The sequence below is a fragment of the Phalacrocorax aristotelis genome, chromosome 1, assembly GCF_949628215.1.
Source record: "Phalacrocorax aristotelis chromosome 1, bGulAri2.1, whole genome shotgun sequence".
NCBI classification, from domain to species: domain Eukaryota; kingdom Metazoa; phylum Chordata; class Aves; order Suliformes; family Phalacrocoracidae; genus Phalacrocorax; species Phalacrocorax aristotelis.
This window is the reverse complement of record NC_134276.1, coordinates 38133013-38709728: the sequence shown is the minus strand read 5'-3', so window position 1 is coordinate 38709728 and position 576716 is coordinate 38133013. Positions and strand designations below refer to the sequence as shown.

At 38.4% G+C, this 576716-nt stretch overlaps 2 protein-coding genes across 3 annotated transcripts; one reads left to right on the top strand and one right to left on the bottom strand.

Annotated features, from left to right (window-relative positions):
• Positions 1 to 18985: 18985 nt before the first annotated feature.
• TDRD3 (tudor domain containing 3) lies at positions 18986 to 139294 on the bottom strand. Its single transcript, XM_075088058.1, has 14 exons — positions 139046 to 139294; positions 89084 to 89168; positions 86023 to 86088; positions 76266 to 76426; positions 74001 to 74142; positions 66921 to 66992; positions 66236 to 66385; positions 65413 to 65553; positions 61524 to 61680; positions 61035 to 61160; positions 47506 to 48344; positions 45446 to 45571; positions 29319 to 29455; positions 18986 to 19226 (listed from the first exon to the last, which is right to left on the bottom strand). The coding sequence occupies exons 1-13, from the start codon at positions 139084 to 139086 to the stop codon at positions 29336 to 29338; spliced, it is 2226 nt and encodes a 741-aa protein (XP_074944159.1). The 5' UTR covers positions 139087 to 139294; the 3' UTR covers positions 18986 to 19226; positions 29319 to 29335.
• Positions 139295 to 223356: 84062 nt separating this feature from the next.
• On the top strand, positions 223357 to 465614 carry DIAPH3 (diaphanous related formin 3). 2 transcript variants are annotated; one of them, XM_075088048.1, is made up of 28 exons: positions 223357 to 223620; positions 233765 to 233797; positions 246911 to 247084; positions 251460 to 251564; positions 258232 to 258362; positions 262939 to 263013; positions 263100 to 263169; positions 263547 to 263683; positions 264148 to 264253; positions 277266 to 277376; positions 277785 to 277903; positions 278054 to 278170; positions 279397 to 279515; positions 279650 to 279714; positions 280299 to 280403; positions 282716 to 283057; positions 283824 to 283938; positions 327283 to 327378; positions 328297 to 328391; positions 332434 to 332535; positions 351990 to 352229; positions 357508 to 357637; positions 370953 to 371077; positions 379516 to 379680; positions 385621 to 385756; positions 402445 to 402540; positions 402972 to 403031; positions 463360 to 465614. In XM_075088048.1, the coding sequence occupies exons 1-28, from the start codon at positions 223480 to 223482 to the stop codon at positions 463617 to 463619; spliced, it is 3570 nt and encodes a 1189-aa protein (XP_074944149.1). In that variant the 5' UTR covers positions 223357 to 223479; the 3' UTR covers positions 463620 to 465614. The 2 variants fall into 2 exon arrangements, with proteins under 2 accessions (XP_074944149.1, XP_074944141.1); XM_075088040.1 differs by lacking the exons at positions 233765 to 233797; positions 379516 to 379680; positions 385621 to 385756; ... (1 more) ...; positions 402972 to 403031; positions 463360 to 465614 and having other exon boundaries at positions 370953 to 371541.
• Positions 465615 to 576716: the final 111102 nt, after the last annotated feature.

Here is a 576716-nt window from a genome sequence, read left to right as displayed (position 1 = left end):
TCCCCTGACTCAGCTTGAAGCCATTTCCTCTCATCCTATCACCAGTTACTTGGGAGAAGAGACCAACACCCACCTCGCTACAACCTCCTTTCAGGTAGTTGTAGAGAGCAATAAGGTCTCCCCTCAGCCTCCTCTTCTCCAGATTAAGCAACCACAGTTCCCTCAACCACTTCTTATAAGACTTGCTCTCCAGACCCTCCACCAGCTTTGTTGTCCTTCTCTGGACACGATCCAGCAACTCAACATCCTTCTTGTACTGAGGGGCCCAGAACTGAACACAGTATTCAAGGTGTGAACTCACCAGTGGCAAGTACAGGGACATGATCACTGCCCTGCTCCTGCTGGCCACACTATTCCTGATACAAGCCAGGATGCTGTTGGCCTTCTTGGCCACCTGAGCACACTGCCGGTTCATGTTCAGCAGGCTGTCAACCAACACACCCAGGCCCTTTTCCACCAGGCAGCTCTCCAGCCACTCCTTCCCAAGCCTGTATCTTTGCATGGGGTTGTTGTGACCAAAGTGCAGGACCCAGCACTTGGCCTTGTTGAACCCCATACAATTGACCTCAGCTCAACCTGTCCAGGTCCCTCTGTAGAGCCTTCCTATCCTCGTGCAGATCAACACCCACCCAATTTAGTGTCATCTGCAAACTTACGGAGGGTGCACTTGGTCCCCTGATCCAGATCATTGGTAAAGATATTAAACAGAACTGTCCCAAAACTGAACCCTGGGTAACACTGCTAGTGACTGACCACTAACTGGATTTAGCTCCCTTCACCATAACTCTGTGCTCAGACATCCAGTCAGTTTTTTTACCCAGTAAAAAGTAGAACTGTCTAAGCCATGAGCCCCCAGCTTCTCTAGGAGAATGATGTGGGAGACAGTGTCCAAAGGCATTACCAAAGTCCAGGCAGAAAACATCCACAGCCTTTTTCTCACCTGGTCATAGAAGGAGATCAGGTTGGCCAGGCAGGACCTGCCTTTCATGAAGCCATGCTGGCTGGGCCTGATCCCTTGGTTCCCTTGCACATGCTTGGTGAGCTCACTCAAGATGAACCACTCCATAACCTTCCCCGGTACTGAGGTCAGGCTGACTGGCCTGTAGTTCCCTGGATCCTCCTTTCAGCCCTTCCTGTAGATGGGTACCACATCGGCAAGCCTCCAGTCACCTGGGACCTCTTCTGTTAACCAGGACTGCTGGCAAATGACGGAGGGTGGCTTGGCAAGCTCCTCCACCAGCTCCCTCAGCACTCTTGGGTGGATCCCATCCACCCCCATAGACCTGTGAGTGTCCATGTGGAGCAGCAGGTCATAAACTGCTTCCTCTTGCAGTATGGGTGGTTTATTCTGCACTCCATCCCTGCCTTCCAGCTCAGGGGGCTGAATACCCTGGGGATAACTGGTCTGACTGTTAAAGCCTGAAGCAAAGAGGGCATTAAGTACCTCAGCTGCCTTCTCATCCTTGTGGCAATGTTCCCCTCTGCATCCAACAGAGGACGGAGATTCTCGTTGTCTCCCTTTTTGTTGTTAATGTTTTGTGAAAACATTTTTTGTTGTCCCTTACAACAGTGGCCAGATTGAGTCCTAGCTGGGCTTTGGCCTTTCTAATTTTCTCTCTGCATGACCTAACAAGATTCCTGTACTCTTCTTGAGTTGACCAGAGTAAAATTTTTCCTCATGGTATTGATCAAAAGCTGACAAAAGCAATTATACACTTTCAGGTTTACTTTTGTCAATAACATCTGAAACACTGATGTCCCCATGTGATGGAAACACCTGGCCACAGCTCACTTCACATGCTTTTCAAGGTTTCATCATATGAATGGGTCCTGTTCTGTTTCTCCACCTTGATCCATTTAAAAGATTATTTAGTAGTGGAAAAGAAACCTAACATCCCACAATTGGGTTTAGAGTTCACCAACTGTCACTTTTGACAGAACCAAAATAATTCTCTAAGTCCAAAAAGGCTGCTCTCTGAAGTTTTATTTGCGTACAGATGCCCACGCACAAATTGCCTGCCTCAATGCCTCTCAGCCTGCCTCAGGGTTTTATCTACCAGGCCTCTGTCCACAGCCATAAGTTGTTGCTCTCACAGAGCCCCAAGATTAAGATGTTCCTGAAGAAACACCCACCTGGAGTTCATCAACTGTAGAGCCTAAATTCCTCCTGCTACGCTGGGCGGTGTCACCTAGCAGGCTCACCACTCCTCTCCTGGTTTCTGAGGTACGAACAAAAGCATAATCAGGTTATGGCAGAAGTCGCTTCTAAACTTCCAGATCTCCTTACCAAAGGTAAACCAAATTATGGATCCTTCCTTTTCTGCCATGAATCTTGCCCTGCCCGGTGAGAAGATATCTCTGAATTCATTTCCAGCAACAACATGGGAAAGAGATAGTTCAGCTTAGCTGTGGGGAAAAAAGCAGATGAGAAGGTCTCAATGTGCTGGTCTGCTGCCTTGGTACACACACTTTCAGCTGAATTCCTACCAGTGCTGCTGTGACTTCTAGGGGCAGCATCCGGTTGTTACAGTCTCATTTTCAGACTCCCCCTTGGGAACACCTAGAAGAATTGTTCTAGGGTCACTTGTTTTGCTGCCTCTTGAGAAAAAATTCATTTCTGGTTTCAGCCATAGGGTTCAGGAACTTTCAGTCTCCTTAACCACTCCCGTAGGGCTAAAATCTGAAACAACCACATCTCCTGCTTAATCATCTCCAGCCTTCATAAAGGCTTCTTATCTTAATTCAAACCAAACTAGAATAGTTATATAGTCTTAAGCATCTCATGCTTCTCATTAGTTAATGATGTATCCCCAGATGGATAGTCCATTCTAGGGCTAGTTATAGATATCACAGCAGGAAGATTTTAAATTATCCACTGCCGTGAACACTCCCCTATCTATTGCATATTCCTGTGTCCTTGCACCCACTTAAGGTCTCTCTTTCTCAGGAGTAGTTAGGCAGAACAAGAACTGCTGTTGTAATTGTTATATAGGTCAAGAGCTGCTACTATTCCTGTCACCAGACACTCATTATTCACTAGTCTTTGGTCATTTCGATTGTGTTTTACTCTGCATAAACTGGTTCTATTTCCTGTTAACCACCTCAATAAGAAAAGTTCCAAGACACTGGTTTTTCCACAGAAACAAAAAAAAGGAAAAAACAAAAGAAAAAACCCCAACATTTCTACCAATTTCACCTTAACTAAAAATAGCTCTTCTTCCACAAAAATCACAGAATGACACAATTGTTGTGGTTGGAAGGCACCTCTGGAAGTCATCTGGCCCAACAACCCTACTCCAGCAGGGCCACTTAGAGCTGGTTGCCCAGGACAGTGTCCAGGCAGCTTTTGAATATCTCCAAGGATGGAAACTCAGCAACTTCCCTAGACAACCTGTGTCAGTGCTTGGTGACCCTCACGGTAAAAAAGTGTTCCCTGACATTCAGAGGGAGCCTCCTGTGTTTCAGTTTTTGTCCATTGCTTTTTGTCTTGTCACTGAGTACCACTGAAAAGAGTCTGGCTCTGTCCTCTCTGCACCCTCTCTTCAGGTGTTTATATTCATTGAGAAGATCCCCCTGAGCCTTCTCTTCTCCATGCCAAACAGTTCCATCTCTCTCAGCCTTTCCTCATATGTGAGATGATCCAGTCACTTCATCAGCTTCTTGGCCCTTAGCTGGACTCTCTCCAGTATGTCTATGTCTCTCTTGTACTGGGGAGCCCAGAACAGCACTCCAGGAGTTCAGCAGGGCTGAACATAGGGGAAGGATCACTTCCCTTCACCTGCTGGCAGTGCTTTGCCTAATGCAGCCCTGGATACCATCAGCCTTCTTTGCAGCACATTCTTCTGCTTCAAATGACAAAACGATGCACTTCAGATCCCCCTTTTCCACTGACAGCCTCCTTTATCTCAAGAATTATTTTATCTAAAGCTTCCCTCACCTAACATGGAGAACTCTGAAACCTCTAACTGAAAAGAATTAATGAAGTTAATTTTCTTCACCGTAGCTGGTATAGTGTGTTTTGGATTTGCTATGCTAATAGTGTTGATGGCACACTGATGATTTAGTTGTTCTTAAGTAGGCGCTAAGTACTGCCTATACTAGTCAAGGACTTTTTCAGCTTCCCATGCTCTGCTGTGTGCACGAGAAGCTGGGAGGGGGCACAGCCGGGACAGCTGACCCCAACTGACCAAAGGCATATCCCATACCATATGACGTCATGCTCAGTATATAAAGGTGGGTGAAGAAGGGCGGGGGGGGGGGGGGGAAGGGGGAGATGTTCAGAGTGATGGCATTTCTCTTCCCAAGTCACTGTTACGTGTGATGGAGCCCTGCTTTCCTGGAGATGGCTGAACACCCGCCTGCCCATGGGAAGGAGTGAATGAATTCCTTGTGCTTTGCTTCTACACGCAGCTTTTGCTTTACCTATTAAACTGACTTTATCTCAATCCATGAGTTTTCTCACTTTTACTCTTCTGATTCTCTCCCCCGTCCCACCGTGAAGGGAGTGAGCGGCAGTTGTGTGGGGCTCAGTTGCTGACTGGGGCTAAAGCACGACAGAGTGAATGCAAGCATTAGCCATAATAAGAATTGTGCTAAATGGGACAAAGGAAATGAAATCATGTATGTTTGTGGTACGTTAAGCAGCAGAGTAAGCAAAATGCATCTGTACATCTCGATTTTCTGTTCTAACTGAAGAACTCTATATACTGTGTTCCCCAGATTAACAAGTATTGCCATGTTGTCGCGGAATAAGATATTTTACATGGGTTTGCTCTAGCAGCTATTTAGGATTTACTAATATTTTTGAGAGAGATCACAAAATTAGGTTATATAGTTCTTAACACTTAAGCATCAGCCCATTTAATAGAGTGATTCAATGGAATTTCTTACAATCAAAATATAGAGGCTTAGTTAAAGATTCAAGAATGGCAAGGATCACCTGAAACTTACAGCAGGGTTGTACACACGGATGGTGTTTAAATCAAATCACACACACAGATAGACCGACAAACAGCTCTAAATCAAATTGCACACATGCACACAGACAGGCAGACAAAACAGGTGAAATCGAATTGCCGGCACACACACACAGAGGTTCACCTGCGATTAAGATTTCTCTTTTCATTAATTTCATGAATTACTTTTATGAACTAGCATTCATCACGGGACAGTTGGTGAACCTTGTGAAATCAGGCCATTGAGCCTTCATGAAACTGTCCACAGACGATCCTTCAGTCCTTGTGAAATCTACCCTGAGAGGCGTCCCAGCCCAGGGGGAGATACTGGGTAACAGCCTGCTGTGATCTCGGAGAGCTCAAAAGGGCTCACTTTTGGATTGCTATTTATAGGATCTCGAGAAGATTGGCTTTGGTCAGTATTTCCCATTCTGGCCACATTTTGTGCTGAGTCATTCTGGTACGCAATTCACCAGGTGTAGCCAGGGGGTGTGTGGTGCCCAAGTCACTGCACTTATGACCAAGATAACAGCACAACAGGGCTTAACCCTGATATCTCAGGGTGGCCTGGGGGGGCTACACCACCACACGCATATAGATTTATACACCTACTAGTTGCCTTGCTCTCAAGATGGTTGCGTTTCTGAAAAGAAGCCAGATTATCTGGTAGGGTAGAACCCTGGTGAGAAAGAGAGGAGCTGAGGCTGAGCTCCATCTCATGGCAGTGGAGCTGCTACAGCCACTTCGCAGAGCAGAATACTATGCTTAGAGCTGAAAAACGTACACTGCTAGAGGTACTAATTAAATGTCTGGAAACTCACAGAGATTTGTGATAGTCACATTAATACAATCAACTTAGCAAACCTTCTCTTAGGATTATTCAATTCCATTTGCGTGACTTGGTTCTAACTCAAAAATTTATTAAATTCTCTCCCTTTGAATGCACACACAAAAAAAGGCAAATTACATAGAAGGTAAGGTTTTCCCTGCAATATAAAACAAAATTTGAACAGAGAAACAACTTTTAGATTAAAACAAGAGAGACAAGGGGAAAAGCAGTCCTTTGCTGTTGAACTTCACTCTATTTTATAAACCAATAAAAATACAGATTAATAGATTCCTTGTGCAATAAAAATGGAAATAAGACAGATATATTTCCTCCTTGCAACCCATTTAACCAGAAAATTCTGCACTGTTCTGTGAGAAGTACCTTCTCTCTGAGGACAGAAAGAGAAGGAATGTAGAGAAAGGCAAAATTTTGTGTAACAGAAAACCACCAATTTATCCAAACTGTATATGGTTCCTGGAACTAATAATACCAAAGAAAGATAAACATACTCTTGGAGTAAGAGGTACCGCTCTATTACTAGAAAAGACAGTAATCTTAAATACAGGATTGATAAAGCAACTAGCAATTACATTGGACTACAATTCATTTATATCACTTCACAATATAATCAGTGTTTAAAAAGAAAATGTCCTATGAAAATACATAATGACCACCCAGACTGAGACTGTTAATAGTAACAGTAAACAATAATAAAAAATAAGGCGGTATTACACACCTCAGCTGGACATAAAGACATTCCATCATGAGTATTTATTCACCATTTTGTCCATTATTGCCTGCAACTACAGTCTTGCCTTTCACATTAGGGTACATCACTTTAAGAGGTTAAACCATGCTGGAAAGTCAATTAGCCTCCACAGCTTCATCTTAGCTTTCAGGCTAACAACAGGCCTAGTGACATTGGACATGGGGAGGGGGAAACAGAAAAGTCACAGAAAAATCTTGTAAGGCCCGCCTTGTGGACATTCTGCTCCACAACAGAAACGGCCAGGAAATACATGGTCTCCAACCGCCTACCTGCGAGCTCCCATGGTAAGGTCTGTACCAGCAGCAGAAGTCACAAACCACTATACGCTTCTAGTGTCCCTGGCTGGACAGTCAATGCAAACCACATTGCTACAGCTTCTTCCACCTGGAAGTTCACAGAACTCCGTTTTAAAAGATGGAGAACTTCACTCAGTCAATATCAGGTTATGACAGATTTATCTGTGAAAACCCAAGCTCTTCTCCCAAAACTTATATGCCCTACAATTAATCACATCCATGTGGATGCTTTGAAGATTGTTTTTTTGTTGTCAGGAAGATCTAAAGTACTGGCTTGCACTCTTATATTTCCCTCCCTGGGATGGGAGGCAGGGAGGAAGAGGGGATGGCCCCCCAGGTAGCCACACAGTCATGCTCTGCAGCCTGGCAATTCCAACTCACCTTTGCAAACAAACCGTTGAATTTGCTTCCTAAATGCAGGTCTGTTATTCAACAGCAATCTGCTTATTAATGACAAGGGATACAAAATTTCCATGAAAGCAAAACATTGAAATCAAAACCAATTAAAGACAACTACTGTATTTTAAGTGATGCAGTGAGGACAATGACCATGTTTAGATAAATCATAGACTGCAAGGATTTGGGAGGGGCTTTCTAATACAGCAACAGACACAAGCCTACTAAGGTCACAGATTACATTTATTAATGAAGACAAACAGAACTGAAATAGGAAATAAATCCAGCTGGGTTTTCTTCATGTTTTTGTACCTTCCATTTCAAAGAAGTCTGCTCGAGAAGTCAGATGCTTTTACAGAAAACCATTACAGAAACATAGCATCTAAAGTAAAAAGGAAATTGCAGTTGTCGGACATGTTCCTCTCCATTGTTATAAGCAGCATCTGCTTGAGATTCTCCCTAATGAACAAGCTGTATTCTTAAATTGCTGCACAATCTGAAAAACTTTGATTTAGACATTTTTCATTCAGAACTGGCGGAATTCAGTTTCTCAAAGCAATTACCAGAGAATTACAAAACTCTGTTAAGAGGTGCTAAAAATACAAGTAAACAACATAAGCACTTTGAAGAACACACATCAGAGACACAAGCTTAGATATTCTTAATGTGGGTATCACTGATGAATTAAGATCCATTTTTTACTGACTCCAGAAAGTCCATTAATTCCCCTTCCCTCGAAGATGGAAAAGTGAAGCATACCTTGTTAAGGAGATTGAGGCAAAAACTATGTATTTGCCTGAATAGAAGTGTTTTCTGTCCAAACAAAGATGATTACCACCTTCTGTTACCCTACAACATGCGCTATCCTAAGCGCTCACATTAATATGATTCAGCTGTCAAGGGCAAAGGGATTTTTCACATTACATGCCAGTTCAATGGTATTCATTATGCAGCATTCAAGTGCTCTATGACAAGGAATTTTAGGTCTGGATCCCTCAAAGGGATCCAGGATTACAATGATTTTGGGGGTTATGAAATCTTCCAATGTAATAGGAAATGATTAAACATTTATAAAAGGGAGCTCTGCTGAAGAAGCCTCCAAATAATGAAACCTTAACCATGTCAGGAAAATAATTCATGCAACCCTAAAAGACACTGCAGTTAGCTTAACTCAGCTGTTTCAGGGGTGTTAAGAGGAACAGGCAGGATTCCTTTCCAGTTCCTGGTAACCATACTCTTTGGCAGTAGGCAATGCATACATAAACATGTATGTTTGGCCTTCTTAGCTATTTATAATTATTCTAGTCTTTAATACACGCTGGCAGAGAATGGTTATTGAGAACTAGATTGAGCAACATTTTCTCAATTTCCCATGTATCTCAGGGGAAAAATGAAGGAATTTTGTATATTTAGATTAAGCACTTAATTAAATATTTAAAAATAAATTGTCAGAGAGTGCTTCTCCTCACATGAACAGCAACTTTGAATATTATTTTGTAAGTAAAATATTGGAGAAAAATATTTTTGTATAAGTTTATTTAGTGAATCTGTCTGCATCCATAAACCGTGACACCTTTTCACACTACAAACAGAAAGCTCATTTCAAATGCTGTATTAGAACATATATTTTAAGAACCAGAAAAGCAAGGAGGAGCCAACAAAAGGACAATGCAGGAAATTATTTATTTATTTATTTATTAGGAAAAAAGTTATCCACTTGTTACTGCATCACTGAAAAGTGAGCTCTGAGCTAATCCAGCTCAACATACAAATTCCATGAGCTTCCTGTCCTTCAAGCTGGCCTCTCAGGATGAGAAGTACAAAAGCTAGTTAGATTTCCTTTCAAAATTAAGCCCTATTTTACTATAAAAGTAAGAAAAATCTAATTAGTGTTTCTATATATCCTGGACAGACTTAAGTTTCTGCTACTTTTAACAGATTTAAGCCTGAAATTTAGGGATATCAGCATGCAGAGAAATCTTATTCACTTGAAAGAAAAAATCACATAAACCACACTGAGTATCAGAATTACTATAACAAAGAAACAGAGAAGGTACAATTCACAACAAACGTATCAAACCACAGCACAAGTAGTGTTAAAACTGATGCTAGAACTCACAACAATTAAATATTATTTTTGAAAGCAACCATTTTTATTCTCATGTAGAGAAGTGATGATCTTAATATATTTGCAGAGTTTTAAAACCAGTTTTGACACAGATGCTTATTTGCAATTGTGACATTCTTTTTTAGTGTGTTTTGATATTGCACCATATAGCCTTCCAGTATAGTGATGTTTCCTGCACTATAAAAAAGTGTCTTTAGTACACTGCCACAGTGTTCCAGGCATCCAAAACTCTGTTCTGTTTGTAGAGGTTTAGAACGTTTTTCTAGTGCAAAAGTTAAATCTTCAGCTCTAGTTAGAAGAAATGCAGTTCTGCACAGTTTTAAAAGAGCACTTAAACCCGTTAATGCAAATCTGGATTCCTGTAAAATGACTGAGAAAAATGCAGAAATGGGCAAAGGTAATGTACAGAAGTAGGGTAGTAAATCAAGAATACATGGAGCAAAGACAGATGAATGACATTTCAGGTCCGGCTGCTCTAGATTTACCATTAACTGCTATAATAAAAGTAGCAGCACTTTCTCTATTTTCTCTCTCAATTAGAAAATGAGTGAAACACAGCCAGCACTCGCTCCTACTTGTTGCCAGGTTATACCCTAATTGCAATGGAAAATCTTAAGAATTACCAGGTAAAAGGCTTATTGACTGCAATAGGCTCTTTTGACGGCAGGATTGTTTGCCTGTGTAGAAGAGCAAGAAAAATGTCATACCAGGTTAGTACAATCCATACTATGAAACACAGTGTGGGTGGGACAAGAGAGCTAGGAGGAGGTCAGCTATTTTTAGACTGCTGTTACCATATAGCCAAACCCATGCAGGGTTAAATATGGGCAGAATTTTCACTGGAAAAAAAGTTGCATGGATTACTCCATTTACACAGTAAGGAGGAAATTACTTTCATTCACAGTTTCTATATTGCAGAGTAGCACAGACACTTGTCTTTCCATGGGGCAGAGGCTGTCACACCCACCGTCTGGTGGCAGGGTATCTTCTAGCGCTTCCTGAAGCTGGTGAGCCAGCCCATGTCAAACATTGCCCAACCAGCCCTCAAGAGCAGGTCCTTACACTGCTCGTATGACAGAGCATATGGACACATGACACAGGACATGAATAAAAATCATTCTGCTTTGGCTATGCTGGTACAGCCATAGTGTTTATACTATTGTAACCTGTTTCCACAAGGGAGGGTGAATGACCCTTTAAATGATCATACCTTTGCAACAGGAGCATTTCTACCAGTATGATTAGCTTGGGAAGGAAAAAGTATATCCTTACCTGATCTAGTTATTATGCAGAGATCATATTTCAATGTGTTCTAGGCCCAGGTTTACCTATGCTACGATACTTATGATGAACGATGTTCTATAAATAGCTCTTCTTTGAAAAGGTAAGCACTGCTAGGCTCCGAGGCATGCACTTCTCTAACAATGTAAATATTAAATGACAGGCCTTAGATGAATGAACAATGATCTTAATCAACCATGCTCAGTGAACCACAGCATTATAATTTGATCTTGTTCATTACATATTACTTGGCATTAGATAAATTGGAAGTACTTCTTGATTTTGCCAAGCACAGCTGAGGTCTCTCCTCCACAATTCCTTCAGTTAATCACATATAGGTGTTGACTGTAATATCATATTTTAGGTTATTTATCTTACAGCATATCACAGCTCATAATAAATGAACTCAGAGTGTAAATCTCCATGCAAAGGAAAGTTTTAAATATGCTAACAGTTTTCATATTCAGTACATTCAACTAAGCAGCCAGAGAAGCTGGACGAAAAAAGGCTCAGTAAATGTAGACTCTTAAAATTTAGGCTTGCATAAATCCTCAGGTGATGCTTTAATGCTGCAATCCACAGGCAAATACAGAGGAAGAAACATACTTCAAGTGATGTGGTAATCTAACAGAACGCTGGATAGTCTGATCTTTCAGATTACTCTGTGACCAGCACAGCGTATTCCAAGTTTTATGGGATAAACAGATACATGTTACAGCTCCTGCTAGTAACCGCTAGCAATAAAACATACCCATTGAGAGCAAGTCCTGGAGGAAAAGAGCACTTATGTTTCATTAAATGAGCACTTCAGGATATGCCTACCCTTATGATTTGCACAGTTCCAACTTTCATTGGAGGCAGTTTGGAGACCATGTCAGGAGCTCCCTGTTCCTCAGGTCCTGCTGCTGGGAACAGGCACATTAGTCCAGCTTCTCTGTTGCCAAGTTGATGCTTGTCAGACTTTGTTAATCTTGTGCTCAAGGCTAGCCCTGCTCCTGACGTTGTCCAAGACACTCATTTCTATTTCACATTGGAAACACAAGTAGCTAGCATAGAGATTTTACTCTGACAGCATTAGACTACTTTGCTTCTGGGTCCTACTATATCACATAACATATCGCTGTCAGCAGATGACTTCCTTGCCCTACTTCAAAGAATTCCAAACAGCACACTTAAGATTAAAAAAGTTGCTTCATACTGGTAATATCAACAACATAATAAGCAACCTCTTCTTCCTCACGCTCAGTTACTACTGTCTGAGTTTCTATCAGGTGTGCTCAACTCCTCACCTGTCTTTACATTCAGGGTGAAGTTTAACAACCAGTCAGGCCAACACCTTGTCAAGAATCATCAGCAGGTTGACACAAAACTCCAGTGTCTGCTAGCAAAGCATGTTTTTGTTCTGTTGAGCGACAGTAACCTGGCATAGAAGGAGTATGAGTCAAACTGGTTTAGAAACATATTAGAGGAAATTCACAGTAGCAGCATTAGATCAGCTAGGCTTAGAGATTGTACGATCCAAGTCATTCTTTCTATCACAATTATATCCTTAACTTTGCTTTCTTTAAACTATTTTTTAAAATTTGTTTTGGATCTTCGTAATATTTTACAAGGAGATGAGACATCATAAGATGGAAAAAAATGCACAGAAATTGTAATAATAAATATCACATGGTACGCTGTAGTAACAGGTACACCCTGCTATATAGTCTTACTGCAAATTTCATTTGTCTTCTGAAGCACAGATCACCGCTGGCTGTCGAGCCCCAGGTTGAACAATTACTTCTTGTTATTACCAACTAAGTTTTGTCCTACCAATCTTCCTTTGTGATCTATGGTGTGTAAGGAGATAGAAGATGATTCAAGGACCAGAGCAGTCACTGAGTGCTGATATGCTATGTCTTTGCAGAAGACCAACAAACCTACTGGCCTGGAGGCCAGTAACAACAGGAGTACCGTAGGGGTCTACCTTGGGATCTGTCCTGTTTAACATCTTCATCAGTGACCTGAAAGAGGCAATGAAGTGGTTGCTCATAAAGTTTGACACCAAACTGGAGGTGGGCTGGAAGAGGAACAAAGTGCTATGCTTGAAGACAGGGCTACCACTCAGATGGACCTAGACAGGCTGGAGGAATGGTCTGACAGGAATCTCACCAAATGAAGGACAAATAAAAACTCCAACACTTGGGAAGGAAGAACCCTTGCAGTGCTACAGGCTGGGGACTGACTGGCTGGGGAGCAGCTCTGTGGAAAAAGACCTGTGCGTATTGGTAGGCAGCAAGCTGAACATGAGCCAGTAGTACGCTCTGTCAGCAGGGAAGGCCAACAGTATCCTGGGCGATAACAGGAGCGCAGACAGTAGAGGAAGGGAAATTATCATCCTCCTTTACTCAGGACTCATTAGACCACACCTAGAATATCACATAAAGTTTGGATTTGTCAATACAAGGAAGACATCAATAAATGGGAATGAGTTCAGTGGACAGCTACTGCAATGGTCACGAGCCAGAGCGCTTCCCTGTGAGAAGTCAAGCAAATGGGGCTTGTTCAGCCTGGAAAAGAGACATCTGCAGGGGGACCTACCATCGGCCTTCTCACAGGGAGATTTATCAAGACAGAGCCAGGCTCTTCACAGCGGCACATGGCACGAAGACAAAAGAAAACAAGCACACATTGAAATACAACAGGTTCAGCCTGTACGTAAGGAAAGAATTTTTTCCCCATGAGGACAGTCAAACATTGGAGCAGGTTGCACAGAAAGGTTATGCATCTGCATCTCCGAACATTTTCAAGACCTGACTGGATAAAGCCATGAGCAATCTTATTTGATCTCATAGCTGCCCCTGTTTTGTTTGTAGGTTGGCCTAGAGATACACTTCCTGAGGTCCCTTCTAACCTACACTGTTCTGTAATAGTACAAAGTCTTTTTCACTGACCGCAAGAAGAAAGGCACATGAAACTACAAGTTTAAAGAATTCATCGATTCAATGAAGGCATATACAGTTGAACAGAAATTACTGCACACAATATAAGCATGAAGGACCACGTGAGTCATAGAATCTCCTGCGATAGCATGCTACGGCACTGCAAATGCTTATTGAAGAGGATTCGCAGAGTATTGTTCTTCCATGCCCTCACTCAGCACAGCTTAGAAATTGCCTACAAATACCTCAAGGGTCAGATGAGAGCTCTTTAAACTGAAGGTCAATGGTGACACAAGCACAAGTGTGTGTTACTGAATACGTTTAGGCTGTAATTAGAAGATTTTTAGCCTTCAGAGGAATTAAATTCTGGAACAATTTGGTAACAGCAGTAATTGCAAATAACAAAGCCAAGTGCTTTCAAGAGCTAAGGAACTTTATCAAAGGGGTAAGTTTATCAATGTCCACAAAAAATTAACAAAGTCCTCATATGCAGAGGACTCATATGCTTAATTTCTTCAAAATGGAAGATTTTTTTTTTTAATGTACACATTTGATCGCCCCCGCTCATAGAATCATAGATTTCAATTTTGAAGAAAGCTATTTTACTGATTCAAGTAGCACATGGAACAGCACTTTCTATATGGTATTCTAGTCCCCTAGTACAAAAAACACTGTTTCATTTGTGGCATATCAAGATGATAGAGCATCCCTTATTTATTATGCTTTTTACTTTTATTATCATTGTAAACAAACCAAGTTCCTTTGCTAAACAGCTACAGAATCATAATCAGCACAAAATAACTAGTTAATTGAGACTTAAATCTGTGCAGTCATGTAAGACTACAGCTGTTTTAGCAGAGGCAAAGCCATTTCTCTAATGGCTAACAAAATATACTTGGGGTAAGACCATTTTGACTGTAAAAAAATATATTTTATGTTCTTTAACCTTTGCAGTTTAGAAATATACGGTGTAAAATCAAAGCAAAGCATTCAAGATCCCATGACATACTAAACTGCCTGAAAATGACATTAATATCTTCTGCACAATACTTACCTATGCATCCATTTTAAGAGAGATTATTCAAGTTGCATGAAATATTACAAGGCACCATAATATGATTGCAGACATCTTCCTTAGAAGTAGCTGCAGAATTTTTTTCAGACCATCTGTGGTGCTCTGTTGCTATTATATACCTAATCATTTGCCTTCCCATAGTTCCTATTTATTTGAACACATGTAAGATTTATTTGTAATATATACTAGATTGTGGTCTCATTCATACCACCAGTTTCCAAAATATAATTAGGTCCATCAACCTCCCATGTGTTTGTAGGGAAACTGACTTTTTATGGTCTCTCAATCTTGTGGGAAAATTAGGTATTGATGTAATTTCTGTCTTCACGTCTTAATTGTTTTGGAATCATTCTCAAAATTCCAAAATGAAATTCTAATTTAAAGCCAGAACAGGCCAACATAAGCAACTGACATGAAATGGATATTGGGTGAGGGGGTGGGGAAGAAAGAAAGAGGAAGAAGATAAAAGAAGAAAGTAATTAGAAGTTTTTACCATTGCTTTGAAGGATACCACTAATACACAAAGCTTTTCATATGCATATCATACTATTAGAAGGTCAGTGCCTACATGTTTGGAATACCTTCTGTAGTTCAGCTGCTGCTCTCCTGCAATAGGTTGCTCTAAGATATTTCAGAAAGAAAAAAATCAAGATAATGCCTCAATAATTGTATAGCAAGTAGAAAGCTAAACTGAGTAGATAAATTGCGCAATTAGCCATTCCTGAGGCTTATACAGTTCTCAAGAAAGTTAGAAGATTTTACTGCAGTTGGATCAAGTCACATGATGAAAGGACTGGGATTCTCCTTCAAGAAAGCATCTATAGACAATCAGAATGATTGAGTGGTACGTTCCTGTGTACGCACAAAGGCACTGGAGATTTTTCTGTAAGAAGTCCCCTGAACTATAACGCTAGAGAGGGACTGTCTACCCTACGCTGCCACATTCCTTCAGCTACCTGGGTAACCTGAGACCAACCTTCATTAACTAGTTTGGCTATTGGGAGTTCTCTTGCAAAAGTCTCTTCAGATTTACCTCACGCTAAATCCTCATGTTCCATTAAGCTTTTACTCATTCTGTATCTAACACCAAGTGCACCTTACTGATAAGATTTGTCCTTCCTGTAATATCCTGTAATATTTTTCCTCCTTTTGCCACCCAGTGGAAATATGTGTTGTTAAAACTGCCTTGGAAAGCCACATTCCCAACAACTTTCATCTGCATAAGGCTCAAGTCATTACACAGAGATTCTGCAGAGACAATTCCAGCAGCGTTTCTTGGAAGAGCGACCTTGACAAGATCCTCAAAATGCTTTGTACAGTTGTTGCCAAAGACTTAATGAGAAAGTACCTGTTAGTGACAAAATAAAAAGCTATATTAGTATATGTATAAAAAATATATGACTATCAGCAGATGTTAGTCCATGGCAGAATTTTAAACGAAAACATGACAACTTCAATCAGATTTTGTTATAAAACTCTCAAAACATGTAAGATAAAACCAGAACTTTTCTACTCTTTGTTTCAAAATTATTTTATATCTCAACGATATAAAAATTATATAAAAATAAAGATAAAAATAAAATATATAAAAATAAATATATAAAAATATTTAAAAAATAAAATACAATTTAATTCAATGGTAGTATTACCAACTTGGCACATAATTTTTAGAATAATTTAAATCAGATATTCTAACTTCGTCTCAATTTCCTTTAGGTAAAAATGTTCTATACAAGTCTGTGGCAAGGAAAACATCTCATTAGAATTGCATTCCTAACATTCAAGACAGAAATTCTCATAAGCTCTATCTATAACCCTAGTAAAGGACAGCCACGGACCAGGGACCTACCGGTTCACAGGTCAAGAGGCACAGATTGGGTCATGTCCAGCTTGCAAAGGGCAAAGTTTCTTTGTGGCAGGTTTATCTTAGAAACAGCTAGTCAGGAACATTCCAAAATAGAGTCAGAAATCAAGCTAGTAAATACATAGTGTGGATGATCAGGATCTAGTGCTCCTTATCAGCTTTTTTTGTTTAACTACACAGATGTGGCCCCACAAAGCTCAGGAGCTTGCTTTTCCTGTTGCTTTTGACAAATTAGAAGTTAACTTTTACATCAGTTTTGAAGATCCACCTAGTCATGATAACTTTTTCTGAACATAAAAGCTAAGTAAATTCATGCTGCTCTTCTGTATGTAGACTTTACTACATTATGACTGACAAATTATTATATTTGTGGTTTTGATGGATTATGCAAATCAAGAAAATAATTTATATACATACCTAATCATCATGTTGTTTCCAGATATAGGAATCAATGAGCATGAATATATGAATTCTTGCTTTTCAGAACAGGTTGATGTGAATAGTTTTTATCGACTCAAATCACTGGTTCTTCAGATCCTAAACAGGCAGAGCTTTCAAAAGAAGTTATTTCAGTCAAAACCAAATCAGAAAAGAATCATAAAACACCCAAAGACAACGTATATTTTCAAGGAGACTCTCCAGCTGTTTGCTTACTCTGGCTTTCCAGTTCCCCAGCACTAGTGAAAAGACCAGAATGTGGTCTTTACTGTTTTACAAACAAAACCAACATTCTCAAATATATTTCATTTGCCTACAGACAGCTGCACATACATGTGGTTATTTCAGAATGCCACAACCACTACAGAGGAATGCTACATTGTATTTCTACAGTCTTCAAATTTTCATAAGTAGGCTTTATTTTTTACAGTTCACTAAATCAGGCTGCAGTTTTCTGAATTTTATGATTTAGTTCACAGCAAGAATGAAAGCTCAAAAGAACATAAAAGTTATTTTAATTTCAGAAATTGCTTTGGTACACTGATTGTAGGGCTCTCATTTAATGCACACTCTATTCATAAAGAAAAATCAAAACTGCTTTTTAAAATTATACTATAGCTGCATCGCTTTATGAAGCTGAATAGCTGCTATCAGTGGTCTTAGTGATAATTCTGGAAGTAAAGCATCCAACATCCAATGTATGAGATCTACAATTTATTTATTTGCTGGTACAATTTAGCAGAACTGACCAGAATGATTCATAGTATTTGGAAAGTGGTTTCTAGCTTAAATATAACAAACTTCATAAAATCTGTTGTGTGTCAGTTGATCGTGGAGAACTTCAACATTGTACAGCTCATGTTTTAAGCTTCCAAATTTCTTTAGAGTTATTAGTGAGTTGCATTATAATTCTCAAGAAGCTGCTTAGGATCCATTAAGGCAGCAAAACATTTGGTTCCTTAATATTCTGCAAATATTTATGTGCTTGGTAAGTTCTGACTGCATTTGGACAGTAATCCACATTACGTGCTGCAAATACATTCAATTACATCATCAATATAAAACTTCTTTTCATCCAAATAAACCAGGTTCTATCCAAATAGAGTTTTGTATGAGCACTCAGAGAGAAATTCAGTAGAATTACTTGTACAACTTGTACCATCAATACATAACTCAGGTAAAATTCTGTCTTTACAGAACTACCTCAAAATGTATGTGCTATTTCCATCTTAATTAAATGATCAGAATAAAGCTTAGAAGGGATTTGCATGGTACACAGACCTTGAGCGCTTCTCAGCTAAAGAAATAGTGAAATTTCAACTATTTGTCATAGTCACATAAGATTCAAAGACACAGCTTAGAATGAAAAGTAGTTTGACATAAGATTCCTTCAAGCGTCAATGATAGTTGAAAAAATTCTATTAATATGAAGCAATAAAAGCAGAGTTTAAAGCTACAAGAAAGTTAGAACCTACTATTCAACAGGTTGCACATGTGTGCATGTATACACATATTTACGTTTAAAATACTCATACGCAACTTCCGGTACTTTTTGTTGAAACTACTTTCCTGTACCTTCTAGAAATATTTCTATTTCTGTAATATAAATATTCCTAAAAAGAAAATATTTACCTAAAATTATTTAGAAAATTTCTATTGAAACTGATGATTTTCTTTCTCCCCTTCAACCTTTTAGTCACAGATCATGAAAAACATAGTAGGCAAATTTGTAATTTGGCCTTCAGCAACTTTGGAAAATAAACACAGAAAACACAGCCAAAACCTATTCAGAATTTCACTGTACAATAATTAGCTGAAAATTTTAAACATGTTTCACTAACGTTAGCCTAAAATCTAAGTTTAAGGCCCAATCCTGTCTGCTTTTGAGAAAATATAAGTTTTACTTTTACTTTACTAGAAACAATATTAGAAACAAAATCAATTCAAAATGAATAAAAATCATGATACATTAGTATTATGTTAACTAACAATGGAGGCTCAGTAAAAAGAATACAAGGCAAAGAATAAAATAGTGCACTGTGGTTTTATTGATGGCAGCAATGACAATTTGCCTCTTTCATATGTAAAAAGTATTCAGCTTCATATAACTAAGAACTTTAAAAAAGTCTCTTGTGGTGTCAGGTCCAAATTCCTTCTGCTCACATGAGCTCTCTTTGTTCCATCCTGTCGCTTGGAAAAGCCAGAATTTCTTCGAGAAGTCTTCAGCAAGTTGGAGCTGCCAGTGAATTTCCTCCCACCCCGAGAAGGTTTCTAAATGAAAAAAATAGAATACAATAGATAAACATAAAAGCTCTCTGCTCTTTGTGCAACATACGCTCTACAGTTATTTCATGTTCCTCCTCCAAAAGAGTGGATATCTGGTTTTCAGTACTTACAGAGATATAAGTCTTTAAAAGAATAAATCAGAAGGTTGCCCTTCAATGCAATAAATATGATTGGTATAATACAAGGAAAGAACACCTTCTGGCAATGACTTCTCACAAAAATGCAGTTTCTCCATCGGTAAGGACTTCAATAGAGATTTTATAGCAAGTGTGACAAGGTGTAATTACTTCTGTCATGGAGCAAACGAAGACCCAAGAAACAGATAATGACCAGGCACTCATAGGTTGACACTCTTAGGTTTTTTGAAGCTCCTCCAAAAGTTGCGATCCTTCAAAACACTCATTTCTGATTACTTGTTCCCCTTCCTTTTCATACTATCATGACATTCTATACAGGAAGTGTAAGCTCAAGATGTATTCTTATTATTGTTAGATTCTAATTCTTGTATCTTGATTCTCTAGGAGGAATATCTTATTTTACAGACCTGTTAAAGCTAGCATTTGACACATACCCTAAACAACCTAGAGTGGGTTCAAGGGCTCTCACTGCAGTGCTCTGATAAAATTCTGAGTTAGTGTTCTCTACCTCACACTACTGGATATTAATAAACGATCATTTCTAGGTTAACTGCAACCACAGTGAAGTACTGACTACCTCATACTTCTTTACTTCACCTTAACATGACTACTCTATCACTCTGTCTTCATAATAAACACCATGTCAAGACTTCCTGAAAGTCTGCAGCCATTGTTCTTAATACCCGAAGTGTAGAACAGCGTGGCAAGAAGCTCCTCAGAAGAACAGAATCTCAGAATGGTTTGGGTTGGAAGGGACCTTTAAAGGTCATCTAGTCCAAACCCTACAAAGACCAGGGACAGGACCAGGGACATCAGCTAGATCAGGTTGCTCAGAGCACCGTCCAAACTGACCTCGAACATTTCTCGGGACGGGGCACCTACCACCTCTCTGGGCAACCTATGCCAGTGTTTTACCACCCTCATTGCAAAAACTTTCTTCCTTATATCCAGCCTAAATCTCCCCTCTTTTATTTTGAAACCATTACCCCTTGTCCTATCGCAACAGGCCTTACTAAAAAGTCTGTCACCATCTTTCTTACAAGCCCCCTTTAAGTACTGAAAGGCCGCAATAAGGTCCTTCTGGAACCACCTCTTCTCCAGGCTAAGCAACCCCATGGATCCAAATTCTACTTTTAAAAAAACAACTCAGGATTTTAAAAAACTTAAGCCTCCCCATACTTAAGACCTCATTATACTGTAGACATAGATTATGATCTGTCAATACTAATTCCAGATTCACCAGGGCTACTTCAAAACCTAAATGAGTTTGCTGAAAACTAATCCAGGAAGCAGTATAGCTCCATTTCTGCATTATTGCACCAGCCCTAATAAGTCTTCCCTGTCAAGTGATGTAACGTTAACATGAATCTAACCCCTTTATTTAGAGATGTCTGACAGAAAACAATAGTATTTGAAGTGGGGCAGTGGAATGGCTGTAACTGTTTGGTTTTTTTTATGGTCGATAGGTTTTGATACCGAGTCTGGTATTCATTTAAATCAGGATCCTGTTAGAAACTTCAAAGCAAAGTATAACAAAACCTGCAAGGAACAGCCACCTGTGCCTTGGAAATGTTGTTCCTTACTTGCCAACAATTCATTCACTCTTCTTGAGATACAGGAGTTACTATCACTCCCTCTGGATGTCTGTTTTCCCCTTTCTCCCAGCTGACCAAAGCCAAACACAGTTTTCCAGATTTATACTGTAGAATTAGAGAACTAACAAAAACATTACCTAAAGCTACCAAAAAAATCCCTTCTTTTGACTGCTATCTACACTGAGCAAATTTCATTCGGCTCATCACAGACACTCCTCTGAGCCAACTGAGCTGGTTTAGAATTCAGCTCAGTGCATATGCCAGAAATATTTCTGCATAAATTATCTCATGACATGTTTATTGATAGTGATTGATACACTTACTTAACACAGAAAATTGAATGATATGGGCAAACCCAGAATAATTATCACCTTGGCAGAAGTGAGGAATACATTTTGCTTTTATATTGCCAGTACTCCCCAAAATGAAAAAGGCATTTTAGCATATGATCAAAAAAGTGAAATCATATGTTATTGCACGTCAGAAATATCAGAAGCTGCAGAGATCAGCAGCTTTTATTAAGCTAACTGAAGGCGGAGGACTGGAGCAAGGAAAGGAACTAAAGTGAGCTCAGTAAAAATAAACTGGCTACTAGAGGGAAAAAAAACCCATCAGATTTAAGACAAAGACACTTTATACATGTATACCAAATAGCATGCGACTTGATAAAGCTTTCTTTATTCATGATAGACTTTTAATCAACACTTGCAAGCTACGGATTTACGAGATCCACAAGTAAAATTAAAGCAGTACAGCATACTTGACTTGTTCAGTAAAAAAATTATAACTGGTTTCTCTGACTGGTCTTTTTAGATTTCTGAATGCACATATCAGGTGTATGTTCTGAGGATGATATACAATCCCTTAATTTCTGCTAATTAAAAAAGCATAAGTGCAAGTATATCCTCATGATTCACAGTATGGTAAATACTCCTAGGTCTTGTACCTCCTCATTCAATGGTGAGCGCACGGATTTTAGATTTTACTGTTGCAAATTGTCCTTTCCATGCTAAGCAAACAATAGAAAAAATATTTATTCAAATAAATGGCTCACGAAAAGTAGAATACAGGACCTTGGACAGAGACAGACAGTACTGCGTTCAGCAGGGACTGCAGCCACTTATTTCAGAGAAGAAGCTGGTCCAATATACATGAACGAGAGAAACATGCTGCTCCTTTCAGGTGAAAAAAGTATCAAGTGAAAGCCTGTTCGGATGACATGAGTCCTGTGCTGGTTTTGGCTGAGAAAGAGTTAATTCTTGTCACTAGCGCCTGTAGCAGTCAGGGACCTTTCCAGCTTCCTGCGCTCTGCCACGTGGGCAAGAGGCCGGGAGGGGCGGGGCCACAGCCAAGTCAGCTGACCCCGACTGGCCAATGGGATGCTCATTCCATACCATGTGACACCGTGACCAGTACATTAATAGAGGTGGTTGGCACATGGGGGGGCAGCTGCAGGTCAGGGACTGGCAGTGTCGGGTCAGCAAGTGGTGAGCAGCTGCGTCACATGCGGTTGGCTCTGGCTATTCATTCCCCCTCCCCCTCCCCAAGTTTCCCACCTCTCTCATTGTTTTCCTTTTCACTGCATTATTGTTGCTACTGTTGTTGTTATTGTTTTATTTTAATTATTAAACTGTTCTTATCTCAACACACAAGATTTACCCTTCTGATTCTCTCCCCCATCCTGCCGGTGGGGGAGCAAGCTGGCTGTGTGGGCTGAGCTGCTGGCTAAACCACAACAGCCTCTTTTGGAATGTAACGTGGGGCTCAGAGGGTTTGAGATAATAACAGCTGCTGGTCACAGCACCATGCTCTTGTTTTTGCAGTAAGTGTTAAAGATTGGTGTTGGTTTGTTTAGGCTGCTGCGTTCGGTCATGTTTTGCCTAAGAGATTTGTTACGCAAACACTGGTTTTCAGCTTTATCTGGTATTTGGTGTTTTTGCTGGAATTGTTACTGTACTTTGGGTACCACCTCACTGAGGCAATTAGCAATTATACCTCCTCCTCTGAGAGATTTTACATGGAGGAAATACAGAATAGTATCTTTGCAACTTTGTTCTATGATGTCTCCACCTTTACTGCAACAACCTTTTTGTACCTTGAACATCCTTGGGTAGTTAAGATATACTTACTGTTAGTTTTTGGGCATGTTGTTTTGGTTTTGGCTAAGGTTAGAAAGCAATTTAAGAATATCATCCAGAGATCTGCCCCGAGGCTTGACAGTTACGAGTGGCAGGGCACATGGGATAGCATGGGCAAAAACCTAGGGCAGTGGGCACCCCCAGTGTTTTGGAGCCTCACCCCTGAACAAGTGCAGAATCCTGAAAAACTGGTAGAATATTTGGAGAAAGTATGTTGTTACCCTGGGAACTCCAGAGAGACACAGGTAACTGCAACGTGCTGCGGCCTGGCCCATGCTTACCGAGCCCTGCTCAACAGTATTCAGTGCTCCCAAGGGGAAGAGAATGTCTCTGGATTGAAAGGCAAAGTGACAGGCACTGTGGCTACTCAAACCCCCATGACAAGTACTGGAGCTGGCTCAGAGTATCAACCCATACCAGTATCAGTTGCCCCCGTACACAAGAAGAAATATTGGAAGCACACGTCAACTCGTTTAGAACGGGATGATGAAAAAGCAGGGCCATCACGAGGAAAGGAGGAAGAAGTCATAAATGAAATAGAGACCACCCGATCCCTGTCCTTGAGTGAGTTGTGAGATATGCGAAAAGATTTTGGCTGTGGTCTAGGGGAGCAAATTGCCACCTGGCTGCCCCAATGCTGGGATAATGGGGCCAGTAGCCTGGAATTCGAGGCAAAAGAAGCCAAACAACTGGGTTCCCTTTCTGGGGTAGGGGGCATTGACAAAGCAATTGGAAAAAGAACACAAGCCCTCAGCCTCTGGAGGTGACTCTTGCCCGGAGTGAAGGAAAGGTATCCCTTTAAAGAAGATGTTACATATTGCCTAGGAAAATGGACAACTATGGAGAAAGGTATCCAGTGCCTAAGGGAATTAGCTGTGCTTGAGGTGATTTATGGTGACCTGGACGATCAATGGTCATCCAAAGATCCAGGTGAAGCTGAGTGCACACAACTCATGTGGCGGAAGTTTGTGTGGAGCGCACCATCCTTGTATGCAAACTCATTGGCAGTAATGTCCTGGAGAGAGGACGAGGAGCTAACAGTGGCAGAGGTGACTGATAAACTCCAGGAGTACAAAGCAAATATCTCTTCCTCACTTATCTCTGCTGTGGAGAAACTATGCCAAGAAGTCCAGCAACTCAAGGAAGGTATGTCCTGCTCCCTACCTCTACAGAGTAGTGTCTCAGCTATTAGGAATAAGGGTCCTTTTGCACAAAGGAGAGGATATATACCATGGGCCACTGTATGATTCTACCTGCATGACCATGGAGAGGACATGATGAGGTAGGATGGGAAGCCTACTTCGACCCTAGAGGTGTGGGTATGTGAGCTGCAAGGAAGAACAATCACTCAGGGAGCTTCTTCCAGGAAAGTTGCTGCTCCAGTTTCCAGGGAGCCAATACCCAGACAGAGGAGAAGTGTTGATTTTATTTCTGAGCTTAATAGAGAGACTCTTGACTCAGATTTACAGGAAATGAGTTGCAAATGCCATGACTGGGACTAGAGGGGCCCTGCCTCCAGCCAAGTGGAGGAAAGGGGTAACCGGGTTTACTGGACTGTGTGGATCCGATGGCCTGGCACGTCCGACCCACAGGAGTATAAAGCTTTAGTGGACACCGGCGCACAGTGCACCTTAATGCCATCAAACTATATAGGGGCAGAACCCATCAGCTTTGCTGGAGTGACAGGGGGATCCCAAGAGCTAACTGTATTGGAGGCCGAAGTGAGCCTAACCGGGAGTGAGTGGCAAAAGCACCCCATTGTGACTGGCCCTGAGACTCCGTGCATCCTTGGCACAGACTACCTCAGGAGAGGGTATTTCAAGGACCCAGAAGGGTACAGGTGGGCTTCTGGTGTAGCTGCCTTGGAGACGGAGGAAACTGAACAGCTGTCTACCTTGCCTGGCCTCTCCAAGGACCCTTCTGTTGTGGGGTTGCCAAAGGTCAAAGAACAACAGGTGCCGATCACCACCACAACAGTGCATCGGCAGCACTATCGCACCAACAGAGACTCTCTGATCCCCATCCCTGAGCTCATTTGTCGACTGGAGAGCCAAGGAGTCATCAGTAAGACCCACTCACCCTTTAACAGTCCCATATGGCCAGTGCGGAAATCTAACGGAGAGTGAAGACTAACAGTTGACTATCGTGGCCTGAATGAAGTCACTCCACCATTGAGTGCTGCTGTGCCAGACATGCTAGAACTTCAATACGATCTGGAGTCCAAGGCGGCCAAACGGTGTGCCACAATTGATATCGCTAATGCATTCTTCTCAATCCCTCTGGCAGCAGAGTGCAGGCCACAGTTTGCTTTCACATGGAGGGGCGTCCAGTACACCTGGAATCGACTGCCCCAGGGGTGGAAACACAGTCCTACCATTTGCCATGGACTGATCCATAGTGCACTGGAACACAGTGGAGCTCCGGAACACCTTCAATACATTGATGACATCATCGTGTGGGGCAACACAGCAGAACAAGTTTCTGAGAAAGAAAATATTCCAAATCCTTCTGAAAGCTGGTTTTGCCATAAAACAAAGTAAGGTCAAGGGACCCGCCCAAGAGATCCAGTTCTTAGGAATCAAATGGCAATTGATGTCAGATCCCCATGGATGTGATCAACAAAATAGCAGCCATGTCTCCACCAACTAGCAAAAAGGAAACACAAGCTTTCTTGGGTGTTGTGGGTTTTTGGAGAATGCATGTTCCAGATTACAGTCTGATCAAAAGCCCTCTCTATCGAGTGGTCCGGAAAAAGAATGATTTCAAATGGGGCCCTGAGCAGCAACAAGCCTTTGAACAGATTAAACAGGAAAGAGTTCACGCAGTAGCCCTTGGGCCAGTCCAGGCAGGACAAGATGTAAAAAATGTGCTCTACGCCGCAGCTGGAGAGAATGGCCCTACCTGGAGCCTCTGGCAGAAAGCGCATGGGGAGACCCGAGGTTGACCCCTAGGGTTTTGGAGTCGGGGATACAGAGGGTCCGAAGCCCGCTATACTCCAACTGAAAAAGAGATATTGGCAGCATGTGAAGGGGTTCGAGCTGCTTCAGAAGTGGTTGGTACTGAGGCACAGCTGCTCCTGGCACCCCGACTGCCAGTGCTGGGCTGGATGTTCAAAGGAAACGTCACCATGCAACTGATGCTACGTGGAGTAAATGGGTTGCACTGACCACCCAGCAGGCTTGAATAGGAAACCCCAGTCGCCCAGGAATCTTGGAAGTGATTATGGACTGGCCAGAAGGCAAAGACTTTGGATTATCACCAGAGGAGGAGGTGACACATGCTGAAGAAGCCCAACTCTATAACAAACTGTCAGAAGATGAAAAGCTATATGCCTTGTTCACTGATGGGTCCTGTCGCCTTGTGGGAAAGCACCGGAGATGGAAGGCTGCTGTATGGAGTCCTACATGACAAGTCACAGAAACTGCTGAAGGAGAAGGTGAATTGAGCCAGTGTGGAGAAGTAGAGGCCATCCAGCTGGCCTTAGACATTGCTGAACGCGAAAAGTGGCCAGTGCTCTATCTCTATACTGACTCCTGGATGGTGGCAAATGCCCTGTGGGCTGGCTGCAGCAGTTGAAGCAAAGCAACTGGCAGCGCAGAGGCAAACCCATCTGGGCCACCGCACTGTGGCAAGATATTGCTGCCCGGGTAGCAAACCTGGTAGTAAAGGTACGGCATGCGGTTGCTCACGTCCCCAAGAGTCGGGCCACTGAAGAACATCGAAACAACCAGCCGGTAGATCAGGCCGCCAAGATTGAAGTGGCTGAGGTGGATCTGGGCTGGCAGCATAAGGGTGAACTATTTCTAGCTCGGTGGGCCCATGACACCTCAGGCCATCAAGGGAGAGATGCAACATACAGGTGGGCTTGTGATCGAGGGGTGGACTTGACCATGGATGTTATTGCGCAGGCTATCCGTGAACGTGAAACATGCACTGCAATCAAGCAAGCAAAGTGGGTAAAGCCTCTGTGGTATGGGGGACGATGGCTGAAATATAAATATGGGGAGGCCTGGCAAATTGACTATGTCACACTCCCACAGACCCGCCAAGGCAAGCGCCATGTGCTTACAATGGTAGAAACAACGACTGGCTGGCTGGAAACATACCCTGTCCCCCACGCCACTGCCCGGAACACTATCCTGGGTCTTGAAAAGCAAGTCCAGTGGTGACACGGCACCCCAGAGAGAATTGAGTCAGACAACGGGATTCATTTCTGCAACAACCTCATAGACACCTGGACCAAAGAGCATGGCATTGCGTGGGTGTATCACATCCCCTATCACGCACCAGCCTCTGGGAAAATTGAATGGTACAATGGACTGTTAAAAACTACACTGAGAGCAATGGGGGGTGGGACATTCAGGCACTGGGATACACATTTAGCAAAAGGCACCTCATTAGTCAACACAAGGGGATCTGCCAATCGAGCTGTCCCTGCTCAGTCAGAAATCCTACATACTGTGGAAGGGGACAGAGTTCCTGTAGTGCGTGCAAACAATATGCTGGGGGAAACAGTCTGGGTTATTCCTGCTTCAGGCAGAGGCAAACCCACTCGTGGGATTGCTTTTGCTTGAGGACCTGGGTGCACTTGGTGGGTGATGCGGGAGGATGGAGGAGCCCGGTGTGTACCTCAGGGGGATTTGATTTTGGGCGAAAACAGCCAATGAACTGAATGGCACAATGCGAACTGCTGTATAATATTGTATGTCATCTCTTCTGTGGTTGCTATATGCCATATCATTAATATCATAGTACAAATTTTCCAATCCATGGAAGATGAACTTTGATGAAACAAGCAAAGTGCAGCAGTGATGGAACAATGACTGACTTGGTACGCAGCAACCCAACGCCACACACACCATCTCTCCTGCCATGAAAGACTGATACAACGGATGGAGCCCAGAGTCATGAACTGGGTGAACTCAATGGACATTTTAATGGACAATTTACAGGGAAGGCCCATAAACTAAGGGAATGATGTCTGTGTATTATATCAAAGGATGGGAAGGGGAGGGGTGGTGGTTGGTGAGGTGTATTGGATGGTATGGGACCTGGCATGGTGTAAATGGTATGGAATAAGGAGTGAAGAATGTGCTGGTTTTGGCTGAGAAAAAGTTAATTCTCTTCACTGTAGCGCCTGTAGCAGTCAGGGACCTTTCCAGCTTCTCGCGCTCTGCCACGTGGGCAAGAGGCCGGGAGGGGCCAATGGGATGCTCGCTCCATACCACGTGACACCATGACCAGTACATTAATAGAGGCAGTTGGCGCATGGGGGGGCAGCTGCAGGTCAGGGACTGGCAGCGTTGGGTCAGCAAGTGGTGAGCGGCTGCGTCACGTGCTGTTGGTTTCGGTTGTTCATTCCCCCTTTCCCCCACCCCGGGCTTCGCCCCTCTCATTGTTTTCCTTTTCACTGCATTATTTTGTTGTTGTTATTGTTTTATTTTAATTATTAAACTGTTCTTATCTCAACGCACAAGATTTACCCTTCTGATTCTCTCCCCCACCGGCAGGATGGGGGAGAGAGTGAGCAGCTGTGTGGGGCTGAGTTGCTGGCTAAACCACAAGTCCTTACATGAGGCAAAGTTAAAAATCTATTTCCCAGTGTTTTTATTGCCTTCCCTCTTCCCACAGATGTATTAAGTCTCTTCCTACAGCCACAAAATCCAGAGAAACAGATATATCCAACTTTCATCACAAATATACCGATATCCCTACAAAAATTAGAAACAATATGCCAAACATATCTTCCATGTAGGTGATCAGAAGAAGTGGTTTCTAAACTAAAAAGACACGCCATAAAACTTGCACTTAAATGATAAGATACTGATCTAGTATCAATAGTTCTCCATAGCTGTAGCAATCAGTGGTCTGTGTTTGCTCCTTATAAACGTATTACCACTGTTAAACAAACTAGGTCATACACGTGCTATTGCTTAGTACTTTTTTCTTTTTTAAATGAGAAATAAGGTTTTTCTAGGGGTTTTGTCGATTTGCTTGTAAAATGGTGATTACTATAATTTATTTGCTCAAAATATTAATCCTCTGCAACCCAATGCTGAGGGTTTTCATAGAATCAGCTCCCAGCAAAGTTGCAGAAAGTTCTTTCATGAGCTTCATAAAGACTGAAGAACACTGAAGTGTAGAACAACCCAGATGTACTCTTCTTGAAATCTAAACCCATAAATGAAATGTCAATATCATATTTACCTTGTATTTCTTATTTATCAGTTCCTAGCTCTTGGGGGTTGATAAAATTGTTGAGTAGGTCGTGTGGACCGTCTTGGCTGACCATCACCTCCTCTGCGGAATTCTAGAGTTTGCTCATATGTTTCTTCTTCCTCCTCCTGCAGGTAAATAGCATTGATTTAAATGGAAGAGTAGGTAAATGCATTATACATGAGTAGGCATGTGCACACATTCATACATATAACACAGACACATACATACATGTCGAATTCACGCACACATAGCAACTGCTGCTTCTGTGCTGATGACCACTTAATAAAGTGAGATAATGAGAGTGTTTTTTTCAAACCTAGGAAAGCTAACAAAAACAAGATGAAGAATCCCAAAACTCAATCCCCAGGGCAGCAGCAGCAGTTATTAAATACTTGCAGGGAAAAAAGCATATATACTAAAGCAAATTATTTTCCAAGAGTGATACAGGCAACAAACTCAAGAAGCACGATAACCTTGATAACCTGCCAGAGCAAGAGAAATATCAGCTTTTGGGACTTTAGAAATGTGTGTGGAATGTAATAAAAGAATTAGGAAATGGAAATGCAAGGAACAGCATCTGGCAATATGCATACTACAAACAGATTTGAAATAGTAGATAAAAGTCTGTGACGCAGTAATCATGAAAAAAGCCTACAAGTATAGCGGACTGCAATTTGGATATGAATTTGCTATGTGCAGCAGTACTACATATAACCTCTGAATAATGAAAGCAGAGATAATTACATATTTGCAATATTGCATTCACTCCTTGGCTTCTCAGTACCAGAAAGCTATTGATAAAGTATATGTTATTCAGAAGGAAAAAAAATTAAGAAAAAAAAATCAACTGACTGGATAATTATTTATAAAGGAAGATTAAAATAGCTACATATTTACTTTGGTCAAGAAATACTGAAAGGAAGCACATTCATCTGATGGAATATTTGAAAGTGGTGCACATTAAAGATAAAAGAAGAATTTCAACAGCATTAGAGTTGATAACAAAGAAGTAGAAGAAAAAATCATAGGCTGAAAAAATTAAAAATGTTTCTGAACACGAGTATGATTGTCAAATGGTGTCTCAGGGAAACAGTTACAATTTTGTTTCTTTAATATCCTAACACTACACTGTAGCAGACACCAGGTCTAGAGGGCACATGCTGTAAGAAATCCACTTTGTTATCAACTCTAATGCTTTGCCAAAAGAGTAAAGATAGATGCAATTGCAGGTTTTCTTACAATTCTTTGCCAAAGCTTCTATCTAACATAAAAGAGCTCACTCTTCAAGAATAAACTGGTGAGCTTTCATTCGCTCAATATTTGGAATTCTCCAAAAAAGGAAAATTAAATGGCATATATGCATGACTGAAAATTCAGCAATGCATACTGGTGTTTTCAAGAGACTCTAGCAAATTAAACAAGAATCTTTTCTTTGTAACCTTGGTAGTCTTTGCTCAAAAAGAACAGAAATTAGATAGTTAGTGCATCGCATCCCACGTGCAATAGCCAACTTCTTTCCGAGGTTATGTATATTGGAGTGAATTTTTAGAGCAGCAAATCTTCATCAAATCTCAAAGTTAATGTTGTTGATCCTTTGAATTCAGTAAAATTAAAACTAGGATTTGTCTCCACACACTTCTGCTTTGATGTAGTTGTCTTTACACATAGCATTAAAAGCTTCAGATACATGCATTCCAATTCAAATATTTTTATTACAATAGGCAAGAGTAAAATGTGAAATCACATTCACTTTCTTCAGGCTCTGAATGAAGCAAAAGCGAGCAATGCAGCGAATGACAAGAACAACAAATGAGCAGCAGAACACCTTGGAACCGTTCCGTCGTTGTTCTCTGTGCACAGTGTCTCCCCACACAGAGTTACTGATCACCTTGTTGAAGCCTGCCAACTAAACATCTGATGACAACTTGTCATTTGTTGCTTGGTTCTTATCTATTCACATTAGATCCTAATTGGATCTAACATTCCCCAAAATAACAATTTGCCCAGCCATATCTTTATTAAAGATTGTTTCTTGTTTTACAAGTAATCGCATTTCTTTTCTACCATCATTTGCTGATCACTGACACTCAATCCACCACTGCTGTTCTTTCATCCTTTTTCTACTGCCACTTTATTTTATTTCCTCCTTAAAGATGAACCCAGAAAAAAATCCTTTTTTCAATTTACTTTAAAATCTCTCCACCCTATGCTCAAAAATGCCATCCCTCTTCTGGAAAAACATCAACCCTTTGGAGGCAAAACTTAATATCTCTAACGTTCACTTCCTTTTTTTTTTTTTCTCCATTCTTCAACCTAAAAACTTCAGCTGCCTGCATTTCTTCCATTAGAACTCTGCAGTCAATTAGGTCACACATCTCACCACCAACTCTATTGTTCCAATCTTTCTTGCTGTTTGCTTTCAATTTATCAGTTGCTTGTGAGTCATTCTAAATTATTCCATTCCCTACCTCCTTATCCATGTAAGATCTAGATTACATTTTATAAACCAGAGGTGGCCTCAAATCTCTCCTAGAGCATTTTCATTCTCATTCTATTACCAATTGGGGTTTCATGTTAGTGCACTGCTCAAAAAACTTCATATATCTTACTATCTCCATCCTTCAGCTTATTAGTCATTATTTATCTAATATTCCAGTATCCAGGACTGAGTTTTCTAGTGCCTGCACAATGCCTACCGAGGGCTATGTCCCCTGTGATTGTATGATACCACCAAGCACAACTGCAAAAGACAGCAAAATATAGCAGATCCATAGGAAAAAGCAAAGACAACGCAAACAATGAAATGCACAAAGAAATTATTGCAGTAATAGGTTAGAATGACATGAGGGGGTGGAGGATATCAGCATTCTTTAGGTATTTAAAACAGGATGGTGAATAGGGGAACATAAGTCATTGGGATTTTCAGCTTCTATTCAAAATGTTGCCATAAAAATCTGCTGTTACTTTTGATATTTTTGTTCCATCTCATAAGACAGACAAGTATAAAACAGGAATACGTGCACAGGCAGTACTTTTATTTTGGACCCATATATTCTGAAGAGCTTGTACCACCACCATACTTCTACCAGCTGAGCTTAGGGAATCAGCAAGCAACTTCAGTCCAGCCAAGTGACTACAAGCATGCTTTTACATTAAAAATTCAATGGATTTCAAAGCTGCAGAATAAATTTATAAATTCAGCATTTAAAATATTTTAGCAACCAATTTACTCTTAAAATTAACAATATTAGAGCAAAGTAAATTTATATTTCATTAAAGGCTTCCTCAATGAATTTCAATTGCAAGACTTCTTTCAGTGCATTCAAAAGAACTGTTCAGAAACTTTTGGGTTTTTTACAGTCCTTGAAGTGAATACTTACTGTATAACTTCTAAGAACAATGAATAGGTAGGTGACAGTAAAGAGCAGGACAGAAGTTATGCAATACACAAAAGCTGTGCTGAATGTTCTGCTCACATATATTTAGGATGCAGTTGCAAGTCACAGCTGAGCAGCTCCAAGTTTGCCACCTACAAACTAGTTACCTCTGTCTATTCCTGCTTATGAACAGAAAATTCTACTCTATTCACTGGGCCCGACCGCTAAGGCTTTTCAATTATAGCTCTCTGTGGGCTATTAAGGGATGAGCACCAGAGCCTGTGCAAGGAGGCAATGAAGGAGCAGCATGGGGCCAGGAACCATGGGACGAAGAAGAGACACACGGCAAAGAAAGCGGAAGACATTTTCCATTTCAGTAATGTCAAATGACTGTTTCAGTTTAAGCCGTATTTTTAACTTCACCCACACACTTGATGCATGGAAAATTTGCTGGACTCAGTACAAAGAACAAGCACTGGCTTCTGTGCAAAATGACCTTTTCTTTCATGTGCATTTCAACTCCCATTTCCCAGTCCAGATTTAATGCCTCTTTGCAGTGCCTGCTAATGCAGGCAACAGCTGTCTCCCGCTGTTAACACACCAAGAGATCTCGTTTTGCTGGTTAAATTCCTTTCTTACAACTTGCTTCTTTTGCCTAATCATCCAGTGTGATCTCCTTGAGTACTTTAATCTTTAACACTTACCCATGCTTGTATCAATTGAAAATAGGTTGTAAGATTTTCCAGATGTATCAAAGAAAACAAACAGAAAACCCAACCACACTACTGCCATACTGAAAGATTCACAAGCTTCCTAGAAAAAGCTAAATATAAATATTTGAATTACAATATGTTATACATCCTATATTTGTAAGGGAAAAAAAATCATTGGCTGAAGTGTCTACTCTATTCCCTTAATTTTTTACTTTATCTGAATACTTACATGGATTCTTAGAACTCCAAAATAACTAAGAATGCAAACAGGATTTTGTGAAAAAATAGGTTTTGTCACTTAATAAAAGCAAAAGTTTAAGTTATACGATCTTAGAGAGGCTTTACGGCATAATTTCAAAAATTTCAATTGAGTGAGGTGTGAGAATTCAAAATAAAACAGACATTACCACTAGTGTCGATTTTTCAAGGATCTTAACTAAGTACTGACTTTGTGACAAGGGCATTTTTGAAGTGTCTATTACAGAATAATTCAACACATTTGCTTTTGATCAATTTTCTTTGCAGGTTAGGCTTGTTACTTAAAATATCAGTTCCTCTCACAGAGTAATCATCTCACAGGGCAACCCTTGTGAGTCTGCAGATGCTCACTATTTTTTTTCCACAGTACACAACCGTATTAGACTGGGCCTGTGACCATACATATGTCTCAGTTAAATTGTGAGTGAGAAGGACAAGTGGGATTCAAGGTTTTACTGCTAGACCTGCACAGAGCTGACCCCTCGCTGCTGTCAGATAATGAATATGAACTCCTAGCCCTATTAATGTGCCTTTAAAGGAGTCAGGGTAGCATTACATTTTTAGAAAAAACATGCTTTTTGTATGATCATACATATCACGTAAGACATTGCAGTAACGTATCACTGCTGTCTAAAAGCACACATGATAAGGATATGGCTGTGTTTAAAACAAAAATGTTTCTTTTTGAAGAAGGTATAATGCAGTAATTACCTGAAAAGTTTTTATTTTTAATTAACCTTTTAATATATCATTTAGAGTGTTAATGATAAGATACATAATTATTGTTGTTACTTAACTCTTACCTGGATCCTCTGAAGTGCATCCTCACAATACAGTTAGATCTTTTATAACTAAACAAAGGAATCTACCACTTGACACCCTTAAATTTACAACCTAATTCTGACATGGAGGCTGTAGTGCCATAGACGGTTGCACCAATGTAATGTATTGCTACTGCTGAAACTGTTTTCCTTTCTCTTCTCCTGCACCTTTTTTATCACTCTTCTCTCCACTTTTCCTGGCCCTTTCTTGCTCAGGTGTACAGTTGCCAGCTTTAACTAACGCAGGTTCAAAAGGCAGGATGGTCAGGATTAGGGAGGAAGAACTGCTTCTTTCTCTCAGAGCTGACAGGTAGGTGGTCATCAGCTCAGTCCATGAAATCATATTCCTAGTCACTCTTAAATTCTTTTCCCATTAAAATAATCTTATGGAATGTGCAATTAGTCTGCCTGTATTCAAATGTTATGGGCGTGCAAAACAGATTTCACCATTAGAAGCAATTAATTAAGAAAAAGAAAGTATCTGAGGAGGATAATGACTTATGGGCTGAAGTGGAACTTACGCCTTCTTAGACTGTGCGCATGTTTATGTGCACGCATGTCAGAGAGAATGGTCCCAAAGTTACTGTTTAAACACAAAGACTTAAACCAACACCTACTCAGGACTTTTTGCATTTTTAAGTTAACTCCCACCATCACCCATAGCCATCTAATGCAGAATAATTTTTATACTATAGAGTTCATTGGTTCTATGTTTTATGGTTTTACGTCTCTTAGTACACAATGCCTGCTCCAATTTTTTAAAACTTAAACAGTATAACAGTTTTTTAAAATTAAAATAATTACAATGGATTGTTAGCAAATTTAGAACTTAAAAATAGACTGTCCGATTTCTAATTAACTTTAAAATCATTCTAAAGACCAAAACCATTAACTTCTAATAAAACTGGTAACTTTACAAGGGACTTGTGACAATAAAGTGAGAGAAAGCCAAAGACAATTTGAAAATAATATTTCTTCAGTCTTGAATCATGAATGAAAGGGAGAAAAATGACAAGACATATGAAAGGCGATACTCATTTTCTAACTCACAAACCAGAAAAATTACATTCAAGCTACATTCATTCTTTCATCCTTCCCCATTGTCTCTATCTCTGTCTTTCTCCTTATACCTATTTCTAGGTATCCAGATATATTTTACTGAGGTGACAAAGAAAGAGCTAAAATAAGCACTTTATCTTCTGTTTTGCGTGAGAAAGTTTTTGCTATTTAGACAATTCTTAGAAAAGCATCTAGAAAACCTATAGAGCACCAAGAATACATCTTTAAATCATTCAAATAAATACAAAACAAAAACCCCAAAATATAAAGAGTATGTTTACACATGCTTTTTCAAATTTTTGTCTCTCACATTGATAAAGTACTGTTCTAGTGTTGACTTCTGGATACAACCATCAAGCTGGTGAACTACAGGATATTTAATCAATAGACACCAGGATCAACAGTAATGTATGGAAACACTTGCATCGTTCTAAAACAATAACAAAAACCCAGGAAGAAAGTGAAGGGATCACACACACGGGAAATGTTTGGCCTTACTGTCTAAATGGATTTTTATAAAAGCAATAGACCTGAATTGGTAAGAATCTGTCATGTCTGCTCAAAAAGAAAATATTTTAATTTTCAAGTAAATTTTATCAAGAACTTTTAATGCAATCTGATTTTAAATTTCTTCTAATAGCACATGCCTGAAGAAATAGGACTTTGGCCACTTCCAGTAAGGAAGCTCAACTCCATCAGCCACAGGGACTACATACAACTTCAAAGATATTTCTTACCGACTGCATTGATACACTGGTCTTACTCTGTGTCTGTAAAGGATATGCAGGATAAACAATGGTGAAGGACTTATAGAGTATACACCTTCTTCTACTTGGAAGTCACAACCCCATAAGCATCTAGCTACATATGGGACATTACAAGCATTAGATAATTAGTACAGGTGACATACATGTGTATAAATGAGTATACACTACATGTACAGTACTCCATATGTAACTCTGATTTGATTTACATCAAAACCATCAATAGCTATGCTGAAGAATTTAGCTCTAGCTTCACTACAGTAAAATATTATTATACTATAAGACAGTGGTGCCAGAAATAGCAATGTTAAATGTATTACGGAACCTACCGAGAGATTTACCGCAAAATCATAACATTAATTGTCCTTAAAGGGATATAACTGACTTGCTGTATAGTACTGTATGGTTTACTAAAAAGCTCCTGACACTTTGAACTGCAACTACACAATTACTGTCTGTTGCCGTTCTATATGCAGCCAGAATAATTCCTACCCATTTGTATAACATTTTAACCTACTATACTAGTGTCATCTTTCTCTCTTCTACTGTTTCTCAAATTGTATGAGATTTTGATGCACTGAACAAGTAAAACACTACATTCTACTTTCTAGCTCTGTACAAACCCTTTTATGCAACAGACAAATTCAGTTAATGGTTTCCCTAATGCAGGTGTAGACAAATTTCAAAGTTACTACCAATTCATTAAAATAACCTTGCTGTAATGTCATTAAAAAACCCCAAAAAACCCACAAAAAAACCTCAAAAAAAACCAAAACAAAAAACCAACCACAACCACCAAAACATACACAAAACATTTGTTTACCTTATTTACACTGAGAAAAAGGAACTGATCCTTATGAGGGTGTGTCTTTGTCTCCACTAAACACACATGGGCCACAAATAAGTATGTTCAAAACTATGGTACATAAAGCTAGGTGGCATGGAGCTACGCCACATCATCTGTTGCTTCTTCATTTTCAAAATAAAAATTTCAAGATTACCATTCCCTGAGCAGTCTTTTTTTTATATAATGAGAAATAAATTAATGAAAATCTTTTCTGTTGACTTCCACTATCCAAACATAAGAAGTAAAATAATTTTACATCTTCTTGGCCAGTTTTTGTACAACTCTACAATTAATTCTTCAGGGCCAGCAATTTATCAACTAAAGGCTTATTACACATTAATTTAAGATACTGAATTTATAATAAATGATTCAGTAATCCTGAAAAAAATGGATATATACTATTAACATTTTTAAATTAGATTTATCTAATTTTTCCTCTGCTGAAAATAAGAGTTGCAACAAAAGCCACCAAATTTCAAACACAGCTAATTTTTAAATTATTCTGTTAAGACAATATACATCCTGAATTTTGAGTGAAGCAATCAACATTAGATACCAAGTGACAGAAAATTTGTAGATTCTTCAGAAGAAAAATCAAGAAATGGAAAATAGAATCACAGAATCATAGAATCATTAAGGTTGGAAAAGACCCTTAAGATCATCGAGACCAACTGGTAACCTATCATGCCAAGCCCACCACTAAACCATATCCTCAAGCACCACGTCTACCCTTCTTTTAAATACCTCCAGTGATGGCGACACTACCACCTCTCTGGGCAGCTTGTTCCAATGTTTGACAACCCTTTCGGTGAAGAAGTTTTTCCTAATATCCAACCTAAACTTCCCCTGGCACAGCTTGAAACCATTTCCTCTCCTTCTATCACTAGTGACCTGGGAGAAGAGACCAACACCCACCTCACAACCTCCTTTCAGGGAGTTGTAGAGAGCGATAAGGTCTCCCCTCAGCCTCCTCTTCTCCACACCAAACAACCCCAATTCCCTCAGCTCCTCCTCATAAGGCTTGTTCTCTACACCCTTCACCAACTTTGTTGCCCTTCTCTGGACACGATAGACGGATGGACAAGGGAAAGAACTGCATACTTAAACTTGAGACCACTAAAAGCAACACAACAGTTAACTTGGAACCAGACTGTTCTTCGTATTTCATTGCTTTTCTTCAACTCTGAAAACAAAGCACTCTGTTTTGTAAATAGACTACATTCCAATTACACTTCAATAAAAGTAGGATAATGTAAGCCTGGGGCATGATTATCCCATAGACATTCTGCTAGCTTATCTCTTCCCCTTAAGGGTATTATGCAGGTTATTCATACTTGCAGTAATTCCCTGTGGCACATATTAAAATAAACGTGCAACTCATCTTGTGGGGTTTGTGCTTGAAACAAACATACTCTCCTGCAAGTTGTCATTGTGTTCTCAACACAGCAAAAAAATAATGAATTTTAAAAGTTCTTTAGAAATACATATTAAAGCCATTCACACCATATCCCTTCTATTAGTGGAAGCTTCTTTGTGTTGAATAGTATCAAACTATAAATATTTAAAGGTTTATTTTCAATAATTTCTAAAAGAAAGGAAATACACTGAAGCTATATGAATAACACACAACCAGCAGACACGTTGAATTCTCTCAATTCATCAAGAAGAAAGCCACAAACTGGAAGTGGAAATGTTTTCAACAAAACACATACATTTAACAAAAAGAAATCAGTAACAGTAACCCCTTACGTGCCATAAGGAGTAATACTACTATAAGGAGTAGCTGTGCCAGTTTTTGGAAAAGAGCCGTAAATTAACAGTCTACATCCCTCTAACCACATACAACTGTCAGCCCTTCCCTTTCCCCAGCATTTTGGTTTTGAATAAATAAACTACTCATACAGTTTTTTTTAGAAAATCAAGTTGATGAAGACCTCTGGAAAAGTCTAGTTTATGCTAGTAATACAGGCACAGTCTTAAACATATAATGATAAAGAATACTTGCATAGACTGGGGGAAAAAAAATCAGCATTCAGTTTCTTTGCACTAAGTGCACTTGTAAGCAAAACCACACGCTGCCGTACGGGGGAAAAAGTATTTGCTGGTTTGCTGGACTTATTTTAGTATACAATCAGAAAATTCTGCCAACAAAACTTTCAGAAAGAAAACACTAAGAGATACTAGGAGAAATTACCTAATGCTTTGCTGTTAGGGGATGAAACCGTATCAAAACCTAAAAGGGAAGCAGTGAGTTTTGATGACATTTTAGGTGAAACAGTGCTGTGTGCACGCACTCACCGATGGCAAAATTTGGCATGCAAATCTCCAATGTCAAACACACATGTGCATATTCAGTAAAAAAATGCCTATTTTTTTGTTCAGTTGGTTGTTCACAAGTAAAATCACAAATTTAGGAAGTGAAACATGGCAAATGCATTTAAGTAAGTACAGAGAAAAATTTTAAACAAATATAGCCCAACAGCTAGTTAAAAGTTAAAAAAATATAACAAACCAAAACTCCTTACAGGTGGCACAGGGACACAGCTATTTAAAAAAGGTCTTAAAAGTGAAACTGGCCCATGAACTCAGAATAGCTCCCTAAAAAAACAGAAAAGGGTATCTTCATTTGAAAGTCAGGACCTCTACATTACATGTATGCTGTATGTTTACATTTTAAAATGTGCTGAATTGCACCCACTTTTTAATTATTAACCACTATTTTAAAAAAAAAATAGACCATGTGATCTGGAATCATACACACATACCCTGTTACAAATCAGGTTTGTCAAAGCTTCTCTTCTGTGAAAGCAAGCCAACAGTATTGCCTCTTCCCTAGAAAGGAAGCGGTCAGGAATACTATGCCAATCTATTGGAATACGAATCTATTAAATGTGGACAAACTCACAACACTATAATGTGAAGGAGAGAGGAAATCAGAAGAGAGAAAAGGTGATGGAAGGAACAGTCCAGACATTTTTACACATCAAACTTCTTTTACATACTCAACATGTTCAACCTCAACACACGCAATACAGAGAAATCCAAGCATAAAATCCTTGAGAAGCCTCACAACGATAATCCAAAGAACTTTCACCACATGACTACAGGATCAAACACAATACTTAAAACAGATTAAGCTACGCTATCTCAAAACAAAACTGCAAGTCACTTTAAAGGGAAGTGTTGAGTGAGGAACAGACTCAAAATAAACAACCTGAGGAGCCCATATGCAGTCTCCAAATAATCATCATCGCATGCAATTACATTTAATAACAAGGGTAAGGAGAAGAACAGTATAATGCTCCAAGTACCCTGCTTTAACTGTCACAACTTTTTTTAATAACTACCAACTCCAAGAAGAATGTGTCCTTAATCTGATTTGTACAGCTGGCAATAATTTGCAATGGTATTTCATAGTCTGATGAATATGAAATGCTCAACTGAAAGACTCAAGCGTATTTTGCAATGCCTAATGATACAGACAAAAAATTGAAAGCCATTGTTTTACATCCACTTAGTATAAATTAGCTCCTCTCAACTGAAATTCGCCTGCTTTTACTTTATTAAAAAGTAGAATGCAGCTCTTAAACCACCTTTAAATGTCAGTTATTACATTTGACCTAAGGGCCAGTAACTTTCAGAGTATCAGTTAAGTTCTGATCATATGTCTATGTTCCAATATGGAAATAAATAAATTACATAAAGAATTATCCTGAGAGAACCTGAAAGTTAATTCTGAGTAAAGGCAAAAGATGTGATGGAATTTAAGGCAACATTTCCAGTAAGTAAAAAAGTCTTTTGTAAGAAACTTAAAAAGTTTAGGATAGACCATGGAAGTAATTTTTCAGCCTGACAGGACAGAGGCAACTGAAATCACCACATATTGGTGCACATCCCAGCAAAATAACTCCCTAAATCTAATGTATTTTAATAAATCAGAAATATGGCATTTTGTGGAAACTAAAATCACACTAGTAAGTTTTTAAATTAAAATGAATTAATAAATACGCACCACCACTTAGGAAGAAGGGTAGTCCAAAATACTCAGCCTTCATTTAATTCATTTAGTCAATGAGTAATTATGAACTGTAAAATTATTCTAGAAATTTTTCCTAACAGTATAGAAGCCAAAGAACTAAAGACATCGAATTCTTGTCTGATTCAACTATTTAGGGACATTTTTTTCTACAGTAATCTTAGAACCAGTTAAATAGACTGTACAATTCTTTTAAAGAGCCTTCTTTTTAGTATAGGCAATGAGGACAGAAGCTAGGTAAGAGATCCAACCAAGACACATTTACCTACTTTAGCTACTTCACTATTCAATGGGAAAGACTTCCTGCCTGACACACAGCACAAAAAGATCACAGCGTGAAGCCAAGGCTGTCCAGGCTGATGAGCCAGAAAGAAGTAGCACCCAATCCTTCAAGCAAGTATTTGCCTGCTGTAAATCAAGACACTGAAATGGGTTCAAAACCTCCATAAAACACATAGGCAAAAATCTTCTCCAGCTTAAGAGGCAGCTGTAAGCCTTTCCAGTTAGCGGTTTTCAGTGTTCCTCTTTACATTGCTGCAGAGATGTTCAAACACCTTCAGAAAACTCAGTTTACTTCTTTACTTACCTGAAACGGAACAAGTATAAGAAAGCCCTGAATTATAGTTTAATTTAAGATAATTCAACACCTGTAGAAGCAATTAGAGCTTTGTGAGGTACAAGACACAACACCACCAAATCTGAGTTCTCAGATGTCTGCTGGCATGAATTAACCATCATCCAAGACCCTTCGCTATCTCCTTTCCTCAACTCATTTACTGCAAGAATGAGTTGAGGAAGGAAAGCTGCAAAGTGGATTTTCATTCTCCACAGAACGGAATAGATAATTGAAGAACCAGGTTTACATTCACCTTAATAATACTTTTTGCCTTTAGACAGAAATACAGTGCAAGATACAAGAAGAAGGAACTAAGCTGAACAGCTGACTTAATTTCATAATTAGTATTTTTAAGTGAGTTACTGTAAGCAAAAAGTTAATATAAATTCTAGCTTGCTTTGAGAGCAGTCAGAATAAGGCCATAACATATATAAGGTGGGAAAATGACAATCTTTATTCCCATCATATCATCACAGAAAACAAAAGAAAGAAGGGAAATCATAATGTAAATGGCAGAACAAGGCCTACCACATGACTAAGGAAATGCAGAATGGAAAAGAAAAACAAGGACTTGGCTCCAGGGAAAAATGTCACAAGTACTTAGGATACACATTTCTATAATTTATTAAGGAACGAAAATCCTACAACTGAGAGAATAAAATTAAGACTTAAAGTTTAAATTATTATTTTTTTATTATTATTATTATTATTTTTTCTCCACAGAAACTATTACGCGAGCCAGGAAGGCCCTTAGTGCTCCATGCTTTCAGTTGTTAGAATAATCTTACATATTTTACAAGGGAAAAACCCAAGCAGTTCTTATTTCTGCAATGGTTTTTCAGTGAATGTTTTTATGGGGATTATAGTATTTTCGTTAAGCGACCCCTGCTACATTGATGGAAATAGAAGGATACAGTATTGTAGTGTTACATACAAGATGCTTAGAATAACTCTAAAACAGTGGAATCCAAATGTAATATTATTATTATTAAAAATATTTATGAATCGCAGACCTAAGTCATATTTTGCAAGTAATAAGGAAAAACCCAGTTATAGTATTCTTACATATATTTACATGGGTATTGTACATGATGATTGAAAAAATTCCCCACTACCTTTTTTATTTGCCTTATCTACAACACAGCTTTATCTTCTATATTCTGGCCATCAGAAAGATAAATAGCAGCATGCTAGGTGTCAGAGGGACTGAAAACTTACAAGGACTCAGGGCAAACAGGGTGAGGGACAGTATACAATCAGTTATCAAGGAGTGTCAAGATCATCCATTAACGCTTTATCCACTGAAGTGGAAAGCACAATGTATCCTGAGAATATCACGCAAAAGAAAGAACAAACACAAAACAAAACCCACAAAACTTATTCTAATGCAGTGCAGTTCAGTATTAGAGAGTCAGCAGAAATAGAGAGTAGAATGATAACCGGGGCGGGGGGGGGCGCAGGGAGAGAAGAAGAAATTATAACTACTAACAATGTAAATAATTTTCATTATATAATTATCAAAAACAATAAAAAAAGGTTGCCAAAAGTAGACCAGAAGCTTAGGTGCTTCAACAACAGGTCTTGTCATCAAAATCAGGTCACTGATGTTTTTGCTGTTTTTTCAAGTGATCAGGTGAGCTACTTTTTGCTTTCTTCCCACCCCCCACTCCCCCCCCAGTGCTGTCCTGTCACCAGTTTATTTTTGTTGGAAAAAAATTTGAATTTAACATAAGTGTTAAATTTAAAAAAGTGTGCTGGAGAAAATGGTAAAGATTAAACAATTCTAACACATAGACCAAATTTATGGCTTTAAGTTAATTCACTAAATCTTTTCCTAATATCAATCAGCTCTTTAAAAAATGAGTCTGAAAAACTGGCAATACGCGGACATCAGAACTCACATACAGTATATTTCTATATTAGTAACAAATCTTCATTCAGACAACTAAGAAAGACTTAGCTATCTGGAAGTTACCCGGAAGGACTGAAATAAAACTCAGCATAACACTTCTAATAAAACAAGTTCATTGTTACTGGTAACATCGATCAGTGAAAGACAAGTATATTAATGAAGTCAGTTTAAAATCTGTTTTGTTCTCTTATAAAGAGGAGATATCACAAAGTTACTTAAATCTTATGACAAAGAATTAAGCAGCACGAGAACTTCATTTTGCACTAGGTTTTATATGTTAACGTGAACACTATATGTTAATGTGAACACTGAGACAAAGCAAAGTGACCAGCAGTGTTCAGCTTAAAAGACAAATCTGAGTATCAGAGCATGACTCCAATAGCTCATTAAGAACTGCAAATAGATAACGAGGACTAGAGTCAGCATGATGCTGCTTCAGCAGCAGAATCCCCTCTCCATACATTCTCCCACCATCTGGTGTCAGCTTTAACAAACTACGATATCAGACAAATGAAACGGGGGGGGGGAGTTGCCTCAGGTTGGGAGTTGCTTGGTGGGGTGGGGGATTTGGTTCAGGGTGGCAACTCACTACTAGATGAACTTAGTCTTAACATGTTTAACACCACTGTTCGTATACAATGAGAGCTAACTTTCAGAGGGTTAGAGTAAATTAGAGTAAAATAAAAGCCACCGCTCAAGATTGTAATCTAAAGTGTGAAGAAAAGGCTGATTAACCCAGAAAAATGGTCAAAATAAGTACAATCATACAGTATGAAACAAGCACCTTCAACACATCAGCTGTGAAGAGCTTTAGATATCTTTTTAAGTACAAAAAGGCCATCCCAGAGGCCCTAAGAGCATCTGAGAGCTACAGCAAGAACACAAGTTAAAAGACCACTGGCAGGAAACAGTAGTTGACTGTTCAGCCTCTGTAGCAGTAGTAATATGGCTATATGACCCAAAGGTAAAAAGCTGAAAATAAGCAGAGTCAACTAATCAGTAAGGAATCAATATACAAATATGAATACTTTTTGTGCAGCTTTTTACAGCAAGAGTAAACAGCAAAGAATTGTGCACTCCCACTGTTTTTTAAAATCAAAATGTACCTCTTTTTCCATTCACAAATAAAGCCTTTTGAAATTTCCAACTTCCATAAGGCTAATACATGCTAAACCTCATAAAACAGATTTTGAGGCATACATCTCCACCACAACATTTGGCAAAGAAGAAATCATTGAAACAAGAATAAAATGATGATACCAAATCAAGTTATACAGATGTCTATTTTTAGCCATATAATCACAGGTAGTAAACACCTTCAGAATATATATTTTAAAAGACTGTTTCCTAACCTTTACAGAACAACATACAACGTACATGAAATAAAACAGAAAACTGTGTTTAATAGAGTAAGCAACAAATTTTAGAGAGAAAAATATGCATAAAGCTGTTTGGCTGACAGGTCCATTATTCATTTTCAAACAACACAATTGATATTTACTACACAGGAAAAATACCACACAATAATACACTTCTATGAATTTTCATATAGACAACTAAAAGTTGAGACTTTGTTCGTGTATTCACTTAACTATTTTTCTACACATGCAATTAGCACTCTCTGCACGATTAGGCATTAATTTCTGAAGGGTTACATATTTTGTACAGACTATGGAGCTTGTATTTTTTTAATACAATTTGTTATAACATACCCACGTGTCTGCATGAACAGGCCTGATGTTGCTGAGAAGCACCTCTTCGTAATTTCCATAATCACAGAATTTAACAACAGCAGTTGTCCCAGAAGAATGGAGAGCTTCAACTTCTGCCCGGTAGAACTTAAAAGAGAAATTTTCAAAGGTCATAAAATACTACCTGAAATACCACAAACAGCTTAACAACTACCTTTTCATATATACATATGTGTGTGTGCACGCGTGTGTGTATTTAGTCTTAGTCAGTACTATATTTTGAATAAGATTTGTACCAGATATTAAACCAGATGTATTCAACCTCCACGTGGTAGACTGTAAGGACATGGTAGAATGTATTCAGAATACTCATTGAGAAAATATGCAGCTTATGAAATTAGACTGAACATTTAAAAGACTTGGTTTTATTTCTCTGAAAACAGAACAAATTCATCACTAACACACACACTTTTGTATACAGAGAAGTGTTACTGTAAGACTCTTTCTTAAAAAACCATGTATCATTAAGTGCTTATCAGCCATATACACTGTACATACTAATTGGTACCAATTTTAGCACATAATAAAATATGATAAAAATATGATAAAACCGTCCCTTCAAAAAGTCCTTTTTCTAAACACAAAACTTGCTTTTGTTGTCATTTATGCAAACACAGATCGGCTTTCTTGAAGATATTCCATCACTTTTATCTTATTGAACACAAAGAAATCACTGCCTCCTAACACTGTTAAGCTCCGTACTGTATTTTATCATCACATTTCAAAATTGTCCTAGATGTAAGCAGCAGCACTTATTATAACTACCAAAAAGCCAATAAACCTCAGTAAAATCCATTCTAATGTGATCAGTACTTTTCAGGTAACAATCTGGGATTACCTCATATCTACTTATTTTGCAAGTTTCATACTTCCCAGAATTTCAAATACAAATATGCTTCTCAAAATAGGAAACCATTCCAGAATAAGCCATTATATTTCACAATAATCCATCCAAGCTGCATATATTCCTGTTTCAGAGAGTCAGCTCACTATATGTTGCCAGTGCCAAAAATTTTGCAAGCCTCATCTGTTTTAGTCATACAAACAAAAGAGAGAAAAATAAAGTCATGCTGATGAGCTAACACTATCTACGTTCTGTAAAGAAAGACAAAAAAAGGAAAAAAACCTTAAATAAGTAACATGAAATAAGCAACCAAAAAAAGAGAAGAGGGTGGGAATAAAACCTATTCAAAGAACAATAATATTTAAGGTAGCTCTCAGATTATCGGAAAGGGTCAAAAACTGAAGAAACTACCCAAGACGAGTGCAGAGAACTCCTGAACAGATAATAACAAATCAAAGAAAATAGCCTAAAACTTTTCTAGCAAAGGAGAAGATGAAAGTGTCTTGCCACAAGGGTAATCTTATAAGTAAGAAGAAGAGCTGAAGAGGAAGTATTTAAACTTTTAGGGATCAGTAAAACAAAACTATCATGCAGCTTAATTAATTTGTTCCACAAACTCTTCAGCTAGTAGCTAGTGATAATAAAAAAAATAAGCCTTTTGCCGTTTCTCTTCTGTGATGACTGAAATAAAAGAGTTTTTTAAACAGCACTGTTCTTGCAGACTCTGGACTTCCCTTGTGCTAGTAAAGGTTGCATGCTGACTTATTCTAGAAGAAGGCATTACACCTCTACCATTACAGACTAATCTAGATAGCGCAGCATCCTATTTCTTGTTCCTTGCAAAAGAATATGGGCACCTAGATCCATGTTCATGCCTTCAAATTTTCAGCACTTAAGTCAAATGCTTCGGTTAGGAGCTTAGTCATCCTACAACCCCACCTAAACGACAGAAACGATCACCTTCAAGATGACTTAATTTAAGCACTTGAAGTTTCACGCAATGAATACAAGTGACATAAATAAAAAAAACAAAATAGCAAAAGAAACTAGACAAGAAGCACCCTACACACCTATGAACAAATCCTTGTATCTGTGCTAGTGTGCTAAATCTTCCACATGCACGTAAGAATACGTTAAAGGTACAGTCTAAGATACTTCTCATTTGGCAAGGGCATACCTTGTTGTCTTCCCAGTACAGAGCAAAACATTCATCCCCTGGTCTCCAACTTTTTCCATATTCCATGTGAAACGATGGTTCTAATATTTTCTCTGGTTTGATGGGACCAGATCTCCTTTTGGGACCAGTGTTGTAATACAACATTTTATCATCAAAAGATGGGATCGTAGTGGGTCCTGATGATTTGATAGGTCCTACTCGTCTTCCTTTCTGATGATGGTCAGTATCTCCATTTGGTACAGCATTAAAATTATCAGTTCTACCAGGATTTTGGTAATCATTACTAACACTAAAATGTTGCTCACTTTTTACCAAAAAGGCTTCACTACTAATTGTTCGTGCCTTCCTATCACAAAAATTTTCAGAACTGTGTATTTGGTTTTCCCTCTTCCCACGTTTCTGGTTATTGTTGTCTGTAGTATCTTGAGCAGCAGAGGTCTCCTTGAATTCTGTGAAAGACACCCCTTTTCCTACTCTGTTTTGCATATTGTTATCCCTTTTTTTGAAAGTAATATCACTCTGGTGAGTAGCTATGGGATAACCCAAATCCTTTGGCCTATCATTTCTAGGATAATGTCTGTCACTTTTATTTTTTTCATCTGTCCAATGTTCTAAAGAGTTGTGCCTTTCCGGACCTCTGTTTCTTGGTAACCCACCACTTTCCAAAGCCTGCCTTGAATTCTGAATATCCCTTTGAAAACGAGGGGGTTTCTCATTCCTTGGTTGTCTCATGTCACTGCGAGAAATGTGTCTTGAATGATTCTCTTTGATGCCATTCTGTTCTGCATTCATAACTTTGTGCTGTACTTGATGTGGTGGCTGAAATTGCAATTTTGGTTCTACAAAGAAAAAGATTATTTTAATTATTAACATATTTCACACAAACATATATTAGAAATAGCGTTTGAGACCCTAACTGATGAAGCAACAGGTACATTTAGAAAAGTATACAGTATCTACCTTTGTGATACAAAAATGGAACTGTAATTCCTAGTTATGGGAAAACATACACTACTCTGGGCTGTACTTAGAACCAAACCACCTACCAGTATGAGAAAAGCTGGGCATAAATTTCCAGGAGATTACTTATTTCTCCCTATGGACAAGAAAAACTCACTTGAATAATAGCCATTTAAGACAGAAAATTAGAATTCCAACATGGAGAAAGGAAGAGGGAGAAAAATAAGGAGGAAAAAAGGAATACTTTTATTCTGAATTGAAACTTTCTGTAAAAATAACTTGTCAACATAAAAGGCAAGATGGAAGCCAAAAAATGAACACAGCTGACAAACCGTAGATAACAGGAATAGTAACAAAACCCAGAACTCTGGACACACTGATCAATGAGCTGTAACAGGAACCACTCAAGCATTACCTTCAAGAGATTCAACCAGAACTCCAACTGATGAGAAGAAAAACAAGATTATTGTGGATCTCATAGAAAGAGCAAACCTGCTATGGGATGCTGGGAAGGAGAAGAATTGTTGGGATCTGTGAAACTTTTTAGGGAATTCACCTTTGGTTTTTTTTTAGGCAAACATGGAATTTTTAATGGGATGTTTAGGTGAAGAGCCAAAGGAGAGGAAAGATGGAGATGAATCCAGGAGGAATAAGCATGAAAAAATAAAGAAGGAATGAGATTAAACAGGGCTGTTGCAAGTAAGCAGGCTCCTGGTCAATACACTTGCCAGGCCAGCTCCTGCAAGAGATCATTGTAGCCTGCCTCATGTCCTTATTAAATTCTGTTTCTAAAAGTCTTCCGTGTGATGAAGTTCTTTATTGTGTGTGTGAGGGGACATGTTTTTAAACCTGCTAGCAAACTTGAGACAGGATAAACTGGTAAGTGGGACAAGAAAGACCTGGCAGCTGAATACTGGCAAGACCATTGGTCTGAAGGCCATCTAACAGAGAGGAGAGGTCTGGGGCTCAGATACTCGGCAGACCTATGTATGTACGCTCATGTAACCCTCCTGCAAAATTCTGGCTGTACTAGCCAGCAAGCTGGACAAGAGGTGTCTGAGGTGAGTACCAGAGGTCAAGGGTCTAGAGGGCCAGGAGAGACCCATGTGAGTGTGTGCACTGGGAGGCTGGGTATGAGATCTGCTAGGAGACTTGGAACCTGATTGAAAAGGAAAGCATAAACTCATTAGTGTGATTCACATTTATACGAGCAATTTTGTGTCATGTGGGTGCCTGCAAAGGTGCCATTCTCCCTGCCCATGTCCATCCATGGCAGTTGGCCACGTGTGTGCTGTGTGCATGAGGCTGCTGTGGGTACACACACCTGGTGGGACTATGCGCTCAGGCTCTCTGCTGCCTGGCCCGAGTACACTCCTATAGGAAAGAAAAACTAAGAACTTCAGTTTACATGTTACCATGACAGACAGTGAATGCTAATCCCTGACAAAAAATGCATCGATTTTCATAATTAATTGCTACATGGTAAGAGTTAAAATTAAAAATGTAAATTTTAGCCTAAAAATATACTTTCAACTATCACATTATTAATCATAGCTCACAGAATTTTTATCAATTTAATTGACTAAACTGGCTAATAAGACTCTAGTTTTATTTTTACATGCACTTGATTTACCCTAACTTTTAGAAGTCAAGAGGTTTCACTAAAATGACTTAGAGGTTTGGGGTTTTTTGTCTGTTTTCTTTTTTGAAGTGACATAAGCATACATGAGGCTTAGCGTGTTCATAATCTTGATAACAATACATCTTATTGCAAAATTTATGACTTGGAAACCAATAATGTTTTTAATGCATTCATATGTAAATATATATTACTCAGAAAGAACCAAGAGTTTAATAAATATTCATTTTCTTTTTAAAAATTAATGACTTTTTAAATCTTGTAGCATTTAATTTTTATTTTTAGATGAAATCCTTCAAGTTTAAAAGTACCTCTATCTCTTCCTTCACAGACAGAACATGAAAATACTGGTTTTCTTCATTTTGTATCTGTAACTTCTCTGTAAGTATCTTTATTACACTTTCCCACCTCTGTATAATACAGACCAACCTTCTACACTTCCTATGGTCTAGAAAGATTTATCTTCCTAATTAATTAACAGTCTTCCTTCATGACATTCTTAATTTATACCTCTCCTCCTCTGGTAGTAAAATCCTTGGGCTTCCACTCTTTCTATTCCCAACCTGAACCCTCACATCTCTTCCTCATGTTAACTACACATGAAGTGATTAAACTGTTTTTTGACCTGTGAACAGTTACTGCCTTGTATAGACCGTTAAAGATGTGCATAGAATTCTGAGATACTTCATTATAAATAATCTTGTTTAATATTTTGTAACATGAAATTCATTAAACAAAGTCACTCACACAAGCAAAAGTAGTTCCAACGGTAAAAGTAGAAATGGGCTAAAGTCTAGATTGAGCATGTTAATATTTCACTAGTTGGCAGGATTTCAGGATTGACTTCAAATTTGAATGCTGCTTCTCAAGGGCTGTCCTTTGACCTTTTTCTAAATGAAGACATTTTCTGAGCCAAGACAGGGAGTCACCTCAGACAGTGTCTAGTATATACAAGGACTCTGTACAACTGCAAGATTTATCCCCTGTGAATCCAGAGCAGTTATAAAACTTTAGTCAAAGCCTTGAGGGAAAACTGAAACATATTCTCCATAGAAGAATTGAAAAAGTTTACTGAAATTTCTATTCAATTTCATAGCAATATAATAAGTAATTTTAGCTACTGCCTAGGTGCCTTAATGAAAACAGCTAGTTTTACTAGACAACAAAAAATCTGGATATAATAGATCTCCGAGCAACCTACTTCTGTCACACAGCTGCAGAAATCATCTCTTCCTACCCTTCTTCCATCTCTTTGACCTGCTTTCCACTAAAAAGTTACAAGCATTCTCACGTGAGATAGTATTTGCTGTCTTTAGAAAGGCACTATTAATCTTCAACATCTAGAAAGAAATAATTCAGAAGTCAAATGCTATTTATCTACTTATCAGAAATTACCTGTAAAACAGGACTTCAAAAAGTTTCATTTAGAGTTATAACCCACTGTCCCACAAAGAAGCTTGGAGATTTAAAACAAAGGTGACAGCTAAGAAAAAAAATAGCAACACATTTAAACATTGGCATGAATAGCTCCACCCAGAACTAAACACTTAGGAAGATCTCCTTTTTTAGAAGGAACAGAAGTTTTAGCAGTACGTTAATAACAAGGCCATCTGTTGCAGATCTATTTAACAACACCAAATTTCTAATATATCAGTTGCAAAAGCATGATGATGTGCAAAAGCAGGACTGGATGATCAAATAAATTATTTCTATACCCAACATAATATGATCATAATACAAAAGCAACAAGATGACTATAAAGAGTGTTAGAACTTTAAGTTACAGAATGATTTTTAAATAGTATGGGAAAATTAATTTACTACTAAATGTTAGGCAACATGGAAAGAGACTACAGAATTTCCAAATAGTGAACATAAGCATCTTTTTTCTAGGTCTATTTATTGTGACATGCAAAAGCTGCTCACAAAACACCTGACATTTTTCTACTCTAACCTTAGGAGGTGTAAAATTTAGTAAACTGATGTCTTCTGCAAAGATGCACTTATTATGCTAAAAGCTTCCCAGGGGACTACATCATGTGCAACAGCCTTGAATAAGCAGGACACCTTAACCAATTGTTTAACAACCAAGCACAACCCATTCACAAATGGAAACTACCAAATAACAGTAAATGTTACTTTGTCAACAGTAGTCAACAAAAAAAACTAGAAGATGAGAATATTATAGGGTCTTCATGAATTCATGCTGTCTGGCCTGATCACCAAAAAACTGACGGGAATCTAAAGCTTCTTTAATAGAAAAAGTTAAGCGATGAGGGATATTATTCACAGATTGTCTATTGCAGCTGCTGTTACTCTTGCTTCTACTTTTTCTTGCTCCGCCTCCAACAATTAGCTAATGTTCCTGAAAAAGTAATAGTTCCTACAGGGCAGTAACAAACAAATATTACTTTGGCATTTAACAAGAAGATTTGGGACGCTGTTCTGTCAAACAGCGAGAGGCATCAGCCCAGTCATCATCATTGTAACTCGACATTTGGGAACATGGTCTGGAAAAAACTCCGTTCCAAAATTAATGACAAGGCTTTTGTTTTCTGCTGGGTAATTTTAAGATGATGACTTGAGTTTCTCAGTTTGAAACCATCACTCAGTTATTGTACTCATTTTAGTTTTTATATGTGATGACCCAAGATGACTGTACAGAACCAATCTTATTCCCTTGCTTACAAGAAACCAGCAGGACCTGCTGCAGCTGGAAATCCCAGCCAACGCAATTTAAAAAGCACTGCTCCATGCACAATGGAATTTATGTAGTACGGTTTCCTGTAGCGCTCTCCCATGGATTTCATCATGTTTAATAATGTGGTTAAACTCAAAAACAGCGGCCCTTGCCACATAGGTGGCAATGATTTGGGTTTCTTCTTCCAACTTGGACTATATTTTTATGTAACTTTATGAAAGCATGTCTTTGAGACAGCTACACCCAGGGCATGTTCTATCTCACATTGGCCAAAAGATTAAAAAATTAGAAGGAAATTAATAATATATTTGCACCCACTACATGTCATGGAGTGAAATTCCAGTTACTCAACAGCTTTGTCAAGTTACATAAATATTAATATCATTCCTTCTAAAATGTAGTAACGCTGGGGAACTGGAACCTGAGCTCATGTGTCTGCTGAAACAAAATAAATACAAGCTGAGGAGGATGATGACATTAATAAAGAAGTGGCAACCCTCCCCCCAAAAAAAGACATTCTGCCATTGCATTCACTACAAACTTGAATTTACAGGAATAAAGGACTGAAACAAAAATTGATAATTTTTTATTACTCTCTAAATGTTTGAAATTTACTAGATTTTTCTCTCATATTTAAAGAGAAGGTACTGACAAAATAAAAGTACAAAAGTCTCCTAACATATGTCACCAATGCTAACATAATGCTACAACAAAAATAAGTTTGATTTTCTTGATATTTACAATTAACACTGACTGAAATTCAATTTTTAGAAGTAAAGCTACATAATAAACACGACTATTTCATAATTCAGATTCCTTACTGTCAATAGTGCACTGTGTTTGCTGAAAACAAGGCTACTAAATGGTAAATTCCAAAGGTTACAGATTCCTTTTAACTCTAAAAGGTCAAACTCTCTACCTCCCAAGTTCCCTCACCCCCAGATATTCAAATAAATTGTGTGACAAAGAACAAGGTCAAGGAAGGCCTAGGAAAACAAGTAAATTTTTAATTATATTCTATTACATTACCAACTTATTTCAAACCTTTAACTTCTTTTGGGTATACACAAATCATAATAGACTAAAACAAGAAAAAGACTGTTGAAATTAAACCAGACGTACTAGACCCAAATTGTCCAAACAATATATTACCATATAAAAACAAAACAAAAAACCCCACACACACCACACATCCTGATTTACCTCAAGCATAAACAACTAAGCAGGAGAAGGAGAGAAATTCACATCTAAAAGAACAGTAATGCCCTGTTTCTTTGGACGTGGGTCCCGAAGAGTCTGGGTGCATGTCCTTCTGTTTGCCATAAACGCTTCCTCTCTACTAAAGTTCTATTTCTTCTGAGGGATATTTAGGTGAAGAGTTAATGAGACAGTAAAAAAACCTCTGCCAAAGGCAATTCTTTGCAAACCCATCTACACAGTGCACCCCTTTTGTTACTTATCAGCTGCAGACAGCACTGGCGGTGGAGAACATAAGGGTAACTGCAGCTCAACTAGGTGGGATGCTCAAGATGCAGAGCAAGTGGATATGAGAGACCACATTATATTGATGTTATACAGCACATTTGAACCACTGCAAGAGTATGGTCTGTATTTATGGGATGTATATTTGAGGAAGAAAACTGATAAATGAGTTTGTTGAGGAGAGAAAGTAGACCGGATAAAAAGTCTTTGATGAGAGGCTAGAAAAGGTCAACCCACACAGCTAACACAGCTGATAGATAAAACACAGCAAGAAACAGAGACTACAGCCTATTACTTTCTCCCTTCTCCTGAAGTGGCCCTATTAACAGACTACACAGACATGCTACCTCTCACTTGCTTTTTCTGTGATCCCATTAATGCTGTAGTTTGTTGAACAGGAGGTTCATTTTAACAGGAAGAGCATGAAGTGCCCTCCCCAAGAACAGACTGTCTCTTGGGAGGACTGAAGAGGTAATTCTGCACAATCTGAAACAGAAAGGTTTTGGCCTGCTACGTCCTGGGTCAATGCTCTAACCAAAATAATTATGCTTCTAGCCCATTTAATAACAAATAAATATATAAATCTTTAAAAAGTTGATCTTTGCTTGAGTCTTTCGAACACATGTCTGCCAAAAGCTTTTGTGGCTTTGGATCCTGAGCAGATGGAAGCACCAGCCTGTTCTCAGTCCCTACGAACCAAAGAGAAAATATCTAAAATATGCCTGGTTCTCAGCATTTTGTCCATTATTCCTTAAACTGATAGTCACAGCTCTTGGCATTGTTTTGTTCTCCCTGATAATCCTTGTGTTTACTTATTTAAGCTGGCAAAGTTGGATTAATTGTTCCTCATAACAAAACAAAAATAAGGAGATTAATGGAAAAAAACTTATGAGTTCGGTAGCAGAAATAAGCCAAGTGTAAGCAAAGGCAGCTAATTGTCTACTATTTTTGTTATCTCTCACAGTCAGCAGGCTTCTCTCCAACCAAAACTCAATCTACTTAATTTCAACATAGAAATATTTTCGTAGGTGTCACCAACCATTCACAGTTAAAAACAAATAAATCTGCAGTATAAAACTATAGGTTTATTTCTTTGCATTTCATTTAAATAAAGTATGTTTACTATATGTTATGTTTTACAGTTAAAGAACTAGCAGATCATGGAGTCAGGTATTCAATACTTTTGACAGCTCTAATTACTTACAACAATTTTTCATTAACTCTGTGTTGTGGTTTAGCCGGCAACTCAGCCCCACACAGCGCTCGCTCACTGCCCCACTGGTGGGACAGGGGAGAGAATCAGAAGGGTAAAGCTCGTGGGTTGAGATAAGAACAGTTTAATAATTACAGTAACACAACAACAAAAATGCAATGGAAAGGAAAACAACAAGAGGAAAATCCGGGGCTGGGAGGGGGGGAAGGGGAATGAACTACCAAAACAAACCACACGTGACGCAGCCACTCACCACCCACAGACCCGACACCGCCAGTCCCTGAGCCACAAACTGCCCCCCCTGCACCAGCTGCCCCATTAATGTACTGGTCACGGTGTCACATGGTATGGAATGAACATCCCATTGGCCAGTCGGGGTCAGCTGACTTGGCTGTGGCCCCGCCCCTCCCAGCCTCCTGCCCACGTGGCAGAGCATGGGAAGCTGGAAAGGTCCCTGACTGCTACAGGTGCTACAGTGAAGAGAATTAACCCCCTTCTCAGCCAAAACCAGCACACTCTGAAAAAAGCAGATGACACGTACAAAAACCTCACAAGACGCCACTTACAGGGCAAAAGACAAACACCTTACTTATAACTAATTTGTACTTCTTTAAAAAAAAAAAAAAAAGAAAACGCTTAATGTGCCGTCTTAACTCTAAAAGGGAACAGAAGTACCTCCTAAACCAAATGCAAAGGTGTTTAAATTTGTAACTATTTTTCTATTTGGTCTAAATCCAACTATGAAAAGGTACCAAATCAAAGATAACAAATTAAACACCTGATCTGCAGTTTCTGTTCACAAACGGAACCACCTAGGTCTGGTTACTAGGTGGTTACATGTTACTACTAGGTTACAGAAGTGAATTTAGAAAACCTGAACAGTACTGAGGTCTCAGGTACAATTAGAAACACTAGATAAGAAAAGCAAGCAGGGATGTACAGAGAAAAGCAAATCAATCTTCTGTGTGCTTGAAAAGAAACAATTCTTCTTTTCAGACACTTCCTCCCCAGATCACATAGGCAGTTTTTGAAGAAAATGTGGCAAGGCACAGAATTAAAAAATACCTTCCTCAGTTCAGCAACAGTGCCTTTTGGTTTCGCTTCCACATAGACTCTCAGTCATTTAGAAGAAATTACAACCTGTCTGAAGAGTATAGAAGTCTAATGCTTGTGATAATGATAAATATGGCCATTTCAGGTAATCACGTGCCTCTGATCATATGCATTAGTGTAACAGTAAGGGTGTGCTCATTTATTCAAAACCACTATCCTGATACAAAGGCCATCTCTCTGAATATCGGGGCGGGGGGGGGAACCAAACCACAAAATGAACCAACCAACTAAAAATAAACCCACAAACCACCCTGGATTTTGAGAGACCATATGGGACAGCAAGGGGCCACAAAAACTGCACAGCAATCAATCTTCTTTTATATTGAGTGGAAGCTGTACTATGCTACGTATAAATGCAGAAAAACCTGCCTGCCTGGGCCCTCCTTAGCACAGTTAATATGCAGAAAAATCAATGAAGAGACCTTATTCTTTGCTATATAACATCACATATTAGAGTTGCTTCTAGCAGTTTCCCTGATGTGTCTTTCATTTCTGACCACTACTTTTTTAGTACTAAGAGGACTACATGTCTCTACTGCTAATAACTGACAGGATCGAATGAAATGAAAAAGGTGCTAGTAATATATATCCTGTTTTCTGCAAACACTCGGATGCAGACTTCATGACAAGAGAGTTCACAATGGTAAGTATAATCACTGCAGATGCATCATCACCCTACAAACACTGTTAATGCATCATCTCAGTCTGCATAGAACTTAAGACAACTAATCATTAAGAATTTAAGTGAGATTTTCAACCACAGAGGCGTAAAAATGGTAGAAAAATAACACTTTCAACAAATGAATTTTTAAGATGTGTTTGAATTCATCAGACTGCATGGCTCTCTCAAACTTGGCAAAGAAAAAAAACCCATTTTTAACAGACAAAAAGCCTGCAATTCAGCATATGCCTATGTATTTCTTGAAAAAATCCTTTTGAAGTAGACTCTGCAAGATAATCATAAAACCTGTCACAGGAACAGAGGCACAATCCTGTGGGCTAGGCACGTTCAGTAGGGAAAATAAAAACTTAGAAAATGCAACTGAGCAACCACTGTAAAGCCCAGTGACTTCCAAATTACAAAGTACAAGAACATGTATTATTATTTCTTCAGAAGGAAAAAAGGCAGAAATAGTTTAAAAAGAGGGGTTTTTTCCAAAAAATAAATCAGAACACTTACTGAACTCTTCAAAGATACTAACAAGTTTCTTTTCCAGAAAAGCACGACTCAGGAATCAGTACATCAGATTGCATATTGCTCATTCAGAGAATGCCAAAAAAATCCAACATAGTGTTAAAACACACAAAACAAACCCCCATGTGTCATGTTAGGAAATATGCCAGAGCTTTTGGCAACTGAAGGAGTACAAAGCCTTTGCAAAGTTTTCACAGAATTATGTTTTTCTTCTTATGACGTTTATGGGATCTTTCTATTTTTATTTAAAAGGGAAAAAATACACAAAAACAAAGACTATCTTTAAAGCACAATATTGAAGATTATAAACAGAAGTATGTATGCTAATATAACAATTTTTTTTACTCACATAACACTATGCTTTATTACACTGCAGTATGTTGGCTACATACATGTACCAAACCCAAAGGATCATAACCCCCCCCTAGCAAACACTACCAATCAGCAATATCATTTTAAAAAAAGCAATTCACACATTTCACAATTCTTAGTGTTATTATTACTACCTACCTACTTTAAAATTGCTGGTAATAAGAAAGGCATATCTCTCACAGGGATTATTTATATTATTTTTCCTTTAAATATCTTTCAGTCACTTTTGGTAGCTTTCTCTAATCTCTCAATTTAAGCACAAAACTTATCCAAAGAAAAATCAATGTTTGTAGTGTGAGAGAACACTACAACTGTTTTAATTTCTTTTCACTGTAAAAATCTGACTCATCTTTGGTAAACAAAATGAGTTGCCAAAAGGTATCTCTCAAGCATAACTCCCTACACATACTTTTGAAAATGTGATTATATTCATTACCTGAACAGTTTACAAAATTGTATCAGCGAATGCAGAATGCTTGTGCATTTGAAAAGTATTTTCTTTAAATATTTTAGGTTTCTGACAAAACCACAGAAGACTCCTGATATAAATGTTTGATCTACAACTCACTTTATTTCATAAAGAAAGCTACAAACTTGTGGCTACTCACCATGAACAACATACATAAGAAAAGGCACTCTAACTTTTTTGTTCACTTTCTACAACCTGTTTTAGTAAGACCTAGACCTAACTAAAATATAAAACAATATTTGGCTATTCAAAACCACTTGTTTTGCAAGCCAAAAAAGACACTGTTGCAATGAAATTCAACTGAGGTACAGCAACAAAAGAGTATTTGCTATCAAATGAACTATAGGCTATTACATTTATAATCAAATGCCTTTCCATTCATAGTTAAAACTTGGCATGTTATAAAAATGTTTACTGAACTAAAACGGCTCACGGTACATCTAATTCTACCAGCAGCAGCAAGAGACCCCTGGGTTTGTTAGCAGGGTCACTAACTCCTGAGCTCATCTGTTGAGGCAAGTTTTCTATGACAAAACGTGTGTCTTTTCTCTTGGCTGCTGCTGCTTCCTCTTTTTTGGATAAAGGCATCCTCTGTACAGCTCCAAGAACTGTATTTCTAGACTGCTGTGTTTCTTTCCGCCTGGATATGGTCATTTTTAGTTGCTACAGGCTGCAAAAAATATTCGAAGACATTAATGGAAAATGCTATGCTGCTTATGCAAGTAGCAACTGTAAATTTGCAGTTTCAAACATCCAAAAGAGCTAACAAAAATAACTCTTGGAAAAAAACTATGCCATCCATTTAATGGAAAGCAGAGATAGTCCTAATAATTCTCACAGAAAACTGGGATTTTGATGTACTGACAGAGTATACCTGACTTTATGTTTTCGTTTTTAATTATGAGACTCTAATAATGAGTTTCTAATAATGACTCTCAAACACAACTGACCCTAAATTCACTATTTTGCTATAGCAAAAAAAAATTACAAATATTTACACATTTTTAATACATATAAACTACAAACAAAAATAATACATTCAACAAAAGACCTCTCACTCAACTAACTAGAGTGATGGGGATGATGTTCTTTTATTTCAGATGCAGGTGCCTACTGACATTACTGCCTTTCCCAACAGGGCAACCTGTTCACTTTCATATCCTACAAGGTTTTTTGTTGGTTTGTTGTTTTTTTTTAAATCCCAAATCCAGTGAAAATGTAAAAGCAAGTTTCCGTTTTTAACAGTTGACAAAGACTATTTTGGAACTTAAGTTAAAGAGATAATTGCATACAAATGCAGTCACTCCTTAAATATGCTCACCCCTTAGAAAACTCCAAAATATCAAACAGTTCATATAAACTAGTATGACCTTTTTTTCACACTTTATGAAAAGTATCATTTTATAGGGAGAAAAAAATTACAACTCCATCACAAAACCTTCATGTTAAATAATGGAAGAAGATATTTTCATTTCATGTTGGCTACTGAAACAACTCCAAGGCCATACCCAAAAGAAAAATGATCTCCATTTATTACTCAGCTTACCATGAGTTTTACTTTAATATTACAGCAGCCTCTAGAGACCTCAGGATGTATGAAGTTTCCTCTTTTTTCTTTTAATGCATCTGTCTGTCAAAGTTTCCAAAGTACTGAATGATTTAGACCTAACAGACATCCTGATACATACACTATATTCTTGCATGGCTTCTTAAGAAAGAAAAGTAACTAAAAGGACATTAAAGAAAAGTTCCAGATCTTTTGCATTAAGTATGAAGGAATATTTGGCTTCCCTCTTTCTAAAATCCTACCTTTTCCTCAGTCCTTACAGTTATTAAAGCAGGAAAACCAGGAGAAAATAGCTGTTTAATATTTTACAGCAGCCAAAAAGACTTTTTTTTCCCCTTCCAGATAGAGGGAATAAAAAAAAAAATTAAGATTACCACAATTACTAAACTCCTAATTGATCAGTGCACAAAACATGGTGTTTATAAACTGAGGAAGGAGGACCGTGGTTATGGCTTTTTTCTTTACATACTTCTGAACAACACAGAAGTCCATTAAAGTTGTGAAAGCCTTTTTCAGATTAGGTTACTAAACTGGGATTTAGGTAACCTTATTTCAAAATTACTGACTTCTAGACATCTGAGCCTGAAATAAACACCCTAAGCTCTTCTATAATCAAGACAGAAGTACAAATGACCACAGTGTGATTTATTTGATCTTTTCCCGAAGGAGTGGAATAGCTCTCCAGCGCTCCTTAGTTTTTTTTATGACTGACCGCGGAGGAAGTTCTAGGAACCACCTTTTAGATGACAAAGTTAGGAGGAAGAATTCCACCAACACTGTCCAATATTGGTTCCAGATACATTGATCTCAATAACTTACCCTCTACTGTTAGAGTACCCATTTTGGATTCCAAGAAATCAAACAGTGTGCTTGGTGCAGACGGTCTGGCATTTCCTAGCTCTTCTTCATCTTCAGGTCTTATTCGGCCTCGGCCCTTCCCTTTACCTGTAAACATCAGAAGTTATTTGTGAGTAGGGAATGTGTAAAAAAATGTACACAATTTTTTAAAATTTGATTTATAAAATGTTTGTATTTTCTATCTTTAGAAATTCTATCACGGACAAAGTAGATACCAGTATTTTCCATTTAAAGACATTCAAGTCTGTGACTTCAAATTCAAAAATTTTGACAATTGAATACAAAGCGCAGAGGCCTTTTCTACGTATTTGTTTTCAGGTTTGCAATGCATTCTAACTTGAAGGAAAAAACCATGCATATATGCCCTTCTATAACTACATTAGTAATCCACCACACACAAATTCCTTTGCTCATAAACACTGTTTTAAAGCATTTCTTTGCAGCTTTTACCTCGAGGTGGTGGTCCCTGAATGGGTTTCTGTTTACTGTTGTTCAGAAGGAAATTTAATGCCGCCTCTAGGCTGTTACTGTTATCCATAAGTGCCTGTCTTGCTGCTTCTTTGCTGAAACCCATCTCCGTTATGTGTTTTAGAGCCTTTTCATCAACCTGAAATAGAAGGCACACACAGAACTAATCATAAGATACAACAGAGACTCTATAAAACCACCAGATTTGAGTTTAATTTTTCATTAATTTTTAATGAAACACTATTTCGTATTTCATTGATGATAAATATTTCAGTTTTAGATAAAATCTTCACATATGATCTCTCATAGGTCTAAAAAATTGGCTAGTAGATTTTTTAAATATTATGATGATTATTTTTAATTCATTAGCTTTCAGTTCTAATATTATGTGGTTTCAAGCACAAATTCCCCTAGTCTACCTCCTCCTTCGCTGTACACTGGAATAGTATGGTAGACTGTAATATTCTTTCTTTGAGATGAAAACTGAAGGAACTTCTCAAAGTATAAAAACTAGCCATTTATTCCAGTTTGAACCCTTTCACAACTTCTACAGACAACAGAAAACCCAGTTATACACTTCTTAGAACACAGAGAAAAGATAATTGCTAAGAGTTCTGTGGAAGAAAGCAAAAAAATACAATGTACATCCACAGAAATACGGGCTTTCTTATTCTCAGCTATATAGAGCAGGATGACAAAAAGGAAAAGCAGGAATCACAGAGCATTAATTACAGAAAATAACCTTGTGTCTGCACTGTGCTTTAAAGCACTCAAGTGAGAACTGCCTCTTCCAGTGCGGACATCGCTACATGCACTAAACATGAAATGGGACTAGGCCCTCTGTCCTTCCTCATCGCGTACCCAACAAAATGATGCCTGTTATCCATCTTCTGCAACAGCTGTAACCACTTACATTCTTAACTAGGGTCCCATGAACATAACGTTTTGCCTACAGGTTCCAAAATAGCCATACTGTGACCCTCCAAAAAAATCCAACAAACCCAGCGGAATCTAATCTCTAAGATACACAACCCCTTCTTTTTCCCACTGCTTAAAAGAACTTCTATTCATTATAAATGAACTTTTATTGCTAGAATGACTTAAAGTACAACTGTGTGTGAGTTGTATGACAAATCACATTTAACCCTTCCTCCCCTCTGTTTTCCACAGTCTTATAATGTTATTTCTGCACTCATAATTTCTCCTGATGTTTTAATACATTCACTTTTTGTCTTAATTCCAGCTACACACTGTCCTCTGGGACAACAGATACGAGCAGGTCTCCTTTTGGGAGTAGAGTCACAAAACCGGTGTTTGTGGCTGCTATCTCAATACAGAGAGAGATATCTCAATACAGTAACCCAGAAGATAATAACTAAAATAATCTTCGTAACTATGCTTAGCTATGCAAAAGTCACTATAACGGGCAAGACATGACTTTGCAGCACTTGGCTACAACTCCCACATGCTAAGCAATGTTAACTCCAATGCGTTCAAGTAGCCTTCTTCATTCTCAAACCCAACAACACTCTTAATTTAACTGTCCAAAGAGTAAAGTAAAGGAACAGCAATTTCAAAGGTCTCTGAAGACCAATGGGGCAGAAACACGACCTCAGTGTCTACAGGGAATCATCATCCCATTTGAGTCTGACTTCAAGTTGCCTAAATGAAGTCTTAATTTTAATGACAGAATATACTAGTTCCTCCTCGGGGCCATTCTCCTAGATTCTTCTGCATGGCAACAAGGGTCCTACAGACAAAGTATTTCCTTGGCAAATCTGTTCAATCTTCTCCCCTTTGCAGGGAAGTAGTTGGTTTGGATGAGAACTTGTAGCTGTTACTGCCTCATTACCTCCTTTCAATGGTGGCAATTCTGTGCACAACAGTTACAAAGACCAGTAGGAAATCAAGACTCATACATACAGTACCTGTACTCTCATCTATAGAAAGAAAACTTTGGATAGGTCACAATTTGAGACCCAAGAGAACTGCAATCTCCCAGATACAAAGACTGCTTGAGAAAGGAAGTAGGATCTTAAGTATCTTTGGATATCAAAAACTCTCCCTTCAACTTCATTTACACAGCACAAATCTTGCTTCTCCTACATAAAACTGGAAAGTCAAAGGAAACTGTAAGACATATCCTACAAGGACTATTAAGACAGAAGGATGACTGAACTCTGCAATCTATTGTCTGTCTATGAATAAACAGGAAAAATTACTTTGATTCTTGTCTTGTAGGTAAAGACACAGTGCTTCAGGTTTCTCAGAAGGTGACGCACCAGACAGATTAAAAATCTTTAACATTTTCCAAATATTACAAGTCAACAATACACATGGAAGTCAACAATCAAACCTGCTTGATGTCACCATTCTAAAAAGACAGAACAAATTCATTATGTGTTGCTTTAAGATCTAAAAACCATTACTTATATGCTTAGAAGGCTTTCTATATAGGCTTAGTGGGTTTATATTTTCTTCTAAGCAGCATCTAGATATGCTAAATGACATAATACTACGTTTTGGTAAGTTGGAAATACTGCCATTTTACAGTACAATGTAAGACAAATTTCTCGTAGTTCATAGAAAAAACAGAAAACACAATACTTTAAACATTTACCCAATTTAAATGTTGACTTTTTTTGTTGTTGTTGTTGGGGTTTTTGTCTGTCTGTTAGGGGGTTTTCTAAAGTCTATTTAGGTTGAGAAACAGTGGTCAAGAATGACAAGGTGTACCAGCGGTGCTATGCTGGGCAGAGGGATAACTAAATGACCTCTTGAGATCCTTTCAGCCTGTGTTTCTACAATTTTATATTGACATTTCTGAGCACAGTGATGAAAGGCAGCACTACTGGAGGCCCTCCTTGATGCAAGATGACAACACATGCTATGCAAACAAAATTTTAGCAGGCAGTTGCTGTTCCTAAATGTCTTTTCTTCTCATTGTTAAACCTTTGATACAAGTAAATAAGGGGGAAAATATTCAACAATAAGTGATATTTATAATCAATATTTTAATACTAGTTTACTGAGTTGCTACATTGTTGCAATGCCTCTTCCAGTCTTCTTTCACTGCTTAAATAAGAATCATTGTTATTGCATACTTGGAAGTTACTCTCCGGAGTTGTTCTTGATAACAAATAATTCCTTCATCATAAACTTTTAGACTAGTGAAGTAATCAAACCAGAAACTTCAATGACTGCTCATCTTATACCCACTTAATTCAATGCAGTGATCCCAGAGAACACTTCTCAGAAAGTATAAAGTCATGAAATACATCGGAAAGTGATATTTTGGATGAAGGGGCACAGTTCAGATTCTCCAATGGTAGCCACCTTACTCAAAAGGAAACATTACTTGGGAATGTCATGCTTACATGGTCACATGTCACAACAAAAGTATTTCTACTTTTTTATTTTAAATATCAGAATACCACTTAGTTTTCTCAATGTCAAAGAAATGGTTTAAAACAGATTCTTAAAATAATTATTAAATCAGAAGAAAAGCTTTATTAAAAGATTATTTGATGTGTTGAAATTGAAGGATGAAAGTCTTCCTTCTAAATCCTTATTCTAAAATGAATTAAATATTAACATGCAAAACTGTAAGCTTATTTAAACAGAAAATAAAACTTTACTGTCATGTCCTACACCACATATAGTACTACTATTCTTTTGTGAGGAGTTCGTTTTAAATTTTACTGGATAAGATGATAAACTTTTTTTTTTTTTTTTACAAAAATTACATTAAAATTCCTATCTCAGTAAGGTACAAAAGCACCCCAAGTATTCTAATTAGACTTTTAATTACATTTGTTTTTTGTTTTTTAATAGTAAATGTTTAAGGTTCCATTTAAGTCTGCCACCTTACCAGTTCTCGGTAGACACCTTCATTCTTTCCCTCAGGTTTTGTTATCTTCTCTTTCTGGAACAGCTCCCTGTTTCGATTCCCTCCAGCGCTCACACTGAGATTACTTCTGCTACTACCACCACCTCCTCCAAACGTCTTGGTCTTTAGATAAGCACAAAAAATACATTTCAGTAAACAGAATTTATGAAAATAAGCCTTAATATTTAGCTGGTAGAAAAAGTGCAATAAGTTTAATGCAGCTGTATTTTTTATGATTATGCTTTGCATCAACAAATAAAAGCACTAATTTACACACACACAAAAAAGATTAATAAATTAAAGTAGGTATTTTTTCCCCTATGCCCAAATGAGGCTGTAAAAAGGGTATATAATTCTAGTTTTTATGACTTTCCAAGCAAATTTGAAAAATAAACTAAAAGGAAAATCAAGGGAGGACGTAAAAACCTGACATGTTAGAACTAAACTTCCTAGCTATACTTTCACACTGAATGCAGGGAATCATGGGTTTCTGAGAATTGAAAAAGCAGATGAAGGTTGATAACCTGTACTTACTAAATCTCATTAGCTAAATTGTAAAAAACACGTTTTTTAATAGTGGCGTCAAATCAAAATCATATCTACAATTAAAAAAATGATAAATTAATTAGCTTTATTAAAATAAGAACATGCCAATCAACCCAAAAGGGCTATTTTTGATTCATTCATACATGAGTAGAATTATAAGCAGCCAAACACCAGAAAGCATTTGTAATTAGAAATACTTAAAATAACAACAAAAGATCAATCACAGTAAGTAAAATGCCTCAAACACAAGCATACTAACCTCCTTGCTCTTTGCTACTTCTGCAATAGCAGCCGTTCTCTGCTTTTCAAATTCATCATTTTCCACAACAGTTTTTACAGTATTTGTCATTTGCAGAGTCTTTCTGCGATCAAGCTCTCTGCTGTCCACTTGCACGTGAGATGCACATTTCTGAAAACGCAAAAGCAACTTTTAATTAACTCTTCTGCCTACTCTCATTTGAGAAAAAAAAGTATTAATCCATTAGAGTAGCATAACTTTAGATAAAGAATATGATCGCAAAAATGTACACCTACGACATCTAGATGTCTTTGCTGAAAGCACGCTCCTCTGGTCCACTAGAGAGGTCAAAAAGAATGACTTTTACATTTTAAGCTTAGTTCATGATGTAGCTAATGTGATTCTTGTAAATACCTTTGACGTTTAAGAAGGGACTATGTTAGCGCCTATACAAGATCTAACCAGAAGAATCAAAGGCTACATGTACTAAATAAAATTTTAAGTTTGAATTGAGAGGAAAAAGATTAAATATAAATTGGCACAAAGTGACAGGATCAATGCAATGATTTTATAACAGGCACATTTTTCAGATTGAAGCCATCATGATCTAAGGTGTTTTTCATAGCCTTTATTTAACTGGAACCAGTTCCCCTAGATGTCACGATACCTTTTTTTTTTAAAAAATGAAATGACAAAGACACTATACCTGCCCAAAAGGTACAAAAGGGGGAGGGCCACCTTCCGTTCCAATATTACTCCTGTTGTGTTTTGCTAAACTCTGTAAAAGAAAATTATTGATTAATAAATTTCAAACAGAAAACAGATTATATGATAAATGTCTCTATTCAGAAAGTATATGAAACTTGCATAAAAAATAATGAGATACTTAAAATCCTGGGGCACGTAACTTAAGGAGAAAGTTGGATGAAAGGCATGGAGACAAAAAGATGAAAATTTGCAAAATCACGAAGGCAACACATACAGCAAATACAGAAAATTCAGTTATATAACAAAATCTACACTAACAGAACAAAGCAGCACACAAATAGGCAGCAGATGTTTCTTTACATAGCACCAAGCAAATTTGCTGCCACTAGAGGTTTTAAAGGCATACAGTTTCAGCATGTTTAAAAAGGGATTGGACCAATTCAGCCTAGAGAAGGTATGGTTCAGGTGGTCAGGTACCAATCTACACAAATACCTGAAAGGAGACTAAAGATGATGGGGTCAGGCTGTTTTCAGTGGAGCCCAGTGACAGGACAAGAGCCAATGGGCACAAACTGAAACACAGGAGATTCCCTCTGAACATCAGCTAAGACTACAATTTCTCTGTCAGAGCTAAAACTAAACTTAATGAAAAATGAGTGCGGCATTACGAGGCGGTGGGAGCTGCTCTGGTGTGGGGCACATGTGCCTGTCCGGGGGATGCATGGGTGTCTGCAGTGGGCCGGTTCAGGCAGCTGATTGTGCTGCGAACTTGTCTCTTATCGGTGTTTTTCTGGTTTTTGGTAGGGTTTGCATTTAACATGGATCAACTTCCTAATCTGTGTTACAAAAACATGAGGGCTACTGCAGGGGAAGGACGAACAGCCTCAAGTTGTGCCAGGGGAGGTTTAGATTGCATATTTGGAAATACTTCTTCACCAAAAGTGTTGTGAAGTATTGGAACAGGCTGCCCAGGGAAGTGGTTGAATCACCATCCCTGGAGGTATTTAAAAGATGCACAGATGGAGCACTGAGAGACATGGTTTAGTGGTGGACTTGGCAGTGTTAGGTTTACGGTTGCACTCAATCATCTTGAAGGTCTTTTCCAACCTAAATGACTATGACTCTATCAGAGAACACTTTTTTGTTAAACCATGAGGGTGACTGAGTACTGGCACAGATTGCCCTGGCAGGCTGCAGAGTCTCCATCCTTGGAGATATTCAAAAACTGCCTGGACGTTGTCCTGGGCAACCAGCTCTAGGTGGCCCTCTTGAGCTGGGTGGTTGGACCAGAGGCCTCCTCCAACCTCAACCATGAACCCATTCATAAGCAAATACTGAAAGGATTAGTCAGGATCGTATCCCTTGATAAGACATAATACAGCAATTCTGGATGCCAAGGCTGTATAAGAGTTGAAGCTGTGTGCTCTCCTTAAAAACCATGTCCTTTTGCCACTGTTGGAAACAAAATACTGTGCCCCTAGGAAATTTCCCCTATGGCCTTATGAAAAGTATGGTATATATGCTGAATTGATCAGCACATCTTTGGATTGCAAAGACCATAACAATAAGCATAACAATTACTGATATGTAATATCTATAGAAGTGCTCTTAACTCTTAGCCACAATCAGGCCTTCAGTGCCCTAGGCCTGAAAGCAAAGCATTCTCAAAGAATACAAATTACCAGCCACCAACAACAGTAAAAAGATGAATTTGTATAACATTGGACACTTTTCCTCTTTCTTTACAATTTGTGACAACAGCAGCAAACTGCAAGAGAATGAAATTCACTGGAATCGACATTTGGTTATGTGTTCATTATCATGTATTACAGAAATATCTGGTTTCAGAAGTGGAAAGAGGTAGAACAGGTTCTTAATGCAGCTAAAATGCTTCAAAACTGGATTCCCTATAATGCATCTATTTTATCATCTTCATTTATTGCCCCTTTTTCCTCCACTGGGATAATCATGGAAGATTACATACATCATTTACTATTCCCCATTGGCAAAGAAACTTTTAATACTTAAGGCTATATATGGCATTTACCTACGTATTTATTATTCTGATGTAGAATTGATTTAATTCCGTCATGTGAAAACTGTAGTATAAATGTGAAGATGCTTTAAGCCATTATATTATTAGACAATTTCTCAAAATATGTAAGAGATTAATTTGGCTAACTAATAGCCAAACCAAAACTTTCGGTCCACTTCTTTCAAGTTAACTACATTTATTCAGGAACCAAAGACGATTTTCTAAATCATTTATGGTTAGTAATTCCTTCCAAGGGTGAAAAAAATTAAAAATCCTTTTCCTCATGTCTTGGAGCAAAACACACTGATAAAGTATTCAATAAATTATTCAAAACAAAGCACTTAGAAGTGCAGAAATCATAAAATTCTTCTGCTTTAGTTTCAATCAGTTCACTTAAAGTGTTGCCTTAGAATTACCAACTAAACAAGGGCTGATCACTGTAGCACGCTCATACCTTCCCGTATTTATTACTGAAACAGCGGAGTAAAACAGTCATTTCATGGCCAAACCGCTTCACTTCCCCAGGGTAGGCGCTCTAGGTCCAATAAACCCTATGCCTTTTTTTTGTTCTTGTTTTCTAGAAAAATGTAGGCAATTCTGGAATGAACTCCAGCACTGAATCAAATTATAATAAAAATATTTATATGATAGCCTAAGAGCTCCAGCATTTGATCATAGTTAATTCCTCATGTCCTATAAACAGGAATAACATGCTTAAGGTTACTCTTTTGGTTTTTTTTCCTTTCCCAAATCAGAATCAAGAAAACACATACAAGAAAAAGACTGTTCCAAACTACTGCTTAAACATGTAATTTAGCAAACTGCAAAAAAGCACTTAAAAATCAACCGCATGTTTACTAACATTTAGCTACATGGATTTTGAATCATAATGATTTATTGCATAAAATTATTACACAGAATGAAAGAACTCTGCCTAATAGTAAATAACAGCCTTGGTACTTTCTTCTCAGCGTTGTCAGCTGAGAAGTGACAACAACTGCTTTGGAAGTGAAATTTTACTTTGCACCAAATAAAAATTAAATTAAATTACAATAAAAATTAAATTACAATTAAATTTGCTTGTAGCACAGCAGTAACTATCATTTGCAATAAACTTTGTTATAAATATATTTAGTATGCTGCTTTTACACTTTCTGCTGTATTTTAGTGCGACACGTAAAAACTTTTTCCTAGGAAATCTCTTCAGAAAAAAAGGTTTACCTGGACAGGCTGGATCAATGGGCCAAGATCAATTGTATGAGGTTCAACAAGGCCAGGTTCCAGGTCCTGCACTTTGGTCACAACAACCCCATGCAACGATACAGGCTTGGGGAAGAGCGACTGGAGAGCTGCCCGGTGGGGAAGGACCTGGGGGTGCTGGTTGACAGCTGTCTGAACATGAGCCAGCAGTGTGCCCAGGTGGCCAAGAAGGCCAACAACATCCTGGCTTGTATCAGGAATAGTGTGGGCATCAGGAGTAGGGAAGTGATCGTGCCCCTGTACTCAGCACTGGTGAGGCCGCACCTTCAATACTGTGCTCAGTTTAGGGCCCCTCACTACAAGAAAGACATCGAGTTACTGGAGCATGTCCAGAGAAGGGTAATGAAGCTGGTGAAGAGTCTGGAGAGCAGGTCTTCTGAGGAGCATCTGAGGGAACTGGGGTTGTTTAGTGTGGAGAAGAGGAGACTGAGGGGAGACCTTATCGCTCCCTACAACTCCCTGAAAGGAGGTTGTAATGAGGTGGGTGTTGGTCTCTCTTCCCAAGTAACAAGTGATAGGAGGAAATGGATTCAAGTTGGGTCAGGGGAGGTTTAGATTGGATATTAGGAAGAATTTCTTTACTGAAAGAATGGTCAGGCATTGCAACAGGCTGCCCAGAGAGGTGGCGGAGTCGCCGTCCCTGGAGGTGTTTGAAAGACATGTAGATGTAGCACTTCAGGGCAATGTTTAGGAGACATGGTGATGTTGGGTTGACGGTTGGGCTTGATGATCCTAGAGGTCTTTTCCAGCCTTATATGAGTCTATGATTCTAATACTATACTGATATATTAGATATTATATACTATTATACCCTCACACTTCTTTCTAATATGAATTTTGAAGTATACATAAAACTACTCCCTTTTCCCATAGGTAACTTCAATATTTAGCCTCACCTTCACCAAAATAGAAGAATCATTAAATATACTAGAGAACTTTACTTTTAGATAACCCATAATTTGACAGATTCTATGTTTTAAAAATATAAGGGCCTGCCAAACAGTCTCACCAATCATCTCAGCAAAATTTGCTTCAGCCTTCACTTATATATTATTTGACATTTTGATTAATAGCAATACTAATTGCTCTTCCTTCATAAGAAGGGTACCAGCAGTATCTCACCGAAACTGATCACCACTGGTTGAAACACCAGTCACCACCAGAACACTAGGAACACTATGAAGCAAATAATTATTTGGAACTGTATTCTCCCCTAAAGCAGTTCATCACATATTACCTTATATTTCCAAATAGTCTAGAAAACAAGATCACACAGTAACAGCCTCATCTACTCCTTAATTTTTTACTTCCTGTCACTTAACGGTGACACTGAAAAAATTTGAAATTTCTAGGCAAGAATTACCTTATGATAAACCAAATGCTACAAGGAATACCACATTTATTCCACACGCAGTATGATAATACTGCATTCATCCCACATACACTGTATTTGTATCATGAGTCTTTCATTATTAAAACTTGACTCCTCCTGAAAGCAAATCTCAAACATTGCTCTGAATGGAACAAAACGTTAATGCAACTACACAACTAGAAGCTGACAGGTAGGTGCAAGGGCAATAATTTAAGACTGGACAAACAACTTCAATTCTAAAATTTTGTTATATTATTTGACTTAATAGCACTAACTTTTTTAGTAAGAATAAAAAACTTGGTTCATCATCTACACAAGAAGGCAAATTAACAGTTCTCAGACACTGTAGTGGAGAGAAAAAAAACTGGCTTCAAAACAAGTAATTTGAAATAATCACACAAATACAAGTTTTCTCTCTTTTTATGCAAACACAGTTCAGCATTTCATTTAAGCTCCAGTGGCAAGATTAGACAAGGAGTGGCAATGTCCTCGCTCAAATATCTTTAAGAGTTGATAATCTTGCTTATTTGTCAACCATTCTATTCTGTAAAGCTTTCTGAACCGGACAAACGTTGAGTTCATGAGGGAACTGCTATTAAAGTAGCATCTGACTTCTACAGACTTGTCTGAGCCCCATCTGTCTAGCTGTCACTCCAGATACCGTACGGGAACTATGATTTCCAGTGGTCATGGTTCACCTGTCCAAACTGATTTCTTGTCACCCACAGCTTTTCCGACACGGCCACATTCATGCTGGGAACCTGATCACATGCTGTGAGCTGATCAAAGAGAAAAAGAACACGATACTCTGGCAAATTGCAAGATGGACCCAGACAATTGAGGGGCTAGCGATAGGCAATAGATAACTTTCTGTACTTTCCCTTACCAGAGTAAATCAGTGAAAACGTAGTTGCCTCTCTCTTAAACGTATTGCATAAAGCCAACAGAACAGGCTAAGAACAAACACTGGAAGTTGTTGTACTAAGCAGCACCCCAATGGTTATTAAATGGTTTGCCTTCTTGTACACAGAAGGTGTTCTGAGTTATTTTTTGATACTGACTTCAAAAACAAATGGATTTTTATTAAGCAACATTTATTTCTTGAAGCCCAGATAGAAAAAACATGAAAACAGACTGTCCAGAATATCACCAGTAAAGCTAACGAATTTTATTGACCCTTCTATTACCAACAAGATGGCATTCTTAAGAACGCTTTACTTCTATGCGCGTCTTCCATTCCCAATCTTAAAATTTAGCGTTTTTTAGCTGGAGAGAGAGCTCACAAGACTTCATACTAAATATGAATAAAAACAATAAAAAGGGTTGTTTAAACCATTGGCCCAGAGCTTTCTTTTTAATCAAACAGGCAACTTCATTTAACTACAGGAACGTTTTTTTTTTAAAAAAAAAAGCCAAACAGAAACACCACACAACCACCACAACTACTTTCAATTATAAAAGCACAAAAAGGATGCTAGACAGAACCTACTAGAGTGGACACTATGTAACTCAAACGTTCAAATACATTTTGGCCCAGTTTGCTCAAATCTATAAAATGCAAACCAGCACTGAAGAAGGCTAGCTGTAACAAAAACAGCTGTGCCAAACTTGGCATCAGCAACAATAAAAGAAGCTGTTTACACAGACATTACAATCATGATCACAGGCAGCTGCTCCGTTTCAGAGACATGGCTGTGAAAATATAGAGGGGGGTGTGTGTAGTAGTAGTGAAGCTGATCAAGTACTTGGGACTGTTTGCAGCTGGGTCACAACTTTCTGGCCCTAGTAAATTCTACTCATTTGTGAGGAAATGAAAAAGCCTTCCTGCACCAAATTTTGTTCTATTGCGACAGGAACCAAGCTAAAATGGAGTAAAGGGGCTTACATTTATGGCCTGTTGAAAGATTTTAAAACCTCCAATTTGTCTTTCTAATCACTTATTTACCTAAAGCACTAATGAAATCTGCAATACAGAATTCCTATTTAAGGTTACCAACTGCAATGCTTTCTGTACACTTGCTACTTTTTTTTTCCCCCCTCGTAAGTACAGTCTGCAGACGGTAATTGTAAAAAGCATTACCCTATAATACTGTGGTACGAAACATGCTGTTTAGGAATGCAACCACCCAGGACTGCACTAAATACATTTAATATGCTTAATTAATGTTTTCAGTTCTTGCAGACTATGAAAGGAATACGTTTTCCACGCAAGGTTCACTTTTAATTTCTTCATTTGCAACACAATACATAAGACCTATTTTACATATATTTGGCTTCATCCCTAAAAATTTTGGGACAGTGAAGTTCTAAAGACTTATCATATGAAAGTTCACAGTCAACACATGAAGCTTGACGTTATCAAATGTAATATGCATCCTGTAAGACAAGCATTTCCAGTGGTGTTACCTCACCCTTTGTAATTCCCACTTTTCTATAAGATGCTCCACTTCACCTCCGAGGACTGCTGTGTTACTGTCATCCAACAACAAGAATCCATTTCTCACTTCAACAATTCCTGAAAGCTTAATTTTTGTTCCAGGTGGAGTATTCAGGCTAGAAGTAGAAACAAAGCCAAATATGTCAAATACGTTCATTAATATCATGCAACCAAACATATATAAAATTCTACTCTTCTTATACTTCTACCATTTTCATACATCATAGTAAAAAAATTAGCATAAAAAACCTTTGCAATATTTCCTTCAGTATGCACAGCAACTTCCAATAGCTTTATTGGAATACTTCCCATTCATTACACAAAAATGCCATACTGTAAATTAGATTCTAACAGAGATGAATGTTTGCAAATTGTCTGTTTGGTTAAAATCCAATTTAACAATACCAAACTAAGGATGTGATTTGTTTAGACTAACAGAAGATGTCTCAAAGTCAGTTGTCTAAGTTCCTCATCCTAGGATGCATTTATAGTTAATAAATAAAGGATCTCCAGATGGTTAATCATCTCATTTGTTTTAGACATTTAACTTAGGAAAAAAAAAAGAGCTGTTAGAAAAGCAGCTTTCTATACATTACTAAAAGCCAGGACTGTACCCGAATAAATACAAAAAACAGCATCTTGTAGTGCGCTAATTCTCTCATTATGTGGTCATTTAAAAATATATGTATGTTCTCCATGGTCAGCTCCCACGAGGAGGTACCTCACCTTCTTTTCATGTGAACCTACCCTATGAAAAAAATCAGCACATGCATAAAAGAATCACACATCTCCAACCCATAATAGAAAGATATGACAAGAAGCACAATGTGGAAACTATGATTTTTTTCTTGTGAGAAACACGACATAGTCAGATATAACCTTTCAACTGAGCAACAATAACCTCTTTGAAATATGCTAATACTATCATTGCAATCACAGGACTGTACCACACAGTCACAATGAAGTCAGCCAATTTCAACACTAGTGGCCTTAACCTTAGCAATATTAATGATTTTTTGGTATTGTCCTGATAAAAATCAAAGAAAAATGAATTCAGAAAAAACAGACAGGAAAGAAATATGGTAAAAAATGAAAATTACACAAAGGGGTGCGTGTGTGTGTGTGTAAATGGAAACCCCATTCATGAAGAACTAATTTAAAAGAAAACTCCTATTTTTATTTATTTCAAGAAACACTATGTACTCAAACAGCATATTATTCCAGGTTAATAGTCCAACTTCAAACCTGAAACAATCACATACAAGACAAATTAAATTTTCATACAGTGTTACTTGAAAGGAAGAGCTCACATCATTACCAGAGTGATGAATTCTATGACATTTTTGAGATTTTACCTAAAGGCTTTCAAGTTATGTCATCTACTGGGCATTCTTTTAGTATTTTGTGATCTATAATCTACTTACACAGCAGCCTGTTTGCCTTCCACTTCTACTCTCTTTATTCATGTTGGAATATGATATTCCAAGTTCTGCTGGCTCAAGTTAAAATTAAAATATCTTTAAGTGTTTTGCCTTTCAAGACAGCATTACTCTAAACTGCAAGCTGGCTCCTTTACAGTTTAACAGTAAAAGATGACACTTAAAAATGAAGTAAATAACTATATTTAACAGTTGCAGGTAGCAGAGAAAGAGAGAGGAAGAAGATTTTTTTTTAAATCCAAGTAATCTGAACTAGAATGAATAGCAAAGCACACCATGACTTCAGATAATTTTCAGCATCTTCATAACCAAATACACAAAAAATCCCCATGTTTAACAGTAATTAGCTCTCTTACCCTTCATTTTTAACTTAAGAAATATTTACTAATTCAAGTTAAAGCCTTCCCTGTGGTAAAGCATCACTAATCGCATTAAATTAGGTATGTCAGGCCTGGGACATTCCTGCTACCAAAGTCAGGCAAAAGATCTGCTATACTAAAAAACTGGCAATTTGGCTCAAGTTTGCACACACCCAAAATGCTGCATGTCGTGTTGACTCCGCCTCAGCAATGGCTGCAAAAATTCACTTTCTTCCATTACACACTTCAGCATAAATGGTATTGTAAATTACATTCATATACACCTTTGCATGCCAAATACCTTAAATTTTCCTTTATATACAAAATTTGAGAAGAAAACGTATTTTGTCAAGCCATTTTTCTAGATATTACTGAGGACACTTCCATTATTTTAAGGATATTTAACCATCAAAGCAAAACTTAGCAAATAAAGTTGTTCACCTTATTTTTGACATGCTACTGTATTCTATAGCTGTGCAGCTTGTATGTCCATCAGTCATCTGTAAACGCAACATTCTGGGAGCAGCCTGAGATTCTTCATTATCCTTTGGTGCAGCAACGTTACGTATTTTCTGTATTTGCAGAACACATGGCCCTTCCAGCTATATGTGCAAAACAGAAAAGACAAAACTGTTAACACTACGAAGCAAACATACTAACATCTAGACACACTAAAAGATGCCCCCAGGCAAAGGAAAGTGTAATTTGATCAGGCGGCCATGTTCAATTTCTGTCACTCATGTACTGTACATCCTAAAGCATGATAAAAATGGCTTTTTCAAAGAAACAGTTGTGACACTTCATAGATCTCTGCGATATGATTATGGAAAAGTAGTGAATGAAATGAGTCGGGGGGGGACAAACAAACAAAACCACAAATATTGTCACTTCCAACGCATTATGGAGTCCCAGTAAGAATTTCCATGCCATACCGCACGGTCTCATTGACAAAGCGTTCTAAAGAAACAACCAACCAGCTTTGAAGACTATCTGGTTGTATCAAGAGTACATTTCAAGTACAACTACCCTGTAAACACTAACTAGAAACACAGCTTCTTCAAACAGAGGTACAATCAGAATATAGCATCCTAAAGAGACATCAGTAGCTGTTGGTTATCTAAAAATGCAGCATATCCTCCTATAAACACCACAGTTTATGTTAAGAAAAAAAAAAAAAAAGAAAACAAAAAACACCACAGAAAACCCAAACGCAAACCAACCAGCTAAACCACTTCATTACATTTTGGTTGTAGCTGGCGTACACAGTCATTCTGATCCCTCTGAGAAATGAAAGTGAATAATCTGTTGCCACTCAACTGATCTCTAGCACCTAAGACACAGCAGAGAAGATGAAAATGTGCACATTTCATCAGCTTCTTCCCTTGGAGAAACAGTACGGGTAGCCCAGAAGAACACAAAATGAGAGCAGATAACGAGGAGATTAATATAAAGAAAACAGAAAAGACTAAATAAAAGCATAGAAGCAGTGAAACCAGATAAATTAGAAAATGAGGATACAGGACCTTTATTTAAGATGAGAATAAAAGAGAACGCAAAATACTTTGGAATACCATAAAAGCATGAAACTATGGAGAGGAAGAGGAAAGCAGTCACTAAAAGGAGCAAAAGCAGCACCCTACAGAGTCCACTTCTTAAATGATTTTGTGATCTTGACACAACAGCCAGTAATACAAACAAAATTTTCTATGTAATTTTCCTATTCTTGACACTTTAAAATAAATTCAAAAAATTGAAGGTACCTGCATCATTTATGACTTCAAATTGCACCATGGAAAATACAGTATTTGAGATTGAGGATTTCTCAAAAGCTGAAGAAGTTAGGTTTATTTGGAATCTACTGAAACTTAAAAGCTTTCATATCTTTTTTTTTTTTTTTTTGGTATTGAATGTTTGAAGAAAAGGGGATAAATAAGAACAACAGTATTTTTAGTAAATGCTGACCGAACCTTATTTCTTTCAATAACAATTAAAAGACTAATTCTGTTTCTCATATGAATAGAAATTTTTTCCCTTTATTTCAACAGAAGCAAAACTGGATAATCTAATGATAGTATGAAAACGAGTTCCCCTCCTCTATCATTTAACTACGGCAAAGCAGCCACAAATAAAAAAAAAACTTTTCTAAATTTTTTATACGTACTGATTCTTTCTACGGTAGTGAATGAAGCACAGTGCCGCACTTATGGGTTGCTTCAACAAAACTCTACGCTTGTCATAAATTAATGCTAACAGGTTTTGACATTGTATAATGTTTTCAAAATAAAGATGAAGAAACACTAGGCAACTGAAAAGTATTTCTAGGTACTTGCTTTTGGTTTTAAAGAATAGTTTGGTAGATCCCTTAGAAAATCTGGAGCGCAAAGAAATGAGGGCAAGGCTAACTATGAATACACATGCCAATACGTTCAGGGTTTAGTGGCTACAGTGTCAGCCATACACTACAATAAAGCAAAGCTGCACATTTGTTGAGCTTGGACAACAGCGCCTGCTTCTTTAACAAAGAAAGTTACATGACACTTCAGAAAACAGGTGCGAAAGAGGAATGGAAGTGTGTTGTTTTCTCAAATATATAGCACATTAACACCACAATTATTTTTATGGACTTAATCAGGACCTTAGAGCATCCACATCTATCAGTCCAGGTCAGCTCATTTTCCCCCTCATCACATACAACATGCACATGGTGACAGGAGAAAAGAAAGTCAGTCTTCTTGTAGAACAAGGACAAACATCACTGGATTCTAGGTGAATCCAGAAGATATATGCCAGTACTCCTGTGGACTTTTCTAAAGCGTCATTGTGAGAACCAAGACAGGAAAAAATATCATAATAAATAAACAAAAATCAAATCAGTTATGGTCGACAGGTCCATTTACACATTTAATCAAAGAGACGGCCAAGCTGAAACCTTTTCAGCACTCAAGTGCTAAATATCGTATACAAAAAGGTAAGACAATTTTTGTTTATCCAACAAAAATTTCTAGTAAATTATCAAGTATCCTAAGTAGTAAGGCTGGTTATATCCCAACTATTAAGGTTGCTAGTCACTTTCCATTGTAAAAAATGCAGCTTTCAGTTCCCTTGCTAACACTTTGAACACTTCATACACTAACACTGAATATATCAGACAATTTCAACACCATCTAGGGCTCCCCCAGGAAGGGGAAGAAAGAGGAGACATTTCAAGACACCAGCTAGATCAGTTAAGTTATTTCTAAAAATGGACAACATGTTTGGCTTGTGATTACAGCAAGTTATTTCTTTCAACACTCCTACAACCTCTACCCTTTAGAAAATGTATAGCAATTTGACAAAACTGTAATAATATCTGTAATGAAAGGATATGTGTTTTGTAAAGATTAATGGCTTTGTAAAGGTTTGTACATTTTGCAGTGTTTTGTAAAGATTAATGGCTATTCAGCATAAATTAAATACACAGATACAGAAACACTAACAAACAGCCCATAATGAAGACAGTAGCGAAGTCCAGAACACTGACTGATGGGCCACCATAGTGTAACTCAATGGCCCATCAAGTCTAACCTTTCCATAAATCTCATGGAAAACCCAAACTTATTACAAGATGGACATGAAGGGCCACAGAGTTGACCAAAGAACTGGAAACATCCCTCTCCTATACGGAAAGGCTGAGAGAACCAGGACTGTTCAGCCTGAAGAATGACAATGAGCACAGTGAAACAAAGGAAGCTCCGTCTGAACACGATGAAACACTTTTTTACTGTGAGGGTGATTGAGCACTAGAACAGGCTGCCCAGGGAAGCTGTAGAGCTTCCATCTTAGAAGATACTGAAAAACTGTCTGGACATGGTCCTGGGCACCCAGCTCTAGACGGGCCCTGCCTGAGCAGGGAAGTTGGACCAAATGACCTCATCAGGTCCCTTCCAATCTCAACCACTCTGTGATCCTGTGACTGTTCTTGTATACAATCCCATATCATTATTTAGGTAATGCCTTCATTCTTAAGTTCCAAATAGTAGCACAGCTATAGCTTGCTCTTTACAGAGTACTTACAAACTCAACAAGCAACTGCACACATGGTAAGGCTGGAATGCTATGAAAAACATAGCATTCAGATTACTTTAATTAAAAAAAAAAAAAACCCAACTAAAATAAGCAAGAAGAACAATAAAGAAATGGCATTTTATGTGCCGTAGTAGTAAAACCGGCTTTCAGTGATCAGAGTCTAAAGGATGGAAATAAGGGTACAGAACATCGGCTAAATGAGTTGGAGAATGAAGAGTAGCTTCATCCATCGTTAATCCCACAATTAATGTTCTGCCTACTTTTTCAAGGTGAAAAATATAATAATAATATCTTATACTACATAATGCCATTATAATATTCATACTGTAGGTTTTACATTAATATATGGGAAAACCACTGGGTAATTAGAATCTGAAATTTGAAACAGCAGAGGGTGCATAAGATGAATAACTCGAACTGGAAGTTTAATAAAAAGTCATTAAGACATGCCACATCCCACTCCTTCCTCTTTATCCACAAAACCTATCAGTGCTAATTCAAGAACACGCATTACTCTTGGAAATGAAAAAACAAGTGAAAAAACCCAAAGTAAACAAGTATCCACACTATTGTATCATAGAATATACTCTGGTCTTTCTGGACATAGTTTAAATTAATTAAAACATCATCCATTCATGTGTAGTTACCTTATAGGCTTCTTCAATATGAAGAAACAAATCTAAGTACTTACAACATGTCACGTTCAGAAAAAAAAATCTGACATAGTACCTACACGCACTGACTGGAGGGGACTGACTGATCAACAGTTGGAAATACTACCTCTATTTACCACAGATCAGTAGCCTTTCCAGCAAATCCTGAAAGTCAGTAAAACTCTTTTGTATCAGTGCTTGTGCCTGCCTCAATGCCTGCCAATTAAGACATTACTCCTAACACAGAGGGATTAAACCACTACTGCCATCCTTAGAATGAGAGGAGATGCTCCAGTTCAAGCTAGGGTGACAAAATTGCTAGAACCATACTTGCCAATGTCATCAAGGTAGAAAATAATGTTCTAATAAATCAACCTCTTCAGAACCTTATGTTACTGACACAAAATTTCAAATAATGCCCAATAGCTGGCTAATAATCTCCAACAAGTTTTGCAATATGGCAACTAGAACATATTCTAGTCTTTTCAAGACTGATATTGCACTATCTTCCTAGAGGCATTGCTTTGGCACACTTAAACCGGTCTGAAATCAATAAGTAGTCAGCCTCTCACAAAGGTTTAGCTTACTACATCTAACTTCATATATTCTTCCTCAAAAGCATGGAAGTACGCATGCCTTTTTAAGAGCTCCTGAAATAGGCAGTAGGAGCTAAGAACACAATCAAAACACTAATCAAGGCAAAGAGCTCAAGGCCCACAGCTTACCTAAGGCTGACAAACAGCTATTTTCTAAAAAGACTATGACTCAGTTCGATCTGTCAGCATTACTGCACGTGTAGTCTTGTCAAAATCATCTCCACTGAAAAACAACCAAGCAAACAACTAAAAGTATATAGGATAATTTTTGACACATGCAGTTTCAAACACAGTTATATCAGGAGACCTGATGTATGTAGCAATTGCTCTCAATGGAAGGTAAAGACGAGCACCTCAAGAATGGAGGGTTTGTTTGTTTTTTTTTTAATGCAGATCAGTTGTAACTAGAACCGCAAATGTGACCCTTCTTAAAAAAAAAAAAAAAGCCTGTAGGTAACCAAAATCCACAATCAAAAGACACTTGTCGTGGTTTAGCGGCAGCTCAGCCCCACACAGCCGCTCGCTCACTCCCCCACCGGTAGATGGGGGAGAGAATCAGAAGGGTAACGCTCGTGGGTTGGGATAAGAACAGTTTAATAATTAAAATTAAAAGAAACAACAGTAGAAATGCAATGTAAAGGAGAACAACGAGAGGCACAAAGCCCCGGGGGAGGGGGAAGGGAGGGGAGAGGGGGAACAAACCGCCGAAACAAACCGCACGCGCCGCAGCCGCTCGCCGCCCGCCGACCCGACGCCGCGCCACCTCCGCGCTGCCACTGCCCCCCCTCAATATACTGGTCACGGTGTCACATGGTATGGAATGAACCTGCCATTGGCCAGTCGGGGTCAGCCGCCCCCACCATGGCCCTGCCCCTCCCAGCCCCGCCCCCCACCACGCGGCAGAGCGTGGGAAGCTGGAAAGGTAGCCGACCCCCACAGTGAGGAGAATTAACCCCTTCTCAGCCAAAACCAGCACAACACTAAAAGGCAACAAAGCACAATTAGTTTTATTAAAGTAATGAGACACAAATTGGGAAGCGTATCACAAACCTTAAACAGGAATTAGAATTGCTGGCAACTTATGTTTGAACTGCTTACCATCGATCTGTGGGTACTCAGAAAGCAACTCTCTCTGAGCTGCGGAGTGAAATCCTTCCCGAATGCTTCTTCTGGAATGAATGTTTCCATTGTAATGGAACATAAACACTCAAAAGAAAACCAGTTATGCCTTAAACATAACATCAATACTATATTGTATGTGATAACTTTATAGTCTTGTTTGCATTTTTATTCCATTAAAAATACTTAATGCGTATTTATGGTATATAGTCATCTAGATGGAAACGGGAAGGTTCAGCGTTTTCAAATCCTGTGCAAATGTGGCCATCTTGTGGTTAATGCTGGTAATATTTTTTTTTAATTCAGGCAAAACAGATATGAGTGAATAAAATATTTCTGTGTATTAATGACTGAAGCTGATAACCACCTATAATGGTCAAATCTCCATGTGTTTTCACACTAGGACTCTATGCCAGCTTTTATGCAAATATTTGCCTATTATACAAATACTACAAAATGAAGTTATTTTCTATGCAAGGTGGAAATATATGTTCTCAAGATACAGATAAATAATACTGATCCTAATCTTGAATGAGAGGAGCAATAGCATCATATAATTTCTACTGTTTCCTGAAGCATTTCTGAACCACAAACGACTTTTCTACTGAGAAATTATATTAAGAAATCACTCCTGTCCCAACTGTATCCTTTACTTGCATAAAGCAAATACTTTCCTTTATAAACAAATAGTTCTGTGGTATAAAATATTTTTATATATTGCAAGATAAATAGCAGCACTTATTAAGTAGTCAGATTTGCTTTATGTTACTCAAACAAGGAAACACTACAGTTAAGAAAGCAAAGATTCAGTACACTATCTAATAATCCGGGTTAAAAACTGCAAATAGGAGTCATTCTCAAACACAGACTTTTTCTGTGCAATCATTACTTCTTTTCAAAACCTGGAGGATTATCATCCTCCAGCAAACAGTTTGCAGGTGTTTGTTTTGGTTTCAGGTTTTGGTTGGTTTTAGGTTTTTTGTTTGTTTCCTTGGTTGGTTTAGATTTTTTTGTTTGTTCTGTTTTTTGGTTTGTTGGGTTTTTTGATGATTTTCGAAGATTTATGATCCAAACAAAGACAGCTGATTAAAGTAAGACCAAACTAAGTTTTACTAGAATTTCACACATAAATAAAACCTGACTCCTTAACAATACTGAAAGAAGTATGTCAATCCCTAAGATTTCACAAATACCATTTGTTAAACAAACATCTGTCTTTGTTGAAGACCATTAGAGGCCATGGTTTTTTTCTGTCCTGCCTGTTTCCTCCAGCTTCCCAAAAATCCTGCTGATGTTGTCAGGAGTCATTACCCAAGACAAAAAATACACAACTTTTCTCTATATTTTCATTCTTTAACCATTAAAAATCGAAGAAGCCTGTAAGCACTGATGTCTGATGTCTCTCAACTACCTGACAATGTGGGAAATGGGAATACTGTGAATGAAACAAACTTTCAGAAAGAAAGTTTGGACTCGACTGAATTCCTGTAGCATTCAATCCTATTATCCGGTCCTCCACCTCCATCAAGTGTAATACAACCCCATGCAGAAGTTCATCAACCACATTCATTCAGTAACAGTCCCCTTTTTTTTTTTCTATTTAGAATTCTACATATATACTATTTTCTACTGCTAGTAACAAAAATGACAACCCTTAGAAGGACACACAGTAACAGAAAGTAGAATATACACTGAGAGGAGAGCAGCAAGTTTAATAGGGATCCTTGAAAATTAAACTAGAACTAGATTTTTGTCTCCTTTTCCACCTTTTCATTTTTTGAGATGTTTAGTTTTACAAAGTATAGATGTATTTGTGTGTGTACAGGTGCAGAAGGTTTTTCCTATGAAAGGGTAGCTGTCATCTCACAGGTATTTTAAAGCATTTACCACCACAGCTTTCAAGCACAAGCCCCTCGTTTTGGCGCAGAGGTTTTGTATTTTGAGGAAACAAATGGCACAATTGCGCCTTCTCTTGTTTGACCTGAGAAACATGAACAACCAAAGTGGTGATGTGAGCAGCTAAACTAGAAGCAAACACTTTAAAGCATGTAGATGCTCATTTATAATGTCCATCAAAGCTTTGAGGAAATTAATGACACTTTTACCTTTAATTGACCACTTGGACTACATAATGACAACAGAAATTTATAAAACATTCTATCGAAAGGAAACGGACAAGTTACTAGATATATTCTCAAGTCATGAATGAAAACCGAACAACTACCTCTAAAGAAATCCTACCAAAATGCAACAAAACTCTGAAAAAAACAGTAAAATTAAAGTCACTTAGAACTGAAATAATTTTTCAACAGCAAAACTAAAATAGGGCAAGCATTACCACACATATAACCTTAATACTCAAGAGAATTACATTTGACCAGATGCATTTGGACCTTGTGAATGTCAGATGATCTAAAATGAAAAATCTAGTAATACTCCAATTAAGCAACTGAGAAATGAACAGCGCAAAAAACAGGTGCCATAAAAAGCAATTATTTTGCTTGTTTTCCATATTTCAAAAAGAGGATACTGAAGAGGAAGAATATTAAAATCATAGATGTAAGAAACAGCTAAATCAAATGCTTTTAGGTGGTAAAAATTTATTTAAGCACTGAAGTATCCTGAGCAGCATGTTATCCAGAAACCTAAACACGTAAATGATCAGATTTTAAGAAATACCTGCAAAACTCATAGCTCCATATAATGAGAAATAAAGTTGTTAAAACTTTTCCCAGAAAGTTAGTTTAATAAGTAATATGTTGCATGTGCACACTGATGCCTGGCAAAAAGCTATGATCCTCTAAGACACTATCTCTCAAGCGGGCTTTTCATATTTGACAATAACGTTCCTGCTGTTGTAGAAGCCAGCATTTACAGCAGTCACCACTCCATTTAGACAACAGGATTAACAGAAAAAGCAAATCTGAACAGCTCTTAACAGCCTCTCACATCAATATTGCTTTCTGAAAACAAACCCGCCTTGATTTATCACTATCTGAATTTCAACAGTAATGAAATGTTTCCCAAGAATTTTCACGTCAGTGATATACACTGTCAATATTTGGAAGTTAGGGGTAAAGATTTGAACTGAGAACTACTAGGCTTATATTATAAATTCCTTCATTTATCCACTCTCTTAACTGAATATAGGGAAGAAAACAGGAAGGGTGTACTGAAGGGGCCAAACTTAATTTTTATCTAAACATACAACATATGTTAAAATCCAGCACACCCAAGTTTCGAGTAAAATACTAGTCTGTAGCATAAAAAGTGTTACACCACCTGGTTTATCCACGTAACCTGTAAGATACACAGCCATAGGCTAATTACATAATGTGTATAGTTATAATCACATATATCGGTAAGAGAAGTAATGCAGCATCAGCAATATATCACTATGTATCACATTCATACAGCTGCTTTGCTTTATTCCTAACCTGCTTTGTTTGCTTCACAAGAATAAAGGAGGAGGGAAAAAAAAAAAACAACTTCTGATACCATGTCAAGACCAAGCCGGTTAAATGAACTTGCTAGGATTGCTCATATTTATTGAAGAATTTCAAAGTTGAGAAATAATAAAAAGTTCTCTCTTTATGAAGCTTAGTGGGCAAACGAATCTATTAACATATTTTATCCCATAATATTCTCATTATTGGGGTTTTTTGTATATGAAGTAATGACAAAACCAGACTAATGCACCATAGAAGGCTGTCATCACACAGAAACCACGGAAGACAGAAAAAGTCAAGTGAAAACATTGTCTACCTTTTCCACCTTTCCACCATTGATGTCACTAGGGAGGAATTTCTTCCCAATCGTTCTTAAATCTGTCTGGAATTAATACAGAAAACAAGAGAATGTTAACCTAAAATATCCTGTTTCAAAAAAAAATTATCATGATAAAATAGGAAGAAGGAGGGTATTTCTTCCATAATGCCAACTATTTATAAACTACGGAAAAACCATCCCTCTTAACTACATATGATGGAAAAAAAATCGGCTGTAAGAGTTTACAAAAGAAATCCTTCTGTTTTTTAAATGATACTCTTGCTTTAACCACATTTAAAAAAAAAACCAGCATTTTTAGTTTATGTGTTTTTACATGCACGTATCCTTCATAAAACATAGGGATGATTTTTGCAGTTATACCTAGAGTAAAAGCTTACATCGTATTTCCATTAAATGCTTTTTAACTTAAATGTGTGATTACTCCTATTGAAAGTGAGGTGGACAGCTGCATGACATTTTTCAGCAACTGTGCAACATGGACACTAACACCATTAAACTAAAGAATTAATATGATCAAAGGAACAAATCTCCACAAAAGCACTCTCATCACCTAACACTGTTTGGACAAGCACATCAATCAGGGTGACGTGTGACAAAAGGATGCACTGAATTACTAAAAAGGAGCAGCATGCAAAAATAGGAAAAACGAATATAAACTAATTAAACTTTACACATTAAGTTTTTAATGATTTTACACGTTAAGAAAAAACAATGAAGCATAGCAGTGCAGCCTAAAACACCTATGTTTTCTAAACTGCATTGCTTGAAATAAGCCTGTTGTTTTAAATAGAAAATGCTGGTGCAGATTAATGTACTGAAGCTGAAAACCCTCCTTACTACTATGATCATAAACACTTCCAAAAGAAAGGCTAAATGTAATTACTACTAGAACTTGTACACTAACTTGCCATTAATATATGCCAATGGACTACTGTTCCGGCATCCTAATCCAGGACTGAACAGCACTATGTTTTAGTATCTAAAATATTGTCAACAAGTGGTTTGTTCTGTTTTTCAGCGAGAAACGTTGGCACCCTACTAATTGTAGGGATGCTTTTTTTAGTGTATTTACTCTGAGTATCTAGTGTGGAGAGATGCTTAACCCACTTTCTGTTGCACAAGACAGCCATAGGTAGTGGTAAGAAAGCACACTGGGTTTTCAATCTGAGCCCACCTGAGGGAACTGACCTGTCAGTTACGTGTCTCTGAATAGCACACAGGCTCCTACAAACTGTTCCTCCATGTTCCATATCCATATAATTGACAAGTCCCCAGCAAGGTGCTTTGCAGCCACAGGAGCAGGAAGGGAACACAACTTCTACAAACTCTTTGCAAGATCTTATACAAACCAAGAACATTTGAAGGACTGAAGGAACATTTATGTCTATTTCATACTTACTTAAGCAATTCACACGCAAAAAAAAAAGTTGGTTGACTTATTGGTTTCTTCTGCCTGAAACATATGTCTAGCAGTCAAGGAAAGAACTTGTGAATTTTTAAGACGTAGAATCTAAATTCACTGTTATCCTGTCATTCAAGCCACACTGTTATCCCTACCTACCCAACAGGCACCTTAACCTTCTGGACATCAGAACTGACTTAATGACATAAATATCGATAGCAATTAAAACTGGCTTTGGAGTACTTGCGTAACAGTTCTTGCTTATTTTATTATTATCAAACAAATGGGAAATACAACACATACATGAACAAATAACCATATTAGTACTCATTCCAGCATATAATTAATTACATGGGCAATACCCAGCAACTTGGAAGTATTTTGTTTTTGTTTTTTTTATAAAGCAGTAATGCATTCTCATATAGAGGCCTGCTACTATAGCCCAGAAATCAAACGCTTGCCCTCTGAATGTTTTGTATTACATTGCTCACATTTCTGCATTATAATTTTGCTTTACTTTTTTCTAAATTCATTACATGAATCGGTGCATCCATACATATGAGTGATTGAACACATGCTTCAAAGAATAAATGAAAGGAGCAGAGGAGATACTCTCTTCAGAGTATCATCTTAAACCGACAGCAGTTGAATTTCCAGGATGGACATAATAATCCCTAACAAGTCTCATTCATAATTTCATTACGAAATAATACTTTTCTCTTAAGCGCTCTACTACACTATTTTTCCCCTTGGAACTACATATAGTTACTACAAAGGCCAAAGCTTACATAAATCCATATACAGTGGATACAAGCTTTAAAGCTTCTGAGTATGGATGACTGATAAATTTTAAACAAAAAAAAAAAGTAAAATTCTTAAAACTCTCCCCCATGACTTTGATCAAGTAAGTTAAAAATAAGTAACACATACATGGATTAAGTAGCTGCCCTCTCTTCATTGTTACTGAAAGGAAGCAGACTTACTGATGTTTACCAACAATGCATATACTGGAATTCTGAAAATCAGAAATTCACATACACTCTTTTCCGAAGTCCTTAGAAGTATTAAGGTTTATTGCTTCCAAGCTGTTTGTCTACCTTGTATATTGTTGCATTTATTTGTTGGCAAGAATAACAACTATTAATCCAGATTTCTACAGTAAATCGAAAAACCTGTTTGTAGTTACATAAATATGTACATATCACAGGAAAATTCACACTACTTTGAATATGCTTTAAGGAGTATCATGTCCAGGAGTCGAACTAAGCAAGGGTCTTTTATACATCCCAACAACTAATATTTTGAACTGCAATTTCATACCCATAGCAGTACACAGCACTTCCAATTTTATTACTGCTTGTACTTTAAATTTAGATTTACATTTTGTAATCATAAAAATATTTTCCTACAGCAAATTATATTCATTTTTCTCCTCCAGGTTTCACTGTTTGGAATAGGTGTTATTTCCAAATAAAATTCACAACTCATAACCACAAGGAGAGAGATAGGTACTCTGTACGTAAATCACACGGACAACAGTACACTTAATTAGCTACACAAACCTACACTTGCGCCATTACATATAACATTTTTAGCATGATCTGTCAGAAAAAAGTTTTCACAATCGTAACTTACATTAATGGCAACTAGGATAATGTCATTTGTATTAACTTTTTCAGAAGAACTTATACAAGCTTCAATTCCTTCATCTGAAAGATACCTGTTAAAGAAAAAAAATAATATTAGAATATCACATGATGTATCTATTAGGCAAACATTTTTTCTGTATATAAGATCATTGCCTTCAGTTTGTATCTTTTGTGCTGGTGAAGCACAGATTTAAAACCACTGCGAAAATTACTTCATGTAATCAATTCCCTTACACTGAGATGAGATTGAGTATGAGATTTTCTTCCACAATTTCTAAACAAAACAAACCCCCCCCCCCCAAAAAAAAGCCAACCAAACAAACAGAAACCAACCAAAAAGCAGCACTAGCACCCTACTTACAAAGTAACAACAGCCATCATCCTGGTCATATCAAACAGGGTAACACTACGCTCCTCATGCCCACCCCCCAAAAAAATTATAGGAACTTGGTTTTAAGATCAGCCATTTGGGCTTTACTTGATGTAAGTGGCAAACTTTCACTCATGCACCAGCAAGGAAAAAACAAAGCAAAACAAATAAAAAACCCACCCCACACACAACACAAAACCACAACAACATCTGTTTCTAAAGAGCAAGGCTGTATGGTTAGACCCTCAAGGGCTGGAGCACAACACTGCCATCCTATAAAATGTATTCTTGCTTGCCTGGGCTACAAAGAAACGGATAAAGATGGAAATGCATTACAGTGTATCAGTAGTCAAATACAATGAAAAGTTTAAATAAGAATACAAGAATCTCCTTCACAATCACGTTTGGAAAATGCATTTGTGACCCTCGTGGTGGTAGCCCAGGATCAGTATCTTTCTGCAAAAATTCTGTGAGCACACAATACATTTGTTCACCTGAAAACTAAGTCAGTTTCAAATGATTCAGCTGATCAGTTCAAAAGGGCTGACTTACTCTAACCTCCAAAAACACTTTAAAAAAAAAAAAAGAATTTTAACTTGAGTGGTCAGAAATTGTGACAGTTGTTATTCATTTTGCCTAATATTTCCTATACAAAGCCCCACTTTTCATTTTTATGTAGCCAGCAATCTGCCTTCTCCGCAATGCTCTTCATTTTAAATACATCACAGTAATCATTAAATAATTGATATTTGCTAATACTCAGTCTAAAACACAGTACTTGGCCAAGTAACATTTAAATAACTACCCACCAAGAAATCACCATCCCCCAAAGAATAAAAGAATGGTTTAAGAAAGCAAGCTTAATATACATTAAGAAATATTGAAAATAAATATTCCTGAGTGCTTTAAGAAATTCTTTTTAAAGAAAGTAACATCCACAGTGTAACACAGAAAACAATGCAAAACATTTGAAGTACACTTGATAGGCCTTTTTGATTCTAGCCCCAGTAACATTAACATCACCCTCTCCAGCCCTGCCAGTGTTCCCAGACTAATTAATGATCCCATCTGTGCTCTAACCCAGACACTTGATGGGATCTGAATGTTCAAGTCGGACATTGACATCTAGCAAATCCTGGGGGACCAGACCACCACCACCAAAAAAAAAAAAAAAAAGAAACAAACCAACCCAAAACCCAGATTCACTGAAAGGGGTAAAAACATATATAAAAGCACAAGAAGAAACAATCTGATTTTTTAATATAAATGGCAGACGCTTGAGAAGAATAAGGTGGCAAGATTTGGTGCCTTGCACGGGAACACAGGATTTCCCAGCTCAGCAACTCTGAGCTCGAGTACTATAACCTGTGAAGATTCAGATAACTGCTATGCATTAGCAGATCTCGTTAGCTGGAGTCAGAAGGTGAAGTAGAACAGCATTCCCACTCTTGCAAGAGGAAGCTAGAGCGGATACATGCTACAGGCACTATCCTACTCCCGAGGCTTCAACTGTGGTTTAATTACAGCAACAGACTTCCTAGAAAGAGCAGTATCATATCATAAACTCTACAAGTTTACTTCCTGTCATCTTCAGCGTAAAAATGAACATAAATTCTACACCAGGGGTTAGGGGGAATAGAAAATCCATAAGCTGAGTTTTAGACTGCTGGGCAAGTCGTGGAAATGTTCCTCCTCTTCTGCTCCTAGTGTAAATGAAGTCATTCTTCAATTCTACTGAAGCTAGCAGGTAACTCTCTTACAGAGTTACCTAGCCTACTATTTAGATATAAGTACTACCCTTCTCCAACAAGAGAGAATGAATAAATAAGAATCTAACCTAGAGTTAAATTTCCTCTGTATAGGACAAGATTAATTCTGCTATCTCAAAATTCACTGCTGAGTCATGTTTTACTTTCTAATTTCAAAGTGAGGACTGAACCCCAGCTGTCAAAATCCTACTCTGCTTCAGTCAAAATTTTCAGTTTATAACTTCATATATATAAATTTATATATACAAATTTTCAGTTTAGTCTGTCTCATTACTTTGGAGGTTTTTTTGAAACAGAAGGATAAAGAGAAACCCACTGGAAAAGACTATTCATTTTTGACTTGCTATAATTTAAGCAACAGCATTTAGCAGAAACACTGCCCACCTGACTGAAATCTGCCAAAGTTAACAGAGGCACCCATCATAAAATGCCACTGGGGACATCTGTTAGTTTAAGTGAACACTAAAGCTTTTCAGCAAAAGACTTATTAACACAGTTACTAAAATAGTCTTCAAAAGAGCAAAATACATCAACATCAAAGCAGGGGGGAATATTTATAGTTTGGGGTTGGTTCGTTTGTTTTTTATAGATACTTATTACATGAAAGCATAAGTTACTTAAATGCATAAGATCAAGATCAAAATTACTTTAAAGAAAAAAGATCAAATTGACAACTATGTCAGCAAAATTATGCTGAAGGAGTTCAACAGGAGAAACAACCAACAAAAAACACAAAATTGGCAGAACTCTCCAGTAATGCGTCAGGCGTTGCTCCTGTGCAACAGGATGTCAAGGCGCAGATTCCATCAGAAATAGTCAGGAATTGGTCGAGGAACAAACCACAATGAAGAAACACTGTACACCAGAATTAGCCAAAGCACAGGCTGCTTCTTCAGTAGGAGCTTGGAACTAGTGTACATCTAGTCAGTCTTTTCCATTACACCCTTGTAACTCTCTTATACAGACTACTTTATACAGCAACGAGAGCTCCAAATACATGTTTAGAGTTTCTTTACAACCTTACAGAAAGTTCTTACTTAAAATAACTTTATTTTCTCCTCATTGTCTCTATAGTCTCCTATAAGAACTACCTAAGTTTTAGTTTTTAATGTTTCCTACTACAGGCCTACAAATTATTTAAGGAAAAAAGAAAAAAAAACAGTATTTTTTGGAAATTTTTGTTTTAAAATAGATGTATTTATACAGAAAAACATACACCTATATCTCTCAAGTATGACAAGGGAGTGACAACAGGTAAAATTAACTCTTCAGCTGCCATAATTCTTTCCCCACAACATACAGATTATTAAGTCTGAAATTATTTTTCCCTCTAAGGGAAACAGAGACCCCTCTTCTATCTGCTTTTAATAAGGGCATGTGATATGCTGAAGGTACGACCTTTACAGCATAAGGCCACTCAACCGTTTTATTCTCCGCATTAGATGAAGGAAAAAAAAATCTGACCCTGAACAAAACCAGACAGCAAAAACCTCTCTTGGAGTCAAAGAGAGCAGCCCTGCAGCTCTGTGTCTCTGCTATGTTAATTCAAGTGCTTCACAACATCTCCATTACCCGTTCCGCCCAGTTTGCAAAATATCATGACCGATCACAACCTTAGATAATGAAAGCTGAACTACTATTGATCCTATAGCATTAATCCAACACATTTCCTGTTGCCAAGGGGTAGGAAGCAATCCTGAACCACCCATCAACCCGACCGCACTGCTGGAAGCAGCTCACAAGCTCCCAATCCCCAAGAGGTACCTGGCAGTGCTGTACAGGCAGTGCCCTCATCAATTCTTGCTCTCCATACCTCCCATCCCAAGCTGTCCCCACCTTTTCTTTAAAAGGCGTGGGGACATGGGGAATAACCTGGCACAGAAATGCTGCTGCTACAATCAACAAACTTCCGTTTGTCCTCCCTGTAAACGAACATTACAAGATTTATGCACTTTTGCTTAAGGTGGAGGAGCAAATAAATGAATGGTGAAATAAATGGGTGACAAGCATAGAGTAAGAAGCAGCCAAGCTCCACAAAGCTCTCTAAGAAGTCAAAGGCTAGCCAGTAGCTGACCACTGACATCTTACTCTGACAGCAATGAGTCAAATCATTTCCTCTACGATGCAAATAGTACTACCCCGGAAGATGAACTTGCAAGCACCTTTGGTTTCAAAAAAAAAAAAAAAAAAGGCACCAAAACACAACAAACCAAACAAAAAAACCCCCTACTCACTAGACTTCTTTCTTGCACGTTTTAAAACAATCTCAGAAGTTAAAAAATGAAGTAGTGCAGACAATTCAGTTGATTTCAAAAGAATTACAGCAAGTAATGCTGCATGAATCACACAGGGATTTCGTGGCTTTGGAACATTAATACAAATTAAAAAAAAAAGAAATAAAATCAGTTTACAACCAAATGGGCACAAAGCTGCCGCAAATGGTTGAGATGGTTATTTGTGGAGCATTCTCTTGAGAGAGGAGACCAAAAGAGAGAGGAAAATAAATGCTTTTACCGCAATTCTTCCACATTACGCTTGCTGAAACCTGAGGGATGTCTCACCTATTCCTCCCCCCCAGCTCTGCTCATCTGAGACATGTAGCAGTACAATCCTCTTAGCAACAGCTTTTGTCAGAAGAACATCTCCTAGGAAGTACCTAGAGTCTTACCTCACCTTCAAATGAAACATTAAAACAAAGCTATTAGTAACAAATCAGCATTTTCTATGTGAACCATTTATCTATAAATCCAAATCTGCAATTTTTCTGTCAAAATGTTCTCAATAAGCTTCTATGAAAAACAGAGTTCAGTAATTCTTCCTTTGTAATACACAGAAAAACATTATATCAGTGACAGGCAAAGCTCTTTTCCCATTGCTCCTTCATATCAAGTATGATATCAATTTAATAACCCACTTTTGCACATTATGGGTGTGCACATTCTCCTTTTCAGTATTTCCCATTGCTAAGGGCTATAACTCTGCAGTACCAATCTCACCTGCACCTCCACTTACCTCATTTTATCTTCCACTTTACTTCATCAAGAACAGATTACACCTGACATGGCCTAAATAGACAGATTTCTGTACTGCTACACTATTACCACATATGTCTGAACCACTGAAGAAATCAGTGGTATCACAGAGCAGACAAGCAAAAATGCATCTTCCCATAATGCAGGATCAAATACTTGATCTGCAGAAAAATATGCACCTGTATGTACACGCACACACTTTAAAAGGCTTAAAATAAGAGCTTTATTCTAGAATTAAATCCACCAGGTAAAAAACTTTCCTAATAATATTCATTTTCACAAGCAGCTTTCCCAAAAAGCATGTTTCTCTATTTGTCATTAGCAGTTCACGCACAAACACAAATCTTCAACTATCAGTCCTCCTTCTACCCTATATTACATTTTTTCTAGAAATCCTCTGCGATTTTCTCCTACCTCTACAATTAATGTTTTGTTAAGAAGCTTTCTTTAAGGAAAGATGCATATAAAGGAAATAAATTATTAATAAAGAAGCTCTATAAAATGTACATATTTCAGATTCACAGCTCTTGACAGAATCACTGTGATATTAGCAGAAAACACAAGCTGTGCTAACAGTGCTTCTGGTAATTCAGTGCCAGCCACATGAAACAATGTTGGAGTCTTACACTACATCTTATATAGCTATTTTCAACCTGTGTATGCAGAAATAAGAAGGTTCTTTCCATGGCTTTGCTAAGCATGCAGATTTATACAGTTATGCCATATAAAAGATAACTTTTTAATGGAAAAAAAAATTCAGAGCTTTCAAATTTCTCCTACTCAGTAAAACCACAAAAGAGAACAATTTTAACAATAAAGCAAAGTGCAACTTCAAAGAACGCACTAGTTCAAGACCACCACTGGGTGCCAGTATTGTTCCATAACAGAAGAACCTCATCTCCTATATTAGCTATTTCAAAAATTTGGGAGTTCTCTTAATAGCTTCTCAAAATGTTCTGCTGAATTCCAGTTGTATAAAGGAATTGCACTGCAATGTAACAAATTTTATTGAGGTGCTATTATTAAAGCTATTAAAAACAAAACAAAAAAACACCACAACACATTTTAAAACATTATAATGCAAAATATGAAAATCAGATTTTAAAGAAGGCTTCTTCATACCCTACAACCTGCATAACAATACTGGGAAGGCAACTGACAATGTTCTTCCCTTCAACTTCTGAGCTTTTTATTTAATGAATAATGCAGTATTATACAAACTACCACACAAAATAAAATGGAACTTATAGGGGAAAAGAATAGAGAAGGTTTTAGAAAGATTCAAAAGCCTGCCAAAACTGGGGGCAATTGTTCCTTTATCCACAACGGAAACAATGTCCGTAAGGTATGACAAATGTAAATTAACAGTAAAATTGCCAAGAACATCACTGAATATTCTCATACCCAGAAAAGTGAAGTTTTTCCTAATGTCTAATCTCATTGCACTGCCTTCTATCACCTCTTGTTTTCTGCACATTTATGGAGAAAAGACCATGCCTTTCCTTCTTGCAATCACATTTCAAGACTTACAACAGCTTGTACATCTTGCTCTGTATCTTGTGCATCTGGTATATCTTCCTCTATATCTTGTACTTATACCGATGATTATTGCTATCCAAGTGTATTTTAATTCTTCTATCAATTCTCCAATTTGTTAACATCAGTTTGAACTCTGACCCTTAGGACTTTAACAACTTCATATTCCTAAGGAGCTTTATTGTGTGCGTAAGCTTAGTACTTCATGCTCCATCATGCAGGCGTTTAATGCCAGTATCAAATAAAACCTGACCTAGAAGACACCTTCATGCAGCCTCAGATTTTGACAGGGAAGCATCTGTAGCCATTCCTTCTAGTATGGTCAAACCAGTTTCATAATTGCCTTAACAGGATCTTAATCTAAACTGTTCCCTCATTTCACTCTTTAAAGATGTAAAACCAAAAAGTTAAAACAACAGAATCTACTGTATTATATCATTACTAAAAACTCACCAAGTTTTAAGTGGAATTATGCTAGCAAAACCCTATTTGCACCATCCAGAAAGCACACAGAATTACAAAATCCTGGTTGCAACTAGGGGAGAATTTAGATGAATAGACACCAAGGCACTTCAGCCTATCTTTAAAATATTACTGACACGCCTAAAACTGTTGCACAGCCACTACAGCACCTCCATTGTCCCGGCAGTTCAACTTGCATCCCAGCCCCGGAAATACAGCATTTCCTTAAGTGCAGTCTCCAACCCAGGTCAAGCTGAAACCCCAGAAAGGAATTAATAAAATATGTATTCCTAAACTCAAGTTCTCACACATTTAGCTGACAAAATTTAAGGCCTATACCTCTCTCAGATATTGATGACACTTGACTTTCAATAAAAATACCAGCTAAGAGAGCCAGTATTTTTTTAGGACAAAGCAAAAGGCCTTTTTCTTAATGTTACGTAGTAAAGGCAGGATGTCTCATTCCTGCCCCACCACTTTTTTTAAAAGCAAACACAAGTTAATTATCTGGCAGTAAAAACTATTTTTTCAGTGAAATCATGACCTAAAGAAAGCACCACAAATGCTCAGAGCCAAGAAAAAGGAAAAAAAAAAAAAAAAAAAAAAAAAGAATCAAGTGCAGTGCTTTAAACAAAACCAATGCATGATCTTCTTCCTAGGTTACTTCTGCCGGAAACTTTCAGGAGAAATGGGATAAAGAAGCATTACAGTCGTAATCATACGTGATACCAAACACTACAAAAATTACTTCATTGTACAAGCAATACTAGTCCAGCACCTGACAGTGCAAGCACCCACCATGCTGCTCCTTCAGGAGCCTCCCGCTCCCACCCAGCCTCTCGGATCTTGCTGCAGAGACCATCCCCTCCCCTTGTACCAACACGTGGGAAGTGAAGGCTCTGGACCTAACTGCTCTCCCTAGCTAACAGGATTTTTCCCCTCTCTTACAACAATACAGGAGAATAAGAAAGCTGCCTTATACCTGGGGTCGGGAGGTCCCGCAACAGGACTTGGTGGTAAGGAAGCTTCTGCTGGGGGTCACCAAAGGCAGAGGGCACCCCAGCACTCCCTGCAATACTTAACTGCTTCAAAGTCTGTATTTATACATCATGGTTTTTCAGTCACCTTTACTAACCCAGCTTCTCATCCACTTCCAAAAGACAAGGACTATTTTTATACAAAAGCTTGAGTAATGAGCAATAGTTCTAGAATTATTCTTTAATCCATGTGACATGCAAACAGAAGCATTAAGCTATTATTAGGTTAGCCTGACAGTCCATCATTCTCTCACACCTCCCTAGACCCACACACCACTCTTCTGTTTTTAATTATTGGTACTTGTATTTTTTTTCCCCCCTCCAGCCTCCCTGAAATTACCCTGTTCCAAAAATTAAGTATCAAAAGCAAGTTTTCAGCATACTCTTTATCAAGTTCTTACACAGAGAACATGGATTTTAAGACATCTTAACACTTGTGTTAGTGGGGTGTTCACAGTACCACCTCCCCCAGTGTGATATGTAGAGCGACGTATGCTTTTTGCAAGTCTATTTTCTTCTACAAAATTCCTATTGCTGGGAATGCGATTTTATTTTTTTTAAACACAAAAAAGTTTAAAACTACATTATGAGACTGGCAGCACAAGCTTCACAAGCATTTCACAACAGAAAAATTAGGAAAAACTCTGCTTCAACCAGACATAAAACTTAATAACATCTTTACAGCCACATTACCCATCTCCAATAACACGACCATCAAAAACCTCAGACTCTATGCTTGCTCTTTTCCCAAATGTAATATATTTCACTCACCAAATGCTTTTTCTAAACTGTGCACACAAACTAAAAACTAGAATCGACTTTCTTTTATAATCTCAGTTCCCAACAGAAGAACATAAAATAATCACTTGTAAAACCCTGAACAAGAGTCGGAAATCCTAGAAATTACAGCATGTCTCAACACACAGTTCTACAAGAGGCTGGTTTCAGGACACCCACTGTTCTTCTCCAAGCAAGCAACTGGGAAAGTGAGAAATGCACATGGAGGAGCCTCACTTGAATAAACAAGAAATTACTAAGCAGGGTACTCTCTGAAAGGGCTGTGCAGCTGTTGAATTTACTTCCTTATGCTTTCAAAAAGCTCAGATTAGATGGCCTTCACTGAATGCTGTAATGCTCATCTCTTTTCACCGGCATCTGTAAACAGGGTAAGAAATCCCTGAAGGACAGGATAAAAGCTACAAATTAAGTTGTCAGATATGCATGTGGTAGGTTTTAATAAATTGTACAGCTGCACTTTTAAGGTATTATTTGTGATACACTTTTAAACTGCATTAACAGCACTGTCAGTATTTGCAAAGGTAACTTACCCTCAAGGATTATACAAATAAAAGTAAACAGCTGTTTTATTTTCAGCTTTAAAACAATTGCAGAAGTTACTGATAAATACTTTGACAGGTAGCTTACATTTAAAAATTATCTAACCAACTATAAATTCTTCATATTAAAGATGTCAAAATCTGAAGCACTTGTTAGGAAGTAGGGAATTAAGCGGATTGAAAGGATGAAAGAGAACAGAATTTTCACCAAATAAAAGACTGCAATCACCAGCTGCTTAGCATCAGTCTGGAACGAACTTTTGCCCATCTCACCCATGACTGTATTTCCACTTCTTCGGTCCTCAAAGAATACAGGAGACACAGAGCGTAACTTTCTCTACTGGAAGTAACCAACCAAGTTCCATAACCCCAGAGATAATTATCAATCACATCGAAATGCAGGCACAGAAATCACTTATTTCACCACCATGTATGTTAGACTAGGCGTGTCTGAGCCAAACTGAGAACCCGATTCTCCTTCAGTGGCTGCACACTATCTTTTTATTGCGAAGATCGAAAGTGTATATAGCTCCTGCTTCACTACGTAGATAGTTACATACAGAATCTTATAGATAAAGAAAATGAGTTGCTATCAAGTTCCAGAAAACAGCGAAAAGCTCAGGAAAAATAAGACACTTAAACTATAAAAAACAAAAACTTAAACTGTGAGGAATTATTATTTCATGGTAAAAAAAAAAAAAATTGTTTCATGTTTTTGTGACTTCCCAGAGAACTTTATTCCAAGGTCATTATTACTGATGGCTTAGAAAAATGGTAAAGGGGTAGTGAATTTTATATTTAAAACCCCCAAATTAATAGACATTCTTCAAAAGGAAAAAAGGTAGGTTAATTATACCAAACAAACAAAAAAGAAGTCAAAAGAAAGACTGACCAAAAATATTCTGGAGGATTAATTTGATAAAAGCTAGTAATGAAGAAATTTCAAAGCAGGTGCAAGAAACCTGACAGATGACAAGGCTGATAAATGACTGAGATGCAAATGGATTGATAAAGAAAGAAACAGCTAGACTAAGTTTTTTTTAAATTTATTTCTAAACTAAATCTCTACAGAGATTTGGAAGGTTTCCAAACTAAAATTATTGTTGAAATACGTATCTAAGCAAGTTTCTCAAACTGATATTAAAACATAAAAGGTCTTAGAATAAATACAACAATGACACTAAAACCCACCAGGATAAGCAAGTATTCACCCAAGTGCTCTACAAAAGCTGAAACACAGAATTGCTGACATGCTTGAAATCAACACCTGTACCAGAAGAATGGAAAAGAGAGCATCACACAGTATTTTTAAAAGGAGCAATCACAAGAAATCGTAGGAGTTATATAGACCCTTCTGAGCAAACTCATATAAACCAGAATAGAGACTAGAATTCTTAGGCTCATGAGAACCGTGTGAGCTTTTGGGTGAAGACAATACTTCTGGCAGATAGAAGACATCCCACACACAGCTATTAGACTTCTCTGAAACATGAAGAAAATGAGTGGAGGGGGAGGCAGCAGGGAGGAAAGGGTGGAAAGACTGTTGTTTGGTAAGATTCTTCACCAAAGGTTCTTAATGAAACTGAATTGTTGAGGCACAAGAAGAAAGAAGAACCCTTTCTCACATACTAAAACATGGGAAAGGAAGAGTATGAATATAACCACCCCTCTTCCAGAGGATTACTTAAGAGTGGACACATTCTGTTGGTCTGCATTGCACTCCAAAATCTTAAGACAAAGGACTAGATAACAAGGTGGCAAATGGTGATGATCATACATAATTCTGAATGACACCAAAATCTAAAGCTCACCGCCCTCTGTGACCATGGCAGAAGATGTCAGGTGAATTCCATTAATGTGTTAATAAACACAAAGTACTGAACAAAGAGAAGCAAGCAAGGGGAACCCAACATGCACAGTACTGAGCTTTAACTTAGGTATCATTCATGAAAAAAAATGCAGTCATGTGGTTATTTTCCGGACAGTAACACATGGCTCAGTAGCAATCCAAAACACAAAAGAATACTAGGACCTGTTTTTGAAACAACATGAGACACAATATTATAAAACCATGCACAGGGCATTTGCCACAATCCATAACTCACTACAGAGATAGAGCACTGGCCACTTTTCCCGTTCAGCAATGTCTAAGGCCAGCTGGATGGCCTTTACCTCTCCAAACTGGCTCGATTCACCTTCTCCTTCAGCAGTTTCTGCGACTTGTCATGTAGGACTCCATACAGCAGCCTTCCATCTCCGGTGCTTTCCCATAAGGCAACGGGACCCATCAGTGAACAGGGCACACTGCTTTGCATCTTCTGACAGTTTGTTATAGAGTTGGGCTTCTTCAGCATGTGTCACCTCCTCCTCTGGTGATAATCCCAAGTCTTTGCCTTCTGGCCAGTCCATAATCACTTCCAAGATTCCTGGGCGACTGGGGTTTCCTATTCAAGCCTGCTGGGTGGTCAGTGCAACCCATTTACTCCACGTAGCATCAGTTGCATGGTGACGTTTCCTTTGAACATCCAGCCCAGCACTGGCAGTCGGGGTGCCAGGAGCAACTGTGCCTCAGTACCAACCACTTCTGAAGCAGCTCGAACCCCTTCACATGCTGCCAATATCTCTTTTTCAGTTGGAGTATAGCGGGCTTCGGACCCTCTGTATCCCCGACTCCAAAACCCTAGGGGTCAACCTCAGGTCTCCCCATGCGCTTTCTGCCAGAGGCTCCAGGTAGGGCCATTCTCCCTGGCTGCAGTGTAGAGCACATTTTTTATATCTTGTCCTGCATGGACTGGCCCACGAGCTACTGCGTGAACTCTTTCCTGTTTAATCTGTTCAAAGGCTTGTTGCTGCTCAGGGCCCCATTTGAAATCATTCTTTTTCTGGACCACTCGACAGAGAGGGCTTTTGATCAGACTGTAATCTGGAACATGCATTCTCCAAAAACCCACAACACCCAAGAAAGCTTGTGTTTCCTTTTTGCTAGTTGGTGGAGACATGGCTGCTATTTTGTTGATCACATCCATGGGGATCTGACATCAATTGCCATTTGATTCCTAAGAACTGGATCTCTTGGGCGGGTCCCTTGACCTTACTTTGTTTTATGGCAAAACCAGCTTTCAGAAGGATTTGGAATATTTTCTTTCTCAGAAACTTGTTCTGCTGTGTTGCCCCACACGATGATGTCATCAATGTATTGAAGGTGTTCCGGAGCTCCACTGTGTTCCAGTGCACTATGGATCAGTCCATGGCAAATGGTAGGACTGTGTTTCCACCCCTGGGGCAGTCGATTCCAGGTGTACTGGGCGCCCCTCCATGTGAAAGCAAACTGTGGCCTGCACTCTGCTGCCAGAGGGATTGAGAAGAATGCATTAGCGATATCAGTTGTGGCACACCGTTTGGCCGCCTTGGACTCCAGATCGTATTGAAGTTCTAGCATGTCTGGCACAGCAGCACTCAATGGTGGAGTGACTTCATTCAGGCCACGATAGTCAACTGTTAGTCTTCACTCTCCATTAGATTTCTGCACTGGCCATATGGGACTGTTAAAGGGTGAGTGGGTCTTACTGATGACTCCTTGGCTCTCCAGTCGACAAATGAGCTCAGGGATGGGGATCAGAGAGTCTCTGTTGGTGCGATAGTGCCGCCGATGCACTGTTGTGGTGGTGATCGGCACCTGTTGTTCTTTGACCTTTGGCAACCCCACAACAGAAGGGTCCTTGGAGAGGCCAGGCAAGGTAGACAGCTGTTCAGTTTCCTCCGTCTCCAAGGCAGCTACACCAGAAGCCCACCTGTACCCTTCTGGGTCCTTGAAATACCCTCTCCTGAGGTAGTCTGTGCCAAGGATGCACGGAGCCTCTGGGCCAGTCACAATGGGGTGCTTTTGCCACTGACTCCCGGTTAGGCTCACTTCGGCCTCCAATGCAGTTAGCTCTTGGGATCCCCCTGTCACTCCAGCAATGCTGATGGGTTCTGCCCCTATATAGTTTGATGGCATTAAGGTGCACTGTGCGCTGGTGTCCACTAAAGCTTTATACTCCTGTGGGTCGGACATGCCAGGCCATCGGATCCACACAGTCCAGTAAACCCGGTTATCCTTTTCCTCCACCTGGCTGGAGGCAGGGCATCTCTACTCCCGATCATAGTATTCGCTACTCACTTCTTGTAAATGCAAATCAAAAGCCCCTCTATTATGCTTAGAAATAAAATCAGTGCTTCTGCTCCTCTGTCTGGGGACCTGCTCCCTGGAAACTGGAGCAGCAGCTTTCCTGGAGGAACCCCCCTGATTGACTCTTTTTCCTTGCCAACTCCCATACCCATGCCTCTAGGGTCAAGGTAGGTTTTCCATCCCACTTCCTTTTGTCCTCTCTGTGGTCACACAGATAAAACCACAGGGTGTCCTGTGGTGTGTATCCATTATATCTTTTCTCTTAAGCAAAGGGACGCTTACTTCTAATGGCTGAGATACTGATCCATAAAGGTGGGGAATAGGACATATCCTTTTTGAATTGCTAGACCTCCCAGGACAGTTTTTCCACAGCTGAGAGCAGGCCTATAGGGAGAAAGAGAGACTTTTTTCATATTGCTGGAGTTGGCCAGCCAATTCATCCACCATTTGTCCCTCTCCATCTTTCCAGGTCATTATTGCCAATGAGTATACATGGGACGATCCTGTGCTCCATACAAACTTCCACCACATGGGTTTCGTGCACATGACTTCATCTGGATCTTTGGATAACTGCTTGTTGTTCAGGACATCATAAATCACCTCCAGCATGTTTCCAGAACATGATTCCCTCAGGTACTGGAACCCTCTCTCCATGGTGGTCCACTTCCCTGGTGACATATAACATCCTCCTTTAAGGGATACATTTTGTTCACGCTTGATAGAAATTGCCTCCAGAGGCTGAGGGCTTGTGCCCCTTTCCCAATTGCTTTGTCAATGTCCCCTTCCCTAGAAAGGGATCCCAGTTGGCTTCCTTCCCCTCTAATTCAAGGCTACTGGCCCTGTTATCCCAGCACTGGAACAGCCAGGTGACAATGTGCTTGCCCTGGATGATGACTTGAAAACTTTTCACATGTCTCCCAGCTCACTCAGGGTTAGGGATTGAGTGGTTACCACCTCGTTTATGGGTTCTGCCTCTTCCTCCTCCTGTTCTGGTTCATCTTATCCCTTACTAAACAAATCAATTTTCTTGTGTATTTCTTCTTGTGCATAGGGGTGACTGATACCAGCACGGGTTAATTCTCTGGTTCAGCTGCAGTGCCTGTCACAGGGGTTGGAGTAGCCGCAGTGCCTGCCACTTTGTCATCCGATCCAGAGACCTTCTGTTCCCCTTGAGGGTTCTGAGTAGTGTTGTACAGGGTTCAGTACGCATGGGCCAGGCCCCAGCGTGTTGCAGTGATTTGTGTCTCTCCGGAGTTGCCAGGGTAACAACGTACTTTTTCCAGATACTTTACTAGTTTTTTGGATTCTGCACTTGGTCAGATCTCTGGATGACATTTTTTAATTGCTTATTAACCTTAGACAAAACTGAAACAATATTCCTAATAAATACCAATAAATGTATCTTAACTACCCAAGGATGATCAAGATACTGAAAAATTATTGTTGTAAAAGATGAAACCTCACAGAAGGTAGCAGAAGTGCCATTCTGTATTTCCTCCATAAAAAAACCCCTCTCAGATCAAGTAGTATTACTGTCTCCATGAGGTGGGACCCAAAGTTCAGTAACGGCTTCAATACAAAGCCCAAATGCCAGACTAAGCTCAAAGGCAGTGTTTTATTAACCAGTCTCCCAGGCAAGACATCACTAATCACTGCAGAGCACAGCAAACTGCAAAAAACCCACATGTAGAGCAACAAAAAGGGTATGGTGCAGATGAGATAGACTGATATCGAGAACAGGTGAATCAATATTGTGACTGGCAACTGTTAACAGATATAAATTCCTTAATATGCTCTAGTTATTCTGTTATTATCTCAAACCCTCCATGCCCCAGACTGGGCACCAAAAAGGACTTTGTGGCTTAAACCCAGATGGCAACTAAGCACTACACAGCTGCTTGCTCGCTCCCGCCCAGTGGGATGGGGGAAAGAATCAGAAGGGTAAAAGTAAGGAAACTCATGTATTGAAATAAGATTAGTTTAATAATTAAATAATAAACAATAATAATAATAGGAATAATAATAATAAAGAATATACAGAGCAAGTGATGCATGATGCAATTGCTCACCACTCACCTACTGACGCCCAGCCAGTCCCTGCTCCCTCACCAACTCCTCACAGAATATATACTAAGCATGACATCATGCGCTATGGAATATACCTTTGGCCGGTTTGGGTCAGCCATCCCCTCCCAGCTTCATGCTGGCACAGCATAGGAAGCTGAAAAGTCCTTGACTAGTGTAAGCACTGCTCAGCAACAACTAAAACATCAGTGTGCTGTCAACATTATTCTCATCCTAAATGCAAAACACAGCACTGTACCAGCTACTAGGAAGAAAATTAACTCTACCCCAGCCAAAACCAGAACAAAAATCAAATCAGAATTACTAAGCAACAGTGCTGCTGTATATAACTTTCAGTTATAAAAGCTGAAAATTACAATTTGTTTAAATTTTCATGCAGACTTCCACCACAGGTCACAGAGCAGCACAGAAACAGGGCCCCTAGAGTGGTTGCAGAACCTCCATCCTGGGCCTTCAAGACAGAGCTATGCAAAGCTACAGCTGACCTGACCTAGAGTCCTTTCTTGGAGCAAAAGCTTGAATTAAGATGACTGTCAGAGTTGTCTCGTTTCTGTTATTTCAAGAACTCAATCCAATTTCCACCTGTACCTGAACATTACATTTTAATATGCAAACACATTGGCTTAGTTTTAAATACCCTGAAATTATGCTGCCTTCAGTTAAGGCATTTTACTCATCTTTCCATGTTAGTTTTATATAGATATATGCATATTTACTTTTATTTCCATGGTTTTAAATTTAAGTGGAATTACAGCAGAATTTCACAGATTTTCTTGTCAGCCCTGTAGGTTGGTGTTTTGTTTGTTTGTTTTCTTTCATACCTTGGAGCAAAAGCTATTTAGCTTCTATAAATTGATTTGGTAACACTTTAGCAAAAACTTAATTAACATACACATTTTACATTTAAGTACAAGAGAAAATTGAAGTCTAAAGTTTTACTAGTTGCTGATACTGGTAAAGATACCAAATCCCAGGTCAGAATACATCTAGTAATTCTGCGTGGTAAATTTTCCATCTTACTGAGGGCGTGAAGGAGTGCTCTACTTGGTACTGCTTCCTCAGCATAGGTTCAAGGCATAACCCTTCAAAAACTATAAAAAAAATCATACCATAATGTCCTAATTTACTAACATCTATAAGACATACAGCAAACAGTTGGTATGTTTGTGGCCTCTGTGTAGCCAAGCTGATTACATGACAGATTACAGAGCTCAGCTTTCTATAAAAAGCCAGACAAGAATTAACTGAGATCAGCTCTGAGCATATACAACACAACTAATGAAGTGGTAATTTACTGTACAGGAACTTAGTATGTATTTTCATCAACTAATGACTTGGGAAGGAGTTGAGAATCAATAACACCTCCAATACCGAAACAGATCTGTAAGAAACTATCTCATGTAGGCAACTGAGTCTTTGTGTTACTGATATTGATTTGGTGCCCCCCCCCAAATCAGTCACAACTACAAGTTCTAAGTGTTACACAACCACTTTTAAGAATCTGAATGTAGTTTTGCAATTTAATATTTAGAAATTTTTATTGGCTGGATCTTTTAACATCACTTTGCTCAATGCCTGGCAGGAACACAGCAATTCATTCTAGTCTAGCGACACCAGTTATACAAAGTTAAGATAGAACCACCACTTAAGTTCACTAAATGACAGCAGTCTACAGTTTGGTGACACAGAGCACCCCTAAAATCACCATCTTTCATGGCTCTAATTGGATGTAAGCACTGAAAACTATGACCAGACACAAACCCTTCACCCACAGAAACCATTCTCTTAGTCAAGACAGGCACAAAAGAAAAGCAGGATTAGAACTAGGATGCAGAGGAAGATGATAGTAAGGCTACTGAATAATGATGTATTACCAGCAGTAACCTGATGACATAAAAATGACATAAAAAAGACTTGATTGGGTGTAAAATAGCATGAATTTTAAGTCATTATCTTGCTGTCAAATTTTAGGTTGCATCTTCATAAGCACTTATTTGTCAATATGTACTTCCAGAACCCCCTTGGTAAGTTAATTTTTTAACCAATTTAGTACTGTTTCTGTTTTTCTCCTGATGTTATTACCTTCTAGATGCATGTAATTTATAACTATGTTTTTCTAGCATATAAAATGAAGGTAAATACAGCAATTATAGTGTTTATGCTAAATTATTATTGCAAGGTACAAAGTGAGGCTGTGATGCTTCTGGCATTCCACTGCATGGAAAAGGCAAGCCTACCATCAGACAACATTTAAATACTTGAAACATGAAGCATAGCAGCAAAAAGTAAATTCCATTAACCATACCAAAAATCAGACAAAAGAAACACAGCTCCAACACAAATACAAACATGAGTTAATCATCAATATTTTTTTTCTCCTAAAATATTTGTTATTGCTGAAGAATTGCTTTTAGAAATACTTCCCAATGACCAAAAATCAACATTTCTATTTCAGTCTTCTAAACCTCAGAGCTAATACTGGGAAAGCAACTGAGTTTATCATCAACACTGGATAAAAACTTCTGCAAAACAGTATTATATGATTTGAGATTTCACCCTACCAGTGACATGACAAAGGCAAGTATCTCTGTAAATGCTCTCCTTTCTAGCCTGCCTCTCTTGGTTTTGTTCATTTTGTCTTCAGATAGTGACATTACAAGTAGAGACCTTTATTTGTCGATATTTTTAATTAACGCACGAGAATTATGTTTCCTCATTTATCTAAAATAACTGAAGCTGTGAGATAAGCATACATAGCACTTTTAATGGGAGAAGGGGTCATTTCTGTCTCTTTCCCTTGCCTATCTTCCTCCTCCCCATGGATCTAAACAGTTCATACCCTCAAACTGAAGGACTGCAGAAAAAAAGTAAGGCTATCTCATGTAATAATATGCAAGAAGGCATGTAAGATAACAGGGCTTTACGACTGAGATATGACAAGACAGCTTTCAAATGGGCAGTTCAAAATATTCTCAGAGAAAAGGAAAGATCCACAATATAAATACATTTCCTTGAAACTACACCATTCTCCATGTTACTGCAGCATTACTACACCTGCATATATGGGATTTATGTGCTGGCCTATAAATCATATAGTAATTTATCTAGTCAATTCTGTTTTTATTTTCAGTATACACATTAATCCTACACGAAAATAAATTTACCCAAATATACTTTGCAGAGGTAGGTGCAGAAGTCGGTGTAGAAGTCAGGTGTACGTTTCTTGACCACACATTACTGCCCTTAAAGCATTACAGACAGCTATGAGAGGAGAGCATAGTTTTTAAATATTTGAAGACTGGAATTTCCTAGGCTTCTCTTTTTAAACTAAACTACCCCAACCCTTTTAGCCTTTCCCTAAAAGGTCATGTTGTTTTCTAGTTTTCTACTTAGACTTCTTTTTCTCTTCCCTTCTCCCCACCTGCACACCTTTCACACAGCACTGTACCCAAACCGACACTAACTCCAACTCATGCCTTACCACACTGCCCAAAGTGAAAGAATGTTTTCAGGTATCTTACAAACACCATACTTAATAAACAACCACAACAGTTGCTTTCTACATGCCATTCAACAGCATCATACTCTGCATGGTGTATAATAAAATAGAAAAAACCCTCAAAATATTTTTCTGCAGAACTGCTTCTTATGAACCCTGTGATATGCAGGTGACTAATCCTACCTACACCCACAAAATACCCTGCATCGAACCTACTGAAATATGTTGCCTTTGTTTCCCTTCCATTCTGCACCCTTTTCAAAGTTCATTTTAAATTGAAAAGACTTGCTGCTGAAGTGTTTGCAACCCTTCAGGTTAGAATTGTCTCATACAATAAGTAATCCCCCATCTTACAAGCAACTGTGTCTGCTGTATATAAACTCCATTTTCTCTTAAGTACCTAAAAAACCCCAAAAGATTCATTAAAGAGCCAAGACAGTACTGCTTTTTTGTTGTCAAAACTTGTCATATCTTATTTCTTAAATTTCTGTTTGTTGTCATCCTATTATGTTTGTTTATAAAAACACGGAGAAATTATTAAACTGTTTATATAACACAAGGTTAGCCTCAGTGTTTTAAGATACTCATTTTTACCGGGGGGGGGGAGAATCTAAAGGAGCAGTAACAATGGCTAACGCCCATGAATCTTTCCTACCAGTGTTTTTCTGCTGTCACATTTACAAGAGTGTGAAGTATGAATCATTCCATTTTACATATAGCAAAAAGCAGGCATTTTGGAGGCAATCTTGTTACCCAACTATAGGCAACAATTTTAACTTAATCCTGGATGGAGATAATCTAGATGAACAGATCAAAGACATAACATGAGAAAGAAGGAGTACTTCATGCAGTAAGACCCCTACCTTAACCTGTTCCTTGTGCTACTTCTTTATTATAGGGGGAGACAAAGAATTATCTTCAGAAAAAGAAAAGCCTATTTCTCACACCCCTAATTAAAGTGAGTTTAGAAAAAGAAAATAAAAAAGCCACAACACATCTACCAACTTTTCTCTCAGAAGATTTGTGTTACTGGTCAGATTTTGGAGAACACCTGGTCACGTAAACTTTCCCTCTGTGCTAACTGCTGGACCATTACACTATATTAAGTGCTAGAATTCAAGTATGGCACCAGAAATGTACATGATGTCAGCTTACAGTATGCCTTGTGGTGTCTACAGTCCTCGCATGACATCCTGGACCACAGGTCACAACATCTTTCACTTACATGTTCCTAGTTGCCACTCAAGTCATATGTTAGATGACAATGAACAGGCATGAACTGTAACTTGTTCCTGCACATGACACTATTTCAGCAACAGACACCTTACTGATACTTCCATATTCAATGACTCAGTCATGTGGAATCTTAAGGTGAAAAGAGGATTTACTTTCTACAAGGGTAGTTTCTCACAGGCGTTGCTTCACAGTGGGAAAGCCTCTCAGCAACAACTGCTAAAGGCATTAATTGCATAGTTTGCATGCAAGCTATCTAATAGAGGCAGTGTATTCCTAAAAATAGGCCAGATTTGTTCCCCAGAGACAGCGCGCGCTCATTTGAGATGGGTTACAAAGGTTAACCTACACATGATTTCGCATCAGAACTTGGATGCAGGCTATTCTTGTTGTGGGATGGCAGCCAAGTAGTTGCTGGCAGCATCTTACAGCAAAATTTTTTGCTACGACGAAATCAGGTGGCTGTGACAATACAATAGAGAAAAATGAATATGTATTTCCTGTGGGGGGGAGTGGGAAAGGAAACTATGCCTATCTGTAGTAGTGCAATTCAGGGCAAAGATTATCTGGAACCTCTGAGTGGCAATCCCAATCCTTTCTGTAGAGATACTGCATGCTTTGCCATCAGAAGAGCAGCCTGCAGTTCGTTCAAGCAGCTACAACCACCTTTAGCTACAAAAGGTAAATCCGTTGCCTTCCTTCATTTAACAAAGCAATGTATTTCTGCTACAAAATACCTTAGCTTGTTAAAAACATTTTTGTAAGCTTGTTAGGCAATTCCGCGCACTTCCCCAATCCCAGTCCCTACAAACTCCCAGGATGTGACTGTTTCTTCCCAGGACAAGGCTGTTTCTTACTGGAAGTACAAGGGCTTGACAACCTTCTTAATATGTATCTGTCAAGCTTTTTATCAAGAAGTATAAATATGCTGGTTCTACCTGCCCTCTTACAGCTCATGAAGAAAAATGCTCACTTGTCAGCCCAAGCTGGGTTAGAGCAAAGGGCTATTCCTATTCTCACCCTACTAAACCAGGAAGGGAATACACTAAAAGCAATCTAGTTTTCAACATACTGCAACAGCTTTGCATTGCTGGAGTTACGCACCTGTATGCTGATGTTTATCATAGAATCATTAAGGTTGGAAAAGACCTCTAGGATCATCAAGTCCAACCGTCAACCCAACACCACCATGTCTCCTAAACCCTGCCCTGAAGTGCCACATCTACACGTCTTTCAACTACCTCCAGGGATGGCGACTCCACCACCTCTCTGGGCAGCCTGTTCCAATGTCTGACCACTCTTTCAGTAAAGAAATTCTTCCTAATATCCAATCTAAACCTCCCCTGGTGCAGCTTGAATCCATTTCCTCTCATTCTATCACTAGTGACCTGGAAGAAGAGACCAACACCCACCTTACAACCTCCTTTCAGGGAGTTGTAGGGAGTGATAACGTCTCCCCTCAGCCTCCTCTACTCCAGATTAAACAACCCCAGTTCCCTCAGCCGCTCCTCATAAGACCTGCTCTCCAGTCCCTTCACTGGCTTTCATTGCCCTTCTCTTCTGCTAAGTCCAAGATCACACCATGCCTCGATAAAACATTTCAGAACACAATTTCCCAATTTTATACAGAGATGCAGCATTCATGAAGGCTTATCAGATTCCTAAAGCCAAGACACACTAAGCATAGGAGTACTCAACCTACAGAGGAAAACTTCCCAGACAAAACTAAGCTCCTGCACCACAGAAGGAATTAAAAAAAAAAAAAAAAAAAAAATCAATAAGCAGAACTCCCAGACACCAAGAAAAACCTTTTTCATAAATCAAATAACACACCTCAAAGTCTCAGGCACAAACCTCAAGGAAAGAGTGCCCCTGCTCCCACCTTCCCCCCTCCCCCCCGGTCTACTAGGTGCTAAATTCTGTTTTTTCTGCCCCAAGAGATCTGAAATATAACAGTTTAGCTTCTGATCCAGAAAAACCCTGTATCAACATTGATCTGCATTTTCCTTACATTGTGCTCATTGTTAAAAACCAAAAGGATTCTGAGCCCAACGAGTTCTTCACTTTTTCCAAATGTATTACCTCTTCCTACAAACCTTGCTTCCTTTATCCTTGGCCCATGAGCTACAGTAACACCACCACTGTAGATTACAAAAAAAAGAAAAAAAACAAACCCACAAAACACTTTCAAAGACTCCACTTGGAAGTGATGCATATCTTGTAGCATTTGTTTTTACACAGACCACCTGTTTCCAAAAAAAGATTCTCACATTACTTCTAAAGGTATCTTACCTTTATCCTCCTGTAACATTGTTTTTCTGTGTGCATTAGCTGCAGACTACAAATCACCAATGAAACAAGAGTTAATGGCAACTGCAAATAAATTAAGTCACAATGAGCAATTAAATTAAGCAGTTAGTAGGTTCCTTCATAATTTGCAAAAATGTCTTTGGGTCAACAGCAACACACTGATCCCGGAATTGGAAGCCGACAGTACAAACAGCTGATCCCCTCCGATATTTACAGGTTACTGTAACTGCTGCTAAAGAAACTTCGTTCCTTTCTACAGTTCATCTCTCTTGATGAGAAAACACATCTATGATGGCTACCATTATTACATATTAAAGAGTAAAGTGAAAAAAAATATCTGGATAACAAAATATGATTACAGAGCATTTAAAAAGTAAAAATTGTACAGGACGAAGAAAAACACAGAGCTCCTTTCTGCCTAGGGCTTACAATGGGATAAATCCAAAACCAGGAGAAACAATTAGGTAGCAAAAGGCCTTTACTGTTATTGACAGCCAGGAAGAAGAGTTTTCAATGACAGTACGTAAGAAAGAGTCACCTCTTTACGGAAGGATGTACTGTATACAACAAACCTGCTGTCTCAAAATGCAGAGACTGTAAAACCTTAGATATTTCTTAGCAAGAAAATAAAACTTTTTTTTGAAATTTAATTAAAGTCAACTCTTCACTTAAGTTCCTCTGGAAAAATCCTGGGGTATGGGGAAGAGACAAATGGGTGTCCCAGCACCAGAGCAGCTTTCAGAAGCCCCGAACAACTACATTTCTCAGACTGTAATGCTTCTCTGATATTGTAAAACCACTAACTATAACTTTCAGCTTCACATCCAGTGCTCAATATGAAGTCCAAATTCATTTTTATACAACTACAGCTGAGATAATTCAGAGCACTGGTTGAAAACTACTACAGAATTGACAAAAATAGACTGTTACTCACTGTTGTGAACCTGCTTCCACCCACCACAACCCCAGTTCAGGTAACAACCTTAAGTTTTGGAATTGCTGTTTTATGTTTCCCCATATAGAGGTTAAAATAGGAACTACACCAACAAAGTATTTGCCACATTATAACACAGACAACTTAAAATTTCTCAGGATTTATTAATTTAAGGTTTTGTAGCATCATTAAAATTTTCTGAGGTAGTCACAACCATAGCATACCTTTCCTTTACAAACTCTGACAGTGTAAACACATCCAGAAGGTTTACCAGTACAAATATGCCTGTTTAATTAGAAGTGAAACTTTCACTTTCAGTTTATATTGTCTTCTATAAGTCTCTAATAGGAGAGAAAAAAAATACCAAAATCTAAGCAGTGAAAATGAACTGCAATACACTAACACAAGTATTTATTTAATTTATAATTAAATATTCCTACATATCTGCTCCTATATTACCAGTATAACATCACTCGTAACAACTCACGGCAGAGCAAGCCTCAAAAAAGTTGGCAGCAAGCTGTCATACTTTAATTGTAACAGGGCACATTGCATGGTTCTTACAGATGAGAAAAGCCTATGTTTGCAAAAAGAAGTTATGTTTTCCTTCTATAAGTAGCTTTAGTTTTCAAAGTTTTCCACTTCAGAAAGACATTCATTTACCAGCTAATGGTAATGAAGAAATCACAAAAATTTTCAGTTCAGACTGAAGATTTTACTTTCATCAGGAATCTTGAAATCTTCATGTGGTCAATTTAAAGTGCTCTCCATTAAGGTACCAAGTAGTACTACCTGAGACACCAACAGCTTCCAGCTCAGACGCATAACAGGCTCCCCTAAGCAGTGCGTCCTACCTGCCAGCCCTTAGTCTCCACGAGCATTAGGCACCTGCCTGTCCAGGTACCGTAACGGAGCCCCCACACCTACAGGACTTGGCACTCGGCTCATACGGGCACGCTGCCCTCTTCGCTTACCATGAAAAAGCCTCTGCCGCAGCTGCCATCCAAAAAAGAGCAGTAACAACGTTTCTCTGCCCCACAAGAGCAATAAAAGGAAAACTGAATTTGAGGTAGGAAGCATCCAGAGACAAAAAGTGGATATTTTGATGAGCAAATTTGGAGCCTTTTTAATCAACAACTAACTAAGTATTTGAAGCAACACGGTTGTCACACCTCATGTTCAGAAATACTGCAAAGATCAGACAAACACACAAAAACACGTTCCTTCCTCTGTTATCTTCATCCAAGTCCTCCAAGGAAAAGGCACAAGAAAAAGCACATTTACTTTATATACAGTGATTTATTACATCTGTTGCTGTAATTAAAAACATAATTAAAAAGCAAAAACAATTAATATTGTCTATCATGGCAAAAAAAAATAATCAATGGACTGTATTACACATCCATCTTAACTATGGCTAAACCCAGAAAACAAATACGCCTTTAAAAATGGCTCAGGTGAAAAAGGAACATTTTACGAACAACCACTGACCCTCTGAACTGGGCCTCCAGAACCAAAATGTGAAGGAAACGGCAGTAACTAATCCAAACATCCAAATCCTCAAAGGCACGCAGTGCAGAGCCTCAAAGACATGCAGTGATGGCCAACTTACACTTAAGAAATATATATATATCTCCACAGCTAGGAATGAGAAGAAACAATCTGCAACTGAACTAGTGCCATCTGAACAGTTCTGCACTGAGGGTCACTGAATCTCATCAGAGGATAAGCTGGGTATTTAAATCTGAACGAGTCTCTCTCTGCTCCATTTGTAATCACCACAGCAATTTATCTCTCTTATCTTGGACACCTAACTTAGAAAGAGATGAATGGCTTTCTGAAGGTAATTATTTCTGTAAATTTAATGGAGACTTAAGAGTAACTAGCTCAACACAGGCATCTACATTTCAGACAACTAAATTCGGACAGAGAAAAAAAACTTGTGTCTACCGTTGGAGCACAACTCCTAGACTATACATTCTTGACAACAGGCATCAACACAAGAGCTATACTGTCCAAAGCATAGGCTAAGATTTACCCAATATTTGCACGCAACTGCAAGATAGCCTTTCTATATGTCAGAAAACAACATAAAACCCCAACAAAATAGGCAGAATCATAACACTAGGGAAAAGAAAACTCTCTCCTCAGAAATAACAATTAAAAATATGTATATACGTAACCAAAATCTTCTGAGAAGCCAAAAAAATCCCCTAGTTTCCTGAATATTGCAGAAAAAGTCCTTCTCAGGAGGCACTATGCTTGTTCTTCCTACACTTTTCTCTAATAGGAAGACAGAAACAGCTACTACACAGTCAGTCTGGTAGAGGGCTCGCCCAAAGAGTTAACAAATCATTTTATCATCCTCTGATGATGACTGCACTTGTTGACTCACAAAAATTATATAGATTGATCCGGATGATTTCATGGAAACTGCCACTTCAAACACTGTTACTTTTCAACCTACAGCACCGATGGCTGCTGCAATAGATTTCGTAAGAGTGCCAAAGGGAGACAGCATAAGTTGGGATGGCTGAATGATGTCCCTTCTGGAAATCACTGCCTCCAAGCACACACAGCAGCGCAATTCTCACAGCCAACAGCACAGCTATAGCCATTAACTGCTTGCGTAGTCCAGTCTGGAATATTTTACCATCAGAAAGCAAGACATGACAAACGAATAATGAATGTAATTGTAATACCCCTGAACACCTGCTAATGCAGGTATCTATTTTCAGAAAAAAATTGCTATTATTCTTTCATTGAAGGGACACCAAACTAAATTTCTACTTTGTGCACCTCAAATTTACCACAGGTGGTATGCAGCCAGTTAAAAGTAGCAATAATGCAAAAATCCTAAATTCTCTACTCTGTTTCATCCTATGAGCATCAGGGGGAAAAAAAAAAAAAACTTCCATCTTGCAGTGCCTCTCACCATTTTCTCCAGTTGATTTTATAACCGTACCTTCACACGTACATAAAAAAAAATTCAGAAACAGAAGAATAAAGCTCTCAGTAACTTACCCAATGGGTTATATTGAATATCTACAGGTTGCTTTCAAAACCTATGTATTACTACACAAAAATTAGAGACATGCTAAGATTCCAAAGACAATACCAGAAGAAATAGAAAATACAAACATTAAAGGTCAACTGAAGTTTCATAAACAGTCTTTTTATGTGTATTTACACACACCATTTCAGGCACAGGCAATACCATAATACACAGTCATTCTTATTTTAGAATCACAGAAGGGTTTGGGTTGGAAGGGACCTTTAAAGATCATCTAGTCCAAACTCCCTACAGTGAGCAGGGACATCTTCAACTAGATCAGGTTGCTCAGAGCCCTGTCCAATCTGACTCGAATGTATCTACCACCTCTCTGGGTAACCTGTCCCAGTGTTGCCCCACCCTCATCGTAACAAATTTCTTCCTTACATCCAGTCTAAATCTACCCTCCTTTAGTTCAAAACCATTACCCCTTGTCCTGTCACAACAGGCCTTGCTAAAGTGGTTGCCCCCATCTTTCCTATAAGTCCCCTTTAAATACTGAAAGACTGCAATAAGGTCTCCCCCCAGCTTTCTCTTCTCCAGGCTGAACAACACCAATTCCCCCAGCCTGTCCTCGTAGGAGAGGTGCTCCAGCCCTCGGATCATTTCTGTGCCCTCCTCTGGACCCGCCTCAACAGGTCCATGTCCTTCCTGTGCTGAGGGCTCCAGAGCTGGATGCAGCACTCCAGGTGGGGTCTCACCAGAGCAGAGTAGAGGGGCAGAATCACCTCCCTTGACCTGCTGGCCATGCTGCTTCTGATGCAGCCCAGGATATGGCCGGTTTTCTGGGCTGCGAGTGCACCTTGTCATCTCATGTCCAGCTTTTCATCCACCAGTACCCCCATGTCCTTCTCCACATGGCTGCTCTCAATTCCTTCATCCCCCAGCCTGTACTGATATCAGGGGGTTGCCCTGGCCCAGGTGCAGGACCTTGCACTTGGCCTGATGAATCTCAAGACATTCTCAGAGGCCCACCTCTCCAGCTTGTCTAGGCCTCCCTGGATGACATCCCATCCCTCAGGCATGTCAACTGCACTGCTCAGCATGGTGTTGCCTGCAAACTCGCTGAGGGTGCACTAGATCCTGCTGTCTATGTCACTAACGAAGATACTAAAGGGTATGGCCCCAGGATGGACCCCTGAGGGATGCATCTCATATGTTCAGGTTCCTCAGGTGGTCATGAACCTGATCTTGCCTTTGCTCCCCCAGCCCCCATCTTGCAGTCCATCCACTGGAGAGGTACGGGAAGGAAGGCTGCCAGTGAAGTCTAAGGCAAAAAAGTTAAGTACCTCAGCCCTCTCCTCATCTGTTGTTACCAGTTTGCCAGTCTTGCTCACCAGGGGGGGTAACACTTTATTTGACCTTCCTTTTCTGGCTGATGTACCTGTAGAAGCTCTTATTATTCTTTGCATCCCTTGCCAATTTCAACTCCAGCTGCGTTTGGGCCTTCCTGACCAAGTCCTTACACAACCAGGCAACATCACTATACTCTTCCGAGGATACCTGTCCCTGCTTCCTCTGCCTGTGCATTTCCTTCTTGCTCTTTAGTTTGACCAGCAGGTCTCGACTCATGCGTGCCAATATCTCGCCTTCCTTTCCTGATTTCTTACACATGGGGATTGAGAGCTTTTGCACTTTACATGAAGTGTCCTTAAAGACCTGACAGCTCTGTTCTGCTCCTTTGTCCCTGAGGGCAATTTCCCAGGATGTCCTATGGAAGTTTGCTTTCCTAAAATTCAGGGTCCTGACTTCACTCTTTGCCTGACCCATATCCCCCAAGACTATGAACTCCACCAGTGCATGATCACTGCAACCCAGGCTGCATCCAATCTTGCATCACCAATTAGCTCACTTGTGTTGGTGACCATCAGGTCCAGAATCACATCCCTTCTGGTAGTGCTGTCTATTATCTGGCTTAAGAAGTTACCCTCAATGCATTCCAGGACTCTCCTGGATTGCCTACAGCTCACCATGCTACTTTTCTAGCAGATGTCGGAGTGGGTGAAGTCGCCCAGCACACTAAGAGCCTGCAAGCATGATGCCTCCTGTAGCTGGAGGCGGCTTCATCCACAGGCTCCCTTCGATCAGGCAGCCTGTAGAAGACACCAACCACAAGGTTCCCTTTGTTACCTTGGTCTCTAATTCTTACCCATAAACTTTCAAGCTGCTTGTGGTTATTCTTCAGAGACAGCTCTTCACACTCTATCCAATTCTTGATGTAGAGGGCAATGCCTCCACCCCTCTTCCCTCTCCTGTCCCTTCTGAACAGCCTGTAGCCACCAACAGCCACGATCCAGTCATGCGATTCGTCCCACAAAGTTTCAGTAATTGGCAACTAGGTTGTCACTTTCTACAGCACAGCAGCTTCCAGCTCCTCTTGTTTATTGCCCATGCTGCATAACATTTGTGTAGAGGCACTTCAGCTGGGCTGTCATCTTGTCACCTTCTTAGAGGAACACACCTTCTCCCTGTTCCTCTGAGGTCTTTCACCAGTGTCCCTCTCTTGGCTCCTATTACCTCAGGAGCCCGTGGCTCATTTCCTTAAGATTTCAAGTGTGCTGCAGTGTAGCCAGTACATCACAGAGCAACAGGCTGAGGGCCATCACTAGCACCCCAGCCCTCTAACCTTGATGTGTTGTCCTTCACCTTGTCTCAGGCAAGCCCGATATTAACCCCCTCCCCCTTCAAGGCTAGTTTCAATCTCTGTCAATGAGCCCTGCAAGCTCACGAGCAAAGACCCCCTTTCCCCTCTGAGAAATGGGAATCCCATGACACTCCAGCAAGCCTGGTGCTGTGTCGACCATCCCATTATCAAAAAAAAACAAAACTGTGGTGATGACACCAGCCACAGAGCCATGCGTTAGACTGGGTGCATCTGTTCCTTCCAGTGTCGCTGCTCACAACTGGAAGAAGAAAAGAAAAATTAGCCTGTGCTCCAGAGTCCCTTACTAGCCATCCCAAGGCCCTGAAGTCACTTTTGATTGCCCTTGGACTACGTGTGGCAGCTTCATCACCTCCCACGTGGAAGAGCAGTAATGGGTAATAGTCTGAGGGCTGTACCGGGCTAGGAACTTTCCTAGTGACGTCCTTAACCCAGGCCTTGAGGAGGTAGAAGACTTCCCTGAGAGGAGGTTCTGTCCAGCATATTGCACCCTCTGTTCCCCTCAGAAGGGAGTCGCCTACAACTATAACTCGTCTTCTCTTCCTCATGGAGGTGTCTTTGATACACCGGTGTAGGCCTTTCCAACCTTGGTGATACCTCTGGTGTAGATGGACTGTCATCCACATCATCCATTGACTGGTCTTCTACATCCACAGCCTCATACCTGTTGTACAGAGACACCTGGGAAGGCAAGGTGGGCAAGAAGGTGTTCGTCTGCTGCCTTCAGCGGGGCCTTGCCTCCATTCACTCCTTCCCTTTAAGCTACTGCCTTCAGCCTGGCACGGGGAGGATACAGGATCCCCTTTCTGACCTTGGCAACACCTTTTCAATAGCAATAATTTGCAGTCCACACTAAATACAAAATTACACCACGCTTAACTTTTTTTTTTGTTATTGTTGTTAGCATATCATCTTTCGAGAATCCAAGTGAACAATATGACATAATTAAACCTGCCTTCACAGGCTTCTGTAAGGTGTGATGACATTATGTTCCTTTCACCATATGGAATTAAGCAGTTAGATTTTAATGAAAAGCAACAAAAAGACAATCATTAACTTTTCGTGCCCCGCTCGAAACAACCATATTTCTTTTTGTCTGCATAGTTAGCATTTTCATACAAGTTTAGAGGTGTGCACTGAATGTGATAGTCATAAGCTCCGCACTTCTGAAAATCCTCACTCCAGCTTTGCTCATCACTCTGGTTCCGTCCCGAGCCAGAATTCCTACCATTTTACTTCTCAGCCTTCTGTATCTGATGCAAAGCAGCCTTCTCTTAATCACTGTCCAAAAATAAGGACATCTTCAGTGAAGAGTTACAGAAAGACTCAACAACATCTGCAGGGAAGCAGGTAAAGACTACTTGGTAAGTATGCTCAGACAATGCAACTTGGCATCTGGCTTTCCATTCTTCTATTCTGGCAACATGTATTTTATTAATGTTATGATGTCCGATATACATGCTACAGAACTTCCTCATGACCTTAAAGGTTCAGAAATATTTCTGACACACCAGAGCTCTTTAATTCACACTGAACACAGGAAAATATTTTTATATAATTAAGAGATTAACTAAAAGGCATTTCCCTCTCCCCGCTCCATATTTCACTGACAAGCTCTAAATGCTTGCCTAAACAACAAAGTAAGGGCTTCTGTCTTGCTGTACACTCAGACTCACTTATCCCTTTATGGCCAACTATCTATATTGTCTTTACAGATTTACAGATCTAACTAATATCTGCTCAAAAATAAAATAATAGTAAAAAAAAAAAAATGTTCCTCATGAGATCATTTTCACATCCCTCTCCACAAACGTGACTGTCCCCATCTCTTTGGCATTACTGATAACTCCTTGAAAGATCAAGAGTCACTGCCTGCACTTGGCAAGACTATTACGCTATTTACTACTGAGAAGTTAAGAGAAGTTAATGGTTTGACCACTGAAAGAAAATATTGCTTTCAGGAAGGCTGGTCAAATAGACATATGACTCACAGTGCTGATCTCATGAAGTTGCTCTGCCCATATAAATTTGATCAGAGAACTCCCTTTTTACTCACAAACTCTTTCCTGAACGAGGTGTCATCTCCTTCTTCCACAGCCATCGCAAACCCTTTACTCTGCATTTTACCTAACCTCACGCAGGTAATCATACCCCCATATCTCCTCTGAAGTTTGACTGATGGATAGATACAATTCCTGATCTCCAGGCTAACAACTGTAATCACAAACTTCAGTGCGAAGTCTCACCTCACAATAAACTGTATAGTAACATGCACATCACAAAGTATTCTTAATATGAATTAAATTGATGCTTTTGGCTCTTAAGTCTGAAAATTTTAATGGGTCTGAATTAACTGAACTCCAGCCCCATGTTCTAGAGGCAACATGACGACATATCATTAAAACTTATACAACATTAAGTACAAGTGTATTCACAGCTCCACCTCTGATTACTAGTGAGGTAAGATGGCGTAATCTGTGAGCAAGCCATGGGGTGTAGGGGGTGTTGTACAAGGACTAAGACTTGAGGTGTTTGGCTCCAGCCATCAGCAGCATTTACACACTGCAGCTTCCCCTTAACCAAAAAAATCTCTTTAAACTGCTCATATAACTGAAAACTGCAAGCTTTGGTGCACAGAAATGCAAAGGACCCAGACAAAAAAGGGTGACAGAAGTAAAATATAAGGATGAAAAACCAAGCTAGGAAAAAAAGTGACAAAACAAGTAAACTTGTCTCTAGCTTTTTTTTTAATATCATGTCAACCGAGACCACTCAGTTTTCTGCAGTCTAATGTTCTATCAGCAGTATTCAGAAAGGATATCCAGAAAGAATGGAGCAACATGAAGTTTGTCTTTGTCATAAACAGGCAACCAGTATGATAGCCATTTTGTCAGATAACTTGCTACTTTTTTAAAATGCTTTTCTCCTCTTATTTTGTTTTTCCTCTTCTTGCTTCAGAGTTATTTGACTGGAGTTAATACGTTAGCAAATGTGGAAACACAGTTACAGGAGACCCATATTCTTGTTATCTATTCAGTATATTGTAGATTAATTGAAACTTAGAATTACCTGCAATTCTGTCATCCTTCATCAACACTCACCCCACCCCACCCAGCTACTTCAGGTTCTGCTTACCTTACAAGTTTCACAGTTAAATTCCAGTCTACTTCCATCTGAGGTACTAAAAGGTAAACACGTTAGTACACACCTGCCCTCAATCTCTGTCAGGTAAGGGAGGAGGTGGTAGCATGCAAAAGGATAAATAGAGAAGTTAAATTCACAACTTCTGCTTTCTGATTCCCAGGAGGATGAGAACAACATGACTATCTTAGAATTAGGACAAGTCATGGTGCCTCATCATAGAGTAAAAAAGGGGGAAAACTTAATATTTGAGAGCGACTCTTAGGACCATCAGCTCCCTCATTTTGAAGACATTGCCTCAAATCAAGATAAGGTGCACTGAAGCTTCCATCTTCTACGAAGAGAACCTACTTCAAAAATAACTTTCTTATGCTTTGCTGCATAATTGTCTGCCAATAACCATATACGCCCTATAAACTAAATTGTAAGAGAAGAATAACTCTCACAGCCATTATTTTGGACAAATTCTGATAAAATCCTTTCTGTACCTGTTGAAATATTCTCACAAGCCTCTCATGAAATGGTTACTTCTAGCCTGTCTTGAATGATGAGTTTAGATTCTGCTTCTAAAAATATGAAGGGATTAAAAACACTTTACAGCAGCTGCACATTTTCCTACCAAAGAATAACTGCAGTGGATAATTGTACAATGAATAACATTGTTGACAAAAATTAGAATTCAAATCATAGTACTGTGTGAACATTAGCATCTCTGTACAGTTTCAGTGCTAGGTATCTGAGCCTTTGTCAATTCCTTCTGTTGAAGTTGTTCCAAATGTTAAAATACACAAAGTGTGGGGGAACCAAACAAAAAAAAAAAAACCACCAGACTGACTCAACTAAGCCTAAGGGGTAATTTGCCTGAGATGCTGAGGCAACTCTACAGGAAGCTTGATTATTTATAAAACGTGGAATGGCACCAAAGATGAAAGACTATTCCACGACAGTGTATGCTACTGATTCACACACAAAGCACTCTCCCACAGGAGGCAGAATACATGGTTCAAATCCCCAGAGCCTGAGCTGGTATCCATTTCACCTGTGCTGAACCAGTCTAGCTGCTGAACTAACAAGCACAAGGAAGACGCTTTTGCCAAATTTCACTTCCCTCCTTTTGTATTCAAGATTTGGAAAAAGCAGACACTTCCCAGATTAAACAGATAAACCATTTCACATGAAGTCTAGTTTCTTCATTTTTGTTTTAGCAAACAAATCCAAAAGTTTTAAAAATGCAGTTGGATTCAATTACTCTTAGAAAACAATGATCATATATATTATGCAGTCTGTCCAGCAGCCCTGTCACACCAATGAATTCTAATCACGCAGTCCAATTTCAGCCAAATCTGACAGAGAAACAGAGGTCTCAAAGATGCTGAGTTCCCCTAAGTTTCAGAGGAATCAGCTGCTGGGTAGAAGCAAGACATACAAATTAGCAGTTGCATTGTGGAAAAGGGAAACAGAACTTGGCTGTCATCCATTTCGAGCAGCAGCAATCAACTGGTCAATTGAAGCACTCGCCCAGCTCCAAATCAGCCATAACACAAGCTGGTGCTTGCCAAACCGAGAGGGACATGAGAGGAAGCCAAATGCGTTCTGGGGTAGGACAGAGCACAAGGAAACGAAGGCACAACAGTACAAAGGCATTAGAGAGCACCAGGGGCACTGCAGCAGGCGGGCACGGGAGTCAAAGGGGAAAGTTTACAATAACAGGTTTAGTTTTAGGAGTGGAGGGCACAAGCCTGAACACGACCACACTTTTCAGATTTCCATAGCTCTCAAAAGCTTATTTTCAGCTTGTTTTTCATTTCATCAATAGAGTCAAGTAATCATACAATGCTATGACCCAAAACTAGACTACCTATTTTTTTTAGCGCAAGTTGCTTTAAGTTTGTGCCCTAATACTCTGATTAAGAAACAATGAAATCAAGCAATGTGTGTCACAACATTTAGTTAGTAATATTAAGCTAAACAGTACAGAGCAAAATATACATCTGCATTCTGCAGAAGAATATAATTCACAGTATATGATGGGGTCAGGACTCCAATAGATGCAGGCAGACAAGCAAGAACCAGCTGAGATAAGACACCTCAAGAAATAACCACCTCTCAGCTGAGTAGTAATTGATGACACTCTTCATCTGCCAAGTAGTAGAACAGGTATACAATCTTCACAAAGCATTATAAAGCTAAACCAAAGGCCATGCTCTTGCAATTTTGAAACTTGCATGTAATTTATCATGCATTGTATTCAGCTTAATAAGCTGTTAATTTTTGGGGGGAGGTAGGGAGTTGAATAACATTACATCTGCGTTACGTCAAATTTTCTCAGTCATTTGGTACTTTCCTCTATAATGACAGAGATTGAATGATATGTGTCTGCAAGGTATCTGCCTTCATCTTCCTCTTTCTCCTTGTCCTCATCAGATTCACTTCCTTTGCTAAACTCTCCCTCCTTTCAGTATCCTCTGTCTTCTGTTTGCCCTTCTTTATTTGACAGTAACAAAGCGGATCAAACACACAGAACACCTTTCTTTTGAAGATTAACTACACAGAGTAGGCTTCTTCACCATGAAAACGACCAAAGAAGGGATTTAACATATCTATGTTGTTGCAAGTGACGTTAAAAAGATAAAAAGGATTGGTTATTCACTGTCTCTAAATTAGCAAGTGGGAAATACAGCTAACTTAGGAAAAGGGCACTTCATAGAGCATGTAAAGCTGTTACTCACTATTCTGTGGCTGCTAAAATTTTACATAGCTTCAAAAAACAACTGTGCAGTTTCATGTACAAGAAATTCATCAAAAGTCTTAATAGAAAGGAAATGTCCAGCTGAGGAAATTGCTGAAAAAGCAACAGTTAATAGCTGGGGGAACATCCTAAGACATCAGCTCAGCATATTTGTCACACTCTCAGGCTTCTCTACAGACATCAGTTATTGGACTTGATTAGAGACACAGTACTGGGACAGAAACTTTGATTGACACAGCAAAGGACAGCAAAAGATCATCCACTGTAGAGACTGAGCACAGAAAGATGTGCATGGGGAACAGAACAATTTACATTTCTTGGATACGTAGCAAAGATAACTCAAAATACCACTTCCACATAATATGAAGAGATCTTTCACCTTTTGTGTTAGTCTCCTGTTCATAAATTTGAGAAATCGGAAATCTAAATAGCTGCCAGACCAAAAAAGGCATTCTAGTAATGGTTCACAGTAAGTACTTACTTTCCATATATCACATTTTCTATAATCAAGTAGTATATTAGTTTGTGCTAGCATAAGCATGCCAAAATTATATTAACTTAAACACTTTACAGTTTAAAAGAGATGCACAAATTTTCATCAAGAGAACTATAACAGAAATTATCTTCATTTGTTCTTTTGGGGAGGGAGGGTGCAGGACATGACATGCTAGTAAAAAATGAACTATGTAAGCAGCACCACCATAGCAGTTGCTTGGCCAAAAGGAACATCACGGAGCTCAAAGATAAGCACCAAGCTACGCGCCTTGCAACTGTTCAGGTCAGGAAGTGGCTGGACAAAAAGAAGCTCTGTGGGTTCATGGTGAAGAACAATTTGAACAGAAACCAGTGCGCCCGTACAGCAGTACAGATTAACGACATACGGGCCGCATTACCAAGACTGTAGCCAGCAAATCTAGAGACATGATTATTCCCCTCTTCCCAGCGCAAAGCCACGTCTAAAATACATTGTCCAGTTTCAGGGGTCCCCATTACAAGAGAAGGCCCACAAACTGAAGACAGGCCACTAAGATGTTTTGGGGGCTGGAGCCCATGTCATGGGAGAAGAAGCCGAGAGTGCCATTTGGTTGGTCAAGTTTGTTCAGCCTGAAGAAGAGCAGACCAAAGCAAGAACTCATTCCCCTGTCCCCAACCCCACCATCTGAAGGTGGTTTAAGGAGATAAAGCCAGTTCTGAGAGGTGTGGAGTGAAACGATGAAGTGCAAGAGATACAAGGTGAGACATGGAAAATCTCTACTGAACATGAGGGAGAGAAAAGTTTTCCCAAAGAGTGGCTAAGCACTGGAGGAGGCCACCTTGGAGATATTCAAAACTCAACTAAGACAAGGCCTTCAGCAAGCTGATCTAACTTTGGAGTTAGGCGTGCTTTGAGCAAGGGCTGGGACTAGGATGGCCTCTCCAGAAGTCGCCCAAGTGAACTTTTTTTAAACAATATTTTGCGTTTAAACAAAGCAAAACCTGGCATCTTTAGAAGAATTAGCTCTCAAAAATGCTTTCTCAAAGGAACGTTTTCTGCATTTTTTCCAGTAAGGATACTTAACAGTTGGCTTATTGAGACTGGAATACATAACATATAATATTCATACATATAAATAACAAAAGGCTATATCTTTAGTAGATCAAGTATAAATTTGATCATCTTTAATCACCTTATTTAGTTTATCAACTGTACTCATGAAGACAACTATTAATATTTCTCAATTCAAGCTGTTAAATCTCACTTTATTACCACACAGAAACATCACTGAACCATAAAACTAAAAAATGAAACTTGGAAACATTATTAATTGGTATTTTGTTAATAAAGCATGTCTTCCATATCAGTGTCAAAGACCTGGACTACTACTGCTTCAAGACATTTCCTATTAATTTCAGAAATACGAGAAGCTTAACATCCCCAGTGTCCGCTGACTCACAAAGCAAGATGCTAAGCAAATGCCTTCAGTTTTATTTGAAATATTTAAACCAGAATTTTATCACCAACAAAAAGTCCCCAATAACAACTGCTGTAATGGGTACTGTTCTTACAGAATTGGTTCTAGTGCCCTAACTAAAAAAAAAGTAACTTTTGAAGACACCCCACACGCATCCCTCGCTCCTACATATCAGAATTGACAAAACCAAACAATCAAAAAAAGAAGTTACAACCTGCTTAAAAGACAAGGATGAAAGATGAGTACTCATCACTGAAACAAAGAATATGTTATAACCAAAAATGCCAAGCAGAAAATTATTTTTTACAGCTGTAGTCATCGATGCTTAAAATACACACATCTCTACTACTATTATTGCATAATTTTTAACTCATCATAGCAAATTTTTCTGCTTAGGGAGAAATTATTTTAAAAACTGCAGAAGTGGCAGGTTTCTTTTTATTCTACTTTATGCTACAAATAGCCATTTCTACAGACCTTTAAAACTAGATTTATAACATATTTACAAAAAAAAGCACTCAAAGTAAGAAGCGTAAAGGCACGCACACTCGTGCAATGTAAAAGAACACACACTAAAATGTGTTTACGATTAATTTTAAAAGCTCTACAGCTACAGAGATTCATGTATTTCTAAAACTAAAAAATACTACCACATCTGTTGAAAAGCTTCCAAAAAGTATTTCCAAGTTGCAGTTCACCAGCTGCACATGAGCTGCAGAAGTCTCATTCAACTACTGACCCACAGACAGGTATAGCTCTGTAAAAAATAGGAAGGTGATCAGCCAAACTACTGCAAAACCACGTTAAGTATCCGTAAGCGCAGTCTGAACATGCAACCAGGAGCATACTTTTCCTGATAGTATTTTTTTATTAAAATACTTGTAGCTACAGCAGCAAAGTTTTACTAGAGCAAACACTTTTCAAAGTTTGTAAGAATTAAAAGACCAGTTTCCACAAGAGAAAACCTTCCTTGCACTTCACTGCTACTGCTACAAAAAAAGCACAAAAGAAACTCAAGACACCAAGTTATGTTCACTTCCCTATGGTTTACTTAAACATTCTTTGAAATAACAGGTAAAAATCAAGTGTCCAAGGAGTTCCTTCACTAATAGGCTTCATTTTCATATTCTTTGGTTTAATTAATATTTTCAATTTAGTATTTTTGCATTGCAGGCTCAGGAGGAGGAAGGATTTAAATTAAGTGCTCTAACACTCAAGAGACTCATCTAACCTCCCAGCCAGCCGATGTGTAACAGGAGAGCAAAACACGGTCTTTATTCTCCCTTTTTTTTGAATGATGCTCTAACTCAAGCTTTCACTTCCTTTCCTTCCTAAGTCAGTCACAAAAACATTTCATCTAAAAGAAAATTAATTTTTTCTGGTCAGCCAATAACTGGGGGGGGTGAGGTAGGAGGGTGGCCAAAGGAGGGGAGAAGTCAGTTATTACTGTTAGTGCATGATTAAAATTATGTTATTAATTTAAGAATGAAACAACAATGGAACACAGTAATTATTCTGCACAGAAAACAAACAAAAAATTACCAACTCAAACCTAAAGAAGAAACTGGAAAACATGTAAGAGTGGAATTCTGCAGTTATAAAGCACTAAGCTCATCTCTCTAGTGCTATAGCATGAAAAAAATATGATCACAGCTAGAATATAATAGCAATTATTGTTCTAGACTAAATTAAGCTTTTTCCATTTCTTCATGCTGTTATCATATGGCAACATGGTTAGGTCAGGAAATGAAATGTAAACTAAGAAAACAGAAGAGACAGTTAGAAATTACATGATTAGAAATAAGTTTCCTCTTCCCTTCTCTTCCCCATTTCCAGATTTAGAGAAAATGACATGGTGGTAAACCCTTAGCTGCATTGTCCAAGGAAATCTTCTTTCCATCTCAAAAACCATGCAATAGAGAATATTTTTGCCTAAGTGTCCAAGATCATAATGAGCATCCATCATTAATTTCTGTAACAGGTATCTATCAAAGTTGAAAATTTGGTGGATTAACAGAACTCAACACCTCAAGCATATAAAACACTCCAAGTTCTTGTTTCCTCATTTGCTCATTCCACAGGGATGGTCTCCAATTTAGCCAAGCCTTCAAAAGGAAATTCTGAAATGTATGCAAGAAAAGTTTCAGGCCAATTTGACAGTAAGAGACTTCATCAGCCATTAAAACAAAACAAAAAAATTAAAAGGTGTTACATACTTTATTTAATGACACAAAAATTATTTGAAATCATTATATACTATATGTTAAAAAACTATTTTAACTCTTAAACAAACCCAAGCTGGTTTAGCTTAAAAAATTAAGTGTGCACACTGATGTATCCACTTCTTTCATTCTCTGATTTTCATAGTTACAAACAAATTTTATATTATTTTGTATCAAAAATAGATAAAACATTTGAGACAGCACTCAAGTGAAAAGTTACAGGGGAACTGGGCAACTACTTGCCACAAGGCAGAACTCCAAGATGTTTCTTAGACTAGCTGAACGGCAACTCTCAAGTCTATCTATAATTACACATGTATTACACAGATGTATGTGTATGTTCCATCTGAATTAAAAAACACAACCCTGAAAAAGTTTTTAAAACCACAACTCATGACTCTGCTCATTATACAATCTGTTTTGAAAGATAAGCTGCTTGATGGATCATATTTTTTACATAAGGATCCTCTCAGCATTCCTGAGCAGCTCATTGCTTCAACACAAAATATGCCTCATTCAGGAATCACTACTCTGCAGTCAGAACCATACCCTTGAAAATCACCCACCTTCTCTTCAGCTCCTTTGCTGACTATATTCCCCCTCATGCTCTCCTCCAACTAACAGTTAAACGAAAACCTCAGCACTTACAAGTACTTTCAACTATAAAACAGAAAGCGTTCCTAGAAGGTGAAAAATATAATGCTTCATTAGTGTTATCAGTCGAAGTAGTAATCCAGAATTCAACATCTCTGCTTCGTGTTTAAACTGACTTGGACACAGGATCACAGTTTAACAAATAAAACAAGTACGTACTTGGAACCTCCTAGTAAACTTAACTGCCCTGATACCTTTTAAAGCCTCTCCCACTCCCACTGTACGATGACCCTAACAGTAATTACGGTAACATCAAACAAAAGAAAGAAGAGTAAATGTTCTTCCATAATAAATGGTAATATTTATTTCTAGCATTCTATCAAGCAATACTACATAACAAGATGATCTAGATGTTGAAAGTTGTATTTTCCCCATTCAGTGTACTGCCATCAATATCAGAGCTAAATAAATTATTTCATATCATCATAAAATGGGAAAATAATGTTATTAATGCACATGGTAAGGGTCCTGGATAGCATACACTTTTAACCCATGTTTTAATGGTATATCCTGATTTACATCTATGTAAGTATTTAAATACTGAGATAACACACCGTATTTTACAACAGTAAAAGAATGTAACAGAGTGAAACTTCAGCAGATTAAAAAAAATGATAACATGAGTCCCTACAGCTACTTAATAGAAGAGATTTAGTGATAAGTGCACACACTGTTATCTGGCAGTAATAGCTGCGATGCAAAAATGTCAAACTTTTCCAGGTAACACAGAGATGTGCCCAAGATAACCTCACTAACTCCAAACCTTGTTAAGATAAGCTTTCAGCAAGCGGAACTGCTGTAATAGAGCAGATGCTAGAAACAGCCCCCGCAGTCAGGAAAGCACTGGACAAGCGCTCCTCCTTGCTTTTCTTCGAGAAGATTTGCTACTCCATGATTCGTAACAGGCCACAGCAATTCAACATACAAAAGACACAGCGATGAGGAGGGTTTTCCTTCTTCATCTAATGAAATTCTTTTTTTTTTTTTTTTTCCTCAGATACAAGCTGTGAATACTGTTTCTCACTCACATTTCCCCAGGAAAACGTTGGCAGCCACCCTGAAGCGTTAAACTGAACACAAATATTCTAAGGCTGGGGCTGTGCCAAAGACAGAGCTGCCACACCACTGAGAGTATCTTGAAGCTGTCTAAACACACATGGCTTTTCCTCCTCTGGCTTTCTTCAACAGCTCTTTCGCAGACATGACACAGCACAAGAAGCTCCTAGCTGTTCCTGAAGCACTAGGAGACAAACAACAGAAAAGAAACAGCCAGTCTTGACCACGCTCCCCAGACAGCATGCTCTGTCAAAGAAGAGATTTCAGCAGTCTGTTCTCTGAGTCTTCACTTGCTGTCAGCTAACACCATCACTCCCACTTCTAATACCTATGCTACACTTCTCAAAGCAAGGGGTACAAAACGATGCCAATCCAAGAATGCCCATCATGCTTCCATTCATCGCTAGTCTTATTTAAACCAGTAACTTTTTTCCTTAAATGCGCAAAGCAGACCTCTCGAAGGTTGTACATCAGTCCTAGAGTTGTCCAGCCTTCCTAGATTCTGACACCTTATAACTATGCATTGCATTAAGTACGTAAAGCGTGTGATTAGAAACATTCACATACCGTTCATCCCCCAGAGAGCCCTTCCTTCTTTCTGTCAGCTGTATTAGAAATGTTGTTATTGGAATTAAATATCCTCATTTTGCTCTAAAGAAGTAAAAAATGTACTACTCCTAAAAGCAATTAACAAAACGCACAGCTTGGAGAATCAGTCTTAAATTTATTGTAATTATATTATGACCATCACAAAATAAGCAATCTGTTAAAACTTATATAGGATATAGGATCCAATACAGCATAAGATATTTAAGATCCAATGTTTCTAAGCATAATTCTATCCAAGCTAAGCTTCAGGACAGCTTCACACTTCTACATACTCCTACATGTCTTATGTACATTAAGTTGTATTCTATCCAGCAGTAACACTTATGTAAAATATGCACATATACAAACATACTGAATACCAGTTCGTTATCAGCATAAATGACAATAGCACCTCACTCCAAAATCACCAGCTTGCTGCTCAGGGATTCAGGGTCTGGGGAGTGTGAGCACACAGAGACTGAAGAGATAAAAAGCCCATGTGACTCAAGAGTCACATAACATGATTTCAGAATGCAAAGTCTTTGCAAAGGGCTTTCTCCTGAGACCTGGTTCATCTATATCCAAATGCCTCAAATTTCTGCTTTCTAGAAGGTACAGGCTTTCTGACTAATAATTTAAATCTCCAGGAACACACACATGTAAGATACACCTGCTTTTACTTTTGCTCAAACTATAAGAGATAATGACCATCAGGAAAATGTAGAATTCCTAAACACAGCGCTGCTTTTAACAACTCACTCTTCCATTGGGAAGTTCATTTGGGTTTGTTGGAAAAGGCAAATAATAATCAAGCATGCTGCTATTCCATCCTGCCCATGTCCTTTTCTCAAATACCTACCAAAATCACCTTTTTACGTCCTCTGCTTACGGTATACTTAGAAGCAAAATTTGTGGGAGGGAAGAGGTAAATCAGCCCAAAGTGCTCAATCACAATCATGTAACAAGCTCCACCCATTCACCTTGTTTAGGTGATGATCAGTTCACCAACAGAAAAATTGATAGAAATTATTATGAAACTCAGCAGACACCTCCATCTCAGAGATAATATGCACTGTTCAATACAAAATTGGTCAGAGGACACAGGGTCAAAAAGAGGCAGGAAGGAAACTATTACGTCACTGAGTCAGACACATTAAGTGACACTTGTCCTAATAAGAATTTGCCTAAAAAAGACAGCAAAGCCTATGAATTATAAGGCTAAGGAAATAATTTCTGAAACAAGACTAAACACATTCAAAATCTCCTAAGATGCCAAAAAGGAGAATAGCTATGGAAAGCCTACACACTCCTACAGAACTTACTGATTGGAAAGAATCAACCTGAGACACACTATATCACGAAAAGTAAAGCCACTGAAAAGGTGGGTGTTAAAAAAAAGGTAACAATTTAAAGGACTTTCAGCTTTAGATATGTTGCAAACAGACTAAGCTTTTTTCCTTCTCTCTTTCTTTTTTTTTTTCCTTTGTTGAGTAAAGGGTTCAGAGTAACAACAGCTTCACTCCAAGTTGCAACAATTCTATAAATCAAGGACCTCTTATGCTAGTGCTTCAGCTTCCTAGCAGATTATTCAGAGAAACCAGCAGGTGAAGTCTGTGTCCCCAAAGATGATGCATAAATCAATCTGAGATCTGGCATAACAAGATGAGAGACAGTCTCTCCCAGCAGCTAATGAAAACCTGGAGGCTGAGTTGCAGTAAGGCAGAGGAAATCACAGCTGAGACTGAGTGCATAGGGGACTGTCACACTTGCTGTCTTTTCTCTCTGTCCTGTTTCCAACAGTCCTGTTCTTTCCCTCCAAATTCCCACTCCGTCTTCCCCCACCTCCAATCAAGAGGAGAAAATCCTTTCTGCAGCAGAACTACAGCATGAAGACACTTACCTACAACTTAAAAATAGGAACATAAATGGTGCTTTTACTTATGCAGTCTCGGTCTATCTAGCAGAGTTCCCTTTTTACAAGGGTGGCCAGAGGCAGATGATTCAGGTAAAGAATGTAAAACACTGCAAATACGTAGAAATATCTGGAATAATTCTTAGCTTTCAGCCATTATAGAGCTGGTACTCCAACTCCACTGTAAAGGTCAGTATTCAGTGCATCTATCCCTACCTGACTTTGTCTAATTACAATTCTCACCCACTTACATTTTTCTGCTCCACAATATCATGTGGCAATTAAGTTCCACAATTTAATTACACATTGCTTGAAAAGCTACTTTAGTTTTCATCAGGTAGCAGGTTTAATTCACTGGGTGGTCTAATTCTTGTCTTAAAAAAATAGCTATTCTTTATTTTTAATCATCATTTCTGTATGATCTATGGATTTTATAGACCTCCATCACCTCTCCTCTTATTGTTTTGTTTTCCAGACTAAAGATCTATATCTTCCCAGCACAGAGGATCTTCCACACCCCTCATCCACTTTTTCAAGGTCTATGAAACCTTTGCAGTGCCAGGGTAATTACATCAATGCACACTGATAATGACATGGACACACCACTGATATACATAATGACCTAACAATTATTATATTCTTTGTGACCAATTCCCAACACCTTCCAACCACTGCCTTTTCCTGAGTAAGTCACATTAGCGAATTTAGAGCTCAATACTGTGTAGACAGGGTTGCATTATTTTCCCCTGCATGAGCATCATTTGGCATTCACCAAAACTGAACTACATTTGTATGTGGGAGCACTGGGCAATGGTACCGTAAGATTTTGATGCAACTACCCAATCAGTTGAGACTTTACCAACACTCATGTATCAACAAACTCTATGGTGCCACAACACTATCATTCCTTAAGACTATTTTTTAATACGATGAACCCCTAGACCCCAACAGAAATCTACTAGTAATGTTTTTCCATCATGAAACAATCACCGATTTATCTACTTTCTCGTCTTTTAACCAACTGTACTAATCCACAGGATTATGCTTCATCCTTGGCAAATAAGGATTTGGTTGCAGACTTTGGCCAAATACTCTACCCATTTTTAAACCAGCCTGCTACTAGCTTTGGTAACTGCTCTCTAATTCTAGTGTTGCTGCATTCAGTGAGCAATAATCTTGCAGGATTTGGTAAGAGTTCTACCTCTGTCTTATGTACTACCTGCAGATTACATAAACCTCACAAAGTTCTCTCCCTTCAGTTTTCTTTTTTGCAGATTGAGGGTTTCAAACACTTTAGTCCCCTATTCCTTCCATCTCCTTATTTTACCTATCCTTCTTTGCACCTTTTTGACTATTAATTATAGCCCTAAATCAGTTTCTTGAAAATTTTGGGATGATTCCATATGATACCAGTAATTTGTTACCACCCAGCATCTTTTTTTTTTTTTTTAAATTTAAAAGCAGTACCTGTATTAGTTTCTTGGGATTGTTTCCCTTAATGGAAGGTAAAACATTGGACCTTTTCTGCTCCTCCAGAGTGAAAATGACACAAAGAATTCAGGTTCTAACTACCCGCTACCCATTATTTGTGATCCATCAAAAATGCAAAATGACCAGACCACCTGGTAAGGGAAACACCTGACCAATCAAAAGATACGATGTGGCATTTTGTTCTGCACTGGCACTTTGAGATTTCACGGTACCAACCAAACTTCACAAAGTGACGTACGTCACAAAAAGGAATGTCAAGAACCCCAAAACAGATGCATCTGTCCTGTGAATCACTGTGTTATCCCTGTGTCTAAGGAACATCTTGTATCCAGCCTGGGCTTGCTCCATATGCAGGGACCAATTTCAGCTGAGCTTTCCAAAGATGTTTCCGTGGAACAGCTGAAGAACATGCAGGAAAAGCAGACCATCTTGCAGGATCCCGGAACTGACTACTTGCCAAATTCCTGCTGCACTCTTAGAAAGAGGTGTTAGATTCACCCCTGTGAGCACTTCCCTGCATTTGCAGGCATGCGCCTGCTTTTGCTTTAGAACTTGGATCACATCACATGATTAGTCCTACAAGAAAACAAGTTTGAAGAGACCAAGCTTAAATCTAATGTTATCCAGCATGCAGTGCATTGCTTGCTGAAAGAGCTAAAATTCAGTTTTAAAGTTTGGTATATACTAATGATATAGTTTTCACTTACAAAGTACATAAAACCAAAATTACATTGATATAAGGGTCTTCTCATGAATTGCTAAGGAGTATTCTTTGTTTCCAAACAACCAGTACAATTCCAGTTCCTCTTCATCTCTGGGAATAGCTTCATAGTCGTAACACTGTTTACATAATCTTCAAAATATGTGAAGCTTTACAAGACTGTATATTTTTGCTGTAGACTTACTAATTTTTATGGCACCACACACTGCAATAAAAAAAATTGCACTACTTAACAAGGAACTCACATGTACATTTAGCTGCATTAAGAAATTCTTTATTCATGCAGTGTGCATGTCTTGCTTTCCCACATTCAGAGATCAGTCACCACACCCAAGATCTGTGGGACCACAGGCTAAACCCACTGCAGCACACGACATATCATTCATTTTTAACAATGTATAGGCATTTCTATGTAATAAATTCCCAAGTTCTATAAAGATCCAGGATGCTGAAGAGGTCCTGGCTTGTTATATTCCCTTGTGAAATGCTACCTGGAAGACTTACAAAACAAACAAAAAATTCTGTTGCAAGCCAGTAAGAAATGTTCCACAATTCATTGCTTACATAAGGAGGATGTATCCTGCAGTCCTTCTGATTTCACTCTGAGTACGAAAATTGGATTCAATAACTCAGGTTCCATTAAGGTCTGTATTTTAATGGGAACACTGGAAAATTGGTTCCAAAAGTCACGAACGTAACTGTAACAATACAAAAAGGTAAATCCCTCTGCTCCTTAGCCTCCCTGCTCATAAGAGTCTGGTAATTAAATAAAAAGTTACCATAGGCCTTCCATTCCAAGACAATACCTTTTTCACTGCAACGTAATACAAAAGCACCTTATCTCATCTCTAAAGTGAGAGCCAATATCGCATTCCAAGGTACAGTGCAGTGCGCATTGAAAAGAACTAGCCTCAAAAAATGCATACTTTTAAAAACACCTGTGAGGACTTCTCTTCAGAAAAACTACAATTCTGCATACAAACTACAGGGGGTTTTACTGATTTTCATGAAAAAACAACACTGAAAAAAAAAGAATATTAAAAGAAAGAGATTCTTCACTTTAGCTACCACTGTTACATTTACTAGGTAGGGCAACTTCATCTTTCAAAAGCTGATAAAAACAAAATTGATATACTGAAACAAGCTTAAAAGGCAAACATTACAAATTTCCAGGTAATTTTATAACAGATGGCTCTCTTACAATACCTAGTTGGAAAAAAAATATACGTGTTACTACTATATTAACTATACCATTACTGCTTTACTTGAAAAATAACTTTGTATTCAGAATCAAAAAAAAAAACTAATTGCAAAAATTCACATAAACTAGTATCTACACTAACTCTTCTTACCTTTAAAGATTTAAGAAACTTACAGTAAAATCCAATCAGTACAGGCAGTATCTTACAAAGTAGCAGATTTGCAACTATGGGAGAACAGCACTTTCGTACTTGGCTTGAAATGCCAAGTGGTGCTTCTGCAGTTTAAGTGGGGACAGATTTTAATGCAGAAACTCAGCTTCATTTTTGTACTAGAAAACATACCATTTTGACAAGAGGTGACAGCAACAGCAGCAACCAATTTGGTACAGAACATGATTTAACAACCAGTGTAGTCAAACGTAGTCAGAAATATACTACATTAAATACCACTGAAGGCTTACTCATACGTGTGTTAAATAACTTTAAGATCTACTAACAATATGAGAAAAGTCATAAGAGCAGCAGCAAAACAATAAAAAAACCCTAGACATCTATGCTTTTAAAAGTGCATGAACACTTAACTAAACAAGATTTCTGAAACATTATTTCTTTTTCCACTCTGCCTCACATTCCTCAAAAGTATATGCACTTGCTCCCCCTCTTTCCTCTTTCACACCACCCTTCCCAACACAACTAGGTCAAGGCATAATTCCAGTGGACCTGACCATTAGCCCACTACTTGCCTGATGATCTTTCAGTCTCTGGCTCTGCCTCACACCCTGCAGTATTGCAAGAATAACAAGTTTATAGCCGTTCAAGAGTATATGCCCCCAAGGAGAGAGTCAAACACTGCGGAATAACAGATCATTTCAGAGGCGCCTTGTATTTGTACTGCCAAAATCTGAAAGCCACTTACCAATGGCACTCATTCAACTGACTAAGTAGTAAAACAACTAAGAATTGAACACTGTAATAAAATTTTGAAAAGGCAATAGAAAGCAAGAAAAGAAAACTATAAACACCACTTTTATGGAAAGCTTTCTCCTTTTCAGAAAGGTGTAAGTGTGGAAGAGGAGGGGTGTGAGTTTCGAGTTACAGTCAAAACTTGCCTTTAAATATGCTCACGTTATGAAAATTATCATAGTTATGATTCTTTCAATTCACTGATAACCAGAATCACAGGATCGTGCACTCTAGAATCACTCAGAACAGCATTTCTGAGACATATCGTATGCTTATCTAGAAGCAGACCTAAAGACACTGATTTTCTCAATTTGGTTGGCATTATCACAAAGGAACGCTGTAAAAGCTAGGCAAACATGGTTTAACCAGATGATCAAAAGAGGTTTTTATCCCACTGCATTTAGCATTGGTGCAGCCTCACCTGGAGCACTGTGTGCAGTTCTGGGCCCCACAATTTCAGAAGGATGTTAAAGGCATTCGAATGTGTCCAGAGGAGGGCTGGAAGGCATGTCCTGTGAGGAGTGGCCAAGGACTTTGGGTTTGTGTAGTTTGGAGAAAAGGAGGCTGAGGGGTGACCTCATTGCTCTCCACAGCTTCCTGAGGAGGGGAAGGGGAGAGGGAGGCACTGATCTCTTCTCCCTGGTATCCAGTGACAGGACATGTGGGAATGGTTCAGAGCTGCACCAGGGGAGGTTCAGACTGGACATCAGGAAGCATTTCTTTACTGAGAGGGTGGTCAAACACTGGAACAGGCTTCCTAGCGAGGTGGTCGATGCCCCAAGCCTGTTGGTGTGTAAGAGGCATTTGGATAATGACCTTAATAACATGCTTTAGCTCTTGGTCAGCCCTGAACTGGTCTTGCAGTTGGACTGGATGGCTGTTGTAGGTCCCTTTCAACTGGAATGGTCTATTCTACTATAAACCATATGATATCTGACATATTACAACTCAGCTGTACATGAGATCACAATCCACGAGAACCAGTAAGTTAAACAGCAGAATATAAATATCCCCAAAATGCCACTGGAAATAAAAACTTCTAGTAATTTGAGCAGTTTTTCTCAAAGTAAGTTGTGTTTTGGTAGTTAGCACTGAGCTGTTGTTTTGGTGAAAGACTTGTAAGTAGTTAAGGAAAAAAGACTAAGTGTTGACTAATAATCAAATTACTTTGATCAATTAAAAAAAAAAAATCAACTGCCAGACAACAGTGAAAAGAACACCTCTAAGCTAGCAAACGAGACGTGGAGTTTGCACTAGGTATTTGAAAAGCACAACTCGCTGAAACACGTTGCTCCAAAACAGACACGGTGCACCCAACGATCCGGAGGGCTGAGCAGGAAACACGAATCCCTGGGTTCAAGCCTCACGTGTGTATTTACCCTACTTTTATCTCCACTTTTCCCATCTTATCTTCCTTGTTGAAAGGGAGCGCAGCGTACTTAAACACAATAAAACTCTTGGCAGGCTCCGGGCCTCCTTGCGGAGACCCGCTGGCGGCAGGCCCCGGGGGAGGAAAGGCAGGCCGGCACGCTGCAGCCCGGCCTCCCCCGGGCCCCGCCGCCGCTCAGGCCCGCCGGCCCCCGGGGACGGAGGCTCACGGCACCCCCTTCCCACGGACACGCCGACCGGCCCCAGCCCGGAGCTCGGTGTGTCGGGGTGTCCCTCACCACTGCACACGCAAAAAGAGGAGAACCCCCAAACGCCGCGCCGCTGCTCGGGGTGACCCGCAGAGCCGCGCCTGTCCCCGGGAGCGGCGGTCGGGCCCCGGCGGCAGAGCAGGCCGCGGTGCGGCCCGGGACGCCCCCACTTACCAGCCCGACTGGGAGAGCGCCGCCCTCGTCCTGTCGGCCATGGCGCCTCCCGTCGCCGCTCGCCCACGGAACGCCGGGCCGGGCCGGGCCGGGCCGGGGCGGCGCCGCCAGGCACTGCGGGAGTCCCGGCGCTGGGAGGAGGGAAGTGCGGCCCGTCCGTTCCCCCGCCCCTCAGCCCTCTCCGGGCGCTGGGCCCGGCCGGCTCGCCGGCGGGGGGAGGGAGGGGAGCGGAGGGAAGGAAGGGGCGGAGGCAGCGCAGGGAGAGACGAACAAAGCCCGCGACCGGCTGCTACGGGCATGAGGGAGGCGGTGGGGGCGGGGGTCCCGCTACCGGGCGGGAAGTCACCGCCGCCATGGTGGAGAAGGGAAGGAGTGAGGACGGGGGAGGAGGCACCGCCGTGGGGCTGCGAGGCGGGAGAGTGGGGGTACTGCCTTCCTTCCCGCTCGCCTGCCTCAGGCCAGTCCGCCAGGCCTTAGCCTCGCGCAACCCTCCGAGGGGCCTCCGCCGCCCGGGAGCGCTGGTGGTGGCCGGCGGGCCGCCTCCTGGTAGTAGCCGGAAGAGCTTATTTTAAACGTATTTCATCTATAAATAATATTGTTGCTAATAACACCGTGTGGGAAAAGAGTCTCTTCGATGCCCACAGAGCTAGTGTTGGGGACGAGAAGGGCTTTAGCACTTAAGGGTGACAAGACGTAAAAGGCTGTTCCTGTGTTTCTTTAATTTTATGTGGGTTTTTTTTTATATCTTGCCCGAGAATGCTGGGCACTGACATGAATATTCCCGTTTGTGATCTGGCTTTTTAATGGGAATTACCCTTCAAAAGAATGGTGCTATTTCATTATTGCTGTTGTAGCTGCCCGGTTACCGCCGGCGCCATTAGCGGGCAGGGCGGGAGTGCTGCCCTCGCCTTCCCTCCGTGCTCCAGTGGTCGGAGAAGCTGCCAGAAGATGAACGTGAGCGGGTCAGGAGTTAAGAAAATGCCTGTCTGAGCCGTGGCACTCGGGGTTTCTGCCTGCAGGTGAGGGCAGCTGCCTTCCTGGAGACACGGACGAGTTGCTGTTAGTCACGTCCAGCTACTTCTGTAACCAATTGGTGCCAAATGTTAATTATTTTTTACTGCGCTAAGGTTTCAAAACCTAGCTACTCGGTCTGTTTTATCTGTTAAAGATGCACTTTTTCTTTGTGGGGCATTCTCATACTTCGGATGTTTCAGGTTTTGTGCAGCATCTTCAAAACAGCTTCTTGTTTTTCTTTTATTTTGATCTGCTTGAAAATCTGTCTTTGCTATACTGAGTGGAAATCGCTCAGAAGTTTTACAAATGACAAGCTGTGGCTTCTGCTGTGCTGGTCAGCGCTATTCACTTTGTTGTTTTGTTGGTGTTTTTTTTTTTAATATGGCCTGTTCATTCACTGTATTCTCTTTTGTTTCATATGGATTATAAATTCTAGGACAAAAGTGTTAAGTTTTGTCACCAGGGTGCATGGTGTCCTGCACGGCTGCCGTTTTTAAAGAAGTTACACTTCTTTTAAAAAATAATAATTATAAAAAGCTTGACACAGAAGAAGGAAACAAAACCTACATTGTTCAGATTAATCCGAGACATCTTTTACATTGCACATATAACAACCCTTGAAGCTCCTCTGATATGGAGTCTTAACAGAACATACTCTAGCTCTAAAATTGCAAATTTCCACTTGAAAATAGAAGACGCGTGTATGTGATCTCTGCCAGCAAAATCTCAAAGCAATGAGTATTGCACTCAGGGAAGTTTTAATCCTTGTGCTGGTTGTTTAAAAAAAAAAAAAATTTAGCGGAGGGACCGTTATTAACTGGGAAAGTGCAACAAGGGATTTTTGATGGAAGCTCATAGAGAGCAATCACCAGAGCCACCTACACAGAGTGTAGTAAACTGAGCCAGCCCAGCCAGCCGTATAGTTCATGGATTGAATAACCATATCGCTGTGTGAATTTTCAAAGGTTCTACAGTCCCGTATCATTACAAGACTCTGGGTGAATAAGCATTTCCGAAGGAATAATGTCAAGGAGAACTAACATAAGAGCCCTGAAATACACCTACTGTATATCTGTACCAAAGAAGCTCTTAAATTAGTGCTGAGGAATACTGTAAAGTTAAGCAGAAGAGCCATGCTGAAATGTTAGTAGCCAAGTCAAACCCGTGTTGCACACTTAACAACCGAAGCAGCTGCTCGACATGGAAAAGCACCAGCAGACAGGTGGAAGTGTAGTGCCAGTTCAGACACTTACTATGCAAAAGAAGTGGGAATAAAAGCACCTTACATTTGGAGTCTGACCTGGCTGCACGTTAGATTATTGAGAAAAGGTTGTAAACATTATTGTAACTCAAAAAGAGGTGCCCATAGGGCCAATTAGTAAGGGACAGAGTATGACCTAGGAGAAGATAATGAGAATTACGGAGCTATGCATTACTTCATGTTAGTTTAAGACATGGAAGCCTTTGCTTACTTAAATCTTCATAGAAATCACCAGGCAATTATACAAGCAATTTACACTAGCATATGGCTAGCTGTTGCACCTCATGGCACCAAACACCATCTATAATGAAAATGTAGTACCCAGTGCTGTCCTTCTTAAAGGTCTGCAGGCATCTGCTCTAACAAATTCATTATATGCATGCTGATATACATATCTATATATATACACACATCCTTTTGTACATGAGAAGTCCCCATTAGCGCATGTTTCTCTGCTCACAGAGGGCACTGCCCGATCTTTGCTGTTTCTATCGGCTGTTAGCAATGAGGTAAATAATTAGCTCCAGTGTAAAACAGAAGGTGATACAATGCCTGCCAGGCAGTGAGAAACCTGCAAATTGGAGGGATAAGGCCCTCTGTACCAAGTGTTCATGATAAAGCATTCTTAGAGCAGATCTCTATATCCATTGCCTTTAGAATAAACAACATTGCCTAAACTAATGAGCATCAGAGTACCTGGAGCTATAGAGGGACCGAGCCAAGACTCCAACACACCTGTGAGGAGCTCTGTGCCTCCATCGTTTTCTCTGAAAAATATATGTTACTCAAGGAGAATCAGTGCATCACTGTTCACAAAACCCATGTGGTCTCCTATCCGATATATGTTTGATATACTTCATGGAAGTTGAAAGGCTCATTCCAATTTCTCTTTCCAGGCATGTGTTTCAAATTGCTTGCTATGCAAAAGTATGGGGCGAAAAAACAAGGTCTGTGAGGAACAACTACAACTGCTAAGTTTCATATGTAGCTTCAGGATAGTTTGTGATACAAAATCACTTTCTGCAATACCTTTGAAAGATGTCGGTACCGGTCAAAAGAAAGAAAACTTTGTCATTGTGATGGTTTGCACAAATGCACCCCCACATGTGACTGGTTGACAGGCCTATTTAAAAATGCTCCATGTGTAAATCAGCTATGTTAAATTTTAAGAAATGCCTCAACCAGTTGTTCTCCAAATGAAACATAGAAGTGTCATGGAACAATGAGAGCTGGCTAGTTCTCGAGGGACAGCAAGCCGGGAGCAGAGTGTGGTAACATGGGAGGCAGGAGCAGTAAACTCAGCAAAAAGAGCCACGATGTCGAACAGCAAGTCCTGGTCAGGATCAGGGCCAGAGACAGTGGCCAGGGTCAGACCAGCCTGATGATCACCCAGCATGGCCACCAGGATGAGACAGGTCCGAGCGCAGCCAAGAAGCCAGGTCTGAGTCCAGGTCAGGATGGAGGAGGTACAAGCCCAAGCACAGATGTAGGTGTGACACGGCTGAGGTGTAGCCCAGGTGGGGGCTGCGGGTACAGACACTGCTTAAAAGTAACCCCTGGGAAAGAAGAGTCAGGGCCTCATTTTTACCTGCTTTGCAACCGCTCTTACTGCCAGTGAAGATGACCTTGGACTTGGCCAGCTAAACTCCTTGTCTCAGCCATCTAATCTCCTGGAAGGGATGTGCTCTGGGTCCTGAGAACAAGGCAGTTCTGCTGCTGTATTAATGTGTAAACAGGTCTGATGAGCAACATACTCATTTATCCACAATTTGTCCCTGAAGATGGGTTTCTCTGTGTTTTAAGCTGAAACAGGCTTAAAAAGTAACAGCATTCTGAATCACCTAAAAACAAGGCATGAGACTTAACAGCTTACACCGGTGCATCTTTTACAAGGGATTTCAGCTTTCAAGGAAAACTGGAGAATTATCTGTATTGATCTTCTCCTTCAAAGAAAAAAATATATCTAGTACTTTATATCTTCAAAGTGCTTTACATGAAGCTATTTAAGTTTTAGTAAGATCTTAAAAGACTACCATGTTTCACTAAGTTTTAGATCTATTAAATTTACCTTTTAGATACTACATATGTTCAAAGTATGACATGGCTATTTAAAAAGGCAGAGGGGGTAAACAGGGCAAGATTGCTTTAATATGTCATCTCAGGCACACTGACTGCAAGTATGCAACAGTGTCCAAAAATGTAATGTAAGACCAAAGTAAGTAATAAGGACCCCTCATCTGTGCTGCGCCCTGCTTCTAAGCCACATTTAATTATGCAGTACCACTTGTTTTTTCTATTACATTCAGATTATTAAAGGTTGGACTAGATGATCCCTGAGGTCCCTTCCAACCTTTGATTCTGTGATTCTGTGAAAGTTAAAAGTATTACTATTACTACTATTTAATTCTGTATGACCATCACTTTGCTTGCATATCCTGTATTTATCTGCCTTATTTATTAGAAACATAAGAGCCTATGAGCAGAAATTGTATATAGGTACCAACTAGCTCTTGTTGTTTATTTTAGCAAAGAATAACCAGATCCTGTGATTTCTTAACAAAATCCACAACGTGTACCCATGTCTTCCAGTGACTGAGGGAGGCAGCGCCTCCTCTGGAGTACCAGGTAATGATAGGCATGTAAAGATATGCCTAAAATGCAGCTCTTCTTGACGGCTGCCCGTGTGAAATGGGACATCTTAATTTATGACAAAGAGGTTATTTCCACAATGCTCTGTTATTTTAAGTACCTAAAATGTTTTGTCTTTTTTTACACTTCCATTAGGGCACTGGTGAGGCAGAGAATGGACAGAACTAGTGCACAGGGCAAGACAGCAAAAGCTGGACAGCCAGTGTTTTGCAGGAGCCGTACAGGTTCCCACCCATGCCTTGATTTCATCCTGGTTGCCTTGATCTCCTGCCAGCTCCAGCTCCAGTCACCTTGGTTCAGCAGCGGGCTGACAGGACTGAGGAGCTGAAACTGTTGACTACACCTGCCTGAAATGGGCAAGAGCAGAAACCTGTAACGCTCGTTGTGAGTTATGGCATCATCCACCCCAACCTGCTGTGCTGAAACCAACAACAGCATGATGGAGACCCTGAACACCGGCTTTGATGGGAGGCCCCCACAAGGACAAGAATGCTGTTTTGGTCTCAGTTTTTATATCATGTCTTATAGAATATGCTTTCTTCATTACATTATCTGAGGATAACAGGTCCTCTCACTGAATGCAAGAGCAGATGATTTCTGCCCTGGATCTGTAGCCCAGGGTATTCAGGCACTAAAGGTAAAGGGCCTTCACTTCTGGTCACTGTTTTTCCAGGAGTGTGCTGGGGTTCCAACAAGGGCGTCTATCTCTGTGTCCTGTAATGGGCCAGATCCTGATATGATTTGGCTGCAGTCAGAAGGATTAGCTTTACTGCATGTAGTCTTGCTGCACTGCAACCAAAATATGCAGGGCTGCATGTGAATGTTTCCTCTGTTTCATCTGAAGTGGGAGGACAGTAGTCAGCACTTAGTCTTTCTCCTTATCCTTCTTCTATCATGAACTTCCCTAAACTGTAGACAAAGAGCAAGGAGGACTGGTTACTACAAGTGTTTCACACTGGGGAGGTGTTTGCTAGTGGTGAGAGACCAAGCCTGACCTGTTGTGTCTCAATCAGGAATCAAGCAGCTGTCATCTGTTACAGCATCTGGAGAAGGAATTGACTTTTCACAGAGTAAAGAGAAGGGAAAATTACAGAAGTAATGAATTCTTAATGAGGGGAAAGAAAGAAGCTTGAGATAAACAGGAGGCACATTTTGAAGCCTGGAAATTGTTAAGAACTATGAAGTCTTGGACATAATTCCACCATCCGTAGCCACAGACTGTGTAGTTAAGGTGATGTTGCAAGGAAAGATAACTTCCCCTAAGGCCAACACTAACATTTTTCTCAGGCTGCTCTAACTGATTTTGTCATCTGACTGCCCACTTCTGGAACCTTTCAGTTTGACCACACTCCCCACTTTCTCCTGCAAATCACAAAATGCGTGGCAGGCCATGGTGAGCTTGAAGGTATAGTTCACGCTGGCATTATATGAGTCTCAAAGACAGTACTGCTGCCATCAAAAGACAATTACCAAGGCACTGTGGTTGTCAGGATAGAGGTGTTTATCTATGGCATGATGATGCTATTGCCAGGTCTGTGTGGCTGCTTGTCAAAAGGTGGACAGCTCAGATCTGAAAGCGTGAATGAACCACTGCAATGATTACTAGAGTACAATGGATCACAAACTAAAGCAGAGTGTAATCTATAATTATGATGCTGGTGAGCCCCCTTGAGGGCCAGCAGAAGGGCTTGTGTTTGTTAGTGATTCTGGCACAGCTCAACCTACTGGTCCTCTGGACACTGAGTTGGTAAATAGCCAGGGAGCAGAGGATCAAATGGCATATGGCTTTGCAGACTTTCACCAGGCTGCAGTAAACATGCCAGCCCTGAACAGCTGTGCCTCATCTCTAACAAGATTACTTTTAAGAGACTGATACCTTCTGGACTGGATGGAAATCTGGAAATAAGCATGCTGCTGTCAGGGCTCTGAGTACACCAAGAGGCTCTGCATCCTCTTCCGCCCTCTTTGGGGTTTGGCTGCTTGTGCTCCAGTCCAGCTCTGATTTGGAGCAGCTGTAGCCTTGGATCAGGCTGCTGGGGAAAGAGCTGTATGAGAAGGAGCTATGGGAAGCCTCATGGGGACCTCCTGCCCTTTGCTTGGGAACTGTGTTGAAGCTCAGGCATCCATCCTCAAGACTTGTGCCTGGCTGTGTGCCTTCCTGATCCTGACCCCTGAATTGACTTGCTGGCTTGACCTTGCAGCTGCTTCATCACTGCAGACATGTCTAGTAATCTTGAATATTGGCATCGTATGTGCTCAAGTACTGCAGGATTGTGCCCGCCTGGGTGGGATCATTGCCCTACTGCTGTTGCCCTCAGCTCCTGGCTTCCTTCCCTTGTGGGGCAGCCCATGCTTGCTGCTTCCTGAGAGCTACGAACATGGTCTGTTCCGTTGAGAAGTTAGTGTCCCACTAGTAGTTGATGTCCGAAATCGATACACATGATGGACCTGAACAAAACTCAGTAACAGTGGAGGCACTGCTGAAGGCCAACTGCCAACTGCTATCCATACTGTCACTCAATGTACAAGACAACAACAGTGCCCTTACAAAGAAGGATGGTAGGCAGGGAATACCTGGTGCTCTCTGCAGTCTTTGGCTTCCCTCATGATTCTCTTGCCTTTAAAGTTGAATTTGTTGTAGTTTGTCCCAATGAAATTAAGGTTGATACTAATGGACACTGCTGGGCAGAACTGCTCATGACAGGCTGCAATGTGAAATCGTGGCATATATATGGGGTAGACAAGTTAGGGAGACATCTTGGAGGGTCTTGCTATACGTGCTAAAGGCCTTGTGGCCTTTGTGTGCCGGAGGGTGTCTCACACAGTGTCAGGTAGCTCTCAGGGTGGCATAAAATACCTGCAGTTTGGGCATGGAAGCAACACCTTAAGTTGCCTGTCCAGCCCCACTGATACACAGATACACAGAATTGCATAGGTTGGAAAAGACCTTTAAGATCATCAAGTCCAACCATAAACCTGACACTGCCAGTTCACCAGTAAACCATGTCCCTAAGCACCACATGCAAACTTCTTTTAAATACCTCCAGGGATGGTGACTCAACCACTTCCCTGGGCAGTCTGGTCCAATCCCTGACAACCATTTCAGTGAAGTAATATTTCCTAATATCCATCTAAACCTCCCCCGACCCAACTTGAGGCCATTTCCTCCTATCACTTGTTACTTGGGAAGAGAGACCAACACCCACCTCACTACAACCTCCTTTCAGGGAGTTGTAGGGAGCGATAAGGTCTCCCCTCAGTCTCCTCCAGACTAAACAACCCCAGTTCCCTCAGCTGCTCCTCAGAAGACTTGTGCTCCAGACCCTTCAACAGCTTCATTGCTTTTCTTTGGATGTGCTCCAGCACCTCAATGTCTTTCTTGTACTGAGGAGCCCAAAACTGAGCACAGTGTTCAATGTGTGGCCTCACCAGTGCCGAGTACAGGGGCACGATCACTTCCCTCTCCTGATGGCCACACTATTCCTGATACAAGCCAGGATGCTGATGGCCTTCTTGGCCACCTGGGCATGCTGCTGGCTCATGTTCAGCTGGCTGTCAACCAACGCCTCCAGGTCCTTCCCCACCAGGCATCTTTCCAGCCATTCTTCCCCAAGCCTGTAGCATTGTATAAGGTTCTTGTGACCAAAGTGCAGGACCCCAAACTTGGCCTTGTTGAATCTCATTCAGATGATCTTGGCCCATCAATCCAGCCTGCCCAGATCCATCTGCAGACCTTTCCTTCCCTCAAGCAGATCAACACTCCCGTCCAGCTTGGTGTCATCTGCAGACTTGCTGAGGGTGCACGTGATCACCTCGTCCAGATCACTGATAAAGATCCTAAACAAGACTGGCCTAATACTGAGCCCTGGGGAACTCTACTTGTGACAAGCCACCAACTAGATTTAACTCCATTCACCACCACTCTTTGTGCCCAGGCACCAGCCTGTTTTCTACCCAGGAAAAAGTACACCTGTCGAAGCCATGAACAGCCAGTTCCTGCAGGAGAATGCTGTGGGGAACAGTGTCAAAGGCTTTACTCAAGTCTAGGTAGACAACATCCACAGCCTTTCCCTCATCCACTGAGTGGGTCCCTTGTCATAGAAGTAGATCAGGCTAGTTAAGCTGGACCTGCCTTTCCTAAACCCATGCTGACTGGGCCTGATCACTTGGTTGTCCTGTATGTGCCACATGATGGCACTCAAGATGATCTGCTCCATAACTTTCCCTGGCACCGAGGCCAGATGGACAAGCCTAAAGTATGCCAGATCCTCCTTGCAGCCTTTCTTGTAGATGAGTGTCACGTTTGCTAACCTCCACTCAACTGGGGCCTCCCTGGTTAGCCAGGACTGCTGGTAAATGGTTGAAAGTGGGTTTGTGGGCACTTCCACCAGCTTCCTCAGTACCCTTGAGTGGATCCCATCTGGCCCCCTAGACCTGTGTGTGTCTAGGTGTTGTAGCAGGTCACTAACCATTTCCCCATTGAATATGGGGGCTCCATTCTTCTCCCCTTCCCTGTCTTCCCCCTCAGGGGGCTGGGTACCCAGAGAACAACTGGTCTTACTATTAAAGACTGAGGCAAAGAAGGCATTAAGTACCTCAGCCTTTTCCTTATCCTTTGTTGCTGTGTTTCCTCCCACATCTAATAAAGGCTGGAGATTCTCCTTAGCCCTCCTTTTGCTGCTAATGGATTTATAGAAGTATTTTTTATTGTCTTCTACAGGAACAGCCAGATTAAATTCTAGTTGGGCTTTAGCCCTTCTAATTTTCTCCCTGCATAACCTCCCTGTACCTTTATCGTCCTCCTGAGTTGCCTGCCCCTTCTTCCAAAGGTCATAAACTCTCTTTTACCCTGAGTTCCAGCCAAAGCTCTCTGTTCAGCCACACCAGTCTTCCCTGCTGGCTTGTCTGTTGGCACATGGGAATGGCCTGTTCTTGTGCCTTTTAGTCTTCCTCATTGAAGAATGTCCAGCCTTCCTGGACTCCTTTGCCCTTCAGGGCTGCTTCCCAGGGGATTCTGTCGATCAGTCTCCTAAACAGGGCAAAGTCTGCCCTCCAGAAGTCCAAGGTAGCACTTCTTCTGACCCCCCTCCTTACTTCTCCAAGAATCAAAAATTCTCTGATTTCATGATTGCTTTGCCCAAGACAGCCTCCAACCATCATACCACCTGCAAGTCCTTCTCTGTTCATGAACAACAGGTCAAGCAGGGCACCATCCCTAGTTGGTTTCTCACCAGCTGTGTCAGGAAGTTATGTTCCACACACTCCAGGAACCTCCTAGACTGTTTCCTCTCTGCTGTGTTGTATTTCCAGCAGACATCCTGTAGATTGAAGTCCCCCACAAGGACAAGGGTTAGCGATTATGAGGCTTCTCCCAGCTGCTTATAGAATAATTCATCTGCCTCTTCATCCTGGTAGGGTGGTGTGTAACAGACTCCCCCCATGATATTTGACTTGTTGGCCTTCCCCGATTCTTACCCATTAAACACTCAACCCTGTTGTCACCATCATTAAGCTCTAGACAATCCAAACATTCCCTAACATACTGTCACGACCCACTGTTGGGCTGCACAATTTGGCAGAAGTTGAGCCCCCTTGCTTTCTAACCAACCTCAGATAATTCTGGGCGGCTAGGGGCGGCTGGGCTTAACTTCTGAGTGATGTTTAATTGGATGTGTTTTCGTGACCAGGTTTCTTGTATTCTCGGGAACAGAATTAAGACTCAAAACGGACTCAAGCGCCAAGTCACTTTATTTGGCCGCCAACAAGTACACAAGAGAAAAGGAGAGAAAGAGGAAAAAAGGAGAAAGAGACAGAAAGAGAGTTACAACAGCTACCACCACGGATCTGCGGCGTCCCGTCAGTCCGATGTGTCTTCAGTCCGGTGGGGGAACGTTCCAACTGGTCTCCGCTGGTTCCGCCATTTGTAGCATTGTCCCGCTGCACAGTCAATGAGCCGGTTTGCATGGCCGCACCTCCCACTCGGCAGTGGGGCGCATGCGCAGTATCGTCACTAGAGGGTGTTTGACAGTTCCAGGGGGTTCTGGGGGTCCAAGACCCCCTCCCATATGTTGTAAGATGACCCTGGGGCCAGGCGCATGTGCAGGGGACTGGGCCTATGTGCTCAGAGACAAGAAGATATAGATATATGTTCCTGTTGGGTAGAACTTCCTCAGTTGCCGTCATGGTGAAGCCTTGGTAGTCAAGCCATTCTGCCAACAATGTTGAGGCAGGTTTCTAGTCCCTTACACATACAGAGCTACCCCACCGCCTCTCCTGCCTTGCCTACCCCTTCTGAAGACTGTGTAGCCATCCATTGCAGCACTTCAGTTGTGCGAGTCATCCCACCATGTTTCAGTAATGCAACTATGTCAGTTTTCCTGCTTTACAATGGCTTCCAGCTCCTCTTGTTTATTGCCCATGCTGCATAACATTTGTGTAGAGGCACTTCAGCTGGGCTGTCATCTTGTCACCTTCTTAGAGGAACACACCTTCTCCCTGTTCCTCTGAGGTCTTTCACCAGTGTCCCTCTCTTGGCTCCTATTACCTCAGGAGCCCCTGGCTCATCTCCGTACAACTTCAGCTGTGCTCCAGTGAATGCAACACATCTCAGAGACACAGGCTGAGGGCCCTCGCTAGCACCCTGTCCCTCTAACCTTGATGTGTTGTCCTTCACCTTGTCTCAGGCAAGCCCGATATTAACCCCCTCCCCCTTCAAGGCTAGTTTCAATCTCTGTCAATGAGCCCTGCAAGCTCACGAGCAAAGACCCCCTTTCCCCTCTGAGAAATGGGAATCCCATGACACTCCAGCAAGCCTGGTGCTGTGTCGACCATCCCATTATCAAAAAGCTCAAAACTGTGGTGATGACACCAGCCACAGAGCCATGCGTTAGACTGGGTGCATCTGTTCCTTCCAGTGTCGCTGCTCACAACTGGAAGAAGAAAAGAAAAATTAACCTGTGCTCCAGAGTCCCTTACTAGCCATCCCAAGGCCCTGAAGTCACTTTTGATTGCCCTTGGACTACGTGTGGCAGCTTCATCACCTCCCACGTGGAAGAGCAGTAATGGGTAATAGTCTGAGGGCTGTACCGGGCTAGGAACTTTCCTAGTGACGTCCTTAACCCGGGCCCCGTGGAGGCAGACCTCCCTGAGAGGAGGTTCTGTCCAGCATATTGGACCCTCTGTTCCCCTCAGAAGGGAGTCGCCTACAACTATAACCTCTAGGCTAAGGCAGCAACACCCAATACACTGCAGATCTTGGGTGTAGATCTACTATAGATCTCAGGGTTGATCTACCCAAGCCTGTAGATCAACCCATCAGAGCAATGCAGGCATAGACACCATCATCATGCATAGCATACATACAGAATATGGCCTTAACTATAAACATAGATTAGATATGAGAACACAGCTGCACAAAAAAACCCCAGTGACTACCTATTTTGCAGCAATATGCATAGCTGTGTAGTAACTCTTTATATTGGTTTTGCTATTATTACTATTAAAACCACAGAGTTTTATTTTTGTATATCCACAATGCCAGAAGACATCATCTCTATATGAGCAGTTTGGGGCATAAATGATCCAGCAATCCGTGTCAGCGCTTGACTTAATTGCAAGGTGGGAGAAAAAGGCCAAATAAATAAATACTATTTTCTCATGGAAATCTAAAAAGATTATTTTCAGATCATGAAGATTCACTCCGTGGTTTTCTTCAAGTGCTGTTGCATGTTTGTGCTTAAGGAAAAGCAAGTTATTGGAAATCTATGCCAGGCCCCAGCTAAGCAGTTGACTTTCTATCCATGACTGAATACACACTAAGCAGACACGAATGTTTCTGTATTATTTCCTGGCAGTTAAAATATAGTGTGTCATGCATCTTTCCTATTCAGATGTGGAAGCTTTTGCCTACCACTGCTTTTCCCCTGTAGTCTGCAGGGCCAAACCAGTGCAGTTTAGAAAAATAACTACATTTCTTAGGAATGTTCAAGAATCATCAAAATCAACACTTCTAACAATCGAATGGAATAACTGGGCATGCTATTTGCTGACCTTCATCTATGAATGATTCAGTTCCTTTCTCTTCTGATTCTGCTTTTATTTATGTACCTTTTCTGTCTCTGTTGATTTTAGTTATTATTCTGTCCAGTGCTCCTTGTTTCCTGCCTGTTAGGAAAACACAAGAAACCAAAAGAATGTGAAAGAACCAGCAGATCTTCATACTAGGTTTTTAATCTTCTTTCAAGAGAAAATTGGGCCCTATATTCTGAGTAAGTGCAGAATTATGAAGGGGATTATAGAATTATAGAATCATCCTTACAGCGGCCTTACATCTTTTAAGTTTTTGAAAGAACAATATTCTTTTTCCAGCTATATGTTTCAGCTAACTTATAGGTTAAATTCTGCCATTCTCAAAGATGAAAGATGAAAAGAAACAGAAATGCTAGATCCCTGATCAACTTCTCGTTATTTACAAGTACACACTTTGAACTTCCCAGGCTTGGATATTTATCCTGAGTGCCTGAGATATTTCAAATGGAGTCCATAAAACAACAGGGCATAAAAGCAAAGGGAAGAGCTTCAGAGACTGGGAACCTGCATAGTCCCAAATCCACAAGTGGGGTCCTCTTGCCACAGTTGTTTTAAAAGCTGTAACTCCCTTAATTCAGTACAAAAGCATAGGCTCACTTTTTCCACAGCCTACAAAAAAAATCCTGATTCAGTTCAGAAGCAAATACACGCGCTAATTCAGCAACTGCTCTATGCAGAATCCGACAGTTGACAGCCTGGGGGACACAAATACACTCCAGAAAACACAGTGCTGTCTGTCAAATTAGTGAACCGTTGAGAACTGGCACTCACCACGAAAAATGAGCGGAAGGGGAAAAAAGAGAGAAATGAGAGATCAGAAGAAAAAGTTCTAGTGAAAGACAATATAAAAATTGAGAGAATAAAGAAATGTTGGCAACATCTGGGCCAAAGCCTAGAGCAACAGTTCAGGCTACCTGTGTCAGACCAGTAAAATAAGATGCAATGAATTAAAATAATTTCTTGTCATGAAATGATAATACATCAAGTAATGCTCCTAGTAAGCAAACCAAAGTAAACACAAAAGATAAGTATACAGAGAGGTCATTAAAGACTCCCTTTTTTCTTCTTGTAGAAATTGCCTTTTGGCGCGGAGGGTGAATACAGATTTTATAAGTTTATATTTTTCCCTTTTCTGGCCACAAAATCAGAAATGATCAGTACTATGTTCCACCCTCTATAAAATTCTCTGAGGCACTCCTTTAATTACGTTTACATATGCTTATGCTTGTGGGGCTACTGTGTGAACCAGGCGTCTGGCTGAAAAAAAGGGAAGTTGGAGAGAAGAGGTGCCGAGGTTTTGACTTCAGAGTGGATCTCTTTTCATATCTGATTCACATCACAGTCCTGCACCACTTGTGTTGACATAGGGGTAGAAATTAATTAAGTCAGCACTGATGCTGGAGACAATATATCATCAGATCATTACCTCTCTGGAAATAAACAAACCCATTATTTGTGGAGCAGCGTAGCTGCAAATTAGAGGTGTGAGGAGAACACGTAACTGAGGGGCATATGAAAGGCAAATGTGAGAGGGACAGGAAATGTGTATGGGGGAAAAGCATGTGGAAAAAAACAGAGGAATGGGGAAAAGAGGGGTATCATGTGGTAGCAATACCTTGACCAACTAACTGACCAGTTTTATAGAGCCTAATTAAAACTCTCAAGTTTTGCTGGGTTTGTCTATTTTCTGATTTTTTGCAGTTACTGCTGTAAGTCCCAGGTTTACATGAGCAGATACACAGGCGCAGGCTAACACACTTTCACAGTTTCCCGGCACACAGTTGTTTCCCATCAAAGCACAAAAAGCAATGCAGCAGAGCAGAATCCACCCGCAGTTTGTTATCTGTTTCAGTGCTCGCAACCACGTTCGCTTAGCCCTATAAACAGGGTGGCCTGCTGTTAACAAATATTGCCTGAAGCAAAACAGTAAACAATCTAAAAGAACCTTTTATACCTATTTTACATGTTTATTTCCAAACATTTCCTAACAGCTCCAGTTAACACATTAAGGTGCACAATCCTTACTGGCTGCACAAATCAGTCTTTGACGCTGACGCCAGCAGTATTACCATGGTTACATTATTAGAGTAGCTTAACCTGGCAGGTGGCTTAGCAAAATGCCTAGTGCCAAAACAATCCTAGTACACAATCTATACTTTTCCATCAAATTAGTATATCGCATGCTTTGTTGTCCAGATTGTGGTAGCATGGGTTTTTTTATTTGTTGTTTTTTTTTTTTCCTAGGTAAAAATGCTATTCTTGTAATTTTACCACTTTTCAACTGCAGAATTCCTAAAAAAACCAGTTTCCTCTACTCACATTTTTGTAGATCTAAAAGTCTTAGTTAAGATAATGACCAAAAAATAAAAAAAAGCCTCCCATGAACCACAAAAAGCCTATGTAAGGTTTATATATATATATATATAAGGTGCATATATATAAGGTGTGTATATATATATATATAATTGCATTTAAGGCTGGACTTCTGGACTTTAAATCTGGAAAGATCCCATACCAGCTGGTGGCCGGCAAGCTTTTACTTTTTTGGGGAAGATTCTTTGGAAGATGCAAAGCTCTGTATTATTGTTTATTAACTAATGGTTTCACAGCTAATATCCTGAAGCTTTGCAGATAGATTCAGCTGTAAACAGTTGTAGTTGACGATACCAGAATTACTCCGGCGTGGAATGAGAATATTTGGCTACCAGGTATCCAGACCACGTCATGCACATACAAGTGACAATGTTCCATAGGACTTAAAGCAACTTGCCTTCGTGAGAGGGCAAAGAATTGGAGGAATGTAGAAATAAATGTGAAAACGTAATGGACAGATCAAACTCTGGCATTTGAGCAAGGTACTACTAGCAGTTTTTTTGGATGGAAGCTACCAGTCATTACAAATCACAAACTAATACAAAGCCTTAATACCTCGGTATTATTTTAGTTTTAATTCTAAAGATATTAAGACTGCTATATGTACATCCAAACCCCCTTTTCGTGCCCTGCTGTTTAGTGGAGGTACAATGCTAAAGAGCAAAGAGGGAATTTTCAGTCTTAACACTTTCACACTGCTTGCCAAGATGCATTTTCTGATATGACAGTGTAGTAGCCTAAGTATAAATACTTAAGGTATAAAAACACCCTGGAGCATGTAGAAGTTTCATAGATGTTTTGTAGATTCATTCATACCATTGCCCTATATATTTTCTGTTTCACCTCTGAAAATACCGATGTGTTGTGTTTCTCAGCTTATGTGCATCTCTCCTTTCTCATGCTGATTTCACTGCAGCATGGGTGAAGCTCCAGTCCTCCAGGCTTTTTACCGTAGCACTCAAGTTTAGAGACTCTGAAGCCTTGCGTAGAAGTGACTCAAATAATAACTTTTTGCAATGGAGGAGAAAGCTGAAAAGCCTTCAATATTTAAATAGAAACATAAGTTTCAAGTGTAGTATAAAGGCTTCAGATCTCTTAACCTTGTTCACCAATTAACATATCTGCCACAGCTGGGTTTTGATCCATATTTTCAGAGAACAGTACTGCTGCTGATACAGCATTTCCAGTTCAGTCACAGGAATACTGAAGTGGTTTTCAGAAAATAATTTTAAAAGTACGCAGTTGACAGGATGTTTCTTCAGGGAACCATTGATCGTATTCTCAAATTGCAACAGAAACAGAGATAGTCTTCATTTTAATTTCAATATCAGGAATGCCTTAAGTGACGATCACAGCTAACCCATTTTAATGACAACCCCGAACATTTAGAAACTCTATCTATTCAATATACTTCTGTGCAGAGAAACAAGAACAGATGGATACTTCCTTAACACCTGCTGCTGTGGGAGTCTTTTGAAACACTTGCAAGTAAGAAATTATTACTGCTATAAAATGTCTCTCAGTTTTATTTGTTTAGAGGATTTCTATAGAACACGCATACAATTTATTTTAGGTTTCTCAAGTTAGGTTGCGCTTTTGGAAAGCTGAGGAAGTATCACTTACTGAAGGAAAGCTTATTTCTATGCCTCATAAAAAAGGGTTTAGGATATTAAGTTGAAGATTTACTGCAATCTGTTGTGTAAGGAGGCTGAGGGATGCACATGGTATGCTACTGCAGAAGTAATGGAGCAGCTCCAGGGATGAAGAGCCCAGTCCTGCAAAGCAGGAGGAGTCCCCGTGAAGAAGAGAGGGCTTTCTAGAGGAAATCACGGAAAATGAAGCCTAATGCTTTTCTGACTAGGAACATCACAGAAAGATGAAGTGCAGGGATTTTAGCTCATAATTATATTAACAGCTTTCCTTGGTGATTTAAATGTTTCTCTGCTTTCATGTGTCGCCAAAAGGAGAGAAACAAGTCATTTCCTAGGTTTGGAATGCTCTTCTCTGTTCTTTTCTGAAGTTATATGCATCGGGTTTGTTTGGTTTTTGTTTGCTTTATAGAATTTCATATGCAGTACATTCAAGATGTAAAAGATAAGTTCAAAGGATCTGAAGGAGAAATGTTATTAGGGATTTAAATCCACCTAGATTATTTAATTATGCTTAGTGGTCAGAAATTGCCCCAAAAAATCTAGGTATTTGCGATAGGAGATACAGGCCTAGTTACTTTAAATATCAAAAGAAGACACCCTAACTTATGTCCAAAACAAGAAGAAGATATTTTCCTCCTGCTGTCTTTTGGCATGGGTGTTGCAAAAATGAATGCAGGTGACTAGAAATGTGGAAAATGGAGAGCGTGGTAGTGTCTGACACAGAAGTAAGGTGTTCCTTCCAGTCCAGGCAGCCATTGTGGATTAACCATGTAGCACATCACTCTGGTTCTACTTTATAGATCTACAGAGTTAAAAACTGAAATAACTATGCAGACAATTTACTCTGAGTGTTTGCATAATAGAGGTCACAATACCTCACCCCGTAATTCCTGACCTACAATTTCTGAGTGGGCTGGAGGATTTCCAGGCTTCACATAGTCATAAATTCATTCATTCTCAAGGTAAGTTGTTTTGATAGTAAATTGCCATCATGCTAAAATGCTGTACATTATTTTAGCTTGAATTGATATGTTTGTCTTCCAACTACAGAACTTTTATATGTTGTCTTATTGATTCCACAGTTCTCTGTTCTAAGTCTCATCCTAGTGTACATACTGATAGACTATGATCGAATATGTTGGCTAAACTTATTAAATGAAACTCATTAACTTATAATCTGGCTTTAAGGTATGATTTCAAACTTTACTGTATTAAAAAAGATTCAGAAGAATGCTACAAGTATTTGCTGTATATTTTTTAAGACTAGACAGAAGAAAATAACGTTATTTCTTACTCATCTCTGCACTAATGCCGTATATAAGCATACTAATACAGCTTTCAGTTTCCTTGTTAGTTTACCTAAGGATCACAGCAATTAATTCAGACACTTTAGGTATTAGGTTTCCCTGCCAATTTACATGCATCTAAGATAAATCTTGTAATTTGTTTTGGTTCCCCTGTCTCCTGAACACAAAGATTAGTTTGCTATGTGTCTAGGACTTCAATTCCAAGGTCTGAACACTATACGGTGTTTAATGTACAAGTTTAGATAAACTGTTTATCTACTCTGGGTGATTAGGACCTGAAGTACATGACTTACGAGGGAAAGCTTAAAAGAACTGAGTTTGTTTAGCCTTGGGAAGGCTGGGGGGAGTTGTTTTCTACAAATGCCTTTTGGGGGGTGTAGGGAAGATGAAGCCAGACTCTCCTTGAGGATGCACAGTGAAAGCGTGAGATGCAGTGAGCACAAAATGCTACAAAGGAAATTCTGATAAAATATTAAGGAAAAAAAATCACTTTTATTGAGGGTAGGCAGCCACAAGTTGCCCAGGGAGGCTGAGGAATCTCCATCTTTAGAAATACTCAGAACTCAGCTGGATGGCCTGAGCAACCTGACAGACCTCCTCTGAAAGGTGAACTGGTCCAGGTTCTTTCCAGAGAGAGGTTCCTTCCAGTCTAAATGACCCTGACTCTATGACTGATTCATTAGCTCTGCTGGGCTTATTCAGTGGTGGAACTGAAGTGATGCTGTAATTGAGGCTCGAAATACAGACCTTTCTCCGTAGACCTTACATGATACCTGAGAGTAGGAACAGGGATTTTCATCTGGGTGCTGATTCATACAGACAAAAGGTTATTCTGGGGACAAGAGCTGAATGTCCATCTCATCCATCCATCATACTTCTCTAGGGCCTCCTTGTCTCTCCTGTATGAACTGAACTACTTCACTTTACAGCACAGCCTGGTATGGTAAACTAGCATCAGTTTCAGTTCCTCACAATAGACTGGTTTTAGTTCCTTCTACCAGACCATGCTGTAAATTCCAGCAATGTAGTAGTAGCTGCTGCATAAAACGACGACTTCTTCCCACAGCAGGTGGAAGGCAGGTGGTTGAGAGGAATGGGTATACGGGCAAAACCAGTTTCTGAATCAAGAGCCTTCTTTTTGGTTTCATTGCCACTAAAAAAAGGTATGAAAAGTTATGTTCTTGACACAACTACAAGATGTGCCAAAGCTAAATGTTATTGAGCTTGCTTATCAGACATGATAAGCAATGTGATGTATATAATGCAGTTAACAACTTAATTTGTACCTGTTGTGTTCAAGATAATCATCCTATTACCTTTACTTAACATTCTTTTACACCCAGTTAAACTAATCCAGTGAAATACACGTACATAAGAATTAGGCCTTTGATATGATCAGTAAATTAAATTGACTCCAGGAAGAAAAAAGATAAGAAAATGCCTGTCCTTACAAGAAAGGTCACAAACAAAGACTGGCAAGAGTGCACACTTAAAAATTCCAGGGTATAAGGAAATAATGACCAGAGGGATAAGGAACCTGCCTATTCTGTAAATTTCTGTCTTCCTGACAGAAATCTTTTTACTTCACCATCTACTGTATTCCAGATTAAGGTCACTTTCTGGTTAAATATTCTGACTTGATATACCTAAAATGCTGTGCTTTTATTGCAGGTAAACCAACCACACTGTATTGCAGCAAGAAGTCAGAAATAAACATGTTAATGGATTAAACTAAAGCTACATCAGCCAGTGTGTTGTAAATCTACACGTCTTCCTCCCCATTGTCCTCTCCAGTCTGAGGCTCACACCAAAGTCACGTCCCTATATTGACAAGAGAAAGACTTCAGAAGTCAATACTTAAAATATTGGGAAAAACAGGAGATGAAATCATGTAGGTATGAGTCCTGTGAGTTACTCAGCTAAGGCTGTGGATATGGAAGAAGTGTGTTGCACTGGGTGACAGCCTGGGAAGCAGTTGTTTTCCATAATGTACCTTTTGCCTTAAAGAGCAAATCTCCTACTAATTACTCCAAGATCAAATAGAATTGAGGAGACGGATGTGGAAAACTAATCTCAGAGCTTTTTATGCCTTCTCTTTCCAAAAGTAAGAGTTTTAGCTTAGCTTTCAAAAAGTTCAGCCTATAACATCATCTGCTCACACAGCCAGGAAGATAATAAGTGGTGTGGATACGTCCTGGAAAGGGTATGGTTAAGTCAAAGTCAGGCAACTCAACTGCAAAAACAAACATTTTTGGCAGAGGAAGAAATATCCACTAACCTTAAAGACTGTCAGCAGTGACTAGAGTGAGGTCTGTCAGGTTAATTCCTTTGAAATGTATCTGCTTCAAAAGTAAAACAAACAAAAAACTCTTTCTTCCACTTTTTGAGTGGGTGTGTGATTCAGCTGCCAGCATCCAGCTTGAGCAAAAGACGACATAAACTTACTTAAACTCTGTCTTTTCAAATGTTTGTGTAGACTCTCTCAGGTGTTTCAGACTGCAAGCTTGTTTTTCTTTAACTGTGTAGAATAATTTGTTTTTCAGTCTTGGCAGATGATCACGCCCAACGAGCGTTATCGGGAACCTTCTTTTGCTACCACACCTCACCCACACCTTCTAACAGTCGTGTTCGGTGACTCACTCGCCCTATCGCTACACAATTTCTCCCTTTCTCCTGAGAGCGGGAAACAGCAGTAGTTTCATTTTTGGTTATTCATCAGAGAGGCGTTCGCAAGTCTATTGCTACTTGCCTGGTTCATCTCCATTTTCTTAATCAAAAGCTAAGAGTTTTGTTCGTACAATGTATAATAGTGTGTGGGCTTGCCTTTCAACTGTATTTGATTAAAAAAAATGTATTTTCAAGTAGTTATATCCAAAATTATGCAGCCATAACAAGATTTGTAACTGCAGTACAACTAAAGGTGTGAAACCTGTATGTGTGCGTGCGTATACTTGTCCCTGTCTTCTCAAACATTTTACATATTTAATGTAAAACTTTGAACTGTTATTTTTATATCTACACAAAGCTCTGGAGTAATTACTGTGAAGTAAAAGAAAAAAAAAAAGGAGATGCAAATGTTATAAATCTTGCTTTATGTTTGGGGTCTGCACCAAACATAATTTGCCAAAAAGCTACATCTTGTGTTTACATAGTGTTTATCAGCTTTCACTATTTATAACAGATGGAACTAGAGCATTGTGAATGTTTCTATTAAACAGTAAATGACACTGCAACATAAACACAATATTGCAGAAGTTTGGTCTTGCAAATTAAATTCTACAACCTGGCAGATAGCTTACAAATTTAAGATCATCTTATCTTCCATTCTGTAGAATATAACTATAGCAGATACCCATTGCCACGTGCTCTGTGGGGGCAACATTATTGCTGCATACTCTGCAACACAGGAAAGCGAGGATAATATGGATAATTCTGCAAGGGCCATTGCGTGGATTTTGTAAGGCACTATCACTTATGAAAAGAAATGAATGGTCAAGCAACAAAGAAGCAACAAAGATAATCTCTCCTGTCAGGTAAAGAAACCTCAGCCTGATTTTCTTAGGCACTTTTGCACCGTCATGTTTCTGGTTAAAATAATTTTCCAAAATGATTTTTTTTTTAAGTCAGAAGACAAAATAACAGTGTATTCACAAACATCCCACATTTCTGGCAGATACATCCTCTGCCAATGAACAATGTACACGTCCAAACCTCTGACTTTAGCCACCTTCAAAGGCCGTGAATAATTGTTTGCTTGTGGGCATTGATGCACATCTTTCATCTGGTAATCATCTCCTTACCCAATTTCCAACACCTTCACCTTTTTTTTCTCACAGGCTGAGGTGTCTTTCCTCTTGGGTCTCCACAGTACCCATCCTTGTTACAGGTGCACTCAAGACTAGAGGTAGACCCTCACTTGTCTATAATTTCTGTCTCCATTTATTAAAAAAAAATGCCAAACTTCATGTGTGTGAATGAAACCATAGTACCATAGTATAAGAAGTGCCAACTACTAGTGAGTTGATGTGTTCAACTCCCCCCACCCTCATTAGTTTATAACCTTTTTGACAACTAGAACCACACAGATGGCCACAAAATGGCACTATCACCTTGTAGCTCCACTCACATAAGTTACATGAGTTTCCATCTCCAAACTCTTACAGAAGTACTAACTTGAGATCCTGTTCCCTGTAGTGTCCAGGCCTTTAATTACTGGGTTTACATAGGATTATGCTTTATCTTCTCTGGCCCATGTGCGTAGAATGGTGACCCACATGGACCAGATGGTATCAGGTGCAGGTGTCAAGGTTTTGGTAGCCAGGAGATGCAGGGGTGGCCTCACCTTCATGAAGACATATTTAAGAAGGCCAGAAAATGCCAGACAGGCAGAGGAGGAAGGTACAAAAGAGAGAAACAGTCCTGCAGACACAAAGGTACGAGAAGAAGGAGTGAGAGGAGGTGCTTCAGGTGCTGGAATAGAGATTCTCCTGCAGCCCCTGGAGGAAACCACAGTGGAGCAGGCTCCTGACAGGAACTGCGGCCCCTGGAGAGCCCACAGAAAAGCAGGTTTACCCTGAAGGACTGCAGCCTGTGGAAGGACCCATGCTGGAGTAGGGGCAAGTGTGAGGAGGAAGGAGCAGTATAGAGAAGCTGTTATGGATGGACCCCAACCTCCATTGTTCCTGCACCACTCAGGGATGGGGGCAGGAGGTAGAGGAGCTGAGAATGAAGGAATGATGTAGAGCGTGGGAAAAAAGGGTGTAAGGGTGGGGGGAAGGTGGTTTAGGTTTTGTCTTTTTTTCTTATCAACCTACTCTATTTTAATTGTCAATTTTAATTAATTTTCCCCAAGGCAAGTCTGGTTTGCCTATGACACCTATTGCTGAGCAATCTCCTTGTCCTCATCTTGACCCATTAGTTTTTTCATCTTATTTTTTCCTCCTCTCCCACTGAGGAGGGGCAGTGAGAGAGCAGCTGAGTGGGAGTTTGACTGTTAGCCATGCCTAACCCACCATACCAGTGTATCATCTCTGTATCATCTCTAATTTTATCTCTATCAAATGAGTCCATTCAAAAAGTCACAATTATAAAAAATATGTGCATGCAACCTAGCTAAGCCCATCAAAGATTTCACTTGCCATTTTGTGGGTAAAGCTGGACGCTCCAGCAGAAGACACATCTATAAGCTGTATAATTTTTTAATTTCCCAAAGGTTACCCTCAGTAGTTTTCCTCATTTCTCTTATTTCATTACAGGGCTGGGGTCGAAATGAATCCCATTATCCTGAATAGCTTTTGAAAAATAGTTCTTGTTCTTCATACATGTTCAATCTGTAAGACGTAAGCATAAGGTAGCATTTATCAAGATGTGAATACATAACCACAATGACATTAATACCTTGCCCACGAGTCCCTGAAACACGGCAGAAGCTTCGCACTCTTCAAGCAGAGCTAAAGCAGTCTTCTGTAGCTTTCTGCAGCTCAGGTTCCCTGTGATTATCTCCTCCAATCGAGCATGATTGCATACACAGCTTCACCTGGCATTCTGACAATTCAAGGCATCAGATAGTGATAAACAGTGCTCTTGGACTCGCGAATCAATATGTAAAAGATAATATGGTTGAACTGTGGAGCTAATATAAGCTGTGTCACTATAAGATAACACAAGGAATACCGCAAGTAGTATTAGATATTTCAGCAACATCTAGCTTAAGTATCTTTAAACCTTCCAAAAATATTTACAGTATCTGGAAATGATTCTAATGGATCTGAGGCGCATGCAGCATTCAGTCAAGTGGATTGCTTGTGCAGAGGTTATGAACATACCTGATCCATAAACCTCAGATTCCTAACTGACCTTATATGTGACCTGTGTTTTGCCTAGTGACACCTAACCATTTGAACTATCAAATCTATAAAGCAGTTTAATATATTTTTAATTTTATCTTGAGTGAATAATCTTTTATCCAGTTTCAGAATAGCCTTAAACAAATCTGGCAGCTGAAAATCTGCCAAGATGTTTTTATTAGAACAGTTGGGGTTTATACTTTTGAAATTGCCTGTGGCTGTTTATAAGATTTTTTTGAAAAGCAGTTCCTCTGTATCTATGATAGTGGCTCATGCACTGATATCAGCCAAAGCCAAAAAGTTCAACACAATGCTATAATGAAGTTAGTTTGTAGCTGAGCTTCTTCACAAAGGTTCTGATTTTTGGATTAGAGCACTTCCCATATCTTTATATTTCAGGTGTAAGATTTCATTTTTGCCTGTAAGAGTCTTTTCTTTCTGAAACTTGGCATGACATAGCTATGATATTGTTATTAATCTGCATCGTACACACTCAGGTCTCCATCTTTTTCATCGCCCCAAGTACTGTAAAAACAGAGGGGAGGTAAATATTTCAACTGAAAAGCTTAAATTAAATGCTTGTTCACAATCTATTATGCAGGAAGCTGAATGGCTTGTAACTGTTTCATTTTTAACTGATACAGGAACACAGATTTTCAGAAGCTAATGGGGTTAGCAAGGCCAGCTATTTCATTCAAGACAAACAAGGAAACAGTTAAATTTTTGATTGTTTTGCTAGTCGAAGACAGCAATGGAAACTTAGAATAGAATATTTCAGTTGGAAGGGACCTGCAACAGCCATCTAGTCCAAGTGCCTGACCAATTCAGGGCTGACCAAGAGCTAAAGCATGTTATTAAGGGCATTGTCCAAATGCCTCCTACACACCAACAGGCTTGGGGCATCGACCACCTCGCTAGGAAGCCTGTTCCAGTGTTTGACCACCCTCTCAGTAAAGAAATGCTTCCTGATGTCCAGTCTGAACCTCCCCTGGTGCAGCTCTGAACCATTCCCACATGTCCTGTCACTGGATACCAGGGAGAAGAGATCAGCACCTCCCTCTCCCCTTCCCCTCCTCAGGAAGCTGTGGAGAGCAATGAGGTCACCCCTCAGCCTCCTTTTCTCCAAACTACACAAACCCAGAGTCCTGGGCCACTCCTCACAGGACTTGTGTTCAAAGTTTAAATTAAGTGGTAAAACATGACCCAAGTTGAAATTACTATGTATGCTTGTGTGTATACCAGAAGGAAAACACAGGAGACAGCAAGAGAATTAATTTTTGTATATGTCAGAGAGCAACCCAAACCAGAGAAGTCAGAGTAAAATGTTATCAGGTGAAAGATGTGTCTCCTGTTTCTTATTTTCCACCATATTCAGGAAAACAGGATTTCATGTACATTTTCTAAAATAAACAAGATTACAGCAAAGACATACCTGATTGCAAAACCAATTTCAGAGGAAAATAAAACAATCTGTAAAGTCTCAAACTGCTTAACTTCTCAAGCTATACCTATACAGAATTGTGTATCTTGCTATTCTTATTATAGACCCACAAGAAAAAAAAAAAGAATAGTTTCCAAAAAGTTAGTGTGTTACAAACTGAAGGGAAAAATACGGACGTTTGTGAGGCAGTGAGGGATTCTTTCACATTTCATTTAAAGCCAAAACATGGTTTGTAACTTAAAAGTAAATTGATCTATACTTAAATGTTATATTTTTCTTATGGAGTTCTTATGGAGGCAAAACAGCAATGCTGATCTGCCATAAGGAAACCATTTTGCCATGCAGAAATGGAATATTTTTCATTTAGTATTACCTTGGTTATTCTATGATATAGCTATTCCTTCGTACACGATTACTATTTAGTTGTTAAAATTACTCCTTTCGGAGGCTATGGACTAGAGTAACTTTTCAAAGTTCACTTCCCTTCTTATTTCGCTTCTTATCAAGTGAACATGTTAAGAAAGAAAAAACACCAACTACGCAAGCTCCTAATGATAAAGCATGAAGTGCACCGGGCACTCTTCTAGAACACTGGGGGGACGCCTTGGTCCTTGCTTTTAAGGTTGTTGGTATTTTTACTCAAAGATGGTCTAATGTAAAGTGCACAGGTTTCAGAAGCCTGGTCTGGAAATCAGAGGTCTGTTCCCTCATGGGTGATTGCCTTAACCGCAAACCTTTACTTAGGCTGTGCTTGTCTGTTCTTCCACATGGTCCTTGTATGCCTAGCTATATAGTGATGCGTTAGTCATGGCTTGACCATGTCTGAAAATTGGGGTATATTTAGGGGATTTGGGTTAAGTCAAAGGAGTACCTGCCTATGTGGGGATTGCAATGGAGTATGACGTGACAGGTAGGAACCCGCCACCAACAAATTAAAGTCCCTAAAGGATTAGACCAAGGTGGAATGGATTGCTGTGGGGGATATAGCTGAGTTTTGGCCTGATTTAAAAAGGATTTAGCTAGACTGGATTCCTTCTGATCATGTCATTGTCCTTCACATGTACCTGTTGACGTAGGCAGCCGCTGCCCTCTTCCCACAGTTCAAATCTTTTGATGATTTGTTGTACAATAACAGCAGCCAAAAAGCAAGAGTGCCCCAAAAATCCAGGTGATGAGCTGTGTGGCTTAGAGGTGATGCTGAGGCAAATTAACACTCCCAGAGTACAGCTGACCCATCCTTTTAGAAAGACTTTTCCTATGGAGCATGGCAGTGCAGCAGCCACAGCGAACAGTTGCGATACAGGAAAATAGTACTGAGACATCATCGTTCAAATGTCAGCAAGACAAATGTCACCTGGTTTGGCATCTGGAGGCCACATTGCTCTGGATATGCTGTAGCAATATTTCTGTGCTTCCCCTGGTATCAGAAGAACAGCTCTCACCTTTCCCTCAGGAAAAAATTTACCACTGCGACTCCCAAGACGCCAGCTCCCAGGCGTGCTGAGACTGAGAAAATCCATGTCTCTTTACTTCTGCTTTACCAGCTTTGACCATCAGAGGTTTCCTTTTGCATCAATAGTGAAAGCTAGGAACCACATTTAGGTCTTCTGAGGCCTATTTGGAGCCGCCCACCTCCTCCCTGTACTGGCAGCACAGGCATCTTGCATGCCTCACATCACTCTGCTCTAAGTAAAGGCTGGGCCTCTGCTTTTCAAACACCACGAAGATGTAAAAGAAACAGTCTAAATCTGGCCTTAGGTTTCTTGGTCTGTGAAACAGAGACTTCTGCATCACAGCACTGCTTTGGAATATGACACTCCCACTCAAATTGCTGTGCACTTTTGTAAGATGCTTCAACTCAGAATTAACGGTGTCCAGCAAGCAAAAATTTGGCTTCTTTCCTATTGTACAGTAAACCACTAAAAGCTTTATTTCAGAGACCAAAACTAAAATAGAATTTGATTTCAGATGCAAGATTTTAATGAAAATAAACCCCAGGGATATTCTTTCGGAAGATAGACAAATTTCAAGGAATGCAAAGTACAAACATTCTGATCATGTGATTATATAAAATATTTCATTTCGCAATAAAACTAAGCAAAATATTAAATTTTTAATGCAACTATACCATAGGATATGCAAATTAACACTTACAAGTCTACATTTTCCAACAATAGATGGCACTAGTAATTCCTGCATTCACTACAGCATTGAGTGATGTTATAGTGTTTTAACGTATGCAAAACTAATCATAACTGCCTAAGTAATATATGATGATCAACTCTGCTCTAAAACATTTATATAGATCTTTTTCTCATAGCAAAACAGACAGCTATGATAGCAGGAGCAACATCTCAAAAATATTTTACTACTTACAATGATTTAGCTGAACTGGGAAGTAGGAAAATATTCCACACTCAGTTACATTGGTGTAAATCACAATGTTCAATGCCAAAGAATAAGAAGAGGATTCTGTTTATTAGCACCCATAAAGCCTGTTCTGTACTTACACAGGAGCAGTAGGATAATATTTAGCTTTCATTTAAAAATTAGCAAAGTAATTTTAGACATAGCTCTGCCCTAGAAAAATGCAAAAATAACTCTTAGATGGACACAAAGCTTGCTGATGTTTTTGGTGCAACAGGATCATGCCTGCTCCTTCTGCAGAGAGGAACAACATCCTTTAGAGAACCCACTTTCAAGAGCTAGTTAGCGTGAGGAGTACTGCAAAAACACCACACTGTCCGAGAACGCTGCTATAGCAGATGAGGGATCTGGACCATGACATGCACACCTTAACACAGCCCTAGGTTAGACAACCAGGCTGTTATTTAGCAACGACTGAAGCCTATTAATCTTTGTATAAGATGATATATACACTACCTTCCGTATGTTCTTCGGCAAGGTGAAGGTAGGATTGAAATCAGATGGCTAGCAGCTGGTGAGAGAAGACTAGGCACAAGACTTATAGGCCTGAAGTAGCGAACAGAGCACAGAGGATGATTTACTTATGGCATATAAGGATTCATGTATTAGCAAAGCAGTTTTCTTGTGTCTCTGGTTTCCACAATGGAACAACTCTTTATTAGCATGTGGGTTGTTGAAGTGTCTTTGGCAGACCAAAAGAAGAGGAGGAGGGGGACAGGAATGTGGACTTCACATCAAAGTGGATATTCAGGCTGTTATAACAGAGGTGTAAGAAGAATATGGGGATGACTGACCTCTGTCTAAACTAGAATAGCCCACTCCACAGTCTGCTTGCCATCAAATGCCTTCCTTAGTATAGAGCAGCATCAGCTTAGATCGCAGTCATTTGGGGGCATTATAACAAAAACTGTTTTTGAAGTCTTTAGGCGATAAAAAACACGGCTTCAGAAATGGGAAAAGGTGTGAGGTAGCAGCATCTGCTTTGGCATTTGTGGTAACTACAGTTTCAAGTTACTTTTGCCATTATCACCCCAGTCACCCATTATCAAAACACGCTGTTGTGCATCACTACTTAATATTGGTTGAATCTCAGTGACAGACCCTGGGAGGGAAGTGCAGTCATGTGAGTCAGGACCTCTGAAATACAGTCCTCCTCCTCCAAGTAATATGGAGAGTTCACTGCATTTACTGTGGCAAATATCCAAACTTCACGCAGGATTGAACTTTAGATGAAGTCGGCATGTTTGTAACAGCCAGGCTTAATCAGTCCATTGTTTGGAAAAATCAGCTCTAAACAGACCTTAGAAATAACCATTCAATTTCTCGTTTAATATCTTCATTCTTAATTGGCTTGTTGCGTTCTTTATATGCATTGAAATCCTAGTACGCTAGCTCCTGTGGGAAAATAGTAGTCAGCAATTTGAAGTTGTTAGCTGCCCTGAACATAGGGGATCTGATTCTCATTTATGTTACAGTCGCTTTATATTGCTCAGGCAGTAAATTGCATTTACACCCAGTAAATGAGCAACCGGAGTAGTGTAAAGTAACTTTAGTATGAATAAGAATTAGGCCCAAAGCCTTCCTAAGTTTTTATAGCAACTCTGTTGTTCATCTCAATTGGTGAGATAGGGATTGATTGACAAACAAATAGCAACATGGTATTACCTAGTTTGGAAGGGAAATTGAGCCAGGGATTAGAAAACCCCAATTCAGTGAAGGAAATCAGACTGGCTATTAAAAGTCTGAAGTTCACCGAAACACTAAGGCCAGATGGTTTCAGCATACATTTTTACAATCAGCTAAGTATAAAAGATTAAATAGCACCCCTGCTAGTTAAAGTATTTCAAAATTATTTACAGATGGGAATTAATGTTAACAAGTCGTGTAGCTAACTCCCTACATACTGTCAAAAATTTACCGCCCTCGAGTTTAGTCCCAGCCAACGCACCAGAAAGTTTCACCTTTTGGAAATGGAAATAGATTTTCCTTGTTTTACCATGTACAACTAACCATTTCAATTTCACATCTAAAAGCCTTAAACAAAAGTAGGATAATAAGGGAGAGAGCTAATACCAGAAATGTCCTCAACGTGAAGGTTATTTTAATTGTAAATTCCCATGGCTGGAAGATTTACTCATAAAACATAACATACAGTAGAAGTGTAATATAGAGAGGAATGATATTAAAGATGTATGCAAGAGTGGTTCAGGGGAATACAGATCTCTCTCCCTAGGTGAGTGGCTCAAAGCCATCTTAGGTCAAAACACAGATTTCACCATTTGTTGATTGTTCATTTACTTTGATTAAATGAGTTGGGTCAATCCATTTAGTTCCCATGAGGCAGTCACCCACGTGACAGAGTACTGATGGGCCACCTAGCTGCGTGTGTGGGCAAAAGACTGAGACTACTCTGGTCTTTTTATCTGAATATATTTATCGATCTTTTGCCAGGATGTAATTGCGTAGATCTAACCTGATCAGGATTTTATAATAAACGATAATGAAATCAGAAAATTCCCCCACTGTGGACTTCTAGTTAGCTTAGCCAACTCAGTTGCTAGAGCCATGATCTTGCAAGGATATTTTCTTGCCTATGGGTCCTAAAGGTATATTGTTACAGACTTTTTCCATTGCCTGCATGCAAAGGAAGAAAAAATACAATGCATTCAGTAGCTATTAATTGAGGACTGGATAATATTCCTGACCCTGAAAAGAACGATCAATTTGGGGTGGGAGGTGGCAGAAGATTAACCTTTTTTTTTTTTCAGACAGTCAATGAAAATAAGAAACTTGACTAACCAGTCAGTAATTTGGGTGTTCTGTCACACAAAGAAAAGGTGAGATAATTAATTTTACAATCGTATTTAGAGTGGGCTGGATATCTGATGAGTTAAATGAGCAGGCTTGGGTGAGATGCTTCTTGACACAGATCCTAACTCAGATCCAGGCTATAAGCAAGTGGTGATATTTCAAGACTCTTCTTTCTTTTTGTTTCCATGGTACAGGAAAAATATTCACCCCAGTCCTGGGCTGCTCTCCAGATACTCCAATAGAGCAGTGGCGTAACTCAGTGCAAGGGGGGTTTGAGGTGGAACAGAGTCACGGTAACTGCCTTAGCCCAATTTTCCCCACATGGCCCATAGAAGAGATGGGTTTGAAGAAGACAGGATTTGCCAACAGCATTTGGATATAAGGCATATTGAATACGTCACATCCTCTCATCCACTACGTTTGACTCTAACAACCAAATCCCTTTATTTCACCCTGGGAAGCTAAGTCAGTAAACTACAGCTTCTAAGTAGAGTAAACACTATCTTTTCTCCCATTTCAGTGTTCCAGCTGCTCTTTAGCTACTGCTGCTTATTTGGCTCAAATAACAGAGGCCTAGAAACCCAAATTTTTACTTAAGTTTGAGCTATAGACATGCAAATAAGTAAAACTGCTTGGCGCACACGCATTGCCTCAAAATGCCACATTGACATGATTAATTTTCCTCAGATTTAACAACAACAAAGTTACCATCAGTTTGAGAGCCTGTTTGAGGGTTCTGGGTTTATTTTGTTTGGTGGTTTGTTTGGGTTTTTTTTGTCTGTTTTGATAAAATCTTCATTTCAAATCAAGTTTTTGGAGTACTAAAGGTAGATCTCCTAATGGGGTCCATTTTGCAACAACCAGTATGGAGCTGTAGCTTCTACAACTACCTTCTAAATTGCTACAGTGCATTTATTGGAAGAAATCAACTACAGTTGTCAGAGTGAATTCTAGCAAGTGGCAAAGGGCATCTACAAAACCAATTGTGTTGAAATGTCATCAGGTGCAACAGGAGAATGCAGGAATGTGACACATTTATTCTTGTAATCACAGAAGCATTTAAATGTAAATACAAAGTGTGTGTGTATAAACTTATACCTGATTATATATATGTATAGAAAAAATTTTCACTAACTTTGCCTGGTTTTATTCAGAAAAATATTGAACAAGTCTTAAGGTCAGGACAGACAGCAATGCCTTAGTAGGCATTCAGCATTTTTCCTGCTGTCACTCACAAGGGGGTTATTACTTCTGTGAATGTATCAGCCCTGCCATTCCCAAGTCTGCAGCTAAAGACTGCTGTGAACCTGCTGCCCAACAGAGGGACTTGGTTTTGCATTTGGACGTGTGGCCTGTGCAGATTTTTCTTCCATATACGAATTTAAAATTAAGCTTTTGCCTCGCTAAGTGGCATAGGTAAAGTAGACTGGAATCTGAATGAACAGGTCTAGATTTCTCTCCTCTCCACAGATAAAAATCTTACTAATCATTGCACTCCCTTGACTGATTCATTTCTCTTAGGTACAACTATCTTATCGTTTGATCTCTGTTCTCTCTTCCATTAAACAGCAAACAATGTAAATATACTCCTTGATCAAGGTCTTTTCAATTGTTCATCTTACAAATAGGGATAATCAAAAATGAATGAGACCTAGAATAAATTTCTGCTATTAGTCATATATAATTACAGCCAGACAAATGCTACTTTTTTTTTTTAAGATTGCATTCTGGATCTGAGCTAGCAAGGCAGGTTAATGTAGCACTCCCAACTTTCTGCTTTTCCTTTGTTTCAGCTTGACTTTAATTACAATTCTTTGGTATTTAATAGCAACTGACCTAAGCACTTCTATATTGAAACAAACTACTATCAGATACATCATTTTAATAGTCTGGATTTAGAGGAAGGTGAAGGCAGATCAAGCATCTGCAAAGATCATTAAATGATTGACCTTTAGGCTAGACGAGAGACAACAAACAGAAATCCTCAGTTGTACAGAGAAACAGGTTATTAAAGTGCATCTTCACAAAAGGTAAGAGGTTTCCTTCTGGTCATTTCTTGAACAACCCTCTCCTGACTTTTCCTTCATTTGGTTATTCTCCTTGGCTTTTCAAACCCACCTTCAACCTACTCACACCTCCAATTTTTAAATAAGTCTGATGTGCTCTGATACCAGACAGCTGTGGATTTTATTTCTTTTAGCACCAGCAGTGCCTAAAGTAAAAAAAAAAAAAAAGGGAAAAGAAAAAGAAAAGCGAAGCACCATTGCTGAAGGAAAGTGATGTTACTTTTGGAAGGAACGCTTCAGCATGAGAACTGATGGCAGCTATGCTCAGCAATAGGTTTCTACCATTCCCATGACTTACGCATGGGCTGCTAAATGACCGAAGGCAGAACTGCGGGAGGTGCCAGTAAGTGCTGAGCAGCACTGTTGTACCAATTATCGGTCCAAATTAACAAAGCTTGGCTAACAGCTGATTCAGTTGTGTTAGTAATAAGGAGAGTACTGAAAAGCCTGGGGGCAATTCTCTAAAACCCAGTTTATAATCCAAAACGTGAGCTGTAATTCGTGATAGCAGCAGCACGCACGGAGCCGGCAATCAACTGGCACTAACTGCAAGGAATCGCGCGTGTGCAACCCCTTGCAATCAATAAATAAAGGCACATTACTCAGAGATATCCACCAACAATAATGTCATTAATACTTACTGCCTATGTTAATGATAAAAAACGCTGGCTATTTAGGAAAAATCTGCTTCCACTTTTAGGTTTTCAGTGCACTTTAGTTTAAATATCTGAACTGCACGTGGCACTGAAACCCATCAGAATCTGATGCATCTTCTGAGACCTGGTTAATCAGAATCTTACTTTGCATAAAACCAAAGTAAACTGGTAAGTAGCTGTTCAGGAAAATAAAACATTCAGTGTATGTTGCTTCCTGAGTCATGGAGAGGAGGAAGAGGGGAGGAAAAGGCATTAATATTCCTGACTGCTGGAGCAGTGACGTTGAGGACTGTGAGTGCTCAGGAGCAAATTCTGTTCACAGGAATATTCAGGGTCCACAGAAGTAGAAGAACGAAGCCACCACAGCAGTAACTTTTCAAAACTAAGACATGAGAGTTGTGGTGTGAACTCAGTCTTGATTCTGCACCATGGCAAATCAAGTACTGTCACCCCACCAGCCCCCTACATATTGTCTGTTTCCCATGAGAGGGAATTTCCCCCAAAGCCATCTGTATTAACTACTTCTGTCTGCTGATCTCTTCATTTTCACTGGAAACTTTTTCTTTTCTCAACAGATGGAGGTTTCCTTCCTCTCAGTTCCTTTCTTTGTGAACATTTTCATTAGGATGAGAAATAATTGGTACACAAATTCTATAGCTGATATTACTTTCACTCTTGACATGCTGAAACAAATACAGTTTGAAAGAACAAATTAGCTGTACAGTTTTCCTTACTGCATATTAAAAGAAATTTAGGCAGCAAATAGAAAGATTTAACAAACACATTAAGACTGAAAGACCATTAGCTATTAAACTAAAACCGAGATAACAGAATAATCAAATAAAAAATACTGTTGCAAATAAAATCAGCAGGTTGATGGTGGTTTGATTTAGACTATCAAATTAATCCAACTAGGAATCAAACCCAGTTGCAAGACTGGGACAAGAAAAAATTGCTTTTTTATAGTCCTGTATTGTGAAAGAAATTGTTGTTGTATGGCAGTCCAATACAACTCTTTTGTTCCCATTTTCCCCACAGTAACAGTGATTTTATTCTAACAGTGATTCAACTGTCGCGACTGCTTTCACAGAGTTATGCATAGGCTGTATGTTCTAAAGGAAGTACAGAGACCAAATAGGCTTCCTTAGCTACAGTTTCACTGCTGTTTTTCCTTTTCCTTAAATGTCATAATTGTTCTAGTAGCTATTCTGTTGCTGTTCTTATTACCTTCCCAATTGCACATAACAACCTAAAAACTAAGCAACAGAAATGAAACAGAAGAGTGTTTACTGCAACAGGTTCTACACACAATAGTTCCTCAAAAAAAAAACACTTCTGTAACTTTGGCAACACTTACTAACATAAAAGACCAATTTGTGAACTCATTTTAAGGTTTCGGGAACTATTATCAGAACTGTTTTTTCACAAGCACATAAATTCATTCTTTGCGCTTTCACGCGCTGGCAGAACAAGAAAGCGGTATTCCTTAACACGAAGCAGGGACAAAAGAAATAGAGGGATACGCTTTCACTTCATGGTCTTGAGATCTTTGATTTATGCGGGTGCTGCATAGAACAGCTGATACAGTAGCTTGCTTAAATTTTTTGACACCTGTATGCATCTAATAGAAAGCCGCAGATTTGTCTAGCTGGCATAGCCACGTCAGTCAGTTCTCACCTCCTCTTGCAGAGGGTCCAGTGTCCAAGAGGAGGGAGAGACACTTATCTGTTTTAGTTAACAGGCTACGTATCCATCTTATGTGTGCCTCTGATCACCTCTGGAAGTGATTCTTTTGTATGCAGTCCTTGATAAAAGCACTGGGCTTCTTAAATATCGCATTAAATATCTCAACATTAACTCTGGGCTGTATGCCCTCATACAGTTAACATAATCCAGTCATTTCCCAGGCGATAGGCTTTAGGGCTGAGATCACTGTGAGGTCACTAAGCCACACAGGAACCACCCTTGGAAAAAATGCACTCTTCCATCTGCCAGTGAGGTAAGCTCCAAAAACGTTACAGATAAATTCTCTGTTATCTGGGGTATAACAAGGCAAACTAATGTCGATCCTCCAAAACATGACCAGTAGGGAACACAGTGCCGGGATCCTGAAGAAGCGCCGCAGGGGTCAGCCAGTGTTCGGCATGAGATGGAGCTGAGAACAGAACGGATTCAGCCTCCTTGATCCACTCTCCAGCACCCTCCGATCAACCATTTCTGGCACGCAGCCCCAGATCCAAGCTGGCTCCGTCTGCTCCCGAAGTGCTGCTGAGGAAGTGAATAAACCTCCCAGAATTCACGGCCCTCGGAGGAATAATGCGAAGCCGTGAGGGTAGCGCTGCGGTGCTCAGCGGGGTGCTGGGACCGAGCCAGAGCAAATGAGCCCAGCTGATTCTGCTGAGGGACAGTTAATTGCCCCTGAAACATGCACCCCAGGACTCACGGTTCACTGTAAGGAACAGGCTCAGGCTTGTAGGAGTCATTAATTGATCAATCAGCTGTGGAGAAGTAGCTAAAACTGCTTCTGACTTACTACTACTGACCCTGGAAGCAGTGCAGTTGTGATCATGCAGCGCTGTGCCTGACCCAGTCTGCTCTGCGGATCTGACCGAGACCTGCACAGAGCCAGTTACCATGCCTCCCTCTCCCTGTCAGGGTAACCCACCAGCTGGATAATCAGCCATAATAATCAAGGGTTAAGTATATCGGTTGCACGCAAACCCCAGGCAGAAGACGTGGCATAAGTCTTTCTACCTTCTCTTAATAAATAAGCCATATTTGAATCATTCTTTAAAAATGACTAATGACCTTGTGAACAGCCTACACTCACGCACATTCATCTTTTTACCAGCAGATGCCAGGTCATATATTCTTGCATGAAGGGGAATTAGGGAAATGCGTCGTAAGATCTTATCAACGGGTATTTTTATGATCTGCTCAGTAATTTTTAATCTAAGCAGAAATTGCTTCTACACCTTCTTACACTAAATTCTATTTAACATCAGATAATTCCACTTAAATGTAAGGTATTTCTATAACAGACATCTTTTTCCCCATTCCTCGTGATCTCTCTAGCGCTTGCATTTACTGCAACTGCTGGTAGCAAGTTTAATAGAAATGCTGGCAGCAGTTTTTCAACAGAAAGATACGTGCCTGCAAGATACCTCTTCCCCATTTCCTTCCTGTTTTTTTCTTATTTAAGAGGATGGGAATTTAGTAGCTTCCTCCATGCCTTGCAGTTCCTTCTCTAGACCACCTGCTGGACCGCCATTACGTTCTGACATTTGTTTCTGACAAATCTTCCTTAAAAATTGTGGCTATGGTTCTCTTAGATGGGAGTTGTTCCATATTTGCAGTCTCACTGATGTCAAATGTAATTAATTTTGTATTATGATCAGAAACATGGAATAGATTTGATTTTGCAGAAAGTTGACATTTCAGCCAAGAGAGATGTCTGTTATACTGATTTATCTGATTAGGGCAAAATACTGTGAAACGTTTTTCCATTATAGTACTCATCTGCAGGAGACACATTCCTTATTTATGCCTGAACAGAGGGAAAATGCCTTGACCTAGGAATGAAGAAACTTGATTGTCCCCCCTTCACCTTGCTATGTTATAGGTCTGTGTATCTTGGGAAGCGTATTGTGTAGCAAGACCTCAGACTTCCCTTTGAAAGCTGGCAACTATCACTCCCCAATTTATCATAAAGTGGCACAGCACACTAACTCCTAGATAGCATTTTGGCAGAGCTGGACAAAATCCCTTTCTCTTTTATGGCAAACTGGAGCTTCACCTGCTCAGGCAGGGTCCTCCTGGAACGAATGTAGCAAACAGGAATTTGGATATTCACTGGGAGGGCTGAGGAGAATTCAAACTCTGCTGATGGCCTGTGAAAATGGACCCTGTGGTCACAAAATAGTGGGGTTTTCCCCTCCAGTTTTTCTTTTAGAAAATGTGGTGTTTAATTTATATATCTTTTGGTATATGACTTCTAATTAAAAAAGTTTTTCTGTCAGCGATGGCATCACATGCTAAGCACAGACACTTTTCTGTCATTGGGGGATGTACTTCTGGATCTCATAAAATCTCTCACTTTTATCACTTTGTTACAATTTCAGACTCTAGATAAGTCTTATCACATAGCAGCAATATTGGAAGTTGAGGAACATATGTAGTGCATTAGTATTTAAATAACAAAGCAAAGATTGTGAATGTCTGTCTTCCTTTTATGCCACCTTCCTTTCAAAGATTATTTTATTTTGTTACAACACTCCCATGAGTTTCCATGGGATCACACAAATATTGCAAAAAAAAAAAATGGTCTTTCATTATTTCCCATTTTGTTTTGGTCAGTTTGGTCAGTTGGGATCAGGTGTCCCAGCTGTGTCCCCTCCCAACCTCTTGCCCTCCCTCAGCCTACTGGCCTCTGGGGGAATGGGGAGGAGGTGAGAGGCAGGAGACAAGAGGCAGCCTTGATTCTGTGGGAGCTGCTCAGCAATAGCCAATGCACTGGTGTGTTATCAACTCTGGTTTAGGCACCGATTCAAAGCACAGCGCCATATGGGCTGCTATGGAGAAAGTTGATTCCATCCCACCCAGACCACTACAGTGAACTTTTTTCTGACCTCTGAGACATGAAATCTCTTTCAGTACTTCCCAAAAGATCTGATGTTTCCTTCCCTCTGTTACAAGTTTACTAAGGCTGTCAAACATTAAATGCACCTGGATTTTCTTATTCACTGTGCTGTGAGGTGTAAATTACTTCACTTTAAAAAGAATGGCATATATTTTAAGCAATTTCATCTAAAGACAAAGATTTAAAATTTTTCCCCAAGCCAGGATTGTTTGCAAAGATCATAAAAGAATAGTTTGGCTCTAGAGCTCTTCATGCATTTTAGGAATTCAGTTTTTACAATTCCCTGTCAAAGATAACCATTAAAAACTATAACATATTAAAATAGAAAACTGCAGAGACAAATTTCTTTGATATGGCAAATAGTTCTTGGCAGTGAAAGAAAGAAGCTGTGATGTGAGCAGTTCTCTTATTTTGCTTGTTATAATAAATGCCATCCTACAGATGGAATTCAAGCAGTAATTCCAAAAATATTAAATGATCTACTTTAAAAAATGAGTCAAGTGAGTCCTCCCTTTTTAAAGGCCGTGAAAAAGAAATAGTTTTTTTTTCCAGACTTGCCAGTACAGAAGGGGATAAGCGGGAAGTACAATTGATCTCATCTAAAATCTTAGAGTCAAGAGAATTTATTATGGCATAAGGCAGAAAGTGAGAGATGCTTATAAATGAGATCCAACTGTCTCTCCAGATGCATTTTGCTGAAATACTATTCAGAATGAACCTTTAAAACCTGAATTTGGAAAGCATAAGCCATGCTAAAATAAATCTAAGCTGATATATTCATTTGTAACAAAATGAATGTGACACATCATGGCTACGACGATATGTAATTTCACCCTGAGAACTCAGTTTTCAGAGGTGATTTAATTTTCTTTAAAACATTATTGAAAACTACAAGACACAGATTAGAATAAATATCCTTGTGTCATACGAATATTAATTTTGACAATGTTCACCCTACAACTGAAATACAATAGGCAAATCCACTATTTGCTAAGTCATCTATGATGGAAGGGGTTGATATATAATTATTTAAATGCTCAGTAGGATTATCACTCTAATGTTTAAAGACTGTGAGCAGGAGAGAGGATAAAGGGTAGGAAAATCAGATGATTTATACATGCTGCGTTAAATATTTTTTCAGGCGTTAACACAATACAGAAGAAGGACACTAACTCAACCTGCTGCTCTCTGTAAAGTTTGTGCATAAGGTATAAGGCATGGCAAAGTTAAACTGCAGTGAGAGATGTGTCCATGGAACGGAGCTGTTTGATAAACGCTGTTGCAGTATTTGTCTTAAACAGTCCCCAAACTGTGCCTGTTTAAGTCAGTGGGAATTTCTTATTGCATCTACAGGCAATGAGTAAGGCCTAGATTCTTTACATTTGCTTTTACAATCTGCTTGACATTCCCAAATGCGGTGCTGTCCTCCCTACAATTGTGTGTGTATGCAAATGCACACAGACACACACGCTATTAAGACCTAGATGTGGGATTGAATTCTCTGCCTTCACACTCGAATGTCTACCAGAATGAGTTACTCCGCACCTTTCATATCACGGGGATGTATAGTCTTCATTAACTAAGCTGCATTAAAATCACAGCTCCAATATTTTAATATAGCAAAGCGTTTAATCCTGTGCCAACTTTAAGCATGTAAGTAGTCCTGTTGAGTTAACGGTGCTCCTCACATGATTGAACTTAAGCATGTACTTAATTGCTTGATTTGGGGCCAGAGCGCTGACAGCGCTGCAGGAGGGAGCCGCGGGTGGGGGAACGCACTCTGCTAAGCCAGGCACCGTTCAAGTTGTAATGGCTTAGTTCAAAACTCTTTTTTTCTGACAGGCCGAAACTTTGAAGAAGGCAAAAGTTTTTGCAGTTGTTTGAAAGGATCATCGTGGCTCAAAATTCGAGACATTAGGGGGAGCGACATGGTAGTATGGACTGGATATAAACCAGAAAAAATAGGATCAGAAAGAACAAGAAGATTATGAGATATAGCAAAATGTCAAAACTAATAAGAGGAGATTTCAGCTACCCAGACACACAGGAACAGGGACACAATGAGAGAAATAAATCAAGCAACAGGCATGTACTATATCCTCAATGTATTAAAAGGTGGCAAGAAAGACGAAAGTTCTGACTTTCAACAGTGCAGCTGTTAGGAGATAGAGGTGGAGGACTCACTAATGACCATAATCCAGTTGGATTCATTACTGCAGACTGAACCAGCAAGAGGAATAAAAAACCCTGAAGGACTTTGAACGTAGAAGAATGGGGAAGTGCTGGAGAGGATCTAGTGGGTTAAGCGTCTAATGGGAGGAGTGGGAGGAGGAAAGGACATAGAGGAAATGGAAACTGTTCAGAAAGCAATTACTACATATCCAAGGGTGATGCGTATTATCCAACAATATGTACACTAGGAGGAGGAAAAGACCATAGCAAATAAACACAGAATTGAAAAAGATATTGAGAGATAAATAAAAAAGATATAAGCAGCATAAAATTTCAGGCACAGAGGGAGAACAGAAAAAGTATACAATTAATTTAAGATAAAAGAAAGCAAAGATACAAAAGGTGCAAACAGATAATGAAATGAAAATGGTAGAATATGATATAAATAGACTAATACAAGAGTATATCCCTAGCATAGATAAGAAAAACTCTGCGAAGAAAGCAGCAGGTTTTCAGGGTGAAACCAAGGCATCATGATACTATGACTTTGTTCAAGCCCCATTCCTCATGGCTGATTTTACTAATGCTGCAAGGTTTAAAAGAAAAAAGTAATGGGCAACACTTGTTTTTAGACAAAGTTTTCTTAATTTACAACATACTGGGAAAAGACAATTCTGCTTTCCCCATCTCGCAGCCCAGCTGACATCAAGACAGGTAAGTTGTGTGTTTTCCCACAGGCTTCCACCTTTCCCAGAGTGACCCAGGTGAATAAAAAGTAACTATATATCATCCTTAGAAGTAACTACATATCATTCTTAGCTGACATTTTACTGCCTTCCTTCCACTGGTGGAACTGTTCTATCAACTTACAGCCTTCATCGCTCCTAAAATTCACATTGTTGGCTTCTATTAATGAGCTTTCAAATAACTTGACAGAAATCCTGGGATTAAGATGACTCTAGAGGCTTGTTCTTGCCCTGTGGTGCCATCACCATAGCAAAGCCATATTATTTAAGTGATTTAGCACTTCAGCTTTCAAATGCCTTTTATTTTGTCCAGGAGGCAACTTAGGCTGCATGTATGTGAATATATAATTTATCCTGGGAACATTTTTTGACACTGAGACTTGGTGCAGAAGGGCCCACCTCCATGCTGTTAAACTCTTTGTCCCTCAAAAACAGGACAGCTGCATGCAAACTCTTCACTGTAAACATTCCCACAGCTTCTGAACTGTGCCTGGGAATTTTTGGAGATGACAGTTAGTTTTCCTGGGCCAAAAACATTCCAAGAAACATGCTGAAAAGTGATAAATATCTTCAGTTAAGTTGCCACACCAGGGAGTGTTCCTCAGTATTACTCGAGACTGTTGACATGGGCCCTTGTGAAGAACTTCCTTCTAAAGACACTTCTCTTTCTGTCTTTCCACTAACATGGAGGAAATCTATGGAGACCTTCCTCTCCAAGCCAGTCTTTGGCTTCTTCCCTTCTCCACCCCAAGCTAACAATCTAAGCTCATAATACCAAAATAAGGCAAGGCAGGATGGTTCAGGCCAGAGAACTTGTAACTTCTTGGAAGTATGACAGCTTACAGCGTTAGGATCTACACTCTTTCACATCTACTTGGTTGAGTCTTATAGGACTTTATTAACTCACTGCCTAGGAGAAGAGCAATTGGTTTTTGAGCTGCCCAAAGCGATGTTCCTAGAACCAATCCTTCCTCTGTAAACATGTTTTCTCCATAGAAACATACTTCTGCCCCGAAACTACAGTTGTAATTTAAAAACAAAGGGAAGAAGCATCAAAACCATAGACAAACACCAGCAAAATCACACGACCCCTGTATTAATCAGTGAAGTCAACAACAGAAAATCTTTGGCTAAGAGCAGAAGGCTACATCTCCTAATTTACTCCTACATTTGAACCACAGTAATAAACTGTGTAGGACAGTGTTGTTACTTTAATGACTTCTGTTTAGCTGTCTCATTTTATTGAGCAGGTTTTCTCCAAGTTCTTTCGTTCAAGATTCTGTACTGTTTTGGAAAGCAAAATACAACATAGCCAAAGCCATAGCAACAACAATGTTAAATGACAGGTGGCAATAGGAGCAAGGTTGTATAATTTGAGAAACTGTTCCACTCAATCAAATGTTGCATCTGGAAACAACAGATAGGAGGGCAGGTACTTGCTTAGCACCATTCGTAATGGAAGTACAACTGCAGCGCCAGTTCTGTTTGAGATGGTGCAGCACACAGTGGGATACAGAAAAATAATAGTCAGAGATGCTGCTTAAAGCCACAAGAGAAATTACGGATTGGTTTAACAAACAAAGACACAAAAAGCCCTTGATATTCATGAGATTCAGTAAGCACTGATAAACTTCTTCTGATGCTTAAACCTTAATAACATAGAGTGTTTTTTATTCTGACTGTAGTATATGTGCACAGTCATATGGAACAGAGCTAGTGGAAACATCCACTGGGGAAAAGATGAGAACCATATACACGAGATAATATAATGTACCACTTCCCCTGTACAGTATAGTGCGATTAATTCCCTCATGAAAGCTTCTGAAATGAGAAAAATATATAAAATAAGTATAAAATATTTGGATGTATTTTATTAGCTTTGTTTACTATTTGTCACGCTGGCCAAAATTGCAACAACAGAATTCCTGTGCTCGGACATCTCCAAGTTCACCCTGTTCTTTCAGAAAAATAAGCATTTGTCTCAGATTGGAGTTTTCTTTAAGACAAAACAAAGCCTGAAAATAAATCAAATCTCTTCATTTTAAATTGCAATGTTAAGAAGAAATTCAAAGTTGTACTTTGTTGATGGTTATACTAATTGTCTTTGTTCATTTCCTTACAACATGTTCACTGCAGGATAACACATCAGCGCTATCTAATGTACAGACAAGGTGTTGCCCTTTTACTACTTTAACCTGAAAAAATATAGGTTTAATAGTATAACTTAAATCTATTGATTTCACTTAATCAGGACAAAATACTCTTGACTAAAGATATCTCTGTCCCTTCTGATGTGAGGCTATAAACCAACGTATGTATACGCAGTCCTTTATAATTCCAGTCAGTCACACACATACTGTATATATAAACGTGTCTTGATTTTATTTGCTGTTCTTTCAAGTTCTGCATCAGTGAGATTCTTCGATAACAGAAGTAAAGCACTTAAAGCCTTCTGCTCCCCTCTGCACCTTTCAGCAATAAATAAATAAGACCCCAGTCCTGAAGGTAAGACTAAACCCTCGCTAGGAGACCTTCTAATTTCAGTAGTGTTTCACATAGATCAAGTCAAAGGATAAAGGCTTAAATCACTAATTGCAAGAACTTGACCATTTTATTTGCATAACTCTCTTCTTTCTACAAAGTATGCTGAATTTCAGGACATGGGAAACCAGGACATTTGGCATAAACTTTTCATTTGAGGTTTTCTTAAACAGTGGAACATATTTTTTAAAAACAGCTGAACATAGCTCTGTTCTTCAGAACAAAGTTAAAGGCTTTTGAAAAAAAATACTTTGCTAAAACTGTAATTAAAAAAAAATCTTTTCCTGAAAGCTTTTTTAGGTGAACTAAATTATACTGGACATATATAAATAAAAAAGAAAAGAGTAAAGAAGAACATGAACATATATTACTAGTGTAATTCATCAAAAACAGTTGACACTTCAATCTAATCCAGAAAATGAAAACACAGAACTTTATAGAGTTATAGGAAGTAAGCAATTTAAACGTACCATGGCACAAGGTCATCTAACAATGAAGCCAGGAAGATGTTCTCTTTTTATTCGCTCTCCTTCACTCCTTTAATCCTTCTGAATCTATCAAGTACAGATTAATATAAATCTTTTTAACAGCCAGAGGTGATCTTCAAATCAGATAATTAATAGTAGTGGTCCAAGTGTTCTGTAACAGGTCCATCTTTCCATTTTAATATAAAATGAAAGGGCACTTTATATAACTAAGCTATCATTCTGGGAAAGGTTTCTTTTTACATTAGAAAGTAATATATGTCTTAACTAATTAGTTCATTATTTTAAAATTTAATTTTTGGTAAAACTCACTGAGATAGTTCATCTTGCTTAAAATGGTGCCAATGTGGAAAAAAAACAATTCTCAGAATACACTTGCTGCTGCTCATTCAAAACACTCACTTGCCGAATCATTTCCCAAGTAGTCAGAGCTAAATGTATGAGGCAGAGGAAATACACTCAATTTGTTTTGAAAGTAAACCTCCAAGACCATTTCATAAGCAAAAATCATATTCATGTCATACAGATACTGTGGTTAAGTTTATGATTCCAATTAGGCCTGGAGAGCTTTCAATACTCTAGAAAAAATTATTTCACTAATCTATATGTAAATACTTCAGTAAAACCACTGAACAGTGATCAAGTTCAGTATTAATATCACAAATTAAAGATGGCATCTGAAAACATACCGTCTAGAAGAATGATCAGAGTTCATGCAGAAGAATAATCTGATTTCAGCAGCCTATAAGCACCATGGAAATAACTGCGGTGTTGTATTCATTAAATTTCAGTGTTATATATAAGGAAAACACTAAATATTGAAATACAGCTAGTGGTCTGGTGGCAGCAGGGTGGGTAGTAGACAATCACCGCCTGGAAATGGTAGCCTGAAGAAACTTGTGGTAGGACTAGCAGATGTATGTTGTGCAGTTCAAATTGACAATTAAAGAGACTATATGTGCTTGGATTTCTGTTAACAAGAAAAAAAACCCAACAGCCCAAATAACCCCCTCTGTTTCTAATTATTTGGCTATCTTACTGAATGTGTGTTAATTTAAGTAGGTGTAACAGCACATTTGCTTGCCCCAGTGGAGTGTGGGAAGAATTAGCCAGATATCCCGTTGAAGTCCTGTCAAGAGGCAAAAATTGTTGTATTGGAGGAAGACACAACCATCCCCGTACTTTCTGAAGTGTTCAGGGTTTTTGTAGCTCCAGGACACAAGAACTATCACTTGTTTACACCACTGCCTGCCTCTGTGTAGACCAGCATCGCTCTGCCCCTGCACGCAGCTTTCGCACAGCAGCACAGAATGAAGCCAGCTGGAATGAGAAAGTGCACGGTAAAAGCTCATGACTGTTCTTGCTCCTGCTTCTCTCCCTTGGCTTCACTGTCTTACACTGAGCCTTTTGGATGTTCAACACAGATTTAGACAGTATAATTTTTAAAGGCACTCACTCAATTGACACATAAGTTAGCTACGAGACATATGGGGCAGGATTTAGGTCCAGACCATAGATACCTAAATACAGGTGACTACTTATGCACTAGATACACAAGGTCTCATTTCAATCAGCAAAGGTTAATTTGGTGCCCACACAGAGCTGCTTAATTTCATTTTGGATGGAAGCCCTAATGTCTCAAAGACATCAGCCAAAGGTTAGCAGATGTAATACAGAAAGAACTTAATGGAGTTCCTCAGTTGCAAATGGTATCAGGAATGGCAACTGGTATTGGAGCAGTACCCTACAGTGTCTCAGAGGACACTGTATGCCTACACGTAAGCAAATTAATCAATCCAGTCAGTGATGGCTGATCTATTTAACTCATCCTGTTGCAGGCACCTAAGCTTGACAACTTCCCTTGTACCTGCCCCTACTGCAAAATAATTAGAATATATTTTTCATGCTGTCTTATGTGCAGCTAGCATGGGAGTATTACTCCCTCTTCCACTCTCTGATGATTTCCAGCAGATGAACATTGTTTAAAACCTCCTCAGCTTAAAATGAAGTTAATTCTGGTAACAGGTCCATAGTAATGTCACATTTCCCTGCCGCTCATAAACCTTGTCACTGTACAACCTATTACCTAAAGTCTACTGCAGAAATAGTGTAAACACAAAAAGAAATGGCTCGTCACCCACAGTTCATGATTGCTGGACCTTCTTGGAGCAGGAAGCACCTGAATTCAATAAGTGTACTGCCCAAATGAGGTAGTTTTCACATGGGGACCTAGAAGGGAAAGGAGGATGCTCCACTGTTCAGTGCAAACTAATTCTAAAATGGTTTTAAATAGCAAGGTACTGAGAGCCAGGGACACTCTCCCCAAGAGCTGAGCTGCCACGTCTCTCACTGCTGTGTCAGTGTGGAGGAAGGCATGCAGGGAAGAGCTCTGGGCAGCTCTGCCATCTGGGTGGTCACAGGAGACCTCAACGAGCAGCAGGCAGCAGACAGAGGCCAGGACGTATCTCTGCAGCGAAGATGAAGGACCAAAAATTAACAGAAAAAAGTGAGTGGTGGAAAAACATTTCACGTCACTTTTCTTAGCTTAAATTAATGAATAAGATATTTCTTTAACTGCTGTTGTCCCTAGGCATTAGATATCTGCTCATTTTTGGTATGATCCATGAGACCCAGGAGGAAGAGAAGGCCATCATAGCCTTCTGACCCACTTTAAAAAAGGGTTATTCTGCATGCTGTGAACGACATGGAATTTGGCATGAAGGTAAGCTCAGAGGGAAGTAGGAAAATGGATACTGCAAATAGCAAAGCCAGGGGGGAAAGTAATATAAGAGCCAATAAATATATGTGTAGAAAGGTATGAAAGTCCCTGAATGTGCAGAAAGGAAACCTAAACTTGATGCCTAGTCTAGTATAGTCAAGTGTCAGATATCATGATCATTAAGAGAACCCTAAGAGCCTGGAGGTCAGCAGGAACCAATTTACCTTGCTTAAATACTAACAGCATAGACGACCCCGTTTGGAGGAGGACCAATCAGCAGCAATCTCTTCTGTTTTCTCCCCGTTTCCCATGTGGCAAAGGAAAGGTAACAAAACGGAGCTCAGAAGGTAAAACCATTTTCACCCACGGATACAAGGAGACAGGAAGAGGTACAAGGAGGCTACCCATGTAGTCATCCTGTGGTGTGGGAGAAGAGGCCTCTGTTCTCCTATAATTCGTGTCTGATAAACACAGACAGGAAAGATGGCAGCCAGAGAGCACACAAAAAATATTTACCACAAAGTACAAATTCTATTTGCAATTGTATTGTAACTGCTTTCAGCTGACTTCAGTCTTTTCCAGCTGGAACTCACACAAACAATACATTACAGTACAATGTATTTTACAGATGTCATCTAGAACTGGAAATTGTGGCACCTACCCACGGCCAGTATGCAAGGCTCTCTCGCATGTGTTACAGGGATGACCGTTTTTCTTCATGAAAACCAGTTGACCTCAGTATGTTACAACAGGCTCTGAAACTGCAAGTTTTTAATACTTTACATAATCGCTCATGTTTGCCTGTGATTCCAGATCTTCATTTTGAACTCACTATTTTATAACAGCACAAAGGGAATTTAACTTGTCAAGTGGCTGGTAAAGCTGAAAATGAAATATCATAAGAAAAAATGCCTGGGGTAGACCTTTCTGACCCAAACTTCTCATTTGCCAGCAGAACAATTTGTCTCACCAGTCACTGTACGGGCTCCATCAATTGTACAGCTGATGTTTTTTCTGGACTTGCATCCAACAACCCCAGCATATCGATCAAGATGGTCTTAAAACCTCTGTCCTTTGACGCTAAATCCAAAAGTTCCCTTTTCATGTGCACTCAAGAAATAGACATTGATAACCTCAGAACGTAACAATATGATGGATTTTATCTTGAAGGACCTAGAATAATTAAATGCAACTGACTTGTTTCGGAAAGGTTTCCTTCAGCTCTGCCTCAAGGATGTGACATATCTGCTGTTTTTTCCTCAGTTTTCGATTTCTTTTGCTTTGTCAGGGAAAGCAATGCCATTATATATCACACAAAATAGTGATGCAGTGAGGAGTGATGAGTGACAGAATCCAGCAGAGGAAAAGAGTTCAAATAAAAATGTTTCAAATCTTAAGCCATACAGCATTTTGTCAATAATGTAAAAACTTTAAGACTTGGCAGATACCATTAACCAAGATTTGCTTTCCTAAAAGACTAGAAAGAAATTTTCTTTCCTCAGAAAAGCAGGAGCAGTCAACAAAAAAACTTATCACCATTAAGAATGCAAATAAAGGGTAAATGTATCCAATGACATTACTGAAGGAAACTTCTGAAAGTCAAATTCTGGAAATGAAAAACCCAAAATTCATACTGTTGTCCATTGCCCATTTTTTACAGTCATTTCATCTTGCCTTATGAGTCTGTATTATTATGCGGCTTCTACCATCGCTGTATCCAACAAGTCTCGTTGCAGTGGACACAAGTTGTCATGGAAAGCATTTTTCCAAGGAAAGAAAGAATTTCTTAGGTGGATAAGGGGGCTTTGGGGGCTTGAAGGGAGAGGAGCAGCTCAGGGCACGGCTGTGGGAAAGGCAGGACCGGGCCGTGGCCATAGCTGAAGAGCTGAGGAGGGATGGAGAGAACAGGCAGGGGGAGCAGCTCACAGAGCAAGGTAAGGTTTGCTGAGAGCAGCTGGTGAGGAAAAACTGGCAAGTCCAGGATGCTAGCAGCTAGCCTTGGCAGCACCAGGCAAGCATGGCTCGCAAGTGCCTGGCAGCACGAGGCACAGTGAGCAGAAAGGCATTAGTGAACGCAAACAACATGTGCCACTACATCGGCTCATTCTGAAGCAGTGCTGCCCAGTAATCCCTAATAATTTCAAACTGTGAATGCAAATGATTGCAGGAGGGGGAGCATTTTACCCCCTCTCACCCCCAGGGAAAAAGACTACAAATTGTTATTGTTGTTCTTTAGGAATTAATTACGGCTGCCCTGTTTTTCTTATCTCCCTCAAATAGGAATATTATTTCTTAAGTCATTTGATTCATGTTTGTGCTTGTCAAGTCCAAGCAGATGCCAAAGCTAGTAAAAAGTCTGAATAACAAGTAGAATATACGCAATATCAGTCTCTAAAAGCTAGACCCCCTTCCTTCATAATAATTGCTCCATTCATGATCTCATTTTGATATGCAATAACAGCTGAATAAGCAAAACTAACTGAACTAAAATTTGATCCTGCAGATACCACTACATCACAACTACATTGTTTTGCAAAGGAAGGATTATTTTAAAGAAAAATGCGAAGACTTACCAGATACAAAACCCCAGTGTCCATACTAAGTAAATGCTATCTGTAAATACAAAGTAAATATTTTCACAAAACAGAAGAGATCCATTTCACCATTGGCATGTAGCAGCCTCTGTAAATCCTAGGTAAATTAAGATCATAAAATCAATTAAATTATATTACTACTAATCTCCCAATTCCCATAGTTATTTCTGATATTCCAATTTCTAACTGTGAGCCACACTGAAATGATATATGGGTGGCACACACACTTAGTTCTTTTGGTTGAATAGTGGTATTTGAAGGCAGGTCTTTTTTGTCACTGGAACATGGAAAATCTATGGAGACCAAAGATAAAGAGGATGAGACCAAAGCTAAGGAGATGGAGCCCCCAGATAACTGAATGAGGGGACAAAAGCAGTGTTAGTATTATGCTGATAATAGAGCTCAACCAGATGTTCACTGACCTTTTCTGCCTTTTCAAAGCAGTGAAGCTTGCCTAAGCGAGACGCTCCTGTACCTTGAGGACTCTGAATCAAATTGCTGCTGGCAAATGTTGTGTACTTGATTTTTTTTCCCCTGAGAATGACAAATTTAGTAGTTACTTGTTTTTATTTCTAGTCTGCATTTCATGTTTGGTTAGGTTTCTTATAACTACCTTCCATCTACTACAGCACTCTGCATGTGCAGTGAGCTCTCCCTGACCAGGAGGCAAATGAAGTATCTCCTACTATAGTAGGAGACACTGGAATTCAGAGACACTATCATGACTCGAGCTCAAGAAGTGGGCCTGTGAGAACCTCATGAGGTTCAACAAAGCCAAGTGCAAGGTCCTGCACCTGGGCCAGGGCAGTCCCCTGATATCAATACAGGCTGGGGGATGAAGGAATTGAGAGCAGCCCTGTGGAAAAGGACTTGGGGGTACTGGTGGACAAAAAGCTGGACATGAGCCAACAATGTGCACTTACAGCCCAGAAGGCCCACCGCATCCTGGGCTGCATCAAAAGCAGCGTGGCCAGCAGGTCAAGGGAGGTGATTCTGCCCCTCTGCTCCGCTCTGGTGAGACCCCACCTGGAGTGCTGTGCCCAGCTCTGGAGCCCTCAGCACAGGAAGGACATGGACCTGTTGGAGCAGGTCCAGAGGAGAGACACAAAAATTACCAGAGTGATGGAACGCCTCTCCTGTGAAGAAAGGCTGAGAGAGTTGGGGTTGTTCAGCCTGGAGAAAAGGTGGCTCCAGGGAGACCTTGTTGTATCTTATATGCAATACTCAAAGGGGGCATGTAGGAAAGATGGGGACAGACTTTTTAGTAGGGGCTGTACTGATAGGACAAGGGGTAAAGGTTTTAAATGAAAAGAGGGAAGATTTAGAGTATACAAAAGGAAGAATTTTTTTACAATGATGGTGGTGAAGCACTGGCACAGGTTGCCCAGAGAGGCTGTGGATGCCCTATCCCTGGAAAGATTTAAGGTCAGGCTGGACGGGGCTCTGAGCAACCTGATCTAGTTGAAGATGTCCCTGCTCACTGCAGGGGGCTTGGACTAGATGATCTTTAAAGGTCCCTTCCAACCCAAACCATTCTATGATACTGTGACTTGAGTCATGCTGTTGTCCTGACGGAAAGCACTGAGTTGTCCTTGAAGAGAACGTCTCAAAATTACAAGGAACATCTGTGGGGTTTTTTATTTTTATCAAGGCACATACAAAAAATAATCTAGTTAGAGTACAGTGTTCACAGAGCTCTGTGTGGGGAACAGCACTATTGAAAGAACAGGCTAATTCTACAGTGTGTCAATACTTACCTGTTGATACGTGCTGTGACATGCCACACATCTTCTTTTTACTGAACATCTCGACTGACAAAATATCTTTCTTTGCGTGGAAGCCGGGCATGGAAGCAGGGAGCCCTCCACAGAAGCTTTGTTCTCCGCTCATTTCCCTCACCTGCGTGGTCATGTTCAGCCTATTTTGTTTCATCAGTTTTTCAATGTGTCCTGCTTCCACCCCTTCAAAGCAGGAACGTTCTTCTCTCAAAGCAAGAGCTTTTACAGTGCATATACTTCCATTGTTCTGATTCCTCCTCTTGCTCTCCTTTGCCTGCCCGGAGTTTGTTTTCCATTTTGTTCCTTATATCCACCACTGAGTTTGTGTGTTGCCCCTTCATTCCTTCCTCCCCCGTCAGTAGCAGTGTCTATTTTTACACTGCACAATGCCTCTGACAATTTATGCCGCAATTCTTCAGCAGCTCCATGCTCCCTTATTATTTATATCATCTTTGAAACAAATATCTGAAGGCATCAAGATATTAAACACTTGGGGGAGAATGAACAAAAGTAAGAACTAGATAGGTTGGAAGGCATGAATGAAAGTCATTAACCACTTCCCTCCTATACAGGCGGTCACAGGATATGTATTTTAAAGAAATGCATCATCCTTTTCCTTTCAGTGTTCACATTTCCTCTCAGCTCAGGGATGCTGTCACCCGTTGTCTGCAACCTCTTTGAATTTGTCAGATGAATCTGCTGATGAATCTGCTGTACCTGCTACTCAACAGAGGTGCGTCCACATCTGGAATATTGAGTCCTGTTCTGGGATCCCCAGTGCAAAATATGGATTTCCTGGAGCGAGTCCAGAGAAGGGCCACAAATATGATTACGGGACTGAGCATCTTTCATATGAGGAGATGCTGGGAGAAGTGGGACTGTTCAGCCCAGAGAAGAGAAGGATCACAGGGTTCTTATCAATGTATATAAATATTTGGTGGGAGGAAATGAAGAAGAGACAGATTCTCCTCGGCAGCAAGCAGAACAAGAGGCAGTGGGCACAGGCTGAAACACATGAAATTCCATCTGAACACAAGACAACACTTTTTTTACTGAGAGGGTGATCAAACACTGGCACGGGTGGCCCAGGGGTTGTGAGGTCTCCATCTGTGGAGGTGTTTACACTGTGACTGGACATGGACCTCGGCAAACTGCTGTAGCTGCCCCTGCCCTGAGCTCTGGGTTAGACTAGATGATCTCCAGGTCATGATTTTGTGACCCTCTGAATCAGTCAAGATCCTTGTGTTACAGACTGACATACAGGAGAACTGACATTGTATTAAATTAGACATTTTACAAACTTACGGAAAAGTTTATCTGAAATTCAATATTGCGTATTTTTTTTTACATACAGGAAATTGTAACTGACATGAACAGAAATGTAACTTTTGTGGGTAAAGGTCCATGACAGGTAAAAACAACTAAACTTATGGTGAGAACCCTTTTCCTATGTAGGTGTCAATTTTTTTCCAGATATCCAAAATCCTTTTTTTTTTTAATTGGCTATTATCAAGTAGAAGCAATTTATCTCTTTTGTGAGTTTAGGCAAATAATCTATTCAGAATTAACATGCAGCTTCTATCCCCAAGCATATTCTGTAGGAAATTATTTTAAAATAAGATTCAAATCTTTATAATTAAGAAGGGCAAATATATTAATAAGGATAAAGAGATACATTTCTAATCTCCAAGTTATGCAAATTACTCTGTGATTTTTGTCAGTTACTTCAGAACCAGCAGAACAATAGAGTTTTTACACATGCATGACAATCCTCCTCATTTATGTGCCTGAGACATTGCAACTGGGTATTTATTCTTACAGGGCGAACTTTAATGGCATTGAGACTATAAGTGCACAACTTTTATTTAAATACATTCACACTTTAAAAATGCAATGTTTATAAATATTTTTCTTTACAAATACCCTTTACACAGCTCTCAGATCTCAGCCTCTTATTGTGTGAATTATTTGCTAGGTATGTAATTACAGGTGATTAAGGGGACAACTTTGCTTCAGACAAAATTTTGTGTTTCCTTTTCACCTTTGCTTTTTTTGTCCACATGCCAAATACTGGGCTAGGCAAATATCAAATAGGTTTGAGCCCTGGTGTTAACAGACATGTCAGATATGTTTTATGCCTAGAAGAGAGGTATAGAAATTCAAACACTTTGTTGTTGCCTCTCTTCCTTTTCACTCAGCTAACATAACAGGGAAGAACCACTGTATAATACCAGGATTGGGCTAATCATTGCTATTGCACACTGTGCATACAGCACGCCGAGGTTCTGTGTGCTCAGCTGAGGGATTAGACAGAGTATGCCTCGATAATAGAGTGCAGTAGCACAGGGAGATTCCCAAGCTAGCTCATAACAAGATGAGGGCAAGTAACTTGTTAATACAACTGCAGTGCTTCAAATAAGCAGCTCCTCTATAGTAGAGAGGGGAGCTCTACACGCTCCGTTTCCCTGTTTTTCCTCTCAGAGTAAATTCCATCACCTCTCATACCACCTACATGATGCTTCTCACGCCATGAGGCATGTCCTGGAAAACACTTCACAGGTAGAAGAGATAGGGGAGGGGTGCTTTGCCAGGGAGCTGTGGGTGGCAGAACAAAGGTTTCTGTAGGGCTGCGGCCAGGGGAATGGAGCGGCAGTGGGGAGGGCTAAGGTGTGCAAGCAGGTGATGCAGATGAAATGCACGGGTGCTAGGAATCCTTTTAGCCTTTCTGGAGAATAGTTAGATGTGAAACTGTCACAGCGGTGAACCATGGGCTGCTCTGCGTATCTCCCTACCTTCAACCACTATCTTCTCAGCACCACTATAGCCCATCCTTGTCGTTTGTCTTTTGGGTTCCTTCACTGTGATGCTTTTACAGGCTCCCCAATAACATGTCCTCCTCAGAAGTACTCTCTATTTCCAAAAATAAGGGAGCACATTTCCTATGCTGGTACTTCCTATACTTACCAAAACCCCATGTCAATAAGCTCACATCCATTTCTGTATTTGATGCCCAAAATTCCTTCAGTTTTAATAACTCTCCATTTTACTTACTTACACAAAACCACATCTATGTACTAGAACAGCTGACTAATTTACACTATTATAGGGAAACATGATGGCTCTTCAAATATAACTGATCTTGTGTGAAGACAGAGAGAAATATGAGAAAACTTGATCCCGGGAGGACTCCCAAATTCGTAGACTGCATTCTGTCAGGAATATCATTTTCCTGTAGTCAGAGTCACAAACCTTCATTACAGTCATGGCTAATAGGCAATATTTCTTCACACTCAAGGAGTATGCTGTTCTGCTTGTTAAGGTGTGGGGTGCAAGGGACGGTGGAAAGACAGAAAGAATCCCAAGTAAAGGAATATTTTCCATTCTTTGTCACAGAACTTTGGAGAAACTAAAGACAGATATTGAAAAAAAAGGTCTCACACAAGAAACAATTTGCTCTTAGTCATGTATTGCCCTTTAGTTTAAATCTCAGGCAGTAAATGAAGGAATTAATTAGGTAGTTGTACAGAAAAATGAAGGCAGGTTTGAAACAAAGACACTGTTAATGACACTTGTGTTAACGCTTCTGGTATTAGTGCCAGTGTCCCAAGTTTCAGGATAGACTAGCAAACTCAGTAGGTCATCAAGGCATGTACTTCTGCGTATGGCACACTAAACGCGTATAGTTCAATTGATGACACAGGCAGATGCTGCTTGGTTAAACAGAGTTAATGCAGCATGCTACAGAAAACACAAATGATTGTCTTAAAGTGAGACATTTTAATTTATCACGTACTTATTCACCTGAAAGCCCTTCAGGGTGGAATCTGTGACTGTTCTGCATATGGATATAGATGAGATCACAAGGCCCCAGCTCTATAAAATGTTCACATAAATAACAGTAATGATCTGAATAGGCCCACTGAAAGATACAAGCATTTTTAATGAGCAAAACCTCACTTTTATAAGTAAATAAATACTTGATCTACAAATAACGTGACTATGTGCTTATATCAAATGATGAGAATGATCTGTCAAATGAGAAGCATTTGACAGATATCTGAAAGCTCAGCTTTCCTTTTTTCCATAGGTTTTCTGGAGAACAGAGAAGTTATTTACTTAAAATAAATCACTTTAGTCAGTAATTTCCAGTAAAACAATGAAAACTATACTTTCATGCATAACCACATATCTAGACTGCCATATTCACCAGACCTTGGCTAACTAGCTGACAGAACTTACAAAAGCTACTGGGATTTCGAGCAGGCTTGCTTCTTAGCTCCCTTTTGCAGATCTGTTTCGGTCCATGCAGTTAACAAATTTCAAAATGTAAGCAGAGCTGCCACTTGAAACCAGAAGTTTTTCTACGTATCTGAGAGAAAAAGAGAGATTTGCAGTTGTTGAATGAGTCTTTACAGGAGACACAGAAACCACAGCACCACTTGCAGAACCATAAAGCTACATGTAATATCCTACCATAAAGCAACATGTGATATCGTCTGCAAACTTACAAAACACTTAAATTCAAAAGTCAGTAAATGAAAAAATCAAGTATTTGTTACTTAAATAAGAGAGGAAGGCAGAACGTATTGTACATGACAAAATATTCCAAAGTATTTTTTGTACCAAGATATTTTGAGATAGATGATTTCAGGAGAATATATTAAAAAATAAGTAAATTTTAAAATAAATCATTTAAATTCTTTAAATTTTTAATCGACTTTTTTTCAGATCTCTAAGTTGGAGGAATTTTACAGTTGAGTAAGCCTCAGGGTAAAAAAGAAAGAAAGAAAAAAGAAATCTATCAACTGTGCAGACACATCAGGTCCGTGCAGTACACCAGACCTATTAGTGACTACAGAAGAAATCACCTCTACGCAAGAGTGGCTTTTACCTTGGGGAGAAGGATCCATCTCCACCAAAACATTAAAACCTTCTGTAAAATCTTTGAGGCTTATTTCCTTGCTGCACTAAGATCAGTGAACACATATGCCAGAAGCAAGACCCACATCAGAACCGGGCGCACCATGTACACTAAGACCAGAAATGCATACCGGAAGAAGAAATATGTTGCCCTGGCAAAGCAGCCCTCATTTGCCTTTGCTTTTAACCAGTGGCATGAATAAAAAGGACTAGAGCGGCTGCTGCCTCCATTATTAACCTTTCCCCACTCTTTTTGCAGAAAGTGTCAAGAAAAAAAGGTTAACCTGGTATTAATCAAGTAGTGAGTGAGTACTGTGTTCAAAGTAGACTGAGCTTTCCCCTTTTGTTTCACAGAGGCTAATAAGACAACACTGACTGGTAACTGCTTTTGCCTAATTCTGACTGCATAAAGCAAAGTAGCAAAGGTGAAGATTTTTACGTCCTTCAAGACATCAGTGTATGTGGACATACTTTACTTATTTTCTCCAAATCCCCATTGATCTCATATCATTACCTCAAAAAGTCAATAGGCCATTACTACTGAGAACAAACAGCAATTGTACCTCAATACAATTAATCTTGTGTCTTAAATTGTCTTGGAAATAATGGCTAAGTTGATCATTAAAAAGGAAGTGGGATGGTCAGAATTGTAATGGCATCATTAATTAGTATCAATATCTGGTATTAAATCTTAATAAAATAATCATACTGCTCTTAAGTGGCTAATAATTTTGTCAATACTCAGCTAAAAGAGATTAACCATGGGGCATATCCCAGCACAATTTTACTTGAAATATTTTCCTCCTGAAGTCTGTATTGCTGGTTGTCTAACAAAATACATTAAACTTGGTGTCTGTTATACTCACTGCATACTATTTACTCACTGCATAATTATGAAGAGTAACAAGGAGGCATCACTTTACAGACAATAGCTACTTAACGCCTGTGTTACTACTGCAAGAGAAGCATCATTATGCCCTCTTCTCTCAGAGGAAAAAGTTATGGATAGTCACTTGGTGACAGAAGTAGAGACCATGTATATTTCTGTGCTGTAGGTATGGTGGGTTAGCTGTGGCTAACAGCCAGGCTCCCACCCAGCCGCTCACTCATCTCCATCCTCAGCTGGACGGGGAGAAAATGGGATAAAGAAGCTTCTGGGTCAAGGTGAGGACAGGGAGATCACTCACCAATTGCTGTCACAGGCAAAACAGACTCAATCTGGGGAAAAATAGTTTAATTTAGTGACAATTAAAATAGATGGTAAGTAACAAAGGCAAAAACTAAAAACACTTGCCCCTCACCCAACCCCACCTTTTGCCAAGGTGCTACAACACTCCTCCATTCCCAGCTCTTCTACCTCCTCCTTCATCAGCAGTGCAAGGGGATGGGGAATAGGGGTTGGGGTCAGTCCATAACAGTTTCTCTCTACTGTTCCTTCCTCCTCACACCTTCCCCCTGCTCCATTTCAGTCTCCTCCACAGGCTGCAGGGGAATCTCTGCTCTTGTGCCTGGGGCACCTCCTCCCCTCCTTCTCTCATCTTGGTGCCTGCAGGGCTGTTTCTCTCACATTTTTACCTCACTCGTTCCTGTCTGTGTAGTCTTTTGCCCTTTTTCAAATACCTTTTCCCCAAGACACTACCACCTTGGCCGAGGGGCTCAGCCGTGCCCTGCGGTGGGTGGGTTGGAGCCGGCTGGAACCGGCTGTGTCTGGCACAGGGCAGCCCCGGCCGCTCCTCACAGAGGCCACCCCTGCAGCCCCCACTGCCGGCGCCTGGCCACCTGCCCCTGGTACAGAATGAGACCAGCATCTGTGCCAAGTGCCTCTGCTCAAGCAGAAAGGGAGAGGATCAGTCTCCCGACTCCCCTTCCCTGCTGTGATCCGTGGTATCCAATGTACAGATATGAGAAAAACAGAAGAGAGAATGAAAATGCGAAGCCTGTCCCAGCTAGATCCAGAACCTGCTGCTCAAAATACCCTTCTCAGAGGGTCATCCTCTTTTTCTTGAACACCACAACTTCAGGGAGGATTGAATTTACTTTCCTGTTTCAAAACTTCTAGCTAAACTGGGATAGAAACACAACTTTGGTTCACACAAATCGAGGAGCAGCTGCTGCCCTGTGCTGATCCCAGAGGTCCACATGTGTCAAGAGTCAATCTGGAACCACATACAGACCAAACGTGTTCTATCCTGGGGAGAGCAGCCCCAGCTCTTCTGCTGGTGAGGATGTCCCTGCCTCCACTAAGAGCTATGGTGTAGACCAATACTTCTCCCTGTGTGTATGCCCTTTTCAAGTGTGATGCTTTGCCAGGGCTGGTGCTAGCCTGTCTGCTACCACATTTATTGCAGGAGAAAATTAAGACTTAGAAAGTTTTCCCTAGTTGTATAAAGTTCTGGTGGAGATAGACCCCAGTATCCCAAAGGTACTGGTAATGTATAGGTATCTTCTGATGAAGACCACCTTACCAAAAATTCCACGGTGTCATGTTCTCCTGCTGAATATGAAACACTTTTATACCTGGGATTACAGGGAATAGTTTTCCGATTGGTGTGGCTCAGGTCCTCCTTCAGGTTCTTCCTCCTTAAGTAATTCTCCACATTTAGCATTTCCCCATCTCCATTCTGCCCCACACCTGATGCTCACCAACTACTCTATTAGTGAACTGCTGTTAATTAATTTTAAAGAAAGAAAAACTGCAAAATCCAGTTCAGAATTAGGAGATTTGCAATAACTGCGTATGCTTATTACCTATGGAAATATAAATGCCCGAAAAAGATAAAATGCTCATCTTAATAATGAAAAAAAAATGTGAAAGAACATGAATTTAAAATTCCAGTACTTATTAACTACAGAATGCAAGTGGGTAATCAAAATTTACGTGAAATAATTAGAGATATTAAGTATTCTTGAAACTCTCAAAATACATTTTAAGAGTGAAAAGTTCATACTTCCCCATACAATATTATTGTGAAAAATTGATTTCAATATTAAAATCCTATCAGTGCAATGCATATGTCATTTTTGTTGCTGTAATATAGCTTTTTACAATGATCAATTCCCAATTATTAGCCTGAAAAGCATCTCCATAGACAGAAATAGAGATGAATATCTCATTACTATACAGCCAACACCAAGTACTTTCATCATTTTTTCCTTTTTCTTTCAAAGAAGGAAATTAAACCTCTGCTTATAAGATTTAGTGGTCCTTCACAAAACAAAGCCATTATAATGAGTGGCACATGATCAGAAAAAGTGTATTCTGAATGTCTGAGCAGTTAATAAGCTGTTGGACTTTGAGATATTAAAACAATAAATTTAAGATACAAATTCATGAACAAGAAATGTTGTAAAGTGTGTAGGCAAGTGCTCTATAGGATTCCATTTATTTGCTTCATGACAATGAGTCCCTGTATGTTATAGTTCAAATCAAAATCCATAATGAAGACAGAGAGAAAGAAGGTGTGGGAGCAGGGCACTACTTTAGAGGACAGGCTGTAAGAAGGACCAGATTAAATGAGGAAGAAGAAAAAATGGGATTAAGGTGTCAGGCTTCACCTTGGGTCATTTTCCTTGTATGTCTCCCCTCATCCTATCGACTTGTATTTAGCTGTTGGGATAAGGATTCATCTTTGAACTGTATATAAAATCCACCAATTATTTTTATGGCTTATTCTTTATTCTCTTTATTCTGTAAAAAGCATATACACAGAGAAGGATTAGTCAATCGTATTGCTTACATTATAAAAATCAGCTACCTGGCGTTGTGTTTTTCTAATTCATTATTATCAGAGTCACAGATTACCATGGTATCATACTTAGAAAGGCACTACACATAAATATTAAACCAAAAAAAGTCCTGAAGAAAATGTCATCAAAAGCTTTACAAAAAGAGGTATGGGTGGATATGGGCAGTTTGTTGCATTAAAAGTTTGTTGCTAATGAAACAATGTGAACAAAACCAGTGGGGTTCTAAAACACAAGCTGCCCACCAATTTTCAAAACTGTGTGGACTTCACAGTAAAAGAAATAAGTCTTTGGAGGAATTAAAGAATGATAATGACCTGAATTTGCAAGTGTTACTCAGAAGATATCCCTAGATGAGATGAGAGCATAAGAGAAAACACAAAGGTGCTTGTCTGAAAACATTTGAAGTAAATAATGAGTAGAGGTATCATTAAGGATTAGAAGGAAACTCGGAGGGAGTATAACCGAGGTGATAGATAAGAAGATGCAATAACAATTTAAATACATTTTTCTGGGGGGAAAAAAAAAAAATAGTCCAATTTCAGACTCTTTCTCTTTTATGCAGCTACATCCTTAATGCCAGAAAAATTCTTCCCACAACACAGCAAGGGGAAGGAGGCTCAAAGATCTGTATTGACCATGTGAATTTACCACTGCTTTAAAACTCGGGCTAGGAGAAAGATTAATGAATTGGTGACAACCGCCCCTCAGCAATGAAGATAGCAGTACTCAATTGCATAACACTGCCTCAGAAAAGGGCTTCAAATGTTTTTCTTCATCTATGGGAGTACAATTGCAGACTACAAACAGTCCTTACTCTCTAATAAATAAAGCATCAAACAGACCACAATGAAAAATAAATGGGCCAATTGCTGTGTGAGGTCAAAAAACCTGCTTTACCCTTTGACTTTAATAGTATTGCACTGAGTGCAAATTAGGATTAGTATTTGAATAATTCTGTACCAGACAGTCAATTTGTATGATGAAAATAGAACTTGCCTACTCAATACTCTATTTACAATTGCAAATGAAGGACGAGATTGATAAATCATCCAATTTCTGCCAACTTCTACACAAATAAGTTACCTATAGGCCAGAATTAATTTGTTGCAATGACATTGCAAGGACAGGTGTTCTAAGGAAGAATTGTGCTAACCCCTCCACAAAGAGATGATGGCAGTCATCTATTTGTCCTCTTTGGGTTTAGAACTGATGTCTTTAGCAACTTTTTTTGACATGAAAAGGTGATGGCAGGCCAGAGGAGGAGCTTCTGAACCAGCAATTTTACAGTGACCTGCATACTGAATGGGGAAGAGCAGTAGGTGCATTCCCAGTATTACTGCGGGTTCAAAGACTGTGAAAATGGAATTTAGTGAACAAATTTGCATCCCCACACAAGCTCACATGATAGGCTGTTGTGGGGAATAGGTGGATATAGAATTCCTACCTGCATTCTTCAGGCTTTTCGCGTGGGAAGTATGGCCCAAAGAATCACTTGTCTTTTCTAGACTTTTCTGCCTTAAAGGTTTGATGAAGTATGAAAAACTACAAAATCTCTCTGCATGAAGAGGAAAAGCAAAACATAATAAGAAGTTACAGAAGTTTTTCCTTAGCTACTGCCAAGTACCAAATTAGTTTCTGTTCATTTGAAGACTCACTTTGTATTAACTTTTCTTCTGACATTACAGGAAACAGAACTTGCCTGAGGCTTCATCCTTTAAAGACTATTTCTGAGATGTTTTGCCTGTAATTGTTAGTTGTCACGAGGTCGCCTTGTTCTTGGATCACAGTTTGTGAAGAGAGAAATCTGAACAAACATATTATTTTTAAAACCATGATGATACACGATAGCAAAATGTCATTCATGTTCCATTTCTGTGTAGTGATCTTTTCTCTGCATACATGAGATATATACATAATGGTATGCTTAAAGGGAAAAATATGTATTTGAAAGCAAAAAGAAACAAACCCTGTTCAACAGTTTAAAATGCAAAACAAAGCTTCTTTACCCAGAAAAGAAATCCGTATCAGTTGCTATGATTCTCCTCGCCTCCAGATTGTGATGGAAAAATGAGGCAATTAAAACAAAAACAGGAAGGTTTTTTAAGCCTGCTTAGAGCACTGAGACTGAAGGGCACTAGAGTGGTAAGACTGACCAATTAATCCCAATTCTGCTCCTTACTGGACACACTGGCAAGTCAGTGCGGACCTGTACACATAGCTCTTAACTGAACTTATGACCAGGTAATGAAATTGTTGACCCCGAATGCAGCTTCTTCTAAATGCCGCTGAGGAGCAACTGTTAGTAACCATGAATAGTAATTCTAGAAAACCGTATTTCACACTGTGAAAAAAACTAAGTATGAGATTTACTTTGCACCTGTCACAGCCTTAAAGTGAGAAGGAAGCAATACTAAAATAAGTACTCATGTTCCTTCTATATTCAATGGAGAGAAGTGTGAGCTTCAAAATACCTCCAAAGGGAAATTTCAGGCACCTGATTTTGATGTCTAAAACTAAGTGCTTAGGAGCATCTCCTCACTATGGGTGGATTACATCATTATTGATGGTAGGTCATTGTAACTCGTTTTGCAGATTCTGAGAGATGCAAGAAGAGGAAGGCTGGCTTGCTTTCATTCCTTTTTCTGCAGGAGGACATCCCAAGGCAAACTGACTCATATGCAACCTACCATCCTTCTATGAGCGTTTTCTCCAGAAACACGTTCTCTGGTCGGCACCTATGAAACTGTATGAAACAACATGAATACAAACACACCCAATGGCTGTAGTTGCAGACACACTCTTGAACGAAACCTCTACCTTCTTCCCACTGGAACAACCAGCTAACGATGGTGCAGGTACCAGATGAGCCATGTCACTCTCTGGGCTTCAAACGGCAGCAAACTCACAGCTGCGTTGTTGACTGTTTCTTCAGGTAATTAGGGAACAATACTCATTAGTTTCTGAGTAGCGTCAGAGATTCCTCATTTAGAAGATGGGTGTAATATTATGGTCTCTTATCTGATGTAACGGATTAAATATTTAGCTATGGCTTCAGCTATCCTGCACAATTAAGACCAATACCTGAAAGTAATTCTTTTATGACAGCTATTAGGCCAGTGAAGATTATTAAATATATGATTTGTTTCTATAAAAAATAGAACTCTACGAGTGGAAAAAACAGCGCTAAGTCTTGTATTTTTTATCTTATTTAAGGTATCTGGGAAAGCACATTTGAAAATGCTAGGACTTGTGCAATATCATGTAACTTTTCAAATTACAAGTTATGAATTCATACTGCAAGGTTAAACATTTTTTGTAGCTTTTCAGTCTGACAGTACAAAGTGCTAGTTATACATGACATAATGAAGTCATACAGGACAGAAATGAATTATTCATGAGACTGGTCATACTTATTCTGAAAAATTTTGCATTTATTATTTTTCACATATTATTCTACATAACTGGAAAGAAAAACTGGGAACAAAACGGGTGGGAGATCTTCACAGACAAATAACCCAAACCAGCCGTACTTCTCTAACTGTCACTGTTTCTCAAATTCGTGCGGCTCAATCTCACTCTGTCAAATTCAAGTCTAATAATTTGCTCTTGTTTGGGATGGATATAACGACAAAGTAGTCTCTTAGCACGTTTGACATGGATATAATAGCAAAGTAAACTCTTAGCGAGCTGCAAGAACTTGAAAAAAGGGACACAAGAGATCTTTTTCTCAGAGCTACTGTATTCTACAATATAACGCACGTACTGAATCTAACCACACTTGAATCTTATCATGACACTTTCTTCCCCCTCAAAATGATACCTTAATTAGGTGTGTCTCTATCTTTAAATTATTATAGATGAAAAAGAATGTGAAATAAATTATTGCCAAATTACTTTGCTTGGTGAAACTTGGTGTTTTTAAGGTAAGCAAACAATAATTTTCTCTTTTTCATATCATATCATCATTTATTAAATCTACTTATTTCGCTATTGATAGTAAATTTTTGATTATATTGATAAATATTGATTGTTTTTTCCAAGAGGTGACTCTTCAGAGATTTCTGTGCATGTATTCTTGCTCTATTCCTGAAGACATTCAATTTATGAGACAAAAAAATAGAGAACTCTTTTATGAATTCAATTATAACAATGGAGGAAAGAATGAGCAAAGCAGAATGTTAGAGTAGAAAAATCTCTTTGCAATGAGCAAGGCACTACAAGTATACCTGATGCACTTGAAAGTATGGTTTTTGTTCTCTGTGATGAACAAAAATGCATAAGGCAATTCACTCCTTTAGAGGTCTGAATTTTGTCTGCTTTGATGTGAATACTGAGACAACTGTCTGGACTGCTGTTCCTGATAAGAAATAAAGTGACGCAGGAGAAGGCATTTGAACAGTATAGGGATAGCCATACTTGTAATGATTAAACACAGTTTCATGCAGAGTAATTTCAAAAGCAAAATAGTTACAAAGGGAACAAAATGTACTTTTACAGGAGCTTTATCCGACATGATAACACTATTCCTAATGTTAATAACATATGCTAGTTTCATAGCCTCTTCTTTGTTTACACAATCTACTATCTCTGCCACAGTCATAATAATTGCAAAACTGAGTATCACATATTTCTGCATTCATATCCTTTTCCTTTCTCTTCTTAATTTTTAAATGTTTTGCTGTTAACTGTGTTTACTCTTATCTTCCGAAGAGAAGGATCACGGATGGGTAGAAAGCAAGAGCAGGAAGGTGAACCTTAGCAGACTGAGTGGGAGGTATGAAAAGACAACTTCCCAGGACCCAAAAAGGCTAAGACATCATTCTAAGAAATAGTTTCAACGTGGGCTTGTTTCAAAGTTTTCTGAACGCTTTTGCTATTTCATCTCACAGAATCACATACCAGTGATCTGCAGGGTAAGAGGAAAAACTCCATGCAACAGTACAGGCAGGGCTAGAAAAGAGTTTTGCTGAAGAGGACCAGCGACAAAGCTATCTTGATGGCCCATAAGTTCTACACGAGTCAGCAATGTACCCTGTTGTGACAAAGGTTAACCATGTACCAGGCTGCATTAGCAAAAGCTTAGCCAGCAGGTCAAGAAAGTCGATTATTTCCCTTTATTCAGCACTATGGAGGCTGCATTTGAAATACAGTGATCAGGTCAGGGCTCCCGAAGACAAGAGATGTTGTCAAACTGGAGAAAGTACAGCGGAGAGCCACTCAGACGGTTAGGGGGCTGGAGCACAGGACAGAGGAATAGAGGCTGAGAGGAGCTGGACTTGTTCAACCAGCAGAAGAGAAGGCTATTGGGGGATCTACTATATTTCTTTCACTTTATTCTTATTCGTTACTTAAAGAGGGGTTATAGAGAAGACAGAGCCAGTTTCTTAGACCTGCATGGCAAAAAAAGGCAAGAGATAACTGTCACTGTCTTCAACAAAATAAACTCCAATTGGACATATGGAAAAAATTATTTCCAAAGAGGAGTTGAGAATTGGACCAGGCTGCCCAAAGGGGTAGTGTCATCTCCACCATGGAAACATTCAGCACCCCACTGAGGAAGGCCCTGAACAGCGTCAACGACCACTGAAGTAAGCCCTACTTTCAGGGTACGCTTCAGAGTTCTTTCCCAACCTGAATTATGCTATGAACTCTGAGGAAATCCATTTTCCTACTTATGCACAGAGCAATTTCAATGCCAAAATTCTGCAGTCATTTTTATGCAGCATAGACCAGATGAATAAAGTGGTCCATTCCTAGTCTCTTGCCCAGCCATTCATTCCCATCTTTGTATTAACTCCTCACTTGTGCCAACACAAAAGCTTGTGCTTCCAGGTGGTAAACTAGGCAGAGAAACCCGTCCAAGTTAAAAATGGAATATTTATTTTGCCTGCCCCTCTGCCATCGCCTCCCTTTGTCCAGCACAACTGTTTGTGTGAGCACAGCAGCAGCAGAAGTCATCTGGGGAAGGCTGAAATGCCTCTTTTGGCAGCTTCAGGAGTTTAAAATGATGGTTAAACTACGACATAAATTTCTCTAGCTTATCCACAGCCGATGTCCTTCAGCTCTCTTGTAATAAACTGTTTCTATGGGTATAGTCTCTCCTTGTGGTTTCTGCTCAGTTAGCTCACCTCACCTGGTGAGCTGTGGCCTCTGTGGCATGTTACATCTGCTGTGTGATATTAACCATGTCACAACCATGTCAAACAATTTTTTAGCCCTCATTTTTCTGAATTCCTTACTTACAGGGAACTAAGGGCCTCATGTGCCCTAAAGGGGCTCTAGCTTTAACTACAGCATATTGACAAGATTCCAACCTACTGAAAGTGATTTAAGCTGGATGGTTATTTTCTTTAAGTGGAGGAACCTAAAAGCACTAGCCACTGAAAATATTGCACTTAATCACTGTGGTTGATGTCTCCAAAAGCATAATACCTTTGTAACTTTAAAGGACAGTATGAGAAAAAAATTGTTAGTTTTGGCAAGTACCAATGGTAATACAAAAACATAATGTTAAGAGTTGTTGCAAGCGGCTGCCACGTCCAGCAGCTCCAGGCCTGGGGATTCCTCCCTCCCAGCTGCTGGAGCCCAGCCTGGTGCCCAGGGACCTGGGGTCTCTGCCCAGGCTGAGGCTGATGCTTTCTCCTTTGCAGGTTCAACCAGCCGCGAAGCTGAGCACATATCCTAGAGACACACAGACACATACACACAGACATACACATAGACACACACACACACACAGAGGGTACATGACCAGTCATGCCAACAGCCCCAGAGAAGGCGCTGCCGCCAGCAGCAGCCACATTGAGGACTCACACCAGACACAGGCACAGCCAGTCATATCCACTCCTCCTCTTGGGCTGGCAGAGGCAGAAGGTCACCAGTGCAGCGCACACACCACACTCTCCAGGTTCACAGGCACACGCACACTCACTGGTCCCCCAGGCACCAGCATGGTCCCTCTGCCTGCCCAACACCCCTGCCTGGATCCCAGCCCCCCTTACCCACCCCACGGGTCCCCAGTTCACCGGCTGGTCCAGCTGGGCGCTCGTTGCACACACGCAGCACTCACACACTCATCCCGCAGGCACCCCACACTCGCAGCTCCCCCTGAGTACCAGCACAGACCCTCTGCCCGCCTTATTACCCCCACCTGGACCCAGGGTCTCCTGCTCATGGACTGGCCCAGTTTGGAGTTTGCCACCGAATCCACACGCACATCCCACGCACAATCAGTTTGGGGAAGTTACAGCATTTAGGACTGGAGTTTTTGCTCAGCCATAGCTTCAGTGTGCGGCTGCTGAGAAGTCATTTGAACTACTCTAGTCCTCAGTTCCTTTTTCCCCGAGACAGTGGTGAGCCTGCCTGCTTCACAGTGCTGTTCTAAAGATCAGCGCACTCAAGTTTTGAGGTGGTCAGACATTCAAGTCGTAAGGCCTAAGAAAAAAAAAAGAGACTACCTTGATGAAGATACTGAATAAAATTCCCTTCAAAGTAAAAGGAAGGAACAGGGAAGATTAAAAAAGGTGCCTTGCCTAAGAGGTTCAAAGCACAAAAGAGGAGGAGGGAATCCCTTTTACCCAGCCTCAGTGAGGTGCCCACATTAGCAGACTATCACAGAGGTAAAAGAGAATCAGCCTACATAATGTTCAGAAAGCAATTTATGTTACGTGTCATTACTTGTTAGAGGCACTTCTTTCACCACATCTGTGGCAAGAAGGCTTCCCTGGTCCAGGCACAGGCTGACTCTCTGTTAGGGCTAGACTTAACACACGTACCGACCTCTCATCTGCCACTGGGCACTCACCAAAAAGCAACGCACAGCTGGGGAGGACAGCCACAGCACATTTCAGTTGTTCCCTTACCTAGACAGATGCAAACAATATTAAAATGAACCACACCAGAGAAGTGTAAATGCAGCCTTTGTGACTGAATTTTACCACCTCCGCTTGCTTTTTCATAGTCACCATGGATCTGTATCTGAACAAAAACTGACCTTGGGTCCTAAATCCCATTCCAGTAACATATTCAATATCCTTCACACCATGAAAAACTAAGAAAACAAAAAAACTTGTAAGAACTTCTGTTCTTAGTCTAGGTTACCTTGGTCTGTGTGCATAGCTAAGCCCATGTTAGGATCACTAAGAAAAGCATGCAGGCTACCTGCTGCTGAAGAATATGAGATACTCACACTACCACCCCTGGTTCTTACCCCTTCTCCAGTTCCTTTCTCATATGATCGCTGTTGGCTGACTGTTCAGTCTGGTCACTATTTTTCAGTTTATGAGTTGTCTAGGAATTCTCTACCTCTGGAAAGAGATTTAAGGGTTGCCTCATGACTGCAAAGGGGGCCTTGGTGATTAGCCTCCTAACTTTGGTAGTATGAATCTCCAAGTAGAAAGACAATTGACAAATAAGATGTATAACACTACAGGACTTCGTACTGTGACTGCTACATAGTGACTACCTCTCATTAAAAGCTTCTCAGAGATTTTTAATAAACTCAGAGAAAATTGTTCACAGTGGTTGGTGCTCCAGAAGGCATGATCAGTTTTACAAAGAATTTTTGCACGCTTTGGACACCTTGGTGTTCACACAACACTCAGAAATATTCTCATATTGATTTATGCTAACTTCCATTAAATCTAGCCCTTTTTCAAGAAAACAAAAAGAAAAAAATTTAATATTAATAATACAAATTATATAATAATACAAATAATACATATTATATACAAATATAAACAAGATATACAGAAACTTCACATTCCCTTGCCATGTAAGATATTTAGATAGTCTTTGTTTCTTTATTATGATTGTTAAGGTTGGACATGCCCTCCCAGTAGGTATCTCTATTAAGATTACTTACCTACGCCCAACACTTATCAGCTCCTCAGACTTCTAGAATGTGTCACTTGGCTAACGGTGAAGGCTTTAAAGGAGAACATACCAACTCAAAGAAACATATTCTCATATTATATTCTCAACCATTTGGTAATGCATAGATGCAAAGACAGATTTAAAATTTTTAAGACTTCTTTTAGACTTTTTAAACTGCATTGCTAGTCTTCACTTCCTCTGTTATTGCTTTCAGCTAATTTTCTGCTGAACATTGAGAGCAAGCAAGCGTAATGAGAAGAAACGGAAGGAGACCCATAAAACATATGGACTACATTTTTCAAAATTAGGTATAATGTAGCGTGTATTTCTAAATTACACATATAGAAACTAATAGTAGGTAACTGACCGTGTGCAACACCAACACCTGACTTTGACTCCACAGCAGGTATTGGATCCACGAATTAACTGCACATTTCAAGTTGTGAGTATCTAGTTCTGAAATACTAGCCCATACACCCATTTACTACAACAAGTAACAGTAACAAGTAAACCATTTTTACTCTTGTTGTCTGTTTAAATGGTACTTACTGAAGACATTTTTAAACGGCTGTTTTAGCTCCTTTCCTTTCCATCTATGGACACGTATTCCATAAATTCAAGAACAGAGGCTACAAAAAACAGTTAACATACTGGAGTATGAAATGCTCTCTGTAGGAAAAAGGAAAAGAAAATTCACAGACAGCTTGTTTATGACTAGAAGAGTGTAAACATGCATCTATTTTATTTAGCTCAGTAATCCTCTGACACAACTTGTGATGTGTTTGATCAGCAGGCTCCTTGTTCATCTTCCATCATAGAAGTATCTCTGCTTTCCTCAGGGGTATTGACAGCTGGCAGCAATCAAAGGCATCTAACAGCCAGTATCTCATTTAAAGGGACTAACATTCAGCTACAAAACTCCAAAAATGCCTTTAATTGACTGTACTGTACTGTGCATCTCAATGAAAAAATACATCCTCGCTTAGTAAAGGAGACATTTAGAGCCTTTTTTTCTAGGATGGGTTTTGATCATTAATCAGTACCGAGGTGTGTACCACTTGGTGTCTTGAGCAGACCTCAGGCATAAGGCAGCATTGTCTATCATAATCCACTTTGGATATGTTATCTTTGAGTTAAACAATATGAAGTCATATTCAGAATTAGTGTGATTGGTTTATCTGTGGCCTTTCAAATGGAAGAAGCATATTTCAGCAAATCACACTTTAAAGCCAAACCACTCCACCTGTCTGGCTTTTCAGCCTGTTATTGACAAACCAAATATAAGTTATCCCATAATGTGCTGGAGTAGAGTACTATGTAACTTTCTTTCTTCTATCTTATTTTCTAGGATTATCAAAGAAGGAAAGACAAACCAACAAGGTTTTTAATGAGAGAGAGAGCGAGAAGGTGGAGGAACTTTTTCTGAAAATTGCAAATGGTATCAAGCTCTGTCAGCATCTTGTTCTAACTTTGGAAAATGGTGGGAGTTCAGTCTCCTAACCTGGCATATATTAAATAGCCTGGAGCTACACAGTGGCTCTCCAGCAACTCCCAGCCTGTCCCACTGTCAGGTTTTGATACACGGCGACCCTTTGGAAAAGTGAAAAGGCCAACCTGAACACCCCGAAGTCCTGCAGAGTAGTGGGGTCAGTTTTGGTTTCTACTTAACATTCTGGTAATTGTTCCAGTTACCAGAGAGTGAACAGATCTGCATCCAGATTTGAACCCATGTGTCTCCCTATCATATGTTCTTTTGTCCTTCAAGTCTGTAGTGTCAGAGCACTGTTGACCCTCCTTAAGCCTGTTTTGGCCCTCTTGAATTCAGTTTGGAGGCAAATGCTAGCTATGCCATGCTTTTAGGTGTTAATTCTGTATCTTCAGTTGTGTGTTCCAGTTTCCAATTTCAGTCTGGACTCTTATCAGATGTCGTTTTTTTTCCTGGCATTACACATTTGGCTCCTGCATCACTCAGAGACTCATATATTTTCAGGGTTTTTTTAAATGCATCCTTCATGTATTTCACACTTGTGTAGAAGGCCCCATTCTCAGTCAGTGTTCATAGTGTATTATCATGATGAAGTTATTTAACAATTAGCTTGAGTTAATTAAAAACTGTGAAGCATAACAAGTGACACAACCAGATATAGTCAGAAATAAGGGACCCTCTGATTGTCTTCCTCCTCACTCAGTGCTTAGATGGCAAATATAAGTTTTCCTTAAATTTTCTGTTTTCCTTTCTCAATCCAGGTGAAAGTTCTAGTGATCTTTTACGCGTCCTGTTTTTCAACTCAGACTATCTGCTCTACCATTTACTCATTGTACTTGTGTTCAGCAGCCACAGTAGGGAAAAACACTTAGATGAGATCTTGTTTATTCAGTGACCGGTTCTAAATGCTTCTGCATAGTAGAATACAAGTTGCTGTAGTTCCTTCTTTGGATCCCCAATTCAAAACCAGCCATTTATAACAACAGCTCTTAATTCCTCACATTTTTCTCTCTCTTTTAACATGATATATGTGCTATAGTCTGAAGCAACTGATTTAAAAAAAAAAGAACAAAAAAAAAAACCACCCCAAAACTGAATTTACAGGTCAGTTCAAAAAGCTGAATGTATCTTCTATTTGATATTCATTGCATAGCCTACTGGTCAGACCCACCCAGCTGGTGAACTGTAAGTTACATGTCTTTTTTGTGCTAAAAGTCCACACTGAAAGACACACAAAGCACCATAAAACACCTGAAGCTATGAGTAGTCCAATACCAAAATGGATGAAAGACCAATTCTGGGGACTGGGACCAAGGGCTACAGAAGTCACACTGACTCAGGCTGTTACCATGAAATATTCTGTGAAAGAATTTATCCAGCAAAACCTTGGAGTAGGGGAGTGCTGGTACTGCTATCTACTCACTCCCAGAATAAATAACTCCATTGATCCAGAAAACTGACTACATTTCTTGCAGCTATAAAAATTAATCAAAATCTTATCTGTAAGCTTTTACAATGCTCATTTTAAAATTGTGATTCCTCTGCCATTTTTTTCTTCTATCTGTATGCTTTTCCAAACCTTTTTTGCAACAAGTTAAATTTTGCACATAGGATTAGAAGGCGTGCATAGAGCAGTTAAATAATAGTTACTTATTTTTTTCCAGTTCTATTTCTGATCCCCTTGTGCATTTTTATGCCTTGGTATTGTAGCAGGTCTGTGCCTTTCTACAGTTATCCTAAGCTTACTATTGCATCAGTCAAAGCCCAGGTAAATCAAGAGTAGAGAGATTAAAAAATGTCATTAGTGCAGCTGTTTATTATTTTTCCCTTGAGGTGACATCAGATACCAAACCCTTGCAGCTTAAAACTGAGCCAAGGTATATACTGCAGCAGACTGCCCATCTGGTGTGACTTCAGAATATTAAAAACTCCTGCAGGCTATCAGCACAAGGACCAGTCAAAATCTTCGCAATCATCCAGACATCTTATTTCACACTACAGAGAGTTGTGTGATCTCCAATTAAGATGTTCAAAATCATCGTTATTAGCCTGTGATGTTGATCATATTACCCAACCACAACAATTCTGCATTTCATCTGTAACTGTCCAGCTAATGTGTAGTTACTGAAACGAGGTTTTGTCTGCGATCCAAAACATTCCAGGAAATCAAGAACTGTCATTTACAAAGTGTAAAATCAAACCACTTCCTAGACTGTGTTGAACACTGTCACTGTAGATTAATGTCACAAAACTCCTAGGTGACTGCAAAGCCATGATTTACGTAAGACTGGATCTGAATGAATATAGCTTGTATAATCTCCCAATTTAAAAGAAATGGTTTACGCTAACAGACTTCAGTTCTAGACACACAGGCCGAGTTTTCCTCTGTTTCCACAAAAATGGATAATTATATCTACCCCCAACTCCTCCCAGAAGCCATAGTAATAGACATAGGAATAAACCAGTCAATTCTGAGATTGTGCACGTGTATAGTTCAGAGCTATAAAACACCACAGGTCTGGAAGGTTTATTGAACAATGTCAACTATAAAATATGGATTATTTAGTAAATACAGTGAACATAGACAAATTACAAGAGGTACTTAGTGACTTTTTGTCCTATTTGAAGAGTGGAACATTAAGTCTGGAAAGCAAGTATTTTTTATTCTCATAGATCTGTGCTGGTGAATTTTCCCATGTAAATGCAGGCAGAAACTCCGGAAGTCTAGAAATCAAATAGAGCTTAGGTATTCTAGTTTTATCATATAACACAAGTATCAAGCTCTGTGTATTAACCAAGATGTTTATTATTGTAAAATATCAGGGTCCTAGAGCTGTAAGTGTTTTGAACAAAAACAAGGCAATGCCCCAAAAAACCTGCTGTCTCTTCATAGAAGAGAGATAGGAGATAGATACTAAATCAGAAGCAACACCTAACAGTGATAGAGGCTGTCATTAAAATCTGCTTTTCTGTGGGCACACTGGCAAAGGAGAATTTTAAAGAAAGATTCAAAAAGGAATAATTAAGTTGCTCGTGCATGCTCACAGATGACTTCTTCATAGAGTGAATGCCATCTGGGGAGAATGCACAAAGGCACCTGTTTAGAAATCTAACAAATTTGTGATGGGACTGATGTCATGCGCTGATTAGAGAAGCGAGTTCATTTCTTCATATTCCAAAGGGTCCCAAGGTTGAAGGGAAAGTGAGAAAAAGCAATATATTGCAACAGAAAAGGCGGGGGAGAGGAAAGATGAAACAGAAAGATGGAATAGATTTTGTCAAGAAAATGTGCTCAAACATTTAGGTTGGTAGCAGCATCAATCCTTTTAATCACCACTCAAGTAAGGCCATACAACAGGAGAGTGTATTTGCAAATTAACACTTCCCACAGTTTTTGAAGTAGTTTAATATCCATAATGATAACAGACTGCAGCAAAATGAGTAAGGGAAGTAGTCATTAATCCTTTTGGGGAAAAAAATCTGTCTTCAATTTTCAGACTATCAAAAACTATTGTCAGAGATGTGGAGATTATCTTGGAAGTATGATTATTCAAAGTTCTATTCTCTGAGGATCACAAGAGAATTTTCTTGTTAATTCCAATGAGTTATTAACATTGCTATTTAAATATTTCTACATTTTCTGCATTAATATGAACGTCTAAAAAAATCTAATGAAAGGGAGTGAATTTATTGACTACAAATTGCTGAAGTCCCTAGAATAATTTGAGAAAATGAGATTTACCTCACTTACCTTCAGCATATAAACGGTAGTCATCTAGTCTAAGCCAGGTATTGACGCATCTTCTGTAGTCAGTCAAGACAGAGAAGGATCTCCAGAGGTTGTTCTTTCCATTTGTTTTAGATTCATATTTCAGGAGTGGATGAACTGCCTTTTGTAGGTGCTGGTTTCTCTTCACTAGCTAAAGTGAGATCTTCAGTTAAGTGTTACTTCATTAATCATAGAAAGAGCTTAGCTTAGATCTTTACCTTCTAGATTTCCTTAAGCTGGAGAATATGCATCTCCCCTATGTACAAATGCTACAAAACCCCCATATATTTTCTTTGGTTTATGGAACAAAGAAATGTCCAAGTACTTGGAAATACTTTCTCATTTCAGGTATACTGACACTCATCCCCAATATCATTACTGACTTGTGACATGCAGGGCCACAGGAAAGTCACATCACCTAAGTACAACTAGGAGTAATCGTTACAGGGACCGAGAGTCTTATAGTGACTGACGCTGCTGCCAGGGGGCAGAGGGTAAGTGAGTCAAGCTCACAATATGAATAAGCAATGATATTTTATTTGGTGCCCTGGTTTTGGCTGGGATAGAGTTAATTTTCTTCATAGTAGCTGGTATGTATGGAGCTATGTTTTGGATTTGTGACCAAAACAGTGTTGATAATACAGGGATGTTTTAGTTGTTGCTAAGTAGTGCTTACACTAGTCAAGGACTTTTGCAGCTTCCCATGCTCTGCCAGGTGCACAAGAAGCTGGGAGAGGGCACAGCTGGGGCAGCTGACCCAAACTGACCGAAGGGATATCCCATATGACGTCATGCTCAGTATATAAAGCTGGGGGAAGAAGAAGGAAGGGGGGATGTTCAGTGATGACGTTTGTCTTCCCAAGTTTGATGGAGCCCTGCTTTCCTGGAGGTGCTGAACACCTGCCTGCCCATGCGGAGTAGTGAATGAATTCCTTGTTTTGCTTTGCTTGTGTCTGCGGCTTCTGCTTTACCTATTAAACTGTCTTTATCTCAGCCCAGGAGTTTCCTCACCTTTACTCTTCTGATTCTCTTACCCACCCCACCGAGGGCAGTGAGCGAGCAGCTGTGTGGGGCTTGGCTGCCAGCTGGGGTTAAACCATGACATTTGGGATGAGTACCTTCCAACGCTCAGTTCTCAGCACCATTCCATCCATTAGCTTGCCTGCTGCTCCTACTGCTGAGCTCTTCACCCTGCATATGGCTCTTGCTTCTGCGCATGCTGTTCTTCAGAGAATCATGTATCCTGGTGCTCTATTCTTATTTACAGTGAAGAATGCAAAAGAGTTGATCAGTGTACTGCTCTTAATTGTGTATCATGGGATACACAGGCAGGATGGATTCTAGCACGTATCATACCACATCACGGAAAAGAGGACAGACCCTCATTCTGATAGATATGTTCTGTTGATTATGCCCTGCAGCGTTACTTCCAAGATTCACCTGTCTCATCACTGTGGACGCATGTGATACATCATACATCCCTAGACCGTGTCTGACCCTCATTACCTTCACTGGACCTGATCCTGATCTTGACCTTTGGTATGACTTCTTGGCTTGACCTCAGACCTGCCTCATCATCACATAGTCTGCCTGATGGTCTGGACTATTGGTTAAACCCAGCTACCATGCCTGGGCTGGCCTCGCTTGGGATTGGTGGGATAGGCCCTGGCCAGTGAGGCCCCTTGCCCTGCTGGTCATGGTATCCGTAGAATCATAGAATGGTTTGGGTTGGAAGGGACCTTTAAAAATCATCTAGTCCAAGCCCCCTGCAGTGAGCAGGGACATCTTCAACTAGATCAGGTTGCTCAGAGCCCCGTCCAGCCTGACCTTAAATCTTTCCAGGGATAGAGCATCCACAGCCTCTCTGGGCAACCTGTGCCAGTGCTTCACCATCATCATTGTAAAAAAATTCTTCCTTATATATAGTCTAAATCTTCCCTCTTTTCATTTAAAACCTTTACCCCTTGTCCTATCAGTACAGCCCCTACTAAAATGTCTGTCCCTATCTTTCCTATATGCTCCCTTTGAGTATTGCATATAAGACACAACAAGGTCTCCCTGGAGCCGCCTTTTCTCCAGGCTGAACAATCCCAACTCTCTCAGCCTTTCTTCACAGGAGAGGCGTTCCATCACTCTGGTAATTTTTGTGTCTCTCCTCTGGACCTGCTCCAACAGGTCCATGTCCTTCCTGTGCTGAGGGCTCCAGAGCTGGGCACAGCACTCCAGGTGGGGTCTCACCAGAGCGGAGCAGAGGGGCAGAATCACCTCCCTTGACCTGCTGGCCACGCTGCTTTTGATGCAGCCCAGGATGCGGTTGGCCTCCTGGGCTGTAAGTGCACATTGTTGGCTCATGTCCAGCTTTTTGTCCACCAGTACCCCCAAGTCCTTTTCCACAGGGTTGCTCTCAATTCCTTCATCCCCCAGCCTGTATTGATATCAGGGGACTGCCCCGGCCCAGGTGCAGGACCTTGCACTTGGCTTTGTTGAACCTCATGACATTCACATGGCCCCCATTCTGGAGTTTGTCCAGGTCTCTCTGGATGTCACCCCATCCCTCAGGTGTGTCAACTGCACCACTCAGCTTGGTGTCATCTGCAAACTTGCTGAGGGTGCACTTGATCCTGCTGTCTATGTCCTTGATGAAGACATTAAACAGTACTGGCCCCAGCATGGATCCGAGGGACACCACTTGCCACCAATCTCCATCTGGACATTGAGCCATTGACCACTAACCTCTGGATGCAACCATCCAACCAATTCCTCATCCACTGAACAGTCCATCCATCAAATCCACCTCTCTCCAATTCAGAGAGAAGAATTTCGCTCGGCTCCCCGTCCCTTAGGGATAGCTGGCTCTCATCATGCCCTGACACTTACACAGAGGTTGAGATTTTGCTCCCTCTTGATTTTTCATTTATAGAGTAGCAGAAACCATGTCAACTGGCCTGTGTTTTTCCTGGCAAATACATTGTGGTTTCAGAAGTTTTCATTCTGTTAGGTCATGGTACAATGAACTGAAAATATCCTGAGAGGCTATTGTCAACTACCGCCAGCTGAGAGGCACTCCTGTCATGATTACAATACAATTTCTCTTGTCTGCCTTCTCCCCACCCTCCAAATACTTGAGAGTTAATTACATCTCTAGGTCCTGTAGGATAACCTCCATATCACAATTCAACATAATTACCTCCCTCGTTTCTGCATAAATATTTTGTAAAAATAAATGAAAGCATTTATTTTTTTTTAACCAACAGCTTTCATTATTATAACACAGGTGAAAGAGAATGGAAACTTGTGAAGTTTATTGATTCCCACCTGCCATAAAGCTGCCACTTAAGAATATTCTTACAAGAAACTTAGCATAGTAGCTATACTGCACTGGAGGAGTACTTGTGATACAAAGTACACTCTCCAAGTACGTTCTTCATCTTCCTGTGACAAGAGATGAAGCTTCTGCATAATGTACGAAAGCCAGCACATTGCACTCTGTTTGTAGAAGCATACGACTATGTGTGCTGAACAGCCATTAAAAATCAGGCCGTTCGCTGAAACGTGCCAAGGAAAAGAGGATCAAAAAGTAATACGCAGGTTGGATAGCAACAGAGTGACTTCTGTTACCCACAAAATTGCCAATTACGTTTCATATAGAATGTATTTCAAGAATTTCCAAAAATTATATATATTTTTTTTAAATTGAGAGGAAGCATTTTTCTTCATGTATATGTACAGTACTTACTGTAGCTGAATATTAAGTTGCAGTAACTGTGATAAGATTACATCCATTATTCTTGCGAGAGAAAAAACTAGAATGAGAAACTTAAAGATGAATTAGCTTAAGAGTATCAGTCAGAGAAATAAAAGCTATATAAAGAAATTATAGTCAATTCTGAGACTTCCTTAACACATAACTAACTCATAAAAAGCATTATATATGCACATGCATATATGTGTTTATATATAATTCTCTCAAAATGATACATCTGTCAAAAGAAAATAAGGGATTTTTGAAAGTAGACAGTATCTTGCCCTAGTAGAAAGTAATATAAATTACCACCAGTAAAAAGTGAAAGCCAGAATCTTTGAAGGAAATTTGGAAAGTGAATCATAAAAAAATACAGAAGCATGTTAAACAAGGAAAGCTATGAGGAATTCAGAGAGTTATCAAGAAGTAATGGAAGATAATTACATCCCAGCATTCTGACATAAGTGTTAAAAACTTTACAGTAAATGCCCTGAAAAATCTCTATGCTTGATCACACTACTATGGACCCTTATAGTCACAAAAAACTCCATCACAATTTTCTCCTCTGGAAATCTATTTATTTTCTTTTGGGAAGAATTAACTGTTTGTAATAATTTTACTCAGAACATTTAATAGCATAACGGTAGAATAGGCAAGGTTTGAGCAGCTCATTTAATTCTTTAGGCGGCTCTGAAAATCCCATACGAAGTATAAAATTATGTAACATAGCCTTTATTGCGGCCCAAGACACTTAGACCACTTAAAATTTATAATTTATATCAGCTGTCAGGCTTGGCCTAGTCACTTTGACTAGAGTTAGAACTGAAGATAATTTGGCCCATAATTAAATTACAAACCTGAACTTTATAATAATGTACTATGCAGTGTATCCTAAATAGTGCCACAAATCACATCTCCAGTATCCTCATAAAGATCCATTTGATGAACTGTATAATGGACTTCTTTACTGATTTTTTGCCAGCTAGGCAGTAACTCGAAGGAGGTATATTAAATTTCCTCAGCTGAATGAGGGGCTAGCCTAAGATATTTTGTGAGAAATTATTAGCAACCTGTAATCCACAATAAATTGATGAAACAAACTACTTTCCTGTTTCCTATACCCTCATCTTTAACAGGGTGACTTTGAAAGCTTCAAAAAGAGAATGGTGCTATTCAGACTACAACTGCTTCTGAAAGTCCTTAATTTAAATTCTAGCTAGAAAATAGAGAGAATAAACCTATTGCATGTAAAATTTTGTTTGACATTTCAAAAAGCTATGACTGATATAAAATCAGTAACACAATTGTGACATATCCTGTCTTCGGGGATGCCTTCCTCATCTGTACGTTCTTGAGTAAAGTCAGCTGTACAGCTATACCTTCAGAATCTCCTAAAACCATTTGCTTCGTCATTTTCTTCAGTAGCAACACCCATGTAATAATTTAAATTGTATAAAAGTATTCTAAAGACAAATACCAGTGGAAGCTTCATTTCAGCCTGAATCCTTTAATTACATCTTTTTTAAGTGCCTGGAATTTACTGCCATTCATAAGTGAAAAAGAGCCCTAATGTCCTTTCTGTTTCTCTAAAGCCTGAATATTTTTTATAACTGGTGCAAGATCCATATTGCATTGATACTTAACACTGATACTTACACTTCTGCGGGTGTGACTGACCAAGATGCCTAGCAATAAAGAATCGTGATCAAAGTCAACAAGTTTCTGGTTTCCAAAAGTATTTCTGTTAGTAGGAGAAATGAATTGCAAGAAATAAAACTATAACATTTTCTCTTTTTTTTTTGGCCTTTTTTTTTTTTAATGAGAAAGGGAAGAAAACAACTGTTTTCAGAAGGTACTAGTTCAGAGGTTTTAAAGAGACAAGAAATACACGTGCTGAGAGGTCTGACTAGTTCAACTTTACCAAGTCTGTGATCCAAATGGCTCAAAGCTGCGTGACTTTACAGACAATTCAACACACCAGGTAAAACAGCATCTTCTTTAATTATCTGTCCTTTTGTAGGGCCCTATTTCTACCTAAAATATACAAAAGTAGTAGATGAATAATAACTAGCACACACATACTCACCTGCCAGGGTGCCAGTGAACGATGGGAAACAAGCATTTTGAGTACTTCCAACTGTACGTAGCACCCTGGGCAGTCACACAGCAGAGTAAGATCAGGATTTAAAAAAAGAAGCATCATAAGACTAGTAACATCACACATTCTTAAAGCATGGCATGAATCAACCAATCTTGTCACCAAAAAGGAACCTGAGGAATCTCAAAGAAAATTACTATTTTTTAGAGTTTAGACTAAACTTAGTTCTCGGATTTCCTTTAAGGAGATCCATAACAAACAGAACTTTCCTCAATGGCAAGCTTAAGCAAAGGAAAAAATCAATCCCTTATGAAAAGACTATTAAACCCAAACCTCCTTTTTATCACATTTTAGTAGACTCATAACTGTCTAACTGTTAATAACTAAGTTCATAACTATAACTGTACATCAGAAAATGTCAAATAGCTTTTTCCTTTGTAAGAACTTCAGGCTAGTGTCTTATTAGGCTGCAAAATTTCTAGTTGCTTCCTTTTTCTGATTGATAACCATGATCTTCCAGCATAGAGCTCTAGCTATGGATTTTTATTTTTCCTACTCTATGCCCCAAACAAATAGCAGAGATGACATATATGAGTATAGTGGCAGTGACACTGACTAAATGACAAACGATGCCCAAAAAGCCACAAGAATTCTAGCGGTTTGTTTTATGGGGGGAAAAAATAGTAAATTTTCTTCAATAAAACTTTATTATCTGAACAGAGCACAAATTTTCTCATAACTGTTATATAAATTTGTTCATTTATTAGCAGATAAATTATATTTCTTAGATAAACTTGTTAACAACCAGTTTCCTTAGAAAATTTAATAGAACAGAACATATGAACAATTCGAGTTTTAATAGGTATATTACCTTAATAATGGAATAACAGGCTTCGGGAAACACCCACACTGTGAAAATTAAGTAACATCTTATCCACAGGTTACATTTAAGGGTATTATACTGTAATACATTTAAATTATTAGTGACCGCTGTTGCAATATGAAAATGCAACTGTTAAAAAGCTCCTTAGATAATAAACAGCATCAATTGCCTGTGTTTTTCCAACTTAATTTTCATCGGCATTATGAGTTTGACTATCCCATAACTTGGTCTAACTGCTTTATTAACTGTTTGAATAAGCTGTTAGGAGGAAAGGTATAATATACATATTCAATTGGTATGACTTAAAAATAGCTATGCGAGTTTGAGGGACTTGGATAGAATGGCCTGTTTGGTGCTTTTCGTGGGAGAAAGAAGAAACCATTTTCCTGAAAAGACACGTCTATCTGCCATTTGCCTTGCTTCTACCAAGCCACAGGAACTGTGGCTCTGCAAGGTTTTGCTCATTAGAATACTTAAATAGTGTTAGTAATAAAGACATTTAGACTTGTATGCTTGCTTGTATAAAAACAACAGCATTGCTCACAAAATCCTTCATAACTTTTATGTGACAGTTAAGAGGATGAACCTAATTAAAGAACAGTTAATTAAGTGTTTTATCTTCTTCTTCTAGGTAAGAACTAGGCATCTCCAAATAAAATATGGAGAACTGCCTGAACTCAGTCAAAAACCTGCTTGCAAACACTGTGCACAGGGATTTACTTGAAAAACTGTCTCCCTGGAACAATGAATATTAGGAGGGTATTTTTTTTTTGTTTAAGACCTCAGTCACAGTTTATATGTGTGTATATATATATATATAAAAAAAGAGATGGAACAGAATGGGAAGAGTCTAATTAAGTCCATTGCTCCAAAGGACCAGTTTTGCAAATATCTGTACGTTTAACTTCATGCACTCACTTTGTCTCAGACTTTTATAATTGAAAAATTCTCATTCCAGAACAAAAATAACATGAAGTTGCCAAGCTATACGCACGGCCCAGACAATACGCATGCTATGACTAAGTATAATCTCCGCACAATTATAGTATTACTAATTAATTTATTTCTCCCAGTTTTTTCCTCAGTCATGATTAATCTTGCCCAACTAAGCTGTTGGAAAAGCGTATTTGTTCTGTGAAGCACCTAACAAGCACAGGAGTAAAACAATAATAATTGATCAAAAGTACTAACATTTACTTTTGGCTTAGTAAAACTGTCTGATAAATTATTCCCTTTAGTGTTTCTCTATTATTGCAATACAGTACCTTGAAAGTGATATATTGGCACAAGCCATTGTGTTCTACCACAGTGCAATTAGGAGGTCCATTTAAACAGCTTTATCATATGCATACATACGCTGATTAATTTTCTAATCAAATGTTCCAGGAAATCATTAACCATGACATTAAACAGTGTTGTGCTAATTATACTCTCCACAAAGAATTCCAATATAAATTTACAAAACATCTACAGAAATGTGCCAAAGGACAAACTGTTTAACGTATATAAATAATTCTAGCACCTACCCTACAGAGACCCACAGCTCCCTAGTGTTAAATCCAAGCCCTGCAAAGGTACAGTTTGGGGCTGAGTTCTGTTATATTTCACCAGAGCTCCATGTAGCGGCAGTCATTACATTCTGTAGGTGACTGCTTGTGCAAGTCATGCTGAAGGACTGAGATCTTTATTCTTTCTATGTCACTGCACTGGAATGAATGCTCGTCAAATTATGTGGAAAAAGTGAATGCAGTCATTGGAGGGAGCACTTTATTTTCACTGCATTCAAGACAACACAAAATGATAAAAATAATATGGAAACCTGAGCATCTTTCTTACTGAATGACAGAAAAAAAGGAAACTTGTCCTGTTTTAGAAAATACTCTATCTTATGAATGCTGAGTGTTATCCTGTTTTTTCTTAATGATACCTAACACTGAGATTTGATAATACATTTTCCCCTGCGTAAGACCAGTTTGCATCATTATTCTAACCACTGTTAATTTAAGGTAAAGATAAATGCAAGGCATTGATTGTAGTAATGAGAATTCGATTACTTTCTAAAGCATATACAATTGGCTAGTCTACAGAGTAATGAAATCTCTATTTACTTGTGTATTCCCCCATAAACCGCAGTCTTGGAGGTCTTTCTGTGACAAAACCAACAGATTGCATTAAACAAATACTGAATGTAGGTACACCTGTTCTTTTGGCCTTGCTAGGACAGTTAACTCCTCCACAAAGCCTCTGGTGGTCACAAAAAAAAATCCTGGCCTAAAGAAGTCAGAAGAAATACTGCCATTGTTTTGAATAGCGCCTGTGTCACTCCTGTGTTATTCTGCTTTCTTAACCCTGTCCCAGCAAACTGGTGTAAATATATATATTATAAATAGATTAAATATGTATAAAACATGTAAAAATGTGTATTTAGATATAAAAAAATCATGGCTCTAACTATATTAAAAAGTTGTACAAAAATAGATGAATCTGTTTTCACCTCTCAACCCATGGCTTTACATTGGAAATTTTTAGCAAAACCAGATTTTGGAAACCTGCATCCTTGGCCACACCGGTGAGGGGCCCGTCCCGCCCTCCGGCTGCGGGTGACCAGATCCTTGAGAAGAAAAGGCAGGACCTGAGAAGCAACGAAATAAAACCTTCTCGAGGTGGTAAAGGTATATCACAGCCCCTACGAGGGAGAGGACTGTACCTCAGAACACGGGGATTAACCCCATTTTCTGTCAGTACTTTCAGAGAGCCCTTCCACCTCCGCAGAGCTGGGGGTGTGGGGAATACCCCTCACTCTCTCTGCCGGGGGAACGGATGCTCCCCTGCCCAAGGGAGGTTAATTTGGCCGCGCACCCGCCGCTCGCCGGCAGGGGCACCGCCCTCTTTGGGCGGACTGGGGCCGCCGCGGTTACGTGGCACCGTAAAACCCCATTGGGTCCCCAGTTCCTCCCTCCCGGGGAACCGGACGCCCCAAACCCTGAAGAAAACTCATGTACGCCACAACCCGCACTCAGACCGCCCCCATTCCCGGACTGATCCCCGGGGACCTCCCTCCCTCCCCGCCCCGGCCCCTGGGGACTATGGCCGCGCTGCGCTCTGGGACATGTAGTGCGGGGGGATGGGGGGGCAGCGTGGGGGGAAGCGCCAGCAAACAGGTGCGGTCACCGGGGGGCTCCTCGCCGGCGCCTCAGCGGGGAACGGCTGGTTCACCGGAGATTGGCAGGCAGCCAGACCAACTGGGAAACGACGTTTCCAACCTGCCGGCGCGGATTGGCTAGAACGGGGAGGCTGGGGGCGGGACCGGGCATTGGCGGGAGGATTCGGACGGCGGGACATTCCCGGGCTGTGACAGGCGCCGGGGAGCGGCCGTTGGGGCAGCGCGCTCCCCTGCCCCTCCCGGTGCCGCAGCCGGGATTAGAGCCTCCTCGCTAAGTCCTGTCCTGCGCTGAGGCGGCGGCTTTAGCCCTGAGCCACCCTCCTCCCCCCGCGGCATCTCGCCCTGCCCGGCCCGGCCGAGCTCAGCTAAGCCGCGCTAATCGCCGGCGCTCAGCTCGGCCAGGGCCGCCGGGCCTGGGCCCGATCGCGGGCAGAGGCCTACCCCCACCTCCCCTCCTTTCGCCTCCTCGTCTCTCCCGGGCGCGGCCATGGAGCCGCGGCGGCCGCGCCACTGCGCCCCGTCCTCGCCGCCGGGTCGCGGCGGGCGGGAGAACAAGGGGCTCCGTCGGAAGGGCCCGCCGGGGGCCGGCGGCCCGGAGGTGGCGGCGGACGGCAGGAAGCCCAAATTCGTAAGTACGAGTCGGTCCCAAGCCGACCTCCGCTCCACCCCGTCTCCCGTGTCCCCGCCGCCGCTGGGCCCGGCCTGGGGCGTGGGCCTGCCGGCGGCCCTGCCCAACCCAGCGGGGCGCCTCGCCGCCCGGTGTGTGCCGAGGGGCCCCCGCCCCGGGGCGGTCACGGGCCTGGGGCCGACAGGAGCTGGAGGCTTCAGCTGGGCTTCCAGGTGCGAGCCCGGCCGCTCCTGTTCGCTGCTTCCCGGCCTGCCTCACAGAGCCTGGCTTTATTTTGCAGCACGTTTTTAGGTCTCTCCTCTTCATCGTAAAGCTTTATGTTCTCCCTTGCTGTTTGACAGCTGTAGGTGTAAGGGGGACAGAACGGGCCTTAACTCTTAAATGACGTTACCTTTATTGGAACTGGTTTTTTTTTTTAGTTTATTAATTTTAGTCACGTAAACTGTGTAACGAAAACCTGAGTCTTTGAATTTAAGGGACACGCTGAAGTTCTCCTCCTTAGCCCTGCTTTTACATAACTTTGGCTAGCACGCCAAGAAATTGGGAAACTTGAAACGGCTAGTAATTTTCCACAAGATAACATGTCCATAAGATGTACTCTAACAAAAAAAGCACCCGGGAATAGCGAATTTTTGGTTGGGTGTTACGAGATTTACAGGTATTAAAGCTGTGACAAACATATATTCTACAGGTCTTGTATCTGCCACATGCAGAGCACATGCATACCATGCTCATATTTAGGCAATGCGTGTGTTAGCCTTTGTTCATCTGGCTCTGAGCCCACCTGCTCTGACCTGTGTTATGCGCCTATAGAACAGCTACTATAATAACATACAGTAAATTCTTAATTCTAAGGCTTCTTTGTGCTCTGTTCAGTAGCTGAGCATCTGGCGCTTGAGCACAGGTTCAGAAAAGTGTACCATACTTCATATGCAGCTAGTTGACATCAGCCAATAAGCGATATCAAACTGTGGGGAGGCCAAACCTGTTCTGGAAGGTCACAACTTGCTCCTGGCATTCCTGTTTCCTGAAATCCTGTGCATAGTGTGGCTGCGCAGATTGCTGTTTGAACCAAGATCTTGTGCCTGTTTTTGCACGTTAGAATGGATGCGTATGAAATGGTGTGACTGGGAACTGTTTGCTTGTCTTCACAATTGGCTATTTATCTACTCGAGGTGCATGCATTCTCGTCAAGGAGGTGACATGGCTGCATATGCGTTAGCACGAGATCCCTGAGTAAAAACCTATACACTTTGCTCAGTCTAAAAAATTTGGTAGAGTTACTGGTGTGTGACTTGATGGCTGGATTATTCCTGTGGTGAGTGGGAGACATGGATTTGTGTGTCTCTGAGACTGACAAGAGCACTAAGTTAAGAGGTTTTACTTCGTGCTGATACTTTAACTGCTAAATTCTTATGCAAATAGGATATTGCAATCACTTTCCACTTTTTTTGCTAACTATCTGTTAAAACAGAAATAGGGTGTTGCCATCGTGGTCACTTTTATTCCTAACCATGTATTAAGAGAGAAATACACTAATTTATAGGGAGTATAACCCTGCCAGATACGAGATACAAGACATGGATTTTTTTCTTAGATGAAGTCAGATTGGCTTTTTAGTGAAAGAAGGCCTTCTGTTTGGTGTATCAAATAAGCTCATTTACACATCTAGAGTTCCCAGGCTAGACAAGAGTGGTTTTGAGCATGTGCAGATGTGGGCATCAGCTGACTGGTTTTCTGAGATCACAGTGTTGATTTTTGACCCAGCTACAGAAAATAAAGGGAGTTGAATTTGGGTATCAGACTTAGCTTTGTAGGGTATGCGATCATCATGTGGGTGGGTTCTTTTTTGTTTGTTTTGTCCTGTCCTGTTCCCCCTGCCCAGTTTCTGCAACTCTTTAAGCAGGGATGACTGACAATATCCTTAATTCATGAGAATGCCTTGTTAAACTGCAACTTTCAAAAGCATTTTAAAAATCGTCAAAAGAGGTTTTTATCCGACTGCATTTAGCATAGCTGCAGCCTCACCTGGAGCACTGTGTGCAGTTCTGGGATACACAATTTCAGAAGGATGTTAAAGGTACTCGGATGCATCCAGAGGAGGTCAACAAAGCTGGTGAAAGGGCTGGAAGGCATGTCCTGTGAGGAGTGGCCCAGGACTCTGGGTTTGTGTAGTTTGGAGGAAAGGAGGCTGAGGGGTGACCTCATTGCTCTCCATGGCTTCCTGAGGGAGGGGAAGGGGAGAGGGAGGTGCTGATCTCTTCTCCCTGGTATCCAGTAACTGGATGCAGGGGAATGATTCAGAGCTGCACCAGGGGAGGTTCAGACTGGACATCAGGAAGCATTTCTTTACTGAGAGGGTGGTCAAACACTGGAACAGGGTTCCTAGCGAGGTGGTCGATGCCCCAAGCCGGTCAGTGTTTGAGAGGCATTTGGACAATGCCCTTAATAACATGCTTTAACTTGGTCAGGCAGTTGGACTTAGATGATCGTTGTAGGTCCCTTCCAACTGAAAGAGTCTTCTGTTCTATTCTGGGTGTTGATAGGGGGCTGAAGAATTATAGTTCTCCAAACCTGGACTGTGTTCTAGCTATGCCATTAGCTCACTGGGTGACCTTAAGAAGAGTCAGAGGTGAATATTTCTTGAGTAGAGTTTAGTGTCTCTGTCTTCATGTAAGCTGTCGCGAGGGGTGTAGTTCACAAATGTGATCTGCGGAATTTAATACTTCTTGAAGATCAGCAGGCTGCTTCATGTCTCAAAACCTAAGCAGCTGCTGTAGCTATTATAACCTTTGAACTGTAGTCTCTAACCCTGGTTTGTCCTGGCTAATAATTTCTTATGAAGAAACATACATAGTGGTGCAGTCAGCCTGGTTCTTTGATTGGGGTAGTTCAGTTGGAAGGATACGATGAGATGTGCTTTTCTTTCTACCACTTCATAAATTTCTGCCCTAACGTATTGCAATAAGATTATTTATCGCTCAGCTATGAAAACTAAAATCGGTAAACTCTCCTTCCTGTTTACCTCATGTTGTCTTACAAGACTGGTTTGGTTTTTTTGGGGGGGAAAATGGTATATCTGTGTTGACTTGCTCACATCTAACTCTTCCCGTAATACCTCTTCAATACTTTTATTCATTAAATTAGTTTTGTGTCAGAATACATAAAACTTCTCTCACGCCTTTGCTAAAGGCTGTAGCCTTTTCTGTGTTCAGCGTACTTATAGTGCCATACTTCTTCATGCTACCTGAATTATGTTTATGATGTCTTGTACGTTTGTCAAATGTGGATGAAATTGGCTGTTAGATTCAGTGAACTCAAGCCATCCAGATTTTCTATTAGTCTAATTTTCCTCAGTGCGAAAGGCTTGCAAATAAATTCCAGGCTGGACCCTTCCAGTCAATGCAAGATATTGATCTGTCACAGCAGATATGCTAATCTGAAAAAGAATTTGATTCCCTGACAAACCTCGAGGTGAAATTGGATTGCTGGTTGACAAAGCTGACATTGTTAACATGTACCTCCTCTTTTCTCCTTTCCAAATAAATTCGTGTTTAGCAGGAGGAAAATCTACCTTTTTAAAAATCACTTCATTTGGGGGGGGGGGAAGAGTATTTTGGCTAGACAGTTACAGTGGTTGATTCCAATCAAATGTTGTCTTGAAGCGCTGCCTTTCTGAGTAAACTAGCTTCTCAGAAGAAGTAAATGAGTTGCAAGTTCTCATTTCTCTCTGTTCGTTTACAGAATTGTTTAAAAAAATTGTTCAAGGAGCAATGGTTAATTTTGAAGCACGTACCAGTTTGGCTTTGTTCAGCAGGTCCAAGGTTTTGGATGAGTGGGACTCTTAAAAGGGTAAAAGATGTTCTATGGTACCGTGGTACTTCAGCTTGCTGAAAACTCTTACATTCACCCTTGAGGGTTAGGGCTTTGTAAGAAGAGTAAATGAATTGAAGGATGGCGGAGAGTATACCTGTTCCCTGTGTATACATTCGACTGAACAGGAAGCTTTGGAAATCTGCTGAGGGGATGGGGTAACAAAGCAGTTGCTTCCCTCCTCTCCTTGATCTGTGTTTTTCTTGTTGTTGTTGTTTTGGTTTTTTCCCCCCTTCTTAGAAATGTTTGGCAATCATAAAACTGAGTGCTAGATTACGTGACTTCCAAACACGCTTCACTGGGGCTACATCTTGTAGATGCTAGTCCTCAAAAGATGAACTTCATTTTCTAGCTTAAGTTAGAGGTGTTCTTATTAATTTGAGTATAGCATTGATGTGTCTTCAGTGACTTTCAGGTTATGTTTTTGATTAAGTTCTTTATGAAATTTATATGAGTCAGGAAGGCTTTCTTGTTTGCACCAATCTGTTAAAAGTAGGCAAATTAACACTTGCATTTAACAGTGTCTGTAAATCAAAGAAAGATGTAGTTAAGAGCAGAAGCACTTCCATTTCTCTGGCATAGAGAAGAAAGGTAAGACCGATCTGTGTCAATATCTTTAATTACGAAGTGACTGAATTATTGCTGCAGTAGCGCTGCAGTGTAAGACCTTGAATCTAAATTAGTCTTTTAAAGAAATGATTGCTGAACAGATGTTACCTAAAACACTTTATTGCAGCTTTGTAAAATTGTAAATTCCTCATGCTGTTATTTTTGTTGGCATGAATTAACACTGTGGGTTATGATAGTAAATTTTAGTGCTGCATTCTAGCACTTTGTTATATAATCTTACCTGTAAGCACCAATTTTGAGTTTAACTCATCAATGTCTAAAGAGTATCACTGTAGAAACTGTCTTGTTAAGATAATTTTGCCCCTGATTGCTTTTCAGACTGCTTTCCAAGCAACAGAGGGAGAGTGTGTGATAAAGCCATTAAATAAATGCTGAAGTAGTATATTGGAAATTAAAAGTAGGAAATGCTGTGGGGTTATACAGCAGTTTCTAAACTGCACTTGTAGACCGAGGTAGCAAAGTTACTGAGGGAATATCGTGACAAAGGAGGTCCTAAAGTAATAGCATCCACTGCAATCATCTGATTTACATCTAAGTCTATAGGTTTCCTTGCAATCCCTGCTTTAGTCTTCTGGTTGTGTTTTTGCTGGAGAATAGCCTTTGGGGAGAAAACAGCTAGTGTTGAATCTTTTTGGTGATAGAATTAATGAGCAGTGTATGATGAATTCTTTATCACTTCCTAATTTAAAAAGGTACAGAGGGGATTGTGTATTTATATGTACATCCTGAGTCTTCGTTTACCCCAGCATTCGGGCTTCAGTTAGTCAGTTCTTCTACAAATTGTTGCATCTTGCTTTTTTTTCCTTTTCTCATAGCTACATGCAGGCTCTAAGCTCTTCTTAATGTATCAGAAAAGCTATACATATGTGTGGTGGTCTGGGGTGTGTGTGTGTCTTATATGTGGTTTTGTTTGTGTTTTTTCTTCTGCAAGGAGGGCAAAAATGAAGATCCAAAAAGGATTTAGATACCAGGCTGTGGGATTTTTAATTTTTGTAAATTGAAGTACTTCAGTGTGGTGGAAGGCATCCATGTTGAAATTCTTGTTCAGCTGCCTGAGATCCTGTTACTTTGCATGCCTGAAACTCCTCGTATTGGCAGGGGTGTATGGCTGGGTGTTTGTCTGTCTTCTAATTCCATTTATGATCAACAAATCAGACTTTGTCCCCCTCTCTGATGGCATACAAACAATGTCCATCCCTGCCAGGCATGATCTCAGTTCAAGTACCAAACATACTGTTTTTAAACATGGTGTTTTTATTCAGAAGGTCAAATGAGCAATGTCACTCTCTGCTTATGTTACGGTGAACAGAGCATTTGTGCAGAATAGAGATGCTGCCCCTTTTGGAAGAGTGCAAAAATTTTTAGATGATACGGACTACAGCATATATTGTACTAGGGTATTCATCGTTTCCAGGCCACACTGAGCTGTAGTGCTGGTGGAAAAAATGGTAAAGACATGTGACAGTAGTCCTGCGTGAAAAGATGGCATTCTCCTTAGTTTTGGTCCTGTTTGCCTAGACTGCTTGTACTACATTTAGAAAGAATTTTGTTTATGAATATGCATATGCAAAGATAGAGAAATAAATGTAATGACACAACTGATCAAGCTAGTACTGTTGATCCTATTAAGTGGTACATCTCATTCCTTTGCTTGACTTCACTGTCTCTACCCACAGTTGACTGGGGTAATTACATAGACAATGACTCGTTAAAATCTGTCTTGCAGATCAACTTTCAGTATGTCCTACTGCTTGGATATTCAATGTAAGAGCATCCTTTTCTGTATGGCAGTAAGGTTTTTTACTGTGAATACATATGAACCCAAATAGTATTTGGCTTACTTTCCCTAGCTGAGTGGTGCAGAAGTTGCATCACACATGGCTTCATCATATATGACCTTCTCACGAGACACAATGCTCTTTGTGTTCTGTAAGTTGTCTTCTTGTTGCTGTGCATGTGTTGCGTACCTCAGCTGTTGCGTCGTACTGTACCCTTGCGTTTCTGTGTAGGGCTCTCACTACCCTTGATGTTTTTGAGATCAGACCTTTTGGCAGCTTGTTAAGAACACAGTACCATACACTGAATGTATGTCTATGTCCTGTGTCAGTGAAATCAGTTATTTACCCATATTCCTGAGGGACATAAGCTTCAATAAGGGGTAATTCTATGTCAGACTGCTTGCTTTTTAATTGTGACTTAGATTTCACTAAACTGCTTCTACTCAACTGCAAAAAAAAATGACCTCTTCCTCCATCTCACAGACTAGAAAGTAAGTTACCCTGGAAAATGTAACTTCAGAATGTTAACTGTTTATAAATGTGTTTGCGTAGCTGAAGACTAGGCAGTGGTGACGTTTTTGCTTTTCCAGCTGTAGGTGCTACCAATAAATCTGGATGTCTGCAGTATCCCAATGAACTCCTTAATCTTTTCATGGTTTTGTATCTCTTCGACTGGAAAACAGGATGTCAGTGTACTTAAAATATTGTCAATTTGCTTTTCAATTTTGCATATCTACTTTCTAGATGATAAACAGACTAAAGGAATATTTGTACATAGCTCCTATGTTCTCAAAAGCAATAATTTTATTATTCTGGAGTAGTTCATGGAAGGCACAGAATAACGTAATAGTATTTTCATCCATTGCAAAGCAGTATTCTATAAGCTTACATAATGTTTTTAGCAATAACTGAATATTACAGGAATATTACTTAAGCTAGATTTATTTGCTTGCAGGCCTATATTTAAGGCCACCCGTTCACTTGAGCAGAATATGTCTTACTGCTGTGAACTCATATATCCAGGCCTGAAAATAGAAATATGTTCCTGTGTTAGTAAAGCACTCCAGCATCTGCCTAAGTGTGGTCTAGTTATTTTTGTCCCTTATTAGAAAATTATTTGTTTTGCTTGTTTGACCCAGCAAGAATAAAGATATACTCCTCTAATTTTAATGCCCATTAAAAGATCCAGTGTGGTAAGATATTTTTTTTTTTTGTTGTTAAGGCTGCATGTAATGTTCCACATCTGTATCCTGGAATGCTAAAGAAGACCAGGAAAGTTGGCTCCTGGTTTTACTTTTTTACAGCCTTGCCAGAACAGAAGGACTTATTGAGGGAGAGGGGAAAAGGATCACATCGGTTCTCATGTTTTAATCAGCTCCTCTGACTGAGAAGTATTATAACATGAAATTCACAGAATGAGTCTTCTGAGATGTCTTACTGCAAGTCATTCAGCCCTTTAATATTAGAGTGCTAAAATATCTGAACATTAGGTTGTAGTTTGCATGGGGTTTCTCCTCCTTTATAACAAAATCTCCAAATATGTGACCAGAATTGATAGATGAGTGCTGGTTAAATAGGTTCACTTCCTTGAAGCAGTTACTTTCGAACCAGACCCCACAACGTTGTCTGAAAGAAGTCTTAGTCTGGTATTTTTAGACTCCTGTACTGTAGGTAGCCAGTAAGCTGAAGAATTAGGAGATTCATATCTGTATATCAAGTTTCTTATGTGACTATGGTTTCTTTAATTGGTTGCATGGTAGTCTTTTTTTATTGATTAGTCAGATGACCTGGGTCAGTGAGGTGTTCTGATACACAAAATGGGGAACTTTTCACCCTTTACCACAGTATATTCCATTGCTGAATTTCACAGCTTAATTGAAAAGTACAACACTGGCTTGAATTATCCCATTAACTTCTGCCTTTTTGAAAGAACAACACCTGAATCTGAAAAATATTGCCTTGATTCCATGGATGATGATGGTGTCTTGTGCAGAGCAGTTGCAGGACATCCAACATCTGTTCCTAAGTGGAAGTGAACCCAATGTTGTGCTTCCTATGTCTGTTTAGTGGAATGTACATGATTTTGACATGAATCTTGAACTTGCACCTCAGTGCATAGAATGCAGAAGATTTTCATTCTAAGCAGATTACTCAGTCTCCTACCACATTAGAGGACCTTCACAATGGTATCTGTGTGTTTCTTAAGGCTTAGTGATTTAAGTCATGTGTATGAAAAAGGAATAAATTTTTATCTTCTTTGCCACCAACTTGCAGTGTTGGTGCCATATGGTAGTGTTTTTTCCTGCAGTTTTGATCACTTAAGGATAGAGGTATTATACCAACAACTTGCTAAATGTGAAGTCGTAAGCTCTTGCAAATGACAGAAATTAACACTCATGCTGTCTTTGTAGCTATTTACCAGAATGGGAAGAACAAGTCATAAAGCCCAGCTCCATAGCAGTGTGTGGGGCAGAAGTCTGATCTGTCTCTGCAGCAGGAGAACACCAGTGGGAAGACTGGGATACAGATCCTTAGTCTTCTGAGCGGATGGAAATATTTTCACTTATTAGAAATCCTCATCTATTAGAATATGGAATGGGATTGTTGTAAACATTCAGTACTGACCTAGCTCCAATTTTTTTTTTTTGTTATTGATGGTAGAAATTACACTATGTCACTGAGTATTGTTTCCTTACACTTCACTTGCTTTTTATTTTTAATTTCATAGCCATTCAGCAGATGCTTCTTCCCCAATTTCTTGACAATACTCAGAGTAGACCTATCATGGGATAATATTTGACTCAACACAAGTTGTTCTTCAGTTCTGAAAGAAGAATCAGAGAAGATTCCCTAAGTAATGATGCCTAAGTACTGTTGACTTGGTAAAGACAAAGCAAGAGTTTCCAAATCTGATTAATTTGAATATAGCCATTTACAATTGCTGTAGCTGCTGCAAAGATTTGCATAGTAGGCAGAGAGGGGAGCCTATGAATAGAGTTAGTCTATCTCACTAAGCATGCGACTTCACATTCTTCCCATTACCCTGCCAAGTCTGTTCTCAGCTTCTTCATGAAAACTATAAATGGGATCCCTGCAACACTGACTCATCAGTCGCCAGTGTTTGTCAGTGCTGCTCGTCGGTTTTGCACAAGAGCTGTGCATCCTAGCACTTGCTGTGTTTGTCATTGTGCAGTGCAGAGCAAAAGAGTTGGTTCAGGAACTGTTAACACAGCAGCAAGTGATCTTTTATTTGTAGTAACATCTAAAAAATCTATACAAACTTATGTCAGTATCCACTCATAACTTCATGTTCTGCTTGCCCACATAGGCATTGCTAGAGAGTAGTCAACAGTCTTAGTTGTTTGAGTGTTGCAGCTTGGCAGATGGTTTTGAACTGTTGAGGAACTCCATGTTCTCCTGTGTAGTTTAAAATCCCTGGACCAATTCCTTGGTGGTGTCCCCACAACCATTTGACTGAGAAGAGACAATTCTAGTAGCTGAATTATGAGCAGGTCTTCTGTTCTGGTATATTTAGCTATGAAAATATAATAAAACACAACTTGTTTCAAGCTGTGCTTAGTTTATATTCTTGTGGTATTTTTCTGTCTAAGGATCAGATTACAGATTTTTTTTTTTTTTAATAATCTAGAATGTATTCCCTGTATAACTTGTGCACTGTAAGCCAACAAAGTACAACTTGGCAAGAAATTATTAATTCATTTCAAGTGCCATGATTCAATACTGTTTAATTTGCATCTTATTTTGAATAGCAGTAACTATAACTGACACTTGCTTTTGTGGGGGGGGTTGTTGGTGTTTTACTGCACAATTGTGACATGACTGGTTTCCTGTTTGATTTACAGCACTTAAATATCAAGACACTGACAGATGACGTGGTAAGACAACTTAAGTTTTGCTTTGGCTTTCCTAAGCTAATAACCTTATTGCTAACGCAATAGAAATAACCTTATTGATACAAGAAACTCTTAATTGTGAAGTTAATTTAGTTAATTGGCAAACTCACTAAACTGTTTATTGTCTGTAACATAGTGCAAATAGCAGAAGACTGTGGATGGCTTTGTAGTAAGCTCTGATCACGGCTAATTGAGCTTGACACAGGTAATTGTGCCAGTTTACATGAGGTATAATTAAGATATCTGTGATTGCACGTTTAATACGTAAGTTACTTAGGCTGCATGGCTAGTTTAAACTACCATTGTTAACAAACTAATAGTTGCTTGTAAAACTCATTAGTGCTTGCTTCAAACAACGTTAGGTATGTTCAGTGTCATGCTAACACTGTTTCTCAAACTTCATCTGTCTCTTGAATTGCAGATTCACAAAGCAGATGTTTTTCTTCCTGTTGAAGTTACCTATTTCATTGTCTGCACTAATTTTTTGTAGATAAGAATAGTTTTTCTCAAAGTGGATCATTCTACAAAGTCTTTGATTTTTACATAGGGAAGTAATGTTCTGTAGGCATATAAAGATTGGCTATTACAACTTCAGTGCTATACATAGTTCTTGCTGAAGTACTTCCGTGCATAACTGAGAGTTTAAGTGTAAATAGTTTTATGCTGGACGATGTTCAACACACTTGTGCTGAGAAACACTGCTGTTTCCTAGCTTAGGAACCAGTGGTCTGGTTATTGTTGATTATGTGTGCAAAGTTAGTAGTGTTGAGCATATTGCTACTGCTTATCATTCCTAGGCTGACCTAAACCATGTTGCTGTTTATTTAGTGGAGTTTCATAGGCTAGAAATAGTTATTAAGAAATATGAGCCTGGGTTGATAGTATAACCTTGGTTCTGTAAACTTGTGCTTTATCTTTGAGAGCTGAGGAAATGTTCAAAGTTGTCTCCAAGCAAAAGTATTTTTTGGTAACCAGAACTTAATTTTGGACATGTGACATAAGGGTTATATTTGGGATGCACTAGATCTTGCTGTTTGTTTGTCTCTGTGGTTTTTTTGCTTGTTGAAGCGACTAGCTTGCTGCCTTACTGCTCTTTTCCTTTCCTTAGCATTTTGGACTTGTCGAACTTGTAATGGTAGCTAGTATAATTCAGCAGGTTTATTGTGGTTGTTGGAATAAAGATAAAGAGGCTGGTAGCTCTGTAGTAAGCAGTCTTCCTCCCCACTCCTTAAATTTATCACAGCATATTGAAGGCCCATTCACAGACTAAAGAAACATCACCTGCAAAGTAGTACCAAGTTTTCCATATATATATATATTTTTTTTTTTTAAAGGAAAGACAGCTGTTTAGTAAAATGCTTACAGTGAAAAAACACCCCCAAAACCCTCAAATGTTGCAGTGCTGTACGCTTTTAAAGGTGGGTGTTTTGTTCACTTGCAACTTCATCTTGGATCAAGGGTATGCTTTCCAGCTGACACTTTTTATCCCTCTGAGTTTTTTGTTAGTTTAATCTTTCTGTGTCTTATTCTGGGAAACAGCTAATAATGCTAAGTATCTGAGTCCTAGGCAACTTAAACGTGGCTTAGAGCAGGGTGTTTTTGATATTTCATACCAAGCACAAAAACTGGCAAAAGTATTTTCTCCAAATTCCTTTTGTGACATGGGGGAAAACAGTAGTAAGGGAAGATTAAGAAATTGAAGGTTTCAAATCACTTGCTTTTGTAGTTTTCAGTTGAATAGTATATTGCCATTCTTTTCACAGGCAAGCATTTGCATGTTAACTTGCTCTCTGCTGCATTACGTCTTATAAAATATTTATCTTTTATTACTCCATTCTGTTTCTTACAAATACGTTGTTGTAGAATGGTGATCTGGAACTTTTTTAAATTTAGGTAAGTTAGCGACATTTTAAGAGTCTGCTCAAAACTTTGAGAGTCTGTTCAATGCAGACTGCTTTTCAATATCTGAATTGTATTGAATTATTCTGGAGTTGCTGATGAATTGCCTACTTTTAGTGACAAATCCCCATTAGGTTAGAAATACCTTGGTTTTTACACAGTCAACACATGCTTCTTTTAGCTTGTTTGTTTCCAAACTATGAAGACAGGGATCTTATTCTACGGAGGAGTGGCAAGTAGGTATCAGAAATTATCTACCTGCGAGATCACTGAGGAAGCAAGCCTGTTTTCTATCTCAAGTGCTCTACATCCCAACAAATGTTTTGTAAGGCTCATAAAGATTAAAAAACCTTCACATTAACAGAATTTTATTTTAAAAAAATCATACATAGACAAAAATGAAATGTATACTAGAATTCTTTACAACATAAATTTATTCTGACTGATCTCGATAGCAACTCTGTAAAGGTAAGAAAAGCTTTGTAATTTCCAGTATATAGAGAAACAAGTTTCAGAGTGAAATATGTTTTATGCATTCCATACGTGACTGTGTGCAGGCCTAAACTCTGTAACTTTTGATTTTCTGCCATTAGTTAAATTATTTACTCTCCAGAAGGGTAAAATAATCTCAGGGAGATTGAGCATATTAGGAATAAGGAGTCATCTAATGAAAGGGATTCTTCTGTGTATCTTGTTTTATGCAAGTCTTTCTCTTACTAAAAACTCTACTGCTACCAGTAGAATTTCTCATATAGTAGGAACTTAATCTTGTAGAGCAATTTGTCTGTCAAAGGAAGAATATACTTTCTTTAAATCTTCTGGAACTTCGAGGGGGAAAAAGATGTTAGGAGGTCTTTGACTCAGAATCTTTGAAAATAAGTTATTTGATCTTATGTGAAGTAAGGGAAAATGATTTGCTTTTACTTCTAGAGATACTGAAATATACTGCTGCAACCTGTATTCTCCTGTCTGTTGTGCCATGTGTTGTCCGTGTCTCCGCCCCCCCCCCCCCCCCCCCCCCCCCCCCGAAATAATAATTATTTCAGGTGAAGACATAGGATTTGTTCAACTTTGTGTTCTCCTTCCTATGTTGTTAATGTTCTACTAATTCTTTGTCATGTCTACATCAGGGCGTTACAGCAGGCTTTCATGATTGAGCTGTAGGCTCCTGGGACTAAAATGACTGGCAAAATGTCTGGGAGATTGAGCCCTGCTGTAGTGCTTGGGCAGACAATCCAGACATGAAATTGTGTTTACTGAGTATATGAATAGTGGGCAGTCAAAAACATGTGAACTGGAAAATTGAGGGTGACAGTACTTTTTGTCCTACATATCTATAAGGACAATCTATAAGTGAGAAGGACACCTAGAGAAAGAGCAAAGATATAAGCAGTACTCCTGTCTTGATGCTTTCAGAGATGAAATGAAGGTTGCTTACCTGTGCATTTCATATCAGAACTCTCATATCAGAACTCTCCTAATAAATTGTGTCTAGTGATCATCATCATCAGTGCCTTGATGGTCCATATATATATATATATGTGTGTGTGTATTTCTTCATGAGAATGGGAGCGGGGAGGGGAAGAAAGAAGACTGTTCAGTACTTCTAGTAACACCATTTAGGCTAAACCAGAAAAATTTTGTAATCCTGTCTCCTCATAATGAGGTATCAGAAGTGGTGATACCTCATTTGTGGTGAACAACACATTTCATGTAGTCAGGACTTTTCTCTGATACTGGGTTGCCTACTCTTTTAGAATAAAGATTTTCCTGTAGTGCAGTAACATCCTCAAGTAATACATACTCCATAAGCTTGTGTTGGGTGGAAGGTTTGCTGTTCACCTGGTAAAGAAAACAAAGATCCAAGCAGATAGTTACTTTGTAGCATTTTGATCTGGAGCCTTTAGGTTAATCTTCTTGTCTAGGAACATCCCAGAGCTTTGGGCAAGGATTAGGGATGGTAACAGAGGATAGTATTTTACCATTTCTGTCTTATGAAAATGGTGTAGATTGTGCTTTGTAGAGCTAGAGAAGTGGAATATGAAGAGATACAGTAGTGGTTCTTATTCTTGTTTGAAGGGCATCAAATCTGTTGGCCTCAACCTTAATGTGAGAGGATTTTGCATGACTTGATTTATATGCTTTGTGTTCCAGGCATCACTGCTCTTTGTGCTAAACCGAAGTGCAGGGATCACAGAGCTCGCGCCAGAAACCTCAAATCCACATGGTGTGGTGCAGCTGTTGAGTCAATATGTTAGCTTGGGCCCAGACTGATGCATGTCATGTCTAATCTGGTAGGCCCCTCTTTCAGAAAAAGAAAGGAAAAGTCAAGGTATCAAAGCCTGCAGTGGAGGAAGGAATTTATAGTCCTTTGTTTCTTTTTCAGTATATCATGAAGTCTACCTTCCATGGCAAAGCCAGTGTACTATGCTGCTGCTTACCTTGAAAAAGGATAGCTTTTTTTAATGTGAATTCTTCTAAGAATTTTTTCATTACTTCAGATAATGTTTCAGCTGTAAACTCCTTTTGCTGTTGGTTATGATAGGCTCACTTTCATAACTTTCATATCCTGCGTAACTAATTTTTCCATCTGCTACCTGCTAATTTGGTTCAGCTGGCATTTTTTTCTAAATGCTGGGGTCCAGTCACTGCAGTAAAAACAGTCGAAACAGTTTTTATAAAGAAATACAGCTTATGTTCATAGTGTTTGTGTATTTAACAAAATTTAGGTTGCTCAGCCAGTGATGAGGTATTGGATTAGGTCCACCACTTTAAGTATGGGTAGCATCCTTTTTTAGTTAAAATCCTCCTGGCTAGATATGTGGGCAGTGTGCATAGTAACTTTTAACTTTGGAGACCTACAAGATATTGCACGCAAGCTCTTGCTCCAAATATGGGCAATAGGAAACACTTCATATGCAAAGTCAAAAGTAAATTTTTAGTCTCATTTTACACATCTAATCTGTATACAATAAACAGCTGTTGTTAGTCAAGTAGCATTGATACCAACATTCATAGTCCAAATTATCTCAGTAAAAGTCTCATTAAACACTGTTGGAAGTTGTTCTACAAAAACCTCCTAGTATTTACTCTTTTTTTTTTTTCTGGCATTGTGCCTATTGTTCCGTTGCCTTTTTGGCTCTGAGGGCTTCAGTCTGGATATGGAGAAGAAAGGTAAGACCCAGTTGATGTAATGTTCTGTCCTTGATGTAGGTAACCTCTGCTGCTAAATCATTTTCCTTATTCCCTACACACTTCCTCTCTGTGATCGTAAATAAGATCAGACATGCCAGTCAATTCAGCTTCATTTGTTCTTTCCCAGAACAGTCGCAAAGTAGAGGTGTTCGTAGTGTTCCTCAGAAAATTTTTGCTCCTGTTTGGATTATTCTAGGAGTTATTGCCTGCAATTAGTTAATCACCTTCAACCAAAATTGTTCAGTTAACTGGAAACTGAGTGTAAGCGTGATAGTTTTGAGAGTTACATCAATAACCTGAAGTAAAATATGATTGAGAATCTGTTGTAGTATTTGTTTTTTGTATTTAGTTAAAATTCAATGATATAAAGCAATTAAAACACTGCTTTTTAAATAGAGTATATGTGTTTTTAAGAATGATGCCAAATTTATGGGCTGACAAGGCATCCTGCATATGTCAGTTTTGTGTTAAACATGACTTCCAGTTGTTAACAGCCTCAAAGATGGATAGTCCTATAAGAATTCCCTTAGCAAGTCTTGTTCCATCAATAGTAGCTGATGCCATTAGGTTTTTCCATGGATGTCCTGTTGTCACCTGACTGGCTGTCCTCTGTTCCTGAGAAAGGCATTGAATCAAGGCGGGAGTGAAGCATTGGCAGGCCTAGGGAATTCTTTCAGTGATCAGGAATGTGGTTACACGTGCATGTGTTGGATTTTTTGTTTTTTTGAGGAATTTCTTAATATAGCAGTAAGTGATTTGATGTGTTAATCAAAGGGATGGGAGAAGATGAGGGAGGCAGGATGGCAGGGAAGTAATACCTTTCATTGCTGCAGGCATAGTAGCTCTGTTAGGAGGTGATGTCTTGATAAGCTGTTGAGCCAGCAATTAGCCTAGTAATAACTAATCCATTGATTCCTGCATTATCAAGTGTGTAAGTTCAATAGACACTCTTGTCTTAGAGAGAATGGTATAAGGAGGAGTTCACTAAGATCAAAATGAGAGCACAAATAGGTGTATTTTCTAGGGACCTGATCAGAAAGTATGATGAGCCAGGAGGGTTGTATTGTTGATCTCTTTATAACTTTGATTTTCAGGTCCATGGTGTGTGTGTAAAATCACTTTCTTATTTCCGTGGAATAATGAAGAGCCTATGAAATAAGAATCAAATAAAACTTTGCCATCCATCCTATGATGGTTATTTCATTTTGGCTCTTTGAGGTATTATTCTTTATTCCAGTGATTCCAGTTCTGATACCCAATTTGCAGTCAGTCCGAAATCAGCTCTGAGGGGGTGAATGCTGCTTATCTAGACTTGTCATTTTATCTCTTTCCTTAGTACTGTGTATTCTGGCTTTCTATATATTTTGAGAATGTCTAGAATACTGTTAATAGTTTCAAACAGTGAAGGAGATCATTATACAATGCTTGACGGCAGGTTTGTGGACTTTAAGCCCATTTGGACTCTATAATCTTAAGGGTCTTTTCCAACCTAAATGATACTAGTATTTTGAGGAGCAAAAATGGTTCCTATGCTAAGAATATGTGATCTTACAGGAAAGGTGGCTATGAATGTGTGAGCCCCACTGGGTAAAATAAATCCTTTGTTATGTGAGGGAAGGGAAATGTAAGGGGGAAGATGAATCCTGTAACCTAAAAGAGGTGAGTTGAGGCTGCTGTAGCTCCATGCTCCTCAGGTCCAGCCAGTAGCTAGGCTGTGTTTTCCCAGTGGGCACCTGCACAACCACATGCAAAGTTTATGTATATGCATGGTAGGCCACACAGCTCAACACAAACAGCACCATGGGTGTCATCCTGTTGCACTCTGGCTGATGAGGATGAAGATCCGTTAGTAGGAAACATGCAGAGTGAATCCCTCCAGTAGGTGGGCTCACAAGCTCAGTACCTTGTTGCTGGCTCCCAGACCCCAGACTTCCCTGTGGCAGGCACCTGGGTCGCATGAGGCCCTGAAGCTGCGGGCTCATTCTAGTTGCCGATGAAGACCTCCTCACTCATGGAGAGACATGTTTGTGCATGTGCACCTACACACAGAGAGCTCTTTGGCAGCTGTTGGGGCTCCCCTGGTCCCTCTGATAGGCAACTCCCCTTGTGGCCTTGTCTTTAGAAACATAGGCTTGCACACACAGACAAAAATCTCCATCAGTTTGCCAGAATTACCTTCATGCCTCTAGGAGCTAACCCCAGCAGTGGCCACCTCTTAGAGCCTTGTGCACAGACACAGGTACATTTCCCAGTTGCTGTCACACCCAACTACGGTCCCTCTGGCAGCTGCCCAGAACTTGCCTTATCCCTCCCATAGCTAGCTCTTCCTGTCCTCTTGCTCTTAGAGATACATGTTCCCCTGCTCTCAGGCCACTTCACCTTCTTGCTAGCTTGGTAGCTGCCAGTGATCATTCATTCAACACCCTCACTCATTCTAGTTGCTGGCACCATGAGCACAACTGAGGTCCTGCTCCAGTTGCTAGTATTTAAGTTCACTCACTCTGGTCTCTCCAGTTGTTGGTCTGTGGTCCACTCATGGTCTGATCCTGTTGCTGACACATGGGCCTCCGTGCACACATGTGCGCACGAAGTAGAGCGTCTCACCCCGGGAAAATAGCTGGAAGTAGAATTTAGTAAGGTGGGACTGACTGTGCTGGTAGGGTACAAGATATGGCCAGATAGGCGTACCAACTAGAAAACTGTTTGCATACAACTGGACCCATTTGTCCCCTTATCTTGTTTTTCCATGCTTGTTCCTCTCCAAATCACTGAGATCCATCCTTTTCCCTGCCTTTGGTTCATCCCTTAACCATCACAGAGTAAGTCTTACACAATCCCAAAATGTTTTTCCCCTTCATCCCATAATGTGCCATATTTCCCTAAACAGTAACACCCCTCAGTCTGATAGCTGCTCTGGAGAGCTGATCCTGTTGACTCGGGGTGGGTGTCCAATCTGGACCCTAGGGCAGAGGCTTTGCGGGGATGGCCTTGTGAGGAGCCTGAACAGCCTGTCCCTTCCTCTGAATCAATCATTTGGGTTCCTCCTACCTGCTGTTGTGCCTCTGAGTTCATCTGGGCTTGTGGAGGTTAGCCTTTGATGGGCTAATGGTTCCTGTGATGAGTTTGTGAAGAGACAGGTGAAAATATTATTTGGATTCTACCACCCACCATTGCTTTTCTATGCTCTTTTTTTTTTTTTGTGTGTGCGGATGGAGTTTTTAGCACATACATAGCCTTAAGAGACAGTCCTTTCTTTTAGCCTGGATCCCACTGCATGCTTCTCCTTTCCTCTTGTCCTTCATACAGGTAATGGGCTTTGAAGAAAACTTTGGATATGTCATACCTGTGTCAGGTGCTTTCTTTCAAGTAATTTCTTTAATGTGGCTGTGTTTAAAAATATTCATTAGAAATTAAATCCCAGTGGGATTTGAATATTGCTCTGACGATACCATCTTTGAAATAAGCGATCACACTTTCTTGTTCTACTAGTAATAAAAAAGCATAACTCATATTTTTGGCACTGCATGAACAATTTTATATATTTAAAGTAATGTGAGAACTTCAACATTTGCCCATGTATCTTGTCTGCCAAGTGATTATTGAGAAAACTTTTCCCTGTGCAGATGCTGTCAGCACCATTACTGTGTACATACAGTAACTTGCTTTGCATCTTGTACACTGCTGGAGCTTGTCAGTAGGGTTTGGTTGCTGTACTTACGAAGCTGTAGTTTCTCAGAGCTTTGTGGTGGAGCAGAGCAGTGGAAGAAACACTACTGTGAGACAGTTTTAAACTCTACTGTAGTGCAAGGGGGGGGCAGTAATAATAGAGGTTCTACCAAGGCTCCCTGAGAATGTTCAGGCTGGTGAATGTAAAATGCTACCGAAAAGCAGTCGCATGGTAACTCATGTTCACGTGTTGACCATGGTTTACTTCTCACTGTGTTTCAGTTCTGACATTAAGATTTTGTTTCAGTTGCCTTGCCATTTTTTGTCTCATGGAGAATGCGAAATGGCAGAATAAAGCGCATGGCTTTATAGATGTTCCGGTCTCTGGCGGTAGGAGGCATAAAGACATAGAACCTGAAATATATGCAAACAACTCAATGCTTTAAATTCAAGTTTATGAGAAAAGACTCCTCATGCCTTTCATGCTGGGGCATCTAGCCTTAGGAATGAAAACTGTGTGAATTATATCTTTAATATCTTCTCTGCTGTCCTAGTTAATGTTTGTTTACCTCTTCCCTCCTCTTCCTCTTTTTTCCCACCTTAAAAAAAAAAACAACCCGAACCAACTAGACCAAAACCCCTGCCTCTTGACCAAAAAAAGGACTTAAGACTATCACTGTAAGTTTTTTGTTAACAAAACAGTGGTTTATCTGCACTAGTTCTAGAATTATCCTTACCTTTGGATAGGAAACTCTTTCTACCTTCAATGTTTTTTCCTTTCCTTTTCTTTTTAGTTACTTCCACTCTCAATATCACATAATTGTTAAACTTAAGACCTCTGTGCAGCCTATATTGTGGCTATGTGGGCAGTTAAGGTTTGTTGTTTTTTTTTGTTTTTTTTTTTTTTTTTTTTAGAATTTAGAAGAGAACAGTTTTTAATGAATATTTCTGTACTCAGTATTTAATTATTTTACAATTGTTTCTTTTTAGGTTATATATTTGAAATACAGTTTTCCTCATCTTCAGTAACACTGTGCTATGATGACAGGAATACATGTTTGAATTAATGAGCTGCTAGAGATTCCCTGTTATGTTTTTCTATAGTGTATTATTTAGCTTTCTACTTTGAGTGCCCAGAAGTATTTAACTGCACTCTTTTTCTTCAGCCTTTGAACTCTTAACTCTGGATAATCTGCTCTGAGTTTCGTCAGTGCATCAAAACAGATATTAGTTTGGAGAATTTAGAATAGACTTTACTGTGGAGATGCTTTGTATCAAGACGATATGAAACACTTCTTTATTTAATTTTAAGGTTGGCCCTATAAAGACATTAAGGGAAAAGTTTGTCCCTTTCAGAATATTATTGTCCTAAAGTACCATTCCTGGATGGGTCTGTATGTATTTATTGGTAAAATAGGTAAAAAAAAAAAATGGCAGACATCTTTAGAAAAGATAGGAGGTCAAACCTGCTTTAAACTGTAGTGACGCTTTGTATCAAAGCTAACTTTAGATATTCCCCGTTGGTTAGCCTGATTTAAAATGTTTTTGATGTCACATGGAAGGTTATTGAACTATAGTTTTGCCATTTCCTCCTCTGTGCACTTAGATCGCCAGCAGCATCAGTGGTAGGTTTCATTACAACCAAGCAAGGAAATTTCTGTTCTTTATATATAGGGCTTTGTGTGGACCATGAAATTATTTGCATGTATGGAGTATAGAGAGGTATTAACTGTTTTGGAAGCACTATCAATGTGTAATTCAGAAGAGAGTATATGAGGAATACCCACACTATACTGCTGTGCAGGTTGTGTGTATTTTCTTTTTTTTAATCTATGGAAATCTTATTTTTAGGCTGCATTGTTTTAAATTATTTAAAGAAATTTGTTTGACACATGTTTAAATGTGCTTATAATCCTAGCATCTCACTGTGTCTTACATGTTCTGCCTGATCAAATGTATTCCAGGAGCGTGCTTCCCTCCTCAAGGACAAGTGGTATAGAATTTGATGCATATGGGGAATATAGCTGTTATGGCCTGATCTGTAATGTTGCAAAACATCTACCATAGAGTTTAACAATCAAGAGGAGCTTAAAAACAAAGCATAAACAAAAATTTGAACAACTAAAAGGAAGTGAAATATCACTTTTCAAGGATGAACTGGCTCTTATCCCTGAACTGGTGCTGCCTGTTCCTGGTATAGCTCCGTGGCTGCCTGGGGTATCTCATGGCAGAGACTGGGGTGGTTCTGCCTGTCCAGAACTGGTATTGCTGCTGCTGTGTGGAGCAGGGGAAGGGAGAACTTGGGGAACACAGACTGTAAGGAAAGGGCTGAGGTTTTTCAGGAGAGATGGATAAGGGGTGTAGGGCACACCTCTCTTAAAACTAATCTAGTCAATTTTCTGCTGACTGAACTATGGGCTGAAATCTATGATTTCAGCTAAACTGTTTCTCCTCTACCCCCACTTAAAGTCTGCATATGAAGAAGCTTTAGATATAATGGTTTGTTTCTTAGGTTACGCACTTGATAGTGAATAGTGGGGCATGGAGAGCTTACTGGCTAACTCCATTCTTTGGAGTGGGTGTGCTGCCTTTTATCAGTGCTCTGTAAAAGCTATTGTTTGAGGAGAAAACTCTGATACAATATGATTTTTTTTTTCTTTTTTATTTTTAAGATTCCAGCCTAGTCATTGTGGTTTGCAGTCTGGCTTCATCCCTTCATGCTTGCCATAGGCTTCTGATCTTAAAGACGGGAAGGGAAATTGATGTCTGGTCAAGATGCAAGATGGATTGTACCACTGATGACTCTATACTTCACTTCCAGTGATGTTACCCTCCCTTTTGCTTCTGTTGCATTCTCTTTCTTCCTGGCTCTTGCCTATGTAATTATTCCTGTAGAATGTGCTTTCCTCATTGCCTACTGGTTTGATGTGACACTGAAGGGCCCCATTGTCCGTGCTGAGCTCTTTTTTGTTTATGCCATATTAATTTTCTGCTTTTGCATGTTCTGCAACCATCTGTGAGTAGCTTACAATCTATTTCTACATTCCAAAACCTGTTCCTTTTCAATTTTGAACAGGAAGAATTAAAGTCTCTTTGTTTTATCTCTAAACCTCCCTTCATGGATGTCTAATAGTCAATTCTTGCTCTGACTAGAGTGGAACACTTGTACCCAATTTTTGCTACTAATTTTCTTTGCTCTCTCTGATCTTAATTCCACAGATGCTATAATATCTTTACTTGTCATTGAGTTTGTTAACTTTGATGTACTTATTAAGTGATATCTCAAGATACTTATCTTCAAGATATATTGAAGCCTCAGAATATTTTTGCATAGCATTTCAGACGCAAGTCTACTGATATGGTTGAAATCTTGTCCAAATTCTCTTATGCATCAAATGCTACTGTAACTTTCTTCTGTGTTGAAAAGTGTAATATTGCAGTTCACATCTGTTCAAAAGGCTGCTACAAAGATGACTGATACACAGTGCATCTCGTTGAGTATGTCAGCTGCTTTTGTGTTCTGTTGGTCCTTGCCCATATACATGAAAGCACACAAGCTCTAACAGTGAAAATGTTTAATATTTCACTTAGTAAGACTATTGAGAAGTTGATAAATTTCTAACCAGTAAAAAAACCCCCACAGCCCAAACCACTTTTCCAAAGAAGTTTTTAATTTTTGGCTTTTGAAAGGGTAAAGTCAGAGCAGTTGTCTTGTGTTGGTGGTAAGGATTACTCACGAAACTGTGAGTGTATCCTACTTAACTTTAATAAAGGAACTGACAGTTTTTATGCTTCTCCTAAATGAATTTCTAAATAATTGGAGTACAGAAAGGCACTAAGTTTTGGAAATCGAAATAAAAAATTAATAAAACAGTGTCTGAGTTTTACAAAGAAACTACTTTTTATTAAAAGACAAATTAGCATATCTATATATCCTATTAAAATGTTAGTAGTACAGCTGTTTCAGAGTAGCAAAAAACATGTTAAAACTATGCTTTTGGTAAATAAGCCTGCTTTTTCATATTCTACATGTAATGGGTTGGGAAGAACTCTTAATAAATTGGTTTTTTAGATATTTTTTTTTTCTATACTTCCCATAGAATTCTCATGTCTGCGTGGTTTCTCCAAAATGTAGTTGGATTCTGGTCTGTTGAGTTTTAAGGCAACTGACAAGTATATGTATCTTTAGGAAAACCCTTTTAAAATAAGACAGTTAAGTATCAGGCAAGTTACCATGGAAGAATAAGGATGTTTATCTTCCAAGAACAGCCATCTTAATTAGGGGTACATAAAATTGAAACAGTATGTGATATGTTATACCTTTTCTGTTTTCAGTTGGATAGGTTTGCCAGTATAAGAATTCCAGGAAGTAAAAAGGAAAGACCTCCTCTGCCACATATGAAGCAGTCACACTCTACAGATTGGTCATCCACACCTATGGATGCGGAGGATTTTGCTCCAAAACCCCTGTCGGAAAGAGAAATCATAGCGTTGTTTGAAAAAATGATGGTAAGAGTCTTACACTGGTTTCTTTTACTTAAAGAATGACAACATGGCTAACTGTCAGGTGGAGCCTTCTTTTGGGCATGTGTTCTGGTCTTTACCTGAATTATTAATATTGTTGTTGTTGCAAGTTGTAATTATATGGTTTTTAGGGTGTTTCTCAGGGCATGAAGTCTTTAAATTATTTTGACAAGATTTTGCTCCAAATATATTTAAAACAGAAAATAAAGGTTTCTGATGATTAGAAGTGAGATTATGCAATAGATTTTGAGGAGGAACAAGAAACAGGGACTCCTGCTTGCTTTCAAGAAAACCTGAAGCTTTTACAAGGGGATTTTATGCCTTTGAATGTCACAGCAGTGTTCTGTTCCAAACTTATATTCCATGTCACTCTTGCACAAAACAGACTTAACGTTCTTGCTGCTCCAAAGCAGCATTTGTCTGCACATGCAGGCTCAGATTGCTTCCTTCCTTAGCTGTCACTGTTACTGTGCTACAAAAGAGCAGTTGCTACCTGGAAAGATGATGTGGCATTGGTACCACCTCAATAGGCTGAGGTTTTTTGTCATGATGGCAGTGACATTTTGGGCAATTGAAAACTAAACATGGAATGGCCATGAGAGAAGAGAGTGCCTGCAATCTGAAGAGCACAAGAGGACATTAACAAGGAGAGTGATGCCTGGATTATTATTTCTTTCTCTGCCTCACAGCAAGTAACTCTTGAAACACAAAGGGACTACTGGGGCTGGGATATGGAGGAAATTAAATGTGCTATGAGAGAAGTACCTTTATGGAATTTGTAATTCCTAGTACTCAGTAATGTTAGTCTAGTTTTGAGGATGCTTTTGCAGAACTGTTGAGAGCTATGACTGAGAGGATTCAGGATTTTCGTGGTTAAGCTGATAAAGGGGAGGACTAATTTACTGTGTTATCAACTTCTGTATTTGTACTTGTTCTCACATGGTCCGTTTTTTCTTGGTATACCCTGGTGTCTAGGATATTTTACTTCTGTAAAGAAATTTTGCTGTGGATGGTAGTTGCTCAAATGTTAGGAAGTGGGAGAGGTGTTTTTATGAAACTTGAAGGCATGCCTCCCTGCTACGTTCTCTACCATCCCACAGAAATTCTGATACAGGATAGTGATGTTGAGATTATGCCATAAAAAATGGAAACTTTCAGTTATCCTCAGAAACCTACTACTATGTGTCTAGGTAAACAGAAATGCTTATACCCATGGATCCTGAAGCAATTAATTCCAATTTTGTAACTACTTTGCAAAAATATGTTCAAATAATGATGACATCCAGGATAATTTGAATGCTTTCCTAGTTTCATTGAATAACAAAGCACTTAAACTGTGTTTGATAAACTACTTCTTCAATGTTATTTTAGCTATAACATGTAATACAGAAAAGATTCTTCAGATTATCCACACTTGAATGGACTGGAATAAAGCTAGTTTAGTCACAGTAGATTACATAGCTAATTATATCTTGTAGCTTCTAGTTTGCTGTTCTGATCAAATTAAGTGATTTGAGGGTGGTGGTGAACAATTTCCATGCTGTAGCCAAGCTTTTAGAGTGAATTTTGCACAAAATAAATACAGTCAATTGGTTGGTATTGAAGGGAGCAGCCTCGAAGTTCTAGAGTTTCACTGAATGTGTTATGTTTTACTTCAGGTTTTCGTGGATGCACACTGCTTCCTTCTCCCAGTCTTTTATGCAGTAGCATCCTGTGTGGTTTTGAGGGCGAAAATTATGAAGGAGGTCATAAAACCAGACAGTTAAAGCTAGTAATTAACTGTCACTTAGCTCTTTTCATTTGTTAGAACAACTGCGAAAATATTCATGTGAAATGGCTTACTATTTTCCAAAGAGGTATTGCTTATATGTAGACTAACTTTAAGAGTTTTAAGAAGAAAAAAAAAAGAATGTGTTGAAGTGTTTTGTAAACTAAGCCACATCTGACGTGACCCTCGTGCTGCTGAATACTTCTACTCTGTATAAATCAATTGCTTTAATGATGTTTCATTTGTTAAAAACAACAACAAGGAAATTACTTTCTACTGCACACACAGACAGAATATTGCCTATAAATAAACCTACCATTACATCTAGGATTACGAAATATAGTTTGTACTGATAAGTTTCTTTCTTCTCTCAGTGTTTTTTTTTAAATGTCATTAGAAGTTTAATGATTTTTGCAGGGAAAAGAAGGCCTTTGTTTTCTCTTTGTTATTTAAGTTTAGAAGTTATATTTCAGAAAACTTAAAAGATCGAGTCTGAAAGAAGTGCAAAACTGATTTTTTTTCTCCAAATCATGTATTCACACACACAAATTTCTACTTTTTTGTGTGTTTTGGAAGGAAATGATGTCTTTGCGTGCAATATGTGATCCCAACAGTGTTTTTAATGTATGTATATTTAAGCCTGGGTGTTTTTTTGTTTTTATTTTTATTTTAGTAGGGATATTTGAGTCCATGCCACACTTTAGGATCACACCAGGTTTCTCATTATTAAGTAAATCATAGTAGTTTCTTGTGTTGCTTTCATCCAAGATAAGCTAGAAAATGCAGCATACCCTTTCAAGATAATGTCCCTGACATTTGATTTAGTATGAGACAACCTTAATATTCAGGAATATGTGTGGCCTTATGCACTGCGAGAATTTTGGTTTGGGCATAAACAAATGGTTTCTCTATGAATTTTTTGACCAAAGGAATGCAGTATTTTGAAGGACAAAACGATCAGAAAAGATCAAAGTACGTTTGGCCTCCTTTCTTCCAGCTTGTTTAGACAAAGGTGTTATGCATTTACTTTCAGATGTAAGAAATAACACCAATATGCAGGCTAGCTGTCAAGGAGGCAACAGGCTGTATTATTATTCCTTGAATAAACAAAAGTTTTACAACATGCACTGTGTGCTTATTTGATACTAAAAATATAAAATAATATAGTGTATATATAGTATCAAATATAAATTTTTAATACTATAAATACAATATATAGTATCAAACAAATAATAAAATACTAATTTAACAATCATTTAACAAATAATAAGTAATAATTTAAATGCATACTAGACTGAAGTGAGGAATTTTTTCTAATTCTTATTGAAAGAACACAGTAATATTTGTGGAGGGTAAAATACAGAACCTAGACAAAATTGCCTAATTGTACTTTGAAGAAGTTCAGCTTAAGGGGTCAAGCATTTTCTGCAATGCCTTCTCACAGCGCGGATTTATACAAAACTCTCCATTTCTAGGAACTGTTCTTGATTCTATCCTATTCAGCGTGAAGACTAGCGAAAGACAAGGAAACCCAAGTTTCAGTGTAGTACAAAATTTTGGTCTTTTAAGAAACAAAAAAACCTTAAACTCTGAGGTTATGAGTTTGCTTGCTCTTTGTCTTTGATTTCTGACTAGGTGAAATAGCTTTGATATAAAGGTGGTTACCTGCTGATTTTGTAGCCTTGCTCCTGCCAAAGCTGGTGGGGATTCACCTCATGAGTCTCAGCTGAAAATAACTGCAGTAATTCTTGTTAAGCTTGGGTGACCATAGTAATGCTGTATGTGCTTGTACGTGTGTGTGCCTAAATTGTTTCTTAAAGCCTTTTTTTAACCTCTGGCATGATAGGAAATGTCACTTCTCACAGACGTGGAACTGATTACAATAATCGGAGCACTTCTAGGCTGGAACAGTGGAAGGGCCTGTGTCAAAAATGTCAATGAATAGCTGCAGTGTGGCTTTGAATGTGGTCCTGCATCTCCTTTTTCTGACCTCTGGATTTATGTTGCAATGAATTAATTGTGATGGAGTCTTGATAACAGTTGAAGGTGTTAATTTAATTATCAAATCGTCAAGAATTTGGGCTTTACTTATTGCAAAGGTGAATGTTATTTTGTGAACTATTCTTAGGGCAAAGCAGATTCCGCTGCCCAGGATTAAGTATTTGGGAACTGAGGAACCAAACTGTAGAACAAATGGAAGTATTATTAAAAAGGTCTTTCTAAGAGACCAGTTTAAGTACATTTATAAATGTTTTAGGAAGTATTAAATAATGATTTTTCTATAGTTTAGTGTGTGTATGCTTGTGAAACTGGAAGTGATGTCTAAGAAGAGATTATGCTAGTAATGGTTGTGTTGCACTTGTTTATCCTGACATGGCTGACTGTTTTAGTTTGAGTTGGTAGGGAAGATGGATAAAGATTTTTACGGTTTTGAGTGATATCTAAGTTATGAAAAGTTTTAATATAACAGCTTTCAGTTGCTCAAGCTCGTATTTTTGTGTCTTAATTATTTTAAATCAGTCTCTTGTAGTTAAAGGTCATCCAGCAACACAGTAGTTTAAAACTTTTTTTTTTTTTTCCCTCCCATTCTAGGAAGATATGAATTTAAATGAAGACAAGAAGATGCCATTGAGAGAAAAGGATTTTAATACCAAAAAAGAAATGGTGATGCAATATATTAGCACTGCTTCGAAGTCTGTAAGTAAATTTCTGAAATGCACTGAAAATGACTTAATGTTTACGTTATCTCCTACTGGAGAGAAAAAGTGATGCATACATGTTGCATTCTTTTGACTAGTTTTTATTTCTCATAGGAAACACTTTTAAAGGGCAATGTCTCATTATTTTACAAGCTGCAATGAAAGATAATCACTTGGCATGTGTCTTTTGTACACAGAACAGCATTTCTTTTTGGTAAGGTGTAGCTATTAGCGGAGATGGAAAGATTCTGCAGAAAACTTATTGGAAAAGTTTTATGTGAACATTTTTTTTCTTTTCTAGTCCTGTTTAAAAAGGATTCCTTAATTGATTAGCCCTTTTCATACTTTACTTCAGTACAGAATTCATGTTGTGTTGCTGTGTAATAGTTGGTAACGGAAGTGTCGTGCATGAACCCAATTAGTGTCAGTTTTTTACTTATTGTGATAATTACTGGTTGTTTTAGAGAAGTGTAAGGGGTTGTATACCGGGCAGTTTAAGGATTAAGTTGGCATAAGAAAAAACACTCTAGTTTTTGTGAAGTGGGGACTGACTCTAGTGCTAAATCCTACAGTGCTAATATTGTCCTCAGACCTTTTGATGGTTTCAAAATTCATATATTTGATTTTTTGACTGACTGCTCCATGCACGTAGAGATATCAAAAAACAAGTGGTGACAACCAAAGACCAAAAAAATACTTATCGCAAATGTGACTCATAAAGAAGGATCAATGAAACCTACTCTGCTATAGGCTTCTGTCCTTTGCAAGTATTAAGTCTCAGGAAGTAAAGAGCTAACACGAAAACCTTTCTCTTGAGAAAGAATCTTAACATCACCAGCATCGTGATGCTAAGATTCCAGCAATAGGTGTGGATGCAGCAACTCTGCACAGCCAGCCGTGCCCTATTATCACATTACTTTTCAGATCAGACAACTGAGTTCTTACAATCTGTGTGGAGGCCAGGGGTGTCAATGTTGTATAAACCATGACATGCTGTTTTAGCCTAAGAAACTTCAAGAATGTTGTGAGATCTACTAGCCTGAAGTTTCCTGATTTCCTGTGAAATACCTCTGAAAAAAAAAGAAAGAACAGGCTAGACCTCCTAATCTTCCAGTACTAAGGAACTTTTATGCTATAGAAGGACTAGTAGCTTTGATAAGCTCACCTTAAATAAAACAATCTCCAGACAGTTCAGTCCTGCACTGGGCATCTACCTTCCTAAACTGCCGGAGTATTACACTATAAGGTACATCATTTAAAATAGACAATAAGATAAATACTTCGTTTAAATTACTATATTTAATGTCGTCTTTTCTCAGTATTTAGTTATGACATATGGGTAATTTTTACTCTACATGCATGGAGCATTATAAAAACTATTAAAATGAAGAAGAGACACTGTGCTTCTAATGAATCACTGAAAATGAAGCAGCCTCTGGTGATCCAGTGGCTCCACTGTAGTCAAAGCTTCATCATTGACCTCAGTATCAGCATTTCTGTGTCTTAGAAATGCAGAACTCTTCCAATATTCATAAAGTACATCGCTGTTACTGATGCATCTAGAAATTAAGCTGGGTTTGGTGGGGCTATGCTCAAGTGCTTATTTATGTATAGAATATTGTGACCTACCTCTGTGTATGCATGAGATATTTAGAATGAATCCATCACTTCAGAACTCAAAGTTACTTAAAAGTAACCAGAGTTCTACTGACATGCATCATCCAGTACTTATTAATTTAATTCCACTTTGCTTAGAGACTCCTTGAACAGTTGGCTGAAAGCATGCTTCTGTATGTATGTCTGTATATGGTTGTAAGTATGCTGTTACTGTCACTCTTTATAATATGTTCAGAGGTTCCCTGTAGAAGAATTGCTAAGAATAAACAGTCTTGGGGTTTGGGATACTAGTAGTACTTACTGAAAATTTGAATGATAGCAGGAATTGCATGCTTGGACGAGTTCTGCTCAAGTACTTCAGTGTTCTGCTAGTACTTGCTTGTTTTCTTGTAATTTATAGTGTTTAGTTGAAGCTTATTTCTTCCCTTAAAAACATTACCTTAGAGATGTATTTCGCATATTATTTAAACCATCGTGGCTTGGAAATCTTGAATGAAATTTCTGTCTGCTGTGGTGTCATGTCTTATTTATCAGGAAACAGTTGGAGAAGGGAACAATTGTTGTGTTTCAAGGCTATTATGTGAGTGTGAATTCTCATCTACCAAAAGCAGTGTGGTTCTGTTTGTTGTTAGCTATTGTTATGTCCAGTGTATTTTCTGTGTTTTTGCAGCTGTTTGTACCTATTGTGATTATTTGAGGTTAGAAACAGTGTTACATTTTAAGTGCTATATAAACACATACAAAGATGTTCCAGCCCAGAAAAGTTCTAAAAATCCATTTCCATGTTGTGGATTTAATACTCAAGTGGAAATAAAAGCAGCATTCCTCTAACGTTACCCTACCATAAGTTTTGCTGTTCTGTATGTTGAACACATACAAACTATTTTTTAAAGTGAGTTTTCTTTACAAGATTTCATTTTTGTTGTGCAGCTTACTCCCTTGTAATGTTTTAACTAAATTAATTAATGCTGACTTCATACTGCATCTGCTCACAGACCAGTTGTTCTTCAGTTGAGCAATTAAATTTCTAGAGGCACTGATGCCTCAAGATATTTCCTGTTTCTCAGTTAACTCGAGCATTTTGAACTTAGGCAGCTTTTCCCATGCAGAAATATAGCTAATATAATCAGTTTCACAATTGGTACCAAATGCAGCTCTCATTTTATTTAAGCACTGGCAGATGTGTCATATTGTTATTATGTTGCAGAATCTTGGCGTAACTATGAATTAGTGGTACTTGGTACTGTGGGTATGTCGTACACACACTCGCAGTTTATTGGCATCTTTTGCAGAGAGAAATGTTCAGGTGGGGAACTGAATCTGAAATGGGATGTCTGGTTACTGTCTGGATGTTGGTGCGAGTCTCCATTGCTTGTGACACTGTCTTCAGATGGGTCAGATGAGACTCTCTGAAATGCCATTCTAGTGAATCCTTATAGTCTGGCTGGGCTCTTGTCCCATGTGACCTTTCCACTGCACATGTTGCTATTGATTATATTAAATTACTTCCAAAATATCTTCTAACCATCTTAATTATGTGTCGTGTCTATATGGCTGTCCTATATGAGTGTTTCTGCATCGTAAGAAAGCAATTTTACTGACTGTTTGTAAGTATCTTGGTTATATCCAGCTTGGTCAATTTTGCAGCAGGAACTGCTGGGGGAAGTCACTGGAAATGACAGGTTCTCCACCCAGGATATTAATCCATATGCTTAGGCATACGAGTAGTGCTTATCAACTAGTCTACGCACAGCAGGAGCTGCCAGGAGAATTTCTGGGGCTTTTTGAAATTTCCAACTGGAGAGCTCCTGCAACATTTACCTTTGTCATGAAGCTGCGAGGAGTTTGGTCATCCTGTCTGTAGGCAGTCCATTATCTAATCTATGCAGAGACTGGCTGGGAAGATCCAGGAACACCCAGGGAACTGTATATGCCGCATATGCGTACAGGCATGGCCCTGATCCTGTTATACTACAGTTGTAACAATTTCCTCTTTACATCACAGCTGTAACTCAAATTCCCCTGATTGTGCCTCAGGGGTATATATTGTTTAGTCTTAAAATGCTTGGGGATTATTGTAACAGGATGCACGTGCTCAGTGTATAAGCTCTTGAATAACTAGATGGGAGCCCTTGTCATCAGTTGCCTTTAGCCAATGAATTTGTAGTGTTTCAGGCAACTCATGATGTATTAGTTTTTACCCTTCATGTTTAATCAAGTCTGATATTTAGTTCTTAATGTTATGAATGCTTTTTTTGTTTTATTTAGGATTTTCTACATTTGGCTTGGAGATTCTCTCCAGTTGTTTTTTCATTCCTCTCTAGATATAGCTGTGTCAAAGCTGTAAGGGAGCTGAGCTTTCTTGCCTTATGGAAGTGCAAGCAATCTTGGTGAGGAGTGTGAATTTTTTATGGAGTAAGTCTGCCAGCTAGGTGTCTTTCGGGGAGGTGGTGTTCTGTTACTGGCATTACCAATGCATACTGTTAACTGTTGGACCTGGGTAATATCTGAAGAAATTAAAGTAAGTTCGCTTGCTTGTAGGGCTTTTCTGACTTCAGTATTCTGTGGCTATGAACTAAACCCAGAATGTGAAGGAAAACTGAAACCACTAGGCAGCTTTGTGTCTGTGGGAACACTTATTGTTATGGATTTTTATTTTTATTCTGGGTGTCTTAGAACTCTAATTGTAAGGCTGCGTCTCAATCCTCATCACTTCTTGGCCATCTCATTTACTTTTTTGTGGAACATAGTCATCGGAAATGACTCATATTTAAGCGAATAGGGATCTCCATCAATTCAGAGGCATGTTTGGAATGACATTCCATGTACTACATGTGGTATACCAAAACATAGCATGAGATGCTGTATTTTCAGGATGGTTCCTGGCAGTAGTCTGTTTTTTGACATCTGGAATATCTGTTTCTCTGAAGAAACATAGTTGGTGCAGCCCCCGGTAGCCCCACAGTGTTCACTTATCACAGAGTCATAGAATAGAATGGTTGAGGCTGGAAGAGATCTCTGGAGATAATCTTGTCCAATCCCTTCACTAGTCCATTTTTTAATATGTCTGACAGAGGAGACACTACAGTCTGACTGGGCGACCTGTTCCAGTGCTTTACCAGCCTTGCTATTAAAAACAAACAAGGGGGGAGGGGGAAAGTTCATGTTTGTCTTACATTTAATTTCCTGTATTTCAATTTGTGTCTCTTGTCCTTTCACTGATAGGGTTCCCTTGAGCCTTCTGTTCTTGGGCTAAACAGTCTCACTTCTATTGGCCTCTCTTTGCGCAACAGATGCTCCTTTAATTGTGTCCGCAGCCCTTTCTGGACTCATTCTAATGTGTCCATGCCTCTCTCGTGCTGGGGAGCCCAGAACTGGACGCAGTAGTCCAGATGTATTTCACCACTGCTGAACTGAGGGGATCGCCAACTTTGACCAGCTGGTGACGCACTTCCCTATGGTCATCTTGTCATCTAGCAGGACCCCTATTTTTATTCCTACAAACTTATTTTCCAGCTGGTTGACCCCAACACGTGCTGGTATATGGGATTATTCCTCCCCAGGTTCAGGATTTAGCATTTCCTGTTGCAGAATTCCCTGAAACTCCTCTGCCTGTTTCTCCTGTCTGTTGAGGTTCCTCTGAATGGCAGCACAGCAGACTGGTCTGTCAACCGCTCTTCCTAGTTTTTAACTTCACCTCTCTGATAGAAACTGTCATCATCTTCTACTTCAGGAGCAGAAAATATTTTTCAACACTTCTTGAGCATCTACCAAAGTGAGAAAACCTCTTCTGTATGAAGCTCTGTGTGATAACGTAATGAGACTGCCTCAACATTTACAGTAGATAATTTCAAGCTATTATTTTACTGCAAGCCACTAGATAATTGAGTATTGTTTAGTAACGCTCTTTAGTGCTACATGACAGAAAAGTTGTGCTTCTGCTTTCAAAAAAAGGAATCTTTCTGATGGATTAAGTCAAACATAGTATACCCCCAATATATATGTATAACCCATTTTATGCCTCTTTTTGAAATTTAGATACATTCTATAGAAAATACCCATTTATGACATGAAGAAGGATAGGTGTATTAGGTGGAGTGGACTTCTTATTTTCCACTATCTACAAATTTTGTCTTTACCGCTACTTTAAAAAAAAAATGGGGGGAGGAGGATACTCCTAAGAATAGGGTCGATGCCTCTTAGATTTGCTGTTTTAACTGCAAATTTTAGACCTTCCATAGTTCAGTGTTAACCATTGCTTTGTTTAAAACAGGGGATACTATATATATATATATAAAGTGTCCTTATGTTATTGTATCATTAGTCATTTTGTGTTGCACTGCATTCTCACAGGTGGCAAATACAACAAATGAGGATCTAGGATTGATCTTTAGAACTTTAGTGATTCTAAAGAAGTATTTTTTTAATATTATTTTTAAAGTTCTTTTACTTTAGCCCTTAGAGCCAAAGCTAGTCTGTTTTTTATAATCCTAGTCTCATAAATACTCGTCATCTGAAGGACCTTTAAGGGCAAAGCATTTTGCAAATTTTATCTGCAAAAACTCAAGTTACTGCAGTAACATCCTGAGTACTCTTCTGGTGCGCTGGTTCGTCCCTTTGTATTCTCATATGACTCCAGTCACCTTTCTGGACACATGCCCTGTGATCTTTTTGGAGCACCTCAGAACTGTTGTGGTTTTTTGGTGGTGTTTTTTTTTCTCCCCCCCTTCTGATGAGTATTGAAAATTAAGAAGTTTGCAATGCATAAACAGAATCCATTCATTACAAAATCATGTTTCACCGGGTGTGCACGATACATTTCTACATTTGATGCCTGCTGCTTTTGACTAATGATTATAAATTTGTTCATAAATTGACAAAAATGTAGTCAGCATTTCTCAGGTATAGTAGATGGACAACAAACAGTTACAGGTTTAGGACTAAATTATATCTGTGTTTTCAAGGAACAGAAATGAAGGTTAGCCACTAATAATCTGTTCAAGTTCTATATGTGCCAAATAAAAAAATGAGTATTTTCTGTATTTCAGGGAAGTCTTAAGAACAGTCGGAAGATTTCACCCCAAGAGTTCATTCAGGAGTTAAAGTCTGGATCAACAGATGAAAGACTAGTCACTTGCTTAGAATCTCTCCGTGTGTCCTTGACAAGTAATCCTGTCAGGTAACATCATTAACACATATTGCCAAGATTAATCATATTCTTATCTCTTAATGGATAAAATTAATGGATCTGTAGATGTGCATGTTTCAAAGTTTACTAGTTAATGAATGTGTATGCACTAGTGAATGATTGTACCTTTTTCTTTTTTTCATTGATTATGTATCTTCTGTAGATCTATTTTTTCAGTAGATTTCACTGATCTGTACAATAAGAGAATGTAAAACAAGTGCAGTACAGAGAAGTTTGCTTTGTTTTCTAGTGCTAAATAGTAAAAAAAAAATTTTCACTTTTGAAATAATCTCGTAACTCTTTAATCTTTTTAACTTATTTTGTCAGGATGACCAATAATGGGAGATAAACACCTTGGTGTAAGTTTGTTAGCTAGAAAACATATATATTTCTAATTGTGTTCTCATCCTTCTGTCCAGTGTGTTTTACACTTTCTTCCTTGCTGCTTCTAGTAATTTTTGCTGTATCTGTGGGGTTTATCTATACAGAAGAGAGCACAACATCAGTTTACCTGTAATTCGTTTATTTTTTTTAAAAAGGCTAACTCTTCAGTAATCATAACTCTAACATGGAAATCAGTCTTTACATTTAATTTTGATTTGATCCATGTAGCTTGATTTGTGTATGCTGGCTTTATTTTATTAAATGGTATGTTTTCCCTTTTACTCTATTTACAACCTTTTGTTTTAGGGAAACTTGATTTTCGTTCAAAATAATGCAAATGAAATTTTGGGGTTGCTTATGATGGGTTGTGGTTAAAAAGGATTAGACAGCTTCCTTTTTTCCACATCTCTCTTGGCAGAGTTGTTGATATGGGTCTTCTGTATGCGTGTTTGCCTCTTTCCTTCTATTCAGTGGTTTTTGAATTGGATTATCTTATTTTTATGTGATGTCTCACATGGGAAGACACATGCTTTACATTAACCTGAGTTCGTCTGACTGAGGATTTTACAGAAGATATACTTCCTTCATGAATGTGAAGCTACTTTTTGATGTAGTATTGCTTCCCCTTCTTTATTAAAAAAAAAAAAAAACAAAACTAAAAAACCAAAACTAAACCCTGCAAGAAACAGAAAAACAAACTAACAACCCACAACCCCAGATATTTTTTATTTACACTTACATAGATTTAACAAAGAACACTTTGCTTGTTAGTATGCATCTGGAAATAGAAACACAAAATATATGAAATGTGTGACAATTAAGCTCAGAGAAATCTCTTCTCTCTGTTGGTATGACCAGGTAGTTTTGTCATTCTGTATGTGATACCCTTTGCTGCTCTTTCCCACATCTTAAGAGAAAAGTTAATCCCCCTCCCTCAAAACACCAAAACAAACTAAAAACCATGATCTTGGTGAGGTGCTAGTTCTGCCTGTCAGCACAGTACAATGTGATAGGACGTGAAAGGGTGAGGAAGATGGAGAAATAGTATCAGAATACGTAATGTGGAGGCTAGCTATGAGAGAACAGTGGTGGTCTATACATGAGACATTAGTCAGAGAATGCAAGTTGAATTGGACTGCGATGCTGTAATAGAGCACCTGCTCAATACCAATAGCAAAAATGTAACAGTGGCACACTGTTCTTCATACTAAAAGTTAGTGGAGTAAACATTTTTAAACCATGAGTATCATGAGTGGCAACAGCTGATAGTCATTGGATGCAAATATTGGTGACTTTGATTTTTTCCTATCACATCTTTGAATAAGAACTTGCTTTGACACATAAATACTGAAGTCCAATCCAGCTGCTATAAATCTGTGATTGTTTTTAACTCCCACCCCATATGATATGGACAATGAGAAATAACTGGTGTAACACGTGCACAAAATAAAATTCTAAAGTTTCATCAAAGAATAAATTTATGCTTTTTTTTAACAGGATGAGAATTAAATTTAGATTGGTTCTGGCCTGACAATCTTCACATCTGTGGGCTGTCATCTTTTTGACAATATGTAATTTAGGGTTTTCTATTGTTTTTCCAATTACTATACTTTAATCAACTTAACCTTTTAATCTTGCTGACATTTCACTTTCTAATGCAAGAACTGGTTCTACAACATTGTTTTCAATTAGTTTTTGTAAAACGTATTTTTAGTTCACAGAAAAAATCTGATTCAAGTGATATTGAGTAGTTTGATCCTGGTACTTAGAAAAATATTGAAATCTATGGCTTACTGCAAAAAGTAGTATGTATTTTCTGTCAGTATAAAAAAGAAAACCTCAAAAGGAAAATGAATCCACTGATCTTGCTCACTATTCTTCAGGTAAATAAATGGGGTGTTTCTACCTCACAGTTGCCAACAGAATTAATGAAAAGCGGTTCAGTGATCTAGCTGTATGTAGTACTACAGATAACTAGTTAGCTACAACTATTTCTCCTCCTTTTGTAGAATAGTTGCAACAGGTTTAACTCTTCTCATTAAGAGGGCTTTTTAATAAATTGAAAATGGGGGCACTGATAGCTTGGCATTTTGTCAGACTGACAAAAAGCTAAGTGTTTGCTCTGGATAGTGTAAGTAATCTTTGTTATTTTGTGGAAGCAGAGGAAAGGGCAGTAATAGTGCAACAGTATGTTAGGTGCCTGATCATTCTGAGCATCCTCAGCTGCTGGATGTATGGCAAAGTGGCTGTGCACAATTCTCTCTAATATAAAATGTGCTAAGAAACGTCTAGTAGGATCATCTTTAGGTCAGGTATGGCTGGTTATACCAAAAATAATTGTCAGTTATTTGCATGGTATGTTTCAGAACAAAACACCCATCCAGGAAGGAGAAAATCTATTTTCATGTACATTTACCTTTAGGAGAAAAGCATATAAAAGCATCTGATCTGATTCTCTCTGTAATTTTAAGTCCATTACAGTTCTGTATCTAGCAGACACGAAGAAGTGTTTAATCCCATCCTATGATGGGACTGGAAGTACAATGTATTTCAAAAGAGGTATTGCATCTCCTTTAAGCTATTCTGTTGGAAATAACACATTATTTGTCACTAGTAACGTCCCACCATTATAGGAGTATCTAAATGTTCTGGTTACTAATCAAAATTGGTGATAAATTTTACCCAATGTGTACAATGGTATGTAAACAGACAAAACAAAGAAAACAATGGAGAGTGTATAATGCAAGTAAAGTGAACGTTGTAATTTTTTTAACTAATTCTGATCAATGTCTTGATATTGAACTCCGATGTTGCAGAATAGATGCTTCCTTTTTATGTAAAAGACTTTATTTTGTTAATACATGACAAGGGACTTCTTCAGCTTAAGTGTGTTGTTTGGTTTTTTTTTTTAAGTAACAATTTAAGGAATGCGCAGTAACTATTGCTGCTACACCCACAACAGAATCCTTGTTTTGATATTGAAGATGGTGAAAAGTCTTGCATCTTCATCACGCTGACTATATCTGTTCTAAATAGAGATGGTTTTGTAATCAGTTCATAGATAAAAGTAATATGCTTTTTTAAAAGAGAAGTGTGGGAGACACACCCATTATGAAATAATTTTTGGTCTGTTGGCCGAAGACAAAAATAAGAGCTCCAACTACTTCTCTTATGGCACGGAAAGTTGACTAAAGGTGTCGGGAAATGGTCCTGCCTCTTATGGAAAGAGAAGCATATTCAAGTACTTGTGAATTAATTCCATAATTGAATATTATAACTTCAGCCTTTATAAAAGGAATTTCCTGAGCAAATAGTCTCTATAGTTTCTCTGCTTGTATATGTATTTTTGTTGCCTCTGCAGCCAACTTCTCCTTCCTCCACTGGGATTTTTGTTAGAGGTTTGATGTTTAAAAGATCTGTGCCTTATACAGACAATGAAGTCTAGAGAGCAAAGTATTCCTCCTGTTATGAGCATGAATGACAGTGTTATCCATGACCTTTGGGGGAATGTAGTTGATCGAACATCATAATTTCAGCAGGACCAAGGACTACTGTCAAAGGGATGGCTGCAGTACTGCTGTCAGTCATGTAGTGACTTGTATTTGAAATCAAGAGGTCCTGAGCAATAGTGAGGTGTGAAGCAGGTGTCTCATACAGGAACAACATACCCAGGTTTAACCTCACCAAAAGATAGCTTTGGCCATAGCTGAAACTTTAAGTTTTTGTTGTGTTCACTTGGAGGTATTTGTATGGATTAATGTCTTGGGCAGCCTTTTCTGTAATTCCTTTAGGCTTTTCCTTCCTTCTCTGCCATTTACAGTTAGATCCTGACCTTTGCAGGGGACCCGTGAACAGTGTGTAGTAGAAATCGTTGTTTTTCTTCCCTCCCTTTGCACGGGTTTTCAGATTACAGTTCTGTGCCAAAGATTTTATAATTGTGAATTTAAAAATAAAAATTACTAAATTTAGTGGCTACTGTAATCTTCAAATCTTTTTTTAGTTTAAGGTTAGAGGATTGCTTCAATGAGTGAATGGAATGCTTCTTCATCTTCTATTGAGTGAAGAGTCAATTTAGGGTTTTAAAACGACCCAGATACACTGCTTTTATTTATGCTGACAACTTTCATTCATTGTAATTAGTCTTTGAAATGTCAGTTTTTTAATGTCTTTTTTTTCTCCCTAGCTGGGTTGAGAATTTCGGCCGAGAAGGTCTGGGGCTGCTGTTGGATGTTTTGGAAAGATTGGTTGAGACAAAAAAGTAAGGAAGATTTAATATAAAATCACCAACTTTTCATAACATGTAAACAGCATTTAATTACGCTAATATTTTTTTAATTTATTCAGCCAGGACAAAGTTGTGAAGAGGAGTCAGCATAAGGTTATACAGTGTTTGAGAGCCTTCATGAATAATAAGGTAAGGGATTTTTTTTAAAATCTGGGAATTACTACAGTTCAGTCAGATAATGTATGTGATCTGTGGGTATAAGCCTGTGCAATTTAGAGAAGTGATGTATGGTCAGGTGTGGTTTGCGGTTCTTTCTGCTGCCACCTCCTCTCTGCAGAAATATGCTGAAATAGTGTAAACTTCTGATGCTGATGTATGCCTTGTTACAGAGTAATGACCCATTTTGGACTTTTGTCTCATTTAATTTTTTAAAATAAGTATTTGACAGATTTAAATGTCTTCTGAAATATTTACTTGAGGGAACTGTGGCTGTCTTTTGCTAGATGTTTGATACAGTCATTTGGATTGTCTCCAGCTCCCCTTACAACTGTGTTTCTGTTTTTTAGTATGGATTGGAAAGAATTTTGGGAGAAGAGAGGAGCCTTTTGTTGCTGATCAAAGCAATTGATCCCAAGCAAACTAACATGATGACAGATATAGTTAAACTCATTTCTGCAATGTGCATTGTTGGAGAGGAAAACATGTAAGTACTGTATTTAGCCAGAAATAGTAAGATAATTTTACGATATCCAAAATTATAGTTAATGCCTGAATGAAATGCTAAAATTTTCAAGGTAGGTTTGAAAGTAATATCTGTACTATATTGTCAGTTTTCAGAATACCTTTGTCTGGGATTTTTATTATGATCATATTAAAGGTTTTTTTTTTTGACATGTAGATGTACTGGTTAGATGGAAGTAATTATGCAGGCAGCCTCTTGCTTAAAATTTTTTTAGCATTACTTTTAAGATATCTTAACCATTGTAATCCAGTAAGTCATTCTTTGGCTATAAGTGTCTTCAAAGGAAACAAGGAATGCTAAAACCTCCTACATTTGTATGCAACAGACTGAGGCAGGTGAATACTTCAGCAACATGGCTCTTCAGATAACAAATGAGCAGCAAGGTTAAATGTATCTTCTGAGTAAATGCTTTGCTTTTCTTACAGCCTTGAAAAAATTTTGGAAGCTGTAACAGCAGCAGCAGAGGAAAGGAATATTGATAGATTCTCTCCTATTGTAGAAGGTCTTCAGGATAACTCAGTTCAGCTGCAAGTAAGCAAATTTTTATCCTAAACCTTTGCAAAAAATAAAATTAAAGTTACTTATTTTCCTGTTTTGAACAAGTCATTACAATAAAAAGGAGGAGAGATACTCTTTGAAATAAGGGTCAAATTCTGGAACGTTGTTCATAATGTTATCTTTTAAAATGCTTTATGGGAATATTCAGTATTGAGAAACACAGAGGTTGCAGGTTAATTTGTTGATTTCTATTCACCCAATTTTACAGACTTTGGGAGTTAAATTTATACTGCCTTTTAAAGTAAAGCATGAGTCATATATTCAGATGCAAAAAGATTATCTCACTTCTGGTGATATTTGCTGAAACGTAAAGATTAATAATAGTAAAAAAGCAAGTTTTTAGGCAACTGCTTTTTATAATTAATGTTTACATCGGCAGGAGAGCTGTCCCTCATGCCCACTTTATGATTTCATGAAATTGCACACAGAGAGTCCAAGGAAAGAAATCTTTCGCCTTATTTTCAATTTGTTTCAGTTGGATATAGAGTTTACTGCAGAAAAAAGTGAACTGTTGTAGTGCATTTAAATGATCATTTTAAGTCATTGGTTTGAGAGTGTAGATATTAATTCATGTTGATTGTCATGTAATTCAGCCCAAGCAAATGCTGTTCATAACTGTCATTCTTTTTGACTATTGCAAAAATGGTAAAAGACAAATCTCAAGTTTGAAGGAAATGATTATGTTAATCCACTGTCACCTTTTCTGTTAAATAGTCCATGTCTGATAGTAAACGTTGCTGTTTGTTTCATGTGTCTCACAGAAAAGCTAACCATAAAGAAATATTTGAAGGTGGAGAATCATTTGTAGTTGAATTGTGCTGGTACTGATGGGATTCTCATTTGAAAAATCATCCCTCCTTTCTCACACTTTATGTTTTATAATCATAGAATGGTTTGGGTTGGGAAGGGACCTTTAAAGATCACTTAGTTCCAATGCCCACTACCATGAGGGGGCATCTTGCACTAGATTAGGCTGCTCAAAGCCCTGTCCAGCTTGACCTTGAACACTTCCAGGGATGGGGCATCTGCGACTTCTTATGACAAAATTGGTTCTCTGGGCTACAAGCACACATCGCCAGCTCATATCTTATTTTTCATCTATGAATATTCCCAAGTCCTTCTCTGCAGGGCTGTTATCCATCCCTTCACCCCCTAGTCTGTTATTGATACTGCAGATTGCCCTGACCCAGGTGCAGGACGTTGTGCTTGGCCTTGTTGAAACTCATGAGGTTCACTTGGACCCACTTCTCCAGCTTGAGTCTGCATTTTCCAGACTGGACATAAATTTCTTGTAGTAGTAGATCCTTACCTTAGGTATGTTTGCAATTGTCATTGCAGTTCTCCTTTGGGGTCTCTGCTTCATTCAGATTTCAAGGTGAATGATGTTCAGTTAACAAGTTCCTATTCAGTACGATTTTTTTTTTCCTCCATATTTAAGTATTCTTGAGATAGGCAGTACGAATTTGGGCCAGGTGTGGAAGTTCGGGCATGTCAGACTGTCAGGAGAGTATAAAATTTGGCTCACTGGATCTGGGGCGTTTTTGTTTGCATGTTTTTTCGTTTTTCTTGGTTTACTTGTTTTAGTTGCTTGGTTTACTTTGATATTGGGTCATGATAAAAGTAAAAAATTTTGTCCTTGTTTGATCAACCTGAAAAATAAAAATATGACAAGTTTGATGATTTTCTGTTATGCTTACTTCTACTGTTTCAGTACAATGAATAAGGTAAAAAAAAATTATATATGAATAAAATTTTCTTTTTTATGTATGTAATATCAAATAGCAAATATATATAATGTCAAAGAATTAGAAAAAAAATTCCAAGTGCAGGAATTCGTTTTAATGTTGAATAATGGTAGTTCACTGTCTCTTTGTATCGGTTGAGCAGCTTTCTTCTTTGGCATGAATATGGATATAAATCAAAAATTTAGAAACATTTTGATTCAGTAGGGAGAAATACTTCAGGTCATGGAAACTATATTTTCCGGTTTCAGGGTGTTGTATCTTATCTAAGAGAACTTGAGAGCTTCTATTCTCTGTAGATCATATAGGGGTTGGAGAACTTCTAGATCCATCACAGCACTTACGAGATGCATAAATTTTAATAGGATGAAGAGCAGTACTTCTCTCGCTATTCTTTACTCACTTGTAGGTATTCAGAGTCCTGAAATTAACAACATTTTATTTTGAGTGTTAGGCTTCCAAACCTGATCCTGAATTTTCAAGAGTTGCATATATTTCCATGTTTATAGATTTAATAAGGGAAAAAAGCTATCTATAACTCCCTTCTATACAGTTCAAAAAGCACATGAAAACTGCCTTAAAAGTAGCCCCTTATTTAATATACCCGCTGCTTCAAATAAAATTAATCCTATGTACTTCTCCATTTACTCATGATGGGTACCCAAATGGGCATTTCATCCATTTCCCCCTTTTTAAAAATCTGTAAGGTTGTTTCTAAATCTATAAATATGTCTTGCAAATTAAACTGAAGGTGAACAGATAGTAGCTCTTCTGGATCAACATTTGGGAATAGGTTTCTGAAGTCATAATCCCTTGTGAACAGTTCTTGGTAAGCAGCCCCTTTAAGAAATAGGTAGATACCAGTATTAATGGCAGTTGAGACAGTTGATATGCAGGGAAAAAAGGTCATAGCTGATTATCTCTAACCAGTTAGATCTTTCTTATAAATATGAGCACTTTCATACTTAATATTTACAGCCATGCTCAACTCTATTAGTGAGATACCACTGATGAGAGAAACAAATCAGGCAGAAAACTTCAGCTGAGTTGTTAGCAGTGCAGTAACAACTTTCATTTTTCTAGGACTGCTATTAATATATTAACCAATTACTTTTCTACTAGTTACGCCTTCTCATGATTGTGCTATACCTCCATTTGGTATTTTGTTATTCTCTGATATAGAAGATAGGAGCATTTTTAAAACAGAGACTTTACTTTAAATGTTACAATTGCAATTCTTAAGCTAAGTATATTAATTTGACTTTACTGAGAGTGTTACCCTAAGGTTTCTGAAAATAGGTAACATTTTGCCGTTTCATTTGCTGTATCTTATGTAGACATGGAAACTTTTAATGAAAGTTCTTTTCCTTTTTCTTTTGTTGTTGTTTGAGTTAAACTTCTGTTGGAACAAGTTATTTCCGCTAAAAGGATTTTTTCTTTTTCACACTCCACAAACGGTTGCTAGATTTTTTTTTTTTTTGTAAGACCAGAAAAATCAGGGTTCCTCATGTGAATTAGTTGTAAACTCTTATAACAATGACATTGTCTTGGGCGTTAATTTGACAGTGTTTTAAACAGACAAAAGTCTACTGTTGTCAGTTACTTGGTATACTCGCCTTGATTATCTGCTTGATATATGTAGGCTTGCTTTGTGGCAATTCAATTTGACAGTAACAACTGACCTTTTCAATTTTGAATTGACTAACTCTTCTGTTACTTGAAGGCTGAATACGTAAGAAGTCTCAGTATGATGATCTTTGTATTTTTAGCTGAAGTTCTATGTATCTACTTTTTGCATTTATTGAAAGCAAAGGATACTCTCCCTTTTGTCTTTCATACAATCTAAAATTATGGAAAACATACTTAAATATTCTTGGTTCAAGACAAGATTTGCGATCATAGTTTGAGAGTATAAGTACAGCCAGGAGTAACAAGTTTCTGGTTTTGTTCAAGCAAACGTAGTTTAACATCTTACGACTGTGCTCCAGAAAATGCATACAAGACAATCTGGTTCCTTGTGGACTGTCATGGTTCAGCCCCAGTCAGCGCCTAAGAACACACACAGCTGCTTGCTCGCTCCCCCCCAACAACTGCGGGATGGGGGAGAGAATTGGAAGGGCCAAAGTAAGAAAAGTAATGTTTTGAGATAAGATCAGTTTATTAATTAAAATAAAATAGTAATAATAATAACAATAATAATATAATGAAAAGGGAAATAATGAGAGAGAGAGTGAGAGACACACAAAACCTTGGGGGTAGGCAATAAACAAACAACACACGAAGCAACTACTCATCACCTGCTGACTGGCGCCACAATCGCTGCTTCCCCCAGCCAACTCCCCCTGGTTAATATACTGGGCATGACGTTACATGATATGGAATACCCCTTTGGCCAGTTTGGATCAGCTGTCCTGGCTCTGCCCCCTCCCCTACCAGCTTCTTGTGCACCCTCCAGAGCACAGGAAGCTGCAAAAGTCCTTGACTAGTGTAAGCACGACTTAGCAACAGCTAAAACATCGGTGTGTTATCAACATTATTTTTGTACTAAATCCAAAGCAGAGTACTATGCCAGCTACAGCAAAGAAAATTAACTCTATCTCAGCTAAAACCATGACAGTACTTATTAGACTTTTTCAGTTGTCGTACTTTGGTTGTTCAATTAATGGAGGCAGGAAATACAGCTCTTCTAACGCAACCCATTTTTATGTATTTAAGACAATGATAAAAACAACAAATTGTGTGTTGCCCAGTTCTTCTTTCTTGTAGATTCAAATGAATGCTTCTACTCTAATCATCTTTCATCACTGTTCTCTCAAGCAGGCAGTTTAACTAATGTAAGAGTGTTGTTCTGCATAGCTCTAGTTGCAGGTATTGGCTCCTTCTAATTTTCCAGTTAGAACTGAGAAGAGGTACAATGTTGAAACAAAGGTATAACTCTTCCTTTTCCAGTTAAGTTCCTGAAAAATGAGCACTAATCATCCTTGTGGAAACTTGCATGTATTTCATGCCTGTCCTAGGAGAAGCATTTTTGTGGCAAAGTACAAGGTCTTATCTATTCATCAGTAGTATTACCCTCTGAGTAATTTTAGTTGTCAAGGAATACCATTTTGTCTTTCTTTTTCATCTAATAATATGAGAATGTGAGATGGTATGGTCTGTGATACTTTGGTTAGCTAAATCACTTGGTGATTCTTGGCTGTTCTGTGCTAATGAGATCCTTTGCATAACTGCATATGCACTAGGATGAATCAGAGCAAAGCTCACCTTATCTAAATGTAGAAACAGATAATATTTATTTAAGATCCATGTAAATGTACATGCATGTGGATGGTACATATCAAAGTCATTACTAAGAACTTTTTGTCTTTAGCAAGGGTAAATTGATAAACATCAATTTAAGGTTTTACCAAAGCCAAATCTACAGCCAGTTTAATACTGGCAAGCAGAATTTAACTAAATATGCATCATCTTTACAGACTTTTCTACACATGCATACTTGCCGTAAGAGTGAGAAAAGTGAAGTTGAAAATCTTACTGCAGTTCCTCTTTTTCAAATAGGCAAGATATGACATAGGATGATATTTACCACATAGTATTGATTGTCTTGTCTATGCAAGGAAAAAGATGCTCTGAGCTACTGAGATGTGCCTGACATTTTCTACCAGAAAAGGACCAAGTATATTCTGTCTGGCCTTCAACAGGGGAAAATGCAACTTTAAAGTAGACGGTGGAACCTTCAGAAAATGCATCCTGTAACTTGGTAGACATCACTAGTTAGAATTGCAGAGGATTAGAAATTCAAGCTGTAACTTCTTACCTAGCAGAATAGATCTGATGTCATTTGTATAGTTTTTGAATGCTTTCCTCCATGAGAACTTTTGCATCCCAGGTGAACTGTATCATCATCCATGCAAAGTTCTTCTGCACCAGAAATAATGTGTGTGCATCTAGCAATGCATGCCCCTCTCTTAAATAAACATGCAAAGTCAACTGTTGTAGATTTCCCTACCATGTAGCAGCAGGGTGTTAAAAGCATTACCGCTGGAATACACTTGCAGACCTGAAAGCCCTCTGAAAACTAACACAGTGGACTTTACTTAGCTGCAGTTCTTTAGAGATGAAGAAAGGGAGGAAGCATCTCACCGGACTGCCAAGTGAAGTGAAAGATTTGCTCTTGGCTTTTCCCTGAAGGATTTGTCTCTACATGCATTCACTGCATGCCTGTTGTAAAGAGCAGGACACTCTCAAGACGTAATTACTGTTTGGGTTAGAGGTGCCCTTCAGAAAGAGCACTTAGAAATTGCAGTCCTCAGCACCACAACAAAATTTTAGAAGGTACACCAGGGAGCTGTGTATTACCATATGCCTTTTGCTCTTAGAGTGTAAAATAATTTCACTTCTTCAGGCACCTTCTCAAGGGCAGACTGATGAAATATCTCAGAATCATATAATCATTAAGGTTGGAAAAGACCTCTAGGATCATCAAGTCCAACCGTCAACCCAACACCACCATGCCTTCTAAACCATGCCCTCAGGTACCACATCTACAGGTTTTTTTGAACACTTCTAGGAATGGTGACTCAGCCACCTCTCTAGGCAGCCTGTTCCAATGCCTGACCACTCTTCCAGTGAAGAAATTTTTCCTAATAACCTATCTAAACCTCCCCTGATGCAGCTTGAAGCAGTTTTCTCTCATTCTATCACTGATGACCTGGGAGAAGAGACCAACACCCACCTTCCTACAACCTCCTTTCAGGTAGTTTTAGGGAGCGATAAGGTCTCTCCTCAGCCTCCTCTTCTCTAGACTAAACAACCCCAACTCCCTCAGCCGCTCATCATAAGACTTGTTCTCTAGACCCTTCACCAGCTTCATTGCCCTTCTGTGGACACGCCCCAGTAACTCAATGTCCTTCTTGTACTGAGGGGCCCAAAACAATCTGCAACCCACACTACTATGATCTACAACCCAAATCTACTACCCAAATGAATCTACAACTCTCATGAACTGGTTTTAGATATAGACCATTTACCGAGAATGTTTTGCTTACAATGACTTCTGCCTTCTTAGGAAGCTAATTTACCTGTCTTCACTAAACCTCAAACTACCTCAGCAGAAGTACCTCTTCATTTATTGAAGATGAGACATCTTTTTTTGATATGGACCCAGCTTTCCCATCTTGTGCCCATGTCTGAAAATTTAAAAGGCTGTCATTCTATTTACAGGATCTTATCCAAGGTAATGGAGTGTAAAAGAATGCAGTTAGGGCCCACTCGTCTGGAGTGCAAGCAGTGACTGATTGTTCTGTGTCCCAACAGTTGACACTTGTAGAGCTGTAAACTGGAGCATCACAGGCATTTTACTTAAATGTTACATACTTTGAGAATTGTCAAGGAATGATGTTACATTTGGGATAATTGTTCCTCAATTTTTGCTTAATTAGGAACACTGAAAAATAATTATGAGTGGCTACTCCTCGGAACTGTGTGTAGGATGAATGCACGTAGAGACAAGCATTTAAAGAAAAGAATTACTTACCTGTAGTTTCTTTTCTCCCTTAAGAAGGTCTTTCAGCGCTTTGGACTCTGTTTTCTCTTTGGTCTGACCCTGAGCAGCATTAGACACCGGACAGCCTCTTTTTGTGGAAGAAATTACCATATCTGTCATTTCTACTGCATTTCTTTGATTAGTAGCCACACTCTAGAAGCAGGGAGCAAACTCACTGTTAGATCTGAAGTCAGTAGTGCTTTGTGGTAATTTAATAATTCTAGATACCAGTCTGTATTTGAATGTTCAGAACTTTTCAAGGATGTTGTTAAACAGGTTTAGCGCTACTTTAAGATGAGAAAGTCATAATCTCATATTTCTAAACAAGTTCCCGTACCCCTATCTTTGTAATTTAAAAAAAATCATGACAGACTAAACTTTTTTATTTTCTGAGGTATTTTTGTTGTTGAGACTTTCTTTCTAAACAGATAGACTCAGATGGAGGTAAAATATCAGACTTATTTAAAACTTTGTAGATTGGGAACAAATGAACTTTCTAAATAAGTGGCAGACTTTTCTCTTTAGCAATTAAAATGCTGAGTAGGATTTAGTCTGCAACTAAACCAGCCTGTCAAGCATTTGAGCTAGATGTCTAAACTCTCATGTAACCCATGGAAATCCGAGGCGCAATTTAGTTGCCCACATGTGAACTTCAAATGTCGTTTCAGAAGCCTTTGTAGATATGATTCTGTTCCTTAGGAGATTCCCACCCTTCTGCATTGGCAGGTGTGTCAGACAGGATGCACTGAAGCGGCTGTAATGATAGTCTGTATACTGGGTCCCTAGTCACAAAAGACAATGCATCCTAGAGTGCCCTGGTCACCCCATCTGTGTCATAAAGATCTTTTAGAATCTAGAAACTTAAAGAAGACCTTTAAAGAAGAGTCTAGTAGGCTACTGAGTAACAAGAATGGGAATCAAGCTTTGCATATAGCTACATATAGATGATTGTCTGTGTATACGCATCTAAATGCAGGTACCTGAAACTTGAACTGTGTTGTCCTGGAAAACTCTTGAGAACTCTTGAGTTTTTTCCTGTGCCTTATGCAGACAGTAACTGAACTATGTTTGCTACTTTTAACTGACTTACTGTCAAATGTAGGGTAATATTAATATATTGTTGTTCTAGCTGCAAAGTTCAGGATAGCAAAATTTCTTTGCTCTTGAATTTGCCCTGGATTATTGGTTAAAACTGGCTTTTAATAAGCCACTTGGATGCTGTTCATCAAGCTTAAGAGGGGTATTTTTCCTCTTGATTTTTAGCATATTCCCCCAAAATCTCTTTTCAGACTGACGTGTTACTAAAATGGTAATAAGCTTATTCCTCTTCTTGATAGAATTTAATACATATTTTCCTTACAGGTTTTAGGTTTGCTAAACATCTACCTTGTTGCAATCTACTTCTAAGTGGATGAACGAATTTCAAATTACTTCATTCATGTGTGATTTAATTATTACGTGCTAACTGCTAGATATTGAAAGATAGTTTCATTTGGAGCATGTTTTAAATGTTTGTGATCTAGTAACAGGTTCTTGCTTGTCTTTATCATTGGTCGCTTTAAAGTATTTTTAACTTTTAGGTTAAGTTTTTATGAAGCAAATTACTGAAAGGTAGATGTCTAAGCAGTGCCTTGCTTAGGGTTGTGTTTGCTTCCTCTTGTATAACCTTTTCTCATTCTGCTTTTTGTAGACTTCTGTTTGGAACTTTCAGTATCTTTGTATTCTTATAGAAGTAGTTTGCTAACATAATTGAGTAGATCTTTATCTTGTTTATTCCAGGAAAGCTGAAGTATTTTCTGGTTATGAACTGCAATCGAATTCCCACTTGATCAAATTTGATTTAAGTACTAGAATAACAGTACTTTTTACTGATGTGTTTCTTGCTTTTCATTGTCTATCTTGTCTCTTTTCTATTTGAATAGCACATGTGCACATGTACCTTGTTGATTTGGCAAATTAAAAGAAAATACCATTTTTTTTGGCAGCAATTACTTCTGTAGACATCCTTTCATCTAAATTGCATTGCTATCTCAAAGATAAAACTATAATGTGCTCTTGATCAGGATTTTCACAGTAGTGTACTTTGTTCAGTCTCTGATTGCCTCTTCACTGATAGTTTCAATCAAGCGTGATAAATGCTGATTCCTTGCCTAGCAGTCCATTCACATAAAGTTTTGCATGTGTTTTAAATTGCTGATAATAATGACAAAGGTTCCAATTCTGATGTAATAAAACAACATGGGGTTTGATTTTATTTGAAATGTAAATGTAACTTTGCAGTACTGTACTTTCTTATTGATGGTATAATGGTGATGTCCAATAAAGTCTGCAATCATTGAAATGCCTCACTGATGTTGACAGGAGTACAGGTGCTAGTGGCACCTGTCAGTGTACTGAATTACTGGTTTCGAATGGCAGAGCTAATTGAATCAAGAAAATGCAATTGAATGAAAAAACAGTACTCAGAGAGATAAACTGGTGATGGTATAACAGTTTTCAACTAAATAAGCTCAAAATTAGGAGAAGTAAAATTTTCATTGTGACTGCTGAAGAAAAATACAAATACTGATAAAGTGGACCCATACCAAAACAAATATGAAAAAGTTAAAGAATAAAGAATATAGCCCACACCTAGACAATAGAAAATATTCTCTAAGGTATTGTTGCACTGAATTTTAACTGGTTTGGTTGCCTGCGTTTTCTACCACTACAGATGAGGCTGATCAGATTCTCCACCACATTATGACACTGCAAGTGGTGCAGTTTGTGGGCCTAAGGAATACACCTTACGTTCAAAGCCAAGAATTTGCTGTTAGTCTAAATGAGTTTTAATGGTCTAGTGAAATTACTCTCAATAGTGCTAATGCATGTCTCTGCTCACATCCCATACCTCTACTTTCCTATGCTGCATTTTATTTAGGGTCATATTGCTATCTGCTAGTTATAGAAATGTATATAACAGTAAACTTCGTGCCACAAACTTGTATAAGGCTAAGCAAAATCTAAAACTAGTGGGGTGGTAGTCATTCTGTTACTAGACAAATCCCACTGCAGCTAAATAAGTGAAAACAGAGCTCCAGGCAGGCAAGCCAAGTCTCAATAGAGCCTGACAAGTCTGGAAGCATATGGCGTTAGCTTAATACAAAGCCTGTAGCCTGTTACTAGCAAAAATGACTAACAGGGTTACAAGGCCACATGTTCTGAACGCGATTTTAAAGTATTGAATATGAGGAGCTTTTTCAGTGTCTAAAAATAGTTGGTTGTGCAACAGGAGAGTCCTAACTTCTCTGTTGTGTCTTGTTAAGACAATTACTGGAAGGTTTTATTCAGTCCACTTTTGAGAAGTAAAAAAAGTAAAAAAACATCTCAGGTGCCCAGTCCCAGTGGGTAAAACTGAGGTGGTTTTTACCTTTTCTTTTTTTTGTGTGTGTGTGTGTTTTTTGTTGTGTGGTTTTTTTTTTTGTTTTTGTTTAAATTGTGTGGGGTTTGGGTGTAGGTAAGTCTAAGGACTTTCGTTTTACTTATCTGTTGGTATTTGCAATTTCCTTTTTGGGGGTTAGCACCACTTTTTGCTACCTAGTGCCAAAGCATCATTCTGCCCTAACAAAAAAAAATTATAACTTTTAGAAACAGTACATGCACAGAAACAGTCTTCAGGAGGTAATACAAAGGTTTTGTTTGTATTTATTTGAAGAAAATAAGTTAACTAAGTAATATTTTCCTTTAGGTTTCTAAAATACTGTAAACATCTATACAGAATTGTATTCCATCAAATTAGGGAAACAACAGATTTCAGGGAGAAGTGTCATAAAAGTAGTTCTGGCAGACACTGCAAAGATGTGGAATCCACCATGACAGCTTTAGCAGCTTTCCAAGTGGATTGTTCAGAGAAGAATGACTGAGGATTGTTTCGTATTTTTGACCCCAAATCTGAAGATCTTTCTCAAGGGAACTTATTTTATTTAAGACAGAATGGTCAAGGTTGTGGTCCTGTTACCTGTGTTCCTGTTTACCTGAGTTCTTTTAAAATTAACTGCTAGTAATGTAGTGCCAGTAACTTTCAGAAAGAAAACACACTATACGTATATTCCTCTTTAATATGTGTAGGTTTTTTATTGTTACTCATTAGGTGATGGTCTAGTTGATTTCTCTGTATGGAGAAAGGACATGGACAGGCTTTTGTTGCCTTACGTTTGCTAGCATTAACGTGGTTTATTTTTATTTTATTATTGGTTTTTTACATTACACACTTCGCTAGCATAAAATAAAAAGACGGACTTACAGCAAGGAAAAAAAGTAGCAAGGTACCATCACTTCAGCAACCCCAAGTCTTTGAAGAGGCCAAAGTTGGCTCTCTTGAATTCCAGGGTTGTAATCCTACTTGTCGCCCTGATTCTACCATGCAGGATCCTGAACTCCACCATCTCAAGTAAGCCTAAATTATGCTGACTGCCACGCACCCCCATAACAGTTCAGCTAAAATAATATATAAAATTACTTTAATACTTAAAATCCTTGCAGGAGGATAAATGTAGGATCATGGTTGTAGTCTGTGTTACCATTTAATCATACTGCATTCCTCTTGGAAATCTAACGAGTGCTGTTGTTTCTTACAGTCTGCATCAAAGTAGATTGGCCATCCAGTTCTTCTGGTGACCATGTGTAAATTCAGTACTTGGAATTACACGTATTTTGAAGATGACTGAAATAGTATGTTCCTGGTATTGCTTTTGCCTGACCACGGCATAATACATTGTCATTTTCTAGATGATAAAAGTCTTTACAATAGAGAAAGTATTTGAACCAAATCGCTTTACTTTTTACGTAGTACTTTAGGCCAGAGGACATACCCGAATTGACTTGTGCTTTTAAAAACCCCATAAAATGCTGGAAATACACGAATAACACATTTCCTGTGCATTGAAGCAAGATGTGCAGACAATAAAGAGGGTGAAAAAAGGAAAAATGGCTGTTGTCATCCTTATTTATGATTAATAGTAAGTTGGCATTGTTATAAAGGTTTGTGAATCTGGATGGTGGATTCCTGCTGCATTTTGATTCCTCAGAAGAGAGACTACTAACTATTTAACTACAGACTGATACAGGCATCATAGTTATCCTGATGCTAGCTTTTGAGCTGAAGTACTGGTTCCCATGAAGTATTGTATGACACTGAGTATGTTTGAAGAGGGAAGATTTTTAAGGAGGGAAAAAGGCCCATTTTATTCTTCAGGCTCAGCTTACTTTAATCAGTATTTTGTCTTCTAATACGAATTCCACTGTTCACATAGGCTTTAGCCTTTACTATTTCTATTCTGTCACTAACTTTATATATATATAAATATGTATGTATAGGTAAATGTATATTTATGTTGATTTTTTAAATATATTGAGAATTATGCTTATCAACATATTTACTACCTCCTAAAGTTCACTTATTAAAGGAACTTGCTATTTGTATAAAATGACAAAATTCAATGGAGTGAGAAAATATTTATTTTTCATGGAAATATGTGAACTAGTGTTTGGTAGTCATAGCTCGTGTGGCCGATAAGAAATTTAATTATCTGAATTACAAGATTACAGGAGATTGATAATTAGGCATGATGTAATGTCTTTTAATTAATAGTTTGTTATGTCTTTTTGTCTGTGCATATTGAAATCTAAGGAATAAAACAGTTTATTCCCTCTGTTATAGGTAGCTTGCATGCAGCTCATCAATGCTCTTGTTACATCTCCTGATGACTTGGATTTTAGGCTTCACATCAGAAACGAATTTATGCGCAGTGGACTGAAAGAGATATTACCAGTAAGAGTCTCTATGCAGTACTGTTTAAATTATTGGACTATTTGAGCTTCAGAGGGGGAATGGGAGAACGAGTTCTAATAAATTATTCTCAAAAGCATTTTATTAAGTTTGGACATGAGGAATTAGTTCAAAACTGATTCTCATATCTAAGAATGAAAAGGTGAAGTGTGCTCGCTGAACTTCGTGCTGATTCCTCAGCGTTTTAGGACTTTGATTTAGAATGTGTGACAGACTGTTGTGCAGACACTTGTTAATCCAGGCCAAAGGGATGTTTACCTTTTGAATATTTAACTCGTGTTTTTGTAATTTTAAACTTTAAATTAATATAGACTTCTGGAAATTATTAAAAAGATAAGGTTTATTTACATATTGAAACACTAATTTTGCACACCTTCGTGGGTTTTGCAGCAACTGAAATGTATAAAGAATGAAGCACTAGATATTCAGCTGAAAGTGTTCAATGAGCATAAGGAAGAAGACATGATCGAATTCTCTCATCGTTTAGAAGATATTAGATCAGAACTAGAATATCCTTTTGATATCGGCAAGAGAAACATGAACAAAATAAAGTGCATAATGAACATTTTCCTGGTATAATTTCTGTTTAAAAAATGTTACTAGTCAGCATTCAACTGAAATATTTTTTTCATTGCTATTACTCTCCTTAACACTTTCACTGAAGTAAATGATGTTTACAACATGGTGTGGAATACAGTTAAGGACACTAGTGCTGAAGGATATTTTCTTTCTATTCTCCAACATCTTTTGCTGATAAGAAATGATTATTTTATACGGTATGTTTAATGCTATGTTAAATGTTAGTTATGGATTTGTTGTCATTTAGTCATTAATAGAATATTTCTTCCATAAATTTAACGATAAATACAGTTTAGTCTTTTCCGTGCGGATTGTAAGTATTCCTTTGTGAACTCATGTTCAAAAGTATCAGCTTTGAATAAAAATGCCATCTATATGTTTTTTTTGTCTCTTCTGCTTAGGATACAATTTTATGTATAAATACAGATATTTTTTTGTTGTTGAGATCTGAACCTTAATGACTGCAAATATAACTGATCATGACAGGTCTCGTAATCGGTTATAAATCATGGTAGTAGCATTGTAATTTTGTGATGTATTGGAGGCAAAGAACAAAACCAAGTATGCACAGAGTGCACTTCATACAGAAATCTGAGTGTGTGCTTAATTTAGAGCAACTTTTGGCTGGCAATTGAGTATTCTCAATATACAATACAGGCCAGTGTGTGCATGTTAGAGTACCTTGGAAAATTTGTCAGATAAATTGCAGGGAAATAGTAAATAAAATCTTAGATGACTGAAGCTGCAAAATACTTTCCTTTCTAATACCTGCTTATGTTGTTTTTGAGGAAACATTGGAGGAAACATATATGAACCAAACAGGGAAGGAAAGCCATCTGTTTTCTGCATGGCGTTCTGCATAACCTTACATTTCAGGTGAGGTCTAGTACAATGTACCGCTAAAGGTTAAGAGTGCTTGCCTGACATGCGTACACCTGTGCTAGACCTTTTCCACCTGAAAGGGTTTGAATTCACAGCTTGCATGTTCCGGGCAAGTGACCCAGCTGTCATTTCCCCCCTGGCGTTTTAGAACAAGGTTCTTTTCATTCCTCTTACTGAAGCAAGGGTGCAATACATCTGCAGTTATAAAAGTCACAAAACCAGAAGGGATCAAGCTGAAGGAATAGTCTTCTCTTTCTTGGGAGAAAGCAGGAGGGAGTCTTTCTTTCCTCTAGTTCCATAGGGGGAGAGATGCAGAGTTTATAATAAAAGAATTGTTTATCTAGGTCTGTGCTTTTTTCAGTCTTTGAGTAATAAACTACCAGATGTATTTGTCCTTTAAGACTTTCAGGGTTTGCACCTACCCTTCTACGGAAATAACTCAGCCCAAATCTTTTGACCTATCTATGACTATTCATAGACAAGATTTTAAGTATACATTAATAAATAAACATGCTGTAAAAGAACTCATCTCTGTCTTTAGTCCACAGTATTTCAAATTAATTGAAGAGTGTGTGTCCCAGATAGTGTTACATCGAAGTGGAACAGACCCAGATTTCACGTATCGTAAAAGATTAGATATAAATTTCAGCCACTTAGTAGGTGAGTACTATGTTTGGAATGATTATGGTGTCATATTTCTTCACATGTTCTAAAAACCAGGTTTAAGTTGTACATGTGATTAAGAGTCTTATGTTCCCTGTATATGTGCAAATGTGTTTGTTTATTTTTTCAAGACATTTGTGTAGATAAAGCAAGGTTAGAAGAATGTGAAGAGAGGGCTGCTGAACTTTCCAGGAAAGTAAGTAATTTTTAAGTTATGTGACCATAAGATGGACACGGGGGGTTATTTAGTAGCTTCATTAATGGTGTAACTATATGTGGCATAGTTTTTAGCTTCAAATTATTATTAGTTTTGTGTTTAGGTGGGAAACTGGATGCTTCTTGTGGACTAGGAAGCAGGGAAAAGTGGTGTAAAGTAGTTAACCTTATTTTAAGGTTTCATATAAGAATCTCCCCAAAATCAGCTGAATACTTCATTTGAACAGTTAACAGTTTGTACAAGAGAAACAGTGGGACAGTAAGAACTGACTCATTTGTATCTACAGGCCCTGTATTACTATACATTAATCTTAAATCTACTCTAATTGCATCTTAAAGTACATTAAGTACTTTATGCCATTTCATATAGTAAAGGCTTGTAATGGTATCAGGGATGTTACCTCCACTCAGTGGATACATGGAAATTTAAATAGCAGATCGTTGTATGTGTCCTTGGTATTGTTAATACGCGAGTTCTAACAAACACAAAAGGAAAAGCTGGAATCTAAAGAACCTGTGCAGAACTGACTAATATCAACAATTTTCTTTTTCTTCCTTTCTTAGTTTGAAAAAGATTTTGTAGTTCATCAGGAGACCCAGGCCCTACTGCAAAAAAAGGAAGAAAGAATCAATGAACTTGAAGCAGAATTACAGGCTTTTAAATCACAGGTATAAGACAGTTTAAATGAATGTATGAAGTATTACTTTTGAAAGGGACTTAATTTTGCATCTTTTGCAGATTCTGATAGTACAGTTGACGGTTTCTTCAAAGAATCCTTGTGGTCGATTATTATTGACTGTTAGTTTCCTTTATTTCAGTTTTATACAGAGAATTGTAGTGTGACATTAATTAGCTGTTTGAGTTCCCAGATGATCCTTTTTGTGCCTGAGCTCTGTTAATTAAGCTAGTTTCTTATGTTTCATTTGGGTTTTACTTTCAGTGTCATATATTTCCAAAGTAATTAACCACATAGGGTAATAAGTCTTATACTTTTAGATTAGCATTCATCACTGTGATCTTTATCCCTCCACAGGAAATTATTCATTATGCAGTTTGCTTTGCTGAAGCCTTACCATGGATATACAGCAGTGAAAGAAAGAACCTGTGGCTGGATAAGAACATTTCCTGATAATTTTTCAGTTTTCAAGGATAAATAGGTTTTTTTAAAAACCTATGTGATGGAGGGGAATAGTGCAGATTTTTGAGAGTAATACTTGAGTTAACTTGTAACTGCTTCAGCTACAAAATCTGTGTAAGGAGACTGTGTGACCAAGTGATTTTTCTTGTGTCTTATTTCCTGGAATAAGAAGCACAGTCTAAAAATGGCTTAAGAAAGACAACATTGGGAAGACATTCTCATAGGAAGATGATACAATAATGTTTTGATCATAGAGGGTTTTTTATACTTTTGAGCTTGTTTAATTTTCTTAGTGAGGAAAATTAGTTTAGCTCTGCTTTGGTCTGTTTAAAAATGTCATTCTAATTCAGGTTTCTGGTCAGAATTAACTGTTAATGGCAAACAAGCTTTAAAAAAGCAATTTCAAAAATTTTTTGCTTTCTGAAAAAAAGTAATTTTACTGAGACCTGTATATCATTCATTAAGAAAGTATTTTTACGTGTGTATCTTGAAAACATACTTAAATACTTTTTGTGACTGAAATAAGTTTTCTCTCCTATTTTACTTTCTCTTGTTCGCTGTATCGAATATAACTTTTTTTTATGTGCAGACAGTAAGCATAGCATATGAGTATGCTCACTAATTATCATAGCATGAATTGTCCCACTGCTAATGGGATACTTGGAATGTTCTGTAAATGTCAAGTAATTGATAACTGCAACTTAGTACTCTTAAATCCGTCTTAAGAGTAATCTTTGGTTTCCACATGGCATCAGTTGCTACTTAGCATGGCTACTTCCACCTCTTATGACTATTTTTTATCCTGGTCTTGTTCCTTTACTCTGATGTTGGATTTGGTATGTGTTCATGCATTTCTTCTGTTATTAGAGCATAATGGTTCAGTGTCTACTTGTCAGTGTTAACAATGCTGTGTTCAGGTACTTAAAACAATAAAACTGTTGTGCATATAATTATTTGTATTTATTGATATTCAGCTATTTCCTTTTAAAAATATTAAATCCTTTGTTTATGATATTTCCCTCCATTTTTTAAATAATAGAATGGACTGCTTCAGCTCATAATTATCACTTGAAAAGTCGACTAATACTATCACCAGTAGATAAATAACTCATTTATTCTTTTGTTGTTTTTGTCAGGTATCAATTCTTTAATGTTTGAAGGCCCATGATAGTTCTTCAAATAGTAGAAATAAATACTTTTTTTAGACTTACTGAAGTGCTAATAAGCTTATCTTGATACAGTATAGATGTCCTTACTATACAGAATAAAAATGCAGTGTGTAAGGCAGCTGGATTTTTCTGCATCATTACTTCATGCTTTCAGTTCTGTAGAATAATACTCCTATGCTGGAAAATATCTGGTTTTCAACAGAGCTACTAATCTCTTCAGATTCTTCAGATTCTGCTACTGTGTCCTTGGAATGTTTCTCTGTAATCTGTAGGATAAGAAAGAACACTAAAGACTAGAATGTTTTGGGTGTTTTGTTTTTTTTTTTTTTTTAATTTGAGCTATGCTGTGGTAGTCTAGATAAAATTTCATCAAGATAACTATCAGACCCTTCTTAGATCATGATCAGTGAAATATGACAAGTGGGATATAGGGTTTGTTTGTCATTTTTGGTATGCAGCTGCTGGACTGAATGTCCACCTCAAATGTTGAGACATCCAATTATAAAATAAAAAACACATTGGCCTCACTATAATTCATATTTGATTGTCCTGTACAAGAAAAATGGCACTGACTTTCATTTGGCTTGCTGGATTTAATCTATAAATTATGATTGTTATGGCATTTTGTTGATTTAAAAAATGTGAAACTAAATAAGAATATTTTCCTTATCAGTATGGCTCCTTGCCACCTGGTTTTCTACCAGCAACATGTGGAGATGCATCTGTTGTTCCACTGGAAACTGCAGGACCACACCAATTGCTGCCACCTCCTCCTCCACCGCTGCCTTCTAATGGAGCAATTCCTCCACCACCGCCTCCCCCTCCTCCTCCTCCTCCTCCACTTTTGAATGGCTTGGGAATTCCTCTGGCTTTTGGTGGTGCTCCTCCACCACCGCCTCTACCAGGCCTGCCTGGAGCACAGCGGTCTCCACTTCTGTGCACTTTGCCATTTGGAATGAAGCCTAAAAAAGAATTCAGACCTGAGGTTACCATGAAAAGACTCAACTGGTCCAAGGTAGTACTGATTGAAGGCAAAAACTTGATGTAAAATCTTACAAAGAGCTTAGGGTAAATAGACTATCAGGAGCAAGATGGTATAGAATGATTGATATATTAGTTAAATTATGTAAGATATGAATACTTTCTGCTCTTAGTTTTCATTGTTTTCCGAACACTGTGTTTCACTGATTCGTGAATCGTCTGGGCAAAGATGCATTGCAGGTGTCTCCATTTGTCCTTAGTGTAAATGTACTTCTGTAAATTCAATGGTTGAAAAAATATAGAGTCTGTTTTTTTTTCTTTTCCATTGTGACAGGATCAAGTATACCAGGACTATCACCCTACTGAGTTTTGGAAACTATAATTATTTAGACCAAAATAAGTCAGTAAAAAGTTTTATGAGACTTTTATGAAGTAATCAAACCTACAATCTCAGAAGTAAGGTACTTAATTTCTAGTTAAACAAGCTGTCTTCAGAGACTATTTAAAGTTTACCCAAGTTTTAAATCTGAACCAAATACAATTTGCTACAATTTGCTACATTTAGACCTTGGATAACAGAGAATGTTGTCTGTTTTGCTTTGTATTGTTAGTATCAGTTTGTCCAAAGGCACTTACTATCTTCAATCAGAAATCTATCAACAATCTAAAGATGCATTATATACTAAAAGTTCACGTTTTACAGAGCTCCTAAGTATTTAATTTGCTTTAGACTCTACAGAGCAGTTTCTGCATAGCATCAAAATAATTTAATAACATTTTGTTTTGTCTCTTGCTTGAAGATCAGGCCTCAGGAAATGACAGAGTCCTGTTTTTGGGTTAAGGCGGAAGAGGACAAGTATGAGAATGCTGACATGCTTTGCAAATTGGAACTTACATTTTGTTGTCAAAAAAGGGGTAAGTAACCTATGGCTTTAATTTTCAGCTTTTAGAGATACCTTTAAAATTCCTGGGGCTTAAATACTGTATGAAAAAAATCAGAATATAACATTAATGTCAAAGCAGGTATTTTACACTCTAGCAGTATTTCTACCAAGTTGAGTATTACAGTTTATTACTGTTGATACTTAATAATACCAAGAATGTTGTACAAAGATAAAAAGGCAAGAAAACCTCACAGATCATAGACATTTTCGCTTGAAGCAATTAGAGTAAGTCTAAAAGATAATTGTGGTGCCTCTATAACGGTGGGAGAATTCCCAAGAATGTTCCATGAATTAATAGGTTGGAAGGTTTAAAAGCCACTGGAGGAAATACAGTTTCCTATGTGTAATTAAACAGTAAAATTTGGGAGACGAGATGATATTCAGGCCAAACATGTTAATGGCCCAGAAGAGGATTGTGAATCTCCACAGACGGCAAGAACATTAGAGTTAATAAGATTAACATCCCTTCAAAGTTTAACTGAATGGACTGAGTACATTGTTTTGACAAAACCTAATAGAAGAGAGTTATTGGATCTACAGTTGAAAAATCAGTGAAGTATCCTCTTACTCCGAATGCAGGGGCAGAGGGGGGACAATTGAAAGCCTATAGCCTGCAGGGACAGGTGCATCTTACTGCTCAATCTTTTATAAGTTTTGAAATCTCTCTCATCTCACTTGGGTGATACACAATTATCTTAATTTTTCAAAGGAACTGGAGACACTAAAGATTTTATTTAGAACAGCAAGGAGGGGTCTAAAGGGCAACATGGAACTAAATTTCATCTTTGTTCAAGTGAGCAGTTTACAGAAAATTGCACGAATGCTTAAAGTTATAAGTAGACAGGACCAGGCATCTCTGTGTTTCTTAAGAGCATGAATTCTGGTAGAAAGGACAGCAGAGTAACTGCTTTTGTTCTCATGACCGTGAGGAGATGAGGGGATGCTTCTTTGTAGCTTATACATAATTACTGTTTATAACAAAACTTGCCAAAGAAATTGGAGACATCTAGTTTTCTTCACTTCTCAGTCTTGAAGATATTTAACATCCTGCTATCTAAAGTAGAATCAGGAAGCTATTCACTAGACTCTATTTGGGAACAGTCCTTGACTGTTTCTAAAGCTTTGCCTCTAAAACCAGCAAGACGCGAAGCTGAAAATGATTTTGTAGCCAAATGATGGCATGCAAAGAATGAGCTGCTTTCCACTCTGTTGAAGGGTCTGCTTAGGCACTCTTTTCATTGAAAACATTGTGTAAGCAGCGGTATCTAGTTGTGGAAGCAGGGACCAGAATGTTCAATGATGCTTTAAGTTAATTTTATTCTGATTAAGTAAAATCAGATTGAAGTACTCAAATGTTCAGTTGCTGTATTTTGCCAGCTGATGCACCAGAAGTATTTCAGCGTTGATCCAGAAGAGGAAGTCTTGTGTATGTAAATAATCCACTGAGGAATTCTACCAGAAAAAGGAACACAGAACAGTGTAGAATAGATTTGAAGCTTTAGCAGATGTTTGTATAGAAGATGTTGTAAATTATGTTGATTTTGAATGAGTATTGAAGCGTTTGAAATAACTGAAGATGTTACCGAGCTGTGAAAGAAATATTACTCAAGAATGAAAAAGTAAGAGAGTCTACCTTAAGAGTATAGGAAAAATAGTAGTAACATGTAGCGAAGACTCTATGTAGAGGGAAAAAAATCACTGTTGTTGAGGATGTCTGGAGACATGGTAGAGGTGTGTTCTTGAATCATGGAATTATTTGCTTTGGAAGGGGTCTCTGGAGGTCACCTGTTCCAGCCACCTTTGTAAAAGGAGAGTCAGACTAGTTCATGTTGCTTGGGCCTTTGTCCAGCTGAGTTTGAAATATCCCTGAAGATAGAGATGTGTGGATGGACAACCTGTTCTCATGTTTGCCACTGTTGTGGTGAGATTTTTTTCCTAACATCATCTTGGAATATTTCTTGTTGCAACTTGTGTCTGTTGCCTTTTGCTCATTGTGCACCTCCAAGAAGAATCTGGTTCCCTCTTATTTGTAGCCTTGTTAGGTAGTTTCAGACAGCAGTAAGAGTTTCCTTGCCCTTTATCATTCTCAAGACAGGTCTCTTAGCCTTTCTGTCTGCATCTTGTGTCTCAGCCCTCTAATAATCTTGATGACATTATGCTATACTCAGTCCTGTAGATCTATATTTTTCTTGAAGTGGGGAGCCACAAACTGAAAAGTACTCCAGATACTTCTCCCTGAGACAAAAGGGGCATAGAGGGAAATTATCACATCTTTGACCTGCTGACAACAGTCTTGGTAACTTAGCGGAGGAAATGTTTTCGTTGTGCTGCTTGTTTAATAATAATAATGATGAGCCCGCATAAAGGGCTATGGGCGGTATAGAGTATTTTCTCTTCATTCTTTTACTTGTTATAAAGCTGTTTTTGTCACTTTCCAGAAATTGAACCATTTTGTGAAAGCAACATGTTTTATAAAAATTGAAACTTTGAGCTGAAACAATAAGTATCAAAGCATCAATTGCTTTGTATTCTTGTAGCAACTTACTGAAGACAAAGTGTAAATTTATTTACTGACTCAGAATTTATTCTTGTCTCAGAATAAATTTGTAATCCTAAAGAAATCTAAGATTATACATATATGAAAGAAGTAGTCAAGAGTGTAATGGAAAACCAACTCCTTTGTCATAAAACCATATAGATCTACTGCTACGCAGGGAATGTGGGAGGAGAATATTAGATCAGAATCTGGAAGTACAGGTCAGTGTGTGGATGGAATATTTTCAATGTGAATATTTGAGAAAAGACTTGATCGTGACTGAAAAATGTACATACAGTTAAATATTTGCAAGAAAAGATAAGCGTTTACTGTGAGATGCCCCAAGAAACAAAGAAACAAAAGATTGTGCAACCCTCAAATCATTAGCTTTGTGTCAGTATCTAAATGAGTAAAAATAAGGAGTGAAATCACTGCCTTAAAGACATCAGTGTGGAAGTAAGGTATTGCTCCATGGCATGCTCCTGGGCTGGGTAGGGGGTACAAAAAAAATAGTAATTGAGCAAAATCAGATGATGAATGTGGGTGGTTTGCATGAATGATCTTTGGTTTTCTGGTAACTTTCTTGTTTTTAAAGGCAAAAAGAAAGTTTGGTATGAAGGGTAGTTAGAGGCTTGAAAGAGGAAGAAGTAAGAAATTTATCAGGATTATACTCATGGTGGCAGATCAATGAAGAAAATCTGTGAAAAGCCTTTTTGGCAACAATGGTATCAAAGGAATCTCTCACTATAATTCTTTGAAAACACTAAACTAAATATATGACTTAAAGTTAACTGGAATGTGAAATACTGAGCAGCAGAGCTGAAGCAAACCCTGTATGTGCTTTTATATTATCTTAAGCCTAAAAGATAAGATGAACAAACAAAAATGCTCGTTATCGGATGACAACCGCTTTATAATAGATATGTTGGAAGCCTGATGTAAGGAGGAAAATCACTGGTGTATGATGTTAATATGCTGCCAACTTTGCTGGAATGATTAGACATACAGGCGGGGGAGTGGCGGCTTGCATAAAAGGTAGCATGAAGTGTAGCAGCATGATAATCTTGTGGGGTGAGGAGCCTACTGTGCGAAACCTTGTGAATGGAAATTTCTTTGAATAATATAGTTCTATACTGTATTAATAGCTCTTGGATTACATGAAGTTTGTGATGAGACAATGTTGAGATTAGAGATGCTGCAAACTTTGTGGCAATAAAGTGAGAGATTTAATTACTTGCATAAGTTTTGAATTGATTCCTCATCATAATGTTATGAGAAGATAAAAGCTTTGGATGCAACAAATTGCTGTTTCCAATATTCCTGTAAACCAAGGCAAAGGGGAGCTGTTCTGGGAATTGGCTTGAGTCATGCACAGGACCTAGGAGGTCGGAGCAGGAGAAGAGGAGGGAATGATCACTCTCTTAATGTTGGACCAGGAGAGAGCAATCCAAGTAAATCTATTATACAGGTATTTCAACTTCAGGACAGGGAACTGAATGAAAAAGGCAGATGGTCAAGCAAGCAAGATCCTCATGCCTATTAGCAACTCCGAAGCTATTCTGAAAATGCCATCTTAAAAATTTGAATAAACTTTATATTGTAAATCAGAAAGAGCCCAACTAAAGCTATGGGGTAAAAAAAATGCATGTGACTAGATAGGAAAGTTAAAGACAGTATTGCAGGGAAAAAGATATCTTTAAATATGGCCTGCCAAAATCAAAGCCATCGGTCAAGTTGGACTTGATAATCTTAGAGGACTTTTTAAACTTTTTAAACTTTTAAAAAATGATTCTGTGATTCTATGAAATGAAGATAACTAAAAAACTTATTAAATGTAGTTAGATAAATGTAAACAGGACATTCTTCACATACTCTTCTAGAATTCTGAATTTACTGCTTAGGATACTTCAGCTGATATTGAAAAATGTATTTAATTTTTTGAAAATGAAGATAGCTAGGGAATTGGTGGGACCACTTGGTCACAACTTGAAAAGTTCAGCAGTTTAAAAGAGCATTAGACAAATTCAGGTGTAGTAGATCCAAAAGAAATAGGAAAGGATATAACATTCCTAGTCTAGTTTTTTAGGAAGAGGCATTTCCTCTTTTGGGAAGTGAGGAGGATGAATTATAAGTAGTGATAAGGCTGGTGTAGTGTCTTTTTAAGAAACATCTCTTATTGCAGCTCTTGGAGAGAGCGCTGGGCTAGGGGCATCACTGGTCTGTCGCAATAGGGCATTTATTAGGTTCTTAATCATGGATACAAGAATGCCTGTTTGCTTGGAGTAGCTTCAAGCTACTATGTTTAAGACTTAATGCTGAAATAAGTTAAGTTTTTATATGAGAATACTTGGCCTTGTCACTTACAGAAAGGTGAAAAGTAATGAAGCACCTGTGAGAAATGTACTTTGTGGGGGTACTTTGAAGAGTACTGGTGTGGAGAAGGTATAGCCATTGGTGGAAGTCTGTAAATAAGTGTAATTTAGGTGGTGAGACTGTAGTAGTTACGCTTAAAGTAGGATACGTGCTCAGGATAACTCAAGAAGGAACCAGCTACATATTGCTTAAAGTCATCCTTTGGGTGCTTGAAGTGGTTTGCCAAAGGTGATTCCAACACTTAGGAGCTTGTATGGAGTGTACAAGAAAGCAACCTGTTACCAAAGAGAATTCTTTGGAAAAATTTAAATACAAAATGACGATTTGTTTCATGCATGCATAATATACAGTAGGTAGTAGTTTTCTGAAATACCTGCTTTATAATTAGTGCATGGCTTCATGTTTGGGTTTGTTTTTTTTTAACTTATGTTTGAAGTGTTAAAGTCCAAATGAGGATTAGAAATTGCAGATCAAACATACAAGAAATCACTCCTAAATTTTTCATTATTTTTAGAAATATACAGATAACTTCAGTTAGTGAGAGATGGCATGGAAAATTAGAAATACTCTTCTTTCTTTTCTAGGGATTAAAGGGAACTGATCTAGTAAACTCGAGAGAAAGATTGCATGATCTCTTTTTTTTTTTTTTTTTTTTTTAATCAGCTGGGACAGATTTTTATCCTAATCTTATTGGAGATGGCAGTGTCTGATCCCATCACACCAGAGCTCCTGCCAGACTTGATTATTCAGAAATAAAGCACTTCTCTGGGAGTGCTATCTCTGTTGGCCCTTGTCTTGAAAAGGTCAATATAGTTCTAATTTTTTTCTTTTTCTCTCTTCCTCTCCCCTGTATAGTCTGTAAGAAAAACCATTGAGGCCTAAAATGCTATGGCGCCAACCAAGTCTCAAACTTTTTAAACAAGAAAAGAGAGTAAATGCTAGTAAGAAGGCCAAATCACTGTCGTGGTTCAGCCTCAGTCGGCAACTAAACACCACGCAGCCGCTCGCTCACTCCCCCCACCCCTGTGGGATGGGGAAGAGAATTGGAAGAGCAAAAGCAAAAAAAACCCCAAAACTAGTGGGTTGAGATAAGAACAGTTTAATAAAATAATCATTACAATAACGATGATTATCATAGTAATAACAATAATGATAATATAATAAAAAGGAAAAAGGGAAAAAAAGTGAAAAAAAAGACAGAAACACAAATGATACAACCACTCACCACCCACTGACTGACGCTGCCCATCCCAGAGCCGCAATTGCTGCTTCCCTCCTCCCCCGGCCAGCTCCCCCCAGGTAACATACTGGGCATGACGTTACATGATATGGAATATCCCTTTGGCCAGTTTGAATCTGCTCTCTTAGCTGTGCCCCCTCCCCTCCCCGCTTCTTGTGCACCCGGCAGAGCGTGGGAAGCTGGAAAAGTCCTTGGCTGGTACAAGCACTACCCAGCAACAACCCAAACATCGGTGTGTTATCTCAACACTGTTTTCATACGAAGTCCAAAGCACAGCACTATGCCAGCTACACTGAAGAAAATTAACTCTATCCCAGCTAAAACCATGACAATCAGCAATGTGAATTAATTTAATGCTGTATTTGATGTGCCACAGGCTATCCAGCATAAGGAATAGAATGTGTGGTCAGCCACCTGAAGGATTAGGTGGAGCCTAGTGTCCTCATACTTTCCTCCTCTGGAGGAGGATTTACACCAAAGTTGCTCCAAACTGTGCTTCTTAGGAAATCTTATTATTTTAAACCTGTAAGACTGCCAACAGTATAGTAACTTCTGCTGATAATATAGCACTGAGTAACTCAAGTTACCTTTTAATGTCACCATTACGAACCATGTACAAGTATAACTAAAGCCTGCTATATGTTTAAGTTTGGCTGCCTTGCAGTATCACCCTAACTACCCTTTATACCAAAATTATTCTAAAAGATTTTTGCATATAAAATGAAAAAGGAAAAAAAGTTTCTTTCTGAAGAATGCAGGAGTAAGTTATAGGCATTTACGAGGGGCAGCAACAAATAACTTCTACATAGCACTGAAATATCAATTGCATTTTGCAATTTTAATATGTCATCTTTCCACTGAGGGAGGAGATGGTATATTTGCTGTTGCATCAGTGGTAAATTTATTAGTTTTTTCTATTCTTAACAAGTAGAATGATCTCTGCTCTTACCTTATTTTGATAGCTGTATCGAATATATTTATAATGTACAGCTTGGTAGATAAGAATCCATGAATGAATATACTCTTGTGGTGGGTTGGCGTTGGCTGGCAGCCAGATGCCCACCCAGCCACTCTCTCATCAAATGGAAAAGCTTGTGCATCAAGTTAAAGATGGGGAGATCTCTTAGTAATTACCATCACAAACTCAATTTTTGAAAAGTAATTTAATATATGTATTTTTTTAATGTCCTACCATGGATAGGAGAAATCTTCAGTTTTTCAGATTGTTAAATGTACTTAAGGAAGTGGGATGTGAATAACTCCTAAAGCGTGACTTTCATATTGAGATAACACCACAGATATGTGGCAAATGAGAAATAAAAACCTGGAAAGGGAATTAACATGCTAATGGTTGGAATAGTCTGACAATGGCATTTATTTTGTAGTTTGTTTCTTTTTGGAGCTATAAATTGTGTCATCTTTTTCCTTTTAATCTCTTTCTATGGCAATTTCTTAGGGTGAATTCTCCCCTCACCAGTACCCTAATCTGAGTACATCAGAATCATCAGTAACATCAGATCAGTATTCTGACAGGACTGTTGAAAAAAGTCAGTCTGTTGGTAGATGTTATAAATAGTTTTAGAAAAACTTGTGTTTCTAGAAAGGGTAAACTGGTTTGCAGTTAGGAAATGCTTTGTCAGACAGCAAAAGGGTATTGTTGAAGAGTTTGTTATAGCACTTCTAAGTAACCACCTAAGCAAAGTATTAATTTTACCTTAATTTTAATTTATTTTAACTTACTTCAACTTAAATTTTTTGCTTTATGGCAGAGTTGTAGTGTGTGGTGTTATTAGGTGATTGGTTCTTCCCTTCTACACACAGGCTATTTATTATTTCCTGTCAGCTTTGAAGCACATTGAGTGCTTTCCTTTCTCCTCAGTAAAGTGCCTTGATGCAGTAGTTCCTGCATTTCACCTTTACCTTTTTCTTTCAAACAAGTGATGCTTTTTTTTTTTCATTGCTGATTTCTACCCAAAATGCAATATTAGTCTCCAGTTAACTCATGTTTGATGAAAATATGACAGTATATTCAGGCTAGCAAAAGCACTCCGCTCCCATTTTTCATCACTCTGGTAGGAAAAGCCTTTGAGGGCTTGATGTTTTAGAAGCAACAAGAGTGTTCCTTTATTGATTTCTGTAGAGAATGTTCTTACAACGTGAATAAGTTGTATTGAATATTATATATATATATATTTATTTTCACGTATCCAGAGAGGAAAAAAGCCCTGCTTAGTATCGTGAGTCCTAAACCATAAATAGCAATTGAATGGAAAAACAGGTTTGGAACTTAAAATGCAAGTTAAAGGAGGTCATCACAGTGCCCTTGCTCAATCTAAACCTTTTGTTTATTTAATTGAAAATATTCACTTCAACAACTTGCATGTTTGTCCCTATACCAGCAAGGGTCTTGGAAGAATTAATTTGCTAGTGTTTGTATTGCACACAAGGTATAAACCACTATATACCTACTACAAACCTATTTTCATGGGTTTTACCTCCTTTTTAGTTTTGTTACATGTTTATGCACTAAGTGCTTTTGATGAATTTCTAAACTAATGTTACAAGCATTTACATCTAAAGGTAACATTGTATTTGAGTGCAATAAAATCTTCATTACAACGGTGCTTTTAATGTAGCCTTTTTTATTGTGAGCTGAGAAAAATAATTTAAATACAAGAAAAGAAGTGTTTAACAAACCTTAATTGGCAAACCTTCAAAGTCACTGTCGATGAAAATTATTAGCATTTCAATTTCCGTGAGCACTACTTCTCATGCTTTAGAAAATTTGCCATTTAGTTTCTCAGTGAATGGCTCGATTCAGAGAAAATTCATTTCAAGGACAATCCATTTAAAAAAAAAACAAACAACCAAAAAACAAAAAAATTAAACAAGGACATTATATGTTAATGGAACAGTGACTTCCAATTAGGCAGCTGTTAGACAGTACTTGGGTAGACACTGGTATGCCACGCAGAATATAGCAGTGTATTTGGCAGAGCCTTTGGTTCTGTTGGCATTTGATCTGGTTCAGCTGGAACAACATTTTAATTTATTCATATGCAAAAAGTGGTTATAGACATCTTTCCTTAGCCACTAAGGCTGCATATTCCTCTTCACATTTACGCAGAGTAGTAGGTAATCTGACCTTATCTAACGTGTAACTTATTTTCTGGTTAAAGTGGGTCTTACATAAAAATCAGTAAGTTGATTACTTCGTTTGAGAAACTAACTTCCATTGTAGGCTTCTGTTCTCCTCTACGTGATCTCTACGTGATAAATCTCTCATACGGTTTCTTCATTCTAAATAGATTCTTCTAATCTGTAAATATCTTGCCTTGATAGTTTCCTAACAGACTTTTTAACTGAGCTCCTTCAGAACGTTTTATGAAACAAACACCACCATAAAGGATGCATATGTCATAAATGTCCCATAGATGGGATCCCCACCCCTGTAGCAACCAGGTTCTGAATGGAGAGAACTTAATTGATCTGAAATGGTAGGAATTTTTGGAGGATGGGGTTTCAACAAAATATTCTTTACATAGGATATCATCTAGCTTAGCATTCTGAAAGCTTTCCGAATAGGACAGGACGTGTTTGCATTATTATTTTTTTTAATTATCATTATTACTTTTATTATTGGCTGGCACAATAGTTAAATAATACAGTGAAATAGCAGTTGTATTTTCAGATAAACTCTTCTTCTGGATCAGTTTGCTTTCAGTTTCATTTAAATTAAGAGAATGAAGACACTGGTCAACATATTCTGTAGCTTTTAACAACTTTGTATTTCTGTTTTATGGCTTTGCTTCCCCACTTTTCCCATTTTTACAAGTTAGTGGGGCTCTACTTCTCTTTTTGAACTCACAGGTTAGCTCTTCTACAACCTTGCTCACCTCTGACAGCCCTGGAGTAATGAAACGTAGAAGTCTTATCTGCTCTATTATTCAGCTTAACAGTTCTAAAGACTAAACGCTTCCTGCTGTGCAATCTGACTTGTCTTTTGATATAGAAATACCTGTTTTTAAAATTGTAAATGCGTATGTAGAGCTGGCAAGGGTGACAAGCCAGAAGGAGGCTACTCAGGGTGACGGCTTACCTTTGCAGTTCCCTGGTCGTGCAGTGTAATGCCTTGTGGCACTATAAAATTTGGCTGCAATGTACTTGATATGTATGCTGCAGAACGTTGTTTTTTTGTTGCTGGCATTTCAGTGTGAGATCTCAAAGTATTAGCTCATCTATTTGAAACAGTGGGAAGATGAAAGAAGCAACTAAATGTTCAGCAAGATTGTTTTGAATGAAAGCTGCTATCAAAGCTGGCAAAATGGAGGGCAGGTGTAACTGGAATGTGTGAAGAGAAAGTGGGATTCAAGGCTAAGTTGCACGTTGTAGGAGAAAGCTTGGCATGTGGAGTTCAACAGATCTATAATGCTGCTGTGAAAAGAAACAAACCTGGGTCTATATGTAGCTAAAACCAAACTAGGTAAGATCATCCTAACGGCAAAATTCCAAGAGAGAAAGTTATTGTCAGTAGAAGTCTAGTAGTATAAACTAAATTGCTGCTTTAATGCTCTGTAGAAGAGAAACAGTAGTGATAAATGAAGGATTGGACTCGGTCAGACTTGAAAAACGGGAAGATAGAGTCCGTTTGCTGCTACCAGTTGACTCTCAGAATGCACCTGTAAGTCTTCCTTATTCAACAAACTAATGGAAGAGGTAGAGAGCAAGCGGGGACAAATGGTGAGTTAAGCTGTGCTGTGCAGATGCATGTTTTATAATAAATATAAAGAATCTGAACCACTTGAACAAAGATAGTTTTTTTGAGAACAGAATACCCATGTTCACTGGAAGGAGACATTTTGGATCTTCAAATTACTGGTGCTGAGAGAACCTGGGAGTGTGGACCAAAACCCCAAGTACAAAGCATATTTGTGACTAAATAAGAGTCTTCCTGAAACAACAGTGGCAAAAATAAGTCAGCATGAAAAGAGTAAGAGAAATTAAGGACAAAGAGCTTCTTGTGTCAAGGGGCTATTGTGCCTCTGATTTGTCAAGAAAATACTGTGATATATTTTTCTAGAACTTGTGCGTACCTCTAGGGTGAAATGGAAATTATATCACGCTTAACTTCCTTAAAACCAATAAGAAAAAATTGTTCATGCATACCACTGTCAGTGCTTGTTCTGGACTGTCTATATAGCTCTTGGTACTTATGCGGCTCCAGTCTCTGAAGAGAAGGCTTATTTTTTGATCACCAGTTGGGTTTTTCTGTTTACTCAGGGAAATATTTGTATTCAGTCTTTAGCTGGGGGGGGGGAAGGGAAGGGGAAGAAGTCATATAGATTTAATCAAAGTATAATTCTGCTGCAAGAACCACATTTACTGATAATGGTGCTTGCAATAGTTGTATATTCAGGTCAATTTGAATGAATGCTTTGTCATTGTTTACAAGTAGAAATAATAAATAATTTTGATGCACATAAAATTAGTCTAATTCCTCAAAACTGAGTGAGGTCTAGTGACTAATTAGTCAACTGTTACGCATGTGTAAACCTAACCGGAAGAGAGAGGGAAAATCCTCTTCTACGTCATTTAGACATCTTAATGTGATCAATACTGAAAGGACTAAAACTGATGCAAAGCAGACTTATTTGTCCATTCTTATATTTCTCCAGCATGTGAAAATTTGAGGCTAATACAAAGATGTGTGACCAGATAATAAAGAAGTACTATTATTGTTGTTGTAAGATAAATTATGTTTTTCTTTGTAAAAGACATGTAAAATAAGTGAATCTGAATACTAGACTGATCGTTCAGAATCTCTGTGATAGAATCTACATCATCTTCAGTCTCACAAAACTACAGCACAGACTTTGAAGAGCAGGAATTCAAGAAGGTTTAATGATACGGATTTTGTTTGCCTGAGTGGCTGAGAAGTTTTCTGGGCAGAGTTTTAAATGCGTGTTAATTAGAAAGTCTCTTAATACTTAGCCTAAAACTGTATTCACACTATTTGTCTGATATGCAGGCTTTGGTAGGTTTGGTAGATTTCCTATTATCTATTTTTAATGCAGAAATCTGTGTCCTTTTTCAACATAAGAGAAGATCAGAATTCTCAGTGGAGTTACACTCAGTTTTATAGTATGGTGTGGTATTCATGTGTTCTTTAGCCAGTGAAGACGAGAATTCACTTGCAATTCCATCATCACCATAGTTTAGTCTCTGTCACATAGTACATGAGATACATCGGTGTTTTACTGGGAATAAATGCTACAGTTCTCTCCTACTTGCTTTTTAATATAATATTCTGGAATGCTGTATCTTAAGGCTTGCTTGCAGTGGATGCTTTCTCGGTTTGAATCTCTTTTCTGTTTATGATTGGCTGATCGCTTCATTCCTTAATATACCACAAGAGTGTGTCATAGTACAGTAAATGATCTGTATTACTGAATATCTGTTACAGATCTGGTGAAAGATGAGAGAATACTCTGAGAAATACAAACTCTGAAAGTAACGCCTGTTGTACTTCTGTAATAATGCTGAAGAAACGTGGTTGTATAGTTGGAAGATAGATAGGCTTACTCTCAACTACAAGGCTTTTTCCACTTGTTTTCAGAAAGTGAGGTCAATGTTATCTCCTGCAAGTTTGTATTTTCAGTGAAATTAGCAAGTATCATCTTGTAACCCAAAACCTAGTGTCCTAGTTGATTCCTGTTTGTGTCAGTTTTTTATATTTGTCTTTCATATTAGGGAAAGCTTTTAACAGAATATTTTTATTTAAAGAAAATTGTAACATTTTACTAGCTATTTACGTAGAATAGTACACTGAATATTGAATCGTTGAGTATATTTAAATATTTCTAAGTACTTAGGCTGTGAATTAATGGAAAAGGTTCTTTTGTGGGTTAGAAACCGTGTCCCTAAATTACTAAATTAAATTTTTTTTTAGTGTTAGCAATTAAAAGCTTTTAATGTGCAAATTGTGAAATACTGTTCTAAGATCAGAACACCAATGTGTTCTTGGGAAATTGTGCTGCGGATTCCAGTACAGTCTCCAGTTATACTTTCCAGCTCTGAGGAAGAAGTTAAGGTGTTTTACACACGTTTAGTGTGCATCCTGTTTATTGGCTTACAGAAGTTGGAACTTTTTTGTCTTTTTTTAATTAGTTATGTTTGGGTATTAACTAAACAAATGGGGTTTATTTCAGACTAGGATATCAGGATTTATTTCAAATTTCAGGGTTGAGAACTACAACCCTCATTATGTTTTTATTTTACTGGACATCTCATGCCGCTGAGTACAAATAAATAGCATATACCTTTTTTGTGGGTTTTATGGTGCTCTAAATGTTTGGAATAATGTAAGTAAATCTGTTATTTTGAAAGGCTGTAGTTAGTGTTTCATTAAGGTATCAATGGCATTTTAGTGTTATTAGTTATTTAATTTGTGTTCAGTTTTCCTGGAAAACTTGCTCTTGGCTCCAGCTGTTGCTCATACCTGTCATGTTATAAGCAGTCATGAAAAATGTGCTCTAAAATAACGGGAAACTGATGCAAATAGAAAGTACAGTACAGATGCAAACATGGAAAACAATGAATTTTCTTGGAAACATTTTTTACCATGTGGTTTTGTATTTCTGAATGCAACAAGTGATGATAAAGAGTAGTTAGAAAAATCACATGAAGGTAGTATTTCATTTAGATTATAAAGTATTTTAACATAGATTTCTGGAAGGAGACAGGAGGAAGCAAGTACTATTTGCACAAAATAAGCCTGTGGATATATGAGAGCAATGCTAGGCTAAGCCTCCTTTGAGAATGAAACAATGCTTTTTGTTTCAATGTTTTGCCCCGGTACTACAGTATATCAGACCTGTGGTAATCAAGCTTTACTGCTTCTATCATATAAACAATTTTTCAGATTGATTTAACTCAAGTGTAAAAAAGATCTAAACTGCTTGCATCTTTCAGGAAGTTAGAAAGGTGCACTACTGTCAGGAACAGCACTGAGAACACTATGTTACTTTTCCCTTCCTTTAATTAACCATATCAACCTAAACCCCTCTCTGTGTTACGTTCAGATATACATTGATAAAGGTATTGGTATCAATCAGTCAGGGAGTTCTAATGGTTTTGTTTTCCCCGTAGATTGCTATTGAAAAATATTGTTTTCTGGTATTTAATAAATCTAATAATAAGAAGCTATAGCTCTTATTTACTGAGCTTTGTATGTGAGAGTCCCTGTATCCCAAATAAAAGAAAACAACTTGGTACCTGAATAATCTGCAGTCTAGAGGTATGTGATGCAACTTCCTCATATTGTAGACACCTTCATGAGTATATTATGAATATGGAAGTTTTACCTGTTACAGTTTGTAGTTTAGTGGTTTTCTGATAAATGACCTTATGGCTACAGTTACTAGATGATACTTGCCTTCTTTTTTGCTTTGATAGTTTTCTTCTCTTTCAAAGCTTTCTTCAAGAGAAGCAGAGCTTTAATAAACATTCCATAAGGTCATAAAATTAAATAAATGATCATTGACTCATTTTGTATGTTTTTCTTGGTACTTTTCATTAGTGTTTTTTCCTGTATTAGACCTGTCCAGAATCAATAGTTAAAATGGGCACTCTTCTGAACAGCCTTGAATAATTGGCTTATTACAGGGTATATTAAAGCATATAATCTAAATGAAGGTATGCTCCATTTACCTTTACTTGCAGTCTCATTATGGCTTGAGACTATGAGAGTTTAGTGTTCAATATGATGAGCACACGGAGTCTTAACGGTGTAACTCACATGCTTAGACAAGATACCCCATAATAGTGTAATCTTTTGCTTGGCACCCAATGCACTGAAACTTCTGAAAGCTCATTAAGTATTCCTAATGTCCTATTTCAGCCACTGGTAATAGACTAGGCAACCTTCAAATGTGTCTACAGTGATCTTAAAATTTGATGTAAACTGTGGTGTGTTAAGTAGAAACTTCCTAAAATAGAATATGTTTGGTAAATCCAGTTGTTTCCAGCTTGAGTATATAAGGTCAGTCAGATCTCTTGGGCCATTGGAGAGTCACGGTAATACCTACCTTTTTCGGAGCTGTTTAACACTCCCAACCCCCACCAAGGAAAACAAAACAAAGAACACCCCACACCCCCCTCAACAAAACAACCTGCCTTCCCTTGTCCTCTGGAATATTTAATCTCTCTTACTAGTTAATTTTCTAACAATATTTAAAACTTACTTTGGAGGGAAGTTGAAATTATTTATCAGACATTCTAGCAAAAAAACTAAGAAGTCATTAAGATTAATTTCTGATGTTTACAAGCTTAAGCCAGCCTCAATTGTATGACTGGCATCTAATTTTAAAAGCATTGGGTTATTTAACTGGTTTTGGCAAAATTACTCAACAGATCAAGAGGAATGAGGAGGTCAAGGTGGGAAATTACCTTCTTGTCACTTTCTACTGAGACGTGACATGCTTTCAAATCTGAGACAGTTTTTGTCATTCAAAACTGATGACTTAAATCCAAACATACTCACAAAACTGAATTAAGAGTATAGTACTGGTGATTGTGCTGGGCCCAAAAGTTGTGGCATGTGTTTGGGGTATGAAACATCAAATTTGGAGTTCATTCTGTATATGAGATCACAGACTTGTTCTTGCTTTTGAAGTACAGGCCCTTCTGGAGTGAATGGCTATCTTCACTTCTTTTCCTAAATGCTGCAATATACTTTATTTAAAAACAAATTAATACTCCCAGGCCCCCTTCCCCAATAACTAGCTGAATAGTTATTAAAGTGCTAATTACTACTTTTAGCTAGTAAATGGTTTTGAATAGTGAAATAATTGTTAAGTATACTTAAATGCTACTCTATAAATAGTTGCTAGATCAGGAGGAGTTTTTGTGGTAGCTACTAAGATCAAGCATTTTCTTGCTTTCTTTTTTTTTTTTTTTCCTCAATGTCTTGTGCACTGTGGTCAGTGTTTGACCTTTACATATAAATAAAATAGGCTAAATTTAGACTCATTAGTTTTATATTGATCCCTTCCAGCTTTTGTTTTAATGTATGAATTGTTATAAGAATTGTTTTAATTTTTGCTGCTGGATTCTATTTTGATGCGAAGGCATGATGGTTTGAGATCAGCTTGAACCCCTTCTTCTTTTCAGTGGTATCTTGCCTTTTTTTAAAAAATTTGATTTGGTTTTTGATGTAAATATAATGTTGCTATGCTGTTTAAGAGAGCAGAGACTCTGGTTCACCAAATGTGCTAAAATGTAATTTCAAAAGTGGGTACTGATATTTGGGACAAAAATACAGCTTCCTGTTAAAAAAAAAAATAATAAAAAAAGATAGGATAAGTGACCATTTCAATTTAAAGAACATCTCAAAAACTAATGGTTAGTGCTTGGTCTGAAGTCCTCAAGCTGTTGCCAGAAAGTTACTTTGGATATGCAGTATATGACTGAAAGGCTAGTATTTGTGATAGTTAAAAAATTACCATTGCAAAATATGTAAAGCTATTAATCTAGCTTATTGAGGAGTCACAGTACAGACTTGAGCCAAGGCAGTTTTTCATTCTTAATTAACTTTTTTCTACATAGTGTGGACTATGTTGTTTATATGCACCTATCAACAAGTTAATGCTATTGGTAATACTTGGATTTATTTATTAAATATGGCAACTACATCTGCATGGGATTTTGTGTCACCTTGATTGGCAGTGGCTTTAGTTATAGAGCTGTATATTTTGTTTACCTACAAGTACTCCATTGTGCTCTAGAGAGTTGATGTTCATTCAGATTTGTTTATTACACTTAAAAATAAATTAATTTATTTGTTGGTTTCTAGCTAGTTTGAAAGACGTATTAATGCTGCTTTCAGGAAGTAAATATCTGGTTTGCTCAACTTCTCTGACACTATTTTGACAGATTTTTGACAAGTAATGTTCCCTTGGGCAGCTGGGAGCTCACCTTTAATGTAATTGCTACATATATATTAAGCTTTGTACACCAGATCATGTTCCTTCTCAGAGATGTTTCTTAGAAAACTGTGCATGCTTGCAAGTATAATCTGGGTTTCAGAGAGAAAAGATACTCCCCTCTTTCTTGGACATTCAAGACTAAATCTTTAAGCTGCTCATGGTACAATAGCTATTCACTTAGTGCCTTCCCATTGCAAACTGTCTGCGTTCTCCAGTTTCTATGGTATCTACAGCCACAGTGCTAAGTAGCGTAGTTTAATTAAGGTGGAATATAGCTTCCTTTTAGGGAGGTAGATATGTGACACATGAACATTCCCTGATTAGAGCAAACCAATTTTGGTTTGTTTTTGCTTTTAAATTTGCTTTAGTCATGTATTTTTCTCTAATTGCTATTTTCAGTTTCTATTGGGAAGGAGGGCAAAGTTTCCTGAAGCAAAGTTTATGCTTTATGAAACCACATTCTCTGTGCTAGAATAAATCTCAGTACTTACATAGTTACTAAACTTGAACTATTAAAATTGTAACTTCTATTGTTCATCTCTGTTTTCTTAATTCTATCGTATTTTAAACCTCAGTCTCTTACTGTGAGGAAATTATACCTATTCTTACAAGTAGATATATCAGAATTATAACTGTTGCTATTGCTGCTGTTATTTGATCTGAAACTAATATGTAAATATGATATTTCAGTTACTTCAGTCTGGGATGGTAAATTTTCTGGGTTTTAGCATTTGTTTAAATCAGTCTGATCATTTAATGGCCGAGATCATTTAAATTAAGTCCTAAAATAAAGCAGTAAAAAATTTTGTCACTTTAGATTTTAAGGGGTTCAAAGTAAATAAAATGCTAATTATTGGTTAATCATTATTTCATATTAATGTAATATGATTTTGTAAATTTTATATAAGCAGTCATAGTCAACAAGATTGCTAACAAGTGTAATGAACATGGGCAATTATAGTTTGCACTGTCATTTTCTAATAGAAATAGTAATGGTCAGTTATGTCTCTGGCTCTGCACTACTTTGGATTTCTCGGTAAGTTTTCAATGTATATTTCTGTCTTTGTATACATTGTCCTTTAATTTCACATATGTTATGTGAAATCAGTTTAATGTCTCACATTGCATTTTTGCATTACATCTTTTTGTTTTGTATCCAAATACTTTTTTTTTTTAAAAACTATTTATGCATGCCGTTTTGACTTTCTGCTTCCTCCTCTTGTCACCATAGCGACCAGATTCTTGGATCTTTTTTCAGCCTGTATTATGTCTTATATTACTTTGACCTTTGTATATTTAAAAAAGATTCCAAACTTTACTCATCTTACATTCTTACTAGAAACAGATCTTACCATCATATTGAATAACTTACTAGTTTGTGCTTCTCTATAAACCTTGCAACCTCTGGTTTTTTTGGTATATAGATATGTATGCTATGGTTTAAGAATCTATGAAGCTAAGAATCTTTTTTCCCCCCCTCTTTGTGTTGCAGCTTAGCACTGTGATTTCAGACCTGTTTCAAATATTTGGTTAAAAATCTGATGTTTAGTGTGTTGTGAAAGTAATGGATACGCAGCTTTAGGTATAGATATTTTTTTCCACATCTCTGCCACAGTAAGAGTTTTTTAAAATGTATTTTCTATTATAGTTACCCTGTAGTTTTAAATGTACTCGTAGAGAATTACAGAGAGAGTACCTTTATACTTTCTAACAAAGCAATGCATCTTAAAGTGAAGTATCAGTTTTCAGGAAAGGCTTTTACTGTGGTAGTTCTCAGAATGAAATGATAATGTAATATTTTGTGAATTTCTCTAACGCATATAAAAGGACTTATTTTTTCTACCAACTTTCAGATAAGGTCATAGTTTAGAAATAATTATGCTTTTGTATAGATATAGTATTTTGTTGTTTACATTTATATCAATAGCTTTGAATATCCATTGACAAAAGCATAAATTATGTCTGTGAGTGCCATGTATAGTCAGTCTAGATCTATGTGTTGATTTAAAGTAAACTGGACAAAAAAAAAAAGAAAGATTTTAAACACTGAAGAGCTATCTTGTTATTTTTTTATTATTTATATCTTATGTGCTTGCATCTATTTTCAGAAAGTAGATGCAAGAAGGCAACTCTGTCGATTGTTTTAATGGTAAGATAGTTTTAGTAAGTAGAATTATCATGTGAAGTCTCAGTATATTCTAGATCTGATTCAAACCAAAAAAGTGGATTGATAGTAAGGCAAATTCTAGATGTAAAATGCATGTCCCAGCCACTTACTAATGAATGAATTATATTAGTACTGATGATCAACAACGACAAAAAGGTGAACATTATAGAGTTAGAATAAGCTTGTGGATTTCTAGTCTCGATGTCCTATTTTGCAAATGGATATTATAGAAAAACATCCCTTTGTTTGTGCAATGGCACAAACTCTCCAGTATTTGGGGACCTAACTTTTGAAACGTTAGTCTATCTTTTTGACTTATAACCTAGTGGCTATTTCAAATACTTGAAGCTTTGCAGAGGAGAATACAGCTAAAAGACCTGGAAAGCTTTGGAAGTAGAATTTTACATTGCTTCCTTGTCTAACACAGTACAGTCCCGGTTATTTACAATGTTAGTGTGAACAGTTTCATAGTATTCATAAAAAATTGAAGGGCATACTTTGAAGTGGGAAAATGCTATTTCACACCATATCTCTGAGGGCATTGTCCAAGTGCTTCTTGAATATTGCCAGGCTTGGTGCCATGACTGCCCCCCTGGGGAGCCTGTCCCAGTGCTCCACCACCCTCTGGGTGAAGAACCTTTTCCTAATACCCAACCTAACCCTCCCCTGGCACATCTTCCTGCCATTCCCTCGGGTCCTGTCATTGGTCAGCAGAGAGAAGAAATCAGTGCCTGTCCCTCCTCCTCCCCTTGTGAGGAAGCTGTAGACCGTTATGAGGTCTCCCCTCGGTCTCTTCTTCTCCAGGCTGAACAAAGCAAGTGACTTTAGCTGCTCAAACGGTTTCCCCTCTAAACCCTTCACCAACTTTGTGGCCCTTCTCTGGACACTCTCTAGTAGCTTTATATCCTTCATGTACTGTGTTGCCCAAAACAGCACACAGTAATCAAGGTGAGGCCGCACCAGTGCAGAGCAGAGCGGGACAATCACCTCCCTCAACCGGCTGCAATGCAGGGCTTGATGCACCCCAGGACATGGTTGGCCCTCTTGGTTGCCAGGGCATGCTGTTGGCTCATGTTCAACTTGCCGTTGACCAGAACACCCAGGTCCCTCTCTGCAGAGCTGGTCTCCAGCCTCTCACTCCTCAGTCTGTATGTACATCCAGGGTTGCCGTGTCCCAGGTGTGAAATGTGGCACTTGCCCTTGTGAAACTTCTGTCCAGATCCTTCTGCAGGGCCTCTCTGCCCTCAAGAGTGTCAACAGCGCCTCCCAAATTTGTCATCAGCAAACTTAATTAGTATTCCTTCCAGTCCTGCATCCAAGCCATTTATGAAGACATTAAAGAGTACGGGCCCCAAGATGGATCCCTGTGGAGCCCTGATAGTGACTGGCCGCCAGCCCAGTGGAACCCCATTTACTATGACCCTTTGAGCCCAAGCCATCAGCCAATTGCTCACCCACTGCATTACGTGTTTATCCAGCTGTATGCTGGACATTTTGTCCAGGAGGATACTGTGAGAGACAGTATTGAAAGCTTTGTAGAAATCTGAAATGATCACATCAACTGACTTTCCTTGGTAGCTAGGTGGGTGCCCTTGTCATAGAAGGAAATCAAATTTGTTAGGCAGGACTTTCCCCTCATGAACCTGTGCTGGCTGGAACCAATGACTGCTTGTCTTTCAGGTGTTTTTCAATAACTCCCGGGATAATCTTCTCCATAATTTTACCAGGCACAGAAGTGGGACTGATGGGCCTGTAGTTACCAGGGTCATCCCTGTTGTCCTTCTTGGAGGCTGGGACATTTGCCAGCTTCCAGTCAACTGGGATCTCTCCAGATTCACAAGAGCATTGAAAAAAAATCATTGAGAGAGGTCTCACTATGACATCAGCCAGCTCTTTAAGTACCCTTGGATGAATCCCATCAGGCCCCATTGACCTATAGGGATCCAGCTGGAGCAGCAAGTCCTGCACAAGATCAGGGTTTACTTGGAGTTTACCATTTCCACAGTCATGGTTCTCTAGCACAGGGCTCTAGGGGTCCATGAGCTCACCATCAGTGTTGAAGACCGAGGCAAAGAAAGCTTGAATGTCTCTGCTTTGTCTATGTGCCTGCTTGTGCCGTGACCCATTTTCATCAAGCAACGGGCCAATGTTATTTCTCGCCTGCCTTTTCCCATTAGTGTATTTTTAAAAGCCCTTATTGTTCTTATTGCACAGCTTCAACTCTAATTGAGGTTTGACTGCATGTATTTTCTTCCTGCAGTGGTGAGCAGCAGCCGTATAGTTCTCCCATGTTGCCTGACCTTGCTTCCACTAGCCATAGACTTTCTTTTTTTTTTCTTCTTCTTATTTCTAGAAGAATATCCCTGCCTAGCCAAGCTGGCCTTTTGCCTCACTTGCTTGACTTCTTACACTCTAAGATTGCCTGCTCCTGTGCTTTTAGGAGGTGGTACTTGAAAACTGACCAGCACTGATGGACCCCAGCACTTTCAGAAGTTTTTCCCCAGGGGATCTTACTAAGTAGTTCCCTGAGCAACCTGAAGTCTGCTCTCCTCATGTCCAGAGCTGAAGTCTGGCTGGTGGTTTTCCTTGTGTCACCATAGATTTTAAACTTGACTGCTTAATGGTCGCTGTGGCCAAGGCAGCCACCAATAGCCACTTGACCCACGAGGCCCTCTCTGTTAATAAGCAACAAGCCAAGGAAGGCACCCTTCCTGGTCGGTTCCCTTAGTACCTATACCAGGAAGTTGTAATCCAGATGGTTTAGGAACCTTCTGCACCTGTTTGTGTGGTGTGTTGTACCATGGGCTATTCCCAGTTGACATCTGGCAAGTTGAAGTCCCCAATAAGGACAAGGGCGGATGACTTAGGTTTACTAGGTGACCTCTAAAGGTCCCTTTCAACCCAAACCATTCTATGATTCAGACTTTTTTTAAATGGATAGGAAACATACAAGTTGGAATTACTGCCCTGATTTTGAATATCAGTCAAATTTGCTGTTCTAAAGCCCACCACCCCAATTAAAATGTGACGTGATAAATATTTTGTTACAGAATCACAGAATGGTAGGGGTTGGAAGGGACCTCTGGAGATCATCTTGTCCAACCCCCCTGCTTGAGCAGGCACACCTAGACCAGGGGGCACAGGAATGCATCCAGGTGGGTTTTGGATGTCTCCAGGGAAGGAGACTCCACAGCCTCCCTGGGCAGCCTGTGCCACTGCTCTGTTAACCTCACAGGAAAGAAGTTTTTTCTCATATTGAGATGGAACCTCCTGTGTTCCAACTTGTGCCCATTGCCCCTTGTCCTGGCACTGAGTAGTATTGAAAAGAGCCAAGTCCCATCATCCTGACACCCACCCTCTAGATATTTAGAGGTATTTGTGAAATCCCTCCTCAGTCTTCTCTTGTCCAGACTGAACAAACCCAGGTCTCTCAGCCTTTCCTCATAAGGGAGATGCTGCAGTCCCCTGATCATCTTGGTAGTTCTCCACTGGACTTGCTCAAGCAGTTCCCTGTCCTTCTTAAACTGGGGGGTCCAAAACTGGACACAGTACTCCAGATGTGGTCTCTCTAGGGCAGTAGAGGGAGAGGATAACCTCCCTCGACCTGATGGCCACACTCCTTTTAATGCAGCCCCACGATACTGTTGGCCTTCTTGGCCACAAGGGCACATTGCTGGCTCAGGGTCAGGTTGTTGTCCACCAGCACTCCCAGGTCCTTTTCAACAGAGCCACTTTCCAGTAGTTCAGCCCCCAACCTGTGTCGGTGCATGGGGTTGTTCCTCCCCAGGTGCAGGACCTTGCATTTGTTCTTTTTGAATTTCATGAGGTTCCCCTCGGCCCAACTCTCCAGCCTGTCCAGGTCTCGCTGGATGGCAGCACAGCCTTCTGGTGTATCAGCCACTCTTCCCAGCTTGGTGTCATAGTTATGACACTCTCTGTTCTTCTGTTCATAGCCTGAATTTAGCAACAATAAGCCAGGTTCTCTAAAGCATGTTCTCAGAAAGGAAATAAAAAAGAGAACCTTTTCTTCAGAGATCCATGTGTATTTGGCTGTGGGCAGAGCTCAGGCCACTTTTTTATAATGGGTAGGTGGAGCTTCATCTACTTCATCTACCTTCTCTTTTCCTTAAAACTCTGTTAGCATTGACCTGTTCACAGTCCCCATTTTCCAGAGTCAGGTATGGGAAGTGCAAGAATCTTTTGAACTTACTTTTTCCAGAGTAAGCAAGGGAAGTAAGAGAACTACTGATGAACAATGCCCAAGTAGACACTAAGATGTTTATAAAGGGCAAAGGTGAAAAAAAAAAACCAAAACCAAACCAAGAAAAATGCTACCAACAACTAAAATGAAGATATCTAAATACTTCTCTCTTCTTGCCTTATGTTGGTCAGGTTAAACCAAAAGAAAACTGCACAGCTTCAACTCATCCGTCATGGGTGTGTCAAGTTCTGGATTGCAGAGGTTCCAGAAAGCTTCATTTGCAGATGCGTCAGCAGTGTTACCAGGGAAATTGGTGGGATTTAGGATGAATAAGCATTGATTGCCGCATGGAGAGATCTTTATGATAATGATGTGGTTGTCAGTTGCTTCAAGTGCATTTATGCTTTTATCTGCTACTCTGTTGCTGCTATCTCTAAGCATCATATTGCTTTTGAGAGAGTTATTTATGCAGTTAAACTCCAGGATGCTATACCAGGTAAATGATGGTGTATGAGTAGAACTTCTCATTGCCCACAGTATGAACACCTATATAAACAACTATGAGAGAGAGAGAGAGGGTACTTGTCAGTAGTTGGAATTCACGTAAACGTCTTAATGTACATATGTAACCTTCGTATTTCCGAGGATGGAAGTAATCGTGCACCACATTTGTATGGCAACAGGCCCAGCTTTGGGGAAGAACATATGGAAGGGAACATGGTGACTTACTGTGCATCTTGAGAAATGGCAGTGGCAAAGATACTGTGGTATGCTGGTGCTCTTATGCTAGAAACTGACTGTACATGATCTGGATAACAGATCTCAAAAGAATTTCAGTTACTGACAAATAACTTTTTTCTCAAAGTAATACTGGCATCATGATATTGGTGTGCTTTTTTAATTGGAGCTGCCTTTGGGAGGTGGATGCTACAGAAAACAATTGATAAACCGCTTGTTTTAAACTGTACCTGAAATCTTTCCTGTCTCCTGAAGGACACATACCTACCGATTGTTTGATGCAGAAAGGAAAACTAGGTCTTTTGTGCTCTCTCTTTACTTTTGTTTGTCTTTAATGATACTTGTCCAACATGCTGTTTGGAATAGACACATTGCTCTGTCTTCCACGCTGTTGTGTTGGCTCTTTTCTATGGCAGTAGGAAACTTTAATTTAAATCTGTCTGGTTTTGTTTTGTGTTGTTTTTTTTCTAAATAATAAAAAAATTTAGATAATTACCTTCTGTATAAATTCTCGTTACTAGCTGTTGCTGTGGTCCCATATATTATCTTATTCCAAAGTAAAGAATTTGGGCAGGGTACAGGTTTCTAATGGACCTTCAACTGCATTTTTTTTTCCTGCATCTGAAGCCACATGAATGAATGAAAAATGAAAATCTGCTTTCATTTTTATAGCTCTTCTTTCATCACCAAGCCTCTTCATTTTTTTTATCATTGTAAAAAAAAAAAGCCAACCCAGTAATTTCTGCAGATATCTGTCACTTAACAATAATAAAAAGAAAACATAAATCTTTATAATGAAGGCAGCCCTGTAATTATGAATAATTTTTAAGAAATAATGTTTCTCTGGAAATGGAGTTTTTTTCTGTTGCTGAAATGGAGCACTTCCGTTTCAACAACTTCCTCAGAAACTAGAGACAAATGTAGAGGAAGTTATCCTCTGACTTTCAAAAGGTTGAGTATTGGGGCAGGAAAAGCAAGAGATGATACAGCACTGAAGTAATTCTCGTAGAAGAGACAGGGAACATTATCAGCACACAACAGTTTGTTAACAGAGATTGTTGGGTTTTTTAAAAACATTTTTTAGATAAGTAATCTTGTTTAGTTGTTTTATACTATGAGTACATTATAATTATAATATGAGCTAGGTGGATATAGTATTTTCTTACAGAAAGGCAGATATATGATACATTTTCCACCGATATTTCCTTTTTTCAATTACAGCAAATTATATTTGGAATTCTGGGGGAGACTGGAAGAATGGGGGATAGCTTTTTTCCCTTACCCTGGAGAAAGAACAATGCTAAGAAAACCAAGAGCTCTTACCTTCCTTTAGCTTGTTATGGAATTCAACTATACAACCATACATATATATATATATATATATATATATATATATATATATATGTGGTTGCTTTCCTTTGTGGTTTGTTTTAGCATTGTGTACTTGATCTGAATTCTTTTGTTATAGTCTTAAATATGACATTGATTTTTCTTTCAAAGGAGTACAGTAAAATTACCATCAGAGAGTTTTGTAAAGATGGTTTGTAATTTGGGGGTTGTATAAATTATTCTTGTTATTTTATTAGCATTTAAATTAGATAACGAGTGGCAAGCTAAGATTTGGTTTATATCACATGACAACTTCATAAATATTACATCTTCTACTGAGCTGTGAGCTCACACATTTCAATATTTGTCATGTGATCTGGAGGAATTCCTATCGTAGAAAATACAATGCAATTGGATTGTTAAAGCCTAAAATATGTTAGGATTTCTTTAGTTGCTAATGAAATGTCTTCTTTTCAAAGCTGCTGAACAGGACAGATGACTTTTTAAACTAATTGTAATTCACTGAGGCACCTTATAATCTATAAGAAAGTTCACCTTTGCACTGTTCCTGTCCAGCTGTTGTCTCGAACAATTATCAGCAAGTTATTGTTCTGGTATGAGCCATGTCATGCTTGAAAGTGAGATGAAAAAAATTAATGAGGGTGCATGAATGCTGGTTGATGAAGGTTAAGTAGATACAGTTACGCTCTCTGCATTCTTTGCCATGACTGTTGAGATTGAGGCAGTGTACTCTAATGAGACCACACAAACAAATGTGCTGATTGACAGTTCTTGATTTAGCAATGAAAAATGTTGGCTGAAGCCATATTCTGTTTCAGCCTAATACTTGGGTCGCTTGCGCACATAAGGACCTTGGATTTAACTTATACTATGGAGTATTGCTGTTTTTTTCTTTATTCAGTGATATAAATCCATTTCATTGCTTTTATTAGGAACGGTGTATATAATTTTGCATTATGATTGCAAGAGAATCATGTATCATTTAGTGGTTATAGCAAGGGAATACTAAGGGTTTTTATATTTATTTTTGCTGGGAAAAAAGGCTTAGTACCTTTTCTATAAGCTAATTTCAAAAATCACAGAGGACTTTGTAGATTCATTAGTCCAATATCAGTGATACACAAAAATACTGAACTGTTATTCTATATAATTATTATCAAAGGTAGAGGTAGATGTAAGAAAAAAAAAAAAAAAAAAACCCTCACAAGTTTCTGTGTGTGTCAGATTCAGCATATGAAAAGTAAATTATGCCAGACAGTTGATAAAATTTAATTTCATTTGAGAAGATGGTAATTTTTCTAAGCGAAGTAAATGTGATAGGTTTAACCTCTGGACTGCAGTAGGGTTGACACTGTGCCGATATTAACGAAAAGTGGGATGAACTGCAGATTTATAAAATAGGTAAGTTCAAGAGGAGGTGTAGAATATCAAAAAAGGCTGCATTGGACTGTAAGGCTATTAGTACATTTTCCGAAGGATCAGTTTTGGGAATAATTATGTATTAAATAGATTTGTTACATATGTTAAGGCTGATTTTTGTAACGGCAGAGTTTGGAGGCATTGTCAAGTTGAAGGAGGCCAGGATGTCACAGCAAAGAAGCTGGATCTGTAGTAGAAACACAACTAAATTAAATTTGGGAACAACGCCAAACACTTAAGTATGATTGGCAGATTTTGCTGTTACTTTTAAGTCCATCAGTTCTGAAAGAACTTGCTCTAGTTAAGTGCATGTCGAGCCATCTCAAGATATTTATACTATATATATGATCTACCAAGTAAGAACTGTGGGACTTTTTTTGTACAAACCTTAATCTGTAACTTCACTTGTCTGTATTTAAACAGAATTATTGGCACCAAACAAAGAAATTTTAATATGTTCAATTCCATGTTGGTGTTGCTAAATGCTACCGCATTTGCCTAATGGGTATTTAACATCGTGCTACCTAGTCCAAAGTGTCTGTGACTGATGTTGGGAGGAAGTCCAGGGACTGGAGGTGGGGGTGGAATACAGACAGTGGGATAGGAAGAGCAAGTAGTAACCTTTATGCTGAAGTTTTGTAGCAGTCATTAAAATGTTTCTTATTATCTTTTGTAGCCTTGCTAGCATCCATCTGGTAATACTTTATTATGGAGACCTATAGGAGCTGACTGAATACTTACAAAGTGGCAGAGTACCGGTGGTGTTTGAGAACGGAGGGTGTGTGTGCCCGTGTGCCTGTGTCACAAGAAAGCAAAAAAACCTGGGAATAATTAATCTGAGAAAGAAGCTGTCTGAAATAAACTAACACTTCTCCAGTCCATTCAAATGCATTTTATATTGTATAAGAACATAGCGTGGAACTTGCCTTTCCTTGTGGTTGGGGTATCAGAGCCTAAATGAAGAGGTGATTATGCCCTAAATCTAACAGTGTGAACACAAACCATAGGTTAGTGCTAGAATATGTGATTTTTACTTCGGTTGATGTACATGCATGTATGTATATTTATGTATCAGTTGTTTACAAAAAAAAAAAAGGGGAAAAAAATAAGGGAAGAAGAGCAGAACAAATCTTGGATTTCACAGAAGTGTTTCCAGTAGGGAAGCATTGTCATTAATGTGTTTACAAGTCATGCTTTTAATGTGATTTTCAGTTCTACTGTCCCAGACTCAAGACAGATTAAATCACAGATGCATAGAAGCTGCTGGTATCATCAGGTGAAGAGATTAAATGGATTTGAAATTTTTAATTAAGAAAAAGCAAAGATCATCTTGTAGCACTAAGATGTTTTCTTATTCTTTTAGAAGAGCATTAGGAAGGGAAAAGAACTGTTTAAACCAAGAGAAATAGGTATAAACTAGTCATGAATAAATTTAAACTGCAGATTGGTTCCAATCTACTAGATCAGAGAGCTTCAGGCACGCTTATCCTGTGTATGCATCTCTAAGAAACAGAGCTCAATGTTTTGAAGGTGGACTTAAAAATATTTAAGATGTAGATGTTGTGCTTTCGTTTAGGAGTGATTAGGTGTTTGGACCATAAGACTTCCTATTTTAGATTTACGAGGTGACACTATAGTTAAGTGTTACTGTTGCAAAAATAATAAGTAAAGGATAGACTAGCTTTCCTTCATTTTCTCTCCCTCCTCCATATATCACATAAGGTGAATGTTTGATCAACTGGGGCACTAGTAGTGTGTGAGGAAGACGTTGTGCTGTGGATTGCAGAATAGGAAAACCCCAGTGATCTGGCTGTTTTTTTGGCTTGTCTCCTAGGTTTCCCAGCTTCCAGGGGTTGTAATAATGTACTCATTATTGCATTCCTGCTCTGAAGGCTCTAACCCAAGCATTTGACCTGCAAGTCCACTGGTACTTTCAGGTTGCCATTCAGCATAATGCCATAATCTTGGTGATCTAGAGATACTGCACTGCCTGGTTATGTACTGGTGTCTGATGTCTTAGGTTGGTAGAAGTGACCCATCCAGATCTCCAGGCACACTTCAAGGTACTTCAGGTGCTTTGAGGTACTTCAGGGCCTGGTGTGAGGAAGTTTTATTATCTCTGGTGTTCTTGGTCTCCCACTGCCTGTGTGATTTGGCAGTCCACTGCTGACCACTGCTTCCTCATTCAGTGTCATTCAGGATACGCCAGCCTTTCCCTAGTAATCCTCGTTGCTGTTCTCTCCCCTCTGCCCTTTCAGTTTGGAGTCCCATATACTGCTGTTCCTTCCCACAGATAAATGATCAGTCTTCTGTCAAGTTAGTACTGCCCCCGCCTTTTGGTATGTGAGACACCGACAGTGCTATGAGGTGACAGTGGTAGCTTAGTAAGTTTTTGTCCCTCTTATGTCAGATCATTCATTCCTGCCCTTGCAGTCCCCTGTCTCTTTTGCTGCCATGTCCTTTTTCTATGTAGCCACTTGATGAATTAGACTGAAAGCCTGATCCAGTGTTTCCCTGCTGGAAAGATCTTGAATTGTTTTAAGTTGAGATCAGAGGTTAATCAAAGAATTAAAAATAACATCAAAACACATAGACTACCCTTTGAAAAATCTGTGTTCAGTGAAAGTGCTTACAAAGGCATACTGTATAGTGCAATATGTGTTCCGTGATGAAATGACTAGTATGAAGTGTCTTTTTTGTGAGTACCTTGAGGTATTGTTCATCTATAGGGATATGTAGTAAAACACTGATTTTCAGAGCTGAGTGCTGGTAAGACTATACAACACTGCAAGAATTTATGAAATGAAATGAAAACCATAGTTTAAGGGAAAGAGATGAGATTATAGTGGAATTATTTTTCTGTCAGAGATATGTCTTCAACTTAGCTGTAGATAGAGATGGTACTTGTTAACTTTAAATCTTAAAATAACAAAGATCAAATCAATTATGAAAAATGTTTGTCTTATTAAGGTGTTACAGTGTACTGTTCTGAGAGAATCAACCCTTAAGTAAAAAGAAATGTTTAATTGAAAAGGTGTAGCTTCTGTTTGTAATTTAATGTGGTAGCCAGTTTTGTGAATTTGTTCTGTGCCATATTTCAGTGGCAGGTGAATCTGGTGCTGCTGGATGTGGGGTCCAATACTCTTTCTTGTTTGACATGAGTGTTTACGTGGCCATGCAGTGGGCTGGGGTGGGGAATTAGCACAGCTGAAAACTAGCTTCTAGAATACAGATAGAAGTATGCTGGTCAGTATGAAGTATCAGGAAAAAGGATAAAACAGCCTGTTTCAGATGCAGTACTAGCTTCTGCTCAAATGGGACCACGGGATGGTGCTCTGTGAGCAACTGAGCAGATGAGTCAGTTCACTGATGCTGAAGGGAAGAGGCCTGACTGATGTGTTACGCCCTGCTCCTGGTTACATGGCCTGCCCCACTCCGGTGCCCATTAGATTACTCCACAAGCTGATCAAACTTGTTACTTTGGTAGAAAACTACCCACTATTTTGGGTTTTTGCTTGATAATTTTTCTGCCATTTTAGTGAGTTCAAGAAGTGTTTGAAGCACCCTGATTATTGTGCTGGCCTTCTCAGAAATGGTAGGAACATGCAGCCAAGAGACAAGCTGAGTGTGTGAGCAGAGGAATGGACTCCTGTCTGTTACCAGCAGTGCTCTGCTATGTCTGCATACTGTGATTTGTGGAATCATAGAATGGTTTGGGTCAGAAGGGACCTTTAGAGGTCATCTAGTCCAACCCCCCTGCAGTGAGCAGGGACATCTTCAACTAGATCAGGTTGCTCAGAGCCCCATCCAACATGACCTTGAATGTTTCTGGGGATGGAGCACCCACAACCTCTCTGGGCAACCTGTGGCAGTGTTTCACCACCCTCACTGTAAAAATTTTTTTCCTTATATCCAGTCTAAATCTACCCTCCTTTAGCTTAAAACCATTACCCCTTGTCCTGTCACAACAGGCCTTGCTAAAGTGGTTGCCCCCATCTTACCTATAGTCCCCCTTTAAGTACCGGAAGGCCACAATAAGGTCTCCCCACAGCCGCCTTTTCTCCAAGCTGAACAACCCCAACTCTCTCAGCCTGTTCTTGGAGAAGAGGTGCTCCATCACTCTGATAATTTTTGTGGCCATCCTCTGGACCTGCTCCAACAGTTCCATGTCCTTCTTGTGCTGAGGGCTCCAGAGCTGGGCACAGCACTCCAGGTGGAGTCTCACCAGAGCAGAGTAGAGGGGCAGAATCACCTCCCTCGACCTGCTGGCCATGCCGCTTCTGATGCGGTCCAGGATATGGTTGTCTTTCTGGGCTCATATCCAGCTTCTCATCCACCAGTACCCCCAAGTCCTCCTCTGCAGCACTGCTCTCAATCCCTTCATCCCCCAGCCTGTATTGATATCAGGAGACTGCCCTGGCCCAGGTGCAGGACCTTGCACTTGGCCTTGTTGAACGTCATGACATTCACATGGCCCCACTTCTGGAGTTTGTCCAGGTCTCTCTGGATGTCATCCCATCCTTCAGGTGTGTCAACTGCACCACTCAGCTTGGTGTCATCTGCAAACTTGCTGAGTGTGCACTTGATCCTGCTGTCTATGTCCTTGATGAAGACATTAAACAGTACTGGCCCCAGAATGGACCCCTGAGGGACATCACTTGTCACCAATCTCCATCTGGACATTAAGCCATTGACCTGAATGATAAGACATGAATATATATATGATATATATTGTGCTATATATGTCTTTTTTCTGTATGCTGGATTGTTTTCTGGCCATAGGAAGTGCTGTGGAGAGTCTTTGTATTGAAAATTGTGTTTGACTGGAGAAGATGACTTCAAGGATCTTACTGATTAGGCAGTGATAAAGTAATAATGACAGCAATAAAGTAGTAATTTGCGAGTAACTTAGGAAGTAAGTTTGTCCAATGTGTCTGTAAGTCCACGCTTGCTTTCCTCTCGTGAAATTACTTGTTACAGCCTGTTTTCTATTGAGTGTTAACAGAAATGGGGAATGGGTGTTTGAAAAACATGCGCTGCTCTTTGTCAGCTTCTGTGTTTTTAAGAATCTACAATTGATAAGCTTATACTTTAGTCTGTAAGGCACTGAAAGTGATTTGAAGTGCAAGTCCTAAGGTCTGCTTAAAGGGAACTGTCGTCAAATCGGCTTCGTTTAAGTGCATGCTTTTGAATTAAAAACCTAACTTGAACAAAGGTAGTTCTATGAGAACCTGAAGGTGAAAAAACTTGAATTGCTTTATGTTTGGACCAGACTTCCAGTGTTTGAAACTTAAGGGCTAGAAACATATGTATTAAAGTGAAAGTGAAGATTATGATGCAATGATATTGACAGTACAGTGAATTAAGTTATAACTGGGAAAAGATATTTTTACTTGTAAATAAATAATCATAAATACTAACAGTTTGAAAAATTGCATATTAAGAAGTTCTAAAATTAGCTTGTACCTTGGACTCTGGTCTAGAAACAAGTCATTGTCCAACTTCTAGAAGCTATTTAGTGAAGTTGAAAGAATTTTCATATCAAGCAAAGTAATGAGTTGTTCACTAGAAGATTGAAAAAAATGTTTAGTAGTCTTACTTGTAAACAACAACAGAATATAGCTAGGGAAATACAAATACTGCAGTATATTAATGATATTTAACAAATACTTCCTAAAAATCTATGAGTATCAGAAGCCACATCTTGGAGTGCTCTTTTTCATTCAGATTTTACTTAAGAGTATATGCTTGTATTTAAATTCCAGGGACTTCACTATGTTTCAAATGCTGTTCTAATTCTTACTGCTTTGCTGAGTTAGAGCTACGGTATTTTCATGATAGTGAATTTTAAGGATGGGTAAAGACTTAATAAAAATACAATACAAAAATATAATTTACTGCTTATCTGCCTTCCAAAGAAAAAAAGTTTTGAGTAACACCCTTCTTCCCTACTTCCAAATGCTGAACCTTAGAATTATTTCTGTTTGTCCAGTAGCGAAATTGCCTCCAAACTGGTCTTTGGGGAGAGTACTATGTTGGAGGATGAATCACAACCTGCATGGTCACTAGAGGGAGTTTTAGAATAGATCAATAAATGGACAGTAACAGATTGCTAGGACCAGTTGGTATTCACCCCAGACTTCTAAGGGAACTGAAGGATGAAACAGCTGAGCTATGAACTGTGCTGTGTAAACTATTATTTGAACTTATGCCAGCATCAGAGGAAAGGAAGGAAGGTGACAAATGTGATGACAGTTTTTGAAAAGGTTTCTGGGATTTGAGGATATATGATTATCAAGGTTGATACCCATGGTGGACATATTATAGGTAATCATTAATAAAGGATAGAATTAGTGAGGAGTATAATAAATTACTGCCATAGTGGCAAAATATTCTCTGTCTCAGTAATGGTTGACAGTAAATAGGATTTTGAGAACTGTCCAGAAAGAAAAATAAATTAATAATAATAAAAAAAGGTGTCACTATATAAATTCAAGCTGTGCCCACATCCTGCATGCTTTGTGTGGCTTTGTTTCCTCTTGCTAATAAAAGGTATAGTAGAGGTACAGCAAAACTGTTCAAGATTGTCAAAACAAATAAAAGGAAGTCTTTCTTTGTACAATGCATAATAACGAATGGGGGCTGTCTGCTGAAGGACTTCATTAATGTTTAAAGTTTACTAGGTGTAAAAAGTAATTACACGTGCATGGAAGAGGAATCTGTTGAGGATTATTAAATGAAAAGAGTTTGCTCTGGAATTGGACAACCTCTGAAAGGCAAATGTATGGAGACTTGTCAAGAAGCGTGTGCTTGGTTTGTTCTTGTACTTCTTCCTTTGCATCTTATTGATACCTGGAAGGGTTGACTTTTGAACCAGCAGGGCAGAGTTATTCCTGTGAAGAGGTTTCTGGAGACAGCAGTGTAGTTATGATTCTAACTGCTTTTTTAATTGGATCTCGCTCATTCTGTTGCCTTGTCCCACTTAATCGGACAGGGAGCCAGCATGGGTTGAATACTTCTGTGCGGTTCTCTGTCTCCTTTTGGAGATTGGACCCAAAAAAGTGGAGCTGGACAGTTGTCATTCCATTTCACAAGGTAATAAGTAACATTAGGGTGCTTCTTGAATCAGCTGCGCTTACCTTGGGTGCGACTGCACTTGGTCCTGTTATTCTGCTTTTGATAGCTTCTGTGAAGTGACAGATCAGCCTTGTAAGCCCAAGGAGCTAAGTCTTGATGGTAGGAGTATATCTTAAAATGGGGAGATCTGAAAACCACAGAATTATGTGTTTAGTGGAACTAGACTCTAAATAACTTTATTGCTGGGCACATCAGTATGTTTTGTGCTTCCCTGTACAGCAAGCTCCATTGTAGCGGAAAGCTTATCTCAACCCCCTCTTTGTCCTTTTGCCTCCCCGGAAAATTAGTGAATTTTTAACTCTTTCCAGGAGTTTAATCAGTCTTGGTTAAAACATTCAGTTCCTGTGTGGAGCCAAGCAGATGTTCAGACTGTAACTAAGAGAAAGTTTTTTTCTGATTTGTATGTTCCATATTTCTGACAGTGTCTTAGTTACTTCTTAAGAAATAAGATTTCAGAGTTGATTTTTTTTCCCCCTTCAGAATTTTATCAGCTGCCATTAAAAACATGAGAGCTTAATGTCTTTGGTTTATGAATGAACTAACATTATTTAGAAACTATTTAGTCAGTATGGTAACACTTAGGTTTTCAAAATAAAATGAATATGGTATTTATACTTTAAAAAACTTAGTGACTTAGTTTAGCTACTTGGCTAATTTCCCAAAAGCAGCACTCTTTACGTGTAAACCCCTGGGTTCATTGTTATAAAAGAGGAGGAAAAGGGTGGAAGAGCAAACCTGAGTCTGTTTGATTAATCGCTTGCCAGTGTACTAGTTCCTGTTACACGATCAGCCAGCCTACGCCTGTTATCACTATGTCTTCCTGCAAGAAAGGACCTTATATGTCCATCTTAATTACCTGTTGGGTTTTTTTTTTCTTCTTAATCTTGGTCCACTTATTCATGCCCTGCTTGCACAGTATTTCAGTGGGCAGAATGCATGGCTGGCAACTGTAAAGATTCTAAGCCGAAGTACTTATTTTTATGCATGTAATGTGATGTACATGCAGAAAATGAAAGACTGTATTAAGTAATGTAAAAGGTGCTAGCTGCTAAAACCATCTGAAAAGATGTTCCTTTTTTGTAATTTTTTACAAAGCTATAAGAAAAAGTATCAGTATATTACACTTATAATTACTTTCCGACTCTTGTATATATTATGTATGCTTCAGTTGTTTTCTCATGCAGATTATATAATTATACAGGTTTAATAGGATGGTTATTTTGTGGTAAATTAAAATATTTTAAAAATAGGCTGATTCACAGAGAAGCTTTGTGTGAAAGTATCTATAAAGTCAGTCATTGGGTGCATTTAATAGCTGATTATAGAGGCATACTCTTCTGAATTACCTTGCAATAGCCTGTCAGAGATAAAAAGCCTGATTACATTTGTACCTTTGCTGTTATCAATGATGCCAGTTCTTATGTACCCTTGAGAAATTTTGTGATAAAATCCTCTATTTTGAATGAGTTATGATGCATGAGTTTAAGCTATCATGAAGCATGACTGAGTTATCATGATGTATGCACGAATTGAGCCAATTCAACAGCAGCATTGTCAATATGGGAACAACAGTGCATGTGTGCATGACTGAACACCTGTTTGAGCGAGGTAAGACGTGACAATCTCTACAAACTGCTCAGAAAACAAACATGAAAACTTAAGAATTATCCACTATTGCATCAACTACTGTTCCAAAGATATGAGTTACCGATCAACAGAAGTTGTCCAAAAGGAGAAAGGCATGAATAAACAGGAACTTGGAATACATCGGCACCTCTGCATTATATTTTCCACATATCTAATGTAGTGAACACAAAGAAGAATAGCAAGTATCCATACTTTCTAGGAGTTTGCAGTCCAATTTGATGTAAAGTAATAGAAACTTTTACAGCTTCAAAGCTGAAAAGTAAAACTGTGAAACATTATTTATATTCCTGCCATAGTTAATAGCTTTATATTGATCTTTCAAGTTTTAGATATATGTAGATTTAAAATAAGATGGAGTGTGAAGGCTTTTTGATAGTACTTGAAATATAGTCTGTACCCCATAAAAGGGCTAGATTAGGTTATTAGGAGTGATGAACAGTACCCGAGGCTAAAATTTGTGTTGATACAACCTTAAAATTGGTTGCTCTTTTTTAGAAGAAGGTTTACCAGCTTCCTGGTCTCTCAGCATTCAGGCATTCTTCCTACTACTGTGGGTTGTGCCCAGTATCCTCATTTTATCCTTGCTTTTATAAAAAAAGCACATGGGTGTCTTCAATGATACTGCAGAATGATTTAGATCCTGTTCATAATTTCTTTGCTATTTTGAAGCTGATTGTCACAAATAACTGATGGTTAACCCTGCAACTCAATACGGACTCTGCAAATGGACCTGATGGCACCCGTGTAGCGTCACAGTCTAGGAAACAGGCTTGTCAGTGTCGTTTTTTTGGAGACTAAACTTTGCTTTGCGTTGTTGAATGTCATATTGTGGGACAGTAGTTGTGGAGCTGTTAAAAAAAAAAATCCAGGTTTTCAAAGGACTGTGTTCTGTCAGCCAAAATACATCTTACTTGTCACACCTTTGATTTCAATACTGGTGAGGACACACCTGGAGTATTGTGTCCAGTTCGGGGCTTGCCAGTACGAGAGAGACATGGACATACTGGGGAATAGTCCAGCAAAGTGTCGTGAAGGTGATGAAGGGACGGGAGCATCTCTCCTATAAGGAAAGGCTAATAGACCTGGGACTGTTTGACATGGAGAAGAGAAGGTTCGGGGGAATCTTATCAATGTGTATAAACACCTGAAGGGACAGTGCAAAGAAGATGGAGCCAGGCTCTTTTCAGTGGTGCCCAGTGCCAGGACCAGAGGCAATGGGCACAAAGTGAAACACAGGAAGTTCCTCCTGAACATCAAGTAACACTTGTTTTGCTGTGAGGGTGACTGGTACAGGTTGCCCACAGAGGTTGTGGACTCTCTTTCAATCCTTGGAGACACTCAAAAGCCACCTGAGCAGTCCTGGGCACCTAACTCTAGGTGGCCCTGTCTGAGTGAGGGGCATTGAACTAGATGACCACCAGAAGTCCCTTCCAACCTCAGTCATTCTGTGATTTGTAGCAAGCTATTCCACATTTTTGCTTTGAATAACTAAGAACTTTTGCAGCGTTAGTTGTTTAGCTACAGCTTCATGTTCTATTAAAGATCTATTCCTTTGATTCCAGAAAACTTTTTGGAGATAAAGAATGTAAGTCTTTCAGTTTAATGTCCTACTATATGGGGCACAAGCTATCATTTACTTCTAAGAGTTAGACTTCTAAACAGACGAGGTAGGCATCTGCTTTCATAATGAGACTTGATATGGCTACATCCTTTGAGCCTGTGACCCCAGGCTTGTGTTTTCATTTTTAGGTGAAGACAGACTGCAAGATGACTGTTGCCTTAGCTAAGAGGGTAGGAAAAGGTGTAAGGTCTTGTATAATTTTCTGTATGCTCTGTTACTAAGTGACAAAATAACTCACTGAGTGTTCTGTAGATTTCTGTGTAATGTACTTTGCAAGTTTCACCTGACCTATAGGAATTCAGACTTTTTAAAATAAATGTTCAGATCTGCATGTTCCTTTTGAAGCCTGTATTTCAAGGGTATTTTGTTTTTATTCAGTTGCATGGTGTCTTTTTAGAATAATTTTTTTTTCTTTAGCATACAGATGTACAGACATTATTTTTCTTACACAAAGGTTGTGGGTAGCAGATTATATCAAGACCTGTGGCAGAAATGAAAATAGTGGATAGCAATTCATGAATGAACAGATTACTTCAGTGGCACCAACCAAGAATGTTATTGTTTCAGAGATCTGCAGAGTAGCTATGTATGATTCAATCCACATTTTAATGAAATGCTGTTCTGTAGGCTTCCAACTGTGGTGATATATTTGTAAAACAGTCCTATCATCACTCCCTTCAAGACTCTGATTTCAGTCAGATTGTTGCACAAGTGGAGGTAGTTGACTACAGTTGAATTTTTATGTGGATGCATGTTTGAAGGAGGCAGTAAAAGCAGTCTTTCCAATAGCAAAAACTCCTTTGAGGTGTTTGTCCATCTGTGCACTGGCAACCACTTCTGTTAATTTTGGAGTCATGTTATAAGGATGTGGGATTGTGGAGGTAAGAGGAACTGTGAAGGGTGTGAGATGAATTCTGTGTGTTTCGAAGTGCTGTAGCACTTTGTTTCCCAGCCTGAGAGGGCAGAACAATTGGAGCATCAGGTGAGGTACTACGGACTAAAAATTATCCAGTTCAGATGCTGGGGCCATGTGTACGTCCCCAGTGTGATCGACATAGCATATAGAGAGAACTTAAAAGGGTGTGCTGTTCTTGATATGTAACATTCATTTTTTTGTTATATAAAACCTGAAATAAGAAGTACGATTTTCAATAAGTTAATGGTTTAGTATGACGGTACAACTTCTGGAGCCGTGAGAGTTCTGTGCATTTTGAGAACCCCTGGTTTGATTCATGTCTCGTTAGCATGACAACATATTACACCTTTTTCCCTCAATAGTCACCTCCTTTCTGCAGTAGCTGCCCAGTCTCGCTGTGCTGCTTTCGCTTTTACCAGTGTAAGCAGATGTTTCCCATTTTCTATCCTCTATATAGCTCCTTCTCTGCTCCAGTGCCCTCCCCAAATAAAAATCTAATTGCTTTGATTTCCTGTTAGTCTAGATATTTGCTTCACCTGTTCAGATCTTTCTATTAAGTTTTTCCTTCCCCCCCCCCCCCCCCCCCGTGGGCTTTTTCCTGTTTTTACTGTTGGAAATAGATAGTCTTGTCTCTTGGGTTGGTTGGTTGGTTTGTTTTTTCCCCATATAAGTTAGTTAGCCAATGAAGTAAAAATTTCTAGAGGTGGTAGGAAGTATCAGAGTTTTCACTGCAAAGTGCAACATTTCCAATAGGGTAAGACAAATAATATGTATCCTCTGCTTCTTATTGCTGCCAACTATGTAAGGATGTCACCTGAATTCTCCTGAAGAAGTACCATGTAAGTTTGCAGTAATTTAGTTTGTTGCATAATTGTGTAACTCTGCATACAATTCCTGCATGAGTTTGTAGAGTTCTATGCTTATACATTTTTCCTTAGGGTTGTGATACCTTAAATATTGCTCTAACATTGTGTGTGACCCCCTCCTGGGTGAAAATTCCAGAGGGGATTAGCCATTTCATTTGCAGCATTGTTCCTTTATTTGGAAGTTGGGAGTTAAAACAGTGCATGTTTAACTGCTGATTCTTCTGTATGTTTGTATATCTGTGTCCTACATTATAAGACATGTAATGCCTAAATATTGCTTTATAGTGCTGGCAAAGTCAAACATAGTTGTATTTTTTTTTCTGTTTCAGCCCCTATTAGTATCTAGTTCAAGGCTGTTAGGGAAAGTTGAAGTAAATAAAAGAAATTTGGATAATGTCACTTTCTTATTGTGACTATTAAGGAAATTATTTTTTTTTCCTGTAAATTGATGATTTACAAAGTTCCAAGGTTTCCATAAATCATTACTCTGTTTTCATTATGATTCAGATGAGCAAGGCATGAAGATGACACGGAACGTGTGCTACTGAGATGCCCAGGTCTTCTAGTGGAATATGCACTTCTAGCATGTAGGCGATAAGAAATTTGAGAGGTCTGTTAAGGCGTGTAACTGCAGGAGAAAATAGTTGCATGATCCTGAGATCTGTAGCCCCTGACATGCCTTCTGGGTTCAGTAGCGGCTCTTCTTAAAGTGTAACCAGAAAAAAGTGAAGCTTTAGTGGTAACCTCCTTCTTATCCAGTAGCTGAAATGTCATTCTGTTCTCTTAAACATGGGGTATTGAGTTCTCACGTTGGTGGTTAAAACCTATGTCTTTTGCTTTCACGTGCATGGTAAGCAGCATGTGTCATTTCTTCCTGGGGCAGGAGAATGTTAACCTTTCTGTTAAATCTGTGGTAAAAGAAATTCAAGGCCAGCTGGCTGTTGTGGGTAGGGTGCGGAGAAAGGCAGAAGAGGATTGTGGCTCTGTAACCCATTTGCCAGGACCCTGGATATTGATTGTTTTTCCAAAGACTGCTTTATGTCTTAGCTTAGTACTTTCATTTTTCAGAATACCAAGTTCTTTTCTGCACTGTAGCATGTCCTCAAGAGGCACATCAGGCTGCCTAGCAGGTGTAGAGTATTAAAAGCAATTTGGGACATGATTCGAATTGTCTCCTCCAACTTGGAAGGGATGAGAAGCCAATTCCTTCAACCCTGTGTGAGGTTTTTAAGTTCCTATCTCTTTGGTGGTATCCTAGACAACAAAGCTGAAAGACCTTAAGAGGTCATTTAGTCTGTGTCCCAATCCTAGGCAAAATTTATTGTGCTTAGACAAATCATTTTTTAAGAATCATAGAATGGTTTGGGTTGGAGGGGACCTTTAAAGGTTATCTAGTCCAACCCTCCCTGCAATGAGCAGGGACATCTTCAACTAGATCAGGTTGCTCAGAGCCCCGTCCAGCCTGACATAGCTCTCAAAGATTTCTCTTAAAATTTACAGAAGTAATTTCAACTTAGGGAAATCCTCGTGATAATTCACGTTACCTCTACTTCTGTCAGGAATCATCAGTGGGCTAGAAATTTTAATCCTATACCTTCTTGACAAAACTTCTCATCTATATCCATCTCCTTCTGAAGTCAGTAGCATATACTTTTGTTGCAACATATTTTCTGCTTTCAAATACTTGAAGCACATGTAACTTAACTTGGAACAATCTTGGAACTAATTTCATTTGTGAAAGAGAATTAGATGAACAGTAGTAATACATTGGGTGAATAACATTTGATGGTGAAGATTTGTGCAGGGGGGGAGGGGGAAGAAAAAAAAAAAAGAAAAAAACCCAGACAACCAGGTTGGATTTAAGGAAAGATTTGTGTGGTTTACATCTTATTTTGGTTGTTTGCATAATGATGGGGATGGTTCCTACTAATACATTATTAAGCCTATGCTGTTACTTTAAGTTAAATTCTTATGACAATGTGTGAATAATGAGAAAAAAATTCAGCTTACATAATGTATTTGGGAGATCCTGTTTGTGTGAATTATTTTCTGAAAAGAAAGAATAAGCCAAAAGTTCCAGAAATGTTACTGTATGTTTACACAATCATTTTGTCTTTGTGGTATTTTATAATAAGGTGATTATATCATATATTTTAAAACACATATTTTTGGAGGAGATAAGGAAAATGAGTATATATACTCATTTGTATATCATAGAATCATAGAATGTCCTCAGCTGGAAGGGACCCACAAGGATCATCCCTGCATGGGACAACCCCAAATTTCACACCATATCTCTGAGGGCACTGTCCAAGTGCTTCTTGAATATCGCCAGCCTTGGTGCCTTGACTGCCCCCCTGGGGAGCCTGTCCCAGTGCTCCACCACCTTCTGGGTGAAGAACCTTTTCCTAATACCCAACCTAACCCTCCCCTGGCACATCTTCCTGCCATTCCCTCGGGTCCTGTCATTGGTCAGCAGAGAGAAGAGATCAGTGCCTGTCCCTCCTCCTCCCCTTGTGAGGAAGCTGTAGACCGTTATGAGGTCTCCCCTCAGTGTCGTCTTCTCCAGGCTGAACAAACCAAGTGACTTTAGCTGCTTCTCAGATGACACCAAGCTGGGTGGAAGTGTTGATCTGCTGGAGGGCAGGAAGGCCCTACAGAGGGAGCTGGACAGGCTGGATTGTTTGGCTGGAGCCAACAGTATGAGATTCAACGAGGCCAAGTGCCAGGTCCTGGACTTCAGTCACAACAACCCCATGCAGCGCTACAGGCCTGGGGAAAAGTGGCTGGAGAGCTGCCTGGAGGAGAAGGACCTGGGGGTGTTTGTTGACAGCCAGCTGAACATGAGCCAGCAGTGTGCCCAGGTGGCCAAGAAGGCCAGCAGCATCCTGGCTTGTATCAGGAACAGTGTGGCCAGCAGGAGTAGGGAGGTGATTGTGCCCCTGTACTTGGCACTGGTGAGGCCACACCTTGAATACTGTGTTCAGTTTTGGGCCCCTCACTGCAAGAAGGACATTGAGGTGCTGGAGCATGTCCAGAGAAGAGCAACAAAGCTGGTGAAGGGTCTAGAGAACAAGTCTTATGAGGAGCGGCTGTGAGGGAACTGGGGTTGTTTAGTCTGGCGAAGAGGAGGCTGAGGGGAGACCTTATTGCTCTCGACAACTCCCTGAAAGGAGGTTGTAGCAAGGGGGGTGTTGGACTCTTCTCCTTAGTAACAAACAGTAGGACAAGAGGAAATGGCCTGGCTGTGCCAGGGGAAGTTTAGGTTAGATATTAGGAAAAACTTCTTCACCGAAAGGGTTGTCAAACATTGGCACAGGCTGCCCAGGCAGGTGGTGGAGTCTCCATCCCTGGAGGTACTTAAAAGAAGGGTAGATGTGGTGCTTGAGGATATGGTTTAGTGGTGGACTTGGCAGTGATAAGTTAGCGGTTGGACTTCATGATCTTAAGGGTCTTTTCCAACCTTAACAATTCTGAGTCATATGGTTTCCCCTCTAAACCCTTCACCAACTTCGTGGCCCTCTTCTGGACACTGTCTAGTAGCTTTATATCCTTCATGTACTGTGGTGCCCAAAACTGCACACAGTACTCGTTCTAAGGTAATGTTATTTGTTTTAATGAGCTAGAGGCCTTTGATAATTTTGGTGCATATATTTAGACAAAAGCAGTCACAAAAATACTGAAATTTTTGGTTGGCTCTTTATTGCTCAGTGTTGAGACACGTTAGCATATTCTTTAACATTTGTTATTGTTAAAATCCAATTCAGAATATTAACCTGGCCAGGCTGACTGAAGTATGTTGCATGGTATTTTAAGAATGACTTTCATGACCTCAGGCAATTTGTACAATTAACATTAGCATCTCTATTCAATATCTCTATATATGAAAAAAAAAAAATCTTGTTGTAAAAGGCTAACATGCAAAAAATTTGAAGAGCAAAAATTTTGAGTTTACAAACAGTAAATGCAAAACCTCAGTATTTTTTCTGTGTGTTCTATGAGGTGTTTGTTTCTTTGTGAATTGACTATGCTTGATAGCAAATATGTTTTCTGAATTTGTTAATGTTTTCTCCAAATATTAAGAGTTAACAATGAGTGTATTTTTGTTTACTTTGGCAGTAAAAAAAGAGGAGGAGGATTTTGAAGAAAAGAAATCCATTAAGAAACGAATCAAAGAATTAAAAGTTTTGGACCCAAAGATTGCACAGAATCTGTGTAAGTATGTTTTTATGACAGAGTAATGATGTAAAAATGTCTTTCTCTCTTGTCTGCCTCACAGCCACTTTTTGTTTAAAGCATGTGAAAATATGTGCATTTGTGCAGTAATTGGTGTTAAGCCCAAACATGTGAGTAAACACAACTGAAACATGTTTAAAAACACTCAGTAAACAGTTAAAGATTATCCCTTGTTTAAGACTGAAATTATTCTCTTCTGTATATATTGAAGTACAAGCATACAGGTATATGTTGAATTTTCTATATTTTCAAAATATTAATCAAGGAATACTGCCTGTTCCCCTGCCCCCAGTAAAAAAAGGCAATAATGTCTACAGGATGTCCAGTCATTTCTCATGTACTTCATAGAAAGAAGGCAGCACTCAGTATATGCAATAACACTCAAATAAAGATGATAAAGTTTTGACAGAGAGGAGTTCTATAAAGAATAGGTTCCTAAAATGCCAGCAGAGATAAAGTAACAAATTATTGGATTATGGTGTGAACGAACAAACAGTTTTTATAAGAGTGTTTTGGTTTTTAACTGTTTATATGGTTTTTGGTTTTTGTGGTATTTTATGAGAAAGATCTGACAAGACCACTGAAGAAAAGTTTAATTGTCACCTCAGCACAAAATACTATAACGGCAATGCTTATTCTTCAGAGTGGACTTGTCACTGGCTGCTTATGGAGGTCTGCTGAGGTGCTGGATGTTGTGCATAACAAATGGATGGAGTAGGCTGGAATTGTAGAACAGTAATTAAAAGTATACTTAAAATTGTTATATCTTATCTTTATTACTTTATGTTGTGTTTGTTAACCTGTCGATGCTATAGCCTGTTTAATTGGTGTTTTGTAAGTAGAAAAAAAAAGATTGTTGTCTTGCTTTCTTCATTATGTGTTGAATCTTTGTTTTAGCAATTTTCCTTGGCTCTTTCCGAGTGCCTTATGAGGAAATCAAAATGATGATATTGGAAGTAGATGAAACACAGCTGTCAGAGTCCATGGTTCAGGTAAGGAAAATGACACCTTAAATCCCAAAATTTCAGGGTAAGCCTCTCATTAAATAGAAACATGTAACTAAAAAGCATCTTAACATAAATCACTGCAAGAATATTTTATTTTGTTTCTGTGAACTGTAGGTTTTTTTATATTTCCAAAGCTATTTTTTTTATGAAAGCAGCTAAATTTATATTCTCTATTTTCTGTATTCGTATTGTGCACACCTAAATTGAGATTTTATTTTGCTATATATCCAAACTGCATATGATGTTCTGTTTCTTCCCTAATTACTTATCTTTCTTTCATTTCTTTCTACCTCTGTCTCACCTGCACAATTCTGTGTTTCTGGTTAAAAACTAGGTGGAAAAAGCTTTGGGGCTTTTTCTGTGGGTTTTTGTTGTTGGTTTTTTGTCTGGTTGTTTTGGTGGGCGGTGTGTTTGTTTTTTTTGGGTTTGTTTTGGTTTGTTTTTTTCCCCTGCCCTATTAGGGTTGATACAATCTGGGATCTTGCCTTATGGCATCCACAGTGACCACTTTTCTTCCCTAGAGTTTATCTGGATAGTGTTTTACCTTTCCATATTATTTTATTCAAAGCACAAAATCTGTATGATTCTATGTGAAGACAAATGGAAGTTCCTCACGTTCTTCTATGCACAGTGTTATTTAACGGTTGATAAGTTGTAGAATTTAATAAAACAATTTCAGTACAAATACTTCATTATAAAACCATGGGGAAAAAACAATTTGAAAGGGATGTCTGGAGGTCATTTGATCCAATCCTCTGCTCAAAGCCAGGTCAACTAGAGGAGGTTGCCCAGGGCCTTTTCCCATTAAATTTGTCATATTTCCAAGGCTGGAGACTCCGTAAACTTTCTGGACACTTTCCAGTCTTGAGCTACTCTCCTGGTAAAAACCTTTCCTTTTTTTATCTAATTGTATTTTTCATTGTTGCAACTTGTGACTTTGGCCTTCTGCTGCCCACCTTCAAGAGGAACGTAGTTGCATCTTCTCTGTACCCTCCAGTTGAGTACCTGAAGACCACATTTAGTTCCCCTGAGGCTTGTTTTCTTCTCGTTCAACAAACCCACTTCTCTCAGCCTCTCCTTGCCTGTTGCGTGCTGTGTTCCCCAGCCATCTTGATGGGCATCCATTAGATTTACAAAGATATGTCTTTAGACAAAGATTATCTGTCTTTTGGACAGGACTCCGACATACTGTGATTAACTTAGAATTTTTGATGTTATGGCTGATAAATGTCAAATCATATTATTATCAATCTACTAGTAATGTGGCATAGGTTTCACTTACAGAAGATTTAGATAGCTGATCTCTACAGCAAACGTGAAAGTGTCTTAGAGACATGGGTACCAGGCCCTACTGAAATATCCAAGAAAGATAAAGTCAGATTTTTAAAAACGTATGCTTTTTGCAGGAATGTTGATTAGTGAATAAATAATACAGGTAATAGAGAGTCATAAAATGAGTTGTAACATTAGTGCTCTTTGAGATTCAAATGTGTGACTTGTACTGCAACACACAGCAATTTGCATACAAAGGTCCAAACAAGGCAAACTTATTTTTGCGTGCTTTGCTTGCAAAATAAACTCCCACCGTATTGGAATGTCAAAATAAGGTCCTACTGAGGAGGCTATATGATGTTCAGCATCCTCCTTTTTTTCCTGCATGCAGTTTGGCCCTCATGTCTTGTCATTTGTATTTCAAAGGTCTTTAGACTCAGAGCTATTTGGGCTTGACTTTCCTTTAAAATGAGCTTGTCTATTTGATTTGAAGAATGAGATGCTTCTCTTAAAAAATATTTGAAGGAACAAATGTGAGCCGTCATCTCCAGTGACAGTATATATAATCCCTATATAATTCTGTTTCTTTTGTTGAATGATGCAGTTAATGTTGGCACTGAAACTGTTACTTTAAGGTTATTAGGATGAACAGAACAGTTTACACCTCTATGCTGTTTGTTGATTTTAGTTTGCACTTACCTCGCTTTTCTTCTTCATGAGATGGATAGTCTGTTGAAGGAGTCTACTCTTTACCTGTCATTTACTCTTCCTTTGGTTTATATAGACCTTTGCTTGTAAGTCTAGCTTTTCTTGTGTGCTGAATTTACTTTCTTGATAAACTATGTTGCCCTTATTTTGGATATCACAAAGTATTGTGAAGCAAATTACTTATTGTAGTCCCTGGAATCAGTTCTTAAAATAGTAACTATTCTTACACTCAAACAAAATAGTGATAAAGGACTGTCTAGGTCTTCTTATTCATTAGAAATAAAGTTTGATAAATACTAAATTACCATAAAATGACAATTGTTACAAGAGCTAAGAGATTGAGTTTGAAAAAATCATAAGTAGTGTTATTAAACAAAATACTCAAGCTGCTTAAAAACCCCCAAACTTCAACACTTTGGATACATCCATTCTAGAGTTACAAACCTAGTATTTTCATACTTTAACAAGAGGAATATGTATACTGCAATCCAGGGGTGCTACTGCAGCTTGAATGAGCACCTGGGGCTAGCTCTGAACTAGCTGATAGGTTCTGAAGATAGCATAGAGCCACTGAGTTGACTACTAGTTTAGGAATATTTTTGGGGTACTAGTTAAACAGCTAAATTCTTTCTTCTTAAATGAGGTAAGTATGCTAAGCAAAGCATAGCTATGACTTCTTATCTCTCTGGCCTTGGAGAGATAAATTTGCATATCCTAACTGGCTGAATTTCCTGTAGAAGAAGAAATTAGTATCTTTTGTGGATAAAATTAGGGTTTGTTTTTTTTTTTTAAGACTTTCAGATGGAGATCCTGTTTGCTAACTTAAGTAAATTATTTTCTCTTGATTGTATACCACCAAAGCTATTTACTTGCAGCATAATAAAACAGACTTTGACTTAACTGAAGTGTCTGCCTTTCCATAATGTAATGGGGAAAAGCTAGAGTTAGTCTTTCTGATCCTTTCTTGAAATATGGTAGTAAGTAGTGGGATAGCTGTGTTTGCAAGACCTGATTCAGTGTTAGAAGGATTGAATCTTTATTTCAATTCAGAAGAGCGATCCTATCAGTAGACCAGGAAGTTTTTTAAGAACACAATCTCTCTCCTGTTTTCTTAGTATGATGGAAGCTTAACCACTATGTAAACCAGCCACTAGAAACACAAGAGTCATTAAGTTGAAAAACAGAGCAGGTTATAGAGGGACCCTAACTATTGCCTAGCAGTTATAGGAGCCATCTTGGGAAGGGGCAGAACTGAGCTATTGACCTAAAATATATATCATAACTAAATATTTGAGAAGCTCTCTACTTCCAGAATCTCAGAATAGCCATTTTTAGCCAACCTAGCTGATTGTATTAGAGTGAAATTCAGATGCCTAAATATAGGTGTGTATACGTGTATATATAGGTGTCTAAGTGTTCAGGAAGCTCCAGGGAGTCTGAGGACTCTTCAGATGATCAGATGAAGGTGACATGTTTAGATTCCCTTACCTGTGTTCGCAGGATATTCACTTGTGTAAGTGTCCAAGCTCCCCATACAGACAGCTGAATTCAGCTGACGCTGAGTCCCACCTCTGAATTCTTACTTCTGGCAAGTTTTCAGGCCAAGTAGTGTCTACAGGGTTTAAGCTTTTGTTTTGGAACACTAGCAAATGAATTACCCATTTTCAGAAAACTTTTTGTCTAGTATTAATATTTCTTGCCATCCTTTAGTTGGATATGTAACACTTGAAGTTCTTATCCTATTTGCTACTTACTGTTTGCATAGTGCCTATCAAGCATATTCTTTCTTTTAAAATGTTTTAAAAAAAGCCTACATAAATGTTTGTGGAATCAGCAAAAGACGCTAGCTGGTATTATTTAATCGCTTGCTTTTTACACTCTCAGTTACCTTATTTTGTCTGTTGCCTATTTACATTCTATTGTCTTCAGGGAAGAGTGTTGTCTTTGGAGCATATGGTAATGATGCATATGCAGTACCATTTGCCTACAATAATATAAGCAACATAGAATCTGGGGTTTTTAGAGAATATTTTATTTTTCTTGACAGAATTTAATAAAACATCTTCCTGAACAAGAACAATTGAATGCATTGTCCAAGTTCAAGAGTGAGTATAATAATTTGTCTGAGCCGGAACAGTTTGGAGTTGTGGTGAGTACTGTTTTGTTATAACTTTTTTCCTTTCCTGAAATATAATATTATAGAAATTATACCACCTGCTTCTTCCTAAATGTGACATGGTTCCAGACTGGAAGAAGAGTAAAAGTGCTGTCTTTTAATTGGGCTTTCAGTGGACGTATCCATGGATGTGGAAGGCCTGATTGTTGGAATATTACTGCTGGAATGATTTTGGATTCTCTTTTTTTTTTTTTTTTTAAAAAGTAATTTAGTTTTACAGAAAGAAAAAACTTAGTGTTATTTTCTATGGCAAAGTTTCACTGGGAGATAAGAAGCTATTTCTGAATTTCCATAGCTAAAATAGTTTGGCTTTACTTTTGTTTGTGTTAATCCTAACTTTTTCAGTGAAGTTTTCTACACTGATGTTTTTCTTTTAGTCTTCATGTAAATGAGAAGAAAATACTGTAGTTATCACTGTGTTAACCTATTCTGCCTCCGTCCTCCTATGATATATAATATGCCTGTCAACAGGACTTGTAGTCATTTTTTCCATTCCCAGTGGGAAGATATGTATATAATACTTACCGGATTGAATTAACAAAGGAAGACTGGAAGAGAGAAAAGAAAATACTGGTAGTTCAGTGCTGGCAGTTTAAGCTTTTTTGTGGAAGTATAGTTTGGATCTAATTTCTACAAAGCTTATAATTCGTAATTGTCAATGATTTCATCTAGACAAACACAGAATAAAGCTGTTTCTTTTTCTGGGTGCATATATCTATATAAGTCTTTTGTTTTTTGGGTTTTTTTTATTGTTGTCCACTCCTAGCTTTTCAAGCTAATATGGTCATTGTTAGCTTCACCTGGGAGGCTTTCCCTGGGAGGAAATAATTCTTTCAGATATATCTGTGGGTTTCAGGAAAAGGAGCATCATGTCTTCGTAACAGTAGGCACTTGCTGTGGGTAGTTATCTGTGTGGTTATCAAATACCTCTACTTAAATATTAGGACAGCTGGAGTACAGGTGTAGGATATAAGAGCACTGGTCACTATTCTGAATCAACTGAAGAACATCGGTCTGGTCAGGGAACACCACTGCACTGAGTTGGTGCCAGTTACAGATGTGACAGGCAGTCGTCTTTGAGTACAAGTACATGTAAAACAAAACTAGTTCTGAAGTGGTACTTCTGAAAGCTGTTGCCACTGTTCATTTTCAATCCACCTTTAACAAGAGTAACAGTCACTGTACATCTAATGTAATGCAGGTTTCTGTGTTCCTGGGAGTCTTCTAACTACACTCTGGCAGCAAGAAATAAAAGAGGAAAAACACCACTTTTTTTAACACTTTTATTTATTTTCCAAGATTTTCATGTATAGATTTCTGATTTGAAGCCAAATTGTCAATTTCTCTTGGTCCAGATTTCTCAGTTACAAAAGCTAATGAAATCTTTTGCTTTTTATTTCTTGTTGAGGTGTTATCAGACATTCAAGGGATCTCTTCATAGTTCATTCCTATCTTAACCTTATTTTACTTGATTAAATTATCACCGCTTATCTGAAAAGGACATTGAATAAGTCACTGAGATTCTTTAAAAGAAGTAACCTCCCTCAACAAAAAAAAATTCAGTCAAAACATATTATTGTTTTCAGAGATGTGAAACTAATGCTTTCAGCACCTCTGTTGCTTGCAAAGAGCACAAAAGTTCTGAAGTCAGAGAAATTATTACCTTTTCATTTGTTTTCTTATAGTATTTTTTTAATTCAATTCAGAAAATAGCAGTAGTTCCACAAAGGTAGGTTTCACAATGGTAAGTGTTAAGTTTGTTTTTAGCCTAGTTTATATTACAGAGCTTTAGAGAGAAACACGTTAGTAGTTAAATCTACCATGACCAACAGAATTTAACCTTTTGGTGGTGAGAATTGGGATGAAGCTGTGATATGATCATTATCTTTGAATCAGTTCTCCAGGTTTCAATTTTTGTTTAACTCTGTAATTTTATACATGAGAGTTTCCACATTTATTTACCCAGTTGTGGTAATCAAAGTAAAGATAAGATACATCAATATATTAATGTCTCTTAAAAAAAAAAAAAAAAAAGGCAAACCCACAAACCACAACCAAAAAACCCCCAACCCCCTGAAGAATCACTTCAATAAGTTTTGAAAATAACTTACGCTTAAATTGTACCTTCTGACTTGTCAAATTCTCGTTAGATTTTCCATGGTTCTAGGCTTTGAAAGTTTTTTTTTTTTTTCCTCACTTGCATATTATTTCTCTTTCTTAAAAATGTACTTATATTGCAACTGATATACAGTAGATACTAATTGGGCATGCTTGGAATATATAGCCAGATCTATGGTATGGGAGGCTTCTTATCTGATATAAGAGTTAGCTCCTTCTTCTCACTTTCATCTTCCCTCCACAAATGTCTTCAAATCCTGTTGGGTGAACCAGCTATGTTAGATTCTCCAACTTCTTTCTTGTTCTCAGAATAAGTCATCATCTTAAATACTATTAAAGAATCTGATGAAATTAGAAATCAGATGTACTAGACTTAGACTGGAGTCTCACATGTTCAAAATTTAAGTAATATCTTGTAATATGTACATTTCCTAAGAAAATGTTTCTTCATAGGCCCATATCTCAATCAGTACATGAGCTGGGTGGTGCCCTAGGAATGAAATTTCCTTATGTAATGAATAAAAGCTGTTGGTATTGTTCCTGGCTCATTGGATCTAGTGAGTATTATAAAGAACACAAAACAATCTCTTGCATTTTTACCTCTACCATACTCTTTTAATATAAATCTGGCCGACCAAGACATTTAGATGACACTAATAAGCAACACAGGAAACAGGAGAAAGCTAGTAATGGAATATTTTACGAAGACTTTGTCAAGCTCCATTTTCTGGTGTTGGTTTTTTTTTTTTGTTTTGTGTTCTTTTCTTTTCTTGTACTGTTTGGTGCCATAGATAAGTCTTTCTGTGCTTGTCAGAATTGGACTCTCTTTATGTAAACATTTGTGGGTTTTATGTTTAAGTTTTATCTATACATCAAACATTGGTTTTTCATTTGGAAAAAAAAAAGAATCTAATAATGAATACATCAACCGCATCCTGGGCTGCATCAGAAGCAGCATGGCCAGCAGGTCGAGGGAGGTGATTCTGTCCCTCTACTCTGCTCTGGTGAGACCCCACCTGGAGTGCTGCATCCAGCTCTGGAGCCCTCAGCACAAGAAGGACATGGACCTGTTGCAGCAGGTCCAGAGGATGGCCACAAAAATGATTCAAGAGCTGGAGCACCCCTCCTACGAGGACAGGCTGAGAAAGTTGGGGTTGTTCAGCCTGGAGAAGAGAAGGCTGAGGGGAGACCTTATTGTGGCCTTCTGGTACTTAAAGGGGGACTATAGGTAAGATGGGGGCAACCACTTTAGCAAGGCCTGTTGTGACAGGACAAGGGGTAATGGTTTTAAGCTAAAGGAGGGTAGATTTAGACTGGATATAAGGAAAAAAATTTTTACAGTGAGGGTGGTGAAACACTGCCACAGGTTGCCCAGAGAGGTTGTGGATGCCCCATCCCCAGACACATTCAAGGTCATGTTGGACGGGGCTCTGAGCAACCTGATCTAGTTGAAGATGTCCCTGCTCACTGCAGGGGGGTTGGACTAGATGACCTCTAAAGGTCCCTTCCAACCCAAACCATTCTATGATTCTAGTATTCTGTTCTGGAATGTGACTCTATAAATGCTGCATTCCTATTCAATAATATTAAAAGTTCATGAGTTTCCAGAAAATTTGATGTTAGAAAACTGAAAGGGTAGATTGTTTTTGTAGAGAGATTCATATGTATCAGTCTTTAGAGAAAAAATCAAGTGTCCTGTGCTGAATAAAGTAGACTGAGCACGATACTTTTGCCTGATAACCTTGTTTCACACTGCATCTGCCAGGATGACAGAGACAAGCCCAAGCGTAAACTTCAGCAGCTTCATTTGAGTCTGACAGATTATGTCAAAATGGCAGTAAAGATGGATTTACACCAGTAAATTTGACCATGAACTGGACTGGCTAAGGAGCAGACACCTATTTGACCATACCAAATCATTCCAACAGTAATATGTAACTGACTCATTGGGGAAATATTTATAAAGGACAATTGCATGCAGGATTATGCATTTTAATTAAATTGGTAAAAATATAAAGTTAAGTAGAAAACATTTTTACTTTATTATCAAGAGTAAACATTGATTAAAAAAGACATTTAAAAATGAACACATATTTTAAAGCTTGCTTTGCTGTTTTTATTTCATATTTGAGCCTCACTCAACTTACAAGCCCGTCTTTTGCTCTTAAAAAATGTCAGACTTGCTACAATTGGACATACTAACAACAGTAATAAATTTGAAATTTAGTGTGTCAACATTTTCCAATTGATCAGAAGCCTTCTAATACTTAATATAAGATGTCTTCTGGAAAGAAACTTGGCTTATGGGGGTAAAAAGTGTTTACTTTTTCATTTTTGCTGTCATCAGACCACCATAACAAGTGTTATTTTGTATTTTGAAGACTTATCTCTAATTTTAATTATTTCGGAAAAACTCCTGTAGTACTTGTACATTTATTGGCAGTGATTTTAGTACTATGTTATTGTCTCTATAATGCTAACAGTATCCTTGCTATTGTATTACTATAGAATTGGCTATTCTGATCAGTTTTGTCTAAAAAGGTACTTTAGCTGGCAAGCAAAAAGGTACCTGCTTAACAACCATCAAACCTTCCTGGTATCAATATAGTATTGTATGGTTTAACTCTCTTCTGCTGCATGTACTGTTAGGAGTAATAAAATTTCTGAACACACTCTTACTATATTTGTGTTACTTAGTTCAGTCACATTAATCCTTTGATTACTCCCCTTTCAACACTACCTATTTGTTATTTTGTAAATGATGATATATTCTAAAGCACTCGTGCAAGTTAATTCAGAAATTTCTTAAGTCTTAAGCAATAATTAATTTCACTCCACTGTCCTTTTGCTGTGCTTTTTGAAATCTGGTAGTGTTCAAGAGCAAATTAATCTGTAATGATCTGTTTTAAGAGATCAGTTGACGTGTATCAATTGACAAGATGCAACATTTTGCTGGTAGACATTTTTAACTGTTAGTTATTTCTTTCAGTTGTACCATTTAGTTAGGTGGGACTGTCAGGCTGATGAGAAGAGCTAGACCAGTAGTACTGTAGGTCAAATTTTGCTGGATGTGACCCAACTGATTTAATCTATCTTAAAAAAATAGGGGCAATGCGATAACTCAGAAAAATGTGGCATTAATTAATAGAAGTTCCTACATGTCAGAAGTTGGTGGAGATTCTTTTCTGAAGGTACAACCAGAGTCCCACTGAATAGTGCAAGTATGTGCTTTCCCTAGTTTTCCATGCAAAGCATTGAAAAAACCCATCAAAACCAAACCCCATCATTAGGCACAATTTTTCCAGTGTGACACCTTCTATGCATCCAGTAGAGCTGACTTCAGAGAACAAGCTACAATCAGTTTTTAACATTAAACATTTTTCATTTCTCTTGGAGGAGGGAATTTTTTGAATAACACACTTTTTATACTCTTTGAATGTGAAATCTTATACATTTGCTTTTCATCAAGCTTCTTCAATCTCCATCAGACTCTTTTGTATCTTTTGTTTTATTCTGGCTGGGGAGCAGTCTAAGAATTACTACTCATTTCTTCAAGGAATATGAATCTTCTCAGTATAACTGTTGGTTTTGTTTTGGTTTTGGTTTTTTTTTCTTAAAATTGCTGTTTTTATGCTCATTTTTTGCTATTCTTTTCAAATGAGAAGAATCAAACTTAAAACACGCTAGACACTTGCTCAGATACTGGCATGCTGTGATTGTTACAGTATGTTTTACTTCAACCATAGTTAATTAACTTTTGTTCTTGGCTTAAAGACATTGAGGGCATGACTCGAAACAGTTCAGGTTCCCTTCATGAGTGTGGCTTGGGTTTTGTTTGTGTTTTGTTGTTGTTTTGGTGACTCTATGGGCTGCTTTTGTGGTTCCTGCAATTATCCTCTTCTTTTTAAGTTACTTTGTACTTTTATGTTTTCTGTTCATTCAGCAGTAAGTATAAAATAAATCCTGTATACCCTTATCTTCTTTACCAGACTTTAGGTATTCTTTAGATAAACTACTTTATTTTCCTGTATGTTCTTTCCTTCGCTTACTCCAGGCTGATGTCTCAGAGCACAGATGTTATCACCTATCACTGTGGACTTTGGTTTTGGGGGCTTTTTTGGGGCTTGCGCACAGCCATGAGCTATTTTATGAAAAGTATGTTAAATCTATTCATCTTATCAAGTACTTCAACTTAGCTTTGCAGTTATTACCTTAAGTTGGTGTTGTTTTGAATGTTGTATTTTGTTGCTCATATTCTTGATTAAGTATGCTTGTGCTTGCCAAAATTTAATTATTCAATTGCATTTTGTTTTACTATAGTTCATGTTTTGTACTTGGTTTAGTCAGTGCAATAACCTTGCTCCTAAAGTAATTTAACCTTCATATTATTTTCTTGGAGGCTTCGTAGATTGACTGATATTGAGCGATATATTCTATAAAACTTTTTAATGATGAAGACTATCTTTGTGTTTAGAAATGAATAGTCATATGACAGCACACTTGCAATGTGAGGCCCATCTGAGATGAATGGGGTTTCAACTAGATGATCGTCTTGGTAGGTGACTGTTGACAGAAGGTTGGGATTTTTTGGTGGTGTGTCCCCACTGCCCCGATGCTTTCTCAAGTGGGCAGTAAAAGTATTATGTTGCTTTAGGACTTAACACATTTAGCAAAGTTGATTTGTTTTGCAGGTAGTTCTTTCCTACTGAGAAAAAGGATTAGTTTACAGAATATGTATTTTTTTCTAATTTTGGGTGTTGCCTCTGTCATCATATCAAATAACAATGGTTAAGGAGAATCATAGAATGGTTTGGATTGGAAGGGACCTCCAAAGGTCATCTCGTGCAACCCACAAATTAGATTGTTTAGTAATGGCATTTTTTTCATTTAAGTTGATCTAATAGTTACTTGTTAGATTTCTCAGTCATGACCTGATACTTTAAATGCAGTGATCTGTTTAATGGATTTTAATCGATGAGCTATTGCTGTACCACTGTCAAGCCTTGCTCTTGAGTATGGGTGTATATTTGGCTTTCATCTGAAACAAAACACAGCATGTTTGCAATCAACAATGGGCTTTGCATTTCAGACATATTTCTCCAAAGGCTTTTGTTCTTACGTAGTCTTATTCTGCCCTAGAATATTTCAATATACCGAAGGTATACAATATTTCTTTGAGTCTTTTGCTTAAGAGTTGATAAAGGTGCTGAAGCGCTGAATTATTTTGCTAAAATTTATTGGACAAGGATGAAATAGAGTTCTTGGAGTATACTGATTAAATACCTTTGTACCACACAAGCAAGATGACAAAACACTGGAGAAGTGTTACACTGCTTTTTGAATTTGTCAGTGATTCTTCCTTTTTTTGGTCCTCACAGTCAAGGAGTGGATCAGATACCACTGGTAAGGTTTTGAATATTGTAATAATATGGTAATTAAACATACCTCATGTACCTTATAAGTTTTTTGAGTATTCTAGTGAAAGAAGAGTTGGAATCGTAGGAATAATAAATTAGAAATAAATGTTGGGATGTCAAACAAGAGTTTAGAATTTTTTAGAAGAAAAATAAAAAGCATTAACTAAATGGTGATTTATCCCAGTTTAAGAAGATATTTTTACTAACCAACAATAGAGATTTCTGAAAGAAATAACTGGACTTTGGAATTCATTGTTATAAATAAAGCCTTTTTTTAAACTCACAGTTTTTGTTTGACATGTCTAAATCAGACCTGGGCAACTGTATCTTAGCTACAAAACTAATATTTACCCGACTGCACTTTTTGTGCTGAACTATGCTGTACACAGTTTTTTGCAAAAGGTTTGTAAAAGAGGATTAAGCATGTGTATAAAGAATTTCCTGCACTGTTAGAGCAGTGTAAAGTAATTCTTTTGTTTGCATGACAAAGATTGAGGAGGAAATTTTCTATAGGAGAATAATATTTGACAATGTCCATTGATTCATACAGCAGTTGCTTTTCTTTTACTTCTTGTCATCTTCACTTTTTTGCTGACCCCAGATTTTGTTGTCATCCAGATTTAAATTTTTAACTCTTGCTTTCTTCTTAATGCAAGCAGTTTGGCATTTAGTTTGTCTGTCGCTGCCAAATATTTATCTCTGTTTCCTCAATTTTTTGGACAAGTAGAAACACTTGTCCATGTACTGTTATCTGCATTCATGCTTGCAGTAACTTTTTTCTCTCTGAATTGTTTACTTCAAAACTTGGTCCATTACATATTCTTTAGAATACATCTCACCTGTTATTTGGACGTTCAGTCTGCTTTGTCAATATATCCAATTACTTTTATCCAAATATAAATTTAGGTATGTTCTTACTTATATTCATCCCTGTTACAGCATTGATGGTTTATCTTTTCCTTCTATTCCCCTGTTGATGATGAGCTTATTGCTGTGTTTTGTCCTAAACAAATCTTCTACATTTTTTTTTCTATTTCAGTTTCCTTCTTGCCCTCACTGTCTAGCTAGTAGAAGTTCCTGATCTTGATTGTGTGAAATTCTTAAAGATTGGTCTCTTTCAAAACTATGTTGCACAAAGAAGTGGTCCTATCTGCATATGAAATTCTCAGTCTCTTCTTCCAAAGGCCAAGGCCTACTAGCTTGGAGTATATTTATCAGCTGTGGTACTGTGTCCTTTTACTGAAGCCCTGACAGCTTCACTCCCTCTGTTTTCTCTCATAGTTCCATGAGATACTGGACAATTTCCTGCCAGAATTTGAAGAGTTTCTCCTATTTACCTGCACATAATTTATATTGTCCCCCTGTTCTAGCTATTATTTGGTCACCTTGAGTTTCAGCTTCCTTTTGACTTTAATGGTTTTGTCTGGGTAGCATGGCACGATATCTGTCTTCAACATTGATGACCATGCCACATATGTCCAGGTACAGCTGAGACAGAAAACAATATGCATAGCTGTTTTAGCTATGTGGTTGGTTGGTTTTGGTTTGCTTGTTTTTTTCCCTCTTAGTATAATTCTCAGGGTATTGTGTGGCTTTCGAGGAGCAATGGGCTTTCCATGGCTGTGTGAGCTAATCTAACGTGGCTTCAGTTCTGCTCCATTAGAGTATGTTTTACTTGGTACTCCAGGCACCGACAGTGTTCTGGCATGAGTCCACTGTTGACTCACCTGGGGACAGCCCTACTTTTCTTATCTCTTGCTTAGGCCATCTAGAGCCCCTACTTGGCTGCCAAGTGAAGATGCTGATAATTTCAGAAAAAAATAATGTTGATTTAGATATTCTCTTGAGGTAACTTAAAAGGAGAAACACCACCATGGGTAATCTTAAGTATAAAGAACAAGTAAAGTAAAGGGGTTTGAACCATAGAGGTGCAATTAAAATTCACAGGCGAAGAACTTAGGGATGACAAAGTAAAAGAAAAAAAAATAGTTATGCTGAAGAGAGCAAAACATAAAAGCTGGTTTACTCAGAAACCTGACTTGTAGTTTTTCAACAAGAACTCTCATGAACCTTTTTTAACAATAGGTTATCTTGTAAATAAATAGGAAGTCAAAGTTAAATGCTATTCTAAATAACCATTAACAGTTGTGTAGGACTTCTTTAAAATAAGAACAAAAATAAGTAATGGAGCTTGCTTTCTCAAATACAGCATAATTAAGAATGTGATCCAATAATGCAGTGGTATTAATTTCAGGCAAGCAAGGTTAAAGCCTTTTAAGAAGCATAGTGTGAGAAAAGAAATATGTGCTTATTTGAGAGACTGCTGGAGGGTTGAAAAATAAACCATTGTTCATTCTAATTGTTTTTAATAAAGCCATAATAGATATGTGTGAGTCAACATTTGTTCAATGCTTCTTGAATGTAAAATATTCAAGTACTAAAGATAATCTTCTATTATTGTTCATTTGTATTAATTAGATCTGACTCAGAGGTTTTTTCTGAGATATTAAAATTGTAAGGGTCATGAAGCAACTGATAAGGGCGTCTTATTGCTTGCTTGTTTGAAGTAAACTTTCTGAACTTTTTTCTAAGTTGAAGGATAAGTGCAAAGGAGAAGTTTACAATAATCTAAAGTTTTTAGGTTTCAGGCCTGCATAGAAAGAAACCTCTTAGTGTGAGATTTTATGGAAAGGGAAAAGTGATTTTTACTTTAAAAATCCTCACGTAAATGGATTTTTACCTGCTCAGTCTCTTATAGATTTAATTCACTTGTTCTTTCATACTCACACTATTCTGAGCACCATGATGTGTGTGTCGAAGCAGCCAGGCCAGGATGGCTGATGCGCAGCACAGAGGACAAGGGACTTTCCTAGCACCATATTATGTCTCTATGGTTCCTGACTGGTGACAGCAAGCTAGTTTTTGGACCGATCTTTTATATGATCAGGAGTCATTAATTGTTCTGAGGTTGTCTTTATTTCAGAATCTCCTAACCTCAGCTCCCTGTAAACCTTATGCTGTGCTGCTGCCCACTGTTTTCTTTCCCATGTTTGGAATTTATGTTTAAAATACATACAGTTTGCTGGTGGGCTAATAAAAAAAGTATACTTTATGTGATATGCTGAAACCTGATGGGGAATGATGTCCTGAGAACAAACACAGCTCATTCTTTTGACCCCTGTGCTGCTGTGTCTTCTGCTGCTTACACGCTGAAAACTTTAAAATTTGGCTCAGACTGGTAAGCTGGATTTTTTTAGGGAATTAACATTAATTAGTTGGTAACACACAGAATGATATCGCATTTTTTTGAGTTACACTTACCTCAGGTTTTGTGCACAGAAGTTAGTTTTAAATTTGGAAAGAGAGATTCTGGAATGACAGATTTACTGAATTAATCTGCATTGCTGTTTTACGCTGAAAATACTTGAGGCAAATGTTGGATGGATTTGGGTTTCTTTTTTCTTACTCTTCAATATATTTGTATTTGAGAGGAAGCAAAATAATGATTGATTAAAATAGCTTGTTACAAGTGATAATTCAGAGAATCCACATAGCTTTTACATTTTGTATGAGGTCCTGAAATCCTTTATTCTTTTTGATCTATTGTTTTGCATATGTAGTTCTTCATGTCCTTGATAGCCTTTCCTTTTTTTGTACTAAAATAATTCAGGGAATAATAGTGGCCAAAACCACCTAAATTCGGCTCTCAACCATTTTTATACTGGTTTTTAATATTATTCAGTATTCTAAAAACAACTTTCTGAACCACCTTGAATCCCACTATTTTTAGCAGTTGTGGGGATGATAAATCACTAGATGACATTTTAAGGCTGTGTCCATACTAATCAACTAAAAAACACCAGACCATACTTTTAGACATCGAACCTTAATAGTCCTCAGTGCTGATTTGTTAGAATAGACACGGGTATGCGTTTGGCTTGTGCAGAACTGCACTTCCCCAAAGAATTGCTAAGCATAGTTTGGGAGACAGCAAGAGATCTCATGAACTGAGCATCCAGTCAGATAGTTGAGGACTCAAGAATAAGGCAGGAGCAGATAGGTTTGTTAAGGCAAGTTGTAATGGTTAGAAAGCACATCTTCCCTTTTTCATCATGGGGAAGACAGAGCAGCACATCATAGGGGAGTTGGGTACAAGCATGTTCCGGCTGTTCAGAACTTGAGTGTCTAGCAGGCATCCCTGTCCCTCTCGGGCCTGACATCTCAGGGTGCTTTTGGAGGCACAGATGTGCATGGCAATGTTTGGTCCCATATCGGGTGGCTCCAGATCTCTGCCCCCACCCTCCCCAAGTTGTTTTGGGATACAGTTTATATAGATGAATGCCAGAATACTCAAAATATAATTGATGCTTTAGAGTTGCATGTTGATCTGATAGGTTAGGCTTTCTTGCTGCTCCAGCTAAGAATGTTCTGTAACTAGTTCCCTACCAACTCCCTAGCAGCACACATCCACCTCTCCCCACTGTCTTGCCCACACAACGATGCTAAGGCTTCAGGCCTATCCATGCCAATGTATGTTAACTGCCTGTTGCACTGGGAACCATTCCCAAAAGTAGTTTTGGTTTGGTTACGCTGCATGGAGGGAGCTGAAGCCAGTAGTAAGCATGTAGGCTTGTAATCCTTAGTGGTGTAAAATAGGCCTGGATGTATTTTATTTATTAATATGGTTTTAAACCGATAAATGCAATCCATTAAAAATATTAATTTTGACATTCTTTGTAAATCTTTTGACTTAAAAAGTTGCTGATAATTGTCAGGATGTTATTAGCAGACATTTGACCTCTGGTGTAGGCAGGTGTACTAGCAGTCTCACACCTGAGAATAGTGTCTCAAGAGCCATGTCTGATAGCTCCTGCTTTTATTTCTTTTCTTAAACCTTGAGGTATTTGAAAATATATTCCCATATTGTCTGGGAGTGGAAAAAAAGAAACAAGATTTTTTCCTTGATCACTTTTATTTACACAAAGATAAAATTGAGGGAATTATGAATTATTGTTTCAGAAATAATTAATGCCCAGACCTTGTGAAATACACTGATAGCTAACCCAAATAGAATTTGGCAAGCAATCCTCACGTGGCTTCACAGCTTGTTCGTTGATGGATGTGTTTTTAATGAGTTCGTACCAATGGAAAAGATTTCACTAGAGTAAATTAAAGATTAGAGTGAGAACTAATGAAGGCTAGTTTGTCTTAAATAATTCAGCAGACACTTAAAATGATCAATTCCATATTCAGCTGATGGTTTCACCTGTATGTCCTCATTGAGGATAACTAGAATGTATTAATGTTTTTCCACTGTTTTCTGGAAAATATCATACTATCACTCTATCTGCAGAGGTGTTCTCTGCCCTTTCCAATACTTGATGCTTGGGCACAGCCGTACCTAGGGACATTTCAGTTTGTTTAAAATCCTGAAGTGGTGAGGTGCGTCTGTGCCGTGAGACGTTTGATTGTGTGCTGAATGATAGAAGAGTGTTCCTTTAAAAGATTCAGTACCAGCAGGTCTCACCTTCTTGTTCTTGTAAAATGTTTAGGGTATCTAAGGAATAGGTTAAAATATTTGTCTTATTGTTGTCTGATGTTAGTTCAGATGGCTGGAAGTAGTTGGTTGTTGTTTCTTCTAGAGCACACACAGGCTATCTTTCAATTTTCTTCTTGGCAGATATGTCTACAACTTCAGATCAGTGAGGTTGTTTGTCTGAAAGGTCCTTTTTTGACTTCAGCCATTCACTTTGCAGATTCCTCTGAATGTCTCCAGACCCTGCCCTGAATCTGATTTGACACTTTTGCTTCACTAGAAATGTAAGCAATCCTCTAATGTTCATGTTGTGGTTTGAACATTTTAAGAAAAACACTGCTGTTTTGCGTAAGGCCCATGATCAGAACAGGATCCTGCCATTTTGACTCTCAGCAGCTTCAAAGGTTTCTTGGAATTCAGCCACCTAAATTGAGTGACACATTGAAATGACTGGCTACTGTAGGGCAGCTGTGCTGAAAGAGTCTTGATGCTAGTCAGTACTTGCAGATCCCTGGAGCTTGAAATGACTATGCAGGTTTCTCCCCTGTTCCAGCTACAGACTTTATTGCTCAGCAGAGCTCTTACGGAGCCCAAGTGATTTAGGATTTACATTCCCTGTGATCATTTTGTAGAACTGGGGAACTTTCTCCAGGACACGCAAGCTGCCTTCCACAGCATTCACTTACGTGGCACTTCATGTCACACTGTTTTTGCCACAGATTGTCTGTGGTTCCAAATACGCTAAATAACCATATGGATAAAAATTCTGCAGTCATCACTGAATTCTCCATTGACAGGACTACTGAAGATCTACAGTAGAATGCTTTTCCTTACCAGTACTGTCATCATCATAGACACATACCTTCCTGTTTACGTAATTAACTTGGATACCTTGTTGGTTCAGTAGAGATGACTATACTAAATGTGAATGTGCTAGAGATCTGAGCTTTTTTTGAAATTGGTCATGCCTGTCAACATCAAAGACATCATAATTAGGTGCTATTGTGGTCTGTTACCAGCGTATTGCTTAAATAATTCCATAGCATCAAATTCCACTCTTATGTTGGAGATGTTATGGTGGTTCAACCTGAGGGAAAATATTAAGCCTGCTGACATGTTTTTCAGACACTACCATCCAGATCTTGATCACCTCCCTGTACCTTCATGACTTTATGACTCAAAGTAATAGTGCAGACTGACTTTTCATTAGGAGGTGGATTTCTGGTAGTAGCCAGACAGATGAGGCATTTATTTTAGAGCTAAGCTGATCAGATTTTCCCATGTGAAATACAGCTGGGTCTGTTTTACATTTACAAACTTTTCTCCATTTGGTTTGATACTGTATTATTCTATTTTAAATTCCTCAATGACTTCTGCCCTTGACTTCTGGTGTAAATTTATCTATTTTAGCTATCTGGCTGAATCAGAGGTTTTACAGAGGATTTTTACCTATATTAAACTCTTGACTTGGTTTCCCATGAGGAAGGCATTTCAGTCTAGTGGCATCTGCTCCATATGTACCTTTTAATGAAAATAGCTTTCCTGACATCTGTTAGGTCTGCTAAGAATAGAAGAACTTGGGAAATTCAGATCCTCCCACTCTTGGATGATTCCTTATTAGGAAAAAATAATTTGTATAAATTCAACTTGGAGAAACAAAAGTTGTCTCTGTGCTTCATTCTGATCAAGATGTCAGTAAATGTTATTGTGTTTTTGGGTAAGACAAAAAATCACCTCCTTCTCTTCATAGTAGAACATACCAATCTGTGAATTTCAGCCTGAAGACTGTAAACTCAGCTTGTTTTGACAGCTGTGTTGTAGCTCCCACTGGCAATTTGGATGTATTTTGTAAGGCAGGTGACTTTTTGATTATTCAAAAGGAATGCCCCCATTTCTGAGATCTGCAGAATTGCTTTGCTGGCCTGTCTTTGTTGAACATAATGCCATCAAAACACAGTACCAGGGATTTTCTGCACTGTACATCAATGCACTGTTGTCTACAAGACAAGAGACGACTACCTGTGTGCAGCTAGGAGGTAACTGATAGTTATTGTCCCTGTGTCACTTACAGTATGCTCCCTTCTCTTCTGTCCTGAATACCCTTTGGGAAAATCTGTGATTTGCAAGAAATTGAGTCAGTGGTGCAAGTTTAAGCTGGACAAATAGAGTATTAGGACATGCCCTCTCTCAATGCCGTTAAGGCTGAAAAGTCATCAGTTCAATTGTTTGCATGTACACATGTCCACGTTGTAAACATAAAGACTTTCTGATTTCTTTTAAGTAATTTTTATTTTGAGTTGGCAGTTCTTGACTTTCCTTTTCCCAAATAAATGATAATAGTGTGGCTATTTCTATATAGCCATAAAAATATCTCAATAAAAATACTGTTCTGTTATTGTGAATTGTCTTCCCATACACTGAAATAATGTTTTGTCTTTCCAGAATGCTGGTGGTCTTCACTAAATTTGGGCATGTTGACTCCCCATTTCAAATTGAGCAGGGTGTTCTTTTTTCTTTAAATGTGATAAAAGGTCTGTTAAGGTATCAGTTCTTCCTTACTGTATTTTTTTCTTTCTGCTTTTCAAGTGCCCAAATCTAAAGATAAGTGTTCGGAATTCACGCTTTTTACCTATGCACTCTGAAGAGTTCACTGATGCTGTAGTGATAATAAACAGTAGGTTTTCCACAAGGGATGCCCTTCCAGTTTAGTCTTTTAGTTGGCTTGGCTGTAACGGATATTTTACTTTTTGGATGGAACACTTTTGGTTGGTCTGACACTCTTGGTACTGTTTATCCTTTAAGGAAGGTATATTGTGAAACTGGAATCCTTGCAGTGTTTTTCTCTACGAGCTCTTGGTTAGAATGAATCACATTCAGCGGTCAAAATCTAATGTCAGTGTAACTTCTGAGGCGCGTTCCTTTACTTGACGTTAACAAAGCAGACAGTGAAAGTACACGTTTACCAGACAGCACACCCTTGCAGGTGCCTTTTGATTTATGCTGTATTTGAGAGAAGAAACATCTCTGCTGTTGGATAAAGGGCTGTGAGAGCTACGACTGGATAGCTCAACCCAATTGTCTCTGCCCATTTGGACTTGCACATAGCGAGAATTTTCTTACGGACTATTACTTGAAAAATAGAACAATTTGCTACCCATACACTGAGTTCTCTGATGTGTGTAGTCCACCTGCTCTTTAGCCTTCTACTTCAACCTCCCTTTCTAGTTATCTGTATTGTCTGTATTCAGGATTCCACTATGAGGACGTAAGTAGACTTATGTACTTATATGTTGAGTATAAAAAAAGTATAGGGCATGAACATAAGCCTCTCAACATTATGACACTTGAATTTTTAGCATCTTTTATGATAAAGTGTATGGAGTCTACAGTATGAATATATTTGTAGACTACATGTCACAAAGAAAGCCATATATTGCTAAGAGAACTCTCCATCTCCTCCCTTCTCTGACTTGGCAAACAGGTAAACAAATAGTACCAACAACATGCATTGTACATGAACTATGGATTTCAGAGTTTTTAAAAAACAATAATAAAAACGAGCCCAGTGGCATTTCTGTTGTGTTTCTGGTTTTTTAGATTACATATTTCTGCATTCATCCTTAAGACTCACATACAGAACTTCTTAATTTGTTGTAGTTCAGCTGGTTCTGTTGAAAACACCTTTCATGCATATGTGCTTGCTCATGTTTGTGATCTAAAGTACTTGATTATTTCAGTTTCAAGCATCTGCCTGTCTGAGAAGCCAAGAGCCAATAAATGATGCATCATCTGCTGGTTCTGTAGTACCTTGAGTTTGGCACTATTTAAAATTGATGTAACTTATACTTTATTTTGCTAGTTCCCTTGGTTTGATAATAATGATCGTCTCTGTTGCACCTTGAGTAGGGACAAATATTATCTGGATAATTTCAATGGAGTTTTGTGATTTGTCTAGTCTAGGCTCAATTTTTTCCTGAATGGAGATCAAAATTTAAAATTAAGAGTATTCTACTCAATATGCTGAGTAGTAGTTGTACACATACAAATCTAGTAAGTGATTTGTTTGAGGAAAAGGAGTTAATACTGGCTCTTCCTGATGGAGCTGGGAAAATGGCTTTGTGACACTTGCTTCTGTCCTGTACCTTAATACTCTTTTAGGTATTTATTCCTAAATTAGGTGTAAAGTTGTAAGGGCACTGCATTCATTTTAGGTGGGTTTTAGTTATTTCCATTAATGTTTCACTGTGAAATGCCCTATTTAAATTCAAGTCCCATTATCCTTGCTTACCTGCTCGTAAGTGAGAATTTGACCACATTATGGGATGCTGTTTCGTGGACGAGGAGTACAGAATATCTGCCTACGGTTGGTACTGAGCTAACATTCAAACTACATACATTTGAGCGTTTTACTTTAGAACTAGGCTGGAGGCAGTCTGTGGACTAAAGCTCAGTAGTAGAGTTGATTTTCAACCCAGTTGCATCTGAAAGATATCCTGTTTGTATGCTGTGCTCTGCGATGCAAACCAAAGTATGGGTAGTGGAAAGGATTGCTTATTTTACTTCAAGATTTCTGATCTCAACTAAAATGCAAATGGCATGTGTACTGCAGTAGGACATCATCAGGTGGTTGCACTGCCAGGCAGGCATTGCAGAAGTGTCTTAGCAGCATAAAATGTTAACTTTACTTGATTTTATTTTCTACTACTGTCACAAAAAAAACAGTAAAATAGACTGTAAATTCCATCCTCTTCTGCTTCTATATCAAACCCTTTGGATTAGACAGCCTTCAGTATCAGTTTAAGATAACTTGTTTGACTTTACACGGAAATGGATGAAGAGTGTTACCATTATCCTTTTCACTGAGTCTATTGCGGGATAATCGACACTAAACAACTTGTGAACATTGAACTGTCAGAGCTATTTTCGCATTGATAGACTAGATATGGGTTGAGAAATATTCTGTAAAACCTTAGGTATCACTGTGGTTTGGAGGGGAATATTTCCAATTTAAAGGCAAACTTTTAAGGCCACTCTATGAAACCTATTACTTTGTAGCAGAAGTGCTGATATTATTGCTTCTTTTCTTGCATTGAGGAGTACTGATAGCTGGAAACTGTAGCATGTGTTTTTTATTAAAAACAAAACAAAAACCAAAACCTAGTTTAGGATTTCAGGAATTGCTAAGGCATTATTGGCTTGAATCTTACCTTGAGAAGGGAAAATACAAGTATGGGGAAGAAGGCGTTAGAGAATTCATTAGTTTGGTGAGAAAACAGGGATAGGGAAAAATGAGGGGAGAAGCTCAGAAAAATTTGGCACTAGTGTTTGTTGTGTGTAAACAGAACCACAGAGCAGGGAGGGGAAAAATGTGACTTCTGCTGTGGAAAAAGGAAAAAGCAAGGAATGTATAATGCCTGGTAGGGAGAAAAGGAGCAAGAATGGAGGACGGAAAGCTTCTGGGATTGCATGTGATGCCAAACCTAAAAAATGTTTGAAGATTTCTGTGACAAAGTTGGAAGGATGAGTAGTACATTGGAAACTTGGGAGATGGAGGAATGTAATTTATTGAATGAGTTCGATGTTCCTTGATTTAAAGAAGCAATAAAATTTGGAGTCTTGTTGTTTGGGTGTAGTAAATAGTGTGCAAAGTATCTCTGGGGTGGGAATTCAGTGACCTGAGTTATATGGGAAGACTGAAACTTCTGTTGAAAATCCCTGACCAGTAAGCCATAGGAAAAGCCAAGTCTTCTGCATATGATCTACAGAAGCTACTGTTTTCCTGAGAGTATTGTGCTTTACCTAATTAACTGTATAATGTCCGGTAGTATAGGTGGATATGAATACTGGTATATTTTCACGTATGCTATATTAAGTGTTTCATAGCTATTTCAAAATGTTATTTTCACGCAAGTTTATAGTAAGGTCTTACTGAAATCAGCTTTTAAATATTTGCACCAGAAAATGAGATTTACCTTGTTTTGGTACATCCTGAGTTACACAAAATTTGTGCACTACTTTTATTACTTTGCAACTACTGGGTCATAAACTTGGATTAGTTTTATAGGATTTGGTATATGAGTTGACAGATGTGATATATGATGACACTTTATCTTTTATTGCTTACACATACTAGTTATTGGGAAAAGATGGGGGCAGTTCATATTAACCACAAGATGGGATTTCAGTTGCTTACCCAAGTGTGTCTCATTCATTCGTTCATTTGCTATCAGTTATAGCAGATATATTGCTTATTCAAGCCTGTCACACCAATAAATCATTACAGATCGTATGCATTTGTACAGTGCCAAAGTGTAGCATGAATTTTAAAGGAAATCTCCTATTTTCTTTTCAATCAGATGAGCAACGTGAAGAGACTACGGCCACGGCTCAGTGCTATTCTTTTTAAGCTTCAGTTTGAGGAGCAGGTGAACAACATCAAACCTGACATTATGGCTGTCAGTGCTGCCTGTGAAGAGATAAAGAAGAGTAAAAGCTTTAGCAAACTGCTGGAACTAGTATTGTTAATGGGAAACTACATGAATGCAGGTTCTCGGAATGCACAAACCTTTGGATATAATCTCAGCTCCCTATGTAAAGTGAGTTTTGAAATGTCTGTGTTGAGTATTGCATTCACTTTTTCATTTGTTTTTATTACGCTACTTAAATACCTTGGTTTGATGTTTTTCCTGCAGTTAATTCTTTGAGGGGTGGGGTTTGGTTATGGGAAGGTCATATCATAGTAGTGTTGTAGTCTACATGCCTGAGTACTTCTAAGGCTGTCACATTTTAATCTATTTTAATACAGTTATGTTTTCTCTTTTACATATATTTTGTCCTTATCTTACTCTCTTTTGTGGTTGCTCAGTTTCATCAGTTCTCTGTTTTTCCTAATTTTCCTTACTTTTTTTACTTTTTCAGCTTTCCTATAAGGTATATACAATACTTTCCTGACTGTTAATTTAAAAACAATTCTAATCCTAATTGCCTTCCTCTTATTTAGTGTTTTTATTTTTTTTCCCTGTGCCCTCTGGGAGGTCACTGCAAAATCTGCACAGAGTGCACGTGTATGTAATAGTCCTTATGAGAAAGGAATTATTTGGAAGTTTGTACGTACTTTTTGTCTTCTCTCAGCTTCTTTATCTTTTTACACAATGGAGAAAACACAATATGTTAACTCTTCCATTCTTTAAAATAATCACCCTTGCTCTGCCATGTTTCAGAACAATTCTTTCATTATGGTTCTCGAGTGTTGAATGCGACACCTATAACTTCAGTATTCATAGAGAATAAGTTATATACCTTCCCTGGTGTAAAATAAACATTTAAGCATCCATCAGCCACCTAGTGAAATACAGCGTAGACGAAATTATTGAGTTAAATATACAATTTGTTTAGAAATGTTCAGAAGGAAGATACTGAAGGTCCTCTCCTCTCCGCTTGGGTGCATTTTCTTCTTAGGTATGATTTTACGAGAACCTGTCCTAGGTCTGTGTTTTTAACGTACAAGGCAACAATAGAAGGAAAATACTTATAAAAACAATATGAAGGTAATTCTTGCAAACATTTTGAAGAGCAGGATCAAAATTCAAAAATTATCTTGGAGAAGTATTTTAAGATGTAGAAGATGAAAATTCTGAAGACAACTGTGAAGTACTACACAAAGGAAAGTGAACTGATGTGTGCAGATAATTAAAGTAAGGAGTGAATGGCTAGGCAGAATTCCAGAAAATGGGCTTTAAGTTCTAGCTAACTCTACAGTAACTCTGGCATTAAATGCATTTGATAATCTAGGATCTCATAGTTACTTAGATTTGCACACTTACAGGTTATTTAGCTTTACAACATTGTGTTGGAGGGGAAAAAAATGTCTCTTTTAGTGGACCTTCTATGTATTACGAAGATGGTAATTATCTACTTGTTTCTTGGTGCTAATAAAGTTTTAAGTGAAATCTTGTCTGAATTACTGCAGAAAATGTAAGACTGACTGGTGAGAATCCAGATCATAGTAACATGTAACACTTTATGCTGAGGAAAAAGCGTTTGGATGTATTTAGTTTAGAAAAGAAAGGAGAGGAGCATGAGAAGTACATGTGTCCTTTTGTTATTAATTTATGATAAAGAAGGCATTTGAACATTTGTTTTCTGTGTAGCAAAGGTAGGAGGTAGGCTTTGCTGGTAAGAAAAAAGATTTGCTTACAAGTTAAGAAAGCTTTCTAACTGTAAGGATAGTTAAGAACTTGATAGTGAAAAAGATTGTGGAAGGCTTTTGAAATCCAGGAATAGTAATAATTCTCAAAGAGTTGCCACGAGGCCAAATTAAGAGCTAAAATAAATATTTTGAATAGAGTATTTAGTTAACTCATTGGGAAGTGCATGCATGTTTCTTAGAATCATGGAATAATTCAGGTGGGAAGGGACATCAGTAGGCGTTGAGTCCAACCTTCTGCTCAAGAGAAGTGCTGCTCACTACCAATACTCTATAGGTGAAGTAGATACAAAGCTTATAAGGACCGAAAAAGTAATTTCCTCCCTACTATCAAAATGCTTAGTAGAGTGTAATTTTGACATTGTATCATGTTATAAGATTAGAAATGGTGATAGTGGTTTACTCCTTTCAGGGCTTCATTAATTTATGCATAAACATGTATAATAGTACTCAGTATGTTTCACTTACATAAGAAACGTGCAAGTAGAAAACCAGAAGTTCCAATGACAAAGACTTCATATTTATTTAATTTGGCATCACTCCAAGTTGCTAGCTTGTAAATACCAGACCACGGTGCTTAAAAACTTTTCTAGGGGGAAGATAATGTAACCTTGATAGTAGTTGAATATGAGCGTATTGATGTCACCGCCCATAGCACAGGGGTTGGACTAGATGATCTTTAAAGGTCCCTTCTAAGCCAAATCATTCTATGATTAGGAAATAAAGACCAACTATTACAGATTTTGCTGGGAGGCAGAACAACTATAGCCACCTTAGAGATCATGTGTAAAATTCCAGATGTCTTCTGCTAGATATCCCAGGACAAGCGCAACCTGCAGTCAACTACTTGTTCTTTTGAAGTCTGACGATTTTTCGGAGAGAGAATCACTGGGCGTTTGCATTTACTATCCTACCTTTTTAGTGAATTAATACTACCAGTATCATCTGAGAATGTTGTATTTTTATATCATCCCAGACAAATACTGAAAAAGACCCAGGTATTCAGCACATCAGCCACAGTTTTCTTCCTTCGTGCTACGTGGTGGCATTCCAGTATGTCAGCAGATGTGATGGAGAATTGAGATCTGATTTCTATTACAATTTTTCTTGCTTGCTTCAGTATTGAACAGCTGGGTTTTAGAGGTTACTCTGGACTACCCAGTCCAGTGTGTATCAGGGTACTAGTCACCAATTCCTAATTCACCTCATCCAATTGTGGCGTCATTTAGGAAGTCCGTGAGTGCCAAGCCTTCACTGGTTATGAAATTGTGTCTTACACAGACAGATCACTTTGTCTGGAAACACAGAGGTAAAACTATGTATGTGTAATTTTTGGGATTTTCTTAACTATGTGTAGTGTCTTGGTTAATGCTTTATCTTCTCTATTCTGAGAATAATAAACTGGTTCAACTATTAAAAATAATAGTATTAAAACAGGAAGAAAACCCACCCAAACCAATATTCCTTCAAGGCCCAAAACTAGAAGGCTGCAAATTGCAGGCTAGTTGGTCTGCACAGCAGTTTTCAGTAGGGGTTCTGAGAACCAAAGAAATTTGCAGTGGCTTCTGTCTTTCAATGATGTTGGTTCCTGTAATATTTGAAGAATATACAATTTATCTGCTCTTCTTCACTGGTGCCCAACTGTGCACAGGGAACTATAAGAATTATCCACTTTGCAGAAGACAATTCCATATCATGCCTTTTCCCTGCATCACGTAGAATTGAACCGTAATGGTTGTTCTGCATCAGAGAACGTGTGCATATTCTCAGAAGAGAGATATGATATTGGTGTGCTAATAATCAGTTATTAAATACTGATATATTAAAATTATATGCATGTTTATAACACTGGTTTATCTTTAGAACTAACTTTTGTTAACTACATGAATTTTAAGCAGTGTCACATTGTAGAAATTGTGTGATGTTTCAATTATTGAGACATTTCTCACTAAGATTCCCAGTACAATAGAAGTAACTTATCTTACGGTACTGCATACAGTAATGACCCTAGAATATATTTTTTGGTTTTGATATATATGTGGTCTATTTTCTCTTTATTTTGAAAATGATGTCTCACAATATTATTAATTCACTTGTCCGAAGGAGTACACATACATTATGGAAGAGTATATCTAATCATATTTATTAAGGTAATATCATTTTGATTTTTGAAAATAACCACTGGCTTTTAGTGAAGTATGAAACATCAACCTCAGTGATGAGCACCATCCAAAATTCTCCATTTTAGTTTGCATACAGTATGGGAAAAAGCAAACAACATACTCTAATGCGTTTTTAAAATCAGATCAATAAAGTGCCCTTTAAGTGATCTCTGAGGATATTGGGAAGCACAAAAAGTGTGAAAAGATCTCTTTATAAGAAATCTGCAACCATGGGAAAACTGTGGTTATATTTTTTTATATAATATATATGTATAATGTGTACTATATATTTAAATATACATACATGTTTATATATATTAAATTGGGATTGATATTGCTCTCAGTTCCTTATTGAGAAGTAATTCCCATGTAGCTCTCTGTCTGATTTTGAATCCTCTTCGGAAAGAAAGGTGATTTTTCCTTTCTGCCTCGTTGCTGTAGTTACTCTTATGCCATTGCGCATTGCTTATCACTTACATTTTTCATAGTAACCAGACTAAAGAACAGTCTTGAAGTTGAAGCAACCTAACATGAGTTTTCTACTTGTTTAATGCTAGTTGTAATACTGCGCTAAAGACTTTCCCCCTGATATTCAGATGTACAAGTCTGTGTGCAACTGTGGCAGCCCTTTAGTATGTGTGCATACTTTGTACGTGCCTATGAACATGTCTACTTTTTCTGTTAAATTGTTTTATGCAGATATAGTTTTTAGTGAAGAAACACTTTAATATGTCATTTTAAAATTAAGTTATATGTTATTTCCTATTTCTTAAAATCTCTCCAATGATTTAAGTGTGGCTCAAATGGGAGACTACAACAGAAACATGTAACTGAATGTTGTCAATTGTTAGTGTTTTTGCACAAGTAGATGCAAGTTTTAAAGTGGCCAGGCTTAAAATTATTTTATATGTATAAAGGGTTCAGAAAGAAAAGTTTGTGCTTAAGAATTTTTGAAGCTGAAGTTTTTAAACAATGAAGCCTATGAACTCTTTTTTGCCCTACTGAGAAATGATAACAAGAACTTGTACAGGTTGAGGTTGTAGCTTCCACTGCATAAATATTGTTAGGCTAGAGTTAGCTTTGCACATGAGGAAATCATGTCATGGAGTGAATATGTGCATCGCATATTGTTAGATTTTTCTGATTTAGCTCTGATTTGTTTTTTTACACTTTCATAACTCTAATCACGGTTTTGCAAATATTCCTATATTGCTTAAATAATTTACATCTTTAAAAGCGAAGTGTGTACTGTTTTTGAGTACAGAACTCAAATAGTGTATAGAACTAAAAGAATATTTAATATGACCTTTCTAGAGCCTTTTAGCAAGGGTGGAGACGAAGCATCCCATTACTTAGGGTTTTCTTTAAAAGATCTGTACCAGTTCCACAGTTTGTTCTTACCTTTCTTGGCTTCACAATTAATTATATATTGGCATATATTAATTATCCAAAGAGTAAGAAGTCATCTTACTCTTAGTCTTTTAACATTTCTTTTTTTCTCTCTAGCTGAAGGACACGAAGTCGGCAGATCAAAAAACAACATTGCTCCACTTTCTTGTAGAAGTGTGTGAAGAAAGCTATCAGGATGTCCTGAATTTTGTTGAGGATTTTCAGCATTTAGATAAAGCCAGTAAAGGTTTGTATAACTGACTAACCTGGTTGCATTTGCTTCTGGTTGCATTGCAGTGTCTTTCGTGTGAGATGATGTTTATTTTTTACTAATATTATTTTTAAAATAGTTTTTAACAGTCTATATCATAGATTAGGTATTTGAACTGCTGCGAGTGGTCTTGAAGATACTGGTTTGGTCCTCTAATATTCACTGCAGAACTTCCCATTCCATTACATTTCTTATATCTTCTAGAATCATTGTCCAAAACAGATTTCTTTTAACATTAACGGATCTTAAACTATTTCCAACTTTCAATCTTTTATATGGTAAGTGTAGTAGAATGGCTTAGTGTCTCTTAATTCAGATATACAGAAAGGCTGTTGTACGGTCACTGAGGGTTTTTTGTTGTTGGTGGTTTTTGTTTCGAAACACGAATCAGAATGCTTTTTTCTTCCCTGTGTGTATGTTTTTCATCTAACAGTAGCATTGGAAGTCTGGAAAAATAAATTCCTCTTTTTACTGCTTCATCATGCAGCGTAGAATATGGTAAAACTCAATATATGCAGCAGCAGATTTTTTTCAGTTAATTTCTTAATAAAGAATGCCTTCTCCATATTTTATCAAAGCTTAAGTAATTTAAACTGACTGCGCATGGAGTTAGAAATTGATGCCACCTCAGCATTGTCACACTCTTGCAGGAAAAGATTGGATGGACTGTCTCGGTTAATAATTTCCTAGTTTATGTCAGTTTGGAGAATATCACTGTTTATCTGTATTGCTTTGTACAGTGTCTCTCTTATGCCTCACTCCGTATCCCTGCCACAAACTACAGCTTTGCAAAACCTGCTCCTGATAGAGAACTGGAGATAGTGGTCACTCACACAGAGTTTGCTTTCTCTTATCATGGTTTTTAAAGTTTCCAATTTTAGTTGGTGCATTATAACCACTTAGAAGTTCAAGTATTTTTAAATAGCTGTCAAATGCTTCAAGCCCTTCATCTAACTGTTTGTACTGGTAATAGGAGTTTGTGCTGTATTTGGTATTTTATGCATTATTTTCATACAATCTAGTGTTAACTGGCCAATGCTTTATTTGTTTTGTTGGTTTTTTTTTTTTCTTTTCATTACTAGCATGTTATTGGATCTATTGTGGTTGAATTTTGTTATATCAGCCAGAAAAACTAAAATGTTCCTATTAGAAGCCATTATTTCACTGTAGACAGTCATCTCATTTGAAGCTGCTGATTGTCTTCTGGAAGGTTTCTGAGGTATGAAGCACTGACCATTCAAAGAGTAGTCAGTAAAATTATCAGTCAGTCCAGGTTTTCTGTTCTTTTTTTGGTATCTGCTATTGACTAGATGAATCTTTGATCTCACTCAGTATGTTGTAGGATAGAAATCAATGACGATGTTTTCAAGTTTATATACTGAATTATTTAAGTGTGTTATGAGGTGTATTTTGTATTTCAGTTTTCCTGTGTGAAAAAGGCAAAGGCTTAGGATGTCTTTACCAGATTAGTGTATCTGTGTTTATTTCTACTTGTTCCTCTACCTGCAAAACGCCATTTTACTTTGAAAGAGTCCTGCAATGGAATTTTCGAAAATCCAGCAGGTCCCAAAGACTGCATGCAGCTCATGGGTGTGTTGGTTTTTGTGGTTGTTTTTTTGTTTGTTTGTTAGGGTTTTTTTAACCTTTTAGTACTTTTGCAAAAGTATATTTTTATAAAGCAAGTTGTTTTAATTATGCACCAACTTTTACACTGTAAATTTGTAACTAGGTAGCCATTTTTGCTTGAACCCACCAAAAGGTCACTTAAAAAGAAGAAATCTGTGAATCTGTGGTTGTGATCAGCCATATGCAACATAATTGACTCACTTGGTCTGATGTAACTTATATGCTGATGAAGCCTAACAATTTGACTGAGAATGATTTGCATTGAGGCTTCTAAAGTGAGCTGGGGGTCACAGCAGATATTACAAGGCATCATTATGGCTGCTAGGGACAGTGATAGTGGGGAAGTCATCAAAAATCTTTTATCTTGATGACCATCTAGTCAAATATGTTTATTCCAGAAGAAATACTGATTGTGTTAGAACAGAATTTGGGTATTGAGGGCTTAGAGCGTCTCCTCCATTCCAAGAAACTGTACTTAGCACCTAGTAAGAATGCTCCCTCCTGGGCTGTATTTATTGGAGGCAGTTCAGACTTCCAGTAAATTTGGAAAACCACTGGATCCAAAGGTTGCATCTAAGGATTACAGGCTGCTGATAGTACAGAAGGAGGGAAGTCAGCTGGGTTTTTCTTGTCATACGGTAGGAAGGTTCTGTTTACATATATACTGCTTTGGTCAACATTGTTGTGTGAGGAGATACATCTTTTTTTTCTGGTTTTGTATCATACTAATACAATAATCAAATTTTCTGTGAACCATATTGGTTGTATTTTGTTCCAGTATTAGTTTCTAAATAATTTTCTCTACTTTTTGTCCTAGCAAAGGTTAGGGCCTTGTAGAGGTGGTGGAATGCCGTTCCCTTCATGGTTTCTCTGAACTTGGTGCTATGAAGTAATTTCCAAGAATAAATCATTGAAGTTTGATAAGAATATTCTTTTCTCCCGTAACTTTGTTGCAAGCTATTTTTTTAATTGGGCTCTTTTTATTTCCTGCCTGCATATTAATTTCTGCAAATACAATAATTTTGCATTTTATATGTAGCATAAAGGTATTATTTGCAAATGCCCTTTAAATTATAAATCACAATTAATTTAGCACAAAGCTGTGTAAATGCCATTTGAACAATATTAACAGAAAACTTTAAGTTGAAGACACTGTATAAAAATGGAACTATGCTATGCATTTATTGGTTTTGGCTTGATCACCAACCAGTGATTGTTCAATCTTCTACAAGTTTCTTAAAACAAGTTACTGAAAAGATGTTTTTCAGAATACTTCCTTGACATGACTGTCCTTGTATCAGCCAGCCCGTTTGTAGCATACCTTCAGTCTTCTTTTATTTTGTACTTGCTCATAACTCAAGTTGTTTCTGATTCAAAATGGTGAACATTAGAACATTATAATGTTTAGCAACTCATTTTCTTGCTATCCTTTTTGGAAGAAACATCCTTGCTCCCTTCATTTTATTGAATATTGTCCAGTAATTGTTATACAGTAAGCTGTTGACATAGCCTGCAAGACTTTAAGTGCAGTAACAAGGTCTGTTAGTTGTGAAGCTACCATGTATTTTATGGCATTTTGTACATGATAAAACATTCAGAACATGTAAATTAGTTATTGCATTAGAAAAATAAATTTCGACAGGCAAGCAGCAAGCATCATGTGACCTATGCAATTGTAATTTACTTCAGGGTATTCAATTTGTTTTTTCTATTATGTGCCAAAGTTTTGGTTTCTACTTTTGTAATACGAGCAGTAGGCTTAATTCACTGTTACAGTACATGAATTAAACATACCTTTTTGCTTTGAAGTATAACAAATCCTGGTTTTTAAGTATTCTTAGATCAGCAGGAGGAACTTTCATTGCAGCTAATGAGCTTACTGATATGACAGTTCCTGAAGATTCATATAATTAAAGCTGTCTCTCCTTTAAACGTAATGACTTTCCTGCTTTTCTATTAGTATTCCAGACAAAAAATATTTTGGTAATTTAGTACACTTTACTAATTTCTTATTTTAGGGTATTCTAAAGATTTATATTGCATTTATTCAGGCTGCTGTTTTATTTGATTGACTCTAATTTACACAGACCTTACAGGTAACAGGTATAGAGTCTTCCTTTCATATTGTAATAACAATATAAAACTGCAGGTTTTTCTTCCTCTAAAAGTCGTTAGCTTGTTGCTTTACAAGTAACGTACTCATTTTCTAATTTTTGAAATTTTATTCAGTTTTTCTCATAATTAATTTCACTTTTTAAAATAATCTAGGAACCAAATTATAAATGTAAAAAAACCAGAATATGCCCACCTACAACATTTAAAACCATTGGGACAGCATGAGAGAACAATATTAATACATATGCTATAAGCAATCTATATTTCAAAAGCAAAGGGTTTTTTCCCTATTCCAGATTTTCTAAAACTCCGTGACAGATTTCTGAGTACTATTAAATAGCATACTTTCTCCACTGCATTTCTTGAGCTTTTTTTTTTTTTTTGTCTTTGATTGCAAATTTACAGGGTGTGTTTTCAGGTAGTCAGGGTTGCTGTGTTTATCTGGGTGGGGTATTTTGTGCTTTCAGAAACCATTACAAGCTTCATGAGTTACTCTGTACTGTATTATATTCAATCAGTATTGAAATCAACAGATGGTTTCACTATCTTGTAGATTACACCAGTTTCTAAGTTCTTGCAGGCAAGTAATAGTGTGGAATGGTAGCCTATTCAGAGCTTTACTTTGAAAAATGTTTGTAAATAACATGGTAACAATTTTATCATAATTATGGTTGGTTTTTTTTTGAGAATTCCTTTTATGAAATGCAAAGATCCTTTTCCAATTTCTTATGTTTTGTATGGAGCGTTTCTCTGCCTTAAATGATAGTTTTCAAGGACGATGGCTATGAAGAATAACCAGGAGACTTGCTACCAATGAGAAGTCTGTTTTTAGAAGGCCTTTTTTTTTTATTCTACATCTGTTAATTGATTTTCTATTTTTGGTGGCTGGGATAAAGTTAATTCTCTTCACTGTAGTGCCTGTAGCAGTCAGGGACCTTTCCAGCTTCCCACGCTCTGCCATGTGGGCAAGAGGCCGGGAGGGGGGCGGGGCCACAGCCAAGTCAGCTGACCCCGACTGGCCAATGGGATGCTCATTCCATACCATGTGACACCATGACCAGTACATGAATGGGGACAGCTGCAGCTCAGGGTCTGGCGGTGTCAGGTCGGTGAGCGGCTGCATCACGTGCGGTTTGTTTTGGTTGTTCGTTCCCCTTCCCTCCACCCTGGGTTTTGCGCATCTCATTGTTTCCCTTTCCATTGCATTTTTGTTGTTGTTGCTGTTGTTTTGTTTTAATTATTAAACTGTTCCTATCTCAACCCACAAGCGTTACCCTTCTGATTCTCTCCCCTGTCCCACCGGTGGCGGAGTGAGCGAGCGTCTGTGTGGGGCTGAGTTGCCGGCTAAACCACAGCAGAGTAAAAATTGTTCTTCAGAGTACTGAAAAAGGAACAGTATCCTTGCTCATTCTCACATGTAAAGTAAGGGCATTAGCCTTAAAATAAATACTGAAGTATAACAAAGTAATGACAAAGAATTCCATGTGGAAAAAGGGTTTTGAGATACCTTTGTTTAAAAAGTATAAAAAATATTAAAAAGACATCTTTTTTTCTTGCTTTTTGTTTTCAAGACTGAGAAAACATTTAATGTTTTTAGCAATTAATCTTAGAATATTATAGAGCACTAAGCAATAGAGGAAATTATAAATTAAATATTTGTCCATGAATGCAGTACTTAGATTAGAAGACTCTTTCAAGTTCTAAATCATGTGAAAGTGATTCTTATACAAGACTGAAAAAGCATGTTATTTTGTGGCTACTGTTTTTTGAAATTATTTGGAGAGAACTTGTTTTTAATCGTGAATATCATAGGCTAAAAAATATATATCTCTATTTACCAGAAATATTTAAGACATAAAAATGTGCTATTCCAGCATTTAAGACACCATACCAGGGGCATTAAATATTTGCAAAGGGAAATTCATGGTGGTGTGGTTTAAGTACACCTTTAAATATTTCTACGGTTTGGTGTTTTGTGATGCTTTTTGCACCCCTGTTTATACCTGTAATGGATCCACATCTCTGGCTTTATTGGGATACAAGTCCTACATCAGCACGCTATGGACTTGCCATATTTATGTTTGAAGCATTTTATAATTACTTGAGCCTGGTTGAAAATAAATAATTAAACACGCTTTCTTGTGATGATTTTTTCTGTCTGAGAGCATTTCACAATATAAAAGTTTTGGTTTTAAAAGCTGAAGGAACATGCAATACTCTTATGTATTTATTGCAAATACTACCTTATTTCTTTTAATGTTTGTGGCCTTAAGTTGTGCACAGTACTGTTACCTCGTGAGTAATTTCAAGATACAATTATGCAATGAACTACTGAATTCTAAGTGAAATATTCTGTTTTCTTCAGGGCATAGAAGTAGATGCATCTCTTAGAAGCATGAATTAGCAAATCAATAAGAGTTTGAGTATCTGCACATTTTTACTAAAACAGCACTTCAGTCTAATATGATATTGAAGTATGTCAGTAGTCCATGGAAGTAACTTGCTTTCTGTATCGTCTTCCAGTGATCCAACAGTTAAATATAATGGCCAATCCCTGATGCAGTCCATGAGCCCCCAGTTATTTAACATGTAGACAGTTTGATCTGTAGACAGATCAGGATTCAGATAAAGCTGTTCAATACTTTTAATTTCATATTTATTCAACTGGGTAGAAAAATCTGGATGTTGCTGAGAGATTTCATTGTCATATAGTATTTAAAGTGATAGAGTAAGATGAATCGAATATTATTGATACTCTATAGGGGAAAAATGTAGATACCTGCTAAAAGACAAATAAAAAGGTATCAAGTGGGTCATGCAGAAATCAGTTGCACAGATTTGGCAGAAAGAAAATGGCAGAAAGGGCAATGGAATAGAAAAGCTGAGTTAATTTTTATGATTAAGGAATTGTTGCAAGTGCATATATATGTATGTGTGGGCTTGTGTCTTGCTACCTGTATATCTGTTTCAGGGAATTAGAAATTACAGTGGGAGGATTATTTAGAAAACTGATAAATCTGGCTGGTTTTAAACTTTTATTTTAAACTTTACCAGACTGATATTTGTTAACATTTCATGCTAATGGTTCAGTCTTAAAGGGCCCCCCAGTTTAAGGAGGATGTGGAACTGCTTGAGCAAGTCCAGTGGAGAGCTACTATGATGATATGGGGACTGGAGCATCTCCCTTTTGAGGAAAGGCTGAGAGACTTGGGTTTGTTCAGCCTGGAGAAGGGAAAACTGAGGGGGGATTTCAGCAATACTTACAAATATCTAAAGGGTGAGCGTCAGGATGATGGGACTAGACTCTTTTCAGTGGTGCTCAATGACAGGACAAGGGGCCATGGGCACATGTTGGAACACAGGAAGTTCCACCTTACCAGGGCAAAACTTCTTTCCTGTGAGGGTGCCAGAGCAGTGGCACAGGCTGCCCAGGGAGGCTGTGGAGTCTCCTTCCCTGGAGACATTCAAAACCCACCTGGATGCATTCCTGTGCCCCCTGCTCTGGGAGTGCCCGCTCAAGCAGGGGGGTTGGACAAGATGATCTCCAGAGGTCCCTTCCAGCCCCTACCATTCTGTGATAATTAATCACTATCACTGCATATTCAAAGCAGTTAGTTGTTAACAATCGCATCCCAAATTAGCTGTGAATACACAATACACTGCAGTTAGCACAGTACTTCATGGTCTTGGGTCCCCAAGAGTCAAGGTGATGAGGCTCAAGAGCTCGTCAGTGAGAGGAGCCATAACTGATGTGAGGGTTGTCTTTCTCTTCCCTCCTCCAAATTTGGTTTCTTATGTTATGAGATGATTCTGCCTCTTGGCAGCTCTTTTTCCAGCACTGTACAACACCGGAGGATATTACTTCCCTGTGCTGTGGCAGGTGCCATATCCTGTTGCTTGGCCATTTTTTCCCCTTCCCTTAGCAGCTGCTGCTTTCTTTCAGTAGCAATCCAACGATGAATAACTGACCATCAGTGAATTGTTTGTCGTTTTCAGCCACAACTTTTGTCCATATTTTCAAGTTCTGAGCTTAAAGTGTACATTGTAAGAAAAGACTTGTGGTGTCAGGCTCCATTTCACCCAAGAAGTTCTCAAAAGAAGTTTTATAACAAGTCTAGCAGGCCAGGGCTCATGTGTAGGTAGTATAGGGCTCAGTCAGTATAAGGTCTGAGGCCTATTCTTACTGATGGTAGTACTGTTATTACTAGGGAACTGGGTACAAAAATGCATATGCTAAATGAGTGTGCTCATATTTGAATTCAAAGTAGGAGAAAATGAATGAAATCCTGCTCAGAGAGCTGCGGCTTTCATGTATGCGACTGTATTCTGCTTTGGCTACAGAAGGGGAAGTCTGAGGGCTCAATAGGCAATGGCATTGCCAGAGCTTTGGGAGAAAAAAGGGTTTCAACAAGAGTGTTGCAGCACGTCTGTTATACGCACACACACCCCCAAAACGAAAAAAAAAAAGGCAGGAAAGCAGAAAATGGCTTTAGAAAACAAGAGAAAACAACATCTTGGGAGAAATAAAGAATAAATATTGTATTTTCAGTCTTCTGTGACACTGAGTCAGTATATCCAACTAGATCTTATTCTACCGTTAATAGATATTTCAGGCTTTTGCTGCTGTTTACAGAAGCCTTCTAATATTTTGCCTCTGGAATATTTCTGTTAGTGCTTTAAACCATCTGACAATACAAAGAGGGTTGTTTTTGTTGGATTTTTTGGGGGTTTTTTTGGGCTATATTTTGTCACTTCACTTTCAAATGCTGCATCAGGAACATGTTGGCAATTTTAGAGAATTATTCAGTAAACTGTACATCGGTCCAGTATGAAGTTCAAATGGCAAAAGCAATAAGGTTTTTTTTTTTTTTAAATATAATATGATATAGTTTTCTGCATCAAGCTAGAGATCAGCTTGTCACTGTCATTCTCTCCCCTCAGAATAGAGGGGCCGGCATAGCACAAGGAAAGCGAAATATCTGTAGGCAAGACGAAGATTCTCATGGTCTGGAGATTGTGACCATCCAAGAACATTGTCATACAGGTTGGGCAGCACGTAGGATTTCTGAAATACCAACTGAAATATCTGTTGCAAAAAGTAGCAGGATTACAGCAATATAAATGAGAGAGCACACAGGTAGTATTCCTTTGCTTTGGAGAATTGTTTCTATGATTTAAGATAAAGCAGGTGTAGTCTCAAAACAAGATGAATTATTGCTTTAATTTTAAGCAAGAATAATGATATGTGGATGAGGAAGAGGGGAGCAAAATGTCTCTATAGAAATTTGTTGAAAGAAAAAAATCAGAGGACCGTATTCTCATATTGTAAATACCAGTTTCCATTTCTGCATTCTGAGATGTGGAACTAAAAGTTTAGGAAATACATTTTTTTTTTTTTTTTACCAAGTTTTTCTGTGGCTATAATAAAGTTATGTGACTACAGAATATTTAACAAACTGAGGAAAAAAGAATGATTTGGGCAATTACACATTGCTTTGTCTGACCTTAATGATATGAAAGTTTGTAGATGAAAGAATAATCAAACATGAGGAGGTTAATGAGAATATCATAAAAATAAATTTATTTTATTGGTAGTAGACTAGGGTGCTAGCTTTGACTATTAATATTTTTTTTGGACACAGGAAATCTATGTTGACTTCAGGAAAGCATTTGATACTATGTAAAATGGGAAAGTATTCGTTAGAATAAAAAGTGATAGAAACGTAAGTACTGCCTAAAGTGAATATGGCAAAAAAAAAAATACAGTTATAGTATTGAACCAATGAGCGTATCTGACAAAGGGTTAGACAGCTTTGCCAGCTGAGAGGAGGACAGGGTTGTCATCACTGAATGATCCTGAGGAAGCAGAGTAGAAGTAGTGAAAATCAATAGTATGGACTACAAGATCATGCATCTCGATACTGTAATAAGAGCTTTGCTTAAGAATAAAAGATATTTTATCATAAGATAATCAGATAACATATTTCCAGTAGAACTGTAGAAATAGTAATGCAAATATTAAACGGCCTGGTGAGTCATCACCTGAAATACTGTGCAGAAAGGTTTTAAAACAGAAGCAGGTGAAGAGGCTTCTGGAATAATAATAGCATTAGAAAACCTGTATCAAGAGAGGATACTTTAAGAACAAAGTTTCTTTAACTGTGAAGGGCAGAAGGTGAGGAAATCTAATTATTGCCTGTAAAAGTATCGGGAGCCTTTTTGAAAATGGGGTATGAGAGTTCAGAGGGTGTGAGTGAGAGAGATCGAGCACGCCTGCATTGTATTCAACAAACAACTTGGTTCTGTGGGCTCATTAACATTTGAAACCCCAGTCTTTGACTTTGTTTCCCAACTGTTTATGAGATTTGCTTACTTCAGTTTGGCTTATGGTTATCGTCCCAGGCTTGAATCATCCCAGGATTAGGGATCAAAGTTAGGCTGGTTTTTTTTTTTTTTCTTTTCTGCCATTGTTCTGTGTCCCTCCAGGTTTTATACCCTGTCTTCTAGAGGAGCACAAGGGAAGGTTGGGAGGTATTTAATCTGATCTTTTTGAGAGAGATCTGCTTATATTTACAGATTTTTTTTATCATCTGTTTCCACTAAATCGGAAGTTGCAAAGACAATAGTACCCAGTGAATACCAGCACGTTGTGACCTAGCCTCTGCTTGAGGCTGTTGCCAGAAATGTAGTCTTAATGGAAAATACATCTAATAGTTGTGCATTGCTGAAATCAAAGGAATGCTGAATTTTTATATTCAGGAACAACTTCAGATCATGATAGGTAAAAAAGAAGGGAGAGAAGTGAAGGTTCTTGATCAACTATGTAACTGCTCAAGGTTAAAAGAACTGAGGTGATAGAAATAAAAAATTGGCTTTGCTGAAAGCAAGAATTTAAAAATCTCTTGTATACAACCCATTAATCAGCTTTAGGTGCTGAGATTTGTTTGGTTTTTTTTTAATATGGGTAAAAATTATAGCTATAACTCAGCTGCTACCTGCAGTTGACAGAGGGTTTTTTGGCGGGTGTGCTGCTTTTGGCTGGGTTAGAGTTAATTCCCTTCACTGTAGCTGGTAAAGTGCCGATGGCACACCGGTGCTGTAGCTGCTGTTAAGCAGCAGCTCAGTGTCACCCAGTAGCACCTGTAGCAGTCAGGGACCTTTCCAGCTTCCCATGCTCTGCCACGTGGGCAGGGGGCTGGGAGGGGCGTGGCCACAGCCAAGTCAGCTGACCCCGACTGGCCAATGGGATATTCCATACCATGTGACGCCATGACCAGTACAATAATGGGGGCAGCTGTGGCTCGGGGACTGGCAGCGTCGGGTCGGCGGGCGGTGAGCGGCTGCATCACGTGCGGTTTGTTTCGGCGGTTCGTTTCCCTTCCCTCCTCCGCAGGTTTCGCCCCTCTCATTCTTCTTTTCATTGCAATACTGTTGTTGTTGCTGTTATTATTGTTTTATTTCAATTATTACACTGCTCTTACCTCAACCCATGAGCTTTTCCTCACTTTTAGCCTTCTGATTCTCTCCCCTGTCCTGCCAGTGGGGGAGTGAGCGAGCGGCTGTGTGGGGCTGAGCTGCCGGCTGGGACTAAAGCACAACAGTGTGTTGGGTTTTGTGGCATTTTTTGTTTTGTTTTAAAACCTATGTACTTGCTGAGTCTCATCATTCTGACATTTTGTAAGTATGTCACTTCAATTTTTATGCTGTGAACTCTTTTTATACAAGACAAACTATATTGTGAAGAATCCTATTGATAGTTATCTTAAGCACAGGTATTATATTCTGTGTTTCTTAGCAGCTTTCTAAGTAAATCAGTGTTAAAATTGTGTTTGCCAACCCTCAAAGGCTTTTTATGACAGCAGGAGTATTAAAAACAGGTTTGTTTCTGGAATCTGTGAGGACTGAAACACATCTGTAGTCAACATTGTCAGTTTCTGATTTTAGCTCTGCTTCCCAAACAATGCAGTTTCTTAACTACTGAAGCCAACTGACCTACCTGGTAATGGTTTGGGCTTACCAATTGCTGAGCAAAAATCTGCCAAGTGTAACATACAACTGGAAAACAGTGGTTTTGAGTAAACAGAGGCTTTTAAAAACTGTGGTTATACACTAAATGATGAGTTATAAGTTATAATATGAACATACATTTATATTCCTTATTCTTTTTCAAAAAGATGATTGTCTTCAAATTGTTTGGATTATATTTTTTTAAGTTACATTAGCATTTTAACAGGTTACCATTGATCATTTTATAGTATGTTAACCTTTCTACTATGAATGGGATTGTAGTTGCTATGCAACATTTTACTCTAGTCATCTGGGGACTCTGTCAGGCATTTATGAGAGAAAGATGTGTTCAGTGTGTGTGTCTTGTATTTTCCATCACATAACTCTACTCAGTGGATCATGGATCCACTACAGATCCTGGTAATATTATAGGACTACAGACTTTCTCCAGGGATTTTTTAGGTGAAGTTTAAGGTAGCTTTACCTTTATAGGTATTCATAATAGTATATTATGAATTAAAAATAATTTTTCATTAAAATGAAACAAAAAAATCAAGTAATTTCAAATTTTTAAAAAATCATTAGACTAAAAAGCGGAGTATGTTCTTGTCTCTCTCTATATATTGTTCCTACGGAACATACATAAATGTTAAGTGTACTTCATAAACAATCAGGAAATAAGTTTTAACTGATTCCGGTAATATAAATCCAAAATGGAATACATGCTAACAGGAGTTATCCTCAGATTACTCCTATGGCCTTAATATTTTAATCAACTCTTTACAGATCAAGTATTCAACCTCCATGCATTGCTTGAAATGGACGAAAGTTGTATTCCTCCCTTTCTGATAAAGAAAATTTGCACTTTTCTACATCATTCTATAAATCCGTGACGTTTCGTCTCTACTCTTTTTCTTATTCCTAAGTCCCTGTTTTGCTCTGCCGCACTCTCTCAAGTGCTTGCAATTCCCTCCAGCTTGGCACGCGCTTCAGCTCTGACAAATTCTGTTGTGTTTTTACCAGGCATCATGCTTTCAAACTAGGGAACAGAGTCTTAGGTTTCATGTGTAGGTGTTTAATAACCCCATTTTCTCTATGTTTTGAGGGTCTTACTCTCTTCATGATCTTCCATACAAATGTTCGTATTTTCTGTTTAACAGAATGAGATTGAAGAAAACTTTGTGGTTCTTGGAGTAGCTTCAAAACTTGTCCTTTGCTTAATTAGAAGAGACAGACTGGCGTATGTATGTCTCCGGTTATGTAAAGCAGACTGTTAATAGCAGTGCAAAACGTTAGACGTAAAAATAAACCAAAACGCAGTGTTCAAACAGCATACATCTAATCAGAATAAGGCAACCGCGTAAGTGAGGGGAGCTGAACGTTGTAGAGCGATCCCCTCGTCTTGTATTGTAATTTGTCCAGTGTGCTTTTATTTCAGAATTGAAAACATAGTATGCTGATTTGAGTAAGGTTTTAACTTGTGTATTTTATAAACAATGTTTCTTGTTTAAGGTGTTAACAGAATGAATGTTCTGTATTTTAGTCTCAGCAGAAAACCTGGAGAAGAGCCTGAAGCATATGGAGAGGCAACTCCAACAGCTTGAGAAGGATTTGCAGACTTTTCCAGTTCCTGAAGATAAGCACGATAAGTTTGTAGCAAAAATGTCAATATCCTTTGGAGTATTCTTAAAAAAAAACAAAACACCAAACCCAAACAAAACCAAAACCTCAAAAAAACCCCAGAAGTAATTTAACTGCATTACCTTAAACTTTAAATCTCTTTGCATAACTTCTGTCTAGTCTGTAGCTTTTTTTTTTTTGAAAAATATTACTTTTTTTCCCCTCAAAAACTAAATACATGAACAGTCCAATTAAAGGATTTGTCTGTAGTGGATAGAATGAGGAGAAAAATGCTTTATTGACAGGTTTTACACTGTGTATAAGTTTCTTAACTTAGTGAAAAGTAGTTATAATAGGAACATGAAGCACTTTGGTGTTAAATGATTTTTTACGTGAGAATATTTTAGAAAAAAGATATCTGTCACCCTGTGTTTATCTGTTTTCTAGTGTATGCGTTACCACTGAATGTTTTTGTACATGCAACCGCAGAACCATAAAATGTCTTTTATTTCAGAAATGAGATTCATAGCATGTGAAAACTGGTTTCTGGTCTTAGTTTTGCCAAAATTCCTTTTCTCACTGTTTATTCCAAATCCTACAGCCAACTTCACTGCCCCTCTCTCTCATAAGAAAGCCTTGGGACATGAAGATACTTATTTAAGGCAGAAAAAGCCATTCTTTCACTTAAACTTCCCTACCAGATGAGGGTCATATATGGTTAGCACTGAGACTAATCTGGAAGCAGAAATAGCAGCAGATAGCGAGACAGACTGAAATTTCCTCTGCAGGCATGGTTAGGTTATTACCTAGCTGGAAGACTACTTCGTTATGTACAAAGGCAGGGGCACTCAGGAGACAGTCCTCTTGATTAATCTCATACTATTAAATAAAAGATGGCAAGGGACCCTGAGGCCTAGGGGATATACTGGTTCTTGCCGCATTAGGGCCAGTTTCCTCTTCAGCAGACTAGCTGCAACCAAAGTGTTTACAACTTAGCTTTAGGCCTTCTCTGGCCTCTGTGGGTTATCTGTAACCTGTCCATGCTGCTGCTAGTTTTTTGTAAGGTTGGGTATTTTGTTGGTGAGTTCTGTTTCTTGTTGTTGTTGCTGGCTTTTTTTTCCAGCTCAGTGTGTTTTTGAGAGATATGTTGCAGCCCACCAGCATGGTGTCTCTGTAGTACAAAACATAAGTTTTGTCCCTGAAGAAGCCAAGAGCATAATAGGAGAACTAGGAGAGGGGCTCTGAAGGCAAGAGATAAACTATTGCTAGGAAGCTAGAGGAAAATATATCTACGGTAGCTTTCTCAGAAATACTGCTAGGACTACGCAAAGTCTGTGCTTGATTAAGAAAATGATGTGTAGTCTAGGAAGCTGGGAATGGGAAGCACTTATTAAGAAATCTAACCTATGAAAAAGGACAGATTATTCTTAATCCATTAGAATACAATAGAATAGATTATTTCAGTTGGAACAGACCTGCAATGACCCTCTAATCCAAAATAGTCATGCTGCTTGCACATCACATACCCCATAACCTTTTGCATTTTTAAGCTGAGGACTAGGGTTTGAAGTAACAGATAATTTAGTATACAGCTTTCTTTGGAGATGTGGTTATAAAACTTCCATACCTATAAAACAGATATGAAAGAAATTAGCAAAATTCAGTTGAGAATGAGTGAAGAATACCCTGAAAAAAATTAGCTTCACTTAAGGAGGAGAGCATGGGAGAAGTTGAGGAATAAATATGTACTTCTATGCTAATATCAAGCATCTAAAATAAAAATTATACGGTATGCCTCATTTCCCTTTGTGTTACTGACATATTGGGCAATGCTGAAACCTGATGGTGGGAAGTGAATGGAATACTGTGATACATAAATCTCAGGTTATAAATTGTATTTGAGACAGAGCACATCACAGTTGTAGAGAAATAGTTTGAAAAGTTAAGCATAATAAAAGTCAGATAGGGTAAATAGATGGACCTTGACAATAAATACCATAAGTTTTCTAGGTGTTGAAAGTCCATCCCCATATATGAAGCACACTAGAGCAGTTTACTGACTGCTTAAAAAGGATAGTGATCATCTTAGGAAATGTAAAGGAGGATCTACATGTCTTTCTCAAGCATCTCAGAAACTGTGTTCCTGTCAGAGAAGATGCAGGTTGTCGATGTGTGCCAAGAAGATAAGCCATAGCCCTAAAGCTAACTTTGTTCTTTGCATCAGTTTTCTCTAGGGAGAACTTTAGCTGACCCCGCTGTGCAATATTTTGAATGAAGGATGATCTCAAATGAAGGAGTCAGTAGAAGGTTTTTATAAAAGGAAAATATATCTTTTCTGGATTAATATTTAAAAAAACAAAACACCTATCAAAAGGGAGATACTGGCAGATGCTAACAAAAGAGCAAGTGAACTTCAGTGATTATAGAGAAATATATCATATTAGAACAATTGAGAGCAATTGTAGTTAAAAGCAAGCAGAAAACATCTAAAAGTTGCTATAAAAATCAGCAATACTCTTATCTCTTAAGTGCTTCCATCACCCCATCTCAAAAGATGTGGCAGAGAATGGTGACAATGAACAGTAGTATGCAGACTCTGAAGGTGGAAAATCAAAAACATAGGAAAATATAGTAAAAATACTTGTAACTTTGTATGCCATATAGGAGGAAAGTTATAAATAACCAGGGTTCACCTCATGTAAAATGCTGTCCAGTGGGGTAAAACATACTAATGGAAATATTTTCTTACACAACAAAGAATTAAACTGTAGCATTTTCTTTTAGGGTTTGTAGAGGCTGAAACTGCAAACAAGTTTCATATAAGGCTTAGATAGTTAGCTAAAGCCTCTGTGTCTGGAGCTGTTAAACACAGATGTCCAGAAGTAGCTTTAGCTCAGAAGAATCACTAGCGAGCAGACTGCTAGAAACTAAATACTACATTGGTTAAATTATCATGCTGTACTTGCCAGCTTCCTTGTTGTTTTACCTAATCATTCGGTATTGACTGCTGTCAGAAACAGGCGAGATGAATATTTGGGCTTACTCAGAATAAATCAGTACAGGTAAAATGAGCCATACTACATAGTTCATTGTATTAGACTATTCAAATACAATATTTTGAACAGTAAATCTTTTGAGCAGGAATAGTTTGTACTATCACCTACTTCCTCTCCCAGCAGACAGGCAGTAATTTCAAAACAGTAAAGTTGCATATGGTTTCTAGTAATGTCTGTGAACACACTAATTAAAGAAGCTCACTTCTAGAAAAACAGGAACTTCAATAAATTACGAAGCAAAAAAGGTTTGATGTAAAGGTTAGATAATCCTGCACAGCATGATGAAGCCTGGACCTGTCTTTGCTTTTATTCCTATGACAAGAGAAGCTGAATGATGCTGATGTCTTGAAAGGCATGCAGCTCATAAAAAGAAACCAGCAGGAAATCTGAAAAAGGAAGGATGGTGCTTTGTTGGAAATAATTTTTCATCCTGAGTACAATTAGGCTCCATGGACAAGCAGGCTATTACATCCTGTCGCTAAATATCACAACCCAAAGGCCCCTAATGAACTGATTAGCATTCTCGTTTCTTTAGGAAGTCAGATATATGCACAGTTGGTGCACTTTTTTATTGACAAAGTCTGTAATTATGAATATTTCTCCTATATATTAGATTGTGCTAGTTTGTCAGTCATATATACTAGCTGAAAATAAATTGTAGTTATTTTTGCAGTTCTTCTGTTTGCTTTAATTAGGAAAGTCAAAGAATACTGAATTGATATTGATTTAGAGTATTAAATCCATTGAGTGAAGTGTTCAATGGAAAACACAGTGAACAAAATACATGTGTATGTTCAAAATCAAAACTTAGTGGGTTTATGGAGAGTATTTACATTGCATATTAAAAGCTTAATTAAGTAATTTAGTCAACATGCTCTTTTATCAGTCCAGCTTGCATCTCATGATTTTTTAAGTAGCAGCTGAGAAACTCTTGACAAGTTTAAGCCTACCACTGAACTGAGTGTTGATGGCGATTGTCACAGAAGCTTATGGAAGTAATACTTGAGACACAACAGTTGGTTGCTGCCTTTCAGCTAGGAAGAGAGTGCTTTCTTTTTGATTAGTTCTCTAGTCCTCGTTCCTGTCATTTAAGTTAATTTGTGAAAAGAGAAGGAAGGAACAGCACATACCCAAGTCAGAGCCCGATTTAAGTGAGGTAGAAGAAACCTGTTTTGTCTGCAAGGAAGAGACTACATGCTGTCTTTAAACTGCTGGTTACTTAGTTGGCCTCATAGTTTGAACTTGCCTCTGTGCAGCATAAGCAAACTGAAGTCTGTAAGATGTCCTGGCATCCTAAGGACTTTGGAAGATTACTGGACCTGCACTTGTTAGGTGAAAAAAGGTTGTATGTTGCTCTTTGGGAGAAGGTGAAGAGGTCAACTGTGTGGGCGGGTAATGACATAGGGCTTTGGCAAACAATGTAAATTTAACTAAAGTATATGCTTCCTTTATATGGGTCTTTAGTATCTAGTTTGGACTTCAGGTGTGTATTACAGCTAGCGCTGGGTTTGCTCATAATAAATGGGGTATGCACACTGGATGCAGCAGCTCTGTGTGATACAAATACATGTCAATTTGTTTTAGAATTATAACACAGGTAAGTAGGAGTGAGTGAGTCAAGGAAAAGGTATGATTTTACAAATACTCTTCAGCAGGTACTAATTTAAAAATCTAAACATTATGTGTTTCGTGAGCTATTATATTCGGATACAGAATTTTACTGTTGAACCTGCTGTAGGTATTCAAAACAAAGGCTCTCTGACATGTATTTTTCAGACAATTGCAACTATGTTACCAAGAACTTGGTGTGGGAAATCCTCAACTGAGCCCTGCAACATTCACCTTTTGGCTTTAGAAGAAAATACGGTGTTGAAATTCTGGCTTGAAGTGACCTCAAAGTTTCTTTGCACTAGTCTTCAGAAAGTTTGCTGTGTTTTTACAGAGGCTGTTGCTGGCTAGTGTAGTGGCAGTCTCGGTTCCATTTTGAAGATTTTCCTAAAATATATGCAGCATCTATGCATGTGTTATTTTTGTTTTGTTCTTAAGCAGAATAATGTTCCATTTTTGGATTATCTACACTTATTACGAAGGTTAGTTTTGTGAAAAAATCACAAGCGGTGAATATGGGGTCTTTCAAGGAAATGATTGGTACAGACTAACATCATTCATTATCTGCTGTAGGGTAACAGCTGCTTTTATTTGGCTTGATACGCTGCAATATATTAGTATTTTTATAGCACAATATATTAAAAACAGTATAAACTTCAGACAAGCAATTCACTATGAAAAGAACTTGCATGAATATGCAAGACCAAACATACAGCAGTTAGAAATTTTGCCAGAGATGTCTTGTCTCAGCTCTGCATTGCTTTCCTGTTCCATTAACGAGTACAGTTATGATCTCTGAGTCCATTATGATCACATGAGTCCAAAAAGGCAGTCCATGAAGTGAAGCCATGTCAGAAAAAGTTAACAAATACCCAACTTCTTGATTTCCTTTTCCTCCCACCTGTGTTGCAGCTCTGCTGTACTTCTGTCTTCACTCATCCAAAGCCAATGAACTGTGTAGCTGATAATGCATATATATCAACCTGTTCATAATAATTACAGTTGGGATTGCTGTACTCAGTAGTATTCCCTGTTGTTTCCAGTTTAGCTAGTGCTGACTAACAAAAGCCATATTTAAGGAAAAAAAGAGGGAGACTTATTAAAAATACCTAAATTGAAGCACAGTCTCAGTAGAATGCCAAGAGCTTAAGGCATCCCATAATGCACCAGACAGAAAATAAAAATCTCAGGATTCATCGTGTCTGGCACTGAAACACTAGGTAGTAAACTATCCTTCCAGAGTGATGTATTTTGAGTTTAAAATTGTGCATCACATATTCAAGGGGAGTCAGTTTTAACAGTATAAACTAAGCAACTTATATGGACTTAAACATAGCTGTAATTTTAGCTGTGTCTTGCCGAATATCGCATAAATTTCATCTTGCTCACCTCCCTGCCCCCACTCCCCCAAGTTTCCTTTTCAGGATATCCTCTGGTATATCATTCATTTATAAGATGAGGTATTAACGTGCTTTAACCCCAGCCAGCGACTATGTACCACGTAGCTGCTTGTTCACTGTCGGCCCCGCGGTGGGAAGGGGGAGAGAATTTGAAGGGTAAAAGTGAGATAACATTTTTAATGATAATTATAACTTTTTTTTCCTTCCTAGAAAACTGAAGAAAGTTATTGGAATGTTTGATGTATGGCATTTATATATAGTGACAACAAATCAAATGTATCTAATTTTTCTTTACCTTTTCACTCTGGTAATAAACAGCTTTATAATTGCAAAAATAAGTGTAGTTTTCTCTAAGTTCTGTTAATGATTTAAGAATCACAAATACTAAGTATCCTAAATTGTAGGATCAAAACCAAACAGATGTAGAAATACTTGTTTCTAGTTTCCTCAGCATTAATTTTACTGTTTTCCTTTATTAGTGTTGTTAAATTGTTGTTTGTTTTTTTTTAACTGCTGACATATCTTTTGATGGTCCTAACTTGTATTTTGTCATGTCTTGTTTCTCATAATCCTTTTTTTTATTTAATATTTGAGTCATTGTGACATACTAATTGCTCATCAACTTTCCTTGCTGTCCCACCAATAGCTCTTTAACATCCTTAATAATTTTAAAGAAACTCAACGCTGAAATGTAGCTTCCTGTAAGCTTTGTGCATCTTGGGAGCTAAGTAGAGGAGAGAGGATCAAACTGAGATAGAGGAAAAAGTGGGCCGGCAACATCAATTCTCTTTGAGCTGTTGCCAGCTAGCACAGGCAGTCTGAAGCTGCTCACAGGCTGTATCTTGTGAAGTCAGTAGAAACATGGAAAGAAGCTCATAATGGCTAAGGAGCCTTGTCAGAGGAAGAGAAAGTCTGAAATCAAGTGGTTGGGGGTGATGGAAGATGTATCATTTAAAATCATCGAAACCTAGTCTTTCTTAGTCCTCTTCTACAAGACTTCCTTAGTGGAGACTGTTCTGCTCTTACAGACCCAGCTAACAGCCGTCATAGTGACTAATCTGAACATTGTGAAAGTGCGTTATTTCTCCTTTGCTGCGTGTATCTGAGAACACTGCTGTATGACTTTCTGGCATGGACTCTAAATCAGAAAGGAAAAACCATTAACTGCTTGCTTGGTATTTTAAAAGTAACTTCAACAAACCAGAAGGACATTTAACAGTGAAATTCAAATGGGATTCAGCCTCTAAACAAAACTAAAGGAAGAGTGCATTGCAAAAACCCTGAAGGGTGAAAGCACTCACCCAGCAGTAAATTGTTACTGTGTGTTTAAAGCAGCATGGTGGACAAAAATTGTTTGTCTACATTTTAATGCACCTGATTAAAAATCCTGGGTTTCATAAAGTGACCGTAGTCTGGGAAATATGAAGAATACAAATACAGTAAATTCTCTTTTGCAATAGTTGGGGTGGGCAATTGGGTCTAAAGATAAAATTGTCATTTCTTATCTTTTGTACCCTTTCCTGCAGCAGGAAAATAATGGAAAATAAATATTTGTTTAGCTACCATTCCGTTAAAGTAAACACTTTACAAAGTTGTCCTACATAAGGAAATGGGTACACACAGTATTTCTTCTTTGAGCTTCTTTGACAAACTATATTATCAAAATTCTTGAATAAACATAGATTTGTTTTATTTAATTTATTTCATTTATGTTCTGCAGTATTTTGGTGCTGTTTATAAATTGTCTGTCTTTTGCAGAAGTAGTTCTATTGTTTTCACATCTAATTTAATTAAGTTGTATTGACATTGCAAATAGCCTGAGAAGAAGCATAAATACCTGATGCAGCCACCAGGAATAGAAATTAATGCATTGCTGTTGCTACAATGGCATTTAGAAAAAAGGAGTTAAGATGAAGTTTTTAATCTTTCATGGTTTTGACTTTTAATACTGTTGTTTATTACTATTTCTATTTTTACTTTAATTATAGTAGGAACTGTACTACTTCTTGATACAAGAAAGTATTCAGGTTAGTTATTAGTATCTGTACCAAAATTCCATATAAATTGTAATTTATATACCTAAACCTTTAGCTTCAATAACAAGACAGTGATGCTAAGTAAACTACATAGGTGCTTGAAGTTAGGTTAGCCTCATACATTTCATTTCATACAAAATTATATGCTAATGGGATAATCTTTAAATTTAAAGTGGCTGAGAAAATTTGATGAAAGCATCCTGATTTATTCATAAGCCTAATACACACAGTAAATACTATCAGGCATATATGACATGGAAGGAATTCTTTTCACACTTCATTTGATGCAAATGAAAAATGTGTATGAAATGCAGATCAACGTTAAGTAAAAACTGTGGGTTTGACTGGATTTACTGAGTATTCTTACAGCCTTAACAGCAGTTTACAGCTTTCTAGTTCATGCCAAAGAAGATTTTCAGAAACTTTCACGGATGCATGAGAACATGGAAAAACTCTATCAGAATGTCATGGGATATTATGCCATTGATCTGAAGAAAGTTTCAGTGGAAGAGTTTTTAACGGACTTAAACAACTTCAGGACAATGTTCATGGTACAACCTGTTTGTTTAATGCCTAATGTTTCTTCACAATTTTTTTGTAATCTTTCAGTTACTGATCAAACTAAAAATAATTTTCTTCCTCTTCAAGTGGTATCTGATACTCATAACAGAAACTTTACTTTGCACATCCTAAAGTCTTAGGATATCCTAAGGATAATTGAGTTTTGAATTATTATTTGTGGATTACTTCTGTCTGAAATAATTAAAAGTTCCTAATAACAATGAATGTAATTTGAAACCAAGAGTTTTAAATGCATGTATAACCTGCAGGTGAAAAATCTAAAACTCTACCTCTTAAATACAATGGCATTTCCTGTTTAAAGGATGCTTGTTATTTTCTTAAAAATAAATATTTGAAAAATTATTCTGTATTTATAATGCACACTCTTCCCATGCAAAATCCAGACCCAAGATTTTATTTCATTTAATTATTCATTTGCCTGCAGCACTTGATCAGTGTCAAGTTTTGTGTCTGTAAACAGGTTCCCTGCTATGGAAACTCACAGCTCCTTATCTTGGCTGAAAAAATAGCATGTTTTCCTCAATCTTGGTCTGTTTCTAAGGACCTTTAAGTTTTCTGACAACAGATTGTAGAGGATTTTAGGTTTTATGTGTTTTAAATGCTTGCTTTCTTTTTTCTTTAAAAAGGATGATCTTTGTGGGGAAGGGCTAAAAATGGTTATTTTATTACCATTTTACATATCTGAATTGTATTTGAGAAATAGACTTCAAGCTCATCCAAGTTATTGTTGGGTAGCTCCTTCTTTATAGAGCTCAGGACGTAGTTATAAGCATAATTCAGACTCACTCTTAGCAGAGCTTTGCCTTAGAGTCATCTAAAATAGTCATAGAAGTAAGGTTAGCCCTGTCGTTGTACGACAGGGCAGCGTCTGCATTATCTATACAAACATTTGCACATACTAGCTCATCATAAAAGCTTGAGCTATTTTGGGGAACTAATTTTCTTTTTCCTTATGTATTTTTTTAAGCCCAAATGCACTTTCATTGTGCTTACAAATTTTAGTAATAGGGATTCTGGTTTGTTTTGGTTTTTTTTTGTTTGGGTCGGGGATTTTTAATTCTACCAAAATGTGATTGAAGAGTTTTAACAAAGGATCTTTCTGAAAAGTGAGGTAAATGTTTCTCAGTAGGGTATTCCTTTACATTTTTAGAGCTGATTATATACGACTATAGAGTCATCTTGGTAAGCTTCAGGATAACCAGATGTTCTCCAAAACTTTGCAGGTTCTTTTACCATTGTCAATGTAGTTTTTCTGAAAGAACGGTGACTAACTTGATGATATACTTCAGAATACATACTCAAGACTAGTATATCCTTCAACTTAAAACAACCAAACAACTTCGGGAAAGCTGATGGCTATATAAGTTCAGAATACATTTGTAGAGCTCTTATTTAGGATTAGTGGGGATCTCTATCTTGATGATTTTTACATATGTTCAGATATCAAAAAAGTTAGGGCGGCAGGGAGAGATTGTTGATTTTGTGTAGAGTTTGTGGTTGGTTTAGGTTGTTTCAGTTTTGGTTTTTTTTTTTGTTAAGTTTTCTTTGCAAAAATATTTTTTTCTCTTGGATTCTGAACACTTGGCTGGTAAGCAACTCTGTCAATGAAGAAATAGAAGAATAAAAAGGCAGGTCCCCAATTGTGTATTAATTTATTAATTTGGTTAACTTGTAAAAGGTGATTCATGTCACATCTGGCTATTTATCGAATATATATAAACTTATACATGTTCCTTTTCCGGTTTAAGCATAGGTGGCCCGTCCACCTTAGTGTACTTACGTAGCTTAACTTACTGGCTACACTCCTGCTGGAATGCTTTGTGACTGAATCTGGAGCAGTGAGCCAACTCCTGCCTATTGATCTGTAGAAGGATTCAATTAGTCATTTTACCATCTGCTCCTCATTGCAGCCTGATGCTTATCATTACTACACACATTTAAGTTTCTTGCATGTTTCCCAGTCTTGATTGATTTTGCTTGCTTGGTTGGGGTTTTTTTTCAACGATTTCAGAGATGTTTGAGGGTGTAGATAGGGGAAAAATACTTATTTCACAGATACTGAGAAAAGCTTTGAAATTCATATGTCCATCTATTTTGAGGAAAGGACTTAAAACGGAACGCATATTAGCAAACATTTTGGAACACGTAAAGATTACCAAGCCTCTGCTACTTCAGAGTTTACAGCTACAAACCTAGGAGGCACAGTCTTCAATCAGAGTAATTTTGCTTGGCAAGTTACATGTGCCAGATTTTTCAACATGGGCATTGATTATGTTTTCCTAACTTGATCAGTGCCTAATTTGAAACTCAGGCATCTGATTTCAAAATAGTTTAATTTTATGGAATGGTTGTATTACTTTAATTTCTGATGTTTAAATCACACCTCCCATTTCAATGCTGTGGAATAAGAATTTTAAATGCTTAGGTTCATCTTTAATTGGAGACTTAAAGAAGTGGTTGTGCTTTACCTTAATTTCCCCATATTTCTTTTCTGTGTCTGTAAAATTAGCACTGATACGAACCTGTGCTTCACAGCAGTGTTGTAAAGATAGATTAATTAATGCTTCGAAACAGTTAGATGTTATTGATGAGCATGATAGAAGAAACCTTGAGGAAAATTAATAATTCTGTCTTGCAGAGCACAGTTTGAAGGCTGTATGAAAAAGGTGTGTAGATAAGGCATGAAACCACTTATCGTTCAATGACACTAAACAAAATATTGAGTAGCTTCTCTGTTTTGAGACTTTTTGGAAAAGATTTTTGAGGTGCCTAGCGTGAGACACCTGAGGTCTGATTTTCAGAATTGTTTAGCATTGGTTTTGATTACGGGCAGAAACTGAAGGTGGTTGGCATCCTAGAAAACTTAGCTCAAAAGACTTTTAAATTTAGCGCTGAAAAATCTTTAGATTCTTAATAGTCCAAAACTAAAAGACTACTTAAATCACCAGTAGGTGTGGGAAAGTGAAGTTCAGTCATCCTTTATGTCAAGCAAAGCTCATAATTTACATATAGTACATACCTACTTATAATGCTTTTTTTGTTCTCAATTAATGAAAATGCTTAAAAAGTTTAAAAAAGCATGTTTAAATCTGGAGCCATAGACTTCAGGTACATAACTAACTTTGGACGACACTTTGTAACTCAGTGTTATTTGGCAGCTGTGATGGCTATTGTTCATACCCTGTGAGCACCAAATCTAGAGCACAGTTAGTTGGCCAGATCCAAGAAATGGGTGAGGAACCTTACCTTCAGTGTTTGAACTCCCAAAGCTAAATGCCTGATACTGTCAGCGTAGGTACCAAACAATGTCTCTTAACTTCCTCCTGTGCTTTCACAGCATCAGAGGTCCTGATAACAGGCTCATTGCTTTCCCTGGAAGGGTAGCTTTCTGAAATAAGATTAAGCAATTGTAGTATTTCCTCTTCTTGTGCTTGTCTAATGGTTAGACTTCTCCTGAAGTTGTAGGAGAGGGAGGGAAGAAGCTTTGTATCAACAGCTCTTATGTCCAAGAGAGTACACTGATCATAGGGCTAGAGAAAACCCTTGCTCCTATTGACAATAGATTCCTCTGCAGCAGAAACATGACTTAAACAGAAGAGGAGCAACCAAGTAAGAGTTTGCTCCCTAGATTCTAGAGTGTTTTTTCTTTTATATTTTGCAAATACTTGAATAAAAAATCAGAAATGATCCTGGAAAGCACATGAGGGAGCCAAAGAATGTCTCTGTATTGGAAACTCTTGTCCTTGGTGCAGTATGCAAAAGGCATATACTTTGGTAATTCTTCTGAAAGTTAACCTTGCATCCTGTGCCATACGCTGAATGCAATGCTGCTCGTACATAGCAGCTGTGGTCAGACAATGTATAACTTTTTACGTCTTTTGAGCAAGGAGGTGTTAAGGCATTTAATCTTTGACATGCAAACAGTGTGAGAGACAAATATATGTTTGCCTCAGTCAAGTTCCTGACAATTCTTGGTATAAACATTTTGCAGAACTTAAGACACCTGTGTCTTATGTTGAAAACACACAGAACATATAGGATAGGATTTGACTCTAGGGCATAGACCTCTAAGTATTGGCATCTGTATGTGAGCTTGAGGGTTTAATCTCATGTTCCAGTCAACGGAGGTGCATACTCAGTACATTTAGTGGAATTTGGAGAGTTGTCTACCTGATACCTCAAAGGAGACCTGACAACAGAAGTGCCTAGTATCCTGGAGAGGTGTCTTAAATGGTATCCAAGACATCATAAACCTGAAATTTTAGGTTATGACACAGAGCTTACGGAAGACTGGTGTGTCCTGCTAGAGAAAGGCTGGAGGGAAGGTGTGATACTCCAAAGCATCCAGTTTACACTGGATATGAAGGTGTGAGCTACTAAATCAAGCACAGTTGATCAGTGTGATTAGAAAGGAATAGATGGACACCTACATTTGGATGACTGCAGTCTGAGACCTACTGGTATTATTTTTAGGGAAAAAGTAGATGCAAAGTAGAAATTTCTTTGGTCACTCTGTTAGAAAAGTGTGTCATTTCTGCCAAAATTGTTCTTGTGCTCGAGTCCCATTTGAGTTTTGCCCAGCAGTTTACTTTACAGAATGCCCAGTCTGAAAATCAGCAAATAATTTGTTAGAATTAATTCAATCCAGAATTCTAGGATTTTGTGGCAGACTTCTCCCCTGGTCTCCCAATATCAAGAAAATTGACAGAGGTGACTCTGGAGAAGGCATGGTAGAATTACAGTTTTGCTTTGTTTAAAAAGTCCATTTCATTGTCATTTTTCACGATTGAAAGCTTACTCTTTTTCAGTTATCAGACAGATATCTCCTCGCAAGAATTACGTTATTTTTTTCCCCTTCCTTTGGTCACTATCTATTGCAGCGATACTACAAACAGTGCCCATGCAAATATTACTGTAATCCATATTCATCTGTGCTTTATAGTACTTCTCAGTTCATTCTTACATCTTTTTCTTCTGAGGGCAGGTGGGACATTTTCCCACTAAAAACAGTGTGAGCTATTAACTATCCTTGCAAACATAGCCTCTGCCTCAGACGTTATGAAGCTGTTAGCCGTTTTGTAGGAGGGGACACTTCGATCTATTATGAAAGATGAGATTGTGTGCAACTGTGTTCTGAAAAGAGAAACTTTCTGCAATGGAGAACAGGTGCACTTTATATTTAATGCAAGCCACAGTAGGGCACAGAGATTTACTGCTGTATATAGCTAAAACTAAAATACTGAAAAGGTGACCCTAAAATAACTTTGTTTAAAAATTACTGAATGTGACAGTGTTTTGCTTAATGGCTGAATATGCAAAACAATGATTCAAAAACTCTGAAATTCCTTGTTCTGTTTTGGCTTCATTAGAACCTTTGGAGTACTTATTTATAATTCAAAATAAACAAAGTTGTATGGGTACTAACCAGGAGACAAGAATTTATAAACCCAGTGAATTAATGCATATGTGTGTAAAAATAAGAAAAATGCACAGTGAAGTCACCCAAGCAGCCTTGTTTTGCTTGGTATAGCGGCAGCATGAGAAAGAATAAACGTTGAAACTATTCTAGAAATACAAATAGTTACATACTCATAGTTTTGTAAAACCAGGTGGTGTAGATATTTTGAGTTCTTCCTACATTAACATGTGTATTCTTAAGTTGTTATTCTTGCTGAATTTATAATCCCCATTTGGGGCCAATTAGTGTGCTTTTAATATATTTATTCTGAATTTGCTTACTCTTCTGAATAAAATGTACTAAATATGGAATGTAAAATACTCATTTGGCTTGATAAAGTGATTTAGGAGGTGTGATTTTTAAAGCTTTTTTCCTTTGTTTTTGCGGTTCAGCTTTGTTTTTGCTAAGACTTCAGTTTTAATGGAACTCTGTATTACTTTTTTTTCCATAGCAAGCAGTAAAGGAGAATATAAGAAGAAGGGAAGCAGAAGAAAAACAGAGGCGTGCTAAAATAGCTAAGGAGAAAGCAGAAAAAGAAAAACAAGAGAGGCAACAAAAGAAAAAGCGCTTGTTAGAAATGAAAACAGGTAAGGTATAAAATGCATTTCATCTACTGTTTCACTGGAAATAAAGCTGCTATTTTTTCATATCTGAATGTGTTATGAGAAAAGATAATAAATTAATGATTTTCACCAATTAAAGTTTACAGCGAAGAGGTTCCTAAATTTTGTTTTGTTAACGAGCTTCTCTAATTAACTGTTTTCCTCAAGCTATTTTAGAACTCATAATGCTGCTTTGTATTTTTCCATTAGAATATATTGAACCTTGTGTGATCAAGTATAAGTTCAGTTTTGCTCAGAACCCCATACGTTACCCGAGAACAGACACTTTCCAAATCACAAAGCCATTTTTTTCTTTTATCCAAGGTTACATATTCATTTTTATTCTTTTATGATAATAAGTCCTCCCTGAAGTACTCTGGATTTTTCTTTGTGTATATTAATTGTTATTTCAATAGGCCCCTATCGAAATACCTTAAAAGAAACCTCAGCCATGCACTTTTGAAGTTATTCATTTATGCTGTGTTGTCTTTTGTACCAAAAGAGACAGCAGACACTGAGTTCTCTGTTACCAAAAAAGATGTCTGATGATCCTCTACACTGCTGTATTTTATCCCAGACTGAGCTTCTGGAATCCTTCAGTATGATACATGACTTACTGTGTAAATTATTATGAGCTACTCTAATTTTTTTTTTTTTTCTGAGCAGATCTTGTTAAACAGTTCCCCGCTCAAACCCTGGTTGGCACCTTTGGCATAAATGATTATCTGTCTCTTCCATGTTTCACTAATAGCCAGAGTAGGTGTGTTTAGTTTCAGAGATTCTTGAAACCAAAAGTCTTTGATTGATTTTCATAAGAACATCCATGTCTTGAGGTGTGAGACTAAAGCTTTCTCTTAAGATGGGAAGCCAGGCGGCTGACCTCTGAACACAGAATTTGTAATTCTTTAGAAGTAAATTCAAGACCCAATGAGAAAACTACCAGTGACAGCTTTTTAAAGCTCACAGAAGATACAGGAGGCTGCAGAAGACCCTTAAGAAAGGGTAAAACTGGCATCTGTATTCATGCATTATTGGAAGTGTTTCGAAAGGTTAGATATTTTTCTCTCAGGCATGTTTTATGTATGACTGAGAGTGCTTCAGATGGAAAATGGATAGCATTTTAGGGAAAATTAAAGCTCCTCTCATGTCCTGTTCTTTATAATGTCATGTTCAGGCTTTCCAGAATACAGGTGCCAACGTTATGGACTTCTGAGTCATACCCATATGTGCATGTAGGCCTCCGGTAGTTAAACCTACTGCTTCAGCTAGTGTAGCAGGGGGCTATGTATTTGTCATCTACAGATCAGCTAGGCCATTGAGTAAATAGCTGCTTTGTCTTTTAGTAGCTTGGTTTTATATCAGATCATATAAGTGTACAGAAAGAGGTTTCTTGCTGTTGTTAGCAGCCACTTAAGGTTCAGTCTGGAATGACTGATCTAAACAACAGCAGGGGGGAATAGATAATGTTAGGATCACCCGAAGCTATAAATGTCTTGAGTCTGATATTCACTAATTTGGCCACTGATGAGTTGGGTTTTGTTCTGCAGAGCTCCTTGTAAGGTTTCTTGTGCTTGTTTACAACATTATTTTAAAAGTCTATTAGAAAACCTAAATTCTGGCAGTGGAAGCACCTGTGGTAGATTTGTTTGTCAGGAAGGACAGCACAACAATATGAAAAGTAGGTGTTGTGTTTTGTGGGGTTTTTTGTTTTTTGGTGTGTTTTGTTTTGTTTTTGGGGTTTTTTTTTGGCAGTCTTGTCAAAACTATTTACTAACTGAAGAGGCATAATGTTGCTCTGATTCTGATGGATAACGTAGACATTCAAAATTTATTTTTTTCCCTTTTTTCCCCTCTTTTTTTCTTTAACCTAGCTATAACTAGTTCATTGAAAGGCTGTCTTCTCATTAAGAATCTGTAAATCAACCACAAAATGTTTATATCTGACCTGATAAATTTCTAACCAGGTCCTCCCTCTAACCTGGAGTGTTACTGTGGAGTAACTGATTTTTGCTGCATATCATTTCTTTATATGGTGACTAGATCAGATGTTGGATTTGTAGGAACATTATTTCAATTATTGCTTGAATGAAGTAGCTGAAAACTCATTGATGTCACCATCCTAGAAAATAGTTTCTGGGATTCAAACAAGTGCATACTTGAAGAAAAGCAGAGAGTGTATGTACTAACTGGTTCTTCAAGACTTTCTTCTTTTCAGTGAAGAGATCATACTGTACTCTGCACCTCCACTCTTTTTTCAGTAACGTTGCTGAATAACTTGAAGGTTAGGGATGCCTTTGTATCACTGTGCTATATGCCACGTCAGAGTTTAATTGTTTCTCTTAAACTTAAAAAAGAACCAAACCAACCAAACAAAAACCAACACACGCACCCACACACCCCAACCAAAAAAACCAACCCCACTGTGCTGGACTGACAATCATTAACAGCACTGGTTGTGCTAATAACTTATGCATTATTTGTCATTAACACACTACAAATTAGTTCTTACTATCAACCACTACCACTATGTATTCAAAGCAGTCAGTCCTTAATATCTGTGTGCTAAATTTGATGTGACTATAAAATCCCGCAGAGCTGATGCTAGATGTAGAGTTGGCAATGATGGCTACCAGTGACGGTCTTAGTTGACAAGATGACATGGGCAAACTCGAGAGCTCTTCTGCAAGGGAAGCTAGAACAGAAGTGGGCATTTTTTTTTTTTTCTTATCATCTTCTCTTCCCTTTCCCATGCCCACTTTGGGATCTTATGGTTTTGTAAGATGGTTTAGTTTCTAGATAGTTCCTGACCCTTTTGTCTATCCTGAGCGTACACAGTGCAAAATCCTTCAGAGGGTGTTACTTCCCCAGGTCGCAGCCGTGCTTTCAGCTGAGTTTTTTTCCTTTGCTTAGCTGTTGCTTCTATTAATGTAAAAGCAGTCTTTTCACAGCCCTTGAGGTTGTGATTTTTTCAGTGAGCATTAACTGGCCATTAGAGACTTGTTTACAGTTCTGGAGTTTCTGTTTTCAGCCTGTGCCCATAATGTTCAAGGCACGAGCCGCTATCCGATGCCTAAACAGGATTTATTTCATCATCCTAAGCTTGTTTTGTTAACACTGGTCTCATTTATAACACAGACATTTAACCTGTCCTAGATTCTCCTTTGTTCTTGAAGTCATTTTCTTTTTATTTCTTCAGCTTTCATCTGCTTTTGGAAGTTATTTGAAGAGTAGGGTTTTGTTGCCTACGGTGCCACCTTCTGCTGCATAAGGTGGAATCATTTCCTCATGTAAAAGCGACCTACATAATGCTGAAAATTTTTTAGCTTTGCGGGGGGGTTTGCTGACTTTTTTTTGCATTCACAAAACCCTAAGATCTTAAAGAAATATGTACGAGAACATAGATTTTTATGAATATCTAACAAATATGTGAGTTGAGCCAGTAAGCTGCATGTCACACATTAGGACTGTATCATACCGGGTTTGCCTAGTGTTACACAGGTGTATTAAGTAAAAGGAAAATGGTCCTGAACGAAAGGTAAGTCCTGATTTTTAACTTAAACTACTTTGGGAGGTCAGGGGGAGGAATCCTTCTGGGTGAATACACTAATTTTCACCACTGTTAACTGACATTTACTGCAAACATGAGATCTGAGGTGGTCCTAAAATATACCAGCCTTCTCACGATCCATAGTAGTCTTCCTTAGCCTATGTTGTGCCTTTGATTATACAGGTGACAACTTAACCATCTAGATAGCAGCTTACACTCTGTCATCCATACCTGATACTATACAAAGGCATCAGACTGCCTTTGAAATACTGTTACAGCAAGTTCAGTGTTGATCTGGTAGTTTTCTAAAATTAGATAAATATGTATAGCGTGTGATAAATCTTCATAAAGTTTTCAGTTTTAATTTTTTATATTTCAAATATAAATAATTATGTCAATATTTTTTAGATTGTAAAGTATGTCTAGTGTGTTATGAATATGTAGTACAGTGTCTTTTTAGAAATACTTAACATTTTAGGTAGGCTTTATAATATAAATTTGGACATCTGCTAATAAGACCATAGTTATTTTGTTATTTATATGGAACTGTTTGACTGATTCTCTTGCAAATATTTTTTTTTTTTGAGATTTGGACCTGAAGCCAATGTTGGATTTAGATGTCTGTAAATTGTAATTTGCTAAAATGCTCCATCTCTACTTTACATCTTAGATGGTGACACTTGTGTGTCCTAATGATCACAGCTCAAATGGCTCACTGATACAAAAGGATGAGAGTCCTAAGTTCACATAATAATATCAGCTCCATATTTTCCTTTCAGCTCCATCCTAACTTCAAAAGTGTGTGGAATTCATTAAAATTTTTGAATGTCTAAGCAGTGAATGATATTTGGTATTTTGAAATTTATGATAATAAAATCTGTCCTCTAAATACTCTCTGGGATACAAAGTGATATTCATCATGAGATGCTTTGTCAATAAGATTGCTTTACTTCCTTCTGTGAAGCCAGTTCAAACTATCACATGCTATCGTTCCAAAGGTAAATACCCAGTGGAACGGGATCTTTATGTAAATGCCACTTGTCTGCATACTATTAACATTCAGATACGTACTTGCTCATGCTTTTCAGATTTTCAGTAGAAGGCACACCAATCAATTATTTTGATCTTATCACAATGTAAAGAATTCTATAACTGTGATAACACCAGCTAAATTTATTGTAATATAATTGAGAACTCCATCATTGTGGCATCTTCATTGTGTCTTACTTTGAATACTATTTAAGTAACAAGCCACTTTCATCAGTGGTTATTTACAAAGGCTGCCCTTTCTTACGCAAAAGCAGTGAAGTGATGCCAAAGTGATGTCTTAAACATCTGATTTCCAATCTAGACTATTAGTTGTGTTACTCAGTTTTACTTTTATCACACTAAATGGTTTTAAATCCATGTTCCAGTTCATTTAGACAGTTATGACCTTATTTGCAGTCAATTTTGTAGCATTTATTTTTGCAGAGGTTTTATATTGTTTTCTGATTTTGGAAAAAAACATTCATGTCTCACAAACTTGCTAAGAGTGTTTTAGGTTTTGGTTCTTCAAACATTTACTACTTTATTACCGTCCGCGATGTTGTGCAATATTAATATTTTCATTAGTTCTGTAGTGTTCTGCAAAACAAAGAGACACAAGTGATCCCAGCACTGACAGTTTAAGCAATGAAAATAGTAAATGTAATTAGGTAATTCAAATTCAGATTCCAACAGATAAAAAGCTTACCTTTGAAATAAATTTAAAAATCCTCAAACTTATTTGTATTAGTAGGTACCCTCAAAGACCCTATTTTCCCTGCCTAGCGCAAGTTTGTAAGGCCTCCATGTTGTTAATGTCTTCTCACTGGGGGAGGAGAATCAATACTTCTTAATAGTATTCTGTTTCTCTGGGAGGAGTGAAGGACTGCAAATGTCACAGATTATAAAAGTCTGCTCATGTTCCATTACAACTGAGATGACATCAGTACTTCCTAATGTGTTGATAATTTTTTGTTTTAAAATGTCTGCTGGGCTACTTTCCTCAAAAACACAGGTTTTGGGCAATAGTAGGTTTATTGCTAGATTTTGGACATTTAGGTATATGTTTTGTGCAACTGAATTTACTGTGAAGGGGACAAAATATCTGATAATACTCTATACGAAGAAATCCTGATGGTATAATATTAATATCCAACAAGTGTTTTTGTGTCAGGCCCCTCTTCTGTGGGCAGTTTCCTTCTCTGGAATTTCAAGTGCTTTTCATCTCTGTTACTCCCTGGTGATGATAAGTCTTTCCAGTTGTCCCATGAACGCTTTTTGGTATTTAAATTTATTCTTAAGGGTCACTTTTATTATGAGGTCAGTGGGGAGTAAATCTGTTCCATAAGTGTGAGGAGTGTAACTTCTTCCTCTTACATGAAATAACGATGAGCAGAAAGAACTGTGGGATGTTAGAGAGTTGCCTCCTCAATATTTACTCATGTTAATACTTAGCGGGCACTTGACAGTAGACTTGTGACAGGCTTGGGGAGCTTGTCTAATTTTGCTTTATGCCTGTTTAAAAAAAAAAGGTCCTAGATATGAGGAACAAGTTGTGGCAGACATCAACCACAAATCCTCTGGAAAGGAGATGTTACCTAATGTGTCACTAAGTACGGACGTTGTTTTTCAGCTGCAATTGTTTTGACAGCAATGTATAAATCTGGGTAAACTACTGAGAACAGATGTTTCCTCAAGAATAATTGCCACATTTGTAGTTGAAAATGATATAGAGAATGATAAAATACAGGTATGCTGAGTTAAAAAAAAAATCTGTCCAGAAAAACAATGTATGATACATCTGCAGAAGCCACAGCAAAAGATAACAGCAAAACCTCATCAAGTCTCACAGTGTCGGATGTTCAGGGAATTAAATGTTTTCAGTGGGGAAAAAAAAAAAGTAGAACTGTTCTGAATGTCTATTAATTAAAACCCAACAACCAATAGTCACAAGTCATGTTCTAACAAGATCTAAAGGTGCTAAACCTTCTGAAGCATGGAGGTGTAGTTCATGTGCTTGTTGGCAACCCATGGGCTCAGAATGCAGCAGCTGCTATTCGTTTGTACTAAGTAGTAGCTCCAAAAGAACAAGAGGTTTGGAAGAACAATTATTTTTCTTTCTGAAAATTTTACTTAGAAGTGGAACCTTTGGAGGTGGTAGCTGAAAGGCATTTGTGAAACTGAGGTTTACACAAAGCCCCTGAAAAAACAAATAGCAGCTGTATTTGCAAGAGAGAGAAATAGACAAAACAAACATTACTGTTGAAAAAATTAAGGGTCATTAATGTCTGTAGGTAAACATTGTCATAAGACTTGTCATTTATGTTGTAGCAGTAAAATTTCTAAACAAATGTGACAAGAATGCTGCAAACTTAAAATGGCATTACCATGAAAAAAGAAGTTACAATCTCTAGGGACATCTTTGGGATTAAGAGCTCTAACATTCATGCAGGTAGAAGGTTTTGGTTTGAGTAAGCATTTCCTACTCCAAATACTGCCTCACATCTCCTCCCTAAGGACGTAGACATCAGAGCAGTCCTCTTCATACTCCCACTCCTGCTATGTGTAAATGCTTTTACTGTTTCTGGTTTTTTCTGAATCATCAGAAGCTGCTTCTCTCAAGTTGCAGGGGAGCGGAGGAATAAATATCTTTACCAAAGCATTGGAGGGTATGCTTTATATTTACTTTCCTTAGTCCAAGGTTGTAAAAGAGCCAAGAACCTCCTCTGTCATTGTTGGAAAGCTAGCAGAAGAGGAGGTCATGTCTCTGACTCTTCCTTCAGACTGAGTCTGCTGCTGCTTCTATTTCTATGCTGGTCACTATGACGCTTATCTTCACTCACCAACACCTCAGTGGGTGTACAGAAGTACAGTCTAGTTACTGCATACCAAAACATTCTTGCTCTGAGGCTTGCTGACGGAAGTTACTTGATTTCTCTGGCAGCTTTTATCTATTGAAAGCTATTAAGTGCAAATACAAAGTCTTTGAATCACAAACTGCTGGAGACAGAGACCATTCCAGAAACATCTTTACATATTTATCCTGTCCTTTTTATAGAGTTTTGCTATTGGCTACTAGTGCACGGAGGATGCAGGGATAGGTGGACCTTTGATCTGATCCTCCCAGGTATTCTTGTGCATTTATAGCCTCCAAAACCAAAAGGGTCTTGCCCATCCAAAGCTGTCTGGAAGCATTCCTTTGACTCAGCTCAGCCATGGAATCCAGTCAGAACTTTCTCACTCATTAAATTTCCTTCAGCCCCTCATCTCTGTTGCACAACTGTCAGTATGAGTGATCATTGTGTATATTTTCTGATTTATCATTTGTTTATAAATCTGAATAGAAATAGTAATGTCTTTTCCTGTGCTCAATGAACCCCTTCAGAGACACACAGTACCCAAGAGACAAGATGTTCTTACACACCGGCACACATATATAAATTCAGCTACGTATATTCTTACAAGAAGCTACCTTCAGTTAAGAATGCTACTAGAGTAGTTCTAACTACTTTCTAAATGCAATTGTAATAGATATGCCTCAATAATAGATTTTTTTTCCTCCCTTCTGAATCAACACTAACGAAAACACTAGTTTTTGACTAGTCTGAAAAACAGATTGGTTGCATTCTTGACAGTGTCCTTGGAGTTGGAGCTGTGATGTGTAAAGAAAGCAGAAAAATCATTCATTAACAGTAAAACTTATTGATTGACTTCTTCATATGTAGCTGATGGTTCTATTAGCTGTCCTATCAAATCTTAATCTTAGATAACAGTGCATAAGGTTGGTCTGTTTTAGTTTATGATTGATTAAATATAAGTAACTGAAACTTAGCATTCTGTTTAATTTAGCAGTTTTATTTTTCCACTAAAAAGGCAGAGTATCTCTGGGGAATAGAAAAAGGGCTATAAGAAGATTGTGTCTTTAAACTGGCTTTTAAAAATATTACCAGGTAATAAAATATATAATGCATTAGTAGAATATCCTGTGTTGAGTTGGTGAGAGTGTAGGTGTGTATGCAGATACATGATTTAATTTTTTGAGACTCTTAGTTACTGTTTCTGTGGACTTAGTGGAAAGGTAACCCCTTTTTCGTTGTAGCCATGTTTAAAGTTTCCACTGTAGATGGACAGCTTGTTCTAGTGTTTGACCACTCCCAACAGGAAAAAGAAAACCTTATGTTTGAATGCAATTTCTTGTGATACAATTTGTGTTCATTGCCCTTTATCCTGTCTCTGGGCACCTCTGAGCTGAGTCTGGCCCAGTCATCTTTACACCCCACCCAGTCCCCCATCAGGTATTTATATGTATTGATAAGATCCCCCCAAGCCTTCTCTTCTCTAGGCTGGACAGTCCCGGCTCTCTCAGCTTGTTCTCATATGAGAGATGCCTCAGTCCTTTGATCATCCTGCCTGACTTTGCTTGGGTAAGTTTGTGTCTCCCTTGTACTGGGGAGCCCAGACCGGGATCATTACTCTGAATTTTGCACCATATGCAAACTTGCTCAGGGTGCACTCTGTCCCATCTTCCAGGTCACAAACAAAGGTGTTACAAATATTGGCCCCAGTATCAAGTCCTGGGGTATACCACTTCAAAGGCTTGGCATTCTGTAAGTCCAGTTTACTTCAGGAAAAATATTTCAAGGATCTCTCAGAAAAGCTTGGTCTGGGAAACTCTGTACTGGATCTGGAATCAAGATAAATGATCCTGGATAACGTCTGTGGAAAGTGAGTTTACAGTGGCTTCTGTTGTCACAGAAATAATGGGATTTATAGACTCTCAATGAACATAAGAAATTTATGCATTTTTATTAAAGTTCAGTATTACGATGATTTCACTAGTCCCATTACTTAAATGGGAAATTATGATCCAGTGGGGATGCAGAAATAGGTGCCTTATATCACTGAATAATATTTGTATCTTTGTGGTACAGAACCACCTCTAAAACAACAGTTTACCTTTTGGTTTTTATGGTAAGAGTTATCTTATGGGTGAAAAAAAAAAAAGGTGTAGTTACCAACCTTAATTTCAACAACTCTTTCAGAGTTCATGAAGGGTGTATGCTTAGTTTGCATTTCATTTGTTTTGAGCTCTTTGGAACTTGGGGCACACTTTCATTCATATGCTCAGAGTCAAAACCTATCTATTTCTGTACCATAAAAGCACTTTGTGAGAACTCAACAATGGAACAATTTCAACAAGAGCAAACAGGATGTCATGAAATCCACTCTCCTCAGCCAGAAGTTTTATGGAATAGGTGCATCAGCCATTAGGGGAAATCATACCTTTTGTTACAGTACATTTGCCTAGAGCATGGAAGCACAGGCAAAGGCTTACTACTTTGTGTTGGGCATCAGTAAGAAATGTAACTTTGAATCTGGACTGGACTGTCTATGTAACTCCTATGGGGTATATACCTCTGTTTGCTTTTGGGAAGGGCTGGTATGTGTCTTTCGCCTGAAGTCATCACTGAGAAAAGAAAAGTGAATAGTAATATTTCTGGCCGAAGTTGGATTTAACACTTTTAAATCTAAAAGGATCTATCCTTTCAGCCAGTCCATCCGAGGCACACTTGGCAGCTATTTCTGCTTTGCATCTGTACCTTGGAAAATTTCTTTTTCTCACCGTAATGTAATAAGGTTCTTGCAAAACTTGATCAGGGTCAAAGGAACTCTTGTATTCTGTTACAAATTACGGCACTAGTCCGAGGACCAATATTGAAACTTGAACTGATAGCCATGTATTCCTTCACTCACCTGTCAGTGAAGGTTATCTGATTGGTGCTATGTCTTTTACCAGAAAAAGTTTGAAGCCTTAGAGCAAGTTCAAGTTTGAAGTCTGTGTATGCTGTGCAATTTCTGGACAAAGGTACCCTTAAAATGGACAAAGATACTTTTAACATCTATCCACAATTTCTTTGTAAGATTGTATCTGAATTTCATTGGAGTGAAGAGTCTGAGTTTAGGCAGTCATGTTGTTAAAAATACAACGCAATCTTAAAGTCCAGAAAAGGAAAAGTTTCAAAATGTTTATGTTGGCAATATAAGAACCTTCAAAAAGTCTCCTGACCTATTCATGTATAAGGCTGAGAGGTCTAGAAGTTGTTATGTACCAGCACTATGAATCCTTCACAGAATCTGGCTGGCTGAGACTGAGAATGAAAAGATGGAACCACTTTGAAAACATTGGCGCCTGCTCCTGTGTTGATGGCTTAAATTACCTCCCTCTCTGGGATCTGGTCTTCTGCTCCCTGGAGCTTAAGTCACTCAACACTATACTATTGCTAAAGCTTTCCTCTTGTGACATTGTTCAGAGAATGGTCCTTCAATTTTTACTCAGGTGGAGACCTTTAGTCAGCTGGGCATTGCTTTGTAGGCTGTACTGGTCAAAATCAATCATCGTACAAACAAACATTCAGGACTTTTTATGATGTCTTGAAAGTGGAGATACACCATTAACAAAGTTGGAAGATGTATCTTCCTTTTTCTCCTTTGCCTTGTGTGAATAGTCTGGAGAAATCTCTGCTGGTATTCACTTGCCTCAGAAATTTTTGTGGATTAAGGCACAAGACACGAAGCAGCTAAACCTGGAAGACGGCTGCATAGGGATTTAAAACTGGGTACAGTATATCTGACCTGAATTATATCCTGAGCTGAAGAGAAAAAAAAGCAGTTTGTATTCTACACAACCAAGAATTAAAAAGTATTCATTCTGGTAATTACTGAATTGTGAGTTCAGGACTTAATTCTTCAGACAAGAAAAATACATCTAATAGCTTCAGCACTCCAAGTTTGTTTTTAAATTATATAAAAGCTTGAGTTCTGCCGTGGAGTTACTTCGAAGATGATATAAAGATAAATAAAATCGTTGCTAATCCAGGTAACTTGATGAGTAGCCCTTGAGGTTTTGCACCCTTTTCTTCCTGTTACAGCTATGAAATATTAAGGTCTGTTTTTAGTGGATATGTTTGTCCAAATTGTGCAGTTTTAATTTCAGATGAGGCTTAGTATTCAGAGGTTGGCTTTAGGAGCTGGTCCTTTCCATTACTTACAGTGTAACAAAAAGGTGTATGTAATTGCAATGGCATAAATAGATCCCAGTGGAAAATGACAGTTGAAATGCCTGTAGATAAGTCATAGAATCACAGAATGGTTTGGGTTGGAAGGGACCTTAAAGATCACCTAGTTCCAACCCCCCCACCACCATGGTCAGGGACACCTTCCACTAGACCAGGTTGCTCATCAAAGCTCTGTCCAACCTGACCTTGAACAGTTGAGGGATGGGACATCCGCAACTTCCCTGGGCAACCTCTGAAGTGTACAAACTGAGTAGGCAACATCAACAGAAACCATGCCAACGAATTCTTGATTTGGTTTTTCTGAAGCTCCTTAGTATTTTCTTCACTAAAAACAACAACAAAAAAAAAACTACAAACAACCCACACAAACCAGTTGGGTTTTTTTTTAAGAAGAGTAGCTGAATAAAGCTTTGATTCCTTGAAAGAGAAAAGAGAGATATTATTGTATGTTTTTCTCCTAGTAGAGTGAACTTCTGGAGACCTAGCATTGAGTGTGATGTTTTAGTTTATATTAGAGAGATGCTGTTGTTGAACCGTTCTTATTTTAGAACCATATTGCGAATGATATTTGTGATTCTATCGTGTCAGTGGATTACTGCTTCTGGAATTCTGTCATTTGTTCCTTAGTAAGTACATAAAATGCAGGAGTCATTACTAACTGCAGATTCTGTTGCTATCATCATAAGACATATTAAAGTTGTACTGTAAAGCTTATGATACTCAGTGCAGTAAAGGAGAAGGGTCTCTAATATTCTTAACATTTTTAAAGACGTAATTATGAAATTAGACAGTTTATATCTGACTTGGCACTGAAATGTCAAGGGCAAAACTTACCAGCTATTTTGGCAAGTTTAATTCTGCTTTAGATGGTATTTAAAAGACAGTTGTATGAGTTTTAATTAGGTGTGATATTAAAAAGTATTTAAAACTCCTATTCTGCAATTGAAGGAAAAGAGATCATTTAGATCATAAAAGGGTATATTTCTCAAAGGAATTATTGTGGGCTATGTAGCTATCTGCAAGCCACCTGGAATTACTAGTTCTATGATGTCAAAAGATTGATACACTTGACTAATTAGGAAGGCAGTTTGGGACTGGTGACAGCAGTCAGCAGCAGCTTGTGAAAGCCAATTTAAAGGTCCCATAGGAAGTGTTAATATTGAACAATATTTGTGACTCTTACACTACCATTGTAGCAGTGTTGTATGCAGTTCTCCAGGGCAATTTAAAAGACTTCTAAAATACTGCGTGGGACACTTTCATTTCTTAAACTTTCCATCATATAAACTTGGGCAATATTATAGATAACATGGGTATTAATAGCAAGCTGTGTAACTTCATAGAAGGTGTCGCAGTCAACTGTTGGTTTAGGCATCAAAAAAACAGGATTTGGAGCCTAACTGTAGGTGTAGAAGTTTGAAAAACAGGCTTTCTGCTTGTTTTGGGTACATAGATTATAAACTATGACTGTTTTTATTTGCGGTGGTTAACTTTTTTCTATATATATATATATATAAGTATACAGGAAAACTACTGGAGGAGTTTTTTAATTCAAGTTCCTATATCCTCTGTTCTTCTGTTAACTATTTTGCATGTCAATGGAAGCACTAATCTATAATCCAGTTTGTGACTACAGTATGTTTCAGATAAGTATGAAAAACAGAGAGTACCCATAAATATGTTACAGCTATGCTACAAAAAGTTGTGGTTTTGCAGTATTTCTATTCCATTATTTAAAGTCTTTTTTTTTTTTATTTATTTGATGGGTCTTTTTATAGTATAGCAGATTACGCACCAGGATTTTTTTCTACTGAAAGCTGTTAAGTTTTTGAAGTAACTATGAAATCCATAATAGTCTTGGACAGGCTTAAAAGGAAAGAGATGACATGCTGAAATAGGATTGAAATTTTTCTTCTGTTATTCCTACTTCGTAAAACAAAGCTTATGAACTCTTTTCCATAAACATTTGTGGTATCATTTTGGGGACTGTGATATTATTCAATCTTTTGTGCATTAGTATTACCCAAAATGCTTATAAACTTTCCTCCAACATTAATGTACCTTAATGTAATTAATGGCTTGGCCTCAAAATTTCTTCAAGCATCACTTGGATTTGAAACTATTCACTCAGTTTTTTCATTCCAGACATGAGCATTTTAGAGAACTGCATGACATCAGATGGAGAAAGGAAAGTGGGGGTCGGGGGCAGGGGGAGACAACAAACAAAACCAACCAACCAACCAAAAACACCAACACCACCCCAACCCCCCCAAAAAAACATCACCATCACAAAAAAAAAAAAACCAAACCCAGGAAGCTGAATACATAATCTGAGTAATTTTTTGAGAGGTACATTCCAAGCCCTATTAATACCTGTTGATAGTCCATTAGTCATAAGAGAGCAAACTTCAGCATAATAAAGTATGTTATACCAAACGCAAAACAAGAGAAAGACCTGTATTTCAGTCTTCATGTTTATTATATCTGCCATGTATTGCACAGAAAATAAATGTATTTAAATATGAAAATTTATAAATTATTTGCTAATTTTCCTTTTTGTGTGTGTGTGTGTGTGTGTAGCTTTTTGTGTAAGGTTCTTAAGTTAGCTTCTCTGGTAATTCAGAGTATAGAGACAAGAGAAGAACTCAGGGTTAATGTTCACTGGGTGAAAAACTGGCTGGATGGCTGGCCCCAGAGAGTTGTGGTGAACGGAGCTAAGTCCAGTTGGCAGCTGGTCATGAGCGGGGTTCCTCAGGGCTCAGTTTTTGGGCCAGTCTTGTTTCATATGTTTTTCCATGATCTGGATGAGGGGGTTAAGTGCACCTTCAGTAAGTTTGCAGGTGGCACCAAGTTGGGCGGGAGTGCTGATCTGCTCGAGGGTAGGAAGGCTCTGCGGAGGGACCTGGACATGCTGGATTGATGGGCTGAGGTCAACTGTATGCAGTTTTAAAAACAGTTTGACTCAATGATCTGAAGGGTCCTTTCCAACCTAAATGATTTTATGATTCTAAGGGTGTTCTCAGATTACAGTTTTGTTGTTTTAAGGACCAGCATCTTGGGAGAGCTGCAAATCAAATACTACAGGGAAGGAAAAGAGATCTCCTTACAGGATATTTTTATGAAATTCCAAAAATTTAAACAATCACTGTCTGAACACAAATATACATGTAGAATTAGCAGAAATTGAAGAATAGGTAACAATGCAAGCGAAAGGAACAGAAATGCTAACTAAATGCCATTTGTAATACGATTGCACAAAACCAACTTTTAAAATAAAAGATTTTGGTCCTTCTGTAAATAATAAAGTAGTTGCTGGTGTAATAGAGAAAATGACAAAAATTCTTATGAAAACCTTAGCTGAATTTAAGTTAATGTTAGGAAACATCTGTTGTGAGCTTTATATATGTTTATATGTGTTTCTATATAATTTTTGAATATATAAACTCTTCACTATGTGACTTTAAGTCACATCTGAAGGACATTTTTCTTTAATTTGTGGACAGGAAAGCTCTGATTTTGAGAAAATAAATGATTTTATGGTTTGGGGTTTTGGGGGTCATTTTTTTGTGTGTGGTTTTGTTTTGGTTTGGTTTTTTTTTGTTTTGTTTTTTTTTAAATAATGATTTGCATGTCTCTATTCCCCAAATCTTGTGTCTGTTTTTGGAATGCTTTCCTCTTCTGCTTTTAAATGATACCTAAGCTTAGGATTCTCAGAAGGTAAATTAGATTCAACTCTCGGCTTAGCGGTAGAATAATGAAAGTAAAAAATGTTGTTTCTATAATGTCATATTCATGATTCGGCCCATGCTGATTTGACAGTACTTTCAGACCCTCCTCTCTGCAACTCTGACTTTTTTTCTCTGAATTATTTTTGTTGCCCTTGAAACCACTTACCTTAGAAAGGCACTAGAGTTTTTTAAGCTTATCGAAAGATGAAATTTCTTTAAAGGAGCAAACCAAATAGTAATAGTGTTGAAAAGCCTCATTTCCTGTAATATTTCTCCCCAACATTCAGGGCTAGAAGGTTGCCTTGCTTCCTTACTTGTAGCCCAGCACTTTCAGAATTCCTTATGAGTGGCATGGCGTCTTGTTCTACCCATCAGCTAGTTTAGATCCTGATTTGAATTTTCACTGTTAGCAGCAACTGCAGAATCGTGTGATGTGTCTGACTGTATCCAAGGTGTGTGTTGGCCTAAGGAGTTTTTCCCAGTGAGGCATAATGACATTTCTATTCTTTATTCCTCTCTGGTGATTTTTCATCATATAGTAAATCCCTGCTGTTGTGTTCTTTGTCCTCCCAGGCATAGACACAAGGGGTTAACAAGGTTCAGAAATCTAACATTTTCTGATGTGTTTATTTGAGGAAGGAAAAGTAGTGTGTTTAATGCTTGCATTTAATTATAATCTCACAGTAACATTCATAATTCTTTTGGGGGATATTATGCATACATGTGTAATACGATGAGTAGAATTTTCCTGAACTACATCAATTATTTAATATTGGCCAGAGGTTATTAAATACGAAGGCAAAATGGCTTTTGATTAAAGCTACCTATGGATATCATTCTGTATCCTATCCAGTCCAATATTGTTCACTTGGCTTCCTGCTGAGAAACAATTTCAACTTCTTATAACAATAACTGAAATGATCTCATCTAATATAGCAAATCATTTAAGAGACAGCTCTTGAAAGCTGACATGAAACTGGTTATTTTCAGTTGCAAAAGGGTACTGAAACGAAAATATGAGTGAAATGACATTTCACTTAAAACTATGCTTGACTCTCAGTATAGAGAAAGAGGAATGTGAAATAAATGGAATAAAATTTGGCCTAGTTCAATGTCTAGAAGTCCAAATCTGTTGTGATTAATTGCAAGAGAGCAATTTGTGAATGTTAAAACCCTGGTCTAAGTTTGAAATAAATAGTTTTAGTAATAGTATTAATATGCCTTATTGTTGTTTGTTTATTATTTATGCTTTGATATTGCTGTGGTAACCTAGAGGGTTCCTTTTCTCCTTTACAGAAGGTGAGGAGACTGGAGTGATGGATAGCCTGTTGGAGGCCTTGCAGTCAGGTGCAGCTTTTCGAGACCGAAGGAAAAGGACACCCAGGTCTAAAGGTGAATATTCTATTTTACATTTTATTTTCCAGAGAAAGTTAAAAGCATTATGGGTGCACTGCTCTAGAACTTAAACACTACCGGGTTTAATCCTTTCTTGCAAGGATATCTTTCAGGCATGTTCAGGCTGTTTTGCTGTTGTCAGTAACACTTTGGAGGTTAATGTACTGAACTTAGCATAGCCTGATTATTATGACAAGACTCTTCGTTACAGCCACGTGTACTATAACTTTTTAGGGTTTAGAGTTGAATGGGAGAAGGAAAAGTCATCTTGCTCCATAAATGAATCAAATTATTTCACTGATGTATAACTGTCATTTTACTCCTAGAAATATCTGTCTTCTAAATAATTCTGCTTAGTAATGTTGTTACAATACTCCAGTAACTTTCAAAGATGTGTTTTATTTCTATTGTTTCCTTTCTTTTTCCAGACGTACCACAAGATCTCAGTCCAGCCACACAGAGGCCTGTGCTGAAAGCTTGTAACCATGGTAATGAACCATACTAATGAACTGCATGCTCTTCTTTGCTTGTGTAGTTGATCTGTACTTTCAAGAGACTGCTGTGATTTTTTTCACTTTTCTACATTAGTGGAATACTGAAACCGTATTGGAACCTGCTTTTTAAGAATCCCCTGAATATTACATCCTGAAACTATACTTACTGATTACTTTGCAAAGCTCTTCTATCTTTTGTGGGTTTTTTAAATTTATTTAAAAATTGGTTATATTTTTAAATGTATTACTTTTATAATCTTGTAAGAACAACTATGCAAGGATTTTTTTAATGGATTATGGAACTATAATAGAAAGCAGAGATTGCGGAGCATTTTAAATGTTACTAAGTTTTATGATACCGAGTCAGAGAACCTTTTGCATTCATTCTGTTTTTTCTGTGTCTTGGTTTTCTTGATACTATAGCTGGAATGGTTTAAATTATTATTTATGAGTATAATTCAAAAGGGATGTTGTATCAGCAAAGTAACAGTAAATTAATCAGTTACTTCATGGCAAATTATTTCTCCAAAGTTTTAGCATGAGTCTTATGCATGTGTTTATTCATAAACTCCTGAGCTATCTCACCAAAATCAGTAGGACTTGCTCATATGTGAAGAGTTACAATGAGGGGATGTGTGCTTTAAGCTTTATTTGTTAGACAATCTACAGAATATTATTATATTAGCTGTGTTTTAATTAAACTTGAGGAGTCCAGAATGACTGTTTCAGTGGCTCATAACTACTGGTCTCAGGAAAAAGTTTATATATATAGTACCTCTGTTAAAGAAAAATTTTCATTGAAACCTAAAGAAAAATACATGTCCTTTCTTAGTTTTTTAAGCAGAAGGCATTATCCTTTGATATTTAAATGCACTGCAGAGTTTATAAAGCAGATGCCATCGAATTGACGCTATTAATTATACCTCCTGTTTAAGTGTTTATTTCTTGAGTGCCTATAGCAAAAAAAAAAAAAAGGGCATAAAGAATTTGGCATTATTAAATACAAAAGTAAAGAAAATAGAGCTGGAAGGACAGTTGAAAGGTAATTAATTCAGGGAGAGGAATTGGCTCAAAGAAAAATCAAGTATATTTGACAGGTGCTTGTCTAGCATATAACATACTGATATTTGAATAATGACTACAGAGCACACCTGAATTTATCCTATAAGTGTTTCTGCCTCTAAGAACAATTATGTTGAATGTTGCTTGTTTTCAGCCCTTTCTATCTAGCTGTCTGTGGATGGACAGTGGAGTTTCCAGTTTTCAAACTGCATTTGGACAAACACTGGGGCCACGTTTTATGTTTCAGGTTAAAAACAAAACACCAAAAACAAACCAACCAACCACGAAGATTTTAATTCTGCAAAATCTTAGTCTAACCCAGGGACTGATTTGTACATCAGATGGATATAATTTGGTACTGACTTTTGAAGTTCAGACATTTGATTTGGAGAGAAGAGTAGAAGTAAACTCTTGTAGTTTTGCAGGGTTTTTTTACCAGAGTCAATTTTTCTATAGAGCATTTTGAGACAATCGGATTCTAAGGCATTTTAAAATGAGTTCAGCTTTTCTTTCACCTGTCTTGTTAGCTCAGGAACAGATAATACAACTCTAAGCCTGTTCTTAAGGAATTTGTTAGTATTTTTTATTTGTTGACACTTGTCACAGTATCTGCATGCTACATCTTCCTATCTTGAGCCAAACAGAGCACTAAGCTTAGTGTAGATTATGATGAGTTCAGCTGTCAAAGACTTTTGGTCTTTTTGATAGAAATATATAGTCATTGGTTGCTCCAAGTTCATCTCTGAGGTGAACTTTTTCTTTTTTGCTATTCAGAGTCTGTGTAGGTCAGTTGAGAATTTGCTTTTAATAATTTATTTTCTTATTGGGAAATCACAAATTAAGTAGGTTGCATACCATCTAGAAGGAGTGTTAGACCCTCAGTATCAAAGTTTATTAACTTCAGTGAGGTTATTATTATCTAAAAATAACATCGCTAGTCAAAGAAAGAATTATAATGATAAAGTTTATTTAATTTTCTATTTCTGAGTTCAACAATGTATAATGTCAGGCTTTTTTCAGTATTATCCTCTGTGTAATTTTTTCTTTCACTTTATATCTACCATAGATACATATGCAATAACCTATTCTTTCTACGTATATGTGTATAATAAGTGATGAATGGTTTACTACATGTACACTGTAGAAGCAAGAAGCCTGTGATTTCAGCCCACTTGAGAAAAACTGAGATATGTCATTAGACATTATGGCTTGGTCTTTCATTGATTTGGTTTTTTCCCAACCTGAAATTTCAAATGGATGTAAATTTTACATTTCTTTCTCGTTCAGAGAAATCCTCATGCAAATTCTCATTTGCATATATCGTGGCAAAAAAACCACTGGCTTACTCTGAGCTTAAAATATGTGGAGACCAATGAAGTCCTCAAGCAGCAATTCAGGCACTTCCCTTGTTTGCTTCTGTACCAGTTTTGGCTGTTCGGGTTAACTGGTAACTGCTTTGATTACTGCTTCTTCTGATGAGACTACCAGGTTCACTGGTAGTAGATATACTTTATTAATCCACACTGCAGATGCATACCTAGGATGAACAACTTTGACGCACCACTCAGTCAAAAAGAATTACAAGCCGTGACTTGAAGTGTCTGTCCTCTGAATCATTCAGTGTAGCAATCTGTTGGGCAGATGCCGTCAAGTTCTAGCTCATCTCTTCTGTTTCAAAACAAAACAAAAACAAAAGAGTAAAGACTGGTTTAGTCTTTATAATTAAAGATGTTTCTCTAAAAAAGGGGAATAGAAATCAGACCCCAGCAGAGATGGGAACTAGGAAGAAGTGGCTCCATGTCTCAGAGGTGACAAGGGAGGGAAATACAGCCAGAATGCATGCTTTCTCCATAGCTGTAATATAAATGGAAGCAGGAAGGAAATCTCTTTAACCATTGCCATTGTCATCCTCGGTATGATACTGCTCAAGGTACCAAACTATCACTTGCACATGAGGCTGAGCCAAGTCCTATAAAACAGAGCAATACCAATGAGCAAGCCAATGTCCTTAGCTCTAGAACTGAGAACTGAAATTGTTTCCCTTAAGTGAATGGACTGCTTAAGAAAAAAAAGAGGAATAGTAAATTTAGGGGAATTCTAGGCACTGGTTAGCCATTTTTCTCCTCATGATCCGTTGAGCTCCCCAGGAAGCTCTGGTAGTGTTCAGCTGATACTTCTAATTAAAAAGGAGTGCTGGTTCTCATGCTGCATCCCAGGGTAGCCTCTTGGGTGTGTTATTTTATTTTCAGTCCTACTGAAAATAAAATCACTGTTCTTTTATTGAACACATTGCCTTTTTCTAACATGTTATGTGGTTTTTGTCAAGTTTAAATCTACTCTGTTTCTGTGATTAGAATTACCAATTGTATTTTTTTCTGCTTGTGACAGGGCCCATCAAGTCAGGTAAAAAAAGCCCTGCTGCATGACTAATAGAAATAATACACATTTGGAATTGCTAGATCTTGGAAATGTTCTAACACCTTGAGAATACAAATCATTTTCACTAGATTTGGTTTGACATAGGTATGATTGGTATATTTATTTCCTCTCTTTCCATTCATGGTTCTTTGTGTTTTAAGCGAACAACTGAATTACATGTATGTTCAAAACTACCTGTTAATGTTACAGTTTGCTTTAACTGCAGAGGGCCATAAACTGCAGTAAATACTGTGGTATATGCTTTTGCTGTAATTCCCATTTGAAGCGCTGCATGACACAAGTAGAGTATTAATATAGTTTTCGTGTTGTACTTCTGTAAAGTTTTCATTCAGTAGTATCTAACAGGGGAGCTTTTTTATTTTATCTAGGGAGCAGAAGAAAGCGCTTAATTTTCAATGATCAGGATTTTGCACATTGGAAGACGATTTCAAGCAGCTAATAGCTATGGCTGATCTGAGTTTATCAGTTATTTACAACAACAGTCAAGGCATATTTGTAGCTTGCACATTTATTTCAAGCTAGTTAAGTTCAAATACACATAGCAGTATATCCAAGGCAGTGAAGAGCCCACCGCAGCACAGAAAGCTGCATTATTCACTAAGTTTTCGGTCAGGCTTTGCAGCCTGCATCAAGTTCTCTGCTGCTATGGCTACACATTTATTTGCAGCAACATTAGCCAAGGTAATGTTATCTGAAATGCATGAATACAAATTCAAGATGCAGCTTTGATTGCATGTGTATATATATCTCAAAAGCAGCAGACAGTGTTTTTCATTACAAGCAGATTGTATTCAAAATGCTGTGAGTAAAGAAAAGCTATAATAAAATGGAAGTAAAAAAATACAGATTGCTTTTTGTGACTGCAAAGGTTGAAAGAAATCTTTCTGTTGCAATCAGTAATTGGACTGTGGACTATACTTCCAAAGGTAACAATAAGGTCTTGTTTCTATATTCAAATCAAACTTCCATGGTAAGAGAGTCGTAATTACTATTGCTCTGTAAATCTATAAACAATTATTATAGAATTATTATAGAATAATTTTCATGTCATGTTTAGTCTGAAGCATTTTAAATACCTCTGTTAAATCCTCATCAAGCAATGTCATTCTGGTCCCCATTAAGCAGAAGAGAAACCACTTTCTTCATGTTCGTTGGGTTTTTTTCTTTTTATCTCTTACTCGTAATAGAACTGTCATCTGAGTTTCATATTAGTGTCTGCTACCTTATTTTTTACAATCTTAGCTGACAATGAGCTCAGGCTCATCTTAATTCTTGGAACTGACAGCGCAACCACTTAGAGGTCACTATTTTATTTCATCATTGCTGTATATGACAGAAAACTATGATTGACATTTCAACCTAATTTTTCCGTATTTTTTTCTTAAGTCTGTGTAGTTGCTGTTTTCTACAAATGTATGTGGTGAACATTAGGAAGTATCTAACACTGGAGAAACAGTGAAACCTGTTAGGATAACTTTTTACCCAGTATGTTAGTAATAAAGATATGTTCTTCAGCACTACCAGCTCTTCGTGGTAGACACTGTTTTGAAGGCACTGTACACGTTAGCCTATTCTCCTTTCTGAATGTGATCTAAAAACATCAGTGTTTGTACCTCTGGTGGAGAAAATTTTTGTAAGGCTTTGTGAAGTTTTACTCCATAGACAAGTTTCCTCGGCAGAGGACTTGGAATATTTGTCAGCACTGTTATGAAATGAAAACATTTAATAGGATTTCTATTTTAAAAACCCAAAATGTAGTTCTCAGTTGTTCCCATTTTAAGACCAAAGCTTCACTTCAATATTGACTTCATAGGTCAAGTAAAATTGCTGCTTATTCTAACAGAAATAATTCCCCTGAAACCATCTGCACTGTTTATAATGAAGAGTTTTTTCCTAGAGCAGACAGCAGAGTTCAAAGAAACTGTGACCATGAGAGTCAATTTTGCATGTGTGGAAAAAAAAAATATCTAGACAAGGAAAGTGAATTTATTCATTTTTATTGGTTTGTTTAGAAGTATTTCTGCATTGCCATAGTTGCATGCAGATACAGTCTCTCACAGAGATGGCCCTGAAGAATTTACATGCCAAAAGTTTTTAGTCTTTTTCTAGTGATCTCCGTCTCGTAGTTTAATGTTGGAGTGGAAGTCAGAAGGGGTGACAGCCAGCAAGAAGAGTTTTGGATGAAAAATGACAAATTTTGATCATTTTTTTTTTTCAGAGCCTTTCCAACAAAGTTAATAAAATTAACCTTTAAAATGAAGTCTGACATGGAGAGGTGTAAAACACTCACTTATTTAACTATTTGGTTTTAAATGCTGAATGCTGCAAAATGAATGCAAGCTCTGTTAAGAATGGAAATTCTATTCAAATTAGCACTAAATGCTTATTAGTACTGTGAAAATATTGGCATAGACAGAAGGAAATAAATTTTTTTTAACTTGCCCATAGTATAAGCCAAACACACGCTGTCCACCTTAGCACCACCCGTATTTAGAAGAGAAGAGGAACTGTAACCCTACAAAAAATATGTCTATTTTATCAATCCTCTGATAAAGTCTTGTGAGATTTCCCATATCAACTCACATGAGTAAGGTGATGTGCATATCCTCCATTCTCTGTCCTATTGTAAAGAATTATATGGAAGCATAATATAGACAAGAGAACCAAAGCTTTTTAAGGGTAAAAATTTTAGGTGCCACCTTGAGACAAGGTGTACCTTATAATGGGGCTTATTATCCAGAGTTTTGACGACTTCGTTCCTAAAGTGAGACCCTTTGAAGATGTCAGATTAGGCACTCAGAAGAGCTAATTGCTTTTGTAAGTATCTTGCCAGTGTTCATTGGTACTAGTTGAATAAGACCACTTCTCTCGAGGGAGGCAAGGACATTTTCTGCAAGATAAGAACTGTGGCAAAGAGGTGACATTTGAAAGCAGTGACACTGTATATTCCATAGCTGCACATACAGTAAATGTCAGCTTTATAATTGTCTAGCTAGGTAACCAGATTTCCAAAAGCTAAGACAGGCAAGTTATATATTCAAAGCAGTCTTCTGAATATGCATTAGTGGACAATCTTAAATCTGTGAAGGGAGCTGTAAATTACCAAGAATTTACCCATTTTTGTCTTTTCATTGTTTATTCACACAGAACTTCCTGTTTGAAGACAATTACTGAGTTGATATTTATAGCAAAGAGGTTCTGTCACTGCTGAGAGTACTTTTCAAGTCTCTTCCATATTTGTTAAAGGAGATATAAATTTACCAGACTCTTTCACTTCTGTTTTCTGAATGTTAAGAACAAATAGTGTCTAAACTCCTGCCTCTTTCTTCAAAGGTTTTAAGAACTGTGATCCAGATAGAATAAATTATATCTCTCTTGACTGAACAACAACCATAATGCTCTCTATATTGTTTTATTTATAGGTTTATCTTTCTTAAAAAAAAAAAAAAAATATTGGATAGGGAAATTTCCTCAGCTAGACATTAGAAATGAGTTTTCTCTGGTTAAAAGACTCCACTGGGGACAAAAACTGAGATGGAAACAGTGTATCAACCCTGACCTGAGTCTGCTTTGTGACTCAAGTGATGTCTGGCTAATGCAACATTGTTTAGTCAGTAACTCAAAAGATGTAGAGAAAATACAAAACACTACTTGTGAAGTTCTTTAAGCACACTTCTTAATTCATATTTCTTTGCCATGTAAGTAAATGTGTTCCCTTTAATGTTCTTCCTCCTTTGGGAGAATTTAGTTTCATTTTTTTCCTAAGTGGCTGTTGCAACAGAGCAAAAAATGTATAGTGTAAAAGAAATACTGGAGTTATGTTTCTGCCTGATTTTTTTCATTATAAACCAATGTTTGCAAAGGTACCAATAGAGGATATTAAATAGATGCTGGGAAAACAAGGGTATCCTGCAGCTTCTTCCCTTTGTTTGGGGTAGGAACACTTGAAAGCTTTACTTTGAAGTTTTGCAATACTATAAAGGGAAATTGGCATTTAAGTTGAACCAGAACTGGTGGTTGTGCCTGTAAGTTGCTTGATAAATGCAGTATCATCTTTGTTTCATTCCAGAAATAGATGGGTCTTGTGTATTTCCATGATACATGCCTAAGGCAAACTCTACATCAATCACCCAGCAAAATAATCAGAAGCCTCAAGATGCTTTTTCTTGGTGGCTCAAACTTAGAGATCGTGAGTGGTAAAGGAAGGAAATACAGGGGGCAAATGCAGCTTTCACATGAATTGCAGAAGGAAAGATGATAGCCAGACTTAGTCAACTGTCTCACACGACTCCAGATCATTCAGTGTAACTCCTCTTTTCTTATATTGATGTAGCTTACAAATCCAAGATGAGAAGCTATAGCTCAAGTAAATTCAGGAAAGAATATTTGGATTTTGGAGGATATTGAGCTAATCAAGAATCTATTCACTTTCACATACATTGTAAAGTGGTTTGACCTTTGTTCTTGGCATGGTAGAGGGTTTGTTGTTTGGGGTGGTGGTGGTTGTTGTTGTTGCTTTTTTTAAGACCACCTTTTTAAAGTAAGATCATTTCAACCAAACAGAACAATTACTTGAGAACTATGCAATTTCCTAGCAGATTTTACTTTCTCGAGATTTGCAAAAACCAGGATTGCTAATACATACTCTTTCTTTCTTTCTTTGAAAGACTATAACAATGTCTTGTTAGTAGCATGGTTTTTCTGTTACAATGTTTTGTCATAGTATATTAAGAAGATTACTTTTTTGTAATGAGGATTTTTTTATTTTATCGGGGGAAAGTGTTTTTCTCATGCTTTATTGTCTCATTATATTTATCTAACACCATATAGAGGAATCAAAGCAAAAATTCTATCTAACCCTACAAGTTTGACCTTATTTGCCTTAGGTTTTCAAAAATCAAAAAACTGAGGTTTAGAAACTAAGAGTGAATTTATTCTACATTGTATTCAAGTCGCAATCCTTGATTTTCTCTCCTTGTGGCATAGCAAAATGATAAAATAAGAAATTTAAAATATAACATTGAGAATACTTAGTGTCATAAACAGGGAAGCGGAATGAAATCTCAGCAGATTTTCATCATGGGCAAATAATGATTCCAAAGTTTTTTCTTATTATCTGTTTTCTTAGGCTTTAAGCCTGTGTCTTTGTACTTGAAGAGAGATGAGTGTACGTGGTACGTTACACTACAGTGCACATACACATACTTGAATTATCTCTGGAGAGACTACTTTGTCTACTAGAAGTAAGATAAATTTTAGGCCAGGAACAAATATGGGTATCGCAACCCAGTTTTGGCATTTCAAAACAAATTTGAGTGTCTGTGTACAGCACCTAATTAAGCTACGCAGTTTCAGGAGTTATGTCCAAGATTTTAATGAGCCTTGAACCACAGAAAAGTAGGATGCACTGCCATAATGAACAATCTTTTCACAGATTTCTGTTTCTAAAATCAGAATGAACTAATTTAATAGGTTATATATTTTTATATGTAGATTCACTGACTGTTTTATTTAAAATATGAGGTTAATTTCTCCTTCACCAAAAAGTTGTAAAAGTGGGAAATGGAGAAGATTTTATTAATGTTATAGATATTTGTCACATGGAATGGAATAAAATCACCACTGTTTTAGTATAAACGTCTTGGATAAAAGGGCTTAATAGAACCACAGGTAAACTATTTGCTGGCAAATGCCTGCCTAATGCAACACAAGTTGATAGGCTGTTATTTTCATGGTTAGAGCTTCAAGGTCATGGTATGCATTTTACTTCAGTCACTGTGTTTTTGTGGCAGGAAGCATCGAAAGCCTTCCCCATTCAATATGAATATTTGAATCACTAGACTCAGTAACATTTGTTGTTTATAGTGAAACTCTGAGCAGATGGGCTAATGAACAGAAGGCAACTTTCCAGGGATATGGAAAACATGGTTTAAGTCATCTCCTTCGAGGAATACTAGAATCTGGATGAACCAGGGTTAAACGCAGCTGAGTGAGAGTTTTCATTACCCAGGTTGACTTTGGCACCTAAATTTTACTGGTCTTTCAGTTTGATAACTGTGCTTATTAACAGCAGAAGAAAATAGTACCAGAATTGTATAGCTTAACTGAGAGGCAGTGGTTTGGGACACTACAGATGTGTTAGCCAGAGAAGTAAGTCTTCACGGTGGAGACTGATGGGCTACGTTGATCTTCCAATTGTTTTCTCTAGCCTCTGGAGAAGGGATGAGAACATATACTCTATTAATACTTAAAGGCTTCTATTGCTCTTATAGCTTTGTATAAGGTTTGGGTTTTGTTTGGTTTTTACTGTAATCATAATTACATTTGGTAATTTTTTTTAATGTTTCCTTTGTTTCAAAAGTAAAGATTCCTCCTTAAGTACTTCTCTTCAGTTCCTTGCCAAAATTGCTTTCTCTTCCCCATAAGAACTCTCTCTTGAGAAATTTATCTGAGCACCTGCTCTTATTTCAATGGGTGAATTTTATCGCTGTCATTACCAGAGATGGGAGACTTAAAATACATTTTCCTGCTACATTCTAAAATACAAATGTTTTCCTTGATCCGTCTTTTTCATGAGAAATTTTACACATAAAGTGTAAACTTTACATAAACTTTATGATGGCTAATCTGGCTAATCTTTCACTCCACCATCATCAGCTCAAGAACTGGGTGAGTCAATCTAATGATTCCAACCCTGTTGATAACCAATATGAACACGATGCCAAATGAGGTAATTGGGCTATTGGAGGACCTTGGGGATGACTGTTAAATTTTGGTCAGTGTTTAAAAAATGAGATGAGATGAAATGGGACCTACATCAAAAGAAATGCTAGAAGCTGGTAGAGTGCCCTATCCTTTTTTCTGGTCCTAAACCATTCTGAGAGGGAGGGGGTTTTTTGGCTTTGGTTTTGGCTTCTTTGGGTTTTTTCCCAGTTTCCGTTGTTTGGTTCTTAAGCTGAGATCTACAGCGTCTGCTTTACAGATGTGCCAAACATCTACAACTGCAGTGAAAACAGTAGGATCAAAGCATTAAACACGTAAAGTGCTTTATAATGTTATTTACTCTGGGATATCTGGCATTAAGCATTTTCAACTGATCCCTCAAAATTAATGTATGTATTTAATTTCTTGAAGAGATATGGTACCTCATAAATATAGATACACAATTTAGGGAGCTTAGGCTCCTTATACTGGCTAGAGAGAGGGACATACCCATCTTACACAGGAGTTAGCTTATATAAATAGTTAATAGTGAGTTCAGGCCTCTGATTTAAAGTGCTTGAGGCTGAGAGACCTGAAGATCTTTCTCTGCGTTTTAGTTCTTTATCTATAATAAAGTTGTTAAAATATGGCACAGCACACTCAATACTGAAGACAAAACAATAGCTTGAATAGCTGCTCTTTAGGTTAGTATATTCTGTCCTAGGCAGTGAATGATATAGGTTCAGGGGGGTGGTGGGGTGGAGGGGAGTAATTCTCTTACAGTGCATATGCATAAACATTTGCATTAAATTTGCCTAGCCAGCTTTCTCATGGCTCCAAATTCTAGCGCTTCAATACTCAGCTCTTTCCCTTTACTATAGAGTCTGTTTGTGTAATTTATATTATACTGTTAGCTGCAATTATAATATTTTTGAGTGTACTAATGTGTCGTTAGACTAGCTGGATTAACAGTAAATGAATCAGTACTGTGGCATTAAGTTATGTAGCCTTCCTGGTATGCAAGATAAATTCATAATTTCTGCATAAAGAGTAAATCAAGATTGATGCATGAGTAGTTGCAAACTCTGTTCTGGCTATTCAGCACAGAATAAGAAGTAGTACTTTGCTATTAGGTAGCCCCTAGTTTTATAATTGTACTGTAGATGGTAGTCTTCCCCTTTCCCTCAGAAATATAAAATCATTTTAATTCTGTGTGATCCATCATCAGGCAACTACTCAAAAAAGTAACATTCTTAAATGCTCTCAAATGTCCAGTAGCAAAAATAAATGAAGGGCAGAGTGCATTAAGGGATTTCCAGTTGTGTCTCAAAGGGCAGAGAAAACTGCTGTGAGAGAGCTCTTGGGATAGCTCCTACTCTTGCTGCCTTTAGCAACAGCTTCCTGACTAATCAGTCTCCAAGCTTACCCTGGTGCTTTAAGTCTGTTCTTTCTCCATTGCCAGCCACTGACTGAAAACAGGACACAGCCAATTACTCTCTGCTGAGTTTACCCAGTCTCTGTTTATCCACCTAACAGCAGTTGCTCTGAGATCATTTTATTGAAAACTTGGTATGTAGTGAGATCTCCTATTATAAAATGTTGGGTTTGTTTCAGTGGGGTCAAAAATAAATGAATCTTACAGTCTAAGATTGGATATTATATTATTTGGAATAGTTACTTCCTGTGGGATGGAAAACAAAGCATGCTGAAGTGAAATTATTTTCTTCTTTTTCCACGTTCCAATGACAGTAAATTAAAAAAGGGTTTGTCTTCATTATTAAAAGTTAAAAAATAAATTGTTAGTGACTGTGTCTTTAATTGAGGATACTACTAGCTATATCTAATTTCTGGGTTTGAGATGAGATCTTCTTTCATGCATCTTCTTTTCTTCTTTTTTAGTTAGTCCTAAAGCTGTATGAGCAATACCTAATGATAGTTTTTCTTGTTCCCAACCATATCTTGTCACTTCCTTGTTCTAAACTCATCTTTCTTACTCATCTTTCAGTGCTATAGTACATTAGAACATTGAACAGTACCACTTAAATGTAGTATATAAAACATTTTACTCCTACTGCAGTCTGTAACTGCAGATTTAGCCTAATAAAAATGGCATTTTTGACCTGTACCAATAAACTATAAAATGCACGGTGGCCTAAATGAGAATATTACCTATTCTAGAAATCTTCTACGCTCACATTAGTCATAAAGCTTTGGTGAAATTGTGCATGTTGGAGGAACTGAGCAACCAGAAAGGCTGCAAAGGGATCTCAGCTAATCATTTCTGGGAAAGCTATAGTAACACAAAATACAGTATACTTTTGATTGTTATCTTGCTAATAACTGAAAGTATGAAGGGATGCATTAAAAAATTGTGTTTTAGCTTGCTTAAGAGAAAGCTAGATGAGAGGCAGGTCAGCAATAACTTAAACTAACATACTGTCCAAACTTCATAAAATGTTTTGAAATTAGAGCTGTACTGTTTACATCCTTTTAAAGATCCGGAGGAGAGGTGGCGGGGTGGGGTTCAAACACTATACATTCAGATCTCTCATCCAAAACTGTGTGTCTCTCAGAATCTGGATTTGCTCAGAAATTGCTATAAGATGCACTTTAAGAACTGCTGCCTGTGGTATTGCACCACACAATCCAACAACGCTTTCTTCATCTGTGCTTCTACAATGCTAGCACATTGAGTAGTTGCAGGATGTTTTCTCCTATACTTAGCACTTCTCTGCTTTTAATTTAGCCTTTTAAAAAAAAAAAAAAAAAAGCAGGAGTTACTTCTTATTTTTTAGTTTGCAAATCTTTATTCCCTTAGCCTGCATTGACATAGTGAAAGTTATTTAAATGTTTTGCAATAAGTAATACATTTCTGCAAGTGATAAGAAAACTTATTTGGTCAAGAACACTTTTTAACAAGAATACTAACTGCATTTTAAATGGAAATAAAGTTTGACTAAAATTAATCTTCCAAGGTCTAGTTTTGTCGAAGCTAAACTGAACAAGTTAGGGAGAACAATAGGAAAGTATGAGAAATCGGAAAGCTCTTTTTAAGCTGCCAATGTGTATGTTAGTGAAAGACATGCTCCACTGCCTTATGCTCTTGGCTTCAGTTGCAGATTTCAACCTTCATTTTTGTTTAGTTATTAATGTGGAATTCTCTTTATATCAAATTGTCCACCTTCAAAAACCAAATTGAGTGCAGTAAAATTTTATATTCTGTTAGGTTTCTTGGAATATGATGAGCATACTAGTGGAGAAGTCAACTTCAAGGTGCTTTATGTTTAGAAAACACTGCAGCATTGCTGCCCTGAACAAGATTATCAGATTTTGGAGCTAATGGTGTACTTGGTACACTTGCATGAAGTATACTGGCAAGAACTAGAAAAATTTAAAAAAAATACTTTGCCCTTGAATTGTTTTGTTCCGCTGAAGCGCAGTGCTTCTCTGTAGTACAACTTCTGTTGCAGCTCTTCGGGAGAAAAAGAGTTTGGTGGTTCTCACACCACATAATATTAAAAGTATCATAATTGGTATTTCAAGTCCTTTTAAAATGAAAGTTGAGCTTTCTACCTATGCTGGTTTTGGTACATGTTGAAATCCTTCCTCCTCCTTATATTGAAAGTAACAGAAACTTTAATAGATGTTTTACCCATTGCTTTTGAGGAGTTTCTTACCTTTGAGGTATATGAGCTGAGTCATGTTGGATTTCATAATAGTTCTTGTATAGAAGTGGTGTGTGGAAGTGAACAAATTCACCCAAAGAAAGTTGAAATATCTTTCCATTTACTCAGTAAATCAATCCAGCTTATTAAGTCAACCTAAGAATAGAACTTCTATCAGTTAAACTTTCCACTGGGATTTATGATTGGAGTGCATATAATACCTCATTACTGATCAGTGCACAAGAGATGTTCTGCTGCAATTTGTATTCATAGGAAGTATCTGTACTAGTTTTCATTTTACGTTTTTGTAAATAAAATTCGATTAATTATTAACCAAAAATTGAGTGAACCTTGAAACTCACTGGATCACACTGCAACAATCAGAGAGAAGCAGTGATTTTCATGGGATACTCTTTATTTCAAAGTTAGGTTTCCAATTAATATTACGTCTTTCCTTCTTGCTGATGAATTATATTTTCAGCAGTTTAAGGAAACAAGAAATACAATGGTCTAACCAATATTATTTGTCAAACTAAATTAAAGCTTAAAGCAAGTTAATAAGATCATCTTCCAAAGCAGCAACAAGATAATATATGAATTATCCAAGTGCCATCACCGGCACTTATGATAAAAATTTGCATATTTCTTTATCAAAATCAGAGTTTCCCAAAGAGTTTCATTTCTAACGCAATAGAAGTAATTATCTTCTAAGTAGAACTTGGGGCAGGGGGGCTATTAGTTTAAAGAAATAGTGTTTATGGTTTTTTGCTTGCTTGTTTTTAGAAATTGATTGGTTTGTGCTGTTCCTTTGCAACTTTTGAATATGAAAGGAAATGGAGAAATAAATTATTTCACAGAAACAGTGGTGCTAGAAATGAGATGGTGTTTTATCTTTTGATAGTCACTCTTTTTAATCTACTCTGGTAATAGCCATTCTCTACATGTTAAAAAAGAGAGAGGAAAGAGCATACTTATTTTGCAGAAAGAAATCGGTAAAGTATCTTTAATTTTACTCTTTCCCTTCATATAGGAAGCTGTCAAAAAATGTGGCAGCTGATGTCATAGCCAGACTGACTCTTGGAGACTTCAGGTGTACTGGTTTCTTGTGGGGAGTACTTAATTATTGGCCAGTTCATTGGCTGAGCTGCATTAACATGAGTCAGCTGAAGGACCATTTATAGCAATCATTCAGAGCGGAGTTTGCATTTCATAAATTCAGAAACATTATCAAAAAAGTAGTAAGCCTAAGATGTTTTAAAAGGTTTAAAAAATTCACAGCAGCTTCCTGACTTAAATGTTTGGCCCAACACGAAAAATCAGCATGAAGTTCTCTGTTTTGTTTGGGTTAAAAGTTTTGAAGAGTGCTTCTGAAACACTTTATTTACATGTTTTATTTTCTGGTACAATATTTTCAGTTAATTCAAATTCAGCTCAAATTAACAACTCCATGTGCTTTGGGATAATTAAATTACAGTCTCCTCTTATCTTGGCTCACCATGCAGACTATTGCCCACCCCTATAGCTGCCTTTACTCCATTGCTATAGCAGCTCTGTTATTTAGGAATAATCTTTTCTTCTTCCCATCAGTTGTGAAAGGAATGTAAACCACCTGTGAAAAAAATTAGCATAGTTGGACAGACTTCTTGCATTTGCTTGTCTGGCTGTATTCCAGGTGGGTTTATGGCTGCATAAGGGAAGGAGTAAGAAAGGTATTTCAGCTGGTCCTTGTTATTAAAATTGCCCTGGATGTACCATGGGCTGGGGCGGGGTAAGGATGAAGAAAACCAGATTCTCATGAATTAAGGTGGGAAATAAAGGGGCAGGGATATAAAACATGGCAGAATGAGTGTATTGGCCTGAGCCATGGTTGCCGTGTTGGGGAGCATCAGCTGTGAGATGCCCCCGCATCATCCAGGCATCCCGGGTTTGCCATGGCGACAGCAACCACAGCATGAGAATTGATCGCCGGTGCTCCAGGGGCTGCGGATGCCAGCCCGGGTGTTAGCGACCCTCCAAACCTTTGGCTCGCAAAAAGCATTCATTTCTGGCTGAAGAGGGGCCCAGGTGAAGGCTGCTGCTGGGCTTCAAAAGCTGTTGGATGTTGAGCAAAACTTTCTAGTCTTTTTCTTTCTGCCGCTGGTGAAAAGAAGTGATATGCACAGCTTAAAAGGTAAATTCAGAGAACAAACTACACTGGTACTACTCCAGGGAAACTAGTGATGATGCAATTAAATTTCTGTTTGTTTGGCATTTATGTAAGAATGCACATGATTACTAGTAGCACAGACACTCTAATTGCCTTCCATGAAAATGACATAAAAATGAAATTATCCCTCTTATTTGTTAATGCATAGAAATGAGCTTTGATTGTAGTAACACAGTCACATAACCCTTTTTGCACAAGCAGGCATTATCTGTAGGTTCAAATGTGTATTGTACTTATTTGGCTTTAAATTGCGTTTTTAAGCCATGTGTCTTTACATACCAGGAATAATCATTAAAATAGCCTATTACATTCAACCTTAAAAATTTCATCAAAGGAGGACATAATTTGTGTTTGTTTCTGAAAGGTGAAAATCGGTTCACAGTTAAAACTAGTTACTGTATTTTGAGGTGACTGAGATTTGTATTAACTTTGTACCATATAAACTGGCTTAAAAGGCAGAATGTTTGTCTTTCTGCTTCTCTTTCCTGTCTCTGCACATAGATCTATTTATAACATCCAATCCTCTCACTCAATTCTTTCCTTCAACTCCAGGAAAATGATGGAAACTGCCTCTACAGTGAGGGTTTTGTTATTTCAGTTTGAGTTGGGTTTTTCGGGGGAGAGGGGAAGGGGAGTTGTTGTTAAAGTTGTAATGGGATACCCAGAAAGATTTAGGAGAAATCCAAGGCTGAAGATAAGCGTGGTACCTCTTCTTTAAGTGAGTCTGTCATTGAACAGCAGGCTGACTGCCATCAAGAAGCAGCACTTCAGCCACTGTATATATTTGGGGAAGTGGGGGAGTTATGGAATGGGTTACTTGGTTATGAGTTTCTGAACATATTACCAGAGAGAAATGTGTGGAGCAGAGCTCTGCGTATGTATTGTTCTTTCTCTGGTGGGAAGACAAAGAGAAAGAGAAAAAATAAATTTTACCAAAAAAGTACATTTTTCTGCATTGTATTGAAACCTCAAATTTCTTTTCATTTGGCATGAAAAATTTGCTTTTTGGAAAGAAAGTAAGAAAAGCAATAGAGAAAGAAAGAGATGGATGTTACTGCCTTTGCTCAACACCCAGATTACTTCATCATTTAGCCAGGATATGAGAAACACAGATTCAGTTTCTTTCCTTTGCTTGAGAATATTTGTGAATTTGCTAGAAATAAACAAGTCACCTACCCACCGGCTTTGAATCTCTTTCCTAATCGGTGCATGCTCTGAATATCTATGAGTAGTGGAACAGTCCCGATGGGCTGAGAATCTAACTTAAGTCTCACTGACGTATGGGTTTGACAGAGTTAATCGAGACATCCAGCCACTGCATTGGATCTTCAACTAATGTTTTAGGTGAAGTTGCAAGGTTTATGGCCTCAGTTATTACAATTTAGATAATCCTTAGTTTGGGACATAAAATCTAAGAAGGTGTAGATTCATCTGTGGGCCTGTTTTATGAGGTACAGGGTTCTCTGTGTGGATGACATGCTAGTAAAATGAAAAGAAAATATGACTGCAGCCTTTCTTTTCACAACTTTCATACAACCCTTCTGTTTGTAATCACCCATGAAAACAAGCCACAATAAATGACAATTGTTTTTCACCTGTCTTTGGAGAAACACAATCACAAGGCACGTTCCCTGAATTCCTTGGGAATGAAAGATACTATGTTTGACATAGTTCTGTAGATCATAGGACCAATGCTACTACTTCATGCCCTTTTGTTTTTTTCTTTTCTCTTGGAGGTTCATGTTTTGGTACATAGTGACTTCTGGGGAAAGTTACTGTTCTAATTTCACTTAATATTTTTCTAGATCATCTTATTGCCCTTTTTTGGGTTCTTCATGGGAGAAATTGTTTTAAAAAGATGATGCATCAATTTAGGCAGAAACAAAATAAAATGTTCTAGAGTTTCAGGAAAATGTCTCTTGCATTTTTGTTTTCAAATAATCATCAATATGAATTAAGCTCTGGTGCACAAGTACTAACCAATCATTTCTTGGGTGTCTTATTTATTTGTATTTTTTTCTTTTTGTTTTTTTAGCCAATAGTTATGGTTAAGATAAGCACTGAAGAGCACACCATGTGTTTCTAATGTCCCTACCATATTTTCCTACGTTAACAGAAGGTAGCATTTAGGTTAGGCTTTCATCCCAAACAAAAACATCCTTCCTGTTCTATATATTTTATGAAAAAATAAATTCATTCTTTCTTGGGTTTTACATTGTAATGCTAGCATCTCCCATTACCTCATCAGTCCACTTGTTTCTTGAAATAAGTTCTTAGGTTTTGATATATCTGTCACAGTGAAACATAAGGAGAAAAAGCCCTACTGTTTTGGACTGGCTACACGTTAAAGATTCAAGTAACTGGTTGGCAGTGGTAAGATAACACTTAAGGCATAAGTGTTCATTTGGAGAGCAGGTGAAGTTTTCTGACTTTCCATAATGTAAGAGAGCAGCGTCTTGTTTAATTCGTCTGTGGCATTCTAATTTGTAGGTCTTTGTTCCTTTAAACCCCGGGTTCTCTGATGTCTTAGTCTACCTGTTAAATACGAAATATCTGAGAAGAAGCTTTTTTTGTTTGTTTAAAAAAAAAAAAAGTGGCAGCTCTCAGGAGCATCAGAAGGGGAGTTTCAGTCAGCCTGTGCCCATGACTTGGTTGTTTTGGGGTTTGTGTGTAAAGTTGGGTGTCCCAAAACTGCCAGTAATCAGTGTGAGTTACTTGGACTCATTTTTATGTGTACTTTCGTGAATCCTTTAGGGTTTAGCATAAGGAATCCTGTGAATGTCTGTGGCAGTGTTACTGTTTTTTTACAGAAGACAGAACTGTTGATCAATCAATATTTTCTCTCCCAGAAGACCCATGCTGTAGTGTTCTGTAAGAGTAAGGTGTTAATTGAACTATATTCTGCTGATTTATCTCCTAATGTTAATATTATGATCAGAAATAAACTTTCCAAGTGATTTAAATCAGGACTTATTTCAGTCAATGCAAGTATTACTAATCCAAATAGTAACATTACTGTAAAGTACCATTGTAGAAGTATCATTGTTATTCCAAGTGGAAATATAACATGGCCTTGTGTCCCAAAATGCAGATAGAAACCATTGAAATAGCATTCCCTGTCCTCCCAGCTACACCTGAATGGTGGTGTGCTGGAAAACTGAGTATGAAAGATCTTTATTTCTTAAGTGTATACTGTAACGTGATAAATACCATGGTTCAGAGCTTCACACACTTCAACTAAAGTTGAAACATTCAACTAAAGTTGAAACATTCACCAACTGTTTTAAGCAAATGAAGATTGCCATTCATTTAGTGATACAATTCTTTTCAGATCAGCCCCAGAAACTTTGATGTGAAGCAGATCCGTGTGTCAAGATAGGTAGCTTCTCTGTTGCCACACAATTCGTTGTGCCACTCGGTAGATTGGTGAATTCTGTAATATTCTACAAATTTATATTTGTAGCTATTCATGATGTTTTAAAATAATTATAATTCTTTTTTTTATGTTTGTAGAATATTGAAGAGCTACTTTTTTTTTATAGTATTGACATCCTAGCTGAGCATGGTAGGAAGAATACAGAGCTTATCTATCACCTCATGCTTGAGGAGTCTGAGTTTCATTTAAATGATTCACTGTTCTAACTTGCATGTATAATTACTGTAAGGCCATAATAACAGGTCAGAAAAAGCAATTTCTTTTTGCATTAGAAGATAGCTTTACCTCATAAAGAGTGAATTCCCAGCAAAGAAAAGTGTAGATATATTGTTAAGATTACAGAGTATGATTCTCTTGGTTCCTCCCCCCATCTTTAAAAGTGATTGATGCTTTATATTTTGTAAGTGTTGCTCTGGTGCCAATGTATAGGAAATTCTAAAAGAAATCAGTTTTATACATTAACCTTCCTGATAGTTTATGCGTTAAAAATTATAACGGTAAAGTGAAACCAGATGGACTGAGTAGAGTTGACAGCACCTTTCTGAGTGATGAAATTGCTATTGATTTATGACAAATGCCAGTAAAAGCAGGCAGGGACTGTTTTGTTGCTGTCAGATGAGAACTGAAAGTAGGCAGGTTTTGTTATCAATCATTTGTTGTCGGTGTAAGACAGTGGCAGGCTGTTATAATTGATTTGATAGCTCCGTCTGACTTGAGCTCTAGTGGCCACCGCAGATTGTGGCAATGCAGCAGTGCAGAGAATTGACATGAAAAGGAAGTGACATGACTCCTCAGAGGCAAAGTTGTATGATTTAAAGGGGTATGTTTGTCAAAACATTTTATAAATCAGAATTTGCAGACTGAGATGCAATTTATTGATAACATACAGTTTTGATGTTAGTCTGAAAATGGGTTTAACATATATTGTGGCAATAATTTAATAAATGTTTTATGACCCTAAAGGATTTACATGGTTAATGAGACTTTTTTTGCCTTGAACAGCAACTCACATGATTCCATTCAGTTAAGTCTTTTGGTGAAGCTTTTCCAGTGATATCGTATCTGTCCCAGTTTCGCCTACTGTGACTGTAGAGTATTACTATGACACTTTGATCCTCTGTAATAGGCTGGGGTTTGTGGTTTGTTTGTTGTTTTTTTTTTTTAAATATGATGACTATAGGAGACCTAACAGGACTGTTGGATAAGGCTTCTGGGACTTAATTCTGAGGTAACCCCAAATTATTCTGTAGTGTAATGTCCAGAAAATCTTACTTGTTTCTCTGTGAATTTTTGATTCCTGAACAATTCTGAAGTTTGAGGTTCCAGCTGAGTTAATTAACAAAGGCAGATTGTCTTCTTCACCGTTCCCTACAAGGGTAAGGATTATAGAATTAGAAAACACACTGCAGAGACTTATCTTAAGAAATATTCAAAACGTATTTTGGTATAATTGCATGCAAGTCAAGGATACATTCCCCCTCTTCCTCATTTATAAGGTTGAAGTATGCCAATTAGATACAGACTCTATTCCCAAACACAACTATGTTTCAATAATTATTTTAGGTGTGTAAGAACTTGAGAGATGAGAAAGCATCATATACTTGCTATAAATTGGGGATTCATGAGCTAGAAAAGACTCAGGCAGGTGAGTAGGTAGAAGGATCAGACTTATTTTTTCATTCCACTGCAGTGTAAGAAAAGTCAGCAATTCTCTGGCCGGAGCCAAGGGTTTGTTTAGTCTAACAGAACAAAGGCAAGAAGAAAGTGTATGTGTATATATGTGTGTGTGTGTGTATAAAATACACATACATTATATGCAATATAATTATATACAATTATATACGATATATATGTTGCATATGTTCGGGAGGGTAAATGTGGGAGAAGAAATGTTGAGGTAGCAGGCAGTATAAACATAAGAGCAAGGGGAGATGAGTAACAAGTGAAGTTTTGAAAGTAGCATTCTAGTAGCATGGGTGGCTGGTCAAATGTTTCAAAATTCCATCTATTAATCAACAAGTGAAAGTGTATTAGCATCATCGTTGAATGTAATAGGGAACTGGAATCTCTTAAGAGATCCTATGTTTTCAACTGTGATTTTTTTCACACTCATCTGTAATCTTTCCCAGTCTATGCCTGTATGCTTACAAGGCTCATCACCTTTTTTAGATAAAATAGTTTCTCAAAAAGAGATGGTCATTTGTTGAGTTTGTATTACAGAAAAAAAAGAGTTGTAAGATTTTTTGCACTCCAAACATCAAATATATACGTATTTAAAAGATCTAGTTATCTTCCCTAAACTCTTTCAATCTTATTAACATCTCTGTGTTAAAACAAAATGTTAATTTTGTTTTATGCTGATGGATATTTATTTCAGAGTAACGTTATAGATAGGAGGAAGAAAGAAAAGACAACTAATGGAGGTAAAGAGGGATCATGTTTCATACTGCTTCTAAAAAAAATCCAGTTTAAAAAGGGTGTTATGTGGATAAGAAGTGGAAATATGCTTCAATTACATGGGTGTTTTGATAAAACACTCAAAGCTAAGATTTAAAGAAGACACAAAAGAGTATTGAAGTCTGCAGGGAACCTGGAGAGAGCAAGAAAATTGAAACATCTAGGATTAAAGATTTAGAGAAAGGCAATATTATGGGTATAAGCTTTAAGAACTTGTGTTTCTACAACTGAAAAAACTTTTAGCAAGATCACTGTGCCAACTCCTACATACGTTACTCTAGGAACAGATACCTAAAAAATCCTGTAAGAAGAAAGTTCCTGAAGAATTGGAGTCTAAATTACTTGGACTTCATATAGTCTGTTTGTCGTCTTACATTTTACCTAGATGCAGCCAGAGCAAGGCATCAGAGCACAGGTGTAACAATGCTACTTGAGATTACTGAGGAACTGCAATAAACCTAGAAATACTGGCTGAAAACCCTACATAACTCACTCATAGAAAATGATCCCTTTGGTTTCTCTACTTCTTTACCGCGTTTATATTAAAGAGTAACAGCAGAAATCCAGTCAATTTAAGCTGTAAAAAAAACCCTGGAAGGTGTCTCCCACAAGAAACACATCTGGAACTTGCAGAAGACAATCTGGGTTAATTAGCTGCAACCTTTAAGACGCTATTTCAACATGCTGAAGTTCATGGGTTTTGACATAGGTGGAGTACTGAAATATCAAAACTGCTTGGGTCAAAGGTGATTGTGCTTAATGATGTATCTAAACTAGTGGTGCTTCTGTGTCCTTGTCTCATATTTTATCTGCTACGCTTCATCATTAATGCTGATCTCTTTATGCTTGTTTCCACAAACAGTGTATTTTTATGTCCTGTGATTTGTTTAATACACTAAGTTCCCCAGTTGAGCAGAATGCTTGCTCATTACAGAGCTGGCACTGCACAGGACTCTGACTGAGACTTCCAGCTAAAACTGGCAGCTCTGCGCTCATGGTATGCTCATTATGCCATCAGTTTCTAACCCTTATCTCCTGCCTTCCCCCAGAAAAAATTCTGAACAATCACTTCAGTTATTAAACTGGTATTTCTCTCCACCACTAATACACAATTTTTGTGTTCTGCTTGCTGTTTTAGACTCCTATGTCCTCTTAACAAAATTTGAAGAAAGTCACTGGGATGCAACATTGATACTCCAGCCTCTGACCTTAAGGGTAGAAATTCTAGAAATTCCTCATCATTCCTTAGACATTGTGAGCCCTCTCTTCTTTGGGTACAACTATTTAATAGGAGCCATATAATAGCAATCATTTCCAAAACCAGTATTTATCCTAAATAGGTATGGCATCATTAAAAGCTAAAATCTAAATTAACATATCCTGTAAGTTAAATAAGGTATGGCATTTGAGCTTAGTTACAGATGGATAAAATGAATAGCTTGTTTTCATTAATGTAATTTCACTACTTTGGCAACTTGTTATGAAGCTAACACGCAGCCTCCAATTTTTCTCGGTGTACTTATTCAGAGATGCTCCTTCTGGTCACCTGCATTAGACCATTAACATTTCTGAGAGCATTTCATTAACATTTACATAGTATCTCATCAGACTGTTCTTTGACTTGATATAGCTTGAGATCAAATAATCTCTCGGATTTCCCAAGGTGCTTTTTGCCTCTGAAGCTGGCATGTCAAAAGCCCCAGGAACTTGCATGTTTTTTCTTAGAATATAATGATGGGACTGCAATTCAGCCAGAGCTTTGAAGGAAGTACACCAAAAGACTCCAAAGACTCCCTATTTATCTTCCTGTTATATAGGACTATTAAAAAAAAAGCCTAAAAGAATTATGTAGGTAGTGAAAAATCAAAATTGGTGAGTGAGCTGGATGACTTGAAAAACCTCAGAACCCATTTGTATCCTGCCCTCAATATACTCTGACAAAGTGCAATGTTCTGTCATCCCCCTCCATCCTGCACTAAGAAACTTGGTAAAGCTGAGCATGATTACTTCCTCAAGAAAGAAGCAAGTTGGCCCATCTCCAGAAGGTTCAAGTTCACCTGCTCTGCAATGGTCAGGAGATGGTAAACAGGCAACCTTTCTCCCTGCTGATATGGTCTTTTCGCAAAATCGATGTTACTGAACCCATACAGCAAACTGTGAACAAACAAACTTGACAGCTATTTTCTATATAATGCTGTTACCTAGCAGTAAGTTGAGATAAATTGAATCACTTCAAGGTGTTTAAAAGTTATCTAACGCCTTGGTGGGGAGAGGAGTGAAGAAAGCTTACAGTATTTACCTCGGCAACATCATCCATGAATCTTTAGGTTAAGATTTGTTGCTTTCTTATGAAATATTTTTATTTCTAGCTGCTTCTTTCGTTTTTAATTTTACTCCCCCTTCTGCTACCTTGAAGGAAAGCCACACTATATTGCGGTAGATTATATATTATATATTATATATATTCTTATAATTTTACAGCTTAATACTTTGTGTTAGGAGTTTTCAGGGGACACATTTTAGCTTGAAATTTTAATTGTATGCATTTATACCTAATCTATGTATTCCATTTCTACTTTTTGTGGCTTTATTATTATATTTTTCATAATTTTCTGTCCATTATTGCCTCACAAAAGACCAATGCAAAAGAGGAAATTGGTAAGCTAAGCGAGGTAAATAATGCAGAATGTTCCCTTATAGAAGGGAAATTATTTCCTTTATTTTATTTCTTTGAATTGCAGCTGGGCAAATGTGATTTCTAAGTTGGCTGTGTCCTTTTTCTAAAGCACTCGAAAACATTTAACCAGATACTGATGCCTAACTAAATCCTACCGAGGTACCAAAAAATCTCCATCATTCTTTATCTTCCTAAAAATCTTCCAATTTTCCCTTTCACCATATTTCTTCTGTTTTCTTGAACAGAGAGAATATAAACAATGCTTCTCCATTCTCAGAATGTTATTTAAGATTCTGTGTTCTGAAACTCTGCAAACCTATAAGCCTATAAATTACAACATGGTGATCACCTAGTTTTATATTAAGACATTTTCCTAGGACAGCCAATGGACATCTACTTACCCACCCGCTTATAATGTGTTAAGGCCTGTGGAACTTCAAATATACATTATTACATTATGAATATGTATATATCTCAACATCTGCCCTCTGGCCATGCCAAAGTTTCTGTAGTCTGGGATGTCTCCAAATGAATACTTCAGGTATGTGACTATAATAGTCATTATCTGCTTCCACATTAGTTTCAGCAAGTTAATGTAATGCATGTTGTCTCTGTGTGAAGGTATATTCCAGATGAAAAGAACTAGCTTTAAAAAATTATTGTAGGTTGTGGTACTTAATACTGCTATGAGATTAAAATATATATAATGTGTATTTGTGTGTTGCTAGAAAAGTGTCCCAACGCACTGTATAGATAGCAAAAAAGAGAAGAGAGAAGAGCTCTTCTGTAGTAGGCTGGTACTCAGGCACATGATCTATGGATAATTTAAAATTAAGAGTCTTATCCCAATTCAGGAAGAAAAGCTAAGGGAAAACCTACCAGAAAGGGACAATAATTATTCCCATCCATTCTGCTGGGAGTTCTGAGGAGTTAAGAAAATAATGTGTCATTTTAGTTTGAGACTGGTAACTCTATTCTAGGATGGGTAATCCTAAACTATAGATCAGTCACAAAGGTTTAAAGAACAACTATTTGGGGAAAGTAAACACTAAAGTATTAAAGATGGAAATGGAAGTGAGTACGTGGCCTGACGTGTAGATCTAAATGCCTGGGTGTTTAATTACCATGCTAATATCAAAGCCTTTACTCCTACCCAATGTTATGTGACTATTTGCTTGTTGCATAGCTCACCAGCTCCTTCACTGAGTTACTTCTTCATAATTTCCATATTCATCACATACAGAACTTTACATTTTAGAAATCTAATGAAACAGATTGTTAAATATAGTACTCAGAAGGAAATTCAGTAGCCAGGAAGAAAACTGCAGGGAAAAAAGGGAGAAGAGTTATCAGCTCTGGTAGAGCCTGACTGGCACAGTAGTATGTTTTGTACTTTGTTTTGCATATAAATACATTTTAGGCTGATAAAAATTCTTACACGATTTTAATTTGTTTCCCTGTTTTTAAGCTCATTCAGACTTCTAATGTGACTATGGCAATAATTTTCCAAATGAAATTATATATTATTTTGTTCACATGTAGCTGAAGTTGATTTGGAGCATTTATAAATTCTTAGAATAACACTGTGTATGTCTGTTCTACAATTAAAAAAACGCCCACGAAAAAAAAAAAAACAGCTTTGACTGTGTGGGGAGAAATAGACAAATAAAAATGCTTCAATGTAGACTATATTGACTATAAGGCTTAAGAAAAGTTTGATCATGCTTTCACTAGGACACTGCAGAACAACTCTGTTCTTATGCCCTTGCTTTATATCTGCCCAACTTCCCAGAAAAATGAGTTTTAAGTAAGAGTTGTTTGACTATTTCAGATACTTAAGCAATTAAATTTAGAGTTGTCTCTCTTAGCTCTATTTATTCTCACTGTGGAATTTCTGTTAATGAATGCCAGAAGGAAGTTTACTTTAAAATGCTGGTTCACAAACATAATTTCACTGGTAACACATTGTCGACTTCTAATTGATGCTTTAACAAGAATTAAGTGAAGTTTCATGTTCTGTGTGGCAGCTGAGCCACAGGGGTTTTCTTAAGAAATCCATATATACTTTATTAGTGGTCTTGCGGGTCTACTGTAATTTCCTTGATTTTGAGTAAAACAAAATACAGTTATATTGCTCAAGAGAAATAATAAAATCACTTTTTCTCATGGTGGATAGCTGCTGCTCTTTTCACTGTGTTTAAGAATCATAAAACTTATGGATGGTTAAGAGTTTGTTTATTTCCCTTTCACGCAGTGAGTTTGAGGATACAGATGCCATTCCTGATGGAGCTTTCTGATAGAAAATTAGACATACGTCCATTGGACAAAACGAACAGCATATTTGTTTTGCATATTTGTTCCCTTTTTTGCTTCTTTGTATGTATTCAAAAAATATTACTGAATAGAGTATCTCACTGTAGAAGAAGAGAGACAGCATTGATCTTGGGAATAAGAAAGAGTCTTAGTAGCCTTTTGAAGTACCTTTATCATCCTGTGTTTTCCGTGGTATTTTGTTGTCTACAGACTAAACAGCACAATATTTTTTTTTCTGTTCTTGTAGATTAAGATTTTCAGGCGCTCATGATTTTTATTAATCTCTTGATATCTAAAATGAAAAAGTAAATCTCTTTCTTGTAGTTCAGTGTCTAAAACTGGACAAAGAGCTGAAGCTGATGAACAGGAGAACTAAAGCATGATCTCACATACCTTAAAAGATGATGCTCCTGTTCATACCTCCTAGAAACAGCCTGACATTTTGACTTGTATTGAGCAATTCTCTGGTATTTCTCTCCTTTGTTATTTTTAGAGTCAAGACTTTTTCATTATTCCAGTTTTCTTAAATCTCTTCTAAAAAAGTTAAGTGTAGCTGCAATTTGTTTTGAGGTTACTTTAACTAATGCCATGAGTCTGATTTTATCTGACTCAGGTTTTTGTAGGGTTTTCATAGAAAATATCAGAGCTAGCTGTGCATTAGTGCTCTGTCACTGGTGTTAATTGTGCTCAAAACATAATTTTAGTGAACACTGAAGTAAAAGAAGTCATTAAACATATCAGCTTTGGTGGCCTCATCCACTCAAAACTTTCCTTCCCTTTTGAGTAATGAAGTCTTTATCTGGTCTCCTCCTCCTTATAAGTATACTTTTAGAGTGACTTTTTTTCTTTCTTTGCTAGTTGTATCTCATTCTGTGCACTGTTGTTGTTATTTTGTCCTTACACAACTGCAGTATATTCATCCTTACTAATTCTATCCAATTACCATGGTTTGTGCTTTTCCTTTCTGAATTTCAACTCATAGAAGGCTTTGTGAATTAAGGTGATTTCTTACTACCTTTTCTATTCTTTCTCTGCATTGAGATGATGGGATTTCATTACTTTTATATCACGTTCTTAAAATGTGCCAATATTTTAAAGCCCCTTTTTTCCTAGTATTCCTTGCTATGGGAACTTTCTTCTGTGCAAAAAATAATGCGGGCTGTGTTTGCAATGAAGCTAATAAAACCTGTATTTATTTCCTATTTTCTAAACATTTTTTGAGGATATAAAATATTTTCTGAGAATATAAAATATCTAAATTAAAATGTGGTGTTCCAACCTACTTTTATTAATAAGTAAGTAAAACTAAGTAACAATTTCCCTCTTGAAGACTGAGTAAAGTGCTATAGCAAGTGACTTGAAAATACTACTTTTTTAAAAAGAAAAATATACTCTTCTGGGGAACACCAGTTTTTATTTTATCCCTCTTTCATTTTATTCAAAAAAAAAAAAAAAAAAAAGAATATATAGATTGTCTGACACCAGTTCAGATTTCTTAGACTATTTCAAAATCCATTTCCTGTTAAGGCTTCTGGTTGATAAAATTTCTGATCTCCCACATTAAGCAGTTAGGATAGGTAGCTGTTCATGCTGATCCATTTGGTCTTCAGCTAGACCACCATTGAAGTAGGATAGTATATTTTTAAATTATTTTTAAAAGGTTTGAAATAGCAAAAGTGGAAAAAAATATTAATTTTTAGTGTTTCAGTGGCATTTGGGAAATGCAGAACATTTCAGGTGACTTGAGTGTGAGACCGCTTGATAGTTAACGACTAATGTGCACACTAAAAGACACTAAACTCTCCTTGATTTTGACATATTATAAGCCTGTCTTCAGCATGCTCTTCACCATATGAAATTCAACATATTTATTGGATGTAGTGAAGAACTTCCCCATCTGTATGTTTTTTCTCTTTCTACACTTACTATCCTATGTATCCTGTGTATTCTATTCTAATATGTGCAGTACATTGATGGAAGGAGCTTGTTTGCCAGTTAATTTTCTGAGAAATATGTAATCCTCTGATGCTAGAGAATAAGTATAGTGATGCCAAATTGGACTCATTGTTAGTGCAAATTCTTGGAATCTCTTATGCAATAACTACACAATAATTTCATTAGAGATGAAGATGTCATATTTTCCATTAAAGTTATGGTATGAGAGTTTGATAAATGAGCAGTTAACTAGCTTCACAGCCACAGCAGCTGACCAGCACTAACACTGTGTTCTGCATAGAATCACAGAATGTTAGGGGTTAGAAGGGACCTCTGGAGATCACCTCGTCTTACCCCCCTGCTTGAGCAGGCACACCTAGACCAGGGGGCACAGGAACGCATCCAGGTGGGTTTTGAATGTCTCCAGGGAAGGAGACTCCACAACCTCCCTGGGCAGCCTGTGCCACTGCTCTGGCACCCTCACAGGAAAGAAGTTTTTCCTCATGTTTAAGTGGAACTTCCTGTGTTCCAACTTGAGCCCATTGCCCCTTGGCCTGTCATTGGGCACCACTGAAAAGAGCCTAGTCCCATCGTCCTGACACCCACCCTTTAGATATTTAGAGGTATTGATGAAATCCCTCCTCAGTCTTCTCTCCTCCAGGCTGAACAAACCCAAGTCTCTCAGCCTTTCCTCATAAGGGAGATGCTCCAGTCCCCTGATCATCTTGGTAGCTCTCCACTGGACTTGCTCAAGCAGTTCCCTTTCTTTCTTGAATGGAGGGGCCCAAATCTGGACACAGTACTCCAGATGTGGTCTCACTAGGGCAGATAGAGGGGGAGGATAACCTCCTTTGACCTGCTGGCTGCACTCCTTTTTATGCAGCCCAGGATACCATTGGCCTTCTTGGCCACAAGGGCACAGCGCTGGCTCATGGTCAACTTGTTGTCCACCAACACTCCCAGGTCCTTCTCAACAGAGCTGCTTTCTAGCAGGTCAACCCCAACCTGTGTCGGTGCATGGGGTTGTTCCTCCCCAGGGACAGGACCTTACACTTGCTCTTGTTGATTTCCATAAGGTTCCCCTCGGCCCAGCTCTCCAGCCTGTCCGGGTCTTATTGGATGGCAGCACAGCCTTCTGGTGTATCAGCCACTCCTCCCAGCTTGGTATCATCAGCAAACTGGCTGAGGTTACACTCTATCCCTTTGTCCAGGTCATTGATGAATATGTTGAACAGGACTGGACTCAGCACAGACCCCTGGGGAACACCACTAGTGACAGGCCTTCATCCAGACTCTGCTCCATTGATCACAGCCCTCTGAGTTCTGTTGTTGAGCCAGTTCTCTATCCACCTCAGTGTTCACTCATCCAACCCACACTTCCTTAGCTTGCCTGTGAGGATGCTATGGGAAGAGTGTCAAATGCCTTACTTAAGTCAAGATCTCTGACCTAATCCTCCTCTACCACGGGGAACTCCTCCTTTCTCCAGTTTTCCGTTTCACCTCTGGGGGCTGAGATGCCTGAGGGCCAGCCTTAGCAGTGAAGACTGAAGCAAAGGTGGTCTTCAGTAACCCTGACTTCTTTGTATTCTGTGTCACCAGGGCACCCACCTTGTCAAGCAGCAGCTCCATAGTCTTCCTTTTACTGCTGATGTGTTTAAAGAAGCCTTTCTTGTTATCCTTAGCATCCCTCAACATATTTAGTTCTAAGTGAGCCTTGGCCTTCCTCGTCGCATCTCTGCACACCCTGACAACATTCCTATATTCCTTCCCAAGTGGCCAGTCCCTTTTTCCATATACTGTAAACCTTCCTCTTTCATTTGAGTTTCTCTAGAAGCTCTTTGCTCATCTTTGTGGGCCATTTGGCTCCTTTGCTTGAACTCTTCCTCACAGGGATGCACCAATCTTGAGCTTGGAGGAAGTGGTCCTTGAATACTGTCCAGCTCTCTTGGACCCCCCTACCTTCTAGAGCCCTAGCCATGGGATTCCTCCTAGCAGATCTTTGAAGAGGCCAAAGCTGGCTTTCTAAAGTTGTAATTCTGAGTTGTAGTTCTGAGGTTGTAATCCTGCTTGTCACCCTGCTTCTACCACGCAGGATCCTGAGTTCCACCATCTCATGGTCACTGCAGCCAAGGCTACCCCTTATCTTCACATCCTCAACCAGACCTTCTTTGTTTGTTAGTATAAGGTCAAGCAGCACATCTCCACTCATTGGCTCCTCCACCACCTGCATCAAAAAGTTATCCTTGCTGCTCTGCAGGAACCTCCTGGATCATGTGTGCCTTGCCATGTTACTTTTCCAGCAAATACCAGGGTGGTTTAAGTCCCCCATGAGGACCAGGGCCTGCGATTGCGAGGCTACTTCCAGATGTCCGTAGAAGGCCTCATCAACTTCCTCGTCCTCATCAGGTGGCCTGTAGCAAACACCCACAACAGTGTCACGTGTATTTGCCTGTCCCTTAATTTTTACCCACCAGCTCTCAACTTGTTCTCCTTCCACTCCAAGGAGTGGCTCAATACATTCCAGTTGCTCCCTCACATAAAGAGCAACTCCCCCACCTCACCTTGCTGGTCTGTCTTTCCTGAAAAGCCTGTAGCCATCCATAACAGCATTCCAGTCATGCGAGATATCCCACTATGTCTCTGTAATTGAAATGAGATCATGGCCCTGTGACAGCACACAGATGTCTAGTTCCTCCTCTTTATTCCCCATGCTGTGTGCGTTGGTGTGTAGGCATTTCAGAAAGGTAATGAGCACACAGCTTTCCCTGGAGAGGTACACGAGAACCCACTATAGCTATGCAAACCCTTGAGGTGGTTGGTCTCCTGATTATCATCTCGTGAGGCAGCATTGGGTAGAAAATTATTCTAGCATTCAAGAGGAACTCTGTAGATTGTGTCTCGAAGTGTAATGGTAGGAAATATAAAAATATAACAATAAATAAAAATATAAAAATAGTGCTGAGAACAAGTTCTGCCATGGAATTAAGTAGTTATGTTGCCAAAGATGTTACATAGATGTGTAGGTACCACATTTGTGAGGTATGGTTCGCAGTCAGTTTTGAGGGGAAAGAAGCCCCTTTGAGGACTGCGTTGCCAATATATGACTGAGAAGAAAAGTAGCCAGATGACAAACTAAATATACTTAATAGCGCATCCATCAAATTAAAATTGTTCTACTTGCTAGAAAATTTATAGCCAGGAAAATCACAGCACAAGGTTTATCTTCAGCAGCAGAGTGGGTCAGAAGGTGTTGAATACAGCCTGAATTTGAGGAGATTAATATAAACTTAGTTAGACAAAGAGGAACATCCTAAATAAAAGAGAATTTGTTTATATCTTCAGAAAAGATCTTAATATTTGAACAGAAGTTTAATTCCTTTTTTTTAGGAAAGTTAAAAATGAATTTTAAAAAATACCGTTGTTGTTCTTTGAAAGGGACTCCACTGTCTTTTATTTTTCCTTTTTGTTGACTAAGCCTCATTTATGGATGTCTTTTCACATCTTTGTACTTTTCCCCATTATATTGTGTAAATATTATTTAGGAATGCTTGTAATGCACTTGATAAATCTTTCTTTGGCAGAACAAGTCAGTTAAAAGGTGAAATGTCTTTTTTTAACTGAATTTAGATTGCCAGGTGGGATTTTGCAAAGTCACTGTTTCAAAGTATTGGTGTAGATTATTAATAAAACTCGTGTTGGCATTAATAGTTATACTAAAGCCTGTTCAGTCAAAAAAAGTTGCGTGTAATATATATGCACACATAATATCTGTGTGTGTATAAAATGTGTATAGACATCGTTAGTTTTATACGTATATACATATATATTCATTAGTGTCAGGCATTCATTTTTCAGTAGTACCAAAGTCATGGATTTGAAGAATACTAGTTGTGACAAATATTCTCTGTAATAGTTATTGTTCAATGTAGTTATGGTTTTTGTTACTTCTGTTTTTCAACTTTAGGAAAATAGTTTGATTTTAGAAAACAAAAAGGAAATTAAAAAGTGAATTTTTTTGCTTGTGGATAATAAACACACTGACTTTTGTACCTGCATCACTCAGTAGAATTCAGAGCAGGTCAGTTACGTCTGAAATTCATTGACTTTAGATTGACCTGGGTAAAATAATGTAGTTAATAAACTATTTTACAAAGAATATCTGCCATCAAAGAGTATTTTAAATAACAATTGTTTTCCTTTTTTTGACTTGCTAAAGTGTTGAGGAAAATGAAGCCTTTTAATGAAATGTTACTGAAAATATCTAGAAAATAGTTGTATATTATGAAAACCATCCTATTGCTGTTTAATATTTATCATTGTTCATATTTGTGATTCAGATTTTTCCTAAGCTCATTTTTATGCGTATTTACAGTGCTAGTTCATTTTCAAGCAATAATCATATTTTAAGCTTTGAATATCAGCTTCCCCATGTGACAGTTCTACCAAAAGAGAAGCCCAGTTTGCAAAGTCTAATTACAGTAAAATTCTGATTCCCTTAGCCTTGTTATTGGCAAGAGTTTTGGCCATGGTGCAGTTATGCTGGTGGCAAAGTAGTATCAAAAAAACCCACAAACCAAAACCATAAAGATTCGGGTTTAAGGTTCTTTAAGGTAAAATCATGTATCAGACATTATCAGATTATTTTTCAGCAAGTGCAGAAATACCCTGACTTACCATAACATGAAGTTCTAGCTATTTGCAATAAGAATGTAAATAACGTGGCACAAAGCCGTATTTATAATGACTAATGAAAGCTGTTATACTGCAATCAGAGTGATGCAGAGCAACAGGGCAATTCATTAGGAGAAAAACAGTTAGCAAACAGCTAAAGCATGCCAGTTTGGACCGTTTCCTTTCAACTTCAAAATATATACTCTGGTTTTGGTTTGTTATGCTAAATAATTCTCTCTAAGGAGAAGTAGGTGGTAAGTAAGGTTACTGTTGCCTGCTGATTTCTGCTAACTCCAAAAACGCATAGCGGAGATGTCGTTTTTGGCTTTGTTATGGATAGATAAATACACTTGCCATATTACGCTTGTTAAACATACTGTACTTGTGATTTGCTGCAATGGGATGTTGATTCAGCACAGCATATAAGCACATGCGTAAGTCCCTCCTGACTTCAAGCACCTCTATTTAAATTCAGTGTTCAACTAAGCTATATCAGGGAGCCAGTAATGTAAATCAGGCAATCTGGACTTAAATTATATGCTTCTGAACTACAGCTTCTGTAATATTACCAATGTATATCTAGAAAAATAGTGCTGACATTTGTGATTGATTTTTCTTTCTGTTTTTGTGTCTTTAAGACACAATTACGAGAAATAGAAATTATAAAAGCTGTATTAAATTACTTTCTTTTCTTTTGCACAAGCAGGATATATAGGGGAAAAAGACAACTGTCACAGAAGCTAAATGATAAGTGTTATACTTCTGAAGGCAGGCTTCATCTGATATTTCATTTTGGAAATGGTGAAACCAAAATAAAAAAATAATACTTTAAGAAACTGAGTTGATTGGTATAAAATATTCTTTTGAGAAGCCCCCTTCCTACTAAAGAAGGAATTCAGAGAGATACGAGTACTTACAAAGCAACTTGTTTCTTTTTGAAACAGCATTTTGTACAAAGTAATTTTACCCAATGCTAGTGACAAAACTGTGAATGTCATTAATTTTAAACATTAAAAATATTACATACTGAAATCTTACTGTGATTTTCATTATATTTGCCCACACATCTTCATTTCTTTTATGTTTTCATTGAATAGCTTTTCAGGAAGTGTAATTTATTAAAAGGTGAAACAGATTTAGCTATCAAAGCTGTGCTACCAAAGCTCAGATTTTCACCAAAAACTAGTAAGGTAGCAGTTGCACATTTTGGCTACAAAACATACCAAAGGCAATTTGAGTGGTATGAAAACCAGGTACTTACAGGACCTTTCCACTTATACTGGATTGCAGCAAAATTTAGATTAGGTTCCAGTCCGATTAGTTGCATGAGATAATCAGTTTGCTAGTAATGTATTTTATGTTTATGTTAGAATAAAAATACAGGGAATGTGGAGGGGGAGAACTGAGCTTCTGTAGTGAATAACAGGTGCTAGGATGGGGATAGACGGTAGAATTTTGGCCAATGGCCGCAATCTCAAGCGGCAGTTATTCATGTAGCAAAGATTTAGCATTGCAGTCGGGCTGTCACCATCCAAATGTTTTGTCCTTTTCTAAGATCTGATCAGGCCTTGCAAAAAAATAATTCCTTGTACTGTAATACTGCTTGTATAGGTGGACCAAAGTCAATGTTAAGGTGTTAAAGAAAAGCTTTATGGAACCTTTATGAGATTTCTCATCTGTTCCATGGTGATTCCCATGAAAAATCTCATTAATATTTCAGGTTGATTCCAGTATAGATAGACAGGAAAACTATAGCTTGCTTATACAGGAGGAGGAATAAATGATGGATCAAATTGCCTGACTGCCCTATTTCCACCTCTTTTTCTCCTAGCAAAGCAGGATCTTACGGTTATATGAAACTGCTGTTCAATAAAAGGCCTTTTTCTTGGTGATAAGTTAACTGAAAATTCAAAACTTCTTGGCAATTACATTTCATTTATGATTTTTTTCTATTTCTGTGATATACAAGTAGGTATATTTATGAAATACTCTGTTAAACTTCTCTGTAATTGTCCATGGGTATTTTTGATATATATGTTCAAATTCTGCTCAGGATGAGTAAATCCTTTGTCTTATACACATTATTCAAAGTAGGTCATTTTAATTTCCACAGATTGCAAGTCAGCCAGGTTTATTCCAGCTTAAGATATTTTACTGGTAAGGAGTCTTTTTCTAGTGCATGGTAAGGTAGAGCTTCTGCAAGTCTAGTTCTACACAAGTCTGTCACATGCACATCAGCCTGCTAGAGCAGAGACGCTCATGCTTTCACAAAAGCAACCTTTTCTATTAAGTCATGCTCACTTTTGTACTTAAATAAGAAATGCAGCCTTCCAGAATCATGCTGCAAGTTGTGACACATTAAATGACCAGCTAATCCTGACACCCCGTACCATTTTCCATACTAGTAATAACTCCGTCTTCAGTTGTTACCATTTCCTTATGCTTGGTATCCAAAATGTGTGTCGTCTTTACAGGCATATAGTTGTTCCTTCTCCATCATCTGTTTTCCCTTAGGTTGTGCAGGATGTTCTTATTACTTAATTTCTGCTTTGTCGCCATGAGTCAGACTTCCAAGGTGTTCGCATGTCTTTGTAGCTGGGGCTTCCATGGCCACTGTGCTTATTGGAAACCTGTGATCTACTAGATTAGATCTTAGCATGTCGGTAACTGTTGAGTTCTTTCAAATGTTTTTATAAGCAGAACAGTTCTAAGTTAGAAATCTAATTTCAATTTCAATTGTAAGGAGGAAAAAAAACCATGATTCTTGAAATATCTAAAGGATGCAGTATGCACATTAGATTGGAATGAGTTGCACATCTTGAAGTCATATTTAGGGATAGCTCAGTCACATTTTGAAGTGCTACGTGGTAAATATATTATAATACAACAAAGGGGACACTTCCTATATCAATTTTCTCAACTTGGGGACTAAATGAAGGAGATATTACTCTCTCTAGGCTAAGGAAGGCTAAGTTTAATCTGAGTTAGTGTCCCAAATAACATGATTACTGATTTTCTGTAATTTTCACAAATGAGCAAGCTAACTTTTAAAATAAGGGGGGTTTGTTCTAATATAGTTCTAAAGGAATGTTTTAACATTGTATAATGCAGTGTTGTAGAGCAGAACCTCTACTGAAATGGTAGACTTGAGCATAAACAGCTTTTGTGGTATGGCTGTGAAGAACGGCAGTATTTCAGGTAAGCAGGGCTGCTAAACTAGATGGCTTCTTTGGCTGTGTTTCAGAATTAACTACAAGTTGAGAAGAAATAATACTTAACAGCATTTAGAAGATGCCCACTAATTATCTGAAGAAACATTTTTGTTCCCAAGAGATTGTGTTAGCTGATCCTAATATAGGAAAATAAAATTGGAGAATGACAGGTGTGCAGCAGATTTTCCTTTTTCTTAACCCTGCTCAAGCAAAATAATCACTTTTCTATAGAACCCCTTTGTGTAATATTTTCCTTAATTCGGTAGGGGAACAAATTCCATTTGCAACTGCAATCAATACGGTACTTTTAAGCAATCAGTGTTAGCTTATAAGTGATGACTGTTCACAGTACATTTTAAAGCAACTCCAGAAGTACCCCCTTATGATCTGTCATCTTCTAAAATCATTCAGTCTTTACATATCAAGTTTTCATTTCTTCTTTATGTTGCAGAATCCGTAAGACTTATTCAGTAGCACTTAACTTTAATAGTTCTTCATCTGAGTCAGGAAGAATTACGGAATTTAGCTCTTAAGCCTTTTTTCTTTTGTAAATGGAGAGGAGATAAAGTGAGCATTTGAGAAAAGAAACAAGTCGTATAGGGAGGAAAAAAAAACACAACAGAAATGAAATGCTCTGTGAACTTTATTGTTCACGAAGCCTGGTTACTACACATTTGTGTCCCTTAGTTAATAGACTGTTTAAGTGAATTTTACTTACTACTCTGCACAGACTAATCATACTGTCCTGCACAAAATGCGTGGGCATTTTTTGTGTTGTGCTTGACTACTGAATTCAGCTGATGTGATTAAATGTCACCAAGGTTGAATTATGAAGTTTGAATCTTTATATCTAAAAGCCTATTTTTAAAAAAAAAAAAAAAAGAAAATTATGATCCAACTTAACTGTATCTTTCTTTGAAGCTGGGTTTGAACCAGCTCAAGAGAGGTCTCCTCCAACCTAAATTACTCTATTATCTGATGGAACCATGCCTCTTTATTAAATCTTGTAGAATTAAAACACCTAAGCAAATTTTAAAGTTACTGGACATGCAAATGTATTGAATATAAAGGATTTCTTTCCACTGGAATCCATATAAAGGTTCTGTTCATTAATTTTTTGTAATATTTTCATATTCATATAGAAAATTAACAGCTCCTTGATTAACATAAAAAGACATTTTGTCTTGCGTTCCTCAGGTTCAGGTTTTAATGAGACACCAGACATTTCAGAGTAGTGTGTCAGAAATTCTTTTAGGACACCTATTCTACAGTACCAAAACCTTCTTTTCTTCTGCTTTATATCAGGAGCAGCCTTGGTATTTCTTTGCACCTTTATCAGGGAAATCTGAAACTTAAAGCTTTATTATTTTTTTCCGATTGACTTCCTTTTCAAGGTGGTAAACTACAATGTACCTTCTTTAGACTTCTTTATGACTGTGGTTTCATTGGTTGTGTAACTAAAACACTATCTTTACAAGTCTCCCTAAAATCCCGCCAGAAAGTTATTTATTGGCAAATCATCTAATCCTAAATTTTATTTTGTGATACTTAAGTAGAATCTGTCTACCTTCGTGGCAAGCTGAGCAGTCCTGCATGCTGTACTAAAATGTTTTACCTGCTGAGCACTCACTTGCATAGCTTCAACAGATCACAGATTTGCTCGCAAAATTTAGTGACTCAGGTCCATAGTTTGGCCACTAGGAGATTTTCCCTAAAGTACATATTGTGATAGTTACAAGTTTTATCTCTAACTTTTTTTCCTAGAATAATAGGTGTCTCAATTAATAAAGATGGAAAAATGCTTTGCATTGATGGAATTAAGCTTACCATAAATTGACTAGCCTACCTTGTCACATTCAAATTGGAAAAACAAAAAAAACACTGTCGAAAATTCAATTTAGCATTACAGAGATTACTGCAGTATAACAGCCCTTTATCTGTAGTAGTGTATAAAAGCACTTCTAACAGTGCATCAATTTTCACAGCCATTTAGTAGATTAGAAAGCAATTGTAAACAGAGTAAAACCCACATTAACTCCTGTCAACAGCCTGCCTTTTTCTCGGTTATGGATTTGTTTGAAATAACAGTGAAGTCTAAAGTGATTGCATCAACATCACAGATTGTATTATAAATATGAATGAACCCATTGTAATGGACTGCATAGTAATATATGGCAGGCATTTGTCCTCCCCATCAAAGTAACAGCTTTTGTAAAGGAAGAATAGCTGTGACATAAGGGAACATGTCACTCTACAAGAAATTATTCCTCCTATTGTGAAACAGTAACTGCATCAAGCAACAGCTTTTTAAACTGCCCCTAATTTTATATTATAGTAATGCACGATTAATAAGTGTCTGGTATTTCTTTTAACTGAAATCAACTGAAAGCAATATATATATATATATGCACACACGTACACATATAAAATAAAGTATTTTTATATGATCAGTTATTTAAACAACGTTACTGTTGTTTTGAGGGGAAAGAAAGAAAGCAGTTATGCATGGTTTTGTTTACTTTGGAAAAATATTTTTTCTTACCACTGCTTAAAAGCAATAAATGCAGTGAGAATTAAAAGAATGCTGGTTGGTTGGGGTTTTTTTTGTTGTCGAATAGGAAGTCACCTGGTAGTGCAGTGATAATTACAATAAACTGATTTATGGCCAGTAATGAAAGTTGATCTTCAAAGGGCTGACGAATCTTCATACACAATATCATCCAGAGCAGGATGTGTTTTGCATTTTTTTTTCATTTCTCCAGAGGGTTGTTTTCCACAAGAAGATGTCTAATGTCTTTAACTAACCCTGGACACTAGACATTTCCCAGCTCCTGTTTCTAAAAGGTGTACTAGTGCATATCTTTTTAATTGCTTCCGTCTATTAGAGTATTCCTTATAGTCTTAAATTAGGACACTTTCTCTCCTACTACTCAATTGCTTTTGTTAAAAAACTCTGGCTACCAATGAATTGCGATACAGCTACCACAGTCTTACTTGAATCTGTTGTGGTTTAACCCAGCAGGCAGCTAAACACCACACAGCCATCCACTCACTCCCCCTGCCCCACAGTGGGATGAGGAAGAGAATCAGGGATAAAAAAAGGAAAATTTGTAGGTTGAGATAAAGGCAGTTTAATAGGACAGAAAAGGAAGGGAAAATAGTAATAATGATAAAATAATATACAAAGCGAGTGATGCACGGTACAATAGCTCACCACCTGCCAACAGATGCCCAGCCTGTTATTGAGCAGCGGTCACTGTTCCCCAGCCAACTCCCCCGAATTTATATGCTGACCATGATGTCATATGGTATGGAATATCCCTTTGGCCAGTTTGGGTCAGCTGTCCTGGCTGTGCCCCCTCCCAGCTTCTCACTGGCAGGGCATGAGAAGCTGAAAAGTCCTTGACTAGTGTAAGCGCTGCTCAGCAACACCTAAAACATCAGTGTGCTGTCAACACTATTCTCATACGAAATCCAAAACACAGCACTGTACCAGCTACTAGGAAGAAAATTAACTCTACCCCAGCTGAAACCAGGGCAGCATCCTACTGTAAACCAGTGTTTCTCTGTAGTAAAGAGGACAATACTGTATATTTGGGTTCCAAATTATCAAACACAGGATATTAAACACTGAAGACCAAATTTTAAAATTAGGACAAACGTAATGTTTCCTATTCACGGGAGTAAAACCTGTTAGTAAAGCAGTTACAAAGATAAAAATATGATTTCCTTCAGATTGTGAGGGTGAAATATGACAATATTTATCTTCAGTCACCTGTTGCAATTCATTGCTGTTTTCTGAAATATTATGTCAATTCAACGAAACATTTTATTTGAAGACTTTACTAAAAAAAAGACCTTCATTTTTTTCTGAGAAAGCTAATGTTTTTCTCCACAGTTTGTATATTTTCTGTGATAACCCATGTATAATTGTAGGTTCTAACCTTCAAATATTTACATTTAAACAAAAACAGTTCCGGGAACAGTGACTTTACAGTAATGAAAATTCTGCATTAACCTGTAATTGCTATTTTTTAAGTGTTTTATTTATGTTTTCATAAATGTAGCAAGAAGATGTAGTTAATGTATTTTTGAGAATAAAATCTCATACTATATCTAGATTTTTATTATTTCAGCCCAGTAAAAAACAAAATCTCATGCTTTGGTAATCATAAAGGACATTTAACTAGACTTAAAGAGAAGCAATGTGAAGCATCAGTCAAAAAATATTGGACATCAAAGAGATTTTTTCATAGTCATGTCATTCCTTCATTTCTATTTTTTCTACAATGTCATTTCAAACCTAGAAAATGCAGGTGTTTCCATGCTTTCTTAAATTGGACCCAGCATCCTACTGTATTCTAACTTCCTATTGCTAAGAGCTCCTACTTAGTGGATTTCATGTCTCCAAGTCAAATAAGTCTGCACAAAATTTAAGTGCTGTTCTGAGCCCTAGATTTATATAATCATAAATTTGGATATCTTACTTGTCCCTATCCTTCCTTTCCCTATGCGCTATCAGGTGCAGCTGAAAATGATCTTCCAAAACTGTCTCATCCATCATAAGTGTTTAATTCTTTCCAAGATGCTTTATCATCCTAATGCAGATTCATATATAGTCAGTTTTATGTAAATATATGTAATTAGCTATATCTCACAGTAATTTTATTACCATCAGCTATCTTACTAATCTATCTGTTTAAAGAAGTTTTAAACATCATCTAAAACCAAGTGAAACTACAAATGAAAACGGTTGAGACTAGAATTGGTGAAGGTTCCAGGGTTAAAAGGCAAGCTATCCTCTCATTATGTCCTGATTTGGAATGAAATCCTCACAAAAGCACAGTCTCCTCCTAATGACATTCACGTTGCCCTTAAAGCAGTCAAGAATCGCTCTTCTCTGAAGAGCAGAAATATCTTCCCATGGCAGATGAGGACTCCCAGTCCAAGATTTACCAGTGTTTCTGGGTGGGAAGTCGTGTCAGTGCATCCTCTACAGCCAGACAGCTATCATCCACAATGCTACTCTCAATGGTGTCTGTCTGTTGTACACTCCGTTTAGCTACTTCAGCCCACTTCTCTATCCATCTTACACCACTTCTGTATGAAAAAAACAACATTTTTTAAAGAATATCAGTCAGAAAGTGCTGTTAGAAGCTAGCAGTTCTCAGGCAGGTTTAGACACATGTAAAGTAGGTAGATAAAGTTCACAGTCTGGTGTAGGTTTATTCCACTTAATTATCTGATTTTCTTGCCCTTGCTATCTATTTAAAACTAATCTAAGCTAGGGTGTCTCTCTAATCAAAAGGCGGCAATAGATATCTAAAGTATGTGCTTTTAATTGTGCTCTAAGTTTGCCTTTTTCCCTTGACTAGTCCCTTGACAGTGCAATCTCTTTGCCATTTTTGTCCTGCAGAGTTGGGCGTAATGATTCTGCACTGGGGCTACCATATTCTACAACAATTTTATTTTAGTGAAATACAGCACTAACGGGTGCACAGGATCTGTAGACAACGTCCCACTCTTCGTGTTACACTCAAAAACTATGTAGTTTGTGTAGTTAGTACAGTACAGAACAACCTCAGCTAACTACAAATAATTTATGTACTTGCCTCTAAAAAAGGCGTCTCCTAAATTTGAAATACATTTCAGCTGGATCTTTGTGTATCACAGTCGTTCCTACATGCATGAAGGAATATGGAGCTGGGCATAATCTGACGAGGAAAGTGGCATTGCTATTTTAATTCTGATGGGCATAGGTCATTTGGATTTGTTTCTGAATGAAAGATGAAATATACTGTTAAAGTCTATTAACATAATGAAAAGACTAATGAAAATAGTCTTTTCAGATTGAGTCCTAAGGAACAGCATGCTTGTTTCATACTAAAAATATCTTTGTGTGTTGGTTTTTTTATTATTATTCTTGCCTTTCCCATGTTGAAACCCTAATGCGTTTCTTTAATAATGCTTTAGCTTTATGTTTTGTGGAATAATTCAAATTTAACATCATATTTAGTATCTTTACAAGCAAGCGGCAAACAATGTTTAATGTATGTATAAAATATTATTATAACATCCAATGAAAATATTTTGTTTACTGCTTATTTTTAATGGCAATGAGACCATAGGAATTAAAGTAGTGCTGAATAACAGGTGCTGTTATAGTTTTTATCACTATACTATGCATACTGTTTTTATCCTTTTTTTTAACTTGCTGCATGTTCTAGATAAGCACTGTTAAGGGAATTTTTTTTTTTTGAGAAAGAGTTCATAAAATATTTTCATGGGACTCAAATCACTTTTCCTTTAATTCTTTTATCTACTAAGCTAGCTCTCTTACTTAACAAAAATTCAAACGCACAGGACTGAGAGATATCTAAAAATCACAGAGTTGCCTTGCCGTACAAAGCATCACATTTATATCTTCATCCCTAAAGACTAAACTTAAGCACTGAGTTCCTGTGGATGAGACATTCTTAAGTTTGAATGTTGAATGTTAAGTTTGAATACTGGAGTTTATAAGTTTTGCATGACGAGGACTAAAGCTAAGCCAACTTCAGTTTAAAGCAGGGATGATTTTCATGTGAAGGGTAGGATTCCATATACCAGTAGAAAAGTAGGATTCATTTATTTTATAGGCTGATTTTAAATCCAGAATACGTTTCAAGCCTGTCAGAAACTTGCAAAGCAACACAAAAGTATAGGTATCACAAATCTGTAAGAGATAGGAACCTAAACAACCGTAATATCTATGTCTACTTTAGAAAAAGGTTAGTGAACATGAAGGATTTTTCAAAAAGAAAAAATTGTTATGGCTAATGGCTGAGCAGCATACTTAATAACGGCAACTTCCACATTTACAGTTCTTGTGTGTTATATGCAAAACAGAGTTCCCCTGTTTATATCCAAATTGTTCACTGTAGCAACCGGAATGTAATTTATTTCATTTCTAATCTTCATGCAGCCCAAAAAAGCTTTGTGAAATTCCATAGCTTGTTTTAAATAGGTGGTGGGATCTCGATACCCATAATGTTCTATCAGGCCTTAAAATCACCAAATCCGCACCCTGTCCTCCCTCATAGTATGATCTCTACAATCCGCTGTCGCTGTCCAGACTAGGAAGTCCACCTTTTATGCAGACTTTGCTGCAGTCAAAAGTTGGAAGCTTCCAGATATAGAAGTTACCTTTAGATGTCTGGAGTGCAGGCATCCACATCTGTGTTAGTTACCGTAAGCTCTCTTTACCTTTTTAAAGTATCTACATTAGGGTGAAATGAAGTGCAGTTTAGAAGTGCTTGTTTCTCCTCATTGACTGTGAAGGGAGCCTAAGGCAACCAACACAAATTCATTCAGTCCAGTGAATCTCACATTGGGATCAACAGCCTTTGGTCAGGCACAAGGGCACACAGGACTAAGCATGCTCTTGTTTCAAATAGTTTTATTCAACACTGAAGAAAAGAGATGGTTTTGTTTCTGTAGCTGCAATATGTATGAATCCGTAGTCAAGAAAGTATATGTATTTCATAGTTGTAATAAGCCCAGTTAGATTTGTGGTTTCTGGTTTGAATTTTAACTGACAATATTTTAGAGTATTCATTATCACAAAAAAAAAAAAAAAAAGTTTGTTAATTTAAAGAAAAGGGAAGTGCACCTACACAAACGTAATCAAACTTCTGGTTTAAGCTGTATGCTCTTAGATAACAAGAAAGTTAAATTTATACATCCACTTCAGCTTATTGAAACTGTCTTATGGAAAAAATCTGTGCGGTTAGTAAGCTCAGAAAAAGCAAAAGTTTTTAAGAGAAATTATTGATTGTAATAGCTGAATTCTTAGAGGTAGAGGATATACTCCCTTCCCCATGGTTTTCCTGTTAAGAAGTTTCTGGACTAAAAATATATAAATATCTGGCCTACTATTTTTGCTTCAAAATTTTTACAAATATCTTTGGAGTCTGCTGAATTGTTCTTCTTAACACTGCTGGCTAATGTTGAGAATCTAGGTTTGTAAATGGTATTATTTTATTCCACAAAACTGAAAATTACATTTCTTCTATCAGATGTTACTTTAAATTTAACACTAATGTGCTTGAGATTTGCATTTTAATAATTTTTACTTAGACCACAGTGAGCTGCTGAACATTGGAAGATTTTTCAATAACAGTTGTTTTCCTTCTTTGCATTAAAAGCTATTTGGGTATAGCATTACTTTTTTGAAATGAGCACTAATGAAGATGCTAGAAGAGATTTGAGAATGTAACTCCAGCATATTTAGTATGAGTGCATAACTTAATTGATGAGCTAGCAATGTGTTTACAGACATATTCATTCTAGAAAGAAGTGTCATTATGATAATTATTGTATGTAGTGTGTTTCCTAAAAGGTGTTTTTAGCATCTCCTTAGAATATGGTGGGAGAAAAAGCATTTTCCTTTTCAGAATTGTGCAATGATTGTGCCTATACATGACGTGAGAGTAACCTATGGACATTCTGGTCTGTATGAATTCATGTGCATGCAAACTGTACGCTTATCTTGTGATCTGAAAAAATCTTTTTAGGGATTGTCAGTGGTCTTAAATTTTGAAGAGTATGCGCAGAACTTCTCCTAATGGGCTGTGTTCCAGTATCTTCAGTTAAATAGGAAATAATGGAGAGGGTGGGGGAAGTAAGGAGATTTCTGAATCTATTCTTCTTCTGAGCAGTCAAGTGGTTTCCATCACAGACTAGCTTGGTTCTTGTTTTGTCTACGCTGAGTAGGCATCTATAATCAGTATAGTTGCAAAGCAGTAACCATCAGTGATTCCACACAATCGGCAAAGCTCACCCAAAAAGCAGGTTGAGGAGCACAGACAGTGCAAAGAATGCTTCCGCCATGAACAAGACGGAGGATGGCTCATTTAAAGGCAGTTCGAGTGTGTCGGCACATTTACATGTGACAAGGAAGTGCAGAATACATTGCTCAGACATGATCATGGCGTATGAGCTTGGAGCAAAAGACTGGACTTGTAGAGGGGTGTATGCCAATATAAACTTATACAGTGAACAACTGGACAACAGCATTTTTGCTCTCTTTTTGCTCTCGCTTTAGTGAGCAAAAAATGGAATTGTGTTAAAGTCTGCCTTGAAAGTCTTAAAACTGTCATGTGAATAGCGTTCATCAAAGTTAAATATACAATGGCAGCTGAGTGAGTAGAGAGCTGTTACAATATCTGCAGTTTTACTGGGTATGCCTGGGGTGGAGCTGACCTTCTTCATGGCAGCCCATATGCTGCTGTGCTTTGCATTAGCGACTAAAACAGTGGTGATACCACACCAGTGTTCTGGCTATTGCTGAGCAGTGCTTACACAGCGTCAAGGCTTTCTCTTCCTCTGTCCCCAAAACACACACAGCAAGGAGGCTGGGGGTGGGCAAGAGGTTGGGAAGGGAGGTAACTGGCACAGCTGACCCAAACTGATACTCCATACTCTGTGATGTCATGCTCTGCAATAAAAAATCAGGGAAAGGAGGAGGAAGGGGGAATATTCATGGTTACGGCATTTGTCTTCCCAAGCAACTGCTTTCCAGGAGGTGGCTGGACATCTGCCTGAATGGAAAATAGTGAATGAACTTATTTTGCTTTGCCAGCACATGCAGCTTTTGTTATCTGTATTAAACTGTCATTATCTCTATCCACGAGTCTTCTCGCCTTCCATGTTCTCCTTGCCCATGGAAAAGGGGAGTGAGCAAGAGGCCGGATGGATGTTTGGCTGCTGGCCAAAGTCAACCCACCAAAACAGTAATTCTTTTTTAATGTATTATGTTACAATCTTAAAAATCCTTTGAAAGGATTACATTTTTTCCAACTTCCTTCAGAAAGTCACTTCACAGGTTTTGTGCTTTAATATGTCATAGTATGAATAATATTTAGTTGAATGCCCAGAGTAACTGAAGAAAGAAAAGCATTAATGCTAATTCAGATAAACTTCAGTGGTCTTTGCTGTAATCTGTTGTCCTCTGAATTCTTGCACTGTTCAAGCATTTACATTTAACATGAGAATGCATTTGACCGTGCATGCTACAGAGAAATGAGCTAAGCATGTATTTTTCTCTTTCTGTCTAACTGGACTTGTGTATTGTTATTTTAATTACCCCTCAGACAGTGTTCTGGTGTGTGATCGTGTGCAGGTCAATGTTCTGCAAGTCCTTCAACATGACAGTTCATAGAATAATTATCCTGTCATCACACCTTGATTCACTGTTACGTCGTTTCTTGTTTTTTTTTTTCTTACTCACATTTGCTTAGCAACCAGATCACACGTCTCTTATACTTATTATTCAAGTAATCACCCTCTGCAGCACATAGATGCATCAATTAAAGCTTTACAATGAAGTATATTGTTCTGTGTAGAATCCTCAGGTGTCAGGAATTAAAAATTGATTTTAAATGGTGCAGGCCTTCTTCAAATGGCTAATCTGTGTTTATATTAAACAAACAAGCATGCTAACAATTTTAAACAAAAAAAGTGTTAGGTCACAATCAATAGGAAATGGATGATAAAATTATAGTCTGTTCTTAAAATGCTTAGTCTTTTTTAGAGGTTTACCAATTTACGTGTAGCTCTGAAACATCTGAGTGATGAACATCTATTTTAGATATGTTTTTTCAGATGCAAATCAATTTTGTATCTGCTTTGTTTAGTCTTACCTATATTCCTTGCAAACATTTTCTGGCCAATTTTCAAATTTGGGTAAATTTCACAGCAAATTATTATTAGAATGAAAGTCAAGTACCCAGAAGCTGTCAAGATGGTTCAGTGATTTAATGTTGGACTCCTGCAGCTTTGACTGTAATCAGCAGATGCTCTGGCATTACCATAAATGTTTTGTTAACCGTATCTGTCAAAAAAAAAAAAAATTCCTGTTTGGAGTCCGCTGTTTCTGATTAAATTCGGTTTGGCTTCTTTTGCATAATTAATATAACATGATGATCTCTAACCATTTGTTTTTAATATCACCTTTGGAGCTAAACACATTTGCAAGGCTGCTTTGTAAGTCAGAACAGACAAAGGAAAACCAAGTCTATGTGTAAGAATCCTTTGTTTCAGTGGCTTGGGAGGTCTTAATGCCTTCTGCTTTGATTTCTCAGTGAGTGTAAAGGGTTTGGTTTTTCAGTCTCTTATTTTTTCATATTCTACATAAAATTTTCTCTCTAAGTTCCTATGTAAGTGAGAGAGACGTTTCTTCTCTGAGTATAAGGATGTGCTGCGTCTTAGATTCCTTGAAATTAAAAAAAATCCTGTCTTACATAGCAAGATTAACTTCTGTTAGCCGGTTATCGCTAAGAAGTCATTGTGTGCAATTTATTAGGAAAAGAGAAAACTGGAAATGCTACAGTTGGCTCCTGATGTTTTTTACAGTCCAAAGTGGCTGCTAAGAGTGTAATTCCTTGAATATAGGGCAGTAAATATGTTCATCACGTGAAAAATGCCTAACACTAATGATGTTAAACAGCATTTTGAATTCACAATGACTGGATTAATTACCCATGACAATGTGTCTCAAATTTATCTCATATGATAATTCAGTGATATGTGGAAGTCAGTAAAAGCCATCTTTAAAAAATAATTATTCTTTTGGACTCTGTTGAAATCCTCATCCCTTTTCAAAGCTGTTTTTCACACTTGCAAAGTACAGTCATTGGTCTCAGATACATGTAGGGCTGAATCATGTGCGGAGTGGAAACATTTTTTGTATTCCCTCTCTCTCCACACGTGAGCAAGGCCCAACTACAGTCTGTCCCAAAGAGAGGATAATAATTAAAGTGAAAGCATATAGCATTAATTAGAGCTTCATATAAAGAGAGAGAGACGAATTTTCAAAGGAATATATATACAATCTTGCAGAGCAAGGTGAAGATGAATCACTTTTCCTCTGCCTTTATTTCCCAATATTTAGTTTTTTCTGAGGATCTTGAAAATACACTGTTTCCTGCTACACAGTCTCCTTGATAGCACACTTTTGATGGTTTTCTGCAGAGCTTTGTCAGAGGAAAGAAAGGAACACAACAATAATGCTCGAACAATTAAAATTATGTGAACTAAGATGATTTGGCTTCATCCCATCTCCAGTGTATTTGTGAGGGCAATCTTGGATGTTGGTTTATGCAGGCTGAACTTCACAATCAGGTCTGCTTCTGTCCTGTTGAGAAGCACCCATCCTATAAAGAAGCACAGATATCTTTAAGCCGACATCAATGTTGTGTAAATCTTTTTTCGATCTACTTAGGATTTGAGTTCTCATAAATACTTTTCTAGGTTAGTAAATCACTGCACTCTCATCTGTCATAGCAACAACAGCATGCAGCATTCTCTGTTGCCCTACTTCCCTCCAGAGACTTGTTTTAAAAACATTTTAAAATGAGAGGAGCCTGAGAGCTGTATGCTATTCTTGCAGTCTCTTGGTGAACAACAGCCCACTGTGACTGTGACCTATGTGGGCAAGAACTGCCCTAGGACATTGGTCTGGTAACTGTTACAGGAATGGGAGAAAATTATGTTTCTACTCAACTGTTAAAACCAACGCCCACCTAATTCACTTTCAGCTCTAGCCTTTCATCTTTATGCTGCTCCCAGAAACATTTGCAGGTCTGTAGATCCCCCTTTCCCTTGGAAGCAGATTGATTCCCTAGGAGAGAAATGGAACAGGTGATGAGGAAAAGACAATTTTTCCCATCTGTTTGATCTGACATTACAAAATATTTGTGCTGTACCTTCAGGCAGTGCAGCCTACCAATACCCTGATTACCGATATAAATCTGGGAACAGAAGTTTGGGATAAAAATAGGAAATACAAATGGTATGGTTTTGTAGCATTTATTAGAATACTTAAGGAGTAGCTTATAAACATTTAATATCAAGAATAGCGGATAAGAAATAATTTAGTGTTAAACTCTTATGGTAATTACTAGACATATAGTTTTTAAAAAAATGTTTATGCTAAATAATAAATACTTAACAGAAACAACGTTATTTAGAATCGCAGTGAGTGGAATTTGGTAAATATTAGGTCATTCTTTAAGACTTGCTTTGTTGTTTGGACTTGTTGAGGGTTTTATTTTCTAGAGGTAGGAGGCTTTCTACTTGGTTTTCTCTTCAACAATTTGTAAAAGAAGACACAAATTGTCTGCTTCTTTTCCATTTTGGTTATTTTCATCAGCATATTACTTGTTATTTTCCATTCCAGCTGCCAGTGGCTTTCCTTTGATGGCAGTAGTCTGTAAGCACATTCCTGAAATTCTTCATCAAAGTGTACCTTGAAAGCAGTATTAATCTATAGGTAGATGCTACGCAAGCAGGTTTGGAGACTAAATATGTCTACTGCTCAAAGGCATCCATGGCAGTTTAGAATGTGGGATCTACATAAATTATTGTCAGCTGAACAGACGATAGCTTTAGACTACGGACCTCTGTGTATCTTGTCACAGGTCACTAACTTACAGAGTCATCATTTTTGAATCTCTTACTCTAAAGAGATTTGAAATGGCGAGCTACAATATACTTCTGAACAAAGTGAAAAAAACAAGTGATAAACCACATTTCAGGAATTTAAAATAGTCTAAATCTGTTAACTTCCAGTTTTATCATTGTAATTTCCTGATCATTTCCTGACTTAAAGAAGAGAAAACATTTATGTTTATCCTATTTGTACCTTGGGAGAAATCCCGTAAACACCTAGGCTGCATAATGTTTCTGGCCACTGCCTCAAGATCCACTGCCACTGGGTATCCATGTAGATCAGTATTTATCTTTTTACCCCCTTCATCATCCCAACATAAATAAGATTAATTTATTATTCATTAATACTAAAGTTATGCCAAATTATTTATCCATTTTGAAGTTAAAAGATGTCTTTGAAGTTAAGAGACATCATCTTTGAAAGGTCGTGGAGGACAGGAGAGGTGCCCGAGGACTGGAGGAAAGCAAATGTCACTCCCATCTTCAAAAAGGGCAAGAAGGAGAACCTGGGGAACTACAGGCCAGTCAGCCTCACCTCCACCCCCTGAAAGGTGATGGAGCAGTTCATCCAGGAGGTCATCTCCAGGCATGTAGAGGACAAGAAGGTTTTCAGAAACAGTCAACATGAATTCACCAAGGGAAGATCATGCTTGACCAACCTGATACCCTTCTATGATGGTGTGACTGGCTGGGTCGATGAAGGGACAGCAGTGGATGTTGTCTATCTTGACTTCAGTAAGGCATTTGACACTGTCTTCCCATAGCATCCTCACAGGCAAGCTAAGGAAGTGTGGGCTGGATGAGTGAACACTGAGGTGAATAGAGAACTGGCTCAACAACAGAACTCAGAGGGCTGTGATCAATGGAGCAGAGTCTGGATGAAGGCCTGTCACTAGTGGTGTTCCCCAGGGGTCTGTGCTGAGTCCAGTCCTGTTCAACATGTTCATCAATGACCTGGACAAAGGGATAGAGTGTAACCTCAGCAAGTTTGCTGATGACACCAAGCTGGGAGGAGTGGCTGATACACCAGAAGGCTGTGCTGCCATCCAATAAGACCCGGACAGGCTGGAGAGCTGGGCCGAGGGGAACCTTATGGAAATCAACAAGAGCAAGTGTAAGGTCCTGTCCCTGGGGAGGAACAACCCCATGCACCGACACAGGTTGGGGGCTGGACTACTGGAAAGCAACTCTATTGAGAAGGACCTGGGAGTGTTGGTGGACAACAAGTTGACCATGAGCCAGCGCTGTGCCCTTGTGGCCAAGAAGGCCAATGGTATCCTGGGCTGCATAAAAAGGAGTGCAGCCAACAGGTCAAAGGAGGTTATCCTCCCCCTCTATCTGCCCTAGTGAGACCACATCTGGAGTACTGTGTCCAGATTTGGGCCCCTCCATTCAAGAAAGAAAGGGAACTGCTTGAGCAAGTCCAGTGGAGAGCTACCAAGATGATCAGGGGACTGGAGCATCTCCCTTATGAGGAAAGGCTGAGAGACTTGCGTTTGTTCAGCCTGGAGGAGAGAAGACTGAGGAGGGATTTCATCAATACCTCTAAATATCTAAAGGGTGGGTGTCAGGACGATGGGACTAGGCTCTTTTCAGTGGTGCCCAATGACAGGCCAAGGGGCAATGGGCACAAGTTGGAACACAGGAAGTTCCACTTAAACATGAGGAAAAACTTCTTTCCTGTGAGGGTGCCAGAGCAGTGGCACAGGCTGCCCAGGGAGGTTGTGGAGTCTTCTTCCCTGGAGACATTCCAAACCCACCTGGATGCGTTCCTGTGCCCCCTGGTCTAGGTGTGCCTGCTCAAGCAGGGGGGTTGGACAAGATGATCTCCAGAGGTCCCTTCCAACCCCTACCATTCTGTGATTGTGTGACACATTCAGTTGTTTAAGAATAAATCAAACTATTTGCTCTAAAAATCAATAATGACCACAAAGTAAGTTTGTTTTGGACGTTTCCACTTTGCAGTTTCCTAGAAGCTTTAAACTGTGCCTTCATGTAGGGAAAGATGGACGACCAGACTGAGAATATCCACTGTAATTCAGAGCGAAATAGGGAGGATGCCAAACTCCTGAGTCTGAATTAGCAATCAGGCACCTTCAGAGGTTTCTTCTCTCACAGAAAAACCTTGGGTGATTTCTGTCAGTAGTGTGATCCACACTTTTGTTCTGTTTTAATCTTGACAGGCACTCAAGACTTTCATTAAATCCCAGTAACTTAAAGCTGCATTTCTTGTAACAAAAGTCATTGCTATATTAGAGGTGAGAATATATCAGTTGAAACAGCTAAATTGGTCCCAACTCAATGCAAATGCAAAATATATTTGGAAGAGAAAGGAAAAAGATTGAATGGGGTGATCAACAGGAACTTAAAAGTAATCTTTGAGAAGAGGTAGGTAGGTGGAGGATTAAAGAATTTTTAAAGGCTGTGCTCTAGGGCCAGGTAAAAGGGAGCTGGTCCAGCATAGTTCCTTTTGTCACAAATTAGTTTGCTCACAGTTTGTAATTTATTTTCTTTGACATTTAGTTTCTATAAATCCTCTATGCTAGCCTCACTTAGTGCTGACATGCTCTATTCTTGCCTTTGAAATTAACAAAAAAAAACCCTATAACCACCGTTTCTGAAAGGTTTGTGTCATCTAAATTGAATGTACTGATTAGTGTTTATTCCTTGTGTTTCACACTTTTTTAACACAACACTCAAGACCAGCAGCAACTATTAAATGAAATGTGCCTAAAAATTATTTGTAAATGTTCTAAAAATCAGTAATACTTTTCAATGCCTCATTAATTATTGTCCTCTTTAGATTAGTCAAGTTGTGAGCATTTAGTATGAAATACTAAGGTATGAGAAATTACCAAGCAAAGACCATTCGCGTACAGCTACTACTACTTTAGGTGTTAGAGCTGGGGCTGCAGGGTACAGCTGAATTAAGTCATAACAACACACCCTGCTCCTTTAACGTTTCAGGGATATTCTCCAGTCCTACCCTTGTCAGTTACAGAAATTTTTGAAAAAATATGAAACTAATAAAAAGTGGCAATAAGAAGTATTTCTTTTCCGTTATACTATTCAGCAAGGAGCTATCCCATTTTTTATGAGTGACGTTTTGTAATAGACATGGACCTTCTAGCTATAGTAGTCTTTCATGTTGTGTCTAAATTCTGCTTCTGGGTGGTAAGGCAGGCTTTTTAAGAAAGATAATTAGGTCTTGTTATGTTCTAACGCCAATGCCAAAGTCTGGGAATGGATTTCAGAAGGCCGACTTTGGGCTGTATAAATGATATTAAGGAAAGATGGGTGCCTGAAAAAACTCAGGGCTCACAACTGTCCAGTATCTTAAGCACTAATAGAAATGGGTCAGCGCAGGAAACAAGACACTCATTCCATACTTGAGAGGAAAACAAGAATTAATTATTTTCTTGTTGGCGTTTCTGATAGTAAAAGCCAATAGCTTGGAAGCTGGAAGTTCAAAATGACAACTTTCAGAATTGTTGAGGGCTTTTAATTGGAAAAATTAAAATAGGGAATGCTAAAAGACAGATGGAGTCATCTTATTTCTAAGGTATTGTGGTGGGTTAGTCTCGGGTGGCAACCAAACTCCCACCCAGCTGCTCATTCAGTCCCCCTTTGGTGGCGTGGGACGGGGAGGGAAATAGGAAGAACAGGAGCAGGAAAGCTTATGGGTCAAGATAAAGAAAGACAGGGAGATCACCTGCCAGTTACTGTCATGGGCAAAACAGCCTCGACGTACAGAAAAACAATTTATTGACAATTTCATATATATATATATATATATATATATATATATAAAACTACTGTTTTGGGTATTGGGAAACAAAAGCAAACCAAAGAAGCAAAACATTTAGGGAAAACATACTCCTCCTGCCTCTGTAGGCTCGGCTTCCCTCCAGGCCCCTCTCCTACCCCCGTATTATCACCACAGGTTACACGCAGTCCTGTCGGTGAGGCAGCTATGGGCACAAAGGGGTGACAGGCTCAGCCATGCCCTTCGGTGGGTGGGTTGGAGCCGGCTGTGTCCGGCACGGGGCAGCCCTGGCCGCTCCTCACAGGGGCCGCCTCTGCAGCCTCCCCGCTACCAAAACTTTGCTACCTACAGCTGAAGTGGGAATTCAGAATCTCCACCTTGTCCTGAACTCTAAAAACAGAGGTCCTCAAAGCGTCTGCCAGCAGTGGGTCATAATCAGCCTTTCAAAAGAAGAGTTTAAGTAAATCTCAACTATCTGAAACATAAGCCAGGATTGCCCAATTTATATCAGAAAAAATAGTTCATGCTTAGTAACTGTTTTGCTGTTTACCTCGTATCTTCAGCAAAGCACCAGGGATGCTTTATACTTTGGTTTCGGCAAGGGAACCCTTTAGGAACATCTCCAGACTAACTTTTCAGGGGCTTCTGTTTTTTTAGATGGAGCAGATGGGGCTATACACAGATATCCTCACAAGGCCCATGATATGTGACCATTGTCTAAACACACTTGGTAAGGTTGCACTGGGACGTGCGTGGTGGTGTGGTCAGTGTAATTTGTGGAAGGCGGACAGGCCTTCCTGACAGAGGCTGGACTGCTGCAAGCATTCCAGCTTGTGGGAATGCTGTACAGCTACATCCACAATCAGCCCATTGCACTGCTGTCAAAAACACATGCTGTTTTGCTGGGAAAACACGAGTGCAGCACCAACATGGTGTAGCTTTCCCTGACTTCCAGTTTCATGCATCAGGGATAGGCAACCAATGACAAACTGTGGTGCCACACTGGGGAGCCAGTGATGAGGATTATGGCTAGGGCTGTTACTCTCTCCAAGCCGAAGCCACTTGGCATGAGGGCATGCCCTCAGGCTATCTTCTAGCACAGGCAAGTCATGACTTACAATGTAAAAATTATTTGCATTGGTAGTAAGGTTGGTATGTGTAGGCTTTAGAAAATCTCAGCATAGGCATAGCTTCAGGAATATGGTGTAGCATGTGGAGCACAAGCCAGAGAGATCAGAAATATTCCACTGGGGTTTTGAGCATTTTTCCCTGTTAACTTTGTAAAAGATGTAACGAGGTTGTAACTGCAATTGTTCTTTCTTATGTTACGATTTTGTCATGCCACACATTGAGATGTATGACTGTAATACAAGCATATAATGCCACATAATGCAGTTCTCCTTATTGTATTTGCAACTTTATTTTTCAATTGGAGTACAAGTATTTACATAAAAACTAAATATGTCCTTAGTATCAAGACTTTTATTGAGAAACTGTGCAATGAAATAAAGCTTTTCAAAGTCCTGTTTTATTTTAAGTATTTATTAGTCGTTTTAAAAAAACCCAAGTAACTCTACTTTAGTGAGTCTCTTGGCAATCATTTTTGTTCTCTTGTTCTCTATTAAAGGTGTTTTTTTTATATTATATATACACAGACATATATATAAAGGTATTATGCAGGATTTAAAAATCTCCAACTGATCATATTTTGCTTCCCCAAGTTCACAGCAGGCAGGTCTCATACTTCTGATTTTTTTTCCTTCACATGCTAGTACACAATTTCCTTTTTCTGAATATGAAGTATGTAGCCTTTGATAGGTTATAAGCATATCATTATAAGTTATTCTATGCTAGGACACCGTTTAAACTATGGAAAGCTATTAAGCACAATTTTCTGTCAACTGAATTTCCTGAACATTGCTGTTAATCAAAGTAATTTTAAAAGACTTGTATCTGGATGATAGTTGCTATTTGGCTCTAGGTTATGTGAATATGATTTTGAAATATTTTTGGTTAACAGCAATGTTCAGGAAATTCATATCTGTGAAAAACTGAATTTTAATAGGTCTGAAGGACTCATGAGAGTTAGATACTGAACAAGGCAAAGAAAAAGATTTAAATGTCATGGAATCTGGATGCTGAGGTGTTAGTAGTGTACAATGCAATCGCTGCCTAACCTGTGCCTGGAAGCATTCAGCATCAGTAAGGTCAAAACTATTATGGGTAAATGTCTTCTTACCCCAGCGTTTAGAAAACTTAAACATTAATTCGAAGTTTTTGCTTTTTTTTTGTTCGTCTGCATAAGGATTGTTATGGTACAGGTAAATGACAGTTTTTGATTGATAAAAGTGACCAAACGTTAGAAACTTGTCTCCACTACTTCCCATATATATACAGCAAATTAATAATTTCTGTCTTTATCCAGTGATTTTTAATGTCTGATTTCTTTTTGTCTTGCTACTGCCGGAAGGTACACCTTGCTACAGTAGGTGGACAAATAGTGCATCTCCAGAAATGTAAGCTTTCTTCTTAACAAGACTTCATGTAGAAGTGCCTTTCCATGAGTAGTTTTCTTTAATCCTTCTATAATTTTATTATATTCAGTACTCTAAAAGTGTATTTGAACCAAGGTGTGTAAGTGTGTAAATATATTTATTTTATTCTGCATTTTTTTAAAAAATATAGTGTACTGCGAAAAGCACAAAACAAACTTATGTATGTCCATGATGTAGTGGTTCAAAGTAGTTTAGAAAAGGCTGTTCATATCTGTATGGTTCATGGGTTTTCGGTGGGTACCCTTGTTCTAGAAATGTGGGATTAAAATGGTGGCCCAGTGTCACTAAGCCATCTCCTTGCTGTTGCAGGCAGCCATATCAAATATTGTTTTCAGAAACAGATCTAGTTCCTCCTTATAACTGGTTATGGTTTCTTGTTCTTGCTTCTATATATGTACATTCCAAAACTTTGTTATTCTGATGGTTCAAAAGGTTCTAACTTCTAATAGAAAGGTATTAGCGGCTGTTTATTTTTATGCTTACTGTGTCAGTCAATCTCGACTTGGGGCTTTTCTTGAAAGTTAATAACTATATGCTTTATAGCCTTTATCACACCAAACTAAGGAAGTCCAGCTCTTCTACTGTCCTGATCAAAGTTACATGCTAACCTGCAGCAGCTTGCAGCCTTGTAGTTTTAAATTCATGTGCAAGGTGCACTGACTTGTTTAAACCACCCACCTCAACAGTTATAAGCTGAAAATGTACTTCTTCAGTTTTACCAGTATAGCACAGGATTTGAGAGGGGTGAGGTAACAATCCAAAGTCATGACTGTGGAATGGATGGGGTACCAAATCACCAACGCATGCAAGCTTTGAATCAGTGTGTGAAGCAGTACAGGGTGTTTAAGAGTTTGTCATTAGCACAAATTAACTCCTGCTTGATTAAAATAAAATATTGGCAGGGTAGACATTAATATTTCTGGGGAATTAGTGAGACTTTTTACCTTGCTAGTACCTAACTAATTTTAAACTTTGACTTAAATGGAAGTGATCTTTGATAAGAAGAATGCCACCAGCACCATATATACCTTTAGTATTACAGCGGTTAATTCTTTAGATGCATATTTATCAAAGTGAAATCTAGGACTGTAAGCAAATATGTGTTCTTTCTGATCCAGGCCTAGCAAATTTGGTTCAGTGTTTCTGAATGAGGTTTGCCACAGCCAGTTTACTAAGCAGGGAACTGCCTACCTACACATCTGTTAATACTGGACATGCACTTAGGCATAGCAGTGTTATATGGAGAAGTTCCTCCTTGATTGAAAGAACATACACAGTAAAGATGCCAACTGATTTAGGAAGCAGCTGAAATAAGAACCTTGAGATGGTAGAACTGCATTTAGATAAAATATGTGTGTCCTAATGTTTTTTTTTTTTAATTGACACTGGCTGCTCAGTATTTTTTGTAGCATGGCTGAGACCAAAGTGTTCTTATTATTTAGAACTGTTGCTAATCAGTAGTGTAAAGCGTCATGTATTAAGAACATGACATTTTGTGATTTTTCCAGTGAATCATGGCATCTTCACTACACAGGAGTTAAAACAGATGAAACAAGGACTACTCACATAAACTGGCCAGTGATTAAGGCACTTTCCTAATCCCATTTCCCGTTGTTGCAGGACCCCTCAGACTGACGGAAAGACTCTGTTCCTTCAAGTTGAATACTCTGCTCATTAGTCTATGCCTAGAAAGTAAAAAATATCAACACGATTGCTGCTGTTACAAGGGGGGGAAGATACAGCTGGACTCAGCTCTACTCAATCACTGTCTCCACGCAACAATTCCAGACTGTAGGCAGCAAGCTATGGGACACACCTTTCTGCAAGGCTAAATCAGTTACTGAGTTTCAAAGCAGGACGAGAGTTCAGATAGACTCCAACATCTCCTACTTCTTAACAGCTAACTTGCAGCAGTTCCCTGCTTAGACCATTAGCTGCTCTAAATCTCACTCTAAGGCACCTTCCTATGCCCCTCGCACACCATGAGAAAGTGGGGGAAATGTTGCTGAATTTTGCTTTGAGGCCTCAGTTCCTAAGTGTTCACCACCTCCGCTGCTCAGTCTAGTTCTTCGTACCCAATGGATCCTCATGCTTGAGTATTTTGGAGTGAAGACTTGGCTGAACTGCACAGTAGTTAGAATTTGGGTGTTGGTATGCTGGAGAAGCTTACTTGCAACGCCTCATTTATTGTTGCCTTTTTAAAAAGTCCAACACCTATACTTAATCTCTGATTATATGACAATATGGGGGTTTCTACTTTTAAAAAGTATTGATTTTCAAAACACCAATATTTTTCCCACTGCCCCTAGACTGAATGTCAACAAAAAGGGATATGGTGCAGCTAGTATTTTGTATATTGATACAGGCAGCATGCTTTTATCAGCCTGCAAATATCTGTTCAGAATCAATAAATATAAATATTATAATAGAATGGGATATTTAAGAGTGTACATGAAAGGGATATTTTAATTATATATGATGGGTTTATTTTATGTAATTATAAAGATGTGTTCGTACCCCATCTTTGGCCTCCTGTGATTCAGGAAAACTGAAATGTGTGCTGCTGCATCTTCAGGGTCAAATAATTTTCCATAGTATAAAATAGAAATTGCATTTTTCAGCTAAGTGCAAAATTCAGCTATTATCACATTTTAATTAAGAATGGCTTATCTGATTTAGAAGATGATAGAAATAAGGTATTTATTTTCTTCCACTTGCCAAAAGGTGGTCGTACTTACAAAATTTGCTGAGATTGCCCAAGAAAGTGTGTAAAATCCTCATCCATCACCAAGAGCCCCTGGTCAGGGAATGACAGTGCAGTAAATATCTTCAGCAGCTGCCTTTTAATGTACAAGCTGTTTTCGGTAGGAATTTTCAGCACTCACATAAAACACACTGTCATGAGTGACTGCCTGTGCTCCAAAGTCATTACTATTGGGATGATGGAACATCTTTCAGCGAATAACCAAAAAACTTTAAATGTCATGTCAAGTTTGTTGAAGACATTTTGAAGCCTTGCTCAAGGTTGCATGAATATTGAGTACGCCTGTTTTTAAAAAGTTTGAGATCTATGAGAGGGGCCACTCATACGCTGGTTTTGAGAAGAGTCACTTGATTTGGGCGGGGAACAAAAAGAGAAATCTGTCTATTAATACATGTCTGTCCAGAAAAGCTCCTGGGTATTAACTGAGTGGAACTTCTTGAGACAGTCAATGCCATTGATGTTCTGCAAAAAGTAGCAAGTTATGCAAATTCTGAAAATCATTTAGCTGCCTAAAAGATCACAAAGGAAAGAAAGAGAGAAAATTACGATGGAAACTTAAAATGAAATAAATTTTTTAAACACATTTTAAAATTTGAACAGTTAAAAAATATCTAGGAAATGTAATAAACCAGATGAAACTTTGGAAGACACTGAGAAGTGCTGAGTACTCTGTTTTCTCTTTGACTCCAGTAAGAAAGGAGGATCCTATCGGGGTCTATCTGTGATTTTGTAGGAAGTAAGGATGCTAATCTAATGAAGTCATGTAAAGTCTGCATCACTTCCAAGAGACCAAGCCCACTGCTTCTGAAGTGATAATATTTTTTGTCTTGCCTCCTTGGCAATCATTACCCCTTCTAGTACATCATCTGCATGTAAATCTTTTTCTGACCGAGATGTCTTTTTGTATTGCAAAATACTGAAACCGAGTATTTTAATAGTGGAATGACGTTTATTTGTTTTATCTTCTGCAGAGAACCAGAAAGGACAACTAGAGAAGTCATGTTCGCGCCACAGCAGCAGTTTAAACTTGACAAGAAGCCCAGTCACCAAAGAGGTTACTTATGATGTGGAAACAAGTTCATCTAAGGTGTGGAACAAGGCTGTTGGGAGGAAGGAAGCCTGTCATGGAGAAGGCAACAAAGAAAAGAAAATAGATCGTATCCAGTCTCCTTCTAAGGGAGAAGCCATTCCAGAAGTAGAAGCTCTCCTGGCAAGACTGCGAGCACTATAGAATAATCGCATAGAGGATTCAATCATAGCTTAGAAACAAGCTATATTAGGCTACATCTTTAAAGATACACAATACTTCTTAACTGATTGTTTGCAAAATTGTACAAAGCAACACTATAGTTTTGCATAACTGCAAGATTATTTGCATTTTATGTTTTTACCTACTAAGCATACAAAAAATATCGGAAGAAGCAGATACTGAATTACTCCAAGGCGCAATCCTTCTAGTGGACAAACTGCAGACCACACGTTTTGAGAGCTTCTCAAAATAGGAATATCTTTTAACTGTTGTTAAATCATCATGCCTAGGAAGAAGAGTCAGTAAATAACAGAAAAGGTATCCTTATTTTCTACTGCAATTGCTATACTTGAGAGGTTTGAGCACCTAAGAAGTATTATTATAGCATCCTTTGTGATAATAGTAATAGGAAATATGTATCATATAAATCAGCCATGTTCCAGCTTGAGTTCATCAAAAAGCACCAAAGTTCGCTGAATTATATATGTATTTATAAAATGGAAATCAATGGACAGTAAACAAAAAAAATATGCAGATTATATACTTTATGCGTGATTATTATATAGCTGCTGTTAAGCTTAGTTATGATTATTATATCAAAATAATATATACAATTTCTGTGACTGCAAGGTTTTGCAATTGTGTCCATAGTGGGGGAAAATGCCTTCACAGTTATTTCCCAGTGTAATTTTTTACCTTTTCACATGTGAGTTAATATGTTTCTATAAAAGGAACATGTAATGGAAAAGGTTTTTACAATTGGTTTTTCACAAACTCATTTTCCAGTAGCCCGTAAAGTCTTATTTGCTGGCACAATAGGAATCTTGCACATAATTGCATCTCTTTTATCGTGCTGTCATTGTACATTGTTACACGTCCGCTATCGTATTTATTAATTGCACATCATAAAGAATCACTACCTATGTTACCAAGTAGGAAGCTACTGTTAGTATCTTTGCTCCATTATTTAAAGCTTCCATATTATAAGAGTGTATTAGGTATCTAATATCTTTCTTCTAAATTACTCTATTTTTCTTTACAAAATGCTGAAAAATATGTCTTTCCATAAGAGTCAGTTACATGAAGCCAGTGTTTCAATGCTCCAGTGCTTTTTATATCCTTGTTTAAGTTGCCTTCATACTTCCTGCACTAAACATTAATAAAGTTAATTAGAACTCGGAAACTGGGCCTGTTTATACATACTGCATGGAGAGGTTTTTGGCCATCGTGGGAATCAATCTCATGTTTCTGGGGCTGTTGTAACTGTCATTATACACTCTAATTACATTTCCCGCCTTAGCTGAAAAAAATAAGAGGTATAAAAAGAAATCAGGAAAAGATACAAAGAAAGCCTATCAGACAGTCATTTCTTCAGCTCTCCTTGCAAACAATGGGCAGAGCTGTCATACAAGGCTGCCTTTGGTAACATGAAATTGCATAGACTGACCATAGAATTGGGACTTAATGCATCTTAAGTGGATAACTAGAAATACAACTCTTACTGGTTCTTCTACTAAGGTCTTCTGCACCTCCACTGTTAAGACTTACTACTCCTGTTTACAGGGTGCAGTAAAAATTACTATCTGCGAAGTACAATGTGCTCAACTAAATAAAATGGTATTTCAAACACAAAATGCATGTAGAAGGAAAAAAAACCTAACCATTCACTCAATGTCTTCAGTTGTTGAGGATGTGCTAAAATAAAAGGGCTCGGAGTAGAGAACTGTCTCTGAAATACTAGCAGGATGACCTACCAAGTGAAGGTGGAAGTACAAATTCATTTTCCTGAACACAGTAAAATTGTTCATTTGAATTAGTGGGTAATACTCCACACCAGGAATCTGACAGTTCAGGACACTACTGTGTAGTTTTTCAAGCAAGGAAAAGTTACAATACTGTCTGTCTACTGTCTATCTACTTTCAATGAACAAAATGCTACTGGCAGCCTAGCGTCTTCTGATTTTAAAATAAATATTTACATTTAAAGTTATAGATCTTAAGCTACCTTTTCTTACAGTGTGAGAAGCTTTTAGAAACATATTCCAGGGCTTTTAGTCCTTCTAAGATATTGTGTTTCTGAATTAATCCTCTCAAGCAGCCATCAAGTTAATTCACGGTTTCTTTTGTATAGCTAGGAGAATAAAAAAAAAAAGCTGTACAGCTTCTTAGAATCCATGTAAATACCATACGTCATTTTTTTCCCCTTCAGTATTCATTGTGCCATCATAATTTAATGTGTTCACAGTTCAAATACACAGTCAACTGGACTGTGTATTTGAATCACAGAATCATTAGAGGTCTTTTCCAACCTTAATTTCTATGATTCTATGACTCAGATACACAGTCCGGTTGAAGTACACAGGAAGTTCTCTTTCTACGCTTCATGTTTCTTTAACTTCCCTTCGAAACAAACAAATGCACAGGACATTTTTTGATAGAAAAAAAATGCTTGCGTTGGCTAATGAGTTCAGGTAAAAATGACTTTGAAGGTATTACGTCTGCATTCTGTTCCTACGCTTTTATGTTTGTATTAAAGTATCAAACTCAGCTTCTAAGTTATATGATGTAAATTGCTTTGATTAAATTTAAAAGATAATTCGTTTATTCAATTTAAAATTTAAAGTTAATTCAGTCTAAAAATACTTAGGGTAGACCTTTAATGGTGTGTGCTGGGTATTTTTAGCAAGCCATTTTTTAGTAAGTATCAAGTCTGTTCCTTGAACCAAGGGATTGAGCTGTATACCACTTGTGTTGGAAATTGAAGGAGGTTTCACATACTGTGCAAAACCCTCTCTTTCTGTAATTCACACCTGAAAATTAAATCCTTATAAAAAAAGCTTCCATATTTCTTCAAACATGACTGTTCAGATAAAAGCATTTGAAGTAATCTTGCGAGGTACATTCCACTGCTCCTTCTCCACCTGAGCAGCAGACAGAAGGCGCAAACACCCATGGCTTTTCTTACCAGTAAAACTGTAAAGGTCTAACACATCTTTTTGATTCTTCACATTCATTTTGGATGACACTTCATTTCACTCAGCAAAAGAATTTTGATTACTACCTCAATTTTTACTTTATATCTACACTGTATTAGTCATGGCGGCGGTCAAAATTCAGGTGTGATATTCTAATGTTTTGACCTTACCAAGATGTGAATGTTTGCGACCAGCAGCATGCAGCCAAGCCTGACACCTGGCTTACGGACTGTAGGTAATGCACTAGTCTGTGTAAACCCAGAAGGCAAAGTGATAGTAGCAGCTTCATTACAAAACCTTACAACAGCACCAGGAGGCGGTGGCTGCAGGCGCTCCGGATCAGGCACTTTGTTAAAGGAGCATGGACCAGCAACCTGAAAAAATCACAGTTGCTTCTGGTTCTCCTTTAGTTACGGCAGTGCTACTGCTTAGGAGACTAAAAAGACCACATGTTGAAAAAAAAAAAATTAATCTCAGATGCAGTTGTTATAAACAGCTTTCCTCCAACAGAGTTTTCCTTGCTCTACCTCATGTGACTAATCCTCAGCCTGGCCCGTCCAAAGTCGCACTTTCCAGGACTGAATGAGTTAACGCGGAGCAGCTTGAGGTGCTGCGGCCCTTTAGGCTTTTATAATGAAAGCTGAAAAAGACAACGTTTACTGCTAACACTTTTTCCACCTCCGTTTCTAATGAACAGGACCAAATTATAATTTTTACACTAATCTTTCCAAGCCTTACAATACTCGGTAACTATAAAACAAATGGGCAACAAGCAGGGGTCGATAAACCTGAAGCTATGGCACCTAAAACATTATAATAAGCAACCAGGGTCAAGTGAAAGAGCTCAGGAAAAAAGCAATTACATGACAATGTTGTTTTCTCCAGAACAAAATAAAGTGTTACCATACCATTTTCTGTTTTTTTTTTTTTTTAAAAGTGATATGTGAGTTTTGCACAATGGAACTGCGGCAGAAAAATAACAGAAGTTTGAGGAACTGCTTGTCTGGTTTATGAAGTAAAAAGAATTAAATGAATTCCAGATTTTATGAGTTTTCAGTCTAATTTTACGCCAACGTTACTATACGTAAGAAATTCTAAAGTTGTATCTGCTATTAAATTAACTATGCCACTAATTAACCAATTTGTTTTAAATTCTTCTGCCGCATGAAGCAAGCACATTTTCTTCCTTTCCAAGCACCCTTCCTACATTGCGCTACTGTGTGTTTTACCTGAAGGACAGTGTCCAGATCAGGGCGACACATCTCGCTGTAAAACCATGCTGGTAGAGCATTCTGGTCACTGACGCCAGTGAAGAATAAGCAAACAGTGGTCCGGACACAGTTTTCCCACCCAGTTACAGAGATAGCCATTAAGTTTCCTGTGTCAGCTGAGCACTTTTCAAACCCTTCTGTACTTCTATGTCAGTCATGAAGCTTTTTGGTTTGGGTTTTTTTTTTTTTGTGATCCATGCAACAGCATACAGTGAAGAATTATTAAAGGTAACATTTTCCAACAACATACCAAAAATACACTGAGCAGATGACTTGCATGCAATATCAGTCCTGTACACTGTAGGAGGCATAACACTTGAATGTAATCCAAACAGAGGCAGATAAGGTATTTCAATCCACCAAAAGAAAATAGTTCCTTTCATCTAAATGAGATTGTTCCACTGCTGGTACCAGAACTTTATGTATTTTGAGTGGGTAACATACCCCTATTTTTAAATCTGTGTTATATTAGCCAGAAAAATAAACTGTGGAAAGACAGAAGTGCAGAGACTGGAAGCAGAGTTGATTAATGTGCTGCCTGATTTCACTTCTGGGACCTGAAATTGCATCTAGTGCAGAATGCAGCAACTGGGGGAAAGGAAAAAAACCAGTCTCATCTGACATCTTTAAAGGTCATAAAGGAAATGATGGTGGGTGATCCAGAGTTGGTATGGCCACAGGTGTCTTGTCTATTCAAAGACATATATCAGAATATCCTGAGAATAGCAATGCTGTTGGGCTGTTAGTTCTCAAAGCCCTCGAATGAATAAAGGGAAGGAAGTCTGACAGAGATAAATATGAGCCCCCATAAAACGTAAGAATATTTTTGTCTTAAATCCAAGCATCAGCCCTGCTCCCATTAACTTTGATAGCTAAACGAAGAGCATGAGAAGAGAGAGGAGTCCACGTAACGATCATACCTCTCTACTGCCGTGCTGGACAATACCGCGCTCGGTAGCCACAGTGGCTGAGGAGGTAGCGCAGATGGCAGTGCGCCCTCCTAGTGTCTCAGACTGGAGAAAGACACAAGGGCCATGGTCAGCAAGCGTGGGCTCAAATCACAGGATCACAAACCCCACCGTTCTACAGCCACACATTAAGTATAATTTAAAAAAGACTGTCTTCTGGGATGTTCAGCTGTCAGAATGGCAGCAGAATGTGCGCATACTCCTGATGACACCTAAAGACAGCTATTACAGCAACTCTCCCAGCATGGTGACTCCGTGCAAGCTACACATTCAGAAGGAGATCTCAATTATTTAGGCTTCTTTGTTATATATAGTTCAACCTCTAACTGAAATTTTCACTCCAGAGCAAGCCATATAAACTTTGCAGTCTATAACCGTTAGCAAAAAAAAAGAAAAGGCTATTGTAAAAGCTCTGCTTAATTTGTTGCATTTTAATGTGAAGGTTGTTGCACATAGTTGAAAACATGCGGTGTGACAAGATTCTTTCCATTAAGTAAGACAGAAATGGCAATTATGCAGTCTTCTCATTGGATTTTTTTACTAATGAAGGGTACTTTCTGCTAATGGATAGAAAAGCAAAGCAGTCCAGTCAAACAAGTCACCTTGGTGGTATAATGCAAGACCCATCAATTTTGCACACAACTTCTTCAGTAATGAATCTTGGAGCACAACCCATCACCACTGCTCCTGAAAGACAAGCACTGGGATGGAGGAACCACAAAAAGTGGTTTGAAATGAAAAATGGGATAAGCGCTTTCCACTCCTTTGAAAGTGGAATTGATGATGATGAATTTATCTCCAAGGTGCCTGGGCACTGAATTAAAAATGCTTAGGGAAAAAATATGATCCCGCTGTGTAGTTGGTGGCTCCTCGCCATTTTGTGCTGCCGCATCACGGCAAGATAACTGGAGTCCTATCTTCATGTCTATCCTTGAATCCACTGGCATAGTGGAGAACCAGAGGGAAGAGCAACTAAAGTAGAAGCAGAATTTTTTTTTTCACTTGAGGTGTAACAGGTTCCAACCTGCAAACCCACGCAACAGATAACTGCTAAAGCCTCAGGATGACAAGGGAGAAGAGCCAGCTCTCTCCCTGTCCCCTCTGCAGGGAACATGGGACACTCCGGTCCATGAGGAGCAGAATGTTCTCTCATTAACTTCAGCTCCAGAATACAATTTTCTATTCCTTGATTACCAAATCCCCAAAGAGGGATGAGAAGTTTTTTTTTTTTCTCAGAAGGACTGCATTACAGTAAATCTTTCCACAAACTAATAAACAGTTTTAATTCAATAGCACCTGGATAGAGCATCAAAATCAGCAGGCAAGAACAAAATAAGCCCTTCCTGAGAAAGGCTGTGTGGGATCATTGCTTCCCTTTCCCTCTCCAATATCTGTAATACTAAATACACAAATCTATATTAAAATAAAATTACAGTTGCTTTTAATTAGGTAAAAGAAGATTCAGTGTTCATCCTGCACCTTTTACTGGGATGCTTTGATTAGCACAGTTTCAGCAACTTGTCTCAAAGAATTAACTCAGAACAGAAGTCCAATATATGAACACAGATGGCCAAAATAAGGACCTAATCCTATGAGGTCCCCTGCATGTCCTCGCAAGTACTCATCATCCTCACGCTGCACAAAATCATCCCAAGCAGAGGGTTTCTATAGCCTTCCAGGATCACGCCCTAATGTATAAAATATACAAAGGTGACTTGAGTAAAATCCTCTCCAATGTGCTGACAAAGGTAAAATAAAATAATCCTCTTAGGACATTTTCCCGGCAGAACAGCCTGATCCCTGTGTGGCTGGCCTTGAGAAAGGAACGGGTAATGCTCTAACTAACCAATTCATCCAACTCAACTTTTGGACAATTTTTTTGCCAAATGATTGGTGTGACGGCACCAGTACAAAATAAAAATTGTCCCTATATACAGCAGATATATCTCATTCTGCTGTAAAGTTTTAGAGGAGTGTTGTAATACCTGCTTAAATACAAGCACCTTGCATGCAAACTGCACTGTTAATTGTTTTTGTTTTGTTTCTAAACGATGTCCATTTTCCAACCATGGATTTGTTTTTTACAAATCTCCCCCATGCTGCACATCAGGAATTTACCCCAGAAATCAGCTTTGTCCTTGCTGATGAGATTTTACTATTATGTAGTAATTGCAGTGCCCTGAACTCTTATCCCCCTGCAGATTTAATGTTCCTCCAGAGGTAATGGTTCTTCTTAAAGTGATATTATTTTATCCATATAGTGTAGCTTACGAAACTTGCCTTTTGCCCCCTTGTTCTTAGACTTTAAAAGGCGACTAGAGCAATCTGATCCAGCACCCACTGAGAAGAAATCAAAGGCTCCTGTTGTCTTCAGTGACTGCTGGAGACAGCTCCTAAATGGGATGACTCAAAGTGCAGCTCTAGCCTGGAGGCAGCTATACAGCTGGTATTGTGGGGCTTTATTGTCTCATTGCTTCCAGCTTCAATCTGTGCAGTTTGTAAGTATAATTATTATTTTCTAGTTGCCAGCCCAATAAATATGATGCTGAATAGGAGAGTTGAATTCCTGCCTGAAATTTTAACTAGCAAAAATGATCCGGCAATCAGATTTCACATAACAGACATGTGTTGCCATCACAGTGGTTTCTCAAGGAAAGAAAAGAAAGGATGGCAAGCAAGAGTCAGGATGGGTCTTGTGTACAGTTTTTATTCTCCTTAAATGAGGCACAGCCATTAAGTACACTTAACAGAAGACACATGGTCTGCAAGGCAGCATTCCTGTTAGTGACTGAACCAACTGAGGGACAAAGCCACATGCAAGCAGTTTTGAAGGCCGTGTCCAGAACACATGGTTTCCGTGTTGCCTATTGTGTCGCCCCACAAACTGCGCATGGGCACGTTGGCATGGGTCACACTTGTGTCAGGAACAGTTTAACAAATATATAGTGTGGGTGATCATGGGCCAATGCCTCAGCCCATGCCATACCCCTTGTAGAGTTGTGTTATGGTCAGATACTTTGTGAACATGAAATCCACACCCTGCGCAGTTCTAGCATTCTTATAAAAACAAAGTACGTTAGCACATATCTTCTGCCCATCCAGTGCTAACTCAGATGTATGTTACTGACTAGGAGTAAGAAATCACTGCGTGAAGTTTTCTCTGTATCACTGAGGTTAGTCATGCTGGACAGAACTAACTCCTACCTTTAACGTATGTCAAGTTGTTAGTGCATGGCACCATACATAACCTTATCAAGAAACCTGTCCAGTTTGTTTGCAAGCGAAAGTCGCGACCAGTAGTTTGTGCGTATGGTCACCACTAACATGTGGAAGAAAGTTAATCACAGTAAAGTTAAATTAATGTGGAATGCCTGACTTGTCTCATTCACATTCGTTTGACAGTGGCATATGTTCCTGCTTTACACATGAAAGCTTAATTACGACATTTCAGGTGGCAAACCAGTTAATTATATAAAAATGAGGCCCAGAAGTCTGTGATATGACACCTCTCTGTGCTTCTCTGGGAGATGTCATGCATGAAAGAAGATGCTTATTGTTAGCAACGTCAGACTGAGGGCTGCAGGAGGGCACTGCCACTGAAACCTGGGGTCCCTGCACACAATCCAGCCATAATGGAGAGCAAAATGCTTTTTACACAAATTGCTCTTGCAATGAAATGAAAGGAAGCTCTCCTTTGCTCGAACAATACACAGTCTCTTGTGCGGGCTTCCAATGTTTCCAATGTTGCTGATATAAAAATACCCAACAGAGATTATCATTCATCCCGGCTTTTCTTCATCATCCATACTGGCTTTTCTCCTACATAGAACAGACCAATTTGAACCCTTTTGACTGCATATGTTGGGAAGCGAGAAACCGGTCTGCAGCCATGCCTGTTCCCTCCTTTGACGAGGAAGACAGCCTGAGGGGACCAGCTTGGATGTGGGCAGATGAATCTGAACATTTGCAAATGATTAGAGAAATCAGTGTTTTACCTAGATCTAGAATAAAGGGAAGATGATGCCTCTGCTCAGCATCGTGTCATGAACTTCACGTGCTTTATTCCTTCTTGCCAGACTTGTCTGTCCCACTCTCAAAAGGAGGAGGTGAACAGAGCGAGTCCTCTTGCCAGAATAGTTCTCCTTGAATGGTATTAGCACAACTCTTTTTCCTTCAAGAACCTTACAAAAAAATAATACCTGGACAATTCTCTTCCCCAGGGCTCTTCTGTCTGCCTTGCAGTTGACAATGTTCTGGATATACAACCCAGGGCTGAAGCCCTAACCACGATCCAATAGAAAGTACATTTTAATCTGGACCTTAGTGCTCTGGTGTTGTCTGTTGTCTCATGGATTTTCTGCTCAGTTTAGCTTTTGAAATGAAATGCCCGCTTTCGACCCGTCCAGTAATATTCACTCATCAAGCCAATGGCAAAACAATTCACTTAAAACCAATCCATCAACAAAGCAGCAGGCGCTGCAGGTTGAAGAAAACAGCAGCATAAACTTTGAAGAAAACACATGGCAAGAAGGTGCCTTCTTTTGCTCTTCCTCCTGTGTGTGTGTCTGTGCCTTGAATCAGCCTTTATCTGGTACAGCAGCTATTCGTGGCCTGGGTTATAGTTGTAATAAGCAACTTCTGCAAATTTCTCGGCTTTGCACCTGCACCCCACCTGTAAAACTTGTTTGCCATCTCGTATTCTACACCTATGAAAATTGTCTCTTAAAAATAATATGTATATGAAATGTAAAATGCAAGTCTGTATTTTCACCTCAGGCTTTTGATGACAAGAACAACTCCTTAAACTGCATCTTGCAGGTTTATAACATGACTCTAGGTTCTTTATAAAAGTAAAAAGAAAATACAGCTTAAGTGTTACATTGCAAAGGACTTGCTATCTGTGTTTTCTTAGAGACTTTATCTCAGAAAACCCTGTGAACATAACAGGACAAATTACTTAAGCTTGCAGAAACAAGGACATCTCAGAATACCGGCCTCCCAGTTTCACCTTTATCTCACCTAATTATATCGACATGCAGAACTGCATAATCCCCTGCCACAGTATTTCAAGATGCTTCGTAGATCATCGGTACAGCAACACACCGAAAGCCTCTGGCTTTGTGGCAGATTTGCACTGTCTCAGGAAGAGCAAGGGGGGATTGTCTAGTGTCATGTTCCAAAAGGCTGAAGAGTGTCACTTTTGTGCAGGGGGCTTCTGAAAGGTGCAGCTGCTACCAGATAGCAAAATACCTAGTGTAGATATGTCAGTTGTTTGTTTGTTTGTTTGTTTGTTTTTAATAATGCAAAAAGTAAAATGCAAAATCCTCCAAGACTGCCACAGACATATGACATCAAGACAAAAAAGCAATGAGACAAAGCAAAGGTCTTTGTATTACTGAAGGCAGAAAACCTTTATTCCAGCAGCTCACAAAAAACCCATGAAATTTTCCAGACACAACTGGAAGACTCTTAAAGGAACATAGCAACAAGAACAAACCATCCCTGGTCCCTGGAGGGGAACGCAGGGACTTAACCTGTGTCTAGCAGGCTACATACTCTGTTGCAAGGAGGGTTATGTACTATGGAAACGATTCAGTTCTGTAAACATGTCTAGCACCCAGCTGATCTCTCTTTCTGCTGTTTGTCCAGTCATGTAAACAGCGTCTTGTACTTGTACACAGCGTCCGTTGGCAAGGAACTCAGCCCTTTTATTCCCCCACTGCATCTCGTTTTGTTTATTTTGAACCTGACTCCTACCGACACCATGTGCTGGCCCTAATTCTTGTGTTGCAGGTATAGTGCCAGCCTCACTGGCAGTGTAGGAAGAGCCACACACTCCAAAGGCTCAGCAATTCATCATCATTTCCAGAAAAAAGCAAAAGAGCAGTGGTGATGATTGCTGCCTCTTTCCTAAGGGCAACAGAGGAACGTATCCATCAACCAGCCATGGCATCCAGTGGAAGTTAGCACCAACTGCTATCCTATGCTTCTCATTCATATGGTTTTAATAATCATGACAGGAGTGACCATGCCAGACCAAAAGTGACTGCAAGGAACTAGAGCATGGGTGGAAAAACTTGCATGTGCCTATTGTCCCTGACAGGAATTGTGTTTCAGGTGAAAACAGAGCAGGCTTTTGGAGGTGGCACTGGACTACTGGCTTTCTCATCTGTAGGCTGTTGTTTAATGACCAGATGGGAAAGGAGTATGTTACCTTTAGGAGTGTATTTGCATTTAACAGAGGATAGTGAAAGGAGGCAAACCCCACATGGAGTACTGCATCCACCTCTGGAGTCCTCAGTACAGTGACCTGTTGGAGCGAGTCCAGAGGAAGGCTGTGAACAAGATCAGAGGGCTGGAACACCTCTTCTATGAAGAAAGGCTGAGAGAGTTGGGGTTGTTCAGCCTGGAGAAGAGAAGGCTCTGGGGAGCCCTTACTGAGGCCTTTCAGTACTTAAAGGGGGTTTATAAGAAAGATGGGGACAGAATTTTCAGTAGCAATAGGACAAGGGGTAATGGTTTTAAACTAAAGGAGGGAAGATTTCGGCTAGATTTAAGGAAGACTTTTTTTTTTATAATGAAGGTGGTGAAACATTGGCACAGGTTGTCCAGACAGGTTGTGGGTGCCCCATCCCTGGAAAGATTCAAGGTCATGTTGGACGGGGCTCTGAGCAACCTGATCTAGTTGAAGATGTTCCTGCTCACTGCTGGGGGCTTGGACTAGATGACCTTTAGAGGTGCCTTCCAACCCAAACCATTCTATGATTCTATGATACTATGATTCCATAAACAGACTGCACTAAAAATATGGGGAGATCAGGATACTTCATACAGTCCATAGAGGAGAATGCTAAATCATTCCCCAGAACAGTTCAGTTGCTGTATCCTAATTGAAGTAAACAGGAGACAATGGAAAGCTAGATACACAATCAAGTTTGTGACTGAATTGGCATAACAAAATTGGGTGGATAATGCTTGCCAGCAGAAAAATAATAACAAACCAAAATATTAGTGTTCCCCATGGGAGACAGTTCTCCACGAACTTCTCCAGCATGAGTCCTTCTCATGGGCTGCAGTTCTTCATGAACAGCTTCCACCATGGGTCCCTTCCATGGGGTGCAGTCCTTCAGGAACAGACTGCTCCAGTGTGTGCTTCCCACAGGGTCACAGCCTCCTTCAGGCATCCACCTGCTCCAGCACGGGGTCCTTCACAGGCTGCAGGTGGATATCTGCTCCACTGTTAACCTCCATGGGCTGCAGAGGGACAGCCTGCTTCACCATGGTCTTCAGCATGGGTCACAGGGGAATCTCTGCTCCGCCACCTGGAGCACCTCCTCTCTCCTTCTTCACTGCCTTTGGTGATTGCAGGGGGGGTTTTTTCTCACATATTCTCACTCCTCTCTTTGTCTGAAGGTGTTGTTGCATGGAGGTAAAAACCTCCATTCCCCCTCCTTCTTAACTATGTTATGCTAGAGGCGCTACCACTGTCACTGATTCTCAGCCTTGGCCAGCGGTGAGTCCATCTTGGAGCCAGCTGGCACTGGCTCTACTGGACATGGTGGAAGCTTCTAGCAGCTTCTCACAGAAACCACCCCTGTAGCCCCCCCACTACCAAACCCTTGCCATGCAAACCTAATACACACTGAAGGCACAAAATAACAAAGCAAACAAAAAAAAAAAGCAATGCAACATCAGATTCAACTAGCAAGGGACATGGAAGATCGCAAGAAAATGGTTTGTGAGAATACTGCAGTTAAGACAAAGATTAAGAAAAGTATTGATCTTATATTCAATGGAGCAGGAAAGCTATCAAGAGACAGCTTCAGGAAAAGCTCTTTAACAAAATTCTTGTATACCTTCACCAAAAAAAGAAACTGATCAAATGGCTGTCAGATTTCATAGGTGTGGGTAAGGGACAATTTTTGTAGAACCAAAGTAAACATAAGTGAACAACTGCCTTGAAACGAGGTAATCATCATACTGGGGCTTATAGATACTTGTACAGCATGACACACCCTTAAAGTAATCAAGTATTTTTATTCAGCCATGGTAAAACATCCCTAGAAAGCTGTCCCCAGTTTTCCAGCACTGCGTTTCTGTAATAAATCCAGGCACAAATCCTGAGAAAAGCAAGGTGAATGATCAGAGATCTAGACAATGTGACCTAGATGGAAAGACTGAAAGATTTGGTATTGTTTACCTAAAGAAAAATGAAGAGGGATACAAAATAAAGTAGGGAAAAGGATCACAAAGAGAAGCGGAATACTCTGTTCTTGATGCCTTTGATGGTCAGGATGAAAGTGACAGGCAAACTGAAGTGACAGTGATTCAGAGAGAAAATAAAGAAAACTTTCTAGCCATATGGAGAAGGGCACTGATTCCACTGTGCCTCCTGCTTCCACCGTATGCATCCCTCCTTGGCAGAGTATGTGCAGTCCCCCACATTGCACGTCTTTTAACTGCTTAGTCAAGTATCTATCAGGATTTCCATAATTAGAGTTGAACCTGCCTTATGGCAGAGTGATGGATTAAGTAAGCAATCTCTTGAGATCCCTTCTTGCCCTCTAATTTTTTGTCCATCTGAGAAAACAGGACTTTTATCCTCCTCCTTCATGATACGGTAGTCAGAGTAATCCTCTGAGACCTAAGCCGATCTGCCAGCGCTAACACCGAGATGCGTGGCCCACATACTATTCTTTCTCTGGAACCAAACCACGGTATTTGACCGCCCTGCACTGGGCAGATGTAATGCTAATGATGAGCCCTGCCCATGGCAGAATCACAAAATCACAGAACCACAGAATGTTAGGGGTTAGAAGGGACCTCTGGAGATCGTCTTGTCCAACCCCCCTGCTTGAGCAGGGACACCCAGAGCAGGGGCACGGGACTGCGTCCGGGCGGTTGAATACTGGGAGGGAAACAGGAACAGAGAGGTTTATTTCTGTCAGAAGAGGCAGCACATACTCCTGCACCCCAGCTATGGCAAAGGCTTTTACTGAATTCAGTTCAAATACCTGAAGGTGAGGGTGGAGATTTCAATTTCTGTACCTAATTTTTGCCTGCTAGTATTCCCTTCCTTTTCTTTCCAAAGCTCAGTATGAGCAGAAGGCTGCAAGAAAAAGGGTTTGTGTGAAACAAAAGAGACAAAGGATAAGACAGCAATAGAGCTCTGAACACCACCTAATCCTGCTCAAACAAATCTGTTATTTTGGATATTTAAAGAAAAAAGCCTGTCTACTTGACAAACCAGAGCTGTTGCAAAGAAACGATTACAACCTGTCGTATCAGGTCAGCCTGAAAAGGGTTTCCATACAGCCAATGATTCTATAAATTACATTTACAGTCACTTCATTTCCCAGCCTGAAGCAGCACAGACCAGGGCAAAATGAACAGTGACAAAAATGTGCAGGTTTTACACAGGGGATTGTAAAGAATAATATGGAGATGGGAATGAACTTGATTGAATCGCAATGAAAGATTAATTGTGTGACGTTTGAGTAATTGGTTAATGGGACTGGGTCAGCACCTGGTGTCTGATAGTTTGAAAAGAGGATGAGAATGCAGCTTCAGCTTTTTGAAAAAGGTTTTGCAGGCCAAAATGTTCCCAGCTCTGTGACTTGCAGAGTCTGAGAAATGAAATAAATCTAAATGTAAATTACAGAGTTGTCTGATAGGCAGAGATATTTTTTGCTTTGAGACTGATATTTATATTGTCAGCGTTTGAGGCACAGAGAGGCCAGAACGGGCATCCAGAAGGGAAAAATGTGGCCTGGGCAAATGAACCTGAATGAAACGTGATGCATTAACCTGGAAGTAATTAAAAAGAAAGGGCAGGGGGGTAGCCTTGTTAGTGACTACTCAGTGTATAACAGAGAGCCATTATGATAATAGGGGACTGTAAAAAATGAGGCCTTGTCTGCTCTGCAAGGACATTAAAGAATGAGTGACACTTTTCTCATGAAAAGAAGGATTGCCCCATTGTCCTTCACCAACATTTTCTCTGCCTCGTCAACAGCCTCCCTGGCTACTGCCCTTCACTGCAGAGTTGGCCACATTTCAGTTGTTCTATAATTGTATGCTTTGGAAAGGCAATATATAAACTCACAGCAACTCTAAGAAAATTATAATGTAAAGATTATTCCGTTTGATGTTTAATAGCTGGCTTTCCAAGATTACTCAGGAAGCTTTCCTTTTTTTACTACAGTATGGTAAATCCACACCGTATCTGTAGGAAATAAAAAAACTTCCGGGTGATGGAAAACAATTTTCTTTAAGCATTAAAGATCACACTCATAGTGGTGTTCAGTGTTTCCTGAGAAAAGGTTGGGGCTGAAGACTTCTATCTCAAAATCTTGCAGAGACAGGATTTTAGATCTGGACTCCCACATTTGCCTATGGTAATAAGAAGTAACACCCTAGTTCTAGTACTACAGGCAAGAACCTACCACTTTATCTGATCACACCAGTATTAAGGAAGCAGCAAGTCATGCAGGGATAAAATCAGAAAAAATAATTTCCAAAATGGTTTACAAGTAGCAAAGGACATAAAAGGAAACTAGAAAATGTTTTACAAATAAAATAAAGGTGTGGAAAAGGCAAAGGAAAATGTAGGCTGATTATTCAAATCAGAGGACAGCAATAACTAATGGTACAGAGATGTCTGAAAAATGTAATCCCTTTTTTGCATCAGTCTTCACAAAATGATTATGTGTGATCAGCTACTTAGAGCAGTGGTTTTACAAGGAGAGAGAAACAGGCTAGGAGAGAGATAAAGAAATAATGCTTAAACAGTTTAAATGAATTCTTGTCAGTATTCCTCAAAGAAATGCCTCCTAAGATACTGAAGAAGGGAGTCAAAGCAGACTCCGAACTATAAGTTCTGGAGTCTTCATGGTCTTCAAGAACTTGTGCATACAAGGAAGGTTCAAGTGATCAAGAGGAAGGTAAATATACTCCCTGACTGATTAAAGAAAGCAAGCCTGGGGAACCAAGATTAATTAGTTTAATTTTTATACATGGTGACACACAAGAACAAATTACTACACAGCAACCTAAAAGCACTGAAAGTAGCGTTCTTGACCCTTGTTTCCTCCTTAGGCACGTTCACGCAGCAGGAAGGTCTGGCAGGCTGGGTGGTGGGGAAGAGGACAACAAACTACTGTGGCCCTTTTAGGAGCAGATGCTAACCATGGACCAGCTTCAGGCCGCTCACAACAGCCTCCTGGACCACAAGCAGTTTGACAGACTCTGGCCTAAGGGTTGAGGCTGGGGTGGACAGCCAACATATAGCTGTGAAGGATAAACTGTGCCAGATCTATCTAATTTCTCTGGTGGGATCTGATGGATCAGAATGTGTAGCCAGATCTTTTGAGACACTCTGACTTTACCAGGGCTTCTGATGTTAATCCAGATGACTTTTGTATTTTACCAAACCCCATGTTTGGTAAAACATGGTCTGCAGCTTCGTCACAAGGGGAGGAGGAGGGACAGGCACTGATTTCTTCTCTCTGCTGACCAATGACAGGACCCGAGGGAATGGCAAGAAGATGTGCCAGTGGAGGGTTAGGTTGGGTATTAGGAAAAGGTTCTTCACCCAGAGGGTGGTGGAGCACTGGAATAGGCTCCCCAGGGAGGCAGTCATGGCACCAAGGCTGGTGATATTCAAGAAACACTTGGACAGTGCCCTCAGAGAGATGGTGTGAAATCTGAGGTTGTCCTGTTCAGGGATGATCCTTGTGGGTCCCTTCCAACTGAGGACATTCTATGATTCTATGTGATTTTATCTAAATGAAATTGCCATGAGGTAGCTACATAGGTGTTCAAAAAGGCCTCATCCAGTGAGTAGTTTTAAATAATTCTCTGATAAAATGGGGAGAACATTTTGCACCAGATCGTGATAGATAGATCATGGATCCAGTTCTATGCCAGGTTTACTTTGAACTGGTCGGATTACAGAAGAGATTACATTTGGAAAATGTACAGATGGTACCTGGCCATGAGGCCTTGCAAGCATTTGGGATAATAGGATTAAAGTCTTAAATTTCTCCGTAAATTGGAGACATTGTATGAAATAAGCATGATGCTATTCAATAAACAACAAAGGGTAATACTTAAAAGGATTAATATAACAATAAAAATGTGGAGAGCTTGATTAATCCAGTAGTGTATTGTCAAGCAATCCTAATTTGAGACAACAAATTACCGTTGTGATTTGTCCTTTTCTTGCATTTTGGGATGTATTCACAGTAATCTTTATGTAAGCAAACGCAAAGTATTGTACCCTATATGACTGCACTCCACCTAGATCACTATGTCCAGCTTCATGCAGCACGCTTCAGTTGAGAGCTGGAAAAAATTCAGAATAGTCAGTGGAAAACAGACAGTTGAAACAACAGAGACAACACCTTCTTAAACATAAGAGCTGTGAGGAATTGTTCAAGGACTCTCTGTCCAAGAGAATAGGTTGAGGGGATATGACACACGTATATATATATGTATATATTTATTTATATATATATTCACACACACACACACACACACATATTATATATGTATATACTTTATGCTTTCTTATAAATACACACATGCACACACACAAAGGGAGAAACACCATTGTCCGAAGTCACTGAAAGGAAAGGCAGGGTGCAATCGCTCAGTTCACAGCATGGAAAAAGTGGATTTGAGTATCACCAAATTATTAGGTTATGACAGAAGTGGCGGAGTTCCCACTGTGCCCCCACACCAGAGTAGGTGAGGGAACATCCTGCCTTTAGAGACAAGTCAAGAGAGAATATCTGTTCCTGTGGTACCTTTTTAATAATAAAAACAAGAATGAGCTGCAGGGCACTGACACAACTGAAGATATGTACAACAACCTCTTTGGCAATGCACCATGCACAGAGTGCCTTAAATCTAAGAGATTTTAAAGATAGTTATGACTCTCCTGAACAGAGAAGCAGCTAATCCTGAAATGTAGTGGTGTTCTGTTAAAAAGAGGGGAAGCAGGAGGCAGCCTGCATCCCAGGCCAGTAGTGCAGCAAGGGACGTATCCCCTTGTTAAAATGAATTTTACTTCACTTGTAATCTTTTTTCTTTCAGCCTTTGTATCTATTCCTTTGACATATGAAGCTTGGATAATTACACTTGTAATTTGCTTCATTAAAAAGACAGCCTAGTTTCATGGGATGAGCTGAGTGTCATGGGACGAACCAGTGTGGAGCTGATAAACTGGAATGCACTGCCTCCATGGAAATGACACATTATTTAAGGTAGTTTGCAGAGATCCAAGTCCTGAAGAGGTTCAGAGGCTGGTGAGTACGCATTGCAGGGAGCCAGCACAGGATGCTTGTGCTGCAAGTTGTCACCCTTGGAGATGAAAAATATCAGACAATGAGTGAGCAACAGCTACACATTCACCCCCAGGCATGACTCCCATCATCAAGGATTTTAAAGGAAAAGGTTAGACAAACATCAATGCGAGGTAGTCTAGGTATGGTGGACCCTTCCGCAGAGCAGGAGGATGAATATTTCCTGGTTTATATTTACCTCCCTAGTTTACCATGTGGCACTCCACAGGACTGACAAAACCAGCTCCAGGAGCTTGTACCAGTCCGATCTTACAACAGTCTCCCAGCTTCCTCTGTGGTCCTGCCTGGGCAGTTTATTGCATTTCGTACGCGGAGAGGGGCCTTGTTAAATGAAGGAGCTCAGGGCCAATTAACAATACACACATTTCTATACCAAAGTGCCATCCACTCAACCACACTAGGGAAGTGATAGCCTGTTTCCCAGTTGGTCTAAATCGGTCTTCAGGTTGTTTTTAACCTGAGGACAAAAATAATTGGTCTTGTGGCTAGATCTCCTCCTGCATATATATTCTCCATTTTACACCCTCTGAGATCCATAACACTCTTTGGATGAATGGATGTGCTGGCACTGACTGTTTCCAGACTGTGTGTGCAAACAGGATCCCAGTTCAAATCTCATTTTTGCAACTGATCTCTGCCTTTCCTCTTGTAATAGCAACCTAGATATGTTTTTATTTTGCCTTTTTTTTATTGCACATGGGAAAGCATGCATCACTTGGTCTTCCAACATATATACAAAGAGTGGAGGGTGCCTATTTACTAGAGTTTTCAGTCCTGCTCTGCACTGTTACAGTGCATATTCACAGATCACAGGAGCTCACATCTGCTGTGGAGATCATTCAGCTCTGCTGGTACATGGTAATGCCTCACTTCCATCTTCTCTGAGCAACGCAACATGTGCATTTCATTTTCCTCAGAGCCACCTGATTTATTCCTTTTCCAACCTGGCTCCAGAAAGTGTTCAAAGGATACTTTTCCCTTTTTTTTTTTTTCTCTCTTCCAAAGTGTCAAATTTTTAGGCTTTTTGGCTATTAATTTTGGTTTCAAAATTTGCAGTGAATGATCTCCTCAGAAGCAAAAATTCTTGTCAACCATTCTTCCCATTTTGCCTATTAGCTTCAGTTTGACATGCTGTGAACAGACATTGTAAAGCTTAAGTCTTCCAATGCTGTCTCCATTCTAGTATTGCTACCAAAGCAGAAAAAGATCACATTCCCCTCTAACAGCTACCGTACACGAATATTCTTATTTCTGAATAGCACAGATGAATCTCCTTTACAATATTTCCTTGATGCCGATGATTTTCATACTGCTTTTCCCTACTGACCGCCATGTCACTGGTGAGGTCTCTTCAGCACAGAGCTATACACCTCAAAGTGGAGCTGGTGTGTCTGCGGTGGTAACTTAGGTGGTGGAGGAGGATCCCATATTTCATTTCACAGAAGAAATGATCTCACTGAAATTCTCTGAATGCTGCAGCCAGCATAATGCAGACACTACCACAATCTAGGCTATTACCTTTTCTGTATTTTCTGGGTCTTGCTGTATGTTCCTCTGCTGATGCTGGTAGCACAGTCCCACCTCTCCTTCCCATTAGTCCTCACAGCATCCTCCAGCCCATCAGCTTTGTTGCCTTCTGTGGGGTGGCAGCCACAGAAAGTAAAGGACAAAGACAGGAGAAAAGAGAGACAGAGTGCTGTCACCCGCTGCTCAGTCCACAGCAACTACAAGAAAAAGTGTATGGATGGGAGAGAGAAGAGGTGATGGGGTAAGAAACTGCAGCTGTGAGTCAAGTGCAGACCACGTTCCCATACCCTCGTTGGTCAGGATTCAGTGTCAGCAGCCCTCTTTGCCAGCAGGGGAGTAGGGCATCGTGACAGGACTACAAAGATTCTGCACAAAGGCCTCCCTTCCAAGGAGATGCTGAGGCCTCAGACTCTAAACTCAACTCAGCGTGAAGAAATGCAGTTTCCCCCAGAGGTTTAGTCACTAGCAGGGTGTTCTCAGCACCTCTTGTAGCTGGACTTCCGTGTGGTCAAGATTGCCAAAGGCATTATAGCTTTATAGGTGGACATGAAAGACAATCCAGTGTTAACTCAGAGCACTCCACTCGATAGGGAGATTTTGGGGTCTGATCCTTGTTTTATTTTATCTAGCTAAGCATAATGCATAAACCCCTGAGGCAATTTTTAACACTTCAGGTAGGGGCCTTAGGTACAAGGCTAAAGAAGAGCTTCCCCACATTTTGGGGTTTTTTTTTCTTTTGTTTGGTTTTTGGTTTTTTTGGTTGTTGTTTTTGGATTTTGGTGCTTTGGTTGGTTGGGGTGTTTTTGGTAGCTATCCACAGCACTCTTACATGCCTGGCTATACAGTTGCCCACATTCAAAGGAGCGATTTTAAGTCTTCTTACCCAAAATTATCCCATGGTCTTGAAGTCAGAGCATTCTGATAGTTTATCGGAAACTAACATTCAAGCTGTTTTAGGCTGAATGAAGGTTAGAATGAGGTTTACCTATTTCCTAGGTATGTCCTACTCGTTGATTTCTGAAGGCATAAATAATGCACCGCCTCCTCAGATGAAGTCAGCTGTAATGTCAATCGTGTCTAACTTTTGGAGGGTTTTTTTCCAGGTGACTTGGTTGAGGTGCTTATCCATCTTCCCCTGAATTCATAGAATCATATAATCATTAAGGTTGGAAAAGACCTCTAGGATCATCAAGTCCAACCGTCAACCCAACGCTACCATGCCCTGAAGTGCCTCATCTACATGACGATAAACAAATGACAACTGCATACTCCTATTCCAAAAAAAGGTAATTCTGAGAATTTACATCACATAGGGTGACATTTTATGACACAGGTCTGGACTGGGCTACGCAGTTCTGAAACCCTCTTGGTGATTTTTCAGTCCTTCAGCCCTAACTTAAGCAAAGAGCAGGTTCACAGTCTGTGTGTGTGCAGACAAGCTTGAATCATGTCCTAAACACACTCCAAAGGCTGAAAAGAATAGAAATACACAGAAACATAATGAAAATTTTATTTTTAAAATAATCACAAAATCACGGAATTACAGAATCACAGGTTGGAAGGGACCTCAGGGATCATCTGGTCCAACCTTTCTCGGAAGAGCACAGTCTAGACAAGATGGCCCAGCACCCTGTCCAGACGACTCTTGAAGGTGTCCAACGTGGCCGAGTCAACCACTTCCCTGGGGAGATTATTCCAATGGGTGACTGTCCTCACTGTGAAAAGTTTCCCTCTTGTGTCCAATTGGAATCTCCCCAAGAGCAACTTGTGTCCATTCCCCCTTGTCCTCTCCATGTGACTCCGTGTAAAAAGGGCGTCTCCATCCTCTTTGTAGCTGCCCTTATGTGCTGGTACATGGTGTTAGGATCCCCTCGAAGCCTCGTTTTCGCAAGGCTGAACAAACCCAGTTCTCCCAGCCTGTCCTTGTATGGCAGGCTTCCCAGTCCTCTGATCATCTTGGTGGCCCTTCTCTGGACCCCTTCCAGCCTGTCCACATCCTTTTTGTACAGCGGGGACCAGAACTGCACACAGTACTCCAGGTGTGGCCTGACAAGCGCTGAGTAGAGTGGGATGATGACTTCTTTTCTCTGCTGGTGATGCCCTTTCTGATGCAACCCAGCATCCTGTTGGCCTTCTTGGCTGCAGCAGCACACTGCTCGCTCATGTTGAGCTTCCTGTCCACCAGGACCCCCAGGTCCCTTTCCACAGAGCTGCTCCCCAGCCAGGTGGATCCCAACTTGTGCTGCACTCCTGAATTATGTTTTCCCAGGTGCCTGACCTTACACTTGTCCTTGTTGAATTTCATAAAGTTCTTGCTGGCCCACTCTTCCAGCCTATCCAGATCTCCGCACAGAGCAGCTCTCCCTTCTGGTGTCTACTTCCCCACTCAACTTGGTGTCATCAGCAAACTTCATCAGGCTATACTTGATGCCATTATCCAGATCACTTATGAAGAAGTTGAATAACATTGGGCCCAATATTGATCCCTGGGGGACCCCACCGGTGACAGGTTGCCAGTTGGAAAAGGAGCTATTTACCACCACCCTTTGGGTGCGGCCTGTCAGCCAGTTCCCCACTCACTGCACAGGCCACTTGCCTAGGCCATAACGCATTAATTTCTCCAGAACCAGACTGTGGGGGACCATACCAAAGGCCTTGGAGAAGTCCAAGTAGACAATGTTGTCCACCACCCGCCCCATGTCAACCAGGCAAGTCACTTTGTCATAGAAGGCCACCAGGTTTGTCAAGCACGATCTGCCTTTAGTGAAGCCATGTTGGCTTTTCCCAATCACGTGCTTCATTTGACTTGTGATGGCCCGCAGTTCTATTTTTAAAATAGAATTTTATTTTGTTTATTATTTATATGAGTACAGCTACATACTACTACTTCAGTACTGTACCTGCGCTAACACTTCCATAAACCAGGTTAGCTCCAGCGCAATGTGCATACCTCCTCCACCTCCTTCACTAACTCTGCTTATGTGGCCAGTGAACTGGCTTATGGTAAAACAGCTAGTCGGCATGATCATTGTTGGTCATTTTGAGATTCCTAGTCCTGTTCTTAAAACCTTCATTTTTTGTGTGTGGACCAATCCTTAATGCCAAAGCCTATTAGTAGCAGCACTTTACTGCCTCAAGTGTGACCCACCTCCACACAGTGGCTTCAGCCTACCTTAAAATACCCTCTCAGCACACATGCTGCAAGACAACTCATGGAAGAGTTTCTATCAATTAAGTTTTAACATCGTTTCAAATCACAGATGATCCATTCACACCTATTTCGTGGAGTACCTCTGGTGTTTGGAAGCAGACAGGAGTCCTGTAAGTAAAACCAGACTTATCATTTTAAGCAGGTCAATGAATTCTCAGGCAAACAGAGCCTAGGACCAAGTCTCTGTAAACAATTGCAGCTTTGTCATTCTCTCAAATTCTTAACTGAGATAGAAGTTACCCTATTTTCCAGAGTTATAAGTATAGCCAGCATCTCGCCAGGGCTCCTAATGTAATCCCAACCTTGCTCTCCAAATCTACATTTACATTTGCCAGGTTTCAGAAGGACAATCTGATGTACAACAGTTTTTTTTCTCCTGTTCAAAATCTTGTCAACTGTTGCAAAGCAAAACTTTGAGACATTTTCTGAAGGTAGATCTTATTCAAAAGCACTGTGGTTTGGAAAGTTCAGATAAAAATTCAAATGAGTTTTGATCTGCAGAAATGCCACTCTTCCAAAGGGTATTACAGGCAGAACTGAACTCTACCACATACATTTTAAAAGAAGAAAGGATGCAGTTTAAGTCCAGAACTAAGATGTAAAGACTGCAGAATCAAGCACTTACTTCAATAGTGAGTCAACCACAGTTCACAGAAGTAAAAATGTTCTTCCCTGTGTGAGACTCTTTAGAAATTACTGTTAGGTGCAAAATAAGTCAAGGTAATATTTCAACAAGATTTCAACAAGATTGTCAGTTAAGAAGAATGAAATCCCACCTTCCTTGTAAACAAGAAACGTGAGTGCAATGAAGGAACTTGCCATCATTATGTAACAGCGAATGCTAGCTAGCAGCATCTGCAGGGCTGTTCTCAACCACGTATTTTTAAATTTATGCAAAGTCCATACCTGGGACTCTGCAATCCAACCTGCTGCCATCTTCTGTGGCACAGAAAGCATTGGACAGAACCAGCACACAGGAGGGAAGTGTTGAAAATTGTGGAAAGAAAATGAGGAAAGCAATGACTACTACCTACACTGGGGAAGCAAAATAACTGTCTGGACTGAGAGTAAATCTGAGATGCGATCCTCCAAGAGAACCCAGCATACAATGCCATGCTCTGCATAGTAGAGCACACAGACTACTGATCTCAATTTGGCATTAAAGACTAGGCTACAAATGATCTAATTTATCTCAATTCCTACCAGCTTAGCGAATTTGGAAGAGGTTATATGAAAATAGGTAACAAGGGAGTCACAAAAGCATGGATTTTAAAGTCTTTAAGCAATAATGACTTTTCATAATGCCTGATCTTTTTAATTGATATCCCTCTGGTAAACAGCAAGGAAATCATGAAAAGCAGAATGGGATTTTTTGCTTAGGAAAGGTAAGAAATAAAAAAAGCAGGCAAACAGATTTTGTATTTCTTTAACAAAAGACAAATCTCCCCCAGTTTCACTGGAGAGGTGAAATACAGAGATACCTGTGTGCATGTTTACAGCTGAAAACTGTAATCAGTCAATCATCAGACATAAGTGATTATATACTTTGATATACAACCATTAAGCATAAAGCTAAAATGCCATAAAATAATTCTGCTGACATCATTTGGAAAAATAAAGCCCTTATGGTGGGAAGAATGATTCACACAGGCAAAAAAATTCAAAAAAATACTAGGAATTTTCATGTAAAATCATTTAAATCACAAGGGATGCAAGAAATAATAAAGAGTGTAAATAATGAATAGTGTAATGAAAGAAAATCGCTATCTTTCTTCTTTTCTCAGGATAAGACTAAAACGACATCCAGATACACTGAAAGGAAGCAAATCCAAATTTGAGTAAAGAAGAACAGATTGATTGAGTAGGCAAAACAAAAATGTGTGACCAGCCTGTGGAATGGATTGTCACAGGATGCTCTTGAGATTAATAAACCAGCAAAATTAAAGGAAGTCTACACATAATCCTATTAATAAAATCGTCCAGCTATAATGTCAAGCAACAAAACCAAACAAAAATAAAATGGTGGAATTTAGAGTTTCAGGGCTGACATGTAAGGAGAAGACACGTTAGGAATCATATGACATCCTACCAGCATTTGGTATCCTGCAAGCAAGCAATACTAGCTGCTATGTAATGCAGACTATCCTCTAAACACAGACACACAGATGTCCAAAATCAATCAGTGTCAATACCCTCAATTCCTTAATTAGTATTCTGTGTCTACATTCCATTACAGTTTACAATTTACTGCTCTTGATAGTTAAAACAACAGAAGAATGTAATTTTTCTTAAAGGTCTGTCAAAGGAAAGAGTGGGGTTTTTTAAGTAACAAGGAAACCAAAGGCGGCCCTCGTGGCAAGAATAGCATTGGCACCACATGGAGGGAGGTGATCCTTCCCTCTGTCCAGCCCTTGTGAGACGTATCTGGAGCGCTGGGTCTAGTGCTGGGCTCCCCAGTACAAGACTGATGTAGGCATGCTGGAGTGAGTCCAGTGAAGGGCCATGGAGGTACTGGAGCATCTGCCATATGAGGAGAGGCTGAGAGAGGTGAGGATGATCAGCCTGGAGAAGAGAAGGCTCAGGGCAAAACTTAAAGCAAAATAAATCTCACACAAATTATTGATATGGACTGTTGAAATATTAATAAGTCATTTTATAAACTAGTGTTGGTTTAGGATACACAACTGCCATAAAAAACTTAACAGGTACCAGTAGTTACAAACCACTGTCTGGGATACTGAAGATATTATTATTTCAATAGTCTATATCAATAATTTGTGTGAGATTTGTTTTATTTATAGTCTCCATTGGCATTAGATTTCCTACTATATGCTGTAATTTTAAGGAAATTACCCCATTTCATTACTTCTAATGGAGACAAAAAGAGTGCATAGACTTTCATTAATCTCCTAGGAAAAAAGGAGTGCAGAAATTACAAACTGCACACACACAGAGGTGCCTACTCAAACCCATGTGTCTGAGTTATTCCCAAAGCAGTGCATCCCAGGGAGCTCATTCATTAAATGGTTCCTCATTATGCCAACATTTCTACTGCAGCCTCACTACTTCCACAGTATGAAACTCCAAGAGGTCCATAAAGATGTTTCAGAATTAGAATCTGGTCCAGAACACAGAAAAAAAAGGTTATGCTGTTATTTATATGCTCAACTGTAAATCAATTGAAGCTGTATCAGAAAGGGACTTGAATAAGAAAAGACACAGGCCTACAGGAGTAACTACCTTAAGCCTAAACCAAAGATCAGAGGGTGTTTGGGGCTTTTTTTTAATCTGTTTTTTCTTTTTTTTTTCCCCCACATGTGGTGAAATGCAGTGTGTGGCCTTGGACTGCCAGTCACTTCTTTTTATTATCTTTGGATTTATTGCTTGTTTTGCACTTAGACACTTCTCTCATTTTTCTGTCTGAGTATGTTTGTAGTACGGCTAAAGTTGTATGAGGAAATTCTCATCTTGTCCTTTTTCCTGAACACTTTCTCTCTAAATAGCAACTCATATCCTGCCTTTCATCATTCATTACTGTTAGATAGTAGATAACTGGCCTATGTGAACTGAGTTACTGATCTTGGTCCCATCCTAGCAAAGTGCAGAAATGCTGTCACAACTGTCATTCCTTGGCACCTTATTTATAGACTCAGTAGCATATTAATCAGCATCGCATGGAAAACACACCACAACATTCCCTTTAAAAAATGTCAGTAGTTTTTCGGTAATGTGGTGGCATCACATAATGTGTTGTCTAAGAGTCATCTGGTATTGCTTCAGTGGTTTTATGTTGTATTTCATATAATATAAAAGGTACATCTCAGGTCATTCCCCTACCCCTGAATAAGATTTTAATTACCTCCAAGCTAATCAGATCTCTTATTCTGAGCTTTTCTGTAAACAAATGCCGATTTGTGGTATGCAAGCAAAAAATCAGTATTATATGCTTCCAGAAAAAGAAAACTTCTTCCCTCTCTTGACAAATCTAAGTTGTGTCCACATTGCCCCCATGCTCTTTTAACCATATCTTCCCAAAGCTATGACAAACCGTCAACCAATATATACTGTAACTTAGAAACACATGCAACCATTTGCAGTACCCGGCCAGCCCCAGTGCACCCTGTGAGCAATGTGAGCATCACAGGAAGCATAAACCACACTAGCTGAGTGGGTTGAAAGTGTGCCCACCTCGTTCCCCACCTGTAGCTGTTCCCTCTGAGCTTAACAGTGCACTCTGTCTCCTTCTTCGTAATGCCAAAGTGAGTCTGAGTGCCCATGCTGAGTCAGGAGACCACCGGCTGAGATTTAAAGAAGCTCCCAGTGCAGGCTGGTTGGTTTCTTTTCAGCCTGATGGTTTTGCTGCTCCAGGTTAGAGTGCAGCCACTGTAAAAGTAATGTTTGCAAAACTGATGGGCTACTAAGCTGTAGAAGGATTGCCTGGGGACAGAGATTTCTTCAGCTGTCTTTGTTACCGGCTAAAAATGGTCACTGAACAACACTGAGCATCGCAGTGTTTGGGAGAGCTTCTCTTTGGACTGTTTCCATCTTTCTTCCATGTAGTCAGTGACCAGGCCACTCTTTCAAAACATGAAACCCAAAATAGATCACTGGCCAGACATTCCCATTTCTCCACTCTGGTAGCATGACAAGTGCATCTGGCATCTGTGAACCTTTCTTCCTTCAGGGATCTGTGACTGCGGAGCTGATTGAAGCTCTTTCAGAATGGCTTTCTTAGAGCAACGCACTCCCTTTTTCAAAGGTGCACACATGCAGAGTAGAGTTAAAAATAAAATAACCTTCTTTGGATATTCCTTTCCTCCTTCAAAGTAAATTTTCTTTGAAACTTGGATATATTCCAGTTGGCCCAGTACATGCAATCTGCTTCCTTCTTTGTCAGACTCTTATCCAACTGCTGGTAACAACTTATTGTTCATCTTCATCCCCAGTAAACCCTGCCATCTTTAAGGCTTCATTATCATCTCCAAAACTAGGTGTAACCTGGAAGACTAAGATTTCCCAGCCTAACTAAACCACTCCTCAATAACTAACTTCTCCAGAGAGAAACCCCATAGCGTAATACTGTATCTTTTCCATCTCCCATAGATCTCCCTATTCTCCTAGTTTTACCTCTTAAAACCTTTAACTCTGTCTAGGCAGGCAAGATAATCTCTACCTGTAAATGGAGGTGTACAGGATACTGATAAACAATCAGATTGGTATCGTTCCATTCTCTGCCAAGTGACACTAATATAAAATGTTGTTCAGATAAATTTTTGAAGTAAATGGGAACAGAGCTCCAATTTACTCACAGGGCTCCAGTTACTACTAATTTAGCATCTGTGCTGTGTGAAAAGAAATCATGAGGAAGTATCCAGAAGAATGCAATTTCCTATGTTCTCAGGAGAGCTCGATGACAATAACTATGAGCACATAATCCCCTTTTACTTCGTACCTCAGTGGGGAGCACACTTATTTAGGATGTGGTTAGGCTTGGGTTAAATTTCTTAATTTCTTTGAAGGAGTTTGAAGCCAGTGCTGGTACCTTACAAAAAAAATTGTTCGTTAAGGAAAAGCACAAGATTATGAAAACAGAGAGTAAGACACCTCAGCATGTGAATGCTTGCATCTAAGTCTGTTCCAGTTCATGCTCAGTTAACAACAAATGCAAAAACAGACATTTTTGGGAAATGAGCGTTCAAGTCCCTTCAAGGAAAGGAAGGAACTGAGCCAGGATTTTGCATTTCGAGAATGTTCTCTAACTACTGCTTTACCGGGGAAGAAGCTGTTGGTTACTTTCAGCTTTATGAATATCAGCTGCTGGAAAACCAATTACCAGCACATCCCTGTGTGTAAATCAGTGATCAAGATGGGCCATAGTGCTGAGATGTGGATTTTATTTTGCCAAAGTTCACCATGCATAAGGAAGGTGATTTCTCCATAGCAGGAATGCAAAGTTCAGTTTTAACTCATTAATAGTGGATGTATTCCTGAACAGGACTGTGGAATTTGGCTTTATACATAATGATGACTTTTGTCTTGCAATGCCGGTAGTAAATCTGCTGCTGATGGTAATTTACAGATTCCATATGAATTCTATTTTTTAAAAGAATTCTTCAAATCTAAAACTAAATGAGAGTATTTACTGATCTCATTGATAAGTTTTCATTCAGAACCCTCATGTGAGTCACACTACATAAACAATGGCCTTTTGTTGGTAATATATTAATATATGGGAATTACATTTAGAAAGTGCGTATCTTTTAACATGATCAAACACAGAGCTTAGTCACATTAATATAAATGAAAACCTGATTGTATTACTGTTTGCAGTCGCATAGTGCACTGCACTGATAACAGACACGCTAGTGCACACACTATAGGTTATGCAGGACAAAGAAGGATTTTGCTTGGTGAGTCTTTGTTGCTGAATTTGTTATGAAAAACAGAGACTTTGGTTGGCAATGATTTTTTTTTCGGTGAAACTTCTCAAAAACTTGGGGAAAATGTTGAGAAGTATACAGAAAAGATGAAGAGACATATCTCTTTCCCATATTTATCTGGAGTCTTTGAGTTAAAAGAAAAGAATAAAAAGCAGGCTATTTTTCCTTTAAAAAGTCCTCTCTGCAGCGGATGGTGAATTGTTATTTGCATAGATCCTGGGTGGGCATCATTTTGATAACTGTAGCAAAGACATACATACAGCAGAAAAAGTGCTCAGAAGTAATTGCTGATAAACATTTTCAGTAACATGATTTTTTCCCTTTCAACATTTAAGGGTCCTAAGCATTGGTTATTATTTACTTGATGAGCACTTTATGTTCTTTTTTTTAAAAAAAGTAATCTTTTCCACAAACAGCTGTAAGAAAAACTAAAATGTTTTTGGATATTTACCAACGTGTATACATATTTATCAATACATTTATCTTGTAGTCTTTAAAATCTGGTCTTTCTCCAAAAATGCCTTGTAGTCTGTTTTGCCTAGTTTAGATTTCCAAAAAGTAACATGTTTAGGAACTAAAGCCCATTTCCAAACAGGGCAGACATTCTGAATCTCAAGTCTCCTTGAGAGCTAATGTTGTTTTGCTCTTAAATGACTTTTGAGAACAGGATTTATAAATAAAAATCAATGAGATTGTTATAAGGATATTTTTTCCTATGAGGGAAAAAAAATTGCAAGAGCAAACTAAAAAGCTTGAAAAGAAATGTAAATACTAACTAACCTATTCTACTTGCTCGCAAGAAACTATGGATTTTATCAGTCAACATGCTTGGTTCAAGACTTCTCATATCTGTAGGCAAAGCTGAATTTTGCCACCTTGGGGATCTCAAAAAAATTACTTTAAAAAGTGTTTCTGGGAAAGACCATTACCTAAGATGCTACAGTCTAGCCCTCCCTTCCTTCTTCCCAGGAGCGGACACAAAAGTTCCAGCAAACGGACTCAAATAAAAATAGAGGAATAAAAAGATGTCCAAGGAGCAAGGCACAGGAGCGGGCCCCTCATCAGCCCACTCTTGGTTCATGCCACGCTTCTGCCTTATACTTTTTCAGCTAGGTCTCACCAAGACAACCCTGTGATGCAAAGGGCTAGGGACCCCATCTGTGGTACTTAACCTCAGGGTCAGCACTAGGTTCTTAGATACTGAAAGAAAGAGCAAGGGAGCGAGAGCCAGCCTCTGCGCATCTCATTTTGCCGCACCACCTTTGTTGCACTGCACACCTTAGGGCTGGCAGGGTGAGTGGGGGAGGTGGGCAGAGGACTGGGCTTGGTACAAGAAAGCTCATGTGGTCCCATCGTAAGGAGAGCAGACTGATGAGAGATGGATGTGGCAACTCCCAGGTCCATTAGGGTAGTCCATGTCATCTCCCAGGGCTGCCAGATGGGACAACCACCTACATAGCTATAGCCTAGCCTAATAACTCTAAAAGCAATGCAGACTTGGACAGCAAGTGCAGAGCTCACGCATTTAGGCAGGAGCCTGGACACCCTGCATGTCGTGATAAACCAGCGAACAGCAACTTGAAAACTGAAGCTCTGTCCTGAAGCAGAAAATTAATCTTCGTTACCTGAAAAATACCTGAATACCTGTGTTTGATAATGCACATTGAAATCTGAAGGCATGCTGGAATGCAGCCACTTTTGCCAGCCACTGACAGCAAAATATAACTATCTCCTTTTAATTTGTGTGTCCAGATTCATTAAAATTTGCTGCCTTCAGTCAAGCAATGCTCTATACAGGTAAATTATGATGGAGCCTGACTAACTTCACCTAATAACAGCAAACATAAGTCCTTGGATATCAACCTCTATTTTTATTTCTAGATCATTTTTTATCTTAGGGTCACTTAAATCAGGGGATATTAATTCTTGAAAAATGAAAGCTTACTGGTAAACTTGGATGTATTCTCCCACTTTTCTCTCTAAAGCAGGTAAACTGACCATTTCATAGCAGTCGTTTTTACTTGTCACGGCAGATACCAGGATAAAATAATGTTTAATATAAAAAAAAAAATTACCAAATGTTCTGGGTATTAAAGTAAATTAAAACTTCTGCTTAAAAATGGAATTGGCTAAGGAAAAAACATTCAAAATAAGTAACTTGGTAGATTCCCATATTGATGAGAATATGCTGTGAGCTACGCTGCTCAGCATTTGTCAATAAATGAGAAGTTATGACTACCCCTGCCCTTCTTCCTAAGGACTGGACTTAGGTGTTTATTCAGCAGAGGAATCTGCCCTGATTTTACTTACAGAAGGACTGCATTTTTGAGGGCCATGTATCTTAGAACAGCACTTGGATCTGTCTGGAAGAAATGTCTAACAAAGAGGCAATATCTCAATAATTATATACGTTACAAGACTGATTTTGAGTCTACTGGTTGGAAATGAAATGTGAAATCTATCCTTTGCTGTCAGGAAGCTTAACCCTGAGGATAAATGGTGTTGTTTAGCACCAGTCACCGAGAGATTTGGTTCTGCCCTCAGGTTTTGGACTAGCAGAAGTAGCCTTGTTCTCAACTTATCACAGATACATACTGGACTGGAAATAGCATTAGTGTATTCACCTCTAAGGATATACTCATATGATATGGAGCTATCAGGCAGAAGGTAGAAATGATACTCAACTAAAGCTTTATAAATGCAAATTTTGTCTCCGGTTACATCACTTTCAAGTTCAGAAGAGCATGGCATTTTTACTAGAGAATATATGAGCAAAATCAAGTTGTCCCTTAAAAACTGAGCTAAATTCCCTTTTTAGATAGATGAATTTCAGCATCCTGCAATCCTTGTAACCTTTTGCTGATGTATTAGAGGGAAATCTAGTCATGTAAGAGCTTGGTAAAAATAAAAATCAGGTAGCATTCTTTCTTAACACTTTCAGGGGCTGGTAAGGAAGCACTGAAGGACTGTGCTTATTGCCTGAAGATAGAAGTCCTCAAGGAAATCCTTGTAACTGAACAGTATAACTAAACATAAAATCCTACAAATCCCAGAAAGATATCAGAATACACCACTGAAATAGATATCTCACTAACCCAAAATAAGAAATCCCCCTACTCACTAGAGTTACAAGAATAGCTGAGATCATTTTAAAGCAGGACATTAAAAAAAAAAACCCTACAAAAATCATGTGAAAATCATGGGTGATTTAAAATTAGTATCTGTAAACAACTCATTTACATGGAAAGAAGAAGCAGGTTTTACTAATCCTGAGACAGATGGAGATATTTCTTAAAGCTAGGCTGAAGATTACAATTTTTTTTGATTAATCATTATTATTTACTGTGCTTTATCAGATATAAGACTGAATTTTTTGTTTAACTCCGAAGATAAATACCAAGGTACTTTACAGACAAATGCAAAATGACAGGAACCCTGCTCTAAAGAACTTGCATCTGGTTTATTTATATATAGTTAGAAACACGAAAGCCCAAGAGAGCGTATCGCTGCATTTAAGTTATTCACAGGGTGGGGGGTGGGGGAGAAAAATATGTTTCTTCTGTTAAGCCCAAGAGAGCTGTCAGCTGTTAAGACTCTAAGATATGTATTTGCTTTGAAGGTGCAGCAAATAGAGAAAGAAATCCAGACAAGGGACAATCTAAATAGCTAGAACAAATGAAACAACTGAAATAAACATCCCCTAGAGGACTCAACAGTTTCCACAGCTACTCCAGACACACTGACACTTGTGATTATAATGAATTCCGTAACAGTGCTGACTTTTCCTACTAGAGTTTGCAAAAGCAAAATAGAATAACAACTGGGTCTTATACTTTTTGCCTTTGAACAAGGCCTGGAAAAATAGGAATACTTGACCAAATCTTCTATTCTGTGGCATTGTGTGTTCTCAAGGCAAGGAAGGACAATGGAAGGTGGAAGCTCTTCCTATCTTCACACCAACTTAAAGCTTTTCAGCAGAGATTGCAAGAAACCTGTTAGGCATATTCCCATCAAAACAACCTCATTGTTTTAGAACACACTGTGAATGCTGCAGGTTTGATTTTTAGCCTGGATTCCTTAGGTTGTGGGGTGTTTAGAATCAAAATGTGTGCAAATATAAGTATGCACACACATCTTTCTGTTCTTCCCCTTGCAGTTTTGAATATAAGGATCTATTTCAGCAAAATCGTACTTACAAAAGTACAAAAGTGACTAAGTAAAGAATTATCTCAATTAGTCTCCCCTCTCCTCCAAGGAAAAAGCTGCAGATATTATTCAACAACAACAAATTTCTGCAGTGAAAAAAGCACTTTAGGAATGTTCCAACTATAAAAAAGCTTCAGTTTAATTAGATCAAATAATTCAGTAAGAAGACCAATTTCCTTTGCATACCAGGCTTCCTTATCTCTGCTGCTGATAAAGCTACTTTTTTCCTTGCTTGCTTTGAAATACAGTGGTCTTCAAGTGTTCTTGGCCCCCTAGCCTGCCTCATTTTTAGAGGTTAAGGCAGACTCCTGAGAACTGAATACTTTCCTGATAAATTCTAGGGGTAGAAAGGTAGAAAAGTGAAAGGTTTTATGATACTTAATAGGAAATCACTAGTTGCATTACATGAGACATTGCTAACTGACAGTAATTATTATAGACAGTGATATTTAATCAACACTTTAAAGTTAATACTGTAAATATTGCTTATCGCCTTTCAAATATGACAGTGAAAAGTCAATATGACCAGTGAACTTGAGGGTTGGCCTGCTGACTTATTCCTACAGGGTGCTCACCTCCGGCTAGAAAGCACAAGAAGTCCACATAGCTGAACTCATCCCTGCAGAAGCTATAAGCCAGTTTGGTTTATAGCTAGAAGACTGTATGGGTACACACAAGCATGCACACTTATATGGTCGTCACTGTGGATTGTCGGAAAAGGTTTTGGTTAATAAATTAGATATTTTTTTCTTCAAAGTAATGCACCTAAATCAAAAGTAACTTTTCAAAAATAGAGACGGTACAGTGAAAATAATGCAAGATTAATAGCTTCCCCCAGTTGCCAACCTCTCCCAACGTCATGCAGATATGATGAAAAAGTCTCTGATAAAACAGGCTAAGACTAATTTACATATCTTCTGCCCCGATGTGAAATCCCTTTTGGTTGATAAAGTCTCTTCTCCCTCTAATGCTGTGTAAACTCTAAAAATAAAGAGTTCATTCATGAAGCCTAATGAAGACCTTCCCCTTAAAGTATTTTTTTTTATTTTTCCATGAATTACTATAAGTATTTATTTTCATTTGTGTTGGGGTAGTGCCAGGGGAATCTACCCATGAAACAGAAGCTAATATAAGGACAGAGGATAATGTGAAGTCTCTAACTACCAAGCACCCTGACACACCTCTGGTATCCCTGCAGTGTGTGTGCAGAGCTGCAAACAGCAAGCTAAACTTACCATGGCCAAACTGAAAAGAGCGAATCACTGAACATCTTCCTCCCTAAACCTCCCTTGTGAAGGGAGAAAGAGGATCCCACCCACCAAAGGTGATAGGTGATGCCTGAGAAAGGGGATGGCTCAGGAGGGACAAAGATACCTTAACTGTACGTCTTGAGGTCATCTTTACAAACAATGACTTTTGACTGAAGTATAGCTAGGTATAGACTTATCATACTCAGTGTTCTAAACACTTGAGCTTAAACATTAACTAGTTGACCCTAAACAGATGAAATTTACCGCCATGTGGCAAAGTTACCTCAATAACACCAATACTTTACCCAGACTACTCAGGTACCATATACATTATATATCTGACTTATGGAGCTTCTTAAACACCCAATAAGAATAAATTTATTATGGGCGAAAGGAAACAAATAACTGGCTTCCTAGCAAAACAAGGTGCTCTTTCCAAAAATGAAATGAAACAGAACATTAGCCAGTGCTGCCAGACAGGCTTTCACAAAAAATAGGTTAAAAGACCAGCAGCTGCTGACACCAAAATAGGAACAGGGCACTTCCATCTCAGCCACGCTTACCTCTGCAATTTGCACTTCCAGAGACCTCCAAGCACCTGACAAACATTAAGTTTGTCAGTCAGAAACTTCCAACATATTATCTTCCTGGTACCTGATAGGAAACTGAGGCACAATATGATTAATCAAAGTTTTCACAGAAATAATAAATAAATTTTAAAAAGCATAGGAAAACCCCGAACACTACAGAGGTGGAAACATGATCTTCAGTAACTGACTTTCAGCGCTGTTCTTTAATCATCAGCCAGGAAGTTCTTTTGTAAATGAGATATATCTGACAAAGTGCAGCAATTCTGATTATCACAGCACAACAATTACTTTTGAGTTACGTTGGCATTTCTGCATAGCTGCTAAGACTAAAAGATATACAGGAAGCCAAGCTAACACTGTAGCAACCTCTTTAGCACCCTGCTATCACACATTAGAGACTAAGCAAATTGTTGAGCTAATGGGGCCTATGGAGATTAACATCAGTTTCTCCTACTATTACTTTATTTCTGAACTCCAAAATTCCAACTGTGAGAGACTTATATATCCAAGGAGGAACAATAGAGGAGGCTGATGCTGTCAAAAGTCTCTGTACCCACTTTCCTCAGGGAACCTTCTTAGAAAATATCTTCATGAGGGTTTTGCAGTCCTGGACCAGTTTGGGCAGAATAGCAACACTAGCAGGTATGAGTGCCATGTGAGTCCTTCTGCACTGTGGGTGAAATGTCTCTGTAACAAGCTGCTGCTGGGAGAAAAGGGTTAGTTAGCACGTTCCTGTGAACTGAGCACTTGTATACCCTTGAAGCAAGCAAAGCATCTCTGACAGGCTCCCACACCCGGGTGGGATCATCTATTGCCCTCTTCCTGGGTACAATCCTTTATCATTAGGTTGAGCCCAAAAAGACTGGAATAATATTTAATTATCTGGGCAAAAATGAAGGAGCTTGTCACCATACTGCCATGATCAGAGAGTAGACAGATTCGTGTGAAGATTTAAGGTCACAGATGTCCTGTGTGTTTTCTTTACTCCTTTCAGAAAACTATTTTAAAATGCAGACATTTTAGGGTTTTTGAAAAATCCTAGAGTCTGACTGCTGTGAAGCTACATCACTGAGATAGTGTAATTCTCTATTACATTCTATTATTTTTAGATTAATTTAATCTCTGTTGAATCCTGAAATACTTCAGAAAGTATCTTGCTGAGGAAAAGCACAGAAATCAACATTGTTGTTAGGAAATGATAAATTCTTGATGGTAACACTGTCTCTCTGACTTCAAGGAGGTGTGCTCAGGATCTGTCCCCATTCCAGAAAATATCGTAGCTAATATGTACTTTACATCAGAATGTACTGGTATAGAGGGGCCTGTGAATATCTAATTTTATGTGAAAACTGAGACTGGAATCAACATCTCTGTAAAGAGTTTTGATCTGTGCCTTTGAGTCACTAGTTTTGACATGCACAGGGATGGGTAAACAGAAAATATGAGGCTGGCAGAATGTGAATGGGTGTCCAGCTGTATAACTGATAATATGCTTTGCTTCCAAAAGACTTACAACTCCCTTTGCCTCCCCACCAACAGTGAAATCAGGCACGAAGTAACAAAAAAGTGAGATTTGTTCTCACCCAGTTCGGATCCAGTTTTTCAAACCTGGCCCTTCATCTGCTTCCTCCCAGACCCACTCAGGTTTTCAGCAAAGCCTTTCAAATGTAAAGCACTCGGAGCAATTTTTCATACCCAGCTCCTTCCCCACCTCCTCTTCCCGCAGCAGTGCCTCCCCTGCAGGGAGGTAGAGAGGGTCAGGGGTCCTCACTCCTCATCTGCATTTGAGGCCACGTCAGGGAGACATAAGTTTCATGGCACGTTCCCCAGCTGCAGGAGACTAAGGGGCAGTCTGGCTCTCAGTGGCTGTTTTGGCAGAGAAGAAGAACAACTCGTCCTTACTAACTGAGAGAGAAGGGAGCTCTGTTTAGCCCTGGTCTCAAGTTTGATGATCTCAGGCTTTAAAAAAGTAAGACTAATCTGGAAGCTTTCCAAGCAAACACTGTCTCAGGATTACTGCACCTCACTCGACATCTGTCATTCCCTACATCTTCGCCTGCCCAGAAGTCCTGGTGTGAGACAAAATAGCCCCTCTCTGGCTTAAAATGTCTGGTATAACATAAGAGAGAGAAAAATTACCTATCAATATATTGTAGATTTCAACTATTCAGAAACTTTTATACTGTATCTCTCAGTACTTCAAAGGGAACCAATTCCAGTAATAGCAGAGGGTCATTTTACCAATAATCCTAGTAATATAAGAAAGCCCTTTTTCATCCTAGTCAATAGAGCCATGTTTGTGATAACTGAGCACTGGCAGAAAGGGACACTGGAGGTTTAGCTGTATCCAAATGTGAATGACATTTTTAATCTAAATAGTATCAGAATGTATTAAGAGAGATTTCAGAAGGGAACAGAGAGCTGCAGTGTTAAGAAGTCAGGTGAAAATCTGAACTGAACCTTTCTTTTCCTTCATCCTGAAATTCAGAGATGACCTGCCTGTCAGTACACAGTCTGCATTTGTCCACCACTGTCCAGGCAAGAACGACCCTAACGCCTGCTGATCAAATCAGCTCCATTACCTCTTGCTCATCTTTGCCCTCATTAGGCTAATGAGATGATTTCAGACTGATGAAGGGGGAATGACAAAGAGCCTTCCTTGGTCAGAGCCAGTGTTTGTACAAGCAACAATAAAAAGTCAGACTGGCAGTCTCACAAAGAGAATATTTTCAGTTCATTTTTCAGGGAGGATGTTGAAGTCAGAGCAATATTCGCTATTTCTGTCACTGCTGTATGGATGTAGGCACTTGCATAATACTCTTCTTCCAAGAAAAGAGGACAGGAAAGGAAGTGTTCTGAACAAGTATTTATCAGAAAAATAAAAAATGTGCTGTTATACAGGTTGTGAAATGTTAGACTTTAATAGTGGGAGAGCTGTCTGAGCAGATGTAAATAAAAGTGTGTGTATGAAATACAGGTGTGTTAAATCAATAGGCCAAGCATTCAACTAATGTAGGCCCAGACGAACAGCATGTGGGTTTCTTTGAAATTTGAGAAACTGGGATGAGAAACTTGCTTTCTCTATGTGTGGCACTGGTATACATTCAGTGTTACAGCTGGTGGAAAATATTGATACTCCAGAAGCATAACAGCTTTTTTAATATTTTCAGTGAGTTAATTACATTTTTCATTATCACAGTTGTCTCAGGATTTTTTTTTTTTTGCCTTTTTTTGTCTTTCATATCAGCTCCTTTATTATATTACCACATTTTGTACTGTATTGTATTATAAACAAAAAATGGCCTACAAAATGGCACTTAAGACACCAAAAGAGCAGAGTAGGATAAACTGACCTATTTAAAAAGCAACCATTTTACTTCACAGAACAGCTACAATTGATATTGTGGCAGCACTCTCATGTTGAAAAATGCTCCACTCTCCCAGGTACAATGAAAATACAGCACTGCTTCTGGCCCAAAGATCTGATGAGAAAGCTTAAATAACATATTAGAAACACATATTTTAAATTAAAACATTTCAGAAATCAAATGGCAAAAAAGCGCTATTTTCTATAGCAAAAAAATCCAATTTGCTTTCTAATTCAACAGTTAAGCTTCCAAAGCCAACAGCATTATGTGACTGTACAAGTGCATGAGATTAGAATTTCAAGAACTTCAGACTCTGAAAGTTATTGAACATTGCTTGGTTTATGCCAAGCCAAGTAACTTAAAACAATACCATGAAAAAGTGAAAAATGAGTCTTCTGTAAATATCTGATATGCTTTTCATATCGAAGTCTGTTTTAATATACTTGAGCCAGATTAATACCCAAATGAATCCAGCTTTCCATTAGCAGGCATGAGATGCAAAAGATACCAGGTTTGCAGAACTGCTCTGTGGAAAATGAAATAAATCAGAAATTAACTTTAAGAAAAAACATCATTTTGACAAAAGTGCATTACAATTAACATTAACTGTATTGATTGGTCTATAACACTGCACCATTTACCAATGCAATTTAAAAACATCTGCTGTTCTCTAACTGCTTATTTAGGTGGAAGTTTATGAGTTTTCTATGCTAAGTGTCTCTCTTTAAATCACTTTTTCTTGCAAGTTATTGAATGAAGGAAGAATACCTCTATCTCATAATTAGTGCCATGACCAGAAAACATCAACAAGATGGCAATTATAAGGCTTTAAAGGAAACTATGTCACGGTAAAAAGGGAAGGAATTACTATTAAAATTGCTGATTGTAACCAAATAATAAGACTATTTTAAGAAATTTCAAAAATGTCTCAGAAGTTGTTAAGTGGCTTATATTAGCTGTTATGTTCAAGCCTGACTGGAAAATTTCATACCATATACACTGCTCTGTATCATTGAGCTTCATGAGGTGGAGGTCTGTAGTTACATGCAGATCCATTTTCTCTATTTGATGGTCTCTGCTTGAAAAAAAGAGCAGAGGTAAAAAAATATCATTATCTAAACAGCAGATAGCCTTTTTTTCTTCTGAAGAGAACAAACTACAGGTAATAGGTGTGAGGAAATGATGGAGACTGCATTTTGCACAGCCATATCTGTCAAGACATATTTTCAAAGTAATCACTTGATTTCAGTTCTTGTAAAAGCATAAATTGAGCAATCACCCCCAAAGAAATCAGAGACTCCGTCATAAAAATCAAATGGAATACAACATCCTTACATTCCTCTAATTTTTGTTCTTGCCCTTTGCTCTGGAGTAAGCCATTTTTATTTCTTATCATTAAAGAGGAAATTCACTACAACTGAGTGGACAGACAATGGGCAAGAAAAAAGAGCTATCTAAATGAACACGAAAGTTTGCACAAAGTCAAAACGGGTAAGAAATGGTCAGGATAATTCTTTATTCAATGTGGAAACAAATTAATTGCATTTTAAAGCATTTGATTAACAATCAGTTTCTAAAGCAACAGTGGTTAGTGTCCAGCTTTGTCCAAGGCAAAGAACAGTGACTGCCTGAAGGACCCTTGGATAAAAACAACAAAGGAACACATTTATATCTAGAAATATCATAAAGAAATATTGATGAAGACAGACCTGAATGTCACCTTTTTCCAATATTTTTACATATATTATCCAGGAAAAACAGCTACTTCATAAAGGACTGTGGCCACCTAAATGTGAGCAGAGATGAACAACAAATAAGAAAATGAATCTACTTCTGAGTAAATATACTCACAAGTGAAAAGTGTCAAAATGTTCACAATGGAAATTTAAACAACTAAAACCAATATATAAAATCAGAGAGGCAATTTTGAAACACAATGTCAAATCTAGCTCACATATGAGCATAACTGAGGAAGTTTACCAAACAATAAGGACAGTTTGAACAGCAGGAGGATACTGTGGACATTAGGATGGCTGGATTAATATTTGTGTTTCAAAATCGTTTGGACTGGCGACATTTTGTAAATTGACTTTCTTCACAACCCTTGCTTCTGATGACAGTAATTTTAAAAAAACTGACTACTTTTCCACTTTTTTATCTATTTTTATTTTAAAATGTAATTTTTAATTGCTATATCTTTGGAATTTCCTTAATCCTGATTCAACATCCAATAATGTGATCTGACCAGAGTAATGCTTGTATCTTCCCAATGTACCCAAACAGAAGCAGAAAACCAATCTTTCTCTTCTTGTAAGTGAGAAGAAGAAGAAAAAAAATGCATCTGTATTTTAATGGGTGTGCTTGTGTCCACAGCTCTTCCTATGACCTTTTGCATTTAGGCTTGAGTGGCAAAGCAATGGCCAGTTCATCAAAACTTGTGCTGGTTTTTATACCTTAGAGTATGAACTCCTGCCAAACAAATATCCCATTCTCATATCTAGACAGGGCTCAGAGAATACATGTTTTATCTAAGGGGACTTTACAGAAAGCTGCACACACCAGTCCACCAAACCGGAACCAGGCTGTGTACACGGACTGTGCTTCAATTGAGAGCAAGAATGCAACAAGAGCAGAGTTACTCCCATGTTTATGGTAAATTGGCTTGCTAGGCATTAACCATTGGCAGCTGAAGCTTTAATGAGGGCTATAAAAATTGGGAGCTGTCCTGTGATGCACATATCTAACAGGGTCTAACACATAGGTCTAACAGGGACATGTCTATTAGGGGAGGACTCCATTTTTTATTTAGTCACTAAAAGAAGTGAACCTCAGTGGACATAGGGGCTAAGCAATCTGGAAATACTCCACACTTGCAAAGCCTCTTAATCTGAGATTGGGCACTTAAAAATCACGTACACTGAAAGATGCCACTGGGACAAGATGCTGATCTTTGTCTTAATGTAACGAGAAGTAAAAATGGACATCCATCTACTTCTAAAGCCCACACAGCACAGGTACCCTCTTTTATGATCACACGTTGAATGTGAAATAAAATTTTTGTTTTCTAGGCCTCTGTGGTTTGAAACCTGAAGAAGAATATGCAGAGGAGCACAACAGCAATCATCTCAGAGAAAGAGCCTGAATGATTTATATTTTTGCTTGCGTAACCTCAGAAACAGAGCAGTTTGGAAGCATGAATATAAATGAAACAGGGGGAGAGGGGGCCAAATACCCAGAGAAAGAAAAGAGGGCAAAAAGAACAGATCAGTACAAATGAACATGTATAAAGAAGAGGTGTTGGTGTCCTCTGAATACATATGCGAAGAGGAGTGCTGGTAATAAGAGCTGAGTCTGTAATGAGGGATCAGTCGGAAGGGCAGCACTGAATTTGTTTGACAGTCCTTCATGAGGCAGGAGTGGAAGGAAGGACTGGAAAATGAAAGTTCCAACACAGTTTTGTAAAAGTCTGAATTCAATCTCTGTTTGCGTGTGGAAGCAATTTTACTTCCATTATTATTAGTTCCAGAGGATCGAATCTTACTTAACCCAAACTCTATCTAGGCAAAACAGACTTCAAAGAGCAATTAGCTTCAGTAAAAACTGAGTGAGGGAATAATGATGCGATCTTATGTTTATTTACATTCTATGACTAGTTACTAGTTAGTAGTGTCTAATTGACAGAAGGAAGGCAATGGAACAGAACAGCCGTACATTAGCAGAAATGTGTGGGGATGTTTTCATAGTATCTATTTGCCCCATGTCTGGCACAGAGAAGTATCAGTAGCTCTTCACATTTGTGAGCACTGAATTAATCCAAAAGTTAGAGAGGAGAAGGAAAGAACAACAGTGAGAGGTTCTGGGATAATTAAGAAATAAGAAGTTTAATGGAATGGAAAGATGATTTTTGCTGAGCAATGCATGCACAAAACTGACTAATGGTGACAGGACAGGGCACCACCTGATATTTCAGATCAGGAAGACTAAGGATGAGAATGTTTTCTCTCCAGATGAATGCTGAACCTGCTGAGACCGCAATCAATAATTTTTTCACTAAGCCCAGGTAGACTCCTACAATGGATTCTCTTTCATCCCAGAAAAATAAATGGACAGACAGCATTTACAAAGATAACAAAGAAATAATTGGCATGTCCTCCTATTTCTTCTTCCATCTGAAGGATCCTTCGGTATTACTCAACCCTTTTTCTATATAATATTATATCTTTCTATACTTACCCCCATAGGTCAGATAACAAGCATCCATTACCCCTTTTTAAAGCAAAATTTCCAGAGTTAAGAAAGAAATTTAAATACTAGGATATCTGGATAAAAAGTCATATCGCTTTATCAATGCCCACCTTCTAAAAACGTTAATCTGTTATCAGTAGAAAAGAAACCTGAATACAAAAGCAGGAAAACTAATGTCATACCCAGCTGAGAACCTTAGGAGTAGAGTTATACATGTTCTGTCTCTGTTTTAGAAACCTTACTTTGAGAGGAAAAAAAAAGTTTATATGTTTTTTCCATAATTCATTTCTATCCTCTCCTCACGCTTTGGTTCTCACTCATTCTCCTGATACCACACTGAAGCTAAGGCAGACTAACATTTTCAATAGTTTGTTTTCACAAAGACTAGAGACATTATTTGTTTGCTGACAGAATAACTTCGAAACCTGTAGGAAGGCACCATTTGCCAGGATGGTCTGTGGCATTCCCAGTAGGGTACATTCCCATTTCAGAATGGGTTTTAAATTTCTTAGGTGCTCATGTTCCACTGACTTGGAATTGTATCCCTACCAAAATTACATTATGAGACTGAAACAATACAGCCCTTTTGGATTGTGAAGGTACAACACAGGAGAAGGCAATGCTAATAGGAAATGTCAAGTGGGTTATATGTTTACTGGCTGAGTATCTGGGTTTCTTCCTTATCCTTCAAACCCTGTGAAGGATTTCACTCTTCAAATAGATGTCCATACTTTACTTATTAGATTAATGAGTAGAAAAGAAATGTAACTGAGGAAAAGCCTAAGGTTCTACTAACAATTTTGAAAATGGAGAAAAAAAATCCTCACCTAGGTTCACCTAGAGCCTTTACAATGAAGAATCAAGTTAAAGACTGGGAAAAACAGGTAGAAACCCCAAAAGTTAAAAAATATTATGATTGTGGTGGGCTGACCCTGGCTGTCCACCAGGTGCCTGCCAGAGCTCCTCTGTCACTCCCCTCCTAGATGGATAGGGGAGAGAAAATATAATGTAAGGCTCATGGGTTGAGATAAGGACAGGGAGAGATCACTCACCAATTCCTGTCACAGGCAAATCAGACTCGGCTTGGGGAAATCAGTTTCATCTATTACTAGTCAAAATCAGAGTAAGATAATGACAAAAACAAAAACTAAATCTTAAAAAACCTTCCCCCCACCCCTCCCTTCTTCCCGGGCTTAACTTTACTCCCGAGTTCTTCACCTCCTCTCCTGCCAGCGGCACAGGGAGATGGGGAATGGGGGTTGCGGTCAGTTCAGCACACATTGTCTCTGCTGCTCCTTCAGCCTCAGGGGGAGGACTCCTTTCAATCTTCCCCTGCTCCAGCGTGGGGTCCCTCCCACGGGAGACAGTTCTCCATGAATTTCTCCAATGTGAGTCCTCTCCACGGGCTGCAGTTCTTCTCAAACTGCTCCTGGTGGGCTCCTTCCACAGGGTGTAATCCTTTAGGACCAGACTGCTCCAGTGTGGGTCCCTCACGGGGTCACAAGTCCTGCCGGCAAACCTCCTCCAGCGTGGGCTCCTCTCTCCATGGGTGCAAAGGTCCTGCCAGGAGCCTGCTCCAGTGTGGGCTTCCCATGGGGTCCACAGCCTCCTTCAGGTGCATCCACCTGCTCTGGTGCAGGGTCCTCCATGGGCTGCAGGTGGATATCTGCTCCACCATGGACCTCCATGAGCTGCAGAGTGACAGCCTGCCTCACCATGGTCTTTGCCGTGGGTCAGAGGGGAACCTGGAGCACCTCCTCCCTTTCCTTCTTCACTGACCTTGGTGTCTGCAGGGGTGTTTCTTTCACATATTCTTACTTCCCTCTGTAGCTGCAATTGCTCTTCCTGCCCCCCGCCCCCCCGACACAGAGGCACTATCATCATCACTGATGGACTTGGCCTTGGCCAGTGGTGGGTCCATCTTGGAACTGGCTGTCATTGGCTCTGTCAGGCATGGGAGAAGCTTCTAGGAGGTTCTCACAGAAACCTCCCCTGTAGCCCCACCCCCCCCAAATCTTGCCATGCAAACCCAAGTAGTATCAGGTTATAAAATGGGTAAAGCAGGCAGAAATCCCCAAAGTTTAGAAACATTATGACATTTTTAATGTCTCTATTTAAAAAAACAAACAAAAAATCAGATTTGAAAGAAAAGCACCCGAACATTAAAAAATTTTATTCACTCTGACATCTTCAGGTGGAAAAACGTCTAAAAAAGACATATTAATATCTTATGAAATATGTATTGAATGTAACGTGCTGGGCCACTGATCCATGTGGTATTGCTGAAAATTACATCATATAGCTCCCTCTGTGAAAGGATTGTATCATCTCTGTTGGAGGCTTATGAAATATGACATCATCCTCAGAAAATATATCATGCATAACCCTGATTATCAGACTAATACAATGACATTATATGCAAAAAAGTATCGAAAATAACCACCCTTCACTTAATCTATTCATCTCCCCCCAAAATACACCAAGACCAGAATGAAAATATATGCTTCAAGTGATTAAAAAAAAGCATAGTGGATCATACTCAGCCTCTATGCAAATTGTTCTAAATCACCCTAAAATACTCCTCAAGCTTGTCTTCCTGCCCCCCCCCCCCCCAGCTATATCAGTAAGTTTAATCAAACTTGCCACATCTCCCTGCAAAACTTACCTCATTTATAACCCGTGAATCATCACAGCTACAACGTTATTTCTACATGCAAGCCAGGCATTTTTGCTCATCCTGGATAAAAGATAGCAGACAGCTGGTATGTCCTTCCTACTACATCTCTATTTTGTTTTGAAGTTCTATTTGATGAAGTAAAAAGCCCAGTTACAACACTTTAAATTAAGTTAAATGACTCTGTGTTCAACTATGTTCATGCTAGCAAGGAGTTCTATGATCTTTATTGAGGCTTGATTAAGATTATGCTTAATTCTGGATTGGTATGCGCAGTACATGTAGAAAATTATTTTTGTTGTGATACAGCCGTTACATAAGTATTTAGATTTCTTACCTGCTTAAGTGGACAAAAAGCACAGCAACAGCACAACGAGCATTCACTAAGGAATATTCAAGGACTAAATTCTGCACTAGTATAAATGCCATTGAACTATCTAGTCCAAAGGAAGCTTAGTTTAGAACATCTGAAGACATTATATCCAGGATTTTGATCTATTAACAATAAATTGGGTTGCATCCTTGTGTGCCAGATAGTTCTAACCCATCTCTCCCTGATTGTATAAGGCTAAAGTCCTTCTGACCCAAGTCATCAATTCACTTTGTTCTGGAAGTATCAGCTTGCAAAACTCTGTAGAGTGAGGAGCTGATTAAATGAGTTGGAGAAAGAAAAGAGTGAAAGACAGAGAGGAGAAAAGAATCAAACAGGAAAAAGTCAATAAATACATTAAAGCATATTATTTAAATACAGCGAAGAGGGCAAATAAGGACAAAAGAATTAAACAAGAATTAACAAGAATAATTAAATGGTAAGAGGAAAATAAGCAGATGAAAGATGAAAGAACGCACAGTAGGGCAGGGGTTGGAAGCATTTTGCATTTGCCAATTCATCCTCACAAAGCAGAGCTTGAAGAAAGGGTTGATAAGCAACTGATTAAATTAACTGAATAGTTACGTTGCAAATTCCATGTACTGTTCAGGCTCATAAGAGCACAGAGTTAACTAGTCAGGGGACACAAACAGAATTAGGTACGAGAGGCTGGAGGGCTAACACTCACAAAGTTGATGTTAAGCAATGGAAATCCTTTTCAAACATTAACGGTTCACTCTTAGCATATGTCATGTATCTAATGTATGTGTCTCAAGACTCCAAGACAGCAAGAGTGACATGCAGCAACCAACATATGCCTGGCACTTTTCAAGTACTGACATACTGAGTGAAACAGCAAGTACAAGGTGAAGAACAGCATGAGTGTATTAGCATCTTCCATTCTCCTGGAAGCTGAGAGTGAGAGACATTCTGTAGTTGCCAAAGGCATTATCAGCTTTACACAGAGACTCTAAGGCATGCAGGAAGTTCTCTATGTGTGTTACTGGAGAAACACACTTAATGTGAAAAGCTGGATGTCTAGCCAGGTACCAAAATACTTAATCGACCCCCACCAGTACATATTTTATTTGTTCAAATGTGAAATTGTAGAGATGCTGGCCAAGTCATGAAGCCTATTTTTACAGTCATTGTGCTAACATACAGGTAGATGAACAATGTAAACCCCACCTACAGAAATGGCACTAGAGGAGATCCTGAGAGCTACAGACCGGACTGGTAATTCTGGCTTACATTGCTGTTAAGACAGTAGTGTTTATAATAGCTAATAAGATCACTGAGAGCCCAAACAAACATGGGCTGCTGTGAAAAGAGTCAGCACAGCATCTGTAAAGTGGAATACTTGCAACGCTTACCTGCTGCTACTTGAGCAGAGTGTCAGGAGGTACCTGGACAAAAGGAATCTGTCTACATAATACAATTGGTTTTTTTAAAAAAGTTTTTGATAAGGTTCTATATCAAGGATTATGAAAGAAACTATGTTGCCACTGGAAGTGGTGGAAAGGCTCTTCTGTGGACTGAAAGCTGGTTAGAGAGTAGGTGTTACACGGAGAAGTTAATGGTCACTTTTCTAAATGAAGAATCGTCATCAGTGGAGTCTCCCAGAGATCAGCATGGGAACTGTTTTTATGAATATTTTCAGCAGTGTCCTGGAGAGGGAATAAACAGTGACATTTCCTGGTCTGCAGAAAGCAAAGCCACCTAAGGCAAAAAGATTGGCAGGTGATCTTCAGTGTAGACAGGCATGAAGTAATGCATCTAGGAAAAAAAGAATCTAAACCCTGTCTACATGGTGCTGACTTCAGAACAGATATTAAAGCTAATGAAAGAGATTTTAAAGTAACAGAGTTGACAGTTCTCTGAATCATTGGCTCAGCGTGCAGTGGCAGCCAAAAAAGCCTGCGAAATCTTGGTCATGACCAGGATGGGTGCTGCAGACAAGGCAGAAAGGATCTCAGTTTGTTATGTGTGTTACTGGAGAAACACACTTAATGTGAAAAGCTGGAAGTCTAGCCAGGTACCAAAATACTTAACTGACACTCCACCAGTACATATCTTCTTTGTTCAAATGCAAAATTGTAGAGATGCTGGCCAAGTCATGAAGCCTATTTTACAAACGGTCATTGTGCCAATGTACAGGTGGATGAAAAACGTTCACCTACAAAAATGGCACTAGACATTTTGTATAGGCAAAAGGTCTGCCATACACACTGAGTCCTGTGTGTCATTCTGTTCTCTGGATCTCAAATAAGGGTGTAGTGGAGTTGGAGACAGTACAAAAAGGACAGTTAAAATGGTCTAAAGTGAGGAGCAGCTGCTTTATAAGGAGTAGAGCCTGAGACTCTTCAGGTTGGAGAGGATAGGCAGGAGAGGGGATATGACTAAGGTTTGCAAAATAATTAAGACAATAGGTAAGCTGAATGCAGAACTGTTATTTACCAGATCTCACATACTAAACCTGGATTGAACTGTAGGAGTTAAGTTTAAACTGAATAAAAGAAGGTATTTCTTTTACGCAGCAGGTAGTGTTCTGACCACAGAGGCTGTGAAAGCAGACAGTATCAGCAGGATTTGAAAAAGGTTAGATAAACTCATGGACAGCACATCTGCTAAGGGGTACTAAAAGGACTAGACAGGGATGCACTCTTTAACAACTGTAATACAACTGTTGGAGATGCAAGGGGAGTAAAAGTGGAAGGATCATAGAAAAAGGCCAGGTGCATATGGTCTCCCTAGAAAGCATCTTCTTTTGCTACTGTTGGAAACAGAATACTGGTCCTTCTACGCATTCTTTTGGCACCTAAAAGTTAGATGCAGCTTGGAGGTACTCTGCCTTTGGAGACAGGTACCCATCTCTTGACAAAGTCCCAAAGTCCCAGGCAGAGATGGTTAGGTTTCATATACACTTATAGATGCCCAAGCTGAAAAATGTCTAACAGATGCTGACAGAATTGAGTTAATTAAAAACAAACACAGCTAATGCCGGTGACGTTGAGTGGTACCAGCACAAAACTGAGTTAAAGCACAGCATGGCTTCTATACTGAGACTGGCCCATGCTTATCTGCCTTGGACTACATAGCATCTGTTTACAAATGATCTTGTAAAGTCCATCTTGCAGAGAACTAGTAGAAGCAGTCCAAATGCAGAAAAGGACAAAGCCAATAATTACACAATGATAATCAAGGTCCAGTGGTCAAGCAGCTTGCTCCTTGGCCCACTTTTGTATATCAACAGACATGCATCCACTGGTGCTGTATTGTTTCATTGGACCCACTGAAATGGGGCCAGACCAAGGACGACTTTGCCCTAGTCACTATACTCTTAACTACAAAATTATGAGTGGCCCATACTGGTATATGAGAGACTGCTTTACCACTAGCTAAGCTGGGTCCTGCTAGCAGTGTCATGAGGGCAGATGGGAGCTCAGCATGATTATACCTCCTAGTTATATACTTGCAGTCTGCGTAGGTTTCTTCTGCAAGCTCTAATCTCTCTGTTGTTTTTTTACTACATTTTGTTGTAGCAGAGCTGTTAGCCTACAGGAGTTGCACTGCATTTTTGGCTGCAGCAGAGGCACATCATAAAAACTGAAACAGAAAAGCAGGTAAAAGCCACTGAGATCACTCACTATGTCTGTAAGTTATTGTGCACAAGTCGCCTTTTCCCTGCACATACTTTAAAATGTAGATAAGAAAGGGGAAATATCACTTTGTCATTTCAGCCAGGAGAGAAACTTTTCCCTGAAGTTCTTTGTCGGTGCTTTTCCTGGCACAAATTTGTGTCACATTTGCTGGCAACTGATTTGCCAACAACTAGGAGCAGTCACATTTAGCAGAAATAGACTCACTCCACCTCAAGACTAATAGGCATTGATTGCCAGCTTCATTAAAAATCTTTCTCATCTTATAGAACTGTAGCAGTGAACAGTAACTGGCTTAAGTTCATGTCAGTGCCTAACTATTCAAAAGGACGTGTTCCATTATGCTTCTATATATTTTAAATTCCCTCCCTTGACTTGGTAACTGCATAAATTTACAAACTGCAGAGCTCTATGATGTTCAGAGAAAACGTTCTATTTAATAGAAAAACAAAGAAAACTTAACAAGCTGCTGTATATGGAAGACAAAACATTTTTTTGGCAAGGAAAATCTTGCTATGTGCAGGGAAATCAGAAGAGTTTACGAGACATCCCCAAATTAATCAAGCTGCACAGAATAAGCCCATAGACAGGGGGCTCTGCAGGACAGGAGATAAAAGAGTTTCATTTTCTAGCAGACTTTCATAAATCTAACACGATCTTTTTGTGCTCATCTCGTAAGTACAGTAGACCTTGTCATCCTGTTCAGACAATAAATGGTGACAGATATTCTCCTTAATGCATTTATGGATATTTTTTCCTTAAAATACAGGATAATTTACCTATAGGTAGTGTAAATAAAACTATAGTTTAACAGATTAACAAAACAACTATACTATATGACCAACAATCTTATTTTTACCATAGTTTGTAGCAGAAGAGCCCTTCAGTTTGCTTATAATCCTTTTTTTTTTTTTAAATAATAAACTTTGCAACCTCTTGTACATGCAGTTCTACTGTTCTGTATTTTACAGTGTGATGTCACAAGCCTTAATGATGCTCTGTACTGTTGCAGAGGGTAACTGCAAATCTAGGACACTAAATGTTTAAAATCACTTTACTTCTCAGACTGCTGCAAACGGTCTTTAAATTTGTTTAGCTAAAGCTGGTATGGCACAACAACAACAAAAAAGAGCAGCAGACAGGATCTCCCTGTTTGACTCCTGTTAGTGAATTTCCTTCTCTAACATTCAGAGGTTTAAGCATGCTGGCAGCGAGACTCTCAGTGGCCATAAGACAGCAGCATCAAGTCAACCTCAGTTGAGGACCCCCACTGCATGCACCCCACTCAATACCGTCATTTTGTCTTGCAAGTCACCTGATACCTGAACTGGATTATTCCATAAATCCTTCACTCACTTCTGTGCCAGATACCACCTCACCCCATTTTTCCTGACTTGTACCTGTCCTATGTAATTTCTGTCCACAAAAAGCATCACTTCGTTATCCTCCACTGATATTTATGACTGCTTCCTGCCTCTCCCCTTTCCTTCTTTTATCCACCATCAGTGCACCTATCTTTCTGAAGACATTCTAACAGCCTGCTTTCTGCCTGCCCACTGAATGAACTACCTTTTTGATTATGTACAATGCCCCCATCTCATTCTCTTTTGCCATAAATATTTGGTATTGCTCTCACCCAACCCTCTTCTTAGCATATTAACCTTTCTTATATACTTAAAGCATTCTCCTCTGCCATCCCCTCACTGATGGCTATCCACACATTTCCTACGCGTACTTTTCCTGTATGGTTCCCACCATGTCAAATCAAATTCTTAAGGCCATGCTGTCTTTATCTCCTTTCATTAATATTTCCTCTCCAGCATACCTTCTAGCAAATGTTTAAGCTCCCTGTTAATCTGCCTGATGGGCATCTCCTTCCCTCTCCACTCTCAAAACATAATAAATCTTATCAGCTCTGTAGGATCCAGGAAGATTCAAAGTATCCAGCAGGGTTGTTTGAATGGCTCATCAGGTACGACCGTGTCACACCTACCTGAGCTGCAACCTGATATGCTCTGTGGCTGTCAAACTCTCACTGATGTCATGCACAAGCAGAGTTTCTGGGCAACAGACCAAGATTCCCCATCTGGATATCCTTCCCACTAGTACTGTCTTCTGATGAAGCAGCAAGAAATTCCTTCATTCCCTAACTCAAGCACTTGACTCTGCCTCAGTCTTTCCGCTGAAGATAAAAACCACACCAGAAAGACACAGAAAGGTCTGAGGAGAAAGAAACATTAGTCAACTCTAGTAGTAAAAACTCAGTTCATGATACAAGACTATTTTGTAATTGAGCTTAAAATAACCAATTGGTATACTTTTTACTTATAATATGCACTTTTAAAAGGACAAATGACTTGTGTGGCAAGTTTATTTAAATATATATAATCTGGTGTGATACTCTTTCTTCCCTCTACGTAGTGTGTGCATGTCTCTCATAACATTCCATGGTAATTCTGTTCTTATCTTGAAATCTGAGCACTTTATCACATAGAAATTAATCCAACTTGTTTGCCTCCTGGTAATAGCTTTCCAATCCCTTTGTCTTCTAGGAAAAATGTACTTTAAATAACACAAGTGAAACATCAGATGATAGATAAGACAACAAAGAGCGCCCACTGAAAGGAGGGAAAAAACCCACCCAAAAACCTGAGAGATAAGCAATCGAATAGTCAAACAGGAATGAAATCTTTGAGTACCTGGAATACTGAGAAGAACCAGGTCCACTTCACTACCTACAGCTTGGAGATGACTCCTTATATATTACTCTGTGCAGCAATTTATTTGTTAAATGGCTGGGTCGTAGAGTAGGGAGACATCTTAGTAAGAACTTAATGAGGTAGAAAGATTGCTTAATACAGTCAAATAAATGTTTATTCAAAGGGAAAAGACAAGAGAAATCCATTTCTGGGCTAAGAAGTAATTGGCCACCTAGAGACAGGAAACAGAGATATTAGGAGGGGATGAATGTTGCTAGGACTTTTCTACCTAAAATGCACAACATGCAATGAATTGTTTTGATGGTATCCTATGTTTGTGGAAACTTTTGACTTGACATTGCCCTTAGAGACAGATTTGTCCAACCACCGATTAGTTGCCACTTATTTCTCGGTCTATCAAGCATTACCTTGAAATATCTCCTCTTTGTTTGATGAAAAATCCAATTTCCCACCAATATAAAAACAGTGCTCCTTTAAAACCACTTCACATTTAAACCTGTCCTTTTAAAGTATGACTTGAACAGCCAGCTACTGTTTTTTTGAGGTGTGCAATGTATTTGAGAAAATCCATCCGTTTGTTGAACAGACTTCTGAAAACTGCCCTTGATCACAGATTACTGAGCTGACTGCCTAAAGTGTGAACTATTTTAGAATTTACTGTAAGAAGTAGTAGTTACAATTGTTTTTGCCATCCAGTGTAACAAGGTGCTTTCTAGCCTTATCTCAGTGAACTGCTGCATTTCTGCTATTGTTGCAAACAGATAGTGCAGGCAGAATTCTGGATAGAATTACATCTGCTAGTAAGACCTGTACTGTTCCCTGTACAAATGTGTCTCATCTCAAAATAAAGAGAGAGGAAGGAGCTTTTCAGATGCACATTAATTAAGCCTTGTTATCAGTCAAGCAGACTATACTACCTGGAAAGTAGAAGCTGATTTGCAACTCATGATACAGTTCAACAGAAATCAAATATCCATTCGGATGAGTTGATACGCACATTCACTCTAGTGGAAAGACCTCTCTCCTCTGGCTTACTATGGATGTGACTTACATACGCTCAGGAATCAGCTTTTTTATATCTACTTGCTGTACAACACAGGCAAGCACAGCTATGAAAAGCACCGTGAAACTTTATTTCTGATTACACTGTCTCCCTTCCCTATAGTCTTGGGTAATACAAAATTGATCTGAAGAACAGATCAGACAGTGGTGTCTGGATGAGCAGTAGGAAAAGGAAGCGTGTACAATTTCTATTATGTTTCTGATCTCTATTATACCGTTTTGACCTCATATAAGAAGACTCGGATTAGTTAATTACAGAAATTTCCTAGGAAACACTAATGGCAAAACCAGTAAGGAACTACTCTTTTCTCATATCTGGCTGCTCCAAACTGGTACGTCAGAGCAGGTATCACTGGTGTCTGTCAAAGGTTATACTGGTCTACCTATCACTGGCATCTTTCAACCTTCACCTTGATTATGCAGGAGACAAATGAAATCAACTTTTTTTCAAGTCTGAAAGAAAAGATGACATATATGATGAAATTGGAACAATTGGTTTACAAGGTAAAACTGCACACATATCAATAGATTTGAGACTTGGGCATTCTTTGGGAAGCTTGTGCAGTCAACTCAGTAATCCATGTTAACATCTCATCTCTGAAATATTGACCCTGGTTTGAATCAAAGTTTCTAGAAAAAGGATTCACTCCTCCTTAGTTTTAATCTGATTATTTGGCTTAGAAAACAACTGCTTTAAACAGAAGACTTTATACTTGTCTGGGTAAATTTTGTTCCAATTTTTATTTTGGCCACAAGTCAAAGATAACAGCTGTACACTTGTGGGTTCACTGAACTTTACGTGCTTGTTGGCTGCATCACCAACTAGAGGGAATAACCAATAATTAGAACATTTCAGGTCATCTTGAGAAGAACTGAGTTTTCCCGTGTTTGGAAAGGTCATGTGAACTCTTTTTCAGATGTTCCCAAATGTGGAACTGTCAACCATAGAGCACAGAGCTGCATAAACAAATAAAACAGCCATTATTGTTGTGAGACCAAGAAAAAACAACTCTAGGACCTATGTCTGATGATGAATATTGTGCAGAGATTTTTAACCACATATAACAATTTTAATTTTTAACTGTCTAAGTTCATAGTAGACATAAGCAATATCAGCAGAACTCATTCATGTATTCTTTGCACATAGGCAGCCCTGGTCATAATGATTTGCAGCACAGCATTGAAAGCCTTAGTTTCTTTTTCCCCTTTTTTTTTTTAAAGTTGAATCAATACCAGTTTACATAAATATATGTTCCTGTTTTCCAGTTGTTCCTGCAACAGCATTATGTCTATCCACTGACAAGAAAAACAACAATAAATGGAGCAGAATGAAAGCAGAAAGGAGCAGAAAATAGAGATGATTCAGATTAAATGGCTTTAGGTGTGTGCAAATTTTTTCTTTCTGTTAGAAGTGTAAATCTTTTTCATCACTTTGAGATTATTATAAAGAAAAATAAAAGGTAGCAATCTTTGGAAAACTTAACTGACAAAACTATGCTTTTCTTGTTACTAACAGCATAGACCCCTCCTAATATGGAAAGGAATCAAAATCGGTTTTGTGTCACATCTTTTAATCCCCAGGTTTCCTAAAGCTGTTTGTAAAAGTGATATCTAGTAGCTTACGCTCTAGATGGGTAATTTATTTGACAATACTGGAGAACTTATGGATATTAAAGCACATATGTATGTCTGAAGAATTGAATAAGAGGTGAATTCTTGCAAGGCTACTACAGTTATCTGCTTTTCACTACAAAATATGCCCTGGGAGCTGTCAGTTACAATTGGTGTACCATTAGAGAAAGGGAATTGCTTGAACATCACTTGATACAGCCAAATGATGGTACCACAGAGAAGGAAACCCATTCTACCTGGCTATTGATAGGTACCGTGTGTTTAAACGCCAGAGTGAGGATTTGCAAAATGCAGAGTTCTGTGGCTTCCTTATGCTCCATGAAATTTCCCAGTACATATGAGATGGACACTAAGACCAGAAAACATGGAGAACCTCACACACTTGCATTTGTGAGTTTACCTAAGATAAGAAAGACTAAAATTCAAGTGCTTGTTCTAGGTGATCCAGTCCAGCAACTGAAACTTCAGTCTCTGACATCCCAGCTGAATGTCTACTAGGCTACTAAGCAGCTGAGGAAATTGAGGGGTTTTCTAGTATCTTTTGTTGGAGCTGCTATTTGCTGTATAAATAAATATCCTTCAGAACAGGTATCTGACTTTCATCTCCTGTACCTAAAAGCAATGCTGAAACTAGCCTCTTTCATTCTCCCTCACTGCATTATTAATACAAAGCAGAACATCTCCAAAAGGAAAGATACATCCAGAGTAGTTGAAATGTGTGACGATCAGGCCACTCATCTAAGAATGGAAAGTCTGCAGAATAAATCCTTCTTCTGAATCACACAGAACAGCATCTTCATATTGATCTCCCACCTCATCCTCAAGAGCTCAGGGCTACCAGCTGTGCTGGTGGATAAAGGTCTTTCCTGTTTTGATTGTAAATTCCCCACAGTCGAAATTCACATATATATTCCTGCATTTTTAAAATTATTACCTAGACAGTGAAGAACTGACCTGGTAGTCTACAGAAAACTTGAGCAATGCAATTCCTCCTAATGCCTCTGAGGTGAGCTTTCATCTTCTCTGCTGGTTTATTTTTCAACCAACTGAAAGTGAATAACTATTCATTAAGATGCCAGGGGAAGAGAGGAGGCAGAATGAATCTGGACAAGAATAAGCCAAGTAACAAATAAATACACCTAAGGCAGCCAATGCCATTTAGAACCATAGCCTGCACAGTCCAGCTTTTAAACAGCAGTTTCTAGGTGCCTGCTTGTCTACAAATCCTTGATAAGAGGATGAGAAAATTAGTTTTGCAGAAGTCTGTCAGTCTTTCAATAATATTTATGCCTAAGACTACAGCTCTTTTGAAAGCCCACTTGAACAGCAAGGAAAGGGGACAGTTGTTCACTAACCTCTGCACAGAGCAGAACGAGGAGAGCATGAGATTTACGGGAATTAAATTTATGTCCTGAGACAAGTCTAAAAAGCTCAACCTACATAATTAAATTTGATACTGAGGTTACTGAAGAAAAGACATACAACAGGATGCCATCAGGATGTAATGCTAATTTTTATCAGATCCTGGAGTCTGTGTCTCAAGACAGTTCTTTATTACTCATGCCAGCAGCCTGTTAGTAAAACAAGTAAGAGAAAGGTTACCACTGTGCTGGAGGTACAACAGCTCTGTTGAGATGCTACGGACTGGTACTTACAATGCAACAGCTGAAAATACTGGAATGGATGCAAAGATAAACTTGAACTTGCTATACGGCAAATAAGAGTCACCTTTGATTCAGTCTAGATCAACACTATAAACCACTAATTACTACGTGATCCACATATGTAGCTGCACACAGCCCTTCTTAGTCCAAACTGCCTGCTTAGTGGGTGCATGAAAAAGAAGAAACAACTATAAAACCAGATAGCTCCCCTAGTTGCTGGAGGTAGTGGAAAGGAAGAACTATAAATATAACTCCACTATCACTTTTATCAAGAAAGCAACATTATTTCCCAGTCCATCTCTTCTGCAGTTTAAATATATTTTTTTTCTGAGTGTTGCCTCATTTCCCAGTTGTGTAATATCCATAGAACATTTGTGGAGCTTTAACATTTTGTTATAATTACAGGGATTTATTTTACTCACAAAATGTTGAGATGTGTCTGTGACTCCTAAATCTGCTGAAAAGGATAGCTGAAATACTGGCCTCACTGAAATCAGCACCCGAACTAATACGAAAAGGACCACATTTCCTCCTAATGAGAGTGGAGCACTTTTTGCATCCTCTAAAGGGGCAAGGTACTGTATTACCAAAACAAAATATACTTCATTAGTGATTTTTATTTTCTTATGATCTACAAGTTACTGTCTAGAACACAGTATATTGTTTTTGTCATTTGTAATCAAGAAAAACTGTAGCTGGTTTAGACATAAGGTGTTAGGATAAGGACTGAAAATGCAAACTTTTCCAATGAAGGCTGGCTTTCTTTAGCCCGGCAAGATGAAACCTGTGAGGCAACATCACCTGTTTCTAAAAGTGCATTGCAAAAATGGGAAGGAAAAGCTATTTAAATTAAAGGATGAGGCTGGCACAAAAACTGTGTTAACATAATTAAGCTGTGAATTAGGCAAGAGTTTCTAACCTTTACAGAAATGAGGTTTTGAACAGCCATCCGGTAGTAGCAATGAGATTAAAATCCCAGTCTCTAATATGGCACTTGATAAATTTATGAAGTCATGTATGTAGTTGCTTGCAAAAGGAGAACTCTTTTAATGACCTAAGAGATTCTTCTCAGACCTATGTAAAACACTAGTGTCTCATGCCTATAAAAATATGTCTCTGAGGGACAGATTTCCTTGGTTTTTAATATTCTTGTGAATTTGTGCGTATATTTATCAATTCAGGAAGTGGGACAGATTTAATAGTCCAGTAAGTATCAAAAAAAGTATAGCAGTTCTGAAACTAGTATTTTTATGGCAAGATAATAAAAAAAAAAGCAAGAAAGGTGCAAGATGCATGATTGTTTTGTGAGCACCGAAATACATTTCATGTTTTAACCACCAAGCAAACATTCAGTATAGTAAAGGTGCCACTCCAGTTCAAATCTACTGTATGTCCCCTCATATAATGCTTGAGTATACGTAATGAATTTTAAATGTGTTGCTGGTTTTGACCAAATAAAGGTTTAGTGTAAGGCTTTTCTCAGTCAAATGACAAACATCTGCAAACCAGGAAGGCTTCATTTCAGTGATCGTACCAGTGAAGACTCATTAGACTGTAGAAAATCTCCTCATAGAAGTCATGGAAACAGGCACTAGACCACTTAAAACTGAAGACTGATCAACTCATAGCAAATTTAAGAATTCAGCTCCTTATGTCTCAGGCTTTCAAAATCAGGGGTGCGGCAAGGGCCTGTGGCCTGCTAAGGGACAGGGAGATGCAGGGACTCCCTATGAGCTCATCCCACCGGCCAGAAGCAGGGCACCCGGGGGGCACCAGGGCAGCCCCAGGCATTGTGCACCTCCCTGGGATCAGGGACAAGTCAAGGTTGGGTTGGGACATGGGCCCATGGGTGGGCCCAGATTGCGGGTGTCCATAGCTGAGCAGGGCAGGGCTGTGGGGAGCTGGAGACTGACCCTGCTGTGGCATCTCTGGGGCGGGGGTTGATGGCCCGGGGGGCTGAACTGGGGTTCTGAGACATGGGCAGGGTGGGGGGAGCCCCGTGGGGTAGGCAGGGATGGGCAGGCCCCCAGGACCCTGGCATTGTGTAACTCCCAGCATTTTTTCCGCCCACATACATCTGAACGCAAGTGAATTAAGAGAAAACAGAAAGCTATGGCTCAAATTCTTTTTGTGCATTGGTCTGAGTAATCAAGATAGAGAAATTACTGGAAAAAGTATTTTTTCTCTCTCTCTTTTGTTTACATACAGCAGCACTGAATGCCAATCATCTGATGTAGTGTTTGTCACTTGTTATATTTCAGCTTCTAGTTCCATCTCTCTGCCCTCACTGGAAAGTGTATTTTAATCCATAACCTTCGTGGTCTGGACTACTAGGACCCTCCCAGCTAGATAAAATACTCAGATTCTCCTGATCACCAGAAGAACAATCCTTGTTTAGCTTGAACCAGACAGGTATTTCCTATTTGTTTCTTGAAGAAAAAGAAGAATCTCACCTGGGCCTCCTCGCCAATTATGAACCACTCCTTTTCTAAAATTCCCTACTGGTTTTTATTCAGAAAAGGTTTTCAGAAACAGGTGATGAAAACTTCTCTGCACTTCAGCAGGGATTCTCTTTTGTTTACCCGCTCCTCTTGTATTGTCAGATTCCCTATCCTGTCTTCATATGCAGGGCATTAAGCAGCAGATCACATTTAATGGATTTTGACAGGCCTCAGTAGCTGGTACCTCCTATAGTGACAACCCCAGAGACAAACACAAGGCTATGACAAGGTTTAACATCTCTGTGTTTAATCACTAGAGCTCACATAATTCCTCTGCCTACTTGACATGAAACCACTTGTGTGATAAATAATACGCTTAGTTAAAAACTGAAAAGAAAAATATAAACCCCTTTCACAGTAATTTTTGAGAATGTTTTTGCATATTATATCCTATATATTTTACTTGTTCATCACATATGAAGCCTTTCATCCACACCTTACTTGAACTTTGGCATTGTACGTCTCTGGATTCAAAGAAGCTAGCCAAGGATTTCTGCATGTTTTAAGTCCAGCTTCCACAGTCCCACCTCACACCAGTGCTGTACAGCAGTGCAACAGGAATAAAAGTAAACCTTTCTGAGATGCTTTATTTATAAGGCTTTGAAATCCAACAGTAAAACTAAAACTTCAGAACTAATTTCTGGTTTTTGAGGAGCTTCACTGGGGAAAAGCCAATTTTCCTGCCATTTTCAAGAGCTCATGCCACCCAGTGGCACTAGCCAGTAGGTCGAGAAGTTGCACACTACATTATCTCTTAACAGAGCAAAGACACAGAGTTCAATTCCTAAAGATCTGGGAAAGATCTGTGAAGCATTGAAGCTGATTACATGTCAACAAAATACTATAGCATTTCTTTTTCTTTAATTGAAAAAAGCTCTCTCACTCATTCAGGATATAACCTCAAAATACGACATTTACTTTTACATAGCTAAAAGCTTTGTTCAGTGTCAACACTGAACATCCCTCTACTACTGTCTTTAAGTCAGCAGTAAAAGATTTGTCTTTTGAAAGAAATTAAAAATCCCGCTATTAGAATTTATGGTTTCCAGTTGTTTAAAATGCATTATTTAACACTAACACTAACACTCTTCTGGAAGTAAAATGTAGTAGTAAAAAAAAAATCATACCTCTAGATATATATGATAGCTGGAAAAAAACTATTTATAAGTTTGGCACTTTTAAGAAGCTGTAGTCACCTATATAGGCAATTGCAGTGTCCAGTGAAAAGAAATGCACACCTTTCCATATAAGAGAGAGCAGAATTAAAGTCCCCCAGGTTGGGGGCTGCACAGTAAAAGAAATCAGTGCAGCTGTTCAAGCAACGTTATGATTCTTCAAAGATTTTATTAATATATTTGTCATTAACATAATACTTTTTTTACTGCTAGGTGAAAATTATATTTCTGAACAAGTTACAGCACTATTTTAAAAGAGACAGGGAGATATGCAAAGTTTCAGGAGTAAAAAGTCCACCCGAGCTGGCTGCAAATAAAAGCTTTCTGCAGATCATTCATAAAAGTAATAGTTGTTAATACATGATTGCCTCATTATAATAGTGACATTCCAATTAATTGTTTCAGCACCTTTCAAATTGAACAAATTTCCTTTTGACATTCTTTATTGTGTCCTTCATATTCTCTTGTAAAAGAGAAAAGCTACTAATCTGCTTGAAAAGCAAACAAGTAGGAACTTTGTAGGTCTTATTTTTTCAAGCAAGTTAGTAGGTTTCCTCTGTTAGAAGAAACCATAGTAGTATAAATCATATTTTCACTCAACTAAGAGTAGCCATGTATTTTTTAGCATCTGAATGCATTCCAGATTTTTGCACTTTCCTTATCATGTGCAGTTTTTTAATAGCCATTAAGTATCTGCCAGCTAGAGGAAAATCATAAAGTATGCAGAATGCATTAGAGCTGTGCCATTAAAGGACTGTATTTTACACCTATGCAATACAATTTTCTGTTCCTTTACAGCTAGGATTTAAAAATAATTAAAAAGTAAAACAATAAATAAGCATAATAAAATACAAGTAGCAATAATTTGTTTGCCTTCCAGTTTAGGACCACTGCTTGTGTATACACGTTTGCGTGTGCAGGACACTAACACATTAGCAGTGTTTGAAAAGGAATTCTTTAAAGCATCTTAAACATAATTTCCTTCACACCATTCCCCTTGGCAGGCAGTGCAAAAAAATATTTGAGTTGTTGGTGTGCGGTATCAACAGTCCATTTCAACATCTAGATATTTATACAAAAACCAAAGGCACATTTGGTATTGGTTTCAGTAAAAGCCATGATTAAAGACAGATGCAGGTTTGAAATTTGGTCCAAATTCCTAGACAGCTAATGTGCAAAATGAAGAACATACTGATGGCGGCAGCAGTATACACACCTTGCAAGAGATGACAACTATTAATAAATTTGCAGTAGCTTAATAAATTATAGCATAACCCAATTTTGCCACAAAATATGAAAATCAGCATATCTTGCTCTCTTCTGCTGTATTATTCCTCTTTCTCTTATTCCTCAGCTTAACTGAACCTCTTCCTTCTCTCCTCTTACGATATTGTAGAAGTGAGCACCTAAAATGAAGATTGTTCAAAGCAGTAGTTTCACGTAAGATGCCAGTGGCAAGACCTGACCAAGCTGAAGGAACACATCTCCCTTCACTGGAGCTCTCTGCTCCAAGATACAGCCTTTCCATCCATCCCGAGTACACACATGCATGTCTTTGTCAAAATATTATTTTTCAGGTTGCAATGATAAGCATGCATAAAATAGGAGATATTGGATTCTGTCCCCTTGTGCACATAAATAAATGATCACTGATTATTTTTCATGATCACATGATCACTGATTATTTTTCACTGAACTCCTGGACCTTTCAACACAAAAGATAGATAATGCTCAAAGAGTAAGCAGATGATAGTTTTCTTCTTTTATCCTTAGTATTTGATGTGTGGCCTCAGGCCCTATTTGCTGCACACTATTCAGATGTCATTCTGACGATTGAATTATTACTTTCCGCATGGGTATTCCCTATGGCATCTATTATTATTGTATCTGAATGCTTCAGAAATGAACAGTTAACCATCCTCCACTTTACCTCTGCAAGCTTTTTATAAAGCTGAGCCACTAGCGACCTTCTCAATACTATTTAATGTCTTCATCAATGACTTGGGCAATGGGACAGAAAGCATCTTTGTCAAGTTCTTAGATGACACTAGACAAGGTGAAGCAGTTGATATGCTGGAGGGCAGGGCTGCAATATCTCTACAGACTGGAGGAATGAGCAAACAGGAAGCTCAGGAAACTCAGCAAAAGCAAATTAAAAGTCCTTCACCTGGGATGGAATAAGCCCATGTAGCATGGGATGGGCCTGAGTGGACAGGCAGCAGCTGTGCAGAATAGCACTGGTCGAGGAGGTGCAATACTTATGAACAAATGGAACATAAATCATCAGCGAGGCCTCCTGGAGATGAAACTAACCACATACTAGGATGCATTAGCAAAAGCCTACCCAGCAGGTCAAGGGAAAGGTAGTTACTATTTCCTTCTACTCCACCCTTCTGAGGTTTGGATCACCTCAGCTTTGAGGTTCCCAGTACAAACGAAGCATTGACAAACTGGAAAGAATCCAGTCCAGAGATACCAAGAATCCTGTCTATGTTACCTAATGACTAGGTGTGTAGAGCACTTCATATACAGAAAGAGCCACAGGAAGCTGGTTTGTTTAGCCTGGAGAAGTGAAGGCTAAGGAGGAATCCAACTACTGTTTTCTACTTCTAAAAGGACAGTTGTGGAGAAGACAGAGCTAGACTCTTCTCAGAAGTACACATAGTTGCAGACTGCAGCAAGGGGAATTCTGGCTGGATAAAACTCTTCACAGTGATGTCTGTTGATCACTGGAAAAGGTACCCATAAAAGATGTTGGAAACTCTCCTGGAAGATTTTCAAAACTGAGTTGGACAAGGCCCCAAGCAACCTGACCTTACTTTGAAGTTAACCGTGCTTTGAATAGGAATGTGGACCAGATGACCTCCTGAGTCTTCTTTCAATCTGAATTATTTTATGATTCTGTGATTTCCAAATCATCTTCCATCACTACTGTATAAAAAGGAATGTCAACTTGTGCATTAGGAAGAGAAAAAGGAAGAAGCTTGACTTATAGCCCTGTAATGAGAGCATTTCTCTGGAGGGGAAGACACCTGAGTTTACCTCTCATGAAGATTGCTCTACTATGACATTACTGGATGTTACATAAACCTTAATATTCTTGGACAGAACTTGCAGAAAATGAATGAGGAAGGTATGCAATACAAAATAAAACGGAAGTAAAGATCTATATTATAATTCCGTTATTTTGGATAGTTTTAATTTGGAGAAGAGCTGCTACCTCTGGCAAGGCAAACAGGTTATTAGCAAGTCCTCCAAAAAGTACTTTGCTTCTTTCTATTACAGGTAATTTCTCACTAGTTGAATTTTATTCATGTCAGTCTCAAAGTCATCTGTTCCAAGAAGTTCCCAAGTTGATAAAACATTTATTAGAGTTGCGCCAGAAAGATTTTTATTAACGCTAGCAGTATTTAGAGAGCAATCAGTGCAGAACTCTAAACAGTAATAAATTATTTTTTAAAGGTATGAAAGAGATGCTTTCACTACAGAAAACACAGTCAATCTTTCAATCTTTGCCAGTCTAATATGGTCTTTTAAAGTCATGCAACAATGAAATAAGATTCATTTTCTAAGATAATAGTAAAATGACCAACAAAAATACATGAAGCTTATATAGCAATATATAAAGGATGCTGAGAACTAAGCAGGGACCATATTTTAATTCTGTCATGGAGCCAGCAGTAGTCAAATATCACATTATAGGCCTCCAGAGAAGATCCTTGTAAAGGAATTCCACTGACAGGTTATCGATACCATGTCCGATAAGATCCTCAACAGAGAAAAGTGCAAAGTCCTGCACCCAGGGAGGAACAACCCCAGGCACCAATATATGCTGGGGGCTGCTCAGCTGGAAAGCTGCTTTCCAGAAAAAGACCAAGGGGTCCTGGGGAATGTCAGGTTGAACATGAGTCAGCAATGTGACCTTGCAATAAAGAAGGCTGTTGGTATCCTGGGCTGCTTTAGAAGGAGTGTTTCCAGCAGGTGAAGGGATCTTTCCCCTCTGTTCAACCCTGGTGAGGCCACACCTGGAGTACTGTGTCCAGCAAATGGTCACAAGGATGATTAAGGGACTGGAGAACCTGTCTTATGAGGAAAGGCTGAGAGAGCTGGGACTGTTTACGTTAGAGGAGAGAAGGCTCAGGGGGATCTTATCAAGGTATACAAATACCTGAGGAGACTGTAAAGAAGACAGAGTCAGGCTCTTTTCATTTGTGCCCAAGGACAGGACCAGAGACAATGGGCCCAAAATGAAACACAGGAGGCTCCATCTGAATATCAGGAAACACTTTTTTTACTGCAAGGGCGACTGGGCACTGGCACACGTTGGCCATGGATGTAGTGGAGCCTCCACCCTTGGTGATAATAAAAAAACACCTGGACATGGCCCTGGGAAGCCTGCTAAAGCCTCCTAAAGGAGGCCCTGCTTGAGTAGTGGGGCTGGACAAGATGACCTCCAGAGGTTCCTTCCATCCTCAACCATTCTGTGGTTTATTCTGTGATTCTGTGACATCATTATAATGTCCCTGCCTTATAAGCAAAATTAGAATTTATCTTATCATTAGTGTGTTGTGGAAGTCTTTATACCTTACACTAATAACTTTCCAGCCCCAGTAAAATAGTTCTGTTGCTTATCTGAAATGCAAGAATATTAATAAAGGCATATGCAAGATTTGAGTTTGTATGTGTCTAGATTTCAGCAGTCGTGTGTAACTGCTAAGGCTTAACGGGAGTCAGGGGTTGGAGTTAGACCCATGTACCATGATCAGGATAAGCTGAAAGCAGAATCTGGAAAATCCAAAACCACTGGGCAAGATCACATTGTAGCCAAAAGTCTGCTGAAGTTCAGCAGCAAGGTCTTAACGCAGAATTCATGACTCAGGAAGAAAGAGCAAGATGAGGAAGCACAGCTTCTACCGAACGGCTTTGTCAGACAACTTCAAATAGCTGATAGGTGGGTGCCCACTATGCAAGCTCACAAGCCTATCAGTCTGGAGTCTGCTTGAGCTTGTCTGCTAAGGCAAAGCCTTCCACCGTGGAAGCCAGTGGTTGGAACAGTTTTGGTACTGCTTTTGAGTTGTAAAAAGAATGTAATGTACGCTTGGGTGGACCAAGGTACCGCAGTGTTCAAAAGCTCAATTTATTGCAGTCAGTAGCTTCAGTCTCTCCAAATAAAAAATGAAACCCACTTCCAAGCTGAGTCCAACCATGCAATATCCAGTTGCCTTTCTACCTTCATTCTCCTACTTTACCACTTTTACCTAATTCATTGCGTTTACCAAATTTGTAGCATGTCTCAACAAAAGTCTATACAGAACCTCAATTTCTATTTCTTGTGGTTGTAGTAATGGGAAATACTCTGCTAAACAAACAGAAAAGTGGATCCACAGCGTCTACACTTTATAATGTGTTTATGAATTACAGGAATGCATGAAATTTGCCTCCATCATAAGGGAAAGGCAAATTCGTCCTCCAAGCTACGTGTGTTACCCAGTATATTCTGAAAATATAAAAAGAAAACATCACAAGAAAATTGGAAAAGCCCTGAAGTTTTTTCCTGATGGCATATTTTTTAAATCACCTCTGATTTTCCTTAGCTTCAAAAGGACAGTCCAACCTGGCCTTTTATTCTGCTGAGTAACTAGACATATTAGCCCTCACAATCTGACCTTTTATCTCCAGAGACCTGTTTCTTGCAAGTATAAAGGCGTTAATAGAAATCTTCAAAGAGTTCACAAATTTCTTTTGTTTTATATTTCATAGCTCCAATACAGTTCCTAATTGCTAAAATATATCTTTTTTTTCCTTTCCCTGTCTGAAGCTGTAAGCTAGCTGCATACGAGCTTTATTGCTTCTTTAGAGAAAATGTTGCTTTAGCCATTCGAAGTCTGTCAGGTTCTGCCCACATTCCCCTGAGATTAGTATTTAACTGCCCTCAAAAGGTAGCTCTATTTATAATTTTCAAAGCTGCTGTTTAAACAGGATTTTTCTAATTTCAGAGCTCTCTCTGAAGTTTATGACCAGCAGCTCCTTTCTCTCCTCCCTTCCCTCAATCCGCCCCAAAGCTGTATTAGCAACTTTCATTAATGCAGTTCCAGATGTTTTCCAGGCACTATCTGATGTTCCACAACCTATCGTTTCTGCATTCTCCCTCTGTTTCCTCTCTCAAAAAGTGTGCTGCTTCATTAAGGCGCTGTTTATTCTGCAGACAGGCAGATTTGAGTGCCATCCTGCCAGGTTATCTAGACAGTGAGTGGGTTCAAGGGGAGACTTCAAGTGGAAGAGAAATCCACTGAGAGCCGTGAAGCCTTCAGCTGCTGCGGGGGACTACACAAACCTTTGGTCTGCTCCAGTATGATGGCTTTTAGGATCAGATCAAATTAAAGTCCCACATATTCAAAGTGTTTTATGTGGAGTACCATCAAAGGATGAAGAGTTCCACTGTATTTAGAGGGCTGGGGGGAGTTTAGGTTTCACCTTTGAAGATCACATAAGGAACTGAACCACAGTGATATCAGAACAAGTGTTTAATCATGGTGTATGTGAAAAGCATAATGCTCCTTCGTATAGGATAGGATGCACAGCTTCCATAGTTTCTTTTCCCTATGGAAAAATAAAAGAAAATGTGTGTTTTTAAGTTTTAGTCCTCAGCAATATCTGGAGCAATGGCACTGATGACAAAGGCATTTTGGGAGGAGGGCTGGGTGTGGCAGCAGTGCCTGGGGACACCCCATGGGGACCAGCAGCCATCTTATTCCTCCCCACCACAGCCATCCTGGGCTGGGAGGGAAACAGGGGACAGGAAACAGGGGACAGGAAAACAAAAAACTACTCCTGTCTGGCCTTTTCCCATGGGTAACCTCCAGCTCCAAGGAGAGAGACTGCTGGATGAGGGAATGGAGCTATACAGGCTGTTGAGGTGTAGAGCTAAGAGGAGGATGGGCATGCCCGGTGCGAGAGGGGTTGTAGTGAGGTTGTGGGTTGGTCTCTTCTCCCAAGTAACAAGTGATAGGAGGAGAGGAAATGGCCTCAAGCTGCGTCAGGAGAGGTTTAGATTGGATATTAGGAAAAACTTCTTCACTGAAAGGGTTGTCAGGCATTGGAACAGGCTGCCTATCGAAGTGGCTGAGTCACTTTCCCTGGAAGTATTTAAAAGATGTTTGGATGTGGTGCTTAGGGACATAGTTTAGTGGTGAACTGGCAGTGTTAGGTTTATGGTTGGACTCGATGAGCTTAAAGGTCTTTTCCAATCTATACGATTCTGTGTATCTGTGTGAGTGTGAGAGGCTTGCCTGGCAATGAGCGATTGGCTGTAGTCAGCTCAGGGTATGACACCACTGGTTGTTAGGCAGATTTGGGTCACCTGGAAACCCTGTATGGTAGGGGGTGTGTGAAGAGGCTGAGTGCTGGTAGAGGCCAAAGCCGCTGATGCTGTCGCTGTTTGGGCTACCCACGCAGATCTCGAGGCATGGTTGTGGGTCTAGGTGGGCTCGAGCTTCAGTTGTTCCGTCATGCGGTGGGTCTCCAAGGAGAGTTTCACTGAGAGGAGCTTGTGCCATGGCATGCTGCTCTGGTTTGGCCTTGAATAAAAGCAAGGCACTGAGTTCAAGGGCGATCAGACATGACAGCAAAAATTCAATCCTTGAAGCCAATCAACATTTAGGGTTTTATTATTGGTGGTTTTTTTCCTAGATTTTGAGAATCTGATGAACTGGTTTTGGTTGCTGATGAACTGTTCCCTTCCTTTCACATGATGCAGTACTCTTGCCTTTGTCACAGACTGCTGAAAGCACTAGACTGATGACACCAACAAGTAACGTTTGTCGATATTACCTTAGGAGGGATTAATTTAAGCTTCCTCATATCACTAAATCTCCTTCTATCACATCTCAATTTAGCTATAATTGATCTCTTCTGTCTCTAAAGAGCGTGCTGTAGAATAATCTATATTACATCAGTGTTAAAATATACACCTCTTTTAGCCCTAACACCCTCACCGCCCCCCCCCCCGCCCCAGCTCTCAAAATGTCTTTGTTTACTTTACTAGAGCAGGTGTTGGAAATCCTGCATTTCAGTCCAGCTATGGGACTGCTCCGTTTACCTACCAAGGCCTCAGTCCTACCATAAAACAAAACAGTGATTTGTCACATAATCAGTACCTGAGGATATATAACACTCCGCCCCCCCCCCATCCTGCCGTATTAATTTCATGACTGCCGTGGGTCAAAGTCTCGAGAGGGTTTTTTTTTTGTGCAACTCTACTAAAAGTAATAGAGGTATGCCTACTTGCACCAAGCTACATTTTATGTCTCTCAAGTTCTCTCTCGGCATGTACACACTGCAGGATATATATAACAACACGGCTAAGAGAGCAAGCATTTTATCCTGCAGAGTTATCTTCAACACTAGCCCCTAATCAAGCATACTGTGTCAGCAGTGCTGCAAATTAAAAAGACACATACTATATAGGAGGAGACATGAGACCTGGAGCTCCTGCAATGAGCTCCATTTCACTGTACAGTTGTACACATAACAGCAGTTGTAAATTGTCTGAACTACTGACATAAAATACAGTTATAAAGGTAAAGAATATTTCATAAATATCTTCAATATTATCCAGTACTGGCCCACAAGACCACCAACAATAAATATAATAGTGGTAAATCATACAACACTTCCTGAAGACTTATTGTAAAGCTGCTGCCAACCTTCAGTTCTAAGCAAAATATAATCCTGCATGTTGTGTTAATGTTTTGTTTGGTATAAGAGCCACTTTCAGGGTGTGCCACTTGGCCAGAGCTTTTCCCTCATTGCCAGGAACAGCAGCCATGCAAAGTCATCTGAAACTAGCATTGCTATCATTGAAATTTGTGTTTGAAAACATTGCTACAATCTGGATTATACTACCTGCAGATTCAGGTAATACACCACTTACACTGAAAATTTTAAGGATGCTTACTCCTCTGAAAATCACAGAATCACAGAATGACAGAATGATAGGGCCTGGAAGGGACCTCTGGAGATCATCTTGTCCAACCCCCCTGCTTGAGCAGGGACACCCAGAGCAGGGGGCACAGAACCACGTCCACGTGGGTTTTGAATGTCTCCAGGGAAGGAGACTCCACAACATCCCTGGGCAGCCTGTGCCACTGCTCTGTCTGAAAATGAGGTGGGATGGCAGGGCAGGCTTCTAAATTTAAAGAGGCAGGGAGAGAATACATTGAACCCAGAGGCTTTAACTTGTGGCTGCATGAAGAGCAAATTTACTGGTTTGAAAGAATCAGTGGAATTTGCCTTTTTAAACACATTGCATTTTAAAACTAGTTGGATATTTCATGCTAGTACAAATAGAACTAGTATCGTTGTTTAACCCTGTATCTGTAAATACTAACCTCTTAACCCCTAAAAAAAGCTTTGCATTTTCTCCTTATTTGCTAGGATTGACAATAATCCCAGGCAGAATCTTTCTGTTTTAACAGTTGGTCAAGAGCATGATAAACTTCAGCATGCTCTAAAACACTCACTAAACACATTGTATGTCACTTGTTTAAAATTTGTTTCTGTGGTGCTATTGTGAGTTACCATTTTTCATCTTGTTCTTACCAGTGCTGGCAGTCATGTGAAAATAGATATATTTTGGATTCAGTCAATCTCTATCACTGCCTTGGAAAGAAACTTTTAATGATAGAATGTTTCCGTTAATCTACTTTAGCTTTAAACTTTTATTGTCTTTCTTGCTTACTTTTTTACTATTCTTTTTCTTTCAGGAAGAAATACTATCAAAATTACATTAGGCTTAGTCCTAAAAGATTTTGAACACCTATCATTTTAATTTAATCTGGCAGGATGTGACAATGCTTGGCACCATTTATCATGCCCATCAAAGAACAGACAGAGAGGTTTGGCAGAGCAGTTGATTGAGTTCCCTTTTGTTAATGAAAACAATGCTGCCGACAATCCATTTAAAAACATCCCATTTCTTTTTAATATTCCTGGAGTAGTAAGAATAAAGCCAGAGGGAAAGCTGAAATTGGAAGAATTGTTTTAGACTTCACTTTTCTCATTTGTGTTTAGACCTATATGGCACTGGGTCCTCCTGATAATTTTTTATTCTGATCTCTGTGGCAGAAGATAAAAGGAGGAATGGAAATGCCCCAGAAACTTGCTTTTGACATTTAAAAGCAGCTGCACCAAATCCCTGCTGTCTAAACATGTACCCCCTATTAAAATAGATTTATTTTAGGTATTGTTCCTACTGAAAATCAAATCTGGGTGTCCAGGCTTATCTACCACCCAAGTTTTCAAAAGTTACATTTTAATACCTTAAAAAAAATATTTAAATGTGAATTTTAAATGCATATTTAAAAAAATAGAATACATTTAGATTTTATTGATATGATGTACTGATTTTTGAGTTGTCCTGGTACTTAATTTGTATTTTTAGGGGGATTTTTTAGTCATGAAGTATGAAACCCTTTTTTTTTCATTGAAAAACTATTTCTAGTATAGCCTGTACATGAAACTTGATAAGATCAGGTCTGGATCTGAACTTTGGAGCAAAATTACATACCTAGAAATTAGCTTGTTGATTCACATGTCCTCCATTCTCTTCACAGCATTTTAGCAAAAATAAAAGAAGCAGCAATAACTTGCTGCTCCATTTACCAAAGATATATTTTCCTAAATTTAATCAGAAAAGAAATCTTGCCTTTGATTTGCCTCAGTGTTTATCTTTTAACACACAGAAATCTAATTAAAGGCATAATACGTATGCTACAGACTAGCCTAACGTATGTCAGCCCATTTTAAAAGGAAATTTTATGTATAGATGTAATTCTTTGTCCTATTTCCTTCATCACTCCCACCTTTTGAGTCCCAGAATACACAGATATGTTCTTCTGCCTTGTCACTCTCTCTCTCTGACAGCATTTCTTGGGGTCATAATGCAGTCTTTCCATCTGTGATGGGTACCCAAACCTAACCCACAGCTGAGTTGTAACACTTGCTAGAAAAATAACCTTGAACTCCGCTAACCTGGCAAACAGTAATCAACAAAACTGTTCCAGATCCTCTCCTTTAGTTTGTATTGTCTTTGAATCTTTGCAATTGCATAATAATTGCACAAAATAGAGATAAATTAGAGGTTTCGTTAGCATAAACAAAATCTATGTAAATTATTCACGGAGATTTACCATTTTCAGTTGCCAAAGCCTCACTCTTGGTTCATTTAAAGTTTTTTTTATAGAAATAAGTTTAGTTAGATTTTAATGCAAATGAAGCTATTCTAAATTAAGGCTTGCTTTTCAAATACTTACTGCAAACAAGCAGCACACACCCTATCCTCTTACTCTTCAGAACAGTAATTTGAAAAGAAAGGTAGAGCGGATAAATCAACTCAGATTTAATTTATGCATTAAATACCACATTTGTCCACATATTATTCTTATTCATGTTACAAAGCATAAACCAACTAAGACACCATAAAAATAACACAATAATAGCACATTACAAGAAATGAAAAGCAAACATATTTGGAATTGCTAAATAAGATAAGGGCAAGACATGTAAGTTTGTAGATTGCTTTATAATTTATTAAATTTACGAAGCAGTTTAAAACTTAACAATTTCTCCCAGGTTTAGGAAAAGTAAATAGGTTTTATTTGGGTTTTTTTTTTTTTTCTTTTTCTCCCCACCCAGTGGTAACTGTGTTAAAATCAGAGGATACAGGGTGATTACTTAGTGACTCAGCAGGGTTGTTTTATTCAGTTTCCTTTGACTTTATGTCTGTGGCAGGCAATACTTGTAACACTTTTTTTCCTCATCCTTGAATTAACCTCTTAACATGCAGACTGTGAATCTGGTTTTTAATTATGTGCAGGCCTGGAATCCCTCCTTTTGGGAGATTCAGTGAGACTACTTGTAGGCACAGAGAACTGCACCAGAAGTCAGGGTATTTTAATACTAGAGAAGATCACCTTTCTAAAAACCTTAGGGTACAGTATTAATGTAAATAAAGAGGATATATCAAACAAAATTTCATCCAGAGGCTGTGCAAAAAAAAAAAACTAAAAAGTTTTTTATTTTCAGGTGGACTTGATTAGTTTATAAACTATGACTGATAACACAGAAAATATCATTACAGCAGAAAAAAAAAGTTCTGTACTGAAATGGGGAAATCTGTTAACGATAAATGTTCACACAGAGATTTTGCCATCTCGATGAGGAGTTGTGCAGCGTATCAGGACACATTCAAAGTGCAATGTCCAGGAAAAAAAAATATACTCTATTAAAATGCTGACACAAATAGTGTATTTGTTTAAAGGCTGTTCTTAAAATAAATCCTCAGGTCCATTAAATGGAAACAAAATGAAATATTTTTCATTTATACTAAATTTCGCTTTGCCCATATGTGACCCTAAAGGCAAAATCCAGCCTTTATGAAGGCTCTGGCTTCCCAGGGCTTGTTTACAATTTATAGCAATGTGAATTTCTCTGAAGTAAATATTTTAGGTAGGAAATGTATCATCCATAAACACTAGCGTTATTCTTTTCATATCTGTATCAGCAAAGTGAACCTCCATCACTTAGCAGTAAAACTAGCTTCTGGTTTTCTTTACATGTTTCATCTTTCAAGGATAATAAAAATACTGCTTTTCTTCTTGCAGGAAGCCTTTTTTTCTTTTTCTTTTTCCTTATTTTTTTTTCAGAAGTGTACACAAACACATACGCGCACGTACTGTTACAGAAGTTTGTTTCTTGAAGAAAAGTGTCACATATAGACGTGTTAGGTAACAGTCACACTTATTAGTCTCGTATGCCCAATTTTTCTTAAAATAATTTCAGACCATAGCTGGCAAGCCCAGGTAAATTTTTTCTCCCCTGTATATCTTTAATGTCTGCCTTCTGACAATATTGAATCTTCTACTACCTAAGTCAAAAGCACTGCATTTTTCCAGTGTTTTGATGCCATATATGTTAAGGAGAAGGTGAATTCACTCTTTCCCTTTCTAATGCTGGGTGGTTTTTTTTGTTTTAGTTTCTTTATCTTGTTTACGTTGTTTTTCTTCTTATATTGTTCTGGAGAATTCTGTACTGCTGCATTTTAAATTTTAGCCTTATTGCTATTTTTAATATTTTCTCTGTTTTTATGTATGTATGTATGTATGTATGTATGTATGTATGTATGTATGTATGTATGTATTTATTTTCATTCCCTGGCATCTACAGCAATCAATTCTGTGTGGATATGGTGTTAGCAGTGCTCTGTTTTGCTCCACTAATGTGAATGTCTTACAGTGTGTAAATATTTAAGTACAAGAAATTTTGAAAGTATAGATTGAAACAATGCAATTTAACAACTATTAAAACCATGTTTTTGAACCATAATGTGTCTTGGAAGTAGAAAAATCTGTACTCGGACTTTGAATTTTAAGTAGTGCCTTAAAAGTTGAACTCAGCACAAGTTTAGGTGAAGGAAGGTAAGTTTTGACACTCATTTGCTCCATAATGGTCTTAATAAGACTTTAACTGAGTTTTTTGTTTAGAAGTATTTACACAATGCTTATCCTCAAGGACAATTATATAGTTACCTTGGATTCACCTCAAATGAACAATTTGAGACCTAAAGAAAAAAAAAGGAACCGAGTACTGGATGTGTGTTTCACGTATGCCATGAGAAAGGAGGGGAATCTAGAACTAAATATATTGCAAGTTCACCTTTACATACAGGTATAGCAACAAATTTGTTGAAATTATTGGAGACCGATTTGTGAAGAAATCAGCCATCTCTCGAAGTGAGTGAGTATTATTAGAATCAGAGCTAACTTTACAGAAAACTATTATTAATTGCTATCCAAATTGAATTTGATATGGTGGAGTCTGAAATATTTGCTCAAGAAACTGCAGAGCATGTCCGTCTATTAATTCATTAAGAGTGCAATCTCCCAAACATTGGCAGAACACTGGCAGAAAAATTGTGGTTAACAGCATAAAGTTCACTGGAGCTAGTAAGCACCAGCTTTACAGCACCTCCTTTACATTAATATAAAGCTGTGCTTTATGATGCAAATGATCATCTCTTCTGGATTCCTCACAAAATGTTTTTAGGGACATAGGTTTAAAAAAATGAATGTTTGGTGATGGTTGTTTTGTTTCTGTTAATTGCAACCAGACACAGAGGGAGTTATTCATCTGTCTGGTGGCTGACCGCTACAGTATCCGTGAACCTGTTGCCATAGACTGTGTTTATAATCAGTAGAGAGACATAGGTGTACTCAGGACGTACACTCTCATCCTAATTAGGTCAAGTGACTCTGATATAAACCTTAAGATATACATTTGTCTTTCCTGAACAAAAAAAATATAAGGTCATTAGGTCAGGGTGGATCCTCCAACCAGAAACACTTGATAATGCATAATAAAATTGCACTCCACTGTTTATTTACCTTTGTTTATGTAACTTTTGTCATGTTTGAGTGACATCTACACCCCTGTATTGCAGTTACAATATACTCAGTTAAAACTGTGTACTAATCCAGTGGCCCCTGGCTTTTTATTTTCATAGTTATCATATTTCTCAGGTTACAGAATGCAGAATATATGTACTGACTCTTAGTGGGATTACCTGATTTTAAAATATACAGAAGATTCATGAGAATATTTTTGATATAAACAAGACTTTTACAGTGCTAGCGACAAATTACTGATTGTCCAAATGTAACCCTCCCCCCCCGCCTTGTAACGCATTTCACTGAATGAAACATGTTGGTCTTCATAAAACCCATTGTGTGTAGAAAAAAGCACACAGGAAATTGTTACTTATTATTTATGTGTTTCTATGTGCATGGCATTTGTGGTGGGCTGACCCTGGCTGTCCACCAGGTGCCTGCCAGAGCTCCTCTGTCACTCCCCTCCTAGATGGATAGGGGAGAGAAAATATAATGTAAGGCTCATGGGTTGAGATAAGGACAGGGAGAGATCACTCACCAATTCCTGTCACAGGCAAATCAGACTCGGCTTGGGGAAATCAGTTTCATCTATTACTAGTCAAAATCAGAGTAAGATAATGACAAAAACAAAAACTAAATCTTAAAAAACCTTCCCCCCACCCCTCCCTTCTTCCCGGGCTTAACTTTACTCCCGAGTTCTTCACCTCCTCTCCTGCCAGCGGCACAGGGAGATGGGGAATGGGGGTTGCGGTCAGTTCAGCACACATTGTCTCTGCTGCTCCTTCAGCCTCAGGGGGAGGACTCCTTTCACTCTTCCCCTGCTCCAGCGTGGGGTCCCTCCCACGGGAGACAGTTCTCCATGAATTTCTCCAATGTGAGTCCTCTCCACGGGCTGCAGTTCTTCTCAAACTGCTCCTGGTGGGCTCCTTCCACAGGGTGTAATCCTTTAGGACCAGACTGCTCCAGTGTGGGTCCCTCACGGGGTCACAAGTCCTGCCAGCAAACCTCCTCCAGCGTGGGCTCCTCTCTCCATGGGTGCAAAGGTCCTGCCAGGAGCCTGCTCCAGTGTGGGCTTCCCATGGGGTCCACAGCCTCCTTCAGGTGCATCCACCTGCTCTGGTGCAGGGTCCTCCATGGGCTGCAGGTGGATATCTGCTCCACCATGGACCTCCATGAGCTGCAGAGTGACAGCCTGCCTCACCATGGTCTTTGCCGTGGGTCAGAGGGGAACCTGGAGCACCTCCTCCCCTTCCTTCTTCACTGACCTTGGTGTCTGCAGGGGTGTTTCTTTCACATATTCTTACTTCCCTCTGTAGCTGCAATTTCTCTATTTCTTTTTATTTTTGTTTCCCATTCTTAACTATGTTATCCCAGAGGCACTACCATTGCCTCTGCTGGGCTCGGCCTTGGCCAGTGGTGGGTCCGTCTTGGAGCCTGCTGGCATTGGCTCTATTTGACACGGGGGAAGCTTCTAGCAGCTTCTCACAGAAGCCACCCCTGTACGTGCCCTGCTACCGAACCTTGCCATGCAAACCCAATACAGCATTTTATGAAAACATAAGGAGGGAAGGTTTCTGCCCTAATGATGTTGCAACCCATATACATTTACAGATTAAGTGAGAGTTTTATGTGCAACACAAAAATAATTCACATATTTCACTTCCTGTGTAAGAGATGGCATGTATTCTGGAAGGCTAAGTTATGACTAAAATGACCTTGTACCTTGGCTGAATAAAATAAGATACTAGCGTAGTGGTACTGCAACCTGAAATACAAGAGAACTAGCACAGTTTTTTTCCAAATCATGTTAGCTCTTTCTCTGAGTAAAAGTTACAAAATTACAGTCTATATCCAACAGAGGATGACGGTACTGCTACATATGAATTATCAGTTGGGAAGTTATGAAACAGTATGGCATTGCACTTTTATATTAGGAATGGAAATTTCATGTGTCTGGATCTTTTGATGGATCCATGCCAAACACATCAATGTTGGAGAATTTCCGAGGTGGCAAAAGAAGCATAACAGTTGAGTGAATCTGGATTTACCCTTACAGAAAAAGATCTGGTGAATTAAATAGAGAATAATCACTTTTCTCCGGGAACTGTAAACCTTTCTATACAGGGATGTAGTTCTCTATTAAGTTCTATAGCCTGGATTGAACCTTGAACAGAAAGAACCTAATTTCATGTTAAATTTCGAAACTCCTTAGAAGAATTTTTTTATAACTGTACTTCATTGGAAAGAACCTATAGAAATGGATTTTCCACTTCACTAAGTCTACTGCATACTGCGTTTCCTGTCTTTAAAATATAGTGAACAAAGATCATCCTTTGTGAAAAGGAACACTTATTCTTCCACTGACCAAGCCAGTCTCTCTTAGTGTCAAAAGGTGATGGGAACAGATGTCAAGTATGCTGAGATCTTCTGCAGAGGGAGGAAAGAGCACAGTGCAACCAAAACCCATAATCTCCACAAGAGGTCACATAGTCATAGACAGGACTAAAGCTTCTGCTGTTCTTATGTCCACCTGGGACACGTGGCTTAGGACTATGGTTGCCACTAATCCTACATATAGCTGTGCTTGACTCTAATGGAGAATTAAAGTGAAAGACTTCAGTCTGCAGCTATCTTGTGACACAGAAGTTTATCCTACACAAGTCACATACATTTTGTCATCTGGATGGCTCTCTAGACTCCTGACTGTATTGGCAGAAGCAGGATAAATATGTCAACCTCTGACATGTCCTCGGGTATCTGAGATATCCACATGGGGCTGACAGACATGATATAAGACCTATGGTAGACCTGTGTTCTTCTGAAAGGCCAGGAAGGAAATCCTAGAGAAGCTTAAATGCCACTGGACCTTGTATATGGATTGTTGAATGAAGCCACAGATTACCACTGAGTATAACGGAAACTTAGACAGCTAGTTCACATGTACATCTCCACCTAGAGACATCTACCTTTGGTCTTCTCAAGCTGTAAGCTAAATTCCACCCTTTTTGTCTCGTTAGGTTCTGTTCAGTTGCCTAAACACAATTGTTGAGTGCCATTCAAAATTTTCTAGGATATCTGGGAGATACCTGAGAATGGGAGATTTCAACCATGTTGTGGTTTAGCCCCAGTTAGCAACTGAGCACCACACAGCTGCTTGCTCACTCCCCTCGTGGGATAGGGGAGAGAATTGGAATAATAAAAGTAAGAAAACTTTTAGGTTGAGATAAAAACAGTTTAATAGGGAAAGCAAAACAGTAATAGCAATAGTAAGAGTAATAGTAATAATATAATGAAAAGAAAAAGCAAAAGCCACGTACACAAGCAAAGCAAAACAAGGAATTAATTCGCTACTTCCCATGGGCAGGCAGGTGCTCAGCCACCTCCAGGAAAGCAGGGCTCCATCACATGTAACGGTTACTTAGGAAGACAAACACCATCACTCTGAATTCCCCCCCTTCCTCCTTCTTCCCCCAGCTTTATATACTGCGCATGATGTAATATGATATGGAATATCCCTTTGGTCAGTTTGGGTCAGTTGCCTTGGTTGTGTCCCCTCCCCTCCCAGCTTCTTGTGCCCCTGGCAGAGCGTAGCTGGCAAAGTCCTTGACTAGTGTAAGCGCTACTTAGTGACACTTAGCACCTACTTAACAACAACTAAATCATCAGTGTGTCATCAGCACTATTCTCATACCAAATCCAAAGCACACTATACCAGCTACAGTGAAGAAAATTAACTCTATCCCAGCCAAAACCAGGACAGACCAGAAGGAAGACGACCCACACTTTTCTGGGCCAGCATCTAGAAGCCAGAGGGAATACCCCAGGTCTGTGTTTAGCTCACTGCCAATGTTACACAGCTGTGTTGAAATTATAGTATAGAGCTTAACTTTATTTTCAGTTTAGTTTTATTTCTAGGTGTGTGGAAGCATTTTATAGAATTTGGTAAAAGAATATGTAAAAGAGATGTTTAGTAAAGTCTTCTGGAGTAACCATTGCTTACTTGAGAATAAATTCAGAGGGCCAAGGGGTCCTCTTCAGTTCTGTGTTCCTAACTAAAGAAATTGTTTATTATTAGTTTAAATGTTTGTGGTTTTGAAGCTGACAGTATAGGTCAACCTCTGCTATCAATCTTTTGGCTAGCATGTGTACGTGTCTAAGTTAACAGTTTTACACTTTCCAACAAACTAAATCAGTCATATTCAGCTAGCTTTCCCAATATTTTTCTTATCTGATCATTGCATGCCTTTTGAAGTATCAGTTGTTCATGCCAAAAATTCTATGCTAGGAATGGAAATGAATCCTATCTCAACTTCCTGTGTGTGCACATATGTTTGTAAATGTTGTGAGGCATCAGGCCAGTCCTGCAAAACAGCTTCAGAAAGCCCTGAGGAACCATTTTAGTAGTGGGGTGCTGTGTCAGCCCAAAAGTGCTTTGGCCATGTTTCTTCAAGAAGCCTGAGGAAGACAGACAATTCAAGCAGGAGAATTTCTAAACAACATGTTAAGCCAGCTGGTTTGAGGCTTGGTGGTACATTTTATTTCAGCACCAAGCAATATATAGACATGATTAAAAATAATGACAGCAAACAGATGGTCACTTTTCATGGAATTATACTGAGGACATTTGTGGTTTTTTTTTCTTTAAATGTATTGCAACAAAATAATATATATATAATAATGATTCAGTGTCTTAAAAAGTGAAGAAATTTTAATGACACTCTAGTCAGCTTTTTTAGTCTAATTTTTCACCTAAAAAGATGATGGAACTGAAACACAAACATGCTTCCAAATATTTTGGACATTAGGTATAAATAATATTTGTTTAAAATGTGTGTAAAAAACAGTGTAATAAAGCATGTTAATAGTATTTGGAAAGATTATCTTTCTTTTTCAGGAATATAAACATATTGTTCAGTAAGGAAATATGCAAACATATTTAAAAGCTTTGATTTCATGAAAAGCTTGATCTGGACAGAGTACATTAGCCTAAAGTTGTGTTTAGGGTGAATAACCTTTATAAATATAAATACTTTTAATAGCGATGAAGGGCAAGCTGGTAACAAAAGGTTATTTAGAAAGACCAGTGAATAATCCCATCACATGCATCAATCTTACACGTTGCATGAGCAGTTCTCTTTGCTTATTTCCCTACAGTGTGTGTTAAGGCCTCATCATGAATTTCTCTGTCAGGTTCAATCCTATTGACTTCAGTTTTGTCTGATTGAAGAGTGTATGCTTGTACTTTACTGGTGTGAACAATTTATAAGTTTTAAAAGAAACTTTTCTTTCTGTATATTTCAGTTGAACCTTGTCCCTTTTCTGCTAGCTTTGCTTATAACAGATGTTGCTGAGAATAGGTGGCAGGACTACAAAATTGTGGTATCGTACTGTCAGCCAATCTCTGTGAAACCCCACTGGGGTTGTGTGCAAGCACACAAAGTATGTGCTTTCTCCCCTTAGGATATGTGTCCCAAATAAAGGGTGGCTGTGTGTGGCAGCATCTGTGGTTATTCCATTAGCTCGAGGGACAGAGACCTGCACTGCAGAGCTACAGATTCCACCTCTTCTGATGGCTCCTCTGAACAGTCTGTGGAAAAGAGACTTTATTTTCAGTTTGATTCAGCTAGAAAACTGTAATTATAGCCTGAAAATCCTGATCTCACAGTGTTGTTTTTACAGTTTTGATGTTATTGAACTACCAGAATATCAGAGCTGCAAAGTCAAGCTCTTAAATTATCAAATATATTATCTAAGGTGCTTAAGCAATCTTAAATCTGCCTCTCTTTCAGTGTACTCTTTTGATATGAGATCACATTATATTTTTCAGGTGTTTCCCTTCCTTAATTTGTTACAAAGCTAGATATTGTGGAGACTACTTGAAAGAATCAGTCTAGTAAAATTAATGAGGTTTTGCCTGTAAGACCCCCACCTTGTTTACATACTGCAGACACTGGTGTGTTTGTAGTGAAGTTGGCAGGGAATTGAGGAGCATAAGAAGTTTTTTCTTGTCGTTAATGTATTCAAATGTCACCCTGGCCATACTTTTACCACAAGTGCCCTTAAATGAAAAACAATGCAATAGAAGTTTCTCATTCATTGCCTATTTGGAATACTTGGAATGGAATTCTTGTAATTTACTTTGAATGACCCAACTCATCTTTCTTTATGGACAATAGAAAGGAACAGACATTACTAGACTGTCATCCCCCTGACCCCTCTTGTTCTCCATCTTGAGAATGGCTGAAGAAATCCTAACACCTACAAATTGCAAGTGAAACCGAATGACGCTGCATTTTGATCATAGAAAATCAGGTTCTAGGTGTTTCATATGTGGCACAAAATATTAATGGACACTTGTGTTGTTCTGTGTGGATGTGTCAGCTTAGTTCTGGAAACAATTTATATGTGCAAAAGAAGGAGTATTTCCAATTCCAAGCCTCCATACAGTCTTCAATAAACATGGCACCTCATTGGCTTGGACTGGCATCAGCTCAAGAGTGTCTGCACCAGGTGACATTCCCAGTAGTGCAGTGTAGGATATGTGTAGACAAGTCTTAAATCTCATTTTAGCTTAGTGGTCCAGTTGGACAATGGCATAATCTGTATTTTGGAGATACATTATTTCAAACTTCTGAAACAGAAGAACAATGTCCAAAAGAAAGCTAAGAAGAATCATGCATGATAAATGTGATTGGGACATACGTAAAGACGCAAATATAAAATAGCATTCAACAGTTATGAGTTTAGAGCAAAATCTCATGTCCACTACAAGACCCATTGTGGATCTTTGTGGATATTTAGTCAGCTTGCCAATTCCTTGTGTCCTTCTGGTTAACTGGAGGAGGTAGGAATTTAATAATAATAAAAAAATAATCCGTGTGTATAAGCACATAAATAACTAATGTGACTTAATTGGTGTATATCAGGAGGCTAGCATATCTTGACAGTTTTTCTAGCTTTAATATCTGGGGGGAGCCAAAAAGATAGAAAGATCCTGAGCTGGTATGTATGGCTTGGCTACAATGGTTACAACGATTTTTACCAGCTGAGAATGTAGTTGCTCTTATTACTTCATTATCATATGCCATAAATTCTACAGACCACACTATACTCTTATACATGTTGTTTATACTGTGCATTTGAAAAAAAAATTTTTAGAAATATTTTAGTTCATATTTTTATTATTACTATTTTTCATGCCCTTCTACTCAGGTCGGTTTCTTTACCATGCCCTCCAGAGCATGGGATACAGAGGGAGAGGAAAATGATAGCTAATAAATTTTTGAAGCCTCTAAAAATTACCTTCTGTAAAATAGCTTTTCTATACATAATAATGTCACTGTTTTATGGCCTGATGTTGCCTGACCTTCCATTATGAGAAGCTGAGGCCCCTTTTCAATGGTGTAAAGCTCACATTTATAGCCTTATGGGGTTGTGAGATATTGGCCCTTAAACATGTTACTTATGGGATAGCAAGAATTGCCTGTTCTGGGGCGGCTCAGTATTATTTGAATGCATAGGAAGGGAAACAGGAGAAACATGATTTTGATACTGTGTGCCTGAAAAAGTATAATTCAGAAATACATTTAAAACTAAATATAAAATTTTGATGCTAAAAGCCCCAACATATCACTGGTTACCAAGGTTTTCCTCCACTGTGTTGAGTCATTACCATGGTTCTGTGTGGGAATACAGTACTAGCTGGAGTAAAAGTCATCTAGAAACAATTCCAAAGAATTTGTTCCAGCATCCACTGGGTTAATAAAGCTTTTAATGAGGTAAAGTAAGAGAAGTAGCAGACCTTAACTGGATAGTTTTGCAGTGTGTTGCATGCTTAAGGTTACTCACGAATGAGGTTTATTTTAGAAATTCTGATCACTAGTTTTCCAAAATCAACAAAGCTATGTCGCTGTTCATCAGAAAAGCGTTAAGTTCCCTGTGTTTGCATTGTTAGCCTGAATTTGTATATTTGTGATATCTGAAAGATATATTTCTTCAATATATTTCAGTGAAAGAACAGGAAATGTTCAATTTTGAATGGCTGTTCATTTTTTTTTTAATGTATTTGCCACCTGTGGCTGTTAACCCTCAGCATTAACAAATTCAGGATTGCCAACACCTGCTACTGCTTCAAGTTTAGTCCCTTACCAGGCTCAAACTTTGCATTGTTGGAAGGGGAATTTCATCTTTCACTGCAGAAATTATGCACATATTTTATTTGGTCAAAAATATGGGAATCCATACCTTTATTGGAATTCTGCTTGCAGTTTGTAAACCTGATATTTGTGTTCACGGTTCAGAGTAGATGATGAATAAATATGAGGTGGGTAGGATGGAAAAAAGGGTTAGAGACTGTAGCAATTTATTTTATTGGATACCATATTTGCAACTATAAAATTTGTACTGTGCTCTTGAACCATATTAACATGCAAGGGGTTCACATTTACCCTATCTGCATGGTAAAGAGCTGATATTGTGTTTGAAGACTCTCTGCATGTTGGATTTTTAGAACACAGGTTTCCAAACTCAGTGACATTAGATTGAATCTTTTCATATGGTTACTTTAACTTGAAAATTTTTTCCTACTTAGTAAAATCTTGTGTTTTAAAGTGCTTCTGGAGCTGCACAGGAGTTTTATCTGCAGTAAATCATCATGAAAGCTCACAATATTGAGTCTCAGAGGTTTTTAGATATATTAACATTCCGATAGGGTGCTAAAGATCTTTTTTTACTAGCAAGAATTTGATGTAACTTGACCTTATAATAGGAAAATAGGATTTTTCTATTCAGGATTTCTAAATGCAGTATCAGTGCAGATGTAGGGAGAAAGACATCACAGTGTTTTAAACACCCCTTACAGTAACTACTTTTGCAATGCTGGTAAGGAAGCTGTATTTGAGTTTAGGAAATCAAAATTAAGTACTCCTATTGTTGTCTCCTCTTCATATCTCTCATGTGTGCATTGTATTAGGCTCTTCTTTTGAAAATATTGCAGAGGAATGAACATTTTATGAAAGAATCCCTGAATGCTTGAGTTCAGTTAATTTAAGGAAAGAGATTAATAGAAATTTCAGCTGAACACAAAAGCAGCCTAGAAACCTTGAGACAGTTGCTTGAAAATTGCTTTTTCATGATTACTGAAGACTACATTGCTATTCAATTTTTATTTTTTTTTTTTTAAATCCACTGTGTTGCTCTAGAATGATCAATCCTCTTGTCCAGTATGAGTATTTTAATATTGTCTGGATATCTTCAAATTTAGATCTTAAGTTATTAGTCAGATGCAGATTTTGATAAATATAAAAAGGAACCGTAATAAGCAAATAATAATGGATTAGGTGGACAGACTATAAACACAAGAGGCAGGGTAACTGTAGGAGCAATAGTGGTCCTCAGATTGCAGCCTACCTAAAGAACAATCTTCATGCAAAATAAAAAATGTGACAGCTACATCAGAAGGCTAATGCTATGTCAAACACTAAAAAAATATTATAAGATGCTATTGATAAAAATTCAAAAGCTTGATTTAAATGTTCTCCTAGCTCAAAAGCACTCCAAAGTCTTTGGGAAGCAAAAGACTTTTATGTACGGCTTTAATTTGTTTCTTTTCTTTTTTCTTCTGCTGTCACAAGGGCAAGAATAGCTGACTCTCAGGGTCACGGCAAATTGATTTTGTGTTGTACACTTAAAAGGATATTTCTAAAGTTTTGTTTTACTATTATTTGTTCTGAAAGATTTCCATTTTTATTATTGATTTTAATTTTTTTTCTTTGCTGTGAGGTGCTTTAGGAACAAATGACATCATTTCCATAGAGCAAAAGTATACTCCTGAATGTAATACCTGTGAGCATTTTGGTGTTGTACACCAAATTTAAAACAAACCAGACCAAACACCGCAATGCATTCAAAAAAACTGCAATGAATGTTGCATGTTTTTTTGTTAACTGTAACAGATCTGTTGCTTTAAAGGGCATAACCCTCAATATAGGAGGGGGGGGTTGGAGGGCAGGGAGCTAATCGTGGGATTAATCTGGATTTCATTTATAATCCCTCCTGTGTTTATATGCTTTTATCCACTGTTAGTATGGAAACAGGACAAATCCCCTTTTAATTCTTGTTATTAATGAAGATTTGTCCAAAGGCTTTATTGTGCCTTCAGTGGAAGCCTTGTTCTTGGGAAATGCATAAGCTTACCATTGCAGCTGGAGGACTTAGAGGTATTATTCCTCAGGGACTTGCAGTACCATCTAACGTTAAAGGTATGCATGGTGGGAGTGCATCTGTTGATAGGTCACATCACGTTGGATCAGTTCTGTTACGGATAGGACCATAGCTGAATACATGGGTGTGGAGAGTAGTGCTTACCACCAGTCCCACGCTGCCATCCATCTTGGCTTCTGACCATTGTCACAGAGTAATGTTGAGCTACACCAAATTACTCTGAAGAGTGCGTAAATCCTGAGCAGGCATAGAATCATAGAATCATAGGATCATTAAGGTTGGAAAAGACCCTTAAGATCATCGAGTCCAACCACTAACCTATCACTGCAAAGTCCTCCACTAAACCATATCCTCAAGCACCACGTCTACATTTCTTTTAAATACCTCCAGGGATGGAGACTCCACCACTTCCCTGGGCAGCCTATTCCAATGCCTGACAACCCTTTCGGTGAAGAAGTTTTTAATAATGTCCAGCCTAAACTTCTCCTGGCGCAGCTTGAGGCCATTTCCTCTCCTCCTATCGCTAGTTACTAGGGAGAAGAGACCGACCCCCGCCTCGCTACAACCTCTTTTCAGGTAGTTGTAGAGAGTGATAAGGTCTCCCTTCAGCCTCCTCCACACTAAACAACCCCAGCTCCCTCAGCCGCTCCTCATAAGACTTGTTCTCTAGACCCTTCACCAACTTTGTTGCCCTTCTTTGGACATGCTCCAGCGCTCAGTGTTATTTGAACAGGACACATAATATTAGCCCCGGCTTCTTTTTGCTCATTTAAGATTTTTGTTCATAGTTAACATGGTAATGCCTAAACTCAGGAAAGATGATGATAACTGTTGTGAATGACATGAGGAAAGGGGTGGATAACACCTACAAAAGTTTCATCAAAGCTAACCACTCCAACTTTACTTTCTTGGGCAGAGCCAGATCCCTGAAGTATCTTTTTTCAAATACAAACAAAACAAAACAAAACAAAACAATGCAACCCCCACCCCCACCCCCCCCACCCCCCAAATTCAGCTGAGTGTTACACAAAGTCCTTTGCCATACTTTCTGGTTGGAAGCACTTGGTTCAAGGGTTTGCACACCACCTCTACCTTTGGAACTTCTTAGAAGGTACTTTTGACTATTTTTATTTTTTTTTGTTACCAGACTCAACTCGTGGAACATGCCTTACTTTCTTTTCTGAGTATATAGGTGCTGAGGTCTCTAGCCTGAAGTTCTGATATGAGGTGCCTAAATTTTAGTGCTGTGTAAGAAAGACAGCTAATATAAACTGAATGGCCTTTGCTTTTTATTCTTTATTGACAACCTCAGTACAGGCTTGTTTGTCTGAAACTTCTATCTCTGAATCCTAACCAGTTCATCTTGAAGGCTATGTTATAATCAAATGTTTTATTATCTTTGTTTCTGTTGATGTTTCTATCAGATAATATGCTGTTGGGAGCTTGTGCCTGACCAATGTACAACACTAATAAATAGACTATCTGCCCTTCCCTGTGGTTTGAGTCAGTATTGTGGAGTGCGCAGGCTGAGCTACAAAAGGAATATGGAAGGGAAAAAAGCCCCAAATATTCACAGGATTATAACAAGAATGACTCAAATTATGAGGGAGAGAAATCTTACAAAGGCTTTGTTGATGAAATTACTTTCTTCACTGCATGAAAATTAAAGAATCCCCGGACCCAAGCCCCTTTAATACCCCAAACAAGGCTCTTGCCACCACAGGAAGTCAATTATCTCCATGGCAACCAAAACAAATAGTGAATATTGCCTTAGCAGCCACAAAGAATAAAAGGTGCATCTAAAATTAATTTATGTCTTGGGATCAGACACTTGAGATGAGAGAACTGGTCCATAAAGTACCCCAGAGGAGCTAGTAAAAGGAAAACAAAGTCAGTCCCTTGTTGAGTTATTGAGGGAGCTGTACTTTGAGTGCATAAATTTGCTTTTCCTCTTTTTAAAAAGAAGAATATTGTCAATGTGTCCATATTTACATGGATACTCTCTTAACTCTCCTCTATAAATCTAATTCTTGACAAAGAAGGTTTGGTGATAATTTCCTGAAAAGGCAGTTACCCCGCAATCTCCCTCATTGTGCAAAAGAATCTGTTCTTTATTGTGTTAATTAATTTGGGATGAATAAATTTCTTCCTATTTCCTTCACTGTCTAAAAAATCCCAGAATTTGTTTCATAAATATTCCAGTAGAATAAAGAAAAAAAGGATTAGCATGCAGACTTGGAACTATATAAAGATTCCATTACATTTATAAAATGAGAAGACAAACTCATGGTATATTTACTTCTAAAATAAATCAATATAAGGAAAAGGCCACCAAAATCATGTGATTTCTGTGTAACAGTGCAGCTAATCTAGATATTTGTGCATTTGCAGCCAACACTAATACCATATTTCTCCTCAGAATCCTTCTTATCTGGACAGCTTCTTACTATTGCAGGATACACTGCCCCTGCTGTAAAAACAATTGCATTGTATATGTCTGATTGTATAAGTGAGCTTTGGTTTATGCTACAGGACCTATGGAATTGCACCCCTATCAGGAATGCCCTAAATCATTGACATTTAGGAAGACCTAGCTAAGACGAGATCTCTTGTCATATATTCCCTGTTTCATAAACTAGTCCCTAAGCAACTCTGTTGGCCACAGTTAGAGAGAGTACTGGATAAGGTGAGCCTTTGGTGTGCCAGGGCATTTCTCATGTTCTTACAGTAAGCATAAATAATGTCCAGAGTTTCAAAATACTTCAAACCTGTCATCTCCTACTAGAACACCTAAATAAGTGAATTTTCAAAAAGCTGTTTCTCACGCAGACCTGCTGTGTATTGAACCCATTGAAAGTCTGGCCCTTTGCCTGAATTTTTAATAGATTTTACTTCTTTTTGAAAAGTGAAATTTAGTTTTGTCTTAAAAGTATATTTTTTCTTCCCCCTCCACCTTGATATTTGTGATTGTGATATTTGTATTGGCAAAGGGGTAAAAAGAAAAGACTTTGAGCCTTTAGTAAGACATAGCAAAGAGAGTCTGAAAAATTACACAGACAGGGTAGAATTGCTATTTTTTAAATTCAGTAGTACTTTCTATGCATTTCAGCTTTTGCTATGAGTTATCATCTTCCTATATTATAATACAAATAAAACAGCTAGTAAAGAATTTTCATCCATCTGCTTTCCACAGCTGATGACATTTTCTCAGATACAACACAATAAGAAAGTTAAAGAGGATTTCTTACCATTTGAATATTATTACCAATTTTTAAATGATGGACATTACAACCAGCTCTAAGATGTCCCCAAAGACAAGAGACTGTGCTTGCTACGTTTTTTCTTTTGTTCAGTTATTGAAAACAGAAAAGAAAACTACCGATGAGAAATATTTTGAAATGCTGGTCTATGGGCTAAAGCTGACTGCAAAGTGCAGCCACTGAAAACAATTCAGCACACTTTTTCCTGTTACCTGTAAAGACTCATCTTCTAACCTGGATGGCTCAGTTAGTAACTGAAGTCAGACATGGTGAATCTGAGCCTTGGCTGCTGGTCCTTTTTTTTGTTTTGCTTTTCATTCATTAAATTCCATTATAGAATATACAAATGTTTAAAATATGGTCCTGCTGTCCCTTTAGCAATTCCTTTCATGAAGAGGGGACTCTCTGATTGTAGTTGTAATGCAAAAAGTGCCCACAGAAGATCTTTTTCTCAAGTAAGTTGAAGTTTAGACATCTAGGCTATATTTGTCAGAACATTCATCAGAATTGAGGAAGTAGGGCAGGCTGGTGCGTAATGCCCTGCATCTTTGCTAGTAAACTGTTGCAGCCCCAAAACCATGTGGCAAGGTGTGACATGCCTGTTGAGAAAGTCCTTAGTACACTCTAGTTCCCAAACTGTGTCCAGGAGCTATTTGGGAAAGTGGTAATTGGCATTGCCCAAAATCATGCCAGGCAAAGTCTGAGTAGGTTAATAACACTGATGGTCTGGTTCCAGTGCCCAGAAGGGATAACTGTGTACTTCTTGCTTTATTAACATACACCTATCCCCAACTTAGGCACCTGTCTTAGGAAGGACAGGAAGAATCCTGTCCCTTTGTGGAAATTCCTGTCTTTTTCCACTCATTAATGAAGCGTATAAATGGCCAGTTAGGACCACATGCCTATATTTTAGAGGGCTGAATCTGGAGGTTCTGAATATAATTCCCACAGATATTTACTGTGTTCAAAATATTTTCCTCAGATGTTATCTTATACTTCCTTATCACAAAAGTTCCACACAGGACCTCAAAAAAGAGAAGAATAATCTTTTAGATAAACTGATTTGAAAACCTATTCCTATATATTGTCTTGGACAACCAGGAAACCTAGAAAAGAACGAAGGAATATGTAGTAAGAGAAAACAAATTAAGGAAAAATCTTATAGAATAATTTTATTTATTGAATAAGGACAGCATCTGAAAAAAAAATCTGGAATATAATGGTTCATGTTAGTAACTGTACTGTAAATATGATTTCAGTTCTTTAAAGAAGATGCCTACTTAAATAATCTGACCTTGAACAATATTCTGTTCTAGAACTTCAAGTCTTTTAAAAGTCATTGGTAAGATATCTACTCAAATCATCCACTACATGATTAACATATCTAGGCCTTTTTGTAACACTACGGGACTGTTGTTCAACGTGACCTAATAAGCATCAGAAAATAGTTGAATATAAAATACAAAACAGTGAGAGGGAAATACAGATTTGTGAATAGGGAAGAAAGGAATAATTCAGTACATGGGTGCATGTCCTTATGCTAAGAAGGGGTTAAAATCTAGAAGGTAGAACAAGACATAATAAACAAACCAGGAAAATTAGGGAACTTGGACAAAATGTATGTATTTCATAAAAAGATAGATGAACAAGTGGAATAAATTACCAGTAAAGGCAATTGAAACAAAGATTATAAATAAAATATGAAATATAAAGTATAAATGAGGTTGGAAGACACAGATTTATTTCCCAGGAAAGAGGAAAGTAAATGATCATAGAGTGAAAAGTGGGAAGGTGAGACTAATATATTAAAAATGGAAGGTTGCAATTGCGTTCAATAAGCTATTTTTCATACTTCATTGAAATAATTATTAAAGATAATTTATAATATATAATTAATAAACAGTATTCAAGATGAACTTTTTTTTTTACTTGTTATTTTGGAAGACCCCTTGACAAAATGGAAAATGGTCAAGGAGGGCAGCAGCACAAATAATGAACATTATGGATAACTAATCACCTGGTACTTTACCCAGAGAAGTTGCAATGTAAATATTTAAAGAGAACAGATGAGTGTGAGGACTCCTAACATAAAATAAAATAGGAATAATAAATAGCCTGCAAGTTTGAAAGGTCAAAAGTCTCTCAGACACAGATTAAATTTTCATGGTGTTTTTGCTAGAAATATGACTGTGTTCCCCTAACAGAAACATGACCTCAATTAATTTGTGTTCTAAATAGAGGAAAAGCAATACAGAACAGCTTTTTGTTGTTTTAAAATAAAAATAAGTATGCTAAAAACATTCCATATACAATAAGTAATTCATATAATTGATGGATACAATTTTTTTCCTCAATCCCTCTTGCACATTCAATAGCAGAATCTTTAAGAGTCAAAGATTTGCTGTGAAGCATCCACAAATGTCCATTAGATAATCACATTTGGTGTTTGTTTTTTTTAAATTATTTTTGCAGTTAAAGAGAACAGCAGCACTATGTAAGGATATGCAGCATGATTTCAAAAAGGAGAAAACAGGGACCTAACCCTGAAATAACCTGACTTTAGTGGGACTGTGCCTGTGTATAAAGATACTTCTGTTCTAAATCCTGTTAGCGTTAGTGCCTTGGGCAATATGTTGCAGTAGACAAAGAATTTCACTTTTGCAGTCAGTGCCACAATACTAAGACATCAAGAACACTAACCTCAGCCAAATCTTTTAAAGCTGATGTTCTTTAGCTCAGTGTTTTGACAATGGCTTTCTCAAGGGCATATCCCTTTTAATGTTAATTTATTTGCAGTCTTTTATCTCCATAGGAAGAATCAATGCCATTTAATACTCAAACCTCCTGGAGGGGAAACAGCAGAAGCTGGGTTAGGTAAAGTCCAGAATGAAGTTTCAATCAGCATAGCATGAGAGTGTACAAAGAGCCTGAATTAATTTCTGCCTCCTCACAACCGGTAGCCTACAGCCTGAAGGTTACTTTTCCCTGGCCACCTTTTCCTCAAAAGAGACATGTAACAGTCCAGTGTCTTCCCTGCTCCTGCACAGTCCTGCACCTACCACCTAAGTCACTCTGACTAGAAGAAGTAATAAGGTAGCTGGAAGGCACCTCTCTTGTAAATGTGAGTGACCCAGTAGAGATCAGTGGGCTAAGTCACCAAGGAGCGACTGTGACCGAGATTCCTTTACCTTAGCTATCGCATGATCCTAGCCCTATGGTTTAAATGGTTGCCCATCATATACAACAGGGACCACAGCAGTGAAAAGTGGGACTAGAGCTTCCAGAAGACACTCCAGACTGGAATCTGGTCTAGTGTCATTGAGTTGCTAGTATTTTGGCATAGGTGTCCATTAAGACTTGCATATAATGTTTCAAATCGTCTGAGGCAAGATAAACGGAAATATTTGCAAAGGTTAGATTTAGCTGAGTGAGACTATTTCACCAAGGCTTTACAGACAGATTACAAGCATCTAAAATTAGGTTTTTGCTCTGAATCAACTACAGGGGAAACCTCCCCTTTTACTGACTGTAGACAAAGCCTACACAAACTACTCTTGGTAACGCTAAAGATAGACTGCGAATACTCTGTACAGTCTCCTCTTTAAGATTCATAATTTGGATGTCTTGGCTGTAGGTCTGGGTTTTATTTACTCTATGCTGGTGTATTTTCTGTTGCAGAAAAGTGCTTATTGTGCCATTGACAGCCTTGAAAATAATTTGCAATTTTAAACACTTGAAATACTTGATCTATAAAGGCTTTTCAGGCCAGATGTTTCATAAATTTGAAATAAAAATAAGCAGAGTACATTTGCATCAAGAAGGATTGTGGAATGAGCAAGACTAGAATGACACATATAAAACTTAGAGCCATTACACTGGGCACAGTAACTCCTCTGTGGAGTACACAGAAAGTCCACTTTAATAGAGCATTATATTAGAATATTCCCATCACATAAAAGTAAAATATAAAATCGGTTAGAAAGAAAGTCAAGTGGATATCACTACAGTTGTATTAAAATGGGACTTAATTGAGAAGTATTATTTTAGTAGCTTTTTATTTCACAAGTATAAAAGCAAAAAATGGAAGGAGAGACACTCCTGATCATCTGTTCTGTTGCCTAGGAGAAATCACCTATAGATTTCACAGATTATTTCACATAGTCAGTAACTATCCGTTGAACTTAGCAGCCACGTGGAACTGTAGGGAAATATTCACACCTTTGAAATTGCTGTGTACTTTAGAATTTGGCTGTTTTTTCCTCTAGATTTCCTTCACAGACTTCACTGAACTCTACAAATAATAAGGAAGCCTTACTCCACACTATTTACTAGATCCCATTCCTTGGGTGGACTGGAATAGTTTAAATAGTTTAAAGTTTTTCTCAGTATTACTTCATTGCAAAGTGTGATTCTAACTTTTGAGCTAGTTACCAAAAACAGAGGAACCTAGTGCCATTTGAGAATCCCCAGGCATCCAAGACAGACAGATATGACATGCAGGAAACCTCCCTGCTGGAGCTAGCCGTAAGGGAATGTGGTTAGTCTACAGAGCCATGTAATGCCACAAGTTTTTGCTTAGGCAGCTGACTTTTATTTGAGGTATCTATAACACAGGGGTTCAGGTTTAGACTGCAGATACCCTACAAGTTCCTGTCTTAGGGTGAATAGTCCAAAAGGCTCCAGTGACTGTGTTAATGAGTTTTACATTGTCTATAATAGAAGCTTAGTCTGCTGTTTTCTATTACCAAAAAAAAAAACCCCAAGTGAAGACAAGTGTGCAATTATAGTAAAAAGGAAGTTCTCCTGATCATTTTAGAGGTCTGCCTTAGGATAAAATAAAACACACCACTAAGTTCCTATTTCCATACACTGTCAATAAAAGGAAATCTAGCAAATTAGCTCAGATGTAAACGTTTACAATTTACCACTTGAAGCAAACCCTAAAGTCCAGCTGAGTTTGATGTAAGGAAAGTCTGTCTGCAGTTCCCTGTCTCTGACTGCTTAAAGGCTTGCCCAGTGTTTATGTCTTCAGACTTGCTACTCTTGAGACAAGACCTTTGTTTGCTTCTGGCTAGGAAACCCACCAAGATCTATATATTCATGATGAATATATTTACATTGTTTGAAGGGCGTGTTGTAGGAGAATCTCTATTCTCTATGCTAATAGCACTCTTGTCATGCTCACTAATCCTTTGTTTCAGTGCCCCAGAAGTCTTTCCTATGCAAATCAATTCACAGGGGCACTTTAACATGTAAATCGCAATCTGCCTCACATGTGAGGAATTGATGGATTTTAAATTCCTTGTCTGTGGGGAAGAAATGAATGGTACTTATTTAACATATACTGCTACATTAGGTGCATCTCCAGTACATAGTGGCAGTGCTGTACCAACTCGAATACAGCATTCATAGTTTTAGGAGTACAAGAGACAACGACCAAACATCTATGGTAAATACACTTATTTCCTATTTTATGTTCCAAAAATAGTAATCCTGGTTAGTGGTCTAGGATCCTGGCTGAGAATATGGTACTGTTCTTTCATTGAGGAGTGAATGCTAACTCCTGTGAGAAAACATTACTGAACAGTTTTAACTGAGTCCAAGGCATTGCACATTAAAAAAGAAAAAAATAGGATTTGTCAAGTTGGAAGAGAACAGAATTGCCAAATGAAAATATGATATGTACTAAACCAGACATATAAAAAGAGTTGGACAAGCTAAATAGGGGAAAATTAGGTAAAGGAATCCTTGTGAAATTTAAACACAGAGAAATTGATTCTGAATAATATGCATCCTATTTTATAAAAGGAATTAGCAAAATTTTATCAACCAAAATTTTTGTGAAAATTCAGACTACAGGAGAAGGTGGGGGTTTGCAAGGCAAAAACCAACTGGTATTCAAACTGATATAGAAAGATAATGAACTCCTGAGGACTGTACTTATCAGAGAAAGGTCACAGAAAACCGATCTTATGTGTGGGGCTGTATCAATATGAATGTGTTATTCTGGAAAGGGCAGACTGTCTTCTTTACTACGAAAATAGAGGGTTTGCTTTGTTTTGATTTGCTTTAAGCAGACAACTGAAATTTAACCTAAAAAACCACAATGGTAGAATTCTGCACACTTGGTTATAGCTGTGATCATGATTCTATGATTCTATAGTTACTAGTGATAGAACGAGAGGAAACTGCTTCAAGCTGCGTCAGGGAAGGTTTAGACTGGATATTAGGAAAAATTTCATCACTGAAAGAGTGGTCAGGCATTGGAACAGGCTGCCCAGAGAGGTGGTGGCGTTGCCATCCCTGGAGGTATTTAAAAGACATGTAGATGTGGCACTTCAGGGCATGGTTTAGGAAGCATGCTAGTGTTACATTGATGGTTGGACTTGGTGATCCTTGAGGTCTTTTCTAACCTTAATGATTCTATGATTCTATTCTTTGTCTGCAGCATAGGGTACTGACTGTATGGTCCTTCTAATAAAAACGTTCATCATGTTCATTTCCACCTAAATTTGTTCTTTATTGTCCATGCAGTGTCTGTTTACAGTAAAGAAGAACACATGACAAATAAGTTGGTTTTTAGAAATATGACAGGTCTAGATGTTTTTGGTTGGCTGTAAAGAACATACTTAGGCCTATAGTTTTAATGATTACAGCACAATGTAAATATCTAGGTACATTTTACAGTGCAAAATTGTAAAGTGACTTATTTAAACACGTAAACGGGAATGACTTCCTTTTAAAAATGCCTATCAAAATCAACAACATGCCTTTCCTGAAGTCTCCTGTTTTCTGAAGACAGAAGTAGGGTGCAGTGCTGTTTAGGAGATCAGAAAACAATTTACGAGTGAAAAGAATCTGACCTGATATGCTTGGCAGGCCAGAAGAATTAAAAATATGTAACAGTTTTTGAGAATCTCTATGCTCAAACCATCTCAGAAGGAAATTAAGTCCAGGTAAAACTAAAATCCAAATCATCTTTGAAATTATAGATGTATACATATGCACCATTCCCCCCATGTCCCCTCCCCCTACAAAATACCGAAATAGTCCCTCTCATCTGTTAGTGATGTGTAACTAAAACAACAATACTTAATATTCAGATCTCCTCTAATTCTCCAGGTTAAGAAAACAACATGAAGTTTTGCAGAAACTCTTCAAAGGATGGGAGCCAGCTCACTGAATGTAAGTATAGAATGTGAAGGACTACATCCAAGTTAGTCATCTTAATCTCCCTTTATGAAGGGAAATAGGCATTTGTAGGGTATGAATCATCTCTTCCTAAAATAGGAAAAGACTTGTGCCTTCAAATGCCCATTTTTCTTCTTTGTCTGAAAATGCAATTTCAGGTGAGTGATTCAGCTGTGGTTGTCTGTACCATAGATGTTAAAATGAGGTGAAAAGTATATTGCCCAAAAAGATTTTAATGAAATTACTGATTTGAAATAAACTTTTATGAAGCTGAAGTTGCATTATCTTCTCATACTTGTCATACAAGTGTCTCCAAGTACATCTAACGTCTTTCTGTTAGGCTAAAACTATAACATATTTTAAAATTACTATTTAAAATAATAAAAATAAAAACTGTTAGGTTGCGTGAATTATTATATTAATCATTCTGTAAAGGCTGCTGTGGTACAAAGACTTTTTCCTGCATTTAGCTAAAGACCAAATGTAGAACTTGCATGTATATATACCATAGTACTCTTCCTGAAATTGGTTGAACTTGCACACGCATTTGACAGGTCATCCCTTTTTTGTTTTAGTTTTAGAAGAAACATGTTTGAAGTTTTACCTCCTCCTTCTTTTCTCCATGTAGCAGCTTTACTTAGATGAATGGGAGCAAATAGAATCTTCAAAGAACCTTTTATTCTGTGGTCTAATGTCCACAGAGGTAAGACTTATCTCACGTAAATTTAGGTGTCACCACTTCAGTTTTCTGTAGCTCAATGTGCTGGTTTTGGCTGAGAAAGAGTTAATTCTCATCACTATAGTGCCTGTAGTAGTCAGGGACCTTCCCAGCTTCCTTCCACGTGGGCAGGAGGCTGGGAGGGGCGGGGCCACAGCCAAGTCAGCTGACCCCAACTGGCCAATGGGACATTCATTCCGTACCATGTGACACCATGACCAGTTGTCGTGGTTTAGCCGGCATCTCAGCCCCACACAGCCGCTCGCTCACTCCCCCACCGGTAGATGGGGGAGAGAATCAGAAGGGTAACGCTCGTGGGTTGGGATAAGAACAGTTTAATAATGAAAATTAAAAGAAACAACAACAGAAATGCAATGTAAAGGAGAACAAAGAGAGGCGCAAAGCCCCGGGGGAGGGGGGAAGGGAGGGGGGAGGAGAATGAACCGCCGAAACAAACCGCACGCGCCGCAGCCGCTCACCGCCCGCCGAACCGACACTGAGCTGCCCCCGAGCCGCAACTGCCCCCCCTTCATATACCGGTCACGGTGTCACATGGTATGGAATGAACCTGCCATTGGCCAGTCGGGGTCAGCCGTCCCCGCCATGGCCCCACCCCTCCCAGCCCCCCCGGGAAGCTGGAAAGGTAGCTGACCCCCCACAGTGAGGAGAATTAACCCCTTCTCAGCCAAAACCAGCACACCAGTACATAAACAGGGGCAGTTGGCGCACTGAGGGGCGGTTGTGGCTTGGGGACTGGCAATGTTGGGTTGGTGGGTGGTGAGCGGCTGTGTCATATCCAGTTTGTTTTGGTTTTTCATTCCCCCACTGCAGGTTTCACCTCTCTTGTTATTTTCCTTCTCATTACATTATTATTGTTGTTATTATTGTTTTATTTTAATTATTAAACTGTTTTTATCTCAATCCACGAGCGTTACCCTTCTGATTCTCTTCCTCATCCCACTGGTAGGGGAGTGAGTGAGGGGCTGTGTGGGGCTGAGCTGCCGGCTAAACCACAACAGTCGCTTTTGGTGCCCAAAGTGGGGTTCAGAGGGTTTGAGACAATAACAGCTGCTGGTCACAGCACCATGCTCTTGTTTTTGCTGTAAGTGTTAAAGATTGGTGTTCATTTGTTTAGGCTGCTGTGTTCTGCTGTGATTAGTGATGTTTTACCTAAGAGTTTTGTCATGCAAACACTGGCTTTCAGCTTTATCTGTTTTTTAGGGTTTTTGCTGGAACCATTACTGTACTTTGGATACCACCTTATTGAGGCAATTAGCAACTATACCTCCTCCTCTGAGAGACTTTGTGGAGGAAATACAGAACAGTATCTTTGCTACTTTCTTTTATGATGTCTCTGCCTTTATTGCAATGACCTTTTTGTGTCTTGAAAATGCTTAGGTAGTTAAGATATGCTTACTGTTATTTTTTGGGCATGTTGTTTTGGTTTTGGCTAAGGTTAGAAAGCAATTTGAGAGTATCATCCAGATATCTGCTGCAAGGCTTGATAGTTATCAGTGGCAGGGTATGTGGAATAGTATGGGCAAGTACCTAGGGCAGTGGGCACCCCCAGTGTTTTGGAGTTTCACCCCTGAACAAGTGCAGAATCCTGAAAAGCTGGTAGAATATTTGGAGAAAGTATGTTGTTACGCTGGGAACGCAGAGACACAGATCACTGCAACGTGCTGGGGCCTGGCCCATGCATACCGAGCCCTGCTCAACAGTATTCAGTGCTCCCAAGGGGAAGAGAAGGTCTCTGGATTGAAAGGCAAAGTGACAGGCACTGCGGCTACTCAAACTCCCACGACAAGTACTGGAGTTGGCTCAGTATCAGCTGTGCCAGTATCAGTCGCCCGCATAACAAGAAGAAATCTTGGAAGCAGAAGTCAAGTCATTTCTTAACGAGTGATGAAGAAGCAGGGCCATCATGAGGAGAAGAGGAGGAAGAAGTTATAAATGAAATAGAGACCACCCGATCCCTGTCCTTGAGTGAGTTGCGAGATATGCAGAAAGATTTTGGCCGTTGTTCAGGTGAGCACATTGTCACCTGGCTGCTCTGATGCTGGGATAATGGGGCCAGTAGCCTGGAATTAGAGGGAAAAGAAGCCAAACAACTGTGTTCCCTTTCTGGGGTAGGGGGCGTTGACAAAGCAATTGGAAAAGGGACACAAGCCCTCAGCCTCTGGAGGTGACTCCTGTCCGGAGTGAAGGAAAGGTATCCCTTTAAAGAAGATGTTACATATCGCCCAGGAAAATGGACAACTATGGAGAAAGGCATCCAGTATCTAAGGGACCTGGACGATAAACGGTCATCCAAAGATCCAGACAAAGCCCAGTGGATGGGACCCATGTGGCGGAAGTTTGTATGGAGCGCACCATCCTCGTATGCAAACTCATTGGCAGTAATGTCCTGGAGAGAGGACGAGGCACCAACAGTGGTGGAGGTGATTGATAGACTCCAGGATTATTAAGCAAATATCTCCTCCTCCCTCATCTCTGCTGTGGAGAAACTGTCCCAAGAGGTCCAGCAACTCAAAGAAGATATGTCCTGCTCCCCACCTCTATGGGGTAGTGTCTTGGCTGTTAGGAATGAGCGTTCTTTTGCTCAAAGGAGAGGATACACTCCACGGGCCACCCTATGGTTCTACCTGCATGACCACAGAGAGGACATGTTGAGGTGAGACGGCAAGCCTACCTTGACCCTAGAGGCATGGGTACATGAGCTGCAAGGAAGAACAATCACTCAGGGAGGTTCTTCCAGGAAAGCTGCTGCTCCAACTTCCAGTGAGCAGGTCCCCAAACAGAGGACTAGAAGTGCTGATTTTATTTCTGAGCTTAATAGAGAAACTCGATTCACATTTACAGGAAGTGAGTTGCGAATGCCACGATCAGGACTAGAGGGGCCCTGCCTCCAGCCAGGTGGAGGAAAAGGATAACCGGGCTTACTGGTCTTTGTGGATCCGATGGCCTGGCACATCAGACCCACAGGAGTATAAAGCTTTAGTGGACACCGGCGCACAGTGCACCCTCATACCATCAATTTGTCTTGGGGGCCTGGCCATGGTTTCTTACCTTGACATACCCATAAATGTTTATATTCTAGATGTCTGCATCTAGATGTCTGCATTTAGTCAAAGGAGTCCCAGCTAAGTCCCACCTTGTACTTCTAGTTCATTGGAGAGCAGGGTAATATCAAATGTGCTTAGCTTCCCAGAGCAGAAAAAAAAATAATTCAATTCACTCAGTCCAGTCTGTCGGGATCTTTTTGTGTGTGTGATATCCTTAATTCATACAGCACAGTTGGCACTACTTACTTTCTAGATGAAGCCTATCTGAAAATATGACATCTATTAAGAAACAGACCTTTCTTCACCTCAGTAATTGCAAGCATGGGGAAAACCAGAAAGAAATGCGACTGCAGTAAAGCAGAAGACATTTAGTGGTGTGGAGTGGTTGTTGTATGTGCAATATGTGATTAGGAAATAACCTGGAAAAATGACTGTTAGGGCACAAATAAATTCACGGTTGCCAAGTTTTGGCAGCTCCTGGCATGACATTCTTCCCTCTCTTTAACATAGCTGTTTATGTATAGCTGCAATTAAACAATAAAATGCATAGCATTTTCAAATAAACAGCTTGAGGATAAGTGCGGCATCCAGTGGAAATCTAAGCTTTGGTGGTGATGCAGTACTTTAAAAAGTTTGAGAATCACTAGCTGATAGTAATCTTAAATATGTATTACTATTTAATGTGCCATCTAACCCTGTGATGTATGTTAATTTCTTCATTTAGCATTTATATGGTACTACTCTTGCGATGACCAATTCTATTTTGCTAGATGCTGCTTAAGAGAACAATAAATTATATTTTTTGCCCTTTTCCCTAATACTGATGGCAAAGTCATAATGTTAATAAACCACTGTTTTTCCACAGTTGTTTAGTGGTTTTCCTTCTGCTATAAGACAAAGCTGCAAAAGATTTGATAATCCATCTGAGTATATTTTTTGCCTTCCATTACAGTTCTTCAGAGTTCGACTTTATTAGGATACCTGTTTCATGTTAAATCCATTATGGCTTTTTGAACTAGTCAGAAGAAGGGTCTATGCACATTTTCCATATTCTTGCAGAAATGTTGACACTCCTAAGTCTCCAAAATAAGAATGAAAGAATACAAAAGCAGTGGTGAATTATCATTCTATCAACTTCTAGGCAAATCCTAGCTGCCTGTAAATGAACCTGAAAGAAATGCTATGGCTTTTGAAACCATTTAAAGGATCTTTTGTAGGTCAACTGCAGTGTATGAAAAGGTGGTGACAGTACAAAGAAGTGACCTTTATTCAAGATCTTTAAATGTTCTTGATATTTCTAAAATAAGTCTCACAGTTTCAGTGATCTGGTGGGAGAGTTTGGTTTTGTTTTGCTTTGTTTTGTTTTCTAGTGTTTGAAGGTTTAGATGATATAAGGTCAATAAGGGACTTGTTCTGACTCTGTACCCCTTCATTTCTGCTGATATTAGCAGTATTGAGACTTTTGCCCTTTATAGAAAATAGAGTTGGGTTTTTAAGATCACAATATGACATGCACACAATTTCTGAGCCTGTGTTTTTCATGTTTACATCTTTAAAAAAGAATATGCTGTGTACTCTCCAAAAGACACAGAGAGGGCAAAGAAAATGCCATCCAAATAAATACATGCCAAAGTATATTTGTGGCGTCTTTCTAAGACATGCTCCAGTTATTTTTACCTCCTCTTTAGATTAATTCTGTGTTTCCTTATATATACCTGGGAGTTGTTAAGGGAGAGCAGTGTGTAAGAAGAGGAGTTTGTTTCTATTATTACAGCTTTGATACCTTTTCATGAGTCCATAGAGCTTTGCCTGGTTTCGGATTTATTTTTTTGGCTTCTAAAAATCATTATACAATGAGTATATATGTGTTTGTGCATATTTACTTATATGTGTATATTTTAGTAAGGGGATTATTTTGCCTGGGTAGGCCAGAGGACACCTGCTTGCTGACATGAAAATGTCTCTGTACCTCTTTGCTGCCAGCATGAGGTTAGAGCGTATTTCTATGGAGATGAGCTCCTTACTATTTATATTTGCTGGCTCTCAAATGATTCATTAATAGTATCACCTTATGTAGCTTGGCACAACTATACCTTCTTGTGTGAACAAAGTGCTATTGCATCAATAAAAACAGCAAAAGTGCTGTTCATTATACTTTAACAAATGAGGAATTTAAAATCCATCAGATTGTCATGTGTGAGACAATAACGTGATTTACATATTAAAATGCCCCTGTGGGTGGATTACCATAGAAAAGATCATTACATAGTAGAGCTGTTTTTCCCCTTCATCAAAATCTCTTTTTAAATGTCTCTTAGAGAAACAAGCGAAGTGAAAACTGTCTTGATTATATATCTCATTTCATTTCTCTTGTCTTTAAAAATCAGAGAAGTTGAAGAGCCCAATAAAAAAAAAAAAAAGCTTAAGAAATACGAGAGAAAATCCTTGACAGACTGAAAATGGTTATGCAAAGAGGAGGGAAAAGGTGGAGCAGAGGGTAAGAGGAAAATATATTCTGAGTCTACCAATACATCAGATGAGTTTGCACAAGCAGAATAGGCCTCAAGAAATTTATGTCAAAAACAGGAATTATTGTTCCAAGATCAACTGCTGTCACATGTACAAGTGCAACAAACAAGAACCAATTTATTTTACAAAATAGTTAATTCTACAAATACGTTTTTCTTTTTCACTTATATATTAATAGTGCAAGAACAATTTGCTTGCATAGTTAGGCAGAAGATGACTACAGTATATAGAAATTAAGGCTATGATTGAAAGACAATTTCAGTGTAGCACTCACTCATGCACCTAGAATTTTGTACTGTCACACTTTCAGAATGAGTATTTTTGCATGATGGATAAATGCTGGCACTGACAGTTGCTGAACTTAGAATTTCGTCATGTAAAACGTATCCACATACATGGGCATATGCATGCAAATGTAGTCCTTGGATGTCTGCAGAACTGATACTGGAAAAATACCCATGCAGGTGTCCGTACATGCAGTCTTTTAAATACAAGCAGAGACAAATGTGAAAAGCTATAAATATCTAAATTTCCCCACACGCACTTATTTAGCTTTTTGTGGGAAAATATACACACACTGGTGGTTTTTGATTCTCAGCATGGGTACAACTTCTTTTTTTTCACAAAACAGACTGTATTGCTTTTCCTGTGATTTAGATCTGCTTCCTCTAATGGAGCAAAGCAATGGTGCTTTGTAGCACAGGATCAGCCTGAACAGTTTCCTAAACTGTAGCTTGTAGACTGCCTATGATTTTCAAAAAACCCTTGCTTTGTCTACATAGATTGTTGCTGATTACATAGTCCAACCCTCTTCTTCTTCTTCTCCCCTTATAAGTAATATTAAAAAAAAGTTTAAAAAGATCATCAGGTAATTTCCTAACATTATGTTTTCATGCATATAATTGTTACTGTGTGTAATCATTAGTTAGTTGTTACTGACAATGTGAGCAGAGGGTGGTCCATGAGACAGATTCTATGTTTAAACATATCCCATGAAGAAGTTTCTGGAAGCCTTATCTTTTCAAAATTAAATTGGAGCTGACAAAATGTCTTTGCGCTGGCTGCTACAAATTCCTAAAGCCTCTAGCTGCTGATTTAGAGATTTTTGCAAGATTGCATATTCTTGAGGCAAGTTTAATAAAAACATTCTGTTTTTGTATAATCAATCTTTTTGTCTGTGTGTTTGCTCTGATCCAAAACCTGTTAAAGTCAATTAGAGTGACTGCGTAAATGAAGTGATGTAATGATAATGTAAGAGTCATTGTGCTGTGATTTGCACGAAGCTCTAAGCCAACTTCTTGTAACTCTGCTATTTCCATAAACCTCAGCAGATTTGGACTAATCAAGTGATCATTCAATTAATGAAAATGTCATACTTTATCTGTTGATAAATCTCTGTGTGAAACAGTTTCTTTTATTACAGAGGTTATTGCATGTATTTGCCTCTAAAATTCCTTTTGTTTGTGGATAGTTAATGGTCTATATTAAGAAGCACTGACATACTCTGACATGTTATCAAGCAAAAGTTATACTGAGCATATAAAATTATTATTAATATTGTATTGAAGACATAAGAAATGAAGACGTATTCATTATATTGTTTTGGTTTAGTGCATATAATCTCTGTCTGGGGCATGCTTAGGGAAAAATAGTCTTTTTTGACCCCTATTTTGATGAAAAGAATAGAGTTAGTTTAAATTGGTTGTTCCTGTGCTTTTTTTTGTTTTGAAATCTGCCATTTCCTCTTAGGAGAAAAGAAGATATATACACAGATGGAGAGAAAAGAAAATAGGAAAAGATAAGAAGAAAGTGGATTCTGAAGGTGTATGTCAATTAATTTGCTAAGAGACCGCAAAGATATGACAAGGCCACTGTTACCATGCCAGGGTCCCTAGGCTTTTTAAAGTGTTTGGGTTTTTTTTGTTTGTTTGTATTTATTTTTGCCAATCTATTGGTTCAGCAATGTTTTTAGCATGAAACCAAAGCACAGAGAAGGTAGAAGAGTAGGTGGCAAAATTAGAACACAGAAGATTGATAGAGCAATAGAAGAAAGGTAGAGAGTACTAGAAAGAAGGCTGGTTTCCGTTTCTTTTCAGAGGACATACTGAAACTTCTGTTATTTGGTTCCTCCTCCTAGTTTATTCCAAGCAGAGCATTTTTAGTGATCAGGGAAGGGGAAAAAAAAAGGCAGAAAACAGCATGGTTATCTTGAGGTTGTAATGTTGACTAAAGTTCCATAAAAGGTAAGAATGAGAAATAAGCTGCCAGATGGTTTCTTTTAGAAATGTTTTATTAAAATAGCTATGAAACTCATCTCTCAGAACTATCCATCAGATCAATAATACAGTACTGTAAATGTGCACACTTGTTCCATTGTAACAGCGCTGTGGTCTAGTTGCTCTAGCAGTCCTGTAACCTTGCCTGGGCATGAGTGTGTAGTCAACACTCCTAATTCAGTCAGCCCTCATCCTTTTCATTTTTTTCCATCCAATTTTTCTGTATTTTCTTTCAACAGCAGTTTTACTCCTATTATGTAATTTTCCAAAGTGGATGTTGTCATGATGGTGCTTTTTTTGAAAACAAAAGCACTTTTATTGACTCCTGTGAAAGTAAAGTTAGGCCCAAGCTTCATACACTTGAAAATTGCAAATCATTAAATCTTCAAATCTTTCTGTGATCTTCCACCTCACTACAGTTCACTTCAAGATACTTAGGGCTTCTACCACAATGTTCTTCAGACACAAAAACAAAGATCAGAAGTCTTGCAAGCAGCTGTTTCTCATCTCATATAATTCAGACAGGGATAAGTTAAATATTTAGTCTGAGCTAGACACCTGGATACCCTCCTTAGCCAACACACTTTATCTCTGGAGTATCTTCTTCCATCACAACGGGTTTAGGCTAGTTGTCTGAATTTAATTTTTATGGTGAATCTCACCTCTTCAGTAATGCTTATTACTATTCTTTTACTGTGAAATCAAGCTTCGGTTAGATGTGTAATTACTAGGCAGTTACAGCTAAGTGAGAAATACTGTTCTTCATGAAGAATTTGACTCCTTTTTGTGCATGTATCCACCGTAATGTATCAATATTGCTGAGGCTGAGATTCCTCATAATTTCCAGTTAGGGGCTTTTCTCCTAGTATTGCAACTGGGGCAGGAAAAAATTTCCTCAAATTTATCAACCAGAAGCAGAATTCTAAGGAGCACCTCACAGTACCTTAGAGTCCTATTACTTTTCCATGGAAGTTGTGAGCTTCAGTCCCTTTAGATTCTTTTTTAATAAACTGCATTCAGGAGATTCTAAGGTACCATTACAAGTACTGTAAAAAATTATTATAACAACACAGTAAGCTGAATATTACTTTCGGTAATAATCTTGAAATCAAACTGGGTAAGATAGAGTGCCTGCTAGCAAAATTTGTGCCATTCTAATGAATGTGCCATCTTCTGTTTGTCTAGTACTGCTGGTGTGTTGATACTAAGGGATTACTCATTTACTCCTTCAATAAGCATCCTGCCTGAGCATGAGGGACTAGGTCCACAGTGGACATTACAATGCTATTTAGATTTGTCTTTATAATATTACTTACATTTGTCTGTAATCAAGAAAATAACTCAAAAAGAAAGACACAAGCAAAATATGCCAAAGCTTCAAAATTTGAGTCAGGACATTTTTTGGCAAGGTAGCAAATTAGGGCTAATTATTGTACAGTGCCAAAGGCATTCTCTTCCAGAGCACGATGAAATTCTTTCCTCCCACTCTCCCATTAACTCACTCTTACCTCTGTGTAGTTTCTGCTAATGCCATTGTGACTCTGTTTTAACAGACTCTGAAAAAAACACTAACCCACAGTACCTCGGGAGAAATGCTTGAAGGTTTTCTGCAAAGTCTTTAAAATTTTTGGTGTGTGCATAGAATATATGGTTGCAACTGCAACATCTTGGAAAGTGACTATTGCCTTCACTCAGATAGGATTAATTTTGTGGGGGGAGTTAGCTATATACCCATCTTCTTCATCTCTCTTCCTTTAGGAGCACTGGGGCTCGTGGAAGAGCAAAGAAGGGACAGTCCATACGTCTAACAAATGATGGCTTTTATTTATGCAGGATAATCATAGAATCATAGAATACCAGGTTGGAAGAGACCTCAAGGATCATCTGGTCCAACCTTTCTTGGCAAAAGCATGGCCTAGACAATATGGCCCAGCACCCTGTCCAGCTGAATCTTAAAAGTGTTCAATGTTGGGCAATCCACTGCTTCCCTGGGGAGGTTATTCCAATGACTGATTGTTCTTATTGTGAAAAATTTTCCCCTTCTTGGCTGACCTTCGTAAGATTCTAGTTCTTGCTGGCCCACTCTTCCAGCCTATCCAGGTCTTCCTGCAGGGTGGCTCTCCCTTCCGAAGTGTCCACTTCCCACTCAGTTTGGTAACATTGGCAAACTTCATCAGCATACACTTGATCCCATCATCCAGATCACTTATGAAGATATTGAACAGTGTTGGGCTCAATATCTATCCCACTTGTGGCAGGTTGCCAGTTTGAAAAGAAGCTATTTACCACCACCCTCTGGATGCAGCCTGTCAGCCAATTCCCCACCCACTGCACAGACCACTTGTCTAGGCCATAATGTATTAATTTCTTCAGAAGCAGGCTGTGGGGGACCGTATCAAAAGCCTTGGAGAAGTCCAGGTAGACAATGTCCACCGCTCGCTCCACGTCAACCGAGCAGGTTGTTTTGTTGTAGAAGGCGGTCAGGTTTGTCAAGCACAGGTTGCCTTGGTGAATCTGCGCCAGCTATTCCCAATCATATGCTTCATTTGTGGTAGCCCCAGGAGGATTCACTCCATAACTTTCCCAGGGGCTGAGATAAGACTGATGGATCCTCCTTTAAGACCTTCTTGTAGATAGGCGTGACATTAGCTTTCTTCCAGTCTTCTGGGATGTCCCACAATCTCCATGACTTCTCAAAGATTATGGAGAGCAGCCTTACAATGATGTCAGCCAGCTCTCTTAACACCGTCAGGTGGATATTGTCAGGGCCCGTCGATTTGTAGGGATCAATCTCCTGTTATAATTCAGTTTCAAGCCCGCCTCACCAAGTTGGCCAGCCTGCTGCCAAAGATACACTTGTCATCCACCATAAGACAGATGAAAATATAATGCTATCTTTTTCACTCTTTGGCATGGAGACCAAGCTAACTTGGCCCCTATATAATATTTGCCATCTATAGAAAACATATAACTATCAAGTTTGCATGCTTAAATATGGATGAGAGAAGCAAGAAAAAAACCCAAAAAACCAAAAACCCAAAGAAAATACACATACCTAAAAATATCTCCCCTGAGTTCATATATTTTTAAACATCACACTTAGTAATAAAACAAGGATTTTCATTTTACTTGTCTCCTAATCAGCTATCAGAAACAACTCCCAGAAGCTTCTGTGTTGACATTCAAAGGCTTTGTAGGCTGCTAAAGCTGCACATACTTCTACAGGAGATGGGAATTATATGCCTTACAAGCCAAGATTTTGCTGGTGCCAACTGGGGCTAGCTGTACAGTTGCTGTGTGAGATATCAGTAATAAAATTTTACTCACCTATGGGGACAGTTGAACCACAGGTTTCCATCCTTCTTCTGTTCCTGTTGCTGTGTGTGTGATCTCTAGTGCATCTCTTTTTGTTGACATGAGCATAGCTTACCAAAGAAGTATCTTCAGTAAGTATTTTAGAGCAGGCTAATACAGTTTCTACCTGAGTATTTCTTTAAAATTGAATTCTAGGCTTCTGTGTGACACCAAAGAAAACAAATCCATTTTGTTTCAGTGAATCAAATAAGTGAAATACACTAATTCATATGAAACTCAAATAGTGGTAAGTAAGGTTTCCCCACACCTCAAACGCCCCTTAATTTGCTTTTGAGGGAAGACTTCACAGCAGCAATTTTAGAAGATGCACAGCTGAAATGTGAGAGTAATTTCATTTGACTGTTGAAATAAAACAGCACTGACACATATTTGGGTGGAAAAGCATAGAGGCAGATTCTAACCATGCCAGGGGTCTCTCTCTTAAAATCTTGAATTATTCTACAATAAAAAAGCATCCTTCTTTGTGATTTGCTGCACTGTAATTAAAATCAAAGTCCTGCTTGGATTTTATGGATTGAACCATTTATGCCATTGGAAGCCAGTTTTAATTTACCAAAATGGCCCAAAACTGTGTTGGGATGGAAGACAGGATGCAGTTTGTGACAGCTCTATTAAATAGCTTGTGCAATTTCTCAGCTTTACAAGAAAATCTATACAGATAACATATTGCACGCTATTTTTACTTTTAGACATTCTAAAGATAGATGGAATGATAATGACTTACATGTATAAACATACTTTTCATCCAGAAAGATTAAAAATGCATTCAATAAAATGAACGTATAAAATAGCTTGACACACTTTAGACACATAGTCACATCTGTATTTCAAATTCAGTAAACGTGTAACAACACAGAGCACCACTACAAAAATGCATAGTGTGGAGTAGAGAAGATGATTACATTTAATTGAAAAACTGTAACAGGGAGTCTGGTTTGAATATAATTACTTACATCGGAATTTTTTGCTCTCTTCTACCCAGGTTCTTATACAGCCCTCACTAGAGTAATATGTGAGTATAGCTCAGAAGATCATTAACTGATGTGACTACCATTTGTCATATCTTATTCTCACTCCTCTCCTTCAAGTGGAAAAATTTCTGAGGTTTTTTGATCTAGGAAGATGCATATACTTACATAATTCATGCCTGAGATACTACGGATATTTGTGATTGAAAGCAAGATCGAGTAAACTCTTACTGGATTTGAAATGGCAGCTGCTAAAATTCATGTAATGATCATAGTATCTGGGAATTTCTTCTGCATTTTGAGAGAGGACCACATACAGCTTTACCCAAATGTATTGTCTTCCAGAGTAGAGCTGCTATTTTGTTTGCTTGCTTATTTGATTTTGGTTTTGTGTTAATTTGCTTTGTGTGTGCGTATGCATATAGTTTTTAAGTACTGTTCCCTTATTTACAGCAGCATAGGAGTTTCACTGTGCAATAATGCAATAAGCTTCACTGGTATTTACTTCATAGGAATATAAGAACTATGGATAATCACAGTGGTTAGTAGAATTCAGCAGTGTTATCAATTTTTCAGTATAACAGAATAATAATTAAAAAGGGAATAGAATTACTGTATATTACTATATTTCTTATTTTTAGGTTCATTTTAGGATGCCCTTTACACATCTAAGAGTTTTTGAGGAGACTTTCATATTCAGCCATATTGGCTTCCACTGCTTTTATAAGTAACTAAAAAACCCAAATTACTGGCATATAATGGTTAATTGTATGAATTTCCTTGGTGTATGTGGCCAGCAGAATTTTTTTTTCACATGTTTAGTTTGTAGTTAGATATTTGCGACTCCAGAGTCTATCAGGAAATGTGAGATTAATTATTACCTTTTCTCCCATAACATAGCAATTTGAGAAGCTGCTGAGGAAGTGCTGGAAAAGAAAATGAGAGATTGGAGAGGTGTGCTAGAGGATACATACAAAGAGATATCAGGCAGATCTTGAAAGAAAGACTCAAGAAATAGATTTTATGAGATAAAGAGAGCAACATGAGAAGAAAAAGCTCTCATTAATCTCTCATGTTTTTCTCTCTTTACAGATTGAGCACTAAAACAGAAATAATGCAGCTGGTTTGACATCAGCAGTTTTGCTGCAAACAGAAGTCTGAGAAAACAGATCAGTGAGCACCAGTTTAATAGGGAAAAGGATGCAGATTCTCCCTTAGCTCAGCCTTTCAAACCATCCCAGACTACTGTGATTGTTCTTGAAAGGATAAGAGAGGCAGGACTCCCAGCCCCATAAATCATTTAGGAAAGTCAGCTATATTAAATTTAAAAAGGAGTAAGCCACTCCCCACACACTTCCTCTGAGGTAGTAATTCTGCTCCGTTGTTGATTTACTGTATTCTGGCTTTACGATGAGGTCCTGAACACTGTTTTGAATTTGACCATTTGATGGAATGTACTGTAGGGAGGAATTTTTTTCCTTTGCATTTAAAAAAATGCATGGAAAGTTTTCATCACTTTTGTTTTATCTAACAAAATACTTGTGGCAAACTTAAAAGATATCACTTCTTTAAAATCACATTTGAAATTCATGGATTTATTTAGAAGTTTGTGCCTTTAATAGCTATTCAAAGGTTAAGTAGAAACTAAGGATGGATGTAACATTCTGACAATATTGTCTAAAATATGGATATCTATTCTATTGTTATCTTGTAAAGCAGCTTGTGATGTTCTTCAGAACTGGTCACCCCTCTTTTCTTCCCTTGCTCCTGAGTTATACTGGGAGTCACCCAGACCTTAATATTCTTTTCCAGGTGAAGGCTAATCACAAAAATGCCTTATCCCTCTTCACTACTTCAGTATCTACACTGCCTATTCATTGCCTCAAAGACATATAACACTTCTAAAATACCAAGAAGTGTACCACGGAACCCAAGGATCACCATGCTGTTGGCAGCCAAAGGTATGTGTTGGTTAGCATGTTTGGAGGATGGCTGGTTACTATGGCACAGTCTTAACTGGCTTTAGCAGGCTAGACGAGAGGTGTGATGTGCTCCTTGAGCTAGCTCCTCTCTCTCTGTATTGCTACTGTTGGAACATCTCGAACTGCAATAGCCCTGGCATGTTCATTTTGAACAGCAAGCCTTCAGTGGTCCTTTCTATTTGCCCTTTGACAGACTACATCCATGGTTCTCAATGTAGACTCTGGATTTTGTGGCGGTGCTGCAGTCAATTTCAGTAACCTTCAAGAGTCTTTGTCCTTTTACCGTACAAGTAAGCTCACACTTCATGCTAGCGAGATGTGTAATTCTGTATATTTTGTCTTTAATGCTCCTCATAGATGTCCATTTCCAAGCGAGGAGGTACAGCTACAGATTATGACTGTGAACTGGGTAAGGATGTGAAATACATTATGGACCTAGCTTAGACAAAGAGTAAGATCCCTTTTGGATGCATACTGAAAAGAGTCTGTATGGCCTTATAGAAGTAGGGCAAGAAACAGAATAATGCTGTGTAGAAAATGTGTGAAGAAAAAAGTCCAAAAGCCAAGAAATTAATGAAATTGTATGAAATATAAACAAAGCAAATTAATCCTAAGAAAGTTTAGGTTTTTATGTAGGCTTTTAGCAAGAAATGCAAGGTTTCTTCAATAATCAAACTATGCTAATCTTTAAAATGAAGTTTGTTCACTGAAAACGTGGCTTAATCTGTTGCTTCCTAAAGAAATATTCTAATAAGAGCTGTAGCACCTAAAAAACACTGAACTGAATCAAGGTCTGAGACTGAGCAGAGAAATGCATTCAGCCTGTGGTAGCCCCATTGTATCAAATTTAATTCAGAGGATTTAATACTTTTTTTTTGTTTGTTTGTTTGTCCCCAGTTTCATGTACCTTCTCTGTAGACATTTGAATGAATACAAAATATGTCATTCATTTCAATCTGAGAGACAGAAGAGACAGTTGCTTCAGCGATGCTCAGTTTTATTCTTAAAAAGAACAACTGATGCAGGTTCTCATCTGGCATGTATATCATCATTCTTAAATGGATATGAAGGTGTTATCACACTCATCCTCTCCTCTCCCCTTCATATTGATCTTTTCAATAGACAGAAAGTCTTAACCTTTGGAATTTATCACAATGGCTTTTCTTGCCTTATCAATTCTAGTGGGTTGAGCTCTCTGTATCTGCACTGAGATCTTTCCTATCTTCTTGCTTTTCTCACATTTCAAAAAGTCTGTCTAGTTGCAAAACTCTTGTTAGAAGACATTGTATAAATGTTTTGGGGTTTCTAATCTGTTTGAAAAAGAAGTGGCTACACTCTCCAGGAATTAAAGGTATGTCGCAAAAGGAAATAGCTCTTCTTCAGAAAACGTTATGTCTAAAGAAAGATTATCTCTGACCTGATCCCGTCCCTCCTGTCCCAGTTACTGTTTTTCTCACTTCAGGTTTCAGATTTGATCACATTGATGCCAGAACATTTAGTTTTATTTAAATGCAATGACACAAACATTGCTAATCTGGTTTCCCTTCATTCGTTTGCGCACTTGCTGTCAACAATGGTTTTATCAACCATCAAAATCTAATTGAAATGGCAGTGCTGCATGTAGTCATCCAATAATTATGAAATAAACAGGCTGAAAATTCAAATGCATTTGAAAAAACAGCCCCTAAAGTAACATAAACAGAAAAATGTAATTAAAGAGCTCCCTCTATGATATTTTATTTTTTTTAAACGCATATTTATCTGAAGATATCACTTCTAAGCTCCAGAGGTATATTATTATGCATTGTTCCTGTATTACAAAAAGAAGACTGACTGGATGGAGTTAAAATGGAAAATTGTTCTAGTAAATAGAACAAAAAAGCACTTCGTCATTGCACCGCCAAAACATGCTTTGCTTTATCTTCAGAGAACTCCTGTGGTAACACACACATGACAGTTAATAATAGATTATAAAAAGCAGTGCCCTTTATCATCTAAACACCAAATCTTTAGAGGCTTGCAAATAGAACAGTCTGTTCAGTGATTGTAGAAATGTGACGTCAAAAGGCTGTTCTGCTCCCTATTTCAAATCTCATCGTGTTATTCTATATACTCCACACCTTACCTTAAAAGAATCAGGGCTGCAAATTGTCCACAGACTACAGACTTTCGCCT

What these genes read in the sequence shown, in the direction of transcription:
- TDRD3 (XM_075088058.1), bottom strand. Translation starts at nt 139,086, where the DNA reads ATGGCCGACAGGACGAGGGCGGCGCTCTCCCAGTCGGGCTG. An exon ending in TTATCCTAGTTGCCATTAAT is followed by an intron (nt 86,089 to 89,083) that starts GTAAGTTACGAT and finishes TATTAATTCCAG; the next exon opens with ACAGATTTAAGAACGATTGG. An exon ending in AAAAGTGGGAATTACAAAGG is followed by an intron (nt 66,993 to 74,000) that starts GTGAGGTAACAC and finishes TTTCTTTTACAG; the next exon opens with AGTTTAGCAAAACACAACAG.
- DIAPH3 (XM_075088048.1), top strand. Translation starts at nt 223,480, where the DNA reads ATGGAGCCGCGGCGGCCGCGCCACTGCGCCCCGTCCTCGCCGCCGGGT. An exon ending in ACGGCAGGAAGCCCAAATTC is followed by an intron (nt 223,621 to 233,764) that starts GTAAGTACGAGT and finishes TTTGATTTACAG; the next exon opens with CACTTAAATATCAAGACACT. An exon ending in CTGCTGAACTTTCCAGGAAA is followed by an intron (nt 279,715 to 280,298) that starts GTAAGTAATTTT and finishes TTCCTTTCTTAG; the next exon opens with TTTGAAAAAGATTTTGTAGT.